The sequence below is a fragment of the Peromyscus eremicus genome, chromosome 22 (assembly GCF_949786415.1).
Source record: "Peromyscus eremicus chromosome 22, PerEre_H2_v1, whole genome shotgun sequence".
Lineage (NCBI taxonomy): Eukaryota > Metazoa > Chordata > Mammalia > Rodentia > Cricetidae > Peromyscus > Peromyscus eremicus.
In genome coordinates, this window is record NC_081437.1 from 32,656,836 (window position 1) to 33,233,551 (window position 576,716).

At 43.5% G+C, this 576,716-nt stretch overlaps 3 protein-coding genes, 2 long non-coding RNA genes and 1 other non-coding gene across 12 annotated transcripts; 4 read left to right on the forward strand and 2 right to left on the reverse strand.

Annotated features, from left to right (window-relative positions):
* Positions 1-79,905: 79,905 nt before the first annotated feature.
* Positions 79,906-107,965, reverse strand: Ddx1 (DEAD-box helicase 1). Its single transcript, XM_059248326.1, has 26 exons — positions 107,849-107,965; positions 105,078-105,129; positions 104,739-104,802; positions 104,039-104,068; positions 102,966-103,062; positions 101,427-101,474; positions 99,994-100,077; positions 99,714-99,797; positions 99,132-99,208; positions 98,462-98,534; positions 97,147-97,223; positions 96,927-97,041; positions 95,884-96,022; positions 93,525-93,585; positions 90,915-91,013; positions 89,639-89,728; positions 88,444-88,632; positions 87,751-87,802; positions 86,098-86,244; positions 84,274-84,365; positions 82,822-82,894; positions 82,675-82,747; positions 82,556-82,598; positions 81,565-81,660; positions 81,187-81,307; positions 79,906-80,243 (listed from the first exon to the last, which is right to left on the reverse strand). Exons 1-26 carry the CDS (start codon positions 107,862-107,864, stop codon positions 80,113-80,115), a joined length of 2,223 nt encoding a protein of 740 aa, XP_059104309.1. The 5' UTR covers positions 107,865-107,965; the 3' UTR covers positions 79,906-80,112.
* Positions 107,966-124,677: 16,712 nt separating this feature from the next.
* Nbas (NBAS subunit of NRZ tethering complex) lies at positions 124,678-404,777 on the forward strand. 2 transcript variants are annotated; one of them, XM_059248639.1, is made up of 52 exons: positions 124,678-124,826; positions 127,438-127,492; positions 129,084-129,120; positions 130,285-130,362; positions 130,686-130,733; positions 136,783-136,826; positions 144,243-144,376; positions 146,625-146,758; positions 147,829-147,927; positions 163,461-163,599; positions 170,057-170,125; positions 175,322-175,450; positions 183,059-183,122; positions 186,948-187,141; positions 188,929-189,186; positions 190,638-190,763; positions 192,596-192,747; positions 195,358-195,498; positions 195,745-195,823; positions 199,580-199,684; positions 200,037-200,173; positions 216,782-216,865; positions 220,145-220,298; positions 224,481-224,666; positions 225,828-226,001; positions 230,682-230,815; positions 237,564-237,626; positions 239,418-239,540; positions 249,918-250,020; positions 253,020-253,249; positions 260,922-261,034; positions 265,636-265,749; positions 272,783-272,896; positions 275,284-275,441; positions 276,549-276,635; positions 287,157-287,324; positions 291,592-291,705; positions 291,995-292,082; positions 299,802-299,878; positions 300,210-300,347; positions 314,277-314,506; positions 318,706-318,816; positions 328,501-328,751; positions 329,936-330,270; positions 355,033-355,251; positions 357,445-357,647; positions 359,719-359,808; positions 366,812-367,007; positions 382,344-382,483; positions 388,638-388,776; positions 393,971-394,099; positions 404,390-404,777. In XM_059248639.1, exons 1-52 carry the CDS (start codon positions 124,713-124,715, stop codon positions 404,663-404,665), a joined length of 7,077 nt encoding a protein of 2,358 aa, XP_059104622.1. In that variant the 5' UTR covers positions 124,678-124,712; the 3' UTR covers positions 404,666-404,777. The 2 variants fall into 2 exon arrangements, with proteins under 2 accessions (XP_059104622.1, XP_059104623.1); XM_059248640.1 differs by having other exon boundaries at positions 291,998-292,082.
* On the reverse strand, positions 149,501-150,042 carry LOC131897666 (mitochondrial fission 1 protein-like). The gene has a single exon (XM_059248638.1). The coding sequence runs from the start codon at positions 150,024-150,026 to the stop codon at positions 149,568-149,570; it is 459 nt and encodes a 152-aa protein (XP_059104621.1). The 5' UTR covers positions 150,027-150,042; the 3' UTR covers positions 149,501-149,567.
* LOC131897783 (U6atac minor spliceosomal RNA) lies at positions 366,389-366,515 on the forward strand. Its single transcript, XR_009375801.1, has one exon. It is a non-coding gene; the product is annotated as a U6atac minor spliceosomal RNA (small nuclear RNA).
* Positions 404,778-468,180: 63,403 nt separating the features above from the next.
* Positions 468,181-478,655, forward strand: LOC131897423 (uncharacterized). Of its 6 annotated transcripts, none has more exons than XR_009375680.1 (6): positions 468,181-468,486; positions 469,086-469,150; positions 473,197-473,371; positions 474,445-474,611; positions 474,883-474,976; positions 478,529-478,655. It is a non-coding gene; the product is annotated as an uncharacterized LOC131897423 (long non-coding RNA). The 6 variants fall into 6 exon arrangements; XR_009375681.1 differs by lacking the exon at positions 478,529-478,655 and adding an exon at positions 477,888-478,522; XR_009375678.1 differs by lacking the exon at positions 478,529-478,655 and adding an exon at positions 477,038-477,480.
* Positions 478,656-497,329: 18,674 nt separating this feature from the next.
* LOC131897586 (uncharacterized) lies at positions 497,330-500,010 on the forward strand. Its single transcript, XR_009375734.1, has 2 exons — positions 497,330-497,565; positions 499,482-500,010. It is a non-coding gene; the product is annotated as an uncharacterized LOC131897586 (long non-coding RNA).
* Positions 500,011-576,716: the final 76,706 nt, after the last annotated feature.

Sequence of the window (576,716 nt, forward strand, 5' to 3'; positions counted from 1 at the left end):
GAAGTAGACTCTCCAAATGGTTCTTGCAGGACCTCTTGTGATAAAAGGCCTGCTTTGGCCCTGAGCTGGGAGAGCTGTACGGTGTTTTCAAATAGCACTTTAAAGCAGCGAGAGGGAAATGAAAAACCCGGATGTCCCTCTCTAAACAGGGATGTCAGCTCAGGAAGGAGGGGTTGTGCAGCTGTCTTTTTGCAGGGGGTTGTCGACAGCATGAGAATTGTTTAAAATCTGTTATAAACACAGGCATAGAGTTATGGTGAGTCAGGGAGTGGTACACAGTCTCTGCAAGTATGCACAGGGTCTCCCAGGGCATCCGGGCCCTGCTTCACACAGCTGGCTATTCCATAACTCTAAAGATACTAGAAATTTGGGCACATGTAGGACACAGCTAATTTGTCCCAGCTCCATGTTGGACACAGTGACATCAGGAAGGCTGGGGAGCAGAATCTGAAGTTAAAGAGAAACATTTGGCAGCTTCTACCACGTGAACCAAGGAATAGGAAAAAAGCATGGGGAGGATTCCTGGAAGGTCGCTCGGATAGAATTCCAGAAGGCTTCAAGGGAAGAAAGCTTCAGGAGCCTGTAAAAGGAGATTGTGGGATCAAGAATGAGAGACACGAGGCTTAGCAGATAGCAAACTGGCATGGGTGCGGTCGGGAGACTCCTGTGGACCGGGTGTGGGAAATCTCGGATCAAGTCACCAAGGCGCATGGAAACTCTGCCTCCATACCTACAACCTGGGCATAGTACTCTTGGATTTCTGGAGGTGCTGTTAGCATCAAAGGTCATGCCTGGAGATGTAAATCCACGTTGGCTTAGAAAGCTGAATTTGTGCACTAAAATATCTATTGAACAAGTCCAAAAGGTAGAGCAGCCTGTCTTGAAGAAATCTAGATCTTAATAAGAAAGAGAGCTGAGATACTAATTTCTTTTCTTACCCTAAGAGTAGAGAACACACACTATAAAGCCCATACAGAATGAATCGCCAAAGGTAGCCACTGTTAATATGTTGGCATTTTCTTCTTGTTTTCAACTTAATTTTTAATACTTACCACCCTTTGCATTTCTGTGGCTGCAGAATAACTTCCCAAGTATTGGGTGACTTAAAGCAGTACCCATTAATTGTCTCATCATCTGGTCAGGTCTGAGTCCAGAAGGGCCCACCTAGGTTGTCTGCCTAAAGTCTACAGGCTAAAATCAAGGTGTCGGACATCTGGGCTTCTCTAGAGGTCAGGGAAATGTCCTTCCAGGTTAGCTTGGGGCTAATGGCTGAATTCTGTTCTCTTTCTTGAAGCTGTAGGATCAGGGTCTTTCCTTGCCAGCTTTCTTATCTTCTAGAAGCTTCTCTGCCTCAGAGTGCCTCCTCCTTCAAGCCAGCTAGGCAGATTCAAGCTGTCCTTGTGCTCTGCCTTTTGCTGACTATATGACCGTCTAGAGAGATTCTAACTGGTTCAGGTGACTAGGCCAGCATGGACAATTTCTCTTTTGTTGTTTGTGTCAGGTACTTTTCTCGTTATGACGTGAAAGAAACAACCCAAAGAAGGAAGCATTTATTTTTTTGCCTCATAGTGTAAAACAAAATACCATCCAATATGGCGGGCAAGACGTGGCAACAGGAACCTCAGACAGCTGGTCATACTGATGCAGGAAGCGGAGAGTGAACAGGAAATAGGGCCAGGCTACCAAACCTTGAAGCCCACCCTCCCGGTACCTCACTTCCCCCAGCAAGGATCCACTTCTTTTTTTTTTTTTTTTTTTGAGACAGGGTTTCTCTATGTAGCTTTGCGCCTTTCCTGGGACTCACTTGGTAGCCCAGGCTGGCCTCGAACTCACAGAGATCCGCCTGCCTCTGCCTCCCAAGTGCTGGGATTAAAGGCGTGCGCCACCACCGACCGGCAAGGATCCACTTCTTAAAGGTTATGCAACCCAACTTTCTCAAAGTATACCACCAACTGGGGTCCAAGCATACCATCACATGAGCCTGTGGAGGTCATTTCACTTTCAGACCATATCGCTATATGGTGTCATCTCAGGAGTCACACCAGGTTAAAGGTCATGGGAGGCCATTTTGAAGTTGTGCCTGACACAGTATGTATTCGATTCTATTTCCAGTAGCTGGAGTTTTCTCTCCAGGTCCCACCAAACCCCGGCAGTCCAACAGCCCACTTATAAAATAAACACACAGACGCTTGTATTATTTACAAACTGTGTGGCCATGGCAGGCTTCTTGCTAACTGTTCTTATATCTTAAATTAACCCATTTCTATAAATCTTCACCTTGATACGTGGCTCGTGGCTTACTGGCATCTTCACATGCTGCTTGTCATGGCGGTGGCTGGCAGTGTCTCCTCCTGACTCAGCCTTCCACTTCCCAGAATTCTCCTCTCTCCTTGTCCTGCCTGTACTTCCTGCCTGGCCACTGGCCAATCAGTGTTTTATTTATACAGAATGATATCCACAGCAATTTCCTAATATCAGGATGAGGAAAACACCATTGTCGTGTTCCTCATTAATTCCAAGGAATTGTTCGGGGGGGGGGGGTGTTCTGTTTAATTGGTTAGCTCTAGTTAGTCTATTTTGATATAGCCCCTGCTTACAACTATTTTTGATATAGCTGCTGCTTACAAACATTTTATCTATTAGTGGCATTACAATGCCTAATGTGGCAATGTAACTGGGCTAGGGAAGACTGGTAACTGAAGAAACGTTTGCGTCTAGAAACACAAAGGAGTCTGGCATTGTCATTGTCAGATAGAATAGAGACAGCCTGCCCTCACTGAAATGGGTGGACACCATCCAATCTACTGAGGACCCAGGCAGATGAGTAAGGCTAGAGAAAGATTGAGGTGGGACACCCATCTTCTCTTGCCTTCAGATGTCAGATCCTCTGGGCCTTTGAACTCCTAATCTTTCACCAGTGTTCCCATATCTCTTCCCCCCAGCTCCCAGGTCTTCAGACTCAGATGGGATCATTTCACTGGGTTTGTGACTTCTCTAGCTGACGGACAGCAGGTGGTAGAACAGCTCCCCACAATCACAGAAGCATTTCTGGGAGTGTTGGTGCCTGTGGGTGTGTATAAAGTTTGTTTATATTGTCATTCATTTACCCTGCAAACAAACACCGAAGCATACTCATTCACTCCAGGGAACCGCACTGTGAGTCTTAGAGTCACACAGATTGCTTACTCCAAATTGGGAATAGGAAACCAGTCAGCCACCGTAGAAACAAATTGGGACCCTAGAGGAAATCAAGTGAGGGAAACATTAGTCAACTCATTTAGTTACTAAGAGCTTTGCACATCCAGTGCTTCAAGCTCCATCCACCACTGCTAAGCACCTGTGGTGTGTTTGGCATTGTGCTAGGGGCTGGAGATGCAAATAGTCTTCCTCTGGCTGTGAAGGAACTCACAGTCTAACAGGTAAAATGGACATGACATAAGCTGAGGGCCCAGCTTCGCATCCTCCAGGGGCCTTTATACGGATCCAGAACAGACAAAAGAGGAGGCAGCCTTGTCTTCCTGGGGCATCGGAGGACAGTGGTGAGATCAGAAAAGTCTACTGGATTTTTCCGTATTTTAAATTTTATTTATTTTATTTAGGGGGAGGGTTGGCCCATGCATGCCACAGTGCATAGGTGGAATCAGTAGATAATTTACAGGAGTCAGTTCTCTGCTTCTACTATGTGGGTCTAGAGGACTAGACTCATGTCATCTGGCTTAGCAGCCTGTGCCTCGACACACTAAGCCTTCATGCTGTCCTGAAAAATCTTAAGTAGAAAATATTATGGGTTAGTTATGTCTCTTCTCTCCACCCTTAAGACTTCAGAATATGACCTTATTAGGAGATCAAGTCTTTACGGAGAGAATTCAGATAAAAAGAGGTCATTGGAATGGGCCCTAATCAAATAGAACTGGTGTTTTTAACAAAGGGTGAGCATGTGTATACATATATTACCCAAGAGACCATAATTCATGCTACAATGGTACATGCAGTATCCAGAGGCATTCTCCTACAGACGAGGAACCAAAGCCTGCTAACTATCACCAGAAGCTAAGATGTGGACCTGGGACAGTTCAACCCCAAAGCCTTCAGGAAGACCACATCCCTTCTCACATCCTCGCCTTGGACTTGCAGTCTCTGGCACCATGAGACAATATGTTTCTGGTTTTTTTTTTAAGATGTTTTGTTCATGTTCTTTGTAAAGCCGTGTTAGTAAAGAAATCCAGTAAGTGGCTACATAGAAAGCCTATTCTGGGACATACTGTGTATGAGGAGGGCTGTGTGGTTTGGGATATGAGGCACGGATAGGGAACAGGAAGCTGAAATGCAGAGACAGTGGCCTCCTTTACTTGGAAGGTGACGGATCCTCCTAGAAAGGTCTTAGGCAGTTTCAAGGCATGGTCCCATTTCCCTGGTGTCTCTTTGGAAGGTACAGTAAAAGGAAGCAAGGTAGTGAAGTTCATTAAGTCTATTGGGAATACCAAGGCAATAATGGCCGGGCTGTGATCCGGATCAATAATAAAGAGATCTAACGGAGTTGTAAAGGAGGAGAAGGCACCAGGCTTGGCCACCCATGGTGTTTGACAAGGAGGGGAACATTTCAGATGGCCTCAGACTTCTGTTTGCAGCTTGTAACAAGAGTCCATTTCTCCAACCCAGAAAAACGCAGTCTTTGGCCAAGATGAATCGGCAGGCAGCTCATTCCTCCTCTTGGCAGGAGAGGCAGAAGCATCACTTATTGTGATGTGGGTTGACTTGTCCATTTCAGGTCACCTACTCTGATAACAGCAGTTGTCATCCCTGTCCAGAAAAGGGATGTGATGACTATGACTGTCATATGACCCACCCACCCCCCACACACACACAGCCCAGTGTTTCCATGGTCACAGTCTTGGGAACGGCCAGGAAGTTCCAACAGGAAACTCCCTTTTGGAAGTGTTTTGTTGTCATTAGAGTGTGTTTATTCCCCTCCAAGGATGCTCTCCAAAATGGGGCTGAGCCTGGAGCTTGCCCCTGATACCCACTCCAGGAGGGGGACCTCAGCCACCTCCCAGACTGATTTTAGGGAACTGCTGAGTCTGACTGGGTTCTTCAAGAGCAAGTTAGGGGCCAGAGCCACCTCAAGACTGGCAACTGGAGAGGGACTGAGCTGATTGGTGCCTGTCCACTTGGCACAAACCTACATTTACTGGGAAGAGGGAAACTTAATTGAGAAAATGCCTCCATAGGATTAGCCTGTAGGTAACACAAGTCTGTAGGGTATTGTCTTGATTAATAATTGATGTAGGAGGGCCCACCTCACTGTGGATTGGGTAGTGCCACCTCTGGGTGGGTGGTCCTGGGGAGTATAAGAAAACAGGTTGAGCAAGCTATGAGGAGCAAGCCACTAGGCAGTACTACTCTGTATCAGTTGCCACCTCCACGCATAGTGATATTTTATTTGTACTCTAATAAATAAAGCTTACTTGGAGATCAGAGGACAAAGCCAGCCACTATATTAAACATAGAAGTCAGACAGTGGTAACACACACTTGTAATCTTAGCATTCCAGGGGCAGAGATTCATCTGGATCTCTGTGAGTTCAAGGCCACCCTGGAAACAGAGCTAGACATGGTGGGACACACCTTTATTCCCAGCACTAGTTAACCATAGAGGTCTGGAGGTCTGTATAGACAGATAGGAAGTGATAGAGCTGGGCAGAGAGAGAAAGTGAGATGGCAGGGCACACACAGGATATAGGCATAAGTATATAGGAAATGACTCTCTCTGGAGGCTAAGGAGTTGGTGAGGTGAGGTTGGCTGTGGCTTGTCCTCTTCCTCTGATCTCAGTTTTCCCTCCCAATATTTAGCTCCGGGGTTTTTTTTTTTTTTTTTTTTTTTTTTTTTTTTTTTTTTTTTTTTTTTTTTATTACTAAGACCATTTAGCAATTCATCTTACATCCAGGTTCTACCCTGAGTTCTTGCTATGACTTCCCTGAATGATGGACTACATGCTGTAAGATAAACTAATTCCCTCCTCCCTCCCCAAGTTGCTTGTGGTCATAGTATTTTATCATAGCAATATAAACCCTAACTAAGATAGGGACCTTGGTAAGATGGGAAAGCCACTTAGAGAGACAGTGGATACTTTTCAGGTAAACTGGGGATTCCAGAGGCCCAGCAGAGACCCAGGAGAAGAAGAGGAGTCAGCTTTAAGCCTTTGTGTGGAAGTGTGCTGCTTAAGTTCCTCCTGAACCAGCTCCACCTTGGTTTCCAGGCACAAGGGTGGCCCCAGCCCAGGATCAGAAGAGGATCCAGACTGCAAGACCAGACTACAAGACCATACATATCCCCACCACTCCCCACAACTATGACCTATCTTTCTGCCCGGGTGAAACTGGCCAAAACCAAAGACTAGCAGCCACTTCCAGCCTCCTCCACTGCCTCCTCCATCCCCTCTGAGCACCACAGCAGAGCTTCCCAGAGCCCCAGTTCAGTATCAACCCTCACACATCCATATACAGAGACCCCCATGAGAGACTTTGGAAGGGGCAGCTGCTGTTAGCTCCTCCCAGATAGAAATGAACGTCTCAAACATGAGACCTGAAGGCCTCTATAAATTAAGCTTCCCAGGTGAGTCCAGGCACAGCCTCTGCTCCTAGTAGGAAGACATGGCTTGGAAAATCCGGTATGTGTGCCCATTACCATTCTCAAGGCATCTGGGATTTCCAGATGCTCTGCACAGTGCACCCAGCTTCTGACAGGACCAGATTCACAACCAGCATCCCAAGCTGATGAGGCCTTTTGGTCAGGGACACTTCTTTAATTTGCCACGTTGCTGGGCTGGGTTGCTACAGGGATTGAAGGCTATTTCCGATCATTGCTCAGAGTTTCCAAACAGGCTAGGAGACAGTGATGTGTCAAGGTCTTACGGAAGATTTCTCATGGCTCCTGCCGCACCCACCGCCTTGCAGTTTTCCAAGCCCTAGGTGATTGTACATTTTATTTTATTTTTTTCAGGGGTGGTGGAGAACAACATGCTAGGACAGCATTTCTCAACCTGTGGGTCACAACCCACTTGGGAACAGGTCAAATGACCCTTTCACAGGAGTCACTTAAGACCATCCAGGAACACAGGTATTTACATTGCAATTCATAACAGTAGAAATATTAGTCATTTAGTAGCAACAAAAATAATTTTATGGTTGGGGGCCACCACAGGTAAGGAACCGAATTAAAGAGTCGAAGCATCAGGAAGGTTGAGAACCACTTGTCCTAGGAGACGATCACCATTGAAATGTCCCTTGATGCTCCAAATTCCCAAGAGGAGAGGGAGCACCATGCCATGTGTGTGCTATGGAGAGACATGAGGGTGGCCTGAGGGTCAGGGGAGTGAGGGGAAACAGACAATGGCCTTCGTCCGGGCTTCTGAAGGAAGGAATGGGCAGGGTAGGCAGCAGGCTTAGGTTTGGTTAGTGTGAATGAAGTCGGTGGGCATAATTGCTGTCCCCAGTCATCTGGCCCCGGTTCTGGACAGAGCGGGTAAGAAAGGCAGAAGAATTGTGGAGCGCACAGAAAGCACGATGGAAGATTCGCTGTGGGGTTCCAGTTGCTTATTTTGTGTGTGAACCCCCCATGTCGCTTCCCTTTGCTTTTTATTTTAAGACATGGTCTCATTCGGTTGCCCATCCTGCTCTCTGACTCACCATGCAGACCCGCCCGGCTTCAAACTCACGTCTGTCCTCCGGCCTCAGTCTCCCAAGTTCTGAGGCTGCAGACGTGAGCCATTACACTCAGCTACTTGAGTCACTTGCTGTCTCTGAGAACTGGCTGACCCTGGGATGGAGGAAGCTGGCTGCCCCTCAGATTCAACAAGGGATGACAGATGCTCAAGATGTCAGAATGGGACTATGTGGTTCCCAAAAGCAGACAGGCCTGAGCATAGCCATTCTCGTGGGCAGTACAAGTACTACAAAGACACACAGCACATAATAAGTTAAAGATGTTTCTGTTCTTGGTCTCCCAAAGTCTCAAGGCAATTTGGAACAGTTGGAACAGAATGATCATCCCCATATTTGGGAGATTAAAGAATAGTGGAAAAAGTGATCAGAAAACCAGTGCAGAGCTGGACTTCCATTCACGTCTTCCTGGGAATGTCTATGGAGCTCCATTCAGGTATATCATAGAGACAATGGTTGTATAGAGGCGAGAACACGATCTTGTCATTAAAATTTTTTTTTTTTGAAGATGTCTTCATCAGGGTTTCTATTACTGTGATAAAACACCATGATCACAAGCAACTTGGGGAGAAATAGGTTTATTTTATCTTACAGCTTGCAGTCCATCATCTAGGGAAGTCAGGGAAAGACTCAAGGCAGGAACCCAGAGGTAGGAACCCAGATGCAGGAACTGATGCAGAGGCCACGGAAAAACATTACTTACTGGCTTGATCCTTGTGGCTTGTTCAGTGCTTATCCTCCCTAGGACCACCTGCCCAGGGGTGGCACCACCCACAATGAACTGGGTCCCCTGACATCAATCACTAATTCAAAAAATGTCCCACAGGCTTGCTACAGTCCAATCATGTGGTGTCATTTTCTCAATTGTAGTGCTCTCTTCTCAGATAACTCTAGCTGATGTCAAGTTGAAGAAGAAGAAGAAGGAGGAGGAGGAGGAGGAGGAGGAGGAGGAGGAGAAAGAGAAGGAGAAGGAGAAAGAGGAGAAGAAGAAAAGCAACCAACCAGGATAGAGAGGAAGAAAGATCAGAAAACATCTATTTTCTTCGGCTGCATGGATAGCTACATCGATAGCTAAGTAAATGCTTAGTTGAATAGAGCCCATTAAAAAGGAGTTAATGTCAGTGACTTTGCTGATCAACTTAGCTCTGTCCAGTGTTGTTTCTTGCTTTATAGTCTTCAAACCTCTCATCCCTTGAGCCATTTGATTCAATTCAATCCAATACAGGCTTCTAATCTAACAGCTACAGAAAGAGATGAATAAAATTCTTCACCAGCTCTCCAGATCCAGTGAGGCTAGGAGGGGGAACAGAGTCCTGGACCATCTTGAGCAATGTTTTACTAAAGCCTTCCACCTTTGGGCCTTTGGACTCTACCTCCTGTTTCTCTGGTGACCTTAGAAATGTAAACACAAACTTCTGTCTTCGAATAGGATTTAAATCACCATAGGAAAATGTGGAGGGATCTGGGGCCTAGTGGAGGCCTATTGAAGCAAAGTTACTTCCTCTTGTTAAAGAATAGAATCTAAGTTCTACCTCTGGTCATGAATGAAGACTGGATATTCCAAGATACCAAGACATGGAAAGTTAATCCAGCTAACCAGTCAATCACCTGGCAAAGAGATCACACCTCTGGAAGGCTGATTCACCTTACGCCATGCTAAAGAATGGGAGGAATAATTATCCCTTTACTGAGATAACGTACTGTCCCTTCCCAGAAACTCTGCAGTTTCTTCTGGAGCCACAGCCCATGCAGCTATGTTAATCCTACTATTTTTTTTTCTAGCCCAGGAAATAATAACTGTTCCTTTTTCTTCTCTCTCTTTTTCTTTCAGAGACAGCTCATAGCCTGGATATGTTTTCCTGCACATTTTCACTCTTTTTTTTTCCCTCTGAGGCTACATTTTCCACCATGAAACTGTTCATACTATGAGATGTTTTCCTGCACATTTTCACTCTTTTTTTTTCCCTCTGAGGCTACCTTTTCCACCATGAAACTGTTCATAAATGGCATGGCTTTCTCTCTTCCTCGCTTCTCTCTTCCATCCTGGGCAACCACTCATATTTACAGCTTGCCTGCCCTAGGACATTCCTTTTAAAGTCTAATAAAGTTGCTCAGGTGCTTCCTTCTGAGTCTACTCTTAAATTCTGTTATCAATGGGACCAAGAACCGAGGAGGAAATCCAGCTTTCCTAATAACATCTGGAACCCTGGGTGAGACTCCCCAAAAGTTCCAGTGACACAATCCATACTGATACAGACCTGGGGCTGTGAGTGTGTACAGGGGGAAATGATCACTTTTTACACAATAACTTGCAGGGAAGGGTTCCAAAGGAAGCAACAACTGTGCTGGTTTTTAGGGACAAGTTCACCAGATAGATAAGGAAATAATCCTTTTGTTGTTGATGATGATGATGGGAATAACCTGGGCAAAGACCCAGAATAAATAGAATCTTTATCATTGAATCATTTTGATTGTTCTCAGCTTTGAGTAAAAGACTCAGCTAAAGATGGCTTAAACAATTAAAAAAAAAAAAGCTTACAAAACCCAAAGTTATTTTTTAACACAGAACTAAGTTTATCTCACTAATGAGCCAGAGGGAGGATGGGGATGGCTGGTCCAGCAGTTTAAGGATACCATTGAAGATCTGGGTCCCTTCCTTCTCTTCTCAACAAGATACTTTGATTTCCAGACCTTTGCTCCTCACGGTCACACGGTGGCTACAATAGACCCAAAGATCATAGCCTAATGCAACAATTTCAAAAGACCAGAAGGAGCCTGTCACTTTCTCATGTCCCCTTTTAGAGTTGACAAAACATTTCAAGAAAGCCTTTCCCAGAAGCCCAAGCAGAGCGCCTATGCTTTTCATTTGCCAGAATTTCACCACATGGCTATGTCTTTAGTTAAAATAATTCCTAGCCAGGAAAAACAGAATGAAGGAGGCTAGTAGGAGACTAGTTCTGACTACTCAAGGCCTTTGCTAGGACCTCAGGGAGGCAAACTTGACCTTTTGTACATGGCCTCCTAGGCTTGGATAGAATGTGACCCTGTGTGGTAAGTCTGATGCATTACAGCTATTGCCCCAAGCAAGACCTAGCTTAGGAGTGTGGACACTTGGGCTTTGGTGCCCTCTCCCGTGGTCACTCACTGAGTGGCTTTAGGAAACCTCTTTCTGTGTCTGAACACTCTTTGCTGCTCTAAACAGGAACTGAATATGTGGCTGAGGGCTTTGTTGAAGTAAGCTGGGAGGTTCAGACACAGAAGTTCAATAATTGTGTGCATTCAAGTTCTCTCTCCTCGGCCCCTCTCTGTACAAGTACTGGGCCTTTGATCTTTCTAGAGCCCCGGGCTGCAGAGGTGTCTGACTGTGAAGAGAGTAGAGCCCACCAGGGAGCCAAGGGTTTCTCTCCATCCCATCCCCCTGTCTCCCATAGTAGAATAAAAATGGGTTCTTGGCCAGAGGTGGCTGAGCCTTACAAACAACCTATACACTTCCTTGGCTCATATGTGACAAATGACAGGTCCCGGATAATTCAAATTATCCAGTGGTATGACGCTTCGCCAGGTATGAGCAGGGTCAGGCGAGTGAGTCCCTGGGTAGAAAAGAGATTGGCCCATGAGGAAGTGATATCAACATGGGAACAAATCACAGTGCGTAGGGCGATGATGTTGTTCCCTTGGCAACAACAGGACTAGCATTGGTACCTGACCAGGCAGGAGGATAAGTGACCAGTGGAAGATGCTGGAAGTCCCAGAGGAAGATGAAAGCAGCCAGGAAGGGTGGGACAGTGGTGGTGGAGGCAGAGCTGAGGGGTGTGACAATGACAGCAGTGGTGGTGGTGGTGGTGGCAGATCCGGGAACCGGTGGGGATGGGGGTGACAGTCCCAGCGTTACGAGGCCTGTGTGCATTCTGAGCCATCCAGTAGGGCCCAGTTCCCTCAGGCATACTGAGTGACCCTAAGACCTGGCCATGAAGACTTTTGGACTCTACTCCCGTGGAGAGAAACTAGTTTATTTCATAAGGAACCATCCAGAGCTAGTATGGTCACTCACACATGTAACCTGTGCCTTTGGGAGGTTAAGGCAGGAAGATCAGTCAGACTAGACAACATAGTGAGACCCTGACTCAAATGAGGAAAAAAAAAAAAAAAAAAACGAAGAAGGGGTGGGTCGGGAAGATGGCTCAACCTGTAAAGTGCTTGTGGTGCAATTATGAGGACCCACGTTGGGATTCCCAGTCATGTGCATCATTGTGTGTTTGTAATGCCCGCAAGGGAGGCAGAGAGGCAGCTGTCTGAATCTTACTGGCTAGCCAGCCTAGCTGCATCGGTGAGCTCCAAGTTCAGTGAGAGACCCTGTCTCAGAACATAAGGTGAAGAGCGGTTGAGGAAGACACTCAACATTGGTCTCTTGCTTCCGTGCCCAGGTGTGTGCAGCTAGTTATGCAAGTTGCAAGTACATGCACACACCCCAAGAACATGTCCATGCACGCGTGCGCACACACACACACACACACACATACACACACACACAAGTACATGTGCATGTACATGCACACACACACACACACACACAAGTACATGTGCATGCACATGCACACACACACACACACATACACACAGGTACATGTGCGTGCACATGCACACACACACACATACACACAAGTACATGTACATGCACACACACACACAAGTACATGTGCATGCACACACACACACACAAGTACATGTGCATGCACATGCACACACACACACAAGTACATATGTATGTACATGCACACACACACACACACAAGTACATGTGCATGCACATGCACACACACACACACACACACACACACTAAAAAGAAAGTGAGAGAGGATGGGTAAGAGGGAAGACAGGGAAAATGGAAGGATGAAAAGAAGGAATATGGGGAGGGGAGGAACATACATACTTCATCAGCCTCCAGCAATTGCTAATCTATCTAATTCTGCACTGATTGACTTATAACTGACCTTTGACATTTTATAAACTTCCAATTCAATACATTTAAAATAAAAATTAGCTGCTCTATTGGTGTATATTAAAGCACATAGGCTTTCTGAAGCTCAAGCTACAGGCATCTGTAGTTGTGGATGATGGGCACAGTACCTATGACAGCTTACGGCTGAAGCTACTCCAGCGAGGAATAATTAAGTGAAGTAGAGAAGAAGGACTCTTCCCATACCCAGCTACGGCTTGAAAAACCTGTGGGTCGTGATGTGGGGAGAGTCTCCCACACATGATGAGGGCCAGATGTTGGCCTTCTTCTCCAAAAATGAAGGCCTGGAAAACGCAAGCGCATACACACACACACACACACACACACACACACACACACACACACACACACAGAGGATTCTGCAGGCCAAGAGATTGGAACACCAGGCCCGGGGCTGTCACCACCTGTGGCTGATGGGCTAAGGCCTCCAGGGACACGGGGGCATGAGGGCCCCGTCCTAATGACTCAGGCCTGCCAACATTTCCGCAGCTCCACGGGCCATAACGTCTCCCTTGAAAAACAACAATTATTATTTTAAAGAGAAGCAACAGAGAGAAGAAAGACATGTGGAAACGAGAGGTCTTGCTCTTTAACCTGAGCAGATGTTCTGGTAGCACCCTGCAGGGCAAGGTCTATGAGCCTGGGGCCTGCTCCCCCTACCCTCCCTCGAGTCCCAAGGCTGGGGACTGCTCATGAGTGGCCATATAAAGGGACTAGGAAGCTCGGATGATGTTCAAGAAGGCCCACCTCTTGGAGAAGGACCCTCCAAGTTCAGGCTCCTGGGGGTGTGCCTAACAAAGGAGCCCCATACACATGGCAGTCCAAGGGTCTCCTCTAGCTAACAGAAGGAAAAAAAGAAGTTGTCAACGCCTCTGTCTTCTAGAAGGCCAAGTCCAAAGACCTAAGCATGGCCTGAGGGCTGTCTATGATGGGATCCCATGTCTCCTAGGGAAGAGTCTCCTGCTTAGCTTTACTCCCTAAATTCAACAAAGGCCTCTTTGCTCCTCCAGTGTGCCTGGCCTCTATGTCTGAATACTCTTGAAAGCCACTATTGGAAGAAGAGACTGCCCCTGACCAGGAAGGGTCACTCAGGTGCTGCACTTGGCGAAGCGATACCTATTTTCATGTCGTTTGCAGAACTGCAAAAAATCCTGTTCACCCAAAACACACATTGCCTTTTCTTCACCGGCGCATCGTGAACATCGGGCCCGGCCTTCACCTACGGAGAGCAGCTTCTCTGCACCTACATGAAGACAAGAGCAAATGGGACGCGGCTGCCTGAAAACTGCATTACAGACAGACTGACAAACAGAAGCGTGTCCTCCTCACTGAGGGACGACAGTATCTGTGTGAAAGGCCTCCTCTGGCCTCCGTGAGGGCCTCCCTGGGGAAGGGCCTCTCCCTGGGGACTGGGGAAGGACTTTCCCTCTGCCACTAATGTTAACCATGTGCACCGCTGGGCGGGCCGGCGGGACACTTCATTACTTTGTGCTTAAGGAAATGCCTCCCAGCTCTGCACTTGCCTCTTTAAATTTCACAACCACTAAATTCACTCCCAGCGGTTTGGTTTTTTTTTTTTTTTTTTTTTCAGCAAATGAAAGTAGTGTGTGCAGTGGTGGAGGGGTGAGCCCGCCTGTGAGAGGCCTGAGGTACTTCCATCCTGCCCAGCTCTGCAAGATGCCCAAAGGGACAAAAGCTGTGTCTTCACCAGTAGCCGGGCCTGGGTGCTCATGAAGAAGGGACTATGTGGGCTGGATGGCCAGATACCAGCCCAGCTCAGAAGTGGCCTGCACCGGAATACCCAGTGGTAGCTGTGGTTTTCTAGGACCTACTTGTGGCCTGGCAGTTATTCAGGGCTTGGAGCTTCCTCTGATTCTAAGCAGAATACAGAGAGCATTGCAAACACTGAATCCCTTTCCTTGGATCCAGCATTTAGTCCCCCTTGGCATGAACCTAGAGGGAAAGCTTGCATGTTTGGTGTTCCAGCTGTTGCTCCCACTGGCTCCCAGCTATGGCTCCCTGCACCTCTGTCCACCACGACCTGCTTGTTCTGTTCCCTCTCCTGCTCATCAACATGTCCCAAGTCTTTCCTTGTTAGAGGTACCAACGATGTAGGAGGGGTCAGACATAGTTCTTACCAAAGGGAGTCAGGCCCATGGAGGCAATCTCTCTCACAAGTGGGGTGACTGTCTCTTCCAGCCTCTATCCATCCTGGCACCTTCCCAGAATGCAGCTTAAATAGGTCATGCTAGGAAAGAATGGGGGGCTGAGGGCAGAGGAAAAGCCAGGGGCAGGTAGTTTAGGAAACTTAAAAGAGCAACCTCACCATCTGCCCAAGGCTATTCACTACGTGTCCCATTACGAACCAGGTAGGGGGATCAAGGGATGGAGGAGAAACTCCTCAAGTTGCTACCTCTGAATACTCCTTGGTGGGCCATTGGCTGGGCCCCTGAATAGCGCCTCCTGGGCTTATCAACATCTGGAAGGCATATTTGTCTATGCCATCATAAGAACGGCCTTTCCAGAATCCAGCTGTAAAGAGACTGCTCAACAAAGTCCTAGTCTATATATAGATCGCAAAGAACATCTTAGTCCCCAGGAACTAGAGCTCTGCCTTGAGCCTGGCTCTGGGTACCCATGGACCCCTTGAAGCAAGTCTCTCTCCCACTGTGCATGGAATCTGTCTGGAAAGGGCTCATGCTCACCCTGAAGTCTGCATGCTCCTCCATCTTAGCCTAGTCCCAATACCTCTGAGATCCCTGCCAGGGTCCATTCTCCTCATGACAACTGAGCCTATGGGTTTTTCACACCTTGGTCCAAGGCAAGGGAAGGGGATGACTGCTGGAGACCAGTGTGAACTGGGTCTAGAAAGAATGTTCAGTGAAGTGGCCACCCTGCATGAGACAGAGCCAGGGTTATGCAAAGTGAAAAGAGGCAGGCTGCAGGCCCAGGGCCTCAAGGTCCCCTCTTCATCCATGAGAGGGGGACAATGGGCAACACCCTCAGCCTCCTCATTCCTCTCAGGGCAGGTGCCACCTCCCAAGCAGCCATCCTTTGCTAAGCAACCAGGGCCTTTCAGCTGCTTCTCCCGTTGCCTCTGGTTGCTATGGAAGCTGCTGCGGAAAAATCCTGCCTGCCAACAGTCAAGGCTTCTTTGTCTGAGGCTGTCTCAAAGCACCTTCCCCTGTCAGCTCAGGGCAACACACAGCCAGAGGGTGCAGGGTAGGGATGGAGAAGGCAGCCGTCAGGCCAGGAATACAACACAGCTAGCTGATGGTGCTCTGGCAAACCCCAACAACCTTTCCAGAACCACCCTCCTCCCAGGTCCGATTTGACCTATTAGTTCCCCTCTGAGAAGGCTTCTCCCAACCGCCCGCCCTCCCACATTCCTAGCCTTGTTTTGTCTCTGTCTCCCAGCCATGCTGCCTGTGATGGGTTTGCATGGCTGTATCCTCCGAGCATCTCATGGTTTCCATGGTGAGTAGGAAACCGAAAATGAAAAAAAGAAAGCCAGCCTTCTGTCGGGACCAGGCGAAGTGCCTTTACAGTCATTTTTTTTTTTTACAGCCAGGTGTGGTGGTGACTCATGTCCCCTGGGCTTAGAATTCTGAGGCAGGAGGATTGCTATGACTTTCAGGCCAGTCTGAGCCACATGATAAAGATCCAGGACAGCCTGGACTACAGTGAGTTCCTATCTCGAAAGCAAGCAAACGGAACTCATCTTCTTCCAGCTAAGGAGGACCAGCTCTTGGTGACATTCCTGGGTGTTTGGTTAGCAGACCCTGCTTCTCCTCTCTCTGTCACCTCTCAACTGGAGCTGCTTGGGAACCACGGCCCCCTGAGGGATGCGGGACACCAGCCAGGCAGGAGAGCCAGGAGGAAGAAATAGGAGAGGGCTTATTCTACCTCGGGCTTTACTCAACACATACTGTGAGGTTTCTGCAAAGGTAGAGTCCTCATTCCCATGGCGGCGGCGGTGGTGGTGGTGGTGGTGGTGATGGTGGTGGTGGGGTTGGGGGTGGTGGCGGCAGTGGTAGGGTAGGTGAGGGGTAGGAGATCGGGGTACAAATCAAACCCGGGGCTATTTGCCACAGCATTGATCTTGAATGACAGGGAGCTAGGAAACTTGAGCAGGTCCATCTCTGCCACACAGAGCAGAGACTCCAGAGGATGAGAAGCAGAAAGAGAGTCAAGAAGGCCTGCCCCACCGGAGGAGTGTCACCACCTGGTGGCTCTGTGACCTCGGGCAGGGACTTCCACTACTCGGAGCCTCCACTTGCTTGTCTTCACAATGGGGATATACTTCCCATGTGACTGCGTGGAGGGCCAGCTGGAGCAAGAGCTGGCCTGAAGGAGGCCTCCATCAGGACTCCTCCATGAGCTATTGATGTAGGTGGCAGTCTGCACTTACGGGATCTGTGTGGCAAGTGACTGGGGAAGGAGACCTGTGATCAAAATGTGTGCTCAAGTGAGCCAGAGAACAGGTAAGAGTTGAGTTGTGCTGGGCAGTGGTGGCGCACACCTTTAATCCCAGCACTCGGGAGGCAGAGGCAGGCGGATCTCTGTGAGTTCGAGGCCAGCCTGGTCTACAGAGCAAGATCCAGGACAGACACCAAAACTACACAGAGAAACCCTGTCTCAAACAAACAAACAAACAAACAAACAAACAAAAAGTTGAGTTGCTCACGCCTGAATGTTGAGCACCAGCAAAAGGACCTGGAGCCAAAATTATATTAAATATGCCTTTATGGAATGAGTAGATGTCACCTCAGGACCCAAGGCCACAACACTCCAAGGTTCCGTATGTCCAGAGGCAAAGATTCTGTTCCAATGGGTACATTTTTGTCAAGGACAAGAAAAACAGAAACACCAACAACAAACAGCCTATTCACATGTGAATGTTGAATTGCACAAATGAGCAAAACAATACACAAGAAATGAAAAGCACGAAGAGAGACAAAGCCAGATCCTACCGGGCTCATCGGTGTACATTTCTAGCATTTTCTCCTGGCACCCCGGGGGTGGGTCCCCACACAAGGATGGATCTCCCCCACCGGCCCCCACATTTGCAGCAGGGAGTGCTGCTAATCACAAGCTGTTTCCTCCTTGGCTCATTGTGATTTTGGCTAAAAGCACCTGTTGAAAAACCTATTTTTTTTTAACCCTCAAAAGAAGAATCGGAACCGTCCTGTGAGGGAAAGTGAGACAAAAATACCAAGAAACTGCAAAGTGGCGCAATTAAAGCAACAAAAAGGGCGATTGCGATTGATTTCTAGAAAGTCAGTTTATTGTTAACGTTTTGCTTTGAATTCGGGATTGAAAAGCTTCAAGAGGAAAAGCTATAATGAGTCAGCCCTGAAGCATTGCTTCGTTTCTAAAGAAACAACTCAGCCTCCTCACAGATCCTAAGACACTCAGTTAAATATTTGAAAACATGTTTCTTTTTAAATTGCCAAACCTCATATTCTCTAGAATCTCGCAGGCTCCGAAGTTCAAAATTCCAGCCCGTTCTGTAGTCCCTGGAGGTGGAAGAGAGAGAGAGTAGGGGCTTTGAGTTTGGACAGGCCAGGGTTAAAATCCCAGCTTTAAGGTTGTCGGCTACAACAGTGGTGTGGGGTAAGTCACCCAACTGCCTTGAAACAATGCGGGGCACTTCTGTGAAAATGACTGTGTTAGTTACTTTCCTTTGCTGTGAAAAAATAACGTGACTGAGGCAACTTACAGTTCTCAATCTTCCTACGGCTGCGACCCTTTAATACAGTTCTCCATGTTGCGGTGACTCCCCCACTGTAAAATTGTTTTCGTTGCTACTTCATAACTATAATTTTGCTACTGTTATGAATCATAATGTAAATATCCGATATGCAGGATATCTGATAGGTGACCCCCAAACTGGTCATGACCCACAGGTTGAGAACCAGTGTTATAGAAAGAAGAGTTTATTTAGGCTTACAGGCTCGGAGGGTTAGAGTCCGTCACAATGGGGAAGCATGACAGCAGGCAGGCAGGGTAATAGGGTTGAGAAAGTTGAGAGATCCCATTTCCAGCCGCAAGCGTGAAGAAGAAAGCCAACTGGAAGAGGGGAGATAAAATCAAATCCAACACCCCCCCCCCCCCGTGATGTGCTTCCTCCAGCAAGACTGCACTTCCCCATGGTGCCAGTTCTCCAAGCAGTGCCACCAGCTGAGGACCGTGCGTCCAAATGCATGAGCCCATGGCAAACAGTTCTCGTTCAAACCGTGTCAGTGACCATGACGGTCCTCACCTGCAGAGTGAACAGAAAGCTTACCGCAGGCTGGGGAGATGGCTTGGTGGTAAAACTGTTTGCTTTGCAAGTAGGAGAACCTGAGTTTGGATGCCCAGCACCCACGTAAAAAGGCAGGCACAGGTAGCATCAAGGCATCTGTAATCCAAGTTCTAAGAGGCGGAGACAGGAAGATCCCTAGGGCTTACTGGCAGACAATCTAGCCAATCAGTGAGCTTCAAGTTCAATGCTAGACCCTGTCTTAAAAAATAAGGTGGAGACTGATAGAGGAAGACACCAGACACCAACCTCCGACCTCTATACATGTGCATACAGGAAAGCACACCCACATGCACAAGTCCGCACACGTGTGTCACACACAGAGAGAAAGGGATGTCTTTAACCTACACAGTCTATGTGAGCCTTTAGACTGATGGAGTTCTTTTAGGAAGAGTCACGAGGTGGCCCTTGATGACAACAGAGAGGGGTGTTTCCGGTATGCTTGGAGAGTATAAATAGTGCAGTATATAAGAAACCATACGGCTTACACTGAGCTTTGTCCTATTCCCTATTCTTCAGGAGTGAGGATGTTCTTATGTGCACAGATTTCATTCCTGGCCCGACCTACCTGCACACTCCACTCACTCTTCCTAAGGCAGCCTGAGCTCTGGGTCCCTCACACAGGACACTTGCTGTTCCTCCTTACTCTGCTTAGTCCTAAACTCACAACCACCTGAGCTGGCTCTCAGTTTCAAGGTCCCTACCTTGCAGTTCCTCATCCTTACCAGTCTTAGTAAGGGTTTCTATGCAGTGATAAAAAAGCCATGACCAAAAGCAACTTGGGGAGAAAATGGTTTAGTTTATAACTCTCAGGTCCTACTCCATCACTGATGAAAGTTCAGGGCAAGAACTCAAAACAGAGACCTGGAGACAGGCACTGAAGCAGAGACCATTTAACAATAATGCCTACTGGTTTGCTCCACATGGCTGGCTTAGTTTGCTTTATTATGCACCCCAGGACCACCTGCCTAGGAGCAGTACCACCTACAATGGGCTGTTTCCTTCTACATTAACCATTAGTCAAAAAGCATCCCACACAAAAAGCTAACTACAGGCCAGTCTTATGGATGCCTTCACTCAACTGAGGTTCCCTCTTCTCAGATATATCTAGGTTTGTGTCAAGCTGACACAGACAACCAGAAGACCTCCATATCCACTCCCCCCACTCTGCTGCATGAAATCCCTCCATCTCCCAGCTGCCCCTCTCGCACTCGGGTTGATTCTGCTGATGTAACTCAGCCCTTTGCAGTCCAATTCCCAGCCTTACTGTTCTGCATCAGCCTTCACCCAGTGGAGGTATCTTCTGATTTCTGCCTAGAAGAATGGCAGTCTTGTGGGGGTGAAGGAGGTCATGTCTCTACAAGACTTGTCTCAAAGCATCCTCTATGTATTTAAAGTATGGTTGTTGGGGGGGGGCAATGGGGAGAAATTGTGAGGAGCCTAGATTCCCTGCCACTGACCCCAGCTGAGCTGATCTTCCAAAACCCATTGATTTCAAATTTCCAGATGGGCAAACTCACCTGCCACTCATCCAACAAACACAGAAGGAAAGAGAAGACCCACCTCTCTTAAGGTCCAACATAAAACTAAGAGGTCTCATGACTCTTCTGGCTACTTCTGATCATGGAAAGCTTTTACTGTGGCCACCTCACTGAGCTTGTCTATATTTCCCAGGAGTTCCTTCCCCAGATGCTACAATGGTGGCTTCCCTTTCTTCACTCTTCTCAGCCTAGGCTGGGTACAGATGTGGATCTGTGGTGAAGTTGCACTGCACGTCACCTCCATAGCGAGGAAGGAGGCAGCAAGGACCAGACTGGCCCAGTTATGTTCCTCGCCTGTTCCAGCATGATCTTGTTATTGCTCCATGTCTATTCTTCCTGGCCCTGCTAAGGTTAAGTTTAATGCCTTACACAGTCTGTAGAGACAGCACTTAGTGTCAGTAGCTACAGAAATCCTAATTCCCCCTCTTAAGTCCTTATTCTCTATCACTTATTTTTTCCCTGTTACCTTAAGGGACCCCTAAGCATTATAATTAATAGAGTGCAAAGGTTAAGAAGGTAGTGTCTGGAGCCACACATCCTAAGTTCAAACCTTTACTAGAATACATTACTGGGTACCTTTGACCACACCACTTACTGTCTCAGTTTCTATAAAATGGGATCAACAATAGTATCTCCCTCATAGATGGTCATGAGGTACAAATGATTTAATACGTACCTCCACATATATGGCATTGTGGCTACTGTCCTCTCTTTGTCTTTTAAAACACAAGATGAACACATTGTTGTATTTGCTCACTGAAGAGCTTAGATGACTTCTAGGCCCATTTGACTGGGAAGTGACAGAGCTGGAGTCCAACCCAGTGAGTTCGTTTGTAACTGCACTAGGCAAGGGAAAGTTGCCTTTTCTGTCTCTTCATTTCTAATCCCTTTGAGGAAGCATCTCCTTGGAAAGCTTCCAAGGCCCTCGCATCGTAAGGACGCTTAACCGTTTTAATCAAGAACGGAAGTATTCATCAACTCACGTCTTTTTAGACAGACTGAAAGAAGTTGCAGAAGCGATCACTTTTGCTTTGATGGAGAGTCCTTTTCTGAGCATAGTCCAAGTTCACTCTTGACGAATTTGGATTTCAATTAATTGATGAGTGTTTATTCAGCACTAGTCTCCACCCAATGTTGCACTAAACACCGTGAGATGATTGGGCAGAATGGATGGACCTGTGAGAAATTTATTGGACATAAATTTGAAAAACCTACATTGGCCTATTCACTCTGCAGTTTTCTCTTAACTAGAAAAAAAAGTGATAAGGGGAGCTTATCTCTGTATGGTTATTGTATTTCCATCACTGAGGAGGCTGAGGGAAGAGGATCTCAAGTTCCAAGCCAACCTCAAACCCAGGCAGTACATGATGACACTGTCTCAGAAACATATCCAGCTCATCAGCACAGGGCTTGTTCAGTCTACACAAAGCAGTAGGTTCAGTCTCCAGCACAGGAGAAAAAAAAAAGATATATTCACATCCTAGTAGCTGGACTCTATTACTCTAAACTTACTTGAACAGGGTCCGACTATCAATCTAGGTGGGCTCTACATTCAATGACTGTCTTTAAAGAGGAAAAGACAGACAGAGGAAGAAAGAGCTCAAGAGAAGAGTCTGGTGTGTGTGACAGAGCTTGAAGGATGGAGTTGTTCAGAGCCATTGGATCTCACATCATTCCATCACAAAGCCCTACATGCTGGACATGAAGCTGCGGGATGTGCTGTTTTCCATGTTGGGGTTTGGTATTGCTTTGGTCTGGTCTTTTCTTGACATGCTCCCATCCCTCCCTCAAATGTGAACGTTTGTTCTATGCCGTTCAATATCTGAAGCATGTAACTTGTTTGTTTTCCTTTCATAAGGCTTCACAGTTAAGAGTTTGTCTTGAGCCTGAGAGAAGACTGGATTCTCAACAGTCTTGGGACTGTTATGGATTGTGTGTGTGTGTGTGTGTGTGTGTGTGTGTGTGTGTGTATGTGTGTGTATGTGTTACTTAGAGATAAACTATATACCTTTTGCATTATGGCATGAAAATGAGACTTTAGGGACCAAGAGTGGAATCTGTGTAAGAATGGAGAAATTGAGCTGGGCATAAGCTAGCATGTGAGAGAGCATGCAGACAGGCTTTCTCTACTCTTGATGTGATATGACCAGCTGTATTCTCTTATTCTCTCTCTGTCTGTCTCTGTCTGTGTCTGTCTGTCTGTCTGTCTGTATGTATGTATGTCTCTCTCTCCCTCTCCTCTCTCTCTCTCTCTCTCTCTCTCTCTTTGGAATCCAGGCACAGCATACATAACTGGGCTTTTTCAAGGCATCCCCTGATTCAACTTGCATGGTCACCTGCAGCTAAGAACTCACTTTCAACTCACAACTCTGTTCTTTGTGGGCGTTGAGCCGAGATCCTCATTTTTTCACTAGTGCCGGTCAGAGACTGTGCTCATTCCTGTAAGTCACTTGCATCCACAGTCTCCCCACCTTCCACGTCACCGATGCCACATTGCTCCCTGATCGTCTTCTGTCACACATCAGATCTCTGTGTTTTTCTTCTCTGACCTTTATATCCTAATTGAAAGAACTCACAAGATACTTGGTCCTGCCCCATAGTCTCCCTTCAACTGTGCCTTGTAACTTAAGCACAAGATTCAAATCTGTTCTGCTCCTAGTCCAACATTCTGTCCACCTTGAGAACGGGGATTTGGCAGGCCATCTTAGGATTTCCCCCAACTTCCTTTCAACTTTTCTCTGGTTTGTTTTTGTTATTTTGATTTGAGACAGTGTGTCTCATTCTATAATCCAGGCTGGCCCGGAACTTGCAAAAACCCTTGTCTTAATGGCACTTTCTGGGTGTCTTCATTTGGCAGAAACAGTGTCTTAATAAGTCACCAATCCCATTCCAGGGAATAGAACCCTCACTATCTACTGAGTTCATGAAGACCCCACCTCCTTACACCACCATCTTGGGGATTAGGTCTAAACATTTGCATTTTTGGGGACATCAAAATTGACTCCATAGTAGGTATTATCATAAGCTCTATTTTATGGGTGAGAAGGCTGGGTTAATGGAAGACCCAAAGCAAACCACTTAGAAGCTCCCACACCTAACAAGCAGGAGAGCTTGGAGTGAATGCCGGGCAGCCCACCTATAAAGTATTAGTCGGCTATGATCCACCGGGTCTCAGTGGTGACGTCCTCTCTCCCCTGTGCTCTGGGATGAGAGAAGGTGATGGTAAGTATTGTCAACCTGATGGGATCTAAAATCACCTAAGGAACAAGCCTCCGGGGCGTGCCTGTAAGCCTTTTCCTAGATGGGTTTCATTGAGGTGGGAAGACCCACCCTAACTGCGGTTTGCACCGTTCCACAGTATAAAGTCCAAGACCCACTAAAAAGAAGGTGGGCGGAGCACCAGCATTCATCTCTCTTTGCTTCCTGACTGCAGCTACAATGTGGACAGCCACCCCCTGCGGGTGAGGCTTCCCCTCCGTGATGAACTTCCCGTGGAACTGTGAACAGAATAAACCCGTCCTTTCTTATGTCGCTTTCGTCACGTGATCTGTCACAGCAGTGAGTAAAGTGACTTATACAGGGAACTATTTCTCTCTCTCCCGGGCTGTGACTCTCTCTGGCTTACTGCTCATCGTACTTACTAACTCCTGTTCTTCCCTTGGAATTCTTCTCCCGGCCTCTAAGACACCGTTGATTTATCTGGTTATCTTCTGAGAGACATTGAATCTCTTCTTCCTCAATACGTAAGAAAATCGAAGATCAGATAACCTAAGACACTCGCCCAGTGTCTATACTGAGAGACCCAGCACATTCAGAGCCATGATCTGAGCTGAGAAAGCAGACTTGTTAAAGCCCACTTCCTTTGTCTTTCTGAAAGTTATTAATTTAAAAAGACGCTATAGTTAAAATGACTAAATTATTAAACAAATAAATCTCCATAATATTCTTCAATTGGGAAGTGTACATGCATGTGATTTGCTTCACTTTGCCCATGCCTCATTTTGCTGTTTCTCTGAGGTTTGTGTAGAAATTCCTTCCATTGTTAGTAGACTTATTTGCATGAGAGTTATCACAGATATTTAACCTTACGGCAATAAGAGAATTTCATAGTCTGGACCCCCACACTGACAGAATTTCAATTTGCTATTTCTACTCTTTTTGGATTCTTTACTCATCCAAACAAGGTGCTATCCAAGACCATCCTTGTGAGTGCTTCTTGTTCTTAACGGGGGTCAGGGTGCTAAGGCTGAGACAGAATGGAGTGTCAAGGGATGGGAAAGGCAGCAGGTTGGGGAGAGAGGGATCCTTGTGGATCTCACAGCTCAGTGCCTCACAGAGGAGCCTAACAAAGCAGCTCAGAGAGAACCCATAGCAACGTTACTTTTGGTCTTTCGGATAGACTAGAAATTGAAAGTAAGAATGATGCCTTTGAGAAGAAGACACTTCATAAAGTACAGCCTTTGGGTTACTGAAAGACGTTCAGGGTCATTGTTCCCTTTTCAAGAACTATCCAGAACCTACAAACTCCCCTTAAATGATCCAGCCCCTTCTATGTACCAGACTGGTTAGGAAGTAAGCCTGGCTTTCCATAACTGATAAGGAAAAGTCCTGCCCTCAATTTCTCGGACTAGTTGTCTCTAGTAGGGGAGGGGAATGGAATTGATGAAGACTTCAAAAGAAGTGAGGACCCTAAAGGTCATTCTCAACCTCCCAGCATGGAGGGAAAGACTGTCTGGTGGGTGGAGTACACACATACCACAGCAACTATTAGAAGTGTCCAAGGGTGAGGAGCGGTGGCCTGAGAGCATGGGACCTAGGTGCAGGTACCACCTTGGGCCTCAGCTTGTTCCACCCCACCCCCACCCCCCACGACCCGAGGACCGAACCCAGGGCCTTGCGCTTGCTAGGCAAGTGTTCTACCACTGAGCTAAATCCCCAACCCCCAGCTTGTTCTTGACTGAGGAAAAAAAAATCACCTTTCTGTTCTGGGCTATATTTTCTCCATGAGGAAAGTGGTGCTAAAGGCTCTGCACTGTGTATTCCCCAAGCTCTGCAGAACGAGTCTTGCTCAGGTGACAGTTAGAAAACATTTTGTTAGCCCCAGAGAGACGTGCATGAGTGAAGGATCTTGAAAGGGCCATCTCCCTTCCCCCTCCCCCTCCCGCCCCGTGAAAATGAATAAAAGAATAAAATAGCATTTTTGATGCACATACCTACTCCAAAGAAGTTTCAGAAGTAAGCCCACAAGCTATTGTTTCCCAAACACATTCCAGTTTGCTTCATTAACTTTAAGAGCCCTGGAATCCGTCAGCAGAACCCCAGCTCTGTTCACGACTACAATCATTCTTGAAGACAGAGTTTATTTATATAGGAAATAGACAAAGTGATATTTTATACCACTGCATTATAATATCCATAGGCGTCTCTTTGTCTCCCTTTCGCCTCATTTTCTACCATCATTATTGCCTGATTTTTGGAGTGTGAGGGATATTTCTGTGGCCAATATTTTTCTTATCACTGTGACCAAATACATGGCAGAAATCCGTAAGAGAGGACAGACAGGTTGATTTTTTGGCTCACAGTTTAGAAAGAACAGTCCATCATGGAAGAGAAGGCCTGGCAGCTGAGGCAGCCCCACTCATGTTGATGTGAGCTTGTTAGGTGGCTTGTCCACACCATGGTGGTTCTGGAAAAAGGGATTTGGTCAGAAGCATGGATGGCTTTAATCCTTGGAAGGCCAACTCTCTGTTCCCATCTCGACCAGACACTCTCAAAGTTTTCACAATCTCAACAGCCAGGGACCAAGTGTTCGAAACACACTAACCTGTTGGAAATATTTCAGACACAATGATCACACCAGGAGACTAATAACGTGTGAAAATGGTCCAAAGTTGAACCAGTGCCAGTTTAGGACCACGATCAGTGCCACAGCCTGAGACTGAAGTGTATTCCGTATACTAAATATACTGGATTGAAGTATATTCAATGCAGTCGGGCATGCATTTATTAAGATCCCTAAAAAGACATTAAAAGGTGGTGGAAAGGGCCTCCTCCAAGAACTTATGATCTAGTAGAAAAGACAAGAAATAATTAAATCACAATATTAATGCCCTAAGGAAGTCGCAGGCTATGGTATAAAGATGTTATGGAGAGTTAGTTGAAAAGCACAAAGAAATTACCAAATGTGAGGTGAACTTTAAACACTGAGGTAGCATTTGGGAGAAGAGAGGGCACTCTGGGCAGAGTAGATAGTATGAGCCAAGGGTTAGAAATGTGGATTGCCTGGAATGCTTGATTGAGAGCAAAGGGAGTAAGTATGATGTGTGTGTGGATACAGATGAGGGTGTGTAAGTCGGGCATGGCTATGAGAAGATGCAAGCCCCAGTTGCTTAAAACACCAAAAATTGGGCTACAGGGCCAGTGTGACTTTTCTCATTGTCTTCACTCCAGGATTCTGGCTAACGGTATAGTCACTATCCAGAACTGCCCATCCAATATAATATCTGCTGTCTGTGTGGAGTAACTCTCTAGACACACGTGACTGACTAGTGGCTACCATGCTAAACAACATGGATATTAGAGAATATTCCCAGCACTACATTAAGTATCGTCGGCCAGCTTGGTCTGGAAGAATGGTCTATAAACTATAGCCTGTGCGCCCAGTGTTATCTTTAAATAAAACTTTATTGCAACACAGCTGTGTGCATTGAATTGCACATTATCTTTGATTACTTTCACATGCCAACTGTGGAGTTTAGAAACTCTAGCAAGACCATATGGACTGTAGCACTGAATATACTCCCTGGAGGAGTTCGTGAAGATCTGATGTATACCATATCCCAGCTGTTCAGAGGGGGAAAAGAGCTCATCTCAACCCACAACTCCTTGGCCACAGCTAGCTATTTGTCCAGCTGAGCACCAGGAGCTGGGAAGTGAAAATACTTACCTTTTGTCTAGAAGGAAGGGAAACTGGAAGCCTTTTGCTTTGTATGACAAGCACAGGGTTGGATGTCGCCCGGAAATCTAACCTAGAGGACCCAGAAGTTTGAACTTTCTCTTAAAAGGAATGGAGCGTTATCAGGATTTGGGAAGGAAGAAAGGAACAGGTCCAAAAATATATTGGCAAGGGGGCTGCTAGGGTAACTACCTCTGGAAGAAGGGAAGCCAGGAAAAAGGAGAGAGAATAGAGGGGAAAAAACAGAGAAATAGAATAAAATAAAGAATTTATAACGACTTTGTTGGGGGGGGGGTCTGGAAATGCTCCCCTGGGTAACCTAATCCAAAGGAAATGCAACATTGCTCTTCCCTGGAACCAGCCCATGTCCAAAGGGCAGAATCAAAGAAGCAAACAGCTCCTTGATCCCTCACCTCCCCAGCACCAGGCAGAGTGCTTAACTCTCCAAACATTCCCCACGAAGTAGGTACTACTGTGTGAGTGCATATGTTCATGTGTGTGTGGGGGTGCACATGCACATGGATGCACACACATGTGGAGGAAATAAGACAACCTCAGACACTGCCCAGCTTTATTTTTGAGACATGCTCCCTCACCGGCCTGGAAGTTACCAAGTCGCTTAGGTTGACTGGCCATCGACCCGACTGATCCTTCCATTTGTGCTCCCCGCCCCCACCCTAGCCGCCCCCGCCCCCCAAATGCTGGGATTACAACTATATACAACTGTACTCAATTTTTTTTTTAAACATGGATTCGGGGTATTGAACTCAGGTCCTCGTGCTCGCAAGACAAGCTCCTTATGTCTGAGCTATCTCCCCAGCCCAACAGGAATAGAACTTTATCCCCATTTTCCAAATGCGGAAAGTGACGTTAAGCAGGATAAATCACTTGTCCGAGGTCACACATTGCAAGGTGTAGCAGAGATTGAGTCTACTGCTCCACGGTTCTGTGCCCAGAGTAGGGAGTGCCCGGAAGATCCACCAGTGTGAACCCCTCCCTGGCCGTCTTTCTGTGTCTTCCATCCAGCGCTAGCGACTTTCTAGCAAACTGTCCAAATGGAAGGATTATGCGGACTGTTGCTTTTTACTCTCCAAACACATTAAGTGATTTTGTCTGGAAATGTTTTACAAGCCCCAATTACGCCTCCTACATTCCCTCCCCAGTTCGGCCCAGGTCCCCAGCCAGGACTGTAAAAGAGTCTTTTCTTCTTTGCAAAGCTCTTAACTCTCTGCCCCCAGAGAGGGCCAGTCCTCCCTCGTCTGGGAACAGCAAAGCTCCCGTCCTGGCTCACAGGGAGTTTTTAGACCGACCGTCATGTCTCAGTCCTGCCCTCGTTCTTTTCATAGGGCTCTTTAATTAGGTTCTGAAACATGTTTATGATCCTGAGAACCAGCCCGTGTTATATTAGGCAAGTTCAAAGCTTCGTTTCTCCCAATAACTCTTAGAACATTTCAGTAAACTTGGATGCCTGGGAAACAGCCACGGCTGAACAAAATCAGACCATGGGCAAATAGCACCCCCAGCATCCTGTCCTGGGCAGCTTTGGGATGAGGGGTAGGGTTGGGGCTTGTGCAGACTAGGGTTCTATTTAAGCCCCGCCTACTGCTGGCCCAGTGACCTCCAGCACATTCTCTTCTCTTGTTTCTAGAACACAGAGTTAGAACGGGGAGAACAGTGGCTCTGAGGAGTATAAGGACTCAATGATACTTAAATTGAGTCCTCTTCCATTCTGAGCACAGGAGTGAGGAGGGGCAGGGAGACAGTCAAGGGCTTACTTAGCACACAAGCAGACGAAGCTGATCTCACATAGGCTATACTTTCCTCAAATGAGAGCGCCCTTCTTCTACACTTTCCTGTGGGACCTCCCATCTCCAGGGCATACACAGTGGCCCCTGTCTTCCTGTCTACTCCTCTCCTCACTCAAGACACTATGGATGAAACATTGGGCTGAGAGTCCAGAGACCTGGCTCCAATCTTGAATTCATTCCAGTTGTCTGTGTGACCAGGGGGAAATCTCCTTCCTCTGCGCTTCACATCCCATTCATTTAAAAGTAGATTAAACCCTGTCTCCCTGTCATGCTCACAATGATCTGGCTGGGTTCTCCTATTCAGACAGAAACCTTTCATTCTAACTCCATCATTGACTGACCTCAGCCCTAAGGACCCAGCTCCATCATTGACTGACCTCAATCCTAGGGACCCAGCTCCATCATTGACTGACCTCAGCCCTAAGGACCCAGCTCCATCACTGACTGACCTCAGTCCTAGGGACCCAGCTCCATCACTGACTGACCTCAGCCCTAAGGACCCAGCTCCATCATTGACTGACCTCAGCCCTAAGGACCCAGATCCATCATTGATTAACCTCAGTCCTAGGGACCCAGCTCCATCATTGACTGACCTCATCCCTGAGGACCCAGCTCCATCATTGACTGACCTCAGTCCTAGGGACCCAGCTCCATCATTGCCTGACCTCAATCCTAAGGGCCCAGCTCCATCATTGACTAACCTCAGTCGTAGGGACCATCCACAGGAGAGTTTCATAAAAGAAAACCTAGGTCTGGAATCTAGAGGTTGTTTCTGGCATTACAGTGAGAATCCTACATCTCAGTAGACCCCTTGACTTAAAGTAAGAGCCAATCTAGAATCAAACATGTTTTCCCCTTAGTAGTCTTGTATTTCCATGTACGTTAAATGCACCAAAGTAAGGACAGCTATGGGTGTTGGTGGAGTTTGTGTAATACAGGTGGAGTTTATACACAGTGCCTATACTCAGGGGGTCTCAGCAGGTTGCATCACATGTCACTGGCCCCAAGTGGCAGCAAAAATGAAGCAGATTACACAGCCTTCTGGGGCTCTGTCTCTACCCCATAATATGTATACTGCACTGTGGGAATTTCCTGGGGCTCCTTCCTCCAATCTGCTTTTGCATGAAGGGTATCTTGCCGTGTGTGTGTGTGTGTGTGTGTGTGTGTGTGTGTGTGTGTGTGTGTGTTTGTGTGTGTGTGTGTGTGTGTGTGTGTGTGTAAAATAATTTTGTTAGAACATGATTCACATGTCCATTATATTCAGTAGGTTTTAGCGTATTTGTAGAGTCACACAACCACTCCAGCAAATGCATGAAGTTGTATCTGTTGAGACATGATTCACACATCATTTGGTTACATCCAATGAGTTTAACAACATCTGCAGATGCACACAGCCAGCCCTGCAGCAAATTTTGTGAAATTTCCCATCTTGTCATCCCCAAAGGGTCTGCATTCACTAGAAGTGCTCCTCATCCCCATGCCTGGACAAGCACTCATCTACTTTTTCTGTCCTGGATTCTCCTAGTCTAAAATTTCCTATCAAGGGTCTCTCTTTCTCTCTCTCTCTCTCTCTCTCTCTCTCTCTCTCTCTCTCTCTCTCTCTCTCTCTCTCTCTGTGTGTGTGTGTGTGTGTGTGTGTGTGTGTGTGTGTGTGTGTGTGTGTGTTCTAGGTGCCTGGCTTCTCTCACTTAGCATAATAGCCCGGGGCTCACCCACGTTGCAGCCTGTATCTGTGCCTGTGTGCTTCCTGTCTCTCCTTTCCTGGCCTCACCCTGCCTGCTCGGGGGCCACTGGCTCACCTCAGGCTGCCCTAGCCTCAGGCCCACCCCTCTGGAATGTTCCACACACCGAGCAGTTGCCTGTACAGGCAATCCCAGAGGTGCACAACCCCCTCGGCCCACTACCTCCCGCCTGCCCCAGGAAATACATTTCTCAGCCCTTTCCACAATGTGAAAGGTTTTAAGACAAACTGACCCGCCGTTGACAGCACTAATTCCTTTCTTCCTCTCCAGTGCTCCTGTCTCTGCTCTTTCTCTTTTTTTATCCGAAAGGAATTTTCTTAGATGTGTGTATGGGTTTTTTCCCTGCCTCCAGCTGTCACTTTGGTATGGGGATTGATGTTAAGTAGCACTTTCCACTGGCTTTTATATATACAAGATCTCCTTTGCTCTCCACAGGGTGGGCATTATTATGTCCATACTGTAATAATGACACCGAGACTCAGGGAAGGCTGGGTTTGGTTCACCCCGGAACTCTCCCAGGAGACAGAGAACTTGAACCCTTGTCTCTTTGGCTTAGTCTGCTGACCCAGAGACCAAAATCGATGGACACCTGATAGTGGTTCTAACAATTTCTTTCAGAGCCTTAGACATGACTGGACCTGCTGCAGGCCTCAGACTCCTGCAAAGCAGCGGCAGGTCAGCTGCAGGCCATTGTTCCCCTCAACCTCCGTAACACATTGACCCCCAGGAGCAAGCTTTACTTGGACAGATCAGCTCAGAGGGAGAACAGAAGGCCCTGCCTGCTAGCACAATGCAGCATTCATGAGCTAAAAAGTGGATATACCACTTATTTATTTTCCTACACTCTTTCTGTCTCAGAAGTCTTTGATGACTCTCCCTTTACCTAATCTTGCTCCATTTACTACAAAAGGCACTCACCTGGCACAAGACCTCTACATTGTCCTCCACAGTATGTGTTTTCCCCCTGCTCGGAATCTTCCCACAGCAAGATTGTAGGAAAAGCATCACTAACAGAGATGAATCACATGACATGACTTTTTCCCAAGGAAAAATGAGATGCCATGCCTCAGGACATAGGAGAGCTGTGGGAGGGATTGCAGATCACTCACCTTGGCTACCAGACCCCCTGGTCAGATCTGAAAGTGTAAATTTGCTCAGAAACCAACGAATGAGTCAGGACTGCTGGTGGCCTCTGCTCTACCTGAGAAACCGCAGGTAACACAGCTGTAGGAAAGGATGGGCAAGCACAACGCAACAAGAGAATGAGGATGAGGGTGGAAAGGGAAGCCGTGGTAAGTGCCACCCAATTTCTTTCTATGGGGCCCTCCACTGGACAATGAGGTGCCGTGGGATGTCTTTCTGTATGCTGTCAATATGTGTTGCTCTGATTGGTTGATATATAAAGCCGCATTGGTCTATGGCTTAGAGGCAGGTGGGAAATCCAAGCAGATATACAGAGAGAAGGAAGAAGAGGAGGAGACGCCTAGCCACTGCCCAAGGAGCAGCAAGATGCCAGCAGACTGGTAAAGCCACAGCCACGTGGCAAAACATAGATTAATAGAAATGGGTTAATTTAAGATGAAGGAGCTAGCTATCAAGAAGCCTGTCATAGGCCATACAATTGGTAATTAATATAAGCCTCTCAGTGAATATTTTGTAAGAGGCTGTAGGACTGTGGGGCCGGTTGGGACCGGAAAAATCTTCCGGCTACAGTGAGGTGAATAGTGAGGCCTTCCCTAAGCGCAGTTCTTGGCGCCCCGGAAAGCCAGCAGAAACAAGAAATGCTGGGAGGAGAAAAGAATGATCCAGAATCGGGGTTGGCAGCAAAATGGAGTGAGACGGAGCCAGAGAGAGGTGAACTTCTAAGTCCAGGGAGATTTGTATCTAACTGTTGCCCTACAGAGCATCTCAGGACTCACCTGCTGAAGGCAGCATAGATATCCATGTATAGTCTCCTTCCGTTCCTGGAGGTGGGGATTTGAGGGACAGTTAGCACTTTTCTCATGAGATTGCCATCAACTATGGCTTGGGTTCTCATCATCTGAAGTTGGAAGACCCTCTCCCAAGATGGTCACACAGAGTGAGCTGTGGGTTGGAGCTGCACTCAGCTGCACTCCCTACCGTGAAGCAGTTTGAGCTTCCTTACAGCATGGCACTGGCTTTCCTTGGCGCTAGAGATCAAATGTATCATAGGAAGTCCTGGCGTGATGTTATAACCCTGCTCTGACCACACACCATCGCTTGCCCAATCCCATCACTTGCCCAATCTACTGATTCCCTCTAAGGGGGAACCACCCAGGATCATACATGTCAAGACAAAAGGATCACCAAGAGGCCACTTTGCAGGCTAAAATACATGTATAGCGGCCCTATTGCTTTAATGTCTTTTTCTATTGCTGTGATAATATATTCTTACAAGCCTATCTTAAGGGAGAAAGGGTTTGTTCTGGCTCATATGCCAAGATGAGAAAGACAAGAACTTGAAGCAACTGCTCACATCACATCCACAATCAGAAAGCAGAGAAAAACTGAATGAATGATGCTGCCGCTCAGTTCCCTTTCTCCATCTATACAGGTCAGGATCCTCTGCCTAGGGAATAGTCCTGCCCACAATTAGGATGAGTCTTCCTACATGAATTAACATCAACGAGGTGACTCCTCATAGACATTCTCACAGGCTAAATTTAATCTAGATAATCTCCCTCAGGGTGCCCCAAGGGCTCGTCTCACAGATGGTTCCAGAGCCCTCCAAGTTGATAACAGTCAACAGCACACTTACTAGCTCTAGAAAAGGGCCCTGGTAGCTTCATAGCATGAAATTTCTACCATGCTGTAGGAAAAGGAAACATGATTGGTTAAAGGTCTGTCATCCATCATCTCATGGATTCTTCAGACTCTGTAGCTCCAGCAGAGTATTACACAGAACAGTACTTAGCAAAAAACACTGGCTATGATAAGAATCTCAGAAAACATCTTCATTGTCCATACCTCTCTACATACCAGGTCCCTTTGTGAGAAGAGAAGCAACTGAGGCCTGGAGTCACTAAGCAGCCAAAGCAGATACAACCAATAAGAGAAAGAGATAGTAAAATGGAACTGTCAACACCAGATGGGTAGGGGGCTCACAGGACCCCAGAACTCAATCAGTGTGGAGTGTCTCTCGGTTAGTGGCTCTTTTTAAGAGCTGGAGTCTGAGGCCCTGGATGGTGGCACACATCTTTAATCCCAGCAGTCAGGAGGCAGAGACAAGGTGCATCACTGTGAGCTGGAGGCCAGCCTGGTCTACACAACGAGTTCCAGGACAGCCAGCTACATAATAGGGAGATCCTGTCTAAGAGAGAGAGAGAGAGAGAGAGAGAGAGAGAGAGAGAGAGAGAGAGAGAGAGAGAGAGAGAGAGAGAGAGAGAGAGAGCTGGTGTCTGAAGGCCAAGGCTTCCTACAGGGGCAGCCCAAGTTGACCGAAGAAAGCATGGTGTCATATGTTTACATGACTGTCGGTCCTACCTGTGTTTTTTCCCTTCTTGTACACAACTCTTGGCACACAGTTCCTGACTTTCCTCCCTCAGGAACTCCCAGTTGGAAAGCTAGGGGCTCCTTCCAGGTCAGGGAGGAAGTTCAGGACGCAGGGGACTGCCCCAGCCCACCCTTGAGTTAAACTCTTCCTTTCCACTGGGGACTGGAAATCCCCACTTCCTGCTGCATCCCTGGCCACCTCCCCTGAAGAGTCTTCCGGGCCACACTTCCAACTGCTCCTGAGAGGTCCAGCTTTGCCTTCAACTGGCTCCCTCAGCTCCTCGTCTGGCTTGGTATTCCCTCCTTATGAAGATGAGAAATGGAGCAAGGGTCAGGTAGGTTGGGCGCCAGGACCCACTCCGTCACTGAATTCTCACAAGTGGTCTAAGGTCTCTGACCATTATTTTAATATATTCAAAACAAAACAAAACAAAAACCAAACAAACAATAACCACCCAAAAGAAGGGTGTTGGAGAAGATGTGGTGGAAATGGAATTCTTGCACACTCTTGTTGGGAATGCAAAATGGTACAGCAGCTATGGAGACCGGTATAGAAACTATTTACAAATTAAGGCCACCTCTTGGTCTATATCCAAAACCATTGAAATCAGAATCCCAAAGAGATATGTACACTTCCATGTTCACTGAGATACTGTTCACCAATAACTCAAATGTGGAAACAACCTAAATTTCCATTACTGAACGAATGGTTAGAGAAAATGTAGTATATACACACAGACAGAGATGATTCAGACATAAAAATAAAGGAAATCCTAAATTATGCAACAGCCCGGATGAACTAGGAAAACGTTCTATTAACTGAGATAAGCTAGCCACTGAAGGGCGAACAGTGTGATTCCACATCTGGGAGGGATCTAGAACAAGTATGCATGTTGGACATGTAGATAATGCTTGCCCAGCATTAACCAAAGCCTGGGTTTGATCCACAGCACTGTAATAAATTAGGCATGGTGACATACACCTGTTATTCCAGCATCTAGGAAGTGGAGGTAGGAGGATCAGAAGTTCAAGGTCATCTTTGGCCAAGTATCCAGTTTGAGGGTAGCCTGGGCTACATGAGATCCTGTATTTAAAAAAAAAAAAGTCACACCTACAAGCACACAGAGGACACTGGTGGCATTCCAGGATTGAGGATCAGAGACTAGGAAGTGTTTAATAAAATGAAATTTCAAGCATGCTACCTCGATAACATCTACAGACCCACTGTACAGCACGCACTTCTGTTTGACAACACAGCATCGAATACTCAACATGGTGGAGAGTTTTGCTTTTGGCTTTTTGAGCCATGGTCTCATTAAGTAGCTGAGGCTGGCCTGGATTTGCCTTGAACTCAAAATCCTCCTGCCTCAGCTTTTTGAGTCTTGGAATGACAGGTATGCATTACCACGTCAACTTTTAAAACTTGTTTCTGAGGTACATTTCTGGTAAGTGTTCTTAAGACACGGGGACAAACAAAAAAGACACGAAAGAATATAAATAAAGTTCAGGGTGTTTTGGATGTCTCTGTGGCAATGACTGGACCATGATATCATGGGTACTTGTTCTGTCTAAACTCATTTTGTAATGTGTGTGTGTGTGTATGTGTGTGTACAATATATATACATACGCATATATGTGTTTTGTATATTAATGATACCTCCATAAAGCCAGTTCTAAAACTGATCCATCAAAAGGACAAAAATGGGCCTAGGGAGATGTCTCATTTTGTAAAGTGCTTGCCTTGAACACATAAGGACTTGAGTTCAGTCCTCCAGTTCAATCCCCCAGTACACACATAAATGACAGGTGTGGTGGTATGCTGTGGGATAATCCTTCTGTAAGCTGTGAATATGTATTGCTTTCATTTGCTAATAAAATCTTATTAGTTGATAACTGGGCAGGAGAAGACTTAGCATAAGAGCCAGACTAGGAGAATTCTGGGAAGAGGAAGGGCAGAGTCAGAGATTGGCCGGCAAACATAGAGAAGCAAGATGAGAATGCTATGCTGAGAAAAGGTACCAAGCCAGATAGCTAAACATAGATAAGAGGTATGGGTTAATTTAAGTATAAGAGTTAGCCAGTAACAAGCCTGAGCAATTGGTTAAGCATTTGTAATTAATATATGCCTCTGTGTGGTAATTTGGGAAGCAGCTGCTTGGTATTTGGGAACAGGTGGTCAGGACAGGAAATGTCCTTTTACATTGATATGCACCTGTAGTCAGTCACCTGGGAGGCAGAGACAGGTGGATCCCTGGAGCTTGCTAGTCAGCCAGTCCATACTAATCGATGACCAGTGAGAGACTGTCTCAAAAAGAGACGTGGTGGAAGAGTGGTGAGATATCCCAGTGGGTAGAGGTGCCTCCAAGCCTGATGATGTGAGTTCAATTCCCAGGATCCACATGGGAGAAAGAGAGAAGAGATCCAACTGCTACAAATTGCTGTCCTCTGACTTTTATGCACATAAATAATCATAATTTTGTTTTAAATTGATGAAAAAATAAAGAGGTGGGCAGTGTATCTCAAAAGGTTTGAGGTTGTCCTCTGGCCTCTACACACATGGGCATACATCATTCTGCATGACCACTGATTCCACATGCATCCATACACATATGTATACACACACACACACACACACACACACACACACACACACACACACAGAGCAAAGCTGGCATTGGCAAGCCTAGTCCCTTTATCTTCCCTGCAGACCTCCTTCCACCTCTCACCTGTCTCTCCCTCACTGATTCAGTCCCCTCTGGATCCTGAGGCATTTCTAAGCCAAGAAAGTATTTCTTGCACACACACACACACACACACACACACACATACACACACACACACACACACACACACACACACACACACACACACACCATAGCAACTGACATCCTCAAGAGACAGAGCAGGTTCCAAGGTTCACCTTTGGTCAAGAGACTTTGTGCCATCTGATGCCCCCTGTGGACTCTAGTTGATGTGGGGCACCGGTGTTTATTGAGTGAATGGATGAGTGAGCGTGGACACCTTCAAGACCAAGGGTTGTTGATGGTCTGTATGGTGACTGAGGAGAGTCGGCGGCACCTCTATTCTATCTCCTTTGCCCCTTCTGTCCCTACTCTCCCCTCCCCCATCCCACCTCCATCTCCCTCTCTGTGTTCTCATTTATATTCCCAGCTGTTTCCTGGGGGGGGGGGGGGGCGGGAGTGGCAGGGCAGATCATTTGACCCCCCACAACACAGCAGGCAGTGCGGTCCTTCCGTACTGAGGTAGGTCTGTGACACAGCTCCGCTGTGGAGACCTCCCCACTGCCTTTACCTCGTTAAATGAAGCACAGCTTCCACAGGATGCCTCTAGTGCTGCTTGGACAGAATAAAACGTTCCTTTTTTTTTTTTTTTTTTTTCTTCTTTTTTCCCTGGGTTGGAATTTGCTTCCACACTGATCAGACTCCACTAAAATGAACCCTGGGCAGGCCTGCTTTTCCCAGCAAGCCAAGGACAGTCATTAACTTGTTATTCTAAGTAATCCTCTGCTGAAAGCTGTGAGCCGCCTGTGGTGGACGAGAACAGGGCTTTCCAGTAGAAAAAAAAAAAAAAAAGGCCGGACTTGCTGGCTCGTATGAAGACAGACAGTTTCCAAGGAGGGGCCCCTGAGGCTGGCTGGCTCCAGACAGCACAGAAGAACCAGTGCAGAGCAAGCCTCGTTCAGCTAGCCTTCCCAGCTTCTGTTGTTGTGTGGAGAGTATTGCATCAGCCTATCACTCACGAACGTCTCCATCTTTGTGGTCAGCGGAAGATGCTGCTCTGTTTATCACACCAGATGGACAGTGGGAGTGGTCCTTGGGTTTCTGAAACACACATCTTATTATATGACCCGATCCAGAATAAGACCCCCAGCACCGGACCAGCTCCTGTGGGGGCCATCCTGCTGACCTCTTTCCTCCCTTTTCTCTAACCACAGCTACTTCTTATCATTGCTGCATCCTATTAGGCTCTTAACTGTGTTTGTGTTTGTGGAGTCTATTCCCTATTCACAGGAGTGCCTTTCTTCATTCTCCCGACAGAGGAACTCACACCAGCTTTCTAAGCAACTCCTAAGCATACCCCAGCCAGGATTCACTGCTTCCCAACGGGCTTCTTGCTGGGGTGTAGCTCAGTGGCAGAGCCCTTTCCTTGTATGCTCCAGGCCCTGGGTTCCATTTCCAGCTCCGAGAATGCAGACACCCACGTTGTACAGGCTCCTGGTTGACTTTCATGATGTGACATGAGGCTGCAGTCTCCCTGCAAGATGACCTGAAAGCTGAGACCGAAGCCCCTTAGTGATTCCCAAAAGTTACCTTGTCTCACTTCTAAAGTGCTCAGATCTTGGTAAGAACGAACTTCCTGGGAGAAGAGTCGTTTCTTAACATTTGACTTTGGCAGGCTTTTGGAGGTTTTTTTTCTCCCCTTCATAAGCTTGTTTCTAAGAACACGTTGTATGCCTGTTTTGGTCCCCTGATACCCACAAATTCATTTCCTCTCTACAACTTCAAGGGTCCCAGTGCGCGGCCCTTGATAGACAAATCTGCACACAGCTGCTGCCTGGGAGACCAGAAACCTGGAAGCCCCCTGCCTGCCTGGCTCTCCCCTTGAAATGTTTGAAAAGGCTTCCAGAAGGAGGCAGGGGCTGTTCTAGCCTAATGAAGACTGGAGTTTTTTCGGGGAGTGGGAGAAAGTTCAGACCACGACCACCAAGCTTTTATATCCTTTCTCTTACTAGTAAAGTACCTTCTGGAAAATATGACGGAGCTGACTTTGGCAGACCTGTGGGTCTTTTGCAAGCAAAGACGTGTTCCTTCCAGGCTTGGAATCTGAGCCAGCCCTCCCCCCCCCCCCCCCCCCCCCCGCCATAGTAACAAACATAAAGTTAGGTATCAGTTTTTTCTTACTGCCTACCATGTTCCCAGCACCGTTCAAAGAGATGGATAGGAACATTTTAACCAAATGATGAATACAGCTCCTGAACCCACTTCCCTCCCGTGTTTGGGTGGAACGATTGGCATTTCCTTCAGCTACCCTGTAAATAAACAACACACAGTGGGTGCCTGGTCAGAAAAACAGTGCCACAGGGAAAATCATTCACCTAGACAAGCACCTGCTGCTGGAAGCATTATCACCAGCCCAAGCGTGACAACACCCAGTCAGCCCTGACCCAGGAAATGAAAGCCCAGGGTTCGACAGAAAATGTTCCCATGCCTCCCTTGCCTGCTCCAAGGGCTGTGACTACTCAGAGATGGACTTTGTCTCCCTCTTCTAGCTCTGTGGAGAGAGGAGACAGCATGGTGTTGTTGCAGCTCTGCAGGAATTCTCCCAACAGCATGGCTTTCTCTGCAAAGCCCTGGGATAATGAACAGGTGGATGACAACCCACAGTTGAGTACTGCACTAAGCCATATGCTTTTGTGAGCACGTGACATTACAGGGATCTTTGTGTGTTTTGCTCACTGCCGCATACAGGCACCACCCAATCAATACTTGCTGAGTGAGTGAATGAATGAATGAATGAATGAACGAACGAACGAACGAACGATTTAAATGTCTTGACTACAAAACAGCCAGCTAGCAGAGTCAGCTTTTGAGTTACAAGGGTTATCTACTGAGGATGCCAAAAGCAGCTCCCACTAGGGGTGGATGGACACACGTGATTGGGTAGAGCCCGAAGAACAGAGCTCCAGTCTACTAGCTCCAGGACAAGTATCTGCAGTCTAGTGACAAAACCATTAACGAACAAGTGGGTGACAGCCCCAGCTTTAGTCTTGTCTTCCGCCATGCTGGGCATTGGCGATGAAATACAGCTTTTCAGCAGGAGGTTCATTTTATCCACATGTGGCATGGGTTCCCAGTGCCTGTCCATCCCCACAATGAGAGCCAAATGAGACAAGGCATGCCAAAGTGCTTTCGGAACAGCAAAGATGGATGGAGCATAGTTAGCCCAGCCTCCCTGAGGCTGGCTCTCCTCATGTCTGTAATCATGGTACTGTGTGCACATCCAGCCCTACAATGAGTGGGGCCTTCATTTCACTTCCAAGTCTATTCAAACACTCTCACCTCCATCCAGGAATTGCCAGTACCCAGCATGCACAGCTATACACGCAGCTCTAGAATAGGGACCTCTGGAGAAGGCACGGGTTGGGTATGAAAGGATGGGAAGGCAAAAAGACACTTCAGCTTTGCCTGCACAAGATGATTGGAGGAGAGCTATGTGTTTGCAGAGGACAGGACTACTGAGAGCTCTCTGGTTCGCCACATGCTTCCTGTACAGTCAGCTAACAATGGAGAGATGTGGAGGAAGGGACACATCACTGCCCCAGGAAACCAGAACTGGAGAGAATATCTCCTTCTCCAAACTTGGAACTTGGCCCTTGGTCCCTTCCTGCCCAGGGTTGGAGGGAAGGGTCAAGGGAAGTGGCTTTCTGAGCCCTGCTCATCCCTGGGGTTCCTTGTGGTAACCCCCAGGGAGCTAAACACTACTCTAACCCTGAGAGTCTAAGCACAGAGGGCCACCCAACCTAGGACCAGGAAACCCCTAAGACCTTCCCTCCGTGCAAAACCTGGGTCTCATCTCAGTCTACTGTCCCACAGCATGTAATTGTAACCCCTGGACTTCCAGAATGCCCATAGAGGAAAGTACAGCCTTTATTAAAACATCCACATGTCCTTAGTTAGAGCTGCTCCCATTGGCCTATGGGGAGGATGCTTGGGAGTTGGGTAAAGACCTAGAAGATCTATTTTCTGTATTTCTGGTCACACATCAGTTCACTTTGGAGGCCCAAGACTCCAGCTATGGCTCATCACCCACCAAAAAAACAAACAAACAAACAACAACAACAAAAAACACCTGATATTTGACACACCTGTCTCTGCATGTCCTTTGTGACTATCTACCTACTTCTGTGTCATCCTGGGTGGTGCCCTGCCAGCCCGGTCCAGGTCCCCTCTGTCAGGTGCAAACCTTAACTCTGAGTGGGGGTGGGGACAACCTCCCTCATGCCTTGCCCACACCCCCAGGGCTGGCACAACATCAAGGTTAGTTAAAAAGGGGCCTCCAAAGCTCTCGCATGTGGCCCAGGGTCCGAGCGACTCATTAGGCGGTGGCGGCTCTCACACACAGCCTTTAATGTGGGGCGATGGTATTTTTCAGGATTCTTTTCAGAAGGAAAAAGTTAATAACGTGAAGGCTTTATTACCTCTCTCTTCCCCCCTCTGAGACGTGCCCTTTGGTAGTGCAGTGCCGGGGCTAGTTAAGGCCGAGGCCCGGGGATTTCCTCCTCTCTGGGAAAGACTGTAATTACACACACACACACACACACACACACAGGGGCCAAGGCAGTGAAGTGGTAACACACCAGGGTCTTAACCTCAGAGGCGGGAGGGGAGCTAGGTGTGAGCCGTCGTGGCCGGGCCTGCAAAGCAGAACCATATGGGAAATCCATTACCTGCTCTACAAAGGCGGCCTTGCTAATAAACGTATTTACTGGGTTAAATAAATATGCGCAGGGCTGTTAAAAGCCTGGCCCTGTGACTTCGAGTCACCAACATTTTTCACTTGTCAGAAAGAGCCTTTTGGAAGCTTTCAAGCGGCCTGCCTTCCTGCCCATGTTTATGCATCCACTGTGCCCCTGCCCACAGAGAAAGAAAGGGTCTTTGTCTAGCAATGTGGAGACCTTACAGGTAGTCAAGGGCATGTACATGCTGTGTGTGCCGGGCCTCAGGAGCGCAGGTCACTGCTAGGAGCTGGTGTGAGGAAACCCATCTCCACACGGCCCTGTGTCCAAGGAGAGGGAGGGCTCTGCTCACATTGCATCATGGAATCTTCATGACTATAAAATTTCTTGTGAATCTTTGCTGTCAAAGATGTGTGATATGAAATCACTGTTTTAACCATTTTCAAATTTGTCATGGCTCCCATCTGCTTCAGAACATTTTCAGTACCCCAGTGGAAACAATCTCCCCCCATAAAGGTGGAGGTCTCCCTTCCTCTCCCCTCTAAGCCGCTGGCAACCTCTCACCTGCCTCCTGTTCTGTGGGTGTCACCACTCGAGACATATAGGATCATCTGTGTCTTCCCCATTCACTCACTAAGCAGTTTTCATTTCGTCCATGCTGCAGCTTGTATCCACACTTCATTCTTTGTTACGGTTGAATAGTATTCCATTGTGTGGTTAGATTACATTTTGTTACATAGTCAGCAGCTTGATAGGTCTCCGGATTGTTTGGTTTTGGATATTGCAAATGATGCTACTATGGACATTCTTATAGTGTTTCTGAACATCTGTTTTGGGTTTTTTTTTAGGGGGAATACACCTAGGAGTGGAAATCTAGGGGTACAGGGCAACTTTCTATTTTTAAAAAAAATAATGGTGGCCAATTTGTTAGTACTTGAGAGAAAATCGAAAAACCAAAATACATTAAAAAACAAAACAAAACAAAACAAAAAAACTCTAGTTCTCGTAGCTCTGCCCCAATGGTGGGCACGTTCTCTTCATCTTGCAGTCAAATGTGAAAACCAAGGGGTTTATAGTCATACAAAACATGGGTGCCTGGGAGTTGAAATCTGGTTCTTCAGACCATGAAATAAATAGTCTACTTCCCTGCTGCCACCCCACTGAGTTGTGGTTATACAGGAAATGGTGAGCACTCCCAGAGCCCCAAGTAGATCTCAAGAAATTGTTAAGTGGCCTTCTCTAAAAACATCACAGAGCACATGAACTTGCTCACCCCCCTCCCCCAAACACAGAGTTTCTCACAGCACATTTTTAAGACACCAACAGGAACTGGGATGAGTGTGGAAAGGGGCAGCTCATTTGTTCTCAACCAGAAGTACTTGTTTCTCTCCAAGAGGAAAGGTTCCGCCATTACCACAGTGTTCGTTGGCTCTTGAGAGCAGTATGCGATGCCTGTTGTGTGGCTTTGTAAGTATGACCTCACTTTCCATGAGCAGAGCACCCCAAGAATTGACATAATGAAAACAGCTGTCTGTCCCTTCATCCCTACTCTGCTCTTTATTTTACTGCCACGAAAATCTTATTGTTATCACCGGGGTCGTTCCTCTCTGTATGATCCTAGTATTTTTCTTCAATCCTTTGATTTCATGTATGTTAGTCATCACACACACACACACACACACACACACACACACACACACACACACACAAGCAGTACTGCCGGTTACGGCACGAAACCTCGGTCCCCAGTCATGTCCTCTACACTGAAGAGCTAGTCAAGGCATACAAACAGTACAGACAGCCCGGGATACCAACAAAGGCGGGCTTGAGGCTCAGCTGTGAGTTCTTCACCAGTCTGTTTCAACAACACTGAAAGCCTATCTCAGCCTCTGTGTCCTCACCCTGTAAGTACACCCTACGTCACGCAAGGCTATGAGGATTTTCTTTTTTGGCTTGTGGGTGGTGTGGGTGCACATATGTTAGAGCGCATGCAGATGGGAACAAGTGTGTATCAGAATGTGTGTGTACATGTGTGCACGTGTGTGTGTGTGTGGAGGTCAGAGATGACATCTGGTGTCTGCTCCAACTCTCTCAACCTTATATATACTGAGGCAGGGTTTCTCACTTTAACCTGGAGTTTGCATTCTAGATGCCGAGATTGTAGGCAGCAGGCTGCTCTGCCCACTTAGCATTTTATGTGGGGGCTGGGGGTCCAGACTCTGGTCCTCGTGCTTGCATAGTAAGCCCCTTACCTGCTGAGCCACCTCTCCAACTTCCTGTGATGATGTTTAACGAAATCATGTATTTTCTAAGATCCCGACATCCATCCCAGTCTGGACTTGGGACAAGTCAGCGACCGTCTGTCCGTGTACTCCTTCATTTGATGATGGTGGAGAGACTGGAGGACCCAATGGAGAAAGGAGCAATATGCTTCGAATGGAACCATTCTGCGCCACGTGGGACACGGTTCTCCTTTGCATCCATCACAGAGATCACACCACTTATTAAGATATTACAGTTCTGAGCCAGGCGGTGGTAGTACACACCTTTAATCCCAACACTCTGGAGGCAGAGGCAGGTAGATTTCTGAGTCTGAGGCCAGCCTGGTTTACAGAGCGAGTTCCAGGATAGCCTGGGCTACACAAAGTAACCCTATCTTTAAAAAAGAAAGAAAGAAAGAAAGAAAGAAAGAAAGAAAGAAAGAAAGAAAGAAAGAAAGAAAGAAAGAAAGAAAGAAAGAAAAATTACAATTCCATGATGACAGTTCTACTGCAGTCATGTTGTAGACACAGATTCAATTGGGAACAGTTGAGGGTTTGTTCGAGCTACATAGAGCGAGGACCACAGAGCCCAGTAAACCATCTCCTGGTCACTAGGCCCATGGGAAAGGAACTTTCAACAGCCCAGGCCATTTGGAGTGGAGGTGACTCTCTGGCTTGTATCCACGTTCTTCTTCCATTCATTCTCTTCTTCCACTCTCGGTGGTATAAAACGAGCAAGTTTCCTGAGGTCAGTGGCTCCCTTTGGGAACAGAAGAGGGAGTGGGGGTAGAAAAAGTGTCTTCAGATAATGAGCAGAAGTTTTCAATCAACTTGATGCATGTCAGATTCTCAAAAGATGAGTTATGTGTGGCAAACGCGCTTCTTTCAAGTCCTGTTTATGGTTGGTTAAATAAGCAATGGGATGATCTGTCACTTCGGCTCTCAGCTGGTGAGCACAGAGAGCAACAAGCTAATCTGATGTGAAATGATTTGGACAGTAAATAAATAAATCTCACCTTGATAAGCGGGACTCCTTGGGAGCTCTCCCACGGGTCCTAAACATTCTGATTAAGGGTTGATGAGGGCTTCCCAGGGAGAGGCCAGAGACATCTTCCCTGGAGGTCCCTACAAGCAGAGCCGCATTCCATCTGTTGGGGGGACAGTTTAGGTTGAAGGAGGGCAAGCGGGTGAAGGGGTGAACCAGGTGACCTTTCTCCGTCTCATCCACCAAGAAGGCTCAGAAACTTATCTCGAGTCAACTGGCAGATTTGGAGTGTGTGAATTTGGAATCCGGTCTAGGATTCACACTGGATTTCAGCTCCGTAAATAGGGATGACTAGAGACACACACGAAAGGGGCAGAAGTGTGTGTGTGTGTGTGCGTGTGTGTGTGGTGCCTAAGCAATCTTCTTAAATCTTGTAAAGCTGCAACTACTCCCCAAAAGGCAACTTAGTAGAACAGGATGTCTAAACACCAAGTCACCACACTGCTGGGAAAGGGATATTATTCCAACTTATATACTCCCGTGTTCCTGGTGGAAGCTCTGGGGTTTTTTGTTTTTTTCCTTCTGTAGCATCTTTTTTTCAGCGTGAGGTGGAAATACTTATTTATATGTATCCTTTCCTGGTTTTATACTCATTCCTACTTGCTACCCATTGGGGGGAAAATGCTTCAGAAGCCACATGCTTTACGCAACAGCTTTCCTTGGTGAAGCATTTCAGTGTCTTCAGTGTAGCCTCTGGTTCAGCACTGGGAGCTACCCCTTGACGGGGTACCGACAGCGCATGCTGCTCTTTAGATTCGATTCTTGTCTGTGCCTCGGTTTCTTCATTGAGGCAGTAGATGCAGATGCTGTAACTGAGAGGGCTCTCCTGAAGCATGAATGGGTCAAACGGCCAAGATTAGCCACTGTTGAAAATCCCAACAAAGCTGGTTAAAAAAATGAGACTCTCAGCTGCTTCTCACAAAGACAGACCCCGAGGAGCCGAGGAGCCGACGAGCCAGCGTGATCTGCTCTCGCTCCATTTTCCTTTTCTGCTTGGCTTTTGTTTCTTCTTTCCATCATCTTCCTTTCTAGTCACAAGATTTCTCTTGGTTTTCTTTTTGGAAAAATAGCATTTACATTTTCTTACATGATAATAGTCACTCACTTATATGGAGTTAGAAAGGGGTTTTAAAATTTAGGAAGAAAGAAAGAAAGGAAGGAAGGAAGGAAGAAGAAAGACAAAAATTCAAGTATAATTAAAAATTCTATCGAATGGAGACGATTGTTATTTTTGGGATGTTCCTATCATGTTTTCCCCGTGTGTGTGTGGTAAAGGCCTGCATATTTTTTCTTATTAGCAGATTTGGTGGAGGTGGTTTAGGCAACATACTGCACACATTTTGTTCATTATCTTTTAACCACTCTGGGAGCACATTATGGACGTGATTTTCAAATAGGAGGGGCATTTTGGTAATGGCAATAACCATTTCCCAATTGCCAATTATGTGCCAGATGCTGGCTGCTCCAGGAACTCTGTTAAAATTACTCCATTTGTTCTCATAAGTCCCTAGGAGAGAGTTGTTAGGTTCTTCTACATATTAAGAACTGGATCTTAGGGGGAATAAATGATATGCCAAAGTTCACACAAGTCAGAAAATGATAAAGCCAAGATTTAAAACCAGGTCTGGGGCCAGAGAGGAGGCTCGGTGTGTAAATGCGTTCAGTAGAGTAAGCCTGACAACCTGAATTTGATCCCCAGAAACCATGTAAGGGTGGAAGGAGAGAACCAACTTCACACACACACAGTGTGGTATATGTGTTCACACACACACACACACATGCCAATGGGAATAATAAACACAATTCAAAGAAGGAAAAACAGCAGGTCTGACATACTCCATAATGTAGTTCTTGCATTCATTCAGTGGTTCGTATACACCGTGAGTCCGACGAGAGATCTTCGGTGAGAACAGAGGTATGACTCTTTTCAATGTAAAGCCTACAGTTTACTTGGCAGGATGGATGCTTGTCCATTTATCATACCAACAAACTGTAGCATCCATTACATTGGGCTCTAAAGGAAGCAGGCCCTGGGCGTTCTGAGAACCTGAACCGGGGAGCGGTTGATAGGGGCCTCACGGAACACTCCCTTGATGAAGTCACACTTCACTGAGCTGGGAGAAGTCAATGAACTTAACCGGCCAGGGAGTGAGGGATGGATAAAGGAGAACCAACAGCAGGGCGTTCATGAGAAACAGCAGCACAGGGCTTTGAGAAGTCAACAGGTGCTAGGGGATGGATATGCAAGGGGACAGAGACCGGCAGGATGAGAAACGAGACCAGAGACGGGAGGGGCAGGAGATGGAAGGTTCTGAATTCAGTCAGGGAACCTTGATTTTTTTCTCATCAGGTCCACGGAAGGTATTAAAGAACTGGAAGAATGAACGAAGTTAGGGACCTAACTTGAGGGACCACCCTGGCCTCCACAGTGATGCTGTACTGGAAGAGGTAAGGGCTGACACGTTGGAGGAGTGATGACTGCAGCTTGGGCCTAGGTATGGATGGATACGGAGATAACAGAGTCAGGGAGCGTCTTGGGAAGTACACTCTTCAGAGCTTGCAGATGAATTTGCTATGGGAAGAGAGGGCATGAGAACAAATCCAGGACTTTGGGTTTACTTAACCCAATCGGTGGTGGCACTCTTCCTGAGAGGCAGAATATGAGGGAATATCATGGGGGGATGGATCACCAGTTCAGTTTTTGGATACATCAGGTTTGAGATGCCAGAGAGGGCGAGATCGTCACATGGAGGCTTGTCACTGCCTCCTCTTCTATAAAGAATCAGAATGACAAATGTCCGCATCTTCGTGATGAACATTGTAACTCTTCACCACTCCTAGAATGGTGTTAGAACTTAGGGAATGAATGGTAGATGTACTCCCATAGACTTGGGGCTGTCCGTTGCATAGAATGGAATGAAGTGTCCTGGGAGCTGTAATCCTGGCCCCCCACCTGGGGAAGCCACTCATTGAAGGGGAAATGGTGACTAGGACGATCCCAGAATTTTGAGCACCTGAAACCTCACCATGGTCACCGGCAAGTCTCCTAATAGGAAGAACAGATGGGAACTGGTTAGGGGAGCTTAAACCCCAGCTTTGTTCTAGAGAAAGAATTGCATCATCTACCTCTCAATTCCCAGATCCCTGGCTGCTGAAGCATGGGTCTGAATACCACCAGCCACCCTGTGCACCCAGCTAGCTTAAGCTACACCCAGCTGGGACACTAGAGTGTTCCTTCCCTATGTGGCTCTGAGAGAGAGAGAGAGAGAGAGAGAGAGAGAGAGAGAGAGAGAGAGAGAGAGAGAGAGAGCAATCTTTTAGCTGCACCTGAGCCCATGGATTACAACAGGAGGAGCTACAGGAAGTCTCAAGTTATGATGCCCAGTTGGAACCAAAGTCAACATAGCATTCTGAGCCATTACTTTAGGACAAAGCTTTAGGATGAAGCAGGACAATTACCACCCTCTGAAAGTGGTGGAGATGATTCATTCACCAGCTGTGCAAATCTCCATGGAGGTCACAAGAAACGGAGGAAAACCCAGTAACAAGAGACCTACCAACAACACGGGCACTCTTCAGCCACAGACCTCCAGGCTAACAAAATACCCGGCAAAGAACTCAGAAGAATGACTGGAAGGGAACAGTGGGATGAGGGGAAACACAGACAGAAACTTCAACAAAGCCCGAAAAAACAAATCAGGATATGCAAGGAAGTCAGCACAGAAACAGGGGGGCGGTGGGGGGGGGGGAAGAGGTCTGATGATCTCAATACATCAAACCAGAATGCAACTCAAGGCCTGAGTAGCTCAAGCAGGAGAGGGAAATCTCAAACTTGAAATTAGCCCTTTTAAAATATTCTGTTTAAAAAAAAAAAAAAAGCTAAAGTCCCATGTGAGATACCATGAAAATGTACAAATAGGAGCACCCAAAAGAAGGAAACAAGGCCTAGAAAATCCTTTCAATGGAGTCATAGCTAAAACGTGTCCCTAACCTGGGTAAAGACAAAAGACACCAAGGCATAGGATGGGTATAAGGCTCCAACTAGATGTGACCAGAAGACATCTTCATTGTGGCTTATGATAGCCAAATCATCAGAAGTAGAAGGCAAGGAGAGAGTGTGCTAAGAATTGGAAAAGAGATTGGCAAGTCTTATTTAAATCTGCAATCACTGGAGTAAGAGCATATTTCTCAGCAGAAAACATATATGCCACGAGGGAATGGGATGTATTCCAAGTTCTAAAAGGAAATATGCCAATCATGTCTACTATACCCAGCCAAGATATCCTTCAGAAATGAAGAAGGAATAAAGACATCCTCAAACAGGCTAAAAAAAAATGGAAGGCATCCATCACTGTTGTGCCAGCTCTGCAAACGTGCTTATGGAAGTCCTATACTCAGATACGAAAGACAGTTAACAAGATGAAAAGCCAGGAGAGTGTAAAACCCACTAGAAGATGCATAGAAGAGAAATTGAAAATAATAAAAATGTCGCAATATAGTGAGTACACCGCCACTTGCATAGCACGTGTCTGTACCCACTCAGACACCAACATCTCCCCTCCCCCATGCACAAATCATTTAGGTCTAGGATTGTGTCTCCCAGGATTGCTTCAATCCCACACATTTTGGGGACTGAACAGCTTCCGTCCCACCCTAAAGATGAACATCAACAAAACAAGAGATTTTTAACAAACATTAGTAGATTAAGAAAATGACATACGTAAATTGTTACTCACCTACTACAAGTCTGAAGAGAAACAAACTTAAGATCCTTAATAGATGCAGGCTAACTGGCTAGACAAGATATTAAGCCCAGCTTAGCAGTCTGCTGATTACAAAACACTCAGTTTACCAGGGAAGAGGCAACTCACAGACTAAAAGGCAGAGATGCCGTTATCAACATCTACTCAACTAAAGCGGGTGTTGGATGTGGAGTATGATATGGAATTCATAATGGATGCCTGGAATAGAACTATCTGTGTGTTTCTATCACCTATGTATGAAAATCAATGGGTGTTTGTCATTCTTCTAGGCTATCCCATATCTGAACCCCTTTCTCATGATTGGGGAACCCTTAGTCTGATGGGGCCAAGCCCATTTCTGACTGTAGAAGCTGAGAGATTGGCTTTTGGGGTGACTTAGAGCTAGCTGGAGCTGAGAAGGTGGCTGAGTTGGTAAAGCACCCACTATGCAATCAAGAGGACGTGAATTTGGACCCCCAGAACCATGCAAAAGGCAATTGTAGTATGTGTCTGTAACCATAGTGCCAGGGAAGGAGGCAGACACAGGTGGGTCCTAGGGCTCCCTGACCACCCAGTCTAGCCAATAGGCACACTCTGAGTTCAGTGAGAGATCCTAACTCAAAAAATAAGGTGGAAGACACCCAACATCAACCTTTGGCCTCCACTTGCACAAGTAAGTGTATGGTGTGCACATATACCACACACACACACACACACACACACACATACACACACACACACACACACACACACACACACACACACACACACACACACACACACACACAATCGAGGATCATCTCCCAGGACTGTTTCAGTCCCAAACATTTTTGGCTTGGCACTGAACAGCTCCCCCTCCTAGTAAACCAAGGCTGAAGGGTCATGAAGAGCAAGCTACGCTGCTCAAAGCCAGCCATGTGGCTTCCTCTGGCCACCTGTTAAAAAGTGGCCTTTGGCCACGGCTAAAAGCCAGCCCTTCCTCCTCCTCTGGCTACCTGTCCAGGAGACCATGGAGGTCGGAGAGGTCCAGGCCTTACATTACTGCCCCTTAAAGGCTCTCGCACGTGTATGTCCTTGATAGCAGAGGAATTACCTGGTTCATTCAGACAAAGCAATTGTCTAACAAGGATGAGAAAGCAGATTTTCTTTTCTGGCCTTGAATAATGAAGATTGTTCATCCTCAATGCTGTAAATATATCACCCAAAATAGCATGGAGTCGAGAGAAACCAACGCTCATCAGCAGATTTAAAATTAAGTTCTCTTCCTTCCCACTGACAATAGGATTTCTTTTTTGTCTATTTTTTTGCTATCAACTTCACTTCATTTTGCTTAGTCAGATGGATTAATTACTAACTCAGACCTGAAAGAGGTCTTTTTTTTTTTTTTTTTTTTTTTTGGTTTTTCGAGACAGGGTTTCTCTGTGTAGCTTTGCGCCTTTCCTGGGACTCACTTGGTAGCCCAGGCTGGCCTCGAACTCATAGAGATCCGCCTGGCTCTGCCTCCCGAGTGCTGGGATTAAAGGCGTGCGCCACCACCGCCCGGCTTAGAAGAGGTCTTGTTACTGATAATGAGGGCACAACAGAAGCCATTTGTACCCTGAGAGGTTCTGCCTAAGAAACCTACAATGTCCATGTTGGAGAACACAAAATGGACTTATTTTGTTTTTATGCTTTTTTGGGGTGGAGTCATGGATGAGGGGGGCAGACTGGGGTGCATGATGTGAGATTCCCAAATAATCAACAAAAATGAAAAAAGTCCTACACCATCCATGAGGTTTGTGTGTGATGGAAATGTTATCTGATGTTGTAACTGAGTCATTTCTAGCAACATGTGGCTAATGAAAATGGGTCTAAAGAATAAAAATGTTGGGAGCTGGAGAAACGGCTCAGTGATTAAGAGCTGGCTGCTCTTCCAGAGGACCTGGGTTCAAGTCCCAGCACCTACATGGCAGCTCACAGCTGTCTATAATTCCAGTTCAAGGGGATCTAACACCCTCACACAGATGTACATGCAGTCAGAACAACGCACATAAAATAAAAATAAGTTATGAAAAAAGAAAAAATGATAAATTTAATTATCATAAACTTACAAGTAAGTTTCTACATAAGACTAGTGACTACAGTATTGGACAGGACAGGGGATATTTGTGACCAGTTATCTCTTACTGAGACCTCAACAAGAAGCCCCAAAGTAAATCAAGATTTCCCAAAGTTAATCATTTGATTGGAGCTTATTTGGAGACAGGCGATCTGGAGCAGAATTCCCCCTTTCCCAGTACTGTATGGGGGTTTATTAATTGTCTACACAATTGCTTTTGTAAAGGATCTACTTCTCTTAGCCCAGAATGAGGAACTCTGAATTCGAAGCCATTTATTAGGCTTAAATTTATGTGGTGTGAAATCTGTTAGATCATTTGCCCATCAGTAGGTTGTCTAGAAGAAAGGCCCATCTACAAAGAGTTTGGAGGGTGAGGGTCACTGGTGTAATCAGAAACACACCAAGCCTGCCCTGCAGCCAAAGGGTCTACGCTTTCAAGTAAATCTTAAGTTTGAGAAGTGGCCTTTTGAAGACCTTCCTATTGGTAACATTTCCTTTCTTATTAAAAAAGAAGAAGAAAAAAACAAAAGTCATTATTTTTCATTATTCTTCAACTTAAAAAATTGAAAGGTAGAAGCCTCTAGAGGTTCACATCTAAAATCCTGGAGCATGTGAGGCTGCCACAATGGAATGAAACCTTCAAACCTAATAGGCAGGGGTTGGGATTTAAGAAGGCCTGAGTAGGATTTGAACAGAATGGTAATAGGATCGACCGACCAACCAACCCCAGCCATCAGAGACCTGCACAATACTTCAATGTTCAAGAGGAAATTGTCAGTTCTGGTTTAGAGGCCAGCTCATTCATCCAACAAATGCCAGCCATGGGCCACACAGGCCCTGAGCTGTGTTCTGGGGACATACAGACAAAAACGTAGCTGTGGCTTGGGGATTCACACGTCTAGGATAGCCCAGTAGGATCCCGCAGTATGCCGTCATGGGGGACAGTGTGGCTCAACAGCTGGAGGAACCGCCTGTCTAATCAGTGGAGCATCTGTCCGGCATGCACACAGCCCTTGTCTGTTCCCCAGCACTGCACAAACCAGGCATGTTGATCCATACATGTAATCCCACGATTCAGAAGATACAGGCAGGGAGAAGCAGAAGTTCGAGGCCACCCTCAGCTACATAGAGAGTTCCAGGGAAGGCTGGACTAGAGACACTGTCTCAAGTAAATAGATAAAATTAATTAAACAAACAAACAAAAAAAATGGATCATCTGAGCAGAAATTTGAAAAGCAGATTTTTTTTTATCCATCTCAGATATTCTCATTTCCTAGTTCTAAGGCAACCGTTGAGAATTATTTGGCATTTTTCTTTGTTTATTTTGAGAGAACCGGTCTTAGTATACAGCACAGGTTGCTTTCAGAGTCATGATCCTTTGCTTCACCCTCCCCAGTGCTGGCATTACGGGTGTATGTCACTACGTTCACCCAGGAGAATGAATGCAATGATACTAAAAATATTCAGATACTGATAAGCTCTTAGAAGAGTCATGTTAAGAGACAACTTGGGGTAGTTGGACAGGGTGAAGGTGGCGCTTCTCAGTCCTCATCACCTCCGTGGCTTCAGCAAGATTCACTAAATATCCACATCACTAAACCCAGGAATTTTACCCGCCCCCCCTTCCCCTGCTCCCCAAAGCCTTCCTTCAGTGTGTTTCACATGGAAGGCTACAACCATCCTCCTCCTTCTGCCGGCTCTATCCTGTAAAGCCATCCTTGGAGCTACTGTGACTTCCCAAAACATGACATTGAATGTGCTTACTTATTGCTCATCACCATTCTGCAGTCCTGACTCCTGGGGATCATCTGTGTGCTGGCTCTGTGATCCGGATAGGCTCTTCTCTGCAGCCCCTTCATGGGTTCAACAAAAGAATGAGTATTCCTCTTCCTGGACCCATCAAGACCCACCACGGACGCACGCTCTCTCTGTGAAGGCCCTCCTCTTCCTCTCCGGTCAGTTCGCTTGCTCTCCTACTTCTGTGGGTACATCTGCCTACTAGGTTCGAAGGTTTCATTTCATTATGAGAATATCTCAGAATGGTGAGAACACAGCTCATGGGGACAGTCCCACCGGGACGTGATCGGAGACGGAAAGGAAATTTGAGTCGCAAAGAGTGTTAAAGACAGGCTGGAGTGTTGGGAAACTTCTGTAGAAATGGGAAAGAAGTGGACTGAGAAGAACTCCCTAGAAGAAGGGAGTAGACAGCCCCAGACAGTTCTCTGGCTGTTGTCTGATAAATCTTCCTACTACAGATTTTGAAAAATGTCAGGAATATCCCAAGGTAGACCAAAGGCTATGAGGAAACTTTACCACGAATGAGGTGTGAAGCGTTCCACCCTTTCCTGGGACACGGAAACTCAAGTGTGTATTGCAATCCTTGTCGATGCCCAGGTCTTGCCCCTTCCTGCCAGGTCTGTTTCTGACTCACACCTTCCTCCCAGGCTCCCATTCCACCTAGCAAAGGTTGACCATAGAGCAATACATCCAGCCTGGCCAAGCTGGCGAGTCCTACTCTGGCACCCTCTCCTCCTCTCTGGCCACTTAGTGTGTGAAGTTTGAGAAGAATTAGATATTGAGAGCATTAAAATAGTGGTCATTCCAGTAAAGCTGGAGAGGGGAGGAAGGCTTGAAGCCCTGATGCCAAACAAGGTCACTTGGAGGCCATGGGTAGGCAGTTCAGAATGGACTGAGATCAGCAAGGTATTTGAGGATAGGTGATGTAAGAATGGAAGTCACATCAGTCCTGTGAAGCAGGTAAAGGAGGAAATGGTAGATCCATGCCAAGAGCCCACCGGCTCTCCCTGGTGAATAGCTGAAGTGTGGCGGCCAGCTAGCAGTAGCGCCTGAAGCCAAATCTCTAGAGTCAAGCCCTTGCCCCCCACAGCCTCTCTATTAATGCTAACCACCTGGCACCTGCCATTTGGTGGCCTGATGCTGGCCAGGCCTCCTCAGGCACCTTTCATGTGACATTCCTCTCTCCTCAGCTTTCACAGGACACAGGGTTACTGCCTGCAGTGCTGGGAGATGAGAAGCAGGCCTCAGGGGTGAGGAGGAGGCTATGGTGATGCCCCCGGGGCCTCCCTGAGGGCAATGTTAGTAACTCTGGTTCCCACAGAGCTGAGCTTCAGGGCTGCTGGGGCAGTGACAAGAGGTGTGAAGTCCACAGAGGACCCAGGGCCTTATCTGCAATGAAACCTCAGTGTGGGAGCCAAAGGAGGCTGCAGCTCCGGCCTGCCCAAACTGCAACCACGGACAGGTCACCCATTATGGCATAGGAAAGGGCTTCTCCCAGCACTGTTTCCTACCCATGTTGGCAGAGGAATCCAGGACAGGTGATGAATGGTCATTGGATATCAAGACACTGTTTCTTATCTCTACAAAGTATATACTCAAACCTGTCTGTTCCCCAGAGTCTCCAGACAGCTAGGGGCTCCAAGTATGAGGTATAGTTGCTAATAATAGTACCGGTGGGAACAAAGCCACTTAGAGGTTATTGACAGTCTTAGGCAAAATCTCTTAGAGCCAACACCACTCATGAAGGAGGCAGTGGGGCCCCTTGTGGATCAGGGAGAGCTGTCCAAAAATCTCAGCTTGGCATAGACTCTCCGTAACTCCTCGAAGGATGGAGATAATTCCTACTTTGCCAAAGGTTCTTCGTTTTGAATAGGTAATGCGGAAAAAATGCAAAATATTTTGTGATGGGCTAGAGCAGGGACAGAGCTAGTGTTTTCTGACGTGGGTCATGCACGAATGGTTCTTCTGTGCACTACTGAACAAGGTCATTGTGGCCACCCCTTTATTACTGAGGAACAAAGGCTTTGCGCATTTTTTCACCCATGGTCGGCTAATCCCACGCCATTTTTGCGAACTGTGTGCCCATGTCAGGTCCTGTAGAGATCCCAATTTGAGCTCTGGCTGAGAAAGACACTTACATGGGAAGAGTAGGCCTGTGAAGCCACTGGGTAGATGGGTTCCCAGAGTGTGCTCAGCTCCCACTTGTGGGACAGCAGGGAGGCACAGAGTGTGGTGTAGGGTGTCCATGGGAATCTGTGTTTGCTGGTCATTTGGAACTGTTTGTCTCTGAGGGTGATTTACATCTTGTCCTGCTGGCTGTTTGATCTCCAGCCTGAAGGCTGAACACATTAGCGTGTCCACTCCACCCCCAACTCATGGGGCCCTTATGACCAGCCTTGGATGGTGTGGCTGGCATGGTCTGAGAGCACTGGGTGGCAGGTCAGACCTGCCCTGGACAGGAAGAAGCTGCAGAGCTTGGAGAAGGGATGCCCATCGGTGTTCTTTCCAGAAAGGCAGGGCAGCGTATTGAAAAGCAAGAGCACTCTGAGTCAGAGATGTCACAGTGCCAATCCAGGGCCCCTAATTCACCACTTGCCAGGCTCCGAACCTTTGTGTTAACTTCTTTGAGACTTCATTTCCTTATTTGTAAAGTGAAGGCGGTCCAGCCTCCTTGAGGAGATTTGGGGGCAATAAAGATAGATAATGGGTCCAGAGCCCTTGGTTTAGAAAAGGCACTCATAAAAATCCCTATAAATTTTGTTGTTATTTAGTTGGGGGAAAACTGTCACATCAACCTGTGTGTTTGGCTCACACCAGTTACCACAAAGAAGGTAGAAGGGGAACCAGATGGCACCTGGGGCCTTCCCCGCTGAGAACAGCAGCAGTCACACGAGGAGGAGACACTGGAGGACATGGGCAGGGTAGCAGGGAAAGCAGGAGGTTGGGGAACTGAGGGTCCAACTGTTGCTTCAGTTCTGCCCCTTAACTGTCAGCGCCCAGCCAGAGCAGAGGCGGGGAGGTTGGTCCAGGAAGGGTAGAAAGGGATGAGGATGAAGCTCTGCTGGGCACAGGCTGCAGAGATGCTCCCCACCCAAGTACTAGCAGACCCTGCAGGAGCCTGTCAATGTCATTTATTCCTCACCGGGGTGAGCGACTTCTAGGAGCGGAGCTGGGCATGGCGGTGAGCCTGGAGCCCCAACACTTGGGAGCTGAGGCAAGAGAATCTCTTGAGTCTAGGAGCTCAAGGACAGCCCGGGAAACTCAGAGATGTCGGAATGAAGTGAGAAACTGCAGGTGCAGGGAACTTTTGCAAGGAAGGCCAGGAGAGCTGGCAGGGATACCACCAGGGAAATTAGCCTTTTTTTTTTTTTTTTTTTTTCCTAAGAATACAAAGGCCTAATGGAATGGACAAAGCACGTGTTACAAACAACACAACAACCTGAACAGTGCTACAGCCTCAGCAGAGAGAGCACAGGGCACTCTTTCCCAATCTGATGAGCATTAGAATGTACGCCCCCTGCCTCCCCATCACACACACAGAAGAGGCATTCGCTGTCACCTCCTCTCCCAAGTTCAGTATCTATCCAGCAGTCCTCAATAGGAGAGTCTGCTCTATCCTTCCCAGCCCTTGTTGGTGTGTCAAGACCTGAGCCTACCCTTTGTTCTCTGAGGATCTCTTAAGAGATGTCATCCCGGTCTTTCTGAGTCTGTTCCAGTTTTCTCTGATTTCAGGTGAGATCCTTGTGTGGAGCTGAGTAAGGGGAAAAGGACCACCCTGCCTTCACAAGTGGGTGGGCAGACACAAGGGGAGTGCTGGGTAAGTGATTAGGTAACAGAACGCAAGTCACTGAGCTAGGAGAAACCGGGGTAAACTATGGAGGAGGAGGGAGGGGAGGAGGAGGGAGGAAGAAGGGAAGAGGGTCAAGTGAGGAGGGAAGAGGGAGGAGGAAGGTAAGAGCAAGAGCAAGGAGAGTGAACAGGAGAGAAAACGGATAATCTACCTCTTACACAGGAATAAGGTGCTCTGGGCTGTAAGGGGTGTGTGTGTGTGTGACTGCAAAGCCCATAGGACACTTAGAGTCTCAATCCTGATCACACTTCCGGCTGCTAGGTGAGGCTCTCAGCACTTCGTGTCCCACCACTCAGGGGCTACAAACGGCTGGTGATCTTAGGGAAGACAGAGTGTTACCCTATAACACCCAGGTGGTCAGAAATCGGGGAAAGACCAACTTTTTTTTTCAGCCTTTCATATGATTTTATTTCCTCCCTTCAAGTCACAGGCATGTGATTCCCAACTTTGTCTTTCAGGCAGGTCTGTATACACAGGCTTCTCTCTCCTACTGTGGGCAAGGCGAAGGGGTGCTTCTTGAAATGGCCCCCCATGGTCCCCTCCGGTCATCCAACCCAAGCCACCCCTTTGCCAAGCTTTATCTCCACTATATTCTGTAACCACTTCAACGAATCCCATCCAAAACATTTAACTTTTCCGTGGCTTTTGTGATTCCACCGTATTTCCCCCATAGACTGCCTTATCTTTACTACAGTCACCATCTTTAAGGCCCCGAGGCTTCTTGTCAACGTGGCCAGTTCAAAGAGGCTGCATCTCCTTTCCCCCCATTTTTTTTTTGTCTTGAGTGCATCCTCGTAGTAGGTCTCAGCCATGACCATCATTCTTTATGAGCTTGAAGTGAAAACTCTGAAAAGAAACTTACGCTTAGTTTCTCCCAGAATTGTGCAGCTGTTAAGACCTCAAAATCCCCATCCTTGACAGGTGCATTACTAGAAGTCAGGTGTTCATGTCCAGGCAGGTGAGGACCCTGCTTTATTCCACGGGTCCTCGTTGGTGTACTGGGTTGGGTACGGGTTTATCTTTGATCATTTTGACCTAAGAGGAGGCCTTGAAGTCCCATTAAAAAGGCAGAATTCAAAAGGCCACTGGTGGCTTTGTGTGAGAAAGGGAAAACTGGGAAGAGGGATTTTTGGAGGGCTTCATAGAGTGCTGAGGGACTCTCTGGTCTGAGGGAACAGATAGTGAGGAACAGAGAAAACAGAATTGCTAGTTTCGAGCATTGGCCTGCCTGCAGCATCAAACTGTGTGAATATGTAGCCCTAGAAGCCTGCGTGATGCCTTCCACTCTGGCATAGCTCAGAAGGTGGTGTTGCTTGGGGTAGGAGGCCAAGTCCTTCTCGTCACCCTGTAATGTTGACGTTCTGTGATGCTATGAGCTCCCCACTGGTGAAACCCCTAAGTTCCTACCCTGGATATGCCTGTCCAAATACAGAAGCATGGCAGCTGCCCGAGTATCTCTGAGCCCAATTCAATCGGTGCAGTTATGTCCAGGGTGTGGTTCCCACCAAGGGTGATGTCACTGTGCAAGCATGAACATCATGTCCCACACCTTTCCAGGTCACTGGGCTGTTCCTGTAGCAGGAAGACAAGCTTCCTGGCTCTGGTCTCCTCTCAGGGGTTCCCCCGGTCCTAGTATCCTGTCTCTGAGCTGCCAGAGCATCCTGTGCTGGCCCCTCGGCTTGCTGGAGCTTCACAGGGGCTATCTTGGTTGAAGCTTCGCGTCAGTCACATGAAAAGACAATGTTCCAGTCAGCTAGGCGGGGAGACTGAAGCAGCGGACCCATGAGGACCACCTGAGATGCAGCACTTAGCCCCAGGGCAGCAGGACCATAGCAGTGACCACAAGGCAGGGCCAGCCAGAGCTGCCAGGCCCGGCACAGAGTGGGATGATTGCAAAGATGGCCCCTCTTCCCTGCAGCCACTGACCTAGTTCCTCCCCAGCTGATTCTCCTTCCCAGTGTTCTCAGCACCCCCCAGAAAACTCTACCCCCCCACCTTCCACAGGCTGGGCTATAAACTAGTTTGGAAGTCCTAACTAGTTTGGAAGTCAAAGTTACTTTGAACTCTGTTTCCAGGTAATACTCCGTGTTGAATGAGCCTCAGTCCTGAGGCCAGAGAAGGGATGTCTGTTTCTTCAGAAGGAGATCAGTGGTAGAGCACTTCCAGAGGCCATGTGCAAGGCCCTGGATTCTAACTCTAGCACTGCTACAGAAAGTTGGGGGCGGGGTGGGGTATAGGTGCAGCAACAGGAAGCCAGGTGAACTGAGCTGGGTGGCTCTGCTGTCTGCCAGGCCCTTCCCCAGGAGATCCATGATGTGTCAGCTCTGATATCACAGCATTCGGGCTGAAGGACTGAGGATGTGCAATGGGGCTTCCCAGGTTGGGAGGGTAGAGATGGGGACAGACAGACACTGGGGGTAGGGAGAGGTTGTGGAATATGATTTTAACTGAGCAAAAATGCGTTACATTTGTTTATGCTGTGGAATATTACTTTAACTGTGTAAAGGTGTGTTGTTTTTGTTTGTGCTGCATTTGTTTAATTATGTAAAGATGTGTGGCATCTGTTTCACCTTGCCTGCCTAAGGCACCTGATTGGTCTAATAAAAAGCTAAATGGCCAATAGCTAGGCAGGAGAAGGATAGACAGGGCTGGTGGGCAGAGAGAATAAATAGGAGGAGAAATCTAGGTTCAGGAAGGAGGGAGAGGAGGAGGGACAGAGCAGGGGCAGAATCCAGGCAGCTGCCAGCCAGTCAGACCTGAGAATCAGGGCAAGTAAGATATACAGAAGGAACGAAAAATAAAAAGCCTCAAGGCAAAAGGTAGATGAAGAGAAACAGCTTAATTTAAGTTGAAAAAGCTAGCCAGAAGAGAGCCTAAGCTAAGGCTCAACATTCATAGCTAATAAGTCGTCTCCATGTCATGATTTGGGAGCTAGTTGGTGGCCTGAAAGAAAAAAGCCTGGTACAAGGTGGGGGGAGAGACAGAGACAGAGACAGAGACAGAGACACAGAGACAGAGCAAGAGGGAAGGATGGAGGGAGGGAGGAGAGAGAAAGAGTTAGACAGATAGACACATATACATACATAACATATATACATACATAACATACATACATACAATTTCAGCATCACCGGGCCCTGTGGGTTAAGGTCACCACCCCTCTTCCAAAGGAACCTAGAATCACTCTTCCCTGCAGTATGGTTCTACACATACTGAGGGCCACCATAATTGTCTTCCCCCTTCTCTCCAGTGCCCGAGCCCTGGGATGTGCCCTGTGAGGTGCAACCACTCCTGGATGGCCTTTCTGTAGGGATTTTCAAGCTGGGGGGACTATAGGAATGTAATTCCAAAGAAGTGGCCTCGGCCCAGGAGGGTGCAGGGTGCTGAGCCAGTGCCCCATGCAGAAGGCTCATTTCCAGAACAGCTTTGGCCGAGCGGCAATGCACAGGCCCCGCAGTTCACCCTCGCCAAGTGACAATTCAATGGCTTTTAATAAAGTCACAGATACCCGCAGCCACCACTGCTGTCAGTTATACAACACTCTTTCTGAGGGTCCTTCGGGAGTGTGACACCTTCATTTATTTTCTATCATTAAAAAAAAAATTACAGATATTTTAAAAATGTGGAGGTCAAGGGCTCTAGATCCATCTGCAACACCGTCCAGTGTTCTCTGTCTCCAATTTTTTTTTTTTAATCTTCCCAGAACAAACTCTTCCCTCTCCCTACTTCTAATAATCTCTATCCTAGTTTCTGCCACTGGAAGTACCATGACAGCAGGCATGGCACAGATGTGGAAGCCCATCATAGTTGACCTTTTGGGTCTGGCTTATTTCACTTAGCACAAGAACCAGACGGTTGTTGCATGGGTCAGAATTTCTCTTTAATGTAAAATCATAGTTCATTATTTTTTTTATGCTATTGTGAATAACGCTGCTTAGGAACGCTGGTGTACAAATGTCTGAGTCCCTTTTTTTTAATGTGCTTGGTTGGTTATAGGTCTAGAAGTGGAATGGCTGAACACATGGTAGCCTTTAGAAGGTACTAAAAAGATGAGCCAAACATTAGCTCCTGAGTGACGGAGTAGGAGGTGAGCAGGGTCCTGATCACACAGGACCTTGAATGCTACATGAAACTGGGACATCAGTGGCCACTAGAGCAGGGCAGTGCCTTTTATCTCATTGCATATTATAAACAGAGTCTAAGGACACCCAGAGCTGCATGAAGGCCAAAACATGGGAGACAGAAATAACACAATGGAGCTCTGATTGTTCCTATCCACTGAGATCTCCTCACCAGCACCCACCATGGCTGAGAAGTGCTGAGGGGCTGGAGACGTGGCTCAGCAATGAAGAGCACTGGCTGCTTTTGCAGAGGATCTGAGCTAAGTTTCCAACACTCACATGGAGGCTCACAACGGACTGACTGTCACTCCAGTTCCAGGAGATCTGATGCTCACTTCTGGCCTATGCATGTGCTGCATGCATGCACACAGTACACAGGCAATTATTCATCCATATTGTCTTAGTCGAGTTACTATTGCTATCATGAGACACCATGACCCGAAGCAACTTGAGAAGGAAAGGGTTTCTTTGGCTTACACTTCCATATCACTGTTTATCACTAAAGAAAGTTAGGACAAAACTCAAACCGGGCAGGAACCTAGAAGCCCTAGCTGATGCAGAGGCTATGGAGGAGTGCTGCTTACTGGCTTGATCCCCATGGCTTGCTCAGCCTACTTTCTTATGGAACCCAGGAGCACCTGTCCAGGGAAAGCCCCACCTACAAGGGGCTGGGCCCTCCCACATCATTCACTAATTAAGAAAATGCCCTACAGGCTTGCCTGATCTTATGGAGGCATTTTCTCAGTTGATGTTCTCTTTTCTCCAGTGACCCTAGCTTGTGTCAAGTTGACATAAAACTAGCCAGTACAACTGATCCCTTGTCAACCTGACATACAAACACATCACTATTAAGCCATAACCTTTTCTTTCTTATTTCTCCCCAAGATCTCACATTAAAAACATAAAGAACTTTAAAAGACCCACAGTCTTCACAAATTCAAACACATTGAAACTTCAGTCCCTTTAAAATATCCAGTCTCTTTAAAAATCCAAAATCTCTTTTTAAATTTAAAATTTCTTAACTGTGGGATCCTGTAAAAATCAAAATTAAGTTAAATATGTTTTTACTTCAAGAGCGAAGAACCAGGGCATAGTCACAATCTGAAAAAAAGCAAAACCATACTCTGACAATGTAAATAATTCAATATCCAACATCTGGGATTCCCTCACCATCTCCTGGGCTCCTCCAAAGCTTGACCCTCTGCAGCACACACAGCTTGTCTTCTAGGCTCCAGCTGGCTCCACTCCACAGATGCTGCTGAGGTTCTTGGTGGTCATGCCATGGTACTGGCATCTCCAAAATGCCGGGGTCTTCTGCTGCATCTGGGCTGTGCTTTCACCAATATCCTCTCCTGGGCTCTCTTCAGGGACTCCAAGCCCACCACACAATGCTAATCCTCAGCTGCTCTCCATGACCCCTTCATGCCTTCAAAACCAGCACCACCTGGGTGACTCTTACACTACCAAGTTCAGCTGCCAGCATGAGGTACAACCTTGGCCACTTCTGAAACACAGCCTGTGTGTGCTGACCCTGGGGAAACACTTCCCAGAAGATTTCACCTCAATGATGCTGGTCTCTTCTTAATCACAGCCGATTCTTCAGCCCCAGCTGACCAGCATCCATTACCCCAACAAAACAAAGATTTCACTTTAGTGGTTCTGGTATCTTGTTAATCACAGCTGATTCTTCAGCTCCAGCTAACCAGAACCACAGATTATTAACTCAAATGGCTGGGTAGTCTTTGCTTCCCTCTGAAACTTCACAAGCCAGGCCTCCATTGTCTACCTGCTCTCAACATTCTTATCTCCCAAGCTCTTACAGAACGGCTCACTGAGCTCTCAACACTTAATAGGTTTTCTAGCCCAAAGTTCTTCCACAGTCCTCCCCAAAACAACATGGTCAGGTTGGTCACAGCAATACACCAGTATTCTGTACCAGTTAGGGTCACTATTGCTGTGATGAAACATCATGATCAAGAGTAAGATGGAGAGGAAAATTTGGCTTATACTTTCACATCACTGTTCATAACTGAAGGAAGTCAGGACAGGAACTCACACAGGGCAGGAGCTGATGCATAGGCCATGGAAGAATGCTGCTTACTGGCTTGCTCCCCATGGCTTGTTCAGCCTGCTTTCTTATAGAACCCAGGACCACCAGCCCAGGAATGGTACCACCCACAATGGGCTGGGGCCTCCACCATTAATCACTAATTAAGAAAATGCCCTACAGGCTTGCCTACAATCTAATCTTATGGAAGCATTTTCTCAATTGATGTTCTCTCCTCTCCAGTGACTCTAGCTTGTGTCAAGTTGACATAAAAATTAGCCAGTACACACATAAAATTTTAAAAGAAATAAATCTTAAAAGAAATAAAAGATGAGGCTGGAGAGATGGCTCAGTGGTTAAGAGCATTGACTGCTCTTCCAGAGGATCCAGGTTCAATGCCCCACACCCACATGGCAGCTCACAACTGTCTGTAACTCCAGTTCCAGGGGACCCTCACACAGACAGATATACAGGCAAAACACCAATGCACATAAAATAAAAATAAATAAATTAAAAAAAAAAAGATGGACTGCAGAGAATAACTTGGGAGTGCTGAGCCCCAAGTAGGACATCACACACACACACACACACACACACACACACACACACACACACACGCCACACACATGACTCAGCAAACATTATAAGGGAAGGGACACAAAGATTGTAAGAGGCAGAGAGGTTGGAGAGGACTGCTGTGAAGCAATGTCTTCTGGTTATAACACGGCCACTGCACTGATGTACTCACATTGAACAAGATCAAGCCGTTTGAGCATGAATAAGGAAGAGACTTGAAGCCCCACCCTTAGCTGAGGAGCTTTGGCAGTTGAAAGCTGCTGACATGGGGAGACTTACTTTTTTTTTTCCCGGGGAAGTGGTCTGTGCTCTCATGGATGGTCTTATACCTGTGCACATGTGGACAACACTGGTTGGACTCAGTGGACTATGAGATGAAGACATGAAGTTGGGATGAGGGTGTGGTGAGGGGTTCGGGAGGATTTCAAGGGGGAGGTTGGGGTTGATATGATCAAAACACATTGTATCCATGCATGACATTATCAAAGAATTAATAAAAGGAATGAACTCCAGAAAGGTGAAGAGTCATAGCCGACAGACAGTTCAGCGACAGCCATTGTTCCTGACAAGCTTTACTTTGCCGTCTCGTTTGTAACCTCCGGGAGGTTACAGAAATCATGATAAACTCGCGATTTTTCAACTCCACAGCTTCCAGCACAGATCAAGGCAAGGATCGTTATTTATTCGTTCAAAAGTGATGTATCGAAAGTCTATATCACGCGAGGAGTTAGTTACCTGTGGTTGCCCTGGCAATAACTTCAGCTGAACCCAGGCAGGAGCTGCAAAGCACCAAGCCAAGGAGCTGAGTGGGACTCAGGGCGGGATGCTGGGAGGCAGCAGTGGCGAGCAAAAGAACATAAGCTTTGCAGCCAGAGAAACCTGTGCTCAGAGCTTGCTTGCCCATCATACTTGTGTGTGGCTACGTCGTCGTATAACCTTTGCATAGTGACCGGCGTCTCCATAGCAATCCCTTCCACACCTGGCCAAGACTTACCTTATTTGCCATCTCCACCCTGGCTGCTTTTCCAGTCAGTGCTCTCCAAATCCCACTGCGAGGGAGACTCGGTTTCCAAGGGGCGCTCCAGTTTTAGCGATGGGATAGGAATATGATTCAGTCCGGCCAATCATTACCAAATCCCTTGTCTAAGTGCCCAGTCACCATGAGGCCTAAAAATTTAACTGTTCTAATTGTCATACTGTATCCTGGGTCTTGTTCAAAAGCAGCCCTGTTTCTGCTGGTCCCAGGGGCCCCAAGCCTGAGACTGACCATGGTATAAATATGAATAAAGCCACCCAGAGGACAGCAGAGGCAAGGAAAGCAGAGAAACTGAGTCCCACTGCCATCACATGCATCCCTGGGTTAGGTCCCTTCTGATGCCACTCTCAATGGAGTTCCTTCAATCCTGTGCCAACCCATTCTCTTCTGTGGTTAAGCCAACATTTCTATCTCAAAATACCGACTGCTGCTTACCCTTCCCCGCGTACTTCTGTCAATTCCACCGAGATGTCCTCTCTGAACCCCCAGGTCCTCTAGGACCCCAGCTATCCTGACTCCTCAATGCTCCTCCATCGACCCTCGCACTCCTAATTCTCTTTTGTACCCTATCTCTACCTGTCCACCTCCTGCCTTCTGGGAGGGGGCACTGCTCATCTTTGAGCACACAGCACCCACCTCACAGCTTGTCCACACAGGCTGATGAAGAAGTAACCGGCGAACAAAGTTGACAGGAAGACGCACCAGCAGGATCCAAGGGTCATGTGACCCACTATCGCACTTATAAAGTGTGTGCTGAGAGATGACTGTGTGTCTCCTAGGTGCCCATTTTACTGCTTTGAGTGAGACACAGAATTCAGATGTTTCACATTTTGGGAATCACAAACACAAAGCCCTCTGTGTCTTGTAGAGTCCCTGGTAGAAATTTTATTTGCTAAGTACTGGCAAATGAAATTCAGATAGAAGAAGGTTTTGTTTTGTTTTCTTGAGACAAGGTCTCACTGTGTATTCCTGGCTGGCCTGAAACTCACAATGTAGATCGGGATGCCTTTGAATTCACAGAGATCCATCTGCCTTTGCCTCCTGAATATGGGGCAGATAGAAGTTGAGCAGTGGCTCTCAACCTTCCTGACCCTTTCATACAGTTCCTCATATTGTGGTGACCTCCAACCATAAAATTATTTTGTTGCTCCTTCATAACCATAATTTTGCTACTGATATGAATCGTAATGTAAATATCTGATAGGCGACCCGTGAAAAGGCTATCTGGTCCACCAAGGGGTCGAGGCCCACAGGTTGAGAACCACTGCTCTAAAGGGACACACCCTCTAAGGGATTCACTTTTTGCCTTGTTTTCTTCTGTAATTCAGAGGTGACAGCTAGAGCTCCAGGGGCAGGTTTGTGGCTTGGTACGTGAGTTCTTGTATGTGTGTTTGCGTGTGTTCTGGTACGCAGGTGCATAAGTGCGCACACATTAGTGTGGCTATGTGTGTATGTGGAGATCAGGGGCCAATGTCAGGTGTCTTCCTCAATCACTCACTCCATCTTATTCTTTGAGATGGAGTCTCTCACTGAACCCGGAGCTCTCAGATTCTGCTAGACTGGCTAGCTGGAGAATGACAGCACCGTGATGTGTGCCTCCAAGCCCAGCTTTTTACCTGGACGCTGGGGATCGGAACCCACGGCCTCACACTTGCATAGGAAGCACTTTGCCCACTGCGCCGACTCCCTCAGCCCTAAAGGAGCTTCCCTGAGAAGGCAAGAGCTTGCGCGCGCACGGTAAGTGCGACAGAACAGAAAGCCGGAATGAACCCGGATGGCTGATGACAGAGAGCCAACTTTATCAGCGCCAGGCTACCTGCTGCCTCGATACCTTTTTCAAGAGGACATACAATAGGTCCTTTGTGCCTGAGCTACTGTTGCGAATACTGTGGTATGCAACTGCACCGCACACTAACTGATGTCTGCACTAGTCACACCAGACTTCGTGGGTTATTGTCTTCCCTTTCATTCTCATCATAAAATGAACTAACTCCGTATCTGACATCTTGAACAATGGACACTGGCCGGACCCTGAGGTGGCACACTCCGGGAGACACAGCCGTTTTACAACTGGTCAGGTACAAGTACCTGTTCATCCCTTTCTCTGGGGCGAAAGGTGAATTATTTTTTTTTATACTAATTTTATGATATGGAAATTTGAGATCATTCATTTCAAAACAGAACTAAAGCTCCCATTTGAAAGGAAAATTAAATGAAAGGCCCTTCTCCCCATCCCATAATAACCTCCTTCAACGGCAGGTGGGAAGGCTCTGGAGATCAGAGCCATGGCCCTGCACCTTCCTGTCCACAGCCCCAGTGGATCAAAAGGCCGAGAGAACGGGGAGGCTATGCTTCTGCAGGACGGCCCCCCGGCTCTCGAAATGAATGACCAACTTCTTTAACAGACTCACCCCCTAACCCCCGACCCCACCGCACCCCACCCCCCGGCTCACATTCCCCATGGTTGGTGAGGCAGAAAATTCAGAAGAACAAAGCTCTTGCCCTAAAAAGATCTTTTCAACTTAGGGTCAATTCCACATCTGAGGCTTCCAGAGGAGTCACCTTTAAATTGAGAAAAGGGAGAAAAAGGAGCAGCTGCTGCATTGGAGCTCCAGGAGAACCACACAGGAATGTGCATGGTGCCTGCCTGCCCCACACACATCTCCTTCGTGGGAAACTAACAAGTTTGGAGGCCCAAAGTGGCCTGAGGAGGAGGTGGGGGAGTGCCCAGAGGACAAGGGAGTCCAAATCACTCACACGGTGACTGAGTCCCAGGGTTACTTCCAGAAGCCTCAGCCTGCCCCCACTCCACCCCTACCCCGTCCCCAGAGCTCCTGTTCGGTGAAGGAGATGACATCTGTGAAGACTTCGTTATCTCTGCTGGTACTGGAACAGTCCGGGCAAGTGGTAGGTAGCATCCATCCCACTGCATAGGTAGCTGGGTCGAGACAGAAGTATCTACATACCTGGGTTCATGAAAGTCAGTATTCCACACATTTTAACCCTCAGGAAATGGGAGAAATCTAGGTTCTGCTACATGGAGCTGGGATCTTGAACCCTGTTCCTAACCTATAACTCTGGGTTTGGGGGCTCCCTTGAATGAGCTCCATCTGAGGAGGGGCCAGTCCTGGCTGTGAGCAGTATGCATTTCCCTGGGAGCCCAGAATGAAGAGAGGGCAGATGAGCTCCCCGCCTGGTACCCAAGGCGAGGTCAAGGTGATCAAGTTTCTCTGCAGCCAGATGATCCCACCTCTCCGGCTCCAGGGTAATAAAGTCGGTGTCAGGGCTTCAGCTACAGCCCGGTTCATTTCTGGGCCAAATCTCTGAAGGCGAAGGGTTTATTTTTAAGGACTAGCAGTTTGCTGCTTCCAGCTCCTCTCATCAGAAATTGTGCGATTCAGCTCGATCTGCATCGGAAGCCTAATTTATCATTGTACACAGATGGTGGCTGAGGATGGGAGGAGTGTGCTTTTCATTCTGGTTCAGCAAACATTTCCGGAGCCGTTCTTGTGTGCCAGGCGCAGAGGAAAGCCACTAGGGATGTGCAAATGAGTGACAGGGGTCCCTGGTCCTTGAGCATTTACAGGGGAGACCGTCATGGCCTGAACCTTGACACTAGCCTCGTCTTACTTCTGAATCGTGGCTCTGACATTCCCTATTGGAGTCACCTTGGGAGAAGGACCTCATCTCTTTCCAGACAAAGCTCTGCTGGCTTTGTTGATCTTCCTGAAACTCGACTCTTCCGTCCCATTGATTTTTCTTCTGTTGCTTCCATTTTCTGTTTATTAACATCTTCTCTGATCTTTATTATTTCCTTCCCTCTGCTTGCTGTGGGATTTATTTTTTACTTTCTTCCACCCAAGTTCCTTAAGATGGGAATTTAACTTGAGATTCCTTTTTTTTTCTTTAATTTAAAAAAAAAAAAACTTGGGTGTGTGAGTGTGAGTTGAGTGCCTGCAGGTGTGTATTGCGCCATGTGGTGTCTAGTGTCTTCAGAGGCAAGACGGGGCATCAGATCCCCGGGAACTAGAGCTACAAGTGATTGTGAGCCACCACCTAGGTGCTGGGAACCAAACTCCGGTCCTCTGCAAGAACAGCAAGTGCTCTTAAGCCCTGAGCCACCACGTCCCCAGCCTCCCTCTTTTCCCGTTTTGAACACAGTGATTCATAGCTACAAAGTCTCCTCTAAACACCGGATTAGCTATCTCCCATATCTATGCCTGCCTTTTCCACTTTCATCTTTTTTCAGAGCTGTTTCTAATCCCCTCATGATTTCTTCTTTGACACAATGGCTCTTTTTGTTCCTTGGGTTCCTATCTCAGCACTTTCTGCTATTGACTTCCGGTGTGTTTGGTGGATGTACTTTGTATGGCTTTAATCCTCTTAGGTAGACTGAGGCTTGTTTACGGTAGCGTATCCTGTGGAATGCTCCATATGCATTAGAGGGATGTGTATTCTGACGTTGCTGGGGCCTCTAAAGACTCGGGTCTTGTCAGCTCGTATTCTGTTAACATAATTAAATCTTTCCTGTTCTTGTTGAAAATCAGGTATTGAAGTATCCAACTAGTATAATCTTTCCTGTTCTTGTTGAAAATCAGGTATTGAAGTATCCAACTAGTATTCTTGAACTGTTACCTTGTTAAGTCACAGTTTCCTTAAAGGACAATCATTATTCCTGCTTAACAGAGGGGTAAAAAAAATCCAAAACATGCTGGGTGGTGGCGGCATATATCTTTAATGCTAGCACTTGCCTTTAATCCCAACACTCGGGAGGTAGAGGCAGGCAGATCTCTGAGTTCGAGGCCAGCCTGGTTTACAGAGTGAGTTCCAGGACTGGTATGGTTACACAAAGAAACCTTGTCTCAAAAAAAAACAAAAAAAAAAACAAAAACCAAAAAACAAAAACAAAAACAAAAAAAACAACCAAAAACCAAAAAACCAAGTAAATAAATCTATAAAGAAATGAATTGAAAACATCAAGCCTGCCACACCGTGGGCGCTGCTGCAGAGGCTCTGAGTGAATGATCGTGCCGCATAGAGGTGAGGAGAAAGGTATCCAGTACAGCTGGGTGCTTCTGGGTCGCCACATAAACACAGCTTCCTTCTGGAAAACACAAACCACTGGCAGGGAGAAAGTCAAGGCTTAGCCCCGTATGACTCCATAGCCGAATTTCCAAGATCTCCCACCTGAAAAATAACAGACTAACGAATTCTAACTTCTCATCTTAACTATGCTAGGCGGCTCCTCAGAGAAGTGTCTCGTCACTTACCCTGTCTACTCCTCTCTCTTTCCTTCCTTTTTTCCAATTTCTCAGACGCTTCCCAACAGCCTATGCAGGGCTAGACTCTGCCCTGGGTCCCAAGGATCCTGAGTCTAGGTCTACTTTAAGCATCCTTCTCTCTGCCCATCCTATGTCTAAGCAGGTAAATAAAATGCAGGAAGCATACGCTGTGGTAAGAGAAGGAGCACACGGATGGAGGTAACCTGCCTGGCAGGGGATAGAGAAGAAGCCGGAAGAGCGGCTCCCAACAGAGCAGTAACCAAAACCGACCCGTAGTAGCACCGTCCTGGACCGCAGCTTGAGTTTCATAACCCTCCCTGCTCCTGCCAGCCCTCTGAGGTGGGAGGGGGTCCAGGGCAGGAAAAGCAGGAAAACAGGAGGATGTTACATGAAGTGAGTCATCCAGCCTCAAATAACCAAGAGCTGCTAAGGCAGAAAGTTCTCGACTTGGCCGCTTGCCAACCTCGGCGCTGCAAAAATAGCCATGATGAATTCACATATTTCTCTGCGAGTGTCGGTCCGTCGTACCACTGAAATCTCAGCCAGAGCAAATTGGAACTTGGGGCCCATATGCTCAAAATCATGCTCAGATCTTGGTCAAAGATTTTCTTGAGAAAGCTAAAAAGCTGTATTTTCCTACTGAAAGTGGTCTACTCCCCCATTCTACTGGGGTTTTTTTTTTTGAAACGATGGGATATTGTTTCCTGCTTGGAGTAAAAAATGCTCTTGTTTTCTTGTTGGCGGTTTCCAACACCTCAGCAGAATATTCCTGTCAGTTGGAAAACTCCCTGTGATGGGACAGATCATGTCCTGCATGTACCTACTCTGCATGTGCAGTAGAGGGAGAAGAGGGGGCATAGCCTGGAAGCCTTTCACTAGAGGCACCTTGATCCATCTGGAATGGGGAGGGGGGCATGACAGTTTTAGGATGTTTAGAGATAAATTGTAATGTGTAGGGGAGACAAGGTGATGTGCTGAGGCTTTCCCCGAGGCACACAGCACCGCAGGAAAGCCCATCTTTCAGGACTGGCCAAACTCAACCCATAACACTTAACCTCCATTGGTACCTTCGAAAAAGATAGCACTCGTTCTTACGTGAGTCAGAATGCAAAATATCTGGCTTCTGGGTGGCATTCCAGAGCATAGAGTTTGCACAGTCTCTCGAAGGGGAGGAAAGGATGACTCAGGTCCCTGACAGTCAAGAAAGTGGGAAGATCTCTCCGTAGGCCCAAGAATAAAGACAGTCATAGCCCCGTTAATTCTCAGCCATGTGATCTTTTAAACTAGTCACTACCCTTTTGGTGTTTAAGTTCCCTCGTCCGCAGAAGGGAAATGTGAAGGTAACTCAGCTCCTGGGCTGTTAGGACTGAACAAAGATGGGCACTTAGAGTGATGCCCAGTTCACAGTATAGACCAATAAATGTTTTTACCTATGGAGGGGGATGAACAGACCAGAAGGGTTGGCATAAAACGGGAGGGTGTAAAGAGACTGCTGGGAAATAAATTAGTTTGGATTCAGGTGACACAAGAGAGACCCATCTCCTGTCCATGAATGGGTTTGACACAGATTAACAAACTCAAAATGGTAGGAACCAAATGAATTCCTGTCATAGATTAAATGGTCCCAGCAAAGCATGCTGTTGACCGAGGGTCTTAGTTCAGTTTTCTAGTGCTGTGAAGAGACCCCATGACCACAGCAACTCTTACAAAAGAAAACATTTCATTGAGGTGGTGGCTTACATTTTTAGAGGTTCAGTCCAGTGGCAGCGTGCAGGCAGACACGGTGCTGGCTACATCTTGATCAGAAGGCAGCAGGAAGTGAACTGTCACAGTGAGTTAAGCCAGAGAGACCTCAAAGCCTGCTTCCACAGTGACACGCTTCCTTCAACAAGGCCACACCTCCCAGGAGTGCCAACTCTATGAACTGATGGGGGCCAATTACATTCAAACCAGCACAGTTAGTGACTTAAGTCTTCTGCTTCTAGCACCCAAGATGGTATTCATTGGTAGCAGAAGGAAGGCTGGGAGCTGGTGAGATGGCTCAGCACTTCAGAGCATTTGTTGCTCTTGCGAAGGACCTGGGTTCGGTTCCCGGCGCCCATACAATCATCTGTAACTCCAGTTTCAGGGGCTACACCACCATCTGATGAGCTCCACAGGTACTAGGTACATAAAACATGAATACACATCAAGTAGAATAAAAAAAAAAAAAAGAAAATGGATGTCACTTGCTGAGAAGAGAGATTCTGGGAGACCATCACTTGGGGCGACCAACGTTTCAAATTGTTTCAAATAAGCACTCATGAGCTGCCATGTGAAGTGACTGGGTTCATTGTCTGTGCTGTGCAAGCCCACACAGCCTGCCCTTGTCCTCACCCATACCCACCCACAGGCAGGCAAGTCCACTGGGGCCATTCCATACATTTCTAGCATGCTCTACAGGGGCCGTGGTGTAATTCCTCGGATCAGCTGGAGAAGAGGCAGGAAGTCTGGTGGGTGTCAGCAATTAGTTAACATGAGACCCACCTCACTCCACTCGGATCTGGCCTTTCAGAGACAGGCAGAATCAAAAGGAAATGACTAAGAAAAAGCACTCCACGTTCTGGAGATGTTAATGAGCACAGCAATTAGAACAAGCACGATCCTGACATGTATGAGAGTTCTTTATACACAGAAGTCTCCAATGGTGGGCCCTGGAGAAGGCTGGGGTGGTGGGCTACCATTCTGTGACAGGAGGAACCACCCAGGCACTAACCACGTGGGGCCAATCCATGGGGGGGAAAAATCCCAATACACATTTCTTGGCCTTCAAGATCTAGGGAGAAAAAAAAAAAGGACCACAGCCTCTGACAAATGTAATGAGGAAATAATTCCTTTGAATCTGTGAATTTGCTTAGATGGGAAAAAAAGGGAAGTCAGGTAATCCTTAAGTGACCCCAAGTGGTAAAAATACACCAGCACATGTGTTCAGACCTTTGTGGGTATTCCCGGTGTGACACTAGCGCCACCTAGTGTACACAACTGAGAAACAAGCCACGAGCCCACCAAAACCTAACTGGTAGTCTGTCTCCATTATTATCACATCTGTTTTATTTTGCTGTGTTTTCTTGCTGCTGGGTTGTGAGCCAATAGCAGTGGGAAAATGAGTAACAATTTATGGATGGACACACATTACAAGATTTGTTATTACAGCCTACAGCACTAATACCAATATTTTAAGTAAACAGTATGTAATGATACGGATATGATCCAATCTCTCCAAATTGCCTGCCTTTTAAGCGCCAAACAAAATATCTCAAACTCGAGTCTGAGACTTCAGGCTAACGGTTCTCACTCAAGTGCGTCTAAGAATTCTTTAGCGAGTTCTTACTAAGTCTGACTGCTGCTAAGCATGTCATTTCATGAACTTTACGTGGCATTCTCCAGGGATTTCCTGCTCGCTCCCTTTGCAGTAGTAATTCCTCCCAGTGACCAGTCCCTCCTGCTCCAGTACTTTGTCTACACACAGAACTTTCCCTTCTATACCCAAGTCACACTGACAGAGCTGGTTAACACTGCGTGGCAAACATTTGAGGGTATTCAGGGAGTCAAAATGTGGGAAAGGAAGAAGAGCCCAAGTCATGATGGACATCACTGCTCCAACATTCAGGTAGTGGTCTCTCTCCTGTTCTATCTCAGATTCTCCTTCACATGACCCTGAAAACACACACACACACACACACACACACACACACACACACACACACACACAGATATGGCAGCTTAGTCATGTGCAGAGGATGAACCAGACTCCACTTATGGCAGCTTGGTAGCACCACCTGGGACACCCAAGGTCTACTCCTGCCCAGGGCTGTTAAAGCAGAGTCCCTGGAGGTGAGGGATAGACGCTGGCATTTCATTCAGGGCATCATCAGCTGCCATGGCCTTGGAGTCATCTTTGGGTAAAAACACGCCCTGAGAATGAAAACTCAGAGAGCTACTTCTCCGTGTTTCTCCAATCGCTGTTCACGCTCCCTTGGCAATCCCAACTGGTCAAAACGCAGATATTAGCACCCTTGAGCTAACAGACTGCCCGTGAGTGGGCTAAAGAGAAGTCTGTCACTAGTATTGGGATCAAATGCAGGTCTCTTAGATTCCAAAATCTTCCAGATTTCCCTCCATAGTTTAACCAGAAGTAGAATATCAGAAAGAAACAAAATAACTAACTAGACCTTTAAAGGATTTTAAAAGAAACCTAAAACAAGTGAGATCGACAGCAAAAATCCTCCCTCTTCTCCTCCCCTAATGGAACCTCCTATAATCCTGTACTTTCTCTTCCCGGAAGGGAACCCCCCACCATGCCCTATCTATCTCCTCCCCTAATGGAACCCCCTATAATCCTGTACCTTCTCTTCCCGGAAGGGACCCCCTGCCATGCCCTATCTATCTCCTCCCCCAGAGGAACCTCCTATAATCCTGTACCTTCTCTTCCCGGAAGGGAACCCCCCGCCATGCCCTATCTATCTCCTCCCCCACAGGAACCTCCTATAATCCTGTACCTTCTCTTCCCGGAAGGGACCCCCTGCCATGCCCTATCTATCTCCTCCCCCACAGGAACCTCCTATAATCCTGTACCTTCTCTTCCCGGAAGGGAACCCCCCGCCATGCCCTATCTATCTCCTCCCCCACAGGAACCCTGTAACCCTCCTCTCCTCCTCCCCTTAAAGGAACCCCCTCTAGTCCCCCATCTCCTCCTCTCGTGAAAGGAATCCTCCACAATTACTTTAGACTAGCAAAACAGTATTTCCTTCCTGCACCGTTACAGTTTGGTTCTCCATATTCCTTCCCCCACCCTCAGAAAAAAGATCACTTCAGCAAGGCTGCTGAAAAAATGCCTTAGCAGTCAAATGATAAGACCGCTGTAAGCGGATCTGCCCTGGATCTCCGCCTATATTTACCTACATTTTATTTTTCCCCTTTCACGTATCTCATTCAAATGGCAACGAGGTGCATATTTTCTCTGTAAGTCAAAACAAGGTGAGGAATGTGACTAAAAGGTTTTGCCCACTTAGAATTGGCCAGGAACCAATTCTTTTCTTTCATTGTAAGTCTGGGGCAGTTCTGAGTCATTGCCACACAGTCTACCTTGAAAAGGGAGGGTGGGGGTGGGGGTGGGAAGACGAAAAAAGCAAAGCTGAGTGCAGGCCTAGATCTTAGTTTACATTATAATCCAACACCGTGGAGGTGGTGGTGGTGGTGGTGGTGGTGGTGGAGGTGGTGGTGGTGGTGGAGGTGGTGGAGGTGGTGGTGGTGGAGGTGGTGGTGGTGGTGGTGGAGGTGGTGGTGGTGGAGGTGGTGGTGGTGGTGGTGGTGGAGGTGGTGGTGGTGGTAGAGGTGGTGGTGGTGGTGGTGGTGGTGGTGGAGGTGGTGGTGGTGGTGGTGGTGGTGGAGGTGGTGGTGGTGGTGGTGGTGGTGGTGGTGGTGGAGGTGGTGGTGGTGGTAGAGGTGGTGGTGGTGGTGGTGGTGGTGGTGGTGGAGGTGGTGGTGGTGGTGGTGGTGGTGGTGGTGGTGGAGGTGGTGGTGGTGGTAGAGGTGGTGGTGGTGGTGGTGGTGGTGGTGGTGGTGGAGGTGGTGGTGGTGGTGGAGGTGGTGGTGGTGGTGGAGGTGGTGGTGGTGGTGGTGGTGGAGGTGGTGGTGGTGGAGGTGGTGGTGGTGGTGGTGGTGGTGGAGGTGGTGGTGGTGGTGGTGGAGGTGGTGGTGGTGGTGGAGGTGGTGGTGGTGGTGGTGGTGGTGGTGGTGGTGGTGGTGGAGGTGGAGGTGGTGGTGGTGGTGGTGGTGGAGGTGGTGGTGGTGGTGGTGGTGGAGGTGGTGGTGGTGGTGGTGGTGGAGGTGGTGGTGGTGGTGGTGGAGGTGGTGGTGGTGGTGGTGGTGGAGGTGGTGGTGGTGGAGGTGGTGGTGGTGGTGGTGGAGGTGGTGGTGGTGGTGGTGGTGGAGGTGGAAGCCACAGGGAGGGAGGGGCTGCGCTAAGGAGTCAAGCAGGAAGATCTCCTGTCTTCCTCTCCCGGCCTTGATCTACAACACGAAAACAAAGGCTTAGGCGCAGCAAGCGCTCTTTTAGTTCATCAAGTGTTTCCCACAGGATTCTCTGTGTTGTTAATGTGAATGCCAACCAACGCAACCCTTTCAGGGAGTAATCTGGCCCTGGTGGCCCTCAAACATATCCACAATGTTCATCCTCTTGAATTCAGTGTTTGAGAAAACGCAAGGACACTGAAAATAATGTGAATACGAAGACACATGGTATGAGTGCCTCTCATCTACTGAACTTGGGCTGAATGCTTGACAGACGGATGAATGATGCAAATAATTTTCATGAAGGAGCCACAGCTTAGAGAAGCTGGTGACCTCGCCCTTGACTACACTGAGGAATGGGTTCAAGCCAGATACCATTCAGGCCTCTGTGAAGTTCGCAGGCTTCTCTGCTCCCCTGGTGCTCATCGACATTGGGGGTGCAGTGTGACATCGATCATCGCTGTGCTTCAATGGTTTGTGACAAGCTTATTAAGATTGGAGATACTCCCCAGTTCCCCAAGCACAAAACCACTCCAGTCACTATGCAGGAGAGGCCCTCCCATCAAAGCCTGGGGACGGGCTGAGAAGGCCACACCCATTGTGTGCTCAAGTGGAGAAGGCTGCAGGGGGGACTGACCCCAGATCTGTGAGTAGCATCTCAGTTCCGGTGGAATTTATTAAACAAGGGACAACAAGGAAGTTGAGCCAGAAACACTACTCATTTACGAGTTAATATTTAACACAGGCTAGCCTTTCAAAGGCCTCACAGAGCACTAGAGGCCAAAGTTCTGTGACCAAGATCTGATCATGCAGTGGTTTGGATAAGAGTCAATTACTGTAACAGATAATTCACAGAGAATGGACGGCTATTCCCGGGGTCAGCCAGGTCCCTTGTCAGGTCTCTGACAACTATTTCCCAAGTATCACACTGAACTAAGGGTGTATCTACTGGCTCACTAGGCCTGCGTCCACAGTCCAGGGAGAGGACAGAGAGGAGGCCCACAAGTGACACTCATTCCTTTCCTTCTCCCCCCACTTCCTAGGATGGGATCCTAGGAAGGAGTCCTAGGGAGACTCAGGAGTTCCTGTTTATAACAGGAAAAAAGATGCAGCAGCATCTCTGGGGCTCAGTCATCAATGGCAAGCAGGCTTACCGCCGGCACAGGCACAAGGAAACAGCCTCTGCGGTGGGAGCTGATGGAAAGCCTTAGAGGTGTCTCTTTAGACAGCAGGTCAGGTCAGGCACCCCCAACCCCCTCCACCCCGACTCTGGGTCCGTTTGCTTGAAGCTTCCTCCTGCAATAGTTTGAAGTTAGACAGCAATTTGGATCGCAGACAAACTTAACCAGCCCTCAGCTGCCAGCCAGCTCAACTCAGCACTGCTCTTAGCTGCCCACGTGAACGGCAGTATCGTTTTCCAAAGTGGCTTGGAGAGCAAACAATGAAACCAAGATATTCAAGTTCTGTTTGCAGCTCTACCAAGCGAAGGTTTGCTAAGCTAGCCCAGTTCTTACCCCCATAAAGCAAGGCTGAAACAGGAGGATCAGGTAGGGTCCTTCTGGCTCTTAGCATTTAACCAATCTGAATTTCAGTCCCGTCTTTACTGTGATGCATCTAAACATCCATTTCTGAGGTGATATTGTGTCCCCCAATACACTGTGCACCCTAATAAACTTATCTGGGGTCAGAGAACAGAACAGCCACTAGATATAGAGGCCGGAAAATAGTGGCACACACGCCTTTAATCCTAGCATTCTGGAGGCAGAGATCCATGCGGATCTCTGAGTTCAAAGCCACACTGGAAACAGGCAGGCATGGTGACACAGGGCTTTAATCCCAGGAAGTGATGGCAGGAAGCAGAAAGGTATATAAGGCGTGAGAAGCAGGAACTAGAGCCTTTTTAGGCTTTTAAGCTTTTAGCAGCAGTTTAACTGAGATCCATTCGGATGAGGACTCAGAGGCTTCCAGTCTGAGGAAACGGGATCATCTGAGGAGTTGGCGAGGTGAGGTTGGCTGTGGCATGTTCTGTCTCTCTGATCTTTCAGCATTCACCCCAATACCTGGCTCCCAGGTTTGTTTTTATTAACAAGACTTTCTAACAATTTGCGCTACACATTTCTAAAGAGCGGTTAGTGTGCTGAGCATGGAAGGAGCTGCCATCACCCAGCCCTCAGATGTGACAGCAGTTCTGGGACATCGATACAGAAACTGGTCTTGAAGTTAAAGACCAGCATCCTCCAATCACTCTGCACAAAGCTCTGGAACTGAGCATCAATGACGGCTTTCCCACTAGTCTGTTTTTACACTGAGTTTCACTCAAGGTTTGCTGTAAGATTTCATTGCAAACAATCCCATGCTCTTAGGGAATCTCTAGCATGAGAATAATTCTACCCCTGAAACTACTCCGTCAACTAAAAGTCCAAAGGCACAAGGGCAATCCAATGGCATGTACTTAAATTTCTCTTTGAGGTATTAAGGGACAGAAATGAACTGATTTTAGAACACAGAAGGACAGCAAAGTCATTTTGTCCTTCTGTGCATCATCTGCAAAGAAAGGCTCTTAAAAAAAAATCCAGAGACACCCTCACTGTCACTAACCCTCACACCAAACCATATTTAAGTTCTAAGCACCCTCCTGGTTTCCAAATTAGCCAAAAGCCCTTCTGCCTTGGGACCCTTGGCTTCTCTTTCACGGTACAACTCTCCTCCAGCTTCATAATGTACCGAGCCAGCCTTAAGTATCTGAAAATCCCATCAACCTAGCATCACTGCTGTGAAAAATTCCACTTAAAGGATATTCGATCTGGGTTTCATATGGGTCCTGGGTCACATTCATGCATCCATAAACTATATTTCACAAGCCCATAATATTCTTAAAAGAAAAAAACGTAACTTTAAAAGAAGACACAGACCTTCACGAAAATAGAGCTGTCAAATTTATTTTCATTAGGCTGCCATTTTATGAGGAATTCCTAAGCTTCGTGTTTCCTGACATGCAAGAGTTAGCAGCCACAGTGCAGTTACTTAAATACTGCGGCTTGGCGGCGGCGGCGGCGGCGGCGGCGGCAGCAGCACCGTGCTAGAGGTAAGACCGCAGACTTTCTTACTGCAATCCTGTCTGTCTACATGATCAGAAGGTTCGGAACAGCTGGTTGGGAAGGTAGCCAAGGTGCAGGAAAGATGTCTGTGCTTCCTTCTCAAGGGCGGCCAACTCCTGAACGGTAGGCGCCAAGATATCCACATGGCCTTTATAGTTTCCACCTGTACCACACACAGATCAGAAGCAATGTCAAAGACACACCTCAGGACTTGTCAGAAGACTTGGGCTCAAGTCTATCACTTCAAATACTGTTTCTAGCATTAAAAACTTACTACTGGGCAAGTTATCTACAGTACATTTAGCTTTAACTCTTTTTTTAGATGTATTTATTTATTATGTATACAGTGTCCTGCCTACATGTGTCCTTGCAGGCTAGAAGAGAACACCAGAACTAATTAGAGGTGGTTGTGAGCCACCATGTGGTTGCTAGGAATTGAACTCAGGACCTCTGGAAGAGCAGCCAGTGCTCTTAACTGCTGAGCCATCTCTCCAGTGCTAGCTTTAACTTTATAAATCAAGAATTTCAATATAAATTAGTACTCAAGCTTCATTAATAGTTGCCTCAATTACCATACCCACCACTCCCTCAGTTTGCAAGCCGTTAGTGTACCCTGAATCAGAAATATTCAGAAACATTCTGGGCAAAGAAATACTAAACAAGGTTGCCACTTACATTAAAGACGTCTCATTCTTTGTTCAAAATCACCTACAATACTCACTTCCTAATACGTCACTAAAAATTCAAGTACTCTTGATATGCATACTTCAAGACAATCAGCTAAATTGCTGTCCCTCATTCACATACAGATCACATAATAAAATGCTGCAAGCCAAGTAATAATAATAAAGCACTGGAGAATAATTAGTAGAGAATAATTAACATGCTAATAATAGACTATTAGCATAATGGAACAAAATCGTGGTCTTCATAAACTGACATTCAAAGAGGCAAATTTAGCTAAGTGTGGTAGTGTATGCCTATAACCCCAGCACTCAGAAGGCTGAGGCAGGAGGATCCTGAGTTTCAGGCCAGCCTGGGCTACGAAACAGTGGGTGCAGAGGGAGGCAGATGGGACAATTACGTTGAAACATCTGAAAGCTTACCGCCAGCAGCCCTCTTCTGACCGTATGTAACTTTCCCATCAAACTCATCCACCGGAACCTTTATGTCTGGCTCCACCTGGGAAATGGTGCAGTTCAGGTGTTCTTCTATCTCGGAAAGGAGCTAAGAAAGAATGAGAAAGTTCAAATACTTCACATAAAAATTTCACTTCCACAGTTTCAGTCTAACAGCATTAACTAAAATTAGGCAAGCCTGGATGCTTGGACAAATGGAAGCTAGACCTCTGGATCACAACTTACAAACAACATTACCAGTCAATCACCACTAAATCACCACTGATAACAGATCGAAGGAGAGATGTCATTTTTCTAGACGAACGCAGTCTGTTTCTCAACTTAACAGTCTCTGGAAGGTCTCACCTGCATTTCATTGTACCAGATGGTGCAGCCGCCATCTTCCTTCAGCCTTGTGTTATAGCATCCTTTCCCACGGTTGCTGCACACATGGTACCAAACCTACATCAAAGGGAGGAAAACATGAACACGGATAGAGACAGAGAGAAACTAAATGCTCTGCTCTAAATTTTTGGATTTTTAACATTTTATTTCCTTAGAACACTAAAAAAACAGGATTATGTATTTCATTCAATGGCCATTACCCAATGACTCACTGAACAGATCTAGGTTATTCTGGAAATAATACAAAAGGATGTGAGTTACAGAAAGGAACTCCCACAGAGGCACAGGCAGCCTGGTGTGGTGCTGCACACCTGCAAACCCAGCACTCAGGCTAAAGCAAGGAGGACTGAGCTGGGCTACAAAAAGGTGGGTGTGGGGTAGGGAGGAGATACATACTGGAGAAGTTATATCAAAACTAATAGCTTAAAGACTGTTTATATCCAAGAAAAATAAAGCACATGGGGAAGTGTGTACAGGAATTTGAGAAAAAGATGTATCTGAGACCTTATAAAAGTTTTTCTACAAATCCATTATTATATATGGATTTGTAGATTATATATAATATATATTCTATATAATATAGATTAATCTGTGCCACCCCCAAAGTGTCCTACGCCACCACACTACAGTGTTTAGTTTTTGTTGAAAAGCTATATTAAGGCTATTAGGAATATTCATATTTTGCCCTTTTCGTTGTAAACCACGTGCTATATTATTTATCTATTCAATCCGTGCAGAGGGAAGAAATGCCATGAAATGTTCACTTACTTCCATTTGGGAATGATTCCAATTTCAGTGGGAAAATCAAACTGCTTTTACTTCCCAATCAAAAGCACAACTCACAATGAATCTAAGAGAGCACTGGGAAGATTACCTTTTCTACAGGGACTCTAAGAGCACTGGGAAGATTACCTTTTCTACAGGGACTCTAAGAGAGCACTGGGAAGATTACCTTTTCTTTTTCTGTTGCCACCAGGGAAATGGCCAGGCCCATCCTGAAAGATTTCAAAGCCCGTGTTAGACCTCAGTTCTGAAACACAGGGGCACAAGGGGGAAGAACTTGGGCAGTACCTTTCAGCTCGCCCCACTCTGCCAATCCGGTGCACATAGTTCTGCTTCTCATCAGGCAGGGTGACATTTATAACTGCAAGTAAAGGCAATGGTTAACAGCTGCCATTGTTTGAAGGTTAGCGTGTAGAGCAGAAAGTCTCTTCTTACCATAAGGAACACCGTGGATGTCAATTCCTCTAGCAGCTACATCTGTGCAAATCAAGAATCTTACGTCTCCTTTCTAAAAGAACCAAGAAAAAAAAAGGAGTCTGTCAGTGAACGCACAAGACATAAAAACAATCCTTCTGCTCAGACAGCGAAATGCTACTTTCAGATTAGCTGTTTGGACATCATCTACTGGACCAAGTCTTGGCATTTGCGGAAACACAGTATTATTATCTGCAGAAACACAGTATTAATGGGTGGATTTAGCCTTCTTTTTCTTACACTAGTGTTATTAAACCTGGCTTTATCTTTAGTCTTTAGAAATATCTTTGGAAACCCAAAAATATACAATAGAACAGAACACAGAAACTTAGGTGTTGTCTTTACTCATACTAAATCTAGAGGCTGGAGAGATGGCTCAGCGGTTAAGTGCACTGACTGTTCCCTGGGTTCCATTCCCAGCACCTACACAGCACTAACAACAATCTGTAATGTCAATTCCAGAGGATCCAACACGCTCTTCTGACTTCTGTAGGCACTGCACATATGTGGTATAGGCAAAACACCAATATATATCAAAAAAAAAAAACTCAAAAACAAAATAAATCCAGACTATTAGATATATTATCCCAGAGTTACACTTTTTTTTTTTTTTTTTTTTTGTAACAACAGACAAATTCCAAAGAAGAAGGAGTAGGGAATGAACCCCTAGTGCTTACAAAGGAACTACTTTTGGTCTAGTGTAATCCCCAAACAGCAGTGTACTTGGTGAAATGAAGCCAGGGAACATCAGTGATACACAGCATGGAAGCATGAACATTCTAAGCCTCGTATGTTACACATTTTCCATACCATGGGTTTCAGAAAAAGCACCTATCCTGTGCGTGGCAATGAACTCTGGTGAACTGGAGTGTCAGCAAGGAAGAAACTATTGATGTTTGGCTCTTAATGGCTGAGGCCTACTGAACACACCAGGCGCTCTGAAAGCCATCAGTATGCAGAAGCACCTGGAAGGGTGTACCTCAAACAACAGTAGAACACTACCAAACTCTAATGACCATCTTCATTTAGAAACAAAGTGAATTCTCTGTAAGTATCTGTGCACTTTCTAAAAAATTTTCAGATATGGTTTACCTATCCCATACTTCTAAAAAGTGTCTACATAAGAAAAGTACGCACATATGTATGTATGTATGTACGTACATACGTACGTCAAAGAACAGTTTACTGAGCACACTACTGAGGAGCAGTGGACTACGTCTTCACTACAGTGTTGTCTGCCTACCTGACAGGGAAGGTGACATTTCTTCCCTGAGTGCCAACAGTGACTAACTCCTGCTACAATGAAGACGGACAGGTAAGGGTAAAACGCTTTCAGTCTCTAGGTCGACAACTGTTTTAAGGACATTAGGGGTGGCACAGGAGCACTATACTCAGGGCAACCAGGCATTGTACCTTAAATCTTTCCAAGTTTTGCTTTCTCTCATGAGGCTTTCTGTCGCCGTGAAGACACACACATGAGAACTGGTGTCCTTTTTTATCAGGTCCTAGTGAAAAGCATATTGAACAGCAGACCTTGAAAAGCATTATGCTGAAGACTACAGACAACAGCAGCTGTCTATAAAGAGCTACACCCCAGCCTGGCACAAATGAAGGCAACAACTTCTCTGTCACAGGCAAAATGTCATTAAAATCAATTCCACGAAAGGCTGGGTTGGCAGTTTAGTTGGTCAATGTAAGCACGGGCAGTGCCGGCGTTTTTAACCCCAGCACTGAGTGTGGGGATGGACAGGTGGACCCTTGGAACTCGCTAGCCAGCAAGCCTACCGAACCCTTTAGCTCCAGGTTCAAGGGGAGTGCAAAAAGGCGGAAAGGAACCAAAGAAGACCCCTCCAGCCCCCACAGGCACGTGCACACCCCCACACAAACATACACACCTCCCCCCTTCCCCTCACACACAAAACTCCAGGAAACATTAACATTACTTTTAAGAGAATTTTAAATTCCTTCAAATTCCTGTCTAAACTTTCCAAGAAGCTGGGTTTATAGGCAGGTCCCACCACGCCCAGCTTACTGTCCAACTTTATAAAAGAACGTAAGACCCTTTGACCAAAGTGGTTTTAATGCTTAATATTCTCAACAACAAATGAGAGTACTCAGGTATGCTCCACAGCCTTGGTAAAAACTGACATTTCAATTTTGACTTAGGAATATTTCCATATTGATTTACATATTTAAACATGAAATCATCTAAACATAAAAAAATTTCCATTCTAATGTCTATTCGACCTGTACAGAAATTCATTGACTTGTATAGATTTTGGGTCTAGTTAATTTCAGTGTGGGATGTTTCATTTATTTGCAAGGTTTGAGTCATTATATTTTCACTACAGTAGTGAACCTTTATTTCTACTAATATTTTGATTTAAGGTCTTACTTCATCCCTTACTCGACCTTTAGATTAGTATTTTACCATATGTTTATGAATGTTTATTAAAATTAAAGTGTCATGACTAACATAATAGAATGTGTATCTTGCAAACCAGCAAATGTGTTTTGATAATTTCCTTGGGTTTTTGGTATGTTCTTTTTCACAGCATATACCTAATGTTCATCTAGATTAATACTCTATTTGACCTTAGCTGAAGATTTCAGCCTACTGACACTTAAATATATTCAGGATTTTTATAATACTGATCTTATTCCGTGATTTCTAATATGTATTTTTTCCTCCAGGACTAGAGATGGAACTCAGAGCCTTACTCCTCACCAGGTAAGTTCTACCACTGAGCTATATCCCCAGTTCTTGGGTTTTTTGAGATACTATCTTACTGTGCAGCTCAGGGTGACATTAGTGACCTCATGATCCTCCAGCCTCTGCCTCCCAAGTGCTGGGATTACAGGTATGTACCATGATGCCTAGTTCCTTTCTTCCTTTAGCCTTAATTAGGGTTTTCCTTCATTCCTCTTTCTCCTATCTACCAGTTTAGAAAATACACACTGTATTATTTTAGCCATTACTCTTTAAATGTTAGTACTAATCAGTAATCTAGATCTAGAGCCTTAGAATTCTGTGGTTCAGGTTTACTCTAACGAAGACTGTAGCAATGTGGAAAAGTTCCCACCATTTACCCCACAGTTGATTCAGGAAAACGTACTGGGTAGGCACTGGTAAGCTGCAATGTGCCATCACTGCTGTAGACTCTATGCATGCATTCTGGCTTTTATCAGTGTGAGGCTAGTGGTCTAGGAAATGCGGAAATAGTGAGAAAAACTTACCTCCTCCTTGTTGCACAAAGTACTGCTCCAAGTTATCGCAGTCAATCTTAGTTCGACAGAAGATAATCGCCTGATCCATCTTGTGCTCCTTGATTGCTCGGACAGCATACTCCCCCTTGAGGATTTTAACAGCTTCAGACCACATCTCTTCGTTACCATAGCAACAACAGGAAAAGCAAAGGAATGTCAATCTGAAGCTGTCATGAGCACACATTACCAGTCAGACATACTGCTTAACTCTCTAAAAATCTCTGCTATACTATAGATAAGGCAGAGTATGGGAGTGAAATACTGAGTTAATTCATTACTTTATTTTTGTTTCTGTCAATGTCTTGTATGCTATCTACTTTAGGTCTTAGTCTCTTTTGTCTCTCTGACACGCACACAACCATAACCCTTTAAGAACACAAAAGTGCAAACACACTAACACAAAGCCATATGTACCAAAATTTGGTACTATCCTCTTAAGCATTAGTTATAATTGGTCTTGCATTAACTTCCCTTTATGCTCAAGACATGATTATTAGATTATCTTAAGGAAAATAACAAATCTAACCAGCCTAACACCAGTCCACAGAATGAAAACCTGGTTAGAAGCTTCTCAGTCATGGGAGGTGGTGCTACTGTGTTACCTCTCTAATGTCTATGTCTAAATGCTCCCTGGTCATCTCCAACTGCAGTGGAGAGTAAGTGAAAAGCTTTACAAGGGTAACCCAGGGCCCAGTAAAAACTGGTACTTTACGAAGTACACTCTTCTCTAACCATGGTAACAGTTTGTGCTTAATTAGCAGTTTCTCTACTATTTTTCTCAACAGGGGGATAAGTGAGTATAGATAATGTTAACCTGGAGTTACACATAAAACTATCTCAAAGGAACTCTACTCAAGATTTCAGTCAATCCACCTTTCAGACGCATGTCACAAACCTCACAGTGAATTCACCCAAGACGCAAACGACCCTGACCTCTTCTAAGGACCACTCAAGACAGCTGGTGTCAGATGTGCAGTCTAATGAGTTTAAGATCCACTCACTTAGGTATTGAGCACATGGTATCCTACTGTACCTTCCAAAACTTTTGAAACATTATGGACACGAAACAAATTGTGTCATAGGCTATCTTCACTGACCTGAGACTAATGTTAAGATTTTTCAAAGCTGATCAATGGACAGTTTCTGTTTGAGAGTATAAAGTGCTGCAGACAGAGAGTAGTAATGTTGAACAACATAAACGTGTCTAATGCCCTGAATCACACACTAAAAAAGTCACGATGATCACAAAAATAATCAAGATTATTTGTCTTTCACATTACAGCTAAAGGTATATGCCCCCACCATCCCTCATCTTTATCTTTCTGGAAATTCAAGGTCAATATAAATCTGTCTCTGGACAAATTTGTTGGTTTTCTAGATCTATACTCTATAATCCAAAAGACTTATGATTCTGAAGTCATACAACTAATGTCGAAGTTCCCTGATTAATAAAGGGTATCAGCTTGTTCCATTTCTTCATTATTCTGACTGCTTTTCTTTCTCCCATTCTAACTTTGTAGGTCATATCTCGGAGCTTTCCGGAGAACTGGGAACAGAAACTCAACAGAGCAAACAAATCATCTCCAAGATCTTTAACACATTCTATTAATGTTTTCAGCTTACCTGGACTGTTAGCACCAGGTCTCGTGTTATCTTTTGCGTGTACATCATCAGTCTGTCAAAAGTGAGAGATAAAAGGGATGTGGATGTTAAGGAGTGATTAAGAACAGGTGTCATTCTATTTAAAGGAAGAAATTAATCTGTCTTTGGACTGAATTTCAAGCACATCTTTATAATCTGTACACAAAACCATTTTTCAGATTCAGAAAAATCCTTCGTTAACTAAGGAAATTAACAGGAATTTTGGAATTAGGGAATAAATGTAACAATAAAAATAAAAACGTGGCTTTCAGTCTATTATATACTTGAAACACTCCCATCTTTATTACATAAAAGTAAAGGGAGTAACAGTGGGGAAAGGACAGGACGGGCAAGTGAGATTGGCTTTTATGACAACAGGGCACATCAGAGTGACACACCATGGCTCCTATCGTCTTGTTACTAACATAGGACTTTCTATGCTTGAAATTGGATACAGGTAATACTCTTTACCAAAACTGTATCAAGGGAGCTACTCACAAAGAGAAAAGCCAAAGGTGAAATTTGCCATTTGTTTGGTGCCCTTTACAAGCCCAAGCTCTCAGTCAACACACTGCTTCATGCCAGGCTTTGGAACCAAGGCTCAGCGCTTTAGGCACCGACGGGAGTCCGAGGAGACGAGCCCACACACACATTTTCACATGGCACAGCACTTACTCGAATGTGATTCTTCCCCAGCCTTTCCCAGAGCTTATCAGTTTTCGGGTTGACAGGGACGACAACATGGTGCACAGTATCTGGAACCGAGTCCTCCCCTTTCAAATCGACCCATGTGGGAAAATGCATTATCTTCTCAGACAGCTTCTTTACATCGAAAGAATGCAGAGTGGCAGAGCAAACAATCACCTAGAGACAGGAGAATGCGGGGCTAGATCAACTTTGATAACCCATCACCATTACATCACATCATACTCACTTTTAAAATACATTTCGTTCTTTCCTTTTTTTAAAAAATATTATTTATTACATATACAGTGTTACATCTACATGTATGCCTGCATGCCAGAAGAGGGCAGCAGATCTCATTATAGATGGTTGTGAGCCACCATGTGGTTGCTGGGATTTGAACTCAGGACCTATGGAAGAGCAAGCAGCCAGTGCCCTTAACCTCTGAGGCATCTCTCCAGCCCTAAAATTCATTTCTTTTATATTTTGAGAATCACACTAATAATGAATGATATGAGAACCAAGTACAGTAACCAGGGAATCTAAAACACATCTAATATCTAACTCCATGTAAAAACTACTAACAGTGTGACATGGGCAGGCTGGCAGTCAAGGCCCAGCCAACACCCGACTGCACGCAATAACTATTAGCTGTGTGACACCGGCAGGCTGTCAGTCCCTCACTGTCGCACAGAAACCATGCTATCTCCCCCTCTAGGAAGTAGTATGGTTTGTTTGTTTGTTTGTTTGTTTTTAAAATCAAAGACCACAAGTTATTCATCCTCTGCTCTCAAATCTTTCCCTTCTCAAATGCTTCCTAAGGGAAGGATGAGAAAAGGAAGGGCAATGTTTTCAGAAACAACCACTACAAAGGTGACTGACTGTCAGCAGCTGAAGCTACTTCCCCTCTGCACAGAAGGAGGACTGCTATCTAGACTGTAAAGTGCTCATGCTCTACAGGCAGAACCACCGAGAAGATCTTAGGGTCATCAGCGATGACTAAGAAATCACCTTTATTTCTAAAAGCCGTTTTTAAGACTATCATCTGTGTGTGTGCACTACTCGGTAACTAGATGATAATGAAGAAAATGTTTTATACAATGAACTGAATCAAAACTCTCTGTTCCTACAACAGTGAGTAACCACTGTCTACACATATTTTTGAGCTGCATTAGTCATTTCATACCTGAAGTCTTTTTCCATCAGAAGTAATCTGAGGAATCTGACTGTGCATCCTATTAATAAAGTCAGAATAACCTTGGGATAGAAGCCCATCCTGCAGAAGAAAAGAGTTTTTAATCAGTAATAAAACTTTTAATTTTTAAACTTAAAATGCAAGGTTAAAAAAACAAACATATACACATACATATCACTGTATTTACAAAATAATTACGATCTGCTGGATACTTAAAGCCAAGTTATAAATTCAACTTTAGGTTCCTTGTGACTACAATATGAAAAAGGTGTAATAAATAAACCCAAACCATACTTCAATATTCTAAAATTAATATAACAGTTTATAGCACATGTCCTTAAGACACTGACTTTAATTTAAAAACTGAAAAGCTTCAGTGCTGGGAGATTAACCCAACCATCTTGAGAATAATTGGGAAGAGTATTTCAAAATCCTCAAACACATTTATGTCCTTCCAGATGGTCCACATTTTATATCTCTGACATAAAGAAATAATTTGTTGTATGCACAAAAAGCTATTAGAAATAAAAAAGCAAACTACCTATGTAACTAGTTGAAGAATAACTAAACAAAACCATGACCTATCCATATAACAGAACATTAAATAGCCTTCAGAGATTAATTGAAAACAATAATATGAAATATTCGTGATGCAATTTTTTTTATAAAGGTTTACCTAAACTCCCGCAAAGTTTGATTTCAATTCCCTACAGTAATTCAGTGCCAGGACCCCTACTGGGATTCCTAAATTCAGATGCTCAAGTCCTTGGTGTAAAGCTATGCATATTCTCCATCTACTTGAAAGCACGCTTAGTTGAAAGCACGCTTAGACTTCTCACACCTACGTGCAATGTAAATGCTATGTAAATAGCTGTCACACTGTATTATTTATGCAAAATCATAAAAGTCTACATATGTTCAATACAAAGGCAAATTTTTTCAAATATTTTTGTTCAAGCTTCATTATATTAATATGCACATACAAAAAGTCAACGGTATGTATATCAATATATAGTGTATGAAAATGTGCTTAACTATGCTATTTAGGTAGTAGGATCATGGCTGAATTGTATTTTTTTTAATTTTATAAATCTTTTTTTTTTTTTTTGGTTTCTCTGTGTAGTTTTGATGCCTGTCCTGGATCTCACTCGGTAGACCAGGTTGGCCTCGAACTCACAGAGATCTGCCTGGCTCTGCCTCCAGAGTGCTGGAATTAAAGGCATGCAGAAGCATACTCTAAAGAAAATATGAACATATTTCAACATACTGCTTCATCCAGCACCAAGAATCTGACTTGAGACAAGATGAGCTTTCCAGTTGATACCAAATCATCTAGTCTTCCTGGAGTACCGACGACAATATCAACCTGAAAAACCAAAAAGCAACACCCAAGGCAAACTGAAAAATTAGTATAATTACTTTAAAACACTTTCTACTCACAACCAACATGAGAATACTCAAATAGTGACAACCAATGCAAAGTGAAGGTCACTATGGATAAATAATGCTATGTATACATCACATCTGCGCTTCATTTGAAGTTAATATGTTGACTCTGGCAACTGATTTTGGACAGCTTTAACTTTTTAACAATCTAATACATAAAATTTGCATTTTACAAGAAGAAACATATGAGTAATTTACATGAATTCTAAAATTAAACAAGAACTCCAATCTCAGCTCCACCATTATCCCACTGCAAGACCACGAATGATGTCATCCGGTACCAATTTTCTCATTTTGAAGAGGGGAATATCTTGAAGAGAAGACATACAGAGCACTGGATGACTGGTGTGTGCTGAGTGTGCACTATAGTTCATTATAATTAGGAGTAACTGTGATTAAACCGGGCAGGAAACAGTAATAGGCTTTGTCAAGTACTCACAGTCACTAGACACAATGGTAAATGTCTTCAGGTTTGATTCCTGTGACATAGTTACTATTCCTCCTATTTTTAAAGGAGGAGATTACAGTGCAGACCCATTACTATAGTCACAGCATCGGATATGCCACTAGGAAGTGCCCACACTGAGATTCAAATTGAGTCTAAACATAAGAAGAGGTCTGTGGGGTTGGAGAGGTGGCTCAGGTTAAGAGCCACTGGTTCCCAGTGTCCACACAGCACCTCATAACCATCCATAACTTAGCTCCAGTGGAGAGAATGCTCTCTTCTCACTTCCACAGGTGGAGGTAACCGTGGAAAACAGGAAGAGAGCACAGCGACTCCTTTAAGAAGAGAAGTGAATTCTGCCAAGAAAACAACAGAAGAATACTGCCTTTCCTTTGCCACTGGCTTCAGTGAGTATGTGTGTGTGTGTGTGTGGCTTCAGTGAGAGAGTGTGTGTGTGTGTGTGTGTGTGTGTGTGTGTGTGTGTGTGTGTGAGAGTGTGTCCCTGTCCATGTGTGTGCATGTGCACTGGAGGACAGGGGCTGACATCAGGTCTCTTTCACCTTATTTTTTTGAGATGGGGCCACTTACTGAGTAGGTTAGGCTGGCTGACCACCGGGCCCCAGGGATCTTCCTGGGTTACCTTTCCAGCACTGGGATTATGCGTTCAGGCCACCATGTCTGACTTTGTCCAAGATGCTTTTTCCTCACCTCCCAAGTGCTGGGATTACAGTGTGTGCCTCCATGCATGACTGACGCAGTGCCGGTTACTGAATCCAGGGCTTCATGCGTGCTAGGAGAGCAGTCTACCAACTGAGCTTCATTCCCAGCCTCACATGTGGCTTTGATGCTGAGCTGGGAATTGAACTCAGACCCTCAGGCTTGCCCAGCAAACACGCTACTGTACCCTAAGCCGCAAACTCTGAGACATGACTGACAAAAACAGATCTAATGCTCTCAAAACTCCACAGCTGGAAAACATAAGCCGAAATTCCAGTACATTATGGGAAGACTGATTTGAGTTTGAAAAGGCCATGAATGAAACTATTAAATTTATTAACCACTAAAAATGTAAATAAACAAATAAAAATCACATTAAAAACATATCAGAGCAACACTATCCATTTTAAAATAGCCTTAACAAGTACATTATTATGAGTCCTTGCTCTTAACATACTCTGTCAAGTCAAATTTACAGCTCATTCAACAACAAATTTAGTTTGGTAGGGATGGAACCAAAAGGAACTTGATTTAGTATAAGATGGTCTAGATTTCACAATTAGATATTAAGGAAAGGAAATAGAAAAATCTGAAAGACGTTCATTTCATAAACATAATTTTGTGAAGTCCCAAATAATAGGGACCAGAGAGTCTTGCCTTTGTCCTACACACTGGCACATGTAAGCAGTCTATAAGACTTCCCTCATGTGTGTCTGAGCTCAGAGACTGTCTTGGTATTCCTCATCATTTCCAAGTGTTGCAGAAACTTCTACTTTTTATATCCATAATCTACATATCTCCACACTTATAATCAGCATTGGTTTGTTTTTCCAATCAAAAACTTAAGTAAATAAATACATCAGGCGGTGGTGGCACACAACTTAGATCCCAGCACTCGGGAGGCAGAGGCAGGTGGATCGTTTTGAGTTTGAGGCCAGCCTGGTCTACATAGTGAGTTCCAGGGCAGCCAGAGCTGTCACAGAGAAACCCTGTCTCGGGAAAAAAAGTAAAATAAACAAATAAAATAAAAAGTGGCTTTTAATCAGAAAGCCCAGAAGGAAATTCCCAGGGAACCAAAGCATAAAGCAACAACATGGAATTCCAAATGGAGACTTTCAAAAGGACCACTGTTCTCTAACTTCTGGGTAAAAAGGAGGCATGCCCACAAGGTGTCTGCAGCAGACTCCTTTGGTCTCGTGCTCATTTTAGCTTCATGTGCCTTTTCTTGGACAAAACAGAATTTATTCCCAAGTTAAAAGTACAACTTACCCCATTATCCAAAACAGAGAGCTGATCCCGAGCTGCAACACCTCCAATTATGAGAAGCTCCCTAAAACGAACAGCAGAATGAGAACGGAGAAAGAGTAAAGTCTGCTCTACAGTTTAATCTATACCAGTGTTCGCAGGTGGAATAGGTCACTGAAAAAGAGCCGCAGTAAAGTGAGTGCAGGAAGGTGGAAGCAGAGGACTTCACCACCAAAGCCAAAAACAAAACAAAAACAAAAACAAAAAACGGCGCTGAGGTGATTGAGAGCTTAGAGTGAGGAAAACTCAGCCCGTAGATATACAACCTACTCCATGTAAGCTCTTCAAAACCAGAGTTCCACCTTTTAAAATACATTTGCTTGTAGTATATAGAGTATTTCTGGAAGAATGGCTGAAAATCAGAGTAAAAAAAGGTTGCCTTCAGGAAGGATAATCAGAATCTGAAGATAAAAGGCTTGTATTTAGTGTTACTCATAGCTTGTTAAAGAGACAAAAAAATTACCTCATTAAAAAAAGGATTTATAATCTGAGTGGTGGTAGTAGATGCCCTTAATCCCAGCACTGAGAGGCAGAGGCAGGCAGATCTCTCTGAGTTTGGGACCAGCCTGGTCTACAGAGTGAATTTCAGGACAGCCAAAGCTACACAGAGAAACCTTGTCTTGAAAAACAAGCAAGCAAGCAAGCAAACAAAACAGAGTTATTTTGTATGTATGAGTGTCTTGCCAGCATGCATGTATGTGCGCCACATACATGTCTGCTGCTCATGGAAGGCTGTGTCAGATCTGCTGGACCTGGGGTTACAGATGGCTGTGAGCCACCATGAAATGCTGGAACCTGAACCTGGTCCTCTGAAGAGCAACCAGTGCTCTTTGCCACTGAGCCATGTCTCTAGCCCCCTCATCCCCGCTTTTTGAAACAGGTCTGGCCTCAAGCTCACTGTGTAGGATACCTAGGTTAGTTTCAAATAGTCACCAGAGCGTCAGAGAAAGGCAAGGGCTTACTTGTATTGAATATCAATTAGTAATCCATAACCTCCATTCACCATCTTCACCAGTGAACTGTTTCCTACTATCCATCTCTCCTTGTGGCCTTTGTCTAAGCACATTAATTTTATCGGTAATGACAGTAACAAATTAAACACAGCATTTTAACTTGCTTCCAAAACTACTCCTCCAAAGCAGAGCCTCTTATACTGAGTAGGAGCTCTGTTACTAACTCCTTAGAAGCTTCCTTTCTCATACACTCAAATGTTACCCCCACTGTTTACTTATTTCTCTCCCCTCCACACTATCCCACAATCCCACAATGAGTTTTGTTGCAGGGGCAACTCTCACTGCTGGAGCCCAGCCTAGATCCTAGGCCTAGACTTTACAACACTGTTCTTAAATTTATTTGCCAAATGAGGAACGTGTCAATCCATTCAACAAAATTAAGGATTATTTTGCCTAGTACAATTTATAACCAAATCAGTTTGCTTAACTTGTAAGTAAGGCCATTATTAACATCAGAACCTCTAAGTTTTTGGAATTAACAATAGCAATAATCACATAACACTGTGAATATACCAAAAACCACCTAAATGTACATTTCCAGTGAATTTTATCCCCCAAATTGCTACAATAAAAAAAACTTTTTAAAATCAATTAAAAGCAAAGTAACAAAAATTAAGCATGAGGCTGGGTATGGCGGCGCATACCTTTAATCCCAGCACTTGGGAGGAAGAGAGAGGCAGATCTCTGTGAGTTCAAGGCCAGCCTGGTCTACAGAGTGAGATCCAGGACAGCCACCAAAACTACACAGAGAAAGCCTGTCTCGAGAAACAAACAAACAAACAAACAAACAAAACAACAACAAAAAGCATGAAATCCACAAAGTAGTTTACTCACAGGATTTGGCTTTCCACAAATTAAAAGGGATTCCTAACTGAACGTGGTGGCTCACACCTGTAATCTCAGTATTTAGGAGGGAGGAGGATGGTGAGTTTGGGGCCAGCTTGATTAGATAGCAAGATCCTTTGGTGAGATAGCTCACCAAAGATTAAAGGAAAAAAGCAAGTCTCTCTACAAGGAATGCCTGAGATGGGGAGGACCATCTCTGCAGGAATCTTAGAATCAACGCTCAGGTTAGGGGTACTGACACCCTACACTGAGCCGCCCATTTTCTAAGCAGTGAAGAGAGGAGATTAACTTAACACTGAATGAAATCAACCTCTGCCTAAGGAAGAAAGTTTGAATGGGAACACGTTACTACAACGTTATAGTGTCTTATGTAGTATACCAGTGCCTCCTTTTGTTTAACTTTATTCTTCCAGACACTTTAAACTTAATAACAATAAGCATTTAGGCTCAAAGGCAAGGCTTACCGTAACTTAGGGTTATCAATATACTTCTTAAACTGCTTGACGTTGTTCAAAGTTTGCTCAGCTAACTCCCTTGAGGGTTCCACAATGAGAGCTTTTGGAGCATTAGGGAGAAATTTTGTTTGGGACACCTGTGCACTACCTTAAGAAAACAAAAAAGACCACAGGTCAATCAAACACACCCAAAATACCACAAGCTGAAAAACACCAGTGTTGTTCCAGCGTCAAACTTTAAGTAATAACTGTAAAATACAGGAGACAATCCAACAAAATACAGCTAAAATTTCTAAAATAACCTGTCATTTTTTAAAAAGACTTAATTATTTATTATGTATATAGTGTTCTGCCTGCAGGCCAGAAGAGGGCACCAGATCTCACTACAGATGGTTGTGAGCCACCATGTGGTTGCTGGGAATTGAACTCGGGACCTCTGTAAGAGCAGCCAGTGCCCTTAACCACTGAGCCATCTCTCCAGCCTCCAATTTGTCATTTTTTAAGTCTAGTTGGGATGAGTACAACTGATTAATATGGTTGTTAAAAATAACCCATTTCCTTGTGACAAGCCAAAAAATGTACTTTAAGTAGGTGAACTGTACCAGGCAATAGTACAGGAAATGGAGTAAGCTTTCAAGTCAAGACTGCTTGGATCTGAATTCAGTTCTACCACTTATCTGCTCTGCGACCTTGAGCAAGTTACTTCAAATCCTTATTCCTCAGGCCCCTGTAAAATGTGAAGGGTACTACCTCATAGGGCTGAGTGAAGATTAAACAATCTGTGGGAAGCATTTAGCATGCTGCTAGGGTACTTCACAAGAACAGAAGCCAAGCATGTCACTGCCATCAAGACTGAGAAAGTCTAAATGCCTCAACAGACACAGAACAGTTCATCAGTTAAGTTATGAAACTGAAGTTTATTCATCTGTTAAACAAAGTTTGATTAAACCAGAGCAGGAGCAAATGGGACTCACTAGGAGAAGCCCTTCCCACTGGGGTTCTCTCTGCACCTCCATCTAGAAATCCTCACCCTCTCAGGTGCAGTGAAGTACCTGTTTGCTGTGACTTGACAACGTAATTATCTGGGGCCTTGGAAAGAGCAACAAAACCATCTTTTGGTGGAAACTTAAATTCTTCTTCACCAAAGTTAAATTTCAATTCAGCATTCTGGCATTGAATAAAAGAAAAAAAAAAGTTTAAATGGATGGCAAACTGCCCAGTAAAATGTAATAAAAATCAAACAGTTTAGATCACAGCAAAACTTCTAATTACCTTCAAAACACAGGCAGGGAAGAGCGCTTGGTTTTTTATATGTGCTGGTATTTCAAATGCCAGACCAAGATCTTTTCCTTTAAAACAAATAAACAAACAAAACCAGAGAAATTAAAAAGAAGAATTTCCACATCCCAATAAAATCTACCAATCTGCCTTGCTTTCTCATGCTCTCTGGAACCCACCGATAAAAGTGGGCTGCCTAGGGCAAACCTATTTACCGCTTGACTTCACTAACTGCTCCCTCTTCCTGTCTACATATCTGATTACTCCCTATCTACAAGACCTCTGCCTCTACAGACTTCGCAGCTCACACACACTCCCACATCAGTCACGAAACCCTCCCTGATCCACAGCTCCTTCCATTTAACTTACATTTTTCCTCTCACTGATCAAGTAAAATCCCCGATACCCACTTTAGGACATGCATCCTTCTTTTCATCCCATTGTCTACATGTCTGACTCATGCTCACCCACCTCCCTGCCCTACCAAAAATAGCTATCAGGTACCAAATCCTAGAGTGAACTGTCACTCCTGTCTCTCTTACAATGCCTTCAGCAGTACTGGGCACAGACTTCTCCCTCCTCTGTGAAACACTGTCTTCCCTTGGGTAGCCAGAGTCCATGCACCCCTGTTCTCTCCTCCTCTTCCTCTCTCCTAGATTCTCCTTAGTTAGCCAGCTTTTAGGCATAGGACACTAGGCCTTGGCTCTTTACTAGTATTTAGGTACTCTTCCCACCTCCTAGTCTGTTTTCAACACAGCTGGCCCATGCTGCTGGAGATGTGCCACTACTCTGTTAGAACTCCAGAGGAACAAAAGCAACATTCTCTCCCTGCAGCTCAGGCACTTGACGCATGTACCTCCTCGCTGTTGCTCAGGCAGGGTGGGCACTTCCACCCCAGAACTTTCCCTTGGTTCTTCCCTCTGCCTGAAACGCTCTTCAGTTCTCAGCACAACCCCACCCAACTGACGCCCTTTTAAATGTCTTCTCATCAGTAGAGCCTTCTCTAAGCACCCTATGGAAAAGCACACAGCCCCACACAGCCCTGCTTTTCCTCTCCTTCTCACCTAACGTTTCATCTGTAAACAATAGATGTCTGCCTCTCCTCATCAGTGTGAAAGCACCACAGAGCTAATCTTCGTCAGCGTCACCTCCGCTTGTGACTTATCACTCACTCACTAGTGCACAACACACACAGCAAACACTCAACAAACCACTGAAATGAAATGTGGTGAATCGGGTGGAGGACTGAAGAAGAGAACTCAAGAACAAGAATCACGTTTTTTCTCACTAGTAAGATCAGAGCACTTACCATTCTTGGAGAACTTCACATGCCCTTTATCAATATCTAAGTAGCATCCAATGGTATCGTGCATGGTGAATTCCTGAGAAGCCAGAAAGTGAAATGTTACTAACGGAAAGCAAGACCTGAAGTGAGGTTAGCAACTGCAGACAACAGTATCCAAAGCACACTGGTGTTTCACAAGAAGTTCTCTAATGGTAAGGAGGGCATCAAAATGACTGTCACAGACGGGGATGGCGGTCACTCCTGTAATCCCAGCACTGCAAAGGCTGAGCAGAAGGACCACCAGACACGCAGGTGACAGAGTAAGACTTTGTCTAAAACAATAAACCATCAAAAACAGTATACATCATCATATCTCAAGTAGACATATCTGACAGGCTTATCAGAATCAACATGATACTAAGGATTACTGATATGGATTTAGGCTCAGAGAACTATACTTAAAATCTTCATAATCAAACTAAGAAATGAAAATAACAGATAAGATCCAATGTCAGAATGAGGAAAAGACATAACATACTTGGGACAGACTAATAAAATGTTAAGTACTATCTATTTACTTAGTCTTAAATAAATCAATTTCCTTTTTAAATCCAAAGCTGAACTATCTCAACCATGTCACAAGTGATCAAGAAGACTGACAAACGCTGTTTCAACAAACAGCATCGCCGCTTACCTCTCCGTAATTATCAAACTGTTTATTATGGGATTTCTTTCCTGTTCCTCCGAAGCCAAATCCAAACTTGTCAGTACCTAGATTTTAAACAGTTTATTAGAGGTCTGAGCTTACCAGGAGAATTAGAGTCCTGTGAAAGAAGTGCTTTTACCCATGCAGTCTGAGAGACACAAGTTTCCCCATTTCTGAGTCCAGCGTCATCTGGGGCGTTTCCAGCCGATGCAGAATGTACAACACTACGGACACAAGCGACTGCCTCACTCTTGGCTTTGGTCACTAACAAACTCACAATAACTCAAGTGTCCTTGCAGTAGTGTGTGTTTCAAGCACGCTAACTTGAGCCTGATCTTCATTCACTCTCCCTGACTCTCCACATTATCAGAACATGGGGTGGGGGTGCTAACAGGAAGCAGTAACTTACATCAAGTCTTTTCTGGAACCGAGTAAGGTACAGATAAATATTCTTTGTGTCCATAAAATTAAACCCTAATACAGTGAAGTCTATATTAATTTGTCTCCCAAACAATACTATGTTAACAATGAGTAAATATAAAGCAGTTCAGTTACTGCAGAAACACTTACCGAGGTCTAAGGAGGCCTGCATGGTAGACCACCCAACTCTGCACAGCCCCTGGTCATGACAGGATACCTCATAGTAGTGTTTCCCTGGAAGGGTCAAATTCCACGAGATTTACACAAACTGCACACATATGCCCCATTCACCAGCTCCCACTGCTTCTGAGCTACATTTGAATGTGACGGAAAAACGGGTCTTTCTGTACCACTAAGACTGTTCAGATCGTTGCTGTAAAGCACCTAAGGGAAACTCGCGTGCTGACAGTCAGCAATGCTGCTCAGATACCTTTCAGCAAGCCTTTGGTCGCTCTGCACCCATGCCACTCCTTCACTTCTCTGCTCTGACAACACAGGCCGTCTGACCCAATTGCTAGATGTGAGAAAAGCACACAGAAACGGACATCAGTACAGGCCGCACAAACCGTCATCATGAAATCAAATTACAACCAGTCAGTCTCATCCATAATAGTTTCACTTGTCAGAGTGTTCCAGAGTTTAAGACTTGCTGATTCCTGGAAGACAGCAATGCTTCCTCTTTACCCCTGCATCTCCTGGGCTATGCTGGTCACTAGGTTCTACACTCTTACCATTAGGACAAGAATTCCCACAATGAATCCCAGAAAGATGAGCTCAACCCCTACAGTGTTTGCCTGAAATAACAGCCTCATGACCGACACACATGTTTAGACAGCCATTCTCTAGGCTGTGAGGACAAGAGTACTACGAGATGCCATGGGACCCACTCATCACAATTTGCTGCCCTGAGTATTTAGTAAGAAGCACATAAATACCCTGTGTGTGTTACTGGGGCTCTAAGAGATGAGGTTTTACATTACACACCAGAGTCAGACAGATTAGTAAATAAAGAGTTAGCCCTTGTCTATACTGGGAAGAAGCTGTATCTTTTGCCCCATTCATGTTTCTAAGTCAGTCAGTACCTGGTAAAGAACAAACTTGTACAATACCACTTCATCAAACATCCTACCTCACTTTTCAAAACTGTTAAGTTCTTACTCATGGGATAATGAGTATTATAAACCTTTGTAAAAGGGTCTCCAGTGAACTGCGGGCAACCCAGCACTTGGGAGAGAGAGAGGCAGGAGAGGCAAGAGTTCAAGAAAGGGACCAAGAGGAGAAAGGTAGACAGATGCTTGAAATTAGAACACAACGTCTTCACAAAGGGAAATCCCATTGAGTCCTACTACTTTATACAATTAATGTGCTAATTAAAATAATAAAACAATAACTAATACAAACATTCTATCTTTTATTATTTCTAAGTCTATTTGAATTAGAAAAGTTTTTCTTGTACTAAATTATACATGCTAAACTGTATGCATGCATCTACACTCACATTTTTATATATGTATATATGCACAAACACATACATATAATTTAAATCTCAAATATATGTGAAACTTATTTCTAGTTATGATCTGTAGAAGCCAATTTCCTCTTGCTCCAGACGGATCACCAATGGCACCAGCATCTCTTACTATATAAATCTCTCTTCTCCCCACTGAAATACAATACTATAATACTACACTTTTTGTGCACATTAAGTTGTCATATACACCAGGATTTATTTCCATTATATTTTGCTGTCTACTTCTAGTTCAGCACTATACTGCTTATCTTTAGTGACTATATTCTAGTCTCTGGTAATTCTATCATGCACAACACTTTTTCACAATGAGTAAGTAAAATGTATCTACTTACCAAAAGCAGACCCTCTGTCATATGGATTCATCTGCCATTTGTTGAGCACTAAACAAATTAATATAAGAAAAAGTGAGCTATAACCATATGAAATATATAGCTCTATGAAAAGTTTATATTTTATATATTACTGCCTTTGACTCAACATGGTTTTGCACATCATTTGTAATTTACACATATACATATATATGCAGCTGTTTTTATTAACGACAGAACTAACCCTGAAAATCGAAAGGTGTCAATGACAAGGCCCACTTGGGACTAGCGCCTGGTCTGCCTCCTTGGTTCAGTGCGCTTCAGACACAGGACACTGATCTTTGTCACTGACAAAATGAAGTTTAGGTAACTAAAACAACTCGACCTTAAACACAAAGGAAATAAATGACCTCCTCGGCCAGTCCTTTATTTTAATTTAGTATGAAATTGTCAAGTCCGACTGTTATTTTTCTTCCCGCTTTTATATGATTGGTATTTTTCCTTTTCTAAACTATCTTAATAGCCCATGAATAATAAAAAAAATTACAGTAACTAAAGAGACCCTACAAGCATTTTAGCCCACCTTCCCGTCCAAGGTAGAAATCCTTTCTCGATCATGTCTGATCAAGAGCTACCGATCCAGTTTAAATACTATGAACGTCTTCCTTAGGGCGCTCTCTTGTCGGCTAACCTGAAGTTCAGAGACCCTGCACATTACATGTAAGCCGTTCCGGGCCTACTCCCCAGGGAAATCATTTTCTTTCTACATTTCTTTAGGCATCTGCTGTCATCTCCCTTGTCCTTCACGTTTGTAAATCTAGGTTTGTGCTTCCTCATCAGACATGAGTTTTAGACCCATCCTACTTCTGCTTAGCCATTTCAGAAGCATTCCTGACTAGCATCATCTTTCATAAGTGATGGCATATGGCTGTTAAAAGTTCTGAAACTATTTTAAAATAGGCCAACGGTGTAGTTATATTCATTTTCAATCACACAATTCATTTAATAAATTAGTTCATCCTCTGTGACATTATTATTTTCATATCAAAAGGAAAAAGTTGATATGCCAAGTTCACTCAACTTAAACTTGCTATTTTCCACAATTCTGTTTTGTAACATAAAACAAGTTACTTCAAAATATATAACAAATACATATATTTGTTAAAGTGTAACAGAAGCAGAGATGATGAAATGAAGGTGAGACTATTCACAGTAGACTAAGAGGGTCAGCCTCCATGGAAGGAAGACAAACAGCACTCTGCACAATATACCAGTTCATCCTTAGTCTTAGGCAGACAGTTCCATACGGATGGGGAAACACAAAAACAACTGAAGGTAACTTCCAAAAGCAGTGTGTTCTCAAAAGCAGTACTATTCGTATTTTAGGATGGACGGTTCACTAGTTAGGTCGTAATGTCACTTGTTACCCTTGTTTTCTGGACACAACACTGCAATGCTGTGTGTGCTGTAGACATGGGCAATTAAATGCATACCCCAAACTTAAACCAGCCAACAAGAGACTGACCAATTTATAAGAAGAGAAAATATCGATATAATAATTACCTGAAGCACCAGTTTTAATAGTTGTTTTCCCCTTCTTTCCTTCCTGTTGGTCTTTCAGGGTCTCATACACGATCTGGATAACTGGAATACTAAACGCCTGTCAGAGAGACGTGTTCTATGTTAGCAGTCAGCTACTGATGACAGTAGTCAGGATATTGGCCAAGGCTATGCATGCACACTAGAAACTATCCAGAGGACTGCTCTTATTTCATTTACCCAAACCTAAATGCCAATCAGATAATCAAGTGTTGACAGACACAAGCCAGCTGATGTCCTGAAACACACAATGACTAACTTCAATATGAACATAAAGCAAACCACACAAATGCCATCTGCTCACACTGCTTCTCTAGTATAGGTCAAAAGCAGACACATTTTCTGGATGCAATCTTTTTATTTTAAGAGCATTAAACTTCTGGATTGCCTGTAAATATTACAGAATCCATCCCTCTTTCTGTAAGGCCTCTTTAAAGCTACATTCTTAAAACCATACTCTTCACAGACCTTCACAATTTGCCAACAAGAGAAACATTACTCTGAATGGTTGTGCTGGCTAGTTTCATGTCAACCTGAAATAAGCTACAGTCATTAAAGGGAGGGAATCTCAGTTGAGAAATTGCCTCCATAAGCAGATCAGGTTGTAGGCAGACTCGTGGGGCATTTTCTTAATTAGTGATATGGGAGGGCCCAGCCCATTGTGGGTGGTGCCACACCGAGACGGTGGTCCTGGGTGCTATAAGAGAGCAGGCCGAGTAAGCCACAAGGAGCAAGCCTGCATGCCTGCTCCTCCGTGACCTCTGCGTCAGCTCCGGCCTCCAGGATCTGCCAGGTCGGAGTTCCTGCCCTGGTTTCCCTCAATGAGCCGCGATTTAGGATATAGAAGCCCTTTCCTTCCCAAGTTGTTTTTGCTCATGTTGTTTCTTCACAGCAACAGTAATCCTAATTAAGACAATGGCAAACCATCATTTCTTACATATTGGGGGGGGGGCTGTTTTAATTAAATATTACAATATATATACTGTTCAAAAACACTCTACATTCAGGTTTTAATTAAATTTAAATATATTACTTACACCAGTTTTTCCACTTCCTGTTTCTGCTGCCTGAATGGGGAGAAAATAACAGTAGTTTAAATTGTGAATTAAGAGATAAATTTAGCAAAATACCATGTAGAAATCTTGTAACACCTGACTAGCTAATTTTATTTCTTGTCAATCAGGTCACCTCTCCCACATCATTAAGAATCTGTCTTCCTCTTTCCTTTCCCATTACTCACACCCAACTGAAGCCCTTGTCATTTTAATCTAATTATTGGGGTATCCCAAGAGTATCTAGCCCTACAGATCTATACTACAACCTGCTATACAACTGGTATTCACAAAACCGTAATTCTAACTTGTACCTACTTAGCAACTTTTCATACTTCCCACTGCCAGCAAATGTACAAATGATTTAACTTGAGAAAATTCAATCTGACTAAATGCATATTTCTCATTGTATTGCAAGTAAAAGCACCATCCCAGCTATATATTTTATGCTACCGCCCACCCACCATTCTCCTGCAATAAAAACTGAAAAATCACCCCAAGTTTATCCCTTCAGCTTCTATAAAATATGCTGACCCGAGTATATGTGTTACAAATCCTGGTCAGTGAACAAAATTAATTTGGTAAAACAATTCCAGTCTTAAGCTTCTGAGATTTCTTAAAGTGTGTTGAACAGCCCCAGAACATGTGTGCCCCAAACCACCAACCACCTTATTAATAAACATACCATAAGTACATCACCTCCTCCTAGGATCAATGGGATAGATTCTGCCTGGATATCAGTTGGTAGACTAAAAGAATCACATTTGAAGAACTGTAGTTAGTTAAAAATAGAGAATCATCTAGGTTATTCAAGTCATGCTAAATCAACCTAAAAGATATTGTATGTGGCAATCCAACCATTTTTTTTTTCCCAGCTAGAATTAAAAGTTTGAAGGAACATTCTATGATGGAAAGAATCACTATGAACTGAATTTCACTTATGCAACTAGAGTGAAGTAAATTTGATAAAAATGACACTAGAAAAGATACTTGTCACAAACGCCTGTGAGTTCTATATACTTACAGCCAATCCATCTCTTCTACCGCTTGCGCAATCTCAGGCATGACACCCATCTCTGAAAACAAAAAGTCATTTTAATAACCAAACTATTAACAAATTATAGTCCCTTGAAGTTGCTTTCAGAGAACTGGGGAAAGGCTTTGAAGTTTGGTCCCTATATTAGACTTCTGTATAGCATTGCTGAGAGCACTGAGTTTTGGAGACAGATCCGAGTTCAATCCAAGGTCTTGTTTTCAAGAACAAGACCTCGGGACAAAACTATAAATCTATTTTCTCTGCAGAAAATGGGACTTTTCGTACTTACCTGGCAGGGGTATGGGAAAATGTGAGGTAATACCGTGACACCACTGGCACAGTGCCATTAGCACATGGCAGCCGCCAGCGCTTGCTTCCCTCCTAATGAAGGAGTAAAGATCTGACAGGCAGGCTGCTAGCCCTGCATCTCCAGTTTCACTGGGTGATAATGTAGCAGTTGTAGGTCCTGGCCAAGACCATCTGAATACCTTCTAGGATCTAAGGAAAACGAACAGCCCACATTTCATGGCAGCCATAATTAAAATTCTGTTCATAAGGCACTGTGTGTCTCAGACTAGAAGAGAGGTTTTTTTTACTGTCCTTACTATAGAGATTTGACAAGTTTAAGGTAATGATCATGTCATTTACCCTGAGTTGACTATTACAAAGCATACTTCAGGATCAAAGCTTCACATTGTACCTTATAACTACATACCAATACTGTTTCAATAGAAAACTTGAGAAGTTTAAATAAATCAGAAACTCCCAAATACAGGAGTGACGTTTGGTCACATGTTTCAGAGTCTATTACACTCTACTCAACCCAGATACTGGGGTCCTTCTTAAGGTTATATAGCCTCTCAGCCACCATTATACTGCATAGCACAAGGAGCGTGAAAGTATTTTCACAGTAACGACACTGCTTTGAGGAGGAACTCATCTCTTCAAGTTTGAGAAACAAAAATTGTTTGTGTTTTTAACATAAAAAACAAACTCTGATTAACTAATGGGAGGGAGGGTTGCCAGTGCAGAAAACTTGAACAATGGGAATTATCAGGTGAAGATCTGGTATGCTAATTGTCTATTTAAATAATTTTGCATAAAGGCCAGTCATAAATGGACAGAGTAGGCAGTTCCTGAGTGTTGTGATTTCATCATTCGTCAAGTGAAATCAGTTACAGTTAGGTAGATTACTTAACCTCCCCTTCCACATATAAACTAAGTCCTCAAGACGAACAACTAAACTGACCCGCGTAACCACTATACCCTAGGGTCTAGTCCTGTTCTGTCTCCTAATTATAAATTAAAAAGAAAGTGATGGCCTTAAATATACTATGCTGCAAGCTCAAGCTGCTTGCAAGACAGTTACAAGCAGCAACTATGGATTGCTTGTAGCCAGTTCTAGACCTTTTTTTTGCCAGATCCTGGTCATGTGCTGGGCATATTTTCTACAGAAACCTTGTCTTTAAAAAAGTGTAACAGCAAACCTGTTGAGAGAAACAGGTACATGTTCAAATTCTTTAATTTTACTTTTTGTCCTGAAATTTGGGCATTTCTCCCAAAGATGTGTGCCTATAAAACCACCTACAGCCGGACGGTGGTGGCACACGCGTTTAATCCCAGCACTCGGGAGGCAGAGGCAGGCGGATCTCTGTGAGTTCGAGGCCAGCCTGGGCTACCAAGTGAGTTCCAGGAAAGGCGCAAAGCTACACAGAGAAACCCTGTCTTGAAAAACCAAAAAAAAAAAAAAAAACAAAAAAAAAAAAACAAAACAAAAAAACCCACCTACAGCTTCCTGACATTTTTCAGGTCTAAAATTGTGTTAACGTGACAGCATTCCTCTTAGGAGACGTGACTTTAACAGAAATGCTTTCCCTGTGGCCTGAGATTTGGAATTCCTGATACTCTTACAGTAGAAAATGGAAAAAGCAAATAATAGTAAAATGTCACTTAAACAGGTTAATAGCATGAAAAGTTAGCGTGTCTAATTTATTGCTATACATATATACACAAATATAAATGTATATATGTACACACACATATATTAATCATATTTACTATATTTAAGGCTGGTTGGAACTTTGTAAAACTGTGGGTGAATGAAGAAAGGTTGATTGAGAAGGTAAGAAACATCAGCTGGTGGGTTCCATACCCCATCCCAAATCCTGTAACTAATTCTCAAAAGTCATAGTGTGTCCATGGGGGAAACAAAAAAATCTTTTCCTTTAGTTTTTGACATTCAACGTGAACTCTCACAGTGTGCCGTTGAACAAATGAATGGATGTATTCTTGGTAGTTTTATTCTTGGAAAGGCTTGGGTGTGGAGGAGGACCCCAAACAGGGCAATCATCCTTTCCCTCAAAATCCCCTTTCCCCCACGCTAGTGGCTGCTTGGCCTGGCCAGGACCAGATGTCTCCTGGGGCAGCAAAAGGTTCTTCAGCAGTCACTGCCACGTCAAAGAGGCAGGGGGCCGGGCTCCGCCAGCGCAGACGCCACGGTCGGGATTCGGCGGGCGGCCACGAGGCCCACGGCAGAACGGAGGAAGGAAAAGCTGCTTGCCGAAGATCAGCGGGTAGCGCCCGCGGGAAAAAGCCCGGCCTGAGCCGGCTGCCCCGGCCCGGCAGTGCGGGTCCCCGGAGGGAGGCATCTCTCCGGTCTCCCGCCACCCCACCCACGCCACCGCCACCCCGGTACTCCCCACCAGCTCCCCGTGGGCCGAGGCGAGCCGCTCACAACCCCTCAGCTTCCCGCCACGCACCGGAGAAGGCCGCCATCTTCGCGCACTGCCCCGCCGCTCACTCGCTCCGTCCCTCCCTCCCTCCTTGCAGACGGGCCGGGGCTGCGGCGGAGCGAGCTTCCGGTCCGCTTCCTTCGGTGTTCCCACTCCGGGCGGGGAAGCGGACCCAGGACAAAGGTTCCGAGAAAGAAAAGACCCTCCTGGCTGCTCACCCGGTGCTGCGGTACTTTAGTTTCCCCAATAGACAGATCTAGTCATTATTAGCCACCTTTAGAGTTACGATGTACCTAAGGGGAGATGTGTGCTATTGACATCATTTTTACTCGATAAAACCGGGCGGTAGTGGTGCACACCTTTAGTCCCAGCACTCGAGAGGCAGAGGCAGGTGGATCTCTGTGAGTTCGAGGCCAGCCTGGGCTGCAGAGTGACTTCCTGGAAAGGCGCAAAGCTACACAGAGAAACCCGTTCTCGAAAAACCAAATCAAACCAAACCAAAACACACACACACACACACACACACACACACACACACACACACACACAAGGCCACGATCCTCAGACAAAGAGCCTGGAAAGGCGCAAAGCTACACAGAGAAACCCGTTCTCGAAAAACCAAATCAAACCAAACCAAAACACACACACACACACACACACACACACACACACACACACACACACACACACACACGGCCACCATCCTCAGACAAAGAGCCAGGCTATCTCACAAGGATGACTGGAGAAGGCATTGAATTTATTGCCCAGCCAATCAGGAGTAGTGAATGTCTGTCACCCATAGGACTTATTAAGTATTTTAAATAGAAAAACTAGTGATGTAGGTTTCCTTTCCTTCCTTTAACCGTGTTCAACGTAGAGTTGATAATTTCAGGCTTTTCTTCCAAGCTATTTTAAGTCCCTTTTCTTTTCAGAGAGATGGGTCGGTAAATGAATGATGGCTCCTCCACGTACTATGTGTGTTAGAATCTTCAGGTATTCATCTAAGATTTGGAAAACGTTAATAGTTTATGTAATGCCACAGAACTACTACTAAATTGCAACCTGGGGTCTGACTATTTCCGGGGATCATTCTGTGCTTTCTGTCCCAGAAATCCAGGAGACATAGGCAACCTTTAGGCAACTTAGGACTTGGGAGCACAGGTTTGAGAGCCAGACACCCTGGGTTTGAATTCTAGCCCTGCCACAGGATAGCTGTGTAGTCTTGAAATCGTACAACTTCTCTGAGCTCCAGGTCATTCATCTGTAAAACAGAGATGATGAATACTAACATGAATGGATATATCATGATAGACAGATAAGTTCAGAGCAGAGAGAGAGAGAGAAAATAGTGGACTGAACATGGCCAGTCGACTGAACTGGGCCATCAGAGGAGAGAGACAGGGAGAGCAAGAGAGGAAGAGAAGAGAGAAGGGGAAGAGAGAGACCAAGAGAGAGCCAAGGGAACCAAGAGAGAGCCAAGGGAACTAAGAAGACCAAGAGGGAAAGAGAGAACAAGAGAACTGAGAGAGAGAGAGAGAGAGAGAGAGAGAGAGAGAGAGAGAGAGAGAGAGAGAACCAAGGTTTAATAGGAATCTGAAGCTAGGGGAAGGGAAGCAAAGCCCCTGGGCTGTAGAGGTTTAGGTTATGGGGCAGGGGTGAGAAGAGCAGAGAGGAGCCACAGGGACTGAGTAAACCCAGAGACTATCATGTGCTTTGATATGCTAACAGTCACCCAGTTAGCCATTTGTCCTGGGTTTCTTTGGAACCTGACACAAAGCTCTTAGAAGAGTAAATAGCACATGTTAATAACGGATGTGTTGTTCTTATTATCACTATTACATGGAGCAGGATTCACCTGAAGCTCCAAAGGCAATGGATAATCCATTCAGGCCTGCAGCTTCACACTCCGAGAGGCCACTACTCACATCATATTTTGTATTTTTACATACTCCATGGAAATGATACTCCTGAGACTTAGGTAATGCAACCATTGTGAGCATACATCAGATATGCCCACGGACCAAAGAGAAGTACCAGGTCACATATTGTGCCACGTGCCAATGTAGAATCTGAAACTTGGTGATTGTGCCTTTAGCTAGCACTCACCCTAAATCCTTGAAAGTATTAAGAGGTGTGGTGGTATGCATGAGAAATCTCTCTACTGATGTGTGTCTTTGAACATGTGGTCCCCAGTTGGTGGCACTGCTTGGGGGATGTTTAGGTGCTACAACTGTGTTGGAAGACAGGCTTTCAAAATCAAAAGCCGTGTGCCACTTGTAATTCTCCCTCTGCTTTGTGCTTGCAGTTGTGAGCTCATGACTTGCTATTCCTGCCACCATGCTTGTAACTTGCCGCCATGCCTCGACCCCTCTATCACGGACTCTGAGTCATCTGCACCTACAAGCCAAATGTACTCTCTCCTCCTTAAATTGCCTTTGGTCATGGCGTTTTATCAGAGCACAGAACAGTAATACCATAGGCAAGTGACAGTATTTTTCTGCAAAGGAGTTGTTGATATCCTGTTGTGTTTTCTTTTTCAAAGGAAAAAGCATTTTCCAGGGGTCCATTCAGAGAACCTTTAATCTCAGGAGTTTGAGTCCTGTAGTAAGACAGAAGGAAAGTGAGGGCGGTTGGGAGAACAAATTGTATCTTCAATAACTCTGGAAGAAACATGACTTTTCCCACCAAAGGCCAGTTGGACCCATGGGAAGTGACCATCAAAGGGAATGTATTTAAAATGAATTGTCCACAGAGGCTGAATAATTCATCAGATAAATCCTTGAGGACCCAGGTTGTTTCCACACCACCCCATGGAAGCAGGGACATCACTCGTAAAGAGTCACACTCTCAGGACAGCAGTAGAAAAATTGCCAAGATAGGCCCTTTGAGGGAAAGAAGAAGTCTTTGTTACCAAAGTTGTTAGGGTCAGAGCTTGGGCTTTGTGATTAAAGTAACCAAACACCTTCAATTTGTTGAAAAGGACCAGAAAAGCTTTAGAAGTAGGCCAAGGATTTCATTTAGGTCAGGGAAAGAAATGAGCCTCAGAGGGTCAGTGAGACGGCTCAGCAGGAAAATCAGAAGAAGTAGAAGCAGAGAATGGGCTCCATAAGGTTGTCCTCTCACCTCCACACATGTACTGTGGCATGCATGCACACATACAACAATAATATATTTTTTAATTTAAGAAAAAGAAAAACACATAGACTATATTTCAAGGTAATTGATAATATTTTATATGAGCTCATGTAATATACTGTTCTAATTATAAGTGTGTGTGCCTGTGTGTGTGTGTGTGTGTGTGTGTGTGTGTGTGTGTGTGTGTGTGCCTGGAACCAGGTAGAGATGTATCAGGCAAACAAAGGACCAGAGACCAGAAAACAAAGGACCAGTGTCTTATTGGTCCAATCTACAAAGAAAATGTTGATTACATGTGTCTATAGAAGGAGAGTTCTAGAAACTGTTGATTCCACAGACCTAGTTAGCACCACAGGTGGTTCCTGTTAGTTATCATGCTGTGCCGTATTACTGATTAAGTGGAGCTGTTTATCATGTGAGGAAAGCCACGAGGCACAACAAAACCCACTATAAGAGTTTATTAGGGGAAGGGGAACAGAGAGGATGTGCTTAGGCCTATTGAAGATTGTGCAGGGAGAGAGAGAGGAGGGGGTCTGTGACCCACTTTTTATGGATTGCCCCGCACATGCGCATATGGTCTTACATAGCTATGCCTTGCATGCACATAGATTACGTGATCACAATGCGTGCAAATTATGTGACCATACAGTGCATGGATTATGTAGGACATAAGGCCCTGGAATGACTAAGCATCTTGCCAGCAAATGCACGGTCATGTAGCTGGGGGAGTGGCCAGGAATCCCAACAGTTCCAAGTGGCAGGTCAACAAGGAAGACATTCCACTGGACTATCCAAGCTCCAAATGTAGTTTTGTCCCCAGAATTTATTTCTACGGCCTCCTAATAAACTCATGGCTTATGTAATTGGGTCTTTCAGATGCATTAATCATGACACAGAATTTTACTGTATCATCACGCATCAGCCAGACTGTGTTAAATATTCATTGAGTAAGCTATGCTCCACTACAGGACAGATGGTTTTTGCAAAGGCAAGCATAAGGAAAATGACCTTCAGATAACCAGGACAGTGTATAGAGATTGGACTTTGCAAAACCTCTTAGCTTGGCCACCACAAACCATGAGAAGTCTATGTTAGTTTGTTTATATTGCAATAACAAAATACAGCTTCCAAAATGATGATTTTTTTAATATGTGGGGCAGCTGCCAATAAAAAAGAAAAAGTTTAAATAGTTTGACTAATGGAGAAATTTTCCATTAGTTAAGAAACAAAAAGCTTGATCCCCACAGTTCTTTAGGCTGAGAAATCCAAGATCCAGATGTTGGTTTGTTTGTCCATTGATGAGGATTCATTGTCAACTTGAGAGATGGCATTTTGAATACTGCATCCTCTATAGTGGTGGAATGGTGTATCCTTACATGACAGAAGATGGAAGGGCGAGACCCAGTGCTGCATGAAACCTCTTTTAGAAGGCCTTTATCATAGTCGTGAGGGAAGACTATATTCACCTTCTGAAAGTTCTGCCTCTTAGGACTATCACGCTAATGACGCCTGAATTTGGTGGAGCTACATTCAAACCATAATAGTGTTCTCCTCTTCCAATTTCTCTTTCTTCACTATAGAGATTGGAAAGGGAGACAACAGTAACCAAACAAACAAATAAAACCGAAAATCAAAAAGCAAAACAAGACATCCCCCAAGACCCCTTTGTACAAACAGAGTCTTGAGACCCAGTTCTGCTTGAAGAGGTAAATGTAGTTCCAGACTGGGCCATCCATGAATGCTTCACAAAAGATGACAATCTGGGAATTTATTCTTTTCCTCCCGAAACACTGACAAAATAAAATAAACACACTCAGTAAGACTGAATACAAAAGAAGACTAGATCTTCATGATGATGATGATGAGTTAAGCTACCAGTCCAGGTGTGTCTACCTTGAGAGATCTCTTTTTTATTTTAATTATTCATTTTAAATCACTGGTTTATGTACTTGTTATGGGAGGGCATGCTATGGCCTGTGTGTGTAGATCAGAGGAGAGCATGCAGGGTAGGTTCTTTCTTTCCATTAAGTAGGTCCTGGGAATTGAATTCAGGTTGTCAGACTCGGCAGCAAACACCTTTATGAGCTAAGCCATCCTCAAAGACCCCTCAAGACCTCTTGTGGCTTGAAAAATCTCTCCATTCATTAAACCACGTAAACTTTTCTTTTGTCAACTGCCCAACATACTAAGAAAACGCATCATTTTGAAAGTTGTATAATAATCTATTGAAAAAATTCAAAAGAGGGTTGGGGAGAGGGTTCATTAGGTAAAAACGCTTGTTGTGCAAGCATGTGGACCTGAGTTTGGATCCTCTGCACCCACTTGCATTCCAGGCATGCTCCTGTGTGTCAGTAACCTCAGCACTAGGAGGTGGAGACAGTTAGATCCTAGGGGAGTCACTCACCAGCCAGTCTAGTCAAATCAGCAATTTCTAGGTTCAGTGAGAGATCTTATCTTAAGATAAGGTGGAGAGAGATAGAGCAAGACACCTGACATTGGCCTCTGGTGTCTACATGAATATGCATGGGCCAGTACACCCGCAAAAGCAATCTATTGTAGATCCAAGGAGGAGCCGATATGTGGCTTGAGTTGTGAATGTACCATTAAAAATGATCCTTAAATATTTGATTCTTTCCTCACAACCGAAAAGGAAAACAAACAAATAAACAAATCAAACAAACAAGCAAAAAAGGAAGTATGCCACATCTTGTGGGAGCTGTGACTCTGAACCCAGCCTAGGAAATATAAACCAAGCTTGCTGTTTGCTTTTCCTTTTAGAAGTTATTAACTCCCTCCCTAGTTCCTACTCCCTGGTGCTTCTTGGAACAGGGAAAAAAGAGCTGCCAAGTTCCTGAAGATTTAGCCAAGAATGAAACAGCAAGAGAAGATGATGTTTTAAGCTAAAACAAATCCAGTAGAAAATGTCTTCTGCACACATTCCCTCAGTCCCTACTCACAGTACCTGATACAAACCCATCCGTCATTCCACAAGATGAGAGCAATCTTCTCCCGCTTAGATTAACACTGCCTGTGAAAATTGCCCTCAGACGCATGTGTTGATAAAAAGAACTCAGGGAGCCCTTGCCATTCATATTGAATCTTGACCTTCCCTCAGCCTTCTCCCCTTCACTACAGGCCTTGATAGATGACACTCTTGAGTCTATATTTGTGAGAATGGGACACACCAGCTCCTCCACTTCTAGCCTCCTGCTGACTTATTACCTGCCACTGTCTTCCATCAATTTTACTTTCCAGCCTTTCAAACTGTGTAGAATCCATTGCACACACCAGATTGTCTCGAGGCGCTGTATATTTTCTTATGCATGCTGTTCCCTGCAGCAAGAACAGCCTTCCTTTGTAGTTCTTGATATCAAAACAGTGCAACAATCACCCAAAACTTAGTGACTTAATATAACAGCCAGCTTCTTAGTTCATCATTCTTTAGGTCAAAAATTGGGACAGAGCTTCAGATGGTTAGTTCTCCTCTATGTGACTTTCCTAGGATCCTTCACGCTACTTCATTGAGATGGTCAGGTAGGCTGGGAGGTGTGAGAGGACCACTTCTGTGGATGGTGCCTCAGTATTCTGTTTTGTGGCCTTTGCTCCATGCATGTGGTCAGCTTCTCACAGTAGAATTAATACCGGGGATGAAAGACTTACTACTTCTTAACTGGGTTCCACCAACATGTGTTTCCCCAATACAGGCTGCATAACGCTTGAGCCTGTACAGTGTCATTTCAGACAAATTTTATGGGTCATACAATCAACCTTTATTCTTGTAGCAGGGACGGAAATACATTTTACCCCTCAGTGTAAGCAAAGGCAAAGAGTCTACAGCCATTTATAATAAAATTATCTTCCATAACTCATTAGGCATATTAATAAGTATGCCCATTGTATCTTCCCATTATAACACCTATTTTCTTGGCCAGCTCCTAGTTGTCATTCAGATTCAACTAAGCTAGCACCTTGCTGAAATTCTGCTACTCCAATGTTTATTTCTCATTTCCCTTCAAGTTTAGACTTCTTTCTATACACAATGCTACCTAGGATAAAGACTGCTTTTCAGCCAGCTACTTCCAGTCACTAGACAAGGTCATATTCATCTGTTTTGGCCAATGAAATATAAACAGCAGTATCATGGGGACTTCTGAGAAATACCCTTAAGTAAGGTGTTACATGCTTCTTCCTCCTTGTCAGCTGGAAATGGGATCTAACAGCCACATTACACCAAGTAAATGGAGCCCTTCATGGCGCATTCACCACAATAGGAGAGACATAGTCTGAGTCCCAGATGCCGTGGAATACCAGGCCAGCCCCAAATTACGACTGCATATTTCTCATGTAAGAGAATAAGTGCTTCTCTTCATGTCGGGGTCTCTGTCCCACAAAACCAAGTGGTTTTTATTTTATGGACCTCCACCAAGTTATTCATTGCTTTGAAAAATAAACCAAGTCGCCTCCACATTCAGTCACTTAACGCAATATGTGTTAATCATTGCTCAGTCTCCGTGCACCAGGAGTTCAGGAGCAGCTTGGTTGGGCAGCTCTGCTTTGACTTAGTAACTGTCACTGGTGGTGACTGTAACCATCTCTCTAATGGTCTGCCTGTAGCTGGAGATCAGCTCTAAAGGGCCATTCAGTCACGTGACTGTGTTGTTATGTTTTCCGAAGGCATCTCTATTCTCCACCTGTAACTGGGCTCTTGTGATGTCATGCTGTGTCTGTTGGCACTTTTCCCTGCCTTCTCCATCAAAGCAAGCCACCCACCCCAGAGAACAGAGTGGTGTCTTTGGTGGCAAAGCCATCACGGTCACATGTGGTCACTCCAGCAATCTCTTAGTTGGCCCACAGACTTGTTTAGTGTGGAAGGGGACTATACAAACAGTTGGCATAATTGTCAAATAAAAGATCCGTCTTCTGTGGGCTTTCTCATACTCCCACTTCCCTAATGGACTCCGTGTTGTGCTCACTGACAAGCAGCGATCCTTCCATTCTGGAGAGACACCGATGTTCAACATTCTCCGGAATAACTCCTGCTGCTTCTAAATCATCTATTGTCATTAAGCTTTCCTCGGTTTTCACAACTTACCTGACTCAGAGCAATTTAGATAAGGGGAGGGTTGAATGTAAACCTTCTCTTTCTTTCTTTCTTTCTTTTTATCACTGTATTTTCTCCAGCTTCTGGGCTGAGCAACCATCATTGAATTTTATGCTTTCGTCAAAATAAGCTGTCAGAAACTGGCCCAGATCTATTAGAAGGCAACATCATTCTCCCTGCCCTGGCATTCACCTTATATACAGGGACCAAGGAAGGGGCTGGCAAACACACATAAATCCAGAGATCTATAACTCTGTATCCCCTGAAGAAGTGGCCATAAAGTCCTTCGCTCCAGATATATGGAGGGAGGGAGACAAAGGGCAGCCGGGAAGAGCTGCAGAGGGACTGTAAAGCAGAAAAAGAGATCTCACTAACTGTCGGTCTCATTATAAGTAAGCCTGGCAGCGCCATTATTTATGGCTCGATGCTGACTGGCAGGCAGGCAGAACTGTGCCTCTCGCTCCTCCATGTCCGAAGCCTGTCTCCTCAGCCCGCCATCTTGCAGGCTCATCAGGCCTTGTGAGTGATTCTGATGGCACCTGGGGAAACGGTGCTGCATTTGGAGTCTGAGCAGGAGAACACGGCCTGGAGGCTTCAAGTATTTAAGAACAGAGTGTGCACCTGACAGACATTCTAAATCCCAGCATCCCAGGATCCGCTCACATCTCCCTTGCCCATCACTTGCTGTAGAGAGCCATTTTATTCCAGCATAGGGAAACTGTGGCTTGTTTTCTCCTCCCCAAAGTCCTCATCCCCTGCACCTCCTATGTATCTGTGACACTGATTGCATAGGCTGTGTGTTACCTCAGCTTGTGATGACTTAGCAGGTTAAGATAAAAACAATTTGCATAACAAATAGGATGGTCACCGATACTTCAAAATATCTAGCAGGAATGATTCTAAATATAGAAATTCACATTACCCTATCCCTCCTGTGCTACAGTAACGGGAACAGGGATTTGCAAAGGCTGATTCAAGTGTAGATCTGAGTGACAACGTTCCAGTTACTATGGCTGCATAGTAAATCACCCAATATGGCTTAATGCATTCAGTTATTTCATTCATGGATCTTGTGGGTGAAGAAGCCAGTCAAGCTACAGTGTGGATGGATCACCTCTATCCCATAATGCCTAGCAGCTCTACTGGAAGACTCCAAGGGTAGGCTCGACTCATGACAAGACTCAGCCATTTATATCACTTGGCTGATGTTCACGTTCATGAGCTCCTGGCTGGGGCTGGGGTTAGCTGTAGCACTGCATGTGGCCCAGGCCCCATAGTGTTTGTGTTTCAAAAGTAGGCGTTTCAAGTATATCCACCATGTGGTGCAGCCATAAATTTCTCTGGTCCTACCTGGCCCCTTGGTCCCGTGTTTGTTCCGGTCCTGCCTGACCCTGGGGTCCTGCAGGCACTTATAAAATAATCACTCAAAGGCTTACTATTAATTGTAAATTACATGGCCTATGGTTCAGGCTTCTTGCTAGCTAGCTCTTATAACTTAACTTAACCCATTTCTATTAATATACATGTTGCCACATGGCCGTGGCATTACCAGTCTGTGGGCATCTTGTTGCTCCTTGGGCGGAGGGCTGGTGTCTCCCCCCTACTTCTACCCTTCTTCGTCTTGTCTTCAGTTTGAATGTACCACCTAACCTTATCCTGCCCTGCCATAGGCCAATGCAGAGTTATTTATCAACCAATCAGAGCAACACATATTCACAGCATACAGAAAGACATCCCAAAGCAATGTGGCTTTTTAAACTGAACTTTAGAAGTCACGCAGCACCAGTTCTCCCAAATCTATTAATTAAGGTGATTAATTAAGGTCAGCTCAATTTCAAGGGAGTGATCTTTATTCCAAGAGCTCTCCATTTCAGAAGAGTAGTCCAATTCCTTCTTGATAATTAGGAAAAATCACCCCAGGCAGCACAGTAACTCCTTTCTTTACCTATTGGTTCAGAAGAACAAGCATCTAGAGGTGGCCATATGGTTGTGATAACTTCCCATTTGCTGGAGTCAAGATAGCAGTGAATAAATCATATTGGCCATACAAATTTATTCAAGGCATACTTTCAACTTGAGGGCACAGATATTAAAAAGCCACTCTTGGCTGGATGTGGCGCACTCCTTTAATCTCAGCACTTGGGAGGCAGAGGCAGGCAGTTTCCTGATGAGTTCCAGGCCATCCAGGTCTATACAGTGAGTTCCAGGCCATCTTGGTCTATATAGTGAGTTCCAGGCCAGCCTGGTCTATACAGTGAGTTCCAGGCCATCTTGGTCTATACAGTGAGTTCCAGGCCAGCCTGGTCTATACAGTGAGTTCCAGGCCAGCCTGGTCTATATAGTGAGTTCCAGGCCAGGTAGGGCTACACAGTGAGCCTTGTGTTAAAAAAAAATGTCACTTCCCACAAATAAATATATCTTGTTTTTGTAATTTCTCCTTGAATTTCTGAGTAGCTGGTGTTAGTCGAGTCTCCTTAGGTATTCCCACATCTGTGGACACAACTGGCAGCCACTTTGATGGAAAGCATTGTAGTTTCATTGATCCTGTTTCCTGTTGAAGACATGAAGACCGTCTGTCACTAGTAAAAACCTCTACCAAACACTTCTAGGGAACTCCAGAGGTGGCTGGTGTATATTGGTGAACAAGTGCATTCCTTTTGGGCTCTGTCAATCACTTCCTTTGGAAACCACTGTGCATCTGTGAGCTGCCTGGCTCTCTGTGGTAAAGCTAAGGAGACACCAGCTGGTTTCCTTTGCTAGGTTTAGTGAGCTGCTTTTCAGGCAAGATGACAGACAACACATTTTAAAAGACTTCCCTAAATACCCAGAGTAGAAGCGAAAATACAGAAACAAAACTGGAACTTTAAAAATGAATGAATGAGATGAGCATGAGGCCCCGGGACTTGAGTCTTGGTGCTGCAGAAGCCCTGCTTATGAGGGAGAGAGAGAGAGAGAGAGAGAGAGAGAGAGACAGACACAGAGAGAGACACAGAGAGAGACAGAGAGACAGAGAGAGAATGAGAAAGACCTCTTCCAGGAATCTACTTGCCAATCAGTTTTCTCCAACGAAGTGTCAGTAGGTATATGAATCACACTCCAAGGCAGCCTCCACGCCCAGGAGTAGTTGACCGAGAGAAAATGAATCGGTGTATTGTTTGTGGGCTTTTGGTTTTGGTGCGTGGGTGGGTGCGTGGGAGTTTGTGTGTGCGTGTGACGTTTTCTGTTTGTTTATTTTGATTTTTGATAGGTTTGTTTGTTTTTGAGCTTGTAAGCTTCAAGATGATTTAATGATTTCCATCAAAATTCCGAGAAGTTTTACTTCATCCCTCTTTATCTTAGGGTACCTGTCACACCCAGCTCAAATCAATCCGTTTTCTTCATTTCCCATATTCCACCCCATGTTTTGGGGGATGCATGTTACATTTTTTTCTTCTGTAGCAAACATATGATGAACTGTTTGTTTTCTCATGAGTTATGAAGTGTGGTTCCTGAAGCATCCCCTGAAGCCCAGAGAGACTGTTACACTAGCCACTCAGCAGACCCATCTTCCTTATCCCCGACGTCGTAGATTTACTCCTTTCCAGCATTTTCATACGTAACAAAGCTGAAAGAATTGTATGATGGACACTCATACTCACACTCGAGATTCTATCATTAATATTTCATATATATGTATATATATGTGTGTATTTAGCCTTCCATTTGTTTGTCCCTCGTTGTATCCACTAACTCATTTTATATTTTGATACATATATATAACATATATATTTATATGTTATAGATCATTTACCTTTGTTCTAAAACAGAATTTTGAAAAGCGATTCTGATTTGTAAGTCAACAACTGCTAATTGTCTACACATACATTTTATTTGCACTATTTATCTGTTTTTTTGCATGTACATCTGGTCATCCATAATGGTTCATTATGATGGACCTTTTCACCATGTGAGTGCAGCTTTGGTAATTTTTGCCATGCATTCTCTGTGATGTGCCATCCTATGGAAAAAAAAAAAAGCCCAGGACTCAAACCTGGAGACCCATGTGTGGATTCTGCTCTGTTGTGATCTTGGAAATCTGTCTGCCTTGGTTTCTAGGTCTGTGAATGGATTGTCCAGCTTCAGTCTGTCTTCCCAAGTGTCAGTCTGTCCATCCCAGGAGAGACTGTGAGGATGAGGGAACAATGTAACTCTCTAGCTATCGAGAGCCTATAAAAGCACCCAGTCAGTTTGGAGGCGGCACTGAACAGTACATGCTGATTGTCCGGTTTGCCACTGCATGTGGCTCTGGGAGGTTCTGGGACAATTCCATGTAACTTCATAGAGGAAGAAATGACCTGATTGGAAGTACAGTGGATGAGAGTGGACAAACTTCAAATGGAGGGTGGGCTGGGGACTTCTTCTTGGCTCCAATCATGCCTGAACTTTCTCCTATTATTTTGCCTGCCACGAGATATTACAACCGTCTTACTATATTTAAGAACGGATTGACTTGGATCTTTAGACTACTGGAGAAAAAGGGATTTCTTGAATGACTCTAAATAGGCTTTTATTGTTATGATTGAAATCCATACTCTCCATGAAAAACTTGTGCACCATCCAATCAGGTAGGAATGCACGGCACCTATAATGGGTAGGATTTCAGTGCCTTAATTCAATTGTTGTTACACAATTTCAAATTTAAAATGGAAGGGACTCCATGTGACAAACCAATTTCTTTGATCTCTGATATGTAGAAACATAAAAGGGTTAAATGCTGAATCATTAATGGCTTTTTAGCTTAATGAGCCTTTTAGTCGATAGGGACTAAAAAGCTGAGCTCATGTGAAATGAACCTATCACTTAATGATAGCTCTCTACATGGAAGAATTAAGAGACAAAAATTATTCATTTTTCAGAGACATTGTTAAGCAATTTCTGTCTGACTGCAAGGTACAAATGTGTATGGCCATCAGCAAAGTGAATTCTGATCACATTTTAGTTGATTTCAGATGTATTTGATGGGCAATTAGAGTAGAAGAATGTGGGGAAATATTCCTATTCCTAGTTCCTTTCTGCTCTACCTCATCAAAAGCTTATATAAGCATCAGATCACTGCTCTTCAAATGAATATGCCACAATGCCTTCTCTTAGGGATGTGAACCATCACCACTGTATGCACTGTATGCACCATCACCGCTGTATGCACTCGGCTGGATCACAGTGATGTGGAGCTTCCGTTTCCTATGTATCTTTCAAGATGGAGGGGAGCAGGAACAGGCGTACCCAACTGTGAAGGTGACTCCTATTGTGTAACTGTCTCAGTCTTTATTTGTTTTATTTCCTTAAGTTCTTCACAGAGTTAGAACTCATTTTTAGTATCTGCAAAAATCTTTCTTTTAAAAATGATTTATTTATGACTTAGAGTGTCTCTGAATTATAGGTATATCCCTAGTCCTTTGGGTTGCTGCAATACAATATCTAAAATGGACTATTTTCTAGACAAAAGAAATTAATTGCTCACAGTTTTTAAGGCTGAGAAGTTCAAGATCAAAGTGTGTGTGTGTGCGCGTGCACATACACACACACACACACACACACACACACACACACACACACACACACACGAAATTGGCACTCATTTCCTCCTCTGTCCTTACATGGTAGAAGAAGATTCCTCAATTGTTTTTTGTGTGTGTAATGTATACATGTGTGTGTGTGTGTGTGTGTGCGCGCGCGCGCGCGCGTGCGCGCGCGCACACATGTGTACATGGAGGCAGAGGGGCTACCTGGGAGTCCTGCTCTATCACCTTCTGTCTGCTCTCTTGAGACATGATCTCTCAGGGAAACCGGACCTAAGCTACTAGCCAGTAAGCCCCAGCGATCCTCCTGCCTCTGCCTTCTGTGTAGCCTTTCCTAGCTTTGTGTTTTATGTTTGTGCTGGAACAGGTCCCTGAGCTTGTGCAGCAAAGATTCGCTCCCATTGAGCATCTCCCCGGCCACCTTAGTCATCTTTGCCGAACATTACTTCATCGCTCCCCCATTTAGAATGTTTGACATATGAATTTGGAGAGAAGACACATTCAGACCATAGAAGATAGAATTTCAACTGCATGATGATGTTGATTAGATGGCCATAGTAGCACTCAGCAACAAAACTCTTACATACCACATTTTTTTTCCCTCCAATAGAGCAGGCTGATAGCAATATAAGTCTACATGTTGGCACAGCACTCCTGGTCATTCCAAACTGTTCATTTACTTCTTCAACTGTTGGAATGCTTTAGTTATAACATTCCATTATCCTTTGCAATACAAATCTCTGCCATGTGCTGCCCTATGAAGAAAAGAACACATGGATCTCAAGAAACATGTTTGTTTGTTTAAAGGCTCACCAAGTAGCTCAGGCTGGTATTGAACTTAGAAGGATCCTCCTGTCTCAGTCTCCCAAGTGCTAGGATTACAAGTGTGAGCCTCTATGCCTGACTCAAACCCTGGTTCAGTTTTGCTCTGTTGTGATCATACACTTTCATAAGTTTAAAGTTTCCATCTGTGAATGGAGGTTCATCTCTCAAAACCAAGAACACATCCTTTGTTCATTGGAGCTGTGTGGTCAGGTCGAAGTGACCAAGGAAAGGAAGAAGCAGAAAGTAATCCCCGTATGTGTCAAAGGAAAGACAGGGAAGAGGTTGGACCAGGAAAGTTGGTATAGAGTTGAAGGTGGGTGCTCTTCTGAGGTACTGTATAACTGCAGTGGGAACCCTACCACCTCCCCTACCCAGTACCCATATCTTGTTGTATTCTCCGCTGTGCTGGGTGAGAAGAGCACTTTGCAGTTCTGTAACTTGTTGTGATACGTAGAGTAGATAGAATGCTGGGTTTGCAGCTGGGGGCTTGAGGAAAACACATAGATGCTGTCAAAGAAATACTCTGAGTGTATAAAAAGACATCATTTGAAAATCCTTGTGTAGTGAGAACCACACAGAAGATAGATGTAAGGGGTGTGCTCGATCCTAGGGGTTCTAAGCTTGCTGGGGCAACACAGCAGGAGATGGTTTTTAAAAAGTTGTTTTTTGAAAATCCCTTTTTTATTCAACAGCGATATAAATTTTGCCCCGTCCTCTATGGCTGGCACTGTTATAAATGCTGGGGACAGAGTGCAGCTGTGTATGGGAGCTATTGTACAAGATGATAGTGCACTCTGCCATGTTAGAGCTTACATTTTGGAGGATGAGGACAGACAGTTCACAAATACAATAAATGATACATGACACAGCATATCCAATGCTGACATGTGTTATGAAAAAAAAAAACCCAAACAAACCACCAAACAACTGAGCAGGCCTGGGGCAGGCTGGGAAGCTGGAGTGGTGGGGAGGTGTTTGCAAATGTAGACATAGGCAGGCAGGGTAGAGTTCGGAAGGAAGGTGGTATGAAAACAAAAGCTTCAGGGGACGAGAGCATCACAGTATATAAGGTCCAACCTCCTAGCGTAAGGAACATCCCTGTCCAAGTTCCTGCTGTTCCTGTGTGTCTAGTATCTCAGACACAGCAAGCGTCTGGCTAAATGGGTGTGTGTGTGTGTGTGTGCAAGAAAAGTTCAGCTGTGAGACTACAAGGTGCAAGCAAAAGGTATGTGGCTTTGAGCTAATTAAACTTGGAGAGATCCGTTAGTCACGCTCTCGTGCCTTTTAATTATACCACTGCCTAACGTCCAGAGATGGTTATTGTACAGTAAAATTTCTGAAAGCCATCTTGGGAAATTATGCTTCTTTTTAATGCAACACGTGATCATTCGGGTCACAATTGGCTCTGTTTACAGTGAAGGGCCTTCCACAGAGAGGAATTTGTTCATGAATAAATGAATGAACCCCAATGAGGTAAGTCCCTCACTCCAGGGAATCCTCAAGCTGTCATGTCTTTATTGTCCTCTACACCCTTTCTCAACGTGGCCTCTCTCTATTCACCCTGTCTGTCATCGCAACTCAATTTTTCTATCTATATCTTTATGCACCGCCATCCCTTCTAATTTAAATATTCTCTCTTGACCTGTAGTGGATTCAATTTCTATCTATAGTTGAAAGTCCACGGCTGGGCATGATAGTGCATATCTGTACTCTGAGCCCTGGGGAGGACCGAGTCTGAGGCTAGTCCATGTTGTAAGGTGATTTCTAGGGCATCCTCTGCTACCTAGCTCACAAGCTCTACCTGCTGCTGGAAGTCTCCACCGGACCCTCTGCCCTCACTCCGTTTTTTTTTTTTTAGGAGCCCCCAAACACCATTCCTGTGATACTCAACCATTAGTTTTATCTGTTGATCTGGATAACCCCTTGGTGTACTTAAAGTCCTCTGTCTGAACACTTTCTGTAGTAGGGGATGGATACCTAAATGATCACCAGCATTTTGGGAGGTACTTGCACCTAATTTTTTGTAGAAACTGATTGGTAAAAAAGGTTCAGTGACTTGAGTCATTTTAGGAACAGGTTTGCACAGAAAGGACCGGGTCCAAGACCTACCTTAGACATGAACACGGTTATTTTTCCTACCCATAGCATTCTTTTTCGGGAGCCAATTAATTTACTTCCCTCTCTTCCAATCAGCAGCGGCCGCGTCCGGGGAAGTTTGACCCGCGTGAGATGCCATAGCGCCCCTCCCTCCGCCACTCTGTTCCCGGGCAACATGGCGGCCTCCGAGTCGCTGCCGGCTTCGAGTCCCGGCTCTGCAGACGAGGAAGAGACGATTCTCTACGACCTGCTGGTCAACACCGAGTGGCCACCCGAGACAGAAGTGCAGGTGAGCCGGGCCCTCCCTGGAGGCGGTCGGCTTGGCGCGTGGCGCGTGGCGTGGGGAGCCACGTCGCGGTGCCACGCAGGACGGCGGCGCGGGGATGGCAGCTGCGCTGTCGCCTGGCAACGGCGGGGCGGCGGGGGCTGGGGCTTGCTGAGAGGGGGTCTGCGGAGTCAGCCCGGGGTCCGGGGTGGGCTGTCACCCCCTCGGGAGCTCGGTGTCACTCTCCTTTCTGAGAGGGAGGGAGTCCTTTCCGGACTTGGCTGGCTCTCTTGTGCTCCGTGGCGGGAGAAGTTTCTGAGGACCCTAGACGTCTCGACATCTCAGTGAGAGGCGTGTGTGTGTGTGTGTGTGTGTGTGTGTGTGTGTGTGTGTGTGTGTCTGTGTGTGTGTGACTGTGTGTACACCAGTCTGTCTGTCTGTGTGTACACCTGGTCCCGTCTCAGTAATAGGCGTGTGTGTGTGTGTGTGTGTGTGTGTCTGTCTGTCTGTCTGTCTGTGTGTACACCTGGTCCCATCTCAGTAATAGGCGTGTGTGTGTGTGTGTGTCTGTGTGTGTGTGTGTGTGTCTGTGTGTGTGTGACTGTGTGTACACCAGTCTGTCTGTCTGTGTGTACACCTGGTCCCGTCTCAGTAATAGGCGTGTGTGTGTGTGTGTGTGTGTGTGTCTGTCTGTCTGTCTGTCTGTGTGTACACCTGGTCCCGTCTCAGTAATAGGCGTGTGTGTGTGTGTGTGTGTGTGTGTGTACACTAAGTCCCATCTCAGTAATAGGTTTGTGTCTGTCTGTGTATGCACCGAGTCCCATCTCAGTAATAGGCGTGTGTGTGTATGTGTGTGTGTGTGTGTGTGTGTCTGTGTGTGTCTGTCTGTGTGTACACCTGGTCCCGTCTCAGTAATAGGCGCGCGTGTGTGTGTGTGTGTGTGTGTGTGTGTGTACACTAAGTCCCATCTCAGTAATAGGTTTGTGTCTGTCTGTGTATGCACCGAGTCCCATCTCAGTAATAGGCGTGTGTGTGTGTGTGTGTGTGTGTGTGTGTGTGTGTGTCTGTGTACACCGGGTCCCATCTCAGTAATAAGCATGCGTGTGTGTCTGTGTGTGTTTGTGTATGTGTCTGTGTGTACACTGGGCCCCATCTCAGTAATAGGCGTGTGTGTGTGTCTCTGTGTGTGTGTCTGTGTCTGTCTATCTGTCTGTGTGTACACCCGGGTCCCAGAGATGAATGTCTTCATGGAACTTCCACTGTGGAGGAGAGACAACCTACCAGTGACTGTTTCTCATTACCATGCCTGAAGTGACCATCTAAGCAGAATGCCAAGGGACTGAGTGAAGAGCAAGAATCTATGGCTGTTCTCCAGTTCTCCTGGAGAGGAAGTTATGGTGTTTGCCAACTTATGGACCCTGGAGTTACTAGTTAACTAGGGAGAGCCTTCTAGTCAGGGGGTGAAAAACAGGACTTCAGGACCATTTATCAGGACCATTTATTTGACATACGGAGGTCCTGACATGCCTGTGTATTAGCCTCTGGGGAAGCAGCATGATCAAGAAGGACCTTTATTAAAGATTCCTGAATCCAGCCCACTGAGCTCCTTTATCATCTCTCCTGAGTGTTTATTCCGCTTGTCTTGAATTATATCTTGTATGGGCAGAGATCTACATTTATTGTTTTTTATTAGTTGTTGTTTCTCCTGAATGATGTGGACATCTTGTAGATCATGAGATTAAGAGGCTGTTGCTTGCTGCCTTTTGGTTGGATAACGGTATCTAACACTTCTGAAATGTCTGTAATAATGTCTCAGAATGCTTAGCATTACACATTGATTTAAAAACCAGCACAGCATCACTTAGATGGAACCCTCACTGTACTTTGCCCTCTCTCATCTCTCTTGGTTATTGATTTCTACATCTGTTCACCACAGCTATTGACCCCTTGACTCTGCATCTGATTCACTTTTATATCCCTCCACTGTGCCAGATTGTCTCCCGATGATCTCTTCCTGTTTGCTGAGTGAACTTCTTCGGGAACAATGTGTCTGTACTTACTGATGTTTTTATTCATTTTATTCTTGGTAGTAGTTTAATGCGTCTTACCATATGAAATATTTGTTATTCTGTATCCTACAGCATGTAGTTTATGATTGTGGAGTCAAATTATTGAATGTAGTAGTTATATATCTGTGTTTTGTCAATAACATTGTCTCTATGGATACACAATAGATAACTACTTTTCCTCCAAGTAGACTGTACTAACTGGTCAACTGGTAAAGTCTTTGTCTGGTAAAACTCTGGCCTTTGTCTGGCCCTGCACATCATAGGCAAGTTCTCCCATTCTGATTCACCTCAGCCCTGCCCCTGGGTTTCCTCATCTTTTTATCGGTGTTTGGATTTGAAAACAGTTTCTAGTCTCATTTTTGGGTTCTTCCTGGCATGTACCTATAACTGTCGTTCTCCCTCTACACTGCACACAGTCCAGATGAGGTTATTTCAGTCTGGAAGAAGTTTTAAATTACCGGTAGTACTCAATTCTCCCGATATAAGTAAAGAAGTATAAATTTATATGTTGTAAGTATTGTAACCTTCTCAAATGTAAGTTTACATTTTTTTTTTTTAAATTGTAGCCTAGAGGCAACCGAAAGCATGGGGCATCATTCATCATCACCAAAGCCATCAGAGGTAACTATGATTCATGCTTTATGATTATATAGTTGGAGGACAGCTTTGTTCTCATTTTACAACTGTGCAGTTGTAGATGGCCTAGTGACTTAAAAATGTTCTCCTTCGACTTCTGATATAGAACCTGATGAAGGTAGTTAGCGTACATGTTGTCTGAGCTTAATTTTATATGTACTTATTTCTACAGATGCATCTATGTATGTATGTATGTTTTCATTCTTGCCTATCTTTTAATTCAGCTTAGAGCTAAACTGTAGCCTAGGCTTAGCCTTTATACATGTTGTACATGGCTGGTGATAAGTAAGCCCAGTGTAAGTGAGAGACCATTGCAAATGGTTTATACAGACATTCAGATAGAATGTCAAAAATGCTCAAATTACAAATTTGGTTAAACTGAGCATTCATTTAACCAATAATAGACTTGACATATAAACCAGCAAGGGTCTGAAAAAGAATTGAGCTCCAGCCTTTTTGAGCTATGAGGACTTTATCAATTAATAGATAATATAATTCTTCCACTAGACTGACAAGGTAAGTGCTGTTTTATATTTATTTATTTCATATTATATGTATGTATATATGTATGTATGTATGTATGTATGTATGTATGTGTGTGTCCCTGTGTGTATGTATGTGTACCATGTGCATGTAGGAGCCTTTGGAGGTCTGAAGAGATGTAGGATCCCCTGGAGCTGAAGTTACAGGAGGTTGTGAGCCACCATGCGTCTGTTGGGAATTGAACCCAGATCTTAACCCCTGAGGCATCTTTCCAACCTCTTACCTTTAATGTTTTTAGATGTGGAGACTTGTTCACCTTGGTCTTTGGTACTGTGACTACCTGTCTCTCTGGCCTCTAAGGCCATCCTTGTGTTGGATTTGAGTTCCTTATGAAGAGAAAATTCAATTAAAAAAATTGAAAACTTGTGAATGACTATGATTTTATATATGTTGTGGTATATTCAGTTTTCATGATCACAAATGAAGTTTTGACTTATTATTAGAAAACATGTGTAATTGATTAAAATAATTGTAGAAAAATTTGATTGTATAAATAACCACATATCATAATAAAATTTTCTTACAACCTAGAGATGATGTTCTTCTTCAGATGTTTCTTCCTTGCTCTATACCTAGCTTTGTGCACAGGATTATATGTGTGTTTGTGTGTGTGTGTGTGTGTGTGTGTGTGTGTGTGCGCGCGCGCGCGCGCGCGTGTGATGAAATAAAACAGTCTTAAGTCTGTGTTTGAAATTTTACTTTTCACAGACTTCTCCAGGTGTTACTTATATAGTTGTTACAAAATTAAAGTTAATATCTTGATTTATATTTTATATTTTATACAAATAGGTTTGTTTTAAAGCGCAATCTACTATGATTCCTAGTAATGATTTGATTAAGGTTTCTTAGATTAAATTTAGCATCTCAAACCATTTTTAAAATTTGTAGTTGGGAACTATTTCAATGTCTTGAATAACATAAACTTGGACTTTAATATAAACAAGTATATGATCTTATAAAAATTATAGTGTATAGTAGATTGGTCTCATTTTGCAAATGATTGCTAAAGGACCACTGTTTCTTTTTATTACAGATCATCTGTTATTTTTGCGTCAGTACATCTGGTACAGGTAAGCCTTCAGTTCTTGTAAAGATTACGATCTTCTGTGATTTAAGTTTTGATTATCAGATTAAGGTGGAGATGTTGACATTCAGGCAAACCTTTTTTTTTTTTTTAATGTATCTCAGGAAATTCAAGCTTTGGGAATATGTTTCACTTTGTGGTTGCCTTTTCATTTTTTTAATGGTGTGTTTGAAGAACTGAAGTTTTTTTTAAATTAATTAAGTAGTTAATTAATTAATTTTACATCCTGTCCTCAGCCCCCCCCCCCACCTGTTCCCCTCAATCCACCCCTTCTCTGTAATCGCTCAGGAAGGGGTAGGCCTCCCATGACAAACCTGGTCTTTAGATAGGCATTTCACAGAATTTCATGTAAGCTGACGATGTCTCAGTACATTCATTAGTTCTTGTTCCCTTAGTCAGTATTGATCATATCCTGGTGACTTCCTCTGGAGAGTGCCCTCAACTGCAATGTTGGATGTGCGTCTTGTTTATGTTAAAGAGCATTTTTGCTCTTATTGTTGCATCTACTCTGTGGTCAAAAGTTGAGTTGCTGTGCGGTAGGTCTTCAGATTTTACTTCTTGTGTGCTTTTTAATTTTGTGAGTGTTGTTATGTTCAGCCATGAAGCAGATTTTCAGCTTCAAAAAGGACAGGGACATAAGTAATCTGTTAACATGATATATTCAGCATTTAGCATTGTTCTCAGTGACTTTTTAATAGACTTATTAATTGCGTGTTGCTTTCTCCTAACCTTAAACTTAACAGTTCTAGAGATAAGATAGTCCTAAAATAGAGACCTTTGATCACCTGTGGAACTATTTGCTCAGTGTTTTTTTTTTTCCTTTTATTCTGTGTGTGTGTGAGTGTGCATGTGTGTGATGTGTTTGTTTTTGTTCGTTTTGATTTTTGAGGATGTAGGGTGCAATAGGATAAAGGTGGTTGAGGAAGTGGGCCAATTTGGTCATTGTATGGGCAGTAAGTACACTTTTAGGTGTTTATCTCCTATTCCTCATGAACGTTTCGTACATCAAATTAGTAGTTTTTGGATTTAGGTTTACTAATATTTAGCTTTTACATTCTGATATAAACCCTGTCTAAAGGCACAGTTTTTCCTTACTCACATAGGATTGTCGTGGTTCGATGTTAAGCTAGCTCATATGTTGTGCTTTCAGCCCTGCTCCATTTTTGCTCCCTGACGGACTGGTTCGCTTGGTCAATAAACAGATAAACTGGCATTTGGTTCTTGCAAAGTAAGTATGTGTAAAATTCACTCCAAACTCTCCTACCTTTATTTTCTCCTAAATCTCGATACAGACGTGGACTTTGGGGTCCCTGTGGCTTTCATTCTTGATTTGTATTAAATTTCCTTTGTTACATATGGTCACTGTGGCTGGAACATATTAAGTTGTATTGAATAATTTTCTATGATTTTGTACCTGTATATTCATTTATTGTTAAGTCAGAAGATAGAGAATGCCAGTAAAACTTTGAAAAACTGATTGTAAAATAATTCCATCCATGCTGGAGACTCAAATACTCACTCCAGGATTTCTTTCTCTTTCCTCCCATGAAGCAATGGCAAGCTTTTGGCTGCGGTTCAAGACCAGTGTGTGGAGATCAGGTAATGGCTAATGTTCACCATATGGAAGATTTCTTTTGAGGAAAAAAACATCCCTTGTACATAAGAACTACGATTTTAAATCTTTTCAAAGGCGGTATATCTGAAGGGAGTTTACTGTTATATCAGTTTTGTGAAGTATCGAAGACTAACTTATAAATGATGCTCTCTCAACATAGTTTGCTCATCTTTATACTTCTCCCAATTACTCTGCTGACTCCTGAGAAGTGATATTTTCTTGCTACATGAAGATAATATTCTAGCAGTCTGGAAGTAACCGTTGTTGACCAGTTACTGATGGATCAGCTAATTAGACCAGTGTGAGATGTCTCAAGATGTAAAACAAAGCAGGGCAGCTTTGCAGTAATGGCACAGATGTGTGGGTATAGGTCTGTGGATGGCCTCGGTGATGTGGGTACTGGAGAGCTGTCTGGTTCCTACTCTGTACATTCAAGATACTGTATGCTCATCTGAAATACACCTCGAGGGGCTGGAGAGATGGCTCAGTGGTTAAAACTGCTTGTTGCTCTTGTAGGGGACCTGGGTTCTGTTCCCAGCATCTGCATGGTGGCTCACAGCTGCCTGTGGCTTCAGTTCCAGAGATTCTGAGGCCTTCTTCTGGCCTTCATGTGTACGTAAATTCACATAGGCACACATATACGCACATTAAAAAAAAAAGTATTTTTTAAGCTGGTCTGAGTTGCAAACTCAGGAGTAGTTGATTTGTTTTGAAATTTGCATCAACCCACCAAATACAGCCATTTCTAATATTGAGGGCCCCCTTTTCCGATGCAAAGCCTACCTGTTGGTTGTCAAATGTAAGTGGAGGGCGTGGGTGATGGCTGAGCAGATAAATAGCTTGCTGTGCAATCTAGAGGAATGGGTTTGGATTCCTAGAACCCGATGAGGAAGACACCTGCCGTCAGTTTTGGGCCTCCACATGCACAGATGTCCACCTACACATGTGTGGACGTGGATGCATACAGACATGCACACCACACACATGCAAAAGAAAAGTTAAGGGGAAGAGATTTAAGAGTACTTAGATACCAATGGGAATGCTTTTCTGCTGCTCCAGTGTTCTTGACCAAAATAGCACCAGTGCCCACTCAGTTACTAGTGCATTGGTGGCACCAGTGCCCACTCAGTTACTAGTGCATTGGTGGCACCAGTGTTCACTCAGTTACTAGTGCATTGGTGGCACCAGTGTTCACTCAGTTACTAGTGCATTGGTGGCACCAGTGTCGTCCACTCAGTTGCTAGTGCATTGGTGGCACCAGTGCCCACTCAGTTACTAGTGCATTGGTGGCACCAGTGCCCACTCAGTTACTAGTGCATTGGTGGCAGTGTCCACTCAGTTACTAGTGCATTGGTGGCACCAGTGTCCACTCAGTTACTAGTGCATTGGTGGCAGTGTTCACTCAGTTACTAGTGCATTGGTGGCACCAGTGCCCACTCAGTTACTAGTGCATTGGTGGCACCAGTGCCCACGCAGTTACTAGTGCATTGGTGGCACCAGTGCCCACTCAGTTACTAGTGCATTGGTGGCACCAGTGCCCACGCAGTTACTAGTGCATTGGTGGCACCAGTGCCCACTCAATTACTAGTGCATTGGTGGCACCAGTGCCCACTCAATTACTAGTGCATTGGTGGCACCAGTGCCCACTCAGTTACTAGTGCATTGGTGGCACCAGTGCCCACTCAGTTACTAGTGCATTGGTGGCACCAGTGCCCACTCAGTTACTAGTGCATTGGTGGCACCAGTGTCCACTCAGTTACTAGTGCATTGGTGGCACCAGTGCCCACTCAGCTGCTGTTGCATTGGTGTTCATTTTCCACCGTCTTAGACTTTTTCTTCCCTTGTATGCAAGCAGAACTGGATTCCCTCAGCTTTTTGGAGGCGTGGGAAGGTCTTTCCCTGTCTGGCACTGGCTTCAAGTAGGGAGGCTTCCTGAGTCCTGTCAAGCCAGCAAGGGAATAATGATGCAGTGGTGACAGTCTTCCCATGCTAACCCGATGTGGCCCTGTAGGTCCCTCCGTGCTGTTGTTGGCAGCATCATTAAGCGTCCGTTGGCAGTATTTGAACTGATACCGTTAGTAGAGTGGATAGAGTCTCCTGTTCCGTTTGTCGCAGTTGTGAAGTGTTTTGAGAAACAAGCTCATAGTATATACCTGACTTATAAACAGCAGTCAGAGAACAATATTCACTTTTTCATTGAAAAGAGAACATGGATGAAGTGATTTTTGATATAAGAGTCAGGTCGGGGCATGTATGTGCGATCAAGATACCTAGGTCTGAGAGGGAGAGCTTGGAACTTGCTAATGAAAATTTAGAAGAAAGCATAGTTTGCACGAGTTTTGTAATGCACGCAGACTTTGGTGCTGAGGTCAGCCCCACCAGGAAGCCTGTGAGAGCACACTGTGGGGCTCCTCACACTGTAACACCTGTACCATTGGGCACACTTATGGTCAGTCGTAGTAAGTTAATGCCAGCGCCGGGTGTTGTAAGTACTCGTGTTAATTCACGGCATTCTGGCAGGTCTGAGAGTTTCTGGAGATTTTCCTCTGCTTTAGAAATGAGGAGCTGGGACCTGTGGTTAAGTGACATATGCAAACATTCAAGATCAGTTCTTGTAGCGTCAGGTTTCGTGCTGTGTGTTTCAGCCATGCTGTGCTTTGGTATAGAAGCTGTGTGTCCCCCTCATTATAAAATATATAAGACAGCACCTCTGTTTTCTATGGCTCCAGCATGTGCCATTTACTAGGAATAAATAGTGTGAATGAGGCCTGGAGTCTGCAGCTCTGATTATATTTTATTTTCTTTATAGCTAGGGATAGTCTCTTTTTCTCAGTGTGATATATTTCCACAAATATAGGGCTGGAGATGTAGCTCAGTGGTAGAACTCTTATCTACCCAGGGCAGAGCCCCAGGTTCAATCCTGTCCCCTCAAAAAAGGTCACTCCCCACTTGTCCATTTCCATGAACATAGTAGGAGTTCCTAGTCTACATGTGATGAATAGTGTGGTCTTTGCCAGTGGAATAGGAAGAACTGATGCTAAGAGGGAATTGGGGGGTGTAGCTTTGCTCAGAGTTGCTGTTTACTTGTTTTTGTTTTGAATGAATATAAGCACATGTCTTGACTTTTCAGTAACCCAAAAAGAAGTCTTTTCTAGTAAATGAGGAATAGCTAGCAAAGGAAATCCCCAAAGTAAAGTGTATGGTTGATTGTAAAGTGTGTATAGTGATTGTCCTAGAGTTTTTCTTTGAGATAGGCTCTTTCCGTGTGATCTCAGCTGGCCTAGAATTTTTAATCCTCCTGCCTCTGCCTTCTCAGTGCTGGGATTATGGGTGTGTGTCACCATGTTGGGCTGGTTTTGAAATTCAAAGGCACTTGCTCTTCCTATTCTGTTTACAGTCTGTCTACAACAGTGATGAGCACACGTGTCTTAATTATTTCAGACATTGCTGAGACAAAATACCTAATGAAACTGATTTAGGATTGGAGTTTATTCCGGTTTACAGGAGATGCAGCCTGTCAGAGCTGGGAAGGCATGATGGCAGGAGCGGGAAGCAGGCTGCTCATATGGCATCAGTAGTCAGGGACAGGGAGATGACAGGAAGTAGGGCTGGGCTGTAAAACCTCCAGGCCTTCCTGCCATGGTCACTTCCCGCAGCAAATGTCCACCCACTAAAGGTTCCACAACTTTCCCACAGAGCCCCCAGCTGGGGACTAAGTGGTAAAGCACATGGGCCTATGGGGGGCATTTCCTGTTTAAACCACAGCAATGTACATTGTGAGGTTGGCTCAGTAGCAGGTGTAGTAACAACACTGAGTAGGTGTTTAATGAATATTTCTTGATTAGTTCCTAGTGTGGGAGTTGATGCAGTATCTTAGCTCATTATTCGCTGTCAGGAAGCCGTTGTGAAGAGGAAATGGTTCCTGAGCAAAGAGACATGAAAAGCTGTGTAAGTTTTGAGAGGTAGCCCTGCTTGTTGCAACAGTACTTGGCTTGTTGCTTTCCAGTGTTATTGTTGTGGTAAATGCTGTCAGTCACTTACTATGCTGTCCTTAACTTGCGTGTGTTGACTTCGGATAAAATAACAATGTGTGAGTTACTCTTTAACTTGCATTTTGGCAGCAGTTACAGATTATAAGTGGTTAATATGTTTCCTTTATTTCTTAAATAGTGAAGTAATAATTCCATGTGGTTATGGGCTGCTGTTAATATGGGAACTAATTAGAAGCTGTGAAAGGACTCAACAAAGACATGAAGAGAGAAAATGTGTAAATATTCCTATCCCACGTTTGCTTTACTAAAGGGAATAAAGTGTGTTGTTTTAGCAAAACCGTTATGTCCATCCCACTTTGCTCTTCCCCAGCAAAATAGCTGTGCTCATCACATTAAGGATGGATGCAATGCGGATTTACTGATGTCTCCTTTAGTGTGCTCTAGCTGTGTGAGGCACTGCCATCCTTATTTAAAGGGAAGGGCACGCTCATGCTTTGTCTCAGTCACTGACATTGAGTAGGAATCAGGTCAGCTTCATTTCAGAGAGAGCTCTTTCTGTCTCATTCCATTTGGGAGCCAAGCAGTGTGTTGTCTTGGATATTTATCTCCGTATTTACGTCTGTAGTCATAGCATAACAGTATTTGAAAAACGGATAAAATATTAAAAATTTTGTGCTTAGTAGTCCCTTTAGAAATAATAAAAAATATAAATAGAATTAGAAATTACCTTCTTTTTTTTCTATTAAGAAATTTTTTATTCATTTTACATACCAACACAGATCCCCCTCTTCCCTCCTGCTCCCTAGCCTTCCCCTCCAATCCACCCTCCCACTCCCTCCTTCAAGAAAGTAAGACCTCCCCTGGGGAGTCAGCACAGGCTGGTACATTCAGCTGAGGCAGGTTCCAAGCCCTTCCCCCTGCATCAAGGCTGTTCAAGGTGTCCCTCCTTAGGTAGTGGGCTCCAAAAAGCCAGCTCATGCACCAGGAATTGATCGTGATTCCACTGCCAGGGGGAAATTACCTTCTTGACTATCCAGCTTGTTTACTGTTAATGTTTTGACATATGTTCTTTGAAACTTGTCTTTCTCTCTCTCTGTGTGTGTGTGTGTGTGTGTGTGTGTGTGTGTATGTATCATAAGTGGATAATATTGTTTATTCTATTTGATGCCAACTTATGAATTACTTTTGTGATTTATAAATTTAATTTACACTTAAAAATTTATATCACTTTTTTTCCTGGGTAACCTTTGAAATTAATCTATTATGAAATTGTTCCATGTCAGGTATAGTAATTGCATAATATTTCATTGGATGTGCACAGCAAAATTTAATTAATCTTCTTATACTTGATATATTTTTCTTCTTTATAAATTGGATTGCATTAGTTTCCTTGATAACTATATAAATCTGTAATTATTTCCTGGGAGTAACTTTATAGAAGTGAAATTGCTTGGTCAAGTCCTATAGATATTAAAGTTTTAGGTAATTGTTTTTAAATTATGTTCTTGAGAGTTCACCAGTTTTTGTTTTGAACATAGTTTGTACTAATTATACTACTATATTCTGTGTTTCAGGACTATAGATTGTGAACAGGTCACTGGTTCATGTATTATAAACTGTTTAGGTTATGGGATTTATTCAAGTAGACATTATATACCTCTTTTTCTTTGTGACTAGACTTTGTAATATGCTACACATTAGTGGTTCTTAACTGGTGTCAGCGTGTGGAGCTTTAGTCAATCTTCTGACCTGGGTCCTATCCTAGATTGATTGAGTCAGATCCTTTGGGCCTGTGTTGCAGACATTCGTTCTGCATCCTAAGATCGTGTTTACACACACTTGTGCTGTAGCGCGGTGTTCCTGCTCCAGCGCCATTTCTGTAACGAGAAGATTGTTGTAATGAAGGAATCCAGTTTGAGACACTCAGCCACCCAGCTCTGTGACTGAAGGGATGACGTACTATCATGTATAGGTGTTGTGTAGACCACATGTCAGTGTTCTTAGGTTAAAACTATTGTTTTTATTTCTTGTATATTTGTAGGTCTGCAAAAGATGATTTTACATCAATTATTGGGAAATGTCAAGGTAAGAGTTTCCAAAATATTGAAATATGAAAATTTAGAATTTGTAGTGGTTTACAATGTTTCCACAATGTTTGAATAGTTATTCCAAAAGTGTTTATTAGTAAGATCTTTTTATGACTTTATTAAACTCATTTAACAGATTATAATTGTTTATTATTTAATCCTTAAATATTTTGACTTAAAATATATACTTTTTAGGACTTTGAAACTTAAATTGTGTTTTAAAATATTCAAGGCTATTTTTTGGGGAAAGAGTATTAGTAAGTACTGTAGTCTTTTATTTTGGGATCAGTGCAGGGATAAATAGTTATAAGTTCGAAGTTGTTCAGATAAAAAACAATAAAAAAAGTTTGGGATTTGATCTTTCTCACTAGCTCTTCTAGGTTCAGTATTAGATATTTTGTTTTATTGACAGAAAGCTAACACACTCTGGCCTCATTTGTATTATTTGTAATATGTGCATAATTTTTAAATATTAAGTTCCAGAGAAATTGAGTTAATGTATGTACAACTTTACATGGTGGTGCATGATAGCTACTTAGGAAATGCTACACAGTAACCATTAGGTCCTAGGACTGTACCTAACTATTCTACACAGTAACCATTAGGTACTAGGACTGTACCTAAGTATTCTACACAGTAACCATTAGGTACTAGGACTGTACCTAAGTATTCTACACAGTAACCATTAGGTACTAGGACTGTACCTAATTATTCTACACAGTAACCATTAGGTCCTAGGACTGTACCTAAGTATTCTAAACAGTAACCATTAGGTCCTAGGACTGTACCTAAGTATTCTAAACAGTAACCATTAGGTACTAGGACTGTACCTAAGTATTCTAAACAGTAACCATTAGGTCCTAGGACTGTACCTAAGTATTCTAAACAGTAACCATTAGGTACTAGGACTGTACCTAAGTATTCTAAACAGTAACCATTAGGTACTAGGACTGTACCTAAGTATTCTAAACAGTAACCATTAGGTACTAGGACTGTACCTAAGTATTCTCAGTTGATTGCTTCTGACTGTGGAACATGGTTCTTACTTTGTAACTCAGGTCATTCTTACCCTAGCTGTCTGTCTTAGTCAGGGATACCATTGCTATGATGAAACACCATGACCAAAGCAATGTGGGGAGGAACGGGTTTATTTGGCTTACACTTCCACTGTTCATCATCAAAGGAAGTCAGGATAGGAACTCAAACAGGGCAGGAACCTGGAGGCAGGAGCTGATGCAGAGGCCATGGAAGGGTGCTGCTTACTGGCTTGCTCCCCATGGCTTGCTCATCCTGCTTTCTTACAGAACCCAGGACCACCAGCCCAGGGATGGCACCACCCACAAATGGGCCAGGCCCTCCCCCATTGATCACTAATTAAGAAAATGCTTTACAGGCTTGCCTACAGCCTGATCTTTTGGAGGCATTTTCTTCATTAAGGTTCACTTTTAACTTGAGTCAGGTTGACCTTGAAACTAGCCAGCACAACATCCTGGGAGTATTTTTTTGCCGGCTGTCCTGTGTTGTAGTGAAAGGCTGTGTACAGTTTTCTCAGCCCCACGGTGCCTTCTTCCCAGGACACAGTTCCTTCTGCCACACAGCTGCTGCTTGTACAGTGCAGTAATTCGGTAGTCCTGCCTTTGGGAGGGCAAGGAGCAGCTCTTTCTGCAGACCTTTCCTCTGCGCTCTCTTCCTCAGCCTTTGTGGCTCTCTGTTACTCACCTGTCTGTATAGCAACCTGACTCCCTTTTCCCAACTTAGATTATGTGAGAATTTTCTAATTGCTATGACAAGAATATTTGATCAAAAGAACTGAAGGGAGAGAGCATTTATTCTGGCTGGCTCAGGTTTTACAGCCCATCATGGAGGCAGGAGTGTGTGACCACTGGTTCCACTGGCTAATGGTCAGAGACAGAGAGAGGAGAGTGGATGCAGGGAGGGGACATACGGTTTAAGGCCCACCCTCATTGATCCACTTCCCTTAGCATGACTCTACTTTTAAAACATCTGCAACTTCTCAAATAGTACCACACCTGGGACCAGATGTTCAAATACATGAGTTTGTGGGAATATCTCACAATCAAACCATAGCAGATTGTAAACTCTTTGAAGGCAGGGCTCCTCTTTTACTCAACACTAAAAAAAGATGAATAGTGCTTACTTAGCATGCTTCCTCACACATGGTAGTTACATACATGTCTAGTGTTTAGCATGCTTCCCACACATGGTAGTTACATACATGTCTAGTGTTTAGCATGCTTCCCACACATGGTAGTTACATACATCTCTAGTGCCCAGCACGCTTCCCACACATGGTCCCCACACACGGTACTTGTATACATTTCTAGTGCCTAGAATACTTCCCACATATGGTAGTCAAAAGATTTTTTTTTGACTGTGTTAGGTTGGTAATATGTGGGAACTAGTGAAATGGTTTTTATGAATGAGTGTGTGTTTGTCTGTTCTTGGCTAATTTTGGAAATTTTTGAGAGTAAGTGTATATTTATGTTATGTTTTGTATAATGTAGTATATATGTACAGTTTTGAATAATTGTGTCAGTCATGCTGTGTTGCTCTTGTGGCCAGTGTGTATACAAACCACGTTAGGACTTTGTGCATTGATAAGCCCTTTCTGTGGAATAGCCTTTCCAAGATAAGGAGGAGCAGTGTTTGGATGCTGACTGTCAACTTGGAACTCAGATGTATCCTAAATCACTCTATGTTCTTCCCTCAGCAGTAGTTGCTAGATGAGGTCAGATCTGAAGAAGGACCAAGAAGTCTACCAAAGAGTCATGTGGCTGTTCAGCTACCTGTTTGCCATTGCAGCTTTCTTGCTGGCTGAAGGCTTAGGGAGTCGAGATAGGCTTCTTTCGAGCATGCTCAGTGATGGCATGCTCCTGACATACAGGGAGTGCCCTTTTGAGTGTTTGCATGAGGCACCTGCTCTTAGCCAGTAGGTAAACTGAAAAGCCACGAATTAACATGAAAATAGGACACTTAACTGTTCTGTATTTCATACGAATTATATTTGTTAGAGTTTTTTAGTGCGTACAGTTAATGTGGCAGCCTAGATGAGATAATGCGGTGAGAACTAATGGTTTATTTTGTTGGCTTCTGAGTGTGGGAATTTATGACCTTAATGCTGCATTAATGGCTTCTCTCTATTTCGCATAATGCAAGGCAATCATCATTTGCTTATTATTTGACTCGTCTTTATGGGAATCACTCCCATATGCCAAATGATATTTCATGTGTGTGCTTGGAGAAGAGGAGCCAGATTGTTGTTAATGCATTTTTGAGACTACATATTGCAGAGTCTGCAAACTGAAATAGGAGCTATTTGGTTCCACTTTGATATTTTTCAATTATTGTTTTATAAAAGATAGGCCATTTGAGAATGTTTGAAATGTGGATTGGAAGTTGTTTGGCTCTGTTTGCCAGACCATTGATGGTAATTCAGTCTTCTTTTTCTGTCTTAAAAATAGCAGATGGGATTAGACTTTTGAAGAGCTGTTGGGTTGAGTTTTTCATTCTTTCCTACTGTAGGAATGCTGAGAGACCATTGGCCTTCCAATGAGAGGTGGGTGGGCTTATGGCTCCTGATTGCCTCTTCCCAAAGCCTCATCAGCTTACTGTTAGATGCTGTGCAAGCATGATATTTTAAATGACACAGTCATCAAAATATTGTACCTATGTTCACGAGGGATATAGGTATGGACTTGTTTTCACGCCCTTCTGGCTTTATAGTTGGATAGTACTGGTCTGAAAATAGGAGAGGGTGTTGTTGCTTTTTTATTTGCTGAAGAGTTTGCATAGAATCTGAATTATTTTTTTCTTAAATGCTTTATAGAATTCGTGAAAAAAGTTGGCATTTTTTTTTTTTTTAAGCAGGATTGAATTCAGTTTTAGAAACAGATGTTAAAAACCTTTACAGTTTTGGCTTTTGCATGAAATCTTTCTTTGAGTCGTGCAATTTATAGCTATAAACTTGTTTATAACATTCTATTTTATATTCTTTATTACTACTTTATTGTCCATTGGATCTGTACTGATATCCCTTTGGTTGTTTCTGATATTTGTAACTTACACTATTTTTTCTTTCTCTTCACTCAGGCCAGAGTTTTGTCAGTTTGCTAACATTCTTTAATAATAAAAATTTGGTGGTTGATTTCTTTTTTGTTGTTTATTTTCTTTGATTTTTGCCTTTATCATTTTTCCTTCTGCATACAGAGTTTAAGTTGCTTTCATTTTGCTAGGTGGAAGATGGAAATTTAGATAATTAATTTTACCTCCCCATTTGTTTGTTTGTTTGTTTGTTTATTTATTATCTTTCTTACTTATTTGAGGCAGAGTTTGCTACTCAGCCCAGGATGGCCTAGGACTCACCGTTCTCTTCATGTTTTTATTTAATATATGTGCCTGACAGGGAGCATTTGATTGTATTTTACCTTTTTCATACTCTAAATATTTCTGTCACATAACTGTAATGTTTAGAGCATTTATGTTTAGCACAGTTATTGATTTGGTTAGGATTAAATCTGTCTATTCTGCTTTTCTCTTTGCTCCATTTATGATGGGCATCCTAGCTTGAAATTTATTATTTTATTTATTTTAGTAATAAGTGTGATAACATAGTTGTAACAAATTCAAGTAATACAGGGAAGTAGAAAAAAGTAATGCCTATGTTTTAATTTACATTCTTCTTAGGTATTTAAATTAATAACTTAAAATAACCCTTTGGTAATCTTGTGTACACATGGGTTAGCTTTGTAAAAAATGGGGTAGGATCATGCAATGTATTTAGCTTTCTTCAACTTACTGTGTTGATAGTATCCCACTTCTTAAATTAACTGCTTGATTTCATTAGCCAGGTCTCAGTCTGTAGCTCAGTCTCCCCCCAGGACGCAGGCTTCCTGCCTTAGTTCCTTCAGTGTCGCTTTTCCGGGTGCCAGCCTTACCTGCTTGTTAACTTACGTTCTAGTCATTGTGTTGTGTGACCAAATATGTTGATGGAAACAACGTGGGATGAAGATGGGGTGGCTATCTCGGCAGCTTGATGGCATTTAGATGAGCTCATGGATAGATGTCTGAGAGTGTCTGTTAGGGGGATTCCAGAAGTGGTTAACAAAGGAGGGAAGTCCTGGGATGGCAGTTCCGAATAGGACATGTTCTCTGATTTTAAGGACATAAGAGACCCGTGAGACAGACGGTGATGTAAGCCACATAATACGATGTGGTAAATACTTCGAAAGAATTTGTGCTCAGCATCTGTGGTGTGCACAGAGAACACTGTCAACTTTGAAGAGTGTCAAGGAAGGAGAAATGCACTGTCTAGCAGAGACAGTGCAGTGTGTGGAAGACACAGGTTTGCTTATTTCCCAGGGGGTGAGGTCAGTGTTAAGGACGTCAGGGAGGAAGTGATGGAGGGGAAGTTAGAAGGCCATGGTGGGGTCTTTGGTGTATATGGAGAAGTCAGTACTTGTGTTCTTAGGAACAGAACCATCAGGGATTTTAGGGCAGCAGGAGGATGTGGTCTGTTCGTCTTCCTTCTTGAAGAGTTGTTACCTTTGGAAAAAGCCAAGGAGGGAAGAGAGGAGAGATACATGTGCGATAAGTAGTTACGAGGATACTGTAAGAGTCAAAGCAAGAGGAGATGAGACCTGGCTGCAGTGACAACTCAGAAGGCCGCACGCTCTTTGTAACTTAGTCCCCATTGTTAAACATGGCCTCATCTCACCCGCCCCGCTGTCCTCTCTCTGGAGCCACCTTTGTGCTCTCAGATTTTGTGAGATCAGCTTTGTAAGATTTCATGTATGAGTGAGATTGTACAGTACTTGTCTGTGGGCCTGCCTCATCTCACTGAACATAAAGACCTCCAGTCCCTCCTTGTTGATGCGGACGATGGGACTGCGTTCTGTTTATGGCTGGAGAGTATTCCATTATGCACATGTGTATGTCAGATTTTACTTACCTAACCTCGGTTGATAAACACACTTTCTGTTTCATGGCTGTTGTAAATAATGAAGTAACAAACACGGGAACCTAGATGTCTCGTAGACATGCTGATTGCATTTGCGTTGAAAATAATCAGGAATGAGACTTCAGAGTCATATGGAAGATTTATTTGTGATTTTAAAATCGATTGCATATGGTTTTATTAGGATTATTAAGACATTTATTATCAAAATCTTAAAATTTTATGATTAAGAATGGCTCTTGATTCATCTGCCTTAATATATGTATCTACTTGTGACCCTTACATGTCTGAAAAATTTACATGTCCCCAGGTATACAGATATATAAAATAGGTCTGCAAATAAAATTTTACTGAAAAAAAGCATACAAAATGTATTTAAAGATATTTTTGGTGTGTGTGTGTGTGTGTGTGTGCGTGTGTGTGTGTATTTATGTATAATCTTACCTTTTATTAAAGAGGAAAACAAACCTTCACACTAGTGAGATAGATGTACTTGCTTACGTGGCACTGCACAATGCCAAGCATCTTTAGTGTTTTGCAGAGTTTGATTGACACTTTGATTTTGAGAATATGCTTCACATAAATACATAATCCCAAATGGCAAAAGTGTGTTTAAAACCATTTAGAAATTGTGGGAAGTTGTGTCCTAATTCTAAACCGAAATTCTCCTGAGCAGTTTCTCAAGCCATCAACTCAACTAGCATTTTTAAAACCAAACATTCTAACACAGTACAGTCCAAATATTTGATAGATGTTGAAAAATGATAGGGAAATATTAAAAGTCTTTGTTTCCTGTAAATAAAATATGTTTTATATATGTATAAAAAGTAGAAAATTTTGTATGTATAGTAAAGAGGCTAGTTCATTAAACAGTCATTTATGAGTGAGTCTTCCTTGGTGTTTTATGGTCTGACATGTTGTGCATCTACAAAGTGCATGTATTGTGTGCTCAGAGCCGTACTGCAGCTAGGGAGTACAGTATGGGTGAGTTCTGCCATAGGTGCACTTCATATTTATTATGTGTTTGAGTTGGAATCGATTTTTGGTCATTGTGTGTCCAAATCTTTTTATCATTCTCAACTTTTCCTTGACTCCCACAGTTAGATTTCAGTTTAAGAACCTGGGCTCTGGGCTTTTGATTACTCTCAATTTCATAAGTATCTTGAGTAGCTTATTCTTGAGCCCTTAGTAGTCTAGGGCATGTTCACCATTTATCAGAGCTCTGGCCTCAGTCAGCTGCTTTGATTATGAAGTAATGGAGCCAGCGTTTGCCATGGTTTTATCTTGAGGTACGTTTCTGGGAACTGTTGTGTTAACCGAAGCATTAGATCACCTTAGGAGATGAGGTACTTTCTGAATACTGACGTTAGCTGCAGTCATTAAAACTGTTAGCTCTCTTAATTACATATTGTTTAAAACACTGTTTTCTTTTCGTTCTAGTTCCAAAAGACCCAAGGCCCCAGTGGAGACGGGTGGCCTGGAGCTATGACTGCACGCTCCTGGCCTACGCCGAAAGCACCGGGACTGTCCGAGTGTTTGATCTCATGGGAAGTGAGCTCTTTGTCATTTCCCCGGTATGTGTGCATTTTAAATCGTTGCCACCCCCACCCGTGTGTGTGTTTGTGTGTCTTCTGTGTATAACGTGGCAATGGATGAGTGTGAAGAGAGGCGGAATTCAAGTATAAATGAGAATAATAAGCTATGATCTTAAAATACTCATCATCTAGTTAGATACTTACAGTCATGTAGTTTTTATTCTTTGTATTTGTTAATGCACTTTGTAGGTGTAAGCCATTTTACGTCAAGAAATGAACAGAAATGATGAAACTCTTAAGATCAGGGGATGTCTGAAGTAAATGAGTTTATTGAGTCGTGATTGAGACCAGCAAGGACCAGGTCCAGAGAAATGTCTCCTGTCTTTCAAGAGCAAGCCTCTGTATACCAGTTAGAGACTGTCTCCTGTCTCAGAGTGAAGAGTCGTTTGGTAGACTTAGGAGAAAGAAAACACTGTTTACAGTGGACCTACATCGCTATAGAAAGGAGATGGGATGATGTGAAGCTGGGAAGCTGAGGATGTGAGGACCATCTGTAAGGAGAAGCGGTCGTTGTTTATGGATTGACTGGCTGAACAGTCAAGCAGCCTTGCGTGTGGGCCTGGTGGTTGGTCCTGATGGGATTTACGTCAGGGTTTCGGCGTGAACAGTGTGTTGGCTTCGTGCTTCCCTTTTCCCTACTACTATCCCCCCATCTTCTGCCCTGAAATTATATTTAGGAGATCCCAGTTTTTCTTTTATCATGGTATGGATTGTTGAGAGGCTATAGTGAGGGAAGAAATCCGTGGGCTGTTGAAGGAGAAGCCACTTGTAGAGAAGCTGGACTTGGTTACATTAAAAACACAGAAATTCAAAGGAGAGTAGAGAAAAAGTAATAGGGCTGATTTAAGAAGTTAATGTCGACAGCCAGTGATACAGGGAATGGTTTTCCTGAGAAATAACAAGTGGAAACATGGAAAGAATGAACAGAGCCCATATTGTAGAAGTTCCACAAAACCTAACTACGGTTCCAATTACCATTGAACAGGCTAGTGCTGTCCAGTAGGACTGTAATGAGAGTTACCTATGTGGTCAAGTATAATTTCACATTTTCAAGTAGTTGTAATAAGGCACATGTGAAACTTATGGGGGCTATATTATTTAATTACAGTATATCCTTCACATGATCATTTCAACATGTAATCATTATGAAATGTTATGAGGTGTTTTGCATTTTTGCCCTGGTATTCAGTGTGAAATTTGCTATGTGTTTTGATATTTTCATACTTGTAGACTCTCTTTGTTTGGATTAGGCCTATATGGGTGTTTATTGAATAGTTCTAGGTCATGAAGAACTATTGGAAATGTTGGAGAGAAAACTTTTTTTTTTTTCCACTTTCTTGAATTTAGTTTCTGTGGGCCTGCAAATAAATTTTTATAAGACACAGATTAACATAATATGTTTATTGATACTTGTGTTTTTGCCTGCACAGGGCTTTTAGAAAAGTGAAAACCCAAAGAAACAGTTTGAGCCAGGAGCTTATGCACTGTTTTACAGAGGCTTGTGAAGTGTGGAGATGGGACCGCATGAGAGAAATGGAGTGAGGGCTGCTAGGGTTGGTGTACTGTGGGAAAGGGAGGTGGGGCTATATGAAGGACCATAACTGCTCTTTAGAAGCCTCACAGACTTATTTTGGTGTGCCTCCTCTTCCTCTGCCTACTCCAGAGGGACACTAACACTAAGAGAAATTTGTGCCTCATTTTTAAGGAAGGGGAGACTAGAGATCCTTGGCTGTCCATTGATTCTTAGTTGTCTTTAACCTAAAATAGTCTTCACGCCAAGATGGAACATTCCAGTCACGTTCTAGGTGGATACTGTTTGGTATGCCTCCAAAGGGGCTTAGACTTTCAGATCTCCGTCAGCACGCTCAGATAGTTGCTTGATGGAAAGGCTGACTTGAGTGTTGCTTCTTCCCCTTTGAGTTGCTGAGAAGGTACCTGAAGTCTTTTTCACATCGACTTAATACTTAACTAATACTTGAAAACTTATGTCTTGAAAGAGGCTGAATGGTGGCATCTCCTGCTTTTCTTTTTTCTTCTTTATTTTACAGAGAATTGAATAGAAATGTGCTTTTTAGGTTGAGAATTTCAGGGAGCCTGCTGTGGCTCCTAACTGGTTAGGAGCCTGGTCTAACCTTGTGTCACAGCCAGTGTCTGGGATGTTGTCTAGTTAGGCATGTGCTAATTTTTCTGCTATCTCCATAGTAACTTAATTTCCTCCTGTTTTCAGGCGTCTAGCTTTGCTGGTGACTTGAGCTATGCCATTGCTGGGTTGGTATTTTTAGAATACAAAGCAAGTGCACAGTGGTCTGCAGAGCTCTTGGTCATCAATTACCGAGGAGAACTTAGAAGTTACCTTGTCAGGTAAAAATGCATTGGAAGTCATTTTGATATAATGTTTATTTTTCTGATTTAATGTCAGGTATTGATATTTTATACTATGAAAAATTTTATCATACTATGAAAAATTGCAAACACATTAGGCACTTTGAAAGACTTGTATAGTGAATACTCACACATTTGTTTCTTGTGTTTCATAGTGAGTTGGAAACACCAAATGCTTGAGAATGCATATTATTAAGAATGCATACTATTTGTTCATAGTTGTTTTTGGAGATGAAAGCTGCATACAGTGGGATGCACAGATCTTAATTGTAGCTCCCTGTGAGTTTGATAGGTGCACTGATTTGTACCATTCAGACCTCTGTCAAGAAATAGGACATTGTCACCACACTCGAGAGCTCCATTGTCCCTCCCTCCTCCCTCCCTCCTCCACATCTATCCATGACAACTGCCATTCTCAAAAATTTTATTTTTAATTGCAAATTAGTTTTGCCCATTGAAACAGTTCACATCAATGGAATCATATAATATACAATCTTTTGCCCAAATCTCATTCATTCAGCTTATTTTGAAATTCATTAAATTTTTATATATCATTACCTTATTCCTTTAAATATCATTACCTTATTCTTTCATGAGTTATATAAATATATTTACATATAGATACACAGATATCTCATGGTTTGTTTATTCATTCCTTTGTAGATAGACTTTCCAGTTTGGGGCTGTGGCAAATTGGACCGTTCTTGACCATGGCATAGATTGTACTATGACTATTCTTGCATAAATCTTTATGGATAAACATTTTAATTCCTCCTAGGTCATTATCTTACAGTGGGATTGCTGGGTCATATGGTCATGTCATTTTTTTTATATGAGCTTTCAGACTTTAACAGTGTGGTCGTATCAGTCATCTCCCACTGTAGTGTGTCTGGTTGTTTTACATCCTCCACAGTATCTGGTATTATCTGTCCCTAAAGACTAGCTGCTGCAGTGTCCATGATGCCCATGGTGCCCTTGATGTCCGAGGTGTCCATGGTGTCTGAGGTGCTTTGCTGCTACTTATTTCTGTTTTGTTTTCTTTATCCTAGTGTTGGAACAAATCAGAGCTACCAAGAGAGTCACAGTTTCAGCTTTAGTGGTCATTATCCTCATGGAATAAATACTGCTGTTTACCACCCTGGCCATAGGTGAGCAGTTCTTTGTTCTCGTATTTACTGGACTATTAGGTGCTTACACAAATCTTGGCATCTTCATTCTGTGCTCCTGTGTGTAATTGTGTTCACTGTCTGTAATACTGCACTCATACTCTGATCCTTCTGCCTCTGGTCTGGCTCAGTGAACTTCTCTGAGCCAGATAAGACACTGGAAATTTCATTGAGAAATTTGTCCTGTCCTATTAGCCTTCTAGACCATCTACCTCTCTGTACGTAATACGTGTCTCAGTGCTATTTGGAGGACTGAGGAAGGCCATGTATGCAGTGCCTTCCTACGAAAGGGTCTCAGTAGACATCACTTCTCCATCACAGAGTCAGGCTGACAGCTCGTTGTTTGCAGTGTTCCTCTCAATACTTCTACCCTGTTCTTCATAGTTTCTCTGCTTCATTCTTTACCTACCACCTCCACTGAGGTTTACTAGGAACTGTGAATGTCTACTTTTGGTGACTTTTCCTCTTTGTTACTTGAGACTGAAGTTGACATGTATTTTGTGAGTTGGCCAAGTTACCTGTCTGGTTCTCTAAATGGAAAGAGTATCAGATTTTGAGTCAGATAAATAAAACATGAGATCTGAATTTTGAATTTAGTCTGTGTCTACTGGTGAGTCCTAAACACTCTGTCATATGGTTGAGTCTCTGACTAAGAGTGTGTACAACCTTTGCATGCCAGTCCAGGTAAGTCTGTAGCTTTGTGTTCAGAATTGGATGAAATGTTTATATGGCCGAAGAACTTGGCATACATATGGTCATGGATACACAGACACACAGATACAGATACACAGACACCCACACAATCACACACAGACACAGACACCCACACACCCACACACGTTCATAACTCCATTGTCTTGTCAGAGAGAAAACACTACCTTTAGCTGTAAATATTATTCCCTTTCCTTCTTCACAGTGTTATCACTTCCTTATATTTACCTGTCTTGTTTTTATTTTATGTGAATGAAATCACACAGAAGATACACAAATCTTGCTCTCTGACTTGATGTTTGATTTATATTGCTCTAGTTCATTTATTTTTTAACTACTAGTAGGGTATTTCATTTTTTCAATACTGTTGCAGCGTGTTTATTCATTCTCCTGTAGATGAAAATTGATTTTTTTTTTCAGGGTGTTTTAAAAGTTGTAAAGTTATATTGTGCTAACAGTCATTGTTTGTTACTTTGGCACATATGTGCATGAGTATCTGCAGGCTGCAGAACCGGGACTTGACTGGCTGAACTGTTGGGAAGGAACGTCTCCAAGTTTATCAGATAATGCCACCATTTTTTCACAGTAGTTTCATCAATTTACCATCAGCGTGCGAGCCTTCCTGTTATTTCACAGTTTTTGTTGTCACTATGCTTTTTTCCCCATTTGTTTATTTATTTATTTATTTTCCCAAGCCACAGCCCAATTTTATTTACACTCATCGCAAAGCATCACTCAGGGCTAACAACAGATGTCGGGGATGGGAGGTTGAAGGTCACTGAGGAGACTGTGGAGGTGAATGACAAGGGTTGGAGAAGACAAGGGAAGGCCATGGTGAGGATGGACAGGACCCTCTTCCAGTGTCCCCAGGCTCCCAGGTGCGCCAGGGCAGAGAGCAGGTGAGGCTGTCTTCAGGATTTGCACTTGGAGACAGCTAGTCCAATGAGTCCAGCCAGTCCCGCCACACCCAGGGCCATGCCACCAACAATGGCCATGCCTACTAGTCCATCTTTCTTCATGGCCTTGTCAATGAGGCGTTCCAGCTCCTTGGCCTGGTTGTTCTGGGGCTCAGTCTGCAGCAGTCCTCGCACATGCTTTAAAGCTTTTTCATATTCCTTGAGACGGTAATTGCCTACTGCCAGGTAGAAGACATAATCCCGCTGTTCCTCTTTGCTCCCTTTGGGCAACAGCTCCTCCAGGAGCAAGATGCCTTTACGGATGTCGTTATTGTATTTGCTTCGCACCAGGCACCAGGCATACTCAAACTGTGTGCTTTTGGAAACAGAGCCAGCTGCCTGCTCAGACTGAAATTTCCTTTGAAAATTCTTCAGATCCTTCACAGACACCAGCTTGTTCAGCACAGCCTCCATGTCCACCGCCCCTGCAAGTCTCGCACTAAGGTCTCTACTGGACCAGTGGCAGGGCTTTTCTCCTTTTATTGAAAATAGATTTTTTTCATACAACGTTGTTTTCCTCTCCTCCTGTTCTTCCCAATTCCTCTCCATCTCCCCTCCCATCTCAATTCACACCCTTTCTGTCTCTTCATTAGAAAACAGGAGGCATCTAAATAATAATAATAAAATAAAATGCAATACAGTAAGATGAAGCAAAGACAAACCAATTGAAAGAGGACAAAATAACCAAACAAGAAAAAGAGCCAAAGAAAAAGCACAAGAGATGCACATAGATCCAGAGGCGCGTGTTTGCACACACAGGAATCCTATAAACACACAAGACCAGAAGACAAAATACATAAATAAAGGACTTGTCCTGACTTAACGCTCTGAGACAGAGAGCCCCCAAAGATTCCATTGAGTTTGTTTTGTGTTGGCCATCTACTACTGGGCATGTGGCCTACCCCTAAGAGTGGTTTGTTTCTCCAGTGAGACTTCCTTGGAGGAAACTGTTTTTTTATTTGCAAGTGGTTTTCAATTGGAGATAGATTCTGGGTTAGGGATGTGAGTGTGTGTGTGTGTGTGTGTGTGTGTGTGTGTGTGTGTGTTCACTTCTCCTTTCAGCTCTAGGAGCCCATCTGGTGCAGACCTGTGTAGGCCCTGTACATGCTGTCTCAGTCTCTGTGAGTTCGTATGTGCATCCATTCTGTTGATTTAGAGGGCCTTGTTTTCTTGGTTTTCTCCATCCCCTCTGACTCTTACACTTCCTGCCTCCTCTTTCGAAGGGTTCCCTGAACCCTTGAGGGGAGGGATTTGATGGACACATCATATTTAGGACTGAGTGTTCCAAGGTCTCTCACTCTCTGCATATTGTTTGGTTATGGGTCTCTGCATTTGTTTCCATTTGCTGCAGGAAGAAGCTTCTCTGATGATTGTAGCTGGAGTTTCCTCCCTGGTCCCGCCAAACCCCAGCAATCCAACAGCCCATTTATAAAATAAACACACAGACACTTATATTATTTAAACTGTTTGGCCTAATGGCTCAGGCTTCTAGCTATCTAGTTCTTACATCTTAAATTAATCCATTTCTATAAATCTATACCTTGCCACGTGGCTCGTGGCTTACTGGCATCTTTATATGATGCTTGTCATGGCAGCGGCTGGCAGTGTTTCCCCCCTCCTTCCTGTTCTCTCAATTCTCCTCTCTGTTAGTCCTGCCTATACTTCCTGCCTGGCCACTGGCCAATCAGTGTTTTATTTATTGACCAATCAGAACACATACAGACCATCCCACAGCAGATGATGACTGAGTAAGGCACTGAATGTCATTAGGAGTCATTTTATTGCTATGTTCTTTTAGTAGCACAGTAGTATTTGGGTTTCCCCCAGGTCCCTGGGTTATCTAGTCTCAGGTTCTTGGCCACCCGAGCAGTGTTGGGCATGGGTCGTATCTCATGGAACAGGCCTTAAATCCAATCAGATACTGGTTGGTTACTCCCACAAGCTCTGTGCCACTACTGCACCGGTGTATCTTGCAGGCAGGTCACTTGTGTAGGGCAAAGGATTTTTACCTTTCCCCTTTGGAAGTGTGTAGAGTAACTTGCAGTACCAAAAACACTAGTCCAAAGGATGAAGGCTCTAGGTAGGCACCAGCTCCGTTTTCAGAGTTGTGTAGAGGTTTTCTTCAGCAATGGGGACTTACCGTCAGTTTGTGGAGAGCCATGAAAGTAGCCTTGGTAGTTTGTACTCTTGGTGGTGGATTTACTATCAGATTGAATGCCTGTTGTGAAAGAATTATCTCTGGGATGGAACAGGTGCAGCTCAGGGGTACATGTGTGTGGTCCTGGGTTCATCCTCAGCTCTGCAAAAACCCAATAATGGAACAAAAAATATCCCATTCTAGTTTTAATTTGCATTTCTTTGTCTACTAATGATGTTGAACAGCTCTTTGTATGTTAATTGGCTACTCAGTGCTTATTCACTATGAAATGCTTATCATAGGGTTTATTTTATTAGGTACTTTGGTCCTGACATTTTGTATAATCTGTGTAATCTACATATTAATTCTGGATGTGTGAGATGCATGGTGAATACTTCCCAGGATGGCACTTACCGTTATAGTTCTTTTCTTTTTTTTACATTTTATTTTTATGAATGATGTTTGGATATAATTTCAAGTGTTAAGTAGTTTTAAAAAATCCCTTGCTCCAAATTCTTGCTTTCCACAAGTAGATACTTTCAGCTGTTAGTTGATTCTTCATCTTCAAGATTGAAGTAAAATGGTCACATTGTTACTGTTTTGTTTCTAATTTCATACATTATATATTGACTTGTCTTTGTGGACAGTGGTATTTATTTTCCTTACTCATTCTGCTAGGTATGTGCAATGCTTTGCTGTTCTCCTTTACTGCTCCCATCATAGTTTGGTCATGAATGTGCTAGCTGCAGGTGTGACTAGAATGCTCATAGTGTTCCAGTAGTACTTTTCATTTTTCCCAGTGAACGTTGATTTCGACCCTTTGTGCTCTCTGTTAGATCTTACGTAACTTACTGTAGAGGGGACCATGGACAACAAATAAAGGCCATAAAGTATGTGAGGAGCTGATAAGTACTCCTGAAAAGAAAGTTACCAGAGATGGAGAGTAAGGAACAGATGATAGTTTAGAGTGTCTAGCTGGTGAGCTCTCTGGGCAGACCAAGGAGCTTGTCATGAAACCTGATGACTTGAGTTCACTCACAGGGTGGAAAGAGATAATTGGCTTCTATAAACTGTCCTCTGATATCTATACCCATGCTGTGGGATATGCCTATGCCTATGTGTGTGTGTGTGTGTGTGTGTGTGTGTGTGTGTGTGTATGCGCATGCACACACGCACACACGCGCACACACACACACACACACACACACACACACACAAATGTAAAAACAAAACATGTCTAGGTTACCCCCATTGAAAAAGTGACACCTCTCTAAAGACTGACAAGAAGGGAAGGTAGTTGTTTCTGGATAGCTAGGATATGAGGCTTCCATGCAGACAGAATAGCTAGCTCTGACTTGGTAATGTCCTTTGTGCTGTCTAGGAATAGCAGGAAGGCCAGTTTGGAAGGAGCCAGTTGACAGGTAGATTAATTATCTGTCAAAGAGTAATGCTGAGTGCCGAATCATGTAGAGCTTTGTAGACCATGTATGGTGACATATATTCTTTTTAAAATCTACTCTCCGGTTAGTTAAACGTTCTTGTTAATTACCAACCCAGGAATGGTGGTACATGCCTGTAATCTCAGCATACAAGAGTCTAAGCACCTGAGGGCATGTTTAGTGGGAGTGGCCTTTTTAATGAGTTTTAGAAAGTTAGGTGTACTCTCTAACTGAAGGAGATGTTCTTCTTGATTCCACAGTCATATGTAACTCTTGATAGCCGTCGGCTCAGAGATGGATGGCACTGATGTTTCTGGGTGAGAATTGCTGTCAAACAGGCATGGATGTAAATATCCTCCTGGGAATGATAAAACATTTGCTTTGTGGTTTATATTTTCACTGTGTGGTCTTTTTTTAAATGGAAGAAGGTGAAATATTTATCACAGTTTTGTTTATTTTCTCTTTCTCTAGTATTATGAACATGTGACATTCATCATCTACAAGGGTTTTGTAAGTGCACAATAAATCAGCCATAGTAGAGTTGGAATAAATTGATAACACACAAACTCATGGTTTTTATGAAATTCATTGTGTTGTCTGGTGCCACAAGCTTTGTTCAAGAAGAGAAATTGGGGTGGTAAATTTGGTAACATGAAACAGAAATTAATTGGGCAGCTTGCGAATACGCTCTATGGACATGCTTGGTTATTTTCCTCCACATCTAAGTCAGCCCAAGAAATGCACTTTATTCCCCTTAAACACTCAGAGTATCTCATCCTCTAGCCCTCTCCCTTCTCCATCCACCCGTGTGCCACCACTCTCCTCCTCTCCTGTCTTACTCTTTTCTTTGAACTGCTGGTTTTGTTTTAGTTTACACTGGTTCTGCCTGAAAGGAATCCCTTACATTCTCAGAGAAAACAACACTGAACTGAAATTTGTCTTTAAGATTTATTTTATGTGTATGAATATTTTGCCTGAATGTGTACGTGTGCACCGTGTGTGTGCCTGGTGCCCTCAGGGGTCAGAAGAGGGTGTCAGAGTCCATGAAACTAGAGTTACAGATGGATGGGAGCCACCACATGGGTGCTGGTAATTGAACCCAGGTACTCTGCTTGAGCAGCAAGTGCTCTTAACCACTGAGCCATCTCTCCAGCTCTGACATTGAACTTTTATTGCATGGTGGGTGGAATGCTTGCTTGAGGAGGCTCTGGAGTGCTCCCTGTACTTCAGGACTGAGGTCAATCTTAGTGGTCATGTGCTCACAAATAAGGATCTTTAATAGACATTTTAAATGACACTGACTACTTTTAACAGTGTGTAGGGTTCTTTTAGTTTTTGTTCTTAATTTAATAGTAAATATAGGTAAGCAAAACTGGATTTATTCTTTTTGAATTTCCTCCATGTCTTTGATTACTACACAAGTACTGTTTAGTATTGACTAGTTTAGACTACATCTCAGCGATGTTGAAAGGCTGAGAAAATACCTCCTGTTTTGAGAAGATACTCATACTCACAGTTCTTGATGATACTAACAATTTCAGTACAACTCAGTGATTTCATTAAATGTACAAAATGATGCAGCTACTATTGAATGGGGTTTGCAGCCTATTACTCATCAAGATCCTCTGTGTCATGAATTTTATGAATATATGTCATAGTGGAATAAGCTGTTTTTGTTATTCCATTTGTACTTGCTAACAGGAAATACTGGAAGTGTGTTTTTTTTTTTTTTTTTTGTTTAGAATAGAGGTTTATTTTGGCTTACAGTCCTTAAGGCCTAAGGTCTGTGGGCATTATCTGGTGGATAGCCTTCATGCTGTCAAGAATCCTGTGGCCTTTTAGATTATCACTTGGAAAGGGAACAGGAGGGGCGGCGTTGGGGACAGGGCAGGGGGAGAGGAAGAGGGGAGAGAGCTCCCAGCCCTCATCTGGTCTCTCTACCACTTGGTTTTAATCATGGAGGTTCTCCGTAATTGTTTTATCTATTCCTAATCCCGTAAAAGTCCCCATGTCTTAGCACTATAGTTAGGTTAATTTTGTATACCCTCTTAGTACTTCACAATGGAGATCAAATTTTAACACATGGAGCCAGAGCCTTGAGGTTACAATCAAACCCTATCGAAGCCATAGCACTATTCTGTATAAATAATTGAATAAATCAGAAAGAAAAAGGGGCCCTTTAGTTTCCATTTGAACGTTTTATCTTGAACACTAATGTTTCATCTCGTCCTTGGGAAGTACCTGATTGATGAATAATGTAAGTCATAGCTGTGCAGAGGGAGAAGTCATGGCTTTGGATGACTGAAAATAGACTGTTCTCGAAGTGAACATTGTTTTAAGTCAAACTTGACACAATATTTACAGAGAATAATAGATAGGACATCAGCTTGCTTTTAAGTGGATGATTGTCAGCCAGGGGTGAACTGCAGTGCTAAAGAGTAGTTAAGTCAAGGCTGCCCTTACACACACAGTAATCAGGGCCATGGCTGTTCTAGGAGGCTCTGGAGATGGAAAAGGACATACAGTCTTTAGGGACGTAGGGAATACTTTCAAGTAATGGAGTGCTGAATGATGAAGAGCTGTGCTTCATGGATGCTGATTTGGTTATCCCAGGTGGGTTGCTGTTTGCTTTTCCTCTTAATCAAAACATCCATATTTTGAATACATAACTTAACATACTGGAGGGATACTGTGAGTATTCCAAAGAAGCAGCTAGTCCTTAGTGTGGGGTAAGGGGTGGGGTAAAATGCTTCCTGTGTGAATGAAACTGCAGGTGGCCCTATGCTAACTTTCTGGCTCTGGGGACAGGCTGGTGATTCTATGCAGGATTGCAGGATTGTTCCTAGGAAAGGAAGAGTGCTTCAGTCAGAGTCTGCTGCATTGGACCTTTGATGACACAGGGACTCAGTGCATTGACGAGACCGGTGTCTAGTACTGTACTTGATATGTGAGCATCAGCAATTGAGTGGACGTTGTACTCGCATTCCATTCCACAAGCACAGGCTGGCTTCTGATGAGGGTGCAGATGCTGTTGTCTTTAGACAGAGATGTAGGGCTGAGCCTTTTAGAAGTGAGTTGAGGCTTGCTGAGATTTGCAGACTGACTTTTGGATCCCATAGGCACTGGGAAGTGGGGTCCTCCCTCCTTCCCTTCCTCCCTCCCACTCTTCCATTCTCCTTCCCTCCCTCCCTTTCTTCCTCCCTTTCCAAAGAAGTCAACTTGGCCAACTGAATTTCTTCTTATGCTCCAAATGCTGTCTGATGCTCATTCTTGGGAGTGAATGAAGACCTGCAAGACTTTGACTTATTTCATAGGAATCTCACTTAGTTTTGTTTCAGAGGAACAGTGGATTCATGTGTGTGAGTGAGTGAGTGAGTGAGTGAGTGTGTGTGTGTGTGTGTGTGTGTGTGTGTGTGTGTGTGTGTGTGTATGTATGTGTATGTGCATATAGGAAATACTATGTTATATACTTTTCTTGTTTTTACAAGTCTGGTTTTAAGTCTTTTTTATGGTGCTGGGACATAGCCCCATGCTTCCTGCTTGGTAGATAAGTGCTCCACATTGAGCACACCCAGTTCTTTAAGCATTTTTAACATTTTGGGCCCTGAGTGTCCGTTTTCTTTCCTTGTTTCATTTTTGTGTGCATTAAGCATTCTGGTCATTGTATACAACAGCTGGAACTGTTGGTTCTTTTTTGTGTTTTGTTTTGTGGGCCACTAGATGGCAGGTTCTTCCAACATTTACTAGACTTATGACCCTTAATAAACCATTTCTACTTCTTGAAATGCTTTTTCAGTGTGCCTCTTCATTTGGTCACCATTACATGAGGTCTTGGTACTGAAGGGCTCACATCACCTGTCTGGCCTTTTCTCAGGCAGTGTGTGTGTGTGTGTGTGTGTGTGTGTGTGTGTGTGTGTGTGTGTGTGTTTCCCCACCAGTCACTCTATTTTTTTTCTGGTCCCTGTGTTCCTGCTCTGACTTTCAGAGTTAGATCCTGAGAGCTGGAACAGCCTTCATCCGTCATTGGTTAAACTCCTCATTTTTCAGAAGGGAGAGCTGCATCTTGGAGAAGTTAAGCCAAGGACGAAGACCGTGTCTTATCTTTGTACAGCTACGGTTCCTCAAACATACTACCTAGATAGATGTTTCTTGAGTGAAGCACACTGGGTAAATGCTGTAAAGAATACCAAGATGAAGAGGACAGCACCCAAGTGGCCCCAAGTCAGTGATGGAATTATGACTTGATTAACTGTTGCATTGAATTGTGCTAAGTGCTCGAGGAAGAGATCATGATTAAATACTTGTGATGCTAAGGGTCCCCTGCATTTCCTCTCCTATTCCTGCAGGCACTCACTGCATTTCCTACAGTTCCCTGTGCAGCATGTTCCCTTGGCTGGAGTGCTGCTACTTAACCTACTTGCCTGTTGGGAACTTTTCAAAGGCTGCCTCCCTGTGACGCCCTCTGACATCTTCCTTCATGCACTTGACCCTGTGATGCGGTTTTGTACCTAGCTCCAAGGTTGCTGCCAGGGTTCTGTGCCGCAGTCGCCAGTGGTTGCTAATGGGTCCATGCTCATTTCTGTGGAAGAGTGTGTGTCAAAGGCTGTGGATGTGCAGAATGTACATACAGAATGCAAACAGCTCTGCACATGATACTAACTATGACATGGGGGAGTTCAGGTACTCATTGATGTCAAGAGAGTTAGAAATGGCATCGTCTACTGTCCTTCAGTTGCTTACTGAGTACTTTGTGTGCAAAATTAATGAGAAAGGCATGTCTACAGATTGCATACTTTTCTGCAAAGGTATTTGAACTTCATGCCCTGACTCCCAAAACCTTGATAGTTTCTGCTAACACATTACCATATGATTTTATAGTGAAAATTTTCTTCTGTTTTGTGTTTTTGTGAAGGAGAAGTAGTTTTGTTTATGAGTGCAGTGGCTGTCATGTCTGGAAAGCACTGTTCTGCAGCATTCCTTCACTACTTCTGGCTCTTACAGTCTTTCTGCTTCCTTTCCTGTGATGATCCTTGAGTCCGGGGGAGAGGGGTTCCGATTAAGGAGAACACTCTCTAGTCCCTTACTCTCTCTCCTCTGGCCAGTTGTGACTCTATATCAGCTTCTCTGATGAAGACTGAGAGCTGCACTAACACGTGGTGTCAAGTTAACTGTTCAGGTTACAGTCGAATACTCTGTCCATTTAGCTGAATAATAGCAGAGTCCTCCCCTGGGGCTTATGACCCACCCAGCGTGGTTTCTTGGCTTAGTGAACAACAGTTTTAGATAGGAGTTTGTCACAGAGGCTGTGACTGTATACACAAGACCAAGTCAGCCACAGCTCTGGACTGGATGAGAGAGGGGAGTCCTCCCCATAGCTGAAGGGCTGTTGGCACTTGATGGCTGCTGGGGGAGGGAGAGTCACTTTCATTTGGAAGTGGCCCCTGGTAGGCTGTCCATTTTTAGTGGGTGGCCTTACACCCGTGCACATGCTGCCAGTGCTGTGCTTACTCAGTGGGTTAAATAAAAAGAGCGCATGAAGTTGGGGGGGAAAAGTGATGACGGTATGGGAGGAGTTGGAGGGGAGTGAGAGTGGATTTGTTTAAAACTGGATACATTTGTGTTATAAATTCTCAATTTACTTATAATTAAATAATTTTACCTTATATCTTTATATACTTAAAAGTTACATAAATATATTTATATGATAATATGATTGTCACGTATGTGACAGTGTTAAGTGTGACTCTGAACGTAAACACTCAGCCCAATCCCTTCTGCCTCTGCTCTGCGTCTGAGTATTCTTGGTGGAGGAGCCTAGTGAAGCGGAACATGACATTAGTGCTAGGAGTTACTTTCTACCATATTGCCTGTTTGTAGACTCAATTTCTATAAAAACCTAACAGCGATTTTAGTGGTAAGTCAGAGAATGCTCAGGCTCTAGCCATCAAGTTCCTGCTTCTTTCCTATATTTAACCCATCAAGAGGCAGCTTTCATGACTTCATGTACATTTTTTGAATTTTATTTTGTGTGTATGGGTGTGTCTTACCTGCACCTGCGCCTCTGCACCATGTGCATACAGCACCCATGGAGACCAGGAGAGGGTGTTGGATCCTTTCGGACTGGGGTTGTGAGCTGACATGTGGGTGCTGGGAACTGAACCAGGGTCTTCAGGAAGAGCAGCCAGTGCTCTAAACCTCCAAGCCAGCCTAGCTTTTATGATTTTAGTGTGTGACCTTTCATTATATTTAAAAAGATTTTCTCACTTTACATTGTAAACACAGCCACACTAATAATGGTGATTGTTTCTATGTCCATAAACCTTCTCACCATAGGTAAACATTTGCACTGTAAATGTAATCTCACTAGTTTGTAAGACTTGCTAAACCTTTGAGGGGTGTTGGTATAAATCTGCACATTTGGTTTTTGGATTTCTTTTATGTCCTCCTATTGCTTATTTATTCCTTGTCCATTGTTCTTTGGATTAGTGGGAGATCATTGTAAATCCTTTATATGGACATACTATTGGTTTTATATGTTTAAACTTACCCCATTTATTATTTTTATTTGTAAATACATTTTAAATTTAGGTCAAATTTTCCTTCAAAAATATATATGATACACACATGTATGCATATATACATATATATTTTTTTTCTCACTTTGTATAGCTCAAGCTGTCTTTGAATTTGTTGTGTAGGCCAGCCTGGCTTCAAACTTACCATCCTTCTACCTCAGCCCCCCAAATACTGCTGTTACAGGAATGCGTCACCACCCTTGGCTGGGGAGGATGTCTTAATGACACAAAGGCAGGGAATGCTTCCAAGTCAAGATGCACAAACCCAGCTTGGCAGGGTGGACTGTCCTGTGTGGATGGAGTTGGCACACCCCTCTCCCATGGACACCCTACATCTACCTTTCATGTTATTCATTCAGCGTGTTCAGTTCTGTGACAAGTTCTGCTAGGATTTCCTTCGAATGTGCATGCACTTTCTGTATTAATTTAAGAGGGATTTGTATCTTTAGCATGCTGATAGTTCAGCAGAGAACATGGCGTCTTGCTTTCCTCATTCAGGTGTCTCACTTTTCTATTGGGCTTTTGAACAGTTTTTGTGATGAACTTCTTTACTGTGCTCTTGCCTTCACGTTGTCCTGTGTTCTTTTTAATCAGCGTGGGACCCCTACCTCCCACTCTCCCCATTGCCCCGACCCCTCTTGCTGCCTTACATATCTAGCACGAGTGAAGACGGTCGTCGTGCAGCGGGTCTCCCTAGTACCTGTGTGCATCCTGTGCTGTTTAAGGAGGATGGAGGAGCTTTCCATTTGCAAGTCCCTCAGCAGATGTTTACTGAGTATATTGTGTTGGGCTTCAGACTCCTTTCCTCTTCTTAGGTTGGCTGGCTTTGTCAGTGGACCTGCTCCTCTTCATGCCTGTCCCTTGTCCCACAAGCCCCCGCTAGCGCTGCAGTCGCGTGGAGGAATGGCCTGCTGTGGGTTTCGTTTTCTCCACCACTTGCAGGTTAGCTCTGAGTCAGCACTGGAGACCTCCTGAGTTGATCAAGTGATGGGGAAGTAGTGTAACGGATTGTCAATGTTGACGTGTGTGTAAGTTTGCATGTGTCTTGAAGAAATCATGCCATTTATTTTCTATACTCGCACTACTTAGATTTTGTTGATCACAGCTTGGATTATCACTTAAAGTATTTTTTCTGTTTTCATCTGTACTTTTTCCAAATTGGTTGTTAGATTTAGAAGAATAATGAAACTTTGTCTATAAATAAACTTGTTGGGGGAAATATTCACTGTCACAGAGTGATTTGCATAGAGTGAATGCTCTGGGCAGGTACTTGTGCTGTTACTGTGACTGGAGATCAGTGTCTCTCTGGCCTTGGTGAATAAGCTTCTTGTGCTTTAGTGCTGAGATCTGCCTGGTGTAGAACTAGTCCAATAGGCTTCTGCCATCACCCCAAACTGTTTAATCAGCAGGAGAAAGGACTTGTGTGAAGGCTGAAGTTGGGTTCTCGAGGTACTTACTTGACGTCATAGGTTTTTGAGTTGGGATAAAGTCTCAGGTGAGACATTGGACGATTTTTATTCAGTTTTGAAGTTCTTAGAGATTTCTTTCTCGTTCTTATCGTTATTGTTGGTCCAGTTCAGAAACACGTCAGGAAGCAGTTACTGGATGAGAAGCACAGTTCATGGAATTGGAGTCGGCTAAGTTGTCTGCATTTTAGGATTGGCAGTGAAACATGGTGTGCCTTAATTTTTCCAAGGCTGCTCTACCACATCGTCACGAACTTGGTGGCACAGCATTGATCTTGGCCTCAGGAGGTCAGAGGTTGAAATGAGCTTCAGTGGGCTCCTCCAGGTGCCAGCAGGGCCACTCTACAGGCTTTTCTAGGCTACCGTGATCTTGTTACGCTGCCTACCTCCAAAACTGGCCTGGTTAGTTGAGTGTTTCCCATGTTACTTCACTCTGAGCCAGGCACTTCTGCTTGCTCCTTCCACTCTCAGGACCCTTGTGATTTCATGGGCCCGCTTGGAAAGCCAAGACAGTTTCCACGGGAGGACAGTTGATTGACAATCTACTTCTCTCTGCTGCCTAGCACAGAAGGTGTGCAGAAGGAGTGGGAAACAGGTGTTGATTTTTACAGTCATGTAGCTCTGTAACCCTTAACATATATACCTGTACTAGTCTTAAATGTGAAATATTGAGTGGTCATCATGTGATGTCAAGCTATTGATGCTTATAATTTTATAATACTCAGTTATAAAATTGAATGTGGTACATGGTGGTACATGCCTAGAATCCTAGCATTTGTGAGGCAGGGCAGGAGGATTGTGAATTAGAGGTCATTGTTGGCTTTATAGTAAGACTGTATCTAAAAAAAAGGGGGAGGTAAGTTAATAGACTTCTATAATTTAATCTTTTGATATGTCAGATATTAGAAACCTTATGAAGTGGTGTTATCTTCACTAAAAACAGACAGACAGAAATAAAATGTTTCAAGTTGTGGGTTTCCTGTGAGTAGAGCCTAGAAAAACAAAGGGATATGTGTGATGAAAGTACACGCTCTTCTCACCAAAACGGGGGCTTTGTGGTGATGGGGCCTTTATTGGTTTTGATGTGAAGGGCTTTGACACGGTGTCCTGTCACTTGAAATGGCAGTAGATAGTGTGGGTACAGCATGTGAACAGAGGCCCAGGAATCTTCTGCTGGCAAGTCTGTCACTCTGTTAGGTAGTGGGCAGTTTTTCAGTCATGGAAACTCTTCATTATTTTAATTATTAATTTAACCATTAAGAAACGCACAGATTCTTTTTCTTGTTATTTCTGTTGTCTCTTGCCATTGACAACAGATAACCCACTAACAATGGATGTTTTCCTATTAATCTATCAAAACTTTACCTTTCGTTTTTATTATTTATTAACTATTATTTGTATGTGTGCATATGTATGTGTCATGACATGTATGTGGAGGTCAGGGGACAACTTTGTGGAGTCAGTTCTTTTCTTTACCTAGGTTCTGGGGATCAAACGCAGGTCATCAGGCTTGCATGGCAAGTGCTTTACTCACTGACCATCTTCCTGGACCTCCCTTGACCTCACGCCCACTTTCGCCTTAAATAGAAGTGATTGTGAGGTCTGCTATGCAGGGTCCTGCCAGATGTGCCGACCCTGATTTAACTGGCAGAAATGGCTGCTGGCTCTCACTACTCACCAGCTTAGTTTTGCAGTGGCTGCACAGTGTATCTTTGCTGTCCAGTGTTTGGTAGGCTGTTTGCCATCTGAGTGACTGGCCTGTAGTTTGCTGATGGAGTGTGGCAGACAGAAGCGAACCATCAATAGACTGCTGCTCACCTAGTCTTACCTCTGAGCAGTTACCGCCCTGTGTTCTTTCCCGTGGAGCACACCCAGCTGGTGCCGTGGCTTTTTAAGGGTGCAGTTATGCCACCTTGCATCCAGTATGGGGTTGACATCACTGCATGTGTATCTGGGGAAGCTGCCCAACTTCTGCTAATGCTTGTTAGGTTTGATACAGCCAGTGACTGTGAGCTGCATATGCAAATTCAAGATGTTTACCCTGTACTCCTCTATCAGTGAAGGTGAAATTCAAATTGAAAAACCATTAGGTTTCCTTTCTAAAATAGTAATCATCTAGGTATAATGACAGCAATTTTTAGCTTTCTATGTAAAGGTGGCCAATTCTGCACTGTTTTCTTGTTATCATGTTCATATTTGTAATTTATTAATTCTGTCTTTGTCGTTTTTAGACTTTTACTGGTTGGTGGATGTGAAACTGCTGAACTGGGCATTTCCAAAGCTTCTAGCTGTGGCCTTTCTGCATGGAGAGTTCTTTCAGGCTCACCGTATTATAAGCAAGTTACTAACAGTGAAGACAGGGTCACTGAGGTACGCATTAGTACAATTATCTTGACTACTTTCTAATTGCTGTTAGACAAAGAAACCCTGTGTAAGATGTAACCAGGAACGTTTGTCTCAAAAAAGGAGGATTGATAATTGGTAGTGTGATTTTAGTATTTTATTATTCTCTCTTGCTTGTCAATGATAACTAAAATATTATTATAATATATCACAAATAATATTAATAATGTAACTAAAATATTATTTAGTATTGCTATATATCAAATATAGTAAAGTGTATCTAATTTAATGTTTTTAGATATTAGAAAAACAATGTAGGTCAGATGAGGTGGCTCAGCAGGTAACTGTTTGCCTTGCAAGCCTGGCAGCCTGAGTCCATTCAGAGGCAAAAGGTGACAAATGATTGCACAGAGTTATTTTCTTGTACACCCTGGCTCACGCACCCCGGTGTGCGCACCCATAAATAATATACCAGAATGTAAAAAAGAGAGAACAGTGTAGTCTGGCTGTTGTCTCATTACTTGTAGTTTCTCATTTAGACATTAACATTTAACAAGCTGTTTTTGTGTTGATAACTTTTCAGAGTGCTTTTGTCCTGTGCTAGTGCACCCAAGTGTCCCTTCAGGTGGGTGCTCTGATAGTCCGGGTCAGTTAACAAGCAAGTGAGAGTAATGAAGTGCTCTGCTCTGGCCACCTGGGCAGCAAGTGAAGACTGAGTGCCAGCTCACAGAAGTTCCGAGCTCCCACTCTTAACTAACTACTGTGCTGTACATCCTTCCGTGTTTAGATGAACTGGCTTGCATCTCTGTATTCATTCTTCATTACCTCTGTCTTGTGCCCCACACTCCTTGCATTAGCTTTTTACTGTTGACATGAGTGACGTAAGTTTATTTTGGCTGGAAGTGTTAGAGACTTGCGCTGATGGTGGCTTGGCTCTGTTGTGGCATCGTAGCTCATGATGGGGGCAGGTGAGTAAGAGGGTGCTTACTTCCTGGCCTCCCTGAGAGGCAGGGAGAAAGGGGGCGAGAGAAGGCATGAACTTGGTGTGAGTGTCTTCCAGAGTCCCCATGTCTCTGTAGGGTGGTGGGCTTCCCGTGATGTGCCTTCCTAATGTCCTTCTGCAACACTCCTCCGTAGAGGGAGCACCCCACCTCCCAATACACTGCTGCAGGCAGCCAGCCTCTAACACTTGGGCCCCTAAGGACTGTCCAGATCCCAAGTGTAGCACTGTGTGGGTCTGCAGCGTTAGTGTAGGCTAGACTGGGCGTGAGAATAATCACAGTCACACAATGAGCACACGGGAAGACCTAAAATAAGCCGTCTGTGGCTTCGTTCCACATCCCAGTTCCTGGCCAAGGCTGCAGCTGCTGCTGTGTCGTCGCTGATCCCAGGCTCTGTGGAAGGCGACTTCTGGAGGACCCACTGTCTCCTGGTGGCTTCAGGAAGGGCAGAGAGGAACTGAAGTGGGAGGGAACTTGTCACAGACTTACCCCGGAAAGTGACAACCACATGACCCTTCCTAGCTCGAAAGAAGATTGGAAATAGTTTTCTATGTGTCCAGAACTATGAACTCAGTTAGGTACTGGCAAATGCTAATTGTGTCTACTGTATTGGCCATACTCTACTAATACGTGTCTTGGTTGTTTGAGTAAATTGTGCAAAAGCAGCACTTGATCAAGGTTATGAACCCTGTACTTAGTGCATGGCTGTTCTCAGTGAGAAGTTGTGTGTTTTAAAGTGGGGGATCAAGTGGGTACTAAAGCACAGTGTAAGGGAATAGCTTAGGCTGCTCATTTCAGAGTGATTGTATTTGTCTTGTGATTTTTCTTAAAATGCATTGATTGAAAAGCAATCTTCCAAAGCAGTGAATGGCTTGGTGTTAAAAAAGATTCTCAAAGAAGTGCTTTTGAAAAAGAAATCTTCAGCAGTTATAGCAGTCTTCATTGTTATTATTAGAAGTGGCCTGCATTGAAATAAGTAATTGTGATTTAACCCAGCAAAGTAATACTTTTTAAAAACGATACCAACTTACTGTTTCATGTGGCCCCGAACCTTAAGTCAGCTGCTATTTGCAGCTCATATTAGAGAGTACGGTTTTTCCTTCCATTTCTCATCCACCTGCCTGATTTCCCACTTGTGGATTTTCTCTTCAGAAGCCAGGGAGGAGGCAGTTTATGTTAGCAGCCCGTTTTCCCAGCTCCAGAGAGTTAGGCCAAATGGAGCTTAACGACTGATGACAGGAAGACAGGGTTCGGATCGGATCCTCTGGTTCCTTATAGCATTCTCCTCAAGTTCGGTTACCTGTATGTCCCCTTATGCCAGTAAGACTGTTACTCTTATCTGCCCCTGCAAAGACTGAGGTGGGAATTCATTGCAGAAATGGACACATTATTTTCTAGGAACTTATTAGCTGTGTTTTTCTCTGACTTATGCAACTTTTAGTTTTATGTGGCATAAATCAAGCAGATCTGGGAAAAATCTCATGATTCAAATCTGCCTAAAACAAGTATGATGCTCATAGCTTATTTTTAGGTGGTTCAGTTAAGACATAAATTTCAAAACAAACTGTTGTAGCAAAATGTCAATGACTGGTCAGCGCAGGTGAGAGGTCTGGGGCTTCATCATCTGATCACTCTGTCTTTTCTGTACCCTGAAATTTGTTCAAGTCAAAACTGAGAAAAGGGAAGAAACAGATGAGTGTGGAGGAGAGAAGGGAAGACCCACTGGGCACTGTGAGTCTTTTGGTCCAGTAGCGTTGAGGGCGTCTATACAAAGTGGCCCTGCAGAGGGGAATTCTCCGAGTGCTGCTGCAGGGCAGCAGACCTTTCTCCTTGGCTCCTTTGGGTTCTTGCACTTCTGCTTGGCTTCCTTTTGAATTCTGTGTTGGAAAGTGCTCTGCTGTGTATAGTCCTTCTGTGTTAAGCCCAAGGGGCCATGATACTGACTTCTCTTAAGAGAAAACTGCTTGTCCACTGATAAAGTAAGTGAGGAAAATCATTGAACTGCAGATTGAATGCCCTGCTGTATGATTGACTTCCTGAAATGCTGCAAATGTGTTTTGACTCCATTAGTAGCTTTCAAATGTGTCATGCAGCTAACCTTACAGTTGTAGCCGTTCCCACCTCAGAATCATTGGAAGTTATAATGTTTGTCCCTTTCATCAGGAGGTGGGAGCTGAGAGCTGTGTTTAGCAAGTGTCCTCTCCCACAGGCTGGCAGGCTATAAAACAGACTATGCAAAATTCAATATACGCATTGATCAACATTTCCAGATGAATGCTAGCGTCTTACATGGCTTTACTTATTAATTGCTCAACATTGAATGATTGCTACAAGTATTAGGACTATGAGAAAAACTAATGTAGCCATCTCCACAAATGAGTACAATACAGTATAATAGTGCCCAGTTAGAATTCAGTAACTGAGGCAGAGAGTAGGTGTAGGCTCTGGAGTTAGAAGGCTGATACTTAAATTCCAGGCTCCTCCCAACCCCCACTTTTTTTTTTTTTTTTGCTGCTTGTGTGGTGAGGCTTTTGCCAGGATCCATTGAGACAGTCTCTTTGAGGGCAATGGATAAACTCCTATGACAATATACAGGGTAATTATTGCTATTTGGAGTTTTAAGATCAAAATTTGGATAAAGAAGTGTGAAAATGAACAAATGTCCACTGAAGGTTTGTTATTAATGCTGGTTCCCAGTGCATGTTATCCTGTGGAAACAATGCAGGCCCTTCGAGCATACTGTTTGCCTAAGAGGTCCTTTCTTTGAAAAGAGGGATGCAGTCGGAATCCTTCCCCCGAGACTCTCCTGCCGGCCCAGCGCTGGCCTGTGTGTGGGTCTGCCCTGGTTGCTGCTGCCCAGCACCTTCTCCTCTGTCCTTTCCCATCATGCTCCTTTCCCTCTCCGTTCCCCTAGACTGACTGTGGGGGCCAGGCTGAGCTGGAATTCACACAGCTCTCTTCTTCCTGTTCCCTCCTCCCTTTAATGTTTCGTTCTTCTCTTTCCTTTGTTTTTATTTTTTTGTCAAATTTTCTTTTTAGTTACTGAGTTTAGAACTTAGGGCTATTAAAAAAAGTTTTCTACATCCTTAGATCCTTGTTGAAGCGTATTGTTTTACTTAAGGCAGTATTTTTGTTTCCTTGTTTCTTGGTTGTTTCCCCAAGTGTAATCTACCCTTGTTTCCGTGTGAATTTTTGTCTTCTGATTTTCTGTTCTTAGCTTTATAGAATTTGTTGTCACTGTGTCAATCTTGCGATTTCTAAGAGATATTCCTGAACCTTCCTTGTGTTCACTGTGATGGTTCCGAGCGTAGTGGGTCCCTGTGTGGTCAGTAGAGTGAAGCTCAAATGCTCTGTAGATGTTGTTGGTGGGAAGGGTTATGGGCTCGGGGACAGCGCTTCTCTCTTGTCTTGCAGCACATTGCATTTCCTTCTTTGTCTCTTCCATCTTTAACACTCCTGTTAGCAAAAGATACTTCTTTCCGCTCGCATTGTTCTTGCCCAGAAGCCGTGTGCCTGTCAGGTCGTTCCTTCTAAGCAAGGGACACTTCTGTCCTTTCCCTATAAGCCGTGCCTCGGTGAGATGGATGCTCTTCCAGTGTTCTCAGACAACACGTAGACCTCATATTTTGCATTGTATTTAGATGGACCCTTGACTTCTTTGCTAGCTTTTCTTGGTTGTCTTTCTCGGGCCCTGCAGTACTTTTCCCATCTGCCTTGTTCACCAAGCAGGAGGAATGGACGTGACAAACTGGGATTGGATAATTTTTCTCTTTTTGTGTAAAGTTATTTTGAAAGTCATCATATCATCATCATCATCATCATCATCATCATCATCATTATCTGTTTTCAAGTAAAACTGCTTGTGTGTTTCTTATTTAGATTGCCTTCTTGTTTTTGGAGGAAAGATTGGGAAACATGTAGATAAGCTTCTTCAGTTGTTCGGAAGCTCTGGTAGCATAATTGTTAACTTTACCTGCATAGTGAGCACTTTTGCTTTGGCATGTATTTATACGTTTGTATGTATGTTTGTCTGTGTGAATTTATATGCACCATATGTGAGTAGGTACAGTGCCTGTGGAGGACTGAAGAGGGTGTTGCAACTCCTGGAACTGGAGTTGCAAGTGACTATGAGTTACTGTGTGGGTGCTGGGAACTGAACTTGGGTCCTTTGTAATAGCAGTAAGTACTCCTTTAACTGCTGAGCTACTTCTCTAGCCCCTTTGCCTGATACTTCCTGTGTTGTCTAGGATGGCCTTAAAATCATGGCAGTCCCATGGTAGACTCCTGAATATTATAGGTGTGAGCCACTGTACTTAGCTTCCATTTTTTTATTACAATATTGGAGTAAAATTCATATAGTACAAAATCAGTTGTTTTAAAGTGGACAGTTTAGTGATGGTGTAGACCTAGGAAAGAATCGGTAGGTCATATGATAATTTTATTTCAGTTTTGAGGATCTACTAAACTTTCCCACGTGGCTGTACTATTTTATAATTCCCAAATAAGAAAATGGTGTTTCCAAATTCTCTATATTCTCAGTGTAACACATTTTCCATTCCCCAAGTTATAGTTATCTCTTGTTTTAAATACTGGTTTCTAAATGCTACTTTTTTCTCCTTGTACTTTGAAAGAGTAGATTCAATTCCAAATGAATGAGGTTTCCATGGGAACTTTTGAATTTTTTTCATAGTGATAGTAAGATAAGTGGCAACCTTAGCCTCAGCTAAGAACATGCTATGATTCTAATTTGCATATGCTGTATTAGACTTGTTATTTGTCTACTGAAGAAAGAATTTGATTGTGGCATTATGTTAGACCTTACCACTTGGTAGATTCCCTCATCCTATCAGAATGCCATCAAGAATCTTGGCACTCTTTGGTTTTACTTTCTGTTTGTTTATTTTTGAGACAGGGTCTCATGATGTAGCCTTAGCTGTCTTGGAACTTGCTTTGTAGACCAGGTTGGCCTCATACTCATAGAGATCAACCTGCCTCTGCCTCCTGAGTGCTGAAATTAAAGGCTATCTATTTCTTTTTAAGTAAATTTAACACTGTGCTCCGTGGGCCCTGGTAACCATGTTAAACTACACTCAACATTCTATCACTCCGTATATGGTAGGTTGTCTCAATCATGTGCTGTTCATTTTCTTCACCCAGCCACATCCTTAGCCCCACTGGTCGGTTTCTTTCTTTTTTTTTTTTTTTTTTTTTTTCCGGTTTTTCGAGGCAGGGTTTCTCTGTGTAGTTTTGCGCCTTTCCTGGAACTCACTTGGTAGCCCAGGCTGGCCTCGAACTCACAGAGATCCGCCTGGCTCTGCCTCCCGAGTGCTGGGATTAAAGGCGTGCGCCACCACCACCCGGCCGGTTTCTTAACTATTTTAAAAATACTTGATGTATGCTTTTCATTCCATGATAAAAGGACTTCAGATAATGAAAAAACATTCTATGAATCCTTCTTTATACGATGTGTCTTAACTTTGTAGGTGCCGAAGACACTGGGATTATTAAAGCTGCTAAGTGTCAAGTTTTACACTCGCCAGGGACAAGAACAGGTAATGTAAATTCGCCAGTTTGTTTCTCAGACCCTTTCAGCAGAGTGCCTTAGGTTAAAGTTGAGTGAAGCGTGGGTTAGTCAGACCTTTTGCCACCGTCACCAAATATCTGGCACAGTGAGAGGCTGAACAAGCTTATGGTTTCAGAAATTTGAGTCCAGCAGGTTAACGGGAGCAGGTGGAAAACAGGTGGAGTAGCTCACCTCATGGTGGAGAGGAGGCAGAGAGGAGCGGTATCCGAAAGAGGCGCAGCGTGCAGCCTCTCCGGCCCCTTGCCTAGGACCCTGCTTCCTCCAGCAGGCCCCACCTTCCACCTCCTACCTCTTCCCAGTATTTGATTCTGAAATTGAACCCATGAGTAGATTAGACCATTGAGTGGTTGGAGCCCTCATGAACTGGAACAGCCCGGCAGACACACTTGGAGCTGTGCGTGTCGCTCATCTGCCTGGTTCTCTATCTGACCAAGAGGATAGTCAAGGGAACTATCATAAGCCTTGAACGATCTAGATCTTCACTTGGGTGTATGCAATCATGAGGATTTATAGAGCCATTTATAGAAAATTTGTGCATTTTTAGTAGGTATTAATCTTAAAAGTATAACAGAATATATCCAGTTCTCTTGGAGGATCAAGATATAGTCTGAGCAAACCATTCACCTAGAAGCCATACATCTTTACAGATTTCTTACTTCTAAAGTTGTATGAAGATTTTATTCTGACTCATAAGAGATCTTTGTGTGTGTGTGTGTCATAAAATTAAGAAATTCCTTCTCAAATGTGAGGTTATTAATGACTCAGTAGGAAAAGAGCCATGATGATCTGTCTTGATAAGAGAGGTGTCACTGCAGGGCACAGGCCTGGGCAGTGCCATTGAATATCGGTGGTCCACACAGCAGCTGCCTCTGAGGGAGGCGGGTACATCGTCTGTCCTATCATGACTCTTACAGGAGGCTCCATCTGTGTGGGACATCAAGTCACTCTCTTGTCTCGGGAAGAGCCAAATGGCCTTATTTGTCTATTTCCTTCGTTTCCTTACTAAACCATCAGGAAGAATGTAATGAGAGTTCTGTTGCTATGTTAGTATCCGCCATATTTTAAATTTGAATTACGTCTTGCCATTGGCAAGTCATGGCACACTCATGCACTCTGGAGAGAGTGGCTGTTCTGTCTGTAGAGTTGAGCGGGAACAGTGCCCCTGTGTCTACAATCTCTTTTCCGTAATCCTCTGTGTATTTCCACTGTATTCTAGTTGGCATCCTCTTTAGTCATTTCCTGGAGCTGTCTTCATTTTGCAGACAGAGAAACACATGTAAGACTAAATGACTTGGCTTCTGTCTTGAAGTTTGTTTGTCCTGCTGCGCTGTGTTGCCTGTGTTGGCGTTTGCAGCACCATGCTACTGTTCAGGACACCACTTCCCCTTCTCCCTGAATCCCCTTTGTATTCTCCATAATGATTTCTAAGTACTTGCTGTGTACCTGTAACTAGGGTTCTTGTGTTGTTGTTGTTAATTAAGTCCTGTTGACTATGCATACTAAAGAGTGTGGCATTTTAGGATTCCTGTTTCTCAGTCTTTAAGACAGGCGCAGTGTCAGTGCTGAGAACTAAAGGTGGTTAGTGCAGGCATCTCCTCAAGGCCCACAGTGGGATAGGGGTAGACCCAGAAGCAGGGCAAAGCAGGGCCAAGCATACTACTTTCAGCTGAAGTGCAGCAGAGGAAGCATCCAGCTTGGTTTGAATCTTGAGCCGAGGAAGCTCCCAGGTAGGGAAGGGAGGCCAGGTAGGTGTTCCGGTCTGGGGGTCTGGTGTGCACAGGTGTGAAGAGTAGCAGTGGTGCCATTGGAACACACCATTTGCTGCGGTAGCTAGAGAATCCACAAGCACTTGGCTTTGGCTTTCCATGTCATAGTTTCCATGTCCTTACATTAGGACGATATAATTATAGCGGTATTTGGAATAAGACCTATCTAGGGATTGATGTTCTCTATTCTTCTCTGTGCCTTCTCTGGCTCATGTTAGAAATGTGTGTCAGCTGATTTGACTGAGCAGAGGAGGTGTGGGTCTGCATGGTTAGTGTAAAGAGACTGTTTCTCTGTATGGTCACACTACCTAGAACTCCCGCCATGGGTTGTTTCAGCCCGTGCTATTGTTTATTCTCATCAGGTGGCACTTGCTCTTTTTCATTCTGTCCTGATCCTCTGTGATTGAGCAAAGCAGAGAGAAGCAAGCAATTAATTTCATTGTATTTTGATTCTGCATTTTGACACATTGTCCCCAAATTCTTAACTTGTCTGGGCTTTTGAATTTAGTATTCTAAACCCATTGCTTTCCAGAAAATACCTGAATGTTGTATGTGTCATATTGTTTGTGCCTAGACATTTCTATTTATAGCCTGTGGATTTTTAGTGCTGTAATTTCAGAGCTGTTGGCACTCAGGGAGAACCTAAGGGTTTCCTCCTGCCGTGAGCACAGTCTAACTAGCAGGTGATTTCACACGACCTCATAGCAAGCTCTGTGACTGGCATGGTAATGTCTGTTTTCTTGATGAAGAAGTTGAAGCCTCAAAACAAGTGGCCTGCCCAGTACACTTAACCAGATGTGATGTTGAGGTTTGTTCTTGGAAGGGTTTTGAAAGGTGTTCTTTTCTACCACCTTTGGCTGTGAAGGAAACCCTTAGCTGGACAGTTGAAGAAACAGAAAGCAAGGCATGCTGTACTCAAGAGGAGTCAAGACCTCCAGTTAAACTGCATTATAGGAGAATGATCTACTTTACTGCTTAAGTCTGACAGCAGTTACATTATCTTTTAAGATGTATTCTGAGGCAGGAGGATTGTTAGGTGTTCAAGCCCCATCTTGGGCTACAGAGTAAGACCCTGTCTTGAAAATGAAAAAATAAACAAAACCTTTCCTTTAGCTATTAATATTTTAAAGTGATCTGTCTTTTTCTGTGTAACTATATATAGCTATTATTAGTTCATTTTTTTTTTCTGTATTCACTTGTCAGACTTTAAATCAGCAACTGTCATCTTCTAGACATTCAGTTAATGTGTGGTGGTAGCTGTTATTGCTCTCTTAATTCCTTCATGTTCACAGTGGTACCAATAACTAGTATCTGAATTTTAACTCTTTTTGTTGGTGTGTGTGCATGATGTATATATACTCTATGCATGTGTGCATGTGTTTGTGTGTGCACATGTTTGTGTGTGCGACTGTGCCTGTGGTCATTATATGTTCATGTGTCGAGGTCAGAGGACAGCAGTGGATGTCAGTCTTTGTCTCTGCATTGTTTTAAGAGAGGATCTCAACAGGGTGCTGGTGGCGCATGCCTTTAATCCCAGCACTCGGGTGGCAGAGGCTGGTGGATCTCTGCGAGTTCAAGGCCAGCCTGGTCTACAAAGTGAGTTCCAGGACAACCAGAATTGTTACACAGAGAAACCCTGTCTTGAAAAACCAAAGAGAGAGAGAGAGTGAGAGAGAGAGAGAGAAAGAGAGAGAGAGAGAGAGAGAGAGAGAGAGAGAGAGAGAGAGAGAGAGAGGGGATCTCTCTGTTATTCTCCACTGTGTATGCCAGGCTAGCTGGCCCCAGAGCTTTGGACTCCATTCTTGGCTTCTCATCTTGCTGCAGGAGGCCTGGGTTTGCAGATGAGTTCTACCATACCTGGTTTATAGGTAGGTTCTGGGGTTCAGACTCAGTTCTTCCTGCTTGTGTGGACAGCACTGCGCCCCACTGAGCCACCCCCCTAGCCCTCCACATTCATTTAAACATAGTGGTTTAATGTGCCTAAATATCATATGGCTCCAAATGATCAGCTTTTGTTTGTGGTTATGTCTTAAGACAGTAATAATAACTAGGATTAGTAATATTTATGAGTGGATTGGTTTGGAATTTTTTTTTTTCCTCAAGGTTTTTTTTTTCTTCATACTTTTATTGCTTTTTTCCTCAGGTTGTTAACCAAGCTATTAAGGATGGCTGTCTCAGTTTGAAAGGTCTCTCCCTTCCTCCTTTCCTTCCTCCCTTCTTTCTTTATTCTATTTTACACTAGACTAAAATATATAAACTTAAAAAAAAAACAAACCAAACTCCTCGGAGTCAAATTGGTCTCGTAGATGCCAGGCAAGGGTTGCATCCTTAAGATCTGGCAGGCTTCCTGAGGGCAGGGATTCCGGTTTATTTTGTTTACTGCTGACAGCAGAGTATAAAGACAGAACCTGGCATGCAGTATTTATTGCTCAATATGTAATACGCAGTAAGTATTTGTGGAATATTACAGGAGCTCTGCTTAGGAAATTACATTTAATTGGTTTGACATTTTTCTTAAGAATATGTAGAAATTCAGAACGTTTTGAATGCATTCATTAGAATTCAGTGCTTTTATTTTAGTATTGCTTGTATAATTGAAAGGTGTAGGTAACGGAAACTACTCATGTGGTTCCATAGAGGTGATGAGAACTGAAGAAAGTTTAAACTAATCTCAGTGTAACACCCTATTTAACATCACAACGATCCCTTGTCTTAAGGAACATTGACATTTTATTACAGTATTTGAGAGAAGGTACACGTCCTGCTTTAAATATTGATGCCAGTAGCAGAAGCCTTTAATTAGTGCTTTTAATTATGAAGAGATCCAGTGGACATTTGAGCTAATACTTTAGTGCAAGTGAGAAGGTACATGAAATTGCGTCAAGCCAATGTGTGGTTTAATGACTTTGTGAAATAACTTTATTGGAATTGAATAGTCCCCTTTTAGTGGCTCACTGGTTCTTATGGTAGTCACAGAATCTCAGTAGCACCATCACAGTCCCAATTTTAGAAAGTTTTTTCACCTTAAAAAACACATACCCTTTAACCGTTACTCCCAAGTGTGGGTGTATATTTCAAAGAATTCATAATCTATTAAAGTGTAACTGTAAAAATTATTGGGAAATCTTGGTAATTGATCTGGGAATACTTTTCTGGTGTTTGCACATTTGGGTCTGGAGTCGACTATAAACTGCAACACCTTGCAGTAGGCAAGAACCTTGCCAAAGCAGCAGCATCGTCCTGCATGCTGCGGCACATGGTCTCCATGTGAGATTGGCAGAGGCCTCCGCTGCTCGTGATGACTTAGAACATGCAAACTTGCCAAGTCTGTTTGAGTTCTGAACGCCCGCCCTTTCTGTCAACAAGTCCTTTCCACTCACCGCAGTGTTCCTGTACAGGATGGAATCTTCAAGATGAGCCTTTCTCCAGACGGGAGCCTCCTTGCAGCAATCCACTTCTCAGGGAAGCTGAGCATCTGGGCCATTCCATCCCTGAAGCAACAAGGTGTTTGGAGTCAAGATGAGCAGGTGTGTCCTCTGTTAGGGTCACTCTCAAGGGTGCAGTCTGGTGAGCAGGTGTGACCTCTGTTAGGCTCACTCTTGAGGGTGAGGCTGACTGATAATAGTAATTTCATTTTGTTGATGTTTTTCTGAACTACACAGCTATTATTTATCCTCATCTTTCCAAACCCATCCTAGTCTTAAATTATAGTATCACCTGATAAGGACAAATCATGCACAGAATGATCTGTGCATCAGGTTTAAGTTGAAACGTGGTACACTGTACATACCAAGTAGGTTCTGTCAAACTCTTTGTTTTCCTCTTTAATGCTTAACAGATGTAGAGTGGAATGGTACAAGTATTTGGATAGTTGAATGCTAAAAGGATTCCTTTTCTTTCTGGAATCTTGTAGCCCCTGCTCTGCACTTACTTAGGGTCTGAGGGCAGTTGCCTTCTGTCCTTGCACAGGCAGTAGAACTGACATGGAGAAAGATGGGACATTTTCTATCTTTTAGTTTCTTGAGATAGCAAGTTTTAAGAATTAGATAAGTTTGTTCTTTTATCAGGTAGACTCAGCCATTTTAATTTATATTTATAATGGAAATATAAATTAAAGTTATAATTTAAATTTATAAAAGGAAAGTCAGATGTACTCATGGGGAGCCCTGTATTATGACAGAGTAGAGATTTACTGTTGTTATTCTTTAAAATTTGTTTTTAGATGTATTTTATTTTATGTGTATGAGGTCTTTTTTTTTTACTGCATGTATGGATTTGCACTGTGTACATGCTTGGTGCCCACAGAGGGTAGACGAGGGCATTTGGATTTCCTGGAACTGGAATTAAGGATGGTTGTGAACCACCACATGGGTGCTGGGAACCAAACCCAGGTCCTCTGTTAGAGTAACAGGTGCTCTTAACTGCTGAGCCATGTCTTAGGCCCTAATGTTTTTTATTTTTGTGATAGAGTCTTCCTGTGTAGTCTTAGCTGGCCTGGTGCACACAGGCTAGAGCAGGCTGGACTTGACCTTGCCTCTGTCCTCATGCTGAGATTGCAGGCATGAGCAGCCTCTCGGACTGCTGTGCTTTCCTTATTATTTTTTCAGTATGCAACTTTCAGAAGCTTTCCCACCACTCCTGCTGCCCATCCATTCCATTTAATGTGGGGTCCACATATCTCCCATCCTCCCCTTGTCCCACTCGGTGTGAAGAGATGATTCTGAGCCTAAAACCTAGGAGACACATAACAGGGCACATTGTTTCTGTCTGTTCTGAACCCATAGCTCGGTAGAGTTTCCTCTTACTGTGTTAGACACAGAGCCTCTGCTAGGTTGCTGTGAAATGACTGGCAGTGGGAGTATAGCCTGATCTGATTGACACTTAAATCCTGTTGTTTCTGTTTCCTGAGGCCCAATACGAAGTTTCTACTTTGCATTATTCAGAGAATCCCCAAATGCAGCATGTTTTCCCTGGCTATCTATATGTGGTTGTAAAATGCTTGGTGTTGAAGAATATTATTTTAAGGTGTGTTGCGTTTGTTCATGTTGCATTTGTTTAACTCTGTGAAGCTGTGTTACTGTGCCTGTCTAAAACACCTCATTGTCTAATAAAGAACTGAATGGCCAATAGTGAGGCAGAAGAGAGAAACAGGTGAGACTGGCAGGCAGAGAGAATATATAGGAGAAATCCGGGAGAAAAGAAAGAAAGGAAGTAGCCAGAGAAGGAGGAGGACTCCAGGGAGCCAATCAGCAAGCCACAGAGTAAGAGTAAGATTAACAGAAGTAAGAGAACGGGAAAAGCCCAGAGGCAAATGTAGATGGGCTAAGTTAAGGAAAGCTGGCAAGAAACAAGCCAATCTGAGGCTGGGCATTTATAATTAAGAATAAGAGTTCGTGTGTGCTTTATTTGGGAGCTGGGTGGTGGGCCCCCCAAAAGAGCAAACAACAGCTTGGCTTCTTTCATTTGGGAGGCTCATGATCGCTCCATGTTTGGGAAGTATCTTTTTAAATGGTGAGGTTTTGAACAGTGAGGGAACCTCAGCTTTCTGTCTCCTTACATTATATTCTTTCATGTAATGGAAATATTGACCAGTGCATGAAGCACTCTTAATGTGCCATCTAGAATCTCAAACATAGAGTGCATGCACTATTAGTGGTAGAATTGATTCATGTGCTTCTGATGTATGTTGATATTCTGAAGGCCTCCTTTGCCTCTTGTGCTCCTATGGCATGTGCTCATCGCTAGTTGCCAGTGAATGCTTCTCAGATTCTTCTTAAGTTTTAATAGTGAGGCTATTAAAATTTAAAATTTGCTTAAAAACCTTGAAATCTGGGAATGGGTAAGTGTATTTATCTTTGCAACTTTAAATACGTAGTTAAGTAAAATAATGGGGCAGGAAAGATGAGTTTTTCAAAATGGGAGATGAGTTGAGGCTAGAAGTTTGTGTCAACCAAGTGAGTCTTTAGACCACAGGTGCCCTAAGCATCCGTAAGGCAGTGGGGTAGCTGCTGCCACACCTTGATGGTTGGATATCCACTCCTACGGCTTTGACTCAGTGCTCCCCTGTGGGAATCTGTCGAAGTCCAGCTCTGACCTGTTAAGGTTCTTGTGGGGAGGAGAGAGGAATGAGGAAATGATAGATAGAAAGAGACGATAAGAAAGATAGAGACATAGGATAGCTTCAGGAGGGCCCTGAGTCAGTACTCAGCCCACCCAAGGATTTTTATAAGGGGTGAGGCAAAAGACCTCCCCCTTTCAAGATCAAAGCATAGCATACAGCCAAGTGTAGACCCTTCAAAACACCTGGTAACCACCCTCGTGGCCAAATCATCCCATGATGCAGCCCTGGTCAAGATTCTCTGACCTTGAGTAAGGTCTCACTAGGAAGCCTCTGTGGGTCACCATATTCCCCAAACAATCCTCCACTGAGTGTGTGTGTCTCTAGTCTTTGTTAATCAGAGGCTTCCATACTCTCATGGGTGTTGTGTCTGTTAGTAAGAGTTTACACGTGTATCCATGCCAGTTTGTTCTTAGACGGAGCTTTCGTGATTAATCTTGAAATCATTGTTCAGATACTGAAAGTGTGCAAATGCAGTAGCCACCAGGGAGCGGCATAATACTGTGATTTACCAGATGTGTGAGCATGTGTGTGTGCTTTTTACATCTTGCCAGCTTTCCTTAACTTAGCCCATCTTACTTTCTGTTTTAACAGTTTGCATTTGTTTAGTTACGTGCCGGTTTCTTCTCAGGTATGTTGTATCTGTTATTAACAGTTTGCACATGCCAGTTTCTTCTGCTTTGGTAAGAATGGTTTCCACTGAACACCTAAGTAAACCAGAAATAACAGATCTTGTGTTTGCACAACTGAAAACCAGGACCTGTTTGCTATCACAGTGGGCATTGTGTAAGTTGTAGTATCTTTTGCTGAGAAACAGGGTTTTACCACAGTTACTGAGCCCAATCCTGCATCTGTTGCCAGCCCACTGATGCTTAGAGACACTGTTTCCTCCTTTGTATTTCAGGGCTCAGCTTCAAAAAGAAATTTTGGTTCAAATTTGGAAACAGTGAAATAATTTGCTTGCTTATTTATTTGTTTCCTTTCATTAAAATCCTGCTGTCGGAATGCAGAGCCCCCCGCTTTCCTGTCCTCTTGAGTCTGGTCAGTCCTCACTTCTGCTCCTTGTGCTCCTCTACCTGCCTTGTCCAATCCTTTCGACTGTGTGCTCTCCAGTGTCACTCCATCACACACACTCCTGGGAGCTCCAGCTCTTCAGACCCTCGGGATTCTCAGTGTGCTTGTCTCTGGAGGGCCAGGGAGCATGAAGGGCCTGGGCACAGTGTTCCTTCCGTAGCATTTACAGAGTCCACTCACTGTCACGGGGTGAGCATTCGCTTTGGTCTGGTTTATGCACCAGCTGAGCGGTAGGGATAGCATCTGGTTCTACTTTCTGACTATGATGTCTGTCTCTTTCCATGGTCTTGTAGGAAAACACATATTTAAGAAAATGTTGGAAGAAAAAAAAACTTATTAGGCTAGTGAACCAGCATACTTCTATGTTCAAAGTATTTGTCATGTTCTTACTTTAGGAACAGTATGTTATTTGACAGGTCAGATTCATATGTGACAGGTTAAGAAATCCCTAATCACTCTTCCTGGTAATACTGTTTTGCATCAGTTTATTATTTGGTAATCTTTGCAAGCTCAGAGACAAGTCCTGTTTCCTTGCACTTGGCAGATTGAACACCGGTTTCATTACTGCCCCTCAGATGTGCTTCACTCTTGAACTACTAGTTAGCATACGCCAGGTAGCAGAGTAAATAGTTGAGGAAGTCTTTTTCTGGTAAACTCTTAGCTTGGTTACAGGAGTCTGGAGGACTCGTGACGTCGATGGCTTAGAAGAGGTGAAGGTGGTAACTGTTGTATCGTTTGAACAACTGACTTTGTCACAGTCTCGTCTGTGTCCTGGAAAGTGGTCACTCTAGCTTGTGTATTTTGCATTGAGACTTTAGCATATGTGGTATTAAAACCTGGTGCGCCATAGTGAAGACAACAAGGATTAGCTGTAACTGTTCCATAAAATGGAATAGCTTGTTCCTATAACCATGGTAACATCATCATCAAACCATGATGTTGAGTCTCTGCTGAGATCTGCAGTTAGAAACATGGTAGGTGTCAGTTTGTGCCCTTAAGATAGTCAGAGTCTTGCCAGGACAGTTATAGAGAAAAGAAATTAAAGTAACATTTTAATACTATAAGGAAAAGCTGAGGGAGAGAGGTTTGTAACTATAGTGTTGGGGAGGAGAATTCTTGGAACTAAATTTGCACATTGAAGCTTGGCTTTTTACAGAGCAGTTGGGCTTATAACAAATCTATTTAGTAAAAAGTGCTTTTATTTCCATTTTAATAGATGTAAAACAGTGATGAAATCAAGATTCTATCTTTTTGTCAGAATATTGATTAGCATTGTTTACATTTAGAAGTGGTGATGTGTTTGAGCAAATGAGGTACTAGCACATGAGACTAATGTACTCAGGGAAGGGATATCACCTTGCAGCCTGTCTGGGGGGCACATGCTGATGTGCACTTCATTGTTCAGATACTGAAAGTGTGCAAATGCAGTAGCCACCAGGGAGTGGCATAATACTGTGATTTACCAGATGTGTGAGCATGTGTGTGTGCAAAATCACTGGACCTCCTTTAAAGAGGAGTCCTAGGACGGCTAGACTTTTCTCATTCCTTCAGCAGTCATCAAGTGAGCTTCGTCCAGCAGGCAGGGCAGAGCTTTGCCTCCCTCTTTGGCTACATTAGGGAAGGAATGGACAGCCCAGTGAATGAATCAATAATCGATTATATGGCAGTACATAATATAGCCAGCTTATAATTGTTGTCTGAGAAGGAAACAGTGTTATTACTGGCCTGTACTCCTTTACAGTTCTTTACCAAAATTGTGGATTCAGCTCATTTGGGGCTTTCTTCATGCAATTTGCCACTTTATTAGTTTTTATAATGTACTTTGTGTGATTGAGTATTTTCTCTGTGAAGACTAATGATTAGAGATAGTTATGGAAGTGCCTATTCTAATTTACTTTGTATCCAGTTTTGAGTTGATTAAATACTTTGGCTTTCATTGTCAGTGTGAAAAATCCATCTGGCTGGAAATCTCTGTGCTAAATTTGTTCATGTCTAGAAGAGAGTAAAATTGTTTCAATAATTTTCATTTCAAACATTTCCCATATGTTATGTTTATATCTTTACATCTTGTTTTTGGTCTTAATTTTTCTCTGAAGTTTTATTACTTTCCAACCTATGCTTGCGTGTAGGTGGAGAAAGTGAAATGGAAGCTTAGCTTTTCCATTTTAATTCTATTTCTCTTGGATATAGAGTAGGTGTTAGACTCACTCTGTTAAATGAGGAATCAATGATGGACAAGTGGGAAGACGGAGCTTTCGTGATTAATCTTATTAGAACCCACAGCTGTTTTCACAACTTCACTAAACTGGGGACTCTGGTGAATCAGCACTGGGTCTATCTCACTCGAAGCTCGACCATGCCCTTTGCATATTAAACACTAATAAATACTTATACAGTGAATAATACTTGAAATATTGCTCCCGTTTGTGGGAACCTGAGACTGATTCTGGTGGTTAAGAAAGTCAGGAAATAAAATGCTTAAATCTAAGAAAACATTGTTTTCGTTCATTATGTCAGTGAAACCTGTCTATACACAAAACATGAGCGTGTTCTTAGAAGGACGTCTGCTTGGGCCGCTCTGCTGTACTGCAGAGTGCCGTGTGTTTGCTGTTTCTAGACACGAAGTAGAGCGAGTGTGTTGGGGCAGAGAGGTATGATTCTTCACCTCACTGGTGCGTTCACATACGGGTCACCCAGACTTGTATAACAAAAGATAAGTCTGGAAGAGAAAAGCAGAGCACATTTTTTTAATCACTGACTTTCTCTTGCAAGGGAGGAAAAATGTGCTGTATTTGGAAAGAAAAAATACTGGTTTTCCGTTCTCAAACAGGCTCTGTAGGCAGATTCCGATTTTATTCTCTCTCTCTCTCTCTCTCTCTCTCTCTCTCTCTCTCTCTCTCTCTCTCTCTCTCTCTCTCTCTCTCTTTTGCTGGTTTTTGTTAGTAGTGCCCGGATCTCGTTCTCAGGCCTTAGAGCACGTCAGTTTCTCTGCTGCCCAGCACTGGGTGCCAGAAACTGTCGGAGTGGAATAAGAGTGACAGTTGATAACTCCTAGGACAGTCAAGCAGAAATGTGATTGGACAAAAAGGTTGTAATCTAGAGTAATAGACCATGGGGACTGCCAGCAAGGACTCTGTGTTTCCTTTGTGGCCTCTCTGTTGACCTCCTCCACCACGGCTGTGTGTGGTTAGACCCAATGGTAAGAGTCTTTACAGGTGAGGAACCCTGTAGGCTGTATGGCTCTCTTTGGAGTAGGAGCTCTAATTTCCTGCCCTCCTTGTGGAAGAGGAATTCTGGTTCCTGTGACTCACTTTTGGGGAGAATGAGAGGCTGGGATAGGAGAGCAGGAGGAGGTCAGAGACACATTGTTTTAGGTGTCCCATCAGTTCAGAGTTACCGACCGAAGGTGATGTGCCTTGGGGTGTGGTGTTACATTCTGAACTCCAACAGATAGAAAAAGAAGGGAAGGGAGGCTGCCCCTTAGGCTGTACCCATGCAGTACTAAGAGCAGATGGCCTGTGGTGTGCTTCCTTGTGGGCTGTGAGCATCTAGGGGCTGCTGCCCTCGGCACATCCGTCTGCATAGATTACAGGGTTTGGAGTACACCCAGGCCAGTGTTGACACAGCACTTAGCTACTACCTCCTAGTGTGGGGCGTGTACCTAGAATAAACTGGCAGTGTGGCTAGCTTTCGTTTGTTTCAGTTGCCTGCTTTCTGGGTTATCTTTTCTATGCATGTTGAGGCATAGTTCCTGTCTGTGAGCAGTAAACACTGTGACATTTGTTTCCCTAAACTGCTATGCTGAGGAAGACTTGGATTGGAACAGAGATTAAGAGACAGCATCATTTCCATATTAAAAAAAATATTCCTGGGTCTTGGTGGGTGTCTCATAGTTTTCTTACATGTCTGACTCAGTAAATCCTGTACACATCTTTTTATTTAGCCAGGTCATGATGAGCTGAATCCTGATTGGAGGTTGTCTCCTGAGAAGAGGAAGAAAATAAAAGGTGAGTGGGTGTAAGAAATATGCCTGTTACAGCTTTACAAGTTCCCGCTTATCACTTCAGTATTCTTTAGATACAAAAAGCCTTGAGAATCTCTGGCTTCACCTTGGAATTACTGTAGAATCGTAGCAAGGCATGTGATTTTTTTTTTCATTTTTGCTTGTTTTTTTTTGATAGGCTTATAGGTCTTTCTCTTTGAATTTTTTTATACACTTCTATATTTGAAATAATTTGTTTTTTAAATGAGCAGATATCTGTAAATGGGGAAAACCAAGATTTACTCTGCAGTGAAAGTAATTCTTTACTAGTAGATGAAAACAAATGAGAGCTCTTTTGATTTTTTTTTTCTTTTTTGCTTTCATGTGCTCTTGAATCTGGTTCCCAATTTCTTTATGAAGAACTTCAGTTTATAGTTTTCTCTTTTGTCCATCCTACTGTGGTTTGTTACCAAGCTAATTCTGGCGTGATAGAATACATTTGCTGCTGTTTTTTTCCTTTCTGTATTACGGAGTATTTGGAGTAATGCTGGTGTTTCCTTGTCTAAGGCCTGGTGGGATTTGGCCGCGACTTGCTCCCATGCTGGGCATCCGAAGCTCTCAGCTCTGCTGCACTCTCGTGCAGGGAGGTCGCTCCCAGTGCTTCTGCCTCTCCATTGAACGGTGGTGGTCATGTAGGAATTTCTCCATCACTTCTCAATTTCCCATGGTTGTGACTACAGGTTTTCAGCACACTCCGTCTAGTTCTCTGGATTTTGGTGGTCCCTGTTGCAATGCCCATCCTATTAGTTCTAGAGGAGTTTGAATCTTCTTCCTCCTTCTTTGGGTTAGCTTGGCTGAGGTTTGTCGATTTCGTCTTTTCAAAGAACCACCTCTTGTTTCTTCGACTCCTCGTATTGCCCTTTTAGTCTGTACTTCATTAATTCCGAATCCTTGTTAACAGTCGTCTGCTTGTGGGTTTGACTTCTTCTCCCCGAGACTTTAATGTGCCTTCTTGTTTATTGAGATCACTATGAGTTACAAATGCAAAAGCTATGAACTCTCCTCTTCATAAAAACCACCTTTGCTGGATGCCAGTGATTCTAAGTTGTGCTTTTATTTTTGTGATGCTAGGAATTTAAAAAAATCTCCTTTCTGATTTCTTTGGTGGTGCACTTATCCTTCAAGAGTGTTCAGTCTCAGTGGATTTTGTAGTCTGTTGGTTTCCCTTGCTATTGAATTCTACCTATACTCCACCATGATCTAATAAGAAGCAAGAATGATTGTATTTCTTATGTTGTTTTTTGGGAAGATTTGCTTTATGGCCTAAAGTGTAATCTATTTTAGAGATAGCTCCATGGGCTATTGAGGAGAATGCGTATTCCAGAGTTGTTAGGTGGAATACGCTTAGATGTCTGTTCATTATATTTGATATGGTGTGAAGTTTGACTCTGGATCTTATGTCTTACTTGTTTTTGAAGGTGTGTTCCTGGATGATCTGCGTACCATTTAGAGTGAGGTATTAAAATGGTACGCTGTTGAATCTGGACCTGTCTCATCTGTCTATTGTCTAATCGTTTTATGAAGTTGTATTTGCTAATGTTCAGTTCACATACTTGTAATTGTTATATATTCTGCATAGATTGTTCCCTTTATTAATATATAATAGCCTTTTAAAAATTTCTGACTAATTTTGGCTCGAAGTCTCCTTTGTCAGAAGTGAGCATAGTTACTCTTTCTTGTTTTAGATCATAGTAACTTTAAACCTTTTACTATCAGTCTGTGTGATTGTGCCAATGAGATGTGTGTAGACAACCAAATGATGCATCTTGGCTTTTAATCCAGCTACTGAGTTTTTAATTGGAAAGTTGAGACCATTATCTTTAGTCTTTTTTAAATGATTTATTTATTTTTATTGTATGCACATTAGTGTTCTACCTACATGTATGTCTGTGTATGGATGTTAGATACCCCAGAACTGAAGTTACAGACAGTTGTGAGCTGCCATGTGGGTGCTGGGAATTGAACCTGGGTCCTTTGGATGAGCAGCCAGTGTTCCTAACTTCTGAGCCATCTGTCCAGCCTTTATCTTTACTCTTGTTATTAATAGTGGCATGCTGATTTGTGTAATTTTGTGGGTTGTTTACCTGGTTGATTCACTTATTGTTAGATTTTTCTTCCTCCCCTTGTTCATTTCAGGGATTTACCGAGTTGGACATGGTTGATTCTTTCTATTCTTTTTATTCTTAGGATTAAAGCCTCCCTTGTGTAGGTGTCGACTAAGTACCTTCTGCAGTGCTGACTTGGTAGGCAGGAAATTTTTCAGTTGACACTTAGCTTGAAATGCCTTCATTTTTCTATTGATTTTTTTTAGAGATAGCTTTATTGGCTGTAGTAGTCACAGTTGGCAGGTATTTATTTGAAGGGCTTCTCATATCTTATTGTTCTATTCTTTCTGTTTTCTCTGTGGAGAGATCGGACATGAATTTTGTCTTTTGCCTCTGAGAGGGGAGATTTCTTTCTGGAACTTTTAATATTGTTTGTTTTTTAGCATTAACATCTTGAGAACAATGTGTAGTGGAGTGGATCAGTTCTCAATTCAGGTTTATTGGGGTTCTAGCTGCCTCTGTGCTTATATTCATGTCTTTTCCTTTATTTGGGATGCTTTCTGCTATACATTGATTGACTAGATTTTCTCTGCCGTAGTGTGTTTCTTACCTCCCTCCCCCTTCTGCCACGTGGATATTTATATTTTGTTGCTTTATCATTTCCCAGAGTTCTTGCATGTTGTAATGATGATTGTTTATTTATTTTTCCTTTTATTGATGTCTGAATGTAGTATTTTTTCCTTCCAGCTGCTGAGAACTTAAGTCCCAGATGCAGGCATGAGTCTAGAAACTCTTAGTTTAAACAAATTGCCTGTGGCTTCCATCTGAAGAAATGTGTTAGGGTCTTTTTGTTGTTGTTGTTGTTTTTGTTTTAATTAATGAGTTGTTTTCAGTCTCACTAACTAGTTTAAAGATCTTTTCGTTTTGAGTTTAAGTATGCTTTAAACTTTATGACTTACTGTTATAGGCAGCATCATTAAGCCATATCATATCCATTGTGGAATAATCACCATTAAAAAAAAGTGCTATGAAATTATAACAAAATATCATGACATTTCCTTTTAAATCCCTCAGTGTGGTGAGCCATAATTTATTTTAGTATCAAAATTCTTTATTGGTCTTAATTTCTTTTCTCTGTTAGTTAAATGTTTAGGAGCATATCAGCCCTGGAAGCTGTTACTTTAAAATATTATACATTTTTAATTTTTAAATATCTTTGTCTGAAAATGATAGTACATTTTCTAAGATCTTTTATAACGTATGTGTGGGATTTATATACATCTACTTTTCAACTTACTATGCTGAAAATGGTTTTATATATCTTTGTTGAGAATGTAATTATGTTTTGGATGAGTTGTGTCCTGTCCTATGTCCTGTGGCACTGCCCCCCACCTTCCTGTTTGGGTTCCAACCCAGGGTCTTACAAATGCTAAGCAAGAGCTCCAACCCTGAGTGCCTGTTGTCAGCTGTGTGTCATTGTTTTGAGGAAAATGATCTTCGTTTGCTTACTTTTATACCTTCATAGATTTGCCTGATTGTTGCCACTTAGGCATTTCTTGACTGAATTACTGTACCTTTTACTATTTCTACGTGAGTAAGAATTTGAATGATGGTTTCAGTTCCATTTTTTAAGGCATCTTTGAAGTCCCTCAAATATGAAATAACTTGGAGTTTAAAATGTTACATTAAACATTTTGCATCTAAACCACGTTTGCAGATGTATTCACAATTTTGTTTCCCTTTAGATAAGGAGTCCTTCTACCCATTGATTGATGTTAACTGGTGGGCAGATGGTGCAGTGACCTTGGCTCGATGCTCTGGTGCATTAACTGTTTCATCAGCGAAAACTTTGAAGAATTTACTGGGAAAATCCTGTGAATGGTTTGAGCCATCCCCCCAAGTCACTGCTACCCATGATGGGGGATTCTTAAGTTTGGAGGTGAGGTTTCTCTCTTTGAGAGTATACACGTGCACTAACTGACTATTTGGCTTTTTCACTTGTGTGTGATGTAGTTTTGTGTTTAAACAGAAGTCTGTTATTGAAATAAAATATTGAGTATAATATGAGAAATTCCATCATCCATAAATTAAATGCGTTACATTGCTAAGAGAATAAACAACATTTATAGCTATTTTGTTTCCTTTAAAACATTTCATCTTCGCTGGATATGATAGATTTTTCTTTTCTTTTTTTTTTTTTTTTTTTTTTTTTTGGTTTTTCGAGACAGGGTTTCTCTGTGTAGCTTTGAGCTTTTCCTGGGACTCACTTGGTAGCCCAGGCTGGCCTCGAACTCACAGAGATCCACCTGGCTCTGCCTCCCGAGTGCTGGGATTAAAGGCGTGCGCCACCACCGCCTGGCCTTTTTTTCTTTTTAGACATTTAAAAATGTAGAATGCTGTCATTACTTCCTGGTTAGGAACTACTTAATGATTATATTATTATTTCCTCAAAATATGGTAACCTAAAGTTTTATTCTTCTTTTAGAAGAAAGTTGCTTATTGTGATGAAAGAGTTGAAAGGCCAGGCTGTTTTTTTTTTTTTTTTTTTTATAGCTTTGTTTGGTCAGTTAGAGTTCTTATTTAATTCTTTCAAGGGGGCAGTCCTTTGAAACTTTACTTTTAGGCACAGTGACAGATATTCTTAGGTTTGAAGTTTAATATCCAGTCAATGATCCTCCTTACAGAAAACCACGGTTTCAACTCCAGGCCAATTCTCTAAAGTCTTATTGGAAGTTACCTTAGCAGCCATCTTTCCAGCCTCTGCATTTGTGATTCTGGTGGGCAGGGACACCAGAAGGCTATTCCTAGCAAACAAAATAAATGCCTTCGTGCCATTTCCTAAATTGTCTTCCTGTTTTTCTATAGCAAGTACAGACATATTTGTGGGAGTCCAGCTCCCACCTTTTGAAAGGGTTCTTTTTTTTTTTTTTTTTTTAATTTTTTCTGAGACAGGGTTTCTCCGTGTAGTTTTGGTGCCTGTCCTGAATCTCACTCTGTAGACCAGGCTGGCCTCGAATTCAGAGATCCACCTGGCTCTGCCTCCCTAGTTCTGGGATTAAAGGCCTTTGCCACCACCACCCAGACTTTTGAAGGGTTCTTAGGTGGAGGAGAGAGGAATGAGGAAATATCAGATAAAAAGAGAGACCTAGCCAATGCGAAGAAAGACAGAAACACAGGATAGCTTCAGGAGGGCCTGGATCAATACGCAACAGCCTTTAAGGTTTATTCCAAAAGCTTTTTATAACATGCCAAAGGGAGAGGCAAAAGACCTCCCCCTTGTTAGATCAAAGCACACTGTACAGCCATATGTAGACCCTTCCAAACACCTGGTAACCACACCCGTGGCCAAATCATGTCCTTATGTAGCCCTGCTGGGTAAAGCAAGCTCAGATTCTCTGACCCTGAGTAAGTTCTAACTAGGAAGCCTCTGTGGGCTCTCACACATATGAAAGAAACTCACATTCCCAGCTTTTTTATTTCTATGAAATAATTTCAGATATTTATAGTAATGTTCTGTTATTCAGGTGATCTTCAGCTTTAAAGTGTTGGAAACCGTTTGGATGTGTATATTTTAGGCCTTTGATTTGTCTTGTTTCCTTTGGATCCATTGTGAATGACAAGTAATGAATCAAATCAGAGTATAATTAAAATAATTTTTTTCATTAGCTCTGAGAACTCTGTCTTTAGCTTCTTATCATTAATTTTACATCTCTCTTTTCAATTTAGTGTGAAATTAAACTTGCCCCCAAACGGTCTCGTGTGGAGATGAGGGCTGGAGAGGAAGATGAGGGAGAAGAGGATTCTGACTCTGATCACGACATGTCTGCCAAGGCTCGCTATTTTGGTTACATCAAGCAAGGCCTTTACTTAGTGACGGAGATGGAGAGGTTCGCACCTCCAAGGAAACGGCCACGAACTATCACTAAAACCTACCGCCTTGTGAGTCTGCGCTCCACAACTCCAGAGGAGCTTTATCAGAGAAAGGTGAGCTATCTTGCTGCGCTAGCTCTTGCTTATTGCAGAGCTGTCCTATTTCAAAAGTAACAAAAGAAACTTAAAGAGGCCATGTCGGATCCTTGACATGTTAGAAATAGCACTTCTGTAAGCTTTGAGAATGAAGCCCTCTTTCTGAGTAATCAAAATCAAAGCAATGGATACTGAACTCAGAGGCTGGGAGATGGCCCAGAGGAATAAGCATTAGTACCAGAGTGCAGATGCCAGCACTCAGCTAAATGCCTGGTGGGCATGCAGCCTGCCTGGGACCCCTGTGCTCCTGAGGTGAGACTAGAATCCCCAAAGTGAGCTAGCTACCTAGAATAGCCGAATTGCTGAGCTCTGAGTTCAAGTGAGAGACTTTGCCTCACTCAGTGTATAAGGTAGAAAGCAGTTGAAGAAGACATGTATCTTGCTTTGGCCTCCACATGTGCCTGCATGCATGCATGTGCGTGTGCGTGTGCGTGTGCGTGTGCGTGTGTGTGTGTGTGTGTGTGTGTGTGTGAGAGAGAGAGTAGTTCCATGTTGCATGTTTGAAGGTCAGAGGGCACCTTGCAGGATTCAGTTCTCTCCTTCCACCCTGTGGGTTCTGGTGATTAGACTCAGATTGTCTGGCTTGGCATGAAGCACCTTTATTCACCGAGCCATTTTGTTGGTCCTCGCCCGAGGGTTTTTGCTTTTGTAAAATGGCAGGTGTCGGCCTTGGTGGTTTTGAGCCAAGGTACCCCACAGTGGGCGAGGCTGACATGCCATCAAACACGGCGTGCTGTGGCCAAGGGGGCACAGTGGAAAGTCACTCACACCATGCAGACACGGCACCCATGTGGAAAGTTTTACTGGGGGGAAGGGAGAGGGGAGGAGAGGAAAAGCGGACGAGAAAGAGAAAAGGTAAGAACGGGAGAGAGGAGGTGTGCACCAGCTCATGGTAAGAGAGAGGAAGGGAGAGAGAGAGAGAAGGGCAGTGGTTAAGGGAACTTTACGTAGGATGACATTGTCAGGCCGCTGGTCGGGCCAGGGGCAGGTCTGAATGCTAGCATTTGTTCCCTCTGTGTGCTTGTAGCTGTCTCTACTAAGATTCCAGATGCTGAGGGACGTATTCAACAGCTGCCTGGGAAGTCTGTTCGGCCAACACTGCCTCTCAGAGTTACTTGCTGTGCTCTGGCAATGTTTTGAAAGTGTGTTGACCTGAGCAGACTGCAGCCTGCCTCCAGTCTCAGTTTTTGCCACCATTTGACTGTATAAGCAGGAGCTTTTCATCATATTTGTTAAAGCACTAAAGGAATTCCTGATTTACCTGAGAATTACCTTCTCAGAATGTCTGTGAGCTTCTGGTAACACTGCATGTGTATTCATAACTTGTTGCATAGGCCAGGCAACTGACTTGATCCTTCCTGTCATCAGAATGGCCTCATGGGTAATTCATGTCTCTTTCTTTGACAAAGATTGAAAGTGAAGAGTATGAAGAAGCCTTGTCTTTGGCTCACACGTATGGCCTGGATACCGACCTTGTCTATCAGAGGCAGTGGAGGAAGTCAGCTGTCAACATTGCTTCAATTCAGAATTACTTGGTATGTGTAAATAGTTGTGGTGACATGATGAAATCCATATTTATGGGTTATCTTTTGTGTAGAGTATTTCACACTGCTAATTTCTGTGTAGGGAAGAAGTGCTATCTTGGAAAATTCTCAGAACATCTTCCTTCTGTAGCAGGATTTTGATGCCAAAGATGTACACTCTCCGATAAACCAATCGTCTCTGTGATTATTTCAATTATTGAAACTCTCTTCACCCACGTTGGTCAGGGCCTACTTAAGAACCATGAGGAGAGTCTCAATGATGAGATTTGTTTTTCTGGTAGCCAGAGATTAATGATAAAGGGGTAAAGAGAACTTGAAGGAATACCTTCAGACCAGGAGACTTTGTTTAGGAGAAGGAGGAGTAGTTGGGACAAATTGCACAGAAAAGAAGTTCCAGCATTGTTTTAGACCAGGGCTGGTCTCTAGTGGTTGGAGATGGAGAGAGAAGCTGGATGTCTCCTGCTTGGGTACCAGTGAGCTGAGGTGGTGTTCAGAAAGTCCAAGTCTTAACAAGCAGGACACGCCCCAGAAGCAGCTTATAGATTAGAGTTGGCAAGTAAGTAGGGACCATGGCCAGTTTTGGCAAGAAAAACTTTCCGAAGAGCAGCTTACTCTGCCTGTGTGATTGAGTTAGCTTGAGCCTGAGTGGTACCTCTCACAGGCCAATGAAGATAGAACCGTGGTGTGCGGAGGCTCAGCATTTGGAAAACACCCTTATTTTACATCTCTGCCTCATATTCTCTCTGGTATGACCAAAACACAATCTAAGGGCAAGTACAAAAGATCTTTTTTATACTTCTGAAAAGAGTACTAGAGCTTTGTGTTTCACGGTGGCCCATTAGAATTAAAAAGAATGCTATTGCATCTCTCTGGGTGTGGACCCCAGGCCCCCCCCCCCCCCCCCCCCCACCTAGTTCTTTTCCTCACCCCTCCCAGCCTTTTCTTCAAGCCCATTTCCACCCCTTTGTGACTCCCACTGACCCACAGAGCTGCTCTCTGTCAGAGACCCCCAGCTGTCACCATGCTGGACTGGGACTCAGACTCAGGGATCAATGGAGAAGAGGAGGAGGAAAGGTTGTAAGGAGGTAGAAGACTAAGGAAATAAGGTTCTTCCAGACACCGCAGGACTGATTCATGTGTGAGCTCACAGACCTGTGACAACCGTTGGAGACTTGCATGGGTCTAAACCATTCAGATTCTTAGCACTGAGAAGGGGAAGTAGACAGAGTCCCACCCCTAACCAAGTAGCCTTTGCAACTGAGAGCTGCTGGGAAAGGAAAAATCAGTTTGCTCTAATGGAATGTCACTAAGTGTATCAGCCACACTGTAGGTCGGGGCCGTGCCCAGTAGTAGTTGGCCAACACATAAAGGACTCCTGTTTTTTTTTCTTTCATGTAGTGTTTAATTTTGATATTTTTTGTCTTATTGGGCCCCCATCACCCTTGGAGAGACAGAAAGAGAGAAAGAGCATTGAGTCAGTAGGGAGGTGGGGAGCATCTGGGAGGAGTTGGAGATCGAGAAACAATATGATGAAAGTATATTGCATAAAAAAAGTTAAGCAAACAAACAAAAAAGCCCAAATGCTGTTGGGAATCACACCTCCCATCTCCAGCTGCAGTCACCAATAGTGAATTGAATTAGTGGTTTTTAGATTGACATCAAGGAGCTACCTAGGACCAAGTTCTTGAATGACCCTAATACAAAATGTCTAGTTATTGTCTATAACTATCTAGTTGTTATCTGTAATTCTAGAAAGCAGTCATCAGGTTTTATATGATGCCATCTGTTCTTAAATGCCTCTGTGTATTTTTCTTTTTGTGTAGAGTAAGATTAAGAAGCGGTCCTGGGTTCTCCATGAGTGTTTGGAGAGAGTCCCTGAGAATGTGGATGCTGCCAAGGAACTGCTGCAGTATGGCTTGAGAGGCACAGACCTGGAGGCCCTGGTGGCCATAGGGAGGGGGGCAGACGATGGCAGGTTGGTTCGGGACTGACTCATTGCGGAGGTGACGGGGAGGAAACGTGGGCCGAGGCATGGGGTGGCCGTTGAGCCACACTGCCGTCACGAAGCTGTCACGGTTGAGCCGTGCTTTCTTCCTTTCAGTGAAATATGTTTGCAGCCGTTGGTTGGGTGCAGAGGCCATGTCCGGCTCTGCACACACTTACTGAATGGGCTCCGAGCCGTTAACGGGGCTTTACACGCCAGCCTGTAGGTCATACTAAGTACCTGTAGTGTTTACTTGCCTTATGAAAGTACCCACAGATGTTTAACACTAAATGCCAGTTAGTAATATAATAATAGTGTTGAATTGTTGGACAAGCTATTGCTTACCAGACATTTGGGACTTTGTTAAGATATAAATGATAGTATATACCCAATAATTAGATAATTTTAATGAGACTAACATTTTTTTTACTATGTTAAAATTATAAATAATGTGATATTCCTGTCTATGAAATGGAAATCAAAACCACAGCAACTTAACATTTAAATCCAGTTACAGTGGTTATCAAAAAGACAAAAAAATGACAAGTGTTAGGACACAGAGAAAGAAAAACTTACGAAATTTTAGTGAGAATATAAATTGATATAACCATGGAAAATGAAATGTAGGTTCCTCGAGAAATTACAAAAGAGAAATGCCATGTGATCTAGCAATTCTGTTAATGTATATTTATAAAAAGGAAATGAAAATGTATATCCCTATTTAAAACAGCATTGTTCACAACAGCTAAGACATAGAATCAACTAAGATGTTACAAGTAAGCAGATAAAGAAGATGTAGCATATTCACACAATAGAACAGTAGAATCACTGTTTGGCCATAAAAAACCATAAAGGCAGGGGCTGAAGAAATGATTCTGTGGTTAAGAGGACTTACTGCTATTGCAGAGGACCTGAGCTTGGTTCCCAGACCCACATTGTACACCTCACAACTGCCTTTAACTCTGCTTCTGGAGGATCCAATCCCCATGTGCTCAGGAGCACACACACACATAAAATAAAGACGTCTTTAAACAACAAACAATAGAGTGCTTACTGCTTTTGTAGAGGCCCTAGGTTTGGTTCCCAGACCCATATGGTGACTCACAACTGCCTGTAACTTCAGTTATGGGTATCTGACACTCTCTTTGGCCTCCATAGGTACCAGTATATGTGCTCATAGTATATAAATGATGCAGGTACTCATACATACATATAAAAAGGCTTATGATTTGCATCAATGTAAATGGAACTGAGTATCAGTCACAGGGCTAAGTGAGTTAACTGATGCTGTATGTGGATTTACTTCACAGGTGGAGTATAAAAACCTGAGCTGTCTTAACCAATGAACAGAACAGTGGGTACCAGAGCATCAGGAAGGGAAAGGGAGATGAGAGGTTGTTTGAGAGGAACAAAATCACAGCCAATTCAAGGAAGGAACATCGGTGTTCATATTGTATTGTATAATTCAGAAAAAATACAAAGGATGATGTCGAATGTTCTCATCACAATGTGAAAAACATGTCACATGGTGGAGAAGTTTCTTGACTTGATCAATACACAGTGTAGAAAGGTACTATGACCTGAAGTTCCCTCAGAAAGCTACACTTGTGTGGACAGTTCTTCAGACTAACCAAATAGAAAGAACTTCCTGTGATTGTGGAGTGTAGCGTAGTACAGATCCCAAACCAAAGTTATTTTGGTCTATCTTTAGTCCATGTAAAAGCCATTTATCACTCACCTTTGAATGTGATGTAACATCCATCCTTTGACTATCAGTTAAAAACTGTTTTACGTTGGGTATAGTTTTTGTTTTTAGCTCTGTTGGAGGGCCCTTCACCCAGCTCTCAGACAAATCACAAACGGAGGCTTATTCTTAATTATAAATGCCTGACCTTAGCTTGGCTTGTTTCTTGCCAGCTTTTCTTAACTTTAAATTATTCCATCTACCTTTTGCCTCTTGTTTTTTTTTTTCTTTTCTTCTGTATATCTTACTTTTACTCTTACCCTGTGGCTGGCTGGGTGGCTGGGTTGCTGGTCCCTGGCATCCTCCTCTCCTGTTCTCTTGCTCCTTATTTCTTTTTCCTAGATTTCTCCCTCTATTTATTCTTTCTGCCTGCCAGCCCCTCCTATCCTTTCCCCTGCCTTGCTATTGGCCATTCAGTTCTTTATTAGACCGTCAGGTGTTTTAGACAGGCAACGTAACACAGCTTCACAGAGTTAAACAAGTGCAACATAAAAGAATGCAACACATTTTTGCATCATTAAACAAATGTTCCACAGCACAAACAACTATAACACATCTTAAAATAATATTCCACAACAGTTGGGTGAATGTACCCTGATGTGACCCTTTATGTTTTTTTAGGTAGATATTCTTTCTTGGTTTTAAATGTCTGATCACTCCTTATCCTCAATACTTATTCCATGGTTATAGTGAATAAATCATGCTGTTTGGCAGAACTTTAAAAAGATAATATTTTCTGTTTTGGGGAAAATTAACTGAGTTGAATAAATATAGGAGAAAGCATATTTTCATTACATGAAAAAAAATTAAAAAAGATCAGGCTAATAATAGTCATCTGAGTTCTTTTCTCTTTCCAGATTCACGTTACCGGGTGATGTGGACATTGACAGCATCGCCTATGAGGAGCTTACCCCACCTGATAAAGAGCCTGCCAAGAGCAAGCGACAGAAAGAGCTTAAGAAGAGACGTGAGCTCCTCAAATTAGTGAACTTTTCAAAGTAAGCCGTTCATTATTGCTCATTGGGAAATCAAGTCTCTGGTCATTTCCCTGTGCTCTTAACTGTGTGAATTGCTGAGTTCCTTCTGCAATTGAATGCGTTACTGTGTGTTTAGCCCTCATGATTTTACATACAGTTCTAGGAGCTGTAGACTGAAGGGCACATGGGTTATTTCCTTGATGTTTTGCCTCCTAGAGAAGTGTATGTCTGTACATGTGAGTAGCTCAATCGAATTCTTCCACACAGGTTGACCCTGGAACAAAAGGAACTGTGCCGTTGTAGACTGAAGTTATTAACCTTCTTAGATCGGCTTGCAACATATGAGGTAAGGAATGGTTTGAGTCCACCAGTTGTTCTTGTCATGTTTTCTGACACATACCCTCGCTGCCCAACTGCCTGGTGTTTTGGTCTTTGAGATTATAAATATGAGAAAATGAATTTGTTAAAAAAATAAGTCCTCTATTAGACTGGTTTTGGCAAAAAATTGGAAATTACAGAAGACCAAAAGTTGTTCTGTTAGATTAGAGGATATTTCTATGTGTGTATTCTTTCTAGATTGAAAATCCTTTTAATTTACTACTTATTTATTTCTAGGTAATGGCACAGAGTTGATTCTAGTGTGAAATTTCAGGACATACTGTGTGTAGATACTTATAGAATGAACATTCTCACCCACTTTAAAGGTTTGTTAGTGAGTTGAGTTTAATTGATTGATCTTTGATCTTTAGAACAGCCATTCTTAGGTTTAATAACAGTATACTTCTTTGTTCTCTGGGAACACAAGCATGTATGTCCCCACGCTGAACATTTTGTTAACATAGTGGTGTACCAGTTTAGATAGTGTTAACCATGGAAGTAGAAGCTGGGTATCTGGTGGCCCATGCTTGTAATGGTGGTAATTTGTTGGAAGCTGAGGCAGGGGAATTAATTGTCTTGAGTTTGAGAGCAGCTGGGGTGGTAGAGTGAGACTTTATTTCAGAAGAGAAAAGACCAACAAAAATACTAGGTGGAAATGAACCACTTTCAATGGCTGTGAACAGTTTAGTGTGTGTGTGTGTGTGTGTGTGTGTGTGTGTGTGTGTGTGTGTTTTGTGATCTTCTTATCTAAAGTTGCTTTGGTTTCTTCTTTTCCCGTCTGGGGCTTAAACTCAGAGTCTCTTTGGTGCTCGGCAAGTGTCCTACTGTCCAGCAGTGTGCTGAGCCTCTCTTCTGTAGCCACGCTCTCTTGGCCTAAGAACACCGAAGGCATTTATCACTTCTGACCATTCATGCAAACTCAGAAGCCTAAGGTCCCCCACCCCTTGAAATGTTATCAGACAAAACCCTGGGAGAACGAAATGAGATCCCCTTCTCCTCTCACTGAGCATTAAAAAAAAAAGCCGGGCATGGTGGCACATGCTAAGCACTCGGCAGGTAGAAGCAGGTGGATCTGTGTGAGTTTAAGGCCAGCCTGGTCTACATAGTGAGTTTCAGGACAGCCCCAGCTACAGAGTGAGACCCTGTCTCAAAAACCAAAGGAGGAGGAGGAGTAGAAGAGGAGGAGGACAAGGAAACACTAAAACCGAGTTCTTTCTGTGGCGGTTAAGAATGAGTATATAATCTAAATGAGAAAGCTGTGAAGAGTTCCTGATGAGTTCCTGGGCTGGCCGCTGGCTTGGTTGTTGGACAGTCATATTCCTTTAAAGCATATCCTTTTCATTCTAGTTTTAGTTCATTTTGAGGTAATATTAAGAATAAACATTGGAAACTGCCTATGTCTGTACAGTATGGTTCATTATTTTCATAATATTTTCACTTTCATTTTATTGGATGATAATATCTTAGAAAAGATACTTGCAATGTTGAGTTTGACTGTGCACTTAATTTTCTTTCATTATTCATTGGCTATTGAATTGCTAATCTCCATATGACACCAGTAAGTGTATTATTATATTATGATAGTGACCTTTAAAGGACTTTTGAGACCACTCTTTTTTAGGAAATTAGCCTTTTTATAAAGCAGATGTCTTGGACAAACTTGGCTATTAAAACTGTGTAATGAGAATCTTTGGCTGTCATGCTTGCCAGTTACATAGTGGTAGAGATAGGCTTTGCAGTTTCATCATTGGGCATTGTTCTGTGCAAATAAGATAAAAATGAATTCATTTACATTTTACCTAGGTGCTTCCTACATTCCAGCTATGATGCCATTGCTGGACGTAGGGAGACATATGAGCAGCAATTTTCATGGAGTCCTTAGGATACAGATGTTTAGTGAAGGTAACGGTGTGAAGGCTCAGTGAATCAGAGAGAAAGTACTGAAACTCTTCTTGGAGATGCCCAGGAGGTCTCTCTAAGGAACTCACTATGAACTAGTCCTTAAAAAGTGAAGACAGAAGAGACAGGAGGGTAGAATCAGAGTTTTGTCTTCTTTGTTTCCTTAATTCCAGAGTTCAGCATGGTATCTGATTCACTGTAGACCTTATAAATACTTGTTCAAAAATACCTTCAAAGTTTTCCTCACAGTCCATCAGCCAGTGTCCCGTGTACTTAGCCCCGATAATTCGATAATTTTCTAGCAGTCCTTTGAGGCCATCATTGCTATCTTTGTGTATGTGTGTGTGTGTGTGTGTGTGTGTGTGTGTGTGTGTGTGTGTGTGTGTGAAAACTAAGACTTAGAGAAGCTGAGTAACTTGTCCAGATAAGTAAGAAGCATAAGCAGATCCTACTGATTAGGAGCTTGTATTGATAATTGGAGTGCCAGCCAGAGGCCTAGGGCATGATCGAAGATGACATGTCCTTGAGAATGTGTGCTTGCTAGGTGTTTTATAGCAGAGGGAGGAAGGGACATGGTTTGTATGTTAACTGATCAGTAGAGGGAGGAAGAGGAATTTATTGAGAAAAGGAAAAAGCCATAGAAATAGAGTTGAAATGGGGCCCAGAACATGGACAGAGTTTTGAGATAGCGAAGGTTCAGAGATGTGGTTGTTTTGGCCACCTGTGAGGGAGGGGGAATCATGTCTGTGCAGATGTAGATTGACTTGCAGTTTTGGTAGGTTGGAAACTGAATTTCCATCAAATAGTACCAGTTTAAAATGAATGTTTTCAGCCAAGAGTGGTGGCTGAGGAACATGTTGGAAGTTTAGAAAATCTGTAAAAGTTTGTGAACACCTGGGAAAGAAAAGCTCCCATAAGCAGTGCCCACTCTCCATTTGAACACTTTCCTTTTAACTTTGTCAGAATTTTTTTAGCCTTTTGTTATAAAGAATTCGAACATGAGGTGGAGGATAGTGTGATGAGCCCAGAGATGAGCCTTCCCAACCTCAAACACTTATTACGTGTGTCTGTTTTACAGCCTTTGGCTTTCATTCCCCACACTTGCCTTCTTTTCACTTAAATGTTTTCATGAAAATCCCAGAAATGTTACCATTCTACCCACGTGTCTATATCTCTAACTAATTTGGACTTTAAGAAACTACAATGGCATTATTATTTGTAACAAAATGAACCCCCGTTTCCTCCTATCATCTGATACCTACTTCATGTTCAGAGGTCTCTGGTGCTGGACAAATGCTTTGCAACATACACTTGGCTCATTTCTTACTGGTTTATGAGCTGGTTGAAGGCAGGGGAAGTTTGCTACTCCTGTATTTCCAGTGCCTCTCACAGTGGCCTAGGACATGGTGGACACTCAGTCCATTTGTGTTTCCTGAGTGAATGAAAGCATCACTTGTATTAAACACCACTCACTGTAACAGTGGTAAAATTCATTTTCATCTAGAGATGTACATTCTCATCTAGAGATGGCCATAATAGTAGCCATGGTAACTGTTGCTTATCTGTTGTTATCAGGTGATTTTCGGTTTTCTACAGAAACCAATTTAATTTTCACTATTTCATTTATTTATTTATAGATCTAAAATGTTAATGACACTTATAAACAAATATAACCCTTGAAAAGATAAAGTACATAAGTTAGCAGTTGGTAGTTGAAATAAACTAATTTGGGCCTTATTTATTTCGGCAGGCAGAGGTATAATGGATTTTAATATTTTCTTGTCACCCATATTTAGAAGCCTGTTTATTGTCACTGTTCCCTCAGGAAATCCTAGGGGCGCCTCATGCATCTGAACAGAGATATGATGCTGAATTTTTCAAGAAGTTCAGAAGTCAGAATATTGTTCTCTCAGCAAGAACGTATGCTCGGGTAATTGCTTTTTGTAAATAGAGTAATTATGGTTATTAACAAACACTAAGTCTTGGAGCTGTGTAGTTAATGGTAGTGCATGCATATACTCTTACACTGTCTTCTCTGTTGTAATATTAACTGTACAGAAAATGGGGCTGTGTTTTGAGACTGTCGCCACTGGAGTTTTAAAATAAAGAGTCTTATAGTGTTAGATTAAGAAACATGGAAATAAGGAAAAGCAAAGGATATTTCAAAATGACTCATCAGAACTGTATGCAAAATGCAGTTTTAAATTTTGAATGGTGTTATAAAAATCAGTCCTTTATTTCTAAAGTTCTTCATAGACTCTTGTGCCTTGCCTGTCCTCCAGGAAAGTAATGTGCAAGCCCTGGAGATCCTGCTGACATACCATGGCTCCAATCTGCTCCCTCATCGCCTTGCTATCCTCTCCAACTTCCCAGAAACCACCTCTCCACATGAATACTCAGTCCTGTTGCCTGAGGCTTGGTATGCTACTCTGTCTTACTGATTATGATTGTGAGCATGTGTGTTTAATGGTAGACACCTTACATTTCAAAAAATAGCCTTTTAAAACTTAGTTAAAATGAACAAAAATGTATTTACCAAAGTAGGATCCCCTTCACATGGACTTTTTTTCTTCCTAAAAACAATGCTTAGGCTGACAATGCCTGCTTGAATTGTTATCTCTTTGAGAAACTGGACTGTAGTTCTGATGAGATTAGGGACCCTGCAGTGTCTGCATCCTATGCCGCTCCTCAGCCTTGTCTCTGGTTGAAATCCCAGAGACAGAAAGGTGAATTCAAAATATGATGAGTGGGACTAATGCTCTTTATTTCACATCAAGGCTGTCTGATGAGTGGTCACAGCAGGCATCTAGATTCTAAGCCAGTGTAGACATCAAGCCCCAGTATTACCATGGATGCTCTCCTGGAGACCTCAGTATCTCTTTTTATTTATCTTATTTGTATTTTTGTTTTGTTTTTTGAGATATGAGTCTCACTAGGGAGCTTTCACTGGCCTGGGACTCTCCATGTAGAGCAGGACAGCCTCCAGCCTGCAGTGACTTCCTGCCTCTGAGACTCCTGAGTACTGGGGTCATAGGTCAGCATGACACATGGGCACACTAGCTCGTCTTTAAGTGGCACAAGGGTGACTGTGTAAATTCGGTCCTTCTGTTGAAATAAGAGGCTACTGTTGTCCTTAGGAGACAGGAGGAAGCTCCATGTGGGTGTTCCTCCCAGGATCCAAAGGCCTGAAAAGTCGGTTTTCGTTTTAACGCATTGAAAAGGCATTGGTTTTTCTATCTCTTTATTGAATTTCACATTTATATCTTATTCTGAATTGCTTATTTTGTTCACCTGCTTATTATATTCTCTTTGAATTCAGTCAGGAATTCATTGCATATTTGAGTTCATTGAGCCGTCTTGCAATCATTCTTTTGAATTCTTTGTTTGTGATTTAATTTAATTAACTCTTGTTGTAATCTGTTAGTATAGTGTTGGTAAATTTGCAAGGAGCCATATTGCCTGAGTTCTTTATGTTTCTTGGCGTCTGTGCATTTTGGATTAGATCATTGGTTGGAATTTTTGAAATCATCTGTGTTATTTTAGGTGAAGGATTTATGGGGTCCAAGTGGTAGGACTAGTCTGTTTGGTGTGTTGTTCCTAACTGTGAGGTTTTTCTTTCCCTCAGTAGCTAAACCTTCACCCAATGTTCTCATAACACTGGAGATAATCTCCAAACATTATACCTCCCAAACTACAAAGCAGCCATAAGTGATAGTCTGAATATTAAATACTCTAGCAGCCATTCAACATAATTGCCCCTTCAACTCTAGTAACTTTTAGAGAATGAAGAGCCTAGAGAGTCTGCTTGTACTGATTTATTAGTTAGAGAGTGTAGGAATGAAAAGGGAGTCAGTTAAGGTTGACTAGGAATTAATAGCAGAGCAACAGGAAAAGTCGAAGAGAAAGAGGAAATAAAGGGAGAGCAGCAATAACAGGGACACAAGGCAGCTCCAGCTGCCGGCAGAACAGAAGCAGAGTGCTGGAGAGAAAGGCACTCACAGACCTTAGATCAGTCATGACACTGAGGGTGAGATGTGGGACCCCATTCCCAGGCTAGCCCGATGCCTTTGGGAGAGTCAGTCTTCGACAGGCAACGGGTGGGGCATTGAAACAGTATGGAACAAAGTAGTGTACCAATCAGAATTGATTAGGTAGTGTTTGTTTCTGAGACCTGCCTGAGTGCGCTTCCTGTGTCTGTCCTGCTCTTCCTTCTTGGGTCTTTGATGAGAGCAGAACCTCTGTGGTGTTTGGCTTCTTATGCTGATCTTCATGCTTTGTCTTACAACCACAGTGTGTGGTTCGTGGGTCAGACAGTGGGTACTCCGTGAATCTGGGATTTTATGTGAGCAAACTGGATGTATGCTTTTCTTTTCCAGAAAGTGTCCTAAGGAAAGTTGTAAGTAGTTCCATTTGAAGGGTTGAGGGGACCATTCACAGTGTGCTTGCCAGTTCTGGTTGTCTGGCCCTTGCTTGTAGCATCTGTCTGTTTGTCTGTCCCATGAGCCTGGGAGGATACCTGTTTCTCTCCCTCTTCGACCAGACTGCTCCCAGTGGGGTAACTGGGAGGACTCAGGAGAGGTGCTGAAGTGACTGTGACTCAGCCCGTGCCTTTCCTCGGAGTTGGAGCACCCAGCACAGTTTACCCCAGGAGTACACACTGCACTGGCCAGGCCGGGCTGCTCCTGCTGAGCTAGTATTTTTGTAAAGAATTATTTCTCATTTCAGTTATGTATGGGTGTGTACTCATGCGTAGGGATGGCAGTGCATATTTGCAAATATCTGTGGAGGCTTGATGTGTCTGATCCCCTGGATCTGGACTTACAGGCCGTCTGTCATGAGTCTCCTGACATGGTGCTAGGACCTGAACCAAGGTCCTGTGTGAGAGCAGGAGCACTCTAAACTACCGAGCTGCCTCTAGTTCCTGATTAGCCAGTTTTGAATGATCCAAGTTTATCATTCCCGTGGCCAGGAACATCCTATTTTGTGTTTTATATTGTTATTTTTAAATCATCAGGTGTACTTGACATTGATGAAATGTGACCAAGTGATGTAAAGCTTTGGAATTAGATTTTTCTCTGTCACATGTGATGTATCATTTCATTACTACCTATTCTATGTCAGTTACAAATATATTTACATTTTGTGTTTTGAGTGGCTGTTTTTCAAGCCCCAGAGCACATTTCTTTGTTAGGATCCTTGTTTATTCAATAGACATACTTATTGCATAAATGAGTTTTTATTTTTCATAATTATGATTATGTAGAGCTTATTTAAGAAAGAATTTTCCTTATTTCAACTTAGATTTCTTTATTTTGCCACCTTTTTTCCCCCTATAAAATCTTTTCAGCATGATGACTGTAACCTGCTGAAAGGTACTTTGGGTAACTTGGTTGTCTGGAGGTTTTGCAGCTAAGCGTGAGAGTGCTGGATCCCAGTTGCCTGTGACTCAGTATGCATGTCTAATTTGTTACGGGCACTTCCACTGAAGTGTAATGTGAAGTGGTGTGATTTTAAAATCTAAAGTGGTCCTTCCTGTTGTGAGAATGAGTGAGAGAATGACTTCTATCTTAGTTAGCATTTTTTATTGTTGTGATAAAACACCATGAATTGAAGCAATCTGGGGAGAAAGGTTTATTTCATTTTACGGCTTATAGTCCATCATCCAGGGAAGTCAGGCAGGAACTCAAGGCAGGAACCTGCAAGCAGGAACTGAAACAGAAGCTGTGAGGAACTTTGCTTACTGGCTTGTTCCTATGACTGGCTCAGCCTGCTTTCTTATACACTTAAGGACCATTTGTCCATGGATGGCTGTGCCACTGTGGGCTGAGCCCTTCTACGTCAGTTATCTACAAAGAACATGCCCCACAGACTTGTCTACTAGCCAGTCTGATGGGATAGTTTTCTCAATTGAGGTTCCCTCTTTTCAAATGACCCTAGCCTTTATCAAATTTGCAAACGTAACCAACACACCTGTATGCAGAAGCCACTTAGAACAGTGTCCGGAGTGCATGCTGTTAGCAGTTACTAACAGAGCTTCCAACTAAGTTCGGCCTTAGGTTCTTGGACTCTTTGTATACTTACTGGATCAGACTTCTTATTTGATCAGGTGTATATTTACATAAATGTCGGAAGAAGAATAGAAAATTCCCGTGTTCTTCTGTTAGTCTAGAGTCCCATCTCATTTATACATACAGAGCACGTTTTTCAAAATAAGAAATCATCGAGTTATCATTTCCGCCATATTGTGACACATGTATTACTAAAAATCTTTGCCTTGTACACATCGCTTAAGGAAACTGGAAACTGCAGTGCATGTTAGAGAAATGAGGTTAGAGACATTTGTCACACTGGCGGAAAGTAGCAGCTAATAAAACTTACAGCATGGTTTGATATGTGTGGACTGATGATCACACAGTACTAAAGCACGGCACTGATGAGAGATGAGAAAGCTTTTGTTCAGAAGCCTTTCGCTCAGCATCGGAACACTGCAGGTTGTGAGTTCTAGGGACGTGGAAGAGGAAGGTAACAGAAACCTGATGGGAACTTGAAATTCCAGGTGTGGTTGGAGTGGTGTCTAATGTACTTGCTGAAAGAGGAAGCTGGTTGCCATTGAGGAGTACACATGCACGTGGGAACTGGTGCTGTTTTTGTCCATCTAGCTGGCATGTGTCCCAAGGATAGCTTAAAACAGTGTGTGAGTCTTTTGATGGGAGGTATAATTGAAAGTGCAGTTCTCTAGTGTGGGCTTTGTAGATGATACCGTTTTGTCTCACTGTCAAAAGGCTGGACATGCCGGAAGCATCCCACAGAGAAAATTGTGCATTGGCAATGAGAAATAGGCCATCTGTAAGTTGTTTGCTCGTGCGTCCGTTTATTGGGATACATTTATATTTGAAACCATTATAGCCAACTCACTGTACAATGAAGTAGCTAGGGATTTATTTATCTAGTGTCTTCCTAATACCCCTTTCTAGTTGAAGAGCCTGTCTCAGATTACTACACTGCATACAGACTTCATTTACTTGAATTTAAAATTGTTTTAACTCATTTTATGTGTGCAAGTGTTTCGCCAGCGTGTATGTACATGTACCACTTGCATGCCTTGTGCCTGTGGAAGCCAGAAGAAGGCATTGTAGCCCTGGAGTTGGAGTTAGAGATGGTTGTGAGCTGCCAGGTGGGTCCTGGGAACTGAGCACAGGTGTGTTGTAAGAGCAGCAAGTTCTCCTACCCACTAAGTCACTCATCTCTCGATTCCCCTTCATGTACCTTTAGCACACGGAAGTGAACTCTGTACTTAAGTATCTGTCAGCTCTGAAATTCATTGACAGAGTTACTTGTCCATAAAAACATTCATTATGACATACTCCTGGATGATCAGAAGAAAAGACTGCATATTTATTTTGTGCTATTATTGCAAAGTGTTTATAGTGTAAGTGTTGAGATTTTATTAGTGGGATAGGATGTCTGCAGCACTTTCTTCTTACAGTTCAGGAAACTGTGACTGTGACATCTTTGCAGTGTGTGTGTCTTTAACCATGGAAATTTAGTGAGGTCACTTGGCAGTTGAAGGTTTGACTCTGAAAAGTGTCCTGTCCCGTGCAGAAGGACTGAGAATGGTCACTGTGTTGCAGACATTCCCATTGTCTTTCCTGGTTTTGTGATAATTAATGATCGAGTCCCACATTTCTGATTACTATTTTTGTTTAGTTCCCTAATGATTTGTATGTCGTATTGTCAAGGCTAAGTGTAAAGATGACTAAATAAGCAATTTCAGAACAAATTTGATTTTGTCAAATTTTTTTACTTTATATTTTAAGTCATTAATATAATTTTTGGTGGGGAGAGTTGAGTCAAAGTTGCCATATAGACTGGGTTGGCCATGAACTCACTATGAGGATTAGGCTAGCCTCAGACTCAACAGTGTTCCTCCTGCCTTAGCCTTCTGAGTACTGGGATTAGGTATGTACCACCATGCCTGATGCCAAACTATTCACACAACTTACATCACTATAGTAACCTGCAGTTCTCTGAAATGCGACAGGTGGAACATTTTCTATTACGTCAGTGTTAACTGGTCAGTTTTCATTTCAGAAGGTATCGTGCTATTGTTTTATCTTCCTTGAAAATCACCAGGAGATCCTTCTGCAGTTGGTTTCTGTGGATGTAATTTTATAGTTTTATAAATACTCTGGAAGGTTGTTTGCTATAAAGAATGTATTAATGGTATCTTGTAAAGCAGATATTTTTTCTTTCTTTTTTTTTTAAATCTTAATCTTTTTTCATTGAAATGAGTATATGTGAGACTGATTTAAAAGTTAAGAAGATCGCTTCTCGGCCTTTTGGCTAAGATCATGTGTAAAAGTTAAGAAGAGCCTGGCGGTGGTGGCATACGTCTTTAATCCCAGCACTTGGGAGGCAGAGCCAAGAGGATCTCTGTGAGTTCGAGGCCAGCCTGAGCTACAGAGTGAGTTCTAGGAAAGGCGCCAAAGCTACACAGAGAAACCCTGTCTCAAAAAACAAAACAACAACAAAAAAACCCCCAAAAACAACAAAAAAATTAAGATATTTTAAAATTATTTCATTTTCTTTGAAAAGACAGCTTAAAGAATAAGACAGAAGATTTTGTGTTATTTCAGTAATTTTAGCTAGTGTTTGTGTTTCATTATATAGGTATTAGCTTGGATAGGTAGATATAAATATGAATGCAGTATGTTCTCTTTCTCCACATAAATTATAATCTAGTAGGGAAGACAGAGGTAGGTTCAGATATAAGAATCTGATAGCTAGTGTTTGTGTTTCATTATATAGGTATTAGCTTGGATAGGTAGATATAAATATGAATGCAGTATGTTCTCTTTCTCCACATAAATTATAATCTAATAGGGAAGACAGAGGTAGGTTCAGATATAAGAATCTGACAAACTATTTAAGATGAGAGGATGGAGTGGATTAAATGGCTCAGTGGGTAAAGGATGCCCAACATGGTGGAATGAGAGAACTGACTTCTGTGCGTTGTCCTTTGACCCTTACACTTGAGCCGTGGCAGGTGTGTGCCCAAATACATACATATGTAAATACTACAGTTAATAAAAATGTAAACGATTGTTTCACAGGAGGAATACAGATACGTTTAGAGATGGGAGAGACTGCATTCCATTGTAAAGCAGGATCAGGAAAAACCTTCTCGGAGAAGGCAGTGTTTGGATCTAAGCCTTGAAAGGCCAGTGTGCAATTCTGGAAAGTCTGAGTAGAAAAGGCATAGTTGGAAGAATATTTAATCTGAGGCTGTTCATGTTCTCAACAATATTATATTAGTTATTCACAAGTCCTTGATTAACTCCTTGGCTGAAAATGCGTCAGCAGCCAGGCATATTGGCTCATGTCTGTAATCTTAGCTCTTGGCAGCTCGAGGAATGGGAAATGCATGCCGTGAGTTTGAAGCTAGCCTGGATTATGATGAGGGAAAACAATGTAATTCTTTCCAACAAAGAAATATGAGATCTTAGTTTACTTATCTTTTATATGTAGCCTAGTGTTTTCAATAGTAAAGTTTCTGTCTTGAAGTTTTCAAAAGTAGTTTTGTTGTGTGTTCTATCGTCACTATATTTTCATTGTTATAATGAAATATATAAAATGAAAAGTTGATCAGTTATGTACTGATTCAGTTCCCACTTGCATAGATTGTCCCTGAGTTGTTGTGAGCAGACAGTAAAGTGACTATGACTGGGTTGGTCCTAAGTAGAGGCGTCTGGGCCTCTGTCACCAGAGAGGAGCACTCTTAAATGGACTGTGCTGGCCGTTTGTGAATCCAGGAACTCGGGGTTGTCATAGGGAGAACTGGTCCCTAGTCTAACTGCATGTCTGTCTGGAGGGATAGTAGGCTTGTACATCTCTTGTTATGGTGGATACTTGAGACATAGGTTGGATTCATCCTTCTCTCCCTGTTATTTTAAGGGAAAATGGGTTTAGGGTGATTTCTCTGATTAAGAAGATAGAAACTAATTTTTCAAACTAAAAATTACAGCGTTGGCATTATGTCAGTATTGCCGATATTAGCTGTCTGGGACCCTGGTGGTTCCTTAAAAAATTAGGGTGTAATGACTAATCTATTTTCTCTTACTCAAACATTTCAAGATTGAAATTAGAAGATCTGCTTACAGTTTATATTCTCATTTTGCACATACAGTTTTCATGGTATATTCCTGAAGTAAGTAGAAAAGGAATTATCATCAAACATTTCGGGGGCAGTTATGAACCAGGCTTTGAAATTGGAATTGACAATTAATGTTAATTGCATTACTGTTCTACAGTGGATGTAACTATTGCCAAATAATCTTAATGTGACTTAGTATGAAGCTTCTGTTTCTATTTGAAACTAAAGTTGTATGAGATGGTACCCCACACACACCTTGTTTGTTTTCAAGCCGGTATCTTACCCTAAAAAGATGGAATTAATAGACCGAGTGTTATTGATTGCAACAAAATTAGACTTTTCGTGGAGATAAAAGTTTTTTCTCCTTATTCATTTTCTTTTAAACTTGCACGACCTTACTGATGGTTTTAGAACCTATGATCCTTAAACAGAGTATAACTTATTCTCAGTGGCTGAACAGCCTCAGGGAAGGAGTTCCTGTAATTCTCTCTGATCACACAATGTCTTTGCTAGTCAAGATTTCATTAATATGTAAATACTTGTCAGTAGCAGCATTTTGTCTTTCTCCTGCTATATTTAATTAACATATAAATAACCCAGGGAGACACTTCCTCCAATTTTTGATGTAGGCAAGTCTGTTTAAACATTGTATTTGCAATAAGAAAAATGCTATCAGGAATCAGAGTCATATTTAGTAATAAAACATGCATTAAGATGTTTTGATTCAGTGTGTACCCATTTTATTTAATGTTAAAATTGTGGATGCTCTGCACAAAAACTGGAAAAAGCACATGGTGTGTATTCACTGTTCTCATGACCTGGTGCTGATGTGGGGAGATGGTGGTGTGTGTGCTGCGTGGAAAATGCAGAGCTTTCTAGGTCCGAGTTTGGACTGGTTCTTGGGCCTGATCCTGGCTTGCTGGGCTACTTTTGGAAACCCCAGTTCCAAGCACTTCTGTGGTGTTCAGGGGATGCTGATGGTGCCTACAGGGAGGCTGAGGAGGTCACAGGGAGGCTGAGGAGGTCACAGTAAGGCTGAGGTCACAGTGAGACTGAGGAGGCCATGATGAGACTGAGGAGGTCATGATGAGGCTGAGGAGGTAATGGTGAGGCTAGAGGGTCACAGGGAGGCTGAGGCCACAGGGAGGCTGAGGAGGTCACAGTGAGACTAGGGGGTCACAGTGAGGCTGAGGAGGTCACAGGGAGACTGAGGAGGTCACGGGGAGGGCTGAGGAGGTCACACAGAAGCCGTTGGTGTTTTCTGGAAATGATTTTGACGCAGATGTGGTCATTTAGGGAGAGGTGGGGATATGTAGTGAAAGCACAGGTCACACAGAAGCCGTTGGTGTTTTCTGGAAATGATTTTGACGCAGATGTGGTCATTTAGGGAGAGGTGGGGATATGTAGTGAAAGCACATGAGTGAAGTGGGTATGAGCTTTTCAAAACAGCAAGTTGCACTTTAGTAACTTAAGAGTTGCCTTATATATTTTGGTGATTTTTATTTTTTATTTTTGGGTGTTGCTGAGAATTGAGTGTCATGCATGTGTACTGGATTGCTGGTTACTATCCTTAATTTATCCTTAAAATTACATCACTAACGTGCTTATTTATTTATATTGAAATGTGCACGTGCATAGCTCACCCTTGATCAGGTCAAAAGATGAATTTGAGGTGTCCTCTTCTTCATGTTAGTTTTTTTGAGATCTGCTCTATCAGTGAACTTGGAGCTTGCTGTTTTAGCGACACTGGCTGGCTGTGCATTTCCAGGATCTGCCTGTCTCTACCCCCTCTCCCTAGTGGTATGGTTACATGATAGGAGCCGTCAAGTCCAGCTTTTCACATGGGTGCTGAGGACCTCAGGTTCTCATGCATGCTCAGCAAGTACATTGCCCGTCTTGTCAGCCCCAGGAATTAATTTTTATGTAATAGAAACCCTAGGTTAGTACCTGGAATGTAGTGGGAAGAAATACAAACTGAAAAGACGAAGCCAGTAATCACAAGAGCCAAGTGAGTCCTTTCTGTAGTAGATCTCTAGGGAGTTAAGACTTGTTTCAACGGTGAACTGTTTTTCATCTTGTGAGATTCTCAGGCAGGTGCAGGTTCCGAGCTGACAAGGGAGTGAGTGTGAAGCCATAGGACACATACACATAGGCAGCTGGACATGTTTGTAAAAGGAATATTGTTTCTACATAGGGCATCTTCGACAATGTTGTGTCAAAATTCTCAACTCTCAGCTCCAAAAAATTTCACCTAGACTCTGGGTTGTCAGCCTCCTTTCTCTTCCAATGTCCCCTTAACTTTCCCTGTCTTTATCCTAGAACATGGTATTTCTCCCCTCCCTCCTCCTTTCTTCCCTCCCTCCCTCCCTTCTTCCTTCCTTCCCTCCCTCCCTCCCTTTTTCCTTCCCTCCCTCTTTCCCTCCTCCCTCCCTCTCCTCTTCTTCCCACTTCTTTTGTCGTTGGAGGATTCTTCAAATGTTGGAGTAACAATAGGCATCTTGAGTAAGATGCTGACTTGATTAAATCATGAACTGTTTGTAGTTCAGAGCATCCTGGTTTGAAAGCTGCTTATCCAAATAAAATAGCTATCTGAGATAAACACTAGTTATTTACAATCCAGTGGTCTTGGTGTTTAGTCTTCCTCTCTAACTGACATTTTAAAATTTATTATTTAGTAAATTTGTAAACCTTGATTTAATTTATATTTCTGGTTCTTAAGATTTTTTTTTGAGCACTTTGATTTGACATGCCCCAGATTGGAGATTATCAGTGGATCTGTTCTTACACATTGTTTCCTGACATTTATTTTTCAGTGATTATTTTTGAACTCATGAATTACATATCTGTACATTTATAATTGTGACATATAGCTCATGGGATGTTTTACTGAGAACTAAATGAAACAGTGCACCTACATAAATTTATTTTGTTATCATCATACGTTATTATGTATACCGTAGTACTAGGACTGTGATTGATGTAGAGTTATTTACCAGAAATATTTACATTTAGTGAAGGGGCAGAATATATTCTAGGAAACTAAGGAGATAATAGATAAGAACTCCAGGAAAATGTAAGGACTAGGCCACCTATACTGTCAGAAGATTAAGTAAGGGTAATCCGGTGATAAATGGTGAGGCTATACAACAGAAATTAAGTGATGTAAATAAGGTAGGAGTTGAGCTGTGGAAGGCAGAATGCTTATAGGTTAGGTCTTGGGATGGCTAAGAACATACATTCTGGAACTAGACAATCTAGGTTCAAAACATCTTAATAGCTACCTGATCTTTAACACATTGCTTTGTATTTTTGTGTCTCTACTATGAAGCAGGAAAGACAATATTTTTGTCTATAAGGACTGCTGAATACATACACACACATATATATGTTACACATACATACATACATACATACATACATATATATGTATACATGTGCACACACATTTAGGATATATAACAGTTGATTATTTGGGACTTTATGCTCACTCATTAAGTACTATATAGACATAGTCACGCTGTACAGAGTGAGCTTTGTAAATAGTGTATGAAATGCCTGTTGAGCACAGCTCTGTGGGTCTCTGTATTGTTCGATTTCTAGTGTATCTGCTGCTTTCGGAGGCACTCAGCATAGATCTCCAGGCAGGAATATGCAGAGATTTTGAAGGTGACAATAAAGATATTGATCTTCCTGCGGTTTGTGGTTTTGCTTAGGCATTATGTTATTTGTGCTGGTTTTGGTCATATGAATGAGTAGGGTATAAAAACATTATCCTCCTTCGTTACTATTTCAAATCTATGAGCACTATAAACTCATGTAGGGTCCCGGTTAGTAATGTCTATCTGTACACTTCCTGAGCCCTTCGGAATGTTTCAGCTGTGTAATTGATAATTCAGGTGTCATCTGTTTGTATCTCTGTCCTGGTAGTGGTTTTCCTGGTGTAGTTAATAGACCAAGTAAGATTGGTTAGGGTCTGGTTGGTGTTAAGTAATGTGGAGTAAGGACTTCATTAGTATCTTCTCCAATGGTTTTGTATTAACCTAGGCCATAAAGGTTAGGGAGCAAGAGTTATTGGATTTTCTCCCTTTGATTCCTTCTTATTTGGTAGCAGGGCTTTTTGATGAGAATAGTCCTCATCAGTCCTTGCATTATAGCTCTCCAGCACCATCAAATTTAATAGGTTTTCTCCCTCCCTGAATTACATATGGACAGCCTTGAATGCAGTTGGCTCCTATACATGAAAGCTGTACTTGAGAGATTTTGATTTGGTCTCCTATTTCCTTCTGATGCATGTGACATGTAATGATGTTAGCTTGATTGGACTGGGACACTCCAGGGGGTTAGTAAAAACCAGCTAGATGTGTATGAGTGCTTTCTGCGGATGATTGTATCACATGGAGCTGAGCACTTTTGGGACTGCCCTGTCCTCCCCTTCTGAGGTGCTGCCTCATCTGAGGCCCAAAGGGTTGGAGTCAGTGTGAGACCTCTGAAACCACAGACCCAAAGCAACCTTGTTTTCTTGGATATTTGTCATAGTATCAGCAAGTCTGATGAACAAAATGCGGCATTGCAAATATGAGTGTTACACAGTGAGTAAAGCATGTGTTTCTATCTTTCTTATTTCTCTCACGCTAACTGCTTATTATAAGGCTGACTCCGTGAATGTTTTATGTCTGAGACTCTTGAGTGTTTGCCAGTTAGGCTTATTTTTGACAAAGTTAGAACATTGCACCCAGGTTTGTGGGTGCCTTCTTTCTTTGTGACTTCCCTTATGGCAAACCAAGCTATCCTACTTTGGTCTCAGGACCTTCATTGTCTCTTTCGAAATCAGAGCCAACCTTTCATTATTGTAGAGGTAGTAATGGTGGAAGACACCAATTTTATTCTAGTAATGTCTCTACTCATTGGTTGTTGACATTATTCATCTCATAGAGAACATTCTTAATTACATAACTGACTTTTCTGGGAAGTTCTATAGTGGAAATGAAATTGGACTTCATGTCTTTTCCTTAAACTGTAATGATTTTTTCAAACTAGTACTACTCTGAGATATTCAAATAATTTCTTTCTCATTTTTATACTTGGTATTAAGCATTCGGTAGGAAGACCAATCTTTTTGGAAATTATTAGTATGATGTTATAGCTTACCATACAGTACATCTTGCAACGTTAGCTAAAATCATATTTTTCTTGTATTTACTACTTAGAAACAACCTTCATGCTGATGTTAGAAATACTATAATGGTTAGTTAGTGCTGAACATTTACTGTGTGCTGGGAGCCATGTAAGAACATTATATACTAATTTAATCTTCTGCAAGTCTAAAGTCAGAATGATGCCTTTGGGCAGGCCCTTTTCTGTGTTGGTGCTGAGTGGGAACTGGCTTTGTGATGGGTTCCCACTGAGTATGTGATCATCTCGACTTGTTTAGTGATGAGAACCCAGTGTAGTGTATGTATGTAGTATACATATATACATATGTATGTATGTGTATATATATATATATATACATATGGCCAGTTTTTCCTTATTTTGGAGGCTTTATTTGCCAGAACATTCTCTTCTCTATTAAGTAATAAAAATAAATACAGTCTACTTCTTAAAACCAATGCATACAAGGTAGCAGTTAGTAGCAATGTAGTGTCTACCCAGCCTTTGTTTCCAAGGCATAGAACACGGCATGGACAAAAGAACTTTTGGAAGTCTGTTCTTCATACAGTTTGCTTGAAATAAAACATTTATATTTAGTGGAAGAAGTGTTTGGTGAGAGGATTGTTGACTATAATAGAACTTATTATGTTCATTCCTTTCCTGCTGACAGATAAATGCTACCTTCAAATGAAACCAGCATAATTAATTATTCAGAAAAACATATGAACAGGGCTCTAATACAAAGAATCCTAAAGTCAAACAAAAGCAGCCATTGCTTTGTAAAGAGAACATTTCAGTTTACTAGGTTATGTTTTTTAAAGTGGGGGATGATGCATTTAAATTTCTGAATTCAAGTGGCGTGTGAAAAAGGAAGAGTAAGATGAACAAAGAAGGTAAATATACATGCAGCTTTGTGCTCCCAGAGCTTGGCTTAAAGGCTTCATGAGTAGATTCTACAGTTCTGGGTTGTAGCAGTAGGATTTCTGGTGTTTTGTGAACTGTAATTTCACATTGGTGGTTGACTTACATGATTAGCATTTTACTGGTAAACACAATTAATGAAAAGGTTTTCTCTAAATTTCCTTGAACATTCTGTCATTCTGTTTATCTTGTGAATGAGTAAGTTGTTTTGAATTGTGAAGAATGGCTGGCGTGTTGCTCCGCTCACTGATGTGACAGAAGATTGACTAGATGCAGTGTACAGAGGGAGACTTTTCCCGGCTTGTGGAGGGATACAGTCCGTTAGAGTGGGAAGGGATGAACGTGCAGTAGCTGGTCTTATCATGGTAGCATTCAGGAAGAAGGGAGGAGTGGGGGACAGAGACCCAGAGAGAAGAAGACAGGCGGATCAACCACCTTCTTCCAGCAGGCCTACCTCCTAAAGGGTTCCACATCTCCTCAAACAGTTGTCATCACCTGGGGACCAGACGTACTGAGACATGAGCCTGTGGGGCATTTTATATCTGAACTGTGGCAGTGAGTTTCAGAGATGACTCTGTTCTTCTCCTCCCCTCCCCATGTGACATACAGTGAAATGCCCACCTGTCTTTCCAGTCAGATACAAACAGATGCTCTCAACAGTTGAGTTCCCAAGCATCTTAACCAGACATGCAGCTTTGCCTCCATCAGTGTAATAATGGGGTTAGGAAGTCATTCCTTATCTCAGTCTGGTCTGTATAAGTCTGTACTGTGTAGGCATAACTCTGTTACTGTGAATAGACTATTTGCTTCTGTTGCCACATTATAGTTCTCACTTTTTATATTATTTATGAGATACTGAAGAGTGTTGCTGGTCATTTCTGACATGATGAGGAGGGAGCTAGCTGTGCTCTGCTAATAAAGTAAAACACGTCATTCCTAACAGACTCTCTAGGTCTACCTTTCACTGTAGGCCTCTGAGCAGAATTATTTTTTACTGTTTTAATGGGTTTCTTACTCATTTCATTCAATAAAGATCCATAAAAGTGTCTTCCAATTTTCTAGAGTATATTGCACATTCAGCTTGCCTGGCCCAGGGCCCTGTCCTTACTAATTGTTGTAGTAAGGACTTTTGGGTTCCGTATATCCTCTGTAGAAAATACAAATATCAGCTTGTAATATGTTTTTCTGGAATTCTTTTTGAAAACATTTTGTGTAGCTTAAGGAGCCGTGTCTGCTTTGATTTGAAAAGTTATAATAGCTGCCCAGATGCACTTTTTCTCCTTCTCGATTCATTGGGCTAATTTGTTGTTCAGTTGGCAGAGTGGGCATCATCATCATCTCCACCCGAAATGCTCTCTTTCTCACTTTTCATTCCAGCAGTTTGCAATAAGATATTTCTGACAGCAAAGGGAATAAAATCGTCTATTTGGTGACAAATGAATAATACTATGGCTTTGCCCCGTATCAGCATCTGAATGATTCCATTATTTAAAAATCTGAGCATAAATGTGTTCACATTGTGTCTTTGGCACTTGGTTTGCTAGTCTAGTCTATTATGTGTAGGCTGAAAAGCTGTACTTGTAGTAGAGCATCTCATCAACTTAGTTACTATTGGGGGACCTTGCTCCGGCTCCTTTGTTCCAGCAGTGTCTGGTGGCAGGATGCTGTTCATTGATGGGCCACTGCTGCTCCTTCCCCACCCTCCTCAGCCCCGCCTCCACTGCAGAACCCTCCGGTGCTTTCCTGTTCCATTTCACGTGAAGACCAGTCTCTTTACCAACGTAACTTCCCAGTGTTTATGGAGTGTTTCTTGTGTAGAGCTTGTTTCACAATGTAGGAGCATTTGTTCCTTTTTCTAGGGTAGGCGATACATTTAGGAATAGCTACAGTTGATGCTCCGAAACATGAGAAAAAGTATTTTGCTGAACTGCATATGCAGGGCAATTCAAGTTTTTTCTTTTCTTTAAGAAGAAAGTTTTGTCTTTATTTTTAATTGAGCATGTTTCTATCTTTTACATGGGTGGATCTGTGGCTGTTAGGGCTAAAGGGGACTCTGCAGATAATGTTCAAAGCCCATCACTGTTTCTGTTTTCCGTGACTGGTGATTTGGAACAAATTGATCTCTATATTAACATGTGTTCACCTCCATTTTCCTTTAAACTGATTCCTTTAAAAATATGGTGTTATTGTGTGTATGCGTGCACATGTGTATGGAGATGAGAGGACAATTGTTTGAAGTGGGTTCTCTCCTTCCAGCTTTACATGGGTTCCAGGGACTGGTGACAGCATCTTGTTGTCGGTGGCTATTTAAACTGAAGTTAATAATAATAAATACAATTAAAACTTATTTCCAGTGGTTATTATGCACCCATGGAGCTTGTGAGCTGCTGTCTAGGATGACACAGACAGACCATGTCTGTAGTTACCGGAGTCTCAGTGAAATAGCATGGGGTAGATTGCTGGTGTGTGTGCAGAAGACTTTGGGTTGAAATGAAACACACAGTGCAGGATCTTGATTATTCTTTAGACACGTGAGTGAACACATACTCATGTCATCCTTTAACTCATCACTGTATTTTTCATTGGAGATTTTCCTTTTAAATAGTTAAAGAATGAAATAAAAGAGCAGTGTGCTGTTCTTTTTTTACTTATATATTGTAGACTCTCTGTCATGCACCATTTAGAATAGTGTGAATAGGAATCCTCATGGCTATACCGTCTGTGTATTTCTTGTCATATGCTTTATGAAGCTAGCTACTATGTATTTTAAAAGCTGTTTTTTTTTTTTTTTTTAAACTTTAGTTGGAATGGTGACTCCTTGAAGATTATTCCTTGGGCTGAGCATAAACACCGAGCTGAAGATTGGTGTGAGGAATCGGAATGCAGGCCAGTATGAACTAGCACAAGGCATCTTTGTTCTTTGTGGCATGGGTTAAAAGGTGGCCCTATGAAAAATTTTGGTGAACCATGGAGTCCTACTTGGTGGTGTTCCCTAATTTGGATTATTTTAGAGGAGCTTTTAAAAAACACTAATTGGGATATAGTAAAAAAATTTTAATGAGAAAATACCAAATGTTAAAAGGGAACTGTTTAAGCAATGGTCTTTATTACAACTCTTCACTTTAACATATTGGCTTTCAATCTACCAAATAAGTAGATACATTTTCATAGTTTAGTCATGATGTATATGCAGTTTTATTCTTGGTTAAATTTTAGTTTTCTCTCTCTCTCTCTCTCTCTCTCTCTCTCTCTTTCTCTCTCTCTTTCTCTCTCTCTCTCTCTTTTTGCTTTTTTGAGACAGGGTCTCTCTGTGTAGTTTTGGTGCCTGTCCTGGATCTCACTTTGTAAACCAGGCTGGCCTCGAACTCCCAGAGATCTGCCTGGCTCTGCCTCCCCAGTGTTGGGATTAAAGGCATGCGCCACCACCGCTCAGCTTAGTTCTCATTTTTCTAAGTACAGTCTCAGAATATGGAGATGTTGGGTGCTAACAAGAGGTGTGTGTATAGTGAGGTATGGAGAGGACAGTCAATAGGAGGCACACTTGAATCCCTGTATGCACCACTCATCAGAAACGGGAAAGGACTCTACTTTCCCTCCGGGAGACAAGAGCTGTATCCTTCCGGCCTGCAGACTGCTAGTAGAGTTGCCAATCCTCCATGTTCCTGGATGCAGATGGAGCGTTTGGGGAAGGGATGCTGAAGTGGAGCTCTGAAGATTCAGGCTTTTAGAAAATTGACACATCTTCATCCCCTTCATGTCCCAAGAGAAGGAGTATTCCTCACGTAGAAGTGTGTAGAATTCTTTTCTGGAGACATGAAATAGCCCCAGAAAAGAAGCCTTTAGATCCTGAGGTGTGGTCCTCAAAGGTCTGGGTACTACCCGGACACAGTGGAGCTGACAAATGAGCAAGTCCTGTCACACCATGGAGCTTTCTGGAACAAAGAGGAGGAAAGTACACAGTAATGGAGCAACAGGGAAAGGAGACATTGTGCAGACAGAAGGAAATCTCCAAATTCACAATTAATACCATCCAGCAGATAAGCTGCTATAGTTTGTACAATTAAAATAGTATTAGTAAAGGAATAAAAAAACCATAGCCACCGTGCTCCAATGGATAATCCCCCCCATGGCCATACAGATGGTTGCTGTTAACTTGGAGGGCCACAGACAACGTAAAAAGGCGTGGATGTGGGGAAGGGCTTGTACAGAGGGACTGACAGGGCAGACTAAGGGGCAGTGAGGGGCCAGAGTGCATTGGAGACACATAAAAATTATAAAACAACCTATTTTTAAATACCCTAGGACTGTATAAAAGAGGAACAGAGACGGAGCGAACTCACTCAGGGCGTTCAAAAGAGGATAGTATACAGACATTAGATAGGAGTCCGCAGTAGACTCAGGGAGAATCGAGGCATTTCCTCAGGAGTTAGAATAAACATGCAGAGCTAGAATAGAATATCACATATGTAATAAAACAAGTCTGCTGTTCAAGTTACAGGGACTAAAAAGATGACATAGATGATAGAGGAGAAAAATTTAAGAATAATTCAAGCCCGTAATTAGAATTTGAAGGCTTTGAGTTTTCAGATTGAAATGTTCTTTAAAGTTCTTCACCCCAAGATTCTAGAATATCAAGAATATGTTCATTTAAAGAGAATGACCTCATTTCCTGAAAGGAAATGAAAGTCCAAATGACCTGGAATGTGGATGTGATGGTGTTGAAGGGCAGTTGAGTGAGTGAGTGAGTGAGAGAGAGAGAGAGAGAGAGAGAGAGAGAGAGAGAGAGAGAGAGAGAGAGAGAGAGAGGAGATAGAGAGACATTGTTCACTGAGAAGAGTAGAGAGCCGGGAGTGCCTGTGTTTATGATTCTAGAGCAGGATGCTTTGGTAAAGACAACTGAAAGGAGCATCCAGAAAAGATGACGAGAATGAAAGGCAAGTGGCTTCCTGGAGAATGCAGGATCATCCAAGGATGTGAGGGGGTGAACCAGGAGGGTTGAAAATAGCATCCCAGGAACTCGGAGTCGCCGCTAGCTGTTCTTGTTGAGATGGGGTGAAGTTAACCGATTGCAGGGTGGCCGGTGTGGCATTGTGTGCAGCACTGGGCAGGGATCTCTGGTAAGAGCGTCATCCACACCAGGAGAGGGCGCGAGGACAGGACTCGGCTGCGGATGGAGCTCTTGCAGCACAAGTTACCCACACAGTGACGAGTCTCATGTGTTGGATAAACTGCCTCAGTGTTAGGGTGCTGTTAACAATCTCAACAGCAGCAACAAAAATAGCAGTTATAAATAAAATTAAGAGCCTGATCTGTGCTGCACGTCTAAGTTTTCACAGCATTTTGCATAATATCATCCCCATGACTTTAGTGAATAAAAGGAGTCTTAGTGCATTTTACAGTGATGTGCGCAGGGCTTACAAACTTTGCCGATGGACTTGTTCTTTGGATTTGGTTTTGAGCCCCAGCCACCTGCATGTCATAGCAAGTCACTTGAATGACCCAGAAGTTCACCTGAGAAGCTTAAGTTAATTTTCAGTCCCTTTTTAATCTTTACCCTGGAAGGCAGTCACCCATGGTTCCCCTTGTAAACAGTTCTTGTAATTTGTGATCCTTGTGTGGGTTCCTTGAAGATATCTGATCCTCACACTGGACAGGAAATGCTGTCACGAGGGGCTTGCTGTGCAGGAGCAGTGCACTGCTGTGTTGCTGGGACCTGGGAAAGTGCATTATCAACACAGATGACATGCATTTCTTATTTCCATGAAAACTGAAAACGAGATTTCTGAATTCCATCTCCAACTGGAATCCTTTGGGGACAATTCCTACCCCCATGACTGCTCAGCCTGCGTAGGTGCTTTTATTTGGGCGGCTGGCAGAAGCACCCAGTTGGGTGCATTCTGTAAAGCTTTTCGGTTTTTGTTAATACCTGTCTGGTTGACTTGTGGCATAGCTCTTTCGGTTTATTTTCCATTCTGAGTTTTGAAATCCAGAAAACCAGTTGGAAAATGTTAAATTTCCCATTAACCTGCAAGTGTGCACATACACGTGAGAAAATGCCCCTCCCCACAGACACCCCCGTCTCTGTGACCTGCTCTCTTCTCGTCCCTGTCAGTCATTTTCTGCAGCATTGCAGCCGGTTGTAACTGTTCCTGCTGTGCTTTGCAGAATGGTGGTGGAGCCCAGCCTCCAGGATGACAGTGAGTTCCTCTATGCTGAGCAGCCTGAGCTACTGCAGTACAGGACGCCCCAGCTCACGGTGGAGAAGGCGATGGACTGGTACCGGAGCAGAGCGGAGGAGATAGAGCACCATGCTGGGCAGGTGAGGGGAGAGAGCTCTGCTGCTCGGTGGTGGTGGTGGTGGTGGTGCCGCCAGGTCCTTAGGATCCAATCCACATAGTGCACTTGACCAGCCAGGCCAGAAATCTCAGGTGTATTCACAGGGGAGAAAGGACTAGTCCTTAGTGCTTTGGTTCATGTGCTCTTTGCCTGGGAGTCTTAGTAACTTTCGGATTCTTAGAAAGCAAATGCATGCAAGAAAAGCTGTTCAGAATTGTCCTTTAAAATGGGAACTGCAAATGAGGGTGCATACTGTTCCTGATTTTCTCTGTTTTTTAATAGACGCATTACCACATTAATCCAACAGATTGCATCAGCTTAGAAAGAAATGCTTGGTTGGTCCCCAGTTACAGTGACGACCACAGGTGATTGTGATTGTGCCTTTCGGGAACTCTGTTCTGGTGTGCCCTCTGTTTGCCTGAGGCTTATGCCTGAGTTCCCAATGCTGCGTTTTGATTGGCTGTGGTTTTCTGTAGTGGTCTCTATCTGTTGTAAAGAGAAGTCCTTGATGAGAGTGAGGACCACACTTAGCTGTGGGTCTAAGGACAAATGGTTGTTGTCAGGGATTATGCTGGTTTAGTTAAGTGGCCGATATAGATTCTCTTCCACGATCTATGACCTCATGAATACAGAGTAGCTGGCTAGGTTTCTAGTACTGGGTATGACTTCCCTCTTGTTGAGCAGCTCTTGATTCAAGTTAGAGAGCTTGGTTACCCTCAGCTTCCGTGCCCTGCTGCTCATCGGGGTTCGTGGTGTTGGAGCTGGGTAGGACTGTTGTTTGCTTCCCTCCTTTGGAAGCTTGCATGGCTCCCTCTGCGGCTGTGGAAGCCAGTCCTCAGGGAGGCGGCTTGTAGGTGAGTTCCAGCTCAGCGGCCTCTGGACCTGGGTCTGAAGTGCACGGTGTTTTCAGCACTGCAGACGTTCTCCCTCTTTTGTGGGCAGGGGTTTAAGCAGCTGTGTGGAAACTGGTTTCTACCCAGTTTTACTATGGATCTGAAGCTGCCCTGTTAAAACTAGACGTGAAGTCCCCTGAGGAGACCAGGGATGGGGATAAGCAGAGGGACTTGGGTACCTTATATTTAGTTATGTGAAGTCCCCTGAGGAGACCAGGGATGGGGATAAGCAGAGGGACTTGGGGTACCTTATATTTAGTTATGTGAAGTCCCCTGAGGAGACCAGGCATGGGGATAAGCAGAGGGACTTGGGGACCTTACATTTAGTTGCCTTATGTCCTGTCATGTCTTTCGTTATCTAAAAACACTCATAATGGCTGTTATTTTTTGCTTCATGTGAGGTACTGACATTTCATGTCATTTGTGATATAATCAAAGTGATATCTGACATGGATTTTATAAAGTCTTAGAGGTTTAATTGATGTGGGACTTCTTTTTCCTTAGTGCCTATAAATGCCTTCAGCTAAACTTGTTTTTTGGTGTAGGAAGAGTTGATGGTGGTGAATTTTCCCCGTTGAAGGCTCCAGGACCATTCCTGCTAGTTCCACTGGTGTCTACTTCCCTTTCAAGTTTTGGTAGCTTTAAACCTGTGGACCTTTAAACACTGGGGAAGAGCAGATGTGCTGTCTTCCAGCTGTTCTTCGTGCAGTTTGTGTGTGTTACGCATCAGGTGTTCAGATTCTTCTGAGATTGTTTGTAATTGTCATGACGACGGAAGCGTACTTAAGATATGAATCATTCACCTACAGTCACTATTGAGGATCGGCGGTCCTGGTTTTGCTTGTGGCTCACCCCCTCACACACGCTCCTTTTGACTTCTTTGTGCAGTCTTTCCATGTAACTCACCCCTTACCTCTCTCCTCCTCACCTGCCTGCCAATCCAGCCGTTTTGGGGCTGTGGGTGCTCCTTCTTGTTGTGATGTTTTTCCTGTGCTTTCTATGGGTGTGTTCTCTTTCCTTCTCCATCCTCTTACCCGTCATTTTCCTCACCATTTTCCGAAAGTAATTGTGTCTCTTGGGAATCTGAGAGCTTCCTTCCGTCGGGACCTTTTCTGGCTTCTCTCTTCTTGAGTTCACAGCCAGCCTCCTCTTCCCGTGTGCTCTGGATTCTACACCTGCACTCCCCTGTGTGTAGGTGGTCCTTCTGCGCACACCTTTAACCTCTCCTTCACTAGGTCTGCCGTTCCTCACGTCTCCTCACTCGCCTGTGGGACAGAAAGCTCCAGTTCCTTCAGTGTGTGCTTACAGAATGTAAAGTGGAGCTGTCTTCTTCTAGGTTCCTGCTGTAGTTCTTGTTTCCCTCATAGCTGAATTTAGCCCCTCTGCTCTTGGAGTCAGTCGGTCCTCCTCATCTCTCCAATCCAGCTGTGCTTGCTCCTCATCTCTCCAATCCAGCTGTTCTTGCCACTGTCTGAAGTTGTGGTCAGCGAGGCCGGCAGCCCTCTGTTATCCTCACTTAACATCTTTTCTGTTGGTACTATTTTCTTTTCTTTGCAGACATCTCTTCCTCCTGGGTGTCTGTGACCTAGCTCGGGTTTACCCTTGTCCTTGTCACAGCCATTCATTTTAGCATGCTCCCTTGGCTCCTGCTTGCTTGCTTGCCCCTTACCACTCTTCCCCAGGGGACTGCTGTTGACATAATCTTGTCTGCACATGTGGCCCATTCAGATCTGCTTCTCAAGTACTGCTCCATGATTTATGTCCCCAAGTGTGCACTCTAGCTGCGGACGTTTCTTCCACCGTAGATTCTGGTTTCTCTGGTTTGGACCTTCATTTGGGCGTCTTGCACCAAGATACTGCATGGGCTGCACACAGGCTTCTTCACTTACTTTACTTGAGTGGCCTTGAGTCCTCAGCATCCTCATCCTCTCACTGAGAAGAGAAGCCAGGCCATCAGTGTAGAACCCTCCTCCTTACCCATGCTCTTCATCCGGTGTACCCAGATTCTGTCTTCTAACGATCTGTTGGGTTCATCCCCTTGTATGTCTGCAGTTACACTGCCATTGTCTTTTTGTCCAGCACATGGGAGGGACCCACAGACATTTCCTCAGTGTGGACAAGTGAATGCACTAGGCGGTGAGAGAGTGAGCAGGACTCCTCATCACCAACAGCTGCAGTTCTCCTGAACACTCCCTCTGCTTTCAGTCCATTTTTGATTTATCATCTACAGTAATTCACCCTTCAGTCAATATTGAGTATTCCTCTCAGAGTGTAAACGTTTATGACATGTTCCTGTGGAACTCTGTCCTTTGGGTATGGTGTGGTCAGTGCCACCCGAAAACAAGAGCAGTTATGATTCCCTACATGAGCCCTTCACAGGATGGGCCCACTAACATTTCCTTGTGGATGTGAAGAGATTGCTCCCCAGGCCCAGGTTGTCCCTGAGGTTACAAGAAATGGTTCCTGGAAGAGGAGGAGACTCTTGGGTGTGGTTGTTATGAGTTACCCGTTTTCCTGAAAGAGTCCCCAGTTAAATCCATTGGTTCCCTAAGTGTGACAGGGCAGAATCTTTCCCTTCTCTGCTGTCCATGCCCTGTCTGGGGTGCGTGAATATTTGTTATTTTCCCTGGGGAACGTTTTCCTAAGTGCAAACTTGTGGTCAGGTATCAGGTACTGTATTCTCAGTCTCTGATGGCCGAGACCTCATCTTGTATGTCTGACCCCGAGATTGTTGTCAGCTCCTCCTAGGCCCTTTGTGTATTTTAGAGGAGGAACTGGAGAGGAACGCCAGTGTAGACTACAACTGATGATTTCCCATCAACCGGAGGATGCAAGTTTATCATTTTGATGAGGGAATCGACGATAAATGTCAGTCTACTGCACAAGTAAAGGAAATGTTGTTCTTTGTTTTAGCTAAGAAGTAAATATTTATCGGGTGGCTGCAGATGGCTTGGCATGGAGCCGGAGAGCCTGCGGAGCAGAGCCTCTCTACTTTGCCTTTGTTGCTGCTCTTTATGCCCCATTTCCCTCTGCTTTTGTTATTCTAATGGGAGCATTAAGATGACTCTCCTTCTTGTGTATCTGTATCATCAGTACATCTTGCTGATTGATACATTTAAAACAGTTTGATGCTGATATTGATGCTGATGTGTTTGGTAAAGAACTCCAGTCCTTTTGTAGTAAGCCACATTCTGACTATGACATTTTATAGAACTAGTTACGTGTTCATTTCTACACTGGAGGCTTCTACTACTGTCGCTTCTCAATTTTAGGTTGACTGTTCCTTGTCACTCATACGCCTTGGAGTGGAGCGCCGTATTCCTGGCTTGCTGGGTCTCTGCGACGACTTGGTGACTCTGGAAACACTGGTTTATGAAGCCGGCTGTGACTTCACCCTCACTCTGAAAGACCTGCAGCAGAAGAAAGACTTTGAAAAGCTCCGATTGCTGATGGAGCATGTAGGTGCCCTCTGACCCTTCTTCTGAGCATCCCTGAGCTTCTATACTGTGTGTGGCACAAGCCAAATAGGACATGTGAGAGCCTAGTAAGGAACATGTGTGGGCAAATTCCAGCAGGAATACACAACTGTTGGCTAGGTTTACACCTTGCTTTCCTTTATCCTTGACCCTCCTTCCTGCCTCTGTCTGTGTATCCCCTCATTTCCATCTCCCATAGCTTCCCTTTTCTCAGTAATTTCTTTTCCTTAGCAGCCGTCAGTGAAAGTTGGTTGTGTTATGTAAGATCCGTCTTAAGAGTGGTAGGTTTATGCTGGGCGTAGTGGCGCACGCCTTTAATCCCAGCACTCGGGAGGCAGAGGCAGGTGGATCTCTGTGAGTTTGAGACCAGCCTGGTCTACAGAGCGAGATCCAGAACAGGCACCAAAACTACAGGGAGAAACCGTGTCTCGAAAAAAAAAAAAAAAAACAACTCAAAAAACCTCTTAAAAACAAGAAAACAAAAAAACTCCAAAAACACCCAACCAACCAACCAACCAACCAACCAAAGAAATAAAAATATTGAAAAGAGTTGTAGGTTTATGTCCTGGATGATTATGAGAAGTGATGGTGTACTTTTAGAGAGGATTGATAAAATGAACCATGTTATAAAGGCGAACAGTGAAAAATAAAAAAAAAAAAAAAAGAATGGGGGAGGCTTGAGGCCTTTCCTAGTGAGATTCTGTTCCCAAGTGGCTCCTTTCTGGTGCGCGTCTGCTCATCTGTCTCAGTGTCTGTGCTTTCTTCCTTTACCTCTCACATGGTCTCAGATGTCTCTCTCTTACCTCCTCTCACATGTTCGTTCTTGTTCTTTCTCTGGGTAGAATCTCTCTCTGCTATGGAGGACCTCATGGCTGAGCAGAGGCATAGGGTTTTCCAGAGCTGGGCCCAGGCCTGTGGTACCCTAGGCCAGTTCCAGCCTGCATAGATGGGATGCACAGTTTTAGCCACAGTGTCCTAACCAACCCTAGGGGAAGATGCACATTCTCCTACTAGTGGTTAGACCAGAAGTGAGTGGAACCTGCTGTGCTTTAGAAAGTATGGGGCTTACCATTAGTCTGACATGTCTAACCGAGTACAGTTTTTAATTGACTGCTTGCTTGCTGTGGTTAATTAAACTTGCAGTGTTCTGAGGACAATTATGTGACCAGTGCTTACCAGTGGATGGTTCCCTTTCTCCACCGCTGTGAGAAACAGTCTCCTGGTGCAGCCAATGAGCTATTGAAAGAATATCTAGTAACTTTAGCCAAAGGAGACTTGAAATTGCCCTTGAAGATATTTCAGCATTCCAAGCCTGATGTAAGTAGCAACTCTAATTTCTTCATTTTTTCCCCCCATTAGTCTGTAGTATTAGGTATAAATGCCTTGTAAAGAAATTCCTTTAAGTAGAAAAAAACTGTCATTTTGTTCTTTAAAAATGTTTCAACATTGTCGATGTACATTTTCTCCAAAGTTTACACAGTGATGATTATTTTGACTCATTCATTTCATATTTCTTAGTACTGTTAGTACTAAGATCTATAGTTGCAGATGTTGAACTCTAACTGTGAAGACATTGCACTGACGTTAACTCATTCCATTTCTTTAGTAAGGGTAGGAAGTGCAAGGGGATTTGTGCTGTCGAGTGTTCATGCTGTCGTCTAGGTCTTCTAATTCTGCACCCCTGTTCTTGTTCAGGGTATTTGTGATGTCACTAATAAGTGAAATGCCTTCTCTCAAGGACATTCAAGTGGTTTATGCAGGTCTTTAGGTTTTCATAAGGACATCCTCACACACCCCGATGATTCTTACAGCTGCAGAAGACTGCCTTTGTAAGTTTGTTTCTGTGCTGTTTGAGTTCGCTGGAGGGAAAGCCATTTTGTTAGGCACAAATACTTTTGCACTGTGAAAATCTCTTAATTTTGTGAGAGATAAAATATGCTATTTCAAGCAATGCAGTGGCTCCCATGTCATTGGAATGGGACTTTAACCAAGATGGCACAGTTCGTGGAATACTGTCATGAGATCAGAATTTAAGCCTAAGGCACTTCAGGCTTCTTCCGGGGTTAGTTCTGATTGAGCTTCTCATACTGGCCTCAGCACCATGAACCTCACTGACGTGAATAGTCATGGCATTGAGTAACCCAGACAGCAGGGAAAGCATTGCTATATTCTATCCACTTCTGGGTTTGTACGATGGTTGCCTGTCTGGGACACCTCTGCTCATTGGTTATTTAAAGTTTTCACCTTCTCATAATCAGCTTCCATTACTCAGTGACTGGTTTTACATTTGGGGTGAGCCCTGATGGGCGCTGATGGCAGCAGAATACCACATGCGATGCAGGATGGATTGACTCTGAATGTTTTATGAGGAATGAAGAATTGACTTTAAATTCTTCCTGCAGTCTCGTTTGTGATAGGTCTTCCATATGGGATCTTGTAAATCCTTTGTATACAGGCAGCTCTTTGTTGTTTTTACCTGGAAATTTAGCATGTGCTTTTGAATAAAACATGTAGCCATTTGCCTTTCTTGAAATATGTAAATACTAGACAGGTAACAGGGTGTTAGGCTCTTTCTTTCCAGGACCGCCTCCATGTTTCTCAGCGTTACCTTCCTGCAGCACAGATTTCACCGTGTCATTTATCTGTGGACGTGTCCCCAGTGGCTCGTGATTGTGGACTGGCTAGCACTGGGCACTCTAGAGTGACTCGGGTGGGGCTCTGCTTCCAATCTGCCCTCATCCTTATTTCTCTTCATGAGTGCATGAGGCCAGGGCTCTTGTTTGGCCTTTTGTGTTAGTGGGCTAATTCCTTCATTTACAAGTGACTCCCTCCCTCCTCATTTATTTGATAAGTAACTGTCCACTTTGTGGTCCTCCTTTAGATGTTCTCTGAAATCTGTGTTTTCTCGGTGCCTTGGCAGAACTTTGTGCCTGCCTCTATGGTGTCTTTTTTTTTTTTTTTTTTTTTTGGTTTTTCGAGACAGGGTTTCTCTGTGTAGCTTTGCGCCTTTCCTGGGACTCACTTGGTAGCCCAGGCTGGCCTCGAACTCACAGAGATCCGCCTGGCTCTGCCTCCCGAGTGCTGGGATTAAAGGCGTGCGCCACCACCGCCTGCCTCTATGGTGTCTTCTTATTCCCTAGCACTTCTGTGTAGTCGGGTCCAGCAGCCAGATTCCTTTGTGTTTGGAGTCATGGTGGAAATTGGTTTCCCACTTAAAGTTTATAGTAGAATTTTGTTTTCTTTGAGTACTTGTATAGGTTTCTTCTTTTGTTTTTTGAGATCCCTATTTTACTTGGAGTTTGTTCTTTTGTATAGTGTGTGTTATAGATATAATTTTATGATGTCTCAAATAGCTGCTTAATTATCCTAGCAGAATTCATTAAAATGTTTATCTTTGCCCCAGAGACCTAAGGTGTTACCCTTGTTATAAACTTAAATTTTCTTTTGCATGTGCATCTAATTCTAGAAGGTCCATAATATTCTGGTGACCTGTTTATTATGACACTAGTTCTCTGGTGATTGGAGATTGTGGGGAACGTTTCAGTAGCTGATGAGTATAATACTCCTTTCCAGTTTTGTTTCCCCCACTGTTTTGTCAAAGTTGTCCTGGACAGTTTCCTGTCTGAACCTTAATATCAGCTTGTCTAATTTCACAACATAGCTTATTTATATTTTGACTATGATTTTATTGATTTACAAGTTATTTTATGGAGACTGATAGGTTCATTGGTTTATAAAGGTCAACCCCCTTTCCAAGATTAGGTTGTATTATTCTATTTGTTTTGTATTTTAGAATAAAGAGTGTTTACAATACCAGGCATGGATTCCTCTTCCATCCATTGGTCCTTATGTTTAATTAGGTGTCTGGTTACCACACAATCTTGCTGGAGTGTCAGTGTTGTGGTTTGTAGACTTTACAGCTGGGTAGGACTACTGATTGCTCCTCTCTCTCAGCATCTTACGAAGCACTTTCAGATAGTATAAGAGCTAGTCCTCAGGGAGGAAACTTCCAGGTCAGGTCTAGCTTGGTTCCTTCATGTTCTATGTCCAAGACAGCTAGGGACAGTGGCAATAGCCCATACTGTTTTAGGAGACTCTTATATTTTCTGACCAACAACTGGAGGGCAAGTTTCCATAACACTGGAGATTTTGTTATATAGTCCATAGCTCTTGGGGACAGTCACTCTGTGTGTCATGACCCCCCCCCACATACATACATACACACAAACACACACCCATATATTCATGATATATGAATTTTAAATAAGTCTAATAAAGTTTCTTCTACAGATGGTACACATTTTTTATTAAATAAATTTTTACGTTTTTAATGTTTTGTTTTGGTTATATGGTTTTCTCTAACCTCATTTCCTTTGACTGTTTATCATTTGGGTTTATAAAAACTTGGGCTTCTATGTTAGTTTTATGTCCTGTTATCTCACGACTCTTGTATTGCTTGATTCTCTGATGTTCTCTAGATATTTTATCAGATTATGTTTTTTTTCTAGTTGTCCATAGTGTGTAATTTTAAGACTTTATTTTTCTAAATTATGATTCTCCTGGATTTTCTTGCTGCTACATAGCGCAGCTCATACCCTACTGCTCATGGTGGGAGGACCAGTTTATCAGCTTCTTAGCACTTCTGGACAGATGTCCTTCCTTTGGTTTGAGAAAGAAGAAAGGATGGTTTCATGGTGACCACAAGGGTATCAAGGAATGATGAGAGCAAGAAGTATCTCTTAGGCTGTATATGTTGAGACATTTCACAAGCAAGGATCAGTCGTCTTTAGAGCACTGGGATTTATGTATACATGGCTTGTTTTAAGAAAGAAATGCATGGGTTTAAGGAGAAAATATCACAGTCAAGGGCACAGAGAGCAAAAGGATCTTCCTCCAAGTGGTGAAACAGTGTTCACTAGGCCAGAACGTGCAGGAAACACACCAGGAACCATAGCATCAGGAGATGTCCTGTTGAAGTCTGCATCAAGTGGAAATAAACCTGGGTTCCTGGTAGGCACTAGAATGAGTCCTTGAGAACATATCCTGGTTGAAGGATAGCTAAGACAAGGAGACATGGTCAGCCTTATGTCTAAGGGAGAAGCATACTGTGGTCCCTGCACTGCAGATTTTGCATTCTTTGTATTAAGCAAATGTGTTCAGCTAAACCTGGATCAAAACGCTTGAAGAAAATTTTTGTGTATACTGAACATGTAAAATTTACTATTATATGTAATTAAGAGATGAAATAAAGTTTGTGGTAGAGTAACATAAGCTCTCAATGTATATTAATGGCTTTATTCCTTCCTATGACCTCATGGAATGGTGCTGCTAATACCTTGGCCATATAGATGAGAACAATAAGGCACCATTTGGTTATTTTTCCGTATTTTATAAAATGCTCCAAGAATAGGAACCCTTGCTTTGCGGTGAGAAAGAAATATTCCATGTGGAAAGAGGCCTGAAGTGGCCATCTTTGTGCTTCGGAACTCGAGTGTGCTCTGTGTGGTGCCACTGCCTTGCAGTTGGTCACCTCAGTAGGATGGCAGCAGTACAGTGTAGTTATCGAATAACATGTATGCACATGGAAAACAGTAGACTCCAGTGTTTGTAACGTTACTTCGGGAATGCCATATATTGTTGTGATTGAAACACACAGAACTTGGCTTTCATGGTAGAAATGTTGTATTTAATATTACTGCCTTTATAATTCCCTTGTCATTTGTTACTTTCATCTATTTTATTTGTAATGGGACATAAATTGAAGAGCCTGATTTTTGCAGACGAAGCTTATGTGTTACAAATGATCTTTTCTAGCTGATTCTGTAATTAAATTGTGATTTCATTTAGAATTATTAAATACCTCCAAAGTCTGTAAGCTACAGAAAAATCAAGAGTTATTTTTTTGGCTGATTAATGGCACTGTTTAATATTCTGTTGACAGTGGTGCTGGGATACGGAGAAAGCGACATTGAGTACAACTTGCTTTATTTCCTCTAGCTGCCGCAGCAAATTATCCCTGACCAGGACCAGCTGATGGCAATAGCACTCGAGTGCATCTACAGCTGTGAACGGAGTGACCAGCTCTCTCTCTGCTATGACATCTTAGAGTGCCTTCCACAGAGGGGATCAGGGTAAGAAGCCAAGGAGAGACCAATCTCCCTGAGTCGTCGTCTTCTAGTGTTTAAAACAAAGGCACCGCTTCTCTAAGTGTTCATCAGCAGAAAACTCTGAGACTATGAGGAAAAAGAAAAGTCTGGGGGTAGCGCAGAGGGGGAGTGCATGCTGTCAATATTCATGGGGCCCTCAGTCTATCCCAGTTCTGAAAAACGTAAAGGAGAGCCATACAGAGAAGAAATTAAAAGTGTTGGTCAGCTTGGTGTCTGGAGATAGCCTTCATTCTTTTGTTACTAAACAGGTGTTTTACTGTAATTGTAATCTCTGCTGTCGTTCAGTTAACTGTGACCTTCACACACTGAAAAGCAGGAAACACCAGCACTCTAACAGGAATCCTCTGAAAGTCGACAGCAGTGATTTCTTTGTTCATAAATTGAGCTTTAAGTGTTTTTCTTTTCTTGTATTTATGGACTAACTGTATTTATTTTGTGAGTTCTTCCTTCTTCCTTTGTATTTAGTAGCTTTCTCTCTGGATGTCACATATAGCTGTTACTCCCTCTTGCAGTCTCGTTCCTAAGCATCCCACGTGATGCTCACTACAAGTCAGGGCCTCGTCTGCACGCCTTTGGTACTGCAGCCTCTCTGTCTCGGTGTGTGGTGGAGACAGCCGAGTAAGCCAGTGGAGGCAAGCCAGGGAGCCGCGTCCTCCGCGGTCTCTCTTCATCCTCGTCTCCAGGCTGCCGTCTTGGGCTCCTGCGCTGGTTCCTCTTGCTTGTGAAGTGTAACCTGTAAACTCAGTAAGCCCTTTCCTCCCCACATTGCTTTGTTCATTGTGTTGTCATAGCAGCAGAGAGCAAGCCAGGACTCCTCCTTTACAGTATTATAGATTAATTCCACAGGTAAACTGTAAGTGATTAGTCTTCCTACTGCTCGTGAGCAGTGCTCGTGAGTGGTTCCACCAGCACCACCATGTAAACAGGGCTGGAACAGCAAGATGGGATGGTTTCTCTTCTTCAGCTTTCTCCTTCCCCTGGATTGGATGAGTCCTGCTGTCTTTGGGTTTTTATTCCTGGGCTCCTGACAGAACCTTCAAGTGGTCAGAAGGACTTGATAATCTCTCAGCTCCTTCTTTTCCTTGTCCCCACCCCGTTCTGAATCCCCCTCCTTGGATTTGCTCTTTGTCTGTCTTTGGTGTGAAGAGAGTCCCCTGTCTGCTGTGCAGTTCTTTCCTGGGGACTTGACCTCTCCTCTCTGTGTGTTGTGTATTGCCTTTCTCCTTCCTTTGTGACACAGCCTCTCACTTGATGGAATGCAGTGTCAGATAGCTCCCCATCAAAAATGGGAATGTCAAGTTAGACCTCAAACATGGGAATGTCAAGTTAGACCTCAAACACGGGAATATAAAGTTAGACCTCAAACACGGGAATATAAAGTTAGACCTCAAACACGGGAATATAAAGTTAGACCTCAAACACGGGAATATAAAGTTAGACCTCAAACACGGGAATGCCATAGTTAGACCTCAAACATGGGAATGCCATAGTTAGACCTCTATACTAAGGTGGGGGTTCTGACTCTATGGAGTTCTGAATTTACCTTTCTTTCCCCGTGGTTTCTCAAAGCCTTGTGGACAAAACTGACGCCATTCTGAATTAGGCTTTCCCTCTGTGGACTAGCTAGCATCTTGTGGTCCTCCTTAGTGTTCCGAAATATACTACGGTTGCATTTTTGATATGAATTTTGCCTCAGTGTGTTTTTCATTGGTCTGTATCATTCATTCTCCTTCAATCCTGAGAGGATAAGGCCTGTTGGCACATTCCTAAGTAGTTCTGTTTTTGTCTTTGATGAGTTTATTTGTACTCCCCTCTCCACCACCTCCAAATCTTGTTATTCAAAGGTTAGGTCTGCCAGATTTGGTATTTAATTGTAGATCTTATTTGTTCATGTATTTGTTTGCATCTCTTTTTATTTTCCTTACATTTTGATCTTTTATGAATTGATCTGATATTTGGTCAATTTTATCTTCCAATTCAGTTTTTTTTTTTTTTTTTTTTTTTTGGTTTTTTCAAGACAGGGTTTCTCTGTGTAGCTTTGCGCCTTTCCTGGAACTCGCTTGGTAGCCCAGGCTGGCCTCGAACTCAGAGATCTGCCTGGCTCTGCCTCCCGAGTGCTGGGATTAAAGGCGTGCGCCACCACCGCCCGGCCCAATTCAGTTTTTTAATTTTATTTTTTTGGCTTTTTAAGTTCAACAAACTGTTTCTTGTTCATTCAAAAACAAAACTCAGAGTCCTAGTCCCAAATGCATAGATAGAAGCCCTCTTCTTTCTTCCCCTCCTCCCCATGACCCAGCTCTCCCGAGAGCATAGATAGACACCGTCCTCCCCATTACCCAGCTCTCCCGAGAGCATAGATAGACACCCTCCTCCCCATGACCCAGCTCTCCCGAGAGCATAGATAGACACCCTCCTCCCCATGACCCAGCTCTCCTGAGAGCATAGATAGATACCCTCCTCCCCATGACCCAGCTCTCCTGAGAGCATAGATAGATACCCTCCTCCCCATGACCCAGCTTTCCTGAGAGCATAGACACCCTCCTCCCCATTACCCAGCTTTCCTGAGAGCATAGACACCCTCCTCCCCATTACCCAGCTTTCCTGAGAGCATAGATAGACACCGTCCTCCCCATGACCCAGCTCTCCTGAGAGCATAGATAGACACCGTCCTCCCCATTACTCATCTCTCCTAAGAGCATAGACACCCTCCTCCCCATTACCCAGCTCTCCCGAGAGCATAGATAGACACTGTCCTCCCCATGACCCAGCTCTCCTGAGAGCATAGACACCCTCCTCCCCATTACCCAGCTCTCTTGACAGTTCTGCTGTGCACATTCTGTTTGTGTCTGGACCTTTACTCTATCGTTCTTCCTTTTGAGTAGTTCTTGACCATGATTTCTATTGAGGCACTAAGACATTGATTGGAGCCTTGTCTCTGTGGGGAGAAGGTTTGTTTGTAGGTACCCTTCGCCATCACACGATGAGGAAAGTACATTTAGGGTGTGTGGAAGAAAACTCCTGAAGAAAGGCTGAGTCTATAGAGACGGACTTATTAGAATTTCAGTATGGTGGAGAGATTGGAATATTGCGAGTCCAGGTCACCTTATTGTGGGCTAGTTCTAGCCCTCTGGACAGCCATTCCTTGGCTTCCTCTGGGTCTGAATTAATACCTTGTGACAAACAGACAAAAAAACTTTTAGACTCTATTAACTTAGCAGACAGCTCACTTCCACCAATCCAGAAGCTAAGAATGTCATCAGATAGCATGTGAGGCGTATAGAAAAGCTTCGCCCGTCTTGGCTTACTTGCCTCTCTGATGTACCCTCAAATTTATTTTAAATTTCCTGTGATTTATGACTTCCTTTATTCTGTGAAACTATAAAAACTTCATGAAACTGCTTCCACACTGGCGCATGGGTAACCCAAACCTGTTTTCAGGCCATGGTCACTGAAAATGACTCCAGAATAAAACTCTCTCTTACTCCCTTTAAGAGGAGAGCTCCGGTTTTTGCATTGACCAGGTGCATGTTTTATCTTGAGTAAATGTTTTTGCATGTGAAAACTTACAGACGATTCTTTTCTTTTCTGGTGTCAGTGTGTGTAGATGTAAGCATTAAGTAGGGATGGAGTTCATGGATCTTGGACACTTTTATTTAATTCAAATGTTACCTCTTGTCAACCTCTCTCAGCTGTGAACTGATTTTTGAGTATGTCGTCCCTCTACTTCAGATGTCAATAGAATGACGTCCTGTGTTCATCCAGGAGAGTGAGTTGACTGACTGTGTGAGATAAAGGGCAAGGGAGGTGCATGCATGTGTGTGTGTGTGTGTGAGAGAGAGAGAGAGAGAGAGAGAGAGAGAGAGAGAGAGAGAGAGAGAGAGAGAGAGAGAGAGAGAGAGAGAGAGAGAGATTTGGCTTGTACACCTTCAGGCCGTCCTCAGCTTTCAGCACACATTGGTGCCAGCAGTGGTTGACGCTTCTGTCCCGGCACTTCTTGGCTTGGCTGCCCGTGGATTTGCATCCTCTGCTGCTTGTAGCTCTGCTGCAGACATTGCCTTGTTAGCTTTCCTACTGTTCAATCCACAGCTTCCGGCTTGTGTTTTCTATTCATCTCTGATCTGCTTTCGCATTCTTTGGTCCTGTGTGTATGTTACCCTCCCTCCCTCCCTCCCTCACTCCCTCCCTCCCTCTCACCCACCCACTTTCTTCGTGTTCCTTCACCTTGATGGCTTTGGAAAGGAGTGGAGACAAGTGTGCAGGTTCAGTCTGTTGATTCTAATCTCTTATCTCGTTATGGCAGGCTCAGGCCTTTACGCTGTAATACTGTTTGCAGCTAGATCACTGGTGTTTGTTTGGTTTTGTTTTATTTTTCTGGGGATGTGGGGTCTATGGCATCACAGTCTTGATCATCCTCTTCTCATCACACTTCTAAGTGCTGACTACCAGAAGGGTTGGTAGATCGCCTTGTCAATGGTGAAGCTAGATGGAGACTAGTTACTTTCCGTAGTTGTCTTTTAAACAGGGAAAGACAAATCAACAGGCTCTGTTTCTTAAACCCACACAGGTGTGTCCGCAGGCTACTTCACATCTGTGACCTTCATTAACTAGCAGAAGTCTGGTAGGGTAGATTATGCCCACAAGATTTTTATAGCAAACATCATTAATGATCATTAAGACTGTAGCCCAGAGATATCGGAGTGACAGAGACCAAGCTGTCCTCTACACAGGGAAGCAGGATGCACGGATCCCTCCCTGACACCTGCCGCAGGAGCAGGAGCAGGGAAGCGCTTCCTCTCAGGGTCCTGTCCACTAAGCCAAGCAGACAGAATCACTACTTCCAACTTCAGTGTAAAAGAACAGCAGTGTATCCAGTTGGACACAGTCTGTGCATCTTACCTAAGCAGCCTTTTGATCGGGTTAGAGACTTCCTAGCCATTGTATTCGTGAATGCCAGTTGATCCAGGAGGACATTGTGTTTTTCACTGTTTCTGACATTGTTCCCAAAATACGGTATAAATACCACTGCTGAGAGTGTGTGCTGATAGCAGTCCCCTTTGATGGCCCGGAGGACCTTAAGAAGCCTATTACCAGTGTGTCACTGGTTCCAAGTCTAAAACTTGTTTAAAGTAGTGTAGTGTGGGGATTGAAGAGAGGCTCATGAGTTAAGAGCACTTACTGCTTTTTCAGAGGACATGCGTTTGGCTCCCAGCACCCACCTGGTGGCTCACAGCTGTTTGTAATCCAGTTCCAGGTAACCTGACGCCCTCTCCTAGCCACAACAGGAGACCATGCATGTGGTGCACATAAATACATGTAGTCAGAATACCATACATATTAAATTTTTTTTTTAAGGATAGTAACTGTCTCTGCCCCAGGAGCAGGAGCAGGGAAGCGCTTCCTCTCAGTGTCCCGTCCACTAAGCCAACCAGACAGAATCACAGTAACTCTGGACCTGTCGAGTCAGTTTCAGCCAGGGTGGGTTGTGTTCAGGTTGGACATTCTAGAATTTCCAAGTGTAGGACAAGGTTTTCATCTGGGCTTCTTAATCCTAACACTCAGTCTAGAATTCTGTAGGCACATGCTTCTAAAGCGCCTCGAGGGTCAGGTCAGTGGCTGTCAGTGGAGAATGGCCAGGATGCAGAGTTGTCAAGGTGGAGAGGACTTCTTTCTGGCAGCTGCTGAACCCGGCAGCCACATCTCGCTCACACGTGTGTGTTGTGCCAACTTTATGCAACTTCACATTTTAATTCATCTGTGGTCTCTTTGATGCCGATGGTTCGTAAAGTTTTTTACTCAGTGGCTCCCTTCATATATGTTCCCTGCTGAGGACTACCTTTTGATGGTGTACTGGTGTCTGGTTCCTTAGTGCTGAAATGATGGGCTTCCCTTCAGGAGAGGAGATGGTTAAAGCACTCCTGAGAGTCTACCAAGTGGACCCTGAGTATTGGTCCTGCTGGGACTTCCTTGGGAGATCACAACACTTGATAGGCCTGGGAGAAGGCCAGCATGTGCGTCATGCTTCCTAGTGTCTTTTTCCATGGCACAGGATACTGTTACTCTTTGCCTATTCTCTGTTTGCTTTTGGACTAAAACCAACTATGACTCTTTTTAAAATTTAAATACTGTTTTTTTTTTTGCAAACATGAGTACTGTATTTATACCATTTCTATCACTTCCTCTCCTATTCTGACGTCTCCTGTGTCCCCCTATTCCCTCTCAAATTATTGACCTCTTGTTCTTTAATTATTATTGTTACACACACACACACACACACACACACACACACACACACACACACACACACACACCCCTAGTCAACAACTTCATAATTCTTTTTTGCCTTGAAGCAGAATCAACTCAAAAGTACCTTAGAAATGAGTTGCTCACATCCGGGCACCTCTAATAGAGAGTGATGTTTGATTGCGCTAGTTTTAATCATGGTTGAGTTGATGTGGTGAAATAGGCACGAGTGATTCCACTGTATCTTCTGGGTGTGACCAGAGATGGGCCTTGGAGTTACAATGTGCTATCAGCACCTCAAGGAAACGATGTCGGACCCTGGAGTCTTTGGATGGTGCATAGGAAATAAGCCTCAATTGTTCCCTGGACAGTGTAAAATTGTTGTAAGAGAAACATGCTTTTCTCCCCTTTATAGTTAATGTTTTATATTTTATTAAAAGTTCATTTCTAAACTCAATTTTTATTTCTTTAGGCATATGACAAAGGTGACCACATCTCTTCATGACATGGTAGATCAACTGGAAAAAATTCTCAGGTGAATAAAAAAGACAAGTTTTTTGTTCTGTGCTTATTAGGGTGTGTGTCTGGCCATGTAGCCATGGTCTGCCTGTTACTCATGTGCAGTTTGAACATGTAGTCCCGTGACTGTCTTTTGAATATTTTCTCAATGGTGTGTGTACTATCTTACTATGGCTGCACACTGGGGTAGGAACCTGATACCCGATGAGCCTGAGTGTGTGCGTGCACATCTGCTTGTGCTCACTAGCTCAGTCTTTCTCTAACACCTATGTAGTTTTTGCTGGGGCCCAGAACTCTCTATGTAGACCAGTATGTCCTTGAACTCCTGGATGATCCTCCTGCCTCTGTTACTCCTGTGCTGTTATTACAGTTGTGTACTGCCTTTGTTTGTTTGTATGTTTTTTAAAAAGCATCTTGCCATGTAGCTCGGGCTAGCTTCGAACTCACAGTGACCTTCCTCCCTTACCCTTCCAGTGTTGAGACAATAGGTATGAGATGCTGTGCCCAGATAAGCGTGTACTCAAGTTCAAACATTTCCACTCACTAGCCAGGAGACCTTTGAACCTATGGCTTTCTTATCTATAATAATTAATTCATGAGATGATGAAAGTACTATTAGATTAAGAAATTAAAGTCCCTCACACTGTCAAGGCACACAAGAAACACTAATTGCATCAGTCACTAAACAGTGTCTATTACACAGATAAGACTTGGAGCACAAAAGTGTATCTGTTGTTGGGATAGTTCCAAACTCTGTTAGAACTTTGGTGCATCTTTGTTGGGATATTCTAACTTTTACAATGAAATGTTGAGTTTGAGCTGTCTTTCTCTGAGACTGCAGTATTCTTAATTTGCCCTACAGGACGTTCAGTATTATTTATATATGTATAATATTTACACATGTGCGTATATATTATTTATATATGTATAATATTTGATACTATTATATATAGAAAACCATTCTTAAATATTACACTATAAATAAAAATTGAATAAAAACCAGGAGCTGGGAATGTAGCTCAGTTGCTAGAGTGCTCACCTAGCATGCACGGAGCTCTGGGTTTGATCCCCAGCCCTGTGTAAAACGGATACGGTCTGTGCTGGTAGTGCCAGCGCTCGGGGGTGGAGGGAAGGGGAGCAGAGATTCAAGATCATCCTCAGACACATAACAAGTTCACGGTCAGCCTGGGCTGTGTGTGACCGTGCATCGGAAGGAAGGAAGGAAGGAAGGAAGGAAGGAAGGAAGGAAGGAAGGAAGGAAGGAGCAAAGCAGTAACAACCAACTACTCTTTTAATATACAGCTACCAATGATGCAGGAATAGTGTGTATATAGAAGAGAATCATTATTTGGAGACCATTTACTCATTTGATTCACTCAGACTAGAGATTGCAGTGTAAAACTAATTTAAATTGCATGGAAGGGAACAGAGTGCTCCGTACACCATAGTGCTTGTGTACTGCCAAGTGTTGGAGCCCGGTACTAAAGTCACACATTTGCCTTTTTACTGTGCATGCTTTCAGAGTGGAGGCAGCTGGCCAGACAGACTGTCAGTTAGATATTTCATCTTTTGAAGAATAGACCATTTGTTCCAAGTATACTCTAATAAAAGCCAATGAGAAATATGCAGTTTGATACATAATTATGAGTTTTATTTTTGGTAAGAATTAATGTAATATGTAATATTGGATCATATGTATATGTGATACCTCCTATTTTTCTACCAAATGTCTAAGTATAATTTAAATGCTTAAATACTTTAGTCTCTTTGTTTGGATGATATTCAACATTTCTTCTTTCACTTACAGTGTGTCAGAGCTTTTGAAAAAACATGGACTGGAGAAACCAGTTTCATTTGTCAAGAACACCCAGTCCAGCTCAGAAGAGGCACGCAGCCTGATGGTTCGCCTGACTAGACACACGGGGCGGAAGTAAGTGACAGATACCCTTGATGGATGCTTGTAGATGGCGTTTATTGTATGACTTGTTTTCTTTATTGACAACTCCAATAAGTTATCTAATTGGTCAATAACATACTGCCGCTATAAAGTATAATATGGTAAGTTTTGATATCTGCACATACTCATGATACAGACCGTCACTACATCGGGGATAATGACCATAAGAGATAGTAACCCTTACAAGCTCCCCCTTCCTCCTTCATAGTCCCTTTCCTCCTCCTCATCAAGCTCTCAGCCACTCATGAGGCTGCTGATCCATTTTCTGCCCCTCTAAGTATTCTTTTCAGTTTCCTAGACTCTTATGTAACTGAGCCAGACAGTGTTTTGTTATTTGATTTCTTTACTTAGCGTAATTGCTTTGATTTATCGACATTGTACCATGACTTAATAGAGTATACTGTTTTCTTTGCAGACTAGTAATTCATGCATTGAGTTTAGTTCACATTCTGTGTTTTCTCACTTGTTGGTGGACATTGGGGTTGTTTTGAGTTTTGATGTTTACAGACACAGCTTTTATAGATACTTATTTATGTCTTCAAAGGAACGTATTTAATTTCTTTTGGATAAATACATAAAGGTAGATGGCAGGATTATATGCTGGGAAAAAAAATAAGATAAAACAAAACAAACCTGCCAAATAGTTTTTTTCAGTATTGATTCTATTTAGTTTGAAACCAGACTTTAGGGGGTGGGTTTGTTAGTTGTCCTCCCCATCAACTCAGGTGTACTTCTCTCTCTTTTTTTTTTAATTTTTTTAATTTTTATTTTGCAATACAATTCAGTTCTACATATCAGCCACGGATTCCCTTGTTCTCCCCCCTCCCGCCCCCCTCACCTTCCCCCCAGCCCACCCCCCATTCCCACCTCCTCCAGGGCAAAGCCTCCCCCGCAGACTGAGATCAACCTGGTAGACTCAGTCCAGGTAGGTCCAGTCCCCTCCTCCCAGGCCGAGCCAAGTGATCCTGCATAGGCCCCAGGTTTCAAACAGCCAACTCATGCAATGAGCACAGGACCCGGTCCCACTGCCTGGATGCCTCCCAAACAGATCAAGCCAATCAACTGTCTCACCCATTCACAGGGCCTGATCCGGTTGGGGGCCCCTCAGCCATTGGTTCATAGTTCATGTGTTTCCATTTGTTTGGCTATTTGTCTCTGTGCTTTATCCAACCTTGGTCTCAACAATTCTCGCTCATATAAACCCTCCTCATTCTCGCTAATTGGACTCCCAGAGATCCACCAGGGGCCTAGCCGTGGGTCTCTGCATCCAGATCCCTCAGTCATTGGATGGGGTTTCTAGCATGACAGTTAGGGTGTTTGGTCATCCCATCACCAGAGTAGGTCAGTTCGGGCTGTCTCTCGACCATTGCCAGCAGTCTATTGTGGGGGTATCTTTGTGGATTTCTGTGGGCCTCTCTAGCGCTTTGCTTCTTCCTATTCTCATGTGGTCTTCATTTACCATGGTCTCCTATTCCTTGTTCTCCCCCTCTGTTCTTGATCCAGCTGGGATCTCCCGCTCCCCCAAGCTCTCTTTTCCTCGACCCTCGCCCTTCATTACCCCCACTCATATCCAGGCTGTTCATATAGATCTCTTCCATTTCTCCATCATTGGGCGATCCCCGTGTCTTTCTTGGGGTCCTGTTTTCCAGGTAGCCTGCCTGGTGATGTGAGTAGCAGTCCAGTCATCCTTGTTCTACATCTAGTATCCTCCTATGAGTGAGTACATACCATGTGTACTTCTCTCTTAATGGGGGTGTGGCTGCACCTCTTTGGGGAACAGCTGGAAGTATAGTTCTGGTGCTTTCCATCTGTGCATCATTTCTGTCCATTCTAAAACATGGAGCTGCTTTTTTCTCACTGCATCTGAGAATTTTCTCCCCGTTCACACCCACTTTGCCTCTGTTGACGGAGTCTCCCATGTGCACTGGGCCCTTTCCATTTCCTTACCTGTAGTCTCTGATGAGCAGGCTTTGAAAAAGTTGTTTGTCCCTGGTTAAATTATTATCTGACAGTGTCATACACCTCTCTAGTGCATTCTGTGTACGCTCACTCTGCCCTCTCTTATCACCTCCTCACCCCTGGCTGGCTCCGTCTCCCACATTCATGACCTTGGCTTCATGTTATGACCCTCTGCCTTTAGCCAGCACCGACTGTGTGGCCATGGGTTTGGAACTATCCATTTGAGCCTGGTGGGCATGCTCCTGGTACACACCGAAGGTGACAGCTGACTCTTCTCCAGAAAACAGTATTGCATCAGGGGCTTAGGAGCCCAGGAGCCCCTCCAAGACTACGGTTGGCTGGTGTCAGGCTCAGTCTTGTGCAGGCTCCCACAGCTGCCGAGACTGTGACTACAGTGGCCATGCCATGCTCTGAAGATGGCATTTCGAAGTTGTCTCTATCCTCTCTTCTCTCATCTACAGTATTCCCTGAGCCTCAGAAGGAACGGTGAAAGTGTCCTGTTTGGGGCTGAGCACTGATGTTGCATTTTTCTGAGCACCTAGCTATCTTGAATATGTCCATAAGTCTTTGAGCAGACTCCCTTTTTCTCTGAATCAACTTAAAAAAAAAAAACCAAAAAAAAAAAAAAAAGTCAATCTGTACTTTTGTGATTGTGGTTATATTGTTTTGCAGGAAGTATTTGTCATGAGGTTTATCTTTTCTAGCCAGACTTGGATTCACACAAATTAAATTCATGATCCATTTTCACAGTTTTTGATTATTTTTCAAACTATGGGTCAAAATTTCCTTACCGTCTGGCTAGTCTCACACTATTTGTTGAAAACTCTAGCTTTTCTCCTCTGAATTAATTACCTTTGCAACCTTATTGAAAATCAGTTTTCCACACAGGTGAGGCTGGGTTTTGACATTTTTATTCTGTCTCTTCTACCTGTTTATTTATTTTCAAATAACACACTGTGTTAGTTACCTTAGATGTATTATAAATATTGGAATTAGATAATATTCATCTTCTGACTTTACTGTCTATTTCAAATTTGTTTTGTGTATATGATATAGGGCCTTTGCATTTCTAATATAAAGTTTACAATCAACTTTTCAAATATTGTTATTTGTGTTTTTCTTTTTTTTTTTTTAATTCAAGAAAGACTCTTGCTACATAAGCCAGACTGGCCTCGAACTCAACATGTAGCTCAGGCTGGCCTCAACCCCACCGTATGCTTCGGTTTAGCCTCCTGACCCCTAATTTTACAGCTGTGTGCTAGCGTGCCCCAGTTGTTTGGGATGTGGATAGTTGTGTCAGGTGTGTTCGTCAGTGGGGGAGTGTTGCTCTGCTAGGTCATCTTCAGGCTTTCTTCATTCCACGGGCACAGACGTCCTTCTGTTCCTTTCAGTGTTTCCTAGCTCAGGATGCAAGTCTTGCAGTTATTATGGAAAATCGATTCCAAATGATTGGTGGGAATTTGTGTTAATTTCATTTGACATCGTTCATTCTTAATATATTGATATGCGTTCTGTGTGCTTGTGTGTGTGTGTGTGTGTGTGTGTGTGCGTGTGTGTGTGTGTGTGTGTGTGTGTGTGTGCATGTGCACCTGTGAGTTGGAGTCTCCCTGTGTAGCCCAGACTGGTCTCAGATTCATGATTGTCTTCATCCTTATGCCCTCCTTCTGAGTACTAAGCTCACGGGTATTCACCACCAGAACTGATCCAAAGTGATCTTCTGTATATTGATCTTTTGTCTTCCAATCTTACTTAATCCACTTATATATTGTTGAGTGTATAACTCAATTTTTATTCTTGTTGCATAACAAGGTTTCTGACAAATTTTAGATACTGTGTTTTCAAATGAATAGGTTAATAAAAGATAGTAATGACAACAATTTTTTTGTTTATTTTTTCAAGACAGTGTTTCTTTGTGTGTAGTCCTGGCTGTCCTGGAACTTGCTTTGCAGGCTAGGCTGGCCTCAAACTCACAGAGATCCACCAGCATGACCACCACCACCACCCAGCATGATAACAATTTTTAAAATAGAGCATTTGTGTTTTGTGATTTTTGGTTCTTTCTATGTTGCCATCATTTAAAGTAGTACATTTATTCTGATGGTGTTAGGAATTTTGCTGTTTCTCTTTGGAAATTCAAAAATTACAAGAGAGCTAGCAAAATTGAATTCATTAGTTAATTTTATTTCTTTCTCTCTCATATTTAGTGTAACATTTCTCAATTATGCATTTATAAATACTTATTCACATTATTTTTGATTATTTTGTTAATATTCACATTTCTTAATCATGAATATATGAATTTTTCATTCACATTATTTTATGGATATTTTGTTATGGGTTTGGACGATTTTGCATCAGCCTGTGTAGAAGCAAGAAATATTGTATCTCCTTGGTCTGTCCAAGCTGTCCAGTTAAATTCCGAGGGAGAAAATAGGAAGTTTGCCTTGTAGAAAAATTGGCAAAAGACTTTGAAAGGTGTTTCCAACCTTGTGAGATCCAAATGGCCCATAAACGAACTGGCAAGCATTTGGCCCACTCTATAGTTCTTCAGGTGGATACACAGCAGAGCCTCCATGGAAGGACCTGTGACTTTGCATGGGTTGTCGGATGACAGGTGGAGAGCCTGACATGATGTGGCTGCTGTAACAAGGGGATTCTGAGACTGGCAGAGCTCTGAGGGTGGTCCCCGTGTGTGTGTGAGGAAGTTACCTTCTGAATCTGTCACATGGGGGAGGTGTGAAAATGCCTGGAGGGCAGTCTTAAATCCTAGTCAGCAGGGAACAAGCTTGCTGGCAGTAGGATTAAATAGAGAACTGTTAGAGATACAGTTGAGGCTGATAAAAGAAGAAATGAAGTTTCAGTACTAAGAAGACAGTGCCTGTATTCAGCTCTTCCAAGCAGAGTCAAACTGTCCTGGGAACGCCTTGAGTCTTGTGTCTTTCTCTTCCCACTGTCTCCCTCTCTGGTAGCACTGTACTGTGTTTATTAACAGACGCATATTTGTGCCTCAGCTTTTCTTCTGGGCTGTAAGTTACAGCCACTGTGTGCTTTAAATGGGAAGAAACTTCCGCACCATGGCCCTGATAATTACTGACAGAGTGACTGTTGCTTTAGAAGGGGTCAGTGCTCCCAGGGTGATGCTGCTTTCGCTAGGACCTGCGCTTCCACAGCTGGAAAGCCTTACTCCTGCTGCTGGGCTTAGTATGTGCTTCTGACGTGCCCAGCATGAATTTCTACCCATGGCAGTCTGCTTGCTGTGAATATTTACGGGATCGTGCTCTCACTTTCAAAATTGTCAGCTTGATATCCGTCTTAATACGTGAGTGTGCCCAAACCTTCAATACCTCTAAAATAGTCTTTATACATCATAAATGATGGCAGAGCTCATCACATTTGTCTTGAGTCCAGGTTTTACCATCTTGAGTATGGTACTGTGTAGCTGGAGTTTTCTCTCCGTGTCCTGCTAAGCCCCAGCCGTCCCTTAGGGCACTTATAAAATAAACATACAGACACTTATATTATTTAAACTGCTTGGCCGTTAGCTCAGGCCTATCATTGTCTAGCTTTTACTCTTATATTTAGCCCATTTCTATTAATCTATACTTTGCCATGTGGCTCGTGCCTTATTGGTACTTTACATCTTCCTTGTCTTGGCGGTGGCTCCAGGCAGTTTCTCCCTCTCCTTCCTGTTCCCTCCATTCTCCTCTCTGTTAGTCCTGCCTATACTTCCTGTCTGACTACTGGCCAATCAGTGTTTTATTTATATAGAGCGATATCCACAGCAGTACTGCTTATACTTGGGTTGGGGGAAAGTCTGTCTCCATTACAAATGTGTAACTAATACTGTGTATTCAGGCATCTTGTTAGTTTGCTAAATTCTAGTTTCTTTAAATCCCATTTTTGATTCTTACTTACCGGATATATTCTGAAAAAGGCCATTGTAAATGATGTGTTATAATTTATTTTAATTAGAATCTCTTCTTATGGCTAGCCATGTGTGAGGGAACATTTATACCATCTGTCCTAGTACTGATGGATTCCAGAGGAACAGCTGGGCTATGAGGCTTGCGTTCAGCCTGACAAGGCCAAGGTCTGATTTTGCTGAGCTAATAAGGTGGACACTAACTTCAAACATTCTGTTACTCCTCTGTCTTCAAGCCAGATCTGAAAGGAGTCCCGCAATTCTTTGAAGCCCATCAAGAAAGTTCAAGGATGCAGATGAAAATCCTGTGTCTACTTTATGGGTTGTCATGGAGTTCTTGCAGAAGCAGCAGTGTGTTTTCTGTGTGTGTGTGTGTGCCAGTGAAGTACTGTGTCCTCGAGTGCCTCATTGCACATGGAGCAAGACGAATTGTTCATTTCATGGAATAAATAGAAAATGGCACTGACAGTCGGGCATGGTGACCAGGACTATTGTTATCTCAGCTACTCCGGAGGCTGAGGCAGAAAGATTGCTCAAACCCAAGCATTTGTGGCCAGCTTATTCAACATAGTGAGACCCAGTGTCAAAAGCAGAAGTGTAAGGGAAAAAAAAAACATTTTTTTAAATTATTATATACTTAGGATCTATCTTGTTCATTTGAGTATATAACAATTACAAATGATGATTATTGTTGTTGTTTTTTGACACAGCATCTCATTTTGTGGGTTAGGCTATCTTGAAATTATGATCTCCCTGCCTCAACCTCTTGAGTGCTGAGATAACAGATACATACCACAGCACCTGGTAATGGTGAAGATTTTAAAGGACAATACAGTGAGACAAAAAAGAAAAAAGATTCATGTAAAAGAAACATCTGTTTTGTGCTTGACCACCACAAGCACCATCTACTTTTTCAAATGTCGAGTTCTGTTCTTGTCTAGAACTTGATAACTAGAGGTAGACATAGTGATTCCAAGCTCAGGTCCGTTCAAGTGAGATGGACCGAGAGAAGCAAAGACACTTATAGCATGCTCCCTCCAGCTGTTTTATAACCTAACTATGTACAGAACTTCAAACCTGAGATCCGCCCATTCATTCCCTTTCCTCAGACGCTTCATCAGGAAACTTGGGGACCGTTTTCTTTATTGTACTTTTAAGTTAAACTTGAAGAAGCAGAGAAGGGAGCCTGGAAGTCAGATGAAAACACTAAACACTTGAACAAAGGCAAGTTATCAAGTGCCTTTGTATCTTAGGAGCGTCGCCTTCAGGGCTGTAGTTGCCTAGACTCAATCTCACATTCTTCCTGATTCTGTGAGTTGGGGTTTGAGTAAGGAATGTTTTATTCAGCAATATCATGCATTCATGCCACAAATTCATGGCCGTGGGTGAAACTGTTAGCAAGCCCCCTTCCCTCTGCAGGAGAACCTGCCGCTTTGGAAACAGACATCAAACAGTTTTTCGTCAAGGGTTTTCAAAGGCCTTGCTGCCTCGTGGAACTGCTCAGGTTGATAAATTGCCTCTGTGTATGTTGTGGAATGCTCTGCTCTGTGCATCCTAGCCATCTTCTCAGAGTAGCTGGAATGCCTTGCTTGTTGACTGTTGACATTCCCTCATAGAAGGAGGGGACAAGGAGGATCATTGACTCCTCACCTGAGGACATTCCCTCCTGCACTTTGCGTCAGCTGTATATCATTCTGCCCTGATTTCATGTAGACTCCTGGTCTGGAGAGGCACTAGAGAATATATACTGTGGAAGGTTAATGGAAGAGTCTGACTTCCATTTTTGCAGTTCCCCAAAGTATCACTTGGTTGCTTTCCATTGGTATGTCTGCTTTGGGGTCACCTGTGCTCCTCTTAAGTAACCCCCAAATTCACAGGTTCACCAAGTTAAACGGGTTTGTCATTGAAGCTCTTTAAGAAGGGAGGTATATGTTTATGGAGAGAGTTTCCACAACACTTGATGTAGGTGCCAGGGACAACGAAGCCGGAGATGGGTTTGGAAGGAGCAGTGGTGTTTTCTTGCTGTGAGTGGTAGACAGCTGAAGCCACACTGTCTGAGGGGGTCATCTGCAGTAGAGTCAGCTATGGATCTTCTCATGGTGTGGAATGTCATGTCAGCCTCTGTGCTCCTGTAGTCATTGCAGGATTGCTGCTTTGCTTGAGACCTGGGACTGAGGCCTGGGTGGTCACACAGAGGAGCTTGCATATATAAAGGAAAACTTATAGTAGGGTGTGCAGCTGGAGTCCTTCACTTTAGCCTGTTGTTTCAAAAGAAAACTGGGAAAAAGGGAAGGGGAGAATGATATGAAGGTGTTAGCTTGAGCCTCTTAAAGCTGGGAGGGCACCCAAAATGTGGAAGAGAATACAGAGGTGTGTTAAAAAGCCCTCCTGAAGCCGGGCGGTGGTGGCGCACGCCTTTAATCCCAGCACTCGGGAGGCAGAGCCAGGCGGATCTCTGTGAGTTCGAGGCCAGCCTGGGCTACCAAGTGAGTTCCAGGAAAGGCGCAAAGCTACACAGAGAAACCCTGTCTCGAAAAACCAAAAAAAAAAAAAAAAAAAGCCCTCCTGGAATCTGAAAATTTGGAACTCATGGGTACTGTGTGATAGCAAAAAAGAAAAACATGAGGTAGAGGTGATATGAATAGCTGGGGATGAGAGAGATGAGGTGTCGTAGCCATTCACCAGGCAAGAAAGGGCTGTGTTCCTCACAGTTGAGAAAGGTTGATTTGGTTTTTCATGACTTTGATGAACCCCATTGTAGAACTGTTTTTGATGAGGCAGGAGTAGCAATTCAGAATTTGACTGGTGTATACTAGAGTAAACTTGGATGATAAAGTGCATTAAACAAGTCAAGAAAGGGTAGAAAATGGAAGGAAAATGGGGCCATTCTTAGTCTCGGTCAGCAAATATAGCAAAATTTATTTTGAATTTGCCTCCCTTGGGGGTCAAATTAATGGAAACCATTTCGAGGGCTTTAGAGTCTTAGTTGGCAGTTGAGCAAGGACAGACTGTCAGGAGATGCCAGTGAGCCCCACTGTACCTGCCCCTGCGGAGGAAGAGGTTCTTATGGGGTGGGAGCCACAATAGTCGTTAGCTCCCCTAACCAGGAGGCCGTGTGGCTGCAGCTGAGGGCTGTGCTGGATGGTTGGAAGCCCAACACTGACATGCTCATTTATTAATCATCTATTTGCAGAATGTATGGGGAGGGTTTGTTGATGCACAGTTATTATCTTCTATTGCTGAGCACTGGGGCAGCGGCTGTTTGAACCAGATATTCCCTGGTTCCTGGTAATCCCAGGACAGTGAGTATTAGCTGATGTGTATGGAGATAGCAGGGTGCAGACAGAGGATTAAGCTTGGCCTAGGGATGCGTAACGGCATTGCCCTCCTGTGGTAGATTCTTAAGGAATGTGTGACTAATGGAGCATTGGCTGTCTACAGCTGCTATGAAATGCAGCTAAGATTCTGTCAAGCCCAAGCGATCAGGCCTGGGCATGAGTACAGTCCTCTCAACAGTAGGGATGAACTAGAACCAAACACTGTCTGAGTAGGAGCTGAATGCTTTGGTCTTCCTTGAGCATGTTACTGGCTTCCCTTTTGAGGGGATCTTGAAAATTATGTCTCAGAAATTGTGGCAAAAGATACTGTCTTTTTGGATCTTGAAGCTTCTTCCTAAGCAGATGACAATTGCCTGTAACCCCTCTGAGGTTCTGGCAGCTTGACCTGGGCTGTCACCTGAAAAGATAACTCCTGAAGGTCTCTGTTTTTTGCTTATGAACTGCTGCCTGGTATTCCACTTAGAGCAGTGGTTCTCAACCTGTGGGTCATGACTCCTTTGGTGGTGGTGGGGTCACATATCAGATATCTTACATATCAGATATTTACAATTTATAACAGTAGTGAAATTACAGTTGTGAAGTAGCCCCCGAAATAATTTTATGGTTGGGGATCACCACAGCATGAGGAACTGTGTTAAAGGTCTCAGCCTTAGGAGGGTTGAGAACCACTGACTTAGAGCAAAGGCTCCAGCTATAGTGCTGGTGGTGGGTGGTTCCTGTGCCCCGGACCTGTGCTAGGAGCAGTCTTTGGTTGCCTCCTGTGTAGCCAGGCCTGGTGGCTCCTGCCTGTAAGCCAGCACGGCAGAGTCTAGAGCAGAAGGGTCAGAGTAATTGGATCTGCATGAGGGTTCAAGCCCAGCTCAACAGAGCTACACAATGAGACAGTGTCCCAAAGAAAATTCCATAGACAGAGTCCTGTCGCCGATGAGGATAGAATTTGAAACACCCTGTCTCTGGTTTTTCTGCTCTATTTTGCTGTGGGGTTTCTCTCCCAACTGGAGCTCTGCTTACCTTTTCCTATAAATTCAAATGAATTTAGCCCTATGGATAGTTGCAGAGTTGGTGTGCATAGCATGGTAATCCCTGGGCTTTTGGAGTCAGGTGTCATGTATCATTTCTCTCTTTCCCCAGGCAGCCTCCTGTTGGTGAGTCTCACTGGAGAATGCTGCTGCAGGACATGTTGACGATGCAGCAGCATGTGTACACATGCCTCGATTCCAACGCTTGCTATGAGGTAACTGCGGCTGTCAAATAGTTGTTTTTCATTTGGAAGTTTGGATTGGGTTTTGCCACAAGGGAGAGACTGTAAGAGACGCTGTATGTCATGTGACTGGTGATTGATCAGCTAGTGCTGTGGAGTTGAAGCCTTTCATACCCTCCTTCTAGTTCCCTTTGTTTATTGTGATGCCATCTATTTGACAGATCAGTCCTCAGAAACCCTGAATCTCACATGGTTTCTCCCTACAGGTTTTGGTGGTCACTGAAATTTGCTAATAGGGGATGAAGTTTGCTGATAGGGTGCATGTTTTCTTGTGCAAGATCTTGAGTTCCATTCCTAGCATGTGTGTGCACACATACATGTGCACGCACACACACAGACTGAACTTCAAACAAAAAAGTCAGTGTGTTTAATGTATCCTTAAATGAGTCTAAGTCCATCCTGCCTTTCTTAATTCTGCCAAGTTGTGGCAGGTTCTACTTGAATTCCCATGTTCGTATCTTCTTCTGCTTTACATGTATTCACAGGTATGATTCTCTCCTTCATACAATCTGTTGCTTGTTCCAGATCAGTCTGTAGGTACCTACATTGAGGCATGGAAAGCCACGGCATCCTGAGCCTTCCAGGTCATTCTGTCCTTGGTCACTGTCCACAGTGTGTCAGAGTATGTTCCAGTAGTTCCCTCAAGTAGGACACACCTCCACCCTTGCTGTGACCTTCCCTCTACCTGGAATATAGTCTTTTTCCTTACTGGAAATCTCCTCATCTGTTGTCATGGCTAGCTTGCTAATTATACCTGCTAGCGCCTCATATAATTTGTCTCCACTGTAGCCTTCCTTTAAAATGGAGCTCTTTATAGATAAGGTGGATTCTTTCATCTTTGGCCTTGTGGTTCTAGGTAGACATTTTACTATCATGTCTTTGAATATCTCTCTGCTGAGAGAACATTAGGAAGCATTTATAAATTTTTTGTTTGTTTGTTTTTCGAGACATGGTTTCTCTGTGTAATTTTGGTGGCTGTCCTGGATCTCACTCTGTAGAGCAGGCTGACCTCAAACTCACAAAGATCTGCCTGGCTCTACCTCCCGAGTGCTGGGATTAAAGGCATGCACCACCACGCCTGGCTGAAATTTTTTTTCTTTTTTTTTTTGGTGTTTTTGCCTGTATGTATGTCTGTGTGATGGTGGTGGATCCTGGAGTTATGGACAGTTGTGAGCTGCCATGTGGGTACTGGAAATTGAACCCCAGTCTTCTGGAAGAGGAGTCAGTGCTCTTAACCACTGAGCCATCTCTCCAGCCTCACATTTATCAGTTTTTAAAAGGTTCTAGAAGACAGTCATATAGACTTGTCAAAACTAACATTTTAGTTTGCACCTTTTACCAAATTCTGTATTTGCTGTTAAGTTTTAATAATTGGAGAGCATAGTGGCATAACTTCGAACATGGTAGACAAAGACTGACCTTCCACCTATAGAATCATGTCTAAATTGCTCATTTTAGGGTGAATAAATTGAATTTTTTCAATATTGGTCATGACGCTCTATGGCAGTGGTTCTCAACCTTCCTAATGATGTGACCTTTTAATCCTGTTCCTTAAGTTATGGTGACTCCCAATCATAAAATTATTTTTGTTGCTACTTCATAACTGTAATTTTGCTACTGCTATGGATATAATATAAATATCTGTTTTCTGATGGTCTTAAGTGACCCCTGTGAAAGGGTCATTTGACCCCCATGGAGGTCACAGCACACTGATTGAGAACCACTGCTCTAAGGCTCTCATGAATAAACCATCAAACGTTCCTTTGGCTTGTACTGGGTGTGGCAGTTTCACCTGGCAGACACTAGTGAGGAGAGCCGCCCTGTCATAATGTGCTTTTATCACAATTTCTGTTTTACAGCCACTCTTGTTATATTAAGTGACTTTTCTGTTCCAGGCATCAAAATAAAGGCTTGTCTAGTTACGCCCTCCCCAAAGAGCAGTGATTAGGTAATATGGTGAAAGCTGGAGCAAACGCCAATTCTCCATCATGTTGATCTGATCTCGTCAGTTTCTTCACTGTCCTCATCCACCCATGAATGGCAGGGAAAGAATGTCACATCGTCAGTAATAGGCTTGGGAGTCACACCGTTTAATACTTTTCTGCCACAAGTAATCTCAAGTAACTAATTTTAACATGTTCAGTGCCATTATTACAATAAATTCTTTGTAAGATACCTCCCATCAGTGTTTCTTATTTTATTGAAATACATTTTAATATCCAAGTTGGAAAGAGCCTCAGTGCTCAATGGTAATGTTTATGTGTAAGTTCACGTTTACAGTCTGACTCATTCCTGAGTGTGAATGCAGAGGAGGTAGGGGTGCAGCTTAGTGAGACCATACTTGCCTAGCGTACACAGACATTGGTTTGATCCCTACTCCATAGCGGTGGAGAATGTGAACTCCTGTTCTGTAAGCAATGATACATTATGTGTGTCAGATCTTGTACTCACACGTCTGTTAGAGTCAGCAGAATGAGTTCAGTGTGAGTAGGGCAGTGCATATCGTAGCTGACCAGGGGATTTTATCGATTGCTTATTTACTTTATTTATAGGCAACCTGTGTAGTCTAGGATGGTGGAGGGTTCAGTTATCCTATCTGAGTCTCTCAAGTGCTGGGATTACAGCTGTGTACCATCACCCCCCTGCTTCAATTCCATTTTTTAATGAATGAAAATTACATACTTACATCTCTAATGTAGTGCCTTAAATAGCATGATTTACTTGTTTCATCCAGAGAAATTTTTTTCTGAAAGCTAATTTTTTCTTTTATTGAGGTGGAATTCATAGAACAGTAAATTAGCTGCTTTAAGGTAGACAGTGTGTGCTTAATACATACACAATGCCATGGAACCCTAGTCATAGGATAGATACTGCTTTGATTTATATTTGTTTCTTTTGGATTTCAGAGTCTTCATTTCGTTGAGCTGAGCCCCCCTTCTTTATGAATACCTCTGGGTTTGTCTTTTCCCCAGATATTTACAGAAAGCCTGCTCTGCTCCAGTCGCCTGGAAAACATCCACCTTGCAGGGCAGATGATGCACTGCAGTGCTCCTTCCGTTAGTCTTCCAGCTGCGGGGACGCATAAAGGAAGAGCCCAGTACAGGGTCAGCTACGAGAGAAGTGTGGACCTGGTGCTGGCCGCCAGCAGAGAGTACTTCAACTCCTCCACCAGCCTCACAGACAGCTGCATGGACTTGGCCAGGTAGGAGGTGTGTGTTCTGGGAGTGCTGTGTGCACGTTCGCACCCAGGTTCTCTCAGTTGTCCGTTGTGTACACTGCACGGGTGCTGTTGGATACTGCTTTACCATAGGGATGTGACCAGTGCATTCTGAAATACCCGAATGCTTCTTGATCCCCTTATGGACATTCTTTTGACAGTCTTTTTGCTCATTATCTGTAAGCCTCCATTCCTCTTTTGTTAGATGGTCGTGGGTTCACCTATAAATTCAAGTTCTGAAATCTGAGCTTCGTAGATAGTGTTTGTCTCTTTTGCATAGCATCTGTTCCAAAGTCGAGTCCAGTAGAAATTTTTAGATTTTAAATTCAGTTCCTTCCTTGGCCTGTCATTAGTCCATTCCTCTTAGTTAAGAAACAGGTGTACTTGACTTCTGAGTTTTTAATAGTCTTAAAAAAATCTCACTGATCTTGAGGCAAGATTTTATGAATTGAAATTAATATTTATAAAGTAAATTTTTATAAAACTCAGAGTTCAATAAAACTTCCCCCCAAATCTGTATTACCTCTGAGCCTTCAATGCTTCAGAAACGCCTTTTGCATTAGTCCCGTATTTTTCTATTGTTATGAAAAATCCTGTGCTTTTACTCTCAAACTTTATAGGACGTTTGAGAATATGAGGTCTTGGTAGAGGAAGATAGTCTATGGTAAGACAGGAAGCCAGCAGTCAGCATCCAATTTGAAGACTTCTGGGCCCTGCCTTATAATGGTCCTGTTCTGTTTAAAGCAGTGGTTCTCTACCTTCCTAACACTGTGACCCTTTAATACCGTTCCTCGTGTTATGGTGACTCCCAACCATAAAAGTATTTTCAGTGTTACTTCATAACTATAATTTGTCTACTGTTATGAATCGTAATGTAAATATCTGACATGTAAGATATCTGCTATTCAATGTCTATGAACGGATCCTTAGACCCCTGAAGAAGTTATGACCCACAGGTTGAGAATTGCTGGTTTAGATAGTGCCTTCCTGGGAAGCAAGCTCTCAAGTCATAAACCCTAGTGGGACACACACGCAAGCCATGTCTAAACCAAAGTAATAACCACACGAGTTTACTCTGCATAAACAGTGGCTTAGTTATGCTTCTCCTGGCTCTCCTCTGCCGTCTGACCATTGTCTAACTCTGGCCAGCATCCTTTAGGTCACACCTCGGAATCCCATTCTGCTGTGTTTCTTAGAGTTCTCCCTTTTATACCACATTGAGCTTTTCTTTCCTCCGTTCTAGAAACACATTATAAAACTTGCTTCCTATTATGAGGGCAATTGGCAGTATTTCTGACTTGAGCATCTCGTTTCATCCAAAGTTTTGTTTCTTGGTCAAAGAAACTGAGGAAAGCTGTGAACCTCCTTAGCATCTGGTGATCCCGACTTTCCAGCTCCGTGCCCTGATTGACTCTTAACCAGCTAACATTCTGTAAGAAATTCTTGACTTTGTTTAATGGTTAATTGTCCATTTCTTATTTTAATCATTTGGATATTACTTATGTTGAAAATACACATAATTTTATAAAATGGAGACATTATACATTTCTTGTTAGGACCATTTTTATTTTTTTATTGTGCCGATATGTGAACTGAAGCATTTCCCTACACTTTACAGTGCTGTGTTAAATGATTTCACTGCATTTGTGACTGAATTTGGTTGGTTGCAGTTCTCCTCTCTTCATTGTTGGAGTGACAGTCAAGAATGAGGGTAAGATGTCTTCTGGATCCAGATACCTGTGTGTCAACCCAGTCCCAGCTAGTCTGCAGCCTTGTGACTCTGGCTTCTTTTGAAAGCAGACTTGAGAGAGCTATGGTGATCCTCTGTGTGTGCTTGTGGAGGTGCAGGCGCCTATGTGCATGTGAGGTCAAAGGATGATGTCCTTCTCTGTTGATCTCCACCTTAATCCTTCAAGACAGAGTCTTTGACTGAACCTAGAGGTAGCCAGTTCTTGGCAGTACAGACAACAGCCAGCAGGCCCCAGTGAACTTACTGCTGCCCATCTCCAGCGCCCCCAACCCCAGTGCTGGGGACACAGTGTTGTGTGGCCATGCGTAGCTTTTCACACGTATGCTGGGGATGGAGTTCTCAGGCCGGTGCAGCAAGCGCTCGCACCCGTGAGCCAGCTCCCAGCCTCGCACCTTTTCTCTGTTGGGATCTGAGGTGAGTTTGTACGTGGTCAGAACGGGTGAACACTTCTGAAGGTTCCTTTTTGTTGTCAAGTGGTTCCAGTTGTTTCCCGCGAGCACATTAGAGACTGAAGTGCCCCTTCTCTAAGCATAGTGTGCACCGCCACTTGACCTTGTTTTGAAATCCATTTCTAGCCCTAAATTTAACTTTTTGTTGTTGTTCATTTTTTGGCTATTGATTATTAGGGACTTTTTTTTTTTGCTTTTCATGAAATGTGTTGAGGAGTTTCGGAGATTCTCAGTTATTGAAGTAGTTGCCACGCAAGCTTGCGGACCTGAGTTTCGGGCCCTAGAACCCATATAAAAGCAGTGTGCAGTGGCATGTACCTTCTCCCCCATGCAGGGTGGGGTGGGAGGCTGGACACAGGCAGATCTCCGGGGTTGGCTGGCCAGCCAATCTAGCCATCTGAGTAGGTTCCAGGCTCAATGAGAAAACGTGTCTCAACGCCACTGAGGTAGGGAACAGTGGAGACACATAGCTGATGGCAGCCTCTGGCCTCCATGTGTCAGTGTGCACACATGAACAATACACACACAGCCCTCTCTGTAACACAGGGATATTTGGGCTTGCCTGTCTTAGTTTGACTCCACTGTTCAGTTTTCTACCTGTAATGCTCCTATTTTTCTCTTTTTTAAAGACTGTGCACGTATGCACATGTATGTGGAGGCTTGTAGAGGCCAGAAGTGGTTGTTGGATCCCTTAGGTCTGGTGTGTCACACAGTTGTGAGCTTCCTAACATGGGGACTGGGGACTGAACTCCAAGATCAGCAAGGGCTCTTAACTTCAGAGCCATCTCACCAGCCCTGTTTTTATTCTTTTATGCTATCCTTTGAGATACTAATTGTCAAAAAATCCTCGTATACTTTGATGCTTTCCGTTTAATCATCACACTTATTGAACATTGTTTTAACTGTGAAAGCTGTCTGGATTCATTTCCCCTTAAATAACTGGCAGTTGCTTCAACTCTAGCAAGGGTGAAAAACAACTCTATTCCCCAGTGGTAACTTATGTCAGAATCAGGGTTCCCCCCGCCCCTTTCTTTCTTCAAACTGTTACTGAACTTGACAGAGTTCTTTAAAGTAGTTAGTAAATCTTTTTCTTTCTCTCCAGGGATACTATTTTTATTTCAAATGCTGGAAATATCAAATAGAATAGCCTTTGAAATTCTGAGTTGTGTTTGACCTAAAGCTTCTAGGCAGGTGTTTCTCAGATGATTATAAAGTCCCCTTACTGCATTGCACCTTCTCTGCATCACTCTCTATCCCACAAGGATACACTTTGATTTTCAGGTGATCCCATGTGTATACAATGTTGTGCTGGACTAATTCTGACCTATAAGCCCTAAGGCATCTATGTTTACCAGGGTATGGGTTATAGGAAATATCTCTTCCATTCCTGTTTATTAACTGGCCTTTCCTTAAGGAAACAAAAGATATCTGTGCTGGATAGTTTTATGTCAGTTTGACTCAAGCTAGAGTCACTGGAGAAAAGGGAGCCTCCATTGAGAAAATGCCTCCATAAGACTGGACTGTAGGCAGGCCTGTAGGGCATTTTCTTAATTAGTAATTGATGGGAGAGGGCCCACACCATTGTGGGTGGTCCCATCCCTGGGCTGGTGGTCTTGGGTTCTATAAGAAAATAGGTTGAGCAAGCCATGAAGAGCAAGCTGGTGAGCAGCATCCTTTTAAGGCTCTTGCATCAGCTGCTGCCTCCAGGTTCCCATACTGTTTGAGTTTCTCCCCTACTTTAGTTCCTGTCCTGACTTCCTTCAATGATTGATAAGATGTGGAAGTGTAAGCCAAATAAACCCTTTCTTCCCCTACTTGCTTTTGATCATGGTGTTTCATCACAGTGGTATAAACCCTAACTAAGACAATATTCAAAGAGTATAAAAAGATATGAATTGATAATTCCCTTAACATTATTCATCATCTGCCTTTTAAATTAATTTCTTGTGTGTGCCTTCAAAATATTTCATTAAGTTTATCTTCTGCTCTTTAAGACAATAACTCTTCGCGGTATATATGTATTTTTTATGCCTTTTTTGCCTATATTCAATATTGAATATCCTTTTATTTGATAACATGCAGATCTGTTTCATTCTTTTTTCTTATTTGCAGATTATTTCAGTATTATTTAATTTTAAAGACTAATTTTTTTTCTGGATAATAGTATATATTGTTTTCCACAGTTTTATACAATTCAATCAAATTATATACATTGAAAGTAATGTTCATCTCCATTTAATACTTTATTGTATTTCTTTTAATAATATAAATGAAAATAATATAATAAAACATGCCAGTTTTGATGTATGATATAGACTACCTAATATTTTATATACAAAAAAGTATGAATTAAAAAATTATAATTTACAATACAATTTAAAATACTCACTGACATTTGTCCCGTAATTTAAAAGTATTATGATATAATAACATTTTATAATGAAAAAATTTCAGATTATTATTGTGTTTTTATATTTAAAGTAAATCTGTTTAAGTAAATAATACAATGGTGTCATTAATTGTGATTCCCAGTCTAGTGGGGTCCACTGAGGACAATATGCTGAGCAGAGCCAGTGGGAAAGTAGACTCCTGTGTGGTCTTCTCTAACTGAGGGTCTAGAAGGCCCAAGAAGAGGCGCCATCTGGCCCTTAGTCTCAGAACTCTGGGACTGTCTGTGGACTCCGTGCAGCTTATGTTACAAGGCAGTGTGCTCACGAAGGGACAAATGACAGTCAAACAGAAAGCTGTGTCATTAGTGATCTTTGTCATAGTCACTCTCATGGACTGCTCACTTTTTATCTCTTACTCCTCCACTGTCTTCATAGGCATCTATGGGCTGCCGTAGCATTTATGTCCCAGACTGAAAGTCTGTGATATGTATTTTTTTAGTTTTATATATTAACTGTACATTCAGATGTAAAGTGAGAAGGTCAGGTCATCCAGTGCCTCATAGAATGTTGCTGTTTCAAAGCAAACGAAGCAAGTTAGAAAATGTAGTGTGTGCAATCTTTTAGTCATTTCTTAAAGATTTATTTATTTATTATGTATACAGTACTCTGCCTGCATGTATCCCCGCAGGCCAGAAGAGGGCATGAGATCTCATTACAGATGGTTGTGAGCCACTTTGTGGTTGCTGGGAATTGAACCCAGGACCTCTGGAAGAGTAGCCAGTGCTCTTAATTACTGAGCCATCTCTCCAGCCCCTATTGGTCATTTATTAAGGGATTCCATATTGAGACAAATGAAGGCATGTCTCTTTTCCTAGAAGGGAAACGAAAATTCATCTGAATTCTATCTTTAAAAAAACAAAACAAATGCCACCCTTTTCAGGTATTAATTGCCTCTGTACTCATTAGTTAAAACACCACTAAACAGAGTTATTTGTGTTGCATCAAACCGGGTACCATAGCAGTCTGTCGCTGTTCCTGCTGTCAAATCACTTCATCCCTAGGAGCTTCTTCAGCAAACCCTGACATTTGCTTATCTCATGGGTTACTGTGGGATTGAAATGACTATCATGTTCTTTATCTGTTCTTCAGATGAGGGACATCTAGGTTGTTTCCAGTTTCTGGCTATTACAAATAGTGCTGCCATGAACATAGTTAAGTAAAGTGTCCTTGTGGTATGATGGAGCATCCTTTGGGTATATACCCAGGAATGGTGTAACTGGGTCTTGAGGTAGATCGAGTCCCAATTTTCTGAGAAACTGCCATATTGATTTCCACAGTGGCTGTACAAGTTTGCACTCCCCCAGCAATGGAGGGGTGTTCCCCTTGCTCCACATTTTCACCAGCATGAGCTGTCCCTTGTATTTTTGATCTTAGCCATCCTAACAGATGTAAGATGGAATCTTATAGTTGTTTTGATTTTCATTTCCCTGATGGCCCACGGTGTTGAACATTTCTTTAAATGTTTCTCTGCCATTTGAGATGTCTCTGTTGAGATTCCTCTGTTGAGAATTCTCCCTTTAGATCTGTACCCCATTTTTTAATTGGATTATGTGGTTTGTTGATGTCTAGTTTCTTGAGTTCTTTATATATTTTGAATATTAGCTGTCTGTGAGATGTGGGGTTGTTATAAATCTTTTCCCATTCTGTACGCTACTGTTTTGTCTACAGAACACTGATGGTTTCCTTTGCCTTACAGAAGCTTTTCAGTTTTATGAGGTCCCATTTATAGATTGTTGATCTTAGTGCCTTTACTATTGATGTTCTGTTCAGGAAGTTGTATCCTGTGCCAATGCTTTCAAGGCTATTTCCCACTTTCTCTTCTATCAGGTTCAGTGTGTCTGTATTTATGTTGAGGTCTTTGATTCACTTGGACTTGAGTTTTGTGCAGGGTAATAGATACAGATCTATTTACATTCTTCTACATGCTGACATCCAATGAGACCAGCACCATTTGCTGAAGATGCTTTCTTTTTTCCATTGTGTATTTCTGATTTCTTTATAAAAAAAAATTAGGTGTCCATAGGAATGTAGATTTATGTCTGGATCTTCAGTTCGACTCATTGATCAACCCATCTGTTTTTATGACAAAACCATGCAGTTTTTATTACCATAGCTCTGTAGTGCAGCTTGAAATCAGAGATGATGATACCTCATGTAGTTCTTTGATTATACAGAATTGTTTTAGCTATCCCGGGTTTTTTGTTTTTCCATATGAAATTGAGTATCATCCTTTCAAAGTCTGTAAAGAACTGTGTTGGAATTTTGATGGAATTGTGTTGGGGATTACATTGCATCTGTAGATTACTTTGGGTAGGATGGCCATTTTTACTATGGTAATCCTACCAATCCATGGGCATGGGAGAGCTTTCCGTCTTCTGATATCATCTTTCTTAAAAGACTTAAAGTTTTTGTAATACACATCTTTCACTTGCTTGGTTAGAGTTACTCCAAGGTATTTTATGTTATTGTGGCTATTGTAAAGGGTAATATTTCTGTGATTTCTTTCTCAGCCTGTTTGTCACTTGTGTATAGGAGGGCTACTGATTTTTTTTTAAAGTTAATCTTTTTTTATTTTATAATTTAATTTAATTTTACATATCAGCCACAGATTCCCCTGTCCTCTCCCCGCCCCACCTTCCCCTCAGCCCACCCCCCATTCCCATCTCCTCCTAGCCAATTCACTGAAGGTGTTTATCAGCTATAGGAGTTCCCTGGCAGAATTTTTGGGGTCACTTATGTATACTATCATATCATCTGCAAATAATGATACTTTGACTTCTTCTTTTTCAGTTTGTATCCCCTTGATCTCCTTCAGTTGTCTTATTGCTCCAGCTAGAACTTCAAGTTTTATGTTGAATAGATATGGGGAGAGTGGACAGCCTTTTAGCAGACCAGGTGTCTGGTAGATGCTGGATAAATAAGTGTTGCAGCACTTCTTGCTCAATATAGAAAGGTAATTTGGGTGAATTAATGCTGCTGCTTTTCAAAATCTATCTGATTTCTTGTAGGTGCTGCTTACAGCTCATAACAGACAGGCCGGCTGCCATTCAGGAGGAACTGGACCTCATCCAAGCTCTGGGGTATCTGGAAGAATTTGGGGTAAAGATCCTGCCTTTGCAAGGTACGTCCTTTGCTTGGTATTGCATTGCTAACTTACTTTGCACCAATTAAATAGTATTCCTTTTTATTTTTTGCATTGAAAGTATCTTTGATAATCTAAATACATTAGTAATAGATTCTATTGTCTTTCTTTTTTATTTTCGCAATGAAATCTGAAGTAAAAACATTTTGCTATGAATTTTTAAAAAATTCTTGTTCATAACCTTTCAAGACATAACAGTAGTGACAGAGCAACTGAGCATGAGGCCGTTGGATCAAAACAAATGTAGACACTTGTTATTTTTATGGATGACAGTTGTCGATTTACTTCAGTTTTGACATAATACTTATTCCTGTATTTTACTTTCATAGATTATTAACTAGCTACCCACCCCAAAGCTTGACTTAAAAGTAATGAGAGAGAATTCTTGCTCAGAACTTAATTGCCAATGATATTTTCACTTTGCTTGGGTTCCTTTGCCTAAACGTACCTGGTATATTGTAGCCGTCCAGACAGACGTTGGTCACACAGCTTGTCCCAGGTGCTTGTCCTTAGCTGTGAGGATGGTGGATGGTGCATTGCAACGTTGCAGGTTAGCTGACCATAGCTGATAAGAGAGTCTTGCATTCTCAATCTCTTCAAATCCAGGACTCCAGGTCCCTGAAAGAAGTGGTGGTTGCCTAGGGAGAAGTGCACTTGGCTGGCTGCTGTGGTCTGCCGTCCCTGACTGTCGAACTGGCTGGAACGAGTGATGAGGGAAATAGAACTGCGTTCATGTCATCTGTTTTTTTTTTTTTTTTTTTTTTTTATTTTTTGTAAACTTCCACCATAGTTGTCCTCTCTCCTTTCAAAAATAACACAGGAGCAGAGGCCTCAGTTCCTTCAGGTGCTAGTGGCTAGTGAGTTCCTTTGTCCCCTGCAGTATTAGCATTGACTGGGCCATGTGTGACACAGGCACCAGCAGTCACAGTCTCAGAGTTTTAAACTTTATATAGGTTTTCATTGTGGTTTTACTCAAAGTTTCTCTTCTCAGTAAAAGCTGCTGTGCTTGAAAGACATAAATGACTGTTGTTATTACTCTTCGTGTCATTGTCTGGACCTACTTATCATGCAGTTGTAAACAGCACCCTGAGTATATATGTAAGGCCATGGTTTGATTGTTAAATCATAGACAGTCTATTCAGGTGCACCATTAGTGCAACTTTTGAACTCAAAGCTTCTTAAAAATTATGAAAATTAATCAAAGTTACTAAAAACTATTTCAGCTTATTCTAAAATTTTTAATCATTAGCTACTCCCCCCATAATATATTTGTTAGTTTCAGTAAAGGAGGATTCTAGAACATAGTAAGTTTTTTTCCTTTTTTATCTTTTATTAAGATAAATAATTGCAGCATTGTATGTGTGTACATGTGCATATTCAGCTGAGTGTGAATTTTAGCTACTTAAATAATGTGAGCTGATTGATGTATTGTACAAAAAAATTTTCTGCATGCTGTGGTCCTTTAGAATGCTAAGTGAGTTCTGAGTTCTTGTGGTGATGAGTTAGCAGCATGTTTGCTAGTGGTTTTTGTTTGTCAGATGCAAGTTTGAATATCTACAACCAAACCTGTTAAGGCTGCACCTTCTGGGAAGTTTCTGAGGGAAGGAGTCATTGCTATAATGTCTGGGGGCTTACCAGCTTCCTGTGTTGATTTGAAATTAGCCATCACAATGGCTGGCACTAAGCTTTCTGTATGTGGAGGAGGAGCCTCTCACTCCTGTGCTGTCAGCTGCATTTCCCCCACAATCCGGGTGACCAGAACTACTTGTCATTTTTAGGAATACTGGATAATGTTCTTCATACATAGGAAGCCAGTGTTCATAGTTCATTTTGTCCCGTTGCCTTGTCTCTGAAGTCTTTGCTTATGGTACAGAAGTTGCTCCATCCCAGCAGATGGAGACCAGTGACACTAATCAAATAATGATGAATGAGTTCATAGGAAGCAGGAAGAGCAGTATTATGCACAAGTTACTCCCTCTGTGAGTCCTCTGCGAGTTACTTGTGTGTGTAGGTATACCAAAATGCTTTTTAATTATGTTTAGGATCTCTGTGTGTACATATGTTTTATAATGGCCTTAAAATATGTGATACTCCTGTGAAATCTATAGGGAGATAGATATCTTCAGTTATTAAAAGATGTATACATGTGTATTTTCAGGTTTGTTAACTGTTGCACATAGAAAATTTGATTCATGGATCTCTTCTGTGGGGGTGCAAGAGCTCAAGTATATTTATAAATCATTTGTTGAAGTATAGTTAGTCATCCTGAGATGCTCAGTAAAAGAGAACTGTTATATTAGTTGTACCAGCAGTGTAGACAGCAGATAAAAAAGAGTTGATTTTTGTGTGGTAATTGTTATCACTTAGACTCTTGCTGTCCAACTTAATACTTATCTATTATTAGTAAACCTTGCTCAGGATGAATGAAGAAAACAAGTGTTTCATTGAATGGAAAAATGGCATGATGATGATCGAGTACTACAGTTCCCACCTTGGTTGTGGTTGGAAGGAGGGTGGTAACAGTAAGGAATTCAGGGCACTCACTGCCTGACTTTAGAACGTCCATTTGAAGCACACAAGCCATACCAGGTATAGGAGGTCCAGCCTTTGTGTGTGTGTGTGGAAGCATTATATCCATAACAGGCTTTGCTTTACACATTGTGTTAGGAAGTAAAAAAGTAACTGTCTCATAGTCTTTATATTATGGAATCTGGAGGAAAACATGTAAAATGGCAGCAGATACTTAGGGAAAAGCCCACACTTTAAAATCAAGTCATAGACACCTTGGACATAGGCCTTCAAAAAACATGACTGCACTGTGTTATAATGGAAAATGGAAATGTCAGCAGCTCACAGGGTTGATTCTGTGAATGGAACTGCCCACTGTGCTCAACTCTGCATGCCTTGAGACATGCAGAGGGAAATAGCAGCAGGGGAATCCCAGGAGGTGGCCTTTGCTCACACATGGCATTTCCACTCTCATTCATTGTCCAAAGAAGTCATAGAGCAAGCCTAAGTTTAGCGAGGTGGACATTTGGGCTGTAACACTGGGATGGATAACTAGGGACATTAGTTGAATTTGTAGAGGTTGTACTCAGATGTAGGACCGACTGCAGCAATCATGAAGGAACTAACAGAAACATTTGCCTCATATTTTACATAAAGTCCTCAGTAGGATGAGTGTCCTGTGATGTACAACTGTCCATCCTCAAACATCCTGAACTTCAGGGCATACACACTGGAATACTGAGGTGTAAAGGGCATGTGGTTTGCAATGTTTTCTCAAATGGTTAAAAAAAAGTATTTGTCTGTGTATGTGTGTATGCGTCTAGAGGAGGAAGGGAGTGAGTGTGAGTGTATGGGTGTATGATTGTATATACATGTATAAGAGCAGAAGAAATGATTAGCTGGTGAATCCAGTTTATACAGTATTCCAATGTAGATATCTTTGCAACATACCTGCAACCTTTCTGTAAGGTCCAGATTCCATTATAATAAAAAGGTAAAAATAGAAGGCTCATTCCAAAGAACCCACCATATCTTTATTTCCCTAAGACGTGTGCTCCCTCTCAGCTGACTACACAGGAGCAGCTTCCAAAGGGCAGGCTGTATAAGGATTTACATGGACTTAGGAATAAAGATGAAAGCCACAGACAAAATTTAGGGAGTTGGGTTGAATTCAGGACCTGCCTCTTTTCAGTGATACTTTTGTTAAAGTATCTAAAGCTCTCTGTACCCCAGTTTCTTCTCTTGGAAGCAATAACCTGTTTATTAGTGTGGGCTTTGTGTGGTTGTTACACATAAGACCCTGCGTGAGACACAGTTCTTCTCTATTTTAATGTTAGCTGCTGATGCAGTTGTCATGGTTACTGCAAGCCAGCTGCCTAGCAATGCCGTCCTCCTTGCCATGCTACTCTGAGTACGAACCACTTGCCCCTGGAGCTCACTTGATGTCCTTTGACTTTTCCCCTTTAAGTGTTCTTTGCTCTATGATATGAATTGGTTGATGAGGTGTTTCATTTTCCTGAGTGCTAGTTTATGTGAGGGGACTGGGCTTAGCCATGGGAGAAGTAGAACATGGTACCCTTGGGAGACTCCTGCTCTCCAACCTGGGGTGAGGTTGAGTTAGAATTTGGCTGTTGGAAGCCAGGCTTAGTGGTAACTTTCCTGTAAACCCAGCACTCAGGAGGCAGGCAGGAGGATTCTTGCACAACCAGGCAATCAGCAATCAGGGCTACATAGTGAGACCCCTGTCTCCTCTAACCGTGTGTGTGTGTGTGTGTGTGTGTGTGTGTGTGTGTGTGTGTGTGTGTATGTGTGTATGTGTGTGTGCATGTGTGTGTGTTACAACATGTATATTTTGAACTTGGGCTGGGCTTGAGGAGATGAGTTATTACTATTTAGTCCAGGCTGGACTCAAATGTATGACCCTCCTGCCTTGGCCTCAGCACTGTTGAATTACAGGGGTATGCCACTACAGCCAGTCTGAGATTAATAATTTCATTGTGATCCCCTTACACTTGACCATTTGTGAGACCCCTTTATGTCTTCACACAATGCTTCATTGTCTGTTTTTTTAGTGCGCTTGTGTTCTGATCGGATCAGCCTCATCAAGGAGTGTGTTTCCCAGTCCGCCACGTGCTACAAACAATCCACCAAGCTTCTTAGCCTCGCTGAGCTGCTGAGGGTTGCAGGTAAGGCTTTTGAATGCTAAACCCCTGGGCCCTTTTCACACCAGCCTATGTGAACATCAGGATTTGTGTAATGGCTCAGAAGAACATTTTTTTTTCTTTAGCAAGGAACAACTGTTTTCTAGGAATCTTGTTAAGTTATAAAAGTATATGTTTGTACTGAAGTTTTGTGGAAACCAGATGCCCTTGAAGCAAACTTATTCAGGGTTTGTGGTTGTGATTCAGCAGAAGCCATTGTTACTGCTCAAAGGAGACTCCCCTGAGAAGCGCCCACTGTACCAGCACACTCACAAACCAGATTTAGTTTGATAGTTCTGATAAACTTGTTAGAGTATTTTGTGCACTTACTATCTGGCAAAGTTTTCATACATTTTACCTCATTTAGTTTTCTCTGAAACTGTCACAGTGGTGGTTAGTTTCCCATTTTATACTAGAAATCCAGGAGTCCAGAAGTTAAACACTCTGCTTACCAGGATGAAGTAGGAGCCTGACTTTTAAGGAAAATCTCTGACTCTACATTTCCTGCTTCATTAACCACAGTGCTTCTACCTGCAAGAATAGTTTAGTGCCAGTTTTATATTATTATTTTATATATGTGTATGTACATACATGTATATATATATATACACACATACACACACACACACACACACACACACAAATTTCTGTAAGAATAATTATTGGATATTTTGTCCCATTAACAATGGTTTGAATTAGTTTTAGTCTAAACCAAGAGATAGACTCAAAAGTAAAGAGAATTTGTTTTTATTTCTAACCTTTAAAAATTCAATATATTGCTGGGCGGTGGTGGCACACGCCTTTAATCCCAGCACTCAGGAGGCAGAGCCAGGCGGATCTCTGTGAGTTCGAGGCCAGCCTGGGCTACCAAGTGAGTTCCAGGAAAGGCGCAAAGCTACACAGAGAAACCCTGTCTTGAAAAACCAAAAAAAAAAAAAAAAAAAAAAAAAATTCAATATATTTAGTAGACACATAGGTTACTATTTCAAAGTCTCCCAATAAGAGAACTCGTTTAAGACCTATACTTCCAGTAAACATGTGTTACTTCTCAGCTTGGAGCATAGCATTGACATCTGCTACAGACTTGAAAAGGTCTTGGGGCTGTGCTTCTCTCTGAGGCATATTGGGCCACCTGGGAGAACATTGGGTGTAGACTCAGAAAAATGGTTTGATCTTGATTGTGTGTGTGTGTGTGTGTGTGTGTGTGTGTGTGTATGTGTGTGTGTATGCCTGTTATAAATTTGTAAGCTTTGTTTGTCCAGATCACACATCTAGGAAACAGGAAAGCTATCCCCTTTGATTACCCATAGTTCAGTAATAAGAGATCCAACTGAGTGCCTGCATAGCAAGTTCTTTGAACTTGAAGGATGGATTTCATTAAGACCCAGCTTTTAAAGATGCCGTGTGTGTCTCCTCTGTACCTGTTAGGATAGTGTCTTGCCTTGTTTGTGACATTTAATGAATGGACCTGGCAACCTTCAAACAGTTCTACTAGGAGAGCATCCCTCCTGAGGACATCGTAGCAGCATGTGGAGATGCATGGTACTTGGACCTACTTACTTTATTGCAGCTACTTTAGTTCTAAAACTTGAGATCACCTCAGATTGGCCACACTCCGCTTCACAAACACTAATGTGCATCTCTTGTATGCTATTACAGCTTGGAGCAGTATCATTGGAACATAATGCTAAAGTATAAAATATGTTCAACAAATTGATACTGTGAGCCATGTGCGTTTACACAAAAGCAGCTATCAGGTATCAAATTTAACGTCTTTTCTATCTTAACCCAGCACCCTTCCCATTGACTGTAGCTTTTGCAGTTCGAGGTGTTACGATAAAACTACAGTGAAGTTTCCCTTTTTCAGTTTCACAGGCTGAAGAATCGTTCTTACTATGCTCGCTAAGTCAAGACCTTTCACCTTTTTCTTAAAGGTTGCCCTTTAGGCTTTATTTGTTTCTGGTGTACCCACATGGCAGGTTATTTGTTGCTTTAGGACCCCACTAAGTAATTAAAGGTACATGAACAGGAACACTGTATATTGTGACCGTGGGACCGATAGCTTCAGTACTCAAAGCTGTCTGTTGTGGAACCACTAACGTTCTTCAGACAAACTGTTGAAGGAACAGGCTTGTTATATAGCCCAGGCTAGCCTCTCACCAAATCTTCCTCAGCTTCCCAAGTGCTGAATGACACACATGAGCACCACAGCCAGCCATGAATCATTTCTTTCATAGCTCTCCATGAGCCCCCACATTCCTGGCTATTCTCTCTAAGAATTTACTTGCTTACCAACATTTCCAAGGCATCAGTCTTTGAAGGCCTGCTCTTAACCATATTCAGTTTTGGATTACCTAATCAGATTTTAACTTTCAGCTAAATAACTTTGGACTTCATCATTGCTGTTAAGGCCACTCTTCACATAAAACTTATTAATAATTATTTCAATTTCATTCTTTAATATTTCATTCCGCTTCATTCTTTAATATTTATCTCTGTTCCTTCTTACTGTGTGCCTCATAGGCAGAGAGGTGAATCTCATTTTGAAAGACACAGGATTAGAGAAGTTACATAGTTTGGTTTTTAGCCAGGCAGGTAACTTGCTACCTTCCCCTTTTATTCTGATGTGTGATGGCACTCAGTGGCCTCTGTGTATTTCATCTCATTCATCACACTTCTACAGTTATATGACTGTTCATGCAGAAATCGTCAACTATGGGATTTATTGATTTTTAGATAAAAGAAAATAATACATAAAGGTATTAGCACATATAAATATTCATAGTTCTTGGAGAGGCTGAGGCAGGAAGATTGCGAGTTAGAGGCCAATTTGGGCTACATGTGAAGAGCCTATCCATTAAAGTAAATGGATAAAAAGAGAAGGAATAGGCAGAATCCCTTGCTCTGTTACTTGTGCTTCTACCAGAGAAGCAGAGCAAAGACAGCCCAAGAGACATCTGCACAAAGTTGCTTCTGCTACTGTGAGGTGGGTTGGTTGAGTCTGAGAGTCACGGGGAAGGAGCTGGTCTGGTTCCCCATGTATGGCCTAAGACTGCTGTGCACAGGAGCCTCTCACCCCCACCCCACCCCACCCCACCCCTTACGTCTGTGAGTCCTCCACTGTGCTCCATTGGCCTCCCACGATTATCCAGGACTAGCCTTTCCATTTAGCTGTTAGGGGCTTGCACACTGTCTTCAACAATGAGTTTAGTGTTTGGAGCCTAGCCAAGACCCATGAGAAAAAATACACCTGGCTCTTTCACTGTTGTGTATATTGTGCATAAATGCAAACATTTCAAGAGTGTTAGATAGGAAATCGAGAAATCAAGGATTATTATATGCCAATTTAACAGAGAATGTCTGGGCAGGCTTCAAGAGGAAAGTGTGGAAGGGTCTTTCTTCCTGTCAGTGGATGTCGTGTGTCCAAGATGCTGCCTTGGGGTTTGTCACTTGCTGGGGCACCCCCCATGTGTATAGGAAGGATGCATATTGTTAACCTTTTATTTTATTTATTTATTTATTTTTTTTAGTTAAGCTGACTTTTTACAGGAAGTCTTCTCAAATAAAAATTTTTAAAGGTAGAGGGAAGATTGTTTTTCCTTTTCTAAATGAAAAATAGAGCATGGTATTATCCATACCAAAATAAGTTTGAGTTAATTTATAGCATATTTAAAGTGAATTATTTTATTATTACTTGTTGAACTATACCTTCTTTCATGCTGCTACCTTTTCAGGAAAGCTAAGACAAAAATGTCATGTAACTTAGCTAGTTTTTGGGAGTGGTGGTGAACCAGTGTCTTTGACACTTGTAAATAGCATAACACTTTTTTATTTAATGGAATATATAATCTAGGCTTTCATAATTCCCTTTGCTTGGACCATGCTAACTTCCTGGTTATCATTACAGGTACAGTGTATATGCAGTTGAACCGAGCATAAGATTTTTAAAATAATAGAAAAATTTCATTAAGATATTAGAAAAAAATATCCTTGCTGTTCCTGACATCCTTATGTCTGCATTACTGAGATATGTGCATGCTATTTTAAGAAGGTCTTAATATTTGCTAAAATATTGAGGGAGATTATTCCAAACTGTTGATTTAGGATTGGGGTTACTACACTGAGGTTTTTTTGCAGTAGGAAGCTTAACAGACTTCTTAAAATCTAAATGGAGATACATTAAAAGTGTAATCAGTTTATTTTAGCAGATGGCATCATGAATCAGGCAGAATCAAACCTGAATTGATTCAGGGTTCTGTGGAATAGAAGGGGAAAAGTTTTGTAAGGTGTTTAAGAAAATAAGCAAAACTAGAGAAAGCAAATATTGGTTGAAGTGAAAACATCCTACTTAGAGGTGAATTGGCAGTTCTGATTCCTGCCTTGATTAGCAGAGTCCTAGATCACAGGCTCAACTCTGAGGACACCTACATATTAAGTCTGGCCACCTGTCCCTAGACCCAAAAGAGTAAAGGTGAAAAGTCTGAAAAGAAGTTCAGTCACCATAGCTAAACTAATGGTGTAAGGAGGATTAGTGATGCTACTTCAGACTTCCAGGGGAAACAACCAGAGCTTCTAGATTCTACAGGGAAGGGCCAGGAGTTGGAATCTGGCCTGGTTGGCCTTGTTTCAGTACCACAGTGACGGCTGCTTGGAGATAGATCCTACTCCTACCAGCTGTTTATCCATTAGACCTGTTGTTTCTGGAACCTGGGGTGACTGAAGGACAAGTGACTTCGGGCGAAGGAGATGGATGCAATGGAGACAGAGAAGCCGATGTTTATCAAGCTTTTAGGCACCTACTGGACATTTGCAGGTTCAGGGAAGAGTCAGTGCTTTTAGCAAAAACCAGCCCCTAAGTTCTTGTGAGTGTTACTTGGATAGGTAGTGGTCTCTGATCGTCTCAACTAAAGTTTTCATTTTCTAAAGGACTTTGTATTTAGATGTTTTATCTCTCAGACATTCCTTTTTAAATACAAGGAATGTGTCATACACTTTTATAAGGATGGATTCAAAGCAAAATCCCTCCAGTGTAGCCCGTGTAGTCATTGAGTGCTTGGTCCCTCCTGGCCTAACTGTTGAACCCTGAAATTGAGGTCTTCTTATTTAAAAGTCCAGGTCTGTACAGTTATTCAAAGTTTATATCGGCAAATTCAGGTGGGTGCAAGATAGGAAATGGGTGTACACTGCGCACAAAGGAAAGAAGAATTAAGATAGCAGGTTCATAGCGAATGTGGTGGTTCTCATGACCATAGATTCTCGAGGACAGGGCTATGAGAGTGTCCCATGCACTTGGCATGATAAGGAGTCAGTGTTCTGGTGCCCAGGCTGACTCATGTTCTAGTATCATCTCTCATGTAGGGCTCCCAGAGATGTCTGGTTTCTACAGAAGCTGTCTCAAAAATATGCAACCATACATAGGGCAGTAGGGAATTAAGATCCTTAAACTCTGTTGGACATGTGTTGTATCATAATAGCTAGCTGTGTGCCGGGTTGCTGTGTATTGAAGCATCTTCAAATAGTATGTTACAGCTTCAATTTAGACTTACTGTTCTACCAATATATTAAAACAGAAGGAAAGTGATTTTTTCATACTCTGTTTTGAGCATTTGTTCAGGAATCCTGTACTCGTTAAGGCACAGAATACCATGAAGGCCACACACATATCTGAGGCAATAATGATAGTAATGGGCATACAAACTTTGTTTTGCCTTTCCTGAATTCTGAGTATCCCAATAGTCTCAATTACCTTGACAATGTTAACTGAATGGATCTACTATAGCTTTGTGGCATCTTACTGCGTCCAGTGGGCTGGATTTCTGTGTGCTTATGTAGGAAGTCAAGGTGCTGGAGTTCTCTCCTACTTTGGCTTCTCAATGAAAGGCTGAACTGCAAATACTAGTGTGCTTGTGTGCTCTTTGTGTGCGTGTGTGTGTGTGTGTGTGTGTGTGTGTGTGTGTGCGCGCGCGCGCGCGTGTATGTGTGTAAGATTACCAAGAGCATCCATTAAGGGATGAGAGGATTTCACTCACTGAACCTAACAGGATATGGAATTCTTCCTTAAGAGCCCAGAATGGTCAAATTTTTACAGAGGAGAAATGAACGTATGAGATGAGGCAGTAAAATATCCTCCTAGTGGGGGATTCTGGCTAAGCTAATTGGTGAGTTCGTTGCTGAGACTGCAGTGTGGAGAGCAAGCACCGAGTTGAGGTTTAGCAGGGCCCACAGTTTGTTCGAAGGCATCATTGGTGGTGGCGGCTTGGCTTTGAGACAAGATCTATTTGTGGCTTTGAATCTCTGTACTGCCCCGGCCGACTTCACACTTGACATCCTTCTGTGTCAGTGCTAGGACTGTAGGTGTGTGCCGCCACAGCTGTCTTACTACATGAATTTTAAGATGAAAAAAAATAGTATAATTTTATTACCTTCTTCACTCATCCTCCCAGGCAGCATTTCTCCATCAATTTTAAGTAGGCTTCGTTTGGGTTTTACATTTTATTTGTAGTGTGTGGCATGAGCAGAAGTCAAAAAATAACTTGGATGAGTTAGTTCATTCTCTCCATCATGTGGGTCCTGGTGATTGACATGAAGTCATAAGTGTTGGTGCCAAGAACCTTTACCTGCTTAGTTATCTTACCAGCCCTCATTTTATGACCTGTTCTTAAAGTATAGACTTCTTCCTTAGTAAAGGAAAGAATAAGTCCTTTGTGGGGCTGTAGACTATCCTGTGTGTGTGTGTGTGTGTGTGTGTGTGTGTGTGTGTGTGTGTGTGTGTGAGAGAGAGAGAGAGAGAGAGAGATATTTGGGTATCTTAAGAACTAATATTAATCAATGATCTCTTCAGGTACTAAGGAGGACTTCCACAATAAGTAGATTGGAAGGTCAAATTTATTGTAACCTTTATCCTCCAATCACTAAAAATCAATCTAATCTGTTTTACTTGTGCATTTGAAACACGCTGTTAATGAACTTGATCGGTTGAGGCTGCTCTAAGCATCATGTCATCTGCATGTGCGCACAGGTGAAGACCCAGAAGAAAGGCGTGGCCAGGTTCTGATCCTGTTGGTAGAACAGGCACTGCGTGTCCACGACTACAAGGCAGCCAGTGCATACTGCCAGGAGCTGATGGCGGCGGGTGAGTAGATAGCTCAGCGCTTTGCTCACATCCTCTACCTGATAAATAACGGAGATGGGCTCTTCAGAAATCAGTCAGCCTGGTGGCTAGAACAGGCACCTGTTTGCTTGAGATATATTTTGTTAGCAACAAGCATGTATGCTGTGTGCTTATTTTTAATGTCAATATTTGAATGGACTCAAGTACAATAGATTATCTCTAATTTTGTTTATTTTACATTCCCTGTCTAAAATGTGCTCATAATTTTAGGAACAATGGTATATGGAACTTTTTAATGCTATTTTATATATTATAGAACATAAAATTTGGAAGAATATCTACAATTTGTGATGAGTTAGTCAATATTTCTTTTTTTTCTTTTTTTCTTTTTTTTTGGTTTTTCGAGACAGGGTTTCTCTGTGTAGCTTTTCTCCTTTCCTGGAACTCGCTTTGGAGACCAGGCTGGCCTCGAACTCACAGAGATCTGCCTGCCTCTGCCTCCCGAGTGCTGGGATTAAAGGCGTGCGCCACCACTGCCCGGCTTAGTCAATATTTCTATATCTTAATGTAAGAAAAAAACAGTGTTGAAAAATTGGGAAGAGGTTTGGCGTAAATATTTTTTAAATTGAATTTAAAGTTCCTGTCTTGAAAGAATACTGAGAATTAATTGTGGAATAATTTCTCTTCCAAAGTACACATTCCTCCATGGAAGAAAACACGGCACCCTCTTATCATTAGCCCTCCACGGGAAACCTTTGTGCTCCAGTGCTGCGCTGTGGGAGCTCCCACACTGCTCACTCAGGATCCCTGCACCTGTTGGTTGCTGGGGATATACCCTGGAGCTTCTTGTATCTAATGGACTCTGTTACTGCTGGGCTCCATCTCCAGCCCCATGTATGGACGTTGTCTGTTAGTGACTAGTAACTGTAAGGAAGGCTGTTTAGGATTGCTATGTGACAGAAATCAGACCCAGCTCCTTGCACATCATGGACAGATGGGCATTACATCTGTGAGCCAGCCGAAGTGGTTGGTGGATGGGAAATGAAAAGAGGACAGGATCAGGGGAGAGGAATCATCGCTGGGTTGTTTTAGGAAGGTGTTTGAAGGCGGGTCCAGGGAAAGGGCAGGTGTCAGCTGTGATATTCCATCTGGTGTCAAGGGTGTGGATCATGCTCAGATTCAACAGTTTTGCAAACCTGAGCTGTCAGGGCCAGACTGAGGCCTGGCCTAGAACATTGCTCACAGGAACCTGGCTAAAGTTCTGGTGAAGGACAGGATCTTTGGCAAGAAATCTACAAATAGTTTTACACTCTGGAAGTCAGTACAGAACTTCCTAACCTTATCATTAGAAAAGACTTTCCATGCTGGGCAGTAGTGGTGCACACCTTTAATCCCAACGTTTGCCTGGCAGAGGCAAGGTGAATCTCTGTGAGTTCAAGGTCAGTCTGATCTACAGAGTGAATTCTAGGACAGCCAGGGCTACACAGAGAAACTCTGTTGCAAAAAAAAAAAAAAAAAAAAAAAAGGAAAACCTGCATGACAGTTAATTGTGATGTTGCCACATGAAGTTCAGAGTCACTGTTTTCTGTACAAATATTGTTGTACTGAAAGTTATTTTTAGAAGTCTTTATGTTTTATTTCTATAAGGTTAATTCCTGAATTAATTTTTAGTGTACATATTTAAAGACATGATCCTGGGAAGATGTTTTTAATCTTAGAGTAAAAAAAGCTACAGTCAGGCTGGAATACCTTCAAATGAGAGTAAGTGTATTTGAAGAATTCACAATGTGACATTGTAGAAAAATATCTGCTGGGGCTTGGGCCAGCTCCATTTGACCCTGACCTTAGATGTCTGACTTCTATGAAGTGCGTGTTTCTGTGTGAGTACCTACTCCAATTCTCTTTATAGCAGTTTGCAATTTCTGTTGCACTTTCAAGGACAAACGTTCCTTTCGACAACCCTAGAGAAAAGGGGTTATGATTGTCTCTTTGTAGTCGTAAAGGAAGGTATGGTATTGGACCTTTTTCCAGTTCACAGGTGTGCCGTGTGGTTAGGTGGTGTCAAACTCTTAGTATTTTGCATTCAGAATCCACCTTTTTAACTGAACATCAAATTCAGTGAATAATTTGCATTCATTTATCAATCCTGAAATGTAAAGGGTTCTGTCAAAAACACTTGTCTGGAGTAGCCCTGAATTGTGTGGATAGTGAACGGGTCAGATCTGTCTCTTCTAGCTTGGGTTCTCATGCCTGTGCACAGTGTGCTGTTAATGACTGCTGCTTTGCCTTGGAACCACAAGACCTGGTTAGGACTCCCCCACTGTACCCCTCCCTCTCCTTTGCTCGCATTGCTCTTCCTTTCTGCAAATCCCATTTTCTTCCTTTTTCCCTCTTTGCTGATTTTCCAGGATATCCGGGAAGTTGGGCTGTTTGTAGCCAGTTGGGCCAGTCTGAAGGCTACCAGGACCTGGCCACTCGCCAGGAGCTCATGGCTTTCGCTTTGACGCATTGCCCTCCCAGCAGCATTGAACTTCTTTTGGCGGCTAGCAGCTCTCTTCAGACAGAGGTAAGTGATCACAAATACAGTAAGTCCTAGTGTGTGAAGTTCATTTGGTTGAGTGTATGTATCTGAGACATGAGATCAATTTTTGTTTGTTTTTGTACCATACAAATGTTCTAGAAGCATCACGGTTGTCACCAAAATAGAATTTGAAAACCCGAGGATATTATAGTGTTGTTCGCTTTATTATAGTAAGGAAGAAAGGGTGTAAGAGGTTTGAGTAAAACTACAAGAATGTTAGGAAATAATTGATTGAAAAATAAAGGAAATGTAGAATAAAATAGATGGGAAATAATCATGTGACCCATCTCTGGAGCCATGTTAGTTAAAGCCATTGTTATCATAAATTCCTTCTCGTGTCCTTGGGAAATGATGAGTGGGAGTGGCCTTGGAGAGATGCTAAATTCCCTAAAACCATGCTGAGTTAGGTGGAGAACCTGCTCGATGAGAAACAGCTGAGAGAGGAAGGGTCCTGGGAGCCTTGCATTTCATGCCATGAACGTCCATTGCATTTGTCCACTGCATTTGTCCATTGCACTTGTCCACTGCACTTGTCCACTGCACTTGTCCACTGTACTTGTCCATTGCATTTGTCCACTGCACTTGTCCATTGCATTTGTCCATTGCACTTGTCCACTGCATTTGTCCATTGCACTTGTCCATTGCACTTGTCCACTGCACTTGTCCACTGCACTTGTCCACTGTACTTGTCCATTGCATTTGTCCATTGCACTTGTCCATTGCATTTGTCCACTGCTCTTGTCCATTGCATTTGTCCATTGCACTTGTCCACTGTACTTGTCCATTGCATTTGTCCATTGCAGTTGTCCATTGTACTTGTCCACTGTACTTGTCCACTGCATTTGTCCATTGCACTTGTGGCAGGCTTCTTACAGATCATTCCCAGTCTTGAAGCTGTCACTTCCTTGTGAAACTGTTTCTAAACTCCTGGTTTGTTTTGTTTGTTTAGGCAACAGTTTATTGCACCAAACTGTTCCTTATCAAATACAACCCCACCTCCCCTTAGAAGAAGAACCCAATACTTCTTAAATTTTAAGCCTACAGTGTGAAAAGAAGGAAATTCAAACAAAAATACAATCTTTCTTGTTTCAGATTCTTTACCAAAGAGTGAATTTCCAGATCCACCCTGAAGGAGAAAATATTAGCGTCTCACCCTTAATTGGTAAAGTCCTACAAGAGGTATGCTAAGAAGTGTGAACGGAATGAGTTTGAAAGATACTGTAGGTGGAGTGAAATGGGCTCAATTACCCAATGCCATGAAGCTGTAGCTGTGTTTTGTGTGTGTGTGTGTGTGTGTGTGTAGACTATTTCTCAGTTTTGTGTTGTGTGAAATACAACATTCACATGGAAAGTGGCTTAAAAGTGTCCTGCTCACAACTTAACAAAGAAAGCTATCAATCCCCCCACCCCCCACAGAGATGAAGAAATAGCATGTGACCAATTTCCCGCAGCTCTCCCAGTTCAGCTTCTGTCCTGCTGTCTGCTCTTAGAGATCATCATGGTCCTGATGAGTTCTAGAAACTCATCCTTGTACAGGTTAGTAATCGTCGGGCTTACCATTCCTAGAAGCTCTGTGTTTCTCCAGATCAAAGGAGCTCTCAGAGGAGCCAGTGGTCACTCAACCTTGTTTGTAGCAGGGGTCGTCGCTCAGGTTGAGTTGAAGACTTAACTCTGTTGATTAATGAAGACTTGACTCTGTTGATCCTCCACCATCTACCCAGTATCTGACCTGTTCAGGGACATCTACTCTGATGGTCTGTGTAGTGCCGTCTCTTGTTGGAGCTTTCCAAACTGTGTGAGTCATGGCAGACCCATCATCATTCTCTGGCACACCTCTGCCCCTTCTACCCTTCCTGTTTGTGCTCTGAGTTTGAGCCCTTTCTTCTAAAATATTTCTTTCTAATCCATTGCTGGACTTCTCTCACCGTTTCCTCCCCTGTGTTCACTAAGTAGTCTCACATTTCTCTGTTGTATCCTTGACGGTAGATGTGGTATTGTGTTTGGTCAATGAAGATGACGTCATTTATCTTTACACCTGCTTCTCGGTGTGCTTGTCAGTGTCAGTGCTTGCTAGAGCTCACTTGGCAATATCTGCTGCTTAATGATTAGTCCACGGCTAACAGAAATGAGGGGGTAAATAAGAAATGTAAAATCGAATCCATTTCCAGCCTAAATCCTCTCCATGGCGCGTGGTAGCTACTCAGGTCTTGTCATTGTTTGGTCACTGTGAGAGGGTTCTTGTTTTTCTGTTTACTGTAGAATCTGGCCATCTTTCTGCTCAGCCCCATGGGCTTGTTCTGAATTCCCATCCTCCTTTAAAACAGTCCATTGAAAGTCTTTCGTGACTTTTGGGCTTCCTGGTTTCTGGTATTACAGTGAATTAGAAAGTGTCAGCCTGCCCCCATGGTGACTTCTTGAATTAAGCCGTGCTGTGTTGCCACAAGTATGCACATACTGCTCTGTTAGACTCTTGTCAGCAATGAAGCCGCCACCGCAGTCCTCTGTGTCCACTTAGGCAGGAAAGGCATCCTTCCAAAGTGGTTATTTTTCCTTTCTTAAAAGCTTTTCTGTCTTCCTCTTTCCTCTTTCAGCCACTTGTAATAGATCGAGATTTCATGAAGTGCTAATCCAAACCCTCACATAGCTTTGATGAATGAAGCACATTTCAGAATATTATAGCAACTATTATCAGAGTATAATGTAGTATTTAGCTATAAGCTGCCATGCATTGCACATTAACAGTAGAGGTAATAACCATATTAAATATAACTTATAAATGAAGGCAGATTTCATATATAACCTGCCTCATACTTAATACTTCCATTACTTCATTGTGAAAATTATTTTTATTATATATTCAGAAAAAGTAATGATGGTATTATACAGTAACATCCATGTGAATAGAGTGGAGACTGTACGTGTTAGACGCTGCATTTGTTCCGGTGTGCAAAAATTGTTTATAATAGAATAAAATACAAACTCTGAGTAACTGCAAGATTTCAGATGTCCAGTTCTTATTGATATTGGTTATTAAGCTTTTTAGATTGAAAAGTCTTATACCATTTTGAATATATTAACATTTTGCTTAGCTAGTATCACTTAGCTGGTGGGGTTTTCTCCAGATAATTCTAATTAAAGATAGAAATGGGTTGTATACAGGGTTCCCATTTAAAAAAATGTGTCACTGTGGGAAAAATTGTTTGAGTATTTGATGCTGTAATTTAAATGGTTGAACTAGTTAATGTTTAGAGAACAAGCATGTTCTTAGCATACCTCTACTTTCAGTTTGTAGAAGGACTGTTTAGAAATACTTGAAAAAAGCAAGCATAGTGGCAGTTTCAATATCATGGGAAGTACTTTCTTTTCCATGGCTTGAGTGATGGGCCCTTGGATGGGTTCCACTTCTTAGTTACTATGTAAACATTGGTATTCAAGTGCTTGTATGGAAGTGTTTTTATTTCTCACATAGATGCCCTGGGATAAATCTGCTATGTGCTGTGTTCTTGATATCTGAATATGCTGCTTACCTGTTATCCAAAGTGACTGCATGTTTGTCTTAGCTTGTCATTGTTATGATAAAATATCTGATTAAAAACAACTGAAAATAAAGAAAAACATTGACATGTTTTCAAAAGTTGAAGCTTTGGGTACTTTGTTTTGTTGCTTCTGGCATAATGCCTGTGCGGCAGCACACTTTGAAGGGATATATGGTGGAGGAAAGTGGCTCACATGTGGCACAGAGAAGCTAGGGAAAGACCAAGGAAGAGGCCTGGCTGAGGCTACAGCCACCAAGAACATGCCCTACCGATCTGCTTCCTCTTAGTAGTTCTCATCTCTGGGTGTTCCCTCCAGCTCCAGTGGTGCCATCAAATTATGAGTATGTCATTGGGTCAGTCCATCGAGGATGGCAAACCCCTGGGGTCTAGTTGTGTTTCAGGATCTTTGGTCTGAATAGTACAAGACCAAACCTTTCTTAATGACTTGCATTTTTTTAGAATATCATATAATTACATTATTTCCCCCTTATTTTCTTTCATATACTCCTTATTCTCTTTCAGATTCATAACCTCTTTTTTATTAATTAATTGTCGTTTATGCATATATGCATAACTGTATTCGTATGTATTCCTAAACACAACCTGGCCAGTCGGTATAATGGTACTTACATGTGTGGTTCTGGGACTGACCATTTAATACAATACATAAATTGGGAAGAGTTGGTTTGCTCTTCCCTGGAAAAGACTATTTCTCCCACTCTGAGCATTCATCGGTGTAGGGTTGAGGCCTTGTGGTCTTTCCTTTGTGCTCTCTAGCATGTCTCTTGATGTTTTCCTCGTTCAGCTCTTTTGTAGGCAGTCATGTTGGTGAGATTAACGGTTGTTGCTCCTGACATCACTAGGAGACATAATCTCACAGTGAACTCTTTGAGCCCTTGGGTCCTGCAGTCTTTCTGCCCCACCTTCTTCAGTTTTCCTGGAGCCTTAGTTGTGGGAATGTTTTGTAGATGGATCCTTAGGGACTGGACTCTAGACTGCATGTCGATTGTTTGGATTTTATGTAATGAATACTGTCTGTTGCAAAGAGAAGTTCCCTTGATGGAAGATAAGGACTACACTTAGCCGACAGCATAAGGACAAATAGTTATTAGAATGCAGTTAGGGATTATACTGCTTTAGTGAAGTGGTAGTTGTAGGTTCTCCTTCAAGATTCATGGCTTCACTCCCTCTGGGTAGTCGGCTAGGTTTCCAGTACCAGGCATGAACCCCCATGTTGAGTGGGTCTTAAGTTCAAGTAGAAAGCTGTTGGTGACCAGCGAAGGATGTTTGTCACCGCTGTACCCTTAGGTTGTGCCATACTGGTTGTTGTTGTGGTTCATTGGTGTCACAACTAGGTAGGACTGTTGGTTGCTTCCCTCCTTTGGAAGCTTACATGTTACCTACTATGAAAACTAGTCTTCAGGGTGGATACATTCTGGTCAGTTCCAGCTCAGGGGCTTCTGGGTCCTGTGCTAAGACCAAAACTTTAATACCTAGCCCTTTGGTGTACCAATTAATATCCAAAGCACACCAACCTTTTTATATTCTCACAAGAAATATGTTAAAGTTTCTGTTTCTCCACTGGATTTTTATTTAATATGTGTGCTATCTTATTATGTATTTGATATACTGAGGACCTAATTGTATCCTATGCAGTTAATAGCCATGAGCACATTTTAATATGCTAATTGCCATGTTCAAAGGGCTATTCACATATTTTGCTCATTTTATTTTCCAACTTTGTTTCTTGTCTTGTGACTTAAGCTGGAAATAAACTTTCAATTAATATTCTGGATTCTAGATATAAGTATTTTATCTAGATTCCTCTCGGATTTGTGATTTATAAATATTTTTATGTCCATGTATGACAGGAATTTTCATTTTATTACTGGTTTCTTTTGGAGTACAGATGTTTTTAATGTTGTCGAAGGTCTGCTTATAGCATTTTCTTTATTGATTATGCTTTCAATGTATCTAAGAAATCTCTGCCTGACTCAGGATTATGAAGATTTACTCTTATGCTTTTTTTCTAAGAATTTCTCCTTCTTAAATGTATTGGTCAATTAATAGTTAGAAAACACTTTAATATAAGTATAGATGTGTGAAAGTATCCACATGCAATTGGATAAATTTATAAAAGAACTTAGATCACATTCGAAGGTTAACTGGGAAGTATATTTGGTTAGTTTTCTCTATTATCATGTAATCACTTGTTCTCTGTTAATAGATTTCTGGGAAATTTTATTTCTTACAAGTAAAAAAAAATTAGATATGAGCCATTTATGATAAACTAGTAGCATCTGTTAACTTTTAATAAGAGGTGCATGGGTGCATCTTGTGTCTTATGTATTTTCCTTAGTAAGTTATTTAACCAACAATCTGTTATCAAATGCTTTAAAGTTCTTTTCTCTCCTTCTCTCTGTCTACATATCCCATGAGTCTCACTGCCCAGATAGGAACATTTATGCTAGGGTCTCTGTGTAGCCCTGGATGTCCTAGACCTTCCGATCCATACCATTAATCTTCTGCATTCTAGGATAGACCTATGACTGCTCCACCATCCACAGCCTCTCCTTCCACATTTCTCCTGAATGTGTACAGACGTTCTGTGTGGCTCTCTTGGCTCATGGGGATTTTTTTTTTATTTTTTTGTTACCGCAACCATATGATACATGCACAGACATTACTTGTATTTCTTTGCAGTTTGGATGTTCTTGTACTGTTTTATTTGGAGACAGTGTTTCACTAGACAGTCTAGGATGACCTCTGAGCATCATCAGCAGTAATGAGAGTTGCAGTCCTAAGACTCCAAATTGGGAGGAAAAGTGTTGCAGTTGTTCCTTGAAGAAAAGTGCTCTGTATTTATTCAAGGATGTTTTGGAGAAGGGTCACTGTCAAGTCCTGCCTGAGTTGTTTATATTCCTTAAGTATAGTTGAGGCCAACCGGTTTCTCTGAAGGTAGTCTTTGTTAACTGACACTAGAGAAGCCACTCCTTAAGTCTTTACAGCAGCAGCAGGCTGTGAGCCGTACTTGACGTGTGAAGGTATCCTGTTCATGGGAATCATTTTGGTAATGGTGCTTTTTTGTTGTAAGATTTGAAAGATGCCATTACTACTTAGTAACCTTCGAACTGTGTAGCATGCTTAATATTTATGAGATTTCATGTTAAATTGTATGCTGGCAATTGTTGATTTGGTTTTGGGGTCTAAACTGTTTCTGCTATTACATAGTCAAAATTAATTAGCAGTGTGCCACTATCAATATGACAAGTGTCATTTCAGGGATAAATTTTTTAACTGCTTCTTTTCTACCCCTAGTATATGAAGTTGAAGGAAAATGGTTTTTCTCATTAACAACTCGGGTTGCACTGAGATTGTGGTAGACCACCCCCTCTGGTAAATTTTGCCCATCCTCTTCTTCATGATACTGAAAGAGAGTGTTTTTACTCATTAGCAGTTGTGGTCACATTCTGAGCTTGGTGAACCTTGTCTGGCTTACATGCTAACCTGTGGTCCAGCCGGGTTTACAGTTTCATTTTGATTACATTAGTTTTGTGAGTGGACACACACGTGGGGGTTGGAGGGCAGCTTGTGGGACTCCACTTCTCGGCCTTTACCTCAAGGGTCCTGAGGGTTGGGCCCAGGTCATCAAGGCAGGCGACAATTACCTTTGCCATCTCGCCAGCCTCACTTTCTCATTGTAAGTGTTCCCTAGAGCAAATGTTTACAGGAAATCCATTATTACATACATTTCTGAACATGTCAGTTTTATTTATCTTTGGAAACAGTCTTTTATATTTCATGTACTTATCTTGAATTATCCGGATCATCATCCATCCATAGAAACAAAAATAAAATTTATGTTCATTTTATGAAATAAAATAGGTTTTATGACTTTCATATTTTGATATCCTTCAGTTCCTTTTATTTACCTGCATGGAACCTCACATCCTACCTGAGGGCTGTATTTCTTAGCATGTTTATAGTTTTAGTTCTAGCCTCAGATTAGTTGATGACATTCCAATCATTTGATACACCCTCTCAATTAAGAGGAGTCTCGAAATGAACAGGAATTTAAAATGTGATGTGGAATTCTATTTGAATAATGTTTCCTCTAGGTGCATTTTGAAAATGTATCTCAAACATTTAAATGATGCAGTAAATCCAGACTTCATATGGTTATCTATAGCTGCAAACTGTGGAGACTCACCCTCACCTCTCTTGGAATAATGAATGACCAGTGTCCTTGCTCTTGAGCAGCTTCCTCTGCAGAATGAAAAATCATACTAGAGTATTCTGGAAATAATACATTAATTAAGCATATAATGCTTTGAGTGGATAGGAGGGTAGTAAGCTTATTAATGCCACTTAAAGCAAAAAGTCTTACATGTTACGGTAAACTGAGGAGAACATCTTTGTGACCTTAGGGTAGGCAAAGACTTCTTAGTTAGATATAAAAGTAGTAATTCTAAAGCAAATATATATAAAACAAATTAACTTTTATCCTAAAACACCAGTAAGAAAATGGAATGATAATTCACAGGGTACTAGAAATATCATTGTTTGCATATTCAGAAAGGCCTATGAACCCAAAACATGTACGACTTCCCACTGAGTAAGCTTGCCCTGTGTGTAGTAGGCTGGCTATGAACTTACTGTGTAGCTTAGAGTAGCTTTGAACTCTCCTGCTTCTGCCTCCCAAGTGTTGATATTACTGCTGTGTCCCTATCAGGCCACCAGTAAAACAACTACTGGTGTGTTTGTTCCCTTTTAGTGTTTACATAGTGTATTAAGTGAAGCACTTTGTACACTCCTGGCTCAGAGCAAGGATTCAAAAACAAGCACCCTCTCTCCTCCTACAGTTGGCCAGTTGGAGTTTTCTACCATGTCTTCTCCGAAGGGTTGGCTATAGGTCTGCTGTCTCCCCTCCACACAAAGCTTTAATAGTTGATGGAGTGCTCTGGGTTGCTGGTGATGTCTGTGCATTCCACCTAGTTCTACTCCGGCACACTGACGTTAAGAGCATGCACATTGTTCTTTATTTTCCTCCTTTTTTTTGTATTTAAAACCAACACGGGATGCTAGAGAGTGGACTGAGCAGTTCAAAGTGCTTGCTGCTCTTGTGGAGAACTAGAGTTGAGTCAACACTGTCAGGCCGCTTACAACCTGCAGCTCCAGCTCTGAAGTGTCCAGTGCCCTCTTCTGGCCTCCATGGGGACCTGCTGTTGTGCGCATACTCAGACACAGACACAGATGCAGACAAATAATTTTTAAAAAAAACTTTCAAAAACAAACAAACCCCACAGCATGCTGTTTTCCTTTACGGTGCTTTTCCCTTTGAAACAACTGCGTGCCACGTGCTGCAGCCCTGCAGACAGTGGTGGTGTGTTGGAGGCCAGAGGCCGCTCTGGACGTGTTTCTACTCAGTTCCCGCTGGGGCTCTGACGGGGGGATGGTAGTTAACCAGGTCTGCTCTGCAGACTGGACTTCTTGGAAAACTTCCCGAAGATACCGACTTGTAAATGGTTTTTAGCCTAATTCTAGCCCTTTATTTAAGCTGTAGTCTCCAGTGGTAATGAAGACAGTATTTCTTATCTCCTGGCTATGGTGTTATCAGGTTGTTGTTATTTTTATTTTTTAATGAATCAAGCTCAGTTTTAGATCCCAGAAAACATTCTTTGTGTTGTAAATGGAGGTGATTTTTATAGTTTAGAGAGTCGCTTAAGGACTAAAGTCATAGGTGTTGCTAATAGTTACCTCTTGTTGCAGGACAGTGTTTCAGGGCTTCCTCCCTAGGGAGCTACAGTCTACCCAGGGAGCCAAAAGATGAGTTTCCGTGCTATGCTGACTCCACCAAGGTGGAAGCTGGCAGGTTGGAAGTTCATGGTTGTCTTTAACCTACTCTCTTACTGTGGTTACGGGGGGTCACTGGTACAGTTTATAGTTGTGTACATATAATTTATGGTACTCGTGTGTCTATAGATTTCTTGCTAGGAGAAGAATCACAGAAACGGCAAAACATCAGCCTCTAGAATACCTTTGTCTCCCAGGTTTCATGAAAGTGGGTCATGTGTGCAACACCTGTTACGAGTGAGTCTAAGAAGTGTATTCTCTAGCTTTAAACTGGCAGCACCAGGACAGTTTGCAGAGAGATCCAAATACAGTTAAGTCAGTGAAGCCACAGTATCTGCCCAAACTAGAACCTTGAGAAACACTGTCTTTATTGCTCCCTAGGCCCCAGTTGTTTTGTGTGGTTATCTTTTTTTTTTTTTTTTTTTTTTTTGTTTTTTGTTTTTTTTTGTTTTTTTGTTTTTTTTTTGTTTTGTTTTGTTTTTTTGAGACAGGGTTTCTCTGTGTAGCTTTGCGCCTTTCCTGGGACTCACTTGGTAGCCCAGGCTGGCCTCGAACTCACAGAGATCCGCCTGGCTCTGCCTCCCGAGTGCTGGGATTAAAGGCGTGCGCCACTACCGCCCGGCGTGTGGTTATCTTAAAATGCACAGGCAATACAGCATGCTTTGTTCTTTGCTAACACAGCATCTGTCTTCTCTGTTTTTATAATTAGCCTTTAATCTGTAATGTTACAATGAGTTCATGGGTATATGTTTTCTTATGTCAACTGTAGTAAAACATGCGTAGTGCATTTTACAGGCAGCCTCAGGCAGTGGGGATTAGGTAAATTCTGGGCTTTGGTTAATGTAGCCGAAAGACTTTCTTTTAGTTTCCCTTTGGAAATAATAAAATGCACATGTAAGTGTCCTAACCTGACCTGTCCTTTTGCTATCACCACAAAGCCACAGCTTTGAGGAAACAGTTCATTATGTTATGGTTTCTGTAAGCGAAGTATGTTGCATGCTCTGGTGGCAAATCTATTTCTATCCTTCTTCATGTTGTTGGCCAAATTTCATTCCTTTTGCTTGTGGACTGAGGTGCACATTCACATTCTGTTATCACCTGACAGTTGTGCTCGAGTTTCTGGAATATACTATAATTCTTTGGATCATGGCTCTCATCCTCCATTTTGAAGGGCAACAACTATGGGTTGAGTCTTTTTGTATTTCAAATCTCTCTCATACACCACCCCCCAAGCTTCTCCCTTATAAGGTCTTTGACCCTTGACCCTAGCTATGGCAGGATTTCTGCTTTGTGTATTCAAGTCATTATACTGGTCAAGTGCACCATTTTGGTTTAATCTTTCTGCTTCCAGGGTAGGTTCCTTAATCATCTGTAAAGTTCCTTTGCCGAGTAATAGTCTCACAGGTCCCAGCACAAGAACAGGGATGACCTCTCCTTAGTTCTGCTTCCGAAGCTGCCGTCAAGTAGATCTAGAGTATGCTCCTGTCTGGGTGCTCCGTATGAGAGGATCTCCTGAGAACTTTTGAGTGATTCTATTATTTTTTATTACTTTGATGAATGATATGACCCAGAATTAAATGACAACACTAGGCTGTCTGCTATTAATACCATGAGGCCAAGACCGTTATTAGAATCAGAGGATTACCACTTAGTTTCTAACCCCTACTGGAATACTTCAGAGAAACCTGTGAGTAGACATTAACCTGAAAGTTGACTTTCATAGAATCAGTTTGAATACGAGCAGATGTCGTCTTCGTTATTTTTGTTTAGAAGACTGTTAGCGTGTGTGTGATTTTTCCTCCTTGTTGGGGTTTTTAAAAGGATAGGTAACATTCTTATTGAATAACTCAAGATTGGCTGGAGGTGACATCTTGTACATAGTATTAATCATCCACTTGTTTGAGGAAAAGCAATTCCTTTTCTGTTGGAAGGCAGATTATTGGAGACTTCTGATTTTGTTGGGGTCATAGAAGCATTGCTTACTTAAATGATTTACATCATAATTTAAAAACCACTTAAAATGTGTGGCCGTTGGATTGGTAAAACAAAGTGCATCTCTTCTTGGTAGGTCTTCTGAAAGTGAGTGTTGACTCAACACACTGACGTTCTTTCTGCTTTCTTTTGTAAACAGCTGAGTGGGGAATGATGCACTATTAGCATTTCTTCTTTCACATTTGTGTAGTTACTGACTAAGGTGGACTTTAAATGTGTTTATCTTGGTGTTAATGAGTCTGATTGTTGTCAGCAGTCTCTAGCTGTGCTCCATCTTACCAATGACCACTTGACATTGCCTTTTCTCTTCTCAACACAGGATGATGGAAGTGCTCCGGATAGCAGCTCAGCTGACCTGTTACACTGGACCACTGCAACCACCATGAAAGTCTTGTCCAATACCACGACGACTACCAAGGCTATGCTGCAGGCTGTCAGTGATGGGCAGTGGTGGAAGAAGTCTTTAGCATACCTGCGGCCCCTCCAAGTAAGCAAGGCATCTTTATAAAATTAGTTTTATGATTTACACCAGTTCATCAGTACTGCTGTCTGGTTGTCAAAATAAATCTGTGATAGTCAAAATATCCTAACAAATCTGGTCCTCTCATTGGGTAAGGAATGAGCAATCTATATCATAGAATGTATTTTTCTTCCATGCATTCCTTGTAAAGAAACTGAGATTCATTTGAGTAACATCTGTTTTATATGTCAGGATTAAAATCCAGGGAGATAAAAGAAGAAAAATGATTGTGAGTACCCAGTTGCTTCTGTTGTATTTCTGTGAGCTGGTAAGTGAGGACAGGCAGTGTCATCTTGGGGACATCTTTACAGACTCCTGCTTCTACCTTGGAGTTACAGATGAGCCTAACAGTAGAACAGTGGAGGCTGCTTTGGTGGTGTTCTTAACCTGTGTTCTCTTTGCTGCCTTTTCTGCTTTGCCCCACTGCATGCAGTTCTTTGTTCTGTACAAGAAAATAAAGGGTAAATGTGGGTGTAACACCAGTGCATCCCACACACTCATGGATTCTCTCTCTCCATTCACTCATTCCTCACCATCTACCTATCTGTCCATTCCAGTACATCCCACACACTCATGGAATTCTCTCTTTCTATTCACTCTTTCCTCACCATCTACTCATCTGTCCATCCCCGTGCATCCCACACACTCATAGAATTCTCTCTCTCCATTCACTCATTCCTCACCATCTACCTATCCATCTATTTAATACATACTTAGTAGTCATTTTCTTTGGCTCACATACAATTATAAATACTGGGAATAAAATGAGGGAAGACTTAAGTGTAATTTCATTCTCTACAATGGTGGAGAAGATGAAATATCTACATAGTAGTGAAATGGTACTGTGACGTAAAAATAACTTCAATATGGTGGATTTGTAGTCAACATTATCTTGAATGGGAAAAGTAGAGAGCACTCTTCCAAAAGAATCAGTGTGAGACAATGTTGTCCTCCGTGTCTTAGCTGAATGTGTAAGGCAAGAAAAAGAAGTAAAAAAGATGCAAACAAGAAAGGAAGAGACAAATTGTCCTTGTTTTCAGATGGTGGTTCTACAGTTAAAAGTCCCCAAAGAATGGACCAGAAGACTTGAAGATCTTGTAAGAATTCTCAGCAAAGTAGCAGGGGACACAATCAGGACTGAGGAATCAGTAGCTTTTCCATAGAGTGATGATCAGCTCACTGAACGAACTCTGAAGACAGTCTCACTCACAGTACTGCTCTTAACAAACAACCACAAGTGTAAACTTAAAGATCTCTCCAATGAAAACTATAAAGAATTGATGGAGGAGACAGAATACAGTCGAAGATGGAAAGGTTTCCAAGTTCCTGGATATACAGAATATTTTTTAAATGTCCATGCTATTAAAAGCAGTGTACAGATTCAGCCAGTGACATTCATCACAATCTAGGAAAAACCATTCTGAAATTTACATGGGAACATAAAACACCTCTAATACCCAAAGCAGTCTTGAGCTAATGAGCCATTTAGGAGACATTTCAATATTTGACATACACATATACTGCAGAGATGTGATAATAAAAATACCATGTTAGTGACCCCCAAACAGACACAGTCTACTACCCAGTGGACTAGGGTAGAAAATTTAGAAATAAGGACATGCCCCTAAGGCCATCTGATTTTTAATTATGGTACCAAAATGATATAGTGGGGAAAAATTAGCCTTTTCAACAAGAGGTGCTGGGAAAACTGAATATCTACACATACAAGAGTGAAACTACATCCCTATCTCTCTATGCAATCCAGCGTCCTTAATGCAGGACCTGAAACATTGAGAGTACTGGAGGCAAATAGGCTCAGGAGATAAGAGCAAGAATGGGCAGATGGGACTCTATCAAACTGGAAAACCGCAGAGCCGAGAAAGGATCAGCATTCTGACAAGAATGTCCACCAGATGGACATTCTTACTGAATAGGCGGTCCTCTGACAAAGAATTATTATCTGGGATAATAAGAATCTCTAACATTTAAATAAAGTGATAATAATCAAATTGATAAATGGGCAGTGGACGGACATTTCTACTGAAGTACAAATGGGTAATGAGTACATGAAAAAATGTTCAACATTTTTATCTATGAGATGATTGCAAATAGAAACTATGTTTAGTATCCGATTCAAATCAGAATGGCTACCACCAAAGAATAACAAATACTGGCAAGGATATTCCCTTCCTCCTGCTGATGGGAATATAAATCACAGCCAATATGGACACTGGTACAGAGGTTTGTAAAATGGAAGAAAGAGTTCCCTACGATCCACTCACAGCACTTCAGGATGCATATCCGGAAGAACCTGAGTTTGTGCTGACTTCAGCTTCAGTGGCCTGCTTGTGTCTCTGTAACACCATTCACATGCCAAATTAGGGACTCAGCCTCGGTGCCTGTCAGCAGAAGAACAGATAAATTAGAAAATATGATTTGTATTCTAAATGAGGTTTGCTCAGTTATAAAGAACAAAACTGATATTTTCAGAAAAAAAAAAGATAGAACTGGTAAGGATCATATTAGTGGAAATAAGCCATGCTCAGAAAGATGGTAATTATCACATTTTCTCTCCTGGTTGAAAGCTTGAGAGAAGACCTGAACTAAGAAGTGGACATGTAGAAGGGACTATAAAGAATGCTATTGAAGATGTGTGTGTAATAAGGGCACATTGCAAGCATAATGTAACCTCTGTATTATTAATATGAACTATAAAAGTTACTCCTGAAGAAAACCAGTGAGAAGGAATAAAAAACGATACTTGAAGAAGTAAGTGAATAATGACTTTATTGAGTGAAGTTTTGAGTTAGAGGGAAGTTAGGTTTCTCAGAAAATAATCATTTCACACAGAAATGTGATTGCACCACATAGGGCAGATCCACAGCCCTGGCATGGGAAACATGCTTACGTTCTTGTAGAATATACAGGAGTCGAGAGTGAGTTTTAGTGAGGAGGTCAGCATTGAAAGCCTCATGCAGACTGTGATGTGACTGTGGACTTTGTCTGCAGGAGATGGAGAGCTTTGGAGAGTCGCGATAGTGTGTCCGTGAGCCGCGCCTTTTCTTAATGAGCTCATGTGACTGCTGTGTGGAAAGGCGGCGCTCATGGGTGGAAGCAAAGGCAGATCCCGAGCTGGCTCGCCGCCGCCGGGTGGGAGATGCCAGGCCTTTCACATAGCGATTATGACGGAAGTGGGAGTGGCTGTGTCGGGGGTCTTTTAAGTACTCCTGACGGTCTGTGCGGGGCTCCTTCAGCAAAGAGGAACTGTGGGGGCAGAGGTCTGTCTGCACAGTTGTAAAGCAGGCACCAGTTACTGCGGTGCTGGCCTTGCCATCGGCGTAGACCTGGCTCTTCCTTGTCACACTGGATTGTGATTATCATAGTTTGGTTTTTTTTCACCGGGTGGAGTTTTTTACTCTCTTTTGAAGGCTTATTTAACATAAGTGTTAACATCGCTCAACACTGTTGTTGATGTATCACTTTTTAAACATTAGCAGCTTCATTGTTTCCTGGACTGTGGCCACCAGGAAGTCTGCCGTCATCTTTGACAGAATGTCTTTTACTTAACCTTCCCATCTATTTGAGGAGAGCAGACAAGTATAGTGAGTGTAGTAGGGCAGTAGGTGCTTGCTAACCAGGAAGGACAGTGATACACCAAAGGATGTTTGGATTGGGGAACAGTACTGAAGGAGTCCAGCTAGCGGAAGTGGACCATGCTGTGATTTGGTAAGACTTGAGCACACAGACCTGAGCCTGGCCTGGAGAAACAGTCAGACCTCCTTGAGGGGACCATTTCAGTGGAGGATCGTAGACCTGTGATAGCATGCAGAACAAAATCTGCATGGTCAGCAGAGGGACATCACCTTTGGTGTTAACAGTTCATGTCCTGGCTGCTTGCCTTACTCAGAGCCGCTGGTGGTTTGTGAGTAGAGCCACCCAGGGTGGCATCTTATGGTTCTTCTAACTAATACTGCTCTCCAGTGCTTCTCATGCATTGATGTCAGCATGGGAAGCCGGCCGATTGGCAGCAGGGTGGTGGAAGTGCTGCTCACAGGCTGCAGCTGCTGTCCCCTAGGTCCTCTGCTGGGCGTCTGTGTCACCCTGCCTCAGTTGTACCCAACACACTGATTACTTCCTCCTGAAATCAGCACCCCCCACTTCCTACCCTTCTGCCTCTCCTTTCTGCCTGTCCGTGGTCTGTCTTCTAATCCAGTTTTCCTCACACTGTTCTTAGGGGCAGGAATTTGGTGGAACATATCAAATGGGAACTGTGGCCAACGACGACCTAGCACAGCAAGGATGCCATCCTTTCTACGAGTCAGTCATCACTAACCCCTTTGTCACTGAGGTAAGGACAGTGTGCTTAAGAAGACAGGTTGAACTGCCATGAACAAGGAGAACTACCATCTTCCTGAAGTTCATCTTGGGCCTGGCTTTTAACATGGTGGTTATTAGTTCTGGGACTTGTTTCATACAGATGACGATATTTTATGAGTTGAAAGTACACCAAAGAGTTACATAAAACAATGTGCATTAGTGAGAAATAGTTATCCAGCTCACCATGCAATCCTGCAGTCATGTTTTCTAAGTGAAACTTGTGCTTTGTGTCATCTGAAGTGACCCCTGCCGCCTATCAGCAGGTTCCCGTGGAAAGCTTTGCTGAAGTGTTGTTGAGAACTGGAAAGCTGGCAGAGGCTAAAACAGAAGTGTTTCCAACCACGGAAGGTAAGGCAGGCTGTAACCTCCCAGCAGGGCCCAAGTCCTATTAGAAGAGCAATGAATCTGGGGAAAAAATCAGTAATTTTGAATTGCCTGATGGCATCTATCCCTTTGTCGAGAGTATTTATTGAGTTCTTACTGTTTTCTGTGGGCACATGTAAATTTGAATATCACACAATTCCTGTCTTTAAGATGCTAATGGTAGTAGTGAATGGTGCATTGTGCTTAGTGTTTACTTCTGTTCTTTGAATGTTAGAGCTAGTGTTGATCTACAGAGTTTTCTACATAGTTGACATATTTCCAGGGAGAATGTTTTGGGAAAGAAAGAAATGTGCAAGTTTACTAAAATATGATAGAAATGTAATTCTTGTCTTGATGGACTCTTTTAATAAAATTGATGAAAAAGTTTTTATGGAGACCAACTGAAAAAAATTAATCATTATTTATTTAGCTGAATGAATGATTTAATGGCTAATGATTTCCAAATCAATAATAAGGGTGACTTTGCTCTGAGCGTTTAGTTCTGGAATGTAATTCACTGTGGAGTACTTTCTAGAGGCTTGGCACAGAGTATCTGGCTTTGGATGTTTAACTTCTTTAGAAAAATGCATTGCCTCCAAGGTTTGCAGACTAACATTGCAAATTAAACTCATATACACTGCTAAAAAACAGAGCAGTTCTTTTTAAAATGCATACATTTTAAATTGTGATGTAAAGTGCCTGTGATTTTCTTTAGCCTGTATGGAATTTCGTGGGTCTCTGTGAAACCTCTTGTCAGTGTGTTTATCCTCTCCTCCGAAATGGGTCAAATGTTGATTCCAAGGCTGCCTTGTCTCCTTTGTGTGGGGGTTGACTGGTCCTTTGCAGCAACTCGTGATACCCAGTGAGAGCTGTAGGAAAGTTTGGATGCCCGGGGTGTTGTAGGACATGATTCCCTCCCTTTCCAGGCCTCCCATCAATTTACTTCAATGGCTGGTCTTTTAGGAGAGGCTCCAGGCTAGGGTGGAGGAGATTAATGAGTTGTGATCTTATATGGAAGAAAAATGTTATGCAATACTAGCAGCTCTGTAGTGATTAGGGAAGAGACATGATCTTTCCCACCTGAGCTTGGGATGGGGGTGGTCTTTGGACACCTGTGGTTCTAGTAGAAAGCACCTGGGCAGTTAGGAGCCTACCTGGCTGAGTGCTGGGGACCAGACCTGGATAACTGTTCTAGAAGGAAGCTTCTGTGAACAGTAGGTGAACACAGTGAGATTGAACATTCAGAATATTTATTTGTAAGGGAAGACTTTTCCCTCCACAACTTTACTAAAACATTTACTATTCATGCCGGGCGGTGGTGGCACACGCCTTTAATCCCAGCACTCGGGAGGCAGAGCCAGGCGGATCTTTGTGAGTTCGAGGCCAGCCTAGTGTATGGAGCGAGATCCAGGAAAGGCGCAAAGCTACACAGAGAAACTCTGTCTCGAAAAACCAAAAAAACAAAAAACAAAAAAACAAAAACAAAAAACCATTTACTATTCATACTAAAATTGAAAACCTTCTGCATTGAGTGGACTCCTCGCCCTTCATCTAGAGCTGGCAGTTTGTCTTTTACTGTCATACTATAGTTTTTATTCTTCACCCTTCTCCCGCCAAGCCAGGCAATTTTGTATGTATTTCAAGGTAAATTGCAGACATGACTCTTGCCTCCTCAACATTATACTGTGAAGGTTTTGATGTAGGGTGAATATTTACTGTTTTTCTAAAAGGTAAAGATTATAAACAGTGAAACAGAAAAATAGTCCAACTGAGTTCTGTCAGTGCCTTTGTTGGGATGCAGGGATGCAGGGATGCAGAACTCAGGGAATGGACATGAAGGAGTGAATACCGTGTGCTGGACCACTCCTTTAAGATGAGCAGAACTCAGAGAGTGGACGTGAAGGAGTGAATACCATGTGTTGGTCCACTCCTTTAAGATTAGCAATGAGAAGAAAGGAAGACTGTTGAGGTGTGAGAATGACTAGTTGCCAAAGGAAGACAATTTTCCCCTAGCCATCCGTGGCTTGTGTGTTGGCAGAAGGCACATAGTAAAGAAAGGACTTCCTGGGACTCTGAGGTCTCCTTTGCAGATGAATGGACACCACTGCCATCGTCCACAGAGAAGATGGGTGGTGACTGACTCCTGTTGCGTGCTGCATAGTAGTGGTAGGCAACAGCAAACACAGCTGCGGGCCGACACGCCCTGACAACCGGGGTGGCTGTTTGAGTTTTGTACAGTTCCTTCTGAGTGAGTGAAGTTGGCCTTCTTGCTTAAATGCGATTACTAAGGCTTTAAAAATTATGATTTATATAAAATGGAAGTAACTGCCTCTTTTACCTGTGGTACCTCTTACAAGACAGACTTACCATTCAATCAGTTTTAGGGGGCGGGAGGATCAAAACAAGTCTAACTGAAGAACAGCACTTGAAGCCAGTCGCCGACGGAGGAAGCAGCTACCGAGCGCTCTGTCTGCTAGGGACGGCTCCGCACTTCCTCTGCCTGCTTCACTTACTCTTCGCTTAAGAGGCCGGCATGCTCAGACCCCAAATCCAGGAGGCTTTGAAGACCAAAAGCTCTTTTTGTGACTTGTTTGACATCTAATCCTGAACTAAGCGGACACGAGGTTATGACTCTCTGCTTATCCCCTGTAGTGAGAGTCTGAAATGCTTTGCAGCACATTCATTAATGTCTGCGGTTACTGCTGCTCCCAGAATGTGCTGGTGAAGGTGTCCTACGGCACGTACAGCAGAGCCTCCTCGAGTCTGAAGCTCACATCAGGAGGACCTGGTCATTTTTCCCAGGGCTGTGTGATTGTGGCGCTGGCTCCTTCCTCCTCGATAATCTGAGTTTCACTGTGTAGTTCTAGTTGTCGCCCTAGTTGTTATTCTAAACTGCACCTGGGATTTTACGTTTCCTTAGGTGTGCAGACACGTAGGTGTGAAAATGATTGTCATGAAGGGAAGTGGTTGATAAAGATCCTAAAACAAGAGGAAAAGAACCTGGTGGGCAGCAGTGGCTGGCGGGGTCAGGGAAAGCATGTATAAAGGCTTTTATTGATAGTCTCATAAGAGGGGAGGGGAGCATGGGCAAGGTTAACTTTGGTATAATGATAGCCCGAGGCTGTCGATTTAGACTAGGTGTCTAGTACCAGGCCCGGAAGTGATTTAAGACAAATAATTGACGGACAGTTTGTAACAACTAAGTCGGAGAAATTGGTTCAGAGTTTGGACTCTGGATTTATTTTACATGTCAAATCTAGGCTCACAAGCTGTTCACCATGTCCAGCGTCAGCTAGCTCTTAGGAGGATAGCCTCTCTGGGATTAGCAAGGACTCCAGAATGTCAAAACATTGTAAAGACAGAAAATAGAGAACGTAATCGGCATAGCTATGTATCCAGCATCTGTGTGGGTGTTGTTGCATTGGAGCAAACATTTGTGTCGACAGTGATGCTTTCACTTCAAGGGCAATGATGACTCTTAGAGAAAACTTAAAAGTGAGATTTTTGCCAGTACTCATAGTACATGAAAATTACATATTTTCTATTCTGTTGTTGTTTTGGTATAAACTGTGTATGTATATTACCTAAGTTGAGAGATGTTAGTAACAGCTTGGGACTTGTATCTGAGACACAGTATAGCTTTTTTAGAATAAACTTTCTGGGATTTCTGCATGTGGATGAAGACTTTCCCTTCAGAGATGTCTGCTGGAGGCTGTGTATTCTAACTGCCGTCATTCCTCTTCTGGTGCCTTGTTTGTTTGCCTTGGAGAATCTTCCGCATTGTGAGCATCTGCCTAGTTACATCCCCTGTGGAAGCCAACTTTAATCCTTTGGTGGTTTTTTGGTTTCTGGAAACGGCGAGATGAACAGTAAATCAAGGAAAAGTTGAGCTGATGTTTCAATAAAGATGTGATGAGAAGATTGTCAGTAATGGATCTTAATTTCCCAGGTGGGACTGAGCTTGGCTCCAGCCACAGCTCTGGGAAGCAAGGTCCTGCGCTAGCTGGAGCAAAGCCACACGTGAGGCAGGTGCTCCTGAGGGATCCCTGGGAGGAGATGAGTGGGTTCAGGTAAAGGAGTGAGATAATCTGAAGAAAATGGGGGTAGAAATGGAAGCTGCCTAGGTCAGGTTTCAGTTAAAGGTCACATTTGAAAAGACTTCAAGAAATAAAATTAATAGGGAACAGTTCTCAGTATGTGAAACACTGGAATTTCTTTATTCCTTTAAAATAAGGTTTCCAGAGGACCGGTAGACAGCTACTGAATGGCAAATAATGTGAGGTAGAAACTGGTCAGACCTTCAGCTCTACCGGGAGAGCTCCCTGGGAAATGAAGGCCTGTTGCTGACCATTGTATGTGGAGCTTTTGTAATGTACAATTAAAGTTTTCGTAAGTAGTCCCCAGTCATTTTCAGATGTCTAAAGCATACAGCTTGGGCTGCAGTTCATCCATCCCTAAGTTTGAAGTCTTCAAGGACACAGTCATCGTCTTGGGCCTCTGTCTTGCTCCTATAATTGTTGGTAAAATGTGATTGAGGCTTTTTATATTGTATTTTAAAATTATTTGTTTAGAGACTCCCTCTTGTCCTAACCCATTCATTCCTGAATGACAAGGATTTTGCTTCTTATTTTAGAGAATGTCTACTTAGAGAAGGTTTCTCTTAAGACTGAATGAAGGGATGAGTTTGGAAATGGGTTTTGAAAGGAATATCTTTTGATTAAAAATGTCTTTAGAACTGTATGATTTCTTTGGAGGCCTGAATGTGGTTCATTTGGTTCCTAAGGCTTGGAGAACACATTAGGAATGTATCTTTTCTTTACAGAAACAGAACACTTTGCAAAGAGACAGTGTAGAGAAAGCACGGTATTTTCTCCTGTGAATCACCACAGGACAATTTGAATTCTAGGGCATCCTTTGACACTTTTAGTTGATCCTCATTCTTCCAGCCATCAGCCAAGCTCAGATTATACTAATAACTTCAATATTTGTCCAAGAAAGGCAAGATTTGTGTGGGAATCCTCCAATGTATTTCCAGAATCAAATTTCATTTACTTTGGGCTATTCATATAGTATTCTCTCTCATTTTAGTATGGTTTTAAAAAAGCAATCTTTAAAAATTTGCAAACACACACACATTCTCCCTCCCTCTCTCTGTCTCTGTCTGTCTGTCTGTCTGTCTGTCTGTCTCTCTCTCTCTCTCTCTCTCTCTCTCTGAAATTAATGAGGTCCAGAAACTATTCAATTCAGTGAGCTTCTATGCAGTCGTAGTAAACATTCTACAGGAAACCTCTAGAGCCTCAGATTGGACTTTTTACTTTCACTAGGAATATATTTGTATGCACTTACCCACCACAAGAAATGAAAAATTCGTAACAGTTAGAGCTAGCTGAAAGTAGCTGTGTATCTTCCTTTATAACTCACGTTCATTGCCTGCGTTCTGTCCATCTTCATCCCCTAGTGGTTAGCCCATCTTGTTCTCTTTTCTCCTGGCTGTATAGTACCCACATGTGCATTTGTTTACATATGTACATATGTTATTGTCTAGATTTCACAAATGAAGGACAACATGAAGGTTTTTCTTTCTAAGATTATGTGACCTTGCTTAATATTATGCATTCTAAGTCTCTCCATTCTCCCGTATAGTTTATGATTTTATTGATGGAATACTATTCAGCTGTAAATTTAGTGTATATATGTATTTGGTATATATACACACACACATATAATTTGGTACACACACACCTATCAAATTTTCATTCCCTGTTCATCTGTTGATGGACAGCTAGGTTGACTCTTAATTCAATGCTGTAGTGGATAAAGCAGGAATAAACATGGGATGCAAGTATCTCTATGATGGCATTTGAGAGTATGTATGTTTTTTAAACAATGAATTCCCATTGTGAGTATACATGATTGCAAGGAATTTGACTAAGGCCACAAATAAATAGCATGCATCCTTATCAAGACAAATTGTGTGTAAACCTAGAACTGATTGACAATGTACTGTTCCCTTAAAGTCATGACATTGGTAAGTTGCTGCTTGTAATACTTTTTTGTGGAAAAACTGTTAATGGTTAGAGAATTTTAGTACATGAGTAAAGCAAATGACTGCTTTTCTTTTTTGTGGACTGTGAGGAGGAGGGTTGTTCTTGGAAAGAACTAGATTGCCGTTGTTTTGTTCTTCATATAGGGATTTTTCCTAAATTATAAAGTTACGTTATTTTTAAATTTTATTTTATGTGTATTATTGCTTTGCATGAGTGGATGTATGTTTGTGTAGCATGTATGTGTCTAGTGCTCACAGAGGCCAAAAGAGGGCCTTGGATCCTCTTGAGCTTGTGGTAATTGTGAGTTGCCATGTAGGTTCTCGGAATTGATCTTGGGTTCTGTGGAAAAGCAGCCAGTGCTCTTAACCACTGAGCCATCTCTGCAGCCTCTTATGAAACTGTCCTACTGTTCTGGTCTCATGGTATTCATGTAATCACCCCCAGTTAGCTGTTCTTGATACAAATGATTTTGCAGCAAGACCCTACCTAGTCTTTGAAAAGGCTGAGTTCTGAGGATTCATCATAGATGTCTTTATGCTTGAACTTTGCAAGAACTGCGCTGACAGGATTACCTCAAGTGTTAGTAACACACACTGTAGATTTTCCCAGTTATGGGGAGATTAACATAGTTAATCTGTTTAACATAGTTTGATGTGATCTGTGTTAAGTCAGTGCCAAGTGGATTTTCATGAGCAGTTAAAGCATCTTCAGCTGATTGTCCATTGAAATCATCTAAGGCTAAAAGCATGGCACTTTTTACTAAGTGCCATGTGGATCCTTAAGCAATGTAAGGTAATTTTTAAAGGTTTTTTTTTTTTATTCTCAAGAATATCATATATGTATACAATAACCATATTTGTCATCCATTTCCTCTCCAGTTTTCCACATAGATTCTTGAACAGGCTCCCCTTCCGGTTCTATGCCCCTCCCCCGTTTTCTTTTTCTTCTTTTGTACTTCACTAAGTCCAATTAGTGTCACCTGTGTGTGCGTGGGTGTGGGGCCATTCACCAGAACATGGGAAGTCCTTCTGGTGGCCACATTCTCAAGCAGGGGTGGTTCTCCTCGCCAGTTTCTGGAAGCTACAGAGGGCAGTGTTTCCCAGGACTCCTCTGTGGCTCTCCTCCCCAGTTTCTAGAAGCTCCAGAGGGCAGTGCTCCCCAGGACTCCTGTGGTTGTCCTCCCCATTTCCATCAGCTGCAGAGGGCAGTGCTCCCCAGGACTCCTGTGGTTGTCCTCCCCATTTCCATCAGCTGCAGAGGGCATGTTTCCCAGGACTCCTCTGTGGTTGTCCTCCCCAGTTCCATCAGCTGCAGAGGGCAGTGTTTCCCAGGACTCCTCTATGGTTGTCCTCCCCAAATACATCAGCTGCAGAGGGCACTGTTCCCCAGGACTCCTCCTCTCCTTTCCGCCTCCTCTTCCGTGGTTCCTGTGCCTGGCAGGTAGGGGTGGGGGGGGGGTATTGTTCTAGATATCTCTCATTCTCAGCACTGTAACCAGTCATGCATCTGTCCACTGACCAAGGCAGGCAGCAGCTCAGGTCCGTGTGTACAAACATATGTATTTAGTAGGAATTTTACAGCATGGCATTTAACAAAATGACAATAGCAAGTTCCACCCGGAGTAATACAGTTTTGTTTTTATCCCCTCTACATTCAGTTCTTTTGCAACTAGCAAGTGATGCTTTGCCGAACGACCTGACACTGGCTCTTGCTTATCTCCTTGCCTTACCACAGGTAAGCTCACCTCACCAACGAGAACTTAACTAAACGAAAAGCCTGTCCTGGAGTCATTGGCAGTGAAGTTGTGTAGTGTATGTGTCCTCTTTTCCTGATAATGCCTAGGTTCCAGGGCCTGGTCAGTCTCCAGAGACCTAACTGTATAATGCTGACTTTAATGTTCAGTCCAGCTCTCAATCTGCTTTATAGAGCAAGGCCTGCTTTATTTCTGAACTTTCATACTGCATGTTAGGATGGGCTCAAGTTGATGTGATGGGAAATTTGTATCATAATCCTAGGGTAACCAGTGTGTGAGGATTTCTGAGTTGATTCCGCTGCTTCTTCCTAGGTGTTAGATGCTAACAAGTGTTTTGAGAAGCAGGCTCACTCGGCACTGTCTCTCCAGCTGGCAGCGTACTACTACAGCCTACAGATCTATGCCCGATTGGCTCCATGTTTCAGGGACAAGTGCCATCCTCTTTACAGGGTGAGTCCTTACCATTTCTACTCTGCTAGTGAGTTGAATTACAGCTTTTCTGAAATAGTCAAAATAAGCCTTTTTCCTTGTATGCAATGGCTTCCTAGCAGACAGCCCCAGCCTTTTCCGTGAGGCATGTCTGCTTCCCAGATCGCATGAAGAGGCAGATTGCCCAGTACTGATGGTGAATCCTGATTCTCTCTCCTTTTCTTTTCCAAAGATGATTTCACTAAGCTCTTAGTTAGGAGAGACTCAAAGGCAGAATTAGTTTTTTACTTTCCATCTCCAAAGGAGGCTGGCTCTCTAAATTAGCATAGTAGACATCTCAGTTTCTTTTCTTGTTCTTGTAATAAAATACTGACAAAGGTTACTTATAGGAGAGAAGGTTTATTTTAGTTCACAGCTCAAGGTGCATGCCATCATGGTAAAAGTATCAAGGCTGCAGGAGCTTGAATCAGTTGCTCACACACATCCATGATGGTGGGTCTTCCCATTTCAGGTGACACAGTCAAGGTAATCCCCCTTAGGGATGTCCAGAGGCCCACCTCCCAGATGGTTCTAGATTCTGTGGACGGAAGCTGGCGCTTACCACCACACGAGCAGTGTGATTCCGTGAATGATACTGTGCCTTTCTTTGTGATCCCAAGATGAGAAGCAGCATCTTGTACATGAGAAGTGTACAGGTGCAATCATGTCTACATTTGCCACAAGGTTCAAAGATCCTTTATTGGTGAGCCAGCACCAGCTACACTCCTGTTGTAGACCGAAAGTGTGGCCGTCACTCCTAGGAAGTCCTCCTCCACGTTTACTTGTGTGAAGCACATGAAATGGTCAGCATTGGGAAATGGTCTGTTCTTTGATTGGGATTGTTTTAAGGAAACTTCAGTGCATAAGTAAATAGGTCAGACTTTGACAGCCACAGTGTGCACAGATCTGGTGTTCATAGTCTATGAATGGAGATTCTCCTCCTCTGGTGAAGGTAGACTCTGACGAAATAATTTCACAGGTGTGTCAAAATGTTAGCTGTCATGGCCGTTTGAACACATTAGACCCGTAAGGCATGTGACAAACACTTGCCTTGTGACAACATGGCTCTCATCTTTCAGTTTTTATTTAAAAGGAGGGTGGTTGTTCCAGTCCGTCAGAGCACAGGGTTATCTTCCTCGGACCTCGCCACTGTTGGCTGTGCATTGTTCCAGGTCTGGTCTAATACCTTAGTAGTGTCTGGCTAAGCTAGCACTGTGCTCTTACACCCACAAAGCATGAGGCATTTATTTGGGGTCACTGCTATCTTCTGCAGTTACGGCTGCTAATCTTACATAAAGTTAGTCTATTAATTTTGTTTTGTTTTTAAGGTCTCAGATATTTTTATGTGAAACAAGAAATGGCATCTGGAGATGTAGCAATGGTAAAGCATATTCAAGTCCCTGGGTTCAATGCCTAACACTATAACAAAAATTAAAATAAATATATATCAATGGGTCATGGTATGGATTGAGAGAATGAAGTAATTACATGTAAGGAGTATAATGGCCTTAATGGGACACCCCCACCCCCACCCCACCCCCACGCCACAGGTTTGATGTAGCATGAATCTTAGACAGTCTTATTAATAAAAACAAATATGGAGCCAGGTATTGGGGTGAATGCTGGAAGATCAGAGAAGTAGAACAAGCCACAGCCACCTCACCTTGCCAGTTCTTCCACTGATCCTATTTCCTCAGACTGGAAGCCTCTGTGTCCTTATCCGAATGAATCTCAGCTGAACTGCTGCTCAAAAGCCTAAAAGCTTAACCAGCTCTAGTTCCTGGTCCTCACGCCTTATATACCTTTCTGCTTTCTGCCATCACTTCCTGGGATTAAAGGCTCTTGTTACCATGCCTGGCTGTTTCCAGTGTGGCTTTGAACTCACAGAGATCCAGAGGATTAAAGGCGTGTGTGCCACCATTTTCTGGCCTCTATATCTAGTGGCTGTTTTGTTCTCTGACCCCAGATAAGTTTATTAGGGTGCACAATATTTTAGGGGAACACAATACCACCACAGTTTGACACTTGGCTTCTAGCCAGTGACACTGATTCTGAAGGCTCTGAAATCTTTGGAACTGACCTATGTAGCAGAAATGGCTAACTGGTCAAGGCTTGAAGGTGATATCTACTTCTCCTTATGGCCCAAGTTTCGTATTTTCTGATCTTTTAAGATGGGAACAAACCACATTGCAGGCCACCACCTCCATGTCCTGAGCACTTCTAGCCATCAGGCTTCCCCACTGCTGCGGTGAACGGCATCCTTTGAAATTATATGCCAATGCAAAGCTTCCCTCACTCAAGTCTCTTTAGTGAGGTATTATATTAGTTTCTTTTCTATTGCTGTGACAAAACTCCATGACCAAGGCAACTTATAAAAGAAAGCATTTAATTGGGCTTCTGGTCCCAGAGGACTAGAATCCTAATGGCAGAGTGAAGGCGTGGAGGCAGGAACAGCTGAGAGCTCACATTTCACACTCCAAGCAGCCGGCACTGAGAATGGCCATGAGTCTTTTGAAAGCTCAAAGCCCACCCCGAGTGACACACCTCCACCAACACGGCCACACCTCCTACCCCTTCCCAAATAGTTCTATCAAATTGGGGACCAAGTATCCAAATGTATGAACCTCTGGGGCCGTTCTTATTCAAGCCAGCACAGATGTCTTCTCATAGAGATTAAATAGTAACTAAGTAGGGATTTGTGGTGAGTTTATTCTGTGCTTATTTTCATTAGTACTTTATTGTACACAAAAGGAACATGTAATTTGCTTCAAGACACCAATTTGTTGAAGCACAGTGAAGCTTTGCTTTGCCAAATGCACTGTACCTTGCTCTGAACTTGAATATTTTCCTAGAAGCTGAGTGGAAATCTGAAAGCACGTTTGACTGTGTTCTCTAGATGTCATTGACATGCCGTGCAGGTGCTGAGAAGGGGACCCTCGCTCCCATTTCAGTCTGTCATTGTGTTCATTAGCTTTTGGTCATGGCTGCAGTCACCCAGGAGAAACAATTTTAAAAGAAGGAAGACTCTGCTGCTGCTGTTCGTGGTTTCCAAAGTTTGAGTTTGTATTTGGTTGACCCCATTGCTGGAAGGAGGCATCCCACTTCCTGATGGTAGGAACCTTAGCAGAGGTTGCGGAGAGGAGGAAGACTATTAAAGATTTCTTCTGCTCCCTCTTATTCCATCTTCTCTCCTAGCCTATGCGATACAAGTCCTTTTCTTATCACTGTGACACCCAAACACGTCTCCTTAGATCACAACTTTCCATCCCTGACCCCAAAGAGCTCATATCTACTGTATAATGTGGAGTCATCCAGTCCAGCACCAAGAGGCGCTCTCCACTGTCTAATAGTTCTAACCTTATTTGAAGTTCTAAGTTCCAAGTGTCTTCCTGAGGCTCAAGGCAGCTCTTAGCTGCCGTCCTCTGTAAAAACAAAAAGCAAGGTATACACTTGCTCTGTTCGGTGGCACAAGAGTAAACACTCCTGTTCCAGATGTGAATGGGAGAGGGTGACTGTTCTGTACAAACCAGTTCCAGAGGCTTCCGAGTCCTGGTGAAGCCGAGGCACAGCCACAGCCTCCCTTTCCTGGTGTCGTCTCTGTGTCAGTTGCTGTGACTCACCGGACACACACAACCTAGGGATGCAAGGTTGATGTTTGCTTAGGTCTTGGTCCACAGTTGGTTGATTCCATTGTTTGGGGCTTGAAGCAATCAGAATACCAAGGCTGCGGCAGGAGTGTGTGGCAGAGGCTGGTCTCCTCCGGGCAGCAGGGAAGCAGAGAAACAAGGGTGTGGACATGCTACAGGATTCCCTCTTTCCCCCTCTCCATTTAACTTAGACTTCTAACCTTCAGCACAGTACCATCCACTGTACCGTGAACAGGCAGGCCCTCAGTTAATACCTACTGGGAACACAGATAGGCTCAGAGTACGGTTTACCAGTCTTCTGAGAATTTAAGCTTCCACATTTAATGAAGATGGCAATGAAAATTAACCATCACAGCCGTCGGTATACCAACATCCTACCACAGGCATAGTGCTCTGCTGTTTTTCCTTGAGGTCGAAAGATGGAAAAGCCCTCAGCACATTTATCACTAACTGTACCTCTGGCACCTTTTACTCTGTCCCTTCCTACTGAGATGAAACAAGGAAGGTTCCTGACCTCGTGGAGCTGCAAATGTTCTCCCCATCTGTTTAAGAGAGTTGTACAAGGTGGCTGCAAAGATGGCCTAGAGACTCAGAGCATGTACTGCTTTTGTAGAGGACCCGGGTTTGGTTCCCAGCACCTGTGTCAGATAGCTAACACCCACCTGTAACTCCAGTTCCGGGGAATCCAGTGCCCCCTTCTGGCATCTGCAGGTGCTTGTAGTTATTTGCGTATCCCTGTATACAGACATCATATATACAAAATTAAAAATAAATCATTAAAAAGGGGGAAGAGAGAGTATGGTCTATGAGCTGTGGTATGTAGGAGCAGAAGATTGTGTGGAGAGCTATGAACCACCATTCCCTAGACTCAGTACAGCTCCTGTGACCATTAATTCTCAGCAGCAGTGCTTATCTGCACTGCGTGTACAGGAGACTGCTGTGTCAACAGTCAGTCAGAAAGCGGGGAGAGGGGCTTGTAGCCCTTCCCTTTTACCTCTGAGTGATTGTTTTATCAGTAGACTCTGGCAGAGAGTCACTGTCTTTAGTTGTGTGCATGCTGCTGCGCCCTCCATGCTTCAGCCAGTAACTCCAGACCCACTGTCACCCAGATGCCATTGGTTAACCTTGGGTCACAAAACAAAACATAGCACATGTAAGAGAGATTTGTGGAGATGGGGAAGTGTGGACATAATTGGTAGGGAGTGAGCATGGTCAATGTGCAAAGCACACTTATGTGAAATTGTAAAAATAGGAAAACAAAACTCTTTAAAAAGACAGTTACATGATGTGTTGATCAGAGCAATGAATGCTGCAGACAAGAGCATCAAAGACAGACTCAGTATATATTCTAAGTGATAGCTTTGGGAAACAGAGCCACACCTTGGCCCGTACTCAGTTTCACTTTCCAAAAACTCTCTAAAGAATTCTTTGGAGGAAAATTCTGGTTGAAGCTATTTTTGCTCTGTTCCCCCTGCACTGAAAGCCGGAAGTTCTAAGTGTGCACAGTCCCTGAAAGGGTTACTAAGTGTCTAGAAAGCTTTCATGTCTGGCCCTCCCTAGGTCCTTCCTCAGTGTCACTCACCATCTCACTGGATCAGCTTCCCGGAGCACTCCCAGTCTCTGCAGGCGTGGCTCACACACTTAGCCTGTGCTTGCCTCCCCACGGTGTGCACCCTCTATTTTTTAGAGGTTTTATACTCATTAGATAATGAGGTATTTGAAGGCAAGGTCTGTTGTGTTATTAGATTTCCCAATGCTTAGAACAGGTCCTGGAATAGGAAGGGGTAATAATAAACAGATGTTTCTCGGGAAGATAGCTGGAAACTCATGATTCTGCAGTACACCTTGAAAGACTGAGCTGTGTAATTTCAGGGACTGTCTCACGTGTGACTACTTTGTGCCAGGCAGTGTTCTGGAGGAAACAGTAGTGAACATAGTTTATAAATCACCTCCCCACTTAGGAATTGCATTCTCCTGGAGAATCACCCCTATATTGTTATTTTTTTGCTGCTTCAATAAAACACCATGATCTAAAGCTGCTTAGGAAAGAGTTTATTTTGGCTTGGGATTCTGGAGAGTGTCCACAATGGCGGGGTGTGTGTGTGTGGGGGGGGTGTGTGGTGCACAGCAGCAAGGGGCCTGAGCAGGAAGCCGAGAGGTCACATCCTCCACATGAACACAAAGCAGAGAGTGAACCACAAGTGGAGGGAGGCTGTGAACTCAAAGCCGGCCCTGTGATGGACTTCTTCCAACAAGGTTGTACCTCCTAAACGTTCCCTAACCTCCTCAAGAAGTGCCACCATCAGAGGGCCAAGTCTTCAAATGCATGTGCTTATGGGGGGTATTTCTCCTTCAAACTACCACCTGATACCATGAACAAAACGTAAAGATAAGTAGTGGTAAGTAGAGGTTTTGTGTGTGTGTGTGTGTGTGTGTGTGTGTGTGTGTAGTACTGAGAAGGGTCAGGAAAGGTGTCAGTTGATAAAGGTTATCCTTGAGTAAAGACAGAACCATTAGCACCACTTCCCTATAGGAAGAGCATCCTGGGCAGGAAACAGCAATACTAAAGTCACAGAAGTGTCAATGTTCAGCCAAATATCCTGTGGTGTCTTAGCACGAGGTATTTGAGTTGATCTTAAAATTATACTCTGTAAACTTCAAAGCATAAAAGAATTGCCCGAGCGGAGGTCTGTGTCCAGATGCAGGCCTTCCTAGCTGGCTAAGGGGGTGTCAGGAAGGGTTGTAACAACAGTCAGCTGAGTGACTTGTTCATCTGAGCTGCCGGTGCACAGTAGAAATACAAAGTGAACCATGCAGCCCCTTGTCTGCTTTAAAATGCCTTCACATCTCTCCTCCACTGGGCCCTGTGAGCAGCTCCACTGTACAAGGCATGGCTGCAGAAACGACTCAAAGACCGGCGGTGACTTGCTCACGGTTACTCCAGTAGAAAGCAGCGTCCTGTCATGGCTTTCTCTGCTCATTACTCGGCTATGCTGCCACTCTGGCTTTTTTGCAAAAGAAGGAGTGTCACTTTTTTTTGGACGTGAGTGATCTCTCTGGCATACAAGTCTAATAGAAATTCCCAGCAGGATATTTTCATGTGCTGCTGTGTCTGTAATATGAAATCTAAACTCCTGTGCATGACAGATAAACCCCCAGTGAACCGGCTGCCTTGCTGTCCCTCAGGCCCATTTCCCGACATTGCCTCTTTCAGAGATTATATTCTAGCTGTTCTGAAATTATATTTCTCAGAACTTAAAATCTTGTGTATACCGCTGTGGATATGTGGATAAAATCCTTTCTGCCCAGCTATCTGCTCCCCACTATGGACAAATGAATCTGAGCCAAGGTACATTCTCTGACGTACTTCTTGCCTCCTCCACAGACATGGGCCTCTTTCTCCCATCTCTTTATCCCTTGCGTTTGTACCAGGGTAAAAGGCTCTTTCAGGATATCATAGGTGATGCCCATGTGTCTCCTCTCAATTCAGTGATAGTATAGGGCAAAAATCCCATTTCTTCCTGTATCCTCAGGACCTGATTTCCTATGCGTGCCAGTGACTGTTAATTGGCATTCGAATAAATTCAGAACTCTTGTCCATTGCTGTGCAGTGGGACATTAGAACACTGGAGCTTCAGATGTGCAAATGTGAGGCCTGACCTGCCTGGATCGGAGGAGGGAGAGGCAGTCGGGGAGCTGGCTGCATGGAGTACACAGGAGTGTTCTGCACACTAATGACTCATTCTTTGACTCTTTCAGCATCTTCCTCCGCGTCAAACAGCACTGCTGAGTTTGGAATTAAATATGACAAAGTCCTGATGAATCATCCTGGAAAGTGAAATCAAAGTGCTTTCAATTTGTTGTTTCCACATAACAACACCCAGCGAAGCTTGGCTTTCCTCACTTGTCAGTGCAGCTGGCTCTAATTGCACAGTCTTTTCACACCTCTCTACTCACTGGGGCTGGTGTGGGGGCCACTGCCTTAGGTAGACATAGGATCCTGCCTGTGCATGATGAAGGGCGCGTTGTCCTGAGCCGGCTAGCAGGGGCTGGAACTCACCAGGGTTGTTAGGTGACATTTGGAGCAGCTTTACTTGCCAATAGTTCTCTTCAGTTTCATACAACAATTGATGAATGAATAATAGAAAATTACTCCCTCTCCTGACATTTGTCCTAATTTTATCTCGTTTTTAATGTTTAATATGTGATCCACACATGGCCAAAAAGTGCAGGTAGAGACGATGGTGTTCAGTAAATTCTGTTTCCATTTCATGCCTGCCCAGCAGCAGTTGCAAATATTCACATTTAGATTGTGCTGTGCCTTACTTTCTACTCATATCTGACCTCTGTGGTTGTGGTAAATGTGTTTGGAAGTATGGGCTTGCTATCATTTTTAAAGTTCTGAGACAATATCAGTTTATAATGGAGTGTGTCCATTAGCTTTACAGGCTAGGGATGCAGCTGCAGCAGGGACGAAATCCCAAACTTGGTGTGTGTGTGTGTGTGTGTGTGTGTGTGTGTGTGTGTGTGTGTTTGAGTGTTTAAGCTAGTCATTGAAATTACTAAGTAGAAAACTATCTCAAAATAACAGCCCTAAAAGGGTTGTTTACAACGTCCCAAGCAGTATTACCAAGAAAGGGAGCCCATCAGACACAGTAGACTTACTCTTCTTTGCTGCTTCAGTAGTATCAGTGAGCAGACTTTTTTGTGGCTACTTGTGTATACTTTGGCATTGTAGCGCCTTGACTATATTCTTTAAAGAAATCTTATTTTATTCACCCCTTGAAGAATTGCTACTGTTTTGAAGGTAAATAGAATGACTTTTGACACGTTGCTTTTTAGAGTTTTTGGTACCTTATTTATGGTGTTAGGTTTTTCTAGCCTGTGTGATATTTTGCAATATCACTTGAATACTGAATATGGAAGATTCCAAAGCTACCTCTGATGTCTTTTAGTCTTCTTTGATACTGAAAGCTTTCACATTTACAAGTCATGTCTTCAAGTTTCAGGGAGAACATGGTTGGGTAGAGAGACAAGAGCAATGGATGTTTGAAAATACTCACAACAACAAAAATTTCCAAGTAATGTTAGGTGTAAGGTTGGTTGTAGAACACTCAGGGAGATGAGTAAGTGGTGTAGAGACAATGTGTGGGAGGCCATGTGGTTTAAATTTTCTTCCCAGCTACAGGACTGCAGCTGCAGGCCCCTGAAGTTCAAGCAGGCATCTAGAAGACAGAAACAGCTTGACTGTCCCCCAACCCTCCACCCCATTGCTGGGTTGATATGAAGTTCAAGTGAAAACACTTTGGAAAGTTTAAAACTTTTGCATTTGTAGAGATGACTGAATGTGTGCATCAAATTAAGTATTGATTGGAGTGAATCATAATTTCTTTGGAATATTTTGAGAAAAGAGATGAGGTCATGGGGAAATTTCTACTGAAATTTAAGTTCAGTTTTAGAAGTAATAATTAAGAGCCAAATCCCTCAAGGAAGAGAGGAGATAATAGTGTTGGTAAGCAAAGACTTCACACAGACAGGAGGGTCTACAGCACTCCTCCACCTTGTTTCATCTAATCTTTATGAGGACCATACTGAAGAAATCACTTCAAGTTGAAAACCATAGAGCTCGATGGGGAAGAAATGCCAGTAATCCAGGCCTGTGGGGCCAATTCATTTGTTCTTCTGGAAGGCATTGTGCTTGGGAGTCAGGCCCTTGCATCCTCTGCTACCTGCTTAGCAGCCTCATATGAGTTCTTAGGTCCCTGCCTACCTTAATACAGAAGTAGTCTGAAGAGACACCTGTCCTCTGGGTTGCTCTGTTAGCTGAAACTCAGCACAGGTGTATGAAGTCTCAGTCTTCCATCCTAAACACTTCAATATTTGGGGTTTTGTTCTTAAACATTTCATAGGTAAAGTGAGTAAATTTGAGGTACAAAATTGTGAAATAAAAATTATTCACACAGGGCTGGTTTCTCAGGAAAAGAGATTAAGTTGCTTCAACTGTATGGGACTATATTAGCTATAATTTGTTGGTCTGAAAATTTGTTTTTACAAAGAAATCAGTTCTGAATACTTAGCAGAAGCATGCAGGGGGATGTAGAACCTCATTTCCACACCTGGAAGGATTTGCAAGGATTTATTTTATTTTAATGATTGAATTCGTGTGCACTCATAGGATTTCAATCTCAGGAAGGTGATCATCCAGTGAAACTCGCTCTGTCCCCTTTGTAGAAACTGAGCACCAGGAGAATCAAGAGAGGAGATCAATTCCTCCCTCCATGGAGTTCCCTGGACTGGTAGCCTCCGACTGTGCACTGAATATCTATTCAGATGCCTCCTGTGAACTGCTTAGGTGTTCCCCTAGTCAATCGCTAGCTCTTAATTCCTTGAGAGTAACCTGTGAATATAACTGGTTTTCATAGAACAGCCGAGAGAGAGGAGTGTTTTTAGTAGAGAAGCTTCTGCTTGCCATAGGTGACAATCTGCACGGAGACCCACAGCTACCAAAGTTCAGAAACAGACTGCTGAAGGGTCAGCCTCTAGAGAATCATGTATTCCACTTCCTGTCTTCCAAAGGCCCAGGATCAGTGGAAGAGAGGCTGGGAAGAACATAGAGTCAGTAGATGCCTATAAGGAGGAACTCACCGTGGTGCTGACAGCATGCACATGACCTGTAGAAGCCCAAACCAGACTAATTTCCAGCATGGAGAAGGGAGTTGGCTCTGAGGTTCCACCCCTAGCCAAGGAGTTATTGGCAGTTGTTAGCTGTTGGAAAAGGAAGGGTCCATGTTTTCAAAGAGTGTAGCACTGGATAAGCCGACGAAGCTCTAGTGGAAGACCACATGTTCATGACTATTTGGACAGCACAGATTAGCATAGAAAGCATGCAAAGCTGGGTGAGAATAGAAGGGGGTTAGATTTGGAAAGATTTGGGCCAGGGAGGGTAAGTATGACTGAAACATGCTGTACAAAAATTCTCAAACAACTAATAAAAATTTTAAAAATACCTTATTTGTGCTACTGACTTACAACTCAGAACACTTTACCATGCACCTTATTTTTGTAGACAATTTTGTTGTGTTCTGAAAAAGATGGATTTATGACATGCTCATGGTCTCTCTTCTCCAGAAGCTATGATATAATAAGAGAAGGGAAGCATAAATTATGCAATACAAGAGCAACTGCAGTCAAGTTTTTAAAACACCTTTCGGCAAGTTTTACACCCCCACCCCACCCCCCTTCATACCATGCTTGGTATATTTTCTCTTAGACTTCTTACAGCCGTAAGAGCTGTTTTATCATTGCTTCCAGTTTACATGCAGGACAGTAAAAATCAGAAGGAACCAGCTGTTACAAGGTCATCCAGCTGCGAACTTCTGCATGTCTGCTTATGGTGCCATGTGATTTTGTTGATTGGATAAAGGAGATCAACAAGTTCTTTTGCCTTAGATGAACATGAAGGTTGTATGTGTACTTGAAGCTTCCTATAGTATACAAATTAGAGCCTACATACATAATATAATATTCACGTTTGTTACCTCTGTGTGCTTCCATTTTGGAATTTAGCTTACACCTGGCCTTTGGATTTGTGTCATAAACTGTGTTAGAGCAAAGAGAGTGTAACTGTGGTGTTAAATGACATTGAGGCCTAAGAACAAGTATGCTGCTCATTCTGCAGAGAGTGTACACGTCATGCAGGAAGGTGCATATGGACTTGTGTGGCCCACAACTATCATCTGTAGGCCAGATAACTGCACAGGTACCTATATCATGGCAGAAGGTTCAGAGTTACATGCAAAACATTCTACAGGTAGAAAGGAAATGAAATATTAAGCATAGGGACACTAAGCACTGAGGTATGGTTCCTTTTTTGCCTCTATCTGTTGCCTGATACATTGCTTATCTACAGTTTATGTTGGTTTTCTTGTTGCTGTGACAAAAACACCTGACAGGAGTAACTTGAGGGAGGGAAGGTTCCACCGTTCCATTCCTGTGGGAAACACATGGGGGCAGCTGGTCACATTGCAGCCAAGGTCGGGATGCGACAGAGGAATGCTGGCACTTAGCTCCTGTTTTCTTCATATCTTCAGTTTGGGACTCTAGTCCATTGAATGGTGCTGATCACATTTAGGGTCAGTCTTTATATCTTAATTAACTCAATCTAGAAACTTCCTCACAGACATGCCTAGAAGTGTCTCAGGATCCTGTGAAGTTGACAATATTAACCATCACACAGCTGATTCCCAAACAGCTCTGTAATTGCAGTGAGAATTGATTTATTCATTCTGTCTTTATTTATAGTTGTCGACACTAGAATATACACATCTATCCTTTGCTGGAATATATCTTCATATTTCTTGGGGCCTTTCTGATGTTAGTCCCCAATGTTAGCATAGGTATTAACTCTTCCAAGGAGATTTCTCTGACATGTTCTGTTCCCCTGGAGCATCCCATGCTCGTTGTGTTTAGCCATGTTATCCATGCTCGTTTCGTTGTCTCTCTTAGTAGGTTGCATCTCTAGAGTAGCAGGGCACGTTCTCATAGTACATTGCCTGGCACTTAAGTATACAATCCCCCATCCCCATTTTTTTTTTGTAAAAGAACATAGGAACAAAGGTTTTTAAATTCTAGGTAAACTTTAATTGTGAAGGCCACTGATTTTTTTAAACATTGGAGATATTTGAGATTATTTTTTAAGCATTTTAAGTGGCCACAAAACAATTTATTTCACCATAAATTAACTAACTAAAGAATGTTCAGCAAAATAATCATTGGCATTGAATACTTTTAGTTGATAAACTAAGACTGGTGGTGGAGATAAGAGATAAAGAATAGGACAGAACCGCTATGTCTCTTTAAAAATGTACCTTGAATGAATTAAAAATGGCCCTGTGGCTTCCTGTGGTAGAATTTAGTGTCATATTTTTTTGAGATTATGACCTAATACAGAGAGAGACTTAGAAAAAAATGGAATACAATTAGGTTCTCTTTTTCTTAAGTCCACCTGTTAGAATCTAGCATTTCTCTAATTGGTTTTTAATCTATGCTTCCAGACTGCTCCATTATAGCATGAAGAGAGAGACTGTCAACCAGGTTTGGTTGGCTAGACTCAGCATTGACAAATCTCCTGTGTAGCTCAGAATAATGGGTTTTCATGTTAAAGATGCTGACAGCTTACCATCATTAAGAATAGAGTTCTGAGAACTAAAGATAGTGTGTGGGTTTCTTCCTCCTTAACTCACATATTTTAAAATAAATAGTATGTCTCCTAAAAATCAGGATGGAGTGAGTTAGTGCCATTATAGTATGATATTATTTGTATTTCCAGAATCATGGCTGAGCCTCTGTTTTGCTTTATTGACTCTTAGACCAACACACACACACACACACACACACACACACACACACACACACACACACGTATATACACATGTACATACATACACACACATATATATATACACACACATATACATATACATATATACACACACATACACACACACATATATATTATATATACATATATAGCATGACCACTTAGTCACTAATTCCCCTGCCCTGTCATCTGTTGATTCTCTGTTTTGTTCTATTTGAATAACATTTTTGCTCTTCAAGGTGCTGCCCAGAACCACAGTCCCAATGTCCTTTTGAGCCCCAAATCAAGCAGAGTCAGTAGTCAAATCCATTGACTTTTGCATACTTTCTTGCATATCTAGAAGTGCCTTTGGTGTTTGCAAGTATGAGCCAGTTTTCATTTTTGTTTCTTCACCTATTCCCCAAAGAAAACATTCTTCTCCTGTGCTGTCTGCCTTCTCTAGTGAGGTTATTGAACTGTGCTTTTTGTACTGAGAGTATTTATGGTGGACACAAGAATGTATCCAGAGGCAATAAGAGGGTGAGAATGTCTCCCCAGAGTGAACCATTTAAAGTGATCAGCAGGTTAGGACAAAAATGTAATGTAGGTTTATGATAGTTGAAATGCTAAAAATACCAATTTTTAAGTTGTTTAGAAAGTTTTTAAGATGGAAAAGAAAAGATCAAAGCAGGAGTCCAGCAAGCCTGTTTGTAGGCTCAGCTCTGTGTCCTTTCTTTGAGGTACATAAAGTGCCACCTCTGCAGTTGGCTTTTAGGTGGCTGTGATTCAATGTACCCAGAGTGGGAAGTGCCATACAGGTTTCCAGGAGCTATGTTCTACTCTTTTTAAATACCTGCTCATGTATGTATACTGAATATAAAGTACATTTTTCTTCAACTTTCCCAGGCCAATCCCAAAGAGTTAATCAAGATGGTGACCAGGCACGTGGCTCGACATGGCCATGAAGCGTGGCCTGAGGACCTCGTGTCACTGACCAAGCAGCTGCACTACTACAATGAGCGCCTCCTGGATTTCACCCAGGCTCAGCTCCTCCAGGGCCTGCGGAAGGGGGTGGATGTGCAACGGTTCACTGCTGATGACCAGTACAAAAGAGAAACCATCCTTGGACTTGCAGAGTAAGGGGTCACTTTGTCTCCTGAGGGGTGGGTTTGAAATGCAGAAGGTTGAGTTGAATTCATAGCTAGATCAGCATGCATAGTTGTTACCACAGAACCTCTCTCCAGCTTTCCCAGTCCTGTGAGGAATAGATAGGAGATAGACTAAGTAGTATTAAGGTAGAGAAGTCTGTCATAAGTAGAGACAGACTTGTGAGCCTGTAAACTTAGGCAGTAGCACTGAGTTGTATTGGGGTTTTGTTGTTGTTTGCTGTTAGCTTCTCGTGTCCTTGGTAACCCAGTTCCTGAATTATGTCTGTTCTAGGGACCTGGGCAATGACTTGAGTGAGAAGGATGGTGTCTGTGATAGAACTTTAAAAATGAGATGTCCTCTTATTCTTGGCTGAGAATCTCCCTTCTCAAAATACATAGAATTGATATTCTTGAGTGTGTTCATAGGTACTGTGGTGGTTTGAAAGAAAATGGCCCCCAAAGGGAGTGGCACTATTAAGAGGCATGGCTTTGCTGGAGTGGGTGTGGCTTTGTTGGAGGAAGTATGTCACTGTGGAGACGGGCTTTGAGGTCTCATATGCTCAAGCCATACCTAGTGCCTTGGATCACTTCCTGTTGCTTGCAAGTCAAGATGTAGGACACTTGGCTACTTCTCCAGCACCATGTCTACCTGCACGCTACCATGTTGCCCCATGATGATAATGGACTAAACCTCTGAAAATGTAAGCCACACCAATTAAATGTTTTTCTTTTATGAGAGTTGCCATTGTCATGGTGTTTCTTCACAGCAATAGAAACCCTAACTATGACAGATACAATTGCCCTCATTTCAAAAGATCAAGTAGAGGGACAGGTGCCTACATCCCAGTTTCTGAAAAACAAGCCATTATTTAGCTCAGTCTCCTCACAGAGCCTTGGTGAGTGAAGAGCAGGCCCTGTGTGAGAAGGTGGTACAACGTAAGCCTGGTTGGAAGAGTGGCTCTATAGGAACGGAGGAAAGGAATTCATTCCCTTGTGTTTCAGTAGCTTAGATCAAGTGAGTAGTGGTTACTGTCCTGAGAAGATGGTCACCCACGTGGCTAATAGTAGAAATTGATTTTAACACCTCCACACAACCATTGAGTAGTCACCATGGAGCACACCCAGAGTGTTATGTGTGGTGCTCTGCAAGCTTTATCTAAAGTCCCCCATCCCATAGACGGCCCTGTGAGAGCAAAGTGTTCTTATCTGCATTTATTAAATGAAAAAAATTGCTGCTTAGGATGGTCACTGGCCTAAGTTTACATGGCTGATAAAATGTAGAAGTTTGATCTTAATCTGGGTCTGCCATGTTTTAAAAACATCACATCTCTACCACAACATGGTATGCCTTATGTAGATTCTGTTCTCACAGACGTACTAGTGGGCTATGAAGGTTAGTACTGTAGTCTTGAAGCTTTGGTTGAATTGTGTGTATGCTGATAGGGTAGTTACTCATGTCTCCTGAGAAGTTACTTTGAAATAACAAAAATAGCTTTAATTGTGGTAATGGTATATTATGATTCAATATTATCCTTTAAATCCTTATGAAAATGAACTGAGGTCATTCTCTGGTGACTATATTAGCCTGGACCTCTTCACTCTTGGAGGCATCTGGATTTTCTATGAGGTCTGAGGTCTGGATTCTCTGCCCTGCGGGGTAGGGGGAGTCGAAGGAAAGGTAGTGGAGAAAGGCAGTCAGTGCCAGTCTCAGTTAAGAAGTGCCTTCCTCTTGTCCTTTCTCCTGGAAGGCCGGCTTCAGAGTCATTCATGTCTGGTTTGACGGTGTCCTGAGATGGTGCAAAGCCCCGCTTCCTTGCTTCTGGAAGAAGAACCCGAGAAACAGGGTTATAAGGAGTTGTTCAAGGTCAAGTAGCCTGAACTTGAGCCTGGCTTTCCTATTCTAGAGCCAGTGTGCTTTTCCTTTGGCTATTTGAAATCCTCACATGTTGGTTTCTTATGAGAGGATTATTATGCAGAATACAGAACTGTGAGGTGAGGAGTACCTTAGATTATTAGTTACATTTTCCTGGAATTTTTGTCTAAGTTTGCAGCCAGCATATGCTATTTGAAGTGTGTCCTCGAGGATAAATATATGCTTTTGATAAATATCTAATAGATCCTGCTATATTCCATTGCTTAGAAAAATACACTGCAGTCTTTGGATGGCTTGTTTAAAATGCCTCATAGTTTCAGTGGGGTTTGAGCTTTGCAGTTCTTTTTTGCTGGAAATCCCAGTGTCTAGCAGTGTTGAGAAACACTCTCTCCTAATTTTTGCCCCTCTGTCTCTTCTTACGCACAGTGTGGCCAGACTTCTCACCCCTTGACTATCGTAAGGCAGGGTTTGCTGCTGCTTATGTCTTATATTATAGTCTGCGTGTCTTTGGGAAGGCTGGTGACTCTGAAGAGGGTATGACATAACTTCCGGTGCAGGGCTGGAGTGCTGGCCCAGCCACTGAAGGGCTTGCCTTGGGAGCTTGAGGACCGGCATTTGAGTCCCCAGAGCCTCTGTAAAAAGCTGGACACGGTGACATTCTTCACAGTCCCAGAGATGGTGAAAAGGGAGGTAAAGCTTGGGGACCAGCTACCCTTAGCTCTGTGGCAAAGACCCAGGCCAGTCAGAGACCTTGACTCTAAAGGTAGACGGAACCTGGGGACTGAGCACTGCGGTTGTCCTTGGAACTCCACATGTGTAGTGTGTGTGACTATGCTATCATCCCCACACACAAAGGTACACGTACACACACACACAGACACACACACACACACACACACACACACACACACGCGCGCGCGCGTGCAGATGCCAATCCATATCCAATATGTACCTCTGCTCGGTTCCCATCATAGAAAGGGTACATTGGTAGTGTTCCCTAGTGGTTTCTCATTTTGTCACATAGGGGTCTGTACTTAATTAGAAACGTGTTCAACTGACAGTTCATACTCGATGGGTTGACGCACTTTTGTAGCACTGAATAGTTCTCTTCTGTAGCCTGTGAGAAAAGACTTTTAAAAGTTTATAGAGAAACAAGAATCCCAAAAGAATACAAAAGAAGGCGGGCACAGACACTGTACAGCAGCAAAGCCAAATGCTTACTAAGGGCCCTTTCCAGAGGGCATTTGCCGACCCCTGGCTAAAGAAACACACAACTGCTGTGGCTTACTTAGCTGGAGATGTAGTACTGGCCCTGCTCACAGGAACAGATTCCCTTGCTGCTGCTGTGGTTGTACCAAGACCCTTCCATCCAAGAATTCCAGTTTCTCTTCCTCTGCCTTTGGAAGCAGGGTCCCTGCAGCAACCTTAATGTTACTTCTCTGAACTATTTTCTTGGCATTCTTCACGTGCCTTTCCCTGGTGATGCCATTTCCTGGCTTTAACCTTCCACCAGATCTTTGTTGGCTCCAGAGACATGTGCAGGTCCCTTTGGCTTGAGGACAGTGCGCTGTCCTTGTGTGTGATCTGCTTGTCCGTTTATCAGTCTCTCTCCAACTGGCCTGCGGACACTTGTGCTTATTTAATGTGTGCTGCTTCTTCATCCTTCCGTTCAAATGGATTGCTCTTCATCCCAACTCCCACAAGAGTTTAGAATTCTAAAAACCTAGTTACGGTTTCGTGTCTCACTCCCTATTTGGCTGTGCGTTCCAGTAACATCTTGCTTGTTTTTATGATTAAAACAGCTTCACACCTGACAGCTCAGAAAACAAACAGAAGACATTTTTACAGACTACTCCCATGCTTTTCAAATGTCGCTGTGGATATCACTGTGGGCTATAGAGTCTGAAGCAGAATTCTTACTCTCTATTCCTCTGCACTATTGCAGTTTGACTGGGTAGTTCTGTCCTGGGGAAGGCTATCCTGTGCTTTGCAGGATATTCAGTATCGTACATGGTTTCTGACCACAAATCCCACCCCATTTGTGACAGTTAGAATGTTTCCTCACATGGTCGGGTGGCTCCTGGGGTCAGAATTACCCTTGATGGGGAGCCACTGGCAAACAGGTCCCTGCTCACCTGCCTTGCCACCTGTGAGAGAGGCTGGAAGTCCTTTTACTGCATTCTCAAGAGCTGTGAATAAAAAAATACAAAATCCACAGTCCTCCTGTACATGGCTGTGTCCCCAAGAGAATTGTCTTTGCTGACTTGGGTCACTGTTTCTTTTCTTTCTCTGTGCTCGGTGGACACTCCTGAAGAACCCTTGAGGAAAATGTCTATAGCATCGCCCTTTCCCTGGCCCAGAGGTACAATATCTCACAGTGGGAAGTCTTCATGACCCATTTGGAGTTCCTGTTCAGCGATAGTGGGTAAGTACAGTTGACGTGCACGTTGATGTCCATGCCTGCCTCTTGAGACTCCAGTTTAAAGCAGTACAGTTTCAGTGTTCCTCTTAATTGTAGACCAGGATGTCTCGGCACAGGTTTGCCCTTTCCAATAGCCCATAAGTTTTTGTTTTTCAGCACAGCTCTGAGAGTTAGACACCTTCCTGTGCATTGATATGTTCGTGGAGAATCTGTTGGCAGTGGTGTTTTAGTAGTGGGGGACAGGGTGGGTGTCTTGGCAGCGTGGAGCCTGCAGTGGAAGTTAGATGACAATTTGAATAATGACTTAGGCAAGTATGAAGACAAAACTTTTATGTTCTGTATAGAAAGTGCAATTAGGAAAGTGGAATAGTTAGGGAAAGCTTTCCTGAGAGAGTCACAGTTGAGCTATGCTATGGTGGGAGTTTGGTTTGTGTAGCCCCTAAATGCTTACTTGTTTAAGTTTAATCCCACTGGAAGATACTAAAGGAGCAGTAATGTAATCCTGCTGTGTTGTTTAGATCAGCCTTGGGGAGGCAACTGGGATTGGATAGGTCATCACAGTAGAGCATCCCCATTCAGTATGGTGAGTATAGAAGAAGAGACAAGAGATCGAGACACATATGCACTGCCTTTCCCTCACCCTGCAGTGCTCTGTGCAGACTTAGGACTCAGCTAGCAAGAAGGACTGGAGCTTCTAGATCTGTGATCTGAGTAAACCTTTGTATTAGGACGTAGTCTGCTCTGGGTGTTTCATTATGGCAATTCAGAATGGAGTATTGCAAGCTGAGATCTCAATACTCAGTCAGGCTTAACTATACTCCAAGGAGAAGGGAGCCATCTTGGGTATAGATGATTTAGTAAGCTCAGAAGTCCTTAGATTAGGAGCATGATGAGTCAGAGGGCCTGGCAGAGAAGCAGTGTGATTAGGCCACAAGTGGGAAATGCATGTGGGTGAGATGTAGGAGCTAGACCATGCTGTACTTATGATTTGGCATTGTGAAATTATATTAATCACTGCAATAGTAACATCTACATTTTAAGCATTTATCAAATTGTACTGTATTGATGTTGTTATAGATGTTAAATGCTGTCCTAAGTGCACCATTTTTTCAGGCCCTAGAAAGGGCCATTGGCATCTCCCTAAGAACCACAGGCTGGTTAATCATTTGAGTGAGATAAAAGGTGAAAGGAAGATTACCTCATTATCACTTTAATAAGATCTCTTTGGTTAGTGTGCGGAAGAAAGGTGGACTGGTAAGGAGAGGAGCTGGTGTAGGAATAGCGTGCAGGACAGGTGGCCCTAGCTTGGATAGAGCTTTGAAAGCATAGGAGAGGCAGGAATAAGTTCTACTTATTCCTGAAAGACAAAAGTGTGTACTTAGCCTATGGGTCAGCAAGAAGGAAGTAAACACAGGACCTGCAAGGGAAAGTCTGTGGGTCCACCTGCTGCACAGCAGCCCCTGAACTAGTCAGGGAACTCTACTAGGTCAGGCAGGTTGGAGGAGGGACTTGTACCTGGAGAGGACAGGGCAAGGTGGCAGTCGCAAGAGGGAGTTGTCCAGAGAGTGAGCACAGGAGAGAGCTCCGAGCATGTGGATAGCCTCTGTGCTGTGCTGTGCCTCAGCAGGGACACGCATGAGCAAAGGAGGGAAGCCCGAGAAGTGTCCAGCTCCTTTTATGTCAGCTTAACACAAGCTGCAGTCACCTCAAGCAGGGAACCTCAATTGAGAAAACACCCCCATAAGGTCTAGCTGTAAGGTGTTTTCTTAATTAATGATCAGTGAGAGAGGGCCCATCCCATTGTGGGTAGTGCCATCCCTGTGGTGGAGGTCCTGGGTTCTATCAGAAAGCAGGCTAAGTAAGCCATGAGGAACAAGCCAGTAAGCAGCACCCCTCTGCGGTCTCTGCATCAGCTCCTGCCTCCAGGTCCTGCCCTGCTTGCATTTCTGCCCTGACTGCTTTTAATGATGAACTATCATGTAGAACTGTGAGTGAAACAAACCCTTTCCTCTCCAAATTGCCTTTGGTCATAGTTTTTCATCACAGCAATAGAAACCTAGCTAAAATGGACAGATGTTGAGGGCCTTCCACAAGTCCTGGTAGAGAATTAGGTGGTGGAAAGAGACACGAAAAGAGGGTCTTACTGTCAGGAAGCCGTGTCCAGAGTGTTCCAAGAACGGGAGGAGAGCTGAAAGGTTAAATCCTGCAGAAGGGCCAAAAGGCCTTTATGACCTCAGCATGTTTAATTTCTATTAATCATTGAATTGTTAATGTCTCCATATGAGCATTTATCAGATTGTTCTATGACAGTGGTGTTATGGATAGTGAATGTTGTCCTGAATTCACCAATTCTTAGGCACAGTAACATGTTCAGATAAATATTCTCTGTGATATGTGTGGTGTTTAAAAATATACCATGGCATTTTTATTATGTATCTTTTTCTCTTTCATTGAACTTCACACAAGGGATGTTGTCTGTGCAAGCAGGATGAGTCCTGGGTCTCTGAATATGTTACAAATTATGAGGCAATTGAGGAGCAGGCAAGGCTGTTCCTGGCATATCATTATACCTGAGAGCAATGTGATTATGCAGATGTACAGCAATTACAAAGCAGGAAGTCGTTACCTCCTAGCATCATTACGTGTGAGTGGCAGTGCACTTAATATTGATTAACCAAGTGCTGTCTGGGTCTTTTTCTTGCTTAGGAGGCAGCACTTTGCCTGACTACTTCATCAAACACACTAACTGGTTATTAGAAATCTGCCTTGTAAATACTGCCCAAGTTACCCAACATTTTATTAGTTAAGCCAGTGACATTGGGGAGTTAACCAGTAGAATAACAGAAGTGCTCTTCTTGGCTTTAGGGTATTGTTTCCTATTCCCTAAAGTCTCCCTGGTCCACCCATGAAGTTCAGTCCTCCCCTTCTCCTCGTTCCTCTGGCTGGTTTTGACCTGCAGTACCACCTTGACAGACAGGTGCAAGTACAGCAGCGTTATGCAGAGGGTGTCATGCCTCAGGTCAGGTGGCCAGGCCAGTTCCTGTGCGTGCCATGTGTGTGTCTTTGAACTAGATGATCCCCTTCTCTGGAGCTTGATTTCCTCAGCTGCAAGCAAAGAATAGTATAACTTAAGTGATTAAATGGTAAAAACCTAATCTGCTCCTTAAGTTATGGTCTTTGGATCTGGGAACCGATCCTCCTAAGCACCCACACTTGAATTCTTGATCTCCTTCATCCCTATTTGTTGTAGAATGTTATTTTAAGGTGTGTTACGGTTGTTCATGGTGTTTTTGTTTAACTCTGTGAAGCTGTGTTACTTACCTGTCTAAAACACCTGATTGGTTTATAATAAAGAGCTGACTGGCCAATAGCAAGGCAGAAGAAAGGATAGTCGGGGCTGGCAGGCAGAGGAAATACATAGAGGGAGAAATCTGGGAGTAGAAAAAGAGGAGCAAGGGAAGGAGGAGGATGCAAGGGGCCAGCCACCCAGCTACCCAACCAGCAATGGAGTAAGAAAGAAAGATATACAGAAATAGAGAAAGGTAAAAGCCCAGAGGCAAAAGGTAGATGGGATAATTTAAGAAAAGTTGGCAAGAAACAAACCAAGCTAAGGACGAGCTTTTGTAAGTAAGAATAAGCCTTCATGTGTGATTTATTTGGGAGCTGGGTGGCAGACCCCTGAAGAGTAAAAACAACATTTACTGTCCTTTTTATTCCCATTACTAGTTTTAAGCAAAACATTGTGTTTGCCTGGTTGCAAGTACATAGACTCTCTTCCACCTAGCACACAATCTCGTTCTCCTGGCCTCTTGATGCTGCTGTGGCATGCTGTACCTTCACATTCCAAGCTGTCACTCACTGCAGACTTAGTAATGCGTTACCTTGGGGCTTCCCTAGTCAGGTTGGTGGACCCTGCAGATGACAGTAACTCTGTGAATGTATGGCCCAGTAGTGTGAGGGTATGGGATTTGAAAAAGATCACCTTTCAAGATGCAGAGCTACTGCCCAGAGCTACCTACTGCTAGTCTTGAGCTTGTGTCTTAATCTTGCAAATCACTGTCTTCTCTGTGTGTGTGTGTGTGTGTGTGTGTGTGTGTGTGTGTGCGCGCGCGCGCGCGAGAGTGCGTGCATACGTGCGGGAGTGGGTGGGTGGTAGGTTGCAGAGGTGGAGGAGAGTAGAGGGGCGTCCTGGTGTGTGTGTTACTGTCCTTACATGCAGGATTGTGAAGCTTAAAGTCAGAACTCTGAGGCCTGCATCACTGGGTGGCTCTTGGTTTGCTATTGTGGTCATTCCTGTTATTGTTGTTTTTGTTAATTCTTCTTCATCTCTGAGTTTTAGACAAGGGATCATTTTTAAATACCAGAGGTTGTTTCTGGCTGATGAATTAGCACTGTTTTTATTCATTAAGTGTTAATGTTATTTTTGTGACTTTGTACACTAAACAGAGTTTTAGGTACTAGACGAGATAGAACTCTCATGGAGTTTATACCTTGTTAGGAGCTGTCTTTCTCCTCTCTCCCCCGACACAAACATCCAGATATCAGGTGCAGTGACTAAAGGGAGAACTCCATACGGTTGGGGAAGGCTCTCGTGCGTGTGAAAGAAAAGTCCACCTTTGAAGAGTGATGAAGGACGAACATTCATTCCATCTCAAGGGGACTGGGCGAGTGTGAGTTCTTGATGTTTTGTAGCTAAAGGAAGGCCACATAGCAGAACATGGTGAGCCAAGGAGAGCTAAGTAAGGTTGGGAACAGACATCAGCATGTCGGACTTCTAACGCTCTCCATCTCTGTCTTCTTATTAAACATAGCGTGCTTTGCTCTCAGTCTCTGTAGCCCTTGGGGTGACGGCACAGGTGCTTTTGTCTCGGCTGGTGCACAGCACGAAACTGTCTTCTTGTTGGTGAGTTATGTACTGTCCTTTTGCACACACAGGCCAAGGCCTCTGTTCTTAAGCACTTTGAGTGGCTGCACTGTTTTTGGCCTATTTCATTTGGGGAGGTGTCCTTCCATCTCAGGTAGAGAGATGTGCAAGAGTAAGCTGTGCCTGTGGAGAGCTGAATAAACTGTAATGAATGCAGCTGCTTTGTTCTGAATGAAACAGCAGACCCAGGATTTATGCCTGAGGGTTGCTATTGCTCACACAGTGAGGCTTTGTGCCCAAGCTGCCACACTAACAGTCCTGAATACCGACCTGTTCTTCCAGCCTCACTAGAAGGCCCCTGTACAGAAGAGGCATTAGTGCTGGAGTGGCTAGTAGATGGAGAAGGACAATTCAGTTCATACGAGGCTCCCAAGATTTGAAGTAACTTAGTTTAGTACATTGATATGCAGAACAAACAGAAATGCAGAACCAGCACTAGCCTGTACCTGAAGTGCAATGTTGTTGTGTAGATACCCAGATCACAGATCTCACAAAGTGTTTAAAATTGATCTTTGTTCACCTCAAGGCACTAGAAAAGTTGACCAGGGCTGTGATTTGCACTTTGCATAAAAATAAATCTACTACCCCCAAGAGAAACAAAAACTGATTTCTACCATTGCCAAAATAGAAGCATTCTGCAATTCTTCCTTCTGTGTTGTGATTCTTTAAAGTTTGGATCTTTGACAGTTTTGTGTATGTACCATGTATGTATTCTTGCTCACCCCCATCGCCTTTCTCCCCAACCCTGTTCCTGCGTTCCCTCTTCCTAGCCAGTACCCTTCCTTCTTCCTTGCTTTTTGTGCACGTGCCGGTTCTGTGCAGGTAGCCACTGCTGCTCTTTGTCCATGGTTGCAATGACCTTGTCATATGCAGTAGCGAGGGATTCAGTCTTTCTGCCCCCTATTCACAGTGTTACCTGGGTCTTGGGTTTATGGCTGAGCAGTAATGTGGTGTGATTCTTAAGTTCCCTTTTTCACACATAGCCAACAAGTTCCTGAAATAGATATAATCAAAACAGTACATTTGGGCCAGTGTACGTCCTGTGTCAGGTAAAGCCCCAGTGCTGTGACTCATTGCTTTGGCTCATGCAAGCCTGGCCAGGACCCTGGCATGTCCCTTGTCTAAAATGTTTCTGATACAATTCTTTTAACCCTCCAAGAAGTTTTTTTCTCTGCAAAATGACTTAGGCAATTTTGCAAAAATGCCATGGAATTAGAGATTTATACATAGTATCTGTCATATAGGGAGTGTGGCTAATACTGTTGATTTTGAAAATAGTCTGCATTTACCAAATTCTCCTTATGACCCCTACAATACATCTAAGCAATTACTCTTCAAGTCAATGTGGATATCAGTTATTGCCATAAGAATAGTGATGATGCAAGGCATTATGACTGTTGACTAGATGATGCCTGTTACTGCATCTGCTGTGGTATTACTGGCAATGTTGTTAAAGATGCAAAATAGTATGAAGTTGTGTAGATCTGTCAAAATGACCTTACATTGTCAAATTGGCTCCTTGGGAAGGACAAAACTTACTCATGGGCTTCAGTATTACCACTGTATTTATGTAATAAAATATTTGATAAAGGAACTCACTGAATATCATGGTTACAGAAAATAGAACCTCAGATACTCACTATCAGTTCTTTCAGCAATGTCTACCTAGGTAAATCTAGAAAAGTTAAAGTCAACTTAGCCGTGTTTTACTGGAGGCGTTCTTGTGCTAGCTGTCTCCGTGTGGTCCTCCTCTCAGGTGTGGCTGTGGTTCAGAGGGTAGACGTGTCCCTTCACAGTCGCCAGTGCTGAAGCCACCCATTCGCTGGGGTCACTCGTTGGGACTCAGGGATCTTTGTGCTTTGGAGATTAGTCTCTGTGGGAAATGCCCAGTCTCTGTGTCTCAACTGTGCCTAGCAAAATTCTCAGATGGACATATTGCTTTATTGAGTATTAACATATTGAGTATTAACAAAGCCATCTCTGGAAGGTCAAACTTGGGGCCAGTTCCTGTCTCTTTCCAATTAGATGAGTTTTGTTTGAGCTTTAGCTTCAGAGAACAGGAACAAGACTTTTTGCAGAGAGTAGTTATCAAGGCCAAGAGATGTCATAGAGCCAAAGTACTCATGTCTCCCTGCCCCCGCCCTCTGTGCTCCCTCTGACTCTCCCAGCAGCCTTTGTCTCTAATTCTCACTCTTCCCTCCTCTTCTCTTGTCTGTATTCCTTTTAGTCAGCTAATGGAATTGTATTATCTCTCGGGCTCAGATTAAATAAAGAAAAATGTATTTAAATGAATTTGTTTTCTTGTACAGATAAAAGTCCCTTCAGTGCATGCTGCTTTGAATCAATTTTGAGTTATTGACAACTTGAAGGCATTACAGAACATCTTAATCATAGATTCGTCATGATAATTTTACTCCTTGTACACTAAGTACAAGCAATGCCAACGCCTTCCAGTAGTTAGCCCCTGAAAGATAAAGAGGCAACACACAGAATATAAACTGCTTCGCAGCTAAACTTCAGTCCAGGAAAAAAGCACTTAAACCATTTTTAAAGGTAATTGTTAGTTAGATTAGAGAAAAGTCTACGATGGTTTCATAGTATTTTGTTGGATTTTTTGAGCGAGGTCTTTTGGAATTGTTTTGTAAGCAAAGATTTAATTTCTTGTTCTAAAGAGAAGATAATAGTTTGTTTCACTGGAAGTTATTAAAATGGGCTATTGATTACGGGGATCTACAAAAGATCTTAGCACATTATAATTTACAGGAGAGAGATGCCTGGGTCTTTATCGTGTGTCAGTAAAGGTATCTGTCTTGACAAGATAATTAGGTGAAATTGTACGTGAGGCAAACTGAATTGTCAGCACAGAGTTGTAAGTGAGTGGATGAGGAAAAAGTCATGTTGAGAAGGACTAGATTCAGAGTTAAGTCAAACAGAAGCTGAATAAACTGCTGTGGAGTCCTTGTCCATTCTGTAGACTGGTTTACCCTGAACACTATTTATAGGGTTGTTAGGAGTGAAGTGTGACAGGGTGACTCTTGGGGTATTGCTGCTGGAAGGGAGAACCGTTGAAGATGGATCCCTGTTTGTGAGACCGTGTTAGTGTGGGTGCTTGGCCTTCGTGGCACAGTCGCTCTCTGAGGTAGTGAGCAAACATACTCTGAGGCTGGATGGGTCAGCGTGGCAGTTTCTCATTCATGTCCAGATAAGTGAGCAGCTGCAAGTTCCTAGTGTAGGAATCAACACAGAACAAAGCTCTTCCTTCCTCTGCTCCATAACCCTTCTCTCTGCACATCAGTCTGTTCCTAGTGTAGGAATCAACACAGAACAAAGCTCTTCCTCCCTCTGCTCCATAACCTTTCTCTCTGCACATCTGTCTGTTCCTAGTGTAGGAATCAACACAGAACAAAGCTCTTCCTTTCTCTGCTCCATAATCCTTCTCTCTGCACATCTGTCTGTTCCTAGTGTAGGAATCAATACAGAACAAAGCTCTTCCTTTCTCTGCTCCATAATCCTTCTCTCTGCACATCTCTCTGTGTGGAGCATCTTAGTGAGGTTACGCAGCTTTGTGTTTTCTTCGCCACTGCCTCATTCTCGACTTCATTTTTCTAATTATGAAAAAACATATTTTTTTTTTTGCCGTCACTTTCCTATACAACGACGTACACTATCCCCCAAGTATTTTCTCTGCTGCCTTGGGTGTCCTGGAAACACCATTTCTATTAGTATGGTGGGCTGCCCAAAAGACCTTCACAGTTAGAGAAGGAGACTTACATAGTCCAGGCCCTGAGACGGTACGAGACCTGAGTCGGCTGTCTAGGGAAAATCAGAAGATGAAATAAAGCCTTCTCCTCTTTCCAGTTAAATAAAACTCAGACAAGCCAGTCCAGCAAACAAATATCACCTTTTTTCCTCAGCAGATTAACCTTAAGTAACTCCTATTAAAATTCATATTAGACTTTGAGTTCGTATGAAAAGGTACTTAAATTAGTATGAAAATATTAAGGTGTATCTTCTATTCAAGAAGCAGTCCTGTAGATAGTATTGAAAGCATAATTATTTCTTTCCTGTTTTAATCTTACTTAAACATGACATAAAGTTGATGTTTATTGAATATTAATTCAATACTCTTAGATGTAAGACATGCCAAAATGGTGGGATTTTATTCTTCCCCTTGCTATTTCCTTCTTACTTTTTAAATTTGCATTTTTATTTATGGCTTATTTTGTGTGTGTTCCTGCACATGTGTGTGGAGATGGTAAATGATTTAGAATAAATGTTCTATCTTGTTTCTTGACCTAGCTGGCAAGAAGAGGCAGTTCTGGAACTCTAGGAATGCCTGTTTCTTAGGGCTGCTGTGGTTCTGTCTGTGGTGACATGTGGAAGTCACATAGTAGGGCAGAGCTCTGCTTCTTATTCATGTCACTTTAGATACACTGCATAGGTCTTGTGGCTAGTTAGAAGAGACTTATTAGAAGCAGCATCTGTGGGCCAGCAGGATGGCTCAGTGGGAAAAGCACTCTTCAGAAGTGTGATGGCCTGAATTGCATCCCAGGACCCATGGTGGAAGGAAAGAACCAATGCTCAGGAGTTGTCCTCTGACCTCCACATGCTCACTGTGTCATGCATCTGTGTGGGCTCCCTCCACCACACACACACACACACACACACACACACACACACACATCAGCCTTTCTTCCAGGGTTTAAAGATCACTTTTATGAAGGGAAAACATATAACATAGACTGTTTGGTTCTTGATTTCAGTTTGTCCACAGGAGAAATTGAAAAGCGAGCCCAAACCCTTCATCTCTTTGACACTTTGAAGACGGATCCTGAGTCCTTTCATAAACACATGATCAAGTATATCTACCCCACCATCGCGGGCCTTGATCACGAAAGGCTGCTGTATTATTTCACTCTCCTGGAAAGCTGTGGCTGTGCAGACTTTGAGACGGCTCCTATTAAGCCAGAAACCCACATTCGCCTACTGAAGAAATTCAAAGTCGTTGCATCAGGTAGGACATTTATGTTCCTGCTGGTCCCTCCCTTCTAAATGAAATCTAGGGATTAATTTTCCGTTCACAGCCAGCTGTGTTCATATATTGTCACTGACATAGTGAAGCCACAGATTTGTGGAGGAGATTGACTTTAGTTAGCATCTTCCCGTTCCTTTATCCTGCATGAGAGCGTTCAGCATCAGGAAAAGACAGAAATCTCCTGAAATTCCCCAGTGACTTTAGGTGAATCTGCAGTGGACAGCCTTCTTTTGTCAAAGTTGGTATTTTAACATGACATGATTGGACCCCTCATCTTAGGCAGTTTGGAAGAATTTCACTTTGATAGGACGCATTTATTTAAAATATTCATGGCACTTGTGGGGCTGGAGAGGTGGGTCAGTGGTGAGGACTTGCTGCTCTTGCCCAAGTCCTAGGTTGGGTCCCAGCACCCCCATTAGGCAGTTTAGTTTCCTATAACTTCAGCTCTAGGAGATCCGACACCCTCATCTGGCCTCTGGTCACCTACACAGGTGGTGCACAGACATGAATACAGGCACTCACATGAAGACATAAGAGAAATCAAATCTTAACATATTTATGTATGTATGTATGATCTTAAGTATATGAATTTTTATAGATGTAATATACAAATACAGTGTTCACGGGACATGTCAAAGAACCTCGGCACCTTGATGGATTTTAGAAATGTTCAGAGTGGCGTCCTTGTGCTTGTAACTAGGAAATTGAATGTGTTAATTTCTACGCCTCAGTCTCTACAGTGCTTCATACTTTATGTGGCCCTTTGGTCTATATTCATCTTCTTCCCATGGCAACTGTGAGAATGTCCTTTAGGTTATCAGTTGTTCTGGTAGCTGCCTTCAAGTAGCTGGTGACAAATGGCAGTCTGGTGACTGTATCGGTAGACGACAGCGTAGGTGCTGAGGGCCATGAGCGAGCAGTAGAGGCGAGGAGACAGCACAGAGAAGGACACCGGGAGTTGTGTAAGTTGAATGACATGGGGTTGCACAGCGCAGGTCCAGGCTGGGGCTAGAGCGCAGTTTCTGATCTTCTCCCAAAGCCGAAGCTCGCGGTATAATTGCTGTCTCTTCATTCAGCCGCCCACCGGGCTCTGGGTGTTTGAGGCGCCTGCGTGTGGTTTCCACTCCAGTCAGCCACTTCCTTCCTTTCTCCCCTCCCCACAGGTCTTAATTACAAGAAGCTGACAGACGAAAGCGGGGATGCGCTGGGAGCTCTGGAGCCGGTGCTCACAAGTCAGAATATCTTATCTGTTTCCAAACTTGCTCCCAGAATCCCTGAGAAGGATGGGCGGATGCTTTCCCCCAGCTCCCTGTACACCGTCTGGTTGCAGAAGTTGTTCTGGACCGGAGACCCCCAGCTCCTCAAGCAGGCTCCGCAGTCCCCCTCGGATTGGCTGCATGCCTATGACGTCTGCCTGAAGTACTTTGATCGCCTGTGTCCGGATGACCTCATCACTGTGGTGGATGCAATTACGTTTTCTCCAAAAGCTGTGTCCAAGGTAACTAAAAAGTACTTCGAGGTAGCTATTGAGAGTACTTTGAAAAAAATGAAAATTGTGCTTACATTCTATAGATTTGTTTTTATTTTCTTCCTTGAAGTAGAAAAAAAAATACACTTGACTTTTTTGCTGAGCTTCACTGAGAAATCACTTTCTGCAATTACATATAAAGAAACAACAAAAATCCGAGGTACTTACTCTAATTTACATGTACATTTTGACCTGCTGTAGTTCTCATGGGTATGCCATAGTTATCATAGCATCATCCTGTTTTTTCACTGTGAAGTGTAAGGGAGCCCCGGGGTCCATCCTTGATGTCTACATCCTTGATGTTCTACTCAGAACCTAGGCTGACCCCTTTCTGGGATCTGGTCGAGCCCTTAGGATTTTCTGCATGAATATGAATGATGCGGAGCAGGCCCTGGCGATAGGATGTCTCAGGGTGTGCATGCCATAGTTCCCAGTGCTCTGTGTTTAGACCTGAGACCTGCTCTCCATACCTCTTCAGTAGTTATCTGAAATCGAAGTCAAGTGGCAGGGTCCTCTTTGCTTTCCACCCTCTGACCCAGATAATCCTCCTCAGCAACTGCTCTGTCCTGACTGCTTGGGCCCCAGCCTTGTGTCTCTTAGAATATCTCTCAGCCTCTACCTTCAGAATCACAGTTTCCTCTCTTTCCCCCACAGCTGACACTGCCTTTTCTTCCTCCAAGATGGCACGTGTATGTGGTGCCTCACCTGAAGCGATTTGTTAATATTATGCTGCCATTGCAGGATAGTTGCGAAGTCTTGCAAAACACTCATCTGGCGTTTGGCATGGGTGAATTCTGGGTTAGTCACTCACTAGACTCCAAGTTGTGGGTGACCAAGAACCTTTTCATTTTTGATTAATCTAATCTAGCTAACTTGAATAACTTGATTTTGGATTTTATGGCCACTGCTTTAACATGGGGATAATCATTGTTTTCGGAAGGAAATAAGGATAACTTTAAAGGAAAGGTAGGGAGATGTGTTTAAGAAATGCTTACATTTGGGAATCACATATGTCCTCGTCAGCTGTGAGAACCCATCAGACCTTTGCCTCATCCAGAGGAGGCTAAGGATGAATAATCTTTGAGGAAGATACTATTTGTCTGAGTTATGGTTTCTGTTGCTCTGAAGAGACCCCATGACCATGGCAGCTCTTATAAAGAAAACATTGAATTGGGGTGGCTCACTTACAGTTTCAGGGGTTCTGTCCATCATCATCATGGAGGGACATGGTGTGCAGACAGACATGGTGCTGGAGAAGGAGCTAAGAGTGCTACGTCTTGATCTGCAGGCAACAGGAAGTGAACGAACCCATACACTGGGTATAGCTTGAGCACCCCCACAGTGGTACACTTCCTCCACAAAGGCCACACTTCCTAATAGTGCCACTCCCTGTAGGCCAACGATTCAAGTACATGAGTCTGTGGGGGCCATTCCTATTCAAACCAGCACAGCTGCTGTTACCTGATTGTAGAAGCAAGGTAGAGCTGGTAATGAGGAGCCACATTCTGATCTGCAGGAAGCTGCATGTGTCCTTTCGTAGCCATTATACTTTACTACCTGTAGGAATTCATAGGGATAGGTCCTGAAGCCTGTGTAGAAACTAAGGAGTACACGGACCAGAGAGCAGCCTGGAGCTGCCTGTCATGGGCCCTGGCCACAGCAGAGCTCAATTTAGATGAGAGGTAGGTAGAGTGTAACATGCGGGAAGGGACCAGTCCACCTAGCGTCTGAAGTCACAGAAACTGGCTCATGAGCTGAAACCTGAGCGCTGCTGAAGGAGTCAACAAGGAACCTTCCTTCCCGCGTAGTCTCCTGGCTGACCCTCAGGCTGTAGGGTGTTTCAAGTAGTTTATGTGAGGCCAGGAATGGTCCACTGTGGTGTGCGGGAAGTGGGAGCGATCCTGAACCTTCTTCAGCTATGAGTTTTAGCTTCTGTCTGTGGTATTTTAGGCTTCAAGATTTAAAAATATACCATATGCTCCCTAAACAAATCTTAATCATAGGCTTTCAAGATGTCTGTGAACTATTTGGAAGTGTGTGACACACTTGTTGTGCATGTGTAATTTTATGAGGAAAATACACATGGCAGACTGAGTGAAGATTCGGCCGAGTACTGTGTTAATCTAGGTGTGCAGCCAGGTGGTGTAATCTGGGTGCAGCATTTCCTTTTCACGGACTGTTCCCAGAGTGAGTTTTCTAGTGCAGCAGGAAAATTATCAAAGTAAATAATTACCTTTAAAATTCTGTATCTTTAGTCTAGGTATAAATTTCCCCCATTTTATTAATGATTTAGCTTTTCATTTTCTGGTTAGAGCAGGTATCTATTATATTTTGATAAAATGCATATTTGAAACAGTGCAGCACAGAGAGAGAGAGAGAGAGAGAGAGAGAGAGAGAGAGAGAGAGAGAGAGAGAGAGGAGAGAATGAGTTATGAGACACAAGCCCCACATGTTAGAGGACACATTTGGAAGATGGAATACAACTGGATTTGTTCAAATTTTCAAAACACCAGATGTTTCCACAGCTTGTACATGATGCTGGAAATGTAAAGTGAGTGTGTGTTATTCATACACAGTGTGCAGTTTTCAGGAGTGTGCCCACATTTAATTCAGAACGAAATCTTTAGAAAGAATGCGTAAGCTTTTTCTAGAGTGCCTAGCAAAACAGTCAGCAATTGTTCAGATACTAAAAGTCAGACAGGAACTTCCTGACGTCTGCATCATGCGCTGAATCCACAGTGAGCATGCCAGTGGTGCCTTTCCATCCTTGTCCTGACAGTTGTTTAATTAACATTTACATTAGCAGAATTCTTAGACGTTCTTGGGAAAGCGTTCACTAATAGCATTATGTCATATGCAGTGGCTAACTTTTCTGACACTTGTGGTGATGGATATGCAGAGGGGAAAAAGGATAAAAATGTGTATGTTGCAACCTGAATTGCTGAGTTGGTTAGAGTGCCCCTACCATGTTAATTTCAGCAGTTGGAAACACTTTTGTCTCAGGTACAGACAAGTGAGGGTGGGTGACACTGTTCCCCGGGAGATGTGAATAAGTATCTACTCACCCCAGAAAGTGAACCACCAACAGCAGGTATGGCTATCACTAAAGCCTGATGTGGTAAACCAGTGAGTTTATTAGGGTTCCTTACAGAAGTGTGGGTGAGTGGGCAGTTACAGGAGTTGGGGTGAAGGGTCATTTATGGGTGAGAGGTCACTTTCAAGAGCAGGAACAACTTGAATGTGGCTGTATCACCAAAAAACAATGAAGCCTGGGCCACAGCTCCCCACAGCTTCTGTGGAGTGCAGAGCCTCACAGGCAGCAGCTGGACAGCTGGGGAGTGCAGTCCCGGGCAGCTGGCCTGGGCTTTGTCTCCTCAGCTTCTGCATTTAGACTTGTTCTGACTGGAATAAGTAAAGAAAAGTCAGCCCCACACAGCTACAAGGTTAGGAAAGAGGATGGTGTAATAGCCACTGCTTTGGACTGTATTTTGATACCATACTCCTGCATGAAACATTCTAAATATTAGCTGCAGTGAGGAATCTAAAAACAGTTTAATTGCATGAGGCATTTGGAAATATTGGTACACTGGGTTATGAAGACCGTGCACATGTTGACACATTGCATTGTTTAGTGTCAGAACGTTGCATGCGTTAATGTGAGCACCAGTCTTCCACCAGATAAATCTTGATTTTTTTTCCCAGTTACTGTCAAGCTAAGAGTGGTAGATGCAAGTTTCATTTTTAGTTTTCTTTCAAACTTTATCATTGGAAACAAATACTGTGCACTGTTTTCCTTAAAGTGGCAGGCTTTTTCAGTTTGAAGAGAATATCTTCCAGATATTCACCTCTAGATAGATCTGGAGTTTGTCAGTTGCTCTGTCAGCTCCCAGGTCACGTGATTGCACAAATGCAGTGTCCTGGTCACACTTGTCTGCACAGTGAGGTGCACAGATCTCACTTCTTCCTACAGAATAGTGACATCTGCACAGTGATTGTTATTTAATAGAATTCATGATTTCTGTTCTGTCATCTAGAACATTCTTCCATGGACTGTCGGAGTACAATGAGTGACTGTTGGTGTAGTCTGCTTTGTGTGAGTCCTCACAGTTTCACCCATGATTGATTGCGTTTACGTTTGAGTGCAAATGTCAGCACATTAGAAATGGCTAAATAATACCTTACTGTCATTATAAAAAGTGTTTATATTTAAGGCTCTTGGATGTAATTGAGGTTCCTTGTAGTTTACACACCATACTTTGAAATTATTTTGGGGTTCCTGATAGTTTATGGACTTTACTAAAAGTTATCATCTCTAACCAGTATAACTGTCTCCGTTCTCTTTGATGTTTGCATGAAAGATAGTTTCACATTTCTAAGACTTGTTTATTATTTTTATGCATATGTATGTGTAGCCACATGAGCTTTTATGTGCACCACATGTGCAGGACCATAAATATATAAAAATAGTTTAGTCACAATTTCATCATTGCTATTGGTAGAACTGGAGAGGAGAATGTGGCTTCCTTCTCCTGTTAACCTTTCTCATCCTGAGCTAGCTAGATCTTCACCGAACCCTGCCAAACACACAGGCAGGCCCGCAGCTCACACATATCCGTGGGAAGGGCGACCTCATTTCTATTCGCGGGCTCTAGAGAGGCAAATCCTGATCAGTGCTCACTGTAGATCTAGCCTGGGACACCTGGGGAGCTGGAAGTGTAATCTAAGTGAATTCCTCCCGTGTATTATTATCCCACCATGTGACCAGTGTAAGCTATTAAGGGGAATTTGCATTCACATTTTAACTAAGTTTGTTAAGACGCCGTGTGTACTTACATTAAGTCCACTCAGACAGGTTACTTTGAAATGCTCAGTAACCCACAAGCATGTTAGACGTGCTCTCCAACCTCAGTGTGGCCCTGAACCACACATGGCTGCCACGGAAGGGCACAGGTACTGCAAGAGTACTCTGTCACAACAGCCAGGTGGGCCTCTAGGGGGAAGGGCAGGGCTAGGTGTACGAATCAGTGTCTCCTCCTTGTGTCACTTGACGGGTGTTACTGCTCTCCAGAAAAGTGGGGGAGGAAAGAATGAAGCAGCATTTGCTTTCTTTGAACCCATAAGGGAAGATTCTGGTTTATAGGCCAAAGAAGAAGCTGAAGAAAGAGAAAGCTGCTTCCTACACATTTCCAAAGGAATGTCGCCCTGACACTGAATGAGACCCTAGAGCTCATCTGTCCTGTGCGATGTACAAGTACTGGCTACCATTTACTGCCCACTCACTGCACACCAGGCACGGGCTTCACAGTTCCCCTTTTCACCAGGAAGCACCACAAGTGGTGTACTCTCCACTGAGAAGTCAGCCCAAGGCCAGAGGTTAGACAGTTTCTTCAAAGTCAGAAATAAGATGGTAGCTCAGCCAGAATTCCAGTTCTGGCCTTGTGTCCGTCACTGTTAGAGGAGTTCAGTGGGTAACCAGCTTTTCCTTAGAAAGGAGCCTACGATTTTAGAGGCAGTCTTCATTTTTTGTCATTACTCTCTCTATATATGGAGTTCACATCTACCAGTTGGGTTTGTTTTTTCTATAACATGGAAACAGTGCCCCTGCCGTCTCCTCCTCCTCCTCCTCCTTCTCCTCCTCCTCCTCCTCCTCCTTTTCCTCCTCTTCCTCCTCCTCACTGTGGCAGGTCTCTGCTAGAGTAGAAAATCACCCCCCAAGCCCCTATCATATGTGTTCAATTCTAATCACATTCTTGGTTCACTTTCTTCTGTGATCCCTCTGAAAAGAGATTTACTGGCCTAAATCTCACTAATCTCTATTCTGTATACCGGTATAGGTTTGATGTAAGGCTAGAGTTTCACTGGGCTAAAATCAAGGCAAAAGGACATTGCTGTCTGGAGGCCCTAGGGGAATCCATCTGCCTTTCCTAGTGTCTCATGACTGCTCTCCTTCATTGACTCACAGTCCTTCTCCATCTTCAGAGACAGGAACCGCTGTCTCTCTCGCCCTTCCGCTATATATCTTCTGTCTGTTCAAAGCCAGAAGAGTTTCCATTTTGAGGCCTCGAGTGTTTACACCGACTGGGGATGGTCTCCCCTCTTGGGGCCCATGCATTCCCATAATTCTTGGTTCCAGTGATCAAGGATAGGGACATTGGGGGTAGTGCATAATTACACTTCTCCCTGGCTCTCCATAAAATAAGGCTTTTATAGAATATATAGGCTCAGGAAAGCTTTGTTGTTAAAGTTGTAGCTTTGTATTAAAGTTGAGACCAAAATGTAAAATCCTTAAAAGATTGCCAAAGTTGAAATGTGCTTTCATATCTAATACATTTTTTTTAGTAAATAAAATATAGTTTGAGATACATTTTTAATTACAAGTCAGATAATCTAGGATATCAGACATTACTTTGAAATCTTCTGATGTTCATAATTTCTTCAATAGAAATATAAATTGCTGTAAAACTACTGAGTTCTGAAGCTGGCATTAGTACGTAGATGATTGTGTGCTGATGGCTGCTCCTTTATATTAACCCTGAACCCAAATGTGAACTGTGGTAAAGTGTTTCCCAGGGCTCGAAATCTGCTAAGTGCTGATCTTTGTTAATCTTTAAATAATTTCCTTTGCCCATTGACAAACTCTGGTTTTGTTTGATTCCCCTGGTTTTTGTATGAAAGTATCACTGCAAATACTTGGAGGAATTGGTTGGAGGACCTCTTCATTGCTATTCTTGTGTGAGCGAGTGAGCGCTGTGCCCTTGCCTTCTAGCAGCTCTTGGTTTATTGTGCATGATGAGCAAAGGAAGTATGGTCAATGGAAACACAGTCCTGGTAAGAACTGACTATTTCAGAAGTGTTGACTGTACCCGCTCTACTGCTCTAAGCTGACCTTCATCTGGTCCCTGTGTTAAGAGTCCTGAGCAGTGTTATTGAAGGTGAGAATTTAGCTCAAAAAGCATAATCTATGTGGACAGAAATGCAGACAACCATCAGCTTAGGAGATACAAAGAGAAAAATAATCTAAACAGGAATTCTTTCTTGGTGTGACTGTCGACACCACAGAATAGGTAGGAGCAAGAATTCTTGAGGAATAGAAAATATAATCATTTAGGTATGATATAGTACAAGAGTACTAACTTTTTACTCACTAGATATATCTAATATAAACCACTGTGTAATTTCCACTTCTCAAAAGTGAGTTCGACTTGCTGATGCTCTTCAAACAAGTAGATTGAAGTGACATCCAGCAGGGTGAAGGAGATGTTAAAAACCAGGCTACATGTAGACTGAGCTTCTCTTTAGCTTACTCACATGGGGGAGCCCAGCTGCCATGTTTGAGCAGCTTATGAAGAGGCCCCATGACGAGGGAGCAGGGATGCCAGCAACTATGGGAGTAGGCATGGGGTCAGGTTTCTTCTCTGTACCAATCAAGTAGGCAGATGGACGTTAATCGGAGCCATTTCCAGATTCATGACTCATGGAAGCTCTTGTGAAATATGAATTTTAAGCTTCAAAATTTGGATAATTTGTTACGCACTAGTAAATTATATTCACTACATATCAGGAATCAGTCTCAATGCTTGGTATATATCACAGAATAGTCAAATATCTCTAGCATTAGGAAATGTACTCTAGTGGAAGACAGAAACTAAACTAAAATATTATGTGATTACATTCAGACATGTGAAATAATAATGAATACAAGTGAGGAATAAACTAGGGGAAGATTCAGGCTACTGGGCAACAGGACTGTTGTCAAGTAAGGCGTCCAAAGAAGACCTCACTGTGAGGGTGCCATTTGAGCAAAGACTTTGGTGAAGGGAGGCCACAGGACGTATTTGTTGAACACAGAGAAGATGGGATATGTAGTAGGTTCTCCAGCAGGGAGCATGCTGGGATTATTTGAGGGAAAGGAGGCCAGTCTGTTGATGTGGAATGAAAGAGAAGAGTAATGGGGACGTGAGGTGAGGTCAAAGAAGAATAAAATGGTACCAGCTTGAATAGAAGCTTGAATGAATGGGAAGCCACTGGAGCGTGTTCATCCAAGCTGATGTTTTTAACAGAATCTCTCGGCTTCTATGTGGGAGATGCTATGGCAGGTAACAGCAGAAGCAAGTGAACCACTTAGGAGGCAATTGCAGTTATCTAAGTATAGTAGGGAACACAGCAAGGCCATTTGTAGATGCTTGTAACTGCAGAGCATACAGAACCCTCCAAACTACTGTCTTGTTCGTGTGTGCCCGTGATCGTTTAATGTATAACCTAAGCATAGCAATAGATTAACAGTAACTAATAATGAAGTAGAACAATGAAAACTTCTATAAAAATATTTAATACTTAGGAACTCTATGGAACCTTCCATTTAATATTTTCAGACCTTGGTTGACCACGTGTAATTGAAACCTTAGAAAGGGAAACCCTGGCTAAAGGGAAACTACTGTGAAGATGAGGTCAGTTTGGATTAGGGTAATAGCGAAGGAAATGGTGAAGAGTAGTCAATTTTGATCAAGCTGATGGAGTGATTTGCTGATGTATTTGATGTGGAATGTAAGGAGTGAGGTGTCTGCCTGAGCAGCTGTAAAGATGGGAGTTGCTGCTTACTAAAACTCTTCTACCTCTGCTGTCTCCCTGACAAGGCCTGTTTATATACTTATTTTCAGAATCATCTGTTCATTAAAATATGTTAGAATTTTTACCTTTCAATCCAGGTCTTTCTAGATTATATATATACATACTCATACATATGTGTATATATATGGGTGTGTATGTGTTTGTGTATGTATCTAGATATACATGCATATACACACATATATATGTATACACACACATATACATATGTATGAGTTTGATGTATGAGTCAGGTAAGTATTAAAGCAAATGTTTGCTACTGTTTGGTGGTGTTATTGTTTTGTTTTTTAAATTAATGATGCTGCTGGTGGTGGTGGTGGTGGTTTTTGGTCTTAGGAGTCCTGTTCTCAGCCCCTGGAGTAAACTCAAAGGAAATCTGAGACATGACCACTGCTGTCATTCACACCCAGTCCAGGAACACAAGACAGGCTCTGAGAAAACAGTTCAGAGTTCAAGGCAGCATTGAGATGAATGTTGGATTTAATTTCATATATTCTAGGTCACTTGACATTTACAGACATGTTGTAAGGTGACTTTTAAGCAAGTGTTATCATCTCTAGTCTTCAGTTTCATTCCTGGGGAGTGGTTGCCCAAAGGGCCTCCCTCATCACCCACGCCCATACTAGGGATTGAACCAATGGCCTTCTGTGCAGTTACTAGGCAGGTTCTCTACTTCTGAACTCGGTACCCAGACCTTTGTTTTTTTACTTTTTTTCATTCATAATCTTGCTAAGTTACCCACCTTGACTTTGAACTTACTCTGTAAGTTGGGAAGCCTTGAGCTAGTCATTCTCTTGTCTCAGCCAGAAAAAGTAGCCGACTACAGGCTGGCATCTCCTTGGAAAGCCAGAAGTTTGTTTGGCACAAAGGACCATACATTATGGAAATGCCTCAAAAGGAAAGCACAGAACTCTGATGTGGTGTGGAGAGGAAACAGGACGCAGTGCACTGCTGTGATGTTGGACTGAATTAGGAGACGGGCAGTATAGAGGTGAAGGGGGTGGTAAAACTTGAGTGTCTTCCATGTGCTGGTGCTTTATGTAACTTACCTCAGAAACCCCTGTGGCAGATACTGTTGAATGGAAGACCTCACCTCTGTTTAATGGACCCCTGTGGCAGATACTGTTGAGTGGAAGACCTCACCTCTGTTTATTGGACCCCTGTGGCAGATGCTGTTGAATGGAAGACCTCACCTCTGTTTAATGGACCCAGAATTTAGGCTCAAAAAACTTAAGGGACTTTGCCCAGGATAATAGTACATGACAGAAAGCCTAGACTTGAGCCTAAGTCAGTTGTACATTCTGAAGTGTGTGGTGTATATAAACACGTACAGTCTGTCTCTAGACTCACTTCGATTCTCTTGTTTTCTCACTGTGGTTTTAGTAATCTAACCTAGCACCGATAACAGTATGACTGTTGTAGAGACTCTTGAGGCTGCTAGAGAAACAGATCTGAGGTGGTACTGTTCCTAGAATTGGCTACATGTGGAAAGCTTTTGAAGGGACTGATGGGAGGACCTGGGGGTCAGCCCCTTGTCCCCCAGGGCTGTGTAGATCCCCTTTGTAATATCGGCACAACACAAACTGCCCTTCGAAGAAGTGGGAGCTCAGACGGAAGCACACATTTCCACCAGGGCATGCTATCCCAGAGAATTATGTCAGTCCTGTTCTTAAAGTCTCTAAGAAACCCTAGCAGTCTGTTATGTAGCTGACGGGACAGTTTACTGAAGTAACATGTCCACACTGAGAGTGTGAATGAAAGAAAGTTGTCCCAATAAACTCACAAGACATGGCCAGCTAGAGAGAAACTGCTTACTCTGTCCCCTCGCCACACCTAGTCACATTACAGTTTCCCAAGAGGAACTGGTTTGGTTGTGTGTCCCTTGATGGAGAGCCATGAAGGACAGAGCTCTTTTGACTACTCCCTAGGTCGCATGAGTCAGTCTCTGGGTGACGGACTTTTACTGCCTATCTTCTCACCTGTGGTCACATTGGGAAGGGTTCTTGTTGCCAGACAGGCAGCCTGTTCGTTACATGCTGCTCCTGCTGTCTTCAAAGGGAATTATGGGTATTACGTTCATTCTGAGTATCATGACCTGTACATAGAAGACAGCTAAGAACTGTCCTTCATAGCATGCACAGAGCCTAGTCTACACTACATGGGGTTCTGGAGCTGAAAGGAGAAGTAGACACACACGCCGCCATCCCTAGCCCAAAAGCTATCTCCAATTGATGAGCACTTGGAAATGAAAATGTAGTTTTCTCCAAGGGACTCTCCCTGGGAAAACAAGCTACTCTTAAGGGTAGGCTGCATGCCCAGCAGTCAACGGCCGACATGTGAAATCAAACTCAGTGGCGTCTTTGAAGGTTCCCTGTCTCACGATGCTGTGTCAGAGCTTTTGTTCTCTTTCTTCTTCTTTTAATTTAATTTTATTTATGTTTTTCTCTCTTTTCAGCCTACTGGTTCTTGGCATATATATTAGGGCTTTGAGTTTGGTGGTTTGGTGGGATCCTGAGTGTGCAAATGAGTGGGACTCTGCAGCTGGACCTGTTCTGTGTGTCCTTTCTTGAGCACTTTCCCTCCTTTGGTTTGTTTGGGTCTATTTGGGTATGTTAGTTTTTGTGTCATCTTATTATATTGTATTTTATTATCATCCCTTAGAAGCCTGTTTGTTTTCTAAAGAGAGACAGCAAAGGCCTGTTTCCGGATAAGGGAGGCAGGGAGGTACTGGAATCGAGGGAAGAGAAACTCTAATCAGGATATCTTATGTGTGGAAAAAAATCTTATTTTCGGTAAAAGGCAATAAATACATACATACATGGATAAAAAGGAGCTTGCCTCCCAAGTCTGTGAGTGTAACAACCAGGAGCACCTGGCCTAGCCATCCAGACTACAACAATGGAGGTTACTGTTGTCTTCCGCTTCTGTCTTCAGGGCACGTGCTGCAAGACCAGGGAGAAAGTGCTGTGGAGTTTCCCTGCGAATCATACCACCCTAACAGGCAAGCCAGAGACGTCCAGAACAGTTAGCTAACTGGTAGACGTAACCGGCTAGGGCCCACGCCCATGCCTGCCTCGAAGCCTTGCATGGCATTCTTCTTTTGCTTGCTGATTTGGCTGCAAAAGTGCATCTGGGGTGATCATAATTACTGGCCTGACTAGCAAGCTGAACTCATTCTCTGCTTTTGCTCGGGAAATTATTTCCAATTGACTAAGGTGATAATTGAGTAAGAAATAGAAAATTGGTCAACGATCATGTGCACCATATAGTCATGAATGACAATGCCTCCTACCCCCATAGAGGGTCTGGAGGGTTGCCAGGCTGGTGTTGTTTCTGTAGCCCCAGAGTTCTCTTCATTAATAAGCTGGGGAGTAGCTGCATCCCCCTTCCTATGAAGCTTTAAATTCATAGAGGTGTAAATCCTTGAAAGGACAGAAGAATACATAAAGCTCAGAATAATACACAGCCAATATTAAAACATTTAACCTGAAAAGGAGCAGTGGGGGACAGGAGGTCTGGACATAACCCCTCCCAGTTTGTGCCTTTCCTTGGCAGGCATCGTCATTCTGACCACTTACCATTCAGCACTGAACCTTGGGTAGCGTGCCTCTCAGTGCTCCAGCCTTGTTCCTCCTACATCATAAGGCTTCTGCCCTGCCCCTTAACCACCTTCCACACTTACAACCAGGTTTATCTCCTAATTGCTCTTTATGCATATGTCCCCAGCCTGTGCAGTGGAGGAATTTGTAAGAAGCAGCCCCGCTTGCCCTTCCAGATAATGCAGCTGCTCTGTCAGGTTATGAGCAAGAGTCCTCAGAAGTACAGCTCTCGAGGTGTCACTTGTTCTTACTTGTTGGGTGGTCATGGGGAGTGCTCCGTAGATGAAGGTGTTAAGTGAATGAAGAGTGTGGCCTTGAGTCAGTGGGGTTGAGACAGTTCAGGAAGGGTGCCATTGTAGAAGAGGTATTGCTCCTGAGTCTGTGTATGTGTCTGTGCACGTGCGCGTGTGTGCGTGTGTGCTTGTCCTGGGCCCCACAGCAGGACAGACTTGAGAAGGTATATTCCAGAGAGATCTAGCAAGAATTAACGGGGCGTTTCCAGCTGAGTACAGATAGATGGACACAGATAGACACACTGTAGGAATCACGGGCATGGAGTACAGATAGACGGACACAGGTAGACACACTGTAGGTGGAATCACGGGCATGGAGTACAGATAGACGGACACAGGTAGACACACTGTAGGTGGAGTCATGGGCATGGAGTACAGATAGATGGACACAGGTAGACACACTGTAGGTGGAGTCACAGGCATGGAGTACAGATAGATGGACACAGGTAGACACACTGTAGGTGGAGTCACAGGCATGGAGTACAGATAGATGGACACAGATAGACACACTGTAGGTGGAGTCACGGGCATGGAGCTGGAGATGAGGAGGAGCCTGGCTAAAAGGTTTGGACCTCATCTTGGAAATGACTGATTAGACCTGAGTTTTAAGGCGGATTCTGCTGGATTTTCACTAGAGGAGTAACTCTGTGCTGACTGAAGAAGGGAGCAGACGGCACCCATGTGGAGACCAGGACACCCCCAGTGGGAAGGCCATCACAGCATTTGATGGGACGAGTCGGGAGGAGCTCGGCATCTGGTTGTTACTCTGCTACAGCCATGTGCCTGTCTACATGGCCTTATGTTGTGTTACCCTTTAGGAGTTTGTACCGTCTACCCAACACGGTTAGCTGAATCCCTCAGCAAAGCTCCTAATCACAGGGCAGGCATTTCATGTCCAGCCCACCTGATGGAAGGATCAGTGTGCTTTGATGGCAGTTTATACATTGTCATGAGGACAGAGCAAATGAGGAGATATCTACAGGGATCCAGGAATGCCTAGGAAGATTCACACTTCACAACGCAGCCTCCCAGTCTGGTGAACTGAACTGATTTGATAAGTGTTGAGATACACCATAGTTCTCAATAGCATGCTCATGTCAGACACAGACAACCTAAGTCTCATCCAGGTCCAACCTTGGAGAACTTCCTCAGCTGAGATAACGTTCTCCCCTGCGTGTAAGGGGGCCTCATCTCTACTGTGTGAATACACGTCAGTTTTAGAGTGATTTCAGACACAAGTAAACTTCCAATTAAAATGACCCTTTAGGTGACGAGAAAATTACCAGCTCGTGTCACTGGGAGATGAGGCCGGCCACGTGATTAGCTATCTCAGTAGTCATGGTGTCATGGAGCCTCATGTCTGTCTTCTGGAGTCTGTGATATTAGCTTCATCAAAGGCTTTTTGCTGGTAGTAGTCCAGAACACTATCCCTCAGCAGTGAGTGAGTGATGATGCTTTCTAATTCATGTCCAAAGAGATACAGTGAGAGAGAGCGTGCGCGCGCACACACACACACACACACACACACACACACACACACACACGTAACAAACAGAAAGTTCCCACTGTGCTGGCTGTCACACCCTGGGCCAGCCCCCGTGTCCCTGGCTTGCTATGTGCTGATTACTTCAAGTCTGGGTTGCCTGAGCTAACCTGCCAGTGTTAGCACTGAGTCAGTTCCACATGGCTTCAGAGGCAGTTTATAGAGACTGTGTGTGTGTGTTTGTGTTTGTGTGTGTGTGTGTAACTTAAGATTAGTGCCTAACATGCTGTAACATGGAGACTCAGCTTTGGTCCTGCTCTGATGGCCTACAGTCCTCTGGCTAATGCCGTGTGTGGCATTTGTTAGCAGCACAACCGAGAGATGAGGTGTTTGACTAGGGCAGAGAAGAAAGTGGTTGCTTTTTAAGAATCAAGCCAGTTGAAGGCAGCTGAGGTGACTGCTGGCTCCTTTGTAGCCCCTATAAGTTATTCTGACATCAGAGCCAAGTTACAGGTGTTTTAAAGTTATGCATTTTAAAGCATTGGCAAGATCTTGTAATTAGGTTAAGACATTGTAGTAAGTATTGAGAACAAAAGAAAGAAACGAGAACACAGACTGGAGATTGGAACAAGAGTTATCATATTGTATCTCATCTTAGTAGGGGTTATATGCTTTTCAAAGTTTTATTTACTTTTAATGTATGCATGTGTTTCTCAATATATGTGTACTCTGTAATTGAATTTTGATATACAGTCTTTCTTGATCTGGGTATTGAACAAAATAATTGAAGCTGCCAACCCAACTAATTGGCCAGTGGCTGAGTAAGAAAACATATCCAGGAATTAGCTTAAGGTATCCTTCAGTTCTTTTACACATGCCATTAAAGGCCGTTCTTCCTTCAGCTCCACACACCCCGTCCAGACTTTTCTCGGGCCCCAGAACAGCCTCTCCTATCTCCCACATTTGCCACTGGGTGAATCAGTTGAGTCGTTCAGAGTTGGGTACCCAGAGCTTTTCATAGTGGATCACACACTTCCATTACTACTAAAATTAGCCAGGAGAAGCTCATAGCAAATACAGGATTTCTTTCTGCTTTGCCAGTCTCTCTCCCATCCTGGCATAGTACTCTGTGTGCCCAGGAATAGATGTTTCTGAGGTCAGGATCAGCTGATTGCTACACAGGTGACAATACATTAGCAAAATGGTGCTCCCAGGCTGTGGCCCTGAACCTGTGTTCTGTGTACCTAAGAGACCCTAAGATGGCTGACTTGCCCTCTCCTATGCTATGTGTAAAGTTTTTATCCTAATTAGAACTGGTTACAAAGGAGGGCATAAGTTCCAGTGTATTGTAGATAATGCCTTCTCCTTTGAAACTATTATGCAGTATAACAAACAGAAATTTGGGATCTCCCCATCTCTTTACCATACAAGGACAAATGCATCTTTGGCACTCAGGATGAGTGCCCCTTCTTTCAGACTGTCTCTGGTTTATCCAAGTGAAATGGTACTGGAATGTGAGTAAAAGAGGTAAAGATAGATTCTACCTGCTAAGAACTAACGGGAAGGAAGAGTGCAGAGTAAACTGAGCTCCGCTTTGTCTAACCAGGCTGGAGAGTTTTCAAATGCTGCTCTGGATTGAAGGAAGGTACTGAAGGATACTGGGGGCCAAGGGCAGAGCGACTACACCATCCGACTTTGCCAACTGGAAGCAAACTTCTTGTGTCTTTGACAGAAGGTAGTAGTTCAGCTGAAGTGGGGCCAGCAACAGACCCTTCCCCTTCCTATAAGGACTGCCAGTGAATATGAGCTACCTCCTTGCATGTTTTAGAGAAGCAATGTGTTTCCTGAAAAGATGCTGGGTGCTAGGAGAGTTGCACTGTGAAGCGGGCAGGCTTAATAACTGCACACTTCTAAGGAACGGCTCTTAGAGGGTCACACGAGCCTATCATGAGGTGTTGGCTAGAACAACAGTAAATTGTCCTGGAAGCTTTGAGCTTGTCATTAGACCTTTTAAAGGACCCTCCTTGGGAGAAATGAACTGACTTGTAGAAGCCATGCTAGGGTTTGGTCTGTTCTGTTGGCGCAGGATTAGATAGTCATTTTGTACTCAGAGTTTTGCAGTTTTCACTTGCATATGATTTCATCATTATGCAGCATGTTGATCCTTAAAAATCTGCTTTCTATAGGAGAAATGATTCTGTCAATAGAAATTAAGTTGGAAAAATTTCTAAGACCATTAGCTTCTAATAGTTTCCTTAAAATTCTGTGTTGTGTTACTACTACAATTATTGTGTTTATTTGATGAGAATAACATAGGTAAGCTAAATTTTTGTTGTTAAATAACATGAAAATAAACTGATATTCCAAGTGTACATCTTAGGAGGTGGGTGGGGTTTAAATGTTCATGAGCCCTTGGGTGACTATCACTTATCACTAGATTGAGATCAGAGTTAGCATCAATTCATTTATAATTTATATTTCTTTTGGATATGTACTCAGAGCACATGTTCTTTAGTTGAAGACCACTGACCTACGTGGAAAGTTTCAGTTGCTCAACCATTCCTGTGAGGTGACCTTAGCCTTCCCTTGAATCTCTTCCCTTGGCTAAAATACACATGTAAGCATGCACGCACGCACGCACGCAGACACTTGTTTTATACTAGCAAGAGCTTTTCCAGGATAGTATGGGATTGAAACTGGCAGAGGAATGGTATTTATCTTTGAGGATCAAACTTTGGAATATTTGGGTATTTTTAAAACCTGTTCTCTGATTTTCCTCCAATGTACTGCCAGCTGCTGCTTTGCATCCATTTCTGTGCCCAAGAGACGCCTTCAAATAGTGAGCCAGTGTTTTTGTTGAGAGTGCATTATATCCCTGAGGTGTTTTAGAGCTCAGTAGAAGATGAGGAGTAATGACCTTAGACCGTTCTCTCTTGTACTAGCCTTTGTTTAATTTCTTAAGCTGCTTTTCTGCCCTAAAGTCATCTCTCCCTTTGCTCCCCCCCCCCCCCCCCGGGTTACTTGTCCCCATCAAGTCCTAGGTCAGCCATTGCCTCCTTTTTGTAGACTTCCGTTTTCCTAAGGCAGATTTTTTTCGTTACTATCTACATACTTCATTTATATTCCTGTACATTTTATAAAGATTTAATTTTATCTTCTCTTCCATTAGTATGCATGTTCGAAGGTAGAGTGTCTTAGATTATACTTGTGTGCCTGTGTGCCAAGGCTGGGCCTAGCGCATGGTCAGTGTTACAGTGTTGAGCATAAAAATGGAGGAGGGAGAGAGGGAAGGAGTAAGGGCCTCCTAAATAGCATTAAAGCAAAGACTGTCTACTCAATAGTACTTAATAAATTCTATCCCATTTCAAATGAACTGGTTCTAAGAATATCTGAGTAAAATCCATTTTTCTCGTGGCTTTCCTAATATTTTATATGGTCCTGTCAGCAGTGGGACCAGAGAGCCCAGTTTTCTACCCATAGGAAGCAAGTGTGTTTTCTTAGGCCACCTGTTTCTCAAATGCCAGCTCTATGTTCAGAGTCAAGCCGCACGTGCTCGCTTTGTAAAGCATGTCTTGTTGGTGGGGTTTCTCAGCCCTAAGGTGCCTGCATCTGAATACTGTCCCTGTGGACTTTCAATGAAGCCGTTTCCGGAAGCGCCATGACTGCCAGTATCATTCTCCTCTCAGAGCTCCTTCTCCACATCCCAGGAATCAAGATCTAAGAACAGTGCTTTCAGCCTGATACTTAGGGCTCTGGTGATGTCACCCTGTGCCCTGTCTCTGGCATGTCTTTGTTGCATCCTGCATTCCAGCCAAGCCTGTGTGCTTGTAGCTGCCTGTGTGTTACTGACTGGTGACCTCTTCAGACTCTCTTTCTTGCCGGAATTCCCACTCACTCTTTGGCCTCTCCTTAAGAATGTCTCTCACCAGCAGCTCTTTCCTGACCTTGCCTGTGCCTGCCTCCCTTCTGGATGGAGTGCCCTTCTAAAGACTTCAGTAGCCCAGCCCCCCCCCCCCCCCCATAGCTGCCCCAGTTGCATAGTGGCCATACTTCTTTGTAATGCTTTTCACTTTTTCATGTTTCCAACTAGACTGTGACATAGCCATGGGCAAGGACTTGATCTCATTTTGTGTTTTACCAGCACCCTGCCTGAGACCGAGGAACACTGTGTCTTGGAAAATGTCAGGTGACTAGATGGAGCATTACCAGTTGGGCATCCTTGCACTCTTCCCATGTGACCTCTGATCCCTCTGGCCTGTCTCTGTCCTGATGGCATACTTTTTGTTTTTGTTTTTTTTTTCAGATCAGTTTGTATTATTGTGTCACATCCTTTAAGTTGTTTTTTTTTGTAGTTCTTGTCTCCTGGGAGCCTTACAGTGGGGCACTGGGCAGTCTTGATAACCTGCAGCCTTTCAAGCATTCTGGACCGTGAGTATTTAGGGAACATAATGCTTCATTGGATTTTTCGAAGGTCCTTTTCCCCCTGCTGGTTTATTAGAGTTGCTAAGTAGTTTCGCTGTAGTTCTTTTACCTTGTAGGGATACAAACTTAACACAGTTTTTATTTTGAAGGGCGTTGCTTAATTGTGGTAGAAAACTGTGCCTGTGGACCACATAGAGGGGATTGATGAGCTTGGAGATGACATCAGGAGTCAGGAAGGTCCTTAGAGCTGAGTTTCTAAACTGATTGTAGAAGGACAAGGAAGGAGGTCAGAGAAAGAATGACGTTTGCCAAGGTAGTTTCCAGTGGGTCATATTTCCCATCTGGTCTGATCTGGAGCAGGAACTCAGTGGCCAAAGCTCTGCAGTATTGCCCAGTCCCACTGCACACAGATGGTTCCATTAACCGCTGCTTGGCATCTTGACATCTGGCTTGTGGGGCTTGGAGGCTTCTCTATCTGAAGTGGGGTGTAGGCCTTAATTAGTCTAGACCCAAGTTCTGGGACCCCACTCCCTCCTTCCATGTCAGTGAGGTCCTTCCTACCTCATTCCACAGTTCCATGTATAGTGCTGAGAAGGGCCTGAGTCCTTGAAAGTGTGCCCTCTTCCCTTAGTCTGTTGGACAAGGTCAAAGCCTCAGGTGTTAATTTGAGATGTCCACAAGGATCTAAGCTGTGGCTGTGGCAGCTACCACTATCTCAGAAACTTAGTTGAGTTCACGTAGACATGATACCTGTTAGCAATGTGCATCTTTGGAGCCTTTGTTTACTTATTTGCTTTGGGACATGTTCTCCTGTACCATAGTTCTTTGATGTACCACCCCCATCCATAATCTCTCTCAGTTTAGAAAGAGCTGCCTTAAAGCTATCGGCTTTCTGTGGAGGTCCACATCATTAGTTGGATCTCTGTCCTGCGTCATGTGCCATACCCTTGCTTTATCTTCTCCTGAAGCATTTTAATCTTCTGAGGGCTTTACCTGCCATTTGCTGTCCATGGATTTCTCAATCTTGCCTTCTACCACTGGTGTGTAAATAGCAATTGTTTAACCATATGAAGACCTGAATTTCTGTGATATTTCTCTACTCTATTTGGTTCCTACATACAGTCTGGATAATAGTTTGATAAACTAATTTCTCATTTATAGTATTTGACCATAGAATCCTGTAACACCCAACACATACTGCTAATGTTGATATTCTAGCCTCTCTAGACCTTCACATTCATTAGTATGTGATATGCTATATGAATAAATGTTCTATGCTATACAATACAAATATAAACATATGGTGTATGATATACTATATTAATAAATGGTATATGCTATACTATGTGGATATGTGGTGCATGATATATAGATATGTGGTATGTGCTATATACTATATGAATGGCTATATGGTATGTACAGTACAGTATGGATAAATGGTATATGGTATACTATACAGGTAAGTGATATATGATATACTATATGGATAAATGGTGTATACTATATGGATAAATGGTTTATGATGTACTATATGGATATATGTCATATGACAGGCTATATGGATATATGGTATATGACAGACTATATGGATATATGGTATATGACAGGCTATATGTATATATGGTATATGACAGGCTATATGTATATATGGTGTGTGATCTGCACCCCAAGTGTAGATACAGTTTTGCAGTGTCTGGTCTGATATCCAAAACCCCCCATACCATTACTCTTACATCTGTTGTTTGTCAGAAATGGCTGAGGTTCCTAGTGGTATAACAGTGCAAAAGTCTAATGGTCCTTCCTTGTCCAAATGGAGTAGGAGCTCTATATCACAAATCACTTAGGATCTGTGCTGGTGGGAGCCCTGTCATTTTGTGTCAGAACTACATGAGCCCCACATGCTCCTTAACTGCCATGGCTGAGGTGGAAAAGAATGGATAATCATGATCCATGGGCGCTTTTCCTGCCTTCCTTCAAAATGGCACCTGTCAATTCAACTCACATTTCAGTGGCTGGAATATGGGTGATCCCAACTGCAAGGAAGCTGACAAGGCAGTTTGGTAGAAGGGATGCTGGTGTCTGCTGAGCATGCCATCTATCATATTAGGGGACAAGTTATCACCGTGGCAGCACTCTCCAGGAGAGGCGATGGTGTCTCAGTTGTGAGTGACAGTGAAGGTAGGCAGTCCTTAGAGTCAGGTGTATTCTGAAGGTAGATCCAGGAAAATGTGCTGATGTCATTGACACTTCAACCTTTTCTCCTCCTTACATCCCGGTCATAAATTCTTTCTTTATGAGCCTAGTTCATGCTTCTATCTCATTTTTCTGTAGAACCTAAAAAACAGATTATCAGTACCTATCTGTTCAGTAATTTAAAAAATTCAGCCATTCACCTTTAAAAACTTTTTACAGTTATTATTGTGTGTATGTGGAGGTCAGAGGGCAACCTGTGGGGTTCAGGTCTTCCCTTCCATCATGTGAGTTCCAGGGATTGAATGCTGGCCCAGCAAGAAGCACCGTCACTCATTGGAGCCATCTCACATCTAACTGTCCTAGCTAACTACCTGTCTTAATTTCACAAAATCCACATTACTTTAGTAGCAGTTATTGGTACAAAGAGTAGTTAAAAAAAATTATCTGTGTTATCATGTTAAAAATGTGTGTTGATGACATGTTGATGGACCTCAAAAGTAATTTTAGTAATGAAGCTATTGTGTGACCAGCAGTATAGTAAAGAAGTTGCTATTTCTTACTCTGGTAGTTTTCATTTTTCCCTGTTATTCCTGTCCCCTTGATAATCGTAAAGTGTAAAGGAAATAAATGTCTAAATAAAGGTTTAGTGATGCGCTTCCATTTCCTAACCAGGCTCTGGAGTCTCCCATGGTGAACTTGTTCTTAGGAAGAAAAATGGTGAAAAAGCATGAGTTAAGTCAAATGCACAGTGGGATAAAAACCCTTCCATCCTTTAGCATAGAACTGTTTCCTACAGTCCTAGCTAGCTCAGAAAAAATGAACTTAAGGTTATTTATTCACATTAAGTACAGAGCTATTTAGTTATTTTCAGATAGTTACTTTGAAGAATCTGTTAAAGTGGGAAAAGAAAATGCCTTTTGTGATAATGGTGCAGTCTGAGCATCAGAGTCTAAACTGTTGAAGGCAGTCAGGGTGACCAGCACACATTGTATGAGAGTGTGTAGTTCAGAGAGAGACAAGGCTGGGGGATGCTGGGGAAGCCAAGTTACTATACACGTACGAGCTGGGTTGTGCACATGGATGCTGGAGCAGACTTTTCAGTAGACGGAAAGTGGGAGCTGAAGAACCAGCTGGATGTAGTTTGACTCCGTATGCTTGCTGTTGAAGTGGGAGTGGAGATTTCTCTTGCCATAAAAGGACGAGCAAATACCCCACTGAGGCAGCAGTTAGAGACTGTGTGGCTTGTGGCTGGAATCTAGGTTTTGAGTCAGCTTGGACTCAGCTTGAGTTTCATGCCATGCAATTTGATGTGTTCATTTTAAAAGGGGTTGGTATAAAAGCATTACATGAGAAATACACTAGGAATATGAAAAACCAGTGGGTAGGAAGGATGGCCTTTGTTAGTTAGTCAGATTAAACTTAGGCTCATTTATTGAGCTCTTTCTGTAGGCATTGAATGATAATGATGGCTTGATATACTGTCTTACTTAATTGCTTAATACATTATGTGGTGGATGAAGGTGTTCACATTTTGCTGATGAGGAAACTAAAGCTTGAAAATGTTTGTCAAGTTGTCAGACAACTGGGACTGGGTAGTAAATGTTAGACATAAATTACCCGAATTTACCTCCCTTCCAGTTTCCTGTACCTTCATCCCAGCATTTGTCACTATTGAGTGAAGCCTTGGTTAGTGATGATCCACCTGGACCTACGTGCTCAGGGACCTACTGTTTCTCCACCCCTTTGCTTCCTACACGTAGAACTCTCCCCTTTTTCCTGTTCTCTAGCTAGTTTACTCTCAAGACTTCTCTGTACTACACACTGGGGTAGGAAGAATATTAGGCAAGCTGGCATATTCAAATAACTGTCCAAATTAAACTTTGGGGGCAAAAGCATAAATGAGTCAAAAGAAGATTCACAGCACTGTTATTCAGCCTTGATTTTCTCACAGTGCTCAGCCAGTTGGGCACTCAGTGATAGTCTGTCAGACCTAGGGTGCGGAAGATGCCCGGAGGAAGTTATGTGATGTGTGTCAGAACAAGCTCTCCGAGTACCACGTGGTATGGATTCCAGGGCTCCATTTTATATTTTTCTCTTGAGACAGTCTTGCTAGGGAGGCCAGGTTGTCAGTCCTCATGCTTCAGCCTCTTGAATTGGCTCTGTTCGTGCGCTGGAGTCAAGTTGCATTCCTCTTTACTTTCGTGGACTTAGCATGGCCTGGGTGGAGGAGGGGAAGGTCTGCTGAGCAGGCGTAGATATAGTTGTAGTGTCTTGTGTTTCTAAACTACAGAGAGGAGTACTCTATTGACTGAGAGGAAGAGCCAATGCCCCAATTAATCCTGTCCAGTTAGAGCACTGGTTCTCAACCTTCCTCATGCTGCACCTTTGAATACAGTCCCTCATGTTGTGGTAACCCCACCCATAAAATCATTTTCGTTGCTACTTTATAACTGTAATTTTGCTACTGTTATGAATTGTAATGTAAATATTTTTGGAGATGGAGTTTGCTGAGGGTCGTGGCCCACAGGTTGAGAACCACTGAGTTAGATGCTTTTTGGATCGCATACCATCTGCTAAGTAGCATCACCCATGGTAAAGTGAGACCACAGAGTACACTTTGAAGCTGCGTTACAGAGCAGGACTTTAGTGCAATTTCATGGAAACTGCCTGCTAGGTAACTTTAATCAGCATTTCTATAGAATTAAAAAAATGTCAGCTGCCAACATTCAAACCAATTCTCTGAGGTAACCTGGAGCTTGGGTGGGGGGATATTTACCTTCTAGTGTAGTCTGGTGCTTGTCTTTTAGCTTACTTCCATGTTTTAGAAATATATCAGTGACGAATTTTAGGAAATAATAGGAAGTGTAAGATGTCATCTGTTTTTTAAAAACACAAACACTAAGTCCTTTTGAGGATATACAACAGTGGGCTCTGGGTAGTCAGCAGGAGATGGATTGTTGGAGCTAGTCAGCAGGCGTCTGGGGGTGCTCAGAGAAACTCTTCCCTCCCAGAAGGTGAGGCTGAACTTGATTTTGTGTTCTTGAAGGTAAATGAGCTTAATGTGCTTAATAGGAACTGTAAGCCCTGCATACCCAATGCAGAGGCTGCGGCGCGTCAGGGAATGAGGGGATGAACACAGCACTGTTACCAACGCCAGGAAAGCAGAGAGGGGATGACGACTCAGAGCCGGAACACTGTCACGGACATTTTGTATCATATTCATATGTATGATAGTCTATGTAATAGATACTTGTACTATATAGAAATGGCCAGACCTATTTTTCTACAGCTATTTTATATGCATGTTTATGTGCACAGAAAATGTAGAATATATACAAAAAATTGTTTTGTGTATAGATATAATTTAAATTTAAATGTAAGTATGGTACAGATGATTTTATGTCCTGATTTCTAAAATTTAGTGTTTTGTGGAAGCACTTTGTAAAATTGCTCTACTGATTTTATAGTTCTAATTTTAATAACTGTATAATATGTTAACCACTAATTCATCCTAAGCTAGTTACTGTTCATCTTGTCAACTAGATTGCTTTGGAATTTCCTTTTTATAGTCTTTATTCTGGTTAAAATCTTCCTGCCTCTGTGTCTGTGGATCTCCTACCCCTACCCCATCTCAGTTACTTCAGGAGTTTTCAGATCTCACCACTCAGCTCATGACGGCTTCAAACGTAAACTACCTCTGCCTCCACCTCGGAAGAGCTGGGACTACTGACGTGCACCACACACGGCCATGTGTCCTGGTTTTTTTACTTGACAGCGAATACGTGATCAGAACTGGAAATTCTGACTGTAAATGGGTCCCCGACTTTGCACTTGGGCCGAGAGTCGGTGTGATGTCTAGTTTCACCCTTTCCAGTCTCACCTTCTTTGACTACTGTCATTGTTTATAGTTTACCTTAACAGCTGAGTAGAAGAAATCGTATTTCACTGTTTTTGTTCCCTTCACAAGAGAAAAACAAAAAACAAAAAAACAGTGGAAATACTAACCACTGGTTAACTTATGTTAAAATATAACTTTTATTCTACCCCTCTAATACCTATTGAATGAGCTAAACATAATACTGCCTTTTCTCCTGACTTTTTAAATGTCTTTTTGAAGCTATCCGTGGAAGCACGTGAAGAGATGACCAGAAAGACCATTAAGACAGTCAAGCACTTCATAGAGAAGCCAAGGAAAAGAAATCCAGAAGATGAGCCCCAGGCAGGTCCCGATTCTCAAGTCACCTATGCAGATGCATTGGCTCACCTGGAGACATCACTTGCCCACCTGCAAACCCTCAGCCACAGTTTTGTCCTCAGCTTGAAGAACAGTGAGCAGGTAGGAAATAGAAACCCGGGAACGACTGGTGGCACCATGTTTGTCCTGTTCATCTCAAAGCCACGTTAGGAGCTGTGGAAAAACATTATTTCTGCCGTAGTTTTAAAAGTTTCAGTCTGTGGGAGTTTGGCCTCTTTGCCGGAAGGCCTGTGTTATCATGTGGTGGTACAAAACCATTCACATCATCATTAGTGAGACAGAAAGAAAGAAAAGGCTGGAATCCTACTGTGCTGTCTCTTAAAAGGTCCCATCACCCTGCATTCTTAAATAGAGTCCTCTGTGAGTATGACCATCCAGCTGGAACAGTGGTGCTGATGGGATTGTAGACATGAAAAGCAGTCTTCAGGTCTTTACCTTGATCTTCTTATTATTCGATTATCTATTGGTTTCATTTCCCTTTTTAAAGGAGTTTGGGCCAAAGATTGTATCTACTAAGAGGTTAAGGTAGGTGGCGGGTAGCAGGAATTGAGGGACACTGGATGAGTACCCAGGTGAGGAGGGACTTCTGAAGTCGCACATGTTGACCATAATGGTCTCAACTATGGGGTTTTGGTTTACTTTCTAAGTCTAACTCCATATGTTTTTTAAAAAAATTCAGAAATGCTAGTTTCCCATGCATGCTTTAACAGTGTTTTTAAATATGCCTACACTTTATCCTGTTTTTCTTGTGCATCCTTCTAATATAACTTTCTTACTGATAGGAATTTTCTGACTGGTCAAATTGTTCCTAGTGGGTTTTTAGCTAAGCCTCTTATGTACCCCAAACAACCAAGAGACTTAGGATTCCTTTCCCATGGTGGGATCTGAGGACCTGTGTATTAGGACTCTACCAAAAAACCGAAAATCATATGAGGTCCTCATATACTTTGTTCTTTTTAATTTTTAACAATATTTTTGAGCATTTTAATTGTTTTATGTGTATGGATATTGTGCTTCCATGTATGTCTGTGATCCACATGTGTGCAGTACCCATGGAGGCCAGAAAAGGTGTTAATCCCCTGGGACTGGAATAGCAGATGGTTGTGATCTGCCATGTGGATACTAGAAGTCCAACCCAGGTCCTCTGGAATTGCTGCCAGGCGCCCTTACTCATTAATATAGGCAAAGGTAGGATATAATGTTGCCCCCCTGCCCCTGAAAAGCAGGGGCTGCAGAAGATGCAAAGTAGGAGCAAGGAAATGTCATGCAGGAGGACTTAGGAGTTTCTCTTGAGGAGCCGTATAGGCTGTAGTTTAGGTGAAAGATTAGGAAAACAATAGAATCCCAGGAGTTAATCCAAGTTCTTTCTGATATTTGTAAATGTGTTCATTGGTTTCAGTGTACATAATAGCTAAAACAAAGCTTCAAACAATTGACTTCATGTAACTGGAAAACAAAGAATTGGATGGTTAGTTAAGATAATTGGACTGGACTCTAAAATATGAAAGGTGAAACTAGTAACCTGTTTTTCTGGCAGTTATCAAAACTACTGCCTATGTAAATAGTTATGGCTGAAAGGCTCCTGATCTATGAGGCATCTAAAAGATAAATGTTTAATTATTTATGGGTTCTTGGGGATAATTTGTTTTTCATCTGTAATACGTAAAATGTTTAATCATGTAAGGGCTATGGAAAACATGCTGTTTTTACTTGTATTCATTGTAATCATTTACTCAAAAAATAGACTGTAACTACGTTGTAATTTTTGTATTGCTTGAAAGATTCTGCTGGGCTATATAAGCTGTAAGGGGAAAAATAAAGAAGAGAAGGAGGACATCAGGAAGTAATGAGAAGGAAGTCATCAGGAAGTAGTTAGAAGGAAGTCATCAGGGAATAGTTAAAAGGAAGTCATCCGGAAAGAGACAGAAGAGAAACATCAAGGTAGAAGAACAGAACAGATAAGAACAGAGTATAACAAGCAACAGAAAGAATAATAAAATAGAAGAGAATCTTTTATCCCTCAGAAAAGAAGTCTGTGTGTTGTTCTTGCTGACTCTGCATCTCTTTCCCCATCTCTGACCTGCAGAAGGCTGGATCCACTGCAATGCCTGGCAGTGGACACAGCGCCCTCTCTTCACAAGACTTTCTTGTCTCTTGATGTGCTGTTAATGATAGGAATATATTTTGTTTGTAGACCTTCTAAATATGCTTTGTGTATGTAGACACACTTAACTTCTTGTTAAAATTTCAGTGTTGATTGCTTTTTCTTTCTAGGAAATACTACAGAAGTACAGTTACCTCTACGATCTGTCCCGCTCAGAAAAAGGGAAACTTCATGACCAAGCTGTAGCCATGTGTTTAGATGGCCAGCCACTAAGAATGATTCAACAGCTGTTAGAAGTGGCTGTCGGTCCTGTCAACATCTCACCCAAGGATGTAGTGCATAGTGCAATCACAAAAATAATTTCTGCATTGAGGTAAGCTATAAAGTAACAATTACAGAAGACCTAAGATAATATCTCACCAATAGTAATACCCACCCCATAGTCATTGTGAAGCTAAACTATCCTCAGAGATGTAGAGGTATGTCATATTATCAGTGTTTTACAAACCTGAGGGATTACATCTAGAGTGTTCAGACTCTTAAGACCTAAAGTGTCTTGAGAATGGAGAACCAGGAATATGTGTCCTCGCTGGACTCCTTCACCTCTTCACATTATCAAGAAGCAAGAGAAAAGACAAACAACGTGTGAAGCGGGTAGCCATAGCCAGATTGCCTGTGGCTTCAGTGTGGCTGCTCAGCTCCTGCCTTTTCTTGTTCTCCTTCTTAGAGGCAGTGGGAAATGGTGCCCAAGCAGTTCTTTTGATGAACTCAAGTCACGACTGATCCAGGGAGAGTGGGTGTCGGCCATCGTTTACCTGCCATGAGTGGTGGAGGATTGGCAGTGGAGACGGTCTGGCTTCCTGTCCCCACAGAGGCACATTAGTGCACAGCAAGCCAGAGGGCTGGAGAGGAGAGAAGGGAAGCTAAGGGAATAATGAGGCATCATGTGCTCTCTGTGAATAATGTAATTAGGCTAAGAGATTTAGTTGTATTTAATTTATTCTCCTTTTAAGCATTCTTTGTAATTCTGTATTGCTCTTGAGGAACTTTTTGATTAAATGCATGTCAGTTTTCTGAAGCTAAACTGAAATCAAATGAGCCTTTATCAGTTTAATTACCCCAGCCTCATCCAGTTTTCACATTAATGCTCTGAGCTACCTAGTAATTTTATGCAGAGAAGACAAAATGCAGCAGCCCTCCACTTTAGAAATAACAAATTCCACATTAATAAAGCTTTATTCTATTAGTATGTTGTGATTTCTCTGCTGTGGCTTCTAAGAACCACTCATTTCCAAATGATAACAGATATGTATTTGCCATATTTGGTACCTTTTCATTTATAATTATAGTTTTTTAACCAGATAAAGCTTACAAAATAAACGTTTAGAGAACCGAGTGCCTGGATGGCATCTTTCCTACTAGAGACGTGGCTCAGATCACGTCTCTTTGGTCAGACTGGTTCTAATGGCAGTGCACGGAAGACCTCTGACCAATGTGGATTTAAAACTTGCAGGGATAGAAGGCTCAGCATCATGGAGAGGCCAGCACTGTTGGGTGAGGCCCCTGCATGGACCTCAGTTTAGGCCAGTGGGTAGGGACACAAAGGGACAAAGACCTGGGAGGAACTGAGTCCAGTTGGTGGTTTAAATCCAACAGTAGTCTGGAAATGTGCATGAAATTTCTTTTTCCTCTGTTGCGTATTGGGAATTCTCAAGAGTTCTAGACAGTGAGTAAATAATGTTTTTTGTTTGTTTCTTTCACATCATGCCTCACAATCCCACTCATTTCCCACCTCAAAAAAAAAATAAAATTCAAGAGAAAAAAGAAAAAAAGAACTAAAGGAAAAATCTCATCATGGAAGCCCATCTGTGATATGCTGGAGTGTCGGGGGTGGGTGGGCAGGTAGAGGGGTAGGGAGGGATGGGGTGCGAGGAATGTCAGTTCTACAGACCCAGGGCTGCAGGATCTCCGCAACACAGGGCAGCAATGGAATGTCCAGGAGGAGTCCCAGTGAGGGCCCAGTGTTGATGTTGTAGCTGAGACCAGGGGCCTCAGACCAAACCAACGATTCTTTGCGATAAACGCCTACATGTAAAAATGTATGGATAAAGGGGTTTTCCATGTAAATACTGATTTTTCAGAGTGTGAAGCTAATGGATTTAGAGCATTACTATATTTAATGTTGAGAATGCTGTAACGTTCAGTTGCTTTTGAATGACAAAGCAGGTTGCGTTGTTCTCCTGGTAGAAATGTGCTCATGACTGAAACCTTGAGCTCCTTAAGGGAGGCCAACTTTTCCATCCTCAGCGCTTCAGTCTGAGCACAGAGCAGTGAGTGAACACCACACCACAATCCAACTGGATTCACCTGAGTGGTCAACAGAAACTGTATTTTTGAGGCTTGAGTGACCTCTTCTGACTCAGTTATTTTCTTTCTCATCACAGTGGCAGTAGTGCTGAAGTCTGTGGGCCACGTGACCCCCTCCAGGTCCTGGAAGGTGTTGTTGGGGCAGTCCACACCAGTGTGGACAACGGGTAAGATCAGGACAGCTAGTCCACCTCTGCAAAAGGGCTCTCCTTGTGTTTTAGTTACTTTATTATTGCTATGAAGAGACACTATGACCATGGCAACTTATAAAAGCGAATATTTAATTGCTTACAGTTTCAGAGGGTTATTAGTCCATGACCATTGTGGCAGGGAGCATGGCAGCAGGCAGGCAAACAGGCATGGTGCTGGGGCAGTTGCTGAGAGTTTACATCTAATCTGCAAGTTAGAGGGAGAGAGTGAGCTAGACTGGGCTTGGCATGAGGGTTTGAAACCTCAAGCCCAACCCCGGTGACATAGGTCATCCAACAGGCCACACCTCCTAATCCTTCCCAAAATAGTTCTACCAACTTGGGACCAATAATTTAAATATATGAGCCTTTCTTCCCAATTATTATTCAAGTGCACATATGTTTCATATAGTTTCAATAAAGGTACATGGCCACTTGTGTATTCTACTCTATTGACTTGTAACACTTCCCACTTATTTTTGTGAATTTAATTCTTAGGATGGTTAGTCTGGGTTTGTATGCTGTTGCCATCAGGAATTGATATAAAAGCTCACCACTTGCCAGGGGCCATAGAAGCAGGCTCTGCTTGGCTCTAAGTCCATGCTTAGTGTGCAGATGCTATGAGAGTATGTCTTCATGAGCTCCATTTGCCCCAGTTTGAGAGGATATAGAACAAGCTGTGTCAATGCATATGAGAAAGTATTGCAAATAGGACCCTCTGTTTCCTCTGTCTCTTACCTTGTGTAGTTGTCTAAACCTCTTTTGCTTGTGGATCTTCAAATAAGAAAATTGCTGTAGCAATGCCCAATTCAGATCCCTTATTCTAAAGAGATACATGTTTATTCTGTATGATTACTGTGTGTCCTGCTCTACTAAGTCTTACGGAGTTATAGATGGATTAGAAGTAACTTGTAAGCCCAGGGATCTCACAGTTTTGCAGAGAAGATGAGCTTACACATAGCCCTGGGAACTACTGTAGAGAGGGAAGGACCATGCTGAACACAGAGTGGAGGACAAGAGAGGGCAGAGTGCGAAATGCAGTGGGTGACAGGGGCCCATTTTCTGAGCTGAGTCTATTGGGAGGAGAGGGTGATGGAATTCTAGCCGAGACGCTGCCTGGACAGTGCATCGAGTGGTAGACAGGAGGAGACGCTGCCTGGACAGTGCAGGTGCATCGGGTGGCAGACAGGAGGAGACGCTGCCCACGTGCACTGAGGTGCCTTTTAGGTGTTACACACAGCTGCTGCCATTCTAGTTCCGGCACCCAGGAGTGGACCCTTAGCAGCAGCCAGCTTCTCAAGTAGGGTTGGCTGTGGATCCTGGCCTGTGAAGATGAAAGGCTGTCTCTGCTACTGTATAGATCACTTCCAGTAACTTGTAGAATCCTGTCTACCTGAGGCCATCTCACAGTTAAAGACAATGTTCCCCCCACCTCCATGAATTTCTAGCCAGATCCACTGAAGAATGTACCCTGGGTCTTTGGAATGCAGGCTATTTATTGTTTCAAGCTTTAAAAAGACTTTAGAGACTAGAGAAGCAGAACAAGATCATCCTTTTCATTCCAGAGACAGAATAACAAAGGATTTTTGGGAAAAGCTTCAGTGCATTTTTCTTTCTTTGAAAAAAGGAAGAGAAGAAAGATAATGTTATAACTTGTATTCCCAGCAAGTATGCTTGAGCTGGCACAGCTACTGTTCGCGTAGTTTTCCACTCCCCAGTACCTGGCCTAGTCCACGGAGGAGTCAGAGTTCATGTTCCAAGTATTTGCAGGCAAAGTCTCTGGAGGGCCGTGGGGTTCCACCCTCTCCACAGCTTTGCTCTCCGGTCACCCCTTTCTGGATCTGACCCAACTGCTGCCCCTGAAGGTGTTATGCCAGGCCCTCTCTGCCCTTCCTCTTCCTCTTGTCTTACAAGCCTTCATCATTCCCAACAGTGTAACCAATGTCTATTGTCCTGTGAGTATCCATGGTGACTAACCCCTGCTCATGCATATCATCAGCCAGCACACACATTTACATTTGTATGCTATTTGAGACACGTGTATACTCTCCTGATGTTTCTGCCAGGGAGAGTGCAGAGAAGATTAAGAATTGGAGTATGTGTGAAGTAACTATTGGTTGTGTGCCTGTTATTTTTCAGGTGTTCTGTTCTGTTTTGTTTTCTTGAGATAGGTTTAAATGTATCTCAGGCTGCCCTTAACCTCACTGTATGCCCAAGGATGACCTTTAACTTCTGTTCTTCCTGCCTGTACCTCCCAAGTGCTAGGATTGTAGGTGTGTTCCCCATGCCTGTGTGGCTAGCCTCAGTTCATCGTCCATGCTCTACCAGCGTGAACTCTTGCTTATGCTAGAACAGGTGTCAATTGCTTTCTCACTGCAGCAGGCCTCGCCTGGGCACCTGTCTCTCCTGTGCTGGTTTTAGATCCTGTGAGCACATAGCACTCAGACAGTATTAACAGCCTCAGCCACCTCACTGGACGTGGCTAGCTAGACTAGTCTGACAACATTTTTGATAGAAGCATCTTAAAGGAGGAAGAATTTACTGTAGCTCATGATGTGAGGATGCAGTCTTAGCACAGAGGGGAACACAGGTGAGAGCAGTTATAGCTGAGGCAGCAGGAGTGGGAGCCTGCTTGCTTACAGCGGGGTGGTCAGGAAGCAGAACCAGGTTATAAACCAAGGCCTGCCCCCGGTCATCTTCCTCCATTGAGACCACCCCCTAAATGTTCTCTTCTCCAACCTCCCAAAATAGTCCCACTAGCTAGAGGCTAATGTTCAAATTCGTGAACCTATGGAGGGCAGTGCATAGCATCGTCAGTTTCTGCACATTCCTGCCTCTAGACGTTAAGGTTTAGTGTCCCAAGGGTTTTAAATCATGTCCTGGACCTTTGCTCATGTCTGAAGGAGTAACACACATAGCAGATAGGAAATAATAATGAATCAGTTAGCAGTTCATGTACCTTAAATTTACATTATGAGAGTATAAACTCTCCCATATTTTGATATGTGTCTGTGACATCATCTTTTGAAACTATACATCTCTAGTTTATGTGAAAAATTAAGTTATTGCATAAGATTACAAAAAACAAGACTTTTTGGAAACATTCAACAGCTGGACTGATGAAATGACTCAGTGGGTAAAAGTGCTTGTCTCATAATTTGATTATGTATTTGAAACTTCAACTAAAAATTAGAACATGTCTCTCCAAAACGTCAGATGTTATTAACTGTACAATAAGGTCTAGGAATAGCAGAGTCCAACACAATTATTTGGAAAGTGTTATGATGATCTTTCTGTATCTCATCAGTAACTGAAGTTTCTGCTTCAGTGTTATGTAATATGTCCCAGAATGGCTCAGTTGTATTACACAGTAATTGACAAGGCAAGGCAGCAGATTGCTCAAGGTGGTGAGATAGACCCCACTTCGTACCATGTGACCTTGGGTGAGCGTTTCCTTGCTTACACTTTAGACTGATGACAGTATACATGAATAGGGTAGTTTTGATAGTCACTACTCATAGTAAAGCTCCATTAATTATCTTTTGTATTTTTATTGTTCACCATAGTGAGATAGATTATGGTTGTTTTAACTTCCATTTGGTCTTTATGAATCCGGTTCTCTGACATTGGAGCTCATCCTACTCACCTTGACATTTGAGTATGAAGTTAAAGCACCAGCTTCATGTTATGTGAAACTGGTTTGGATTTGTTGGCAGAAATGGGCTTCAAACAACTTTCTATGTGATTTTTTAAAATAGCTTTCATTTATTTATGGACACTTTGATACACTTGCATGATGTAGTATCTTGGTCACACCCACCGCTAACTAGCCTCTCCCTCCACCGCATGTTCTCTTCCATCTTTATGCACTCTTGCTGTGTGTGCCTCCCTGCCCCGCATCTCAGCCCACTGGATCTAGTTGATGCTGTCTGGGCTGTGTTCACCGGCCTTGCTGTTGGCCTTCTGCAGGAAGCCTAGCCACAGTGAGTTCAGGTGTGCAACAGCCATAGGTCTACAGGATACCACTTCACAGTGCCCCTCTCACCCTCTGGCTCTTCATTCTTTCTGCCCCTTCCCTGATGTTCCCTGAGCCTTGTGGGGTTATATCAATGTCCCATGTCATCCAGATTTGCACTCAGGCTGCCGACTCCACCTGAGGCGGCCTAGCTTACACCTTCTTCTCTGATCTTTAAAAGTGGTGTTCAAGCTTTACTGCTTCAGAATCTGCCATCATTTGAAGTACTTAGGCATGTGCTAGGTATGTTACATACATTGCATTTACTACATTTTTCTACTTAACCCTGTGGGGCAGGCAGCACTATCCATGTCTGTCAACAAGTAAGGAAACCAAGGCCTGGAATTCTGTCAAGAATGCTCAGTCTGGGACCTGAGACAGGCCGAACGGTCCCTGCAGCCTGTGTTCGTGGCTTTGTCCCTCCGTAGCTCGCTCCTCTCTTCACCTCACATTGGACATTAATCTCTCACTGAACTTCCATGCCCTTGGAAGTCTTTGCCTTTTCCCTGTTCTCTTTCCCGGAGTTACAATTTCTTGTCTTTGCACTTACGTACATCCTGCATATCCTTGATCTTTTTCAGATGCCACACTTCTTCCTCCAAATTGCCCAATTTTTGTCATATCAATGATTTGGACAAAGGCCAATTCATGAATCTTGCTTTTGTGTTGTGTTGGTTCCGTGTAAGTTTTCAGTGTCTGCCCTCAAGCGCAAACTCTAGTGCTGTGGCAGCGGTAATTCTTGGGCAGATGACTCTGGTGGGGTGGTGACCATGAAGTGCTTCCTCTGTGCCGTATTCTGTGCAAGGTGCTTCGCATCTGTTGTCATGGTTACCTGGATTCCAGCAGCGAGAGAGTGACATTCCTGGTTGATGTTCAGAGTGTTAGAAAACGATGGGACTGAGAGCCAATTAGGTCTGAAATGATCCTGGTGATACAGCTCTGCAGACAGGAAGTATTCAGGAAATACCCGTACATTCGATCTTTCTTGCACAAACATTTTTCCAATTCCTGTATATGTCTTACATACGTATAGGTGTAAGTATGTATTCACTTGTGTGTACTAGTGTGCATACATGTATGTGTGTGTACACACACATAGGTGTACATGTCTTCAGTTGTATGTACAGGTGTGTATGCCTGTGTGTGTGCATATACTTAGATATATGTATGTTTCCACTCAATGTATATGTTTGCACATGTGTCTGTGTGTGTGTGCGTGCATAACAGATTTAAGTATGTCTTGAGTTCTGTGTACAGATGTGCATGTATGTGTGTGTACATACATGTATGTGGAAGCCATAAGTTTTTTTCAGGTGTCTTTCTCAATCACTCTCCTCCTTAATGTTTTTAAATTTTATTTATTAGTTGTATGTGTGTGTATGTGCCTGCTTATCTATGTATAGTATTTGAACTGCATGCATGTAGTGCCTGCAGAAGCCACAAGAGGGCATCAGATCCCCTGGAAGCTGCCTGATGTTGGAAGTTCAGGTCCTCTGCAAGACCAGCCAGTGCTCTTTGCCACTGAACTTCCTCTGCAGCTCTTCCACCTTAGCCTGTGAGGCTATCTCTCTCTCTCTCTCTCTCTCTCTCTCTCTCTCTCTCTCTCTGAACCTGGAGCTGGCCAACTTGAGTAGAGTTCCAGCAGAGTTCTGGAATCCTGTCTCTGCCTACCTGTCTCCATGCCTGGCTTTTCCATGTCCCGTTTCTAATGAGCACCGAGAAAGAAGGGCAGCTGTTGGTGAAACTAGCAAACGCTCCATAAATTTCGACATGTTTAAGCCAGTTCTTCACATTTTATAATTTCCTCTCTTTAATTCTATTTTTAATGTAAGTTGCCATGAGACAGCATATGCCAGGTAGGTATGCTGTGGTAGATGCTGAGACATGTTCAGTGGTAATACAGAACTTAATTTCAGGGTTTTTTGTTTGTTTTTTAATGTGTTATTATGGACTTGTTAGAGTAGGAATTGGCATAGCGTTTGACTTGGTCTGCAGCTCAGTTTAGGTGATTGATGCCAAGAGCTTTGTAAGGATCTGCTTGTACAAACCTGCATAATTCAGAGCCTCAGGGAAGGGAGTCTGCCATGGGTAACACTTAGCTATTCCTGACATCCGCGAGTGAGTTCGTTGAGATGGCCTTCCGGATTACAGGAAAATAGACCCCGCATTGGGTGGAGAGGTGAGTAGAATGTCGTCTTCACTGCCTCCTTCCAGCCTCTGCGGCCGTGCAGTAGCCGAGCATTCACTTTATTTTTAGATATTGATTGTGTGGCCACACATGTAAATTGTAATGAGAGTGAGATGCGATGGAGAGGCCTAGGCAGGGGGGTCAAACCGCTCTACATGACAGGCTCTGGGGAGATGATACCACCTCTCCAAAGCCGCTGCTGTCCTCGTAAATGTAACGGGTCATGTCTTGTTTGCCTAGCTGTTGCCGACTAGTCATCCAGTCTGTGAGATTGCTAGCCTGGGGTCTGACACTGTTAGTGCGAGCAGGTAGACAAGCTTTACAACTTGGTAAGGTTTCATAAGAAATAAACTAGCGTGTTGGATGAAAGGGAGAGACTAGCACTGCCCTTGACAAGGATGGGGGAGGCCCTTGGACCTAACAACACGCACACGGTTAAGGCATTGCCACTATTTCGTGGCATCTAACCAGAAGGAAAATTTTAGAAAAAACAAAAAAAGAAAGAAACTAGCTAAGAGCATAGTAGTTAGTTGTTACCTTTTGCCAGCTTTGGCTTTATGAAGCTCAGTTTAATAGACTACTGCTTAGGAATTACGTTTATTTTACATAGTTTTAAGATCATCCAATATGGTTTGCTGTAAGTCACTTGAAACGTATTTCTTTTCCTCGTTAGGAAAGAAAGTCACGCATCTCGGCTTTAGCCCAGTGGTGGCATTTGATTAGCAGAAGGGCCGCACAGAGCCTCAGGAGTTTCCCTCCCACCTTGTCTCGCCCCGCAGGGAGGAGCTGGTGTCAGCCGAGGACCTGCTGCAGTGGCTGCGGCCTTTCTGTGCTGACAACGCCTGCCCCGTGAGGCCTCGGATCCAGGCGCTGCAGATCTTGGGGCAGTCCTTCCACCTGAGTGAGGAGGACAGCCAGCTCCTGGTGTTCTTCCGGACAGAAGCCATCCTCAGAGCCGCGTGGCCCCAGAGACAGGTAAGCAGCACGTGTGTGCACATCCTTCCTCAAGGCGGCGGTAGAGGGCGGCTCCAGCTAGTAATAACTGCCTAGGTAACACAGACTTCCGGTACCAGCTGCTTAGTGGTGGATTCTGGGTAATAAAGTCTATTCTGATTTTCATACATGGCCAAACGTGACTGGGCTTATCAAACACCTGCCCATCATGTCCACATGCCCATCTTCAGGACTGTTGATGACATTGACTAATAGGGTTTTGACTCTTTCCGGGAGAAATGCCTGTGTGGATGGAAAGGCAGTGGCTTTGCCTGTGACACGGCCTTCCTTCTCCTGTACCACTGTGGGTGGGGAGAGACAAACGTCTTAGTTTCTCAGTCCTTTCCGGGATCCCACAGGCCTCCACTCTGGAACCTTCCCTGATAACTGCAGACTTTACTGAACTTTGAATTCTCAAAGTTAAAACTTCTTTACCTTGCCTGCCTGCCTGCCTTCTTTCCTTCCTTTTTTCCTTCCTTCCTTCCTTCCTTCCTTCCTTCCTTCCTTCCTTCCTTCCTTCCTTCTTTCCATTTGTCTCCCTACTATCATGGGAACTCTGGAACATACAGATCCTGGTTACCTTTAGCTTCAACTGGACACAGCCTAGAATCATCTGAGGGAGCTCAGTTAAGGGACTGTCAGGATTGGTGATTGATGTGGGAGGCCAGCGCCCACTGTGGGCAGCTCTGTCCCTAGGCAGGCAGGTCTGTGCCGTGTAAGAGAGTACGCTGGAAAGCAAGCCGGTAATCGGCTCCTCTGTGGTTTCTGCTTGAAGCCCCTGCCTTGGCTTCCCTCAGTGATGGACAGCAACTGAAATAACGCTTTGCCTCTCCAGGAGGCTAGTCCTCGGGTTCTAATCCGCTGTTTCTACTTTGTTGCTGTGACTGTAGCCAGTTTGCTGTCGCCCATGAGCTCTGTGAGTAACTTCATTTCAGGAATATTTGCTCTGTGAAGGAGTAAATGTTCAGGCCTTCTGGAAATCTCTCCCAGGAGCCTCAGAGTAACAAGTGAATGTTACCTCATGTCTCACTTATGTTTTTATTTTCTCCTCACGTCTACTTTCCTCTTAGATAAGAGCGTTTGCCTGTTCTTGACAGGTAATAGTCGGGTTCCTTCAATATTTGTAGTAGGAATAAGCACAGCCCATGCTGGCATTGCTGTACCGGTGCCCTGGATATTCTCTGAGGAACACTGTGGGGACTGTGTCTCCTCTGCATCTGCCCGGCATTGCGTTGTTTTGTTTGTTTGTTTGTTTGTTTGTTTGTTTTGGAGCACAAGGGAATTTGATGAAGAATTTTTACTTCTAGTTGAAGCAACTAATTGTTCCTTGGAAAGTGAAGTAGCAGTTTCAGGCTGGAAATACGATCTGGATCCAGAATGTTGGGTTAACTATGTCCGTGGTTCAAATCTTCTCTTCAATTACCATTTTTCAAAGACTGTGTTATCTTTCTCTAGAACACTGGAAAGTTCTAGAGAAAGAATGGGACCCCCGTGGGCAGTGTGTGTCTCTGTCAGTCTTACACCACTATGTCTGTGACCCTGGGGAAGACTCTTACACTGAGGTTTTTGACACCCTGTGTGTAAACTAGAACCTTGAACCAAGGTGGACAACGGTCAGCTCACCTCCTCTGTCTCCCTGTCCTCACTATTCGTGCGTCCTAGATACCGGGAGAACAGTGGTTCACCTTGCTTATGATCTCCCTACCACCTCTTTCTTTTCAGAAGCATTTCCAGTGCCATTGCTGATAGAGACCCATTTTTACAGACTGGAGATGAGAGCAGATAATAATACTGACTGCAATGTTCAGTTACAAAAAGAAAACGTGGGGGCCACGTGCGCCAGGCCGGTAATCCTCTTAGGCAGACTTTGCATACATCAGAGAGGGGCTTAATATTTAATTATCCTAAAAGTGCCCAAAGTAGTGGCCCCACAAATCATTGTGTTGCTGGGAAACCAGCCAGTGCCTGCAAGATTCAGCATGTCTGGGACGCCTGCCCCTCACTGCTTCACAGAGAGACAACAACTTCTAGTTTCCTAATGATTAGTTAACGGAATTAAAAATTCAGAGACCCTCACTTTTCAGCAGTTTGAGAGGCTTTAATTTCCTTCCCAGAAATGCAGCCTGCATGGTGTGAGTGGGGTGTGATGGGAAGGGGAGGGCAGGCTGTATTATATTAATCCCTTGGTACAGTTTATCAGAGGTTTTCAGCTTTTGTAATTTTCTAGTTAACTGGCGCATGAAAAATGTGGGTCAAAATACTGATGTTTCCTTTGAAAACTTCCATACCTCAGCACCTCAGGTTTTCCCACATTTTTATGTAAAGGAGACCATGTAGCTTAAGAGTTTTGCCTTTTTACTTTTCAGACACCTAAATTTGGTGGTGTAAGACATTGCTGGAAAGATTTAGCTTAAGATAACCCTATCTTGTTATGAAGTCACGTGACTGCCTGCTTTGACACATGCGAGTCCCAGTTATCGCCTCTGTTAGGGACCGGCTGGCCTTCATTTGCCAGATATTAGTAAAGTACAAACTTCTTGTCAGGTGGAACTAGAGAAAGTCAATATGCAAAGCCGTATGTAGGTCCTTGTAAATAGTTGACTTCAAAATGGTTCCAAAGCTAAGAGTCACGTTTGATCGGCTTAGCCAGCCAAATACAGGTGTGGTCTGATGTAGGGGCTGTGCGTGTACACAGAGATAACGTGTCTCTAACAGCCATGATGTCCTGCCATCCTGGAGCTGCGAGAGGCAGTCATTACCTCCCTGCTCAGTTGTTGTTGTTGTTGTTGTTGTTTTTGTTGTTGTTTGTAGGGAAATAATACGGATGTTGAGAACTGGGAAGTTATGGGTTCTCTGTCTCAGGTGTGACCTTTCTGAAATGACTTGCAGTTGAGTGCAATCTGTTCCATCACTGTCTTGATTCTCAGTCCTTTGCCACTGTCTGAAAACCTCTTCCTCCTCCTCTCTGCCCGTTTGTTATATCATGTCTTTCTTCTTCCATTAGAATATAAATTCTTTGAGAGTGGGGACCTGAAAGACACTCTGTAAATATTTGTTGAATAAATGAATATTAAGTCTTTAAGAACCTGTCCAAGGTCATGCTTCAAAAGGCAAGACACAGCTCCAACTCTGAGTGTGCTGTTCTCGCCTTGCAGCCTGCTCCTTATCTGGAGGCAAATGATTTACTTGGGGTGATGGGAAGATGTCCTTTAAGAGTGGCCTGCCACATCTGGGCTGATGTGGCCTTGCTAGTTTGCTATACCGTCCTCATGGTGACTTCTGACTAGTTTTCTGCTTCTCATGTGGCAGTGAGCATTGCTTTCCAGACCTGAGCAGGAGAGCTGAGATTCCCGAAGAGAACTCTGTGATCTAAGTCAAGGGAGCATCCATATAACTGGTGGAGATCTAGAGAGTCTCCCAGCGTGCACCTTTTGGCTCTCTTCCTGAAGAGATCCTCCCTCTCATTGCTGAGGGCATCATTTGGGGAGAACAGGAGACAGTGAGTTGTGACCTGTGTGGACATTAGAGCTGTCACAGAGAGTTGTTAGCATCCTCGCTGATTTATGGGATACTCCATGACTGACTTGTGAATGCTGAGGCAGGAACTTTGACTCAGTTCTCTGCAGTCCCAGAGCCTCTGTTCTTGGCTATGCTACAAATCTCCATTTGCTGGGGACATGCATGTACTCAGCACCAGCACCTAGTCGTCATACATGTGCTCAGCACCCAGTCACATTGCCCTATGTGAAGTATGACCAGAAGCCTTTTCTCCTCCTGTGCATTAGGTTTTGTTAGAGATGGGAAATCAGGACTTTGAAGGATAACAGAAAGCATTTCTTTGTCTTTTCACAATGTCTCAAAACAGTGCTGTACACATTAACTACCATTCAAATGAAATGTTGGGAAATTCTGTGCCTATTAATGATTGTTGCAATAAAGTGCTACGTGAAGTATTCACCAGACGACATTCTTCAGGTCTGTAGCATATGCTGTGAGCTGCAAGCATTGTGGGTGTAGAAGGAGGTAAGATAGTTGCTTCTGGAGCCCATGACTTTTTCACACAGAGACCTGAATTCAAACCCCAGTTTCAGCACCCATTAGCTGTGAGCTGGGGAAGGTTAGTAATTCTCTCATCGGTAAGTGGAAGAACATAATCATTGTGAAGATTAAATGGCATGAAACTTGTAATGTCTTCACTTCAGACGAGGCAATGGTCCTTGTTGGTGTGGGCTCCATACTGCCAGTAGTTAAAGTGTTCGGATGCCAAGACAGATGTTGACATATAACACAAGTCTCAAGGATGACATATGTCAGGCAGTGAGAAAAGGCTCCTCTGACTATTTCATCAGAACAGTCAGTTGTGGTAAAATAGGGAGACACCTCTGGCCGCAGGAGACACGGGATGGGCAGACTGTGGGGAACCACCTGTGTTCTGACCGAGGAACGTGGGAACATGGTGCCGTGGAGGTATATGAGCAAATGGCTGTTCCAGGAAATGAGCTGACCGTCGTGGGGAGGACTGAGGCAGTGGTCTGGTTCTGAACTTGCAGTGGAGATGGACATGGGTGGAAAAGAGCCTGAGCCCATGCTCAGATGTGGGGAGAGGAGGTGGGGGTTGCTGCTGCTCAGAATTTTGCCTGTGACTAGAGGGGACAGGGCTGCTCAACTTGCTGGACAGTGCAGGAGGAGAAGCTAGGCCCTGAGTTCAGGCAAGTTATCAGCGTGCTTTAATCAACTCATCAGTTTTGCTTTCATTCGAAATAGCATTTCTGTAGCATGCTGGAGCAGTAGTGAGGGACACAGGGAGGCTCAGTTTATCTCCTTCACATAGACAAAATGTCTTTGTAGGCTTAGTGTGTCTTAGTAATGGCTGCTTCCAGGAATAGACTTGAATTTAGTCCCCAGATATGATTCCCTGGCTTCCCTTCTCTCTTTTCAGGCTCAGGTCAGTTCAGTTGTGTGTGTGGTGGATGACTATACCCCAGTGCCCTTTACAGTGTCGTTACTGTGTGTTCGTTGTCCATGGTGAGGGCTTCGTTAGGATACGTGCACACATCAGTGTGAGCTTGGAGCTTACCTTCCCCATTGCCTTGTGCTCTTTCCCCGTGCTCACTGGTCTCCTTCCTCTTCGCCAGCAGTCCTCCTTCTGCCCACATGTCTTGTGTTCATTTTAAAATCTGGGTCTGCAGAGGAGAAACAAGACACGATGTTTGTCTTTCGGGGCCTTGCTTATTCTGTTTAACCTATAGATCTTCATTTCTATCTGTTTCCCCATAAATGATGTAGTTTCATTCTTCTTTATGGCTTCCTAAACCTCCATTGTGTGTGTGTGTCATGTTACGTTATGCATTTGTCTTGATGGGCGTGTAGGCTAACCCCATTGTTGATCAGTGTGATGTGCAGGTCCCTGTTTTGGGTGCTGGTTGTAGAATCTCTCAGCTCCTTACCGAGGAGAGGTGTAGCTGGGTCATGTGGTGGCCCTGGGTCTCATTTTATGAAGATCTCTATGCTGATTTCCGTGGTGGCTGGCATACTCACATTCCTACCACTAGTGTTTAGTGATTTATTTTGTCCCGCATCCTTACTAGTGTTTATTTTCATTATTTTAGCTATTTTGACCAAGGTAGAATAGAATGTCGTTTTGATTTGCATTTCCCTGGTGTGTAAGGGTGTTGAACATTTTCTATTTATCTATTGGCAGTTTGTACTTTCTCTTTTGAAACTGTCTATTAATTCCTTTTTTTTTTTTCAGTTTGTGGTTGGATTTGGGGGTTTAAGTTTCTTCACTGTACATTTAGTCTAGACGTCAGATGAGCAGCCAGGCAAGGCTCCCTCCTGCTGCACCTTCACTGTTGACTCGGCTGTCGCTGCTCTATGCAGAAGCTTTCTAATTGCATCATTTCAGTGATCACCTCATTCTCGCCATGCTGCAGAAAGATACCTGTCTTCTATTCCCATGTGGGATGCAGATCACTGAAGGAAAGGAAAAACAGACACATGTGACTGGGAAGAGCAACAGAGCAGCTGAGGTTCTAACTTTCATTCTGAAGTGATTTCAGACTTACAAAAAGTTGTGTCCACTGTACATAACTTTCTGTGTATTTTTCAGTCCAGTTCTGCAAATGGTAGTGGCTCAGCCACAGCCACACGAGTTCAGTACTGCTTCCTGATCTCTCAATACCTCGGTCCTCCACTGTGAGGGGCCCCACTGTCTCTTTTCTGATCCGCATCCACCCATGTCACACACAGCATTTGTCACAGTTCTTGATCTGTAATGACTTTTTAGTCTGATTTCTTTGTTTGATCTTTTATGACCGTGGGAGTTGTAAAAAGCAGTGGGAAATTATTTTGTAAAATGTCGTTCAATTTAACATTGTCATGTGTTCAGGTTTTGCATTTTTAGTAGGAGGTCACAGAAGTGATATGTCTTTCGTGCATTATATCAGGAGATATGTAGTGTTGATTTGTTTCATGACTAACAGTGTTAACTTGAAGTACTATGAAGCAGTAATTTTTTATGATTATTATATAGTTTCTTAGATACTTTGAGTTTATTATTATTATTGTTATATTCTCTCATCATACTTTCATGTACTTATTTTAGCATGAATTGATGATTGCTGCATGAGAATAATATAACAATGATGAGATTTTCTTTTATCACTTGTCCGTCTAAATATTTATTCAATTGCTTATTTATTTTATTGTGGTCATAAGGGTTTTGCTTTGTTCCATGGTTCTAATCTGTTATTTTGATTTGCTTTTGCCTAAGTCTTCCAGAGCTGGTCATTAGGATTTCTCTTCCGCGTTCATCACATTTCAGCAGTATAGTTCTCAGGCACAGGTGTTCTTATTGTCCCACTCTTCACATGGGGAAGGAGGCTAAGGCTGGTTAAGAGAGTTGTATATCTCAATACTAAGGTATGCCAAGCAGATACAAGGTAAAGAAGGACTAAGTCTATTAGCTAAGGCACTGTTAGATACCCACTGATTGTGTGTGCCTGTTGCATTCTGATGTGTTGTTATACATTATAATCTCAGAACCGTCTGTTGGGTCTGATGCAGTTGCCTTTTTTTTAACCTATGAATATATTAAGGCATCAACCTTTATCTATTGTATCATAGCTATGGCAAGGCCAGCATTTAGTTTCTCATTATTTTATTCCTGGTCAGGCCCCCACTTAATAAATGATCTTTTCACTTCAGCTCAGTCTATAGAACTGACTAGAACTCAGCATGCTTGCAGTAGAGGGTCACATATTTATGACATTCATTCAATATCTACATCTGTGTTTTAGTTTTTTAAAAATTAGAAAATCTACCCCCAAAAGTACCTTTTAATATTTAAAGACATTAGTAATATTTTCATAATTTTGATTTTGTTTTAATAAAATCCATAACTCAGAAATGAAAAATGGCCACTGGTATATTTCTATTTTCTTGTCTAATAGTAGTGGTTCTGCAGCTTCTCACAGTATGGAACAGTAGTGATATCTGTTGAGTTCCTCCTTGTGTGCAGGGACCATTTTAAGTGTCCCTCAGACCAGCGGGGGAGATGGGTTGTCAACACTTGGTGATGGCTTTTTATCTTCTCAGCGTTTCATTTCCAGAGAAACTGGCTAGGTCCAGCGGACACGGGAGGCCACGTTGCCCACCCGGAACATCCACAGGTCTAGTTTTGCCTAGAGCTCAGCTCTGTTAGCCTTTTGTGCTTCTACTGTGCCTGTGGGTGTTTTGTTTATAATTTGAAGCCCTGGGTATGAGTGTCACAGTATAACATCATCATATTTATGAAAGAATCACATAGTTATTTTGCATCAATCAGCATCCTGTTACTGGTTAGGAGCTACAAGAGCAGAGCTTAATGTCACTATTGCCCAAGGTAACAAAGGTTTATAAGAGTTCTACCCGTAGAGTACTTTGATGTTCTCTCGTAGCTGTTACATATTTGTGCCTGCAGTGACAGGGAGCTGCTATCAGTGCCTGTAGGAAGATAAATAATCAGGTGCACTGCCCGGCTGAAGGTGTCTGGGTTCACTCCCAGCAGCACAAGGAAGTTTAAGGTAAAGAATGGCTTCCGCTGAGCACAGTGTGTCAGTCCTTCTGATTCAAGGACAATGAATCTGTCTGATAAGGAGCTGCAGCCACTTGACAAATTGACTTACAGGAAGGACATAAGTCCCCTTATTCAACGTGGAAGAAAGAAGCAGTATTTAGAGACAAAAGCAAAGCTCTCATACTGGAGTCACACTTGTGTTTTGCCCTTTTAAATTTCATAACGTTTAGTTAGTATCAATAGCAAATAGTCACTAAGTATGCAGGTGCTTGTGAAATATTGGAAGTTTTCTCAGATACTCCCCAGGCTAGGACACAGGAAATGTTACACAAAGCGTGTGCTGGGTCAATTCCATGCTGGGGGATAGCTTAGTGGGTTAAACACTTGTCCCCCAAACATGAGGGCCAGAGTTCAGATCTTCAGAGCTTGTGTACATGCCAGGTGAGTATGGTAGCTGGCCTATGAAGAAGGCTGAGACAGGGGATGGACTGTTTATATCAGTGATCTCTGTGTCGGAGGCCATGCATCAGTAAGTCAGAGTGCACGTAAGGAGGGTCTCACTTGGACTGTGCTACATTCTGGAGGCTGGAGGCTGTCATGCTTGCCTGCATCCCCATCCAGAGTGAACCAGGTGTCCTGATTTCAGGATGCTCACACTAACCGCCTGCCCTCACACTTCCAGAAGCCTGTGATACCCACATAATTGAACTTTTGTGGGCTCAGAAAAATCTTTCCTTCATTTTTTCCTCTAATAACTTGTCAGTTTTATGAAATGATAGTTTTTTTCAACTTAAAATTACTTAATTTTTCTGACTCTTCATAATCAATATTCTTAAATATATTATGAAAATATATTGAACCAAAGCTGTCTGTTAGAAAGGTATCATTATTTTAATTGTACTGTTGGCACGTGCATACACACACACACACACACACACACACACACACACACCCCAAAACAAAAATGTACATTGATCATATGATCAGTTTTGTCTGCTGACTACTCGATTTAATTGTAGATAAAAACTTTTAACTGAAAATCTGGAGGCATGTTCATGATAACTAGGAGTAATATAGAAGTGTGCAGTTTGGTGATGGTATTTTAGCATTGTTCTTAACCAGGAAAGGGACAAATAGAGCCTCTAAGCTTTTGAAAACCTAAATTGTCATTCTATACTTGTATGGTTTTCTAATTTCTGGAATGTCCAAGAAAAATACTGAAAAGGACTGGACTTAATAAAGGGCGTATGTATGTAAGTGGACTGACAGGAGTTAAAACAGTATGTGTTGGTATATATGAGCATAACTTATAAGTCCCTGTCATGTGGACTTGTGATTCTAAATAGAGACATACCTGTTCAAACTGAAGTGTGTAGTCTTTACCTCAAATGTTAGGGTAAATATTGCTCTTCAGTTCGTTAGCATTTAGATCTAGAATGTTGTGTTTAAGAGCCTTTGTTTGATGCTCTTGCCTAAAGAGTTAACAGTGGTAGGATATTCTTATGAGCTGAGGACACAGCTCAGCAGTTAAAGAACTTGTTTTTTAAGAATAGGACCCAGTCAGGCTTGGCTGCCTACCTGGACCCCCAGAGCAAGTTAGCCAGACTAGCCCTATGGGTAAGCTCTGAGTTTCTGGGGACTCTGCCCCGAAGAATAAGGTGGAAAGTGATAGAGAAGGATTCTCTGCACTCTATCTACGTTAGGCCTCTGTGCTCATACATATCTGCACTCCCAAGCATGCATATGCATCAGTGAAAAGTTAAAAAGTTAAAAGATAGTTTAGGACTCTTTCCCAACATAGTAATTATAGAAACTTCTGGAAAATAATTCTCTACAGACCTCACATTTCCGCAAGGCTCATGCACGGAGGAACTGACTGGCTTGGTTCAGGATTCTTTTCGATGGCATTTTTATAGAAATGGGAGCTAGTGTCTCCCATGAGCAGAGCACATACATTTCCTGTTCAGTATAACAGATTCATAGTCTTTAGGTGTGGGCCTCTTCACAACCCACTGCACGTGTGTGTCACCTTTCTAAGTAAGTACTACTTCTGAGCCTAAAGACTTGGGGACTGACACAGGAAATGCTGATGCCCCGGCTGTTCCAGAGAGTACAGAAGGTCTTTGTTTCTGACCCAAGAGTCTCTTGTCTTCCGTCAGAACCAAACCATGGCAGACTAGACACGCTATCCTGTTGGCTTGTCTGGAAGAGAGAGTCTCTCTTATCCTTGACAAAGGCTGTGTCTTTCCAAATCAACTCCAGGGTCTTGTTTCTAGAACACATAACACAGCACAGGGAGAAGGGCATGACCCATCTATTTCATACACAGTCTGATGCCTGGGAGTTTACTTTCAAGAATGGCGTCAACCTAAGAGGCTTCCTTAGAAGCCTGACACGGCCCCTTTGCTTGCAGCAGGGGACATTAGCCATTATCTCTCCTTTGAGTAGAGCGGAGCTGAAGTCCTCACTATATGACCCAGGTAACCAGCAGTTTTGCACTTAATTTCATTGTGAAGGCAAAGTCACACAGATCCTGGGAACAGCAGTGTGAGATGTGGAGAGGTAATGCTATCCTTCCCTTCTCTCATGTAATCTTTCCAGTGGCTTGAGAAAGGATTGGCCTCTTATTTCTAGAGCCCCCCACCATTAGGGCCTGCTTCTGGGTTTGGTTACTCGTCTATTTTAAAAGAAAAAATGTAAATAAAATACATAAAATGAAAAGTGGATTTCCTTAGCGCTTTGGCCATAGTTGGAGGGAGTTGTTCTCAGTCCCCTGCTCTTCCGGAAGTTGCACTGCAGTTTACAGAAAGAACAAAAGCGTACATACCCAGATTCAGTCGTGGAGCCAGGGAGTCCAGCTGGGAAATAATCGTAGAATCCACATTCCGACTTTCAGGTTCTTACTGCACTTCCTGGTGCTGGAGGCTGAGCTAGGGATGGGAGGCGGTTGAGTTCACTCCTAACATACAGGGAGCTGGAGCTGAAATCATTAAAACCCAAAGCCTGTGTCAAGGGAGCTGTTATACTTTGGCTCTGCCATACTGTTGGGAATGGAGGCTCAACTGCGTGTACAGGTGAGCAAAAGTTCCCACTTACACTCCTCCCTCCCCTCTGTAAGCCACAGGAAGTCCACTGGATTTGCATCTTTTCCCGTCTTAACACTGTCAATGGTAGAATCGTGAGGGATTTTACAGAACCCATCTGCCGTGTTTCACCTCCGCTTCTACCATTTCAAATTCCAGCAGGAAGGAGAGTCCTCAGAACGTATGAGTTGTATTAACTGGCAATTTTAATAATGGTCTGCTGTCCACCCATTTATGTCGTTAGTCATTTTATCAAGTGAGTGCTGCAGCCTTCTAGATAACATTTCTCTGGTTCTTCTCTGAAAATGTATTCAACATCTTTTATTTCCATGTAGTATCTTCCTATTTCATTGTGTGCCATGTGTCATACAAACACCTAGGAGGAATGGAAGAATCTCCTTGATTGGTTGGATTTGACTCTATCCATCTCTTAATTTTGTGCTTCTTCCTATTAAAATCCAGTGTCTGCTAAGTCTGTTTCTTCCAGACTAGAGCATCTCTTTCTGTGTTGAGCGTATGAAATACAGTGTTGAGCTCAGTGCACATGAAGAAAACGGAAACAGACATAGAGTCACTGTTGAGGAAGGAAATGTCTCAGTCGTTCTGATAGATGTGGACGCTGCTCTTGAGTGCTACAGCAAATCGACAAGTGGTGCTGTCCTAAATATCATTACCATGTGGGACTTGAAGCCATGGCAACAACCTTTTTTCCTGTAGTTTTTGTAAAACTAGGAAAGAAACCCACTGGTCTGCCTTTCACTCCGATGTATCTTGGAGAAACATGTTGACTAAGTCACGTAGCTCCTGCATAGCGGTCCATTTCCTTTGTAAAAGCAATTCTTGTTTACTACATAGTATTAAGAATCCAGTTCATGTTACTGCCGATCTAGCTCGTTGGAAACACCTTTTTCCAATGAAGGTGTTACACATACGGCAGGTACAAGTTTATCAAAGTTTCAGATTTCTCTCGAAAGTCTTGTTCCTGTCTTTGGCAGCACATGCTGCCAGTTGTTTTCCTCCAACTGAAGAGCTCACGTGGCTCTGGGGTTGTTCTCTCAAAAGGAGTTAGGATACTGAGATGGTTGGTGAGCATTCATACAGCTGGGTGTCGGCATGAGAGGGGATTATACAAAAACATGCTATTAAAACATTAATAAATTCAAACTATTCTCGTCAAACTAATAAAACATATGCAAATTTAATTTATAGTTAGATTTCCTTTTTTGATGAAATCTTTTCTAATTTTATAAGCTTTTACAATTTTTGGAAAGAAATTGAATCTAGGTGTTGTTAAAAATTGTGCCAGGCTCTGCTAGTCCCCTTAGGAGACCTTGCCTTGGAGGAGGTGGGAATGGAGGGTGGGTTAGGGAGAAAGGCTGGGGGCAGGGGGAGGGAGGACAGGGGAGTCTGTGTATGTAAAATGAATAGAAAAATCTCTTGATTAAAAAAATATGACTTTAAAAGAAGTCTCTTCATGAGGTATATACCACATATAGAAAACAGCCCACGTAGATCCTATGCTTTATAGTAAAAGGAAAAGCAGCTTGTCATCGGTAATTATCTTGCATTTAATCGTAGACTCTGTAATCGTGGCATTTATTAAGAATGCTAACAGTGTACCATTTGGTGGGTCTTAATTGCCTTACTTTCAAGCTTAAACCTTTGCTCAGGTAAACTCTAAATAGAAACTAAGATTACAAAACATGAAGAGGTCAGCCATTGACTGGCCCGTCGCCCTGATGCAGACATCAAGATGCACCCTCATAACCTGAGACTTCTGGCCGTTTTAAAGTCCATTTTTCAAGTACGGAAAATGAGGTCCAGAGTGAGGGGCTTTACTGAGATCTGTTGGTGAGCATAACACTAACCAATCATTTGCTGTGCTGGCAGTGTTCTATCTCCAGTAACAAAACCAACCAATACGTTATGGCCAGTCTATGAGGATTTAACATTGCTTATGCTAAATTGTCTTGTAAATGATAAGTTATCATTTATTTGTACATTTGACCTCTTAGTTCTTTCGTGGGAAAAGTGCTCATTACACACCATGTGGTTTTAAGTATTAAGAAGGAAAACGAAACAGCAAGATGCGAAGGCATGGAGGTGCCGTGCAACTCGGGCCCGTAAGCAGGGCGGGTAAGGTGGGAGGGTGACATTCATCACTCTGAGGAAACAGGCTTCTAAGCTTCCTCCAGTATCTGAAAGAAGAATGTGCCAGACCAAGGAACAATTCCAGGTAGCTGAGGCAGAATGTGCATAACTGTGAGCAGGAAACCTCAAGAGGCTTTGAGGCTGGAGATGGTCGAAGATGAGGAGGTTGGATAACTGCAAGTCTTACTTGAGTGGTTTTTTTTTTTTTTTTTTTTTTTTTTTTTGGTTTTTCGAGACAGGGTTTCTCTGTGTAGCTTTGCGCCTTTCCTGGGACTCACTTGGTAGCCCAGGCTGGCCTCGAACTCACAGAGATCCGCCTGGCTCTGCCTCCCGAGTGCTGGGATTAAAGGCGTGCGCCACCACCACCCGGCCTTACTTGAGTTTTTACAAATCTGTTTCTTTATTACTGAGACAATTGCCTGCTCTCAGTTAGAGGCCTCACTTAAATAATGTCAAGCTTATCTAGTGTTTAACTCCTCTTGCCAGAACATGCTGCTCTGATTACCTTTTGGCTGTGTCACTTGAGAGTCCCAGTACTAGGACAGTTGAGCCAATGTCTGTATGTTCTGTGAGGTTGCCAACCCTGAGTGTCCCCCACATGGAGCTGTGGTTGGAGTCAACTGACTTGCTGTACCATGAAATTATTTCAAAAACTATAAAGTGCTCTGGGGCTGTTATTCCAGATATGAATGGCCTGAGACTCAAAGGTGGGTTTTGGAGGATCTGGCAGGTCACTGTGGGACCCGGGCTTTCTGTAGCAATTACTGATAATTTCAGAGTACACATGACCATTTGCAACATTGCAGAATCTGTGGTGTGACTTCTTTAGATGGTGTTATAGATCAGAGCCATCATGGCCATTAAATAAATGTTTTAGAAACGTGCATTAGTGCATGGCAGTTTAGCAGATACGTAAGTAAAATCCATTCTCAATTATCCTTTCAAGATGTGACCATCTGAGTTCTTGTGAACACATGTCATCATGCATGTGCCATGATGATTGTCTGTGCACCCAAATGCTGAGAACCCGTGTGAAGAGAAACTGACCACGGGGAGCCAAGCTGGCTTCTTTTGATGTCAGAACCACTTCTCAGTGTGAAATGACTGCCATTTCCTCCAGAGGTGCTGCACGTGCGATGCGTTTGCAACTGCCAGGATTGGAGGAGAAGCCGTTTGGTTGTGCAGAAACAGAATGGGCTTAAACAGGGTTTGATTTAGTTTGGTTGGTAGCAGAAGCATCATATGACAAGTGAACATGCATAGAATCTTTGGTTCAAATTAGAGAACTTTTTAGGCACATGGAGGCAAACAGTTTTCTGATGAACACTGGGAATTAATTTTAGACAATTTAAACTTTCAAAATTCATTTAATATTATGTATGCTGAAATACTAGTTTCAAATGTAAAAGCAGTCTGTATTTTAACATGTTAAATGCCAGTCACTCGTGTGTAGAAGGCTATTTGACTTTATTTTGGTAAGCAAAGTTGAGGCCTTCCTGCAGCCTTGTAGCTCTCCGTAGTTTATGATATTATAAGCGTTTGAACTTGTGAAGGTTTGTAGATTAGGGTATTTCTTTATTACTGGAGTGACATGCCTGAGGCATGCTGAATATGTAATGAACAGAGGTTTATGTCATGTAGGCACAGACGCTCTAGGGATGCTGCTGGCATTGGTTTAGCTCTGGTGAGGGTCTCTTGACTGTGCCGCATTCTGATAGGAACAGTTGGGTACGGAAAAGATCATGCCATTAATGCAAGGCCAGGGAAGAGTAGGATCCCACAGTTCCTTCCAAAGGCCCTGTACCAGCAACCTTGGGACCAATAAGCACCTCAAAGGACCAGCCTCCCCACCCAAGAACTTTTAGGTGGCAAACAACGTCCAAACCATAGCAGAGGTTTGTTCTGGTTTGGGTTTTGATGGTATTTAGTTTTCACTCAGTATATTGCACATGTTTCAAGGTCACATTCAGCCTCCTGTGAAACAACTCTGCATTGCCACCAGCATCAACTGTGCGTTGCTTCTTCCAGGTAGACGTAGCTGCCATTGAGAATGAAGAAAATCGCTGCTCTCTGTTCACGGAGCTCCTAGAAGCTAGTCACGATGAGGTCGAATTTCAGCACCTGATTTTACTCTTGCAAGCTTGGCCACCTATGAAAAGTGACTGTGTGTAAGTATTAAGATAAGCTTAGCCTAATTCAACATCCTCTGTCTGGATGTCAGTTTTGAAAATGTAATGTCTTCAGCAAAGGCAATGAAAGAAAGAAAGAAAATGTGTGTGTCTGTGCCTGTGTGTACTTGCACACACACATTAGTGCTTCAGACAGTCCTTTATATGAGGAGCATATGTTCCAGGCACTCTGAACATGTGGATAGTGCCACACTCTGTCCTCTACCATGTGTTTTCCCATATATTTTCCTGTACCTCTCTGCACAGATTTAATGTTTTTTTTCCATCTTAGCTAAGTGCTTACTATGTACTGTAGCTGTGATTTTTCTTTTTTTTATTTAAAATCTTTTCTTTTTGAGAATTTCATACCTACATACAGTGAAATGATCATTACTATCCCCCATTTTCCTCTCAATCTGGCCTGATATCCCGCCAACATGTAGGAGTCTGTGGGAGTTCAGCTCTGACCTGCTCCCACCTTTTGAAGGGTTTTTAGGTGGAGGAGAGAGGAATGAGGAAATATTAGGTAGAAAGATAGACCTAGGCAAGGAGGAGAAAGACAGAGATACGGGATAGCTTCGGGAGGGCCGAGTCAATACCTAGCTGCCCAGAGCTTTATTCCAAAGGGCTTTTTATATTATGCAAAGGGGAGAAGCAAAATACCTACCCCTTGCAAGATCAAAGCACACAATACAGCCAAGTGTAGACCCTCCAAACACCTGGTAACTACGCCTGTGGTCCAGTCATCTCATTATCCAGCTCTGCTGGGTAAAGCAAGTTCAGATTCTCTGAATTTAAGTAAGGTCTCACTAGGAAGCCTCTATGGGCCACCACACCAATATGCCCCTTCCCAAATTCATCTCTTTTTTTTTTTTTTTTGATAACCCACTAAGTTAAGATATTGATGTCCATATATACATGGATATGGCACTCTCTGCTGCAGCATGGGAATCTATTGGTAGCCACATCCTTGGTAAAAAAAAATAAAAAAATAAAAATAAAACCCATCCCCAGTGACCATCCATAGTTCCTCTGTAAGTGGTGGGACCTGGAGCTTGCATCCCCTACTTATGCTGGTGCTGGCCGGCTTGAGCTTGCGTGATTCTTGTCGAAGCTGGCATTTTGCAGCACTCTTCCCCATTCTCTGGCTCATATCCCTCCACTACCACTTTGCCAATAGTCTCTGAGCCTTCATAGTGCTGGGTTAACATAAATGCTCCAATGAAGTGTATGCACACTATCTCTTATTCTCAGTCCTTTGACCGGTCAGTTATCTCTCCATTGGCTGCTTTCCACTGCAACAGGAAACTCCTGTGGCCAAGACTGAGAGCAGCCTAGGTCAATAAATACACATGTGTGTATTTAGAAGACAGTTTGACAGGATGTCATTTAGCAAAATAAAAATAGCAAGTTATACTCTGGCTTCTGTGACCTCCCCAGGCATGGGCTTTTGACCAAATTACAGTACCAGGAATGAATTTTATGCCTGATAATTTCTGTTTAAAAATAAATGTGTGTTGTGTTGTGTTTGGGTGTGTGTTATATTCATGTAGGTAGGTATGCATACCAACATGAAGGCCAGAGCACACCCTAAGGGGTCGCTCCCTCGACACCCTATTGCCTGAGACAGACTGAGCCTGAAGCTCACGGCTTCATTCAGGTTCCCAGTACTCACCTCTCTCCAGGCCCTACTCCTGGGTTACAGACACACACAACCATGTCAGCACCCTCCTCTCTCCAGCCCTACTCCTGGGTTACAGACACACACAGCCATGTCAGCACCCTCCTCTCTCCAGCCCTACTCCTGGGCTCACAGACACACACAACCATGTCAGCACCCTCCTCTCTCCAGGCCCTAATCCTGGCTCACAGACACACACAGCCATGTCAGCACCCTCCTCTCTGCAGCCCTACTCCTGGGCTCACAGACACACACAGCCATGTCAGCACCCTCCTCTCTGCAGCCCTACTCCTGGGCTCACAGACACACACAGCCATGTCAGCACCCTCCTCTCTCCAGCCCTACTCCTGGGTTACAGACACACACAGCCATGTCAGCACCCTCCTCTCTCCAGCCCTACTCCTGGGTTACAGACACACACAGCCATGTCAGCACCCTCCTCTCTCCAGCCCTACTCCTGGGTTACGGACACACACAGCCATGTCAGCACCCTCCTCTCTCCAGCCCTACTCCTGGGTTACAGACACACACAGCCATGTCAGCACCCTCCTCTCTGCAGCCCTACTCCTGGGTTACAGACACACACAACCATGTCAGCACCCTCCTCTCTGCAGCCCTACTCCTGGGTTACAGACACACACAGCCATGTCAGCACCCTCCTCTCTCCAGCCCTACTCCTGGGCTCACAGACACACACAGCCATGTCAGCACCCTCCTCTCTGCAGCCCTACTCCTGGGTTACAGACACACACAGCCATGTCAGCACCCTCCTCTCTGCAGCCCTACTCCTGGGTTACAGACACACACAACCATGTCAGCACCCTCCTCTCTCCAGCCCTACTCCTGGGCTCACAGACACACACAACCATGTCAGCACCCTCCTCTCTCCAGCCCTACTCCTGGGCTCACAGACACACACAGCCATGTCAGCACCCTCCTCTCTGCAGCCCTACTCCTGGGTTACAGACACACACAGCCATGTCAGCACCCTCCTCTCTGCAGCCCTACTCCTGGGTTACAGACACACACAGCCATGTCAGCACCCTCCTCTCTCCAGCCCTACTCCTGGGTTACGGACACACACAGCCATGTCAGCACCCTCCTCTCTCCAGCCCTACTCCTGGGCTCACAGACACACACAGCCATGTCAGCACCCTCCTCTCTCCAGCCCTACTCCTGGGTTACAGACACACACAGCCATGTCAGCACCCTCCTCTCTCCAGGCCCTAATCCTGGCTCACAGACACACACAGCCATGTCAGCACCCTCCTCTCTCCAGCCCTACTCCTGGGTTACGGACACACACAGCCATGTCAGCACCCTCCTCTCTGCAGCCCTACTCCTGGGCTACGGACACACACAGCCATGTCAGCACCCTCCTCTCTGCAGCCCTACTCCTGGGCTCACAGACACACACAGTCATGTCAGCACCCTCCTCTCTCCAGCCCTACTCCTGGGTTACAGACACACACAGCCATGTCAGCACCCTCCTCTCTCCAGCCCTACTCCTGGGTTACGGACACACACAGCCATGTCTGCACCCTCCTCTCTCCAGCCCTACTCCTGGGTTACAGACACACACAGCCATGTCTGCACCCTCCTCTCTCCAGCCCTACTCCTGGGTTACGGACACACACAGCCATGTCAGCACCCTCCTCTCTCCAGCCCTACTCCTGGGTTACGGACACACACAGCCATGTCAGCACCCTCCTCTCTCCAGCCCTACTCCTGGGTTACGGACACACACAGCCATGTCAGCACCCTCCTCTCTCCAGCCCTACTCCTGGGTTACGGACACACACAGCCATGTCAGCACCCTCCTCTCTCCAGCCCTACTCCTGGGTTACAGACACACACAGCCATGTCAGCACCCTCCTCTCTGCAGCCCTACTCCTGGGTTACAGACACACACAGCCATGTCAGCACCCTCCTCTCTCCAGCCCTACTCCTGGGTTACGGACACACACAGCCATGTCAGCACCCTCCTCTCTGCAGCCCTACTCCTGGGTTACAGACACACACAGCCATGTCAGCACCCTCCTCTCTCCAGCCCTACTCCTGGGTTACAGACACACACAGCCATGTCAGCACCCTCCTCTCTGCAGCCCTACTCCTGGGCTACGGACACACACAGCCATGTCAGCACCCTCCTCTCTGCAGCCCTACTCCTGGGCTACGGACACACACAGCCATGTCAGCACCCTCCTCTCTGCAGCCCTACTCCTGGGCTCACAGACACACACAGCCATGTCTGCACCCTCCTCTCTCCAGCCCTACTCCTGGGCTCACAGACACACACAGCCATGTCAGCACCCTCCTCTCTCCAGCCCTACTCCTGGGTTACGGACACGTGCCTGGTTTCTTATGTGGGTACTGGCGATGTGACCTCATGTCCTCAGGGCCTTATGTTTGCAGGGCAAGCACTGTTACCCACTAAGCCATCTCCTTAGTCTCCCGTGGTGGTAATTTTGCAGTTCAGGGTGCAGTAGAACTACTGTTGAATCTTGCTCCTTCCTGGCAGTTTCACAGGTGGTAGATTTGTTTCTACCACAGGTCTTGGCAATGTCAACACACAGGTTTTTCCCCACAGTTGATAACTTTGCAGTTGTCACGTAAAGGAGGCACTTTCTGGCTTCCCTTTGGCGTGTCGGAGTCGCCACTGTCTCTACTCTTTCCGTTGGACTAGCGACCGCTGACTAAGTAAGGGTTAGTTAAGTGTGGGCACTCTGATACTATTGACAGTCAATTCACAGAGGTGGCAACTAAGTGACTAACAGAAAGAAGGAACCATCACAGCATGGGTACGCTGGACCACCGTGCAATTGCTTATGGACTTTTCCTTTTCGTGTTTTTTTGGACTGTATTTTTCGTGGGTAACTGAAACCACAAAAAAAGCAAAATTGTGGATTAAAAAAGATATATGTGTGTGAGAGATCCTTATTTGACTTCTAAGGCAATCTAAAATGTTTCTGATATATTGGAGTATCTTTCTATTTTTCCTTGTACCTAAACTCAGTTTTCTTCAGAAGTATCATGCAATACATCATAACCATGTCTAATTTATTATGTGAGCACAATAATTTTGTTCTGGTATTTTCACTAGGAAATTTCTTGCCTGATTTTTTTTTTAACAAAGCTTACAGTGCAACCTTGAGAATTCATATGGAACAAATAATTCCCATTTATTAAATACTCACAATATTGAGCATTTAATTTACATACATTACCAATCATTCACAAAACAAATACGCAAAGGTAGTTTTACCTGATTATGTAGATGAAGGAATTGAGTCTCAAAAGCTAGTGACTTCACGTTGCACATTGCTAGCGAGGAGACAGACTTCTCACCAGGACTGGCCCCATCGTAGGCTTGGGTTCTCTCCTCTCTGTCCTGCTGAGAGATAGGTGGGGTACCTGCCTCATCCTTGTGCTGTTGGCCATGTGACTCACCCCTTTCCTTTGGGAGAAGCAACCAGGTTTCCTTTGAACACATCACTGCCTGTCTGAAGCTGCATTTCATTGGTAGAAAGCATGAGGCCCTGGGACCTGCTCAAGTCTGTTCACTCCAATACTGATCTCCTTTAGTAATCAGTGAGCGATTCTGCCCTAGGCCAGCAAACTTTCCATATCTTGGAATGGGATGCTTTCCCGAAAATGACTCCCCTGGAGCAGTTTAGGAGCAGGAAAGAACATCTGGGAGAGACTCTTGGCCTGAGTCCGAGGGTGGGACTGTTGGGAACTCCTGAAGCAATCTGCAGAGAACGTCACCTTATGTTTGTTTGTTAGCCAGATCCCTTTAGAAAGGAAGAGGAAGCATGGCTCAAGTGTCTGTCATCTGGGACAGTGGTGACATGCTGACTGGTGTTCTAAACAGTGGGATTTCACCCAAACTGTTTAGTTTGGGTTTGCTATCTTTTAAGACAGAGTCTGGTTATGTAGCCCATGCTGGCCTTGAACTAGTGACCCCCCAGTCCCTCATGTCCTCCCAGGCCTGGCTGTCACACCAGTACTGCTCAACCGTGCGGCCTTCCTTGTCTCTGTGAAGTGCTTTCCCAGGGTCTTGCTAAAGCTACTCAGGACATGCAATTGCTTGGTAACTGCAGCCTCCTGGGTCTTAGGCAGCACTAAACCCCACCAGAACAGAGAGTGAGAAGTAAAGAGTACTATTGGCAGTCCGACCATGGGTCAGAATTTGAGACCGGGTCTGTATAGGGCTCAAGAGCTTGAGCTCTCAGGAAGTCTAATGTCCCAGTGCTGCCCACTGCTTGTTCATGCCACAGTGGCCCGCACATCTTCTCCATGTCATCTACTCTACAGGATAGGCTAAAGGAGCACATTATGTACTCTCAGAGTGTGAGCCGCCATAAGCACTTCATTCCATCAGTGGGATTTTTTTGTTGTTGTTTTAATTCAGTATAGTTGTGAGAGAGTTAATCACCTCCAATGTTTTGCACATTTCTCTGTGAGGAGCAGCACAGCCAGCAATCCATGGGTGAGACTGTCGACTGTGATGCTGACCAGATGTACAGCAGAGAACAAGCGGGAACTGGGGGATGAGGTGCTGAAGATGTGCCGCTCTCTGTACAACACCCAGCAGAGGCTGCCCGTGGAGGTGAGTGGATGGGGCGAGCGGCCGGCCTCCCGGGGCATCCATTTTCTTCGCACAGCCCTCTGGTCTAGGCAGTTGCAGTAGCTGTCCTAGAACACTTAGCTTAAGCAATTCTAGTGAAGGCCAAAGGTGTGTAAAGGATCAAATGAAAGAAAGCAGGACTGAAGGATGTCCCGAAGGTGTTCTCTAGTTTCCAGCACTCCGAAGCATTAACTTTTATAATTACAGGGCATAGACCAGTGCAGTTCCCTCCGGAGGCCTTTTTAATGGCCAGTCCTAGTTAAAGGAACCCAGTAGCTCAGGTATTACCCGTCTGAACCAGGCTGGTTGTACCCGGTCACCAAGTAAGCACTCTGATCCTTCCTTACTTCATTGTGTCCTTGTAAGGAGATTGGATAGCCACAGCTGTTCCTCTCTGTACCATACAGCAGAAACTCAGCCACTTCCACTTTGACCCCACGATTGAAGTGTCGTACGAGTATGTCTAATATGTACAGCATAGAAACATTTTGTATATTCTCTTAGTTATAGTAGCCTGCTGTATGTCCACTCAGCAGTATACTGTTTGAGCAACTTGTATGTCTTAAATTTAAGCATTTGGATAATGGCATTGGCTTTGAGTTTCCACCAGATAGGACATAAACTTGAAAGCAGAATTATAAATCTGATCGTGTAAATCCTCAATGTGATCACTCAGGAAAACCACTCTTGCTATGAATGAACATTTAATGGATTGTTTTCTAAATTTTGGACTGAGCAAGTATTTTTATTGAATTTTTAAAGACTTACTTGTTTAAAGAACTCCAACCACTGGAGTGATAGAGGTGTTCTATAAAATATTTAAAGTGCCAGCACCTAAAACGTGTAGTGTAGTGTGTGTTTGGAGCTGTGTACCATGGCCCTCTGGTATCAGCTACATGTCTACATATGGTCTGTGCTGCTGGATCACAGTGTGCCCTGATGGTATGAACCTGGCACAGTGATCTCATCATTGGGACAAGTTTCAACACTCTGCAGAGAGTGAACTCCACGTGGTTTAACATTTGCACCAAAGTAAGTATATGCAAACACCCTTGCTTTCATATGAGCTGAGATGGAGCATGTGTAATCGGGACCAAATGCCAGGGTTGACTGGAGCTGTTCTGTTGAACTGAATGCCGTTAGAAAGATCTTCCTTAGGCTTTGGCAGTTCTCTCTCTCTTCGGCTGTGTGTCCAGCTCTAAGGGCTGGGCTGCTGCTCCGTGCGGGTTCCAGTCGCCACCACTCTCAGATCCGGAGTTCTCCTTGAGGTGGGAGGCGGGTGGATGAGTCACTGTTTCCGAGTAGGCTGTGACAGTCTCTCTGTTTCACTTACCGGAGTGAAAGGTAATTAATGAAGGGGCGCTGTTGCCACTGCGAGTTCACTGGCTCCTTAAGCTCGGTTTCCTCCCTCATGTTGGGCATGCGTATAAAAAATGTGCCTTGCATGTCATGATTACGGGAGATTAGTAGATGATAAGCATTATTTTTATTGTTAAATATGCTCAGTGAAAAATTTAAAGTGTTACTAGGGAGAGAACATAATTATTACAAAATAAAAATGTCTTGAATTTATTTTACCACATTTCAAAGTTGCTCAGCTTAATCTCAGAGCTCCATAATAATTTCCTTCACTGTGGTGCTGAAATTATCCACTACTCAGTTACTTTTATTCTGCCCATGGCTAGTGACCCGTGCCCAGTTGTGATAGGGCACTGAGGTGGCCCCAACCCTCCCCTTGTCCCTCTTTGTCGTCACCTATGAAGCGTGATAATTACAGTTTTTCTTTTCACCATGACTTGTCAGAGCACCTTTTTTGTAGTTTTGTACTGTTCCTCATTATACCTGCTTCCTTCCAGCCATGGTGGTTTTCCCATGGAAAATCACCAGCAAATGGAAATCACTGCCTCCATACGTCGTGTATCCCACAGTTTTACAAGTTGTGGAGGCTGCTTCTCAGCCTGCGTCCATGGCAGTGTAAGAAGTCTCCTCAAGAGCTGAGGATGTGTGGGATAAGGACCACAGAACAAGACCATGGTGTTCATAGAGCTACAGCTCTAAGTTCCTGCTGCTTGTTCGTGACTCCGCAGGAGTTTGAGCCACAGAGGCTGTAGGCTGTAGGCTGTAGGCTGTAGGCTGTAGGCTATAGGCTGTAGGCTGTAGGCTGTAGGCTGTAGGCTGTAGGCTGTAGGCTGGCTAAGCCCGGGTTGGGAACCTCAAGAGTGGTCATCCTTCCTCACAGCTGAGCTGCTTTTGGCAGTGCCAGGAGCTTGGTTTAGACTCTCCCATGACATCCGAGCTATTCCCCCTTCTGCCTGCTTCCTCCTCACCCTCCTCTCGTTAACAGGGCTAAAAATGCCTTCTTTAAGGTTTTTGGAACAAAACAAATGACATGGTGTGTACTAACGCCTAGCAAGTATAGCAAGTGGGTGTTTCAGGTCAGAACCCCTGAGCCTCTAGTGGCGGTGATAGATGGAGGCACATTCGGCAGCCAGAAGTCCAGCCTAGGCCCAGCCGGACTTGAGCAGCTCTGGAGAACAGGAGTCCATGAATATCCCCATGCGCAGTCCAGCCTTCACCATGTGACATATCAGAACCTACCACAGAGGGAGCAGTCACCTCCTCTGCATGTGTGAGCAACACACACTTGCTCACACTCCCTCTTCAGGCTCTGAACATCGTGGACAGTGATGTTCTGAGTCCACACAGGTTGTATAAAGGCAAGAAGAGTGTCAGTGGACTGGGCTGACTGTCCCCTTTCTTGTCATGTTAGGTCCTGACTGTCTGAACTGTGAGGTGTCAAATCAGTGATTTCGTGGTTCTCTCTGCTGCTTGGCCTTCTTGCAGTTCTCTGTGTAAATCTCTTGACTCTTCTCTCGCAGTACAAGCACTGGAGAAGACGCAGCATGTAAAGACTGAGTATTTGGCCAATAGCTTAGCTAAGAGACTATAAATTTCTAAGTGGATCACATAAACTGGCATCCTCTGTCCTCACAGACCTTGCCTGGGCCATGTGCTATCTGTCCCCATCAGATTACATATAGGCAAGTCTGTAGGTGTATTCATTTTCTTGATTAATGATTGGTGGGAGGGTGCCACTCCTGAGTCCTGGGTGGTATAAAAAAGCAGGCTGACCTGTCCAGTGGACCATGCTCCTCCATGGTCTCTGCTTCAGTTCCTGCCTCCAGGTTCCTGCTCCAGCTTCCCTTTATGATGGACTGTAAGCTTTAAGATGAAGTCAACTCTTTATTCCCCAAGTTGCCCTTGGTTGTGGTTTTATCACAGCAATGGAAAGCAAACTAAGACACCAGCTATTACTTGTCTTCTCAAATGGTATCTGTGCTAGTTCATAAAATTGCCATTTAAAGCTACAGTCAATGGCGTCTAGACATGAAATGCCGAGGCTCTTTGTCAATTAGTGATAGCGTATTGAATAAACAGCAGACATGAGTGCTAAGAGAGACTCATTTACAGATTTTAAGATGGTATGTACCATGTAACTTTGGAATAGATGAAGCATGGCTCACCCCCAGAGGGGAGCACATAGACAAATGCAGAAATACAGGACAGAAGATAATGAAGAGTACAGTGGGATGTGGGAAGGAGGCTAAGCTGGGCCAGTCAGAGGTGCCTGTCACTGTGCGTCTCTGTTCTTGGGGAGATGTGAACCAGTGTCCGCTTACCCCAGATAGGGAACCAGCAACAGACCAATGTAAGCAGAAGGCTGACATCCAACTTGGTGAACCAGTGCGTTTTATTGGGGTGCTTACAGGAGTGAGGGGTCGGGTCACTCACAGAAGCAGAAATGAGTCCCGGACAGCTGCATTCCTAAAAGCCCGCCCCAGTGGGTGACAGTTCATGAAGCAGGAGCCCTGGCGCGCACTGCTTAGCTTCGGGCAGCTCACCAGTTTGGAAAGCGTCTCATTCAGTCTGTCATCATTATCATCTCGTCTTGGAGTGATGGACAGGGATGCTGAGAATGCCCTGTGTTTGAGTTTTCAGTGTTGTCTGTTCTGCTGTTGTGGAGTAGCACAAGAGAACAACAGCCCCATGCAGGGCTGTGATCCTTCATTCTTTTTCCAAAACAGCCTTGCTTTAATATAATGGGGCCGCACTCGTCTACTTCTTGGTCTAGTGTTCAGTTCTGTGTGTCATAGCTACAGTCAGGACACTAAAGGTGACCAGCTCAGCGGGCAACACAGTTGTGTGTTTTCTGCCTCTTTGTTGAAAAGGATTGTCTTCTGTTACTTTATTCAGAGTTCTTTTTTTCTGGTGACAGGTTCGGCAAGTAGAATAAAAAACTAGGAATAAAATTCAGGTCTACCTGTGGAGATCCACGCTTATTCATTGTTTTGAATCACAGATAGTTTTCATGGTGATGGAGTATCTTAAATATATCAAGAATTCCATTTCCTTTAACATTAGAGTTTTAAGCATGTTTTAAAAACATAGTCTTTGCTGATATCCTTTGTCTCAATAGGTAAGAACTAGATATTAGCATTATTAATAAATAGTGTGTAACAGCTGCTGTGAAGTCTGTGCTGTATGCTTAGCACTATACATTTATATTAATTATCAGGTACACAACAAAAACCGCAAAACAAATACAGTTGCCTCCGTTTTACTTATAGGGAAAACAGGGCTCTGAGAATTAGAAGAAGTTGTAGCACTAGATCTGCATAGTGAGTGTGTCCTGCCACTCAAAGCAATATTATACACAGATGTCTGAACACCTGGAAAGATGGCCACAGCTTACCAGGAGGGGAATGACATGGTCAGTAGCCCTACTCATACTTATGCACACACACACACACACACACACACACACACACACACACACACACATACACACACACACACACACAGAGTAAGTACATACATGCACAAAAATAACCACACATATATAGCCACACAAAGAAAGAAATATGAATACACATATAAACACACACAAATACATACACACACGTATATGCAGACAGCCACACGTAAGCACACACATACACACAAATATAAACACAAATGTGTATACACACATACATACATATATGCACAAACATAACCACACATATGTACACACACACACACACACACACACAGAGGCGTGTAAAGGTGTATCCAGAGGATGCAGCACAGGCTTCACTGTGTCCCTGAGTGGAACTCACCTCCTCCGTGGTTTCAGGGTGTGAAGGAGCTGTGTCTGCTGCTGCTGCACCAGTCCCTCCTGCTGCCGTCCCTGAAGCTGCTCCTGGAGAGTGGAGATGAGACGCTGCAGGCCATGGCCCTGGAGCAAATCTCAGCTGTCACCAAGGTACGCCCCTCTGAATTACTACTGTTCTTGTTTCAAAAGTGAATGGAGTGCATTTGTCCTCTTTAATAAGAGCCGTGATTAATCCCCAGCTACCTGATAGACAGTATCTCTGACTATGGCAGCCACCTCTGTTCAATCCAGGCAGTGCACACTTGGACTCATAGGCAGTCGCTGAGCCTCCCCCATGAACCGCACACACAGAACAAAACATTTCTGCAGAGAAACAGCATCAGTGGCAGGAACCAGCAGCCCAGGCGCCTTCCACTTGGGATCTGGGTCTGGGAAATTTGACCCGGCTTGAGACTGGCTTCTGTCTCCCAGATTGTACGTGGTAGATGCTCACAGACAGAAGCATTTCCCAGCAGCTGCACTGCCGCCATCTGAAGTCGAGAGCTGCCGTCCTCTGGAACCGGAAGCAGGGTTTGGGCTTGAACACAGATGTGCTTACGTCACGTTTGGAGATTCCTCCACAAGGCCAGTTGTTGCGTGATGTTTGAGGAAAGCAGTGATCTCTTTGCTTTTGAAGATGCACAGTTTCCAGTTAGATTCCTTAGGCTGTGTTGTAGCCAATTCACATGGAATGATCCTTCCCAACCCCTCCTGTGCAGATATCCTTGTTTCATGTGGGTATTGTGTGCACATTCATGTACACACAGACACAGAAGCAAGTGTACTCTGTATCATTTTACTATCCTTGATAACTCCCCATGAACACAGTGTCTTCTGGGAACCAGAGAGAAAGGCAATTCTAGAACAGAGGTCTGTGCTGGCCACAGAAGACTGCTACGATATAGATGCAAAGATGTCATTGATAAAACGTTTTGTTAATGACAAAACCCCAAATGCTACATGAATTGGATTTGGCAACAGTCCTTGAAGATCCATTGCCTTCTGTCAGCTGTATTCTTTAAGTACTGTAAGCGTGTTTGCAGAGACTTTGGAATGGTTGTCATTATCACTGATGCTGGCGGGACCTTTGGGGATGCCAGACTGAAGTACTCAGGTTGTTCTGTTGGTAACCTCCTTTCTCCCTGCTGATGGGAATGTTTCATGGTTTTGTAACTTCATAAGAATTGGGAATTATACTGGGCGGTAGTGGCTCATGCCTTTAATCCCAGCATCCGGGAGGCAGAGCCAGGCGGATCTCTGTGAGTTCAAGGCCAGCCTGGTCTACAGAGCAAGATCCAGGACAGCCACCAAAAACTACTTAGAGAAACCCTGTCTTGAAAAACCAAAAAACAAAGAATTGGGAATTATAGTGAGTTTTTTATTAGCCTGTTTTTTCTTGTAAATCCAGGAGATGAAGAACAGAGATGGATCTGAACAAAACCAGACTGTGATTCTCCAACATGTTCTCCCCCCGAAGTAGCTTAGTCTCTGTTTAGGTATTCTCTCTAAGATGTCTCAGGGAGTAAGACCGTGACAGATTATACTGACCTCTCCATCTTCACCCTTCTCCTGTTACACTCCTGGTTAGAATCCCATCTCTCATTGTAAAAATTCTTCATTTCAAATGCATCTGTCAGAACTGTGACTAGAGCAGGGACCCCAAACTACTAAGTCCCTCAGCACCCCTGAAGACACTATCGGAGTGGGAAAGTAAACGAGAACTAAATGGCACTAGCGGGCCTCCATGAGGAGGTCCTCGGAGCTTGTGGAGTGCTGCTTCATGCTAAGACTCGGAACTGAAAACTGCTCTGTGCACTGTGGGCAGCGGGCCTGGGGCTGTGAAGCCAGGGCCAACCAGCTGTGCCCATTGTGCTGGAAACGAAAAGCCACAAGTCTAAATTGTGTACGTGTCTCTCTCGATATGTGGAGACAGTCTCGTTTAGAAATCCAGTGACGAGAGTCTACCTTAAGGTGAGTGTATATTAGAACAGCCTGCGTCCTTAGACATGTTACATGCTCTGAAAAGCTAAAAGCTAATAGACTCTCTCACTTTGAATTGTTAAAGTTTTTTTTTTAGGTTCAGTTGTAGGAAATGAACAGTAAGGTCTCTGGTGCTTGTCACCCATCCTTCCCAAGGTAAAATTTGGTGTAACTGCAGTAATCACGACCGAGATTGTAAGCATTGACATGGCCTATTGACCTTTTTCATAGTTCACCAGTATCCCACACTTGTGTATGTCTGGTTCTGTGACTCCTGTGAGAACTGCAGCTGTGAATCATGGTGTCCTGTGACACAGGTCTTCATTCTGTCCTCTGTAGCCTCAGAAACCTTGGCAACACAATCTATTCTTCATCTCTGACTTTGGTTGTTTCAAGAGGTCTGGATACATGAATGTGCAATTACTGTAGCCTGCCGCTGTTCTCCAGCCCCGGGAAAGGGTCATCTCACACATCCCCAGAGAAGGGCATCAGCAGGCAGGGCTGTGTGCTGCTGGCCAGCTGTTTTCAAATCGTCCCTGGTGGTTGAGTGGGAACTAGAAAACCTGTGCTGCTTTTTGTGGTTCTTTCCTTGACACACACTCTGCCCATTAGGAAGGGCTAAGGTTCATCAATAACTTTAGTTTTCCCCTTATTGGTTGTTGATCGTAGTTCCTGTTGGCATTAAAAAAATAACATCTGGCAAAGAGATCCTCTGACAGCAATTGGTCCACACAGTGCACAGATCTGAAAGGAGAGACGCCCGCACTTGTTTGCTAGGAACATGTATTATTTCGCTGTTCATTATCGGATGCTGACAGCTTTATGGCTGCTTGCACTTATAGGGAAGACGCTTAAGTGCTGCTGGAGCTGGCTGCAGCTTTCCCTTCAACGGCAGGACCCCCTTCTCCCTCTAAGCGCTGCTGGAATGGCATACCTCTAGTCTTTAGCACGTGACCTTATACAGATAGGCAGAAGCCTCTCTCCTGAGTAGGAAACAGTCTTTCCTGACATGGTATTGTCGACTAGTCAAAGCCCTTTGTGATAGTCTGCTGGGTGACTTCTCCGTCAGTCTTGGTGATATGAGAGCTTGCTCACAGTACAGCACTGGCCAAGAAGGCTGTTGCTTGGCGTGCTTGAAGTTGATTTCTAGGTTCTCTCTATTCAGGTCAAAATCCGCAAACACGTTTCAGCAAAGGTAGCAGATGTATTTTACTAGTCTTGTGAACCGAAATCTTCTCTGTTTACTGTTCCAGATGTTTGGTGGCTCCTGCTCCTCACTGTGTCCTCCTCTGGTGCTTCCCAGTCCCTCTGTCCCCCAGACCATATCCCAGACCTCTAGTATAAAAGAGTAAACCATATTTCTGACCTTACAAGGGCCTCCCTCCTTTTACGGTGACTACATCTTTCAAGCCCCACTTGTCCCAGATGTGACAATAAGAACGTTCCCTATCTCTTCAACAACACTTCGTCACTTAATGGTCTGGGAAGTGCTGTTCCGCTTTCACAGGTGAGACACTGAGTCACACAGCCAGTGAGCGGCCAGACCTAATGTTGAAAGTCATGCTAAGTCATTCTGCTATGTAAGTTACCTCCAAAGAAACGAGACTGTGGAATGGCCCTGACGTGTGGAAATGTCAGCACTGAAAAGAGAGAGAGAGCTGCCCCTGAGTCACCCAGCTGGGCTTTGTTTGTAAGCCTCTCATTCACAGCGCTAAGGCCTAGCACTGCAGGGATGGACTCTTCCCCTACCACAGGACACTGCGCCATTGGGAGCCCCCTAAACAAGGCTTACACCCTTGATCATGTGCATGTGGACCTTAGTCCTGCCCTGGGGAATGACTCGGTGATTCAGAGTGAGTGGGGCCCTTCTTCCCATGGCAGTCCTTCCCAGGTCTAGCCAGTGTGATGCTTTCATCTCAGCATCGAGGCACCAGAACCTGGCATCCTGGGACAAGTGTCTGAGCTGAGGGAGAACCTTTAAGGTGCTCAGAAGAGTCTTTGTGGGTCTGGAAGCTCCATTCAAACCAAGGATCATGTCACCCCTCTTTGTCCTCTCTAATGCCTCAGTGTCTCCAAGTTTCTCCCTAGGAGGAGTCCCTTTCATGCTTTGGTATTGCCTCCTACAGCCCCACCTCAGGCTCACACACGTGCCTTCTTGTTTTGCTGTGTTGCGATAGCACGTACAGGGGGTGAGGGGCTTCATGACCTGCTCTGCGTCTGCAGAGCCCTTCTTTGGGCTTGTGAAAAGACTTTTGGGTTTGGTTTTGGTTTTTTCTTCTCAAAGTGTTTTCAGAACAGTTTAGTTGGGTGGCCCAGTGATGGAAGTAACCAAGGGAGCACTTTCCTACCTAGAAGTAAACAGTGTTACTATCGCTACTACCCTTCCAGCTCTGTGGTGGGGCCATCTTTGCTCAGAAATGTGGACGTGTGGACTTCCGTGTCAACACAGAAGTCCCAGCACGGTTCCTTTCTCGCCGTCCATGGTTCACAGCCGTGAGGCTGTCTTGACGGCAGAGTCTGCAGCAGCACCTCACAGGGCCTGGCTGCTTCCTCCCGTGCCGAAAGCTGGTTCACTCCTCTCTGAACCTATTTGACTTCTGAGCAGCCAGTCTGGAGCAGCCCTGTTTGGTTGACCTATGTTGTAGACAGGAGTACTGTGTGCCTGTGTGCTCAGCCCGATGCCGGCTAAAGAGGGAAGACATTTATTTGCAGGACATACGTAAAGATGAAATAAAATGTCATCACTCTTTAAATGAAGTATCTCTAGGACAGAATGAGTCAGAAACAGCAGTGAATTGGAGCCCCACGTCTGGCACCTGACTTTGTTCACAGCCACGACCAGGCTCGAGTTTTCGAGGGTCCTCTCCCCGTGTTGTTAGATCATAAAGCAGATGGCTTGGCCAGGGTGTGTTAGATGTTCTGCCGGAGGTAGAACTCTTGGTCTGCTGAGGAAGTGGAGTCGGAATGTCATGTTCAGATACAGGATACGGACATTATCATGCATGCATTTTCATTTGAAGTGTACACTTGTGTTGCTCTTCTTCTGCAATTGTAGGTTAATATTTTAATAACTTACCAAGTATTAGTGTTATGTGAAAAAGAGGCAAATGTCCTCCCTAAAGTAAACGGTGAAGCATTAGTAATGATCTTCAAAGTCACTGAGATGAAGCCCTGTACAGATTAGGCTGCTGGGATACAGCTTACCTCCTTACTGTAATTATTCTTAGCTTGATGGAGATCCGTAAAATCAAAGGCTTTCTTTCAGAGAAGGCTCATTAGGTATTGTTTTGAGAAAGGAACTAGAGATAACTTTAATGGTTGGAAGTCAGCAGTACTCTGTGTCTACATCTATACATTTCTTTCCCAAGATCTGCAGAGTCTTAATTAGCCTCAAAAACTGACCACCAACATGAAGACACAGAAGAGAGATGAGTCTTTCCCCTTCTAGAAAATTCCTTATTCCCATTTGTCTGCTGTTATAGCTGCAGCTGAACTGCACACCAGGCATTGTGCAAGGCACATGGAAGCTTGCATTACTGTCATGCCATGGACACAGTGCCTTTCTCATATGAAAGTAGTGTCCAGAGAGACTGCTTTTGCAAGGCCTTACAGATGTTTAGTAATGGACCCAGGGCTAGAAATGATCTCTAACTCAAAGGACTGTCTCTCACTCTAAGTCATTTGTTTAGTGGGAAATCAACTAACCCTTCCAGACTTGTTCATGCTTATATCACAGCCAAACTGAGACCCAGAACAATGGACTATATTTTTCCCTTTGAGCCCTTACCACACCAGTTAAGCCAATAGCAAGGATATATGATTTTCTGAGGCTGTATACCAAAGGCAAAGTCAATTCCTAGAGAACTTAAGACTCATACTAAACATATTTTAAAAGTCAGAAAATTATATACAAACGCTTCTTTGAGAACTTAAAACTTAAATTTTCAAGCAGCTAAAGAAATTATAAGACAATAACTGATTTCCCAACAATATAAAATATAAAATCTCTATGTCTATATCAAAATATAACAAAAGCAGAATTACAAACAGTAAGACAAAGTGTCCGTTATAGTGAAGCCAGGGTTGACAGATACAAAGACCCCCAAGTTCTGTGAAATGAGCAGAGGTCCCAGTTCTCCCTCAACAACAGCAACAAATGGTGATAGGAAATATGTGGGGGGAATTAATTCTGTAAATACTTGAATCCAGAATAAAGCAGCTGTGAGTACCATTGCCTAGTCCTAAATTAACACATTGTTTTATTTAATTCTGCTGACACACCCACATGATACCACCACTACTGTGACCTGGCCGTTTGTCCCCCTTACATACTTCAGACAGGTTAGACACATATCTTTAACAGAAAAGGGTTCAGGCGTCACAGAACAGTTCCCCAGGCTGGACGGCCTCAACAGCAGGGCCTGCTTTTCTTACACCTCTGGAGATGAGCAGTCTGAAGTGAGGATGATGGCCAGCTGGTTTTCCTCTGAGGCCTCTCTCTTTGTCGGGAGGTGGCTGTTGTTGGATGTGTGTGTGTGTGTGTGGGTGTGTCCCCGTGTCCTCAGCGTTGGCTCTTAAAAAGGCACTAGTTGTAGTGGAGTAAAGCCCACTCTGGTGCCTTCAGCTCACCCCTTCGCCTTTATCGCCTCTTAGGAGGCCTAGTCTCTAACTAATCCTACTCACTGCCTGCAGTCCTGGGGTAGAGACTGAGCACCTGTGCAATTTTGGAATGCAGAAAAGGAACACAACACAGTTCAACTAAATACTATTTCTCCTAGAGATTTATAGTATGGGAAAAAATAAATAAAGAAGAAATATGTGCATGAAAAGTACCCATTGTACTTTCAATAATCTGTGTTTAAAACAGCTGAAAATTTATAGCAGAATTAAATAGTGGTGACATCTTTTCAATAGTCTATTTTGCAGCCATTAAAAATTTTGGAAATAAAAATATGGAAACCATAAAAACATTCTTAGAACTCTTAGTGTTATTGAAAAGACTAATATCACATGGTCCCTTGTGAAAAGACTGTCAGTTCACAGCTTCTGGAAGGGAGTGTGGGCACAGTCTTGCTCTCCTGTGATCCCAGCTTGGAGGACTGATTTCTTTCCCAGAGTATTTTTGTTTCCTTTTACTTTCTAATTTCAAGGATAAGAAGTGGTTAGGATACATAAGGTGGAGAAACAGAAACTGCCCTCTGTAGTAGACAGCAGCAGATCATTAAAAGCTTCAGTTAGAATTTGAGACAAAAGCTTTCTGAGGCCTGCCAAGTTAACACGATGTGGTTAATGCCTAGAGTGTTGTGGGCAATGTGGAGTAAAGAGAGTCTGGCTGAGATGCACTGATGAAAGACAAACAGGCGTGCGGAGAGACACTGACCTAAGGCTGTGGCTGCTCACTTCCTTTCTGGCCGGCACACTTCTCTTTGAAGTAGTTAGAATGGACCAGACAAAAGCTATCTCTGTCATTACTCTTACTGTAAGTGTGTGAGAGGGCACACAAGCTCCAGAGCACAGTGTGGAGGTCACAGCACAACTTTTGGGAATCCACCAGGGATGGAACTGAGGTCATCAGGTTTGGGAAGCAAGCCATCACCCACTGAGCCATCCCATCACCCCTCCTCCTTTTCTGCTTTCCAATATGGCCCTGAACACACTATGTAGCCCAGGCTGGCCTTGAGCATCTGCTGTTTCTGTCTCCCAAGAGCTGGAATTGCAGACTCAAGCCACCATGCTCAGCTTTTGTTTGTTTGTTTGTTTGTTTGTTTGTTTACTTTTTCATTCTGTGTTTTGTTCCAGATGTATACAGAATAATTGTCTCTACAGTATTTTCCTTGCAAATCACAGTTTTGAAGCCATTCTGTGCTTCTACCCAGAGGGGCAAGAACAGAATTCCCCAAGCCTTTCCCTACTCTCTGCCCATGACTCTTGGTCTTGGCTCTGTCTCTTTCTGGGGACATCTCAGTGAGGAACACTGTACTTGAGTAGGCCTCTGCTCCTCCTGTTCTCTCCCTGCCAGGCTGTGGGCAGCTCCCAGGAAGGCTGGGCTCCAATTACCAGAAGCAAGTGTGATGGATATCAGGTCTGAACGAGCAGCAAGAGAGACCAACTTTGGCAGAGGAACTCTCTCTTCCTTCAGCTGGAACTATCTAGACACCCCAACCTTGCACACTCACCTAGGACATCTCACTCGGCAGCCTGGACTCAACCTTTCATCCAGGAACTTGATCTCATATGTGACAGGGGCCGCCCGGCATGCAGCTGCTCTCCTGAAGGCTGAGAGTCTTTACTTTGAAGGGTAAACCAGAAAAATGACATGTGAAGTAACCCAGATGGCGTGTGCTTGCACATGTACTCAGATAATCATGTAGAGTGAGACAGTAAGACCTATGCCTGTGGGGTGATTCATTTGTTCACATCCTTATTCCACAAATCTTGGGGTGCTACCGTCCTATGGCCAGCCACTCTGGTTATGGGAGCTGCATGAGTAAACACAAGCTCTGGAGTCTCCACCCTGGAGGGGCTGCTGATGTAGAAGAAAACCCAGAACGTACAAACTCAGAGCTGAGCTGCTTACACAGACCCACCACGAAGCGCCCACACAATGTTCATCTATTACGTCAGGATACAACAACCATAGCGCAGTCCTGTGGAAGCTGAGAACATTTCTCTGGAGATGTGCATGTGGTGGGAGGTGCATGCAGGAGCTCCATGGGATTAAGATTCTTGCCTGACAAGTTTGAAAAGCAGGGTTGGGCTTGGGAGGGTTGGGTGGGGTAGAGAAACCATTAAATACTTTCCTAGGTCAAAGTGTTTGTGTAAGAATTTGGGAAGCACAAGCCAGATGTGGTAGTTTGTACCTGTAACCCCAGCACTCCAGAGGCTGAGATAAGAAGGTTGCTAGAGTTCCAGTTTTAGGCCAGCTTGAGCTACATGTGAGACTCTGCCTCAAAACAAGTGTGTGAAATGAAAAGCCAGAGAAAGAGCCCTGAGGATATGGAGATGCATGGATAGCAGCATCCAATGCCCTAGGGATCGATTTGCTGCCAAGATAAGATCTTTATCACATACTTAGACAGTTTATAAAGCTGTGACAACCGTTTACTGAAGTCAGCTTATTTGGCCATTTAACCAATGTGAACTGCACTGGGTAGTGAAATAGAAAAACTATTAAACCCTTGTGTCCTCCATCCTTCCCCTTCAGTAGGGGGAGCAGACGGGTCATCATAGCATAGCATGAAGAGGTGTGTATCAGGTGTGTAAGGAGTTTGGAGAAAGGAACAATGAGCCTGGCTAACAGCTTTAGAAAAGGTCACAAGAAAGTGGCCCTGGAGCTGATGTTTATGTCGGGATATGAACAATCCTGACACACTGTCAGTGGAGCCCATAATTTTTATGATATGGGCTTTCTGCTTTCTGTCTTTGCTCCAGTAGACAGTGTCCTCCTCTTTAGTACCTACTCTTCTTCATAATAGGCAGGAAGAGCATACTGAGTAGAGTTTTGTGATATAGTTGATCTAATTAATTAATTGACTTTGAAATGCCACATCATTTTTGAGGTCCATACACCCACAGTTAAAGCACGCCATGACGCAAACAGAACCAGCCATGCAGCTGTCTCATGATGCCGGATGGCAGTAATGATTTCTAATACACTGTCTACGTTGACTCAATTCCTTGCAAGACAGAATAATAATCCAAAACAGAAAAAAAAAAAAGTAAACAAAGTGGCCAAGCTGTGGAGAACCATGTGTAGACGTGAACGATGAGACCTGCGTCCCCCACAGGCTTCAGCGAGAACAGCTTCAGCCCACTGTTTGTTAGTATTTTCCTGCTCACTCACAGCAGAGCAGGAAGAAAGGCTTTCTTACCCTGGAAAGATTTGTCTTCATGTGGCTCCACATTTAAGAGAGAACTGTGGTTAAAGAACATACAAAAAAGTCAAAGGAAATGGTAGATGTGGTTGTTCGGAGCTCGGACTTTGACGTCAACACTGTGGCTCTACAACCTACACAATATTAAGCAAACCTTTCTTGCACCTTAATTTCCTTATGTTTGAACTGAGACATGAAAGTGCAGTTTTCCTTGGCTGAACTGGAAGGGGCTCCTAGAAGTGCTGCTTCTGCAACATTAAACACGATGTGTGACTCAATGTGTGATTGGTGGAATAGTCAGGGCTCAAGCAAGGGTCTGGTACGTTGTCTCCTTGTGCTGAAAGGAAGCCGTATCTGTTGTCCCATCTCTGACCTCCCGAGATGCTCAGTTTCTCCTTGCGCTGTTTGGGGTGGGTCGTCTTCAGCTGGACAGATGTGCATACTACTGAAGGCCAGCAGGCTACCTGTGACAACCTCGTGGAGAGCACAGGGAATTGTGGGAGAAAAGGATGCAAATGCCCACTCACAGTTTTCTTATTTCTTGAAGGTGGATGACTCCAATTGTGACCAGGAGCTGCTTGCCCTGCTCGTGGATGCCAGGCTGTTGGTGAAATGTGTCTCCACACCCTTCTATCCACATATTGTTGGTCACCTTGTGGCCACCAGCCAGCAAGGACTCTGGGATGCAGAGGAACTGGCTAGACACCTGCAGGAGGCCAGCCATGAAGTGGAGGCCGGGTCGCTCCTCCTGGCTGTGCAGGGCACTCACCGGGCCTTCAGAACTTTCAGCACTGCCCTCAGCACAGTGAGGCGATGGGTGTGAGCACGAGGACCCGTGACCCTGCTCCTGGCAGGGCAGAGCATCGGACCCTGAAGCAGGACGTGTAGCCGTTAATTGTTCTGGCATTTCTAACAGTCACAAATAAAGGTGTATAAGATGCCCTTTCAGTACTTTCTTCCTCATACTGATGGATGAGCATACTCTGTTATCACTGTTGATTCTGTCTGTGCCTTTTCTGGGTAGAACACATTAACTGCATCTGAAGCTGTAGCTGTCACTCTCCTTAATAACTCACAGTCATTGAAAACTGAAGATGGCTTATACAGTGGGAAAGTAGACTTAGGCCTGGTCCAGAGCTTGACAGGAAAAAAAAAAAAAAAAGGCTTCTTTATTCGCGTACTCATGCCGTGGGGTTCCTCACCCCCGGCAGACCTGAGCTGGCAGGCTGGTTTTCCATTCTGATGAATGCAGAGCTCTTCAGTGTGAGAGCAGCCTTGCACACTCGAGAGCACTTGAGTGTCACCTGCTCACAGCTGCAAGTCTGGGATCTCACACACCAAACGGTTGCTGGTGAAATGGAAGTTCACTCCACTCTGGGGCTGGTGTTGGACTCCTGGGGCATGAACTCCCCAGAGTGTTGGAAGGCTGCCTGAAGCACCCATACCCATTCCAGAAACCAGAGGCTTCATAACATAAGCAGGGGAGAGAAGCCAGAGCTGTGTGATCTGATGCTGGTGGGTTCTAGAAACAGGAATTACCCTAATGCTAAGGAGAAGAGAGGACAATAAGGACGGAAACTTGAACCCTGCTCTGACCCATCCTTAGCCTATTGATGTAGGTAGGGGTGGGCACTGTTTTTGCAAGCAGCACACTTGTTGCTGAGAGGACATACTAGACTAGAGTCAGGCTTCTGGATCAAAAGCTAGCTTGGCTAATTTATGACCTTGGATACCTCGGCTTGTCTTTCTCTGTATCTGTTATCCACCACACCTCCTCATTGTGAGCCTCAAGTTCATTTGCAGGGAAAGGGGAGGGTGAGGATGGGAATGAGAATAGCTCCTGGAAGCCAGAGGAAGGTGGACCCAGGCCTTGACCTTGCTCAGCCACGTGGGGAGGCTAGACAGGAAACTGGAATCCTAAGGATGCATCACCGTGACTGTTCCCTGTCTCATCTTTGGACAGTTGACTCATGAATCTCTGCATCTGAACTGGGCTAGGGCAACATTCAGAATCCTGCCCTTCCAGGCAGAAGACAGGCGTTCAGTTTGTCAACCAGGAGACTTACGACAGGCCTTTCTACTGTGTCAAGGTCTGTTGTCTTCTGGTTAAGCTGTAAGCCAGAGTTCATTGGCTCAGGTGTGTGTGCTCCGCAGACTCAGCTACCTTCTCTCTTAGGAAGGGGATTGAGCTGCCCTGGATACTTGAAACTTGTATCCACACTCAGCTTCATCTGGGCATTCTCTGGAAGGGCCTCACTTCCTTTAGCTCTGTTTGTTATTCGTCCTACTGTTGGCAACTTACCTTTGCCACGAGATGGGGAGAAGTGTGCTCCTGTCACTCAATAGACTTGCTTGTGTGCATTTCTTTTATACCTTGGCTGGAAAACTGTTCTAGCAATAGAACAACATAAGGTACAATATCTTCAGACACTGCCTGTGTGTGCAGGAGGTCAGCAAGCGTGGTGGCATGCACAGTGATCTGCTAAGCCGTCTCACTGGCTTCATGTGCACAGTCTCTTCTGTAGGAAGGAAAGGGAGGAGGTACCATCCCCATCTGCATATGAAAAAGCCAACCCAGGAGTGTGTTAATTTGCTCCAGACTTCCTCAAGTTAGGATTTGAAAGCATGTCAGTCTGGCTCGACAGCCTAGCTTTTACACAACTCCACACTCCTTGATGGCTTCATGTGCCTTGCTAGGAATCTGTATCTGTGTACTTTGAGGAAGGGAAAGACCACAGCCAGTGTCTCCTTGCCAAAAGCAGATAATACAAATCATGTCCATATCTGTTAAGCAGAAGTAAAGCTCTCTGACTTCACATCACAGTTGTGTACATTTCCATTACTAATTTTGTGTGTTTTAGGCAAACTGAGAGAGGTCTGTCACCTGATTTTTGCTTGTCTGTCTGTTCATTGTTATCGTTAGCAGTCAGAAGGTCATCTCCTGTTGTTCAAAGCTTGGATTTCCCAGCATTCCTTTCTGATTCATCTCTAACAGACCCCAGCTTCAGGTTTAGTGAAAGTTCCATAGGGTTTTGCTTTGAAGCGAGACTTGGATTCCATTATCAGCCTCCATGTTCGGTGTGTTTTCCTGTGTGTCTGGGAAGACCACTTTACTGTGTGGGTCCAATAGCACTGAAGGACTCTTGTATGACATTTTGTTTGTGTTCTGACAAATAAAGCTTGCCTGGAGATCAGAGGGCAGAGCTAGCCACTAGTTAACCAACCATAGAGGCCAGGCAGTGGTGGCACACACTTTTAATCCCAGCACTTGGGAGGAGAAAGCAGGAAGATCTTGTAGCCACCTTGGGCTACAAGAGATTGATCCAGTCTAAAAGAGAAACAGAGCTGGGCCGTGGTGGATCACACCTTTAATCCCAGTGGAGACAGGAATATAAAGCAGGTAGAGACAGGATTCCCCCTTTTCAGTCTGAAGATTCACAGAGGTAAGAAGTGGCTGGCTGTTCTGCTTCTCTGGTCTTTCAGTTTTCACCCTAATATCTGACTCCAGGTTTTTATTGATTAGGATTAATTAGAATTACACTTTAGTCCCTTTCACCTTCAGCCCTATTTTCAGAATCAGACAGAGCAGTGATTTTTCCACCCCTATCCTTGGCAACATCCTGGGTAATGCCCAGTCTTTAGTTCAGCCTTTGGTCTGGTCCCATCTGCTTTAGAAGAGAATCATAATCATCAAAGTCGATGGTCAGTGCTCTTCCCGGCTTACACCATTATATCCTCGAAGCATTAGCTAAGTACCTGGGCTGGACTGGGGGTTAGACTCTTGTTCTTATACTGACCAACTAGCCAAACCAGCCAGGTGTATCTGTGTTCTTGAGGATTCTGCTCTACAGAGTCTAGAATGAGCATTCTACACAAGGTACACTGTTGTTCCTCTCTCTGGGAAGAATAAATGTGTCAGTCCCCTGGTTCATCCTGGGACACCTTTTGATGAGGACCTTGGATGGATCTTTACTGTTTTCCCTGCACCCCAAAGTGTTGCCCCATTTGCTTCTTACAATGACCCTGCAAGTTAAGCGTTTTGAGTTCTCAGTCTACAGAGGAGGAAGCTTCCACTCAGTGGGCTGTCCCAGCCCCTATTCTCAGAGGTGGTAGACAGCTACACAGGGTATGTTTCAGGGATCCAGAAAGAAACCCGATCTTCCCACCCCCGTGCCTAGATTCCTCCCTACTTACTTTTTCCTTTTTACTAATTAAATTTTTTATGTATTTTACATCCCTACTGCATTTCATCCTCCCTCCTCTCCTCCTGACCACTCCCCCACCTCCACTCTGCCCCTCCCATCCACTCCTCCTGTGTTTCTGTTCGGAAAGGGGCAGACCTCCCATGGGTGTCAACAAAGCATGACTCCCTGCTTATTTTTAACATCTCCTCAGAATCTCCTCTGAAAGGTGGAGCCTTTCAAACCAGAGGAACAAAGGGAAGGTAGATTCCCTGAGAGAGGGTGTGACGATTTACCTCAGAGAGTTGTGCGATGGCAGAAGTGTAGATCCCACAGACAGGCTAGCCATGGAAGGGGCCATTCTCTACCCTGATAACCAAGCACAGAAGAGCAGGGGCCAAGACCACGGTTGGGGGGACTGAGATGTTACCTCGTTTCTCTTCTGCACTGCTTATCAACCAGCTCTGCATTTCTCTGCTGCTGGGTTAGGCTCCCTCCTGCAGATAACCTTCTCTGCATGGGTGACACATGGCTCCCTGAAGCCTGAAGCTCATCTCACAGTTCAGCCACCAAGGAGGAAAGGGTTCCTCTCTGCCACTTTCTCTGGCAAACAGAGAACCTGGGGCCTTTTCTAGATGGGGTGTCAGGCTGTAGCCCCAGAAGGAAAAGGAGAGGCATGAAGGACCTGGATCTTAATGACCACAGTGATGGGAATCTTATCGGGACAATGACAGGGAATCAGGCAAGGGCAGGTCCAGGGCAGCAGCAATGAGAAGGGTGTGCAGAGAAGACAGTCTCCCCAAGAGGTCTGATGTTGGCTGAGTGTGAGTGGCAGTCAATGTAGAGATGAGCAGGTGAGGGAGTGTGCCAAAGCTGCCACTTACCACCTGTGCAACCCAGGCAGGACCTGTGTGCCCCAGGCAGGGACCTGTGTGCCCTAGGCAGGACCTGTGTGCCCTAGGCAGGACCTGTGTGCCCCAGGCAGGACCTGTGTGCCCCAGGCAGGGACCTGTGTACCCTAGGCAGGACCTGTGTCCCTCTGACATTTGGAGACCTCTTCCCTGAGACCTTTCTTGCTTTCAGACTTGCTGAAGGGAAGAAAAATAGTAATCCAGCCCTTGACCTTGTCATTCCTTCTGGGAACACTTGCAAGGGGTTGTCATGGCAACACCCTGCTTTTTTTTCAAGCCCAGAGTCTGGCTGGTTGTTGACCACGGTGGGCATTGTCAGTCTCAGGGCCAGAGGGCTTCCTAAGAAGGGTGACCACCGTTCACACTGGGCTTCTGTCCAGTGGAGGCTTTGAGCTGAGTGGTTCCCAGATTCCTTGCATCTCTGTTGGAGAATGGCTTTGGAGAGTGACTACAAATGAGGTCCAGACAGTCTCAAGCTTGCTACCCCACTGTTCTCATAAGTCCCAGGCATGCAGAGTGGCTGGGATTCAGGACAATGAAAAGGGTCATTCCCATCCTTTGTATCAATGTCCTGCCTGGTGCCTTTTCCATCCTAGATTTGCATAACACCTTCCTCTTCCTCAGGTGAGGGCACAGAGGCAGAAAGGGTCAAGGGAGACATCTAGGATGCTCACTCATATGCAGCAAAGCTGGGAATGGGGCACGTCCACTTTGGATCCCATCCTCCGTGCTAATGCTCCATGGTCCTTCCCCAAACTCCTGCTGACTTTGCATGCCAGGACTTGGGCTTTTCCAAGGGATGCTTGCTGTTCAGCTCTTCTTTCTAAAGTGAAACCTGGGCTTAATGGAGCTTCCTATAAAATATTCAAATATTGTAATGATGATACAAAAGATAATCCTACCCTTTTTCCTTTTAATGCGTGTGTGTGTGTGTGTGTGTGTGTGTGTGTGTGTGTGTGTGTGTGTACCATAGTGCATATGTGGAGGTCGGAAGACAACATCAGATACAAGTCCTCATCTTCTACCTTGTTTGAGACAGGGTCTCTCAATCATCACTGTGTATGATCACAAGCGAACTGTGACTACCTCTCATCTGCCTTTAGGGGCACTAGGATTGTAGATGTGTGCTACCCATCTGGCTGTCCATGGTGAGGAGGGAATTCTGAATGGTGATGATGTGGTCCAGATGTGGGCCATGATGTACATAATGGAGGCTACAGGGGCTTCTGAGCCAGGCAGTGCAAGGCCAGGCATATCTGTGTTCCTGAGGATTCTGCTCTACAGAGTCTAGGATGAGCACTCCTCACAAGGTACACTGTTGTTCTGGGCTCCACTCTGTGGACAGGATAAATGTGTCAGTCCCCTGGTTCATCCTGGGACACTTTTTGATGAGAACCTCAGATGGATCTTTAATCAGTAACAACTGAGATTGCGGCGGTGGGAAGGAGTACAGTAACTGTTGGTATTGCTAAGCCACTTGACAAAACCTAAAATCACTGAAAAGACAGACCTCTTGGCATGCATGTCTGTGAGGAAGCTTCCAGAGCAACTTGAGATGAGAAGACTTACCCTAGTGGCATCATAGTAGAGGGCTGGGATCTTGAACTGAATGAAAAGGAGACAATGAGCAGGCTGAGCCCTGTTCACTCTTCTGCTTCTTGACAATGGACAGATGTGACTGTCCACTGTAGGTTCCAACCCCCCTGCCTTCCCTACCACATGACAGACTGCACCCCGGAACTGCCCTAAGAGGAACCCAAATAAACCCTGAAGTCGCTTCTGTCTGGCATCTTGTCAACAAGCACCGTAGTATAATTTTATCTCCAGTGGCTCACAGGAGGGAAGAACTCATTCCCCAGCTTGGATATAAATCAGTGTGAGGCTATTGGGGAGCTCCTAGCCCCTCTCCCCAGTTTTCATGAATGACTTTCAGAAGGTTCAGGAATTATTCAGTGTACATGCTGTTTGTATGGAAGACAAAGAGAAGACTGAGAGAGACAAGCAGACAAAGTGAAAAAGAAAGAAAGTCAAGAAGAAAGAAGAGACGTGGGGCATGATAGTGCACACCTTTAATCCCAGCACTCAGGAGGCAGAGGCAGGTGGATCTCTGTGAGTTCAAGACCAGCCTGGTCTACAGAGCGAGATCTAGAACAGTCAGGGCTACATAGTGAGACCCTGTCTCAAAACAACAACAAAAATTTTTAAAAAGCAAGAAGAGGATGGAGAAGAGGAAAAACAAGGAGAAGGAAAGGAAAAGTCAGAGACAGAGACAAAAAGAAACAGGAGAGAGAAGAGGAAGAAAGAGAAAAAGGAAAAAGAGGAGAGAGAGAGAGAGAAAGGGACCACAGATGAAAAGGAAGTAAGATAAGAAAGGAAATCCTTGAAGCCCCTGGGAGATGAAGAAGAGAAACAAGCCCACAGGCCCATCCTCTGGCCTCCACATATGATTTGTATCTTATGAGTCCACACACACACCCATAGTAACAAATAGATAAATAACTCAAAAAGAACTGAGAGTTTTGAGGGGATGTGATTAGATCATGAGATGGGAAGCACAGGATGGGATTAGCACCTGTCTGAGAAGAGACCCGAGGGAGTTTATGGATCCTCCCAAGTGAGGATACATAGGTAAACTGTCTATGAGGAATGGACCAGACCTCACCAGACCTCAAAACTATACACAATAACTTCTGATGTATGTAAATATGTAAGCCGCCCGTCCCTGTATATTACTGTGTTGGCTGGATCGACAAACTGTCCTTTCCACATGGACAGAAATATGCTTTGTGAATCACACTGCCCCTTTGGGTGTGGTGTCTGTGCCCTTCCCAGCCTTTAGAAAGTGGCTTTCAGCAAGGGTCCCCAGGGAGCTCCCATTCCTAGGAGAAGCACAAACAGTGACATTTCTCAACTTTTCTGCCCTCCCGTGGAGAGCAGCCTTAGCTTACCTAAGCACACTCAATTCAAGGAAACAAAAACATTTGGTTTGTGGGGGGAGGGCGGCAGGGAACTATTGCTTTTAATGCCTGTCAAGCGTCTGCTGAGAGTCAGACTAAAACCCACTACTGTGAAAGAGAGCAGGAAATAAAAGGCGCTTTTATTACCCCGGGCTCTGCCTTGTTCGAGATACTTACCTTTCCATTGTGAAACATAGACCTTCTGTGTGTCTTGGCACAGAGCGGCCGGTGACGAGTTGCTGGTGATTTCCTCCCACAGACCATCTGGGCACCAGAGCCCGTCTTTATAGGAATGCTTACTCGGTGGAAAGGGAGCTGAGGAGCGGGTTGCAAGTCTTTTCAGCTAGCTCTTTTATGCATGTGTGGCAATTACTTCTGCAGGAAGCTGGGGAAGATTGACTGCACCTACGATTGCGGAGCCCTGTTAATATTGCACCATAAAACTCAGTGTCCAGAGCACAGCTCTGGAGGAAGGCAGTGCATGCTCTCTGGAGCCCGTGCTGGACACGGCACAGTCTATTTCCCAGACCTGAAGCGAGGCACCCAGTGCTCAACCGCACACCGCACGTGGGGAAATGACACCAACCTTGAGGAGGTGAGACCGAGGTGTAGGACCAGAAGTTCTTGGGCTGCCAGAGGGGAGGAGCAGCCTGGAATCTTCCTGGAAGTTGGGTGAAATGGCATCCAGAATTTCTCTGCCTTTCTTTGAATTCTTTGCACTCTGTTTGGTCTTTCTATAAATGGGTGCTCACTATCCTGGACAACATTAGAAATTCTCATCAGAGACATAGGGGAAGGATTTGTTATATCCCTACTATTTGCCAACCAAGCTTTAAGGGCCTTAACATACTTTATTTACCCCTCTAGTACTTGAATTTGGGTTCAGGAAGATTTCTGTCCTCATTTGTAGATGGAATATGGAGAATCAGAGGGTCTAAGCGCTTGCCCAAGGACATTCTGGTAGTGAAGGCACAATGCCCCAAAGTTAGCACCTTTTCAAAGTATTCTCATATTTTCTAAGTTTTATTACAGTGAGTGCCCTGGGAAAGTACTTAGGAGCCACCTACTTTAGCCATGTTCTAATGCAGGGTGATCCCCTACTTCTGGATTACCCCAGTTTTACCTCTGCAGAGGACAGCTCCTTGGGAACTTCACCTCACCCCATGTCAACTCCTACCCCATTCCTTTCTACTACATGAAGATGTGGTGGAAAAGGGAAAATTTGTGAGCAGAGGATCTTCCCCAGACAGTGTAGTGCTGGCTCCTTGATCTCGGACTTCCCAGCTCCCAGGACTCTGTCCGTGAGCACCAGGCTACAGCCTGAAGGGCCCACAGTCATAGCTGAAGGTGGGCTTGAAGACTCGACATTGGTAACTTTGTGGGGTCAGAGGTTATGTTTGTTCCTGTGTAGAACAAGACTAGGCTCAGCTCTTGTTCACAGCGGAGACAAAGGGCTTGCTTTCCAGAATAGTTGCTTGACAAATTCTTGCTGGACTGATTGGGCAAGAAAGTAGAAGCAGGATTGTAGAGATGGGTCACTGGGTAAAAATGCTTGCCTTGACTGCACAGGGACCCTAGTTTGATTCCCAGTGACTGGGGCGGCGGTGGCGGGGGGGGGGGGGGGGGGCTGCAGCAGCTGGACATGGTGGTGTGATCTTCTAATCTTATAATCTTAGACCTGGAAAAGTGGAGAGTCTTGGGTTCACTGGCCAGCTGGCTTAACCTGTTTGGGAAGTTCCAGGCCAGTGAGAGCCCACTTCAAATACACACACACACACACACAGAGAGAGACAAAGACAGAGACAGAGACAGAGAGAAGAGTGAAAGTGAATGAAATGAATCTATGTCCCTAGACATCCAGAAATGATGTTTCCAGCTTAAGCCCCTTGAGACATCTGTACCTGCACGGCTCTCAAGAGGAGCAAAGAGGAAGACAGCCCTGTCCACTGTGGTACCCTAGTCCATACCTGGGCCCCTGAGGAGCAGTCCCGGCAGCCCTGTTCCCTGCCTAGTGATGAGTGTGGGACAGAGCAGAATGAAACGTCTTTCCTCCTGCTAACCTCTTTAACTAGGAAGAGAATTTCAACCACTCTCTATGGATGGGGAGATTAGCCAGTATATAGTTTTCCAAAATTTGGAATAAGCCAAAATAAAAGCATGCTTGCTTCTAAGCAGACACGCAGGCTCAGCCTTGGTGCTTCGAAATAATCATTAGGACCAGATGGGAAGCCTGAGTGATCTCTGTGCCCTGCATGCTGTGATTGGCTCTGCCATGTTATGCTTCCAGAGCCAGCGTGGAATATTGTAATCTGTAATAAGCGCTATCAGCCTCAAGAGCCTTTTATTTCCAAACTCTTAAAATCTTGGTGATAATCCACAGGAGTACAACACTTTTTAGTTTATAAATTGTGTTTGTGGTGAGCGTTATCTCATTGAATTTATGAGTTACAACAGTCTTATCATTTACAGCTTCCCTATAAAGAATTCTCTTCATTCTGTGTCAAAGGATGAGAAGAGGGTCAACAAGATCATGGTTGAATAAAATGGCCCACATAGGCTCATAGGGAATGGCACTATTAGGAGGTGTGGCCTTGTTGTAGTAGGTGTGGCCTTGTTGTAGTGGGTGTGGCCTTATTGGAGCAGGTGTGGCCTTGTTGGAGGAAGGGGGGGTGGGGGGGTGGGGGGTGGGGGGGTGGGGTGGGGGGGTGATCTTCGAAGTTTCAGAAGCTCAAGTCAGCCCAATGGCTCATTCTCTCTTCCTGCTGATTGCTGATCCAGGTGAATTCTCAGCTGCCTCTCCAGCACCATATCTGCCTACCACGCTTCCCACTATGACGATAATGGACTAAACATCTGAACTGTAAGCCAGCCCCGATGAAATGTTTTCCTTCATAAGAGTTGCCACATTCACGTTGTCTCTTCTCAGCAGTAGGAACCCTAACTAAGACAACGGAGGTGCTAAATAGTTGAGGAGGCCCTTGTTTTTGAGTCTCCCCACTCTATCTGTCTGCCAGGTCTTCTGTGACCAACAGCAAAAGGCTGGTGTCAGAGCGTCCAGCCAGCTAGGGGCCTATCAGAGTTCTAAAATGTTAAACTGGAAGGAACTGGGCCATCTTAGTTTTCCACCTTATATCCATTTTCAGAGCAATGCTCGTCAGAATTAACTCTAGGGACAGCACTCACTCTTATGATGAGGTTTCTGAGCCCCACTACTGCGGCCTGCTCCTTCCTACGGGGGCTCACAGGGGACATCTGCTCTTCCACATCACCTGCAGGGGTCAGTACTCCCTGGATGTCCCTGTCCAGTGCATCTTTCTCATGTGTTCCAAAGCAGGCTTTAATCTGTCACCCACGTGTTCCTGAAGAGAGTTGGAGCATCCGCGTCACTGACTGTCCCAGGGAGGGTCTGGGAAATCACCATTCATTGATTTTTGCAGTGACACCACACTAACTGGGCCGGTGAGCCTGGTTTGTTTGTTGTGTGCTTGTTTGTTTGTTTGTTTTCTCTGCTCCACTTTTGGAACTCTCCCTCCAGTTTTCATACCTGAAGTGATTCTATAAACTCTGGTACTTTCCCTCAGCCTCATGGTGTATTAATAACCTGTATGGTTCACTCTCTCTTCCTCTCTCCCTCCTTCTCCCTCTCCCTTTCTTTCTATCTCCCCTCTCTTTGTACTGACCCCCCACATGCTAGGAAGGTACTCTATCACTGAGCTGTATATCCCAACCCCCTTCTATTTTTTTTTAACTTTTTATTTTGCAACAGGCTCTCACTAGTTGCCAAAGCTGGCCTTGAACTCTCTCTGTAGTCCAAGCAGGCCTTGAACTTGCTATCTTCTATCTTCCTGTCTTACCCTCTTGAGTAACTAGGAATGCCAAGCCTGAGCCACCAGGCCCAACTGAGATTATTCCTTGCTGCCTGGCCATGGATCTTGCCTGGCCTTCTGTCCTGCTGGCCTTTGCCTCTGTGGAAACTGTTCTCATTGGAGAAGCTAGAGCAAACAGAGAGATGTTCTGTTCTTTATGATATACTCATCTAAATACCAACTGGATGCTTACAGGCTTATGCAACTGTTCCTCGTGCTGCATTGCCCAGCAGGCTTCTTGCCATGTCTGTGGAAGGCTGAGTGTATAGGGCATTCAGAAATTCTTGCTTGCCTCTGCGCAGGCCTGCCTATGGATGGTGGCCCTTAGACAATTTGAGAAAGGGCTTCTAGGCCAGGCTAAGAAGGCCCATGTGTGTTAGTAGTCTTTGCTTGGTGTTGTAGCTGCTCAGCTAAAAGGATGCTCCATTCTCACAACAGAGCATGGAATTCACTCAGTTCCTTTGGCCTTAGATATTTGTTTTGGGACACAAGACAGAGCCAGTTGCCTTGGAAGGGTTTGGGTGTCACTGTACTGACCCATATCTAGTGTAGCAGTCTGTTGGCTTGATGGGCCCTACAAAGAGCCCAGTGTCCCATTTTGCAGACATGCAGTGTCCCAGTCAGTGTAGTTAGCATCTGTGAACACATGTCCTATGCTCTGCAGCCCTAGGAAAGATTTAGATCTGAGACTCTCCCAAGGGAGAAGAGAGTAAGAGAAAGCTTCCATCTTCCAATAGGAGTCTGTCTGAGTACAGTCAAAGTCCATGTAGGGAGGACCTGGACCCAGAAGAGATGTCAACTTACCTGAGGTCTAGCAGCATACCATGGTGGTGGGGAGGTGAACCCAGACATCGCTGGCTCCTGTTCCATTGTTCTGTCTCAGGTTGGGGCAACTGCTATCACTGATGGGAGCTAACAGGATAAGAGGACTCCTTGAACCTTGCACACTGAGCAGGATGCACAAAGGAGTTGGATTCACCTTCGTTTTGTAGACAATGGCTGTAGCTCAGCCCTGGGTTGTGTGCAATGAACTTGAATGGATCTGCTCCCAGGGAGCCCCAGGATGCTCCAGCAGGGACTGGTGTGTAGACTTGGAACCTCTTGACGTTGCTGCCCCTGGGTGAACAGAGGAGCCTGAGGTGGGACCAGTCAGGAAGGCCTCTTGGCAGAGGTGAGGCTGGGGTCCATGCAGGCAAGCAACCTGCTCATCATCTATGCTCAAGAAACTAGACTGAAGGAAACAGACACTCCCATCATCATCACTGTATCAGGTTTCTGTGAACCCAGACAAAGAAATGGGTCTCTAAGTTGTGGCTTTAGATAGAGCAATCTGTATCTGTAGGTCTGCAGATTCTATTTTTCTTTGTAAATTTGTTTTTAAAGTTTTATTTTTTTAGACATCTGTTTGTTGAGGGCAGTGGTAGGGTGTGCAACATCATGTGAGTGGAAGGCAGAGGACAACTCAAGGGAGTCAGGTGAGTTGGTCATCCCCCTTCACCATGTATGTTCCTGGGATCTAAGTCAGGTTGTCCAGCTTGGTAGCAAGCACCTTCACCCATGGTGCCATCATGTAGCCCTCCTTTACATTTCTTCTTTTCTATCTGTTCTTTACTTCTAGTGACAAGGCTCAGACTTTAGACTTGGAGTCTAGTGAGCCGGGGCCTTGGCTGTTGCTCCCCTGTGAACTAGGAAGGCTTGGCTTGCCTTTAAAGCCAAAGGCTCATTAGATGCCGAGGGTTTCCTTCCAGATGCCAGGCTTGGGGTCTGCGCAGTTGGGTGCAGTCTTTCACTGTGGAGTCCTTTCCAGTGTGCAAGGGCTCAAGTGAGTCTTCTTGTCCCGTTAGTCCCCAGCAATGACAAGAGCCACCTCAGCCTGAGTACTTCTACCTTCCGGACCTCACAGAGATTCTGCCCTGGGCCTGGAAGGCCTCACTCAGCTCTCCATCTGTCTTGTTCTCCAGAATTGTGGCCAGGCCTCCCTTTCTCCAGCTTAGGTAACTGCCCCACCCCCGTCCCATACATAGCACTGCTTTACGATGCTGCCAATTGCTCAGGCCCACAGTGGTCCTGGGTCACTGCATGCTCCCCACTGGTTGGGGCCTCCTATGGTTGCTGCCCTTGCATACTCAATACACAGGCCCCCCTGAGAATCACAGCTGTGTAGTCAGGATTCACTAACAAGGGAGTCTCTGACTGCACCTTGACTGAGCTGGTCATGTGACTTCCACAGCTTCCTAACTGTGCCACGTGAGTCTCCATTCTCCTATGTGCTGCCCAGGGCACAGGGAGTCTCTATAAACCTTGTACCTGCTGCAGAACTGGGGTCCATCGGGGTCCCATTCGGCAGCTGCTGCTTCCTAGTCTGAATGCACATTCTCCTCCACCCATCTTTATTCTTTTTCGGTTTGGGATTATCCTGGGAGCCCAGCAACCCTGCCCAGTTTGTTCTGATCAGAGCCTGCCGTCTTATCTGTAAACTGGACAGGGATCTGGAGAGATGGTTTGCCCAGTCCTAATTTACTCATGGAGCGATGACATAATTATGCCTCTCACTGACCACAAGCCACAGGTTTTTCCTGATGCCTCGACACTCAATCTGCAACAAGGGGGATCTTAAGCCGCTGTCTTTGTAAAGCAGAGAAGGGTAATTTCTTTGATACATTGAGCCTGACGCATCAGCCAAAGTCCAGGGTTGGAAGGGGCCTGTGAGGTCTTCCACTGGCCTTCCATGAGCAGCTCTCTAAGAGGAAGCCCATCAGCCCCCCAGGATCCTGGACACAATGTAGGCATCACAGCTTCCAGTGCTAGATGTGTTCTATGTCTCTACAATGTGAACCTCTCCCCCAGCTCTGCCCCCACAGGCTATGGACAGCAGTTAAGGTTTCCCAGTCAAGTTCTGAAAACTACGTTCCACAGAGAATGCTATGGAGAGCTCAGGATGGAGTCCTTTAGAGGCAGGGGTAGACCATCCCCGTCCTAGTAGAGATGGCTGTGGGCAACCAACTCTCCTCCCAGCAAGTAGGCTCTTTATTTGACAGAGGCCACAGAGTCCTGTTCCCTGTTCTGGGGTCCTAAGACAGGGGCTCACAGCCTTGATTTATGTCCTCACCCCCTGGCCCTGTGGACTACTGAGAACCACAGGGACATCATCGTGTGGGGTTTCCTGTTGAGCTTGACTCAGGGCAGCAGGGCCCATATCCACTCTGTCATCTTCAGCCATCTTCTCTGTCCTTGGCCCTGCCTCTGAAGGGTATACTAGATCTTCACTGTTGCTTCAGCTCTGGATCTTTGCATAGGTGTTCCACTAACAGTTTTACCTTCTCATCAGGCAGGGTAGGGTCTTTGCTCTTTAATCAACTGGTGTCTCCGTATTCAGTTCTGAGATTCTCAAAGGTCTTACTTTCCTATTGCTGTGATAAAAATACTCTGACAAAAAGACCTTAAGGGAGAATGGGATTATTTTAGCCTACAGTTGCAGAGGGATATAATCTACCAGAGTGGGAAACATGACATCAGAAGCAAGAGGCTGGCCGATGGTCACACAGCATCCACACTCAGGAAGCAGGAGGAAACAGGAAGTGGGTCTCAAGGCCCATCCTCAGTGACCTACTTCCTCCACGAGGCTCCATCTCCTAAAGATTCTGAAACTGGAGACCAAGTTTCAGACACATGGGCCTTTGAGGGACATTTCATATTCTAACCACAACAGTTAAGGTTAGATGATTAGATTTTTGTTTCATTATTTTTAAATATTACATATGTCTGGATTATGTTTCCTGAAGTTCACCATCACAAAGATCTTCTCTGATTTCATAGAAGACATGTAAGATACCTTACTTTCAATTTGGGTTTTATACAGGATAACCTTAGCTACCATACCGTAAGATCTATTTAGCAGACACTATTTATAACCTACTCTTTATCACAACCCCACAAAACAGTAACCATTGTCACCTCATTGCACTGATGGGGAAACCAAGGAATTGACATCTAAATAGCTTTCCAGAGGCTGTATAGCTAGGGAAGGGGGGAGCCAAGATTCAGACTGGGCTGTCGGATCCTAACCTTGACTGTCTTCTGATCCAAAGAACGCTATTCTGTTTTATTCAGTCCCAGGAATTTGGAACCACATCATCAGAGCTACTCAATAAATATGTCCTGGAACTCACTCTGTAGACCAGGCTGGCTTCGAACTCACAGAGATCTGCCTGCCTCTGCCTCCTGAATGCTGGGCTTAAAGGTGTGTGCCACCACCGCCCAGTAGTTTTTTGTCTTCGTCTTTAAATAAATAAATAAATACCTTAAAAATAAATAAATATTCCTCAACTAAGCAAGTGAAAAACTGAGTAGATAAATAAGTCCTTCACTCAAGAAGTACTCACTTTATAGGTGGTTTGTATACTTCAGTAGATGACAAACCCCTCAGAGGACTTGTTACAACTCAGAAGGCTGAGCTCTACCACAGATGTGAAGAGCTACAGAGGCCACTGCTCAGGGGACCCTGGCCTAACAAGTGCCAACTTGAAATAAAATCTCATGACACTTTCTCAGGAGGCACAGTGGCTGGTTGGAACAGGGGCCATAGTGAGGGAGCAGGAGCCGGTACCCAGTGCTGGGGGTCTATTCTGCCCAAGCATCAGGGAGCCTATAACTCACACACTACTATTTATCTCCAGGCTTGTCTGAAACTCAAGTGGCCAAGAGAATGGCCAAGTCTCAACTGGAAAGCCAGGTGCAGAGTGGAGATTCAACCATAACAGAAGCTTCCATTTGCAAATCACTCACCACACACCAGGCTTAGAGACGAGTGCATGGGCTGTATCTATACATGTTTGCTATAACACTGTGTGTGTGGCCCTAAAAACCCCAGTGTTCTTCAAAACGGCTTACAAAACATCATAGGGCTTAGAGGGGGAAAAGAGTTGAAGACAGCATTTAAAAACCTAGTAACGAGAATGCTGATACAACCAATAAGAATTAGTAATGGTGATGTTAGTAGAGAACCCATGTGTACCCTCTCCGGTGTCTGTCTGTGTCCAGCAACACAACCAGTCTGTTCTTTGCTGCCTTAAACCCTGGGGTGGGTGTAGCCTCCTTTGAGGTTAGAGTCTAGAAAGGTGTTTTTCTTTATAATCTGGATCTAAAATCTGACCAAGAGTGTAATTCCCTTCATTAATCCATTGCTCTAATGCAGCAGGAAGTAGGATTATTCCCTTACAGCAGCATCTGTTGGCTTCACCTGCTTGGAGGTTTCACATTCCAAGTGTCTCTGGGCCAAATACTCTACAGTAAAGAAAGGCACGTCTACAAATTGTCAGCTCTTGTCTAAGTCTGTCCTGTCTGCCCTGGCCTGCTCCCCGAGCCCCACAAATGCTCATGCACAAAGCTCTCTCCTGAACTAAAGTGAACCCCTGTTTCGAGCATACACAAGATGGTTTCCCAGTTGGCATAGTCCAGATTTGAACCCCGGATCTATACACTTCATGTTTCATTCTTCTACCTCGCTGTGAATATGAGTGGGCGAAAGCAAAGCAAATGGATGTGTGCTGTGGGCCTGTTTGGGATGAGAGTGTCCAAGTCTGGGCCAATGCCTATATTCCCATCTTTGGGGAGGGAAGCTGGGGTTAGAGAATTAAGAACTCCAGGCCAGCCTGAGATGTGTAGTATCTTGGTTACTATCTATTGCTTTGAAGAAACACTATGACCAAGGCTACTTATAAAAGCAAGCGTTTCACTGGGATTCTGAGTTCTAGAGGGTTAGGGTCCATGAGCATCATGGAGGGAAGCATGGCATCTCAAGCAGAGGAAGCAGTCGAGAACTTGCATCTGATACACAAGCATGAGGCAGAAAAAGTAAACTGGCAATGGCATGGGCTTTTGAAACCCCAGAGTCCACCCTCCATGACATATCTCCCCCAACATGGCCATACCTCCTAATCTTTTCCAAGCATTTCCACCAACTGGGAGGTAAGCACTCAAATGCATGAGACTATTAGGTCATTCTCATTCAAAACACCACATATAATAGTTCAAGACTAGCCTAAACGACATAGTGAGACCCTTGTCTTAAAATACAAAGCAAAATACTAGGAACAGCCAACAGCATGGATACTCAAGTATGATTCTGCTTAGCTAGGAACAGCTCGGGGTGAGGCCTGTGATGTGGCCCTAGCCCACCTTGCAGAACAGAGAGTACCTCAGGGCAACCAGTGCTTAGGGAGTTTTGTGATGCATGGAATGACAATGAGTCAATAGTACTAACAGCAAGCCAAGCAAGGACATCATTCCTCTGGTAAACAAATGCTGTATCTTCTTGATAGGCTAGGAGATTAGTGAGTGGATGACAGCTACCTTCTTGACCTTGGTCTGCTGCAGGCTTCCCGGCATGAGTTCTGGAAATAGTATCAGTGTCAAGAGCTCAGAACAGTTTCGCAGAAGCAGCAAGAGATGGGGGCAGGCTTCCGAATTAGCCCCACTGAATGGCATATGTGTTGTCTTGTGATGCATGTGTGTAAGAAGGAAGTGTGAGTGATCTCTTGAGGTCAGGGCATGGAAAGTCCTGAAAGGGGTGACTGGAGAAATATTCCACTATTACAAACCTCTGATAGGCAACTCAAGGGTGGGACAAGGACACGGGTACGGCATGGACCCAGGAACCCAGCTCACAGTCATACCCTTGTTCTTAAATTCTTTATATCTGTTATCATTTTTACATGAAATTGACTTTTTAGTGAAACTATATGGATCTCAGAGAGAAACCAGTAAGTCAGTAAAACTGATCAATATGGAGTTCTAGTAGTCACTGAAAAGTGATTCCAAAGGGACTCAAAGCCATGGGCTTCAGAGTCAAAGTCCAGACAGGGCCCAGTTCTCAAAACACTTCTTGTAGGGCTGTGTAAGTCAGGGTTCCGCTACTGAAACAAAATACCAGAGAAAAGCAACTTAAAGAGGAAGAAAAGATTTATTTCAGATCATTGTTTCAGAGGTTTTGGTCCATGGCTACTTTGGGTCCAAGATGAGGCTAAATCCCGTGGCAGGACCAAGTACTGGTGGGATCAGAGTTGCTTATCCTAAGACACAGCCTTCCCAGACACGTTCCCATGGATCTACTTCCTCCAACCAGTCCTTCCTCTTGAAGTTTCCCCCGCTTCCCAATGATGCTATGAGCTTGTGTAGCCATCAGTGGGACAATCCACAGATGGGACCAGAATCTTCCAGACCTAATCCCTTCCCACTTCTGAGCACTACTGCACTTAAGCACGTGAGCTCTGGGAGACACTTCAATTCCAAACCACAATGAAGACCAGTGAGCTCATCAACTCTCAGACTTCTCAGACTTGAAAAGTAAGGGCCCTGTCGATTTCACAACATTGTTAAAGGAAGCCATTTGTACAGAGGACAGTGGGAGCTGATCCCTTCCATGGGAGGCACACATAGCAACATACACAGCATGCTTCCAGAAGCTTCTATTCTATTGGAGGTGACAAAACACACTTTGAAAGCAGAAAGTAATCATGGACATATTTCAGAGTGCTGATTTTGTAGTTCAGTGAGCACTCTATGGCTCAGTTCATTTCCTATGGAAACACATCCAGCAATCACTTGAAGAGGGAGGGTGGATGTTTAGGCCCCGATTTCTCCACGTCTCATCATAAAACCCATTAGCAATATGGGCAAGTGTTTCTTCTAAAGTTTAACATCTTTGTTCTCATCTGCCTGCTACGTGGAGTTTCAGAAGTTAAACAAAGAAGCAGTCTGGAGAGACCTCGGCAGGCAGAGGATTTTCATTTCCACCAGGGAAGGATCTCCAACTCCCCCTCCCTACGGTCCTCAGAGACTTCCCTTGAGAGGAAGGGAAGGAAGCTTTCTCAGCAGGCATCCTTGGGAATAGCCCTCCAGAGAATGGCATGCAAGCCACACAAATAAACTTGTACTTGAGCATTTTTAGCAAGGCTGGGCAAGATGAGTAGCATGGGAAGGGTGCCAATCAACAGCGCTGGCAGATGTCTCTTCACCATGGTAGGTGGCCAGTGAAGCATTCATTCCCTCAAATATGTGCCTGTCAGCCCCTCGGAGGACAGCGACTTCAGCTCTTCAATCGATTGCTTCTTTGTGGCTGCCACAGCTAAGCATGCCTGATGTTGTACACGGGAGCCTTATGGAGTTGTAATGGGAAAGCATTTTAAGCGGAGAGCTACACAAACCTCATCCCAGATGTTACGTTCCATTTGCTGAGCTCAGCCCACACACCTGTGCCCTGCTGCAGAGCCAAGCTCGTCTGTCTCAGGTAGATGCTGGGGCAGGGCAAGGCTGGCTGCTCTCAACTGCTCTCTGTTCAGTCCTCCCTGCTGCTGTGCCTCCGGGGACCCCGATCGTCACAGTCACACATTTGCAGTGTCTAAGACTTAGCTGCAGGGAGGTGGCTCCCCTGTAGCATGAACACTGCTTGGCATTTCCTGAATATTGCCATTTAAGAAGCCTGTGACCCCCAGTACATGGCTAGAAATGAATGGAGTTGGAGTTTCATACTCAGGGACTGTAGATGATTCCAGATTTATTCTCTGACATGAATTTGGTGATTGTAAATGTCACAGACTCACACCATTTTTAACTATGTTCGTGACCTCGGAGTCAATTTGAATGTCAAGCTCACTTTTTCTCTTTCCAGCAAGGGATGAAGGAGCCAGGTAGACACAGGCCACTGGTGGGTTTGCTTGGTGACTGGCGTCCCTGGTGTCGGCTCAAAACTCTTCCCTGGCGATCTCAACACCTTGCGCTTTTGGAGGAAGACAGACTTCAATTTGTCAGACTAAGCACCGGGTTCACTTTTCTTCTCTTTGCTTAGCTACACGAATGTCCCTACTGTGAAAAAAAAATTCAATTTTGCTTATAATCAACAAGATAATAACCTATTTCATAAGATAATCTGGCTTCTATCACAAATGAGTGTAGCCTTTGTAAAATCCGAGTGCTGACTCATTTGAAGAGCTAACTGAAATTATGGCTTGAAATTGAATAACATCAGCTCAGGCTTCCAGAATGAAGAGGAAAAACAACCCAAGCCCCAGCAGGAAGAGTGTGTCGGGGCCATGAGTAAGGAGGCCAGCCTCTCTGCTGGTTCAGCGGGCGCCCCTCTAGGCACTCCTGGTTCTTATGTACCACAACAAGGAGTTGAAAGGAAAAGCAGGGACAGTTCACTAGAAAAAGAGGAAGCAGAGTGAGGAGGGAGAAAATTTAGAAGTTCAGTGGAACCTGCTACGCAGCGTGGGGCTTATGTCACATAGTGGGGGGGCTTTCTGGCTCATTTGCGTTAGCATGGGTTTTGGGGGATCATTTTCATAGTGTGGACATTCTGGTGCATACTCACTCTGCTGCTTGTGGTTCTTCATAAAACTTCGTGTTTCGTGTGTCTCATAAGTATCTTGAATCTCCACCCAGGGGTGTGCATTTCGGTATAATAATGGCCACTGGTGTGTCTGTACCAGTAGCTTCAGCCAGTTCCTAATCAGCCTAGGCAGGGCGGTCGGGAGGGGGTCTTGCATGCTAATTTGCAGCCTTTGCATACGCCTTCTGGTCCTCACTCTGCCCTGCTCTCCTCCTGTTGGCACAAGCTAGGTAAGGCTGAGAGCCTCTCATCCATCAGATGGGGCCATGCTTGCTGTTTTCTTGGGTTTTCAGCAGAAGAGGGAGACAGAGAGAGGTGGTATGTCCGGGTTCAGACAATGCATTCCACATGCACTGGACAGGATATCTCACAATAAAGATTTAAATCAACTCAGTACTCTAAGATTTTCAGAGATGGGGGGAGGGGGGAGACAGGAAGAGACAAGATAGAGACAGAGACACAAGTGGCAGAGACAGGTAGAGACACATTGAGGTAGAGGTGGAGATAGCGGTAGGAGAGACCAAATCCATTCTGAAAAGTCCCTAGAGATATGCTTTAACCCAAAGAAATAATTGGCAAAGAAATAAGGCATATTCAGATCACTCCAGAGTTAGAAGTTCCTGTATCTTGCTCTTTCACTAAATGTTATACTCTGTGCATGTCCCTAGGGAGGCATTTCCCAGTTTTCTCCATGGGATGGGGACAAGCCTGCCTTGCAATTAAGACCAGAGGAATTCCCCAAGAAATGCTGCACATTCAACCCTAATAAGAATATATTGTACAATTTAATGTTCCAAGTGGCCCATTCTGTTGGAGTATGAAGCTGAATGAATTTCACATACATCTTCATTTTCTTCCTGGATTTCTCCTGGCTGCATTCTATGTCACAGTAAAAACAACAGAGGCTGCCTCACCTGGAGATCTGATGGGACAACCTCACCTAGGCACAAAGAAGAATTATGATTGGATGGCATAAGACTTTTCTGAAATTTAAAAACAACACTTTTTTTATTTGAATCATCTTTCTTTATGTTTATGAAATGTTTCCTGCATTCCATTTTATATAACCCTGAACAAAACCCCATGTGCAGATATTAATTTCATTAGTAAATGAAAAGCCTGGGAATCATGGGCATTAAATGTCTTATTTAAGTTTGCCAGATGCTGGCTCTTGGATCTGAACCAGTTTTCCAGTTTGCTGTTTTCTTGCCCTACAAACTTCCCTGAACTGAGTGTTGCCAAACTACAACTCTTGTGTCCAGGGGTCCATGAGATTGGATGTTTGTAAAGGGACCCAATTTCTGCTCTATGCTGTATGGAGCCTCCCTGGGATGACTAGAAGGCTAAGGTCCTTGGTACTAGAAGGAGAAGTAGACTCATGGTTGATGCTGACTGCAGCCTGGCATCCCTCTGTGCACTGCTGGTCAGAGTACTATATAGCATGGGCTATCCATGGCTACCGTGGGCTTCCTAGCACCATGATGGCTGGGTTCCAATAGTAGTCTCCTTACATGAGCCAGGAAGTTGTACTGCCTTATGTTACAGCCTCAGAACTTAAACTGTAGTCACACCTGCCTGTACACATGGGGAGGGACAGCGTTCTCTTTTCTGTTGTCAAAATCACACAGGACAGAGAGCAGGTACAATGGAAGATGTTACTATGTCTATCTGTGTAAAATATAGCCCATCACTAACTGTTGTATAGCCGCCTGAAGAAACTGATGTGTGTACAAACACACACACACACACACACACACACACACACAGAGAGAGAGAGAGAGAGAGAGAGAGAGAGAGAGAGAGAGAGAGAGAGAGAGAGGGAGACAGACAGACAGACAGACAGAGAAGGAATCAATCTGAATACGGAGGCATAAAATCTAAAGAAGTAGCCCACATCGAAATCACATTTACTATCTTAGACATACAGTGACTGAACCCTGGATTAAATACCAGCTCCCCAAAGCCAATGATGGTCAAAAATTGGGAGTGCGTAGGTTTATACTCCCTACACTTCTCCATCTTCTATTATTTCTCAAAGCCTTTAAAACAATGCTTCTCAACCTCTGAGTCACAACACCTTTGGGAGTTGCATATCAGCTATCCTGCATATCAGATATTTACATTACGATTCATAGCAGTAGAAAAGTTACAGTTATGAAGTAGCAATGAAATAATGTTATGGTTGGGGGTCACCACAACATGAGGAACTGTGTTAAAGGGTCACAGCATTAGGAAGGTTGAGAACCACTGATTCGTAAAAGCAGCAGTCTGCCCCTTGCTTTTTTGTATTAAAAAATGTTTTGTTTTTGTTTTTGTCTTTTTAAAGATAGATGTCTGTATAAGTGACATTCTTGAGGAGAAAGGGAAATTGGAGATGTACAAATTGGAGTTTGACTCACTGTCTTTGTGATTGGAGCCTCTCCATGGGTGGCTCAATGCTTTTTATTGCCCGCCCCCTCCAGTTCTACCAACTCTGACACAAAAATCCCAGCTGGGGCACTTAAGTGGGTGGGAAACCCTTCCTGCCTCCTGCCCTCCAAGAACAAACAAAAACTCAGGAGAAAGATTAAGACGTGACAAATAAGTTTGACATCTCAAAGGCAAATGGGAAAAGAAACCCAGGATTGCCTTCTCTTCCTCTTTCTTTTTAAGACAAAGGTAACTTCTTGGAGCGACTTCTTTGTTTCCCACTGAGCTTGCTAATGTGTCTTAATTATTCCACTCTTTATTCCTCCCAGCATCCACGTTCTCTTTATTATTTGATCAAGTCCATTTCATCAGCCGCACAGAAGTGGTGCGTTCTGAGACCGAAGAAATTAACCATGAAATGAGCATCCCCTAAATATTGGCGATAACACTCCCAGTTGTTTGTTTATTATATCTATCTATGGAGGCCTCATTCTGAAGGCCCTGTCCCGAGGTCTACATGGAGAGGGGAATCTAGAAGGCTGGGGTTCACTGGCAGGTGCGTGACCAAGGTGAGGCCCCCTCGGCTTCCCTCTTCTTCACCATCCCCCCAGCATACTCCTGAGAATGAATGAGGTGGTTTGTCAGAAGCCAAGAGCACAGTCCTGGAGCACAGGGAAACGCTTCATGAATTCTAACCATTGCCGCTTCCACTGGGCACATCTGCTTCCATGACTGTTCTGTTTAAAATGCTTCACAAAGCCCTTCTGAGTATCAAAACCCAGCCTGGACCACCTGGACATCTGTGGGCCCTGCTTCTCCCCTCCTCAGCTTCCCTCCCAGGCTCCCTGACCCTCTTTCATCTTCCGGAAGATTCTGGGTTTTATGCTATAGGAGAGAGGCAGCGATGCTGTTTTCCATGACTGAACTTTCCCCCCTTCTCAGGTCCTCTGCCTTTCTATCTTCCTTCTTCCACCCCTGTTCTGCCCTCTCCACCCACGGCAGGCTAGGTCTCTACTATACACCAAGCCACTACAGGTCCCGGTTATACCCTGGGTCTTTCTTGAGTGTTGTAAGTTGATATGGGGCCATCATAAATGGTGGAAATGAGTAGAAGCCAGAAAGTCTGCTCCCTGGAGACTGAGCACATTTTCCTTGTCAGGGATGGAAAACTGAATGTCCCTTAGCAGGCAGGGGGCTTCTGTTCTGAAGAGACATCTCCGGAGAGGCTCTTTGGTTAGACCAATGTGAGGCTAAGAACCGCCTTCCACTGCTATTGCAAAGATGTGAATGCATAGGTCCTGACCTTATATATCATGATGCTTCCACGGGACCTGTCCTTATGTGGACTGTGACATTTCCATAGGTCCCGACCTTATATGGGCCGTGATACTTCCACAGGTCTTGCTCTTTCATGGGACCATGATGCCTTTATGGTCCTGTCCTTATGTTGGCCGTGATGTATACTTTTATATGGCCATGGTGTTTCCACAAGTGCCCTCACTTTTACTTTGTTCAGTCCCCCCCGCCCTCCTGTCATCTCTCCACAACCTTCACTCTATCCCGTCACTACTTCCTTCTCCTCTCTTCTCTGTAATAAAGAAGGCTTGCCTTGTTTACCACCGTGCCTTGAGCTCCCAGACAGACTCCCACTGAACCCTGAATAGAACATCTGGATCAATTTGGATCACTCTACAATGACCAAGTGCCACCGACAGGTCTCCTTCTACCCAAGGCTGTACCACGGAGATACCCAGCCTAGCCTGCAGTTGAGGTTCAGTAAGGGAGAGCCATTCTTACTCATTTCAAACTCTGCTTTCTTTCCTGGGACTAGACCAGCAGGAGGTGAGCAACTGTAAGCCCCTTTCAGAGAAAGCCAGGTCTCATCCACCTCCTCAAACCCCCTGAGGGAGCCAACCTAGCAGTCCCTTCCTTGACTTGAACATGTCACCTTAAGAAGTGGATTGCGTAAGAGCCCCCAGTGGAGAAATCTTTTATGATTGTACTTTGTGCTGACAACAGACCTAAATTAGAGGGTGCAGCTGACTGGAATGAGCTTAATTCTCCATACAAATGTGGGTTCTCGGAAAGAAATCGCTTTTTTCAGGTCTGAAATCTATTTTATCTCCCCCTAATTAGGAGAATATGTAAAGCAAGAGTAGGGGAATGGTGTTCAATTTGCCATAAAAAGCAAACCCAGTAGTTTATAAGATCACACTTCCCAAACAAGCTCCGGCCCATTAGAGGAGATCATACATAATTCAGGACTCACTTGTTACTGCGTGTATCATGCAAATTTGCTCAAATTACATTTGGAAAAAAAATGAGGTTCATCTTCCAGCTTTAAATAGACTATTAGAAAAGGGGGAGACCGAAAAGCCTCAAAGACGCAAAGGATTTCAGTAGCTTCTGTGTGAACGTGGGATGGGAGACCTCAGCTGAATGAATGGAAAGCCCAGGATGATAAGTTTCATGCAGAACAGGGACCCAGTAGGCAGCACCTGCCTCCATCCATCGCCTGCCTGCATCCATCATCCATGTCTGTTTTGCGCAAACATCAGTCAGCTCCCATCACAGGGAGGATCCCAGTGCTCCGGGCATCTTTTGTTGTTGACGTACGAATGTTGTCCTTCTGAAAGGCATTATTCAGGTTATCGTAATAAAAAATATCATGGCATAGTGGGCTTATAAAACACGTACATGGATATGTCATGGTTCTGGAGGCTGGAAGTCTAAGCATGATGGGAGAGTTCTCCGGGACTGACCTCTTCTGGATGGTATTGCCTTTTTTTGGAAGGTGAAATGTGGCAAGGTGAAATATATGTGACTCTCTGGGGTCTCATATGAGGACGCTAATGTCATCATGATGGTTCCGTTCCTATGACCTCATCACCTCCCCCAAAGTCCATCTCTCCTAAAGTTATCACAGAGCCTAAGATCTGTGGGCTCTCTCCTGAGATCTAAATGGAGAGGGCTAGGGTTCACTGGCAGGTATGTGACCAACCTGTCAGTCCCCAGCTTCCCCGCTCTACATCATTCCGCTAACCTGCTCCTGAGAATAAATGAGGTGGTTTGAGAGGTCACTGACACTGGGCATTAGGATTTTAATGTATAAATTCAGGGGAGGGACAGGAACCTTGCCTCCAAACCAAGGGACACATACGATAAATTAAGATCAAGGAAAAAGAGAGAAAGAGACAGTGAGAGGGGAGGACTGTGTATGTGTGGTAGAGACAGTAGCAGGAGTGAAGGGCTGGGATTTTTGCACAATCCCAGGAGGGCTTTTCAATTTGAACATGAATCTTGTCTGCCAAATCTGACAGGGACTCTTTTCTAACCTATTGCTTACAATCTTAGAGAAAAATCTTTCAAACAGGAAGTAAAAGAGTTACTTTTGAAAGTCATATATACATACTTGAAATGTTTAGTTCTCTTTTAAAAATACATTATTTCTACCAAAATTTTAAAAGGTCACTTGGTAGCCTGCTCAACACAAACTTGACTGTCCCTTCAAGCTCTTCAATGGCTCTCTGCTGACAGAGACATCCAACTACTCACTGTCTCACTTCGCCATTTCACAAGGTAGATTAGACCTGGTTCCTATCTTATCTCTCAACGCTACTGGATGTAAATGGTGTTGTCCATCTCCCTCCCTGTCTCCTTCTCTCCCTCCCTCCTTTTCTCTCTCTGAGACACGGTTCTCTGTGTAGTCCTGGCTGTCCTGAAACTCTCTCTGTAGACCAGGCTGGCCTCAAACTCAGAGATCTGCCTGTCGCTGCCTCCTGAGTGCTGGGATTAAAGGTGTGTGCCACCAGCAGCCAGCTTCAGTTCCCATCTTTTAAGACCATTCATGAGGCTCAACCTGCAGTGAAGCCTTGTCCATCCTACCCCTACAACACCAATCAAATGGGTTTCTCCCCGTGCCTTGGCAGCCTCATCAAGGGGATGTCAAGTACCAGCAAGCTTCTTTGTTTCCATTGCTAGGCTGTGATCTTGTCCGGGCAGAGTACTTCCGGTTGTCCCTTTGAACCCTGTGAGCGCCAAGACTTCTGGGTCATGGGCCTTAAATTTCTATTGTCTAGATGGACAAATCATGCCTGAATGTAAATTTCTACTCAAAATACATTTTCCCAGAAAAGTAAGTTGACTTTTTCTTTTAATAATGCCTTATTTCTTACCGGGAATATATTATGTAATTTCTTCTTGTATATGACTTGGAAAGTATTGCAATCTATAAAATAGTATTTTTGCAAACTTCTGGAACCTTCCCACACAGAAGTCCTTGTACTAAATCAGTTAACTGCCTGTCAATGCTTTGATGTACATGAGAAAGAGTGTGTCTGAGTGGGAGCATGTATGTGCTGTGTATGTGTGTGTGTGTGTGTGTGTGTGTGTGTGTGTGTGTGTGTACTGTGTAGCTATAGGTGTGAATGTAAGTTTGTGCTGTGTGAGTGTGTGCTGTATAAGTACATGTGTATGCAAGTGTGTGAGCATATGTGTGTCATATGTGAGCATGTGTGTATTGTGTATGTGTGTGAGCTTATATGTGTATTTGTATGTGAGTGTGTGTACGCTCATGACCTTAAAAACCACAGAGGAGCTCCATCTTTCTCTTCATTCTTCTCCCTTCAGTGCTAGGGATTAAACCCAGAAGCCTCCCCCACTGAGCTGCATCTCCAGTCCTCATGAGTTCCAGTTACCATGTGTTCTGCAGAGTTGCAGACTTAGCATTCTAGAGAAATTTGGATTTCACAGCAAAATTCAGAGAGGGCGGATGCTTCTCACACACCTGCTCCTCTCCCACGTCTCTGCTGCAGATGATTCTCATATACCTGCGCTCCTGTTCACAGGTGCAGATGCTTCTCACACACCTGCTCTCCCTCGTTTTCAGGCACAGGTGTGTCTCTTACACACTGCCAAATTCTCCTCCTACCAACACCCTCACCTGAGCGGTAACATGTGTCACACTGGCAACTCCTACATTCACATGTGATAGTCACCTACTGGTGATGTGACATTTGTCCTCACTCATGGTGGTGAACATGGGTTTTGACAGTTGTGACAATGGCGTCTATCTCCTGTTACCGTGCCATACCAAGTATATTTTCCCTGAGAACCCACCGTTACCCAAATGTCCCTCTCCCTCATTTCTCTCACTGAACCCGTTCAGCAACCACTTTTTCTCAATGTTTCCCTAGTTTGGCCTTCTCTAGAAGATCATATAATCAGATCATGGGGAATGCAGTCTTGTTAGAGAAATGTCAGTATCAAGTACATAAAGTGCTTCTGTGTCTTCTGGCCTTGAAAATGCTTTTTCATGCTGAATGATACTCTATTGCTTGACTACCCTAACTTTATTTAGCCTTCTGTCTACTGAAGGGCGTCTCAGTTGCCTCCACGCTGCAGCAGCTTGAGACAGAGACATCACAAACCGTATATTTAGGACCTTGTGAGACATACATTTTCAACTGGGTTGGATAAATTCCAAGAAGGAGTTGTTGATTCCTAGATGTTAATTTTTTGTTTTTGTTTTTGCCACATACTTCCAAGTTAAAGAAGAAAATAATCCACGCTTCCCATGTGCATTTTTTTAAAAAAAATTCTCTCTCTCTATCCCTTCCTCTCTCTCCCTCCCCTTGTCTTTCAGAGACAAGATCTTACTCTTTCACTGTGTAGCCCAGATTAACCCAGAACTCAAGATTCTTCTGCTTTAGTCTCTTAAATGTTAGGATTATAGGAGTTATATAGGACACTAACCTTGGTTTTTTTTGTTTGTTTTTATGCTATATCTCTTATTTTATTTGTGTGTGTTATATGGTTGTGGTTGTATGTGTTCATATGTGGTGCACATGTGTGTGATTTCATGTGCACATGTTTGCATTTGGAGGCCAGCAGTCAATATCAGGTGCCTTTTTCAACTGATTTTTCACCTGATGTTTTTGAGACAGAGTATTTAATTGATCCATGAACTCACCAACTGGAATAGGCTGGCTGGCAAGCAAGCTCCAGGGAGTCTCCTTTCTCCGCTGAGATTACAGGTGGGTGCTTCTGTTCCTGGCTTTTTGTGTGGGTGCTAGAGATCCAGACTTGGGTCCTCGGGTTTCCCTCACAGACAGCATTACCAAATGAGCCATCTCTCTAGCTCATATGAAGTAGACACCACGAGGGCACTGAGGCTCATGCATGAAATAGTAGAGACAAACCAGGATGAAGCAGGGGCATGACCCAAGTCCAGGTCTCTGAACTCCGAAAGCAGCAAGAATTATGTCATCAACATGGCTTCCCAGGATCGGGGGTCCTGGAGGCAGTAGGCCGTGTAGTGCACTTTTCCTTCCTGATGAGCTTAGAGGGAGAATTCAGAGATTTCAGTGGCAGGAAGCCGCACACATGCAGACTGGAGAGGTCTTTGGAAGCTACTCTTTCAAAAAGTAAAACAGCAATCAAGTATGTACTTATGACCTAAAGAAACTCCCATTGCTCAGATACTGCACATCAGCTTCTGCACCAGACTTGTGAGTCAAGGCTGATCAGAGTCGGAATTCAAGGAACCTATGCTAGAATCCAGTGGAGTGCCTATTTGGAAACTCTCCTGTGCTGTATGACTTGTAATGGTGGTTCTCAATCTGTGGGTTGTGACCCCCTCTGCAAAGCTCTATATCCAAACATATTTACATTATAATTTGTAGCGGTAGTAAAACTACAGTTGTGAAATAGCAACAAGGATAATTTTATGGTTGTGAGGTCACCACAACATGAAGAACTGTATCGAAGGGTCCCAGCACTAGGAAGGTTGAGAACCAGTGCATAAAGGACACTCTTCATTGACAATAACTACCAGCAAATGTTCAGGTTTTTGTTTTTGCTTTTTCTGAAACAGGGTTTCTCTGTATAGCCCTGGATATACAATTGGTATATTGGTAGCTGGAATATTATCCAGCTACAGAAAGAACTGAGTACTGACTTATGCTACCATATGTTGACAACATTTAGCCACATGAAAGAATCCACAGAGAGGCCACCTGCCACATGGTGACATCCATTAGAATTATCCAGAATAGACAGACCCTTAGAGACAGAAAGCAGACAGGTGATCGGTGGGGAGTTGGGAGAGGAGAGAAAAGGGAGCGACTTCTTAATGGGTATGGGGTATTCTTTTAGGAAGATGGACACATTTTAGAACTTGACATGAGTCATTGCGCAGAATTGTAATGATGCAAAATGCTGCTAATCATGAATTTCATGCCATGTGTTTTGCCATAAAATTAGGAAGCCATGTGGGGGCGCACTGATGGAGGGGTGTGCTGCAAGGGCAATTGCATCTTCTGCTCTAAAGACATGGTCTCCAATAGCCAATGGCAAAGGCCAAACATAACTGCAGGCAGAGATCGGATGATGTTACAGACCAGAGCTCCAAGGAGACCTGGTCGCTTCCATGACTTGCCCGAGCCTTTCTCGGCTGTTGTGTGTCCTGGACAATACAAGAGGGGGCTCAGTGGTCTCGGGATTTCCTCTGAAGCCTTGCTTCTCAGCCACTCCAGCTGTCAGTTCCCAGCCAGAAGCTTGGCGCTCGAGTGATCAATAAACCAAACAAGGCCATGTGCAACCGGGGAGTTTAAAGGAGATAATTAAACAAACTTCTCATGCAAGCACCCTTATGGGGATTAATTGAGATTTAAATAATTAAGCCTCTCTGGGTATGCTAGCTGAGAAATACAAATGAGGAAGAGCTGTCACGGTACCGAGGGCAGACCTACTGCACCGAGGGAGCTGCAGCATGGGTACCAGTTTGATGTCCCAGAAGCCCAGCTCCCCGCAATCTCCTGGCTCTTTGTGTGTGTGTGTAGGGTCTCAGCAAAAGTATCCATCTTCTTCCCGGGTCCAAAGCCACACCCTGCCATTCCACTTCATCATCTCTTTCTGGATTCTGCCATGCTTCCTGGCCAGTCACCTGCATGGGATTCCAGCTTTGCCAGAATTTAATATTTTACAGCACAGCCCCGTTGCCCCATCCATCTTTGCCTTACCCGGCCTGCCGGTCCTGTATGGTGTGACCCCGGTGACTTTCCCAGCTTCCTCTCCTGCTCTCTGCTGCTTGAAGGGGACTCTTCCTCGTCTTGTGTTTCCCTTTAGCGTCCTGCCGCTGAGCCTTTGGTGTTTGCCACATGAGCCAGTGCCATGCCACTGACACCCGATGGCATTCAGCTCCATACATCATTGCAACTCTTCCTTGGGGTGCCTTCCCCATCTCCTCGAAGATAAAGATTTATGTGTAAAGCTCATCTCTTCTTGGATTCCCAGGATTCACACCATGCACAGCGTGTCTTGTGACTTGTGCTTTTGGAAAGTAGAATGTTTCCATTTGGAGACAGTAGGATGGTATGCCTATTCTGCACCATGTAATGACAGCAGGTGGTCTCTGCCAGGTGCAACATCCACAGCTTGGCTGCAGATGCAGGGACAGTCACACCAGAAGGGAGAGATGATGGTGTTGTGTACTTCAGCTCAGTTCAGATCAGGCTTGACCCATGGACTGCAAAGTACTCAGCTTTCAGAGTTTGTCTTTGGGAACTGAGGATTCTGAAGCAGGACCCTGACACATCTCAGGGATGCAGATACAGAGAGCTGAGCTTGTCAATATGTTTTCCCAAGAAAAAAGGAGACCATCTCTAACTCAGCTTTTTATCAAATAGATGCATCGACAAGCAGAGTAGCTTCCAGTGAATGGAGAATTACAACAATCAACATGTCAATTGAGTCGTAGTGGCTCCAGTCTTCTGGGAGACCATTGGATATGGCTCGTGTGCACATCAAGGGTGGGGGGCAGGGCAGGATCTCAAGTGGCAAAGGGATCCCCACAGCTTCAGCATGGCCTCAAGGGTACATATCTTCAAGACATTCTGGCCGTTCCTTGGTCTCTGGCTCTATTCTGGTGCCGCATCTACAATCACCTTTGATAATCCAGCCATTGGACTTGGAAGAGCAAGGCAGCCTGGCAAGGTTAGATAAAAGGATGGGTGTAAGACATTAAAAGACGGAAATTCGAGTCTCTGGGTGAAACAGTAGAGATGTAGATTCAGCTCTCAAAAGAAGAACTACCTTAATATCCAGGGATCCTTGCTGGGCCCAGGTAACCTAGATATAGCCTCTCAATGAAAGGTATAGATTTGTTTCCAAGCTGGATCTTAGTGGCTTTCAAATCACAGCTTCTTGGATTTATTTCAGGTCATTAGCCACTGCGCTGCGACACAGGGAAGAAGTGAGAAGATTAAAGTAACAGCTAGGGTCTTTGAGAAAGAATTTGGCCAGTCTCTGCTGCCTGGAGTACACTGTTAAATCATTATCACCCGTTAATTCTCCGTGTAACGTTAGGGAGGAAAATTATTATCCAAGTGGCAGGGAGTTTTCAATTAATTCTGCAGAGCCAGTCCCATGTTAACTGGCTACCTGTGAGCTGGAGATGAGTTTCTTGGGGGAATTAGAATGTGGATGGGCAAGCCTCCCTGAGTCAGGACCTGATGTGAAATCTATAGCTCGATGCAAAATGAATAGCCATGAGTGATGGAGGCAGCTGAGGGAAGAAAGGATTTGTTTGGGCTCACAGCCTGAGAGCACAGCCCATTGTGGTTGGGAGGCATGGTGGCAGGGGTGTGAGGTCATATTGTAGCCAGGAACCAGAGAACAATAAACGCTGGTGCTCAACTCCCTTTTAATTCAATTTGGAACACCAGCCCATGGGATGGTATTGACCACATTCAAGGTGAGCTGTACCTTCTCAGTTAAACCTTTCTGAAAACACCCTCATAGACACATCCAGAGATGTGTTTCCATGGTGATTTTAAGGGCAGTCAAGTTGACAACTAAGATTAGCTATATTACTCCTATTCTCAAATTTAGTTATATTTGAAGACAGTAGAATTGTAGAGCCATAAGCCTAGTATGAGGTGTTTCTGAGAATGGGGTGATATTGACTCCAAACTCATATGCCTGTGAAGTAGGCTCTACTCCACAGCATGCGGAGATGTTGCAGGAAATGCTATGCAGTAGAAAAAACCCCTGTATTCTAAAGCAGGACAACTTACGATATGTTTAATTTTGCATGGCACTGCTTAGATGATGAGGAGAGAGAGCCTGCATGTCCTCATTTGTGATCTTCAGCTGATGCACTGGTCTCATAGTGATATTGTAGACATGAAGTGTATTATTCTGTAGGGTGCTTAACTAAGCCTGTGATTTCTAGTAAAATTCAGGAATTTTTTCTTCATGAGCAGCCTTGTGGGTACCCTGCCACATCTCTCACACCCCTCCCCGAAGCACCTGTCTGATGACTTCCAAACATCAACATCTGGAGTTCTTGGCTGGTGCCAGGAATAGCCAAAATACTTCATCATCCCTCAACTAGTGACCAAAGAATTGGCATAGCAATTCTCCAGTTCTGTCACCCCTCAGATATGAGGACTCTTGAGTTCTGTGTCTTCCCTACCCTTGAGTCTGCCCCATGGACTTGATCTCCCCTCCCAGCAGGGAGAGTAGCAGGCCACTCTCCTCACCTGCTCTTTCCTGTAGCCTTTACTATTCTACTAGGAGGCAGTCATGTGGTCTCTAAATTTGTGTCCAGTAGACTCCCATCTACAAGGACTCACCCCCTTCACTTTCCCACAGTGGGAAGACATGTAGATAATGATGCTCAAAACGAGGAAACCAGGATCTTGAATACACCAGCTATGGCTGTTTGGGAAGGAGTGTGAAACAAGTCTATTGGGGTCCACTGTGACTTGAACAGAGAGGGCATGAGTTTCACTGAATAGCTACAATGACCCAGCCTAGACCCAGCCTACTGATCCCTACTTTACCTCAATGGAGACATCTGAATATTTCCAGGAAGAGGAGCCATGGGGACCTCCGCTTTCCTGTGGGGACTCTAGGTATGTGCCAGACATGAGAGTCTCCCCACCCAGACCTTCTCATCTTTCAGGCAGAGAGAGTGTATGTGGGACCTGGTATTTTTCTCCTCTGGACCTTGCCTTCAGCAGGTCCACAGTGAGACTGTTCTCCAGATATCTGGGCCCGACACAGGATGCTCAGTCCTTCAATGCAAGGCCACTCCTCAGTGTTGCTGTGTCTTGGTTATAGAGTTCTAGGATTTGTTTTCAGCATCCTTGGCTGACACTTGGGTTTGACTTAGTGTTATTTCGTGTGTTCTTGGAGCAGGTTTGGAAACTGCAGATCTCTCTCTCTCTCTCTTCTCTACTTTTCCTCTTGTTCATTCTCCTTTGTCATTCTCTACCTTCTGTTCAGAATGGGGGGTATTAAGAATATCAGACTTCTCTTAGAGCAAAAGACCATATAGAATGCTGGTGTGGGCTCCTCTGGTGGTCTGATGCAGCCTAGAGACATCTTCTCAGAGCAGTGTTTCTTAGTGCATAAAATAAAGTATATAATTACAAAGACAAAACATAATTAATAATGTCTTACTCTGTGGATATATTATAAAACCTCAATTTATGGCCTAACACTATCTGTGGTTTCTGATAATGAATTCAAAACAAGATCTAATGTGGATGTAGATATAACCTTCATAAACTTGAAGTGCTAATGGGCATAAATAATAGTTTTTATACACCAGCAACCACTATACGATGTTGTAAACATGTCTGTTGGTGATAAAAAACCCCAGAATTATTAATACTAGTCCGGTTTCCTGTTTACTTTCATAATGGAGGGGAAGGCTACATTTCAGTTAGAGATGAATGAAAATAAATATGTAATGTTTTCCCACCTATGTTTTGGGTTGTCTGGTTTCTATCTTCTGGTTTTTGTTAAAAGTATATCTTAGAATTTGATGAGCAAGCTGAATCTTCATATGCTTAGACCATCTTTCATAGCCATAATAACAGCTTTCTTTCTCCCCAAGGTGAGCAAGAGGCAGGCGAGCATAGTCCTAGCTCTGAAGCCTAAGACTCTGCTTGGCTTGGGCTGTACACATGTCCCTCTCCTAACAATGCACTTGTCTACCTAGGAGTCTCACTTGCATGCATAATACTCATACATCTGACTCTGCAATTCACCTAGCAACCTGTTGGCAATCTAAGACCCCTCCTGCATAACCTGCATGCAGACCCCACTCTGAACAATAGAGTCAGTTTTTCTTTTCCTTAATACCCATCAGATTTGGACAATTTCTCCTCAAACGTTGCCCTAATACATCTGGAATGAGGGTCAGAAGTCAATCCAGGCTGAACTAGTTTAGGGTATACACACAATAAGGCAAATGATGTCCTCAAAGTGAACTCCTAGGGAAAACTCGTATTTACCACCTTCGACCTACGCATAGTTTGGCATACATATAATTAAAATTGCCACACTTTGTGGAAAGGGACATTTGCAGTGAGCAAATTCCTGCCTAACTCAAGCCTGTCAGTCAAAATACAGAACCATTCAAAACTATGCCCCTAGTAACCAAACTCCTTGTCTTTAGCCCCATACATGGAAGCCACAAACAATAACCAGGGCCCTGTTACCCTCATTTATGCAGACTGCTGTCAGTCCTGACAGTGTATTCCTTTTCCATCTGCACTATCTCCTGATCTGCAGTTTCCTTGATACCCTGCAACATGTAAACTAATTTATTTAATTCTTAAATAAGAGACCAAGAGCCTGGAAACAGCTGGCCCAAGCTTGAACCACCAATAACACCAGCAGAAGGAGGGCTGAGTATCGCTGGTGGCTAATCTGTCTCACTACTGCCACCTGTGGACACAATCGGTCATGGCAGTGGCATTGGTCTTGGCCCCCAGTGTGCTAGTTGAATGTAGAGAGAGGAAAGATGTAGAGAGAGGAAGCTTGTACATAGAGATGTCAAGCCAGGCCCCTGTCCCCAAATGCAATTCTACTAAAACCCACAATTGCCCATGAGGAAAACTGAACCTTCACACTGGTGGACATATGGGCTGCCTGGAAATCGACAGATAATTGTATTGCACCCCAATTTGGCTTTCCTTCAAGATAGAAGATGAATTAGATACTGAACAAAATTACTGGCTGAGTGGAAAAATAGATGTTCTCCAGCCAAAAAAGAATAAAAGAGGCAGAGGAAAGCTGTGAATAGGCCATTAGAGAGTGACAAAGGCATCCTGTTGTGGAAAAAGGTCATATGCAGAAAGAAACATTCAGTCGCTGAGACTGATGTGTGGAAACAATACTTTCCCAGGGTGCCTCTGGCAGCCCCACAGTGTGTGGTAGAGAGAAAGGCCGCTTCTGGGCAGGCTGTGTTCATGCCCAAGCTTTCACTCACTTTTTAAAATACTATTCTTTCTGGATTCCCTTTCCCCCCTCCTGGGCACAAAGCTGCTTACTTCATACCTTTCTGATGAATGGCTCCCACATTGGCAGAGTACCTGGTCTTAAAGGGACTAGAAGAAAGGAAAATTGGGGGTTTAAATTTTAAGTCTTTTTCTTTATAACCAGGGGCTTCAGGTAAGCACTCATCCTTGCAATTCTTCCCTCAGAAATGAGAGCAAAGGGACAAAGCGTGAGGTCTGCATACTGTGGGGTCAGCATCTAGACAGGGTGGAAGCGGGGTATGGGAAAGCACCAATCGTCCCAGGAAGGAATGTCAGCATCAGTAGCTGCCCCTTTGAATACGTGGGAAGATGTAGGCAGTGTCATCATCTTCAGTCTCCAAGATGATCGAGGACTTTCTGTATGAAGATGATGGGTACCCTAACCACTTCTTGGCAACATACCCAGGCTTATTAGTACCCAAGGCCCCACTTCTTAAGTTGTTAAGTGTGATGCTGGTCTTACCAACCATAAGGATAGAGGTGTGGATGAACTTGGCTTGATTCTGAAAATGTTCCTGTGAGAGACCCTGTGTATTGGCTTTACTGTGCCTATTTCCAGAGCTTGTGAGGTCTCTCTACCCAGCATTCTTGAGTCTTTGATGTTCACACTCTAAACTTGGCTATGGTTCCCCTCAGTTCTTCCAAACAGAGGGTACCTATCTATCTATCTCTTCTAGCTCAGCACCCAGGCTACATCAAAGACTCTCAAGAATTCTTTACCAAGAGGAGTTTCTTTTGGTGACTGCAAGTGGTTCTCCATCTGTCACTACAGTCCTATCTATCTAGATGCTGAGCTGACAGCACACATTGTCTTAGGATATGTCAATTCATTTTCCTTTGATTCCACGCTAAACCCCAGGCACCACACATCATGCTGTTATTTATACTTCTTAATAAACTGCACTCTAACATAGTGGCAGATCACGGTAAGCTTATTGCTACTCATAATTCTTGTGGGTCATTAATGAAACAGGACAACTATTTTCATTTGAATATGAAATATCCCTCACAGGATCAAATGTGGGACACTTGTTCCTCAGCTGGAGGAAGTAGGTCACTGGGTCCATGCCTTTGAAGCTTATTTCTGCTCTGTTCCTTTCTTCTCTCCACTTCCTGTTCTCCATGAAGTGAATGATATCTGTACACATTCCCACTGCCATGATATTCTACCCATCATGGGCTCCGAATCAACAGAATCAAGGACTATGGACTGAGGTCCCTGGAATGCTGAGCCATAATGAAGAATTCCTTTCTTGAAGTTGTTTGCTTAGACATTTGGTTATGGCAGTCATACAACTAATGTGGCGATATGGAAGGGGTTTTCTTTACTCCTCTCACTGCTGTGACAAAATATCTGACCAAAGTGACTTAAGAAAGGGACAGTTTGTTTAGGCTCAGGGTTTGAAAATACAGTCCATCATGATGATGAAGGCATGGTTTCAGATGCATGATGTGGTTGGTCACATTATGTCTATAGTTAGGAAGCAGAAAGAGGTGAATGTGAATAGTCATCTAGATTTCTCTTTTTTATTCAGTTTAGGATTTCAGCCCATGGGATGGTACAAGATGTTACTGCCCATTCAAGGTTAGTTTTCCATCCTCAATAAACCTCTAATGAGACACTGTCATAGACACATCCAGAGGTATGTTTCCATGGTAGCTCTAAGTCCAATCAGGGTGACAATCAAGGTTAAACATTACACATGGAGATTGCTCATCATTGTGCGTGATATCTGGGAACTGGGATCCTCACACAACTTCTTCACCTGTCTACTGTCTTGGCTAGAATGACTGCAACTCATTGGAATGCAAAGTCTAGTTAGTGTCCTGTGGTCTCTCTACACATGCTCTTCAACTTTCTTCTACATCAGAGTGGTCAGAAAACTGGTGAAAGCCAGTTATAGAGCAGCTCATATCTAACATGGAGGGGGAAGGGTCTAAACATGAGGAGTGTAAGGCATGCTAAGTCATTGAGACCATCTTTGGAGACCCACCACAATGACGTCCTTTCATAGTGGCAGTGGTCAAAAACCAATCTTGCATGCCTTTGTCTAACCTATGCAGAAATTTATCAAGTGTTTCCACAGTGAGCATCACTGACAAATGTGTGCCAGGGCCTGCTGTCCTGTAATACCTGATTAATGACTGTGACAGACATGGGCAGCCATAATGGAAGACATGATGATCAGTGGCCTCTGAGACTGGGTAGGGCCTCTTGGAGCTTCCTCTACCCAGTGACAGAGTGGAGAAGGCCTTTTGAAAGAAAGGAGCAGGAAGTAGAGAATGGCTAGGATGAGATGAAAACACATTGTTTCTCTTCTCCTGTTAATAAAGCCTGATCCTGATAAACCAGGGGATGTGTGATAATAGCTCTAATGTCTGCTTTTCCATATCATAGCCCCAACCCTGGCTGCTGGAAGGATCTTCTAGTATATAACAGAATATCGAAACCCAGTAAAGAAAGGGAGCCTGATGGTGTGAGTGGGGCTTGAGCAAAGGTTGGACAGGCTGATCATGTGACCTACTCACAGAAGCAGGAAGGAGGGTATGTGTCATCCTCTCTGTCCTCACTGCTTTAGTTTCCAGGCCATGTCCCTGGTGCCACCAGCTGTAGACTATATAAAGATATGTTCCTCCATGAAAGAGGTTCTGTGAACAATAAATTTAGAAAAACTGTGTCTTCCAAAGAGGCCTTTCTTCAACTAGCAGCACACCAGGGTGGGGCCTATCCAGTTCTGTTTAGCTCATTTGCCAATCACAGAAATTACAAGCTTTACAAAAGTTAAAAGATCTGCTTATGAGATAAGCACCCTAGTTAGCTTTAAGTGTCAACTGGATACAGCCTAATGTCATCTGAGAAGAGACTCTCAACTGAGGGACTGGCTTGTATTGGTTGGTGCTTGTCATGGTTGTTAATTGACTTAGGAGGGTCCAGCCCACTGTGGGTAGCACCATTCCCTGTGTTGGTGGTGCTGAGTTATGTACGGAGGCTACCTAAGCATGGACCTGGGTTAGTAAACTCACAAATGACATTTCTTCATGGTTTCTGCTTCAAGATTTCTGCTCCTGTTTGGGTTCTTGCCTCGACTTCTTTCAGTTTATGACCTGTAAGTGTAAGTGTAAATAAACCAACACCCCCCCCCCCTTAGGTTGCTTTTGGTTAGAGTCTTATCACAGCAACAGATAGGGAAATAGAACAACAGTTTAGCATGGAGACATGAAAGCAGGTCTCCTGAGGTTTATGGAAATATATGGGGCAATGAAATAGTGTGGTCTAAGGTATAGATAAAGGTGGACAGAGGGAGAAGTACGGTAGCTGCTAGCATTGCCTGCGGACTCAGACTCCATATCTCTTGATGGGACTCCACTTCCACCTTCCCAGGGGTTCCTGAGGTAGAACTCACATCATGGCAAGCACCTTTACCCACAGAACCATCTCCCCTGCCCTTGACTTGCTTTTCAACCACCTCAGATGAGTGAAGGTTAGGTCTGGGTTCTCCAGTAGCCATGAGTGGATTGTAAGGTGGGTAAATAGCTTTGGCTACAGTTCCCTCTGTGGTTATGGTAAAGGTCATTCACAGAGACCCTAGGTTGATAGTGCCATTGGTAATTATTATAAGTAAAATATCAAGCACCTCCCATCTTATTCTACTTAATGTAATATGATCTTGTCCTACAGCACCAGACGTGAAGTAGATCTATCTAAATAACGAAGCAAAAGCATTGTATCCAAAGAACCTTTTATTTTAGCATCTTCTTAGTTAAATCTTCCCAGGTTAGGGCATTCACCAATCTGATTACTGGGGTAGGCCAGTTCACGCACCTTCCCCACTATTGCTAGTAGTCTAAGCTGGGGTCATTCTTGTGGATTCCTGGGAACTTCCCTAGCATCCGGTTTCTCCTTATCCTCATGATGTCTCACTCTATCATGGTATCTCTTTCATTACTCTCCTACTCCATCCATGTTCCATCTTGACCATCCCATTCCCTTATGTTCTCATCCCTGAGCCCACTACTTAGGGTGGGACACCTCGCACAGCCTTGAGGCAGTGGGGAGGGGCTTTGACCTGCCTCTACCAAATGGACCAGGCTCTGCTGACTCCCCATGGGAGGTCTTACCTTCCTGTGGGAGAAAATAGGGGGTAGGTGAGGGAAGGCTCAAGGGGTGGGAGGAGGGAAGAGGGGGAGTCTGTGATTGGTATGTAAAATGAATAAAAAAATTTGTAATAAAAAAGAAAACAAAAATATTTAAGAATCTAAATCTTCCCAGGTTATAGACACCTTAGGTTTTCATGATTAAAACTATTTTTCCCAAGGGCTACAGTGGCAGACACAGATTGAGATACTAAATCTCTCCAATTCTGGTATGAAATCAAGTGTTTATCTACCAGGAGCCCCTTCCCTGGGTATTTGTACTATATTTCTGAGACCCAGCAGGACACTGGGAGCATGGAGTTCAGAAGGATGCAACTAAACAGGAATGGACATTGTTTAAAATAAAATAGTTTTACACATGCCATGCTTAAAGTACAGGCATTGCACACACATATAAGTGAAACAGGGAACCTGAATAAACCTTGCACATATCCTTGTTGTCTTGGGGTTTCTATTATTGTAAAGAAACACCATGACCATGGCAATTCTTATAAAAGAAAACATTTAATTGGGGCTGGCTTATATTCCATTGTCATCATGGTGGGAAACATGGAGGCATACAGGCAGGCTTGGTGCTGGAGAAGGAGCTGAGAGTACTACTCCTTGATCCACAGGCAGCAGAAGGAGACTGTGTACCACACTGGTCATAGCTTGAACTTATAAGACCTCAAAGCTTGCCCCCACAGTGACACACTTCCTTGAACACGGCCATACCTCCTAATAGTGCCACTCCCTACAGCCAAGCATTCAAACACTTGAGTTCATGGGAGCTATTCCTATTCAAACCACCACACCTGGTTTTGCTCACTGTTAGTTAATTATTTGTAGTTGATTTTTAAAAAAATCACTGACTGGTATGAGGCTCACCTTTCCTTTATATGTGTAGCTATCACCCCTCACCAAAGAATCTTCTATTTACAGTAAATGGAAATATTTGCAAAAAACCATAAATAGACACAATGCAGAAATCAATGACTCATAGGGAGCACAGCCCCCATAGGATACGTGTGCATCACAGGTCCTGCATCTATGGCTCAGGGAATATTGCAGAAGAGGGCATGGGAAGATAGCAAGAGCCAGAATAGCAAGAAGGCTATAATGGAACAGTCTCTCCTAGAAATGGCTGCATAAACAGCATTGGAACAATGGCAATATTAGTGGGTTTGCTAACATGGAAGGCAGAAATTTCATAGAATCCCACCCTTAGACAAATAACTGCTGTAGGATAGTGCTCTTGTACACTGTAAAGATTTGCCACTTGAAATGCTGATTGGCCAGTATCCAGGCAGGAAGTATAGGCAGGGCAACCAGATTAGGAGAATGCTGGGAAGAAGGAGGGTGGACTCAAGGAGCTGCCAGCCAGATGGAGAAGAAGCAAGATGAGAATGCCCGAGAAAATGTACCAAGCCACATGGATAAACATAGACAAGAATTATGGGCTAATTATGGGTAAGAGTTAGTTGGTAATAAGCCTGAGCTACCGGCCAAGCATTTATAAGTAATGTTAAGCCTCCAAGTCAATTATTTGGAAAGTGGCTGCTGGGTATTTGGAAACAGGCAGGTGAGAGAGAAACTTCAGCCTACAAATAACTACAGACAACTATTGACTGCTGGGAGGAGAGTTAGCCTCTCCTAGGGATGAGCACCTTATTGGTTGTCCAATGCAAAGTGGTCAGCCTTGAAACTATATACACACAAACAACAATAATGAACTCAATATGTTCTATTTACATATATTTGTGCACACACATATGTAACAAATATAATCAAAGAAAAAGAGATTAACGAGAGTGGGGGGACATGAGATGGGTTCCAGGGGGTACCTGGCAGGAAGGAGCTAGAGTGAGAAAGGGAGGGGTGAAGAGATGTAATTCTACTTCAATTAAAAAATAAAAATAAGTCACCAATGTTAGATGGGTAATGAGGCTCACATTAGCTTTACTGTAACCCCTTAGCTTGTGAGGCATGATGGGGGTGGGTAGGGCAGCTGTCTAGTGCTTTCTTAGAGACATAGAAGCTTCTGTGATATAGTTCAACTTTTTTTGAAATGAGAATCTGTTTGGGCTGGCATTAATGATCCTTGAGTCTTTTTTGACATCATAATGCCCTGATGACACCCTTAGGGCTCTCCTGAACAAGCTTGCTACACAGAACCATTTGGTTAGATTATACATGTGCAGACCAGCAGGTTCTGTACTTTATTCTACACCTGCAGTAACTGGAGAAAACTTTTGACTACATACACCCAGTTGCCTCTTCCTTGCCCTGCTTCTTTAAACCTTATCTTTGTGGAAATATATTGAGCCTCTATCTAGGCTGTTTCCTTTTGCAAAACTCATCATTTCAGTATTACTGTAAAACAGGTTTGGTTCAGTATTACTAGTTCTAAACTCTGTTCCTCTTGAAGGGAACCAGTTCTAACCTGTTCAGATATTCTTCAGGTGCTTATCATTGTGCTTTAAATAAAGGTGGTCATCCCTCTGCACCACACAGTGCAGAAAACAGCATCAAACAAACATACATTGCAATGAGCTACAAGAAGGGGAGTCTTGGGACCCACTGCCCTTGTCAGGAGGAAGAGGTTCATGGCTCACCTCAGATGACTTCACAGACCACTCTCAGTCTCTACTAGAGAATCAGGTGACCATCAGAGGAATGAATCAGGGATTAAAGTGAATCACTTCTGCTCACTTTTGTGTCCCTGGTGAGTTTTGTCCTATGTGCTGGCCACAAACTTGAAGAATATTCTGCTTGTTTCCAGAATTGCAGCTCAGTGAAAATCAAGTGCACCTCTTATTGACAGGTCCTAAAGACCATGATCTACAGAGGGGGACCCCGCTTGGTATGAGTAGAGGCATCTGATGGACTGTAGAAATGTAAACACGGCCTTCCTAATGCGGTTTTAATGGCCTTCATTTCTGGACATTAGCCAGAGTTTGCATCGTAAGTACTAAAAGATTTGCTCTGCAGGCCAATTCTTCCCTTTAGAATTCTGCTAAAGATTTGACCTCAACCCCTACAGTTCCTTTATTTTCTTGTTCCAGTGAATTGATTCTCTAGTTTGTGAGTTCTGGAGTCCGTGTGGAGTGGTATTTACCACATTTTAATTGATTGGATTGCCTTGGTCAGCATTAGGGTTGATTTTAATGGGAGATCCTAAGCGCACCTGAATGCCTGGATGCTAAGACCTAAAGCTCTCCGCAGACAGTGATGGAAAGACGTGGTTCTCTTCTTTGTGTTCATTATGAACTGGCTGCATTTTCAGCTTGACAGGAGGCAATCGATTATAGCTTCCAAAGGCACGTACTCCACACTAGTGGGTATAAGCGCTTCCCTTTCAATAGCTTCTCTAGTAAATACCTATATGTAGGGGTGGTTGTCTGTGCTTTACCCCTGAAGTATCACCCCTAGCAGGCAGCAGGTAACCTGCTAGATACCTGCTTCCCCCGGGGCATGGCTGAGGGGACCACGTTAGACCTGGAATGCGTATGTCCTCACTCTCTTGGCTACCTCATGGATGTTGGACATTGGTACTGTGAACCAAGGCAGAGTTCTCCAGAGAACCGTGTTGGACTGCGCCTCATCCCTCCTAGACCCCACGACCAACTCCCTTTTGTTTGTTGTAAGTTATCCCCAAATAAACCCCTTTGGTTATCAGGTAAACTCCAGGGAATTGCCTCATTAATTGCCCCATTACCTAGAGCTCCCTGCCTTGGTCCAAGGAAGGCCTCTGTAAGTCAGCATTCCCCTGTCTCTAGGGTTCCATCTTTCTGTTTAGTCATCAGCCTTTCCAGAACTAGGTAATTGTAAAGACTAGAAGTCTGGAAGGAACTCCACGTTTTCTTGGGTTCAACATCAAGTCTTCTTTGCATTAGGCTGGGGAAACTTGTGTGTCCATAGGATGACCTTCTTGCTGCTACATGTAGGTAAACAAGTCAGCTCCCTCTATGAATCTCACGATAGCCAAAAAGTAACAATAACGACAATTCTCTGTTGTTGAGTAGTCAATAGAATTAAATAAAGTAAATTAAAAATGTGTGGCATGGTCAGAGGCAATGGCTCAGTGGGTAAGAACTCACGAATACCTCAGTTCAAATCTTCAGCCTCCATGTAAAAAAAAGTCAGGTGTGACTGTGCATGTTCACCTATAACACCAACATTGCTGGGTGTAGGAAAAGACAGGGAAATTCCTGGGGCTTGTTGGCTGTTGACTCTGCTCCAGGTTTAGTGAGAGACCTTGTCTCAAGAGAATGAGGTAAGAGGGGATGGAACAGGACACATTCTGTCCTTCTTTGGCCTATACATTTGTATGGGTGTGTACACTAGCACACACATAACTAACACACAGTAAACCAATAAATTTAATTGATTAAAAAATCAAAAATGTCTATCCCAAAGTTTCACATCAAATTAAACATGCACATGTCATATGATCCCTGATTCTACTTCTTGGAAGATACTCTAGAGGAATACAAACATATCTACAAAAAACTTACACATAAACGATTAAAGCCGCTTTAAATGATAACAACACCAACTTGGAGCATGCCCAGAATCCATCAACAGGTCAATGAATTAACAAATTGTGGCATTGATGATCCCAAACTTATGATAGTCCAGCAATGAATATTTTACATTTATAATGGTACAAAAGCGATATACTTTTGTTAGAATCCATACTTTAAATTTTGATGATTCTTTTTGTCCTGGTCACGTGCAACACCATACTATGTCTGCAGACCGTAGCTCTCAATCAGCCACACAGTCATACAGATAAATCTGATAATGTTTTGTGTTGTTCAGTTCCGATGTTTGATAGGTTATGCACATACATTATGATAGTGATCTCCTATTTACTTGATTTCCAGCTTAGCATGTGTTCATATGGAAGGAACTTCCATTGCGTGTTGGCAGCACTTCCACATCCAGTCAATGCAGCTTTTCAGTGATGAAGAAAACTGACTTCTGACACATGTAGCAATATGGCCGACAGCAAGATGGCTCAGTGGCACTTGCTGCCCACACTGAAAACTTGAGTATGATCCCCTGGTCCTATGTGGTGGAAAGCATGACTAGAATCCTGCAAGTTATTCTCTGACCTGTATATTGTGACCTGTACAAGTTATTCTCATGTACACTGTGATGCATATGCACCTGTACACACACACACACACACTCATTAAATTAATAAAATTGTAATAAATATAAACAAAAGTGTTGTGCTGAGAGCAAGAAGACAAACATAGAAAACAGTTCTTTGTCTGTTCTGTGATTTCATAGACATTCTAGGAAAGACACATCTAATTTGTAAATAGTGATGACTTGGATCCAGACAAGAGAGCTCAGTAGGAAAGGGTCCAAAGGACTCTGTGTGTGTGTGTGTGTGTGTGTGTGTGTGTGTGTGTGTGTGTGTGTGTGAGAGAGAGAGAGAGAGAGAGAGAGAGAGAGAGAGAGAGAGAGAGAGAGAGAGAGAGAGAGGAGAGGAGAGAGAGAGAATCATTACCCACTTTTATATGAAACAGAATCTCTCGAACCTGAAGTTCATCAGTTTGACTAGGCTGTCTAGCCAATGAGCTTCAACAATCTCCCCGCCTTTGTCTCCCCAGCACCAGAGTTACAGGAATGTGCTACCCTCTGACTTTTATGGACAATTTGGGGATTTGGCCTCAGACCCCATGCTTGAACAGTAGGCAATCTACTTCCTGAGCTATCTATCTCCCTAGCCCTCAAAATAATCTTCGTGTGACTGAACTGTTTTCACCTCTTGATTGTGCTTGTGGTTTCCTGGGAATGCCTGATGGTCAGAATTTATAGATAGTGCAATACAAATGTGTGTATTTTATTGTGTGTAAATGATACCTTGATAAAGTTGATTTAAAAATACCTGGCACAGGACCGAAGAGATGGCCCAGCGATCAAGAGTACTTGCTGTTCTTGCAGAGGACCCAGGTTCAGTTCTTACCACCCATATCTGGCAGCTCACATCTCTTTGCAGCTCCAGTTTCAGGGAATCTAACACCCCTTTTCAGCCTCCATAGGCACCTGAACACATGATGCGCATACAGGCAAGCAAGCATGTACACACAACATGATAAAAATAGTAAACCTTTAAGACTTCTGACAAAGTGTGACACAGAGTAAGCTCCCAATAAACATTGCTTTTCTTTCTCATTAGGTCGTTCTCTGGGGGTGATGCACATCACCTTGTCTCTGTCTCCTATTGATACCTGAGCTCCAAAGCTTGTGACTGAGCCAAGTCTGGGTTTCTAAGTGTTTCCCTCATACTCCTCTGACTTTCCTGTTACACTCCAGCCAGCTTTCAACTTTGAATAGCTGCTGACTGTCCCTTGTCAGCTTGGGCTGCCATAAGGAAGAGCACCAGGCGACTAAGGGCTTCAATATACGTGGTAATAATGTCTCATGGTTTTGAAATCTGGGAAACCAGGGCACTAGCATGGGTGCTTCTGTGAGGGCACTCTGTCTGGCTTGCAGTTGTCCTCTTCATCGGTCCTCACACAGCCTTTCCATCAAATATGTGTGCACACCTTTACTATTCTTATGTGGCCACTGTTTCACAGAGATGAACATATCATCTTCATTTAACTCCATGACCTCCTAAAATCCTGGTGTCCAAGTACAGCTGCCTGTGAGCTCAGAGATCCACTGAAATATGTGGAGACACTGAGGCTTGCTAAGCACCTGTGCTTGCATTGGACTTACAGTCTTCTTGCCTCATATTCTAGAGTTCTGGGATTATAGGTGTGCACCCTCATATCTGGCTCACGTACACATTTGGGGGATTGGTATATACCCCTAAGCGCCTCTGTACATTATACAGGTGGTTCTGAAGGTATGTTTGAAGTCATTTCTCAAAGTGTGACTCTGGAATCAAGTATTGTCACTGAATTAATCCTTGGTGTCACTAGCCTGCATTTCTGACCTTCATTCTCATGAATCACTGTCCCAGGATATGGTTCTAGGAAAATCTAAACTGGGACAGTGATAGTGTCTACACAACGTACTGTAATTCAAGTCAGACTAAGGATGGAGGTCCATCAGATGCACATACCATGAGTCATGGGAATAAGGACCAACTGTGAAGAGAGATGGTCCTGGCATAGTTATCTAAGGATGTTCTTGGAGGGAATGGAGTTTGAACTCACATTGAAGGACACACCATGTTGACAAGTAAGCAGGTAAGACTAGTGGAATACAGCAATAAGAGAGAGAGAGAGAGAGATAGATAGATAGATAGAGAGAGAGAGAGAGAGAGAGAGAGAGAGAGAGAGAGAGAGAGAGAGAGAATATATTGGACAAACAACATGGATTGATTGCAATCTATCTTCTCAAAGACATCATGGTTTAACAGGAAACGGAATGATGGATAGTTGAAACCCTGGTCACTCAGTTCTCTGGATTCCCCGAGAGGTCTCTCCAGTGCCCACAGCTGGAGACAGCTCTCAGTGTGGATCTCATGACACAGCTCTAATGAGAGGGCAGACAGAGCATCCAGAAAGCACTTCCCCAGCTTTGTTCCAAAGTTCAGGGCAGAGCTCCCCTGCATCTTGTTTTAATGGCTTTGACTGAATTCATGTTCAGTGTTTGATTTAGAGCTTACAGTGTTGATATTTTGTACCGTGGGTCACTTCTCTAGTGATTTTAATATTTCATTTATCGACTGATTTAACTTTTAGCAGTACCCAAAGCCATCTCATTATGGCACAGTGCTGAGAGGGTGCATTGTAATAGCTATCCTGTTGTTTAAGGAAATTCAATTTGGACAGATGTAGCCAAGGCAAAAGAGAATCATAATATCTGTACTATTTTCAATCCTGTGTTGCAAACACGTCTTAGCTTGTCGGTGTGCATGATTGGGTATGACAGACAAATTTTCAAAGATCTTGGATGATGAGCAGAGGACCAGTCTCTGGACCAGGCTGATGGTCATAGCCATGTGACACTGTACCTGTGTGCTGTATCCTGATTCCATCCCTATTCAGGATGCTTAGAGAGGCTCGTGTTGCGCTGTTTAATGTTTGAATCTACAAGGCACGGAATTGTGAAATATTTTAATTAAACTGGACCCTAACTTGCATTTTCAGGCCTACTGTGAGCTCTGTCCTTCGTCCTGAACAGTTAACCTTTTCAAGCAATGACTTCGGTGGTTTGGAGGAAATCCTGTGACTTGTAATGTTGGCAAACCAGGAGGAATCATAAGTGCATAGAGTGACATAGCTAATATACAAACAGTTTCTCTATGGTATGGTATCCTCACTCTAATAGACACTGTAACAGAAAAGCAACCCTCTATACAGAGTGCTCATGGGAACTCATTACATCATTCTTTTCTGAATATTGGGCCCAGGAGACTGAGTGCAAATATCAAAGGTGGTTCTCAAATGAGTGCATAATTTCAATCATATATTATGTCCAAAAGTCTGTTCCTCATAAGTAACCAGTGGGGATCAGGATGTCTGCTGGGAGATTGTGTCTTCAGTATATGAAAGGGAAGTGTTCTCAGGATATTTCAACAATATAGTTGTCTAAACAAGATCTGGAAAATGGCAACACTAGTTGACATACAAACATATACAGAGGGATTCTCTCAGGGCTCCACCCCTAGATGGAGAGTTACAAGCAATTTATGGTTGCTGAAAGAGGAAGAGTCAGTCTTCTCCAGGGTTAAGGCCCCTGAGGTTATCTTAAGAAGTCAGCTTTAAAGACATATGAACAATACAAAATGAACTTAGCAGGTTCCATATATATGTATATATATATATGTATATATGTGTGTATATATACATATATGTGTATGTTTGTGTGGGCATGTGTGTGTCTGTCTGTCTGTCTGTGCATGTATATATAATTAAAGAATAAGAGGCCATGTATTTGAGGAATCGAGACGGGCAGAGAAAAAGTTGGAGGAGGAGAGGTAGTGAGGGATGATGTAAATACAGTATTGATATATGGTATTCTCAAAAAATAAATAAAAATAGGTATCAGTAGGAGAGGTAGGAAATATGAAACAGCATAAACTATTTTAATATAATATTTTTAAAAATTCTTTGAGAATTTCATATATTTTGATCATATTGACCACCCCACTTCTTCCCTAGCTCTACCCACTCCTTTCTAGTATCACGTCTTCTTAAAAAAAAAACAACAGGTCTGTAGTTAATGGTCAGTTTAGTAATAGCAGGCTTAAATAGTCATTGGAGAAGCTAGTTTGGATTTTGATTATGGGACGCCAACCAGCTTTGCAGAGCGTGGAGCTGACAGCCCTGCTGTAAATTCAGATTAGCCCCTCTGCTCCAGTTTTGTGAGAAGTGCCAGCCTCTTACATTAAACTCTAGGGTGAAGTCCTCAGGTGCAAAAACGACAGTCCCCCCTGGGGATATAAAAACATTACATAACAATGTAATCTAAAAATATTTATTGAGATGTTTTTCTGTCTGAGGCATCTCTGGAGAGACACTGGTAAAGCCTTTGGGGATTTTTCTGAAAGGAAACAATTAACACATGAGCAGGTGCCAGAAGAAGGTCCTAGACCCAGAAACAGCAAGGTTTAAAGTGCAGAGAGACATTTAAGAGCATGGGCATATGACATTGCTGGAATGTGCCACCACGCTTGGTTTATAGGATGTTGGTGATCAAACCCAGGTTTTTCGGCATGCTAGGCAAGTAGTCTACCAACTGAACCACATCCTCAGCCCTTATATAAATTTCTTAATTTACATATATTAACGTGCTAAACTTATATATTGTGATGTGTAAAATATCGATGCAATATACATGTGTTTTTTTATATGTACAAATATAGAACTTTAAAAGTTCAATTTAAAAATAATACTGATGGTACTCTAAATTGCCTGAGTTAAAAAATACTTTTCTGTGGCACTTTCTTTGCTAATACTGGAGTTATTGGTAACAGTGTAGGTAAGTATTAAGATAGAATATGCTTCATTATTTATGAAATTTTAACGCTTGATACAGTGAGGTATTGAAGTTCTAAGTTTAGTTTTAAAAAATATTTTTAGTTTTAATGGCTGTCAGGGTTAAAAAGGATTTCTTACGAAGAGATGCTGATCCCAGTGGGGGAAGGGTATGGGTGGCAGTATTTACTCAGTCATGATTCTCATTTTTCAGTGCCTTCCCCCAATTATGCAATGGCCTCTGTTGAAATTGGGCTAGTAAATTTCCATCTTCCCAGTGTCAGACAGTTATTCTTGCAAACTAATTGGAAGATATTTCATTTCTACATCTTTAAACAAATGTGTCCCTAACCCATTGAAACGTCACTGGAAGATTTTTAAGCGTGCTGGAGACCTCGGTTTAAGTGTGCATGTGTGAATACTGCTGTGTGCACTAACTGTGTTGGCCAGAAGCATCACATAGTGACAGGAATGGTTTTGAAAGTGCTCTTGAGCATACAGATGTGTCCAGAGAAGCGGTTACCTTCTCACTCTTAACCTTGAAGGGTCAGATTAAATGTGATATATATATATATATATCTGGAACATAGGGAAAGCTATTTGTCATCACAGAAAAGGTCCCCAGATTTGATACCCTGTCTCTTTGTAAGAGAGAAATACATAACCAAGCACAGCGACCATTTCAAGTACATTGCATGTTGCCGCAGAATTTCACGGTCATTTTGAATCATTCTGAATTTTTTGTGCAAATCCTCCCATTCAAATTTCGTTGTTTCCACTATGAACCATCCTGTCATTGGCACTACGGGGCACATACACCTCTGTCTTATTTTTTGTCGTTGTTATAACAGCACGACTCCAAGCGACACTCCGAATGGATTTTATGTGTGATGCTTTCTCAGCATTACTCTGGAATCTTTGTCAGATTCTAAAGGTTATGTTTCTGTAGTGTTCTTGTAAAGCCCTTATTATCGCAGAGTGAGTTACTGAGATTGTCTTCACCAATGTGACATCATCATATCAGGGTCAATCACAGCAATGTGTGCCACACAATGTCAGAGACACATGTTACATAAATATCAATAGGAATGACATCTTCTGGGTATTTTCATCAAGTGAAAAGTAAGTAATATGACCTAACTATATTTTTTAATGTCTAAAAAATGTCTAAGAGATATCAAAGTCTTGCTTATTTACTTTTTTGATTGTCTTAGGATGAATGCTCCCCTCGAGCCCTGTGATTTTTAAAAAATATAGTTAAGTTACGTTCACGAAAGTTACATGTTTATTATAAATATATAGAAAGTTAAGAAAAATATGATTATGGAAAGTACAGCTCTCAGAAATTATCATCTAAAACCTTGATATCACCTCCAAACACTTTAGACATTACAAAATATACCCAAGATCATATTTATTTATACAATACATCTCGGATTTTCACTTAACAAAGGGTTCCTGTCCTTTTAGAAGATCTTTTTTTCTTTTTGATTGTTTGAGATAGCACCTCACTACACGGCCCAGGCTAGCCTTGAACGCGCTATTTGGTCCAGGGTGGTGTTGAACTTGCAGTGATGCTTCTTTCCGTCTTAGGTTCCTGAGTGTTGTGGTTATAAGTGTAAGTCACCACACTCAGCTGCAGTTTCAAAACTCTCTGTTATTCTGGCAACATTTGGCTGTTGTAGAGAACACCTTGTTTGGTATTATCTGGATCTCAGTGTATATTGTATATCCTGGCTGTTTACCATAACCAGAAGGATGCCTTTGGGCTTGTGACCCAGCCTGACAGCGTTAACTCATTCTTGTGTAGTAAGAGAAGCAATACCTCCCTTTAGAGAGTAAGTCAGGAAACATTCGCGAAACACCTCACGGGGTCTGTGATTATTAACTCATCGTTATTGTTTTGCAAGAGTCAGAAACTGTGACCTTCGGGGCTGCTCCTTGATTTGTAAATAAAGCTTTATTGGAACATTGTGTGTTCATTTGCCAGTGTTGTCTGTGGCTACTTGCATACAAAAGCAGAGTAGTTGTAGCCTACAGGGCGGTAATGGTGCATGCCTCTAATCCCAGCTCTTGGGAGTTGTAGGCAGGCAGATCTCTGTGAGTTCAAGGCCAGCATGGTCTACAGAGTGAGTTCTAGGACAGCTAGGGCTACACAGCGAAATCCTGTCTCGAAAAACAAACTAACAAACAAACCCCAGAGTGGTTGTGATTTTTCCTATGGTCTGCAGAGCCTAAAATGCTACTAGGTAGCTGCAGTGGACTGAATATTTGTGTTCCCCTCAAGTTCACATGTTACATTTCTAAAACCTAAGGTAATAGCCTTGGGAGGTGGGACCATGGAAGGAAACTGGGTTGTGAACCAGTGCTTTTATGAATGGCTAGTATCCTCATAAAAGGTCCTAGGGAGACATCCTTTTATTGGCCTGTGGAGACACCATGAGGAAGACAGCTGTCTGAAACCTGAAAGACAGTCTTGGCCATAATTTGACCATACTAGCTCCCTCCAAAATATTTTTGGTTGTGAGCCTGGCCTTAAATGGCTGAGCCATATCTACAGCCTTCCCTTCAAAATCCTAAACAACACATTTCTTTTGTTTATATGCAAGCCTGGTTTATGATATTTCGTTTAGAGCATCCCCAATGGATTAAGACATTGGGCCTTAACTGGGTGTGGTAGCTTCAATCTGAGCTCTCCAGTAACTGCAGCACATTTGAGGCCAATTCCCTCTCCCCCCAAGACACTGGTCTTATATAGAAAAAGTTTGTTGATCCCAATTAAATAGCAGCACCACTATTTATTCTTTCCGATTTTAAAAGCTTGGCTAGAACCCCCGTAAGCCTCCCCAGAGGCTGGAGGTTTAAGTCAAGCCCATCACATAAGGGTTGACCTGAGTTGTGTGCAGTCTTCTCTTACTTCCTGTCTAGCAGCTGCCCTCTTGTGGGAACATCCTCAGGGATTCCGGGAGTGCCAGTGATCTAACCATCCCTTCCCCAAACTCTCAGCCAGTGTCTGGCAGGAGATGTTAAGTGAATACTTTGCTCACCACAGAGGTCCTAACTCTTCTCTGGCTTTCAGAGAGGCCTGGGGATTAAACTTCACCCACCATCTTGCTCCTCGCTCCCTTCTCTTCCCGTGGCCACTGCCACTCCCCCTGTGGTGTTTCCCAGGACCCCTTCTTGCGGGGGGGCGGGGGATGTTTTTACACTCACAGTTTTGCTTCAGGCCTTACACTTGTCATTCTTGATAACATATTTATCGTCACCTGTGTTAGGATGGTGGCAGACACTAAGCAGGTTACTAACAACACATCACATCTCATCAGAGGCAATGTGACTGATCGCTTATGAGAGCCAGAGAGTGGGAGTGAGATTGAAATGCTACCTTTCTGGAAACTTCCAAGTCTGTCACCTGCTCCTGGTGTCATGAGTGCCTAGTGCTCTGGCACCATCCTGTCGGTGGTGGCGCAGGGACCTCTAGACTCAAATGCTAGAGACTACAGAATCAAGGTGGCGTTTGCCTGTGTAACCCGTGATGGCCTAGGAGAGGATAGGCATGTGTAACCCAGGACTGCTTCTAGCATCTAGCAACATCAAAGATTGTGCTGTGCTTCCTGGTTTTTTATTTATTTTGTAGAGACCTTCTCTTTGGCTCCCAGAATGGCTTCATTGAGACCCATTGACAATGGCATTATAAGCCCCAGAGGTTGGGTCCAGATGTCACCTATAGCCTTGAGTCACAGCAGGAGGGACAGATAATTACCTAATTTGTCTTTGTCTTCACTTAACTGGTTTGTAAATGGGGAAGCAATATTGCATCTTTCTTTAAAGAGCCAGTCAGTTGGTCCCAAGCAAGCACAGAAATGAATATGGGGTTTGAAAGTGCTTAGGTTAAGGGCAACTGGTCTGGCTTCTGTCTGGGCTGAGCTGTTGGGTGTAAACTAAAGCAGCAGAGACAGGCATTATGGAGCTGTTTCCTCAGAACTGACAGATTCCTTCCTGGAGGGAGGCTCCTAGGACTCAGGAAATACATGAAATGTACAAGGTCCAGAAAGTAATTGAAACTTACAGGTCTCAGAGAGTGTCTGAAACTCAAATGATTCACAGGGTTCCTCCCTAGGGTGATGTAAGTGGTCAAAATTGCCAGAGAGAGGAGACTCCAAGTCATGCAGGGAACTCCAAGAACGCAGCTTTCCTGAGTGGTCACCCAAGGTGGAGTGTCCTTTTTGGTAAAACGGCTGTCTTTGAGTTACTCATACTTCTTTAAGTAGCCTCTCACCCACATTCCTGTAAGTTCACTAAGTTAGACATGTGCAGAATTCTTTCTTTGGTCTGGTGTCAGTACCCTATGTGGGGTGAATATATGCTGGTTCATGTCTCCCCCTGGTAAAAGGCATCCAGTAGCAGGGTTGGCAGAACTGAGAACTGAGTTGAACCTGTGTGTTGACTGGCCCCTTGACAGCCTGCCTGGAGCTCAAGCCCAAACTGAGCTGTCCCCAGAGGGAGGTGACAATGTGTTCCCCGCGGAGTGGGCTGGCTCCAGGATGAGAACAACTTTGGAGCAGTTAAGCCCGTGGTCATTCTTCATTCTTCCTCTAGGACAGGTGTGAGCATTTTTGTGGAGGGCTTCAAGGACAAGCAGTGCCCTCTCTCTAATTGCCCTCCGGTCTGAGAGAAGCCACCCAGAAAAGCCCACCACTGACTAGACTTGCCCATGCTTTCAACGGGAGCTCAGGGATGATGTCAGGGCCTAGAAACCACCGACTGGATGACTCAGGCTCACTGTTGGGGGTGGCAGTAAGGAGGTGGCATGGGTGAAGTCAGAGAAAGCCATGAAAAGTAGAGAATAAAGCTCACCACCGCATGCACCAGCCATGATGCAGCTCTTTAGAGGCCATGCCCAGACATCTGGAGAAGAAGGTGGCAGACTACCAGCCCTGATCCAAGCTAGAGTTAGGCCAGGAGATGCCAACTCAAACATACCCACTGTTGTCCTCTTGGGCAATTGTTTCTGCTTGTATAACCTTGTGGCGGTGGACCCTATGAATCTCCTAACTTTCTGGACCTTCCTGAGACCTATGTGCTTTCTTTCCCAAACAATGAAATTTTCATTTACTTCCTGATCTCAAGGAGCCTCCCCCGAGGAGGGAATGATTCAGTTCAAAGGGAACAGCTACATACAACCTGCCTTTGTTGTGTGCCTTGGTTTACAACCCAACAGGTCAGCATAGACACAAACAAGCCTGGTTAGTTGCCCTCAACCAAAGCATTTTCTAAGCCCACATTTATTACTATGCTTTCTCAAGAGCATCTAACTGACTCTTTAAAACACAATGCAGCCTTGTTTCCCCATTTACCATCTCTTCAATCTGTCCATTGTAGGAAGTTATGACTATATCGAAAAGTTAAGAGGCAAAAACTCACACTATTCATCAAACCCGTGCAACTCTAAACACTTTGGCACTGTCTTTGTGGCCATTAAAAAAGAAATCTCATTTTGAGCGTGTAATGGAAGAAACATTGTAGGCAGTTCGGTGTTTCACCCCGCCCTCTTTTTATATTATGACGTCTATGTTTCCCTGCTTTACTAGAAGCCATTATTAAAAACATTCAACACTAGAAAAGAAAGCCATGTTTCCCCCTCTGCATTTGGCCAATGTCCTCCCTGCCACATCTTCCCATGTCCATATCCTTCTTGAAAGCTGGTTTCTGTGATAAGCCTGTGGGATGCCTGTTCTGTCTCTCTGCCTGTGGTTCAAGTACATTATGGATATAGATGCAGAGAGCCTAAGGGAGTGTTTTAGAATTGTGGGCACCACAGAGCTCAGGTGCCTGAGGGAAGCTGGGTACTGTCTTATAGCCCATCCGTCCCTATCTCTTAAGCCTAAAAATCTCTGAGTCTGCCAGGCTTGAACTTAAGGCCAGAGGCTTGGCTTAGCTTCCATTACAAATGTCTTCAGCCATCCAGGCTCTTAATAAGAAAATTGATTTCAGCCCCAGGCTTAATCCCTGAGGTGCATTTTTTTTCCCTGTGACAGTAAGTTCATGGCTCTGTAATATCTGATTTAGAAGTTTTGAAATATATTCTTTGACAAGACTTAATTAAAGTGGATTGCACCTAGATGGGAACACCCCTACCATTTCCATAACAAATGCTATTATTACCAGGAGCAATGTATTTTTTTGTTCTATTGATGTCTTTTATGGTGATATCATAAAAAGAGGATTATGACTCTTGTTATGAGGCAGATGGAGAAGAAGACGCATTTTGATTACCAGAGAAGGGAATATGTTCTTTCCAAACGTTACCTTAACAGCGAGCAAGGTCTGGACAGGACGCAAACAGGGAGGGCTAAGCAAATGACTTTTTTATGATCCTGCCTTTATTGCAGCTTTTCTTTGTATGTTTTAAAACGAGATCCGTCAAATGCGAAGCTGATTTCTCGCTTTGGCCCAGAACCAAGGCCTCTAAAGCTGATATGTCTCTCTGAAACTATTAGTAACAATGAACAAAACTCGTCTAATGAGTTTCCCCATTTAGTAACCAGCAACTAGGCTTATTTTTTTAAATCCATTATAATTAAGTAGCACTTTAAATATGCAATGTGTTGAGAGAATCATTCACTAGAAATATGCTCTGAGCGGAAAGAGCTGTACTTTTTTTTTCTTTTGCTATTATAAATTGGGGAGGGGATGTTTTTACATTAAGAAGGCCAGTTATGATTCCTTCCATTTGAGCATATTCTCCACATCTAATTATCATTTTAAACACCATTTTAAGTAACTTCATATTTCGTTAACTTTGTGGCTATAAAGTAACTGATTTAAACTTCTCTTTTTAAGTTGAACATTTCCCTCCCAGTTTCCTACTTGTGTAAATAACACTGACAAACCTCCTCGTGGAAAAGTCTCTGTTGGTACTTGTTATGGTTTGAGTCTGAAATGTTGCCCACAGGCTCGTGGTACGAGTACTGTTTGAAGGATGTCTGGGCTTAGGAGGTGGGGTCTGGCTAGGTCACTGGGAGGTGGTCTTGGAAGTTTATATCTGCCTTGGACCCAGGCTGTGGTCTCTGCTTCATGGTGTGCTGAAGTGGGTAGCTGTTCCACCTATGTCCCCGAAGTACCCGCCCCTGGGGTGTGGCTGTGGATTTCTCCCACTAGTGTGCTGCCATGTGAACACCTGCCTCTGCCTCACACCCCCTCTGCCAAGGAGCTGCTCCTTCTGACCCTGCCTTTCTCCATTGTCCTGGTTAGTGTTTATTGTCAACTTGATAACCTCAGATCACCTGGGGAGAGGGACTCTCAACTGAAGAGTTATCTAGGTCAGATTGGCCTCTGGGCAGTCTGGGTAGCATTTTCTTGATTGCTAATTGATGCAGGAAGAAGGCCCAGCCCCCTGTGGGTGGCACACTCCCTATGCAGGTAGACATGGGCTGTATAAGGAAGCTAGCTGAACATGAGCCAGTAAGCTAGCCAATAAACAGCCTTCCTCCATGACTTCTGCTTCAGTTCCTGCCCTAAGTTCCTTCAATGATGGGTTGTGACCTGGAAGTTCACGCAGAATAAACCCTTTCCTCCCTCAAGTTATGTCTACTGTGTATTCTTTCAGAGTGATGCAAACAAGGCTAATACAGGACCACTGGCTAACCTTCTGGAAGAGAACTTACAGGGCTAAGTCCTTTCAACATACTGTCAATGAACTTTCCAGGAAGTTGTGCCAATTTATACTTCATTTATGACCGTACGGAGGATATGTTAAACTTTTGTCAATATCTACTTGGCAGAAATGCAATTGACCTTTCTTTTAGTTCTATATCCTTAATAAGAGACTGCAGAGTTCTGGATTGCCCCCTGTGATGGGAATAGATACTCATTAATATTTATGTGTATGTATATGCGTGTGGGTATGTGCATGTTTGTGAATGTGTATGCTTGTGCATGTATATAGATACTATGCTGGTTTGAACAGGTATGGCCCCCATAGACTCATACATTTGAAGGCTTAGCCCATAGGGAGTGGCACTATTAGGAGGTGTGGCCTTGTTGGAGGAGGGATGGCCTTGATGGAAGAAGTGTATTCCTGTGGGGGAGGGCTTTGAGGTCTTATATGCTCAAGCTATGCCCAGTGTCACAGTTCACTTCCTGCTGCCTGTGGACCAAGATATAGAACTCTCATTTCCTTCTCTGGCACCACATCTGCCTGCATGCTGCCATGCTTCTCACCATGACAATAATGGACTCTGAAACTATAAGCCAGCCCCAATTAAATGTTTTCCTTTATAAGAGTTGCTTTGGTCATGGTGTCTCTTCACAGCAGTAGAAATCCTAAGACAGGGGCCAAGACAGATCTTCCCTGGGAGCTCTCCACCTTGTGTTTTTTGAGACTGTCTCTCAGCTGGCTTGGAACTCACGGTTAGGCAAGGCTGGCTTACCACTGAGTCGCAGGAATCCTCCTGTCTCTATCTCCCCAATGCTGGGATTACAAACATGGCATCGCACACAACTTTTCATGTAGGTGCCAGGAATCGAACCCGGATCCTCATGCTTGCATGGCGACCACCTTATTGACTGCTGGGTTTGAGTAACATTTTAGAATAATTCCATTTATATTCTGTGCTTTGGTAAAGTACAGTGCTATGTTCATTATTTCGCCTCTTCCTCCAGCATCAGAATGGATGGTGATGACCCAACAGATGCAAAGGGGGATTTCAATTTGAACCGAGAAATAATCCTGTAATATGGAAATCTGTGAAACCCAAATTGATACTTTTGCCTTTCCCCTCCTTTTTTTTTAAAAAAAAAAAACACTGCCTGCATATAGAGTCAATTATCCTGAGCAGATTATGTTTTTAGTTTGAACTAATTATCTGTGAATTGGACATCCTGGAGGAAGCACCGGCTGTGTCTGTAGATGGGAGACACTGCAGAGAGAGGAACTTCAGAGACAACCTGAAAAGCCCAGAGGAACACAAAGGCTTGTAATGTATTTGCAGAATGAAGTAGAGGGGGAGGGAGCAAGGAACCAGAGGCAATTAATATGTTTCTTTGGAAGCTAATTCACGAATCTTTACCATGAACTCTGAAGTCTCGTTCTTTGTTTCTGGTCCAATCTGCCTTATGTTTCACACAGCTAATTAATTAGAACACGCATTGAATGCTTTGCCAAGGGTGTGCAATTTATCATGCCTGGGACGCTGAAACCGTCATAGGCAAATTTTTTTTTTTAAGATATATGCCATTAGCTCTCACGGGAAGCATTGAAAGCATTTCCTTACGTGAAGCTCTTGAAAACTAAGGGGGAGGTGGGCATTTGATTGACAGGCAGCTGAAATGGAGACACAGTGTGGTGCATTTGAAGCATAATATCTGAGCTCAGATTCACACCGTGCTACTGTGACTGGGGCCTCAGGTTTCCCCATTGACAGTTACCTGCATCCAGGGTTGGGTAATTGAATTAGATGGTTTTGGAGGGAGCTCAGCCAGTGGGCTCAGGACTCCAGAACAATGAGGAAGGTTACGCTTCCCTGGACTTAGCTAGAATTTTTCAGCCATAGGAATCTAGGAAAGAGCTATTTTGTCTCTAGCATCATTTGTGTTTTGATGACAGTTTTGGGTAAGGAATGAATGAGTACCATTGTTGTTGTCAGGGCTCAAGGCCTCAAAAGCATCCCACTGACCCCCATCATCCTAAGGCTCTCATGCAAGGTGAGACGCTCCTAAAGACTATGAAGGCCCCATAAGGCTGGAGTGTGAAAACCATTTGAAATGCCTTTTATCTAATGCCACAGGGCTCTGAAATAAAGACCTCTTGCTTGCTGTGGCTTCTTCAAATATGGTGTGGGGATTTTGCTCAGTGTAACTATCTATGTAAATACACCTTTGGTGTTAGCCTCGGAAATGCCCCACACGGATGGATTTCCTAGCCTCGGACAGGTTCTCAGAGGAGGAGAAACACTCAGATGAGGACATCATTGCCTGTTCTAACTGCTTTTCTGTTTAGAGCATCACTTCAAAATGCCTTATTAGTTTTCACCAGTAGAGTGTGGGGTCACACTCTACTGGTTTTTGTAGCTGGGTCGGGTCTAATTCCATCTTATAGTTTCTGCATTGGAAATATCTATCTGTCTTGGAGCTGTATTGGACTATGAATGTGGGGATCAGGCCCCTAAAGTTTGTCATGGTTTTCATGCACATGTCTGTGTGTGTGTGTGTGTGTGTGTGTGTGTGTGTGTGTGTCTGGTGTATGTGCAGGCCTGATGCCAGGCGCCTTCTTCAATTGTTCCGCGTTAGTTTTTGAGACAGGCTCTCTCTCTCTCTCTCTCTCTGAATCTTGAGACAGGCTCGCTCTCTCTCTCTCTCTCTCTCTCTCTCTCTCTCTCTCTCTCTCTCTCTCTCTCTCTCTCTCTCTGAACCTGAAGCTCACAGGCACTTGTATGGTTGGCCAGCAAGTCCCAGGGATTCTCCGGTCTTCGCTTCCAGAGAACTGCAGACATGGACTGCCATCCCAAGTTCTTTCCATGGGGGCCAGGGCTCCATAATCAGGTCCTCATGCTTGTGAACAAGCACTTTCTTGATGTGTATGTCTTATCAAGGTTACTCGTATTAATGGACAGGAGAGTCAAGCTCATGTTATCATTTGGGTCTTGTATGGTCTCCTGGAGTTTTTGTGGCTTGATACCCAGCTGTTGGCAGCATTAGGAACAGTGAGTCTTTTAGGAGGTGGGGATGGTGGAAGGGACCATGTCACTGCCAGGGCGTCATTGAAAGACACACTGGGACTCTGAACCATTCTTTTATCCTGTTGCTTCTCAACCTTTACCAAGTGAGCGATTTTTGCCTAACACATGCTCTCTGTTATGTTGATCTGCCCTGCCACAGGCCGAAAGTAACAGGGCCAGCTAACAATGGAGTAAAACCTTTGACGTCATTAACCAAAATAAGCCCTTTGACATTTTCAGCTTATTTCCTCGGGTGTTTTCTCATAGCCATAGAAAGCTGGCTAGCACATCTGAGGAGATCCTTGCAGAGCCAAACTGGATTACCCACAGAGGACAGTGTGTGTGTGTGTGTGTGTGTGTGTGTGTGGTCCTCAGTGGAGAAAGGCAAGTTATAGCCATGTCCTCAGCTTTCCTCAAATGGGTGGAAGGAGAGAGCCACACCTGTGGGAAATAGAGTTCAAAGTGGCAGACAGGGACTTAAGCTGTGTTCCCGTTGTCTGTCCCTGGGGTCACAGATGGGAGTCCTACATGTGTTCTTAGTCTGAACAAAGTTTGAAAACCTCTGCTCAATTATTACACCAACAACCTTCTAAAAGGCAGCGATTTCACACGAGACTCCGATTTCCAGACTCCTCCTGAAGAATTACCAACAAGACTGAGCCAGCCATCTCCATGGCAATGGCTGTGGAGCTGTGTGTGGGCAGCTCTCAGTACCTGGCCCCAGCACCTGCCTCTCTGGATTGAGTTTTCTACTCCCGACATCATGTGCCACACACCATGCCTAGGGCTGTCATAGCTGGTGACCCTGGCTATAAACCAATGCTGTGGACATGAGTCTGGACAAGTATTCTCTTCTCCTTGGATACCAGTTTCCCCAGAAGCAAAATGAGGAATTGACTGCAAAAGGGGTGCCAAACTCAGATTCATGATTCTAGGCTAGTAAGGAACTTAAAAGTACTTCCTTCATGTATATACTAGAAGGCAGCTACATTTCTCCATGCATAGGCAATTCTAATATTCATGAAGAATTTACAAAGCCATTTGTAACGACAAAGCAGAGCTCAGCCTTGCAGGGGCATAGGAGACCTGAGGTCTGGGGTGGTGATTGTGTGTCAAGGGAAGGTTTGCTCTGGAAATAGTCTTCATCTTTCCTGTTGCCAGAGTAGTGTCTCAGACCCCCATGAGTTATGCTTGTCTGCTATTGACTGTGAAAATCCAGCCCAGGCTCATATATCCTTGGCTGTTTGGTGGACCTGATTATGATTCTGAATCTTCATATTTTCTTTTGCATCCAAATTGGGTTTGAGATGTGAGAAGAAGCAGAACCTGGGCTTGGTCCTGCCTTGGATCTGTCGTAGACTTATTCTCCTGGTCCAATTTATGTCTTTCTGTTTTTAACTCTCTAAGGGGGAACACTATTTCTTCTGTGTTCTTAAGAGTCATCTTAAGTTCAATGGAAATATCATGGAAACTTCCAGAAGAGAAGCCAGGTCTCCATCTCCCAGTAGCTCTTCAATGTGTAGGACTCCATGCAGTCCCAACAGGGTCAGCTTTTTGTTGCCAGAAAGAAATGAACATAAGAAGACAAAAAAGTTTACTTGTGGCTCACAAATCCAGGCATCTCAGGTGATGCTGCCGGTTTTCAGCCTGGATCCAGGCAGCCCATCATAGAGTGTGGTGGACCAAGCTGTTTACCTCACTATGTCAAGAAGCAAAGAGAGTGAAGAAGGAGCAGGTCCACAGTTTCCTTTAAGAGTACACCCACTTTGACCTGACAACCTCCTTCCAGACCCCACCTCTTTTTATTTCCACTACCATGGGATGGCACCAAGCTGGGGGCTAAGCCTCTAATACGTGTGCTTTTATCTCTTGTTATGTGGTAGGAAGTGATGAGTTCAATCCTGACATCCCAGGCTCTGGCTAACTCTAAATTTTCTGGGAATAATCCACTTAAATAATTAATTAAATGTCTAACCAATACGTTTTTACCCATTTTCTCTGATTGTAAAGGTAAATGCCATTGTTCAAAGCTCCCTATGTTTCTGTCCCTATGCTGCATATTTTATTTATTATATTCAACCTACTCAGTATCTTCCCTTCTCTTTTACAGACACTAAAGCCACCTAAGAGGCATTAAGCCACCTTTTCTAGGTTGCAGGGTTAATAAATCCAGAGTTGACAATGATACCTAGAGACATTATGGACCCAAATGACAGCACAATGGTCTCTGGTCTTAAGAGGATTGCATCAAGGTTGGGAGTTGTCTTTGAGGAAGGCAGGGCTTTACTTGGTTCTTGGAGGTGGGGGACATTTAACTCAGGGGTTAGGGTGCTGGATGCTCAGTCATGTAGAGCTTTCACTGAGTCTGTAGCTGCTCAGCCTCTAAAGCATCAAGAAAACACACCTTGCAAATTTGAAGAATGAAATTCGTCCACCACAGAAGGTTCTAGAGAGAACTCTATTATAGAATCACAGGTGGGAGCCGAAGAAAGATAGAGGGCAGAGCTCATGGATAGCAGGAGGGGTTCCCAGAGGCAGGATATGATGGAATGGCTACTCTTGGGGCTGTTTAAGGACATAGGACAGAAACAGGGGTGAGGTATGGGGATGGGGATGAGCTGATCAGTCCAGTTGGCCCAATCACGAGGTGCCCAGGTGTCTCCACTCAGTTTCAGTCAAGTCCCCCTGTACATCTTCCAGTTAAGGGTGAGCGATGACAAGCGACCAGGACCCAGAACCCTCTCCTGCCATTCTGGCCTTCAACAAGGACATTCACTGAACTGCTACCTTGGGGTCAGTGTCACACATGGACAGTTCTACCTCCTTTACTCATCAAAGCCAAAGACTCTGCCACAGAATTGCAAATCATTCTTGGTCTTCATTGTCCCTGCTTTAAAGGGTCGTTTGTGTTCCATCTTGCAGAGAAAGACAATCAAAAAGAAATGTAGAAAATTGAAAAATTAGGTTTCACATGCATCCCTGCCAGACTGGTTTTTCTGAACACATTTTCCCTGCCCTTGGCTCTCACTGTCTTACATGCACTAGTTGTCTGGTAAGAACCTTCCCCTCTCTTAGTCACTCTGATGCCAGTGCAATCTACTTAGCTAGAGTCAGTGTCTTGATTCCCTGTCACAGAGGCTTTGGCCATAGTAAGGACTCAGCAAATATTTGTGGAAAGAACAAATGATTGAACGACAGACTGAAAGTCCAGCTGACAGGAACAAGTGCTATCCATGCCATGGGAGAACCCTGCCCCCACGTGGTCCTCTCCTGCCTTTCTCATTTCCCATCACCAACCTTTTCTTTCAGCTGGTGCAGCCAAGGAGCTGTCCAGCATCCTTTGAGAGAATAAAGGGATCTAATTTTCAAGGTGTCTTTTCTTGATGTTTCAGAGCCTGAGCAGCTGATGAATTCTCTGAGAACATTTCCCATTTCCCTTCCTGGGTGCACTGGAGAGGTGAGCTGGGCTGGTCACTCTGTCTTCCTTATCTGTAATGTTGTGGTTAAACATCATTGGTCTGACCAGTTAGGGATGAAGGGCAGGCTGAGGAGAAAGCCTGATCACATACACCACATTCGAGGAACACATCATTTGTCTTCCCTAACTACTCCTTTCTAGGTGGTAGCAATGGTACAGAGATTAGCAGCCTTAGAGGCCATGTCCCAGAAAACTGCAGCCAGGGAAGCCCCTCCTTAAGATTTAAATTGCCAGAGGGTGGAGGTTTTTGGGCTCTGCTGAGGTCTCTTAAAACAAACCCTCATCAAAAGAATCTAAATTCTGCCTCTGCCCTGATACTCTAAGCTACTCAAAGCCTTACATATTGCTGGCTCCTTAAATTTAATCAAGCTGTGCCTGTCAGTCACTTGGAGCCCAGCCTCTGGGACAGCTGGTTCACTTGAAGACACGCTAAAGAGAGAAGAGGACTAATTATCCCCTTAATGTTATAATGCAGTTATCTTTCCAGCAGCTCTTGCTTGCTTGGACAGACACTGACTGTGTTTCCATGGGGTAGCACTGCAGAGCCTTCCTCCTCATCTGAGTCCTAAAACTGTAACCTTTCCTTTCCTCTCCCCTCCCCTCCTCTCCCCTCCTCTCCTCTCCTCTCTTCTCCTCTGCTCTCCTGTCCTCTCCCCTCCCTCTCTCTCTCTCTCCCTCCCTCCCTCCCTTCCTTCTTTCTTTCTTTCCTTCCTTCTTTTCTTTTCTTTTTCTATTTCTACTTCTTTCAGATACTGGCCAAATGTCTAACCACACTTGACCTGGCACTCTGGGCTTTCTCCAAAGCCACCCCCTCACCATCCACCACACAGCGCTTGACAACCTCCACTGTAGAAGGCATGACCTTTTCACTTCCTCTTTTCTATTTCCCTCTTCCAGCTGTGGCCAGGATTTACAGCTTTCCAGTCCCATTCCTCTTCTCTCAAAGTCTAATAAAACCCTCCTTGAGCCTCCTTCTAAGTCTGCTTTTAAATGCTTTTATTAACTAGACTAATAACCCAAAAGGCGACCTCAATTTTTTTAGTAACAGTAAGATAAAGTTTATCTCAGACCTTCCAGGCTAATTTAATGCTGGTTTTGCTGAGAATAAACCATTTGCATGGTGGCTTAATCAATTAATTTATAAGCCTTTCATATCATTTCTTTATTAATAGAAATAAAAGCTATTGCTCAATACTTACCATGTAGTATTCACTATGGTGCATATTTTATGTTTTCTTATTTAGACTGATCAGCAGAATTATTGTCTATCTATCTCTTTTTTTCCATGTGCACATGTGTGGTGGTGGTGGTGTGTGTGTGTGTGTTGTGTATACACTTAATTGTGTAAGTTAGATGCCGTAGTTAGGGTTTCTATTGCTGCAAAGAGACACTATGACCATGGCAATTCTTATAAAGAAAAACATTTAATTGGGGCTAGCTTACGGTTTCAGAGGTTTAGTCCATTATCATCATGGTGGGACATGGTGGCATACAGACAGACATGGTGCTGGAGAAACAGTCTAGTGTCCTACATCTTGAACCACAGGCAGCAGGAGACTATATGCCACACTGGGTGTAGCTTGAGCATATAAGACCTCAAGTCCACTTCCACAGTGACACACTTCTGCCAACAAGGCCATACGTACTACAACAAGGCCACACCTCCTAATAGTGCCACTCCCTGTGGCCAGCCATGCAAACACACAAATCTATGGGATCCATTCCTGTACCAGGTTTTTTTCTTTTTGGACTACCAACGGGCTCCCAAAGGATGACATGGAGACTTATTATTAGTTTTGAATGCTTGGCCTAGCTTGGGCTCATTTCTGGCTAGCTCTTTTAACTTATATTGACCTTTTTCTCCTTATCTACCTTTAGCCTCAGGGCTTTTTACTTTTCTTTCCTTCTGTGTAATCTTACTTTCAGTGCTTCTCGATGTCTGGCTGTCTGGCATCCTCCTGGCTTCTGGCCCAGGCTATCTCCCTTGTTCTCTCCTCTTCCTTCTCTCTTACTCTCCTTCCTTTTCTCAAGCCTAGATTTCTCCTCCTATTTAATCTCTCTGCCCACCAGCCCCACCTATCCTTCTCCTGCCTTGCTATTGGCCATTCAGCTTTTTATTAGAGCAATCAAGTGCCTTAGGCAGGCAAGGAGAAATAAATGCAACACATCTTTACATAATTAAACAAATGCAGCATAAAATAACACACCTTTACACAGTTAAAGTAATATTCTGCAGCATAAACAAATGTAACACATCTTTGCCCAGTTAAAATAATATTCCACAACACATTCCTATTCAAACCACCACACTGGGTAGTATTTTCTTACATTACCCTCCACCAGTATTTTGAGACAAGGTCACTCTGAACCAGTGCTCATGATTTCAGCTAGACTGGCTGGCCAGCAAGGCCCAGAGATCTGCCTGTCTCTGCCCCACAGCATTGGTATGCACCCCCATGCCCAGCTACTTTCCATCGGTTTTAGGGATCTGACCTCAAGTACTCAGCCTTGCATAGGGAGCAGTTTACCCCCTCAGACATCTCCCTAGCCCATTATTTTTGTCTTACAGATGTTAAAACAGCATCTCCAAGACATTAGGTCATCTTTTGTAGGTAGCAGAGCTAAGAATGACATGCTGGTCCCTTGACCTCAAAACCCAGGCTCTCCTCCTGTGATTTCTCCTTGGAGAGACTAAGCTGATGGCTTTTACAGGCTGCTCAGTCAGTCCCAAAAACTTCTTAATGGAATCTCTTCCCTGCTCTGGATCTACCCACACGGGTCTGGAAAAGCTATGATTTTGTTGTGATGGATGAAAATGGTTTGATGATTCTGTTTGCTATGTTGGTAAAAGCAGGCTCTACCTGCCTCAAACATCTGTTCATTCCTCATCACAGCATTATTCTGAGACTGAATAAAAATGCAGAAGAGGGCAGACAATTTTAGCCCAGAACAATTTTCAATTTTAGAACACTTTTGCAAATGATGCTGAAAGAGGTACATATTCCATGTGGAATAGACTGGGACGTTTCAGTCCTACCAAACAAACCTGGGGAAAAAAAGAGTGAGTCCATTAACATTAACAGGTAGCTGCTGCGTACTCCTAAGCCATCGACTCTGGGTACCCTCGCCCACGAGGCTAGACACTGGGAAAAGAAAGAGGAAAAGAAGATGGGTCCTGTCTGGTGTCAGTTGACTTAGTGAGCACTGTCACATGAAACGGAATCCCCTTCAGACCAGTTCAAGGACAGTGAGACTCTTAAAGAAAGAAAGCCTCTTAACAGCTATGTCCCAGGGGTGTGACGGGGCCATGGGAAGGTTGCTGGTCTTTGCCTGCCAAGGGTCTCCATAGAGTCCCCTCCTCACTATTCTACACGTCTTCTTAATTCTCTAGGTAGCTCAACTCCTATTAGTTAACTAACATGCACACTATGGGGAGACATAGGCAGTGAAAATGCTCCAAAGGAGGCTTAACATCCACACTCAAATGGGAGAAAGTTATCCTTTAACTTTCTGTGTGGCTTTGTTCATGTCTGGTCATACCTGTGTCTGAACCCTGTCTACATTATTCATTAGTTGAGCCTAGTGTTCTAAAATGGAGACACAGGCCCCAATCCCATACTGCCTGGGAGGAGTACATCAAAGAATGCCCGAAGTGCGTGGAGGTGCCCAGTCCATGGTGGTTGTTATAGTTTGCGTAGCTTTCTAAGTCTGGAGATGTAAGCTGTGGTAAGGTGTCCTCTACCTATGCCGTACGGGTGGAGTCACATAAATGCCGGTCTCTAGGAGGTCTGGGCTAGAGTTGGTGAGCTCTTTTCTAAGGGAGCTGTTAGAAGAGGGGCAAGGGAGAGGATTAGAAGTGGGACTCAGGAGAGATTCTGAGAGCTGAGATGAGGCCAATGCTGGGCATTCCGCCAGAGAAGGCAGAATTGCGTGAGCTTGAAGTGAGCTATAGAACCCAGTAGGGTGAAGACTCTCTTCTTCACCGCTGTGTCCTCAGGCTCTGACACATGTGTACTACATTATAGTGACTCAACAAACGTCTGCTATGGTAAGGAATTACCGGATGGATGGATGTCAGAGAGATTCAAGGCCAGAACGTGGAGCATCGTGAGAGTAAATAGAATCGAGGCAGTTGGAACAACTTGATATAGAGTCGTGGACATGACCAGGTTCATGGCATGACAGGGTTTCGGTTCATAGGTAGGTAAATTGATCAGATAATACCACTACTCCCATTATCACCACCACCGTCACTGCTACCACCAATAGCATTGCTAGCACCATCACTGTCACCAGCATCACCATTACCGCCACCACTACCAGCATCATTACCATATTATCACTACTACTACAGTCGCCACCAATGCTCTACTAGCATATCCACCACCACCAAGACTACCACAATCAAACCACCAACTCCATAGTCATCCCATGAAAGGTAGTTTCTAAAAAAAAACCCAACATTTTTTAAAGAGCACATTCTATATTAAATTGTCCTTGTTAATCTAATTCTTATGGTTCACATGCTTTATTGATACCATTACCTTTACTTAATGGCTGTGGAAATAGACACTAAGAGATTAAAAACCTTTCTGAGGTTTGCATGCCTAGTAAGTCGAAGAAATACGATTCAACTCAGATATGCCTGACTCCATACAATGTTGTGCCTATAGTATCTGTCACATACACACACTCTGCATGTAGACAAAAACAATGCGCCTTCCAGATGGCAGCCAAAGTTTCAAGAAAATTGGGGTATATGACACATCTTGTCAGAATCACACTAATGACTCAAGGAGCAGATGGTAGTCATCTATAGACAGAGGAGGATGGCTTTGGCTGTGGATTCATGATAGAAAGGCCCTAGCTATAACTATGCAAAGTAAGAAAGGGGAAGGGTAGAGGTACCGGGTCCACCCTGTAACACTCTCTAACTGTAGCTTTATTGTGCTCAGGTATCTGTAGAATGGTGTTCTTGGCCAATGCTTTTGGAGGCAAAAGGTTATGAGTACCAGGAAAGCCCATGTGCTGCTGATTGTGTTGTGAGATCTCTTGGCTAGGCTCACTAGACTGTTCTTCTAAAATCATAGCCAGTATGCAGATAATCATGTCACAGAGGAGTTATCTACCTATTTATCCATCCCCCAGCCATCTATCTATCACCTATCCATTTTTAGGGAAGTTAGAAGGAATGAAAACAGAGTATGTATATGAACAACCTGAGCAGACCTACTACTGAACATCTCACATTGGACAACTATGTCCATTTTTAGGGAAGTTAGAAGGAATGAAAACAGAGTATGTGCATGAACAACCTGAGCAGCCCTACTACTGAACATCTCACATTGGATAACTCTGTCTTGGGAATATTCCTTTACAACTCCCAGAATTCACTGGGGGAAGAATTGGAATGAAAGGCGAAGAACCAGTCATTATTCAGGTAGGTTAACCTGATAGTAAAAAAATCTGAAATTAGTGTCAGGATGACCTCATTGTAAGCCATAGGCTGTTCCACATTATTTGGGTTCACAAGGAAGGTATTCTTGGCTTGGCTCAGAGATGACTGATTGATCTGGGAGCCATGGTAGAGATATAAGAAGACCATCAGGAGACAGAAATAATTTGTGTGTGTGTGTGTGTGTGTGTGTGTGTGTGTGTGTGTGTGTGTGTGTGTGATGAAACAGCCACCTTCTCTTGATTGCTTCTTCTAGAAGCTAAATTCATCTAGAAGATAAAAGGTGGCTATGGGATCTTTGGCAGTCCGTCAGTCAAGAACTGGAATTTGAATTCATCATCTGAATCCGGGTAGGCTTTATGACCAATGAAGTGTGTTGAAATGATATTATTAAAGACCCTAAGACACTGTAAGCTTGCATTTCATGAGCCTTAATGATCTCTGAGATCGTTAAGCCATCTTATGTAGAAGTCTGTCATTCTGGAAGGTCACTGGTGGTCTTCAATACCAGTCTGTCTGAGTTCAAACTTACCTATTTTGCCATTGTGGAAGACACTAGAGTGGAGCCATCATGCCAACCTGTTCCAAGTTGAGCCTTGCCCACTTCTTATACCATGGAGTCAAGAAAATGGCTACACTGTTTCAAAACCCACTCACTTTTAGTGATGTGTGCTTATGGCAATAGATGACTAGAACAAAGACCCCACTTCTTGCCTAGATTCGGGAGAGTTTTAAGTGTTGATCAAAAGAGGACAATGTTTCTGGAGAGGGGCAGAGTGTTGAAACGACATGCCAGAGTGTTCAGGGACAACTGTGGCTCTGAACAGGAGGCTCTGTGGACGGACACCTTCGTGTCATCAGCTCAAACCTAACAAGTTATCCAGGGTGCCTATGAGCCCTTGATGGCTTATGATGACATGACTGAACGATTCAGAACCTTAATTCTCTGAAGTTCCGGGGGAGAAAGGGCCACACTCTTCATACCAGGACCCTTGTTAGTCCTCTGTGCTGGAGACAACTCCACCCTCTTCTCTGGGTCACGTCCAGGGTGCTGGCTGTATGATGGGACTAGCTTCTTGATCAGAGGGGCTGGCTCATAAGGGAGGAGTGGATTTCTTTTCCCCGGCCTCCTCATTAGTTAGGAATACCTAGGCTGGAAGGAGATCTTCTGTTTTTAACAATTCCGTATCAACACAAAATATTTCTAAGGAAAAGAACTGCTTTTCTGTCACTATAACAGCTATAAAGGGTCACGCTAAATACATTCTAATGTCCTCTCAAAGTATGTATTGGTTTTTCACTCTGTGTGTTACATTCGGAGCTAGGGACTAAGAGATAACTCTGTCCTCAAGAACTCACAACCCTTTATGGGGTTAAGGCTTGCAGGAGAACAGCAATGCTGGGCAATGACTACCGTATGGAGGACAAAGGCAGGAGCTATGGAAGGCCAGGGGAGAAAGGGATGACTGTCGGGAATGTGTTGAAGAGACCCGATAGGATGGCACGTCAGGAACTTTTCTTGTCACTGTGTTGAAAGCCTACCTGTCAAAGAACTTAGGGGAATAAACATTTATTGGGGCTCACAGTTTGAGGGTACAGTTCACCGTGGCAGGGAGGGCATTGCAGGAGGGCCATGGGGCAATTGGTCACGTCGCATCTGCTGTCAGGAAGCAGAGAGCAGTGAATGCTGGTGCTCTTCTGCCTTTCTCTTCGTTACAATGGTCTTGGAATCCAGCCTGTGGCATGATGCTACCCATATTTACGACAGGCCTTCCTACCCCCATTAACCTAATCTAGTAACTGCCTTACAGACATGCCCAGAGGATATCTCCTGCATGGTCCCAGAGCCCGTCGAGGTGACTATCAATATTAACTGTCCCATGTGCGAATTACAATTCTGACAGTTACTACAAAAGCCTCTGATACTGAGCATATCATTTAGCCTTTGATACCTCAGAGGTCATAACAGTGGTGAGGGTGAGAAATTCAGCCTCACAGTGAGCACAATGGGCATCCTACATCCTGGGGAATGTGTGTGCATGAGGATGGATGCCACCAGCTGCCCCAGAGATGAATGATGGTTTCCGCTCCGTTGCTTAGGGGCCTGGGGGCGACAAGGATGACGGAGAACACGAGTAATCTGAGGGCTTACTGCACAGGTGCAGTGCTTTCTCTCTCTCTCTCTTTCAAATTCTCAAACATTTATGAGGGGATTTAATCTTACGGAGGAAGAAACTGAATCTTACAGTAGTTAAAAGTTTTATGAAAGCCACTCCACTAGTTAGTGGCCGAGGGAGGGTTCTTAATTTAGCCCAGTCGAGTTCTAAATTCGTATCTCCTCTCTACAGAAGAGCCAAAGAGGGCCTGAACTAAAGCTCTGAGATTAATCTGGCGCTCTTGTCATTTCACAGAGTTTTACAGCCAGCTAATCCAGGATTTGGTGGGGATTCTGAGGTCATCTCGGCCATGATGTAAAACGCCCCTGCATGTTCCCTGCCTGAAATGCGATTTGCGGAGTGACAGGGGAGATGTCTTCTGCCCATCAGCAGTTTTCCAGAGTTTAGACATCACACCATTCATCACCAAACATTACCACGCACTGTGCTTGCTGTCTTCTCACGGGATGTGCACATTTCCACGCCTCTCGCTTCTTCCAGCAGGACTGAAATTTGTCAGGACCCCAAATTATATATTCCGTTTGGTGCTGATTTTCTTATGTGGTCAAAAAGGCCAGAAGGAGAACACATTCACAGGTTAAACGTCCTCACTTCTGTGTTTTTAATGTCCTTTTTTAAACGTTTTTTTAGTATAGTCTAGACTTTCCTTTTATAGTAAAAGGCCTATTGTTTGGAAATGTTGCATTTCGCTGTCTTTACCCCAAGTCTGGCCCTCCAAGCTCGGCCAACTCAGGAGGTCCAGGGACAGTTGCCCTCTTGGCAGAGAGTGGGTGAGATTGACAGAGATCAAAGCCCTCCTTCCTTGTAAGTCACACATACCGGGCTTGAAAGTATTTGTGAGAACCCAGCGGAAGTGTTATTTTCCACACCCCATCTCTGAGAGAGCTACTGGGAAAAGATTAAAGAGACAATCCCCCCCCCCCACCAAGTTTCTTTGAATTTCTTGGGAGAATGGACAGATGGGGACAAAGTGCTATTTATTTTGAGCAGCAGACAGAGGTGCTCCTACAGAGACATGTGCTGTCCTGGGTTTATTGATACTCACCCCTTGTGTATAATGGTAACACTGCAATACTCTCACCAGGGCAATTTCGTGTCAACCATCCCAGGGAGACAGCACCTCTGACCTTGTTCATCCCCCGCTGGAAGAGCCTTTCAGGTCCCCGATTGCCTGCAGTATAGAATCCAATTCTGTGTTAAGGAATCCTGACCATTTTCTGACGGAGTCTTCTCTAACGGTTGCCAGCAATTTCCGCCCTACCTGTGGATTTGTACATGTTCGGATGTATGCCCAAAATGTCGTTTCTCCTCTGGTATTCCTTGAAGATTTTGGAGCAACTTTTCAAACCATCATTCATAGACCTCTTCAAAGCCTCAATGGGTCTTTCTGCGCTCTACCCCTCAAATGAATCACATGCCGGTAACCCAGCACTACATCCCTCTGCTCCCACTACTCTATGGAACAAGGCAAGCTGTGTACATTTGGTTCCTTTCTGTATTCCCAACTGGGTTACCATCTCTTTGATGGGAAGAGTGGAGTCTTTTTCTCTCTCTGCTCGCAGCAAACGATTGATACAGAGATTCACACAAGGAAGCTTGTTAAACTGAACCGCTGAACTGAAGTTAGGGGGAGCAGGAGGGTCCTAGCAGAGTAAACCTTGACATGTGTGCGAGACCAAACACTTCATTGTGAGGAAAATAACAATTCCGTTGTGCCATTAACAGTTTGGTTGCAGACAATAAACATGATCGCTGAGTTCCATCCTTGCTTGTGTGAATTCTGATGCAATGAGCTCAAACATGACCGTTGGCAGCTTTGGACCGTGGCGGCTCATTCTGTTCTTTAACGAGACGGAAGGTAAAGTGGTGGGGTTACAGCCACCACAACCGGCTTTTTTCCTAAGGAAACCGCTGTGCCCTGCATGTGTGCACGCATGAGCGTGTGAGTGTGTGCACAAGTGTATGTGACTGTGTGCATGAATATATGTGTGAGTGTGAGTGTGTGCACACAAGTGTTTGAGTGTGTGTGTGTGTGTGTGTGTGTGTGTTTTCGCACGCATGCGCAGCACAGAAGAGGGATCTAGACATTCAACTGGAGGCATAATTGTAGCCTTTGCTTAGCTACAATTATGGATGGTAAGACACGTTCTGCTGTGTGGAAAGGATGACTTTGAAGGAATGTCTCTCGGACCACTTGACTGTGAACTTGGTCAAAAGTGAGTAATTGTCTCTAATAGGGAGGTGGCTTCTTCATTGGGAAGACTGGTTTGCTGAATCCCAAGAATTAGCCTCTGGGCTCAATGGAATTAAATGTGGGTGTCTGATGTCATGTGTCAGCCATTTTTCATCAAGCCCTATCTTTCTCATGGGGTAGATTCCACGCCGAATTCCCATCCAAGTCTTATTGTAGGAGAGACAGATTAAACCAATCTCTCCTTTATTCTCTAAAGTTCACCATCCTCCAAATAAGCATGCCAAAAATGGTGTAGTATCAGGAGAAGGACACTTTGGTGGCATAGTTTCAGTAAGGGAAATCTAAGGTTCAGACTCATGGGAATCCTCCTCTCTCAGAACGTAAAGTGTTGGGATTACAGGTGTAAGTCACAGTGACTGGCCTTTTTCCTAAAGGTTTACATGTGCACTTGGCAAGTGATCTAACAAGGAAATATATTTCCAGATTTCTGTTTTTTGATCTTTCAAATGTCTTATGACTAGATTCTTAGGTGAAATGAACACTCTCATCTTACAAGTTTGTTCTTGGCATGGTGAGGAGACAAAAGACAGACTGGCTCTAGGTTCCAAGAGTCATGTGTCTAACAGTGGTGATTATTAGAATAGAGATTTCTAGAATAGAAGTTTTCATTCTGATGGAGGTTAGGTGTTTAATGTCATTCCACTTCAGATAACAGGGTAGACTTAAGCAGAGTGACAGATTTCTAATTATCTATTTTTCAATATACCTCTGTATTTAAAGGGAAATACATCTTCATTTGCTTGGAAAGACCTCAAGTGGCATAAACTTATTAAAAGGAAAATATAAAACACACATCATTTTTTATTTCTGTGAATGAACTCCATCATCTAGAGTCACAATTTTCTATGTCCTTCCAGGAAGTTTCTATACATGTATTGTGTATGTGTACATGTATGTGTATGACAATTTGGGGGAGTGCATCATAAATCACATCATCCTATAGATAGAAACCAGAGTCTCAACAGGAAACAAATGGCATTCTTGAATTAATATAACCTGAAGAGGCTATAGATAATTACAACAATATCCTCAACAAAGATCTTAATACAGATCAGATTGATCTAACCTTCCCCAAGGACATGTGGTTAGTGGTCAGGACTTGTTACATACCCTGAGAATGTAATTTCCTATGTCAAACCCTTTTGAGTTTGATATTTACTTCATTTTATGTGTGTGTATATGCTCTGTGTATGTGTTCACGAGTGCATGCATATGTCTGGATGAGTGTGCATGTGTACAGGTGGCATTGTGTGTGTCTCTCTCACAAAACATGTCTACATGTGGAGGCCATAGGTTGATATGTATGTCATTCTCAATCGCTTTCCATCTACTTTATCTTAAGACAGGCTCTCTCCCTGAACTGGGACATGTTGATTTGTCAAAGCTCGCTGGTCAGTGAGCTCTGGGGATCTGTATTTTTACTTAAAAATCTACCAAAATGTTAATTGAATGTAATTGGTATTACCTGCCATGAATTATCATTCATTTATTTTCCTACCAAAAATACTTAGATTAATTCAGATTTTTGCTATTACAGACTATGGCACGTGTTTATTGTAGAAAAAATTTAGCGCACTTGTACCAATTGTCAGTAAAATTAAATAATTGGATTTTAATGAAGATAGATACTATCAGACCACCATCAGCTTTTCGATATGCCCTCAGTCACCCCTGGGCATTGATGTCATTTATATCATTTAAATCCCTGCCATTCTGATAGGTTAAAAACCACAAACTGTGCCTCTTTCATTGTGAGACCTGATGACCCTTTTTTATACATTCATGGAAGAGTTTGTCATGTCTGTGTGCAGTACTTGTAATATGTTACTTGGTTTTCTGTTCAAATTCATTCATATATAAGAATGTGGTAGGAATCCAAGCTTGCTTTTACTGAATGGCTGGCCAATCTTCAAGGTAGTATCGATTGGATCACCTTTTATCATTGGTTAAAAATGTCTCCTTTAATCTTGCATGTGCCTTCAAATGGACTTGGATTCATTTTTGAGCTCTTTGAAAAATCCTGTTGTTCTCTCTATTCCTGAACCAATAACCACTTATTTCTATTATTAAAAGTTTGTAATGTATTTTTAATATTGGTGTTAGTGTTCCCATTATTCACAAGAGATTTTTTTAAGTTCTTATTTGTTTATTTATTTTTGTTCATGTGTATGTATGTGTGCCTTCATGGATTTATGTGCATCATGTACACGCAAGGACCTGTGGAGGCCAGAGGGTGTGGAATCCCTTAGAACTGGAGTTAAAGGAAATTGTGAACTTCCTGTTGTAGGTTCTAGGAACAGAACTCAGGCCCTCTCAAGAGCAGTAGGCATTCTGCACCATTGAACTCTCTCTCCAGACCCTGAAATGTTTTCCTTGAATTTTAAAAGTGTTTTAAATAAACCATAAAATCATCACATCTCATTCTAAAAATATCCTGTTGAAATTTTGACTAACCCTTGCAAATTATTTTGGAGGCAGGCACAAAGGATTGTGTATAAATGTAAAAACAAACAAACAACAACAAAAACCCCTGAATACCTGTTAAAGAGATGACATGTTACTGTATATTTAACAATGGTTAAATTACAATATATATCACTGAGGAGAGAAAGGATGTTCTGGTATAATCTGCTTTGCATTGGAGGACTCCCCCAAAACAGTCCTGGGAGCAGAGACAGGAGGATTGCTGGGATTGGCTGGCAGCCAACCTATCTTCCAGATATAGTGAGAGGGATCCCGTTTCAAAGCGCAAAGTGTAAAGTGGTAGGGCAGGACACCCAATGTCTTTCTCTGGCCTCTGTGGGTATAAGGATAGATACCACCCCTCAACACACACCATCTGCACATATACACCTCCCCCCCGCCGCATACACAGATAAAGTATGTCACAGAGGATGACAATGTCATGTGTCTAACCTTTGTGTCTATGCAGCATAAAGAGGCATAATAGCACCTGTTTAAACAGTAAATGTTTGAAAATGTATGAAGATGATAAAAACACAGTTTGGAGTTGTGGTTACTTGCAGTGACCTACGGAAAGGACATAGCTAACAGGCAGACACAGGTTGTGTTTCTTAAAGATAAGATGGAAGGGGATGTGTGGCATTACTTCCCATATACTTATCTGCTTGTTGTCAATGTTGATAATTGCTTTTTTTTTTTTAATTTAAAAAGTCTGTTAAGCCCATAAATTAGCTTCAGATAGGAAGAGAGCCTCATTCTCAGATGGGCAATGTTATACCATGTTTTCTGTTCTCTGTGTCTCCTCCTCAGGGGTTAGGTTATCATTTCCCTTAACACCTTGTGTCAAGACTTCTTAAATATTTACGTAATTATCAACTCACAAAACTGCAAGCATCAAGCGAGGGTTGAAATGGACAAACATTTGCCTAATTGTTTAAAGATGAGCGCCTTATCTATTGGAGAACTCACAGGGAATTAAATGGATTTGATTAGGTAAAGTTTAAAAAGGAATCTTAGTGTTACTAAAATGTGGTAAAAAACAAATCAAATGACAAAGGATAAGGTAGAGCAAGATTTACAGTACTATGGTAAAGGATTCATATATACAACCATGTTAAACGTATATAAATGTTTGCACCCATTAATAAAAACAAAAACAAACAAACAAACAAATCCTAACATCCCAGTGTCCAGTGGGGTGCTAAAACCTTGAACAGGAGATTAGGAGATTGACTGAAGAATAAATACGGTCGTGGAGAACAAAACAAACTTAATCTTATTAAAGTCATTTAAAATGATGAGGTGAATAGTTTAATAACATGATAAATAAGGAAGATTAAAGGTGACATAAAAATACTGGCAAGAGCCATAAGCAAGCACCCTCCTACACTGTTCAATTAAAACTTTTGGAAAGTAGTAAGAAAACATCTCCAGAGCCACAAGTAATTTTTAAAAGTACTATCTCTTCTATGGTGTCATCCAGAGCAAACAGGAAAAAAAAAATCACGTAAATATTAGTCTGCGTGGAAGTCCGTCCAAGTTTTTATGTTTATTTTCTCCACAAACTCAAGGACAATGATTTAATCAATACCCTCTCTCTTTGATAATGTTTTCATGGCATCCTTGGTCATTATATCTGTGCCTCTCACAGCCCTGTCCTCCACATTAAAGAGACTGAAAGCAGACCCGGTTTTATGTCCTGAGAACAGCAAAAAGGATAGAGTTATGTTGCAAAACTCTGGAAGCCTCTGCTTGCCATGCCCGCTCTGCTGTTGACCTACTGGTGGGTTGTCTGGTCCTCTGTGATCTTTTCTTGTTCCACTTGGAAGTGAGAAGCTTGATCTTGGATGTGTGGCTTTTGTGAAGTGTGCCAAGGCGGTATAAAAACTGTTGCAAGAGAAGGGCGCTGGGGAGGAACATTCCCTTTATTCTTGCTAAGAATATTAGTTTCACATTTTGGTCTTTCAAATACAAACTGAAGCAATGTGACCAAGTGCATGTATTGCAAATATTCCAACATTGCCCTTTCTAACCTTGTGTGAGGGAGGTGGGGTTTTCCATGGAAGCGAATCAGGGCTCCCAAAAGAGAGCAGTTAGCCATAGGGTAGGAAACTTGATTGACATTCGGCCTGATGAAGACTAATGGGCCTGGAGTCAGAGGCCCTGGGGAGCCATGGGATACTTCTACTTTTGCTGGTGAGCCACTCTTGATAAGTGGTCAGATGCACAGAACCAACCACTTCAAATTATGTTGGTTTCTCCAGGAAACCACTGCAAATTCTAGTAGCTTAGGCAGCAGCTATGGAGTCCTGCAACCTGACTGTGATGGACTTGAGTTCATTTTCAGTACAAAGGGGGCCAGGCTGAACTTTGTGTACCCGTAAGAGCTGTGGCCCATTCTCAAGGCCAGATTAGGGGCTCCAGCAGCGGATATCTGAGGAACAGCTATGCTGGGTGGGGGATGGAGTTGAGAAACACTTACTGTATAGCTCTTCTTGATGACCCTTTGTTTTCCATAGAATGGAAACATTTCCAGAAACAACTGCAGAGACATCCATGGGAAGGTAGCCTGGGGCACCTGGGCTCTCTTCTAAGCATGAAGAAAAGACACTGCCAGAGACTCTGCAGCGTGATGTCCAGTTGAAGGGATGCTCTTGAGCATTCTTATCTGAATACAGAGAACTTCGTTTCACTGAACCCCTTTTTTTCTCAACATGACTGAAGATATTAAAGAGCTATGAAACTAAGAAACATTCCAGGACTTTTGGTCCCTTAAAATATGAAAAGTGGTTTGAATAGTCACTTGCCGTTTTTAGTATGTCTTTTCTAGAGTCACAGATTCCTCTTTCCCCCAGGGTCTGATGCAACCCATGATGAGACCTACATACAGTTTCCGTGGTGAGCCTGACCATAGAGCCTCATGTTCTGAGCGCTGCAGACCTTCCCTGGGAAGAGCTAGCCTAGAAGGAAATTACTCTGAGATGAGCATGATGATGCTGGGCCTTTGTCATTTTTGAAGGACTCTCTTCTCTGGGCAATGTGACAGTTTCCAAAGCAGCTTCCCTGCTGGGTACAGTAATCAGAAGCTATTTGAGGGAGTTCCCAGTGTGGCACCCAAGGGCTTTGACAAATCGGATAGGAAAAGGTTGAAGATGTGTGTCCTCACATTTTCTCCTCAGGTGGATAAGGAGATTGTAGCTGAGATTTTCAAAAGTCAGAAAAAAGACATTCTTTCTCAGCTTTGGTCCCTGGATGGGGCTACCAGGACAATTTAGTTCGTCATTTAGAAAAACAAGCCAGTCGATAATTCCACTGCACAGATACCTACTAACAGCTGCAATTATATGAACGTAGCATATCCAAATGGCCACGAACTAGTGTAACAGGCCCCCAGATCTTAGCAGACTCTGAGACCTTAGCGCAACTAATACACTATTCTGGCCTTAGAACCCAGCACATAGACCCCAACATCTGCCGAAATGGGAACAAAGGCTTAATCCATCAGATACTAGTCAATAGCTCCAGGATATGGGAAAGTCCCTACACGTACCAACCTTGCCTCTTGACTTCGGTAATTTTGTTTCTTACTAACTGTTCTTGCAATCCAAAGTGTGTCAACTAGGGTGTGTGTGTGTGTGTGTGTGTGTGTGTGTGTGTGTGTGTATGTGTGTGTGTACACAAAAAACAAGAATCGCTGAGACTTGGGGCTACATGATTTGGGCAAGTTCCATTGGCTTTAAGAGTCTGTGTAACACTAGTCCTTGGCGGTGTGTGTGTGTGTGTGTGTGTGTGTGTGTGTGTGTGTGAAAGATGAGAAAGGAGGAAGCATGGACTCGGCACCTCGGCTCCTCCGTGGTCCTAAACTATACTCATTCCCACATTGGGGCATCGTGTGATGTCACTGCTGTTCACAGCAGTTTAGGCTAAGAGTACATGAGTAGACGTTTCAAATATGAAACGAAGCAGGAAGCCAAGCTCCAGGGATTTTAAGGAACCCAGCCCTGTCCTCACAGTAAGTAAATGGAAGAGCACTGAGTCAATTTGAAGTCATTTTAGACATTCTTAATATGCATCCCAAACATGGAGATGAATCATCCTCTCTCTTTTATTTTGGCCTTCCAATTGCTTTATGTATGTATTGTTCTTCATTGATTTCAATTTGGGTCATTTTTCTTTGTTTTATTATTTTTGTTTATTCAAACTTTTCTTCTAGGGGCGAGGGAAGTGTCTTGGTGGGAAAAGGGTTTGCTGTGCAACCATGAGGACCTGAGTTCGAGTCTTCAGCGCCCACATCAGAAGCTGAACATTTGCAGTACATACCTGCAATTCTGGCCGGGGAGGCAGAGCCAGGAGTATCCATCCCTAGGGCTTACTGTCAGCCAGTGGGAGACCTCGCTCAAAAAGTAAGGTGGAGTATGACTAAGGAAGACACTTAACGTTGTCTCGGCCTCTGTGTGCCTTCTTCCCTGGATCCTGTTCTTAGGGGAAAGGGCTTCAGTTGTCATGGATAAGGTATCAACTCTGGGCTTTTCATAGATGACTTTTGCTCATTTTTAATAACTTCATTGAGATAGGTCAATTATATTATTTAAGATCTACATCTTGATGTTTTAAATATGTGTATGCATTGTGAAATTGTCATATTCAAGCTAATTAATATTATTTTGTATGGTCTTTATTATGCTGCGGCAAATCACTTCTAAGCCTAGTTTCCTAGAAATTTTTTTGTGAAGAACTTAAGTTTTGTTGATTTTTTTTTTCTGTAGCTATTGGGATGGTTGTGCAACATTTATCTTTCATCTAGTTAATGTGGCGTATTACCTGCAGTGATATTTTGTTTATGCTCTAATGAATAAAGCTTGCCTGGAGATCAGAGGGCGGAGCTAGCCACTAGTAACCATAGAGGCTGGGCAGTTGTGGCGCACACCTTTAATCCCAGCACTTGGGAGGAGGAAGCAGGAAGATCAGGAGTTCAAGGCCACCCTGGGCTACAAGAGATTGATCCAGTCTAAAAGAGAAACAGAGCCAGGCAGTGGAGGCTCATGTCTTTGATCCCAGCACGAGGAAGGTGGAGACAGTAATACAAGGTGGGAGAAGAGAGGAGATTGGCCCTTTCTGTCTGAGGATTCCTAGAGGTAAGAAGTCTCTCTAGTGGCTGCTCCTTTACTTCTCTGATCTTTCAGCATTTACCCCAATATCTGACTCAGAGTTTTTATTATTAAAACCAAGTAGAATTCGTGCTACAATTACCCATGTTACATTTATTGTCTTCAGTTGAGCCATCCTTGCATCCCAGGAGAAACTCAGACTTAGTTTTTGAGTTTGATCATTTTAACGTGCTGTTGACTTCAGTTTACAGAATGTAATCTAGGAGCTTGGCATCTATGTTCACTGGAGACATGGCCTGTGCTCTCTGTTAAACTCTTTGTCTTTGGTGATAGTGGCCTCTTGAAATCCGTTTGAAAAAATGTCCTTCCTGTTTTCAGTTGGTTAGCAGAGTTTAAGAAGGATGAATGCTAATTCTTCCTTAAATGTCGGTAGACTTCAGTAGAGACACCTACTTGGCCCTGGGTCTTTGATTACCTCTTCACACCCCTTATTTTTTATTATCTTGTTCGGATTTCCTCTCCATGACTCATTACAGGAGGTTATATAATGTGAGGAATTTATCCATTTCTTCTGGGTTATGTAATTTGATATAAAATTGCTCATAATAGTCTTATGATTCCCTTTTCCCTGTGGCGTCAGATGTAAGTCCGCTTCTTTTACTTCTGGTTTTATTTATTTGAGTCTTCTTCCTTTTGTTCTTGGTTAATCTAGCTGAGGGGCTTGTCAAATTTATCTTTCCAGAAAACCAACTCTTGGTTTCATCGATTTTTTTCCTATTGTCTTTCTATTTTCAACTTCAATTATTTCTGCTCTAATCTTTATTATTTCCTTCCTTCTGCTAACTTTGGGCTTAGTTTGTTGGAGACTTCAATACTCCACTTTCAATAATGGATAGAACATCCAGACAGAAAATCAGTACAGAGACAGCAGACTTACACAACCCTACCGACCAAATGAGCCTAATGGACACACACACAACATTCTGTTTCAGTTTTTCTTCTGTGTCTCTGCCTCCCATTCAACTGCTTAAAGGAGATCAGACAGAAGAAAGAGGGATTTTCCATGTCACAACTTATGTATTAGCTTGTTAGAGCTCCCATAACAAAATACCATGGGCTGGGTGCATGAATAACAGAAATATATTCTCTCACAGTTCTGGAAGGTGGAAGTCTGAGGATAAGGCATTTCTCCCGCAGTCCCTTCTAATTGCTTACCGATGGCCATCTTCTCTCCAGGTCCTCACCTAGCCCTTTTCTCTTGGTATCTGGCCCTTCTTCCTCTTGTAAGGATGCCAATCACATTGGATTGGGGCCCTACTTTTAAAACCCCATTTAACCATTATTACTTCCTTAGAGGCCCCATCTTATAACACATTCACATTCTGTGGTGTCTTAGAGTCTGGGACTTGAATATGGAAATTATGGACAGATGAAACCCAGCTCAGAGGCTAACATCAACCTCTCCAACTCTTATCATGTCCCACCCACACACTCAAGTTAAAAGCCTCTTTTTCTTTGATTGTTGTTATTATATATACACACACACACACATACACACACACACACACACACACACACACACACACACACACACACACACGCATGCCAATCCAAACTGAGTCCATTTCAAGGCTGACCACTCTTCATTGGACAACCAATAAGGGACTCATCCCTGGGAAAAGCTAATTCTCCTTCTCCCAACTAGTCACTAATTGCTCATAGTTATTAAAGGCAAGTGCACATACACATCTGTCAGCCAGTGACTTATACCATTCATGGAGAACCATGGAAGGTAGGGGTGGTAGACTACAGGGAGGGCTACAGCAGCCACAGGAGACTGTGATGAACTGACGTTTTTGGGGAAAGGCACTTCTATGTTTCTAGAAATACAAAGACAAGATGGTCCCCACAAGTCAAATAGATGCTAGAAGTCAGTTCTCAGTCTCACACAGCCTCAACAACATTGTTCTATGAGGCCCTGGGCTGAGGAATGAGAATACAAGGTCTTGCCCTGAGTTTGGCCGTCTTCTGGGAGAAGGGTGACATCATGGTAAGTCAGGAATGACACTGTATTTGACAGACAATGGAGTTCACAACAAAACCAGGCATCCGCCATTGCCTTGTAGGGAGCTGTGTCTCCTAAAAGCCCTGCTCATGGCTCAGAGTTCAGTGGTAAGCACAGAACATTGCGGGCACGCCTGGCTTCATCTCCATCTCCAGTCTTCTGAAGCTCTCCTCACCTAAGTTCCTTCTCTGACAGCCCTGCTTTGATGGGGCGCTTTAGCTTTTTTCCTCTCTCTTTGGTACACATAGTGCTCAAATTTTAAGGTCACGGTGGCAGGACCTTGTCTTTTGTATTTCCTTCTTTGCAAAGTTCAGCCTGCATGTGTGATGCCCTTCATCCACCATGAATGTTAATCAGTTTGGGTTTCAACCACAACAGACTTTGACCTGATAATGTCCAAATTCTGACAACTAGAATGCAAAGCCATTGTCCCCAGCAGTCTATCATTTCTGCTAATTGCTCTAATATGCTGGCTCCTCTTTTTGATTGTGTGCCCTTTAGAAGAAAACCATTGATACATTAATTATAGCTTTCATCGGGAGGTTCCAGCATTTCTAAACACTTATTTGGACTTCATGCCAAACTGGGAATAATTGCCTATAAGAGGATCATGCTGGGTTAGATACTGAGATGGGGTTTTCAGATATTCCACCTCTGGTATAAATAGCCCCATTGGCAGCCCAGGCACCTCATGGCTTTGTGCAGCTTGAACAAGTCCATTTTCTGCTCAGTGATAACACAGGCTAATAGATGATGGTCTGACAGAAAGTAACCTTCAAGCTTGATGGTTTAGACAAATTTTCTAGTTCACTGCTTCTCAACCTGTGAGTTGCAACCCCTCTGGGGGTCCCATATCAGACATCCTGCATATCAGAAATTTATATTACAATTCATAACAGTAACAAAATTATAGTTATGAAGTGGCAACAAAATAACTTTGTGGTTGGGGGTCACCACACCATGAAGAATTTGTATTTGAGGGTCATAGAATTAGGAAAGTTGAGAACCAACTTCTCTAGTCCAAGAGTGCAGAAGGTGAGAGGTAAAGTCCTGTCTTGGAGATAGAGATGTTAGAGTATCCCAACCCCAGGGCCAAGATACATGTCTTGTTCTTTTGTGCAATAAATTCTCGAAAGCTGTGTCTTGTCAGTATTGGATGAGGGGATGTTGTCTAGATCAGGATAGCCCATTTGGAGTCTAGCAGGTAGTGCCCTGTTGGAGATGCTGTCCCTCAAAGTCAGGAGTGTGCTTCCTGGGGTCTTTGTTGGCTGTTCATCTTGGGGGCCCTGATAGTCACTGTCTTGCTTTGTGGGGAGTCACTGCCTTTCTTTCTCTTCCCTTCCCTCCTGGCCTGTGTATATTTCTGCAGGTTCCATGAGGTAACTGCACTCTTCTCTATGGTTTGTTGCCTTCCCCTATGAAACTACGGATAGAGAATTGCAAACTGAGCCCTCAGTTAGTGTTGTATTAAAAAGGGGATGTTGTCAAGAGATATTTCCACATTGTGTCCTTCTGGAATGTCACTGCCAATCCAGCTGCTAAGGGATGGGAAGGCCTTTCAGAGCACTCTGACTAGAGTCCTGGGTGCTGTAGGTTGTTTGAGATGTCCTTCCTGTTAGGAACGCAGGACTGGAATGCAGGATGGATCCCTACTCCAACCTCCATGACTCAAAAGACCTTGATGGTGTCATCTGAATGACCTTCATTTCTACCAACACACACTAGCACTTTAACCTTTACACATTCCGTAGTTAACAGACACTGGCTCCTATGCCAAAAGTACATTGCTGAGTACCGACTGTGTGCTCAGCATCAGATTCGGCACTTTATATACCTGACTTAATTTAATCTTCATGACAGCTTTGGAGATTAATTATGAGCATCACAGAAAGTAGTTTGCCTAAAATCATAGCTTTACTGAGGAAGCCCCTAAGCCTGGGCTCCTTTCCCTACTTCAAAGTGTGTCTCAGTCAACAGACACGATCCAGGGAGTTGAACAGTGAGTGTAAAAATGCGGTGTGTGTGTGTGTGTGTGTGTGTGTGTGTGTGTGTACCTGTGTGTGCATTCACACGTGAGCAAGTTTGTGACTTTGTGCATACATGAAAAAGACTCATGTTTTTATGTCAGGGAAGCAAGTTGCTTGTGCTTCCAAATGCTCCAGGGCTGAGTTTGTCCTCTTGCCTTGAGTCCTGGACCAGTCTTCCTTGGAAGAGATTGCTCCATTCCTTTTTATTGTCTTCATTTTCTGTGTAAATGGGAACACTGGGATTTTCTCTTTTTTCACTTGTTACAGGATAATGGAGCCCTATAAATACCTGTCATTTATTATGCCGTTGATTTCTTATCCTTTTGAGAATCCAACTTAGCATTTGATATTATAACAGTTTTGATTACTGGGTGCTGGGGAGGAGTGGCCCTACATTAGTAATTTCTGTTCTCACTAAAGCTCTATGTCCCTATCTCCTTGATTTCCCCCAGGACCTCTGAGGTAAGAATTACTACCATCTCCCCAATTTCACAGCTTGGAAAAACCGAGAGGTAGATAAGTTACAGTATGTTTTGAGTCACCCAGAAGCTTCCAGAACTGGATCCTTGATTTGAAGACCCACCCTTCTCCCGATTCTGCATCAACATATTGGGTGGGCTCCCATCTCCGTCTTCTCTGCTCTGCACCAGTGGTGACCTTGTGGGCCAGAGGCCCTGACTGGCCCTATGTGTGCTCAGCTGGTGGCCAATGACTTTCAGGATCAGAGAAGGAGGAAATAGGGGCTCGGCAGGCCTGTGTTCTCGGGTCTTTCAATAAAACATGATCTTCCTGCAGGCAGCCCAACAGAGTCCCCAGATTTCATTACATCGAGAACTCTCTCAGGGCTGTCCTCAGGAAGAGAAAGCTTCACTATGCCCAGAGGGTGGCACCATGGAGACATGGGGTGAGAAGCTACCACAGAGATGCAAAGTTGTTCAGAGATGTGGTAATGTGGGTGGACAGGTTCTCGTCACACCCACGCCAGCTCTGTCCCACTTATGCATTCTCCATGTAAGCATGCACAGGTCTAATCGTTTCCCTTTTATTAGTGATGGGACGGAGTCCCAATGATGTGAGGTGATACACTGTCACTCCACAAGGTGGTGGCAGAGCTGGGGTCTGTGTAAGTCTACTCTACATAAGGTGTTAGTTTGCTATGTTAAATGACCAGACTTCTAAATGGACTTTTAATTTTGTTTAGAGGGAGCTGCATCTTCTTCTGTTACTCTTAGTTCATGATTAATAATATATACATTCCTGCAGACTCACCATCATTGCTGGTAGGCTCTCTTACATTGCTATGGCATCTCCCTTTCATCCTAATTCAGCACCCAGAGCTTCTCAGAATACGTTTGTACCACAAGCCCTTCCTTTTAGAGTGAGTACCTTTTACTCATACAGTGTGCTCGTAGGAAGCAGCCTAATTCCACTCTAAGCTTCTTACTGTGTGTGGTCTCCTGGATGCATGTGTTATGGTGAGTAAAGCCTAACTCCATGGGTGGAATCTTATCAGGTCAGGGTGCACAGAGAACTCTGTTGGGGCCCTGAGCTCCAGGGGAGTCAGTGTCTGGAGAGGACCCAACACATCACATATGGGTTCATTCCCTGGTAGCACCCTCTGCTGCTCTTGGGGATATTATCGTCTTCTATCTGTGGCAAAGTTCTTGGGGAGCAGACAGGATGTTTTGCAGTTGACTCCTGTCTGCCATGCCCCATGCCTCTGTGCCTCATCATCAGCCTAGAATATGTTCTGAACACCAATTATACACAAGGTGAAGACAGAAATTGTCCTCATAAAGATCTGCCTATGTTGGTTCACACTCTAGACTCTCTCCATTCTCATTGGCTCACAGCCACCCAAGTCCCTCTGCAGGTGGAACAGTGGAAGTGGCCTTGAGCCAAGTCTGGTGGCAGACTTTTGCCAGGGCCAGGGTTTAGAAAAAATGGAAGATGTTGGAAACCAACACCAAAGAAAGGTTTTGAGGCACAGAGTTCAAAGTCAGTAGGAGGATGGAAGGACCTTAAAAACAGACACTGAAAGTGGCGTTTAAGCCAGGGCCTGGGGACAGGGAGTTTTAAAGAGAAGGAGCAAGAGTCAGAGGGACACAGAAGGGACATGGTTGGGTTGCTGCTCAAAGCAGATGCTAGACTTCAAAGTCTGTCACCGTGTCCCCTGGTCTGGGCATGTAGGTCCACGGCATCTGCCTGAGGGTGGATGCAATGGTTCAAGGTCATTGGCCATGTTCTGTAGAAGAGGAAAGGCAGGCATGCCGGAACAGTTGTGAAAGTAATCATCAGTACACTCGAAAGTAGACAGTGTCCCCTTTACTGCTCCTCAACCCCTGCCACTTGTCCTCAAAGACTGTGCCATCTGTCCAACCTGTACAGTGACCTGGAGCAGAATGAGCTGGCTGTCCCTTATGAACACTGAGCTGTCAGGAAGCTGGTTGGGAGTCAGCAGATGAACATGTCCTAGCTATGGGTTAGTTCACTAAATGACATCCACTGCCGGCTCAATGACGTGTGATGTGTGCTTAATATATTATATATATATATATATATAATATATTATGTATCTTTTTTTTTTTGCTTTTCAAAGCAGGGTTTTTCTGTGTAGCCCTGACTGTCCTGGAACTCACACTGTGTAGACCAGGCTGGCCTTGAACTCAAAGATCCACCTGCCTCTGCGTCCAAAGTGCTGGGATTAAAGGCATGCACCACCACTCCAGGCTTTTCCTTTTACTTTTTTTAAAACCCTGTCTTTTTGTTGGATAACAAATTCTGGTGTTTCTCACCCTTTGCACTGTTGACGCTTTAGCCTGGAGAGAGTGTAGCTAATACCTCAGCACAGACTGGTGCACACAGGAAATCAACAGAGAGTGTGGGACGGTTCTCAGGGCATCTTCATGAGACGGACCATCAGATGAACTCAGTGGCTCCCGTGGTGAAATGCTTCCACAGTTTTGCTGCAGACATTATGCCCAACTTGACCGTGACACCTCAGACACCTGACGATGGCTGGTCACTGACGGAAGCTGCCTTGTGTGTTGTTTCCTGGGCTTAGCGTTGCTTGTTTTCGCTCCTTCATTATCTTATGGGTCTGTGGTGCATGTGTAGTCTAGGAGGCTTGGGGAGCCACCAAATGTCCTTCTTGATCACTAGCTTCTGAAGAGGACCCAGGATCTGCAGGGAAAAATGACACCCAGACGTTTTTACCACCATTTTCTCTGGAGAATCCAGCCTGAAGGGTTTGGTCTCGGGAGTTTAACTTGGACTGTTATCTCTAAGCTGGGACTGCTTCCTTTAAAACTGGATGATGAAGTGTTTTTCACACAATATTTTTATTTGATTATTTGGGAATTTCACATCATGCACCCCTATCACACCCATGGCCAAGTCCTCCCAGGTCTGCCCCTGACCCTTGTAAACTGCACCCCCCTCCTCAAAAGAATAAGAGAAGCAAAGCAAAGCAAAACAAACAAACAAAGAAACAAAAACAATTCCAATTTGTGTTGCCCATATACTCACTGAAGCATGGTCAAACTCACAGTGGCCATGTTGATGTTAGTGGTCTGTGCTGCCACAGAGGGACACCCTGGGGTCTGTGGTCCTGCTGCAGCTGGTGGTCATATTGATGTCCACAGTCTATATTACCACTGAGGGCCAGGTGGATCTCTGTGGTTTGTGCTGCCACCTGGGGCCATGTTCATATCCATGGGCCAGGCTACCGCCAGAGGCCACATTGGTGTCTGTGGCCCATATTGCCCCAGAGGCCATGTTGATGTCCTTGAGGGTGCCAATGAGGGTGTTGATAGTGTCTGTGGCCTGAGCTGTGGCAGTGGGCTTTGTTGATGTCTGTGGTCTCTACTGCCATTGGAGACCATGCTGAGGTTTGTGGCACATGCTATCGCCAGAAACCATGTGGAAGTCCATGATCCATGCTCTTGCTGACTGTAAACGGAAAGGAAGCTTCTTTTGCAGTGGGTGATGAAGTGTTTTGAGACTGAAGAGTCTTAATTCACATTTCTCTTTTCACGAGTAAACTGAGGTCCCAGGAGGAAGGATACTTGCTCAGCATCACACAGTGACTTGGAGTTAGTGCTGGATCTAGAATCTAGGCTCTGAGTTCTGCCCTATCTTGCCCTTCACACATGCTGTGTTAATTTCTTTGACCTTCTACATCATGTGCAGTATTGCCCTGAGATTATTTGTGCTAGCTCAGATTTCAACAGAGCATTTGTTCATTAAAGTATAAAATGTCAGTTATGGCTTACTATCAGTTAATGACATGGGATTACAAATGCCTCACCCTTTATTTTAATGTTTGTAATATAAAAACCTTAGTGATGTCATAGCCACTATCACTATTAAAATGACAATACATAAAATACACTGGTCCATGATGGCTGTGATGATGAGGTACTGGAGACTAAACCAGCGTCTGTGTAGGCTAGGCTAATGTCGTATCATTGAACCACACTTCTAGCCCCATCAATAGACTGTTTTTAAATAGTTGCAAATTTACATTATTATCTTATTTCTCACTGAGTTTAAATTTCCATTTCTCTTCTCTTTCAGAATTTAAATGAGCACAATATATTTTATTTTTAAATGTATTTTGTTAACTACCCTGTCATACATACTTGTATCAAAATATGTACATAATTTGAAACGTAAAAACCAATTTTCCCTGTCTTATTAAGGCTCTTTTAATGTTATTATTGTTTTCTGTATTGGATTACTATTATAATTATTTTTAATATGCAACTTATTAGAAAAAATACACATACTGTGAATGACTGTGCCTATTAAATATGAAACATAATTATGATTGGTACCTTTGCCTCTGAAAGATGGGAAGGGGATGGCGGTTAGAGTACTAGGACTCAGAGGCCTGTGGACACTGGTGATTGGAAAGTTGGTTGTGTGCTCCAGAGGCAAGGTAAATAAACATTTCAGATGGGGAAGGGGTATGTGTGTCTTTCTTTTGTAGAGAGAGTAAGGATGAGCATGGAAAGGAAGCTGGGAGACGACAGCCACATGGTGCCATTTCCACCCTGGGTCATTTTGGGGCAGAATTTTAGGAAAAATATTTATAAGTTCAGAATTAAGAAATGGAGATAATTGATTCCTTTCCCCATGCCCTGGGTTCTCTGGGACTATCTGGTGTTTCTATAACTTTTCCTGTTGCCACCCATCAGGGTGAGGAACCATGGGTCATGGGTCTGTGCCCATCTTTGTCTTGCTGAACAGAGAGGTGCCATACAGCCTTCATTCATCTCTTTCTGTTTCTAGCTCCAATCTACTATTCTAATCTGACTGAGTCATCTTTATCTCATTCTGGACACTTTTTCACATTCACAGACTTTGCTGTGGAATATGTTAACGTGCTTGATGATGGGATGTTCCCTAATGCCTTGATGGATGTTACGTGGTATATGTTATATGAGCCACATTCTCTACTATTTTTATGTTTTGTGTGTGTGTACATGCATCTGTATGTTTTGTGTGCATGCATGTTTGTACAAGTGTGTGGAGGTGAAGGTTCAGTCTCAGTATGTGATCCACCTTTTTTTTTAAGGGAGGGTCAGTCTGGTCTGGAACCCACTGATTGTCCAATGAACCCACAGGATCCTCTTGTCTCCCCATTCCCAGATTACAAGTGCATGCCAGCACAAGTGGCTTTATTATGTGGGTTTAGGGGACCAAAGTCATTTTTTCATGCTTGCATGGCATGTGCCTTACTGAAGGAGCTATCTTCCCAGCCCCAGTTCCTTTTTAAAGCCCGGAAATGGCTAGATTTTTGAATCTCCGTGGGTTTTGAATAAAAGATTATGAGCCTGTCACAGATACAGTCTGGTTACAGGAAGTGAGGTTTCAAAGCACAAATAATGGGGAGTGGAGTTAGAAGGAGGTGGGCTGCGTTCTGGTTTGGTGGAACCCTTAACATGATTCCAGGATAAGGTTCCTGAGCCGAAAGGCAATCAATCCAAGCCACAGACTGCCTGAGTGACAGAAGAAAGCTAGACTTCTGGATAATTCAAAGACGATGCTACCAAGGCCCAGACAGGAGAGTTTGCCTGAAGTCACACATCCAGTTACAAATGCAGCTAGACACGGCCGCTGGAGCGTGAGTGACATGGGCGCATGCGCGAACGCACACGCGTGCACGCTGAGAATAAATAAGTCTCCGGTCCTCTTTTTTTGTTTGTTACTGTTTGTTTGTGTTGCCCTCTGTCAGCCTCTTAGGTTCCTGCTGGGCTGCCCAGTGTTGTTGCATTGTCAACTTCTTTCCGAGCCCCCCACCCCTCCCACCCCCCATGTTCCCTAGGCTGAAGGCAGGGGCGCGTGACTGGCCGGTAGTCCCCACGATAGAGGCAGCAGGCATAGTAGTCTCCATCACCTGACATCAGTCCCCAAAGCGCTCATGGATCTGTCGGACTCTTCGGCTGCTCCTCATCCTTACAACTAGCAATTCAGTGCCACTTGAGAGAGAGAGAGAAAAAAAAAAAAAAAAAGGCTGCGAGTTTCTTGTTTTAGATGAACGAGCTTGTGATGCTGACATCGAGGAGGAAGGTTGGTACCCTCACATTCCAAAAAAAAAAAAAAAAAAAAAAAAAAAAAATCCCCTGCTTTCCTCGTCACAGCACAGGGGGGCACGTCTGGGACTCAGGGCCTTGGAGTCGAAAGCTACTGAGCACTGGCTGCGCCACAGAGAATCTCTGGCTGTTGGAGATGTGAGGGACCCAGCAGGAAAGGCCCAAAGAAGACAAAGGATAGAGGTGCAGTCTCTACAGAGGAGCCCAGGCACGTGGGAGGCTGGCAGGAGGAGCATTGATGGCTCTGTAGGTGGCTGAACTTGGGAACGGTAAACTCTGAGCTCTTGGCAGGTGGATGGCCGCTCTGAGCTGTGGTGTGTGCCGCCTCCTCTTTACCGGCAAAGCCTCTGCACCTGGTCCACTCCCCCACTGGAGATTCGGCCCACATGGTTTCTCAGTCTAGCCCCAGCTCTGGGTGTTTGGGTTGGGATTCTCTCGTCTGTGTACTGTAGGCTCACCTTTATCTGTCTGTCTATCTATCTATCTATCTATCTATCTATCTATCTACCTACCTACATATCTATATCTATCTATCTACACATCTATCTACATATCTATCTATCTATCTATCTATCTATCTATCTATCTATCTATCTATCTATCTATCTACACATCTATCTACATATCTGTCTGTCTGTCCGTCTGTCTATCTATCTACATATCTATCTATCTATCTATCTATCTATCTATCTATCTATCTATCTATCTATCTACACATCTATCTATCTATCTATCTATCTATCTATCTATCTGTCTGTCTGTCTGTCTGTCTGTCTATCGATCTACATATCTATCTATCTTATCTACCCATCTTCTCATCTATCCATCATCTATCTATCTATCTATCTATCTATCTATCTATCTATCATCTATCTATCTATCTTCTGCCACACTTTTTCCAATGTGTTCCATACTCACCTGCAACTAATCCAGGCAGTGGGCTCGTGAAGGAAGGTGAAGTTGCTTGTCCAACTAAAGTTAACGAGCAGGCCAGTCCCTCAGCAGTGTGGGGCTGAGGTTCCCTGTGAACAGGAGATCTCAGCACGGCAAGGGGTGGAGGCTGATGAGCTGTGTGTTAGCCAGCTCCCACTGTCACAAAGAACCTGAAGGAAATGATTTAGAAGGAGGAGAGGAGCCGGGCTGGGCGGTGGTGGTGCATGCCTTTAATACCAGCACTCAGGAGGTCTCAGGCAGGTGGATCTCTGTGAGTTCGAGGCCAGCCAGGACCACAGAGTGAGTTCCAGGAAAAGTGCAAAGCTACACAAAGAAATCCTGTCTCAAAAAAACCAAAAAAAAAAAAAAAAAGAAGAAGGAGGAGGAGGAGGAGGAGGAGGAGGAGGAGGAGGAGGAGAGAACATTCGTTCTCACACGGGTTTCAGTCCATCTTGGCTGGAATCATTACTTCTGGGTCTCCGAGGCAGAAAATTATGATGGAAGGGCATGGCAGGGAAAATCTGCTCACTTCATGGTAGCCAGAAGCAGGGGAGGGGGGCAGGAGCAGCTCCCTTTTCCCCTACAAAGGCACACCCCTTCTAACTAGGACTCACTTTCTGAAGCGCTGCCACTTAGCACTAACACCACGGGCAATCTTTCCTCCAATCTCTCTTCCTCCCTCCCATCCTCTCTCTTCCTCTCTCTCTCCATCCTTCTATTCCTCTCTCCGCTCCTCTCCATGTTCATGTATGCTTCCTCTCCTCTCCTCTCCTCTCCTCACCTCCCCTCCCCTCACCCCTCCTCTTCCCACCCCTCCCATATGTCCCTCCCCCCTCCCCTTCTCTTCTCTTTCCTATTCTCCCACCATCTTCCCTGTCCTCCTGTCCCTATCCACCCCTTCCATCCCCTCTTTGATCCTCCCTCCTCTCTCCCAGTCCCATATCCTCCTCTTCCCTCTCTTTTTCTGTCTTCCCCTCACCTATTGTCCCTTCTCCTGCCCTCCCATCCCCTCCTCCCCTCCTTCTCTCTCTCCTCTTCCTTATTTCCTCCCGAAGTTAGGCTTATGTGACTTAAACAGCACAGCATCTGGCAAGATCCCCCTTAGCTGTGCCACCGCAGGCTGGGAAGTAGAAAGAGGACCAACCACAGGCAGAAAACGCACCTGCGTGGGAGGATGCAGGAGTCATTTGAGGGCGCTAAATATACTTTCAAACAACCCATCCTTACAGGAGCTCCTTCAGCCCCAGAGATCTGAGCCACTCCTTTGGGGGGACATTTCAGATCCAAACCAGAATACAGTGCTTGGAGGAGGCTTGTCTCGGAAATCAGGAGAGAGCCGTCTTGTTGGAACCCAATGGCAAGTCAGAAGGAGACACAACCCAATCACTTGGTGTCTGTGTCTGGCTGTTGAGCTGAGTCACCCTCGGTCTGATCTTGTGGGGACAGGAGTTTGTGTTTGACTTGGGACCAAGGCCGCCGGTGGTCCTTAGCAACAGGAGGAGGAGCCAGTGATGTGCAAGGCAGAGCTTGATGCCATCCCCTTCTTAGTGCCACGGTGGAGCACTTCTGTCCCTGGAGAGTAGGTCTGGGGTCTGGCTGGAACACTAACAATGCTCCGGTGCGGAGCTGGTCATTAATTAAGCCCCATTGTTCCACTCTCACACTGCTAGGGAGAGAAACTATTTCCTCCCTTGCCTGAACTCACTCAGACTCTCTTCTGTACAATTAACTAAAATAAAAACCGCTTTCAGCATTAAACTGGTGAAAGTGAGTATAATTAAAAATAGGCTCTCTTCGCGTTTCCACATCACAACATTTCTTGTGGTTCCAGAAGGGAATTTTTCTTTCTGTCTTCCTTTAAATTATCCTCATTATAAGTATTGCAGGAGCCTGAAGAGCAAAGGAACTTTCAGGGTGTGCTGGACTTAAGTGACATTCCTTTAAATTCCATAACTACGCATATGCAGTGGTTAAGACGTCTTGTAGATGTATTGTGAGAGTTTTAAAAGTATCTTTTTTAAAGTTTTAGGATTTGTGTGAATTTCAGCAAGACATTTCAGTTGAGTTTTTAGCCCATTCAAATTAAGCCTGGAGATCTAAAATAAACATTAACTGTAAAAATATCCCAAACTGAGCTTCATCAAGGATGCAGAGATCTGGGAGGAATGGTACCTTACATCGGAAAAAAAAGCTGGGACTAATTCAAATCCATGACTGTCTCTGAAGCCATCAGAGGCTGCAGAAATGGGAACGAGAGGAAAGCCCACAGAGTCAGTGCCTGACGGCAGGAGGAACAAACCTGTGCTCACGCAGGCAGACGCTTGTGGGTGGGAATCAGAGGCTGCAGAAATGGGAACGAGAGGAAAGCCCACAGAGTCAGTGCCTGACGGCAGGAGGAACAAACCTGTGCTCACTCAGGCAGACACTTGTGGGTGGGAGGGTTCAGCTAGAAGCCCCAGTAAACTGGTGGAGCTTGAGTGTGGGCTGATGGGACACAAAGAAGCCCCTGGAGTTGCTGAAAGGCTTTTTGTGCAGATTCCCTGAGCCCTATGGGTACAGATCCGATGAGGCGATGGTATTGGTGCTGAAGGACAAAATACTTCTGTCTCTCTCCCATCTCCACTGCAGATCAGTGCAGATCTGAGAGGTTGTGCACTGGCATCTGTCACCACAGCACAGGTGACACTCCCTGCTGTGGCTGGAGGAAGGGAGTATGGAGGGGGAGGCTGTCCTTGAGGATAGGAGGAACATGCGCCATCCTAAAAAAGAGTGTTTGGGGTCCTAGGCTCCTATGCAGACGGAAAGGAAGGATTCTAATCATATTACAGTGTCTGCCATGAAACAGGCTTTGGAATTCAGCAAGCAGCGGAATTCAGCAAGTTTGTCGGACAGCATTTTGCCTGGCTTTTAGAAAAGACAGGACAAATGACTTCTCACCATAACTCTGAGGGGAGTAAATCCAGTTCTCACGGGGAATGTGTATACTAGGGTTAAGCAAATAGATACTTGAGATAGCTAATCTTGGTTATCAATTTGACAATACCTGGGAAGAGGGAATCTCAGCAGAAGAATTGTCTCTATCAGACTGGCCTGCGGGCATGTCTGTGGGGACAGTGATTGACAGTTGATGTGGGAGGGCCCAGCTCACTGTGGGCGGTACCTCCTGTAAGCAGGTGGGCCTCGACTCTATAAAATAGGTAGAGAAATGTGAGTCTGGAAGCAATCGAGTTAGCAGCATTCCTCTATGGTCTCTGCTTGAATTTCCACCTCAAGTTCCTATCTCGGTTTCCAGAGATGAGGAGCCTGGGGGTCAAATGAGCTTGTTCTTCTCCCAAGTTGCTTTTGGTTAAGTGTTCTGTCACAACAACAGAGAAGCAAACAGGGACAGGACTCCTCCACTGTGAATCATGGGGGAAGAGCTCCTCTCTGCTAGAGAAAGAAGAGAGACGAAAGCATGGAGATTGGAAGGACACTTGTGTGGCCGAATTGGACTAGGAGATTGCAGTCTCAGCATCGGTTAGTTTTGATATGTGGCTGTGTGTGCACGTGTAAATGTGTACGGCTACATAGATGCAGAAATGCAGGTGCCTATGGTAAAGAAAATTGTCCTGGAACCTGTCAAAATGGCCAGAAGACTTGGAGACTACTATGCACCGGAAATTATTAACAGGGATGTGTGTTCTTCCTGAACAAACCTAAGCAGGTTCACAGGGTTTAAACGTCAGAAGGGCAGAGGGGGAGGTGGATCAGATGTCAAGGATGAGCTGTCCTCAAGGGTAGGGTAGCATAGGCTTTACTAAGCCTGGGGCCCTGGTCTAGAAGAGGGCTCAAAGGAGGCTGGCTTGCATTTGGTTTAGGAGATTGTTAGTATAGGTGGGACTTGAGGATACCCTTCAACCAAGCAAAATAAGCCAGGCAGAGAAAGGCAAACAATACAACCTCCCAAATATGATAATCAGATTCCAGAAAATTTGTGGTATCTAATGGTTGCAGTGTGAATGGATGGAAAAAGAGAGATATGGCCAAATATAAACTCTCAGTTGCAGCATGAATATGTTTTATGTTTGGGGCGTATCGGTTATGGTAGAGTGACTATGGGTAGGATACTGTGTCGTGAATGTCAAACTTACCAATTCATCACTTAATGCTCCTACCACACGCACACAGAGGTGACCTGTGAGGCAGTGGATGTGTTTACTAATTTCATCATGGCAATGATTTCATGGTGATGGGCATCCTAACTGCATACATTTTTATTTATCGGTTTGTCAGGAGGTAACCTTCACCTCCACTTTCACTGGGACTTCATGCTCATCTCAGTGTCTCTGAACCTACGTCTCCCTCTGAGAAGGCCTTGCTATGTGAGCTACTACAGAGTTTGCAAGGACACAGGCTTTGGGGTGGAGTGTCTGTGGTTTGCTGGGGGAGCCATGCTGGCAAAGCCATTTCTAAGCGGCAGGGTCTCTGTAACGGTATCAAAATCACGTGTTTTAGAGTCTCTCTATGAGGACTTCCTGAGCTAACGCAGATGATACAGTGCAAGTCGAAGTCAGTCTCAGAATGGACCTTCAAGATAGAGCCCACATTTTCTTCCCTAGCATCTTGGTTAGTCTTGTTCTGTTTTTCAACTTGACAGAAGTTGGAGTCATCTAGAAAGAGGAGCCTCAATTGAGAAAATGCCTCCATCACATTGTCCTGGAGGAAAGTCTATGGGGGCATTTTCTCATTACTGATTGCTGTGAGAGGTCTCTGCCCACTGTGGGTAATGCTATCCTTGGGCAGGTGGTCCTGGGTTGTATAACAAAGCAGGCTGAGCCAGCCATGAGGAGCAAGCCAAGTAAGAAGCACTCCTCCATGGCCTCTGCATCAGCTCTTGCCTCCAGGTAACTGCCTCAAGTTCCTCCCCTGATTGCTATTCATGATGGACAGTGACAGGGACGTGTAAGATGAAATAAACCCTTTCCTTTCCAAGTTGCCTGTGGTCATGATCTTTATCATAGCAGCAGAGTTCTATGTAGGATACCTCATCTTGAAGGCAGGAAAAAAAACCCTTGTGTATGAAGCCCATCCATGGAAGGGGATGTGGTTCAGGACCTTGTATTCCAAGTTGGGAAAGGCATTTCTGAGTGGAGAGGGATGAGGGAGGTAGCTGCGCATGGTTTCAGACAACAAAATAAAATCTATCCAGGCCATTTCAATTGCATTGTGTCCACCTTGCCACTGGGGGGTTGGAAATTATGCACAAAGTATGCAGAATAGCTTTCCTCTCTGCTTCTTGGTTCTGTGCTCAGACATCGACATTAGTGTCTCTCACACACTGGGAATGCTTTATTGTCTCAATCACTGCTTGTTGGTCTATGAGCTCAGGATCATAACATATGGTATTTTTAGCTCCCAAAACAGGGCTCAACAAAATGTTGGCAGTCAATTAGAACTCCCTGGATTGATTTGTCTAATTTGAATGCTCCAGGAATTTTGGAAAATACATGATTGAGATCCTGATATTTACTTTGGGAGAAGATAATATTTAGAAATTGATCAGTCTTTGCTAATTGTGCAGAATAGGCCCTTTCCTTTGAAATCTGATTTCGATACATGGTCCCTCAGGGAGCTCCTATTAGCATATGACATTTCATTGCTGTGTGTCAGCCTTTTCCCAGTTATGCCTTGGCACTAGCAAATCCATTTGTGTTTCATTCTAAATAGAAGGCTCCATGCTTAAAGCATCGTTTCTGCGTGGGGAAAATCAAACTATCCTCCAGTGAAAGGTGATTGCAGGATTGGACAGAAGTGTGGAAGATTGCGTGCTGGCTAATCTTGTGCTAATTTGACAGACTAGAGTCATCTGAGAGGAGGGAACCTCAATTGAGAAAATGCCTCCATAAGATTGGTCTGTACGCTAGACTGTAGAGAAGTTTCTTAATTAATGATTGATGGGGGAGGGCCCAGCCTATTATGGGTGGGGCCACCACTGGAAAAGGTGGTCCTGGGTTCTGTAAGAAAGCAGGCTAAGCAAGCCATGGGGAGCAAGCCAGTAAGCAGCAGCCCTCTGTGGCCTCTGCATCAGCTCCTGCCTCCAGGTAACTGCCTCAAGTTCCTTCTCTGCCCTTCATGATGGACTATGAATGTGGTGTGTCAGCCAAATAAACCCTTTCCTCCCCAGCTTGCTTTTGGTCATGGTGTTTTGTCATAGTAATAGACACCCTAACTAAGACAAGTTGGTACCAGCATAGTGGAGTATTGCTGTGACAGGCCTGACTATGATTTTGGGAGGATCCTGGAATGACTTTGGAACTTTGGGCTAGAAGAGCCTGTGGTTATCTGGTCTGCTGGAGCTGGAGATTCAGCTGTGATTAACAAGATAGCAGGAATACTCAAGTAAAACCTTTGTTTTCCTGGGGTAATGGATGCTGGTCAGACGGGGCTGAAGAATCAGCTGTGGTTGTGAACAGACCAGCACCATTGAGGTCTCCTGGGAAGCGTTCCCTCATGGTGAGCACACAGAAGCTGTGTTCCAGAGGCAGCCAATGTTGTACCTTGTGCTGGCAGCCAAACTTGGTAGTGTAAGAGTCACCCAGGTGGTACCGGTTTTGAAGGCATGAAGAGATCAGAGAGAGCAGCTGAGGTTTGGCACTGTGAGAGGCCAGGAGAGGCCATTGGTGAAGCAGTGGAAGCTCCAGGATTCATGGGGTGATGGAGAAAAGTGAGGTTTTTCACCATGAAGAGAGACCAGGAGAGGCTACTGATGAAAGTTCAGCCCAGTTGCTGCAGAGGACACCAGCACTTTGGAGATGCCAGGACCATGGCATGACCTCCAAGAACAGCAGCAGCTGTGGATGGAGCCAGCTGGAGCCTCGAAGACAAGCTGTGTGTGCTGTAGAGGGCGGAGCTGGAGAAGTGACCTGAGCCCCTTGGAGGAGCCCAGATGATCGTGAGTGAATCCCAAATAATGGGCATTGCATTATTTACATTGTTGGAGGTTGCATGGCCCAGACTGTGATTGTGCCCTGGTTCTTCCCTCTTGAAGTAAGAAACTATTTAACTTATTTTTATTTAAATTTTATAGGAGCCTAAAATTGAGAAGCTTTGAATTTTTCAGAGATTTTAGATTTTTAAAAGAGACTTTAGATTTTTGCAGAGACTGAACTTTTAAAGTGTTTGAATTGGTAAAAAACTGTGGGACTTTTAACTGTGGGGCTTTCTTTTTGTGATATTTTAAAATCTGACATCATGGAGATAAGCCATAAAGGGAAAGGTTATCTCTTAAAAAGTGTCGTGTGTTAAGTTGACAAGGGGTCAAGTTGCTAGCTAATTTTATGTCAACTTGACACAGGCTAGAGTCATCTGAGAGGAGGGAACCCTAGGAAACACCCCCATAAGACTGGGTTGTAGGCAAGTCTATGGGGTTATTTTCTTAATTCATGATTGATGGAGGAGGGCTTAGCTCACTGTGGGTGATGCTATCCCTGGACAGGTGGACCTGGGTTCTATAAGAAAGCGGGCTGAGCAAGCCACGAGGAGCAGACCAGTAAGTAACACCCCTCCATGATCTCAGTGTTAACTTCTGCCTCCAGGTTCCTGCCCTGTTTGAGTTCCTATTCCGACTTCCTTCAGTGGTGGACTGCATACGGAAGCATATGCCAAATAAACCCTTTCCTCCTGAATTTGCTTTTGGTCATGGTGTTTCATCACCCTAACAAAGACAGATATCTATTTCAAAGGATACAGATGGCCATGCCCATTGTTCAGATGAAAAAACTGAGTAGTAAGTGCATGACTGGCCGGCCTCTATATAAGAACAAATCCTCTGAGTCTCACTTAGAGGTTCTTCCTGTCTTCCCTTGGCCACATGAGGAAATAACCCTGCTCTTCTGGGTCTCTGTGGAGCCCCTTGTCAGCATGCTATGCTGCGGCTTGCCTTTATTTTTTCTGACTCACGGAAAGGCTCATTAATACAGCCTTGCTGTTATTCTTCGGAATGTGCAATGTCAATAGGCTTGAATGTAGCTGAAATAATTGGACTGTGGGGGTTCTGGGTTGGGAGTTTATTGTGAAGTCAGCTGTGGCTGGCTCGTCATCAGGGGGAGGGAACTCAGCCATGCAAAGAACTGCCCCTCCCCCTCCCCCTCCCCCGCCCCGTGCAGCGTCAGCGCGTTAACAGGTGGTCAGGCTGATTCTGTCATCTGGAATCTAGATAATGAGGAACACTACTTCTTCCGGGTCAGCACAGCCAGGGACTTGTTTGATGTCTATGTCGTAGCCCAGGCTTTCATCCTCTCCTCAGCCTAAGCCCTCGGTGAGGGTTAATCTTGATTGTCAGCTTGCCAGGCTCTAGAACCTCCTAGGAGACAGACCTTTCACTGTCTCTCTGAGGAATTTTCCAGATTGGGTTCATTGAGATGGGAAGACCCATCCCGAAGGTGAGTGGCGCCGTCACGTGGGCTGAGGTCCTGCTCTGAACAGGAAGTAGAAAGAAAGATGAGCGATTGTCTTTCTCTACTTCGTGGTTACAGGTGCTCTACAATTACAGTAGGATTGATGTCTTGGCTTCCCCGCCATGATAGGTTGTACCCTAAAATGGAGAGCCTCCTGAAACCCTTCCTTAAGTTGCTTTTATTAGGTATTTATCATAAAAGTTAAAAAAAAACCCTAACATATATTTATTATAAAAAATTCCCATATTTCCAAAATTATTACTGAAAGGAACCAGCCACTACTTGTGGATAAAAAGGTAAAGGAGGATTTCTGTCTGATTAGGTCAAGTTTACAGATAAAACACAGAGGCAGACAGGACACTGTAAGGCTTTTGAAAACCCAGGGAGCCCTGGCAGCCCAGCATGGGGTAGAGTTGGGAGGCACTGTCCAGCTGAGGCAGTTGAGCTGAGTATGGAAGACGTGGCTGGCCAGTAGAGGGCTGCCAGGCCCTGCCTGAGCCAGATTTAAATCTGGGTTTCCATAGTTCCTGGGGACTTTCATGTCTTTTACATCTCCCTGGGGGTCTAGCAGAAATCCTGGTGTGAATCAGAACTCGAGGCAGGGGGTTGGGACTCAGGAGAGACTTGTGTCTAGTCTCTGCAGGCCAAGGGGAGATATTGATGAGCTTTTAGCAGAGTTTGACACTGTAGAAATCTGGGTCTGAGCAGCTGTGCAGCTAGAGGAGGCAGAATTCTGAGAGAATGCTCCCCATGATAGACAAATAAGCAGAGCTGGAGTCAGCCATAGACACTGGTGTCTGAGGAAACATCCTTGGCAGGTAGAGAGTAGGACCAAGAGCCTGATTGTCAGTTATGCAGTAGCCCAAGATGCAAGGATGTTCTGCCCTGATTTTTGCTGCCCACCGATTGTGTGGTGTCGGAAAGGGCACTTGTTTTTGGGAGCCTCGGCTTCTTTGTCAAAGTAGACTGGTGATCCCTCCTTAGGTGTCTTCACAGGTTACTGAGATCAAACAGTAACAGACCCAGGATGAAAGATGTGCAAAGAGTAGGACCCCGAGAGATAGAATTTGCTATTATACTTTAAAGTGGAGGTTGCCAGGCTAGGGTCCAGAGACTACATGCAGCTGTGGCCTGTTTTTGTAAACCAACAGCCACGCTTCTTTGTGCATGCATTGCCCACAGCCGCCTTCCTCCTGCAGTGAGGAAATTGATTCACTGGGTACTCCGCAGCCCTCCAAGTCTGAAATACTGTCCAGCCTTTTAAGGCTCAAGACTACTTTCTGATTTAAGTCATGGATGATGCCAAATTTAATTATTACTTGGTGGAGGAAGATTCCAGAATATCCTTCGTTAGGCTCAACCCCTGCTGTGCAGGAGTCAGGGCATCTTTATGTATCTGGCTTCCCTTAGCCCTGGGTTGGAAGGGTCTCTCATAAGGAAAGACCCAGTGGCTTTGGAACCCTGCCATGCTCATCCCCTGTGCAGAATTCCTGGGGACTTGGAATCTGGGTCTTGCTTCTTCAGAAGGAATGCAAAGAGGCACACAGACTGAGGGTCTTGCTTTGAAACACCCAGACATTTTGCTCTCCCCCCCCCCCCCACCCCGCCCCCGGCCGCTTCTTAGCTGGTAGTAATTTTAACCTCATTGTTGGTCATTTCACTCACTTCCCAATTTCCTGGAGTAATTTTGTTTCTCCCAGCAATTTTCTTCTCTCTATTCCAATTAACAACCTGTATAATAATAAATGGAATCTAAACTAAATTATGGTCATTATTGCCCCAGCATTCATCTCCAGCCAGCAGTGACATTGTCATTTCTTTGCTTCAAATCTCTTGGCATTTTCTAGCCTCCAAGGATAGCAATTACACATTTATAGTCAGAAAAGAGCAAAGGGGAAGGCCACCACCTCCCAGGCTCACCTCTTTCCCCTCCGTTCCTTTTCCTACAAAGGAAACCAATTTGGACTAAGTTTTTATGGGAAGCCTCCAGCAGTCTCCAGCTCCAGAAATATCAGGAAGATTTAGACGTGGCATGTGCTATTAAATACTGTCTGTGTTTAAAGCAAATAGTGAAACGTGAAACCCAGGCACAAATCACATTTATTTCTCTTCTCACCTTCCCTCACTGAAATAAAGCCTGCTCCAAAGTCAGCAGTGGAATGCACTCTGGAGCCTAAAGATGTCCTTACTGTCCCAGGTCTTATTTCCATTTGACGTCAGAGGAGGGGGGAAAAAAAAAAGAGCTTGGTGCTGGCAGAGCCCATCAAAGAGAGACAGTATGTGGGTCCCTCTGTGTAGCATCCCAGATGTGGCTGCATTGTTACTGAGTCACGCAGAAACTCCCACTGAACAACTGGAGTCAGGGGAAGGAGTCTCCCCTTTGCTCAGGACGTACTTGTTCTTTCATCTGCTGTGCAGACAGAGAACACTTAAGTTCTGTCCTGAGTGAACTCCAGCTCTGGCTATCTCTGCTGCATGTGGTCAGCTAGGCTTTTCAGCCTCTGACCGACTTTACTCACAGGGAGGGGTACACGCAACCTTAGGTCGGGGTCTTGCCTCATTTGAACAGCTGCTATCTCCCTTGGAGACTGGCTGCTTCCGTGGCCCAATCGCTGGTATTTCTAAGCGTGATGGTGCGAAAAGCCGAGGATGCAGGCATGAAGGATGCAGGCATGACGGATACAGGCATGAAGGATGCAGGAATGCGTGTGACCCAGCCAAATGCTCCAGCGTCCCAGTCTTTGTCCTGATCCCTGTCCTGCCTAATGGCACTTCTCCTCATCCTTGCTGATGATGGACCCTAGATGTCCCCATTACACCTACTCACTTCTTTGATTCCTAAGGTCACAGAACCCCCTACCATGGAGACTACGCTCTCCTCTTTTTCATTGATGCCTTTCTGTTCTCAGGTGGGATTACCTGAGGCCAAGGGCCATGTGGCTCAGTCAGGCCCAACCAGAGGACTGAGAATCCTGGAATAAGGAAGCTGACCTTATGCAAGGGGAAACTCCTGCTAGAGAATTGTGGGTAGGTACTGACACAGCAAAGTCAGGCTTTGGTCCATGTACCTTCGCAGGGCTTCCAAGGTTAGACTGGGGAGCCAATGAAAGCCAACGGAGGAAGCAAGCAAAGGCTTTAAGACATCCAAGTATCACCCTGAGTTTACTCTTCGGGGTGGTAGGTACCTCACCCACCAAAGGGCTTGGGCACCATCTGCTGGGACCTAAAATCTGCTGTCAAAGGGTGACTTGGGGCAGCAGCAAGAGCCAGGATAAGGGAAGTCTGAGAGTGGGTTTCAACAGGCCATTGGCTCACCAACTGAGCCTCCCTGACTAGTTTGCAAGAGACTGAGTTTGCCACTGCTGAGCCTACTATTACTCAGTAGAAGTACAAGACCACCCCAGGTGTTTTTCCCAGTCAGATTTCCTCCACTTCCTTCTCCAAAGCTCTGGATGTTTATTCCACCCTCTCAAGGATCGAGATGAGTCAGGTACATCTAATTCCACATGCACACGCTTATAACTCTCCAAAGCCCCAAGGGGATCAGAGCCCCCCCCCCCTTCACCCTTTATGAATTGATTCAGGCTGTGAGGGATGGGGCGGGGGGAGGTGGAAATCATGGTAACTTTTGAGCCTATTTTCCCACCTCTATCAATGTGTTCCTTGTTGGATGGTGGCAAGAATCAGAGGAGATTGTGTTTCACACTTGGCAGTAGCACAGCCATGCTGGCAGTGAGTATGATCACACAGCACAGGGTGGAGGGGGAGGAAATCAAGAGACAGAGAGAGAGACAGAGAGAGAGACAGAGAGAGAGACAGAGAGAGAGACAGAGAGAGAGAGAGAAAGAGAGAGAGAGAGACAGAGGGAGAGAGAGAGACAGAGAGAGACAGAGAGAGAGAGGAGAGAGAGAGGAGAGAGAGAGGAGAGGGAGAGGAGAGGGTGTTCCTTTGCTTATTAGCATCCTCCTCCTTGAGGGAATGCCAAGCCCTATGGGACTTGTAGAAACACTTGAGCAGGGTCAGTGCAAGCTCATCCCTTCGTGAGTCTACATTTGCCTCAGCCTCCTCTCTCAGGGGATCTGCCTTTCCCTTCTGAGACAGAGAAGATGGATCACCCACTTGAAGACTCATCAGTCACATCACCACCTGCCTGACCTGTGACAAGACTTAAGCTGTCACCCATTTTGTTTCCCATCAAGTGCAGGCACACCTCCTCACCTGTCACCTTTACCAGAGCTTGGGGTAGGAATGGGGAAAGAAGTCAGGGGCCAGGGAATCACCAGCCTCCAGGGATGCCCTGTGAGCTCTCACAACCTCCAGGGCTTACGCAGGGTTTCCTCAACCTGTGGGTCACGACTCCTTGTGTGTGGGGGGTGTCAAATGACGCTTTCACAGGGGTCACCTAAGACCTTCGGAAAACATGGATATTTACGTTATGATTTCTAATAATAGCAAGATTACAGTTGGGAAGTAGCAATGAAAATAATTTTACGGTTGGGGGTCACTGCAACATTAACACTATTAAAAGGGTCTCAGCTTTAGGAAGGCGGAGAACCACTGAGCTAGAGGAAGACTTGCTTTGCAACAGGGCCTGGATTATTCCACCACCCACCGCTCAGAAGAGGCCAGTGGGGGTAAAGGGCTAAAGAGAGTCCTCTGGGCTTCACCGGACTCATGTAAAGTCCCAGCTTCCTGGAAATCCCTCTGTCCTATTCTCTTGAAATGCTTATCTGAAAGATCCTGGCCTGTGCATAGTCTACTGAGCAGTCTTCACCCGTCACCCTCCTGGGCTCCTGGGATAGGATTTGAAGTAATGAGCCTTTGAATTTCCAGAAACCCTAAATCTTCTTTGACCCGCACAGATTAGCCTGTGAAAAATTGCTTGTAACTATTTCTTTCAATTCTTCCCTGGCTCACGTCTTTGGGGATGCTGGGTCATAGTTTCTCGGATGACTGGAAGCAGAGGCCTGGCCTCAGTAGTTACCTCTCCTTGTTTACTCAGCCCCAACTGCAGTGGGATGGGTAGCCATCATCAGAGTGTTGATATGATAATTTTCATTTTACAGATTAGGATTAAGATTTCTCCTTAAATTTTAAAACTTTATTTAATGTGTGTGCATGGAGACAAGTGCCTTTACCCACTTAGACAGCATTGCATCCTGGGAAAATAAATATTAAGCTTAAGTAAGTGAAAAGACACTAGTCTAATAAGAGTCAGCGACTGTGGGAAAATTTAGGTCTTCTTGCTCCCATGATGCCTATAGTCACACAAGGTCAGTTGCTGCTTCAGATGTCTGTTCTAGGGTGTTTCATAGGCTCAGGATCATTTCTAGAGCCAGAGTAGAGGGATTTACCACGAGGTCAAGGAAGTTGAGTTGCAGAGTGAGTCCTCAGCACTTGTTCACAGGACCTGGTCTTTCAGTTGACTTTGCCTAAGGAAGCTCTGAGCTCCTGAATGTGTAACTGGTGAAGAACAGGGGCTCTTTACAATCTCACATCCTCATGTTCTTCATAGACCAGGCAAGTGGGGTGGTTGTGGACCTTCTGAGACTGGCCAAAGGGATCTACTGGCCAAATATCTATGATGGGATATTGCATCATAGACTTGGATACTTTGGACAGGTGTTATTCAGCTACTGTTTGATGGTCTGGGGATGGAAGGATTTTCAGAAACTCGCTGTGATGGTTTGAGAGAGATGGCTTGCATAAACTCATATATTTGAATGCTTAGTCCCCAGTTGATAGAACTGTTTGGGAAGGATTCTAGAGGTGTGGCCTTGTTGGAGGAAGTGTGTCCCTGGAGGTGGGCTTTGAGGTTTTAAAAGCCCATGGCATTCCCAGTCTCTCTCTCTCTGTCTCTATTGCTCTCTGTCATCTCTGTCCCTCTGTCTTCCTCTGTCTCTGTCTCTCTGCCTTGTTGTGGATGCAATTGCTCAGCTATGGCTCCAGTACCATGCCTACTTGCCTGTTGCCGTGTTCCCATGTACTCTAAACTTCTAGAACTTTAAGTCTCTGTCTTACTTTTAAATTGCTAAATTACAGTAAAAAGACACTATGGCCAAGGCAACTTATAGGAGAAAAAGTTTTCTAGCGATAGGGGCTTTCATCTTGATTTACAGGCATGAGGAAGGAAGGGAGGGAGAGGGAGAGAGAGAGAGAGAGAGAGAGGGAGAGAGAGAGAGAGACAGACAGACAGACAGACACAGACACAGACACAGACAGACAGACTGGAAATGGCATGGGCTTTTGAAACAGCTAAGCCTGCCCCCAGTGACATACCTATGTTCCAAGATCACACATAGCATCAGACATGAAGAGCTAGTCTGTGGATATATCTTTCAATCATGAGCGATTCATGATTTCAATGAGTTGCTTGCTTCTCAGCCAGTAAAACAAGAGGAATTCTCTCTACTTAAGAAAATAGCTAATGCTGTTCACTTACCAATTGAAGCTATTCACCATACTTTGGTTGCTTTATGAGAACCATGTGCAGTGGGAAATTTCAGAAGCTTATGCTGCTGTGTAGATGCAAGCCAAAGCTGGGCCCAAGCCACAGTTGATGGGAGGGTTGTTATTCTAACAGTCCTACAATTTGGCGGTGCATCTGAGTATAGATCCACATGGTTTTACCATCACAAATATCACTATTTAAAACCAAGTTTTAATCAACCCCTTTAGAAGAAAAGTCAGAAATGTTGATTGTACAAAAATAAATCTAGTAAATACCAGAAGATGATCAAAGCACGGACATCCACACAGAACAGAAGGAAGATGAAGATGTTTCAAGTAGACAGTCATAGGCAGGAGGGCTGTGTTAGTTTCTAGATACTCTGACATTTACTATGTGTCTATGATTTAGCTGCTTTGTCACATATATGTTTTATTCCTGATTCCATGTCATTACCCACTCGATTTTAATTTCATCGTTTTGTCTTCTTTTTTCCAATAGAAGGTCCCTTGAGAGGTAAAACTTTCATACTTTTGGATAAACTGTACGGACCTCTGGCCAGAGAGCTGCTGTGTAAAGTGTAGAGTGCTCTGAATACACTGTCTGGGGTGGAGATAGGATGGAGATGAGAAGATGCAGGGAAGAGTGTAAGATTTGAGGAAGAGCAAGTGTCCCCAGACATGCCTTGCTCTGCCTCCTGAGTTTCCTTGAATGAAAGACCAGAGCAGCGTCCAAGGACTGAAATTAATTAGTTAATTTATTTATTTATTCCTTTTTTTAAATTGGTACTGAGACATGAACTTTGAGCCTTAAGCATGCTAGGAAAGTGCCCCGTGACTGAGTTATGTCTCCGATTCTCTGTACTTGTTTTATTTTGAGAATCTCACAAAGTTGCCAGCCTGGTCTTGGACTCACCCTCTAGCCAAGGCATCCTTCCTCTGCCCTCTTCCTCAGTCTCCCAAGTAGCTAAGATTCCAAGTCTGTCTCACCCAGCCTGGATCAGGACTTCCCGGTTACTGGAAGGAGGAGAGGGAGCACTGTCCTAGTTCACTCCCCTTCTTTGATAAACACCATGACTGAAAACAACTCAGACACCAGGGGTTTTATTTCACTACCCTTTCACATCACCATCAGTCATCTAAAGCAGTTGAGGCAGGACCTGAAGCAGACGGTGTGGAGGAATGATGTCTACTGCTTTGCTCCCTATGGCTGCCAAGCCCATTTCTTACACAACCCAGGACCACCTGCCTAAGGGTGGTACCACTCTCAGTGGACCAAGCCCTCTCACACCAATCATTAATCAAGAAAATTTCCCCCAGGCTTGCTTACAGACCAATTCGATGAGGGCATTTTCTCAACTGAGGTATCTTCTCAGATGACTCCAGCTTGTGTCAAGTTGACCAAAAAGAAACCCTAGCCAGCATAGTTCCTATACTTAAGATGTAGAAGAGACCATATCACAAGGTCAGTTCTCTGGGAGAAGTGCTCTGAAGGCATTTCTTCATGAGTTGGAGAAATACTGACATTCCTGCCCCTTGATGTTGGTATTTGGAGCATCATATTGGTTCATTGTGTTTCTTTCCCACACCCTGACCCATGAACCCATCCCATCCCCTGCTCTAGTTGAGTCCTCCTCCTTCTAGAGCTTTCCTTGCATGACCAGTCTGTAGGTATCTTACAGGAGCATTCTAATTGTCTTTCTGCCCAGGCCTCCTCTTGGACAGTAGGCAGCTTCTATATCTGCCGGCTGTGTGTTCTTGTGTAGCTCATTAACCCTCTGTGAGTCAGGGTCTAAATTTTCAAGTCAAGGCTGACAGTGTCCAAGAAACCTTGCCCTGTCTACTGCCTTGGTTTTCTGACTGCAGCAGAGAGAAAGGGCTTGGTGACCTATACATTAGCAGCTATGGAGACAAATGTTGCTCTGCCGATTCTCTGCTTCAAATCCTCCCTTACGCCTGGAGTAGGTGTGGTGTTAATGATTTTGAGACCTCCTGGAGCTCTGTGCACGGAGAAGGCACTCCATCAAGATTTAGGAGTGATAAAGTGGAATGGAATTCCATTGCTGGAGTCAGACCTGGACTGTTATTTTCTATTGTCCTATTATCTATACGACCTTGAGGATTGACTTAATCTTTCAGGGCTTCAGTCTCTCCATTACAATATGGGAAGGAAAAATTAATGCTTTAGAGAGCAGTTGAGGGAATTAATGAAGTCATGAATATAATGTGACTAATATACCACCTGGCATTATCATCCAGTAAATGTCTTTGTTCTTGCAATTGTATTCAGAAGTTCTGATAAAAGAAAAATGTACTTGGCATTTGCTTCATAGTAGTGATGCTACTAGGCACTTAGGGATGTAAGAACGAATGGGACTCAAGGTTACTGGTAATCAAGAAAATGAGAATTAAAACAAATCGTTAAAAAAATACAACATATCAGAAAAAAAACAACGTTATCAGTTGTTCAGAAGCGTGATAGAGTTTTTTTTCTTATAGGGAGTGGGAATACAAATTGTATTTTTGGAGGGAAAGTTCATAATTTCTTTCTTTAAATCTTTCTCTTTGGATTTTGAGGAAGAGCCTTCTTACATAGCCCACAGTCTTCGAACTCACCATCTTTCTGCTTCAGAGTCCTAAAAGCTAACATTATATGTGTTGCCTCTCATTTTTACTTGAATTTAAAATGTGCGTGAACTTTGAATCTAGCAATCCCACTCTTATTATTTGCCCTAAGGAAACATTTGCATATATAAATTCTGAAACATTTACAGAAGTTTCCATTGCAGTATTGCTTATGAATAAAACACTGGAAAAAAATAAAACCCTAAATATTTATCAGCAGGCTACAGCAATACATGTCCCAATTATACTATGAAAGACTAAGAATCAGTTAAAATGAAAGGAGATCTGTGTTTGCTGACATGAGAAGATCTCACAATAATTGTATTAAGCATAGAGATAAAATATAGCATGTATCATTCATGATCCTCCCAATAGGAAAAAAAAAAAAAACTCTCAAAGCTTTTTGATTCTGGGTACCTATATGAAACACAGGAAAAGCTCAATGGATACTGACAAAATGGCAAGGATTTCCCCTGAGGACTGCCTGGAGTATCAGAGGTGATCAAGGGGACTTAAAGTACTGTCTTAACATTGCCTTAATTTTTAACGAGTGCTTGCATTCATATGTTATTTGAATAATAATAAAATAATGATAATATCTAGGCACTCAGGAGTTCTTCTGTAATTATCAGTGTGACTGGAGCACAGATTTGTATCTGGAAGCTGTAGTGACATTCATTGCAGTTGATTGTTTTCCCGTCACTTGTGTGGTTTGTGGAGGGTCAGGCTGCTGTAACAAAGCGCCAGAGACAGAGTGGTTTATAAACAACAGAACTCTAGTTCTCTGGAAACCCAAGACTAAGATGCTAGGGTGCTTGGGTTCTCCTGAGAATGCTCTGAGGCTTCTGAGTTCTGAGTCAGAATGGAAAGAGAAGAGAGAATGAAGTTTCTCCTGTTGCCTCCTCTAAAGATAACTAGTCCCATTTTAGGGCTCCTTTGCCATGAACTAATTTACTCCCAAGGATCTGCCTTCAAGTATGATCATATTCAAAATTAGAAGTAAACATATATACTCGGGGAGCACATAAATACTTATTCAATAGCATCTCACTCCCAGCCCCCCAAACTGATGTCCTCTTTGCCCCCCAGACATGTTCATTCTGCTCCAATCGTTCCGCCATTTTACCACATTTATCAATCAGCTCTGAAAGTCAAAATTCTTATCTAAATACCACCTCCATCAGTTATGGGAGAGACTCAAGTTACCCAATCCAGAAGCCAAACTGCTCTTTGACTGAATCTGTAAAACCAAACTACTGACATGCTTCCCAAAGGCAATGGCAGGGCAGAGGTATGATTGACATTTTCTGTCCAAAAGCAGAAATGGATGAGAAGGAAGCAGGAAGCTGTGGTTGGCCCCAAGTCAGCCTGAACCTTACCAGGGTAAAGAGATTAAACTTTATGGCTTGGGAACAATTCTCTTTGGATTGAAATTCAACCCTCAGGCCCACTGAGGCAGTTCATCCCCCAAATCTCTGGTAGGCAGAGGTCCAGTGCCTGGGATTTAGCTAGGTTCAAGCCCCCAAGAGAAATCTTTTGGGCAATGTCAGCATCCCCTACCCCCTACCCATCTCACCTCTGCATACTGTGGAATTTGTTTTGAGTTCTAACAAAGGACTTTTTCGGATGCTTTTTTCTCTGTTTGCTGAGTTTGCTGAAATTAGTCTAGTTTCTCTTGTGCATTTTCTCTCTCACTTACTATCTTTCTTAGACAAAGTTCATCTTTTCTTCTGTTATTGATAAGTTTATCTGTACCGTAAGGATAATGAAAGTGAGCTGGTCTGAAGGTGGAAGTCTAAACCAGATGACCGTTCACAACTCATTTTGCTAAAGGATTTGTCATGGTTCTATGGGTGGTTATAACTTCTGCAGAGTATGATTAGAGTTCCCTTCAGGCCTGCCTTACCTAGTCTTCAGAGTTCTCCACAACATTTAAAAGGAATATTTAAGTCAACAGTTCTTTATTATGAATACTTTTTCTCAGCCAAGGAAAGATCAACAAACATCCATTTCCTTATCTGGGGGATGTGTCCTGGGCATGCAGTTTATACCAGACTCTGGGTGATGGATTCAAAGCACACCACGTTGAAACCTGAGACTCATAAGGGAATCAGTTCCCTCCAGGAATCAGGTTCTGTGCTAATGCAGAGAATTTAGTGGTAAAGAAAGTGAGCTCCCTGCAGCTGTGGGCTTGGGAATGATAAAAAGTAAGCAAGGATGTAAAGTAAGAAAACATCAGGTAGTAATAATGAAGGGACTCTAGCTAGCCTGGGTGTGATAAACATGGCTCTGGCAGGCCTGGCCCTTCTCCTCTATTCCCTCCACCTTGCTAAAAACCATTATATTACATTCCTAAAGCTAGCCACCAAGGTCTAGCTAGTCCCTTACTTGGCCACTTCCTCCTTCTGAAGCTGACTACTAAGGTCCAGCTATCAAAGTATTGAGTCCAGCATTCAAAAGCTCCCTTGTGATTGCCCTAATTAGCCTGTCCAATCAAAATTAATCACCTCATTCTAACATAGGGTTTACCCCTTTTAACTTTACAAGCTGCCATTTGCCTACGAGCCATGTCTGTTTCCTCTCTATCCAGAGGCAGTATTTTGTCCCTCTGGAACCAATATCCCTTCCCCTTCTCCCTTGTTCCTTTCTCCTTCCCCCTCCTCCTCAATCTCTTTGTCTCTCATTCCCTGCCCTTTGTCCCTCTGGGGCAAATAAATCTGCTTTGTACTGAGAACTTGGTCTTGGGGTGTCTTGTGCCAATACTGGTCCCTTCAGATAAGGTCTGAAAATAGTACCCAGTGTCTTCGGTGATAGGAGAGACACTGGGGTCTACTTTGGGGCACGCCCCATCTCAAGGAAGGGAGTCCAGGTGAGGGGAAGAGCAAGCAGGGTAGTATAGACCAAACTGATCTCTTCTGATTGGGTCCCAAGAAGGTTTAGCATAGAAAGACGAGGTCAAGTGAACATGACATGCTGTATTACATCACATGGAACCTCTTGTGGGCTAGAGAAAGGAATTTGGGGTTTAGTTGGGGTTTCGATGGAATAAAACTGCTTGAAAGTTTTAAATAGGGAAATGTTTTCTTTTCTTTTTAAAAAGAGCTCGGTTTTCTAGTTTCATCAGATTTTGGTATTAAAGTTGTCCTGGCTTAGCAACATGAGCTAAGAGCTCTGAAAACATTTTAGAACAATAGTTCTCAAATTGTTTCATGGGTCAGAATCACCTGGAAAGCCAGAGAAGAACACGGAGACCCAGGCTCACTGGAGTATGCAGGGTGGGGCCTCTGTTCTCTTCTGTTTCATTTCCCCCAATTTCCTGAATGATTTTTATTCATAGCCGAGTTTGAAAATCAGTGGGTCAGAAAGTAATGCAATTATTTGCTATTTAAAGGTTGGATAAAACGCAGCTGTGAGCACTCCAGTTCCCGATGACTCTCCAACGCTGGTCCTTAATTATCTTTCCAGTGTCTTCTGTGGCAATCAGTCTATTCAACACAACCAGGAAACAACTGCATTCATGACTCGAAAGGCAGAAGTGGTAAACATCAGCCTGTTCCAACAATGCATCCAAAGGGTAGTATGTGATGTTGGTATAGGGAATGGAGGAAGCCCTGGGTGAGTGAAGTCCTGAGTGAATGAATGTATATTGTTGACATGGGCACAGTCAACGATTCTAAGACCTCTGACCCAAGGGAAATTGGCACAGCCATTTCCTATGCAAAGCCTTCCTCTGTCCAGGCACCAGTGTTTAAGGATGATTGATCAGTGTGTACAAAAACTAGCAACTTCAGCTTCCTCCTCCTCCTCCTGGATGTCTACAGCCCATTGCTTGCCTACAGAGACCTGCTACTGAAACTACCTGACACCCCCTCACCCCCTTAGTGTGCCTAATAAACACAATGAGGTTCCTGGTGGCAAAGGTAGTAGGGGTGACTCCATTAGAGTGCATACTCCAACTTTTTTGTATGTGTGTCTGTGTGTCTGTCTGTCTGTCCTTTCTTCAATCCCTTGTCACCTCTAGTCAGGGTTCCTGGGCCCAAGCTGCAGGGGATACAGCAGATACAGGGAATTGCTTACCAAGGCATAACACCAATGAAACACATAAACATCCATTATGCTAACAAAACTAAGAGAGAAAACTCCTGTATACCAACAAATGCTAAGAAACCCTTGATCAACTCAGAGTTCTCTAATAACAATCTCCCCAAAGGACCCCAAAGCTACAGAGGCCCAAATACAATAGTCAACATGATATTAACAACGGAAAACTAATGATAAACATTACTCTAAATGTGAAAAAATAAGTCCAGTTAAAGTTGGAAGCTGAACTAGGCACAGTGGCCTGTAGATGAGATGCAGTCCTAACACTCAGAATGATGAGGCAGGTGCATCATACATTTGAGGCCAGCCTGGACTACACAGGGAGACCCTGCCTCACAGAAAGGATCAAAAACTATGTGGTGAAGCCCCTGTTCTCTTCTTCCTTGTAATCAGGAGGATATGAGTGAAAGCGAGACATTGTGAGATAAAATAACTGCTCTAAGTCTTTGATATAAAAAACATCTTTTAGATTATACTGTGTTTTATTTGTAATGATAGAGGCCTCTCATGCTTGCTAGGCAAGCAGTCTACCACCGAACTATTCCTTAGCCCCATAATGTTCCATTTTATATTTGAAAACCCAGAAGATTCTGGTAAAACTGCTAAAGTTATTAATAGATTATAGTGCTGCATGTGGTGGCACATGCCTCTAATTCTAGCCCTTAGGAGGACAAATCAAGAAAATTGTCAAGAGCTGGGATTACATAGTGAGTATCAGGCCAGTCTGTATAACCCTGTATCATATAAAAATCAAAACAAAAATATATTATGGTAAAGTCTTTCTGCCATAAACTTTTTGGTATAAGTTAATAATAAATTTTTCAGCTGTAAAGTGCAGGCTTTGATACCAGGAAGAAAGGAGGGTCATGGAGGTTGAAGGGAAAGTGAGGAGTCATAGGCAGGTAAGATATACTTCACCAGCACCCAGGCTGCTATGCAGGCAGACAGTGGCAGGTGCCCAGGATAACCTGACACATAGGCTACCCACAGGCAGGCACAGGTATGCACAGAGACTGGCACACAGACTCCAGGTAGACAGGCCTATTTAGGCTGGCTGGTGAAGGTGTTAGGTGGAGGTAGAGGCATGTGCTGCTGACCTCAAGGTCATGTTATACAGAAACCCACAAAAGTGGCATTAAACCGAGAATAATTATATGACATATTACATACCTGTTTGCCCTGTGTTTCTGCAGGTTCAAGGCTAGCTACCTTTAGCTGACTCATAGCCCCCAGATCTCCATTGTTAGCCATGTTTTATCTGGCTTACACCAGATACCCATATCAGTGTCATGTTGTCTAAAATATATACTGAACTATAGGACCTTCTGTTCCCTTCATCATCTAATAATATCCCACACTTTTTGGAGGGTAGGAATTGAAAAGTGATAATGGGAGAATGAAATCCAGAGAGAAAATATCCTAGGGATGTAATGAAGAACAAGAAGTAGGGATTTCCCTCAGTAGATGTTTTTAACATAAAGTCATCATAACCAAGACAGTAGGTCATTAGTTTATGAATGAACAAGCAGATTAGTAGGATAGGAAATAGAGAACTCATTCCTAATATATACAGGACTTTATGATTTAGGCTTGATACTGGAACAGCCAAGTGTTCATCTGCCAAATTTAAACCCATTTTATTCTGTATCACACTTAAATATTGCAGATGACTTGTAATACAATGTTCAGAGAAACCTGCCAAACTATGTGTGCAGTGTAGGAGTTGGTGAAGTGTTCTAGACTAAAACCACAAACTCAAATGATGTGCAAGAATGTGAGGGTGCCTTTGAATATTTGGAGATTACAATATTGCTATTGTACGTGGAAAAAATGCCAATCACTAAATCATAATGAGATAACAGTATTGATAACAGTACAATGTGAGGTTGTAAAAGATAACAGTAAAGTGGGACCTTTTTAAAGGAGCCACAGAATCTTTACCAGAAGGAAAAGAATCACTAAAGCAAGCAAAAGGTATAACTTTTCCATTCAGGGAAAAGCAAGAGAATAGCAACTCATGTATAAATTGTTTCTTAGCGAATGAAATGGGAAATTGAAATCACAATAAGATATACTCTTATGCATACTGTTATTAAAATTTAAATAGAAATGTATTAATTGTATGCACATGTACATGCTTGTATGTTGGAAGATGGCTCTCTCCATCACTTGGGGTCTGGGGATCTAACTCTGGCATGAGGCTTCATGCCAGGCACCTTCACCCACGGAGCTGTCTCATCTTGCTAGTCTTGACTGGCAAAGCTTAAAAAGAAATAGAGATGTATAAAGCTGATGGACACTGGGATGAGAGAGTACCTATGCTTCCCATTTCAGCTCTGAGCAATGTCAAGTTATAGCGGCTTTGTGAAGCAATAAGCACGGCCCCAGCCCCAGCATGGTGGTTTGACCTCTCTTGTTCCGTCAGCCATTGGTGCCCAGAGAAGGGCATGTTTCAGCCATCTGCCTGCCTATTCTTTTTAGAATTTAGTTCTGGGGGGATCCTGAGCCCTCACAGTTACAGAGAAGAGAACAGAATTTCAAGTTTTCTGAAAGAAAATGAAGTTTTATTTCTTTCCCAGGACTCGGGAGTGCCTGAATAGTCTTTGCCCATGATTCTTGGGACTGATATTTCCAACTGCTGTGTATTGTGCAGAAGCCTTAGAGTGGAGACTAGCAATCTGAAGCTGACTAACTGTATTTCTTTCTAGACCACAGAGCTCAGATCTGTTGCCTCAAAGATGATTTTTTGTCCTGCCAATTTTCAGCTAAGGAGGGTGACCATTTAAATCAGCTCTAGGAGGGGATCTCCAATGGCTCTCCTAACCTGACTGGTTATAGCCTGAGACCACTCTCCACCTCTTCTTGGATGTAGACTGTGCATCTTTTATAGACCACCTGTCACTTCCTCTCCAAAGCCTCCCTTGTGCAGAATCAGTTAATTCAGCTAAAAACAAACAAGAGTACCAATCCTCCTACATGGTGGGCCCTGGAGGTGGTATAATGCTGTGTCCTCCTCAGTGTTCGTTCCCCATTTTGTCCCTCCTTCAGAGCACATACCTTGAGTCATTGCCATTTGCCCTTGGATTTCTCCCACTGGTCTCTGCATCCAGTGTTCCGGAGTCGCCATGCTTAGAATGTTGGCTAACACCCTGTGCTGAATAAGTGCTGGGTAAGTGGTGCTCGAGTTTAATCTGTGGAAGACTAAACTCATTTTTCTGCTTCAGAGCGCCACACTTTCACTAGCTGGCTTGTGATGCTCTCCCCTCCCAGTGCGTGTCAACTACTTTTGTCTTAGATGTCTGAACATAAAGGAGACACCATCTAGCAGTTATTTTACTGATGAAAGCTGCTTCTCATCTCTTAGCTCTGAGGAGTCTAAGCCAAAATGGCTGAATTCTGTCTATCTCTTTTGAACTTGCTCTTAGGAACAGAGTGCTCTCTTTGCTCTGCACTCCATCTCAAACTCCCCGGTCCCTTACTTTACTGTGTTCTTTACTTTGCCCTCTTATCCTTAGGGCCAGTTTCCCTCCAGATCCTCCAAAGTTCCTCTGGGTCCTTGCTTCATCCATCGTCTCCTCCCTTGCTTTAATCTTTGCTCCCATCCTGGAGCAAACATCTTTGAACTATGCCACTCCTTGGCCTCCAGTTGCACATGCATCATAAGAATGGCTGGAGCGTTTGCTTCCTTGCTTCCATTATTTCTTCATATCTTCCTTTATGGTAAAGTCCGTTCGCTCCTGAAATCTATGCACTTGCTCCAAAAAGCACTGCTGATAACTTTGTAACCCTCAAAACAAGTCTTCCTTCGTGGAAATCTGATGGCATCTTCTCTCTATGGAAACTTTCTTCTCTTGGGAACATTTCCAGCTCTGTTATGGGGTGATAAAGAACATGCACTTGGGGTGGGGGTGAGATGCAATACAGTACTCCATTTAGTTCTCTGATAGTAGCTGTTGTGACCATGGCTGGATTGCTTTTTAAGCCTTTATTTTCTCATCTGTAAAAGGGAAGTTAACAGTAAAATGACATGGGATCTGTTGTATTTCAGGATGCTATTGCGAGGTACTATAGACTTCGTGGTTTATAAACAGCAGAACTTATTTTCTGTCAATTAGAAGTCAAGACACCCTCAGGTGCTGATGAGTCTCACTTCTAGGTCAGACTGTAGACTTCATGAATCCCTACATAGTGGAAAGAGTATTAGACTATCTAGTTCTCTGGTGCATGCTTGCACTTTGTGTGTGTGTGTGTGTGTGTGTGTGTGTGTGTGTGTGTGTGTGTGTGTATGCTTGTGGAGGCCAGAGTTGGCGTTGAGTGTCTTCTTCAATCTCTCTCCAACTAATATTTTTGAGACAGTATCCATCACTGAACCTGGAGTTCACTAATTTGACTAGGTTGCCTGGCCAGCTAACCCCAGGGATCTGCCTATCTACCTCTCCCATGTTGGAATTACAGGCATGCATCATCATGCCTTTCTTTTTACAGGGTCCTGGGGATCTGAACTATGGACCTCATGCTTACCTAGCTTGCACTTTACCAAGACAGCATTTCCCCTAGCACCTCTTCTTCTTCTTCTTCTTCTTCTTCTTCTTCTTCTTCTTCTTCTTCTTCTTCTTCTTCTTCTTCTTCTCCTCCTCCTCCTCCTCCTCCTCCTCCTCCTCCTCCTCCTCCTCCTCCTCCTCCTTCTTCTTAACAAAAATTCCATTCTCATGAATGAATCACTTCTCAAAGGCATCACCTTCAAATACTGTCATTTCAGGGGTGGGTTTCCAGACATGCACCCCATATTAGATAGCCATGAGGTAAAAATAAGATGATATACTAATTTTCTTGGTTCAGAGGCCTTCTGCCACACTATTGTCTCTTGACTTCTCTACCTCTGAGTCTCCTTGTCAGGTTGACTGTGGCATCCTTCCTCTACTCACTGTCTATCAGAGTGTCTAAGGGACAATGTACAAAGGGTTATGAAGACAGGACTTTGACCTTTGTAGCAAGAATCAGATGAGCAGTTGTGAATACAAAACATTTGATGAATAATCTCATGAATTTTGTTTTAATTATTTACCTCATGTATAATTATAGGCAGAAAAAAGTGCTTCTAATATTTCAACATCATACCCCAATTCATGCCATTCTGCAACAATTTCTAATGATTTTGCAGCAATGTCTGTATCAGGACTCTGATTGTAGAGAACCCTTTAATCTGTTGCCAATTTGACTATTTACTTATTATGCATTCAGGGTAAATGTAAATTGTCTTATGTTCCTTGAGAGGAATTAGACATGGCTTGATACATTAATGAAATCATTACCATTTCATTAGACTGTGTGTTTTGAAGTGGACCATTCTGTAGCTTATTGATATGCAGAGGGAGCATTTCCTTACATGCATAATCACATCTGATGGATAAATTTACAATATGCAAAAGTTGGAAGGTTTTTTTTTGTGTGTGAAATACCTTCCTGGATGTGCATGAAATCCTGTGAAAAATGGCTAAAAGGAAGGTTTAAATGAAGAGGAAAACATTATGCTAAGTACAGTTTTATTTGACTAAACGAAGAATTGTTACCTGGATCTTAGAAATCAAGTTTCTCTTGTTTGAGTGAATGTGGAAATTATTATACATAGAAATAGTTTTCAAACTTGCATCTATAGGACAAAAGGTTCGGAATATTCTTGCATAGTAATTGATACCATCAGGTCATTGATTAAGTCTTAAGTAAAAAAAAAAGAAGTAAGTGTATATATAACTCAGTCCTTTTATTTTTACATCAAGGTAAATCACTTAGCTTTCCCAATATCAAAACTATGGTGTTACTTAGGGCAAACAAACTTTCTTTAGGTAATGATAATAACAATAATAAAATAGATTAATGCTTTGGAAGGTAATTATAACAGTCCATTCATGATCTGAAAGTCCTGAAACAAAGTGTTAGTGTCTCGTGGTCATACAGCCCAGAAAATACACGAGGAGGAAGTGATGCATTAGAATAAATGATAGAAGTTGCATGCGACAATAGGCTTAGATCATGTTCACATGGCTCACCATCCATGTGTGAGCTCATCACTGTTAGTCCTTTTAGACCCATGTTTTGTTTCTTATCTGAAACAGGGATGGTTTTAGTCCCAGACTGAGTGTTTCACAGCATTGTCAACAAGTATCAGACAATATGGCAGCTGTGAGTGTTTCTTATAAAATTATGATTTACCATAAAATGTAGGGGACATTGTTACTGGGAAACCAGGCTAGGCCAGAATAGTGTTCTAAGTGGCTCTCCTTAGGGGTCACATGACTGGTGGCTGGGACTAGGCTGAGTTGCTTTTACATTGTCTACCCTCGTGTTAGTAGGCAGGAGTTGACATTGTAAGTGTAGGAGATTAGCAGCTACTTCCTTTTCACACTGTGGGACACAGAGAAGCGGCATCCTCTCAGGAGTTCATGTGGAAAAAGGACTCCTCTGACTCATAAGATCTTTAATCCAGGGGTCCTCATTCATTCATTCATTCATTCATTCATTCATTCTTTATTAGGCTTAAGCATTGAAGGTGATACTTCGACTCATCTGCTCTGCAGCCTTCTGTTCTTATTCCTTCCATCTCTTCCTCTACCCTCTTCTAGTAATCTTTAAATTTAAACTGGTGAATCTTTTCCTAATGAGTGTTCCTTGGACTGTACAGCTAGTTTTCCATCATTATAATAAAATACTGGACACAAGGTACTTACGTAAATAAAGGGCTATTTTGATTCATGGTTCTGAAGGTTTATGTCCAAGGCCAGGTGATGGTGAGCATTGTCATTTCATCACACCATGATGAGAGCATGTTAGAGCCAGTAGTCACATGTCCAGCATGGGGTGGTGGTTCAGGGTCAGAAGAAGAAGTAAGGAGAGATAAAGAGACACACACACACACGGAGATACACACACACAGAGGAGAGAAGAGAGACACAGACACACAGACAGACAGGCAGACAGACAGAGGTCATGAGGACTGAGAGAGTTCCTGTGGTAAGGAAGCAGGAGATGATGAGACCTATGGAGAGTCTTCGGTAGTTGAAAGTTGTTTGTCTTCAGCTCTGCTGATTGTCTTTGTGCTTCCCACTGTTGGCGGAGTTTACCCTGGCTAGTAGGGAAGTTGTCAGTGGGAATCAGGACTGGAGCATCTTGTGCTCAGTGTCATCTTATTGAGGTGGAGGGATCGAATGATGTCATGTCAAACTTCCTGTTAGGCTATCATACTATTGAATATTGTTTGTGAATGATATAAATCAGGTGCTGTCATCTGCCTTTTACAGAGGTGGAGAGCAATACTAGGTAACCTCATAGGACCTGGCAAAGGGAAGCTGTTTGATATATCACAGAGCTGGGGTTTGAACTTATATCCAAACCAAAGCCCAAGATCTTTAAATCTGCAACACATTTTTTGTTGGTTGAAGATCTTCAGGCTTTCCTGTTATCCCTTTGAGAATCACTCTTGATATCTAGAGTTGGGTAGGGATTTTTTTTTTTTTGTTTCCACTGAAGGGAAAGAGTCACCATTTCCCCTCAGACAATTTGATGAGATTAGAAGCTCAGAAAGTCTGGGTTGGAGTCCAAGCTCTTAGCAGAGATGCTTTACATTAAGACAACCTACTGATTCCTGGCAAAACATGTAACTGACAGAGAAAATAACCCAACAAAGAAAACGACTGCAAGATGAAAAAGAAGTTTTCCATCTCTTTAAAAAAAAAAAAAAAGCAGCATAGATTTAAACATCGGGGCGACAGAGATGCAGAATTATAAGATTTGGCCAAATTTGAAAATCATGAATAAATGAAACAAATATTAAAAGAGAAAAATCAAAACCGTTGATAGAATTGGCTTCCTACCTATAGAACAGTGTGAGACAGAATGAGTCTCAGCATCCACCGCTGGCTTCTAAGTGGAATTGCCCATTATGTGGGAAAAAGGATCATGGCAGTGCTCAGAGACTGGCCTCAGATAATTGGCTTGCCTAGTGTCTCCTGATAACTTAGTTTTAAAACTGGTCCAAATTCTATGAAGATGAAAATCAGCCCATGTATTGAAAATGCCCTTGGAAGAAAAAGTAGACCTAAATGATAAATGGTCCCGTGTTCCTGCTTGGCATCTCGTCCACGGTTCCCTTGGGGTGGTTGAGAATTCCTGACTGGCTTAATGTCTGCTTTAATGATGATAAAGAAGGACTGAGTGGCATTTAATGATGTTTTAAGTAGATCCTAAATGGAAGCTCATGGCCAACATCAAGGCATGGGGAAACCACAAGTGAATGTCAGAGGCAGAGTGATCATCAGTGGTCACCTCCTGCGGCAGCAGAATTAATACAACCCGGGAGGTTCCTGGGACTTGCTAGCACACACAGACCTGAAAACATCTGTTGCCTTGCCCCCAAAGCATTGATTGATGCTGGATGGCCAGGTGGCACCTTTGGGCAGCTGAGTGTGCAAGGAAAGTGCTGAGAGAGCTGGAAGGGACATTCAAAAGGCTGTGTTTTATTCACGGTAAGAGTGACTAAGGAATATAGAAGATGAAGAGTTGGCAATTGGCTTGTGGGTGAACAGAAACCTTGGTTTCCTCTTATTATGTAACTGATGGCAGACATAGCATGGCTGTGTTTTGTATTTTTCTTTTACGGTCCCCATGGACAGTAGAGCAAAGATGAGCCCTCTTTGAGTGGGACCTGTCTGGGCTCTAAGGCTACTTTTTCTCAGTCACGTAGCCATGCTACGGAGCAGTCAATTTAATCTCCTGAGTCACGCTCACCTCTTAGAGCTGATGTGAACATAAAAAAAAAAAAATACATGGAAACAGCGCACACTAGATTGTTAGTAAACAAACATTTCTAAATGAATGTCCCTGTCCCTTGGAAGAAGAGGCTCTCGAAAGGAGGTAAATTCAAAGAAGCAAAGGAAAGAAAGTTACCTGCCAGGGACTCAGGATGAGTAATAGTAGGAGATGTAATATTTTGATCTCATGAGACAAACACATTCTACAGATCTGCTGTGCAGCTTCTTGTCTGGACAGAACAATGGCCCAGTGCATGCTTCAGGGCCTGGTAGAGGGCAGACCTCATGCTCAGCATCCTACAAAATACAAATAAATAAATAAATAAACAAACAAAAAAAACCCTTAATTTGCAGGGTTTTATTGTTGTGAGCATGGGAACGCAGACTTGTTTAAATTCCAAAGTGGTAGCACGTCTGAGGATGCTGTCACTAGTTTGGTATTAGGGTTACTCCCTAATGTCAGGTGGCCACACTCACTGTGGCATCCATGTCCTGACTGTCTTATCAATTTCATTTAGTATTGGAGATAAAGATTTCGTTGTACAGCACAAACTGATACTTGCCACTCAACAGCTTGATCCTTAAAAACACTACTGGAAGTGATAAAGGTAGCATGCCTCCTCACTTGCAGTTTGGACATGTAACATTGCCAAATGTTAGTTTTGGGGCCGCACTCAAGGATTCTTGTTTAAGGCATTGGACTATAAAAACCAAGGACAATATGCTAGTAAAGCATAGGGAATGTGTTTGGTGAGCAATTACTTTACCTCTAAGAGAAGCGATTTTCAAAACACTTAAAGAATTATAAATTGTATACACTTGCAGGTCTAAAAATCCCTTATTTTGAAAATTTGACATTAAAAGTCAAATTTAAAAGGATCACAAAAGCCTGTGCTGGGCTAAATGAATTGGACAGTAAAGAAACTGTTTTTACGTGTTGGAAGGGACTAAGTTTATTTGTAACCAGAGGCCAGGAATCCAATTTGTGAAGATAACCTGAGACTGTGCATATGAATTCTTCGCTCTAAAACTTACCGTTGAATGTTATGGATCTTGGTGACCTAAAAAGAATTTAAAGTATGTCTCAATTTTTAAAATAGTATTTAAAAAATAGTTGTCCAGAAATGACTGGAAATTTCTCAAGTTGATTTATCTTTTCCAAGTCAGAGAGGAAAGCTGACTTTTCTGATACCGTGTCCTGGATAATTTTTTTTTTTTGTTCAGGCATGGGAGAGAATTCTAATTAAAACTAATCCAGTCACGAACTTGAAATATCAGGTGCTTTAATGTGATTTGCTTCTTAACAGCCAAGACTATCTTGCCATAAATATTTTACACTTGGTTGGTTAGAATCTAATTCAAAAAGTAACAGAGAAGCAATGGCTTCTGGGAAGCTAGAGTCTCAGATTTCATCAAAGGAACACAGAGTAGAGTGTTGGTGAGGGAGGTTTGGCGGGGGCTCTGTGACCCTCTTTCAGAGGGCGCACATAATGCTTTATCTTGAGGGAGAAAGAAAGAAAACTCCAGTAGCCTTTTCATAGAAAAAGACACAATTTGGGGCTAGAGAGATGGCTCAGAGATTAAGGGAACTGGCTGCTCCTTCAGATGTTCTGAGTTCAATTCCCAGCAACCACCTGGTGGTTCACAAACATCTGTAATGTGATCTGGTGCCCTCTTCTGGTGTGCAGTCATACATGCAGACAGAACACAGTAGTAGTAGTAGTAGTAATAATAATAATAATAATAATAATAATAATAATAATAATGACATAATTCACCAGACCCTCATTCCAGCATCTGGTTCTCCTTCGTAGCATTGATAACTGGATGATGCAGAATAGATTTTCTGACTTGTTCTCTATTCCCTGCATTGGGATATAAGCTCTGTGAATGAAGGAAATGGCTAGGCCTGTTTACTTTGCATTCACAGCATCTAGGAACCATTCCAGGCATGCATGGTAGGAAGGTACTCCCTACATGCTTGCTTAGTAAGTGAGGGAAAGGGAATAACATGGGGCTAAGAAAACAACCCCAAGGCATCTCCATAAATATAGGCTTTCTTTGCTCATTTAACAGGTGTAAAAATAGTGTGCCTCTTCTACCTAAACGTGTATTTCTCTTCATTACCAATATTCATATCTCAAAAGCTCAGTTAAAATGCACAGCCTCCAAATGTTTCCCAAAATCAACAGATACTTTATACTACATCACTGCAACACACATGTGTGCATGCACACACATACACACACACACACACACACACACACACACAACCTCACATGTGAAACAAACTATAGTTTTATTTAACATTGCAATATGGTGTATTACTGTATTCCAACAAATCATTATAACTTGACTAGATTTGTATTGTAACTATGTCCTTTTCCTATTAGACTCTGAGGTCCTCAAAGATAAGAATCAAGTTACAGTTGTCATGTTACGTAATATGTTCAATATTCTCCATCTTATACCATGGATATCTGCAAAGGATTTTGTGATAAGTAGCTGGATTATGACATGGGCAAGTGCTGGAAGAAGAAAGATTTGGCAAGTGGCTCAAGAGCATAGAGATAGAGAGCCTTTCAAAATCTGTTAAGAGAACAGACCTTACATTAAGTGTTCTTACTGTCATAAAAGAAAATAGAGAAGTTAGTTCTTCCCCTTGAGTTCCTTTTACTTCCCTGTCACATCTATTCCATTATCCTCTTTCTCCCCTCCCTCTTGAGATCTCTCCCTGCCTCCTATGCCCTACATTTATTTATATATATATATTTAAATCTAAGCTCTCCACATATGAGTCAATGCATTTTTCTGAGTCCAACTAATTTCACACCAGTTCCTCCCATTTTCTTGCAAATATCATGATTTCACTTATTTTTTTAATGGCTGAATAAGGTTCTATGATGTGTATGTCCCACATATTTTCTGTTCATCTGTTGCTGGCCTCCTAGGCTGCATGTGTACTATAGCTACTATGAAGCGACACAGTAAACATGGAGGTACCAGTACCTGTATGATACACTGACTTACAGTCCCTTTGGTGTATTCTTAAGACTTGAGCTGGATGATGATGATGATGTCCTAATTCCACTTTTTTTCTGAGGAATCTCCATGCTGTCTTTCACAGTGGTGGCACCAGCTGACATTCCCACACTGTCTGGATTTTAATGGTACCTTAATCGTCGTGTATTGAAGGCTTGTTTGCCTACCAATTGCACTTTGGGGAGGTGGTGGGAAATTTAGGGGTGGGTTCTTAGTTCCTTCATCTAGGCCATTGGAAGAGTATATTGCCTCAAATGTATATTGGGACCATTCTCTACCACACTCCCCCCATCTCTCCCTCTTTTCTTTCTTTTCCTCCTCTCTAACCAGCTGCCATTAGTGTGTAGTTTTTCCCTACCACATGATTGTCACCATGATACTTGACCTTGCTGCAGACCCAAAGCAAGGAAGCCAAGGAACCAAGAAGTCCATGACACCATAAGCCCAAATAAATCTTTCTTCCACTTAATGTATTTTGTCACAGTGAAGGAAAGCATATTGACAGAGTTTCTGTGTCTATAAAATAGGAAGAGGAATTGTCACCTCCACACACCCTACTGAGTGTTAAATGGGACCATGAACACTGGTGTATCATGGGTGCTCAGCACTTGGGATCCCTGGCCACTGTTGTCATTGGGGTGGAGCCTTTTCAAATGCTTTGTCCTCACTGGGCATTTTCACCCTAGAGGATTAGAAATGCGGCTTATTTATTGTCTGTCACCACTGTTTAGTTAATATTCGTCACCTGCTCTCTTACAATTTCTTTGTGATATTCATTCTGGTTATATTACCTGAGAATAGCTAAGCCCAAATAAGGCAAGCAGGAAAGACATCCTAGGAAGCATTCAACTTTGATTTAAGTTATCAAAGTTGTGGCCATTGATGTTTAGACCCCCAGGAGCTCATAGAAGTGCACACGGGTGTATATGTTCTCTTTAGGTGGCCCACGCCCATTCCTGCTGGGGAACAGTCACTCAGACTCCTGTCATCTCTATGACATTGACTCCCTTGTGAGCCTCTTTGCATGGCTGGGTTAAGTACCATGAAAACTGACTGGTGTGGGATTAGCAAGGAGTGCGTTGTTCTCAGCAAATGCCTTAGCCACCACTAGCACCAACTCCTCTTCCTGTAATCATCATCATCTGAATCACAGATCAAGAAAAGTTATAGCTGGGAAGATGACGCATGCAGTAAAGCACTTGCTGCCTGAGGATGAGCATCTGAGTCCAAACCCTCAGAATCCATGCAAAACTGGGTAAATGCTGAGAGTGCATTCATAATGCCAGGGCTCCTGCAGGGGTGAAATGGGAAACTGAGATGGGAGAATCCCTGGAAGGAAATAGGTCAGGTAGGCTAGTGTAGGCAGTAGCAAACAACAGAGACTTATCTCAAGGGGGAAAGTGAAAGCTGATGCCCAAGGCTGTCCTGTGACGTCCACACGTGTGCACTGTGGTGCACATACCCACAGTCAAACACAAATAAACACACAGAGCAAAATTCCATTCTGACACAACCCCTCAGTTTCCAGGAACAATAAAGAAAAGAAAGAGATACCACTTGAGTTTTTTTTTTTTCTTAGAAGACACAGTAGCATGGTGGGTAGTAATATGGGCCAAGGTGACTTTTCAAGTTTGCCTTTTGCCCAGTCAATAAGCTGACAAGGTCTGTGCGATGAATTCATGTGGCTCCCACTCACTCAGCTTTTGCTGTTATCAGTTAGGGTAAGATCCTAATCCAGAGCTCAGCTGCTCTCCCCAGGCAGAGGTGTGACGACTTTAAGAGAGTTACCTTTGCTTCCGGCCCAAGTTAAGACACCAGGGTCCCTCCTCATGCCAATCTTGCTGTCTGTGTAGAAACAGGTCGTGAGCTTAATCATTCACTAAAACACTTTTTACAGTGTAATAAGAGCATGATCCCTGCTCACAGTTTGGCCAGTCAGTCATGCCTCAGTGTGGCATCATTGGCAATAATCAAGTCAATGAACTGGTACTGCTTGTCATAAGTCATTTACCTCCTCATCTGGCTTTGCTATATGCATTGTTAGCTCTTCTTTCTGGATGAGAAATTTGGGACTGAAGGAATTGTGGACATTGGTGGTGGTGCACACAGTACGTGACGGACATGAGAGATGAACTCCAGTCTTCCGGCTCCCAACAGCATGATTTAATGAAGAGATTAAAACTGATTTTTAACTTTACGTCAGCTCAGGCTGTCCTGTATCTGCACACTTGGCAATTGCCAGCTGAGTTTGTAAAGGTCCTGTGTAGTTGTAACCAACCGTCTTATTAAATAAGAAACACAGAACCAATGCAAAGAAGAAAGCCAAGAGATCAGATCTAAGAGCCTTACCCACCTGCTGCAGCTAGCCTCTTCAGCCAAGAGAGAGAGACCTACTTCCTGAGTGTTTGTCTTTATATAGACTTTCTGTTCTGCCTTCTCATTGGTTGTAAACCCAACTACATGACCGCCTCATCACTGCCTGTTTGTACAGACCTCCAAATCTTCTATGGTTGGTATTGAGATTAAAGGCGTGTGTCTCCAATGCTGGCTGTATCCTTGAACACACAGAGATCTACCTAGCTCTGCCTACCATGTGCTGGGATTAAAAGCATGCGCCACGAACGCCCAGCTCTGCTATGGCTTGCTATTAGCTCTGACCCCCAGGCAACTTTATTTATTAACATACAAATAAAATCACATTTCAGTACAAATAAAATATCACCGTAGTCCTGCTCTGAGGTGCCTCAGGATAGGGCTATCTAATACTGACGGCTTCTCTGCAATTGTGCTTAGGAAATTCATTTGCAAGCCGCCGCCTCTGTAGAGAGCAAGGTAAACTTAAGAACTCTTGCGTCATCACAAAGACAGCATTCTTGGAGCCTTGGATAAATGGGCAGCTGCTTCCCTTTTCACAGGTGTGCTTACACATGTGTGCTAGTGTACGTGGAGGCCAGAGGTCAATGTTCAGTGTCCTCTATTATGACTCTATGTAGTATGTTTTTGGACAGGTTGTCTCACCAATTGATTAGGCTGACTAGTCATCTCTGGAGATTCTCTGCACTCTGCTTCACCCGTGCCAGCACAAGAGTCACGGATGCATGTGACCATTCCTAGTTTTTAGTGGGTGTGGGTAGTCCAAAATCAGGTTTGCAAGATTTGTACAACATGTGCTTTACCTTTGAGCCATCTTCTCCAGCCCTGTCTTCTAGGCTTTCCGATATTGAGTAGAGGCTTGGAAGGATGAGTGACTCAGAGAGGATCATAGAATGGGCACAGAGGAATTGTGGTTTTTGGGGGTTCCTCCAGCAATCTAGCTGTGATGGCTCACCTACAGTTTATTAATTAGAGACAGCTCCATGGTTGCTGGCATCCTGTGATTATCCTGAAAGATCATCAGATTTGGAGACTTCAGCATGCTAGTGGGATCTGCATCCCATCAGGACAACTTCTGCTTGCTGTCTTCTTAAAAACAGAAGCATGTTTCACTTCAAAGATGTGAGGGTGAAATTTTAATAGAATAAAAGGCAGGGAATTTGCCAGGATGGTTCCCATAGCAACTGGGGAGCTGGTGTGTGTGTGTGTGTGTGTGTGTGTGTGTGTGTATTTAAGTTACATGTTAGCAGAGAAAAAGCAGCTCATTTCAACACACAAGTGGGGAGGGAGAAGGCCATGAGTGTTCTAAAGAAGACAATGCCAGACTTCTTCCTTCTATTGATGATGCATGTTCTTCTCACTGTTGTAGCAGTGAGCTGTATTCTCTTAACTCTTCTCTTTCCTTGAACTCACATAGGCAAGATGACACGTTGGCCAAGACACTAAGGACAGAGCAACTGTGTTTAAGAGATAGACTTTTATAGCAGGTTTCAACCACACTGGTACACATTTGTTCCTGCAGCTTTCTCACTAGGGGCAACAGGGCCTAGCCTTGTCTACAGACAGACCAGGTTAGACCCCCAGCTTGTAATCATCATTTCTGTGTATTTGGGCATGTCATCCCTTACCCAACTACAACTTCCATTTTCTCTTTCAAAACTTTTGTTTGAGAAAAAGTAATGCTACTATCTAATGCAGTACCATATTTGGAAGGGATCATGGGTCTTTTTTCCTTCCCAGGAGCCAGCAGCATTGGATCAGAAGCCTCTATGACTTGTAAGATGTTGTCATGTTCACTGATGCATCTAAATCATGTAGGCAGACCCTGGTCAGAGAAGAAACGTTCTGGATGCAGGTGAGGGAAAAGGAACAGGATACAGCAAGAAGATGAAAAGAATCTCTGAAGTCTAATGCATAGCATGGTGGGGACAATTACTGATAGACCACAAGTGTCCCCACCGAAGGACAATAGGCCTCTGTGTGGGGTGATGGGTGTGTCATGCAGCATGGCTAGGGTGACCCTTTCCATATATCACAGGACATTACTCTGCATACTTCAAATGTGTACATTTTTATCAGGTGTGGCTCAAAGGCAGGTCCATGTTGGGATGTGGGGCTGAACTGAATAGGATACCAGTCTCCTGCCAGCAGGCCAAGTTCATGTGCCAGGCTAGAAAGAGAAGAGAAGCAACTTAAAAAAAGTAAGTCGTTTGGCTCCATGTTATTTTCCTAAACAGAAGAAACTTCTATTATAGGGTCTGAAGTTGGGTTATTGTAGATTAAAGTACAGGCTTCTTCATTTCTGTAGTTTGTAAATCAGCGTTAATGATTTTCCCATTGCTTAAAAAGCAGTTTCCCTCGTGATTCTGATGGGCTACTTGGGATGGACTGGAGAAGCTTTTATTATGCACATGTCCCTGCTGGAGAGAGAACAGAGGTGACTGTGACTTTTTTTCCTGAGTCCTTGAAACCTTTTGTACTTTGTTTATCCAAGGAGTACTTCTCTCTTAAGAGTGGCATCTGTTGTCCTGCTCCTTGGAAGGCAGGAGGGGCTCTAGGGTGCCCAGCAGACAGCTTCTTCTTACAGTATTAACTTCATCCCTGACAAGCCAAGGTTTCCAACCTTGTCCTCTAGCACCCGAGGGTGTCTGTCACTGCAAAGAAACAGCCATATCTCCTGACAGCTTGAAGCAATTATGGTAGAAGTGTCTCCCTCTGGGTTGTAAGGAGCAGGTGGGCAATGCAGGAACAGATGTCCCCTTGTTGGGCGAGGAGTTTGACCTTGGAGAACATCCTGGCGCTGAGTACAGTCTGGGGTGAAGGCAGCCTCGGTTGAATCTGGACTCTACACTCATTGCTCCATGACCCTGGACAAGTTATATCAGACCTTTGGCCTCCGTTTGCTCACTTGCAAGCCGGAATGAGAATGGTGGTCAGAATCAAAAGAATCTGCAGAACGCTGCAAGCTGACACACAGGAGCGTCTTCAAAAACAGTCACACATGTCAGTAGCTGATGTCATTTTAAGTGTCCCATTGAACCTAACCAGCAGAGAAAGCCAGTGGGGCCACTTCACTCCTCTCTGGATGCAGACCCCACAGACATTTATTGGGGATCTAACGCATGCCAAATGCATGTTATTCACATTATAATTTTTTAGCTGCAGATGAGGACAACAAAGAGTGTCCCTGACTCTGGGATAAGCCAGGTCATGGTAGGGTAGGGACCAGGGGTGATATGGATGTAGGGCAATACTGTTGTGGGATGTCTTTCTGTATGCTGTGAATATGTGTTGCTCTGATGTTGATAAAAAAAGTTGCATTGGCCTATGACAGGGCAGCTGAGAGGCAGGTGGGAAATCTAAGCAGATATACAGAGAGAAGAAAAGAGAGGGTAGAGAGATGCCAGCCGCTGTGGAAGAAGCAGCAAGATGCCAGCAGACTAGTAATGCCATGACCACGCGGCAACTTATAGATTAATGGAAATGGGTTAAGTTATAAGAGCTTTCTAACAAGAAGCCTACCATAGGCCATACAATTGATAATTAATATTAAGCCTTTGAATGGTTATTTTATAAGCAGCTGAGGGACTGAAGGGTGGGGCAGGACCAGAGAAACCTTCTGACCACACAATATCATGTGTACTTGGGTGGGGTAGGCGAGAGGAACATGAAATGGGTTATAACCATAGGTCTTTTGGCTGCCAGGTTGGGCACCAAAGAGGAAAGGGAAGTTGTCCAGGTGGACGGCTTAGGTGAGAAGAGCTGAAAAACGAAAGGATGGTAGATGTGATGATGAATTCAGCCTGAGGTGTGCATCTCACCAGGAAACACAACCTATAAGGTTGGGCATCTTGCAGGGGTGAGGTAGGAGTCTCTCTAGCATGATGATGTGGGAGGCAGACTGGACATGAGAGCGAGTGATTCCAGTTTGGTAAATAGGCTTAGAACATACACAAAGTGCTCCAAACCCGGTTGTCTCTTAGAACATGCTGGGAGCTTCTGACAGTGCTGGTTCCTCTGACACATGTGACCTACTTGATCAGAGTCTGGGATTCAGCACAGGAGCCAAGCACTTTTGATAGGTCCCCATGATTGTACCGTCCATGGTGCAGCCCTGAGCTCTATGTATGGGGTTTGGCCCTCACTGTAGATGAAGCAGCTCCCATAGCGGGGTCACTGCATGCTCAGGTGATGCCAGGCTCTCAGGGCTGAAGGGCACTCAGCCTGTGCTGAAGGCAGAGAATGTCCTGCCTCTGTCCTGGCAGAGCTTTCCCCAGGTAGGGCAGATAACTGGTTAAAACTGAGAAGATAAGATATGAAAAGGAACAGCCTTTGTCTAAGGAGTCCAGGTACTAGAGGTTCTAGGTGGTAACTCCCAGAGCATGGGGCAAATGCCCAGGTTATGGATCCTCAGAAACATTACTGGAAGAAAAGAGAACATGAGCCACATGAAAAGGCTTCTTGATCTAAAAGGAGCAGATGCAATCCCACATGATCTGAATTCCATCCTCACCAAACTTCTGATTTTTTGTTTTGACTGAACCTTCATACTGGGCATCATGTTTACAAGGCACTATACCACTGGGCTATAGCCTTAGCCCTGGTTTTCTGATCTTATATCAGCTTCAGGAATCAGATATAATGATTGTTACTTTTTTTGAGGCCAGACATACTTTCTTGCTGTATTGCATGGCATTGACCACCTACAGTGGGTGGTTAGGAGACTGACCTTCAAGACAACATGGCTACCGGACTGGGACCGTTCTGAAGGACTGATGGAGGGTGTGCAGGTGGGTAGGTGGGCTGCCTGATGCTGTCTCTCACACAGCTCCCAGGCTTACAGTCATGTTTTCCACCACCAGTTACAGAGTTTGCTGCCTCAGTTCATTTTATTCTGAAAACCCCTTTGTCCTGCATAAGATATTCTATATTCTGTGGATCATCAAAATTCAAAAGATCAGTGAATAAACAATTTAATCCCCCAAATAACATCTATTAAAGCTATATTCATTCTATTGAGAATTCAGCCAATGCCATCAATCAAACGTTCTCTTAGTAAATCCAAACATCTCCTGATTGTTTGTGTGATGTTAGCAGTCATGACCTGTCCATCTTCTGAGGACTGAAATTATAGATGGGCTGTCAAGACCAATTATGTGACTTTTGGAGATGAGCACTCTGGTCCCCAGGCTTGTATAGCAGGTGCATTAAACACTGAGCCATCTCTGTAGCCCCAGATTCTGATCTTTGAAAACCTTTTTGAGCATTCATTTATTAATGTGTTTGTGTGTGCATATGCAGGTACATGTGCAGATAGGTGCATGCATGTGTGGAGATCAGAGGACAATTTTCAGGAGTCCTTTCTTTCCCTCCACTTTGTAGGATTCAGGGATCAAACTTAGGCCATCAGGCTCGATGGCCGAATGCTATTGCTGTGCATGCTTTCATTTTTTTTTTTTAACCTCAGTGTAATTTTGATAGAGCAAAATGAGTGAGACAAAAGGATGTGTCTCACTCATTTTTAAAGCTCTACCCTTCAAAACAATGGGTGAAATGTGCGTGGCTGGCTGGTGTTCCCTTCATTGACACAGCTGGAGTTGAACTTTATATAATATTGTGTCATTGATGAATTTGTTTATTTGACTTGACTCGAGATGTTTGGCAACTCGAGAGCCTTCGGTATAACGGACTATTGGAAATATTGATTTAGGAGAGTTTGTGTTGGGTTTAGTTTTATTTCTTGCAGAGTGACTGGGTTTTTAGTAAACATGCTGGCTGCAAGGTGTAAAGAGAAAATGTACTTTGAATGTGTTTTGACAACTACAAAGTAGAAGAATTTGCTACCTCTTTGAAAGGGAAAATTTTTGGATATAGGATTACTTGGGATATTTAGAGGACAGATAAAAGCAAGTGAATTGTCTTTAGTTAGGGTGTAGTATTGCTTTAGATAGAATCACTGTCTTCAGATCCTCAGTAAGAACATAAGGGTTCAAGATAAGCTTAGAAAAGAGCAGAGATGTGGCAGAGCAAGAGAATGAGAATATGAACACCTGGCAGATGGATGGCAAGGCTGCCGACTCACTCTTCTGCTCCTAGGATTCTTTTCCTTGCTCTGGTCAAAATGGAAACATAAATGGAACAGAGGAGAGCAAAAGCTGAGGTTTGCACAGTCGTAAATTGTGACTTGAGTAATTTGACTTCCTGTAGGGCCATTTTTCTTGTGACTGACATGGAGAGATGGATGCCTTCTTCCTTGGGCTCTTTCAAGTGAGGTATGTCATGATGTGGCACATAAAGTATCCCTTGAGATGCATGGCATGGAGTACATGCTCAGTAGATAGACACTCCCTGTCTAACCCTCCCACCCCATGGAGAGCTTAGGAGAGCCTATAAATATTAAGGGAGTCTCCTTAACAAGCCTTATAAAATAATCTTTTCCAATTAGTAGATGCACAGTTGTTAGGTTTCTCCAGAAACAGAATTCAGAGATATGAAGTCATTCCACTGCCAGGTGTTGGCAACTGCTGTCTGTTGAAGGGGCAGAATGGAGGTGAGATGCCTGTGCTCATGCTGGTGTTTATCTGGAATGGTACAGTGTCCTGCTTGCCTCTTCCCCTTCCTTACCCCACAGTGACTACAGAGGACCATATGACTAGTTCAGAACCAGTGGTGATTGTTGGTGGTGGATGATGGTCTGTTGTCATCTGGAAAGTGTTCAACTCAAACATTTTTAGTGTCTTACTCGTGCATAATGGGTTGATGGCATGTGAGATGTGTATAATATTTGGTCTCTTGGGACTGATGGGAATGTGCAACCCATAGCCCTATGGGCTGCATGCCTCTCAGGTTACCTGTGAAGGTGGGCCAATGCACGGCAGGTCATAGCATGTCACAGTGTGAAAAAGTTGGACACCCTTATTCCAGCCACATAAATACCTGGATTTAGGGCTGATTCCACACCCGCCTGAAAACCGTTCTCAAAGTCCTGGCTCATCTGCTGAAACTGGGGAAGTCTCCTTTTCATTCTCTAAGCACTGTTAGGTCTGTATTTTAAATTAGTTGAGCATGAGTGGAGATGCCGTTACAAACTGTGCCGGCATGGCAGGCAAAACAGGATGTGTGGTCTCACTGGTCAGCTCACCTGGGCAGAGGATGCTGTGCATCGGGTTGTGATACCTGGTGTCAGCTCCATCATTGGAAAAGACGTGAGGAGAAGGGAGGCACCCACGCTGATTTGGTGATTGCGTTTAGTTGTCATTAAGAGTTAAATTCACCGAAGACTCCTGTAAGATCCACGAAGACTTGTGAGGGAAAATAGAAACACTTCCATTTGCATAATGATTTACAGTTTACAGAGCATTTTCACATGCATTGTATCACCAATCTGGACCTCCTCCTTAAACTTCAAAACTCCAAACTACAAGCATGCTGCTTCTGATGTAGCCTGGTTGATGCTGAAGTTGTAATGTCATGTGTCTCAGCACCATGCTTCCTCTAGGATGCCTCTCTCTTCAACCCACCGTTCCTATTCTCCCAGAGTGGGTAACTTCTAGAGATCTCAAGCATTAAGGATGTCTTGCTTAATCCTTGAAGACAGAGCTGGGAATTATGCTCCTCTGTATTCTGAAAGCCAGAAGAGGAGGAACTGAAGAATGTTTATTATAGTCTTAGTAAATCCAGATTGAAACATGCCTTTCAGACTTTAAGATGCGTGCTAACCACCTGAAGAGTTTGTAAAACTAAGGGTCTCACACAGTAGAATTGAGAGGGCTTGAATTTGCCATGACTACAAAGCACCCATATGATGTGTATGTTGGTGGTCCTTGACGATGCTTTGAGGTCAGAGTTCTTGAGCATGAGACTCCAATGTGGCTGGACATTTGCCTCACAGGGGGAGTTGAAATCCGGGTCACAGTTGCAGATTCAGATGCAATGAATAAGTTTGCACCTGGGCAGCAAAAGTGTTAAAAGTCTTTAAGAGTTTCTGAAGTGGAGTGAAGTTTGAAGACCTTGACCATACGAGGAAATCCGCCATGCCATCCAACTTTCAAACATCAAGAGTTAGCACTCCCCACTAAAGCCAGGAGGAGAAGCACTAATGGTATCTTGTATTTCTTGGGTCAACAAAGATCTTTCATACAATCTCATCAGTTCTTACAACCCGAGCAGGAAGCACTTATTTTTCTCCAGATAATCGGACTCCTCCAGCTCTTCATAGAGCTGAGTCGTGACTATAGGTAGGTTTTGAGTTTTAACTACTTCAATATATTCCCCTGTCCCTGGATAATGGAGAAAGTACAAAGTTGATGGACAGGTTCTGAGTACTAGTCCTGACAGTTGATTAGGGTATCATTTGGTTTTGGAATACATTCCTTTCTCCAGGCCATGCCTCCCTGCCAGACTTGTATATTCTGGCTCCTCTCTGCTGGGATCCAGACAGAGGGGATATGAGCACATCTCATCTTTTGCTTGACCCTTTCTCCATCTGTCAAATTCCCACCCACTCTCCAAGTCCAGGCTCAGCTTCCCCTGGCCTATTAGGCAGGCTTAGCTTCTCACGCATCCCACCTCTGTAGTTATTATTAGTGTCTATTTTTTTAGTTGCATCTTAAAAGAAACTTAGGAAGAGTAAAAGCAGGATGCACAACTGGGATATTGATAGTTACCAGTTAGTACAGTCATTTGAGCATTGAGTTTTTTACAATCATACACTAAACAATGATGCTTTGGTTAATGATGGACTGGCTGCATCACAGTAGTCTTGTAATATGATATGGTCTGGTGACATTATGACCATGTTAATTTGTGTAAGTATACTTTGTGATATTTACAAAATGATGAAAATTTTTTAGCATGTTTGGGATAGATCCTCAAACACATATTCTACTATATAATTTTATTTTATACTGCTTCTAAGATGCTGCATCACTCATGCATTTCACCTCTTAAGTTTTTCGAGAAACAAGTATTCTTGCTATTTTAACAATTTAAGGATTATGAGAAATTAATTAGAATCTTAATTAAATTAGAATCATCAAAAGATAAGGAATAAATGAAAAAGAAAAAAAATTACCAGTAATACTGCCACACAAACATAACTGGCTAGAATTCTAATGTGCCTCTGTCTGGTCTGTTAGATGCACAGGTTTTTAAAACAGTTTGTTGAGGTTGGTGTCTGTACTTTATGCACCTGCTTTTGTTTGGAATTTTGGTATATGTATTCCCTCTTCTTGTATTGCCACATCTGCGAGCATCCTTTTTAGTGGCCATGCTCTCTGCTATAAAGTGTACAGACCATATTTTGCACATGTACCACCTGGCTGTGGGGCATGGAAGTTGTGTTCAGTTTTTCTGCATGTTGAATAAACGATGAGGTGAGGTCTTGTGCTAAAGGGATGTTTAAATGAATTTAGGGATATGTCTTTGAGCCAATATCGATATCCTTTGCCCCACCCCCAATTTATGCTATTTATTATGCTGTGTCTGGAATTAATCATGCATTACCTTATCTCTAGAACCTTATATAGTTTTAAATAGTGGTAATTTCACTAAGTTAAAAAAAAAACCCTTTATGTTAGTTCTCATTTCTTTGACTACTGGGGAGTTTGAAGAAATATCAAAGGTTATTGCATCTTCAAGGGTTGTCTGTGTTTTAAAAGGATTTCCTTTGAACTGTCTCCTGGGTGACTGTCCTAGCTAGCTTCAATTGTCAACTTGACACAACCCCGAGTCATCTGAGTGGAAAGCCTAGATTGAGAAATTGCCTAGATCAGGCGAGACTCGTCTGTGGGGCATTGTCTTGATGCACAAGGGCCCACACCACAGTAGGAAGCACTGTTCCTATTGTGCTTAGAAGAAAGCCATCTAGGCATGAGACAGAGAGCAAGCCAGCAATCAGCAATCCTCCATGGTTTTTGCTTCCATTGTTGCTTAAGTTCCTGCCTCAACTCCCTGTCACGATAGACTGTGACTTGGAAATGTGAGCCGAATCAACAAAGGAGCCCTTTCCTCCTGTAAGATGCTTTTAGTCATAGTAGTGTCCCATCAACTGAATGAATCTAGAACAGTGCTGTTATATATCTCTGTGTGCCATAAGCCTCTTATTCTAGGATACACCAGTATCCTGTTTAATAACCATCCAGGGAGAGTAAACTGCCCAATGCACCAATCCCATCTATGAATGCTCAGAAACCCCTGTCCCTCTTTATTATGTTTAATTTATAAATAGAAAAATGGTGACAGAAACAACCACTGCAATATTGCTGTATGTACATTTTGATTATCTGTTTGTTTCCATAGCACGTATTAGCTGGTGGTCTCTACAATGGGTGGATGATGGATGATGGGGTCCCCTTACATACATACATGTGCAATATTTTACCTTGAATCTCATTTCTAGATGTCTGTATCGACTGTGATTCTATTGTATGGTATACACATATTTATTACTTTTTGAGATAATCTTACAACAAACTTAAAGAAATGATGTCACTGGATCAAATGGGCTATTTGTATGTATGCGACATTTATACATGTTGTGTCTTTTTTTTCTTAAGGAGGGCTGAAAATTGTATCATTTACAGGGAATCTTTAGATTGGGAAGCTTAAAGCAAGTGCTGAGCTAGATAAAACTTTGAAAACTTTTGTAAACTAATAATTACAAATGTGTACCTAGTGTTTTAAATTTATACTTTATAACTACCAAATAGGCTAAATATTAAAAAAAAATATTTCCTTATTCTCTTTTTCCTTCTGTTAAGTTAGTTCTTCATCTTCCTTTACCTAACTGCTCTCTGAATTTCCCTGGTTTTTAATTTTTTTTTTGTAGTTTTCTTCTGTTGGTTCTTGGTGGTCACTGGGAATAATAACACAGAGAAGTAAAGCCAACTCTAATGGTTTTTCAAGGCTCCTCCTTGGATCAGGAGGGCAATGGCAGGAGCTGTCCCTAATGCTCTGGCTGGCTCTTGGGAACCTATTCCTTGTACTGGGTTGTCTTCCCAACCTTAATACAAGGGAGGTGCTATTCTTACTGCAACTCAATATTCTATGTTCTGTTGATACCCATAGGAAGCCTGCCCCTTTCTGAACAGAAACAGAGGAGCAGTGGATGGGGGGAGGGATGAGTAGGAAAAGAGGAAGGGGAAACTGAGGTCAGAATGTAAAATAAATAAATAAAAAAGAGGGATATGCCATTAAGCCATCTTGGTTTATTTTATTTTATTTTATTTTTTTCAGAGCTGAGGACCGAACCCAGGGCCTTGCGCTTGCTAGGCAAGCACTCTACCACTAAGCTAAATCCCTATCCCCAAAGATTTATTTATTTATTATGTATACAGTGTTCTGCCTGCATGCATCCCTGCAGGCCAGAAGAGGGCACCAGATCTCATTCCAGATGGTAGTGAGCCACCATGTGGTTGCTGGGAATTAACCTCAGGACCTTTGGAAGAGCAGCCAGTGCTCTTAACCCCTGAGCCATCTCTCCAGCCTGCCATTAAGCCATCTTAAACAGTAGTGTTTGTCCTAAGTCAGAGCTGTCTCCACTTACAAGGAGATGTTTCCACTAGGTAGGGTGTCTTATGTATATTTTACGGATAAATTGTATATGCAGGCAGGTGCAGTCTCCCCCATTAATTGAAAATAGTAATTTCTTACAAATGGACACAGGGACCACATTTAATCAAGAGAAGAATTGGTAAAAAAAAAAAAAAAAAAAAAAAAAAAAAACCTTTCAGGTAAAGTTTCTTGTCCTCTCACCTAATCCTGGAGCAGAATTCAGAGAGAGGGAGAGGATGTGGGAGGATACATTATCTGTTTCCATAGCAATACTTTCATCCTGGTGTGTGTCAGCACCTCTGGCCCAGACCTGTTTCAGAGCCATAATGGACAGGCCTGGGCATACAGATGCAAAATGGAAATCTCTTATCACGTTAATTGACTGATTACATTGTAATTGGAATGGAGAGTAGGGAGCTGGGCTTAGGAGAAAGGGATGGAGAATAGACAGGTGGACTTAGGGGTAAAAAGGTAGAGTAGGTTGGAAAACCACTTAAAGTGTTATCCAAATTGAGCACTAAGATCACCTATCAGTTGTAAAAGATGCATAGAAAAGAAAGCATGCCAAAATGTATTTAAACTTTTCCCAATGCTGGTATTTGGATGAACTGTAGCTTTTAGCTCTGCATGTGGATAAAAGCCTTTGCAGGGTGAGATTTTGGCTAGTGGGGCCTCCCCCATCATGTGCTCCTTTGATGTCTTTGTTTTTCATAAATGACCCATCTTTAAATATCAATTAAAATATTATATTAAAACTCTGGGAAGGAATTTTTCCCTAACTATGTATTCATTCTTATTTACCCACAGTAAATTTCTCAAAAGAGATGTACATAGTGTGAGACAGGCTTCATCTCTACAGTCCTGGATGTTTATGATGCATGTTTTACACTTGTCATAAAAATAAATGCTATGCCTGTGTACGGCAGTACTTGACATATGTCATTCAATTAAGTGACAATCTAGAACACAAAGCTCCCAAAAATTTGAATTAAAAAACAAAACAAAACAATCCATAGTATCAAATGAAACAAACCAATAAAATCCAATAATACTACTGTATGGGCATTGATGTATTACTTAAGTTTTTGCTTTAGTAAGTTTAATGAATTGCTGCTATGAAGCAATTGTAGTTGGGATGTGTTGAGTATGTATCTTCCAGATGATCAAATATGCACGATTGGTGCGGTTATGGTTATCTTAAAGATGTGTACTGTTTTAAAGGATGTAATATTTCATGAACTAGCTTATAATAATAAAAACAATAATTACTATTTTTAATGGTATTTTATTTGGAGCTGGTTGGGATTTAAAAATGTGAATATTGGAAATTACATCATATCTATTTTTAGATCTGCATTTGCAGAATAATTAACTTTCTAGAAATAAACTAACGGCTTTCTTATGACCTTTCAGTGTTTATTTTAGATATTTCTGATTTTTTAATTAAAAAATACATCTATATCACCTAAAGCTAAGTAAGTTCTATGCTATGGAATTTGAGGAATCCTGTATAGACCTCATGGTAGCTTTTCTGGAATATATTTTATTTGTAAATAAATGAAGATTCTTAACTTTACTGAATGGATTTTATGTTAGTGTAGTCACTTTTTGGAACCCAGGACCCTGATGGCCAACAAGTCTAGCAGGAACTGTTTGCATTGGGTACACTGAGAAAGCCTGTGTCAAACAATAAGGTGGAGCATGGTTGAGACAGATATATGACATCATCTGGTGAACAAACATATGGGTAAGTGCACCCACCCACATGCATGTGCACACGTGCAACAATCTGTCCATGCATGCACCCATACAGAACTTTTAGGAAGTGGCAGCCTTTTAAAATAGACTGGTGTAGAGGAAGAATTCTTGATGGTCTGGACACTGAAGTTGTGAGTGGGCTAAGTTCAAGGAAGTGAGCTTCAAGTTAGATGCTGTGGCATATTTTCTTCCAGAGAAGCAGGACATGAACAATTTCTTCAAGTATGCATGGGAACTAGCATGCAGGAAAAGTCTTAGCACAAAAATTCTTGTACTAGGTTCCTTTGAAAAAATCGTGAAATGACGGGGAATTTAAGTCTTATAAGTGTGCTCTGTATAAAAACCTGGTTTTCTTTCTTTTGGTTGAAGGTGTTACATTGCAAGGAGACTTTATACAGTGTATCCTTATGGGAGGAGGACTCAATGTGTTAGATTAATTTTTTAACAACATTCTACTTGGTAGTGTTAAATGCGTTTTCTCCCTGAACTATTGTGAATTTAATGGGCCATTCTCTGTGTTGGCAGGAGATATTATTATGGGAATTACAGTGGAGCATTCCAACCCATATATTTTTAGAGAGTCAAATACAGCTTTTCCCTCTATTATGCTGCCCCAAGACACACCCGTGGGGGATTTAAATCCCTGAAAATGAGCAATGTTATTCTGCACTGGGATGTTTGATGGATAAAACAAACACTTGAAATAGTATTTTAATAAAGTGACTAACATTTAAAATTAACATGTGAATTCTACCCAAATGGCTAGTGCTTAAAATTGACATCAACTACTCCAGTGGCTAACCTTAGTGTCACTTATATTTACCTAAGAATAAGATAGGAGAGTGTATAAATATCAGAAGCGTTTTTAGATTACTGTTAGACTTCAATATGCCCTTTGGATATGATATATGATATGCTATATAGAAATATACTAGTTTTACAAATTCTTTCAGAATTAATAATACAAATTTTTAATTCTTCAGGTTTTGGTATCAAAAAATGTTAATCTTAAGAACAGGGGATTCAGAAGTTCAAAGCAGAAACCCTTGATATCATAGCGATTTATAGATTCTCATTTACCTTTCTGTTGCTGTGATAAAACATGACCAAGACAACTTATGAAAGAAAGCATTTAAGTTGGCTTACAGTCTCAGTGGGTCAGTGTTCATGATGGTAGGACAAAGGAACAGCTGAGAGCTCACATCTTGATCTAGAACCATAAGGAGAGAGAGAGAGAGAGAGAAGGAGAGAGAGAGAGAGAGAGAGAGACAGAGAGAGAGAGACAGAGAGAGAGACACAGAGAGAGAGACAGAGAGAGAGACAGAGAGACAGAGAGAGAGACAGAGAGAGAGACAGAGAGAGAGACAGAGAGAGAGACAGAGAGAGAGACAGAGAGAGAGACAGAGAGACAGAGAGATAGAGATATATAGAGAGACAGAGACAGAGAGAGACAGAGAGAGACACACACAGAGAGATCTAACTAGAAATCATATGTCTATTGAAGCCTCAAATCTTCCTCCAATGACAAGTCCTCCAACAAGGCCACACCTCCTAATTCTTCTCAAGCTGTTCCACTAACTTAGGACCAAGTATTCAAACATATGAGCCTATGGGGGCCATTCTCGTTCAAACCACCACACAGACATTCATTGAATTAGGTACTTTACTGGTTTCAATCACAAATGAATAATTCCAACACCAAGTGTTTTAGTATGTGTGTGTCAGGACCTCTCTTCACAGATTTCTCAATTAAACAGCATTAGTTGCTTCCTTAGAGTTCTTGAGGACTCAGCCAAAATAATTTATCCTCGTTCTCCCGAACAGTTCTTTTTCTTAGTCTTTTAGCTGTGCTGGTTTTCTCTCCCTTAGTCTGGTGTAATGTCACAGGAAGCTTTATTTTCTATCATTGCCATCATTTTATTTCTATCATTTAGAGCAGTGTTGTGTGTCTAGCACCCCATTTCTTTCTTGTTACTTTTCTTTTCCCAGGCTGCTAAAAATACCTTTGACTATTTCAACCTGACCTCCAGTCATCTTCGCTTTTGACTTATCATGGATGGGACAAACAGTGTTTCTGGGGTGAGGGGAGTCCTATCTTTTCCTTTTGGTGCTAGGGATCCAGCCTAGGGCCTCACACATGGTGGGCAAATTCTCCAACACTGACTAATCTTGCCTCTTTCCTCTTTCTCCTGGGTCTGATGTCCCTTCACAATCAACAGTGTTCTGTACACTTACCAAACGCGGAGCCTCCTCTGCCCTTCACTGTGTACCTAACCTCTGTCTCTGATGAAACTGGTTCTTTGAACTGTCACATTCCAAAAAGAAGCTCTCAGACTTCACTCTTATAGCACGGTTTACAACAATTTAATGAAGTTTCCTACCATCCCAAGTCCCCAAACATGGCCTATTCTTAACACCGTAGGAATATTATGCATTGCTTTGATCAGAGAGTCTATACTCCCTCTGTAATTCTAGGTTCACAGTCTGAGTCTCAGACCCCAAACACAAACACACACCAAGACACGGAGAGAAAGGGAAATGAGATATCGATGTTCCTGCACACGAACTTTAACATATACTCATGGCTGCTCAACATCCTGAGTGGAAAATGCCCAATTTGGTGAGCAGATCACCTCTGCTAAAGTTGAAGGGTAGATGTGGAGAGCAATTATGGAAGCAGAGTAGAGAGACAGAGTTATTGATGGACCAGGGCCTGCCTCTAATCCAGGTTTATATTCAATGCCCCTTAAGGTACATTCTATTTCCAAACAGGGTTATTTCTGGAACATTCAAGTTCTACTTCAGTTCCCTCATTTCCCATCTAAGGAGATGGTCTTCAGAAAGCATTCACTAGTTTTACTGCTGACTAGAATTTTCCCCTCGTTTCTCCTTCCTTGACTTGGACCACTAGATGGGATACAAAGGCCTCACCCTCAAGCGATGGTAAGCCATAGGACAGTGCCACAGTCTTGGTGTCTGGCGGGAGGCCATAGACAGAGCCAAGTCAGGGCAAGGGGAGCAGCCCAGCATCAGAGCATGGAGTCTAATTGAAGAGGAAATTAGGAGTGACAGGAAACCGGGTGCACATGGGGGCTTGGGCAGAAGGTCCTGGACGGCTGACAAGAACATCAGCTCCGAGGAAGCAGGGTAGCTGTAGTTGTAGCCTGTGACAGGATCGATGTTGGCAGATGCCCTGTGAAGACCAGGCCCCACCAGGTGAAATGTTCATGTTCATGAGTCATGGATTCCAGTAGCAGCAGGTCCCAGGGTCTGTTGCTGTCACATGTCAGAACCCTGGCACGTCAACAAGCCTGTGGGTCTGAACTCTTCAACCTCCTCAAGAATAGACTTCCAGTGCCTCCTTCCATCATCCATTTCAGGACTTCCCATCCCTTATAAGAGCAAACTCTTCCTTTCCTCAAAGCTACATCAGTTTTGTGTGTCTCCTCTTAGCACAGAATTTGAGAGTACTTCATCTTTTCTCCCACAAATTTTCTTTTCCTTTAAAAAACAAACCTAATGCATTTAACCTTTCCTTATTATACATGTATTTATTCAGTGCATGTGTGTTTTTTATTGACAAATGTTCCTTAGTGGGGTAATGGGGTGGAGGCATCACTGAACCTGGAGCTCACTGCTTTGTCTATATAAGCCGATTAGGAAGCTTCAGGTAGCATACATTTCTGCTCTTGGAGCAATGGAGTGATAGGCAATGCCCCTGATTCCTGCATTTATGTGAGTGCTCGGGATCCAAACTCGGGTTCTTGTGACAGTGTCCCAAGCATTTTACCAACTGAGCCATCTCTGCTCAGAGATGCAGCCCCCTCCTCTCCAGTTTTCATCTTCAGCAAGCAGTTCTTACTCATGGGTTAAAATCAGACAGGGCAAAGACAACATTGTGGTAGTGTGTGCATACACACAGCACACACAGTGTTAGGAATGGTTATAAGTGCTTTATATCCTTTAAGTCATTTAATAACGACAGCTTACTGTTACTATCTTCCAGATGGATACTGGGTTCAGAGAAGAGTATTTGCATATAAAAGTCCAAATACTGCAGGAATAGTGTTGACATGTTGGCAGGCAGTGTAGCATGCAGAGTCTACTGCTCTTGGACTTACAGAGGATGTGACCCCCTCCCTGCACTGACATCACAATCCCTTTCCTTCTGATACCTAGCTCCTTTCCCCAGAGACCCTGAGGTTTTTCCAACATGTATTTTTTTCCTCTGATGTTGGCCTCTGTATTTCTAAGGAATGTATCATCATGGCTATGCGTTGGTTTTTTAGCTTTTGATACTATCTACTAAATGCCTATTTGTGAGTTGGTGGTAATTTGACTATTGCACACACCTACCTTTGTTTCCTCCCTCATACTCTCCACCTTGTCTTAGAATTGCCTATCCATCAGCATTAACCTTATTGTAGTTATGCACATTTTTATTATGTACCAGATCCTATATAATCATTACATTTCCTTCTTATTTGGTTTTTTTTCTTGGGGATAAATAAATGGCCTAATTTTTCATTTATTTGCTTGTATATGCAACTATTTTCCACACCCAGTGTTAGAAGCGTTCAGATATTTTTTCCAGGATGTTCAAATATTTGAAATAATGCACCAAGTCTCTACTTCTGCAGAGCTTTCTCTGACAGTGGAAACCATCACAGACTATCCAGCAGCGACCAACTCTTCCCTGCATCCGCTATCGGGCTCTCACCTCAGGACCGTTCTTTTTGGTCTTGTTTCCTAGATCCCATGTCTTCTTTCTCAGATTGGCTCCCTTGCTGTGTGTTCTTTCCCATCACTGCATCATAAACCATCCCAACGATCATTGGCCTAAAGCAATTTCTTTTCTCTCCACTGTTCAGTGGGTTCACTGGGTTGCCGTGTGCCATGGGAGATAGCAGCTGGGGTACTGTGACACTGGCAGTCATCATGAGCCTGACTTTGCAGAGTGAGGATGGCTCCCTTCCACAGCTGGAGGACAAAGCTGGCTGTTGATTGGGAGCTTGGCTTGGGCAGCCAACTAAAACACCTACATATGGACTCCCCATGTAGTGTGGGCTTTTCACAGCACAGTTGGTAAGCAAGATGGGATTGGTAAGGTATAGTCCAAATGATGAACTTTTAAAGATGCCCAGAAGTTGTCTGTAGAGTTTTTCATCATTAACCATGGATGGCTCCCAGTCTCTCTTTGCCTGCATTCTTCTCTTTGAGAGAAATCACAGCTGTGGTTTGGGTTTCGAATCTACTCCAAAGTCCCATGTGTTGCAAGCTTGGCCTCCAGCCTGTGATGGTAATGGAAGTTCTAGAATCTTTAAGAAGTAGGAGGTCTGATATCATTGAGGCATACGCTCTAGAGCAGCAGTTCTCAACCTATGCGTCCAGACACCTTTGGAAAACCTCTATCTCAAAAATATTTATATTACGATTCATAACAGCAAAATTACAGACTATGGTTGGGGGTCAGCACAACATGAGGAAGTGTATTTAAAAAAGGGTCACAGCATTAGGATGGTGGGAACCACTGCTCTAGAGGGTTGTACAGCCCCAGTCTCTCCTGCACATGTCCGTTCTCACTCTGTCTTCTCTTACGCTCTCCTCAGAATCAAGGATAGAAGCAGCTTCATCTACCACACATTCCTACCGCGATACAGTGCCTCACCACAGGTACAACAGCAATGGATCCCAGTGGTGAAGGACGGAAATTTCAAAACCTCGAGTCTGAATAAACCTTCCCCTCTAACAAGTGGATGGCAACAGATGGGTGGTTGTTGTTGTTGTTGCAATTACATTAACACAATGGAAGAGAAGTCTAGACTCCAGGGAAAGTCAATATGTGTGTGGATGGATAGAAAGACTAGTGGGAATCCATCTCGGCCATCTATGATGCTGCTATAAGTGACCGACAGCACTCGGTTGCTTTAACACAATGTCGCTTTATTTCCTGCTCACACTTCTCTGCTCTCCCCTTCTAGTGTTTATCTTCACATCCCTCCAGGGGCACTGGAATCCTATGTTTTTAGGTGGAGGATGGAGAGAGAGGGTGTGGGCCACAAGAGACATCTTTATTTCCTATTGTTTTTGGACAAGAAATGTCACACATCACCATGTCCTTATCCCATTCTCAAGAATGAGGCACATGGCCAAACCTAGACATAAAAGGAGCTAAGAAAAATAATTCTTTTATGGAGAATAGGTGCCTTATGGTTAGAAATGCTTTATGGTAGAAGAGACCTTATGGCTTTCTGTGGCTAACTTGTTTTATCTATTATTCTCTCTCTGTCTCTCCATCGCTGTCTCTGTCTCTGTCCGTCTCTGTCTCTGTCTCTCTCAAAAATGACTGGTTTGGGCAGAAACAGGTCCCACTTGTTGAGAAATTCACCAGAATTTCAGTGCTTGGGCAGTTTTCTGAGTTTATTCCACCAATCCACTGTCTTGTTAAACATGGCCCTGGAGTTTTAGTTCAGGGCAAGACAGCTGGGATGGCGCTGTTTCTTATTCCTATTTGACCCTTGTACCTCACCCTTGCATTATCTCTGGTGGCTGTCTTGGTCTTTAGAGGCTAATGGTTTAATTTTTTTCGGGACACATTTCAGGTTCCCTCACTGAGTTGTGTGGGTAACATGGTTGTTTAGGTCTAACAAGAAGTCCCTGGGGCCTCGCTGAGATTCTCATGGCAAGCCTCTGTGCTGGAATCCTCTGCTTAACTCTGACCTAACTCGTCCCCTAAGGCTTACCTCTCCAGTGTTCCATTTTTCAGTGCTAATTCCTCTTTGTGCCACTGTGGCAGGGATCACTTCTCCCTTTGCTTTGTACTTTTCTGTGTTGGGGGAGAGTTGGAATGTTTAGTTTGCCCTCACGTGTTTAAAGGTTTTTATTCCTTCAAGATCTGATAGCAGAGTCTGGGGAGAGACCACAGGGTTTCTCACAGTTGAGAATGCCCACAATGAGCTCTTTTGTTTCCTATGTGTAATAACATGACAGGTTTGGGTATCGTCTTAAGCACCTAACACCAAGCCGGAAGTGGCTTCCAATGGCATCTGCTCCATGGACTGTGAGTGTTTTTCTTCTATCTGTATTGAGTTTTCAACTGTTTTCCTAAGGCCAGTAAGGAGTTGTTGGATAGGAAGCTCTGGGCTGGGTGGCAGATTACATGTGAGTGCTAATTGGTCATACATAAACTACTAGCAGAAAGGCTATGTCTTTAGGAATCATAAAGATCTGGTTATGAACCCTCCTCCTGCCACTCTTTGCAATATGACCAAGCCTTGCTTTCCTTATCTGTAAAATACTAATGACACATACACTGCAAAAACTATTTTGAGGGTTGAAGGTAGTGATTAGAGAATGTGGCTTTATTGTGAAGCTTAATAAGTTATAACTGATTTTATTTCTACTTAAGTGATGCCCTGACTACTGACACAATCAGAAAGTTTCTAGAGCTACTGGCAAATATTTTTGTCAGTTTCAAACATCGGGACACAAGCAGACAATGGCTATTTAAAGAAAACCCTCATTTAAATACTTGAGAGGAGCTGGCTCCTTATCTTTCCCATAAATCTTCTTCGCTTCTCATAATGCAGAAATGAGTTCCAGGCTTGGAGATAGCAATATCAGGGCAATATTTTATGGTGTTATTGCATTTTGTATCCAAACATGCCCTGAGGATTTTATAAGCAAAAATGAAATTTCTTCACATCCCTGTGGCACAGGCATTTCATTACTAAATTTATAGACAGATAAACAGTGACTCACAAAAATGAAAACTTTTCCCCCCAGCCTTGGCTGTGACTAATGGGATCCAGCAAAGAACAGCTCTCCACACACCTCTGTGCACCTCTTATTCAAGTTTTGGAACACAAATCCCCCCATGTACCTTGAGAGCGGTGGGAAGGGGAAATTAAAGGGGGGGACTTTTCACAAAGATGCTGGATGTGGGGTTGGATTGACGTGTGGTATGGGAGTATGAAGCTGGAGGAAGTGCAATGTAGTGAAGCCTGGGTTTTATTGGCAAACAAAGGAAGTACTTGGAGTGTACCCAATAGGAAGAGAACCCTGCCTCCACTTGCTGTGTGACTTGACAAATTTACTCATCCTCTCTGAACTTCAGTTTACTTTCCCATTTACTTTTAGTTCTTCTGATCATTAAATGCAGTTTTGATATTTCTATTCAATTGGAAAAGTGTTCTGTCTACATACAACATTCCAGCTACACTATAGGTTATCATTCCGTTGATATCTCCCCCCTCTACCTTTTTATTCAGAAAAGATTTTTTTTTAACTTTCCTCCATAGTTCTTTTTTTTTTTTTTTTTTAATTTCCCTAGCTCCAGGTTTCTCCCTCACCCTAAAATGTCTCCCTCTAGCAAGGTATCTCTTTCATTGCTCTCCCACTCCATCCCTCCCCCAGCTCAATCATCCTGTTCCCTCATGTTCTCATCCCCCATACCTTTCCCTCCATTGCCCCCCCCATCCCCAGTTTACTCATGCACATCTCCTCTGTTTTCCCCTTCCCAAGGTGATCTATGTGTTCCTTTTAGGGTCCTCCTAGCTTCTCTGGAGCTTTGGGTAGTAGTCTGATTATCCTTTGCTTTACCTCTAGTATCCACTTATGAGTGAGTGCATACCATGTTTGTCTTTCTGAGTCTAGTTTACCTCACTTAGGATATTTTCTAGTTTCATCCATTTGCCTACAATTTCATGATGCCATTGTTCTTTACAGCTGAGTACTACTCCATTGTGTATATGTACCACATTTTCTTTTTCTATTCTTTGATTGAGGGGCATCTAGGTTGTTTCCAGGTTCTGGCTATTACAAATAATGCTGCTATGAACATAGTTGAACATGTGTCCTTGTGGTATAATTGAGCATTCCTTGGGTATATACCCAAGAGTGGTATCCTTGGGTCTTGAGGTAGATTAATTCCCAATTTTCTGAAAAGTCGCCATATTGATTTTCATGTATATATGGTTTGTCATCTGGGAAATAAAGCTTGCCTGAAGATCAGAGGACAGAGATAGCCAGAGAGGTCAGGCAGTGTTGGCATACACCTTAATCTTAGCACTCAGGATCTCTGTGAGTTCAAGGTTACCCTAGACAACATGAGCTTAATCCAGTCTAAAAGAAACAGAGCCAGGCAGTGGTGGCACACACCTTTAATCCCAGCATTTGAGATCTCACACCTTTGCTACCAGTATTTGGGAAGCACACACAGCATTAATCCTGGCACTGGGCAGGTTGAGACAGGAAGTGATATGACTGAATGGAGAAAGGTATATAAAGCATAAGGAGACAGGAACTCAAGCCCTTTCAGCTGAGGGCTCAGATGCATTCAGTCTGAGAATTTTTGGAGTCAGGATCTCCCCTTTGGCCTGAGGATTCGATAGTGGTGAGAAGTTTCTTTAGTGGCTTATTCCTTTGTCTCTCTGATTTTTCAGCACTTACCCAAATATCTGGCTCTGGGTTTTTATTGTATGACCATTTAGGATTTGTGCAACAGCTGTACAAGTTGCACTCCCATCACCAGTGGAGGAGTGTTCCCCTTGCTCCACATCCTCTCCAACATAAGCTGTCATCAGTGTTTTTGTTCTTAGCCATTCTGATAGGTATAATATGGTATCTCAAAGTAATTTTGATTTGCATTTCCCTGATGACTAAGGATGTTGAGCAATTCCTTAAATGTCTTTCAGCCAGTTGAGATTCTTCCTTTGAGAATTCTGTTTTAGCTCTGTAGCCATGGAATATCTTGTTTATTCCATCTATGGTGTTACCTAGGGAAAAGAAAGTGCTCATAGGTTTGGGACTAGCATGACAAAAACATTCAAGGCCAGGAGAGATAAAGCAACCTACAGGACTAAGGATGCCACAGGAGACCCAACTTTAACTCTTCCAAGATTGTGATGTGGAAGAAGGATGTGGTTCTTTTAAGTCAACCACATGGTAGGAGTAGGCTTGATGGGGGTTATATAGGGAAGGATATTTTTTTGAGCTGCAAAATGAACTTTCTTTTAAGCAAAGTGTTCCAAAGATAAGGTAGCAACTGGATATCAGTAAAAGTATGTTGTTTTTGGTTGCTTCCAAGTAACCACAAATTACCCCAAATTTAGAAACTTGGAACAATACACTTTATTATCTCACAGTTATGTCAGGCAGAATACCAGGCAGATTCAGCAGGTCCATTCTGATGTGGGCTTACAAGGTAGAAACCAACCTGAGCTCCAATGTGGAGGTTCACAGGAGAACCATGTTCTAGCACATTAGGCCATTGGCAGTATTCAGTTCTGTGAGGCCGTAGCACTGAGCTTCTGGATCCTGCTGACTCCTTAGCAGAGTTTGTGTTTGGCTTTTGGAGGTCATCTGCATTCCTGGACTTGTCTTCTCCATCTTCAGTACCAGCATTGGAGGGTGGAATATTTCTTGTGCTTTGAATTTCAGTAGCTCCTTCTGCTATCAGCTGGACAAAAATTCCTCGTTTTTAAGAAGTTTTAAGAAATCAGAGTCAATATGTTCAGACAGTCAACCCTTTTGATGGTCAACTGTGTGGGAGGGCAGTGGTAGGAGTGATTGCTTCTCACATAAACCGGGGATTGGATAAAAACTGTACCTCACGATTCATACAAGAAGGGTGGGTCACCATTCAGTACCATATCTCCATTCTTTTCAACAAAGAAAGGCCTTAACTAGGAGAACTTTAAGGCCCTCTGTAGTCCTTGAATTCTGTGAGTATTTATTTAAATGGGATTTAAAAAAAAAGAACCCTGGGAGACATTGTCTAAAGGAGTAAATTTAACGAGTTGTTCTGTTAGATAGCATTGGATAACTCACCTGTCGTAGAGTTCTGCTTGTCATCCCAGATCTATATTTCTTTAGCTTCTCTTACAAGCAAAGGAATTTCTCTAGTCCCACCTCACAACTGTTTCTTCTGATCCTCATTTGAGATCCTGCTCTACACAGCCCACACCATTTTGTTCAGCAGGAATGCTTAGGACCTTGTGATTTGGACCTTAAATGAATCCCAAATGCCACCATCTGAAGGTTTGGTTACCAGCCTGGAGTGTGACAGGAACACGGTGGAACCTTTAGAATGTGGGGACCCATTGGAAGGAAGTGAAGTCATGGGAGGCACACCCTTTGAGGGCAATATTGAGGTTCCCACCTTTTCTCCCATGTCTTTGTTTTCTGGCCACATTGAGGTGAGCAGCTTTGCTGTGTTTATGTTCTTCATTCCACCACAGGCTTAAAAGCAGTGTGACTCATGAACCAGGAGCAGATCCCACGAAACTGAAACAAAAGAAACCTTTAAAAACCTGTATCTTATGTGTTTTTGTCACAGCAATGAAAATTCTGACACAACTCGAACTTGGAGCCACTTATTAGTGTCTCTCCCCCTCTCTCTGTGTGAAGCTCCTTCCTAGATAATTTCAAGTTTCCAAAGAGAAGAATGACAGAACACAAGGACACAAGGAACTCAACATCCAGCAGGGGCAATACTATGTGCACAAATAATTATTTTTAAAAGCCACAAGTGGCATTTAAGGTGCATCAGTTGTAGGAATAGATGAGTAAGATACCTTGTAATTATAAGAAGATGAAGATTCACCCCCTGCCCCACCATGGACTGAGGAAATATTCTGGGGCAGTTAGATTCTGATCTGGGTCTTGAAGCATAAGAAGGCTTGAGGTGTGAGGTGAGGAAAGAAGGACATGCTCATTAAAGGGAGCTGTGGGTAAAACCAGAGAAACAGGCTGTGGTTTCCTATGGACTTGAGTGAGTTTGCACCTGATTTGGCAGGCAGCTGGGGGCACTGTGCTAAATGTGTATGATGATGGTGGTACCTCCTCCAAAAAGAACACAATTTTTTTTTTTTGCTGAAACAAGGAAATTGAAATATTCATAAAGACCATATGCATGGGATTGTAATGACACACACTAAACTTCAACAACAGGCAATAAACTCAAAATATTCCTAGGAAGAAAGCAGGCCTCGCTTTCTTCCGTTCACTCATTTCCTTTGCTTTTGATTCTCACTGATATTGTTCTGTGGCCCGAAGCTGCTTTTTCTGTTTGTCAACGAAGCTTGTGTGATGCTGTGAAAGTCCTAGATACGTTTTCAATTCTCCTCTTCTTCACAGACCTGGAAAGAATAATACTCAACTTCATATGGAAAAACAAAAAACCCAGGATAGCCAAAAGAATCCTGTACAATAAAACAACCTCTGGAGGCATCACGATCCCTGACTTCAAGCTGTACTATAGAGCAACAGTAATAAAAACAGCTTGGTACTGGCATAAAAACCGACATGTGGACCAATGGAATCGAATTGAAGACCCTGACATTAATCCGCACACCTATGAACAAATAATTTTTGACAAAGAAGCCAAAAGTGCACAATGGAAAAAAGAAAGCATCTTCAACAAATGGTGCTGGCAAAACTGGATATCAACATGTAGAAGGCTGCAAATAGATCCATATCTATCACCATGCACAAAACTTAAGTCCAAGTGGATCAAGGACCTCAACATAAACCCAGCTACTCTGAACCTGCTAGAAGAGAAAGTAGGAAGTAGTCTTGAACGCATTGGCATAGGAGACCACTTTCTAAATAGAACACCAGTAGCACAGACACTGAGAGAAACAATCAATCAATGGGACCTCTTGAAACTGAGAAGCTTTTGTAGGGCAAAGGATACGGTCAACAAAGCAAAGCGACAGCCTACAGAATGGGAAAAGATATTCACCAATCCCACATCTGACAGAGGACTGATATCCAGAATATATAAGGAACTCAAGAAATTAGACATCAAAATGCCCAACAGTCCAATTAAGAAATGGGATATAGAACTAAACAGAGAATTCTCAACAGAGGAAACTCAAATGGCTGAAAGACATTTAAGGAATTGCTCAACATCCCTAATCATCAGGGAAATGCAAATCAAAACAACTCTGAGATACCACCTTACGCCTGTCAGAATGGCTAAGATCAAAAACACTGAAGACACCTTATGCTGGAGAGGATGTGGAGCTAGGGGAACTCTCCTCCACTGCTGGTGGGAATGCAAGCTTGTACAACCACTTTGGAAATCAATATGGCGCTTTCTTAGAAAATTGGGAATCCATCTCCCTCAAGATCCAGCTATACCACTCTTGGGCATATACCCAAGGAATGCTCAACCACACCACAAGAGCACTTGTTCAGCTATGTTCATATCAGCATTGTTTGTAATAGCCAGAACATGGAAACAAGCTAGATGCCCTTCAACTGAAGAATGGATAAACAAAATGTGGTACATATACACAATGGAATACTACTCAGCAGAGAAAAACAATGACATCATGAGGTTTGCAGACAAATGGATGGACCTAGAAAAAATCATCTTGAGTGAGGTATACCAGACTCAGAAAGACAAACATGGTATGTACTCACTCATAACAGGATACTAGATGTGGAACAAGGATGACTGGACTGCTAGTTGTTCTTAGCTGCTTTCCTTGTGTATCTCAAAAACAAGTTGTGAGTTTCATGGAATGCACATGTTCAAAGGCTGCTCTAATATTCTCTTAAAAAATACAATCAAGTCAATTTTACTTCTTAGCGTATTCCCAGGTTGTCATTCCGTTGACTGTGAAGGGTTATTTTATCAAGAACTATAGAAAGCACAATACAAGTCAATCACACCTGGTTCAAGGTTGGTGAGCTACAGCATGCCACCCCTGGAGACAGCCAAGGGCTTAGGTGACATTTATTATAATCTTTTGTGTAGACCTCTCATCAAGTTGGGTTCCTGAACATCTAGGCCGTCTGTTGTCCAGCGCCCACTGCCTGTCTCCCTTGTTTGAGGGTCCCTTTCAGGCCACTTAGTGAGAACAATGTCATCTTTAGAATTACAGTGACTTGTGTATCCCTCTGGTTACATAGTACACTGGCTAAGGAATTTCCTCCTCATCCTCTGACTTCTTTTAGTGTATTAGGACCAGTTAGAGAACAGACACATCCATGTCTGGTGCATTTGGGTTCATTTCATTTGCAGAGAATGTAAACCTCCATTCTTAAACCCGTGGTCTGTGGTATGGCTGTTCTGGCTTCTGTATCAGACTGGACGCAGCATTTGGAAAAGGTTGACAGGCATTGTTCTGTGTATAAATCTCTGCATTTGGCATGATGAAAAAGTGATGAGGTATCTGGAACATGTCTATTTCAAATCTGCACAACTACATTAACTCTGGAGTCCGCAACCATCTCTGGAGACTAAAATTTTAGTACCACACAGTATGGTTTTTCATAAACAAATGAGTTGTGTACTGTATGCCATCATTGCCAAAGACCCAAATAAGTCCCTTAAAATGTTTCATTGAATGCTACATCCATCTGGGTACATAGCATATACACAAGAGAGGTATTTCTTGGTCTTCTCAGGGACAACGCTCAAAGGAGATGCATGTTAAGGCATCAGGCCATTGGGACTCCTCTATACAGAATATGATTTAGGAGGGACCCGGATGACTGATTCTTGTGAAAACTTATTTTGAGGGGTTATTCTGAGAGAGTTTTTATCTTGGGGAAAGCTACATTGATCAGGGTCTGTGGTCTCGCCTGTGGAGCCCTGCTGATGTCAGCAGCTTTTGCCCCTCCTCAGGCCCAATTTCTTTCCCTCTTCCCATCTCCATGTTATAAAGACCTATAAGTTAGTTTACTTTTGTGCATGACACAAGGAGGAATGGAGGGGATACTTTGTATTACTAATTTTTGCAGCTCTGTCTTCCTCGAAGACTGCCATTTTTCCCATGGGATTTGAAGACAGCTTGATTTTATTGAGACATGATTCCCACACTGTTCTGTTCACCCATTAAATGTATGGTCCAATGTGTGACTCTAACCACAGATTTGTTCAGCTTCTGCCGCAATCAATCTTGGAACATTTTGTTCCTCCAGAGGGAAACCCTAAACTCATTAAACAATTACTACAGAGTCCTTACCCCTCTAGTGCTAAGAAATCACTCATCTACTTTCTGTCTCTATAGCTTTCCTTACTATTTGACATTCCATATAAATGCGGTTATGTACCACGTAGTCTTTGGTCCTTCATTTCTTTCATATAACATAGTTTCAAGATTTATGCATATTGTACCATGAGCCAAGACTTCATGCTTCTCTATATACCTAAAATACTTCATTTGTGAATACACCACATTTCATACATGCTCTTGTTTCTTGACAGACATTTAAGTCATTTCTACTTTGTGGCTATTGTGAATCATACTCTTGATGTTTTAGTATAAATGTTTATGTGTGTTGTGTGTTTTGTTGTCCTTAGCTGTGTACTTAGGTGTGAAATTGCTGGACCACATGTAAGTGTATATTTAAGCAAGTGAGGGTCTGCCGAAACAGCTTCCCAGAGTAGGTGTGTCACTGTGAGATGTCACTGTGAGATGTCACTGTGCATCTAGCCAGCAGTGGATGAGGATTTCAGTTCCTCGTCACTCTTGCCAAGACTTATTATTGTCATTTTTTTTAAATTACTGTGATTCCAGAAGGTATGAAGCAGATCTCTTTGTAGTGTTTGATTTGCATTTCCCAAATGACTCAAGTTGTTTAGTGTCTTTTTTTGGGTGCCCATTTGTCATTTGTGCATCTTTTGTGAGTAAATGGCTCTTCAAATCCCTTGCCATTTACAAAATGCCTTTGAATTGTGGAGTTTGAGTGTCCTACACCCCCACCCCTAATTTGGATTGGATGTGAATTTTGATATCACCTGATGTTATGACTTTGATACAAGGGAAATCAGGGTCCTCTCCAGAGTTCTTGGTCTCGATAAAGTAATTTAAGAATGGAATTAAATGAAAACACTAGGATGGATAGCTTTATTATAAATTACAAGAAAAAACGGCAGGGCAGGCAAGTTGAAAACTTCAGCAGCTGCTCAGAGGAGGAGAAGGAAGGAGAGAAAGGAAAAAGCCATGCCATGTAAGGTGGTGTGGAGGTCAGCAAATGGCAGGGACAGAGGCTTTAGAGAAAGAATAGGAAACCTGAACTCTTGGGGACAAACTCAAACCATTAGTGAAAGCCTGCTTAGAAAAGAGGTAGAAAGAATAAAAGGAAAAGTGAGGCTTTTCTGAATCATTACAACAATGCCTGACTGTGTTCGGTAAGATTTCGGAAGGGAAAGCCCACTGTCCCATGAAAGGAATTATTATCCCACCTATCTCATTAGCATGACCTCAGGTGAGCCCACCTTTGCCTAAGTGACTGTGCCAGCCCAGCTGGAACGCTAGGTGTCTGCCCAGCCAGAGGTTCCATTCTCAAGACCAGGAGCTTCTTCAACTGTAACCGACGGAGTATATTCCCTAAATGTTCACATTTTGGAAACTTAATCATCAAACTGCGATGTTCATAGCATTTTGAAGTGAAGTCTTTGGGGGGTCATGAGGATCAGATAAGGTGCTGAGGGCATGGCCCCCAGTTGATGGCAGGCACTGTTTTGCTGAGCAGCTGCCAACATCATGGCTTTGGACCTCTAAGTTGTTGAATTACTGGTCAAACACTGCCTTTTCTTCCCACCCAGTGCTGAAGAATGAACCCAGAGCCTCACACATATAAAGGTAAGACTATTTTTTATGGATCACCTAGTCTTAGACATTATGATACAGTAACAGGAAAGAGACAAAGGTCTCATACATTCACCAAAAGTGTGTGACAGGCTTTTTTTACTCACACAATTGAGCCTTTTGGGGAGAGTAGAACAGCCTTCCAAGAAAATTCAAAATGACCTGAGAGCAGGTCTTTTCCTGCAGTTAGGAGTGGAGTTAGGGGGAAGGCCCCACATGCTTGCCAGGGCCTTGTTTGTTTTAACTCAAGCCAGTGGCTGAGAAGGGAGGAAATGGGGAGAAGTGGCCTAGAGTGAGGAAGGAGGAGTGGTCAAGGATCAAAAACAGAGTCAGTGTGGAGATTTCTTCAGAACCTAAAAGTGAAGAGTCTGTATGATCTGGTGGGACTACTCCTAGGGATATATCTAACGGGATCAAGGGAAGCATGCACTAGAGATACAAGAATACAAGGACAGATGTGATGGCATGCCATAATTCTGGCCCTCAAAAGGCTGAGGCAGGAGGATTACAGTAAAGCTGGTCTGGGCTACATAGTAATTTCCAGGCCTGCCTGGGCTAAAGAGCCCCTGTTTCAGAAAATAGAACAACAAGAGATATCTTCATATCTATCTTCATTACTATACTATTCACAATAGTAGTTATAAAATCAACCAAGGTATCCAACAACAGATCAGTTGATATGGCATATGTATAAATAATGGAGTTTTATCCTCTACAATTACGAATTATTTTTATCTACCATAATTATGAAGACATAATTATGTTATTTGAAGGAAAAATGTATGAAACTTGAGATCATCATCTTGTTAAGTTAAATAAACAGACTTAGAAACATAAATAACATGTTTTCTTTTATATGCATAATCTATAACAAATAAAGACATGGAAATAAAAAGGGGGGTCTATTTTGGAACCACAAGGCAGGGAGAGGGAGATATGAGAGGATGATATGAGTGGGCATGATCAAATCACGTGATGTCCATGACTGAAAAGTCACCATGACACATCCTACTTGATATAATGAATATTTATTAACTTAAAAACAAAAAGGGGCTGGAGAGATGGCTCAGCAGTTAAGATCCTGAGTTCAATTCCCGGCAACCACATGGTGGCTGACAACTATTGACAGTGGGATCTGATGCCCCCTTCTGGCATAAAGTTGTACATGCAGATAGAGCACTCACATACATTTAAAATAAATAAATCTGTAAAAAAATCCACAAAAAGATAAAAAGAATAGTCACCCTTTTTACTTCCTGGATCTAATCCCTTATAAGATAAGTGATGTATAAGTATTTTTCTCATTCTGGGAATCATTGTCACCTTTTCATTATATTGTTTGCAGCACAAAATTAAAAAAATTTAATCCATTTAATTTATTAATAATATAAATTAATTTTCTGTTCTTTTCATGTTTGTAGTTTTAATGTGTTCAAGAGACTCAGAGTCCAATATCACAAAGATTTACTCGTACACTTACTGTCATTTAATAGATAGTTTTAATTTTGCCTTGAGGTGTATGATTAATTTTAAGTTAATTTTTGCATGTTAATATTCTTCACTGAAGTGATACTGTATTTGGTCAAATATTGGTTGCTAAAGCCACATGCTTTCTTTATGTGGATTTTTCTTTTCTATTTTCATGACTTTTTTTCTCAACCTTCGTGACAATAGTATCTTATTTCAATTATTGTAGCTTTAACAAAATGTTTCAAGCCAACAGGATGGCTCCCCTGAATTGAGTCTGATCCTAAGATCCCATGGTGGAGAGAAGCTGACCCCAGAGATTATCCTCTGACCTCTACATGAGTGTGCTCTCTGTTACATATGATACATGCATGCGGACACACACACACACACACACACACACACACGGATGAGTAGAAGCCTTGAAACAAGGCTGTATGATTCTTACAGTTTTGTTCCTTTGCAAAAATTTGAGTATATCCTGTACCTTCATTTCCATCTGAATTTGATAAATTTCTATAAGAAAGTCCTGCAGTTTGATTGGAGTTGTTTTGGATCCACATACCATTTTTGGGGAGAAGTGACATCTTGACAATCTTCAGTATTGCCAGCCAAGTGCACAGTGTATTTCTCCATTATTTAGCTCTTATATAACCTCAAGAGTGTCTGGTAATTTTCCCAGTCTTGGTCTTGCTGATTTTGTGGCAGATGAAATATTAAGTACATATTTTTATGTTATTATACATTGTATTTTTGGCTTCAATTCATAATTCATTATTGCTAGTATAAAATAAAATTGACATTTGTCTTCAGCCTTGTATTCCCTTACTTTTCCATTCCGTATTAGTTCTAGCAACTTTCTTGTAGAGCTCATCAGATTTTCTGTATGTTCCCGAGTACCAGAAACAGAGTTTTTCTCCTTCCGTTCCAATATATATGGCTTTTATTTTATTTTCTATTAACATATTGCCATTCTAGGACTTTAGCTATGACACTAAATAGAAATGGTGAGATTGGGCATCCCTGTGTTGCTATGGAAAAGCCTCCCAGCCTTTTACTGTTGCCTATGCTATTAGTTGTAGGATTTTGCAGACAGGGTGATGTCATTGATTTTTATTTCTCCTTTCTTCAGTGTGTTAATCTATCGTGGATGAGACATTCATATTACATGTATTTATTTTTTACTGTGTTCATATGGTAAAATCCATTAATTGATTTACAAAGGTTGGCCTAAGACTGTACTGAAGGGTCGTTCTACTAGCTTCCTGGAGCATATGTAACAAAGGACCACAAACTACATGGCTCAGAAACAGCAGCAGCAACAACAACAAAGTGTGTATTTCTCCCAACTCTGGATGCAAAAAGACTATTCTAGTTGTCCATGGCTAAGCTCCCAGAAAGCCACAGGGAGGGCCTACTCTTGTATCTTCCAGTCTTCTTATGGTTACTGGTTACTATCAAACCTGGGTTTTTTTTTTTTGGCTTGTTAGTTGTATTAACCTAGTTTCTGCTCTGTGGTCATATGGTGCTTTACTTGTGTGCCTTGTACATGTTCAAAATACAGTGCACCCTTTTCAGACATGGTCTCACTTTGTAGCCCTGGCTGGCCTGGAACCCACTGAGTAGAGCAATCTGACTTTGAACTTACAGAGATTTACTTGCCTCTGCTTCCTGAGTTCTGGGATTAAAGATCTGCATCACCACACCTGGAAAAATTTCCATTTTTAATAAGGATGCTAAACTCATCTTAATCCATTATGACTTCATCTCAGCATGACCATATCTACAGAGATCCTATTTCTAAATAAAATCATATTCCCAGATGTCAAGGTTCAAACACATCTTATTTGGAGACACAATTTTACCTTTGCAGTCAAGATGTATTAATTTAAGTTATATGTTATTGTAATCAGTTTGTTAAAACCTCATTTCTGATTTTGCATTGTGATCATGAAGGACATTATTCAGCTTTTACCATGCTGTCTTTTTGAAAATCAGAACAGTGTTAGGCTTGGAGAATGATTGTCAAGTGCCGTTCACTATCTGCTGGGATCCTTTTGGTTGGATTAGCAATATTTCTTGCTTAAATATTTGACAGCTTCTCTAGTGAGGCCATTTTCTCTGAAGTTTTCTCCCTTCAAAGGTTGTTAACTACAAATGCACTTGCTTTCATAGGTATTGGAGCCATTTGGTTCATTTCCTCTTGAGTGAACTTTTGGATGTATGTCCTTCAAGGACTTTTTGCCCATTTCATCTCAATGGTTGAATTTATTGACATGCAATCTTTTTACATCCTTTCATCATTTTAACATCTGGAGAGTCTAGAGTGATCCTGGTTAGTGGTAATTTATGACTTGTTCTTAAATTAAAAACATACTATGTATCGCAATAGCATTTTCATGTTAAATAACACTATAATTGAATTATTTTTATATAGTTTCAAACAGAAGATGAAAGGGACAAATTGTAGGTTATGAAACTCATTGCTCCAAAGAATTATTTTTTTAAATCACTTTTTAAAATTACTTCTGTTTAAGTGTGTGTGTATGGTGTGTGTGATTGTGTGTGTGTGTGTGTGTGTGTGTGTGTGTGTGTGTGTTCATGCCTGTGTCACAATGTGCTTATAGAGGTCAGAGGACAACTTGTAGAATCCAGTTTTCTCCTTCCACCATGTTCTACATGCTAGGGACAGAACCCAGGCCCTCAGGCTTCTGGGTAAAAGCCTTTATCATTGCGCTATCTCACCAGCTCATGACTTCTTTTATAAATAGCTTACCAATCTGGGTAGAGGTGTTAATTTTATTGATCTGTTTTTAGTTACCTGGACTAGTTCCATAATTCTTTTTTTGAAAATTTTCTAAGTCTCTATTGTGATTTTAAGCTGTTTCTCTTTCTTTTATGCTTAATTTGCTTACCATTTGTCAGTTTCTTAAGATGGAGTCTAAGATAAATGATTTGAGGCTCTGTTCTTTTCCTAAAACAGATGTTGAGCGTTATGTATTATGCTTGGTCAGTATAGTATTTATTTCCATTCCATTTAAGGTATTTTATAATTTCCCTTTTGATTCATTATTCAAAATATAGAATGTTTTAAAATTCCATAAACACTTGAGGGTTTAAAAAGGGCTCTCCATTATTGATTCTGACTTTGTGAATGTTCAGTGAATTGTCAGCTTGGCAGAATCCAGGGTCAACTGGGAGATAGGTCTCTAGGCATACTTGTTGGGGTTATCTTGATCACATTAACTGAGATGAGATGACCTGTCCACTGTGGGTGGCACTGTTCTTGCCTGGGATGCAAGACCATGAGAGTGAAGAAATGGAGCTGAGCAGAAGCGGGCATTTACCAGTCTCTGCTTCAGACTGTGAGTGCTCCTACTGCTGTGACTTTTCTACACTGAGGGACTGTAAGGTTGAGTTGCAGAACCAAATAATCCCTTGCTCTCTTAAGATTCCTTTGTCAGGTTATTTTATCACAGCAACTGGAAGAATAACCACGGTAGGGAGGGGAGATTTATTTTAGTTCACAGTGTCAGAAGGTTCTACTTCAATATTTGCTTGGGCCCGTTTGCTAGAACAGAGTACCATAGAAACGAGACTGCATGGCAGCAGGAAGCATAGAGCAAGGCCCAAACCAAGGCTGGGCTGTAACTCTTAAAGGCCCGTATTTAGTAAGTAAACCCAAAGTTTTTACTGACACTTAAGGCTGTGTTAGCGGTGAATCCCTATATATTTAAAAAAATAAACAATTACATACTGTCAGTATAAAATAGTGTCTTATTTAGAATTTCTATTTCTATAATAAAACAGCATGATCCAAAACAACTTGGGGAGGAAAAGGTTTGTTTCAGCTTATCATTCCACATCGAAGTCTAACATGGAAGGAAGTCAGAGCAGGAACTCAAGGCAGGAACCAGGAAACAGGAACTGAAGCACAGAGCCATGGTTGAACACATACTGACTTGCTCCCCATGGCTTGCCCAGTTTGCTTTCTTGTACAACTCAGGACAACCTGCGCAGTGGTGGTATCACTTACAGTGAACTGGGCCCTCCTACATCAGTCATTAATCAAGAAAAGTCCCCACAGACCTTTTCTCAATTGCAGTTCTCTCTTTCCAAATGACGATCTTACATCACATTAACAAAAAGTTAACCAGAACAAATGATATAGAGGAAATGGTCTCACTCCAGAAGGGATTAATGGGAAGATAGCAAGGAAAGATTGGGTCAAAGCAAGACTAGAATTCATCAAGGCAAACACTGAAGCTTGTAGCTCTGTGTCCAGCATCCGGTTGTACAAGATGACATCATTTCATCTCGAACAGGCTTAGGTATTTCTGTCCCATGGCCTAACTGGTTATAGCCCACATGGCCTGTCTTTTGAGCTGGCTCCCTTGATGCCTGCAGCTTTCTTTGGTAGACATTCTACAATTCTGTTATCTCCATCACCCTGGAGTGTGATCGCAGTATAGACTTCAGTCTTGAAGCTTCATGCATAACCCTCTAAGGCAAGGGTTCTCAACCTGTGGGTCACAACCCCCTTGGGGGTTGCATATCAGATATCTTGCATATCAGATACTTACATTACAGTTCATAACTGTAAAAAAATTACTGTTATGAAGTAGCATAATAATGAAGTAAATATAACAATGAAGTAGAAATAATTTTACAGTTGAGGGTCACCATAACATGAAGAAATGTATTAAAGGGTCACAGTGTTAGGAAGTTTGACAATCACTGCTCTAAGTTCTTACAGAACTTGGAGTCTCACCAAAGTACACATAACCTGACCTGTGAGTCCTTCCTTAAAAATATGAATGTAATCCTCCACTTATATAACTGATAAGTGCATACCTGCCAAACCAACCGCAAAGACAGTGGTCCACTGCCAGCTCTAACAGTTGCCAGGTCCTCTTGGACCTTGACTGCAGAACCAGCGAGCTCCCCACTCCCATGTAGCTATCTCTTATCAAGGGAAAACATTTCAAGTGAGTTCATAGTTTTTTAAAAATTTTATTCATTTTACATACCAACCACAGGTCCTCTTCTCATCCCTCCACCTGTTCTCACCCCCAGTTTTCCCCGCTGCCCTGACCCACTCCTCATCCCCTCCTCCAAAAGGGTAAGTCCTCCCATGAGGGCTTAGCAAAGCCTGGTACATCCAGTTGAGGCAGGGCTAAGCCCCTCCCCCTGCATCAAGGGTGAGCAAGGTGTCCCACCATAGGTAATGGGATCCAGAAAGCCGGTTCATGTACCAGGGATAGACTCTGATCACACTGCCAAGGGCCTCTCAAACAGACACAGCTATACACCTGTCTCCTGTATGCAGAGGATCTAGTCTGGTCCCATGCAGGTTCCACAGCTGTTGGTCTAAAGTTTGTGAGTTCCTACAAGCTTGGTTCAGTTGTCTCTGTAGATTTCCCCATCAGTATCATGACTCCCCTTGCTCATATAATCCCTCTTCCCTCTCTTGGAATTCACAGTTTTATAAGCAGAAACCTGTGAGAAGCCTAATCTCAGTTGTTGCTGAAATTCCCTCAAGGCACTTGTATTATGGCCCCAGGGCAAAAGCTTGGCTTTGGTTTAGATGACACAAATCTCTTTAGTGACTGTAGCTTCTTGGTCTAAAGCTGTAAATGTGTTCATTATCTGATGAAACCACACTTTTCATATCTTTTTGTCCCGCTATTTATGAATCTCACTGGAAACTTGGCTATAAGCAATCAGCAGTCACAATGCCACAGTCTGAATGCTTTTCTGTCTTGAAATCTCCTCTGCCAAATTAATTTGTCCATTCCTCTTGACTTCAGCGTCACTCACATCTTGAGGATATGAACAAAATATAATCAAATTCTTTGCCAGAGTTTAGCATAAGTTGCATCTACTTAAATTCTCAATATGGTCAGCATTCCTATGTGAAACTACAGGAACTCTGCTGACTGCAGTTTTATTGGTGATCTGGTTTTTCAAGCTTCTGTGGCACCAGCCAATAAGCTTTGCTTATAGTATTCTAGGGCTTTTCTACTCTGAAGCTCCAGATTCTCCTTAATTCCCCCATACACCAGGCCTAGGAACTATACAGTTAGTTTTAGTCATAGAAACAATTCATCCCCAGTATCAATTTTCTGTATTGATAAAGAATTTTTTTTTTTTTGGTTTTTTTTGAGACAGGGTTTCTCTGTGTAGCTTTGTGCCTTTCCTGGAACTCGCTTTGTAGACCAGGCTGGCCTCGAACTCACAGAGATCCGCCTGCCTCTGCCTCCCGAGTGCTGGGATTAAAGGCGTGCGCCACCACCGCCCGGCAAGAATTTTTTTCTTATTACTCTGACTCAAATACTTGATACATACAACTGAAAGGAAAAATGGTTTATTTTGAGTCATGAGTTCAGAAATTTCAGTCGAACATGGTGGGGGAATTTGTGGCAGAGCTTGGACACTTTAAATCACTATGGAAAGGATCTAGAGAGGAATCAACAGGAAATGGCCAAGGATAACATTACACTAATGATTTATCTTCAGTGACCTACTAGGTCCAATTTTCCAAATTTCCCAGACCCCCCTGAAGCAGAATGGCCAAACAGACAAGACATCGGCTTGTAAGGAAAATTTTGGACCCAAATCACAACAGTTGGGGCACACACTTTGTAAGACAGAAATTCATTTAACATTATTGAGAAAGTTTGAGGGCTTATAGCATGGTCTATTTTGTTTAAATTATGTCCACTTGAAAAATATGTGCATTGTGTATTGTAAGATACAACAGTCTATAATGTCAGACAAGATATTTGGAGTTACTTTCAAATCATATGTTTCTTTTTCATATTCTATATCCTTTTTTGCTTACTTGTTTATTGTCTGTTATTAACAGAAAAGTTTTGAAACACCCCACTGTGATGCGTGTTTGTCTAGTGTCCTTATAAATCAGTTTTTTCCTTCGTGTATTTTGCTTGTATTATTAAGTATACACACATTTAATATTGCTATGTCCTCTTGATGAACTCAACCCTGTGTGTGTGTATGCACGTATGTGCATGCTTCTCTCATTTTCAAACATCATTGTGGTTATTCTGTTGGAGCCTTTTCTATAACAATGAATCTGATGTTAATTCCACCTGATTACTTTATTTAGCTCAGGTATTAAAATTTTCATTTCTAATAGTTTTAATTTAAGCTTATCAACATTGTCTTCATTTTCAGTTCTTCAGATATGTGAGGTATAGTTATACTAATAATAATACTATTATTATTGTTCTAATACCTGTCAGTTCCATCATTGGTTTATCATATGGGTGGTTTCATCATTGATTTCTCATATGGGTGATAATTTCTGCTTCTTTGAATGTCTGGTAACCTTTGATTGGATGCCAGGTATATGAATTTTCCCTTAGTGAATGTTGAATCCTGTGTACCTATAAATATTATGATTTTTTTTTTTTTGCTGTTGGAATCAGTTGAGTTGCTTGGAAACAGTTTGATTCATTTTGTGCCTATCATGCTTTTAAGATTTGTTTGCTAAGGTAGAGCAGTTTTTAGTTTAGTACCAATTATTCCCCACTCCTGAGACATGACCCTCCAAGGACTCTACCCAGTGTTCCATGAGTTATGAGGCATTTCAGTCTGGCTGGTGAGAGTCGGGTAGAAGGACTCTCAGGATCAGCACATTGCTATACAAGAAGGATTTACTAGCACAAAAGTGCCAGAAGTAGGAAAAGCAAGGGAAACAGAGTGTGGAGCAAAGACCTGAGGAGACTGGATACAAACTGACAGGGGTCCTGTCTCAGTGGAATCATACAGGATGTGTCTAATCCCATCCTGAAGGTGCAATGACAGGAAACATGAGATACTGTCTACCAGGAGAACCCCTTAGATACTCAGCATCGAAGGCTTTAATTGGAGACTGGTCATATCAGGATCCTCGGCTTGCACAAAGTTGACTTCAAGGTTTCCAGAAGGAAAGCAAATGTTCAGCACAAACCATTGTTAGTGTTAGTAATCCTTCTTCTGTTTTTTTTTTAAAGAAAGGAATATGTAAATAAATTACTTGAAAAAGTACAGAATGACCCTGAGTGGAGATGCACCGACTTGCAAATTTTCCCACTTAACAATGGCACAAACATGATAAGTGTTTAATAGAAACCATACTTGAATTTGATCTTTCCCTGTCTACAATGTATAACAAAATATTCTCCCATGATACTGGTAGCCACAAGAAGCTATGGGCATGAAATCAGCCTAGTGGCCATGAGGGGGACATCTGATGCCTTTTAGTGCACTGTGTTGCTAAGCTATGATGTGTGATAGGTTGTTATACTTTAAGCATTTTCAACTCATATATTTTTTTGTGTGTATCCACATTACAAACAGAGAAACACCTATTTATATTATTACTGGGCTATAAATCTTTTTTTCTGTAGACAACCATGTAAAATAAACTTTGTATGCCAAATACTCCCTGCATCAGCTATTCAATGCTGCTGTTGTTAACAGCAAAGCAGTTGGCCAGCTGTAGCTGGTGTGTCTTAGGTCGGGTTTCTATTGTTGTGAAGAGACACCATGACCACAGCAACTCTTATAAAACATTTAATTGGGGTGGCTTATTTATAGTTCAGAGGTTCAGTCCATTATCATTCTGGCTGGAAGTAGGCAGCATGCAGGCAGACATAGTGCTGGGGAAGGAGCTGAGAGTTCTATGTCTTGACCTGCAGGCAACAGGAAGTCATCTAAGACATAAGGTATGGCTTGAGCATATATGAGACCTCAACACCCACTTCCACAGTGACACATTTCCTCCAACAGAGCCACACCTACTCCAGCAAGACCACATCTCCTAATAGTGCTACTCCCTTTGGGGGCCATTTTCTTTCAAACCACCACATGGTGTAGAATATTTTCTTCTTGAGTTCTCTTGGTGGAGGTTATTCTTACTTTTCAGTGCATGTTGTCTCATCCTCGATAGATGTCCGTGTGCCTCCTTTTCATCACAGATCAACCCCTGGAGAAAGCTCAGAACTGACACTTGCTTCCTTTTTTTGTTTGTTTGTTTGTTTTTTTGTTTTTTGAGACAGGATTTCTCTGTGTAGCTTTGGTGCCTGTCCTGGATCTTGCTCTGTAGACCAGGCTGGCCTTGAACTCACAGAGATCCACCTGGCTCTGCCTCCCGAGAGCTAGGATTAAAGGCGTGCACCATCACTGCCTGGCCACTTGCTTCCTTTCAATCAAAAGAGCAATAATACAATTCTCATCTATAATTTTGACATTTAGGCAACACAGAAATAGTTATATGCACAGACTTTTGTCTTCTTAGCCTTTCTATACCTTGGCTTCCTTAAATTCAGAATAGGAAGCATAATAGTGCCTACTTTGAGAACAGTTATAAAGATGAAATCATTTTTATTATTATCTGGGTTTTCTTTCCTCCCTTTCTAGACTCCTCTTCACTCCGATTTCTTCAAGATTTGGCACAAAGTTGTTTTGTTTTTTTTTTAATTCAATAACATTTCATGGAAACTCAGTGTTAGCGACAACCATCATGTTATAGGGGCTCAACTCCTCCATAGTAAACTGTTGCCCTCAAACAGATTCTGGACCAGCTGTTGGGAGATCTTCCATCTTGTTGCCCTCAGTGTTGATGAATGATGGCTTCTTTACGTGAGTTGTGAATCTTTAAATGTTATTTCTTTTTTACTTCTTTTTGGAAATCAAACCCAGGGCTTTGCACATCCTTGGCAAACACTATACATTGACCAATTTTTGCAGCCAGACCCCTGTTCTTTCAGTTTGCTCCTAGAAAACTATGGTGGTATTTTATTTGTACTGAAATGTGATTTTAATTGTATGTTAATAAATAAAGTTGCCTGGGGGTCAGAGCTATTAGAGACATAGCAAGAGCATGGCCGTGGTGGCACACGCCTTTAATCTCAGCACTTGGTAGGCAGAGCTAGGTAGATCTCTGTGTGTTCAGGGATACAGCCAGCATTGGAGATACATGCCTTTAATCTCAATACCAACCATAGAAGACCTGGAAGTCTCTACAGACAGGCAGTGACGAGGCAGTCATGTGTTTGGGTTTACCACCAATGAGAAGACAGAACAGAAAGACTATATAAAGACAAACACACAGGAAGTAGCTCTCTTTCGGAGAGGTCTCTTGGCTTAAGAGGCTGGCTGTAGCAGGCAGGTAAGGCTCTTATCTCTTATCTCTTGGCTTTCTTCTTTGCATTGGTTCTGTGTTTCTTATTTAATAAGACGGTTGGTTACATCTACAGAAAACTGTTCCTGCTGTTTCCAGAAACTTGGCCTCTGGCTGTCAACATCCTCCTACCTCAAAGACAGCAATTTGTATTGGAAAATGTTGATTGGGAGATGAGCTAGACAGAAACTCACTTAATTCCTTTTAGATTCCATAGAACCTGGGGCATATGTTTGCCACGGAGTGAATGTTTGATGAAAGCTCACTGAATAGACAACTCAGCACTTAGACTTTATTTCTCAAAATGAGCCAAAGGTTAAAGATCCATTCATTATACTGGAACTCATGCATGGCTTATTTATTCAACATGAAAGACAGTCATGGCATAATGCTGGTATATGGGTTTTCTTTTCTTTTTTTTCTTTTCTTATTTTAAATCTCTTTATTTATTTTTTGTGTCTTTCACTTCATGTCTCCACATTGTGTCTTCTGATCTCATCTATCTCCTTCTCCCTCCCAAAATAAAACTTAATAGAAAGGAAGAAAGGGAGGATCTCATCATGGAAGCTGCAGTGTGATACAGTGAGTCACATAGTAAACCCCTTTATGCATACATCTTTACATGTAGTCATTCGTCCCAAAAATTTTTTGACTGGTTCAAGGCCTTTTGTCTCGGCTACACCATTGACACTGGACTCTCACTGGGATTCTTCCTGGATATCCTGTTGCTGCCTTATGTCATGGAGATCTTGAAGCACTGGATCCACAGGACCAATCCCTCTGTTCTACACATGCTCCTGGAGATCACAGTTGGGGTGTATGTTGAGGCGAGCCAACACATACCCCTGATTCTGGGACTGGGTTGGTCAGCCTGCCAGCTCTCCAGTCGTCAGCACCAGGGTGAGCTTCCCAGTGTTGCTCTGGCTAATTCACCCTTTGCAGCACTGAGCAAGGGGCAGGATCACTTCTCCCACTTTCACATTCTCAGGGTCAGTTCTTCCACATCTATACCTTCAGGGCCAGTGCTACTGTATTGCTCAGGTGAGGTGGAGGGGCCACT

Coding starts and splice junctions, on each gene's coding strand:
- Nbas (XM_059248639.1), top strand. CDS start 124,713: ATGGCGGCCTCCGAGTCGCTGCCGGCTTCGAGTCCCGGCTCTGCAGAC. Junction 183,123..186,947: donor GAAGAGGAAGAAAATAAAAG/GTGAGTGGGTGT, acceptor GTTTCCCTTTAG/ATAAGGAGTCCTTCTACCCA. Junction 226,002..230,681: donor TTCAGCATTCCAAGCCTGAT/GTAAGTAGCAAC, acceptor TATTTCCTCTAG/CTGCCGCAGCAAATTATCCC.
- Ddx1 (XM_059248326.1), bottom strand. Junction 101,475..102,965: donor TATTAAAACTGGTGCTTCAG/GTAATTATTATA, acceptor TAATTTGTTTAG/TGCTCAACAAATGGCAGATG. Junction 88,633..89,638: donor CTGATGGAAAAAGACTTCAG/GTATGAAATGAC, acceptor TCCTGTCTCTAG/GTGATTGTTTGCTCTGCCAC.
- LOC131897666 (XM_059248638.1), bottom strand. CDS start 150,026: ATGGAGGCTGTGCTGAACAAGCTGGTGTCTGTGAAGGATCTGAAGAAT.